Source organism: Oryzias latipes, assembly GCF_053564925.1.
Source record: "Oryzias latipes strain Hd-rR chromosome 1 unlocalized genomic scaffold, Olatipes_Hd-rR_3.1 chr1_Y".
NCBI classification, from domain to species: Eukaryota; Metazoa; Chordata; class Actinopteri; order Beloniformes; family Adrianichthyidae; genus Oryzias; species Oryzias latipes.
Genome location: NW_027616335.1, coordinates 1,800,668 through 2,365,171, shown reverse-complemented (window position 1 = coordinate 2,365,171; position 564,504 = coordinate 1,800,668). Strand labels below are relative to the sequence as shown.

General features: G+C 39.5%; 12 protein-coding genes, 1 long non-coding RNA gene and 1 other non-coding gene across 98 annotated transcripts; 10 read left to right on the top strand and 4 right to left on the bottom strand.

The window, feature by feature from the left end:
* Positions 1-836: 836 nt before the first annotated feature.
* On the top strand, positions 837-49,813 carry LOC101174324 (rho GTPase-activating protein 10). Its single transcript, XM_023957652.2, has 23 exons — positions 837-1,448; positions 12,087-12,182; positions 12,411-12,472; positions 14,022-14,093; positions 14,306-14,407; positions 17,250-17,360; positions 17,752-17,856; positions 18,231-18,360; positions 18,490-18,596; positions 18,684-18,778; positions 19,124-19,205; positions 19,596-19,638; positions 19,761-19,829; positions 20,179-20,253; positions 23,326-23,410; positions 25,139-25,197; positions 26,902-27,007; positions 28,276-28,435; positions 31,203-31,344; positions 38,100-38,259; positions 44,372-44,479; positions 46,634-46,725; positions 48,543-49,813. The coding sequence occupies exons 1-23, from the start codon at positions 1,295-1,297 to the stop codon at positions 48,629-48,631; spliced, it is 2,304 nt and encodes a 767-aa protein (XP_023813420.2). The 5' UTR covers positions 837-1,294; the 3' UTR covers positions 48,632-49,813.
* Positions 49,814-56,286: 6,473 nt separating this feature from the next.
* On the bottom strand, positions 56,287-137,588 carry LOC144990438 (mineralocorticoid receptor-like). Of its 2 annotated transcripts, none has more exons than XM_078943688.1 (9): positions 137,126-137,588; positions 132,774-134,600; positions 89,827-89,954; positions 75,039-75,155; positions 74,329-74,670; positions 72,877-73,021; positions 69,624-69,754; positions 60,224-60,381; positions 56,287-57,965 (listed from the first exon to the last, which is right to left on the bottom strand). In XM_078943688.1, the coding sequence occupies exons 2-9, from the start codon at positions 134,579-134,581 to the stop codon at positions 57,810-57,812; spliced, it is 2,985 nt and encodes a 994-aa protein (XP_078799814.1). In that variant the 5' UTR covers positions 134,582-134,600; positions 137,126-137,588; the 3' UTR covers positions 56,287-57,809. The 2 variants fall into 2 exon arrangements, with proteins under 2 accessions (XP_078799814.1, XP_078799815.1); XM_078943689.1 differs by lacking the exon at positions 137,126-137,588 and adding an exon at positions 136,399-136,457.
* Positions 137,589-177,859: 40,271 nt separating this feature from the next.
* LOC144990269 (uncharacterized) lies at positions 177,860-180,662 on the top strand. 16 transcript variants are annotated; one of them, XM_078943378.1, is made up of 6 exons: positions 177,860-177,992; positions 178,091-178,137; positions 178,207-179,238; positions 179,473-179,516; positions 179,556-180,521; positions 180,599-180,662. In XM_078943378.1, the coding sequence occupies exons 1-6, from the start codon at positions 177,976-177,978 to the stop codon at positions 180,611-180,613; spliced, it is 2,121 nt and encodes a 706-aa protein (XP_078799504.1). In that variant the 5' UTR covers positions 177,860-177,975; the 3' UTR covers positions 180,614-180,662. The 16 variants fall into 16 exon arrangements, with proteins under 16 accessions (XP_078799504.1, XP_078799498.1, XP_078799502.1 ...); XM_078943372.1 differs by having other exon boundaries at positions 178,207-179,399; positions 179,490-179,516; XM_078943376.1 differs by lacking the exon at positions 179,473-179,516 and having other exon boundaries at positions 178,207-179,468; positions 179,517-179,561; positions 179,703-180,521.
* Positions 180,663-185,882: 5,220 nt separating this feature from the next.
* LOC101174565 (uncharacterized) lies at positions 185,883-197,615 on the top strand. Of its 50 annotated transcripts, none has more exons than XM_078943934.1 (7): positions 185,883-186,035; positions 186,110-186,156; positions 186,226-186,608; positions 186,729-186,809; positions 187,188-187,841; positions 196,096-197,490; positions 197,565-197,615. In XM_078943934.1, the coding sequence occupies exons 1-7, from the start codon at positions 186,004-186,006 to the stop codon at positions 197,577-197,579; spliced, it is 2,607 nt and encodes an 868-aa protein (XP_078800060.1). In that variant the 5' UTR covers positions 185,883-186,003; the 3' UTR covers positions 197,580-197,615. The 50 variants fall into 50 exon arrangements, with proteins under 50 accessions (XP_078800060.1, XP_078800058.1, XP_078800055.1 ...); XM_078943932.1 differs by having other exon boundaries at positions 186,226-186,692; positions 186,765-186,809; XM_078943929.1 differs by lacking the exon at positions 186,729-186,809 and adding an exon at positions 186,810-186,899 and having other exon boundaries at positions 186,226-186,728.
* A 9,667-nt stretch (positions 197,616-207,282) lies between these two features.
* On the top strand, positions 207,283-239,196 carry dclk2a (doublecortin-like kinase 2a). 4 transcript variants are annotated; one of them, XM_078943357.1, is made up of 17 exons: positions 207,283-207,991; positions 214,841-215,178; positions 225,409-225,511; positions 227,530-227,625; positions 227,797-227,844; positions 228,520-228,599; positions 229,576-229,663; positions 229,769-229,874; positions 231,566-231,623; positions 231,894-232,013; positions 232,090-232,236; positions 232,318-232,451; positions 232,540-232,617; positions 233,202-233,298; positions 235,330-235,410; positions 235,491-235,604; positions 237,422-239,196. In XM_078943357.1, the coding sequence occupies exons 1-17, from the start codon at positions 207,586-207,588 to the stop codon at positions 237,923-237,925; spliced, it is 2,598 nt and encodes an 865-aa protein (XP_078799483.1). In that variant the 5' UTR covers positions 207,283-207,585; the 3' UTR covers positions 237,926-239,196. The 4 variants fall into 4 exon arrangements, with proteins under 4 accessions (XP_078799483.1, XP_078799486.1, XP_078799484.1 ...); XM_078943360.1 differs by having other exon boundaries at positions 237,408-237,574; XM_078943358.1 differs by having other exon boundaries at positions 207,284-207,991; positions 227,821-227,844.
* An 81-nt stretch (positions 239,197-239,277) lies between these two features.
* LOC101175296 (lipopolysaccharide-responsive and beige-like anchor protein) lies at positions 239,278-413,798 on the bottom strand. Of its 3 annotated transcripts, XM_023957676.2 has the most exons (57): positions 413,508-413,650; positions 412,815-413,066; positions 394,915-395,146; positions 393,898-393,998; positions 392,950-393,045; positions 391,920-392,041; positions 390,899-391,025; positions 390,158-390,277; positions 389,779-389,925; positions 387,139-387,336; positions 384,543-384,676; positions 383,888-383,996; positions 383,367-383,519; positions 381,887-382,055; positions 381,596-381,675; positions 381,325-381,387; positions 380,825-380,922; positions 380,278-380,370; positions 379,391-379,499; positions 379,011-379,092; positions 377,263-377,386; positions 376,950-377,142; positions 369,462-370,670; positions 369,167-369,360; positions 367,910-368,063; positions 367,204-367,384; positions 364,731-364,864; positions 364,155-364,262; positions 363,900-364,041; positions 362,686-363,043; positions 354,800-354,960; positions 352,826-352,910; positions 352,483-352,616; positions 350,395-350,456; positions 340,752-340,816; positions 338,686-338,794; positions 324,885-325,051; positions 312,226-312,350; positions 308,109-308,252; positions 306,852-306,988; positions 290,732-290,849; positions 290,538-290,640; positions 289,399-289,514; positions 289,145-289,257; positions 283,941-284,081; positions 282,038-282,157; positions 278,831-278,983; positions 263,654-263,821; positions 257,984-258,073; positions 254,366-254,558; positions 252,348-252,407; positions 250,373-250,528; positions 247,701-247,868; positions 245,072-245,170; positions 244,069-244,265; positions 241,593-241,744; positions 239,278-240,274 (listed from the first exon to the last, which is right to left on the bottom strand). In XM_023957676.2, the coding sequence occupies exons 2-57, from the start codon at positions 412,971-412,973 to the stop codon at positions 240,184-240,186; spliced, it is 8,616 nt and encodes a 2,871-aa protein (XP_023813444.2). In that variant the 5' UTR covers positions 412,974-413,066; positions 413,508-413,650; the 3' UTR covers positions 239,278-240,183. The 3 variants fall into 3 exon arrangements, with proteins under 3 accessions (XP_023813444.2, XP_078799482.1, XP_023813445.2); XM_078943356.1 differs by having other exon boundaries at positions 412,815-413,798; XM_023957677.2 differs by having other exon boundaries at positions 254,366-254,543; positions 412,815-413,798.
* LOC144990454 (uncharacterized) lies at positions 265,454-266,209 on the top strand. Its single transcript, XR_013654445.1, has 2 exons — positions 265,454-265,757; positions 265,857-266,209. It is a non-coding gene; the product is annotated as an uncharacterized LOC144990454 (long non-coding RNA).
* On the top strand, positions 303,744-306,046 carry LOC144990268 (protein mab-21-like 2). Its single transcript, XM_078943361.1, has one exon. It carries the CDS (start codon positions 304,641-304,643, stop codon positions 305,718-305,720), a length of 1,080 nt encoding a protein of 359 aa, XP_078799487.1. The 5' UTR covers positions 303,744-304,640; the 3' UTR covers positions 305,721-306,046.
* Positions 413,799-419,205: 5,407 nt separating the features above from the next.
* On the top strand, positions 419,206-422,252 carry LOC144990267 (small ribosomal subunit protein eS1). Its single transcript, XM_078943355.1, has 6 exons — positions 419,206-419,365; positions 419,988-420,091; positions 420,283-420,470; positions 421,263-421,471; positions 421,564-421,673; positions 422,084-422,252. The coding sequence occupies exons 1-6, from the start codon at positions 419,304-419,306 to the stop codon at positions 422,209-422,211; spliced, it is 801 nt and encodes a 266-aa protein (XP_078799481.1). The 5' UTR covers positions 419,206-419,303; the 3' UTR covers positions 422,212-422,252.
* On the top strand, positions 421,919-421,990 carry LOC111948372 (small nucleolar RNA SNORD73). Its single transcript, XR_002874353.1, has one exon. It is a non-coding gene; the product is annotated as a small nucleolar RNA SNORD73 (small nucleolar RNA).
* A 251-nt stretch (positions 422,253-422,503) lies between the features above and the next one.
* On the bottom strand, positions 422,504-438,896 carry LOC144990266 (uncharacterized). Of its 11 annotated transcripts, none has more exons than XM_078943350.1 (21): positions 438,504-438,896; positions 432,361-432,400; positions 431,681-431,721; positions 431,517-431,553; positions 431,241-431,361; positions 430,755-430,896; positions 429,684-430,664; positions 428,133-428,246; positions 427,901-428,007; positions 427,481-427,515; positions 427,179-427,392; positions 427,036-427,104; positions 426,810-426,947; positions 426,661-426,733; positions 424,503-424,633; positions 424,366-424,418; positions 424,065-424,285; positions 423,636-423,706; positions 423,202-423,280; positions 422,844-422,947; positions 422,504-422,772 (listed from the first exon to the last, which is right to left on the bottom strand). In XM_078943350.1, exons 1-21 carry the CDS (start codon positions 438,577-438,579, stop codon positions 422,662-422,664), a joined length of 2,958 nt encoding a protein of 985 aa, XP_078799476.1. In that variant the 5' UTR covers positions 438,580-438,896; the 3' UTR covers positions 422,504-422,661. The 11 variants fall into 11 exon arrangements, with proteins under 11 accessions (XP_078799476.1, XP_078799467.1, XP_078799473.1 ...); XM_078943341.1 differs by having other exon boundaries at positions 423,097-423,280; positions 430,755-430,917; positions 438,504-438,893; XM_078943347.1 differs by having other exon boundaries at positions 430,755-430,917; positions 438,504-438,893.
* Positions 438,897-439,286: 390 nt separating this feature from the next.
* Positions 439,287-471,347, top strand: fhip1aa (FHF complex subunit HOOK interacting protein 1Aa). 2 transcript variants are annotated; one of them, XM_004066003.5, is made up of 14 exons: positions 439,287-439,759; positions 453,139-453,184; positions 453,694-453,760; positions 455,405-455,618; positions 459,168-459,848; positions 461,406-461,564; positions 461,801-461,887; positions 462,163-462,330; positions 464,024-464,103; positions 464,909-465,111; positions 466,607-467,581; positions 467,657-467,835; positions 469,053-469,176; positions 469,582-471,347. In XM_004066003.5, the coding sequence occupies exons 4-14, from the start codon at positions 455,514-455,516 to the stop codon at positions 469,776-469,778; spliced, it is 2,958 nt and encodes a 985-aa protein (XP_004066051.3). In that variant the 5' UTR covers positions 439,287-439,759; positions 453,139-453,184; positions 453,694-453,760; positions 455,405-455,513; the 3' UTR covers positions 469,779-471,347. The 2 variants fall into 2 exon arrangements, with proteins under 2 accessions (XP_004066051.3, XP_023813462.2); XM_023957694.2 differs by having other exon boundaries at positions 439,477-439,759; positions 453,078-453,184.
* LOC144981240 (glutamyl-tRNA(Gln) amidotransferase subunit B, mitochondrial-like) lies at positions 469,580-488,313 on the bottom strand. 4 transcript variants are annotated; one of them, XR_013654274.1, is made up of 14 exons: positions 488,099-488,313; positions 486,546-486,699; positions 486,359-486,472; positions 481,723-481,921; positions 481,402-481,524; positions 481,213-481,326; positions 478,150-478,234; positions 477,617-477,661; positions 477,032-477,224; positions 476,738-476,871; positions 472,199-472,277; positions 471,992-472,126; positions 471,721-471,912; positions 469,580-469,764 (listed from the first exon to the last, which is right to left on the bottom strand). XR_013654274.1 is itself a non-coding variant. In XM_078943352.1 (13 exons), the coding sequence occupies exons 1-13, from the start codon at positions 488,242-488,244 to the stop codon at positions 471,787-471,789; spliced, it is 1,647 nt and encodes a 548-aa protein (XP_078799478.1). In that variant the 5' UTR covers positions 488,245-488,312; the 3' UTR covers positions 471,635-471,786. The 4 variants fall into 4 exon arrangements, 3 of the variants coding, with proteins under 3 accessions (XP_078799478.1, XP_078799479.1, XP_078799480.1); XM_078943352.1 differs by lacking the exon at positions 469,580-469,764 and having other exon boundaries at positions 471,635-471,912; positions 488,099-488,312; XM_078943353.1 differs by lacking the exons at positions 469,580-469,764; positions 488,099-488,313 and adding an exon at positions 487,963-488,070 and having other exon boundaries at positions 471,635-471,912.
* A 56-nt stretch (positions 488,314-488,369) lies between these two features.
* Positions 488,370-489,432, top strand: LOC101157671 (dCTP pyrophosphatase 1). Its single transcript, XM_004065937.5, has one exon. It carries the CDS (start codon positions 488,484-488,486, stop codon positions 488,979-488,981), a length of 498 nt encoding a protein of 165 aa, XP_004065985.2. The 5' UTR covers positions 488,370-488,483; the 3' UTR covers positions 488,982-489,432.
* The last annotated feature ends 75,072 nt before the right edge of the window (positions 489,433-564,504 follow it).

Here is a 564,504-nt window from a genome sequence, read left to right as displayed (position 1 = left end):
CAGGAGATCAAGATAGTTCAATCCCTCTAACACTGGTTTATTTTTTTAAGGGATTAGACACACTCTATCAGTAATAATACACATGTAACAATGTATGTTACAATGTATAAAAAGGTCATTCATAAGGTTATTGAACTCTGTGCAAGTTGAGTCAAAATAACAGTAAAAATATGCATTTTTTATAAGGTCAAATAAAATGTAAAATGTTAAAGCGGGTCATAACTGATTTGAAATTTTTATTAATATATTTTAAGCAGTTTTTCTGATTGAATTTATTTCATTTTTTCCCACTATTTAGGAATTTTATCTTTTCCCAAGTTACTTAAAAAAAAGATATATTTACATTTCTCATCTGTTGACAGAATACATGAGTGCCTTGTTGGCCATTCATTTAACTTTTTTTCCCAAATGCTTTTATTGACAATAGTTGAGCACAATTTACAGACAAGCTCAAACAACAGGCGTACAAGAAATGCAAGCGAAGAAAGAAAAAGATAAATAGATAAACTAAATAAAAGCTAGTGATTTTCTAAAAGACCAATATTTTTAGATTCATTATAAATATTCACGGCAATCTTGGTTCTTACTTATTTTAGAAATAAAAAAAGTAATTCCAAAGACAAAAAACATTGGTGCGGATTTCAGAAATGTGCTTTTTTTTATTTATAATAAAAACATTACCAAGTTTTATCGTTGTGTTAATTGTCCTACTGTGCAAGTTGTTTTTGCTAATTATATCAAACAAAATGTTTGTCTGTACTGATATGTAGAGGCGGAAGTGGATTGGAGTGAACCATGTTGCGCACCTTTGGACTCTTTGACAGTAAGTTTTGCCCACAGTCGACGGTTTGGCTACACGCATACAGATGTCAGCAGAGTTTCTCAATCTGTCACATTTCTAGGTGGAGTGTATTCTGAGAAAGGAAAAATCTGGACACTGCTGCTGGGATATTTTTTCCATTCCCCCCTATTTTATATCCATTTTAATGAACTTCCGATGCATCTTTTTATAATATTGAGACGCAAAGTTATACTCATCCCGATATATCTTTAAGTGTTTTTTTAGCTTTACTTCAGCCTAGGCTTGGAACAACACCCATGCACTTGTGTCCAAAGTTACCATGCTAAACCCCGCTAGCCTCTGCTACTTAACGTAGCTATGCTTTGTGTAGGGCGGCTAAAAGAACCGTAGACTTAGAAGGAGCGCAGAGCTTGTTTGGGCGAAGAAGTTTGAGTATTTGTTAGAAATCCCGTTTATCTTAAATCGAAGCCGTCCATCTGTCAGACAGAGGAGATGGGACTACACCCGCTGGAATTTAGTGAGTCCTATCTGGACAGCCCGAGCTTCAGGGAGAAAATAAAGGCGCACGAAGCAGAGCTGGACAAAACCAACAGGTTTATCAAAGAGCTGTACAAAGATGGAAAGAACCTCATCAATGCGACCAAGCGTAAGTGTCCAAAAACACACACACACACGAGGTTTTATGCTTAGTCTAACAAACTGCTTTTGAACGAAGCAGGAAAGTGTCCAGAGTTGTTTCCTTAGATGCAGCCATTCATGCCAAACCGGATCGAGACTTGTCTTGTTTACTCTTTTACATAAATGTTGACACTTTTCAAACACGTTTTCTACCTCCTGAAAATATTGTTCTGAAAATGTTTGTCGCCAATACACACTTAAGCTGAGTCGAAACTATTAGATTCTGATCTCGTGGCTGTCCTTGTCTCAAAGCTCCCCCTTGCTTATAAAACGTGATCTGGAGTGGACTGCTATCAGTGTTTTTTTTTTTTTTTGTTTTTTTTTTGTTGCTATCAGCATCACCTTTTAAACACCTTAAATAATGAGAGAGAAGGAACTTGAACTCCCAACCAAGTCAGTTTTTGGACAAGGATGGATTTGTATGCTTGAGCTTTTCTGGTTTAAGAGCAAAAGTGTGTTTGTCTTTCTGGACACACACTCAGTCACACATGCTGTACTCCCTCTGTCATAAAATAAGGATGAGCAGACTCCGCCTTTGTCATACAAAGCTCTCTGCCATTATAACATAGGCTAAGCTCCGCCTCCATCACCAAAAAATGAGTCCTGCCTTTGACACACAAAGCTGGCTACGCTTCCGTTACATAAAGCAGATGCTGCCTATTTCACCAAATGCTAGCTCTGCATCCATCACAGCAAAGTAGAGTAGCTCCACCTATGTCACAAAAAGCTGGTTCCACCTCCATCACATGATATCGACTCCACCTTTGTCAAAAAAAACAACACAAAAAAATCTGGCTTGGCCTATGTCACACTCAGCAGGCTCCACCTCTGTCGGAAAAAAATCTGCCCTGCCACCATCAACCAATGTCTGCTACACCTCTGTCACAAAATCCGTCTCTGTCTCCACAAAATCCGTCTGTCTCCATCCCACTGGGTCAGGTCTACCGTTGGCACAAAATCTGTCTTTGCCTATGTCACACCGAGTAGGCTTCAACTCTGTTACAAAAAGCTGGCTCCGCCTTCTTGACACAAAGCTCAGTCTTTTACAACGTAAAAAATGTACTCTTCGTCTGTCAAACACAAAGACGGTTTGTCCACTCTCATAAAAAGCTGGCTCCATCTCCATCACACAAAGCCGGTTTAGCATACGTCACACACTCCGTCCAAGTCCAAAAAATGTGGCTATGTCTCTGTCACTCTCGGCCAGCTTATTTGAATGTGGGTAGGCTATATTGTCAAAGGGAGTACATTTAACCTTATTAAAAAGGTGAATTCCAGCACCACCCTGGCAGTCTGAAGACCCCCCGGGTGGTAAAAAGAAATGTTAGTATGTGTTTGCCTGGTGGGGTTGAGTGCAGTCGGTAGTCAGGTTACAGGTATGACTTTCATTTGGTCTCAAGGTAATCTAGCATTCCTTAAAGGAGTGTTAAACACACTGAGATCTTTGTTCACACTGACTTGATGATGTCAGGTGTCCCGGTGAGATACAGGATATCCTGAATTACCTTTAAGCTAAAAAAAGAAAGCCTTGTACAAATTATATAGAGTTATTATCTCATATTTACTTACACAAACGTTTATGGGATTTATTTTTTATTTATTTCCAAAAATGTTTGTGAGACAGCAGCTTCCTCTTAAAAATGATCAGATTTTTGTTCTGTATCAGTCAGTTATGCTCTATCAACCCTCAGCTTCATATCTGCACAGTTGACAACTCATGTTACTAAAATGGGCTGGATGTAATTTATTTAGATATTTGTGTTTAGGACTAAGCCATTTCTGTTGATAAACAGGTTTAGATCCTGTGTACACTTTCTAAGTTAGTTAAAGGTATTTTAGAAACATCTTGCAATATAAACACATTTTTTGATTCTAACATGTGAAATATGGAAACCCAAAAAGGATCACAGCAATGGAAAATAGGAAATGAAAAATGGCTTTCTACTTTTTGTGGGTTTTTTTAATTTAATAAAAGCTAATTGACATTTACAACATTGAAATTGCTCATTTTGATACCTAACTGGTTCTGACGGCATCAGAGTGTTGATTCCGGCCACCTTTCTCTTTCTGCCTATAATAGAAACAAGGTATAACTAAAAAAATGTAAACTTATTTATCCTTTTTTTTATCCAATGCAATGGATTTTGTCCAAATGTTTGTGGAACTTCACAAATATGCTTTCTTTTATGTTGCTAATATTCAAAAGGTGCCAATCTTGTTTCATTTCCACCACAGCTTTTTATTTTAAGTTTTACCAAAACGTCTTTGGGTAACAGCTGCGTAGGAGTTTCCGTACTCCACCTTGGTTATTTATTTTGAGCAGCCCAAACAAATCTGTTCTTCAACAAAATGTTCTTTAGTAAACACTGCTTTATTATCCAGACACAGTTTCATAAACATGTTGTAATTGTTTTGCATGTGTGTGTGTGCATGGGTGGTGAACTATGTGGGACTACAGCACTCATGACGATGAATTGGATTTGATGCACAGCTGTGTGTTGGTGTCAGGTGACCAACTCTGTCATTTTCTGGAGGATATGACATCCACGTCTTATGTTTCAAGACCTTATGTGACTCACTTGAAAGCATCTCCCCCTTTTCTGCTGCTGACGAGCATCATGCACGTTTAACATCACAAAGTCAATATGCAGGGAACGGCAAACTTCCTCTTGCTGGGACGATTTCAAAACCAGCTCAGCAGATTTAGGAAGGAACTAATGCACATTTTCTGCACGCATAAGATTTCTGATCCAAACCTACTAAGTTGAGAAACTTTCTCAAGTCTCAATCAAATCTGTGTGGTAAAAACATACTTTTATTTATTCGCCCTCATCGTTTTTGTTGGATGTTCAGTACAGTTGGAGGTTTATTTGAGTGGGGTAAGCTGCTCCACCTCAGTCTTTGGTGGGAGTGTGCCTGCTTTGAGATTGGTAGTTAAGCTTTGTGCTTACATAGAAACATACCTTTGGACGCAAATTACACTCTGTCACCCCCTGAAGATTGCAATGCCGTAGAAGAGACGCATATCAGAGTCTACTACAGCTCATACTGTCACTGACCAAACCGATGAGAAATACTAAAATAGTCCTCACTGTGAGGTCCTGAAGCGGACACAAATACAGCTGATGAAAATCTGGCTGTTAGCTGAAAAGGTGCCACTTTTCTGTAACATGATTTTTTTTTTTTTTTTTTGGGGGGGGGGGGGGGGTGTCTTGTACTGTATATCTGTGAGTGGAACTCATCAGGTGGCTGAATACTTTAACTCCAAGCAAGCGGTTGTATTATGCTATCAATATTGATGTTAGAAAGAAATGGATCATATTTAAATTCTAAAATTTTAGCTTTTGGATGTTTTGGTCTTTCCCAGGTCTTAAAACCCAACAAGGAGATCTTTAGATGGACATAAGACTGTTTAATTATTGAAAATCAACAATTTGATGATCTGGATCCTTTAGTTGGGTATGTTGAGAACATGACTTTAAAAAAAGGAATTGGGTATAGTTACTCACTACTTGATCCAAAAAGTGAATGAATCAGTAACTAAAGTGCTCTTTAGTTAAATCATCTGGAGTAGTATTTGCATTACTGCACAAAGACATTGCTTGGATTTTATTTTTTAGCGTTTTTTACAAGTCAGTTGAAATGGGCAAATTAGACAAGTACTTGTATACAACCTTCAATATTTATTACTTTGTATTTTGTTTAAAGCAAACTTTTTTTTTTTAAGTAACAGAGTGTGTTTAACTCTGTTGTCCAAATTCAATTCAACTTTATTTACATAGCCCGATATTACAACAGTTGTCTCAAAGGGGTTCATACGGGTAATTGTTTAATAAGCATGAAATAAGTCATAAAATTCAATAAGTAATAGCTAAACTAAACAGACTTAGCTAAACTGGGCATCTCTGACCCCCCTCCTTGGTAAGGAAAATCTCCTTAAAAAATAACGGATTCCAGGGGAAAAGAAAGAAGAAACCTCAGGGTTGTCCACATGAAGGAAGGATCCTCTTCCAGGACAGACAGGCGATGGGAAAAAATAGTCTGCCGGTAATGATCCTTCCACAGGTGCCCCCATCTCACTCAAAAAAAAACTTGATCTTAACAAATGACCCTAACAGTTACAGTTTTAAGTTTTAACAAAAGTTTTTTCTGTTGTTCTAAACACATTTGGGATTAAGGTTACGGTTAGGATAAGTTATATAATTTCCTTTTTCGGTCGATGGTGTCAGGCGTCATATTGTCTGCAGCCAGGTCCACGTTCTTGCCTTTGACATCAATGAAATGGCAGGTGTTGCTTATATTTCCATGTAGAAAAGATAAACTTTTTTAGCTGCTCTGGACTTGTCTTTTCTGTAGCTTCTTCCACTTGTTTGGTGTCCATGAGTAGGGCGTACGTAGCTCTGACTGGCTACCATGAAACATAACACTGACCTTACCCAATCAGAAACACTTGGCCTGTTGTTAACCCACCCAGCTTTCCTTGATGTCCCAGCATGCAAGTGGTGTGTTTGGTTTGCACAGTTTGTTTAATCAGTACAGGTGTTAAAAAAGTGAATAGAGTAATTTGGTGTTGAAAAAAATAGTCAAAAAATGACCACCAATTCCATCAACCCTACCACAAAGATTAGCACACGTCCTGTCACAGAGAGAGAAAAAAAATAGTCCGAAATGGAAAAATATCAAGTCTTTTGAGAATCTCTGCCTCATGGCAAGGTCATGTACTCAGAGGAACTACAGAAAAATCATGCCCGATTTTACAGACCATAGCATTTGACAAACAATGTTGGGCCTTTTGTTGAAGGATCTCCAAGGTTAATGAGTTCATTATGGACTCCTCTGCATGCCAAGTGGGCATTGTGGGGTCTAAGGTGAAGTCATCTCTGTCTCACAGCTAACACTTTGATTGAAGCAGGGTCATGTGACAGGGGACAATATCCACAAGCACACAACAGCAGAGCGGTACAGGGCTTGTTGCATCACCCAGGGGCAAATTGTGACTTGTTTTTCCATGACTCTTTTTGACATCCAAACCTGCTGAAGGCGCTTCACGCTTTGAAATTTCCTTGGGGGCTCCAATGATTGTGACCAAAATTTTGACGTTTGCCCCTCTAGTAAGATATAACGCTGTTTACATATTTTTAAAGGTATGTTTAAACACAGCCAGAGAGTTTAATGGGTTACACATAAGCAAGTAACAGTGTGGTAAATCCACTCTCACAGAGCAAGTCAGCTTTCTTCTGACTCTCGATATGTGGACGTTGCTCTTATTAAACTGCCACATTTCTGCCTCCTCTCATAACAGATCGTATAAAATACCTCTTTTCTCACTCATCAGTTTGAACCTTTGAGCTCAATCTTGCTTTAGTACATGGTCTTCAGTGATTAGAGTTATGCTGGGATCTGGTTTTAGGAAACTAACCAATGCAAGTCGCTCAATCTTACATTAAAACTGGTGGTTTTGCGGCCTTTTAACCACATTTCTATAAGACAAATCTTTCACTTTAGGTTTGACCTCAGAGTGGTCTGGTATGGGGTCAGGTTCCAGCACAGTCATTGTCTTCTCTCAGGCCGTCATCAATTCCCTCTGCTGGGACAGCTGGGAGGATGTCCCACTACACGGAAAGTCCTTGGATCTGAGAGGAAACATTCAAGCGGGGCCCGGGGCCTCCGAGCCATGACATGGAAGTGTCCACTGGTGGAGGAACAGGCAGATGTGCTTCTGTTTAATAGCCCCCACCATACACACAGGAACTGTGTCCTGTCTATGCTCCCTCAAACACATGTCATTGGTGTCTTTACTTCTTTATTTTTTTTATCTGATAAGCTTGCTAACTAGATTGCAGGAGCTCTTGTTTTCATGGATTATTGTTAATGGTTTGATTTCAGTTTCAGCTGCAATAATTTGAAAAATGAATTCAGGTGAAGTTGCAGAAGCTACTTTTGTTCTCCATTGTTACCTTATTTATTAAATCAGCCACAAAATGACTTGAGGAGTTTTTTTCCCCCCCTATTCTCATATTTCTCAGACATCCACGATGAAAGGTCTGTGTCCTGGGCAGACGAGCTTAACGGTGTTCCTGCCATGCTGCACTTGACTCACCGCTGCTCCCTGTAATCACATTACTTGTTCTGCCAAAGAGCCACATCACAATCTTTTATTAAAATTGCATTAGCACAAGACATGAACTCATGTGGGAGGAACGCTTTTTTTTTTTTTGCTTTATCAGTCCCTGCAGACAGAGGTCAGCTGAAAAAGTGTGTTGCCTTGAAATCACTTGGAGCTCCTTTTTTCCTTTTGGATACAAACTCTTCTCCATTGCATTTCATTAGGAATTTTAATGCATAAGATGCTTGACACAATGATGCTGTGAAACTCGTGTGATCCTGGCTTTAAGACCGGATGCTGCCCCGCATAGCCTCACCCCGCACGCTTGTTTTGAAGATCAGGAAGTCATGGGTGAAGTAATGCGTGTATTGTGGGTAGGGAACACAGAGGTTAGAGAGGGGGGGGGAGTGTGGTGGGAAGAACTGGGTGAGCTGGCTTTGTCAGGGGCAAAGGTTGGAGGCAAGTGGAGCAGAAATTCAGCCTGGAAAAGATGGGAGAGTGAAACAGGAAGTTCTGTGGAAGGACATAGAAGACCTGGAATCAGGGAAGCTCTGATCTGATGAGACTGGACAAATCATAACAAACAACCCCCCTCATATATATGAGCCAGCATATACACAGTGGAGCTCTTTTGCAGTGCCCTTTGACACTAACGTACAGTTATTGTTTTGCTTTGGAAAGCCTTTGTTGGAGCATCCAGAACATGGCGTGGTTTGTTGTGCGCCTTTCACTGCAGAGTCAGGAAGAGAAAGTGCATGGAACTTAGGGTCACTATCATAGAGTCATGTGTTTTTGTCCTTCATTTCAATTCCTCTTTTGTTTTGACTGTGTTCAATTTAAATTGTGGGTTTCCATTTGAATAATTTAAGAGTCATAAGTAGATTGAAGGTAATATCTAGGTTTCTATCTTACAATTAGCTTGACTAGTGATGCATTTATTTAAAAACCCACTGCAATCATTTTTTTTATCTATTTTAAAATTGTTTCCAGTTGTCTTTTAATTATAATTGTCATTTTTAGCAAAAATAAAAAAAACCTGTGTCGTTTTCTTTCTGCAGAAAGACAATAGTTCATTCGAAATGTACGTCTAAGTTGTGGGGGGGACTGTTGGCGCTCCCCCATTTCCTGTCCATCTATTTATTAGCTGTTCTGCTATAGCTTACAGCCCCTTACACACCCGCAACCTAACATTACTGGTGTAACAAAATATGGCTAGCATTATTGGAGCTATCTAGGTGGACAGTTTTGAGCTAGATGCCATGAATAAAGAAATACTCCAAAATACAGCTTCAGAAAAAGGCTACCAGAACATGTTAAAAACACCAAAAAACACAATTATCCTCAGAGTGGGTCTGTAAAACACAGCTAAAGCAAAGTTGACCCATTTTCTATGTGTCCTCCTGTAAAGCAACCTTGCCTTTTAACATTAGCCTGATATAGGTTGGGGTCTACATGACTCATGCTAAGAAGCCCGCACACATGGGGCCTCTGCCGTTCTTCAAAGAAACTAGCAAAGATTGACATTTCCCAGGTTTGCTGTGAAATGCCTTGCTTTAAAAGGCAAAAATAAAAGCGAAGCCATTTTTTCCTCTATTGCCTTGGAATCTTGTGTGTTCTAGTGTGTGCGGTATTTTTAATCTTGTGATAGCAGAGGGCAGCTATCGCTGCAATCAGTTATGTAAATCTCTCTTCTGACAAGACACCATCACTACTTTCTTCCTCCTTTTTGTTTAGAGGCTTTATGTTTACGATTATGTTTTTTGGGCTTTATGGGCTTTATGTTGATTTTCACAGCAAAACAAGAAATGCAGTGTTCATGAAGTCTCTTATCAACAGTCAGTAAAAGCTGCACAAAGGGATGTGGATTGATGGCTGCAGAGGAAGGCGTGTTCTTACAGTACATATTCATTTAAGTGTGCCTGTCTGATAAAAAAGACATGTCTGTTTAATATACTCATAAGTTGTTATGTTAAAATGCCAAAAGAACCATGTTTCTTTTCTTTTTTATGAGGTTCCTTGCTTTATCTCGTATCAGGAGATCAGTGCATTCCAATGTCAATGAATACAGTCTCCGAAAGGTCAGACAGGTTTTAATATAATAATTTGTTTCAACATAAAACAATATTTTCAGAAAAATTAACAAAGCGTGCAGGAAGTCTGAATACCACGTGGTTTGCGTTTTTTTCTGCCTAGAGTAGCTCGATTCTAGACTGCCTTGATCTCATACAGGATACAATGAGGTGTTTACACTTTCAGGTTTGCTGAGGACCTACTGTAATGTTGCCAAAACATGCATTTATTTATAGATCAGCAGCTCGGTTTTCCAACCTACTTTCAGATGTTTTAGGCTCACTAACTGCAGCTGGTCTCTCACTAAGTCAAATGAATTATTTAGTTACGCAATTTAAAGACCCACTGCAATGAAAATCGTTTTACATGTTCTTGTAGCACTTTTCTCACAATGGAGGACATGTGCAAGGGAAATTCTGCTTAAAATGGCATTTCTGAGTATTTCTTTATTAAAATCGTGAATCAGAAGCAGATTAAAAAAATCTGGCTCAAAACTGTACAGCTGGATAGCCCCAATATTGATCGCCATTTTTGTTGCACCAGTATTGTTAGGTTGGGGTTGTGATGGGCTGTAAGCTAGTGGGAGAGAGGGTAAACAATGGGATGATAGGTAATGAGGGCAGGCTTACTCTGCGCCAACAGTCCCGCCCAGAACTCGGAAGCAAATTTCTAGTAAAATACTTACGGCTAATAATACGGCTTTGCAGAAATATGTCCTAAAAAATAAATAATTTTTAAATTTTGCCTAGAAATGGCATAGTCATAGTTACAAGACCACTGGAAACGCTTTTAAAATAGATCAAAAGATGATCAGGTCGGACTTTAATAACGCAGGTCTTTAGCAGACCTAATGTATTAGTTTAAATTAGGAAAAACTTTATTACACCATTATCCATTCACCTGTAATATTAAAAAGGCAAGATAATACGTATCTTTTGCTTCTGGTAGGAGAAAAACAGGCTAAGATAGTGAAGTAAGTTTAATTTAAAACGTTCATACTCATTTTGTGTTGTAGGCCCTAAAAACAGACTGTCTTTGTTAGACTTTTAAAATGATGTTGGCAAAAAAGCTTGGTCCTTTTCAAACACACTCTGGGGAAACCAAGACGAAAAGGAAAATGGAGAATGGCAAAAAAGCATTTGGGATCTGAGCTCAATCAAAATATAAGAGAAGAAAAAGTTGGGTGCATCCCGGACGGGTTGCCCCTTCGTTAAAGTGTTTTGCAGAGGCAAACATGGCAAACAACCCTGCAATCTTCCATTCATTCAGCTTTCAGTTTCAAAATCAGTGATGACAGGATTCATATCTTTGGCTGTCAGTATGATAAAAAAAAAGCACCGTAAAACCTTGTGTTTATACTGAAACCAAAAATGATGTTGCACAACTTCTTATTAGTTTCCTGTAACTTTGGGACGATATACATTTGAGTTTCTTAAAGAGTGATCATTAATCAGCTTCACATTGTTTAAAGAGAACAACTGAGGCAGAAGCGATGCCCTTTGCCTCTCCTCTCACATGCTCGGACTTTGAGCTGTAGATTTAATCCTTCAAAAGTATGAACACACGACCTAAACATCCTGCGGTGCTGGGTACTTTTGGATTTATAATGATTGATAATAACATGAAAGAAGCAAAACTGCTCAGATAAACAAATGTATGGAATTAATTTGTCATTGCTGAAAAACTTTATTGCAGACCATACAATAAAATAATAAATATAAAGCTAACTAAAATCAATTTCTGTGCTATTCCTGTAGATTTTGAAACAATTATTTCTGCCAATTCTAATCCTCTTGGTTTGCAGATATTTATTATATAATATGAATATATTCAGAGTTTAAAATACACAAATCTCTATTGGTACTAGTCATTGTCAAATTAAATCCATATACGGTACTCAGATGTACTTTGTACTATTTTTTACCAACTTGTTTGAAAAAGGTCAAATATTTTGCTTTGCAAAAGTAGATATTTTTAGTTTTTAGTTTGTCTAAGTGGAAAATAGTTTGCCTGCTATTCTTTTGCACCTGACTTGCACATTCATAACTGCATATACATGCTCTCTATTTTAACATAAAATAATAACATAAACCTGTGGTCTTTATCATAGTGATAGGCTGGGTGTGACCCTCACCAGGATGTAGCTAAATGTCAGCAAACAGTATTCAGGTTCAGTTAAATTTGTCAGACCCAGTTTTTAAGAGTCTTATTTATAGCTTTTATAAATTATGCCTTTTGCACAAGGATTTTTTTTCCAAATTTTTATTTTTTTCAGAAATTGAACTGTAATTACTCCATGTCTAGTTTAGATGATGTGTACTTTTAGCAGAACCGGGAGCTCCTCTTTTTGTAATTATCATCTTCAGAATTTGCAGTTTAAAAAAAAACAAATTGTTGTAACAATTTTCTCTTTTGAAAATGTCCTTTCAGAGCTCGGCATGGCACAGCGAAAGTTTGCCCAGTGCCTTGGAGAGTTTCAGTTTGAGTATATTGGAGACGCAAAGACAGATGATGAAAGATGCATCGGTAAGTCTGGGTTGTTTTTTTTTTTTTTAACTAAACCACTGGTTTGGTTGAATCCACTCAGAGATGCACTTCAGATGTATGTTTACTGTTTCTGCTTCAGCAGACTATTAAGAACAGTTATTGGCGTGAGTGTGTAACCTATAATTATACGACACCAGTTTGCATCCGGAAAAGTGAGTCATTTAAAAAGTTCTTCTGCTTTTTTTGTGTCTTTTTTTTAATCTTCAGATGAATCTGTGCAAGAGTTCTCTTCATTTCTCAAAAACCTGGAGGACCAAAGGGAGCTGATGGTAGGAGGAAGAACCTGTCAGAATCTGCACACAAAGCAAAGACAACAGTTGTGTGTGTCGAACCGACACAAAAAATGAGCAGGAATAATTCATCCTTATCCCCATGCGTCCACATATTGCGGTCACAAAACAAAAGATTTTGCATTAGAACTTGTGCTTCAATGCAAGCGATTATTTCTCTTTGTAGGAAGCTCGACTCAAAACTAGAGCTTTCTACCTTTCTACACACTTTTAAAATGTAAACAATCCCCCCAGTATGGACAGTGAATCAGACAGGAAATAAAAATGATGTGTATCTATCATATCAATATTCCTGTGCCTAAATGCATCTCTCCCTTTGCGTTTCATTCACCCCCTCGGTTGAAACATTGTGGTGTGGGTGTATTTCCGAAAAGCTCCCACCTGTTGCTGCCTGTATTTGGTGCTGGCATCTGTCTGGCTCTGTCATCCTCCACAAATCCAGACACACACTCATAATATATTTAACTCTAATAGAACCATGCAGACACAGAAGCCAGTAGACAGGACACAGTCATTCTCTGGTTTAGTTTTGCATATTGCCTCATGCTGCGATTAAGTAAGGGTTGGATTACATGCTTAGGGGTGACTTCAAAACAAAAAAAGAGGTATGTGTGCAGACTATTACATCAATATAGTAAACTGCAACCAAAAGTAGTCTAAGCATAGCAATATAACTGTTATCTTAAAGCTACTTTCTGGCTCAGACAGCAGTAAACGCTTGTCATTTGAAACTTTCTACTTCAGTGCAAGACGGTTCAAAGGCACACCTCTAAAGATGGTGGATAAAAAGCCGTCCTCTGTGAGCAGTTTCTGCAAGTTAAAATGAGAACTCACCACTTGAGGCAGAGATTATGCTGCGCCAGGCCCAGTTCACTACAGTAACCACTGCTCAGCACAGTGTGATGACATCATGCACAAAGCACAAAGCAAGCACAGGCGTGTTCGGACCTGAGCAGAGCTGGAGCACCAGAGGAAAATGCACACAGACCTCGCAACCTAGTTTAAAAAGATACAAGTGGAGCCAATAGGAAATGGCTGATCACTGTTTTCGGAATAGCTTTAAAAAGCAGCGTATCAACGCTTTTTAGAATGATTCATTTAAACTGCAAATACATTTTCATGTTTTTTTTTTCTGTTTTGCATGAACACTAATGAAAACAGGACTGTTTTTTTAATGGTTTACATTATCCTGTAATTATAAAAAAAATGGAAGAGAGATTTTTATAAAAAATGATGGTTGACATGTAAAGTTTCCTCAACCAAAATGCATTCAATAATTTTTCAGAAGAATTTAATCTACTTTATTATTGAATAGAGAAATAGATACATTTGAAACTTGTAAAAATGCTTTTTTCCCACCTGTCAACATTTACCAATGTATGCAACAGCCAGAATTTGCTTACACAAAATAATGTAATACTCAGATCAGCCTTTAAATAGCAGTGGATTTTCACATTTGATGACAATAATGATAACCTATTATTTTAGGGACCAATATAAGTAATGCAGGGTTCTGTTCTCTCCTTAGATGAGAAACATCACAGAAACATTAATGAAACCCCTGGAAAAGTTCAGGAAAGATCAGCTTGGAGCAGTCAGGGTAATGTATGACAGTCTGTAGACGTTTCTCAATCTTTTCTTGCTCTTTGTGGATCTTTTGTTATTTATTCTGCTCCGCTTTTCTTCCAAAAATGTCAGTGCGTAAAATTGTACTATTTAAATCACAAGACATGCATTATTTTAGCTTTTTTCCCCCTTTTTACATCCAACTGTTTTGTCTTTTCCATTCTTTAAATTGTGTTTTTTTTTCAGGCGGAGAGAAAGAAATATGAAAAGGAAACGGAGAAGTACTACAGCTCTCTGGAAAAGCTTCTGAACATGTCGGCAAAGAAGAAAGAACCACAACTACAAGAGGTATCTATCGTCCCTGAGATGCAACCTGCTAAATACCTTTCAATTTTTATGAAAGACTGGGTAAAAGCGCATGTTGCCAGCATGCCTTGCAAACACATGTTTGCCCATCTTGCTTGAAAAACAAACAAGGATGTTCTTCACCACAACTGCTTAGGCCCTCTTTGTGGTAGAGCTTTGCTTTGTACCTTGCAGAGCAGATTCTTGCAGTCTCGTCTGCAGTCGCGTCTACGAATTGTGATGATTTCCTAAAAGGAAGTGGTCCTCGTCTTTGATGTGCATGTTGTGAAAGCGTGTTGTGCAGGCCCACCAGTGAGGTGTAAACTTCAGTTCAGGCTCCTGACTATTCTCTGAATCTTGTGACGCTGGAGTCCGCTGTTCTGAGCTTTGTCACACGCGGCCAAACAGACCCGGAGAGATTCATTCACAGCCACGAGTCATGAACTGCTGTTACATCAACTCTCTGAACAGTGACTATATTATGAGCGCCAGTGTGGGAACTTTCATCTTACTTTGTTTACAGGAAAAACATTTGATCAAAATAATAAAGGGCACCTAATCCCGAGAATAACTATCTTTAAACATGATTGATCTTTGTACAAGTCAAAGATCGGTTTCTGGCAAACTGTCAGTTTCTCTTCCTGTTGTTCCCGCTACTCTCTTTTACTGTGTTCAAATTCCACCCTAATCCCTTATTACAAAAAATCTATATAGTGCCGGACTAAATAGTGGCCTGGATTTTAAAAGCAATTCGGCCTGCATGCTCACTACTTTTTTTTTAAACGTCGACGTTATTGATTTCACGAAGTTAAAATCTAATTAAAATTAGTGTTTTATTTATTCATTTATGAATCCACTGTCTTCTGACGATACTAACGTCGGCGGCAAATAATTTTGAATAAATGTTTTGGACAAAAATTGTTCAGACGCAGTGCATTGTGGTCTATATTCACCAATCTAGTGAGCATTGATGCACACTGGTTTCTCGCAGAGATTTCTTGGAAATTTCTGGGGTCACTTTTGGAATTGCAGTGTCGGACAGCACTACAAAATGGCGAACGCGCTATATAGTGCACTGTAGTGAGTAGTGAAGGAATTCGGACACAGCTTTCGCCTTTTTATCTACATGTGATGGAAAAAAAGACGCCCGATTACAAACTAGCTTCCACCAAGTCGGGTTATTTCAAGGGTTTGAAGGTGAACCACAGTGAGAGATTTGTGTTGTGTGCATTAAACTCATTATAACCCATTATTTTCACAGCATTTCAAACAATACCTGAATAAATTAATATGACACACTTTATTGAAACACAAAGACCAATAAGGTTTGAAAGACCCCAAATGGAGGTTTTTATGTTTGAAGGTGTTATGTCAAAGACATTTTGTTTCTGTGACTTCAAGTAAAAAGTGCCAGTAAGCAAAAAATAAAAAAAGTTCATTTGTTAAAAAGCATTTTAATTATACTTTTAATGCCAATTGAATCATTTTAGATAACAGAAATGAACTGTACTGTATCGCCACCAGTTAACTGAATATTTTATGTATCCAGCCAGTGTTCTATGCAGCTTACAGCAAAATTAAAGTCACTTCAGATTTCTGACCCACTAGTTGTTGCATTTTTGCATCTTTGGTGGGGTCCTTGTTATTTATGTGGATGTTTTATGTCCTAGAACTTTGAAGGGAGGTTTTTCGTAGTCCGCTTTGATAAAGTTGGATTGTGTCTATTTGCTGGTGCACATCTCCCTTTTTTAAACCTTACTGTGAGTCTGTCAAATAAACTCATTCAGACAGCATTTACCTTGATGAGTTATCTTAAAACAATCAATCAAAAAACGTTTTAAAACAATTTTATATCTTTCATTCTAACATCTGACATCATGAACGTTTTTAGAAAGGCTGTCTTTATGGGTAATTATTAAGTACGGAGATCTTAGGACCCACAAGAACGGGATACCTCAATCCTGGTTCTCGAGATCAACCAGCTTGCTTGTTTTATAGCAATCCCTTCTGTATTAAGTGCTGAAGACCTCCAGTGTAAAAGCTGTCTGCCAAACCACCTGTGCGAATCAGTGAAAGCTGACCTAACGGGATAAGCCGAAAGGTGAACAACAACCTGAATCAGATGTGTTTAGTCAGTCAGAACTTGAATCACGTCATCCAGATCATCAGCGGCAAATGAAAGCATGAAAGAGCGGCAGAGTTCAAGGACGGCCCTGAACTGGAATATTCGTTCCTAGACTTGGAGTTGCAACTCCCATCATCTGATTGTTTCTACCGGTCAACCTTCACAGGCTGAGCTGTAAAGACAAAGTACCTTGATTTCTCCATTTCTTGAAATAACTCAATTATTATTGATTATAAGCAGAACAGGGGACTCGACTCTGTGTTTCTCCCTGCACACCTCCTGTTTCTGGAAAGAACAGAAAAAAGTTCAAGTCCACACTCTGCAGACAATTATAGGGCGTGCCAGAGGTGGATAACTCTGGCAGAAGTGGTGTGGGAAGAATCCCCTCGTCAGCCATCAGCAGCTGGGAGCAGTCACGACCCTCATCTTGGTGGATGATTGTCAGAAGTAGAGCTAAGCCATGTGCTGATGCCTGGACCTACATCTGTACCATGGAAAGTCAACACAGGACTCCTTCATTGCACTTTTCTTGCATAACTTTTGGTGCTATCATTTTCAGTTTAAATCAAAAGGGATTTAATGTTGAATTAAAAATAATCCCAGATTGAAGTGATGCTATACCAAGAAAAACCTGCAGCTTTCCATGCTGAAGTATACTAGACTGTTTCCACTTATCCATCAGAGGCTATAATTATCTTGGTTTGTTTCTTCCACCTCCAGGCAGACATCCAGGTGGAAACTATGAGGCAGCACTTTCAAGAAGAGTCTCTAGACTACGTGTGCAAGTTACAGGAGATCCAAGAACGAAAGAAGTTTGAATGTGTGGAACCTGTAAGTGACATGAACGTCCTCCAAAAAATATGCTGTCTGTCTTAGGCCATCATCAATGAATCCCTATGATCATCGTACTAAATAACATCTTTCAAAATGTGCCTTAGAAATCTACTAGGGAAATATTTAGGATATTTGCACGAAAAAGATGTTTTCAGAAAAGGTTATGCTGGTGTAGAAAGTTTTCTGAATGTTTTTGAGTTTTAGGACATCGTTTTTGTACTTTTGCTTATTCTTGGAGCATCGTTGTGTTTCAGAAAAGATAAAAGGATAGTTCCTGCTCGAAGAGATTACATCTCCCGTTGTAAATGTCACTAGTCGCTGTTTGCTGGTTGGAGATGGTGAAGCTGTTCTGCTGGACTTAAACATCTCTATCTCTGATCTCTTGTAGATCCTGGCCTTCTTTCAGACAGTCTTCACTTTTTACCATCAAGGCTACGAACTCGCCAAGGACTTTGAATATTACAAAAGATCACTACAGATCAGTATTCAGAATGTAAGAGGTGTTCATGTTCTCTCACTATAAAAAAACACAGATTTATAAAAGGTGTTTTTCTTTAAAAAAATAAAGAAATAATTTTAAAAAGCTGCTGAAAAAAGCCTTTTTATTGCTCTTTGCTGCAGGTTTCCTGGTTAATGGTTTTTGTTCATTCTTAAAATAAAGTGCAGGTTTCCGTTTTACATATTAAAGCAGGTGTTTTTCTTTATTTTGTCCTCATTTCAATAGATTCAAACCTCCAAAAACATTTCATGGCCTAGCTGGGACTTTTTGAGGAAGTCCTTCAGATTTTTAAGGGCAATGTTGGGCAAGTTGTTTTCTTTTGGCTTCAGCAAGTCACTTCCTGAAAGTTCTTTTCTTTTTTTTCCCAGACAAGGAGTCGATTTGAAGGCGCACGGTCAGAGGTATACGAGCTGATGAAAAGGACCAAGCAGGCGCCCCAGGAATACAGACAGACTAGTTCCATTAGTTGTGAAGGCTATCTTTATGTACAGGAAAAGCGTAAGGCTGTTTTTCTCCGAGAGTGACTTTTCAAACACTTTAGTAATAGACATAAAAAAATACAGAATCACCTGTTTGAAGCAGCTATGTGGGTGAAAACAATTTTTCTTTTCCTTAAATTTTTTTCAGGACCGCCTCCATTCGGCTCAAGCTGGGTCAAACGTTACTGCACATTTGTTAAAGAGCAGAAGATCTTACACATGGTGACTTTTGACCACAGATCAGGTGGAAAGATTGTAAGTAATCATAAAATCTGTGCTTTTCATTGTACATTCTAATTTTTTTGTTTTTTTTTAAAGTGCGTGAAATTAATTTTTTTTTAGGGAGAGACGGAGTCTGTCACACTAAAATCCTGTCTGCGTAAAACCACCGACACCTTGGACAGGAGATTCTGCTTAGAACTGGATATAACAGATCGGTACGTCAGTGCTGGTTCTGGTCTGTAAATGCTAGATTTACAGAAGGTAGTTGTAGTGTTAATGTGGGTTGTGTGTGTATATTGTTCTATCTTACTCAAACTCTATGCCCTGTTTGGATTTGTAGTGTTAATTAAAGAGCGGTACATGAGGTCACATATGCATTACTGCTTTCTTGAGTACATACGTCTGGTCCTAAATTGTTGTTTTGTTGTCTGAAAAGACGTTTGTTTAAGTTATAAACATGCAAATACTCTTATGCAGACCATTTTAATGTATGTTTTTTGAGACTAATGCTACGATTTTTGACCGTTTTTGGCCTAATGTGGATTTTTCTCTCCCCCCAGGCCCGGGACGGTGTTTACAGTGCAGGCCCTGTCTGAAGATGACTTCAAGTTTTGGATGCAGGCCATGGGTGGGAAGGAACCTGTGAGTCAGTTTCTACAGTGTCGTCATCTTAACACATATCCACTCACTTTTACTTTTTCTTTGTACCTTGGAGTGTCATGGTTACCTTTACATGTGTAAATGACTGTATTCAAAAACAGAGTTTAGGTTGGCGCTTTAAGAGGAGTAAAGACCTTTCTGTTGGAGATACATGATCTGCTTATTTGTGAGGTGCTTTTTTTTCTGTGCATTTTCTCTAGATGTACATGCCAACTTGTTTAGTAATTCTAACTCGATTCCGTAGTTGCTTGTCTGTTGTCCAGAACATACTTTCCCTCTCACAGCTGTGACCCCAAGAAGGAGGAAAGTGAAATGAAGCGTAAAAAATGAGTGGAGCCAGCTAAACGTTTTTTTTTTCTATCCTTTTATCAGACTGGAGGCTATCTCGGGAGGACTCTTTCAAAAGAAAGAGGAAGTACGTTTCAAGCTGATATCCATTTTTGTCATCGATAATAGTGTGTTAAAACGAATTTTACAAAATTCCAAATTGCATTGACTTCCTGAACGCTTCCTTTTGTCTTCTGTCTCTGTGTGCAGTCGACGCCCAGTTGGATGATGTGGGCTTGAATTTTGTGAAGAATTCTATCAGTGCGATTGAAGTGCGAGGTACAGAGATCTTTTACCATCCCTTCATGATAAGGTGCCTCTTTTGAACACAAGAGGGCAGACATTTTCCAGTCTTGAGACCAAGGGTGCATGAGCTGAAGTCCTGCTCTGTAGGCAAACAAATGCATTTCATTCTGTTGCACTAATGTTGTAATGATGTACCTTCCATGGCCACACAGTTATCTGACTTCATTTTTATGAAGAAGTTGTCTTACTCTCTGGTATTTTTTTCATTGTGACTATTTTTGAGGAATGCAGAATTTGGCTGTAAACACAAATTATTGATTTAAAAAAATAGCTTTTGCCACTTTTCCGTATGTGGTTTAATAATATAATTTGTCTTTATTAGGAATTAATGACCAAGGCCTGTACAGAATTGGGGGGGTGAGCTCCAAAGTTCAAAAGCTTCTATCATTAATGATCGGTAAGTTTTTGTTTTTTGTTTAAGTGTCTTTAAATATAAATGCTTATAGAGAACATTCATGACAAAACCCTCATTAAACTGAGTGGCGTGCTGGTTGAAACTTGTTTGCTCTTAAATACCCATTCTGATGAAAGCGGTGTTTTGGATTTTTTTACATGTTCTTGTGGCATCTTTCTGATGATGGAAGACATATGTGAAGAAAATTCCACTTAAAATTGCCTTTCTGAGTATTTATTTATTTAAATTGTTGTTAATCAGGAGCTCACATCTGGCTAACATCACATCTGGCTCAATACTATAGCTGGATTGCTCCAATATTGCTCACCATTTTTTGTTGCACCACTAATAATAGGTTGGGGGGTATGAGGGGCTGTAAGCTAGCAAGAGAGAGGGTAAACATATGGATGATGGGAAATTGTGGCAGGCTTTCTCCGAACCAACAGTCCCGCTCATAACTCACAAGTTAATTACTAATGAACTTCTGCCGCTTTGCTGAGACTATGTCCGAGAAAGCGACAGAGACTTTTTATTCTGGCTAAAAATGGCATAATCAAAATTAAAAGACTACTGTGAATGCTTTGAAAATTGATAAAAGATGATTGGAGTGAGACTTTAATAAGCTGGAACTGGGGTGTCCTTTAAAATGGAGTGAAAAGACTCACCCTATCTTCATCAGGCCTTTCTAAAGTACAAGTGGCAGTGAAAATATCTGCCTGGATTTCATTCCCATCAATCTTCATCCTCCAGATGACCAGACCGTGCCTGTTTAATTCGCATTCCGATCTTTTTTTGAGTTTTACCTCATCATAAGAGCACTAAGACAGGCTCTCTTGCGCTCATTTCAGGCGCTCTCTGTCAGTTGCCTCTCTCAATTTCCTTTATGCCTCTCTCTTGCCTTGATTCCCTTTCACTAAACTCCTTTTCCTACACAGCTTGCCCTGTGTCCTTTCCGCAGCTCTGTCTGCTGCATGGTTTCCTGCTGTCTCCAGCAGACACCGGCTCACTTTCAGCTCTGTGTTCAGAATGACAACGAACTCAGGCAGCCGCCAGCCTGTCTCAGTCTCTCCCCCCCCCCTCAAACCTTCCCACCTCCCAACCTGCCGACTAACGCTGTGGAGCCCTTCAACGCAGGGTGGCAAGACTTCAATAAGTTTATCTTTTTTTAGAGTTTGAAAATACTTTCAAAAGTTTTCATATAGAATTATAAATAAAGAAGGAAAACTAAAAGTGACGTTTGCCCCAAAAATATTTGCGAGTATCTACAACATGACTTGTTTTCTTATTTCTAGATTTAGTTTTTTAAAATTAAATTCAGAATTATAAATATTTGCAGTAGTTTGCAGCAAGTGGGTTAAATAAAGTTTGAAATCGGAGTGAAATCAGACTTCGAAAGACTCCACTATGCAGTTTTACTTGGCAAACAGCACCCAATAAGCAAGGACACAGAGATAAGAACTCTCCTTTGATATTAAAGTACAAAGAAATAAAGAGGTAAGTATTAAATGACAGCATCACAGCAAGATGTCTGTAATAGAGAGTTGTTTGTTTTCCAGACAATAAAAGCAGCTTAAGTTAAGGTTTTAGATATTACTGTAGCAAAGGATCATTTTGAGGATATTACAAAAAGAGAAAAAAATCTGATTCATCATTTTTTTTATGACTAATTGATCAAATATAACATTAACTGATGGATTATCCTGTATTTATGCAGTAAACGATCTGAGAGTTCAAAATTGAGGTTACTTCCTCCTCTGTAAAGTAGCATCTGTTTGAACAGCACCTTGATGTAAGGCCTATTAACTTTAGAGAGTTCACCCAACTTGAAAAAAAAAGAAAACATTTTTCCACTTTTATATATTTCTCACAGTGTTCCCGAAAGACTGAAGTTTTTAATCTTGAAAGCCATCTGCTAACGTGGCCTCTGGACTGATGCTTTCCAAGCTGAGCCTCAGGGAGTCCTTCTGTTCAGGCTGGGGAAGAAAAAAAAACTTCAGCTAATTGTTAGAATATTGCAAATAAATCCAATATTCCCCATAAATCCAGTGCCAGACTTATCTTTGGCCAGGATTCTTGCTAAGCTTTTGTCAGGTAGCTGGAACGAAGGACAAGGCTTGAATGTGGAGGATGGGATGCTGATTGGGCTGCAGAGTGGTCACAGGTGAAACAAATTGCAACTGTTTATAGTTGAGAAAAAAACTAAAGTCCTAGCTAGATTGTAGTTTTTGCTTAATCTTATCTTATGTCTTTAATATTTATCTAAAATCAAGGAGGCTGGATAATTTACCAAGCCTCTTATTTTGAAATTTGTAAATCGTAATTTGTAAAAGAAAAATTCAGTGCATGCATAGAAATGCCAATAAAACTTCACAAAATCAGCTCATAGTCTATCATGTTCACATGCTTTACATGTCAGGCAGGTTTATGACAACGTTCAACTAATACATTAGAAACAATTATGAGAAATAAATGTACATCAGATTCACAGAATAAAGGGAACTTTTTTATTTTATTTTGAAAGTACTGAATTGAGTGTGTCATACAGATGAACCTAAAAAAGTTGATCTTTATTTTCAAGACTTTCTGACAGTGGCTCTTAGAGAGTTACTTTCTGGTTGGTTAAATAAAAGAAAGATACTCTATTAAGAGACAATTTGTCACTGTTAATGATAACATCAAGCTGATCCCTGGAACACTCCACATTCTCTGTAAGTTGTTAGAGATCACTAAAGATCTCTGAATCTGCAGCATAACACCCCCTCGGAGTCTCAGTGGAGTTAGTTCAGTAGCCGGGGATTAATTAAACTTTTAATGAGTGTAGGACCAGCAGCTCTCCACAGAAGCGTCAGCTTTCCTTCCACATCTGCAGGGACTACACTCAGCTCCAAGGCTTGTAACATGCTTTTATCCCTATATGGGTAATTCACAGTTACATATTTATTTTTATACATTCACACACTATCTTGCAACACACTTTTGGTTGCTGTGCAAAGATGTGTGTGAAAAAGTTGTTGCCGTCTTCTTACAATCGGTCAATATTGTATTTTTTAGTGAATTGTTGATTGCCTCCTTTAGATGAGAAGAGCAAAGAAGTGGATCTTTCCGCCAGTGAAGACTGGGATATTAAGACAATAACAAGTGCGCTGAAGCTTTATTTGAGGTAAGATTAAACTTAAGTCAATATGCTCAGTCTGCTATGATAAACCTTTTGCAAGGTAGTAATCTCTAAAGTCATGGCAGCATTATTCTAAACTTGTCAATTTGCTGAAATAGTCGTTTATAATGTTTTTTTTAATTGCATTTTATTTTTAAGAACTAAGGGAAACTTTCTGGTTCAGCCCAAAGAAGTCAATAATTCTTTGTGACAGTGAACTCTGGAAGAATTCTAACTTTATTTTGACTGGTTTGCAGGAGTCCTGCAGAAGGCAAATCTTACCTTTTATGTGCAAAATAGTTAAAGAAACATTCAAAACATTTGTTGGTGCTTTAAGAAATTTGATTTTGAATTGGATTTATGAAGCAGAACACCAAACTTTCTTATAATTCAAACATATCTAGCTTTCGAAGCAACAACTTTTTTATTTATTTATAACGTCATCTAAGTATTTTTCCAAGCTACAATGGCTACTAATTTATTTATTATTAGCTTATATGAAAATTATTACCTGCTGCAATAAGTTTAGGCTTATTGGAAGTCAGGTTGTTTCAAGCACAATACATTTTGTAAAATGGGAAATATTCTCATTCATCACGTAATAAACATAAATGGAATGAGCTGTTATTATTCTGTATATCTTGTATCATGAAAACCAGTTACACAGGTATGCATGTGGGTCACCAGCTGGAGACAGAAGCGTCTCACATAGACACTGATTTCTCCTTTAAGAACAAGATAAGATCAACGTCTAGACTACTCAGTTTTATCAGACAACAGTTTAAATAGCTGCACGTTCAGTTTTGGTTTTATTTTTACTCTTAAGCTCCTTGTGAACTAAATAAAAAATCAGTTTTTCCAGTCTTATTGACTGTACTGTATTAAGTTGCTTTTCAAATTTAGCTAATGTCTCTCTAGTGAAGTTCAAATTAAGTTTGCACTGTTTTTAGAAGTTGTCCAACTTCATCCAAAGCCCTTTTCGAAATTTGCATATAGTGATTTATATTGCTGTTTAAAATGTTTATTTTTTTTATTTTATCAGTTTGAAATAAATAAATATAAATAATAAAGTAAATGGTTTAAATGAAAAATGTTAGTTGTATACTTATTATCTCCCTTAGGTTGGTTTTAGTATTTTTACTGTCATTTTCTTTGATTGGTTAGATTTCCTCACTGGGTAGAAGTTTGCGCCTTTGAAGTGACAGACTTTTATTTTGAAACAAGAGTACAAGATGTTTGTTGAAACGATTTTAAGGATAATGGATCTCTTTCAGTTTGTCACATTTGGGAAGTTTCTCTTTTACCGTCGTTGATTTTGAGAAATTATTGTATTCCTAATAAATGTTGAAAGCGCCATCCAGTTTTTTAATGAAAGGAAGGAAATGTTTCAAATATTGTCTCAATATAGTGCAACTGTAAGAGTTAAAATAATGTTAAAGCTTAATAACTTGTGTTAGCATTTACGTTTAGTTATCAAAATGTCGGTATTATATCATTTAATTTGCTTGCAAAAATAAAGCAACGTCAAATGTGTTTCTCTGAGTCTTCTGGTCCCCGTCCAGCTGAGAGTACCTACATTTGAACTTGGTTGTCTGGACACATGCACGCTCTGATTCCTAACTCCGTGCTGATCACATTAATCATTGTTTTGAACAGGCCAGCTATTTCTTGCTCCCTCAGCTCACTCCAGACCTCCGTTTACCCCCTATTTATGCTTCTTTTCTCTCTTTGAAGGAGCCTGCCAGAGCCTCTGATGACCTATGGACTTTACAAGGAGTTCATCAGCCTTGCGAGTAAGTTGGTCTTCCTCGTGTGCCCGCTCTTCCTCACTGAGCAGAACTGCAGTTCATTTTTTTCTGTGCAGCTAAAGTTTATGTTAGATACAATTATTTGTACATAACATTAGAAGAAGCTTAAACTTTAACAGTTATTTTTTATTTCATTTTTCCCAATTTTTTGTTCAAAAGAAAATTTTGTTGACATAAAATGATGGTGTAAAAATACGGTTTTCCACAATTTACCACTTCATATAATATTTTCTTTAAATATTTAATCTTGTGACTGTCATTTTCTGTGGTGAAATTCAGCTTTCCATTTTATTTTGTTGGACTTCCCCTTTATATAACAGCGCTGCAGATACTAGACATTCAAATAGAAGCCAGTGTTGCTCGTGTCCATTTTTGAATGTACTCCGTTCTTGTTTAAACTGTCTACTAAATATATGGCTTAATAAGTCATTACCAATTTGGCATGGAAACCATCCAGTAACCTTCAACAACACAAAAGGCATCGTGTGTTTTCTTGCTTTTTTTTTTTCCACCCACAGGGGAAAAAATTGTATGAAATGCTTTTAAAGCCAGCTGAACTTGAATCTTATTACAACAACTGCTATAATTGGATCAGGTTTGACATTTTTATCAGGCATGTGCAATGCCCCTCACAAGGATGAGGTGGGGGGTAGGGGGTGGATTAGCAATGGATATATTTTTTCTGATAGATGACAACATCCATAAGCAGCATTTTGAACGTTTAAATCCATGTCGTTCCCATAGTAATGATATTTTGTGTGTCTGTGTTTGTTGGCGTGTGGGCGGTCAGATGCCCATGTGTGAGGAAACGTTTAAGGGTGGATTTAGGAGGTTTTAACACAACCCTTTTATACCATAGAAACAGTAGCGTAAAACTGCCAGCATAGTAGGCCCTCCTGCCAAGTCTTCAGCGCTTATATCACCTTCGCACCTTTTCTTCGTTTATTCCAGCAGAAATTTCGTTTTTTCCCCAAATCCGTTTTAGCTCAAGGTGATCACATTCCATGACTGTGTCTTTAAAGGAGACTTTTGCTCAGTTTTTCGTTTTTTTTTTACCTACTTGGAAATAATTTTAATGAACTTTTGAAGCATTATTTATGATGTCGTCACTAAACTTCCACTCCAATTAAAATTGTGTTTTGTTTTTTTTTAGTGGCCTTTTTCTCATGATATATGACATAATGCAATTCTAAGTATAATTTTTTCTAATTAAGTGACTACGACAAGCCACAAGCTCCCTCCCCCGCTACATTCTGATGCATCTGCTTGTACACATCCATGGACGTCTTTGTTTTCTGTCTCAAAACTGAACGGCTGGTTGGCTCCAACATTGCTCACCATTTTTGTTGCACCGGTAACGTTAGGTTGGAGTTGTAAGCGGCTGTAAGCTAGCAGGAGAGAATGTAAACAGATGGATGAAGGGGAAGGGAGCGGGCTTACGCTGTGCCAGCAGTCCCGCCCACAATTCAGAGGTGAATTTCTAATGAACTTCTCCTCTGGAGATACTATGTCCTAGAAAATGACACAGGTTTTTGGTTAGAAACGGCATAATCCAAAACCACTGGGAACAATTTTACAGTAGATCAAAAGAGGATCAGAGTTGGACTTTTAATGAATAAAATATGATCTTTGCTGTGAAGAGTGTTGGGAACTCCTTGTAATCTCTTGTACACGACTCTTTCTAAACAGAGGGGGACAGTCCTGAGTCTCGCATCCAAGCCGTCCACTGCTTGATTCACAAGCTCCCAGAGAGAAATCGACAAGTCCTCGGGCTGCTTATGAAGCATCTGGCCAAGTGAGTGGTCATAGTTCGCAGAGTCTCCACCTCCTGTCTCTCTCAGCTCTCTTCCTGCTCCTTGTGTCTGTCTCCTCATTCTCACTCCACATGCTTTTTTCTCTCCATTTCCTTCACTCCTACTCTCTTCACTCCCCCTTCCCTGCTGTCACTCCATCTCCTCTCCGTCTACTCTCCGACTGCTGGGTATGACAATTTATGCTGCTCATGCCTAACATTTTTTTTTCCTTTCTAACTTTCTCTGGAATCTTGCAGACATAAACACAGGTTAATATTGTTATAGTTATTAGGGAGAGCAGCTATGCATGTGAAGCACCAGATCTTTGTGCTGCCAGACCGTTGGGTCACATCAACTGTTCCTACAGCACTGGATACACCCATGTGCCTCACTCCTTTCTACAATTTGAGCTAGAAGAAATAATATTAGCTAACATTACAAGCTTTAACCTCAGCTATCTTTTATAAACTAAATATGAGCAAATTGAAGATAAGTAAATAATCCCCTCTCCCTTGGGCGCTGTAAGTCTGCTGGAGCTTCTATCATAGAAAACCACAGCAGAATCAAGCGCTGGTAAAAAAGACAGCGCTATTGAAATTGAATTTGGATTATCCGGCGTGAAATTCTCCAGACTGGGAAGTGGAATATTTTTCTGAAGTTGGCATGTGTGCATGTCCTGCAGGGGAAGGAAGTGAAGCCAGAATTTCACACTTCTATCTGAAATGGTTATAAATGAGAGTTGTCACCAATATTTTTTTTTGTCTTTTGAGGTATCCTTTGAAGCTATTTAAGTGATGGGTTGTATATCCTCACATTTTAAACTTGGAGTCAGTTGGTGTGTCCAGATGGCAACAGAAAATAATTATTTTCACTGCTTTTTTGACTACCTATGATTAAATAGGATGCACCAAAGATCCCCAAATTGTAAAATGCATAAGAGAGAATTCTGTAGTTTCAGTTAGCAGTAACTCACATGAATATTTTAATGAGCAGCGGAGCAGCAAGCTGCTGCTCAGTAAGGAGCAACTGAAATATATGTTTTAAGGATTTAAACTTGTCCTCTCACATTTATGGAATTCATCTTTCAGGTATCAATATGCATTTATGTGCTGTTAACCTGAGCAGAGGCATGCTGCTGTTTCACTTTCAGATTTAAGGAGACTCATCCACCACAGATTCAATGAAGCAGCTTTAGCCAGTCGTCCTGTGATTCTTCAGTTGTGCTATCTGGCTGAAAAAAATAATCCTAATACGTTGTTTTTTGTGTCAGTGTGGCAGCGCACAGCAAGCAGAATCTGATGACTGTGGCCAACCTGGGTGTGGTGTTTGGTCCGACATTGATGAGGCCGCAGGAGGAGACGGTCGCTGCCATCATGGATCTAAAGTTCCAAAACATTGTGGTTGAAATCCTCATGGAACACCATGAAAAGGTAGCTTTCAGATTCATGTCTAGCTGTGTGGACCAGAAAGTTTTCCATGTTTATGAAAAGAGCATAAAAAAACAAATGAATTTGCTTTGTTACTCAATCTTGTCACTCAAACTTGTACAAAAAAGAAAAGTTTGCACTTTCTTTCATCCACTTGGTTTAGTGAGGTCTTATTGAGCATTTTTAACAAGCATCCTATTAAAATAACCATTATACGTATTCATTTGCTCATCAAAGATTTGTTTAATTTGACAAAATATTAAATCACATGAACAGACAATAAATTGGATAAACAGTTTATTCGGCATCACTTTAATTTTTACCTATACTGGTGACCTACAAATGTTTGATTCTAAAGCATGAAAAACATGCACTCACACCCCAAAAAAATGTTGGCAAATCTTGTTTTTTTTCTTTTCAAATGGTAATTTTTTGTTTAAATTATAAATTTGTTCCTCGTGAATCATATGCATATGAATAAAGGTATGTTTCTGCATCACATTTATTTATGTTTGTTTGTTTACAAAATCATGAAAAGTCAGAATTTTAAAATGAATTTTAAAAGTTCTTCACTTTTTGTTTAAAGTTTAAGCAAGAGATCTGACAACTTTTGCAGGAGTTTTCAATATTGCCTGTAGGGGGAGCCCTAATGACTGTTTTAGACACTAAATGTTCTTTTTGGGAGTGTTTACCAGACAATTATGATCGGTTTCCTTTACTTGGATGGTTTGCTTCCTGGCTGAATTCACACATTTTAGGTATGAGATGTTTAACAACATGGAATCATGTAATCTCCTTAGATTCCATTAATCTGTGTCAGCCTTTAAGCAAGGAGGAAAATGCCCAAGAATAGGTTTTTCTAAGCTGGTTGGAGAAGCATGTGAGGTTAGGAAACCAGTCACTTTTCTTTTTTTTTTACCTCTCAGGTTTGTTAAATCAAAGGTGATGTGAATAAAATCTGCTACCAGGCTCATAACTGCAGAGCAGATTAAATCCATCACCGGTATATTTGTAAAGCGCTAAAACAACAGCAAGCAGCCCCGTGTTTGCCTCAAGACTCCAAGACTACCCAGAGGCATCCAACACCTGCAGGGTGATGAAGGATGTGGAGGCAGAATGCAGCAAAAGCATTTTGGAAAGTACAGCATGTTAGTGCCGAGGAAAGGCTGAGCAGACAGACAAGACTTTAACTTTCCTCACATCTGACTCTCACTCCAGACTGTTGCTACCTCCAGACACCAACAGTGGGCCCTGCTTTACATTCACCTCCATCTGCAGAGCCAGGCAGCAGAAACTCTCAGCCATATCAGATTTCTCACTTTTTCTATCTGCTTCAAACTTTCTCTGGTACAGGCCTCCCTCCTCTGTGCCTCCTTCTCCTGTTCACGCTCTCGCACTTTCTCTGCCACTTTCTCTCCGCTTCCCCCCTCCCTCCATCCTCCACTCTTCTGTGATACTTTTCCGAGGCTCTGCTGAGACTTCCTCTCTTTCTGAATCCCTATTCTCTTTCAACTCCACATCTAAAGTTTGTGTGTAAACACGGCCCAGTGTAAACAGGCTTCACCAGTTAGCCAGCCCTTTTCAAGTCGAAGCCCTGTTTATTTACCCCCCACACACACACACACACACACATCTTCATGTGAGTAGGTCAGCTTCTCAAAAAAGCAAATGTCACAGTCATTTTTAAACTGGATGGAGTTGTGTTGTGTGCGTTTCGGCTTTTCTTTGGTTCCTTTTTCCAGGACCAGCACAAACAAAATCCCTCTTAGAAAATTTTTTTGGAGCGCTTTATTATTTTTAACACATACATTTAACACATATTTCATGCTTATTTTTGCAGTTAAATACTGTACTAGAAGTCTGTATATCATGAGCAGATCACAACATTTTATTGCAGTAAAGCGCAGCAGAAGATGGCACTACTGTAAGCAGACAATGGACAAAAACAGTTAGGTGAAGTTAACAATATGTCCAAGCTCAATAAGTTTTAATTAACATTTAAAACTGAGAATATGTGTCTCTATTTTTTTTTTCCTAACTCAAACAATGACCTTCAAAAACATTTCAGAAGCAAAAAGAACAGTTTTTTTGTTTCTTTTTAATGATATTTGACAGAGAGACGGCAGTGAGGCGGCTGCTAATGGACCGTCTACAAAGTGCAAGCCCTTAGAAAAAAGTTATTTAAAAAAGAATAAATGCATTATCTCTCAAAAACAACAAAAACTAATAAATGGTTACATTGATAAGAGCTAATCATGAATACCGGTACTCCTCATCAATGATTTAAAAAAAAGCCATCATGAATTTATAATAATTTTTAATGGAGACATGAATCACACGTGATCAAAAATGTGCAATTGTTCTGAAGATACTAACATGTCAGTCACTGAAATTTCTCCCATGACTAATTATCAGCTATTTTTACTAGTTAACTATTTTTTCTAGTTGATTGTTGTACCACTTTTGCTTGATTGGTCCAGCTACTTCACAGAAGTGCATAAAGTGTTAAATAATAAAAGAAGGTAATAAAATAAAAAATCTGGAAATATCTGGATCTGTTCATTGAATTTGATCATTTTATAAATGTGCTACAAAAGTATCAGATCAGGACTCGGGATCAGCAAAAACTTAAAAGCAAAGGATTTGGAATCAGATTTGGGCCAAAGAAATCTGATGGTGACACCCTAAATACTGCAAAGACTTTTTGTGCTGCAACTTTAGGACTATCTGGCCTTTTTCTGCTGTGTACTTAACGCAAATGTGTTTTCAGATTTTTACAGATGCTCCCGAGTTAAGTTCCCCTGGCTCTGATGCACCCGTAGCCTCTGCTCCCACAAGACAGTCCAAGAAAGTGAGTCGACAGAGCCGCCCCTTGGCTGTCTACAACCCTCAAGTCCTTGACATTCAGAATGGTAAGACACTTGGCATGTGTAACCTTTTTCGCATGGGATCAGAATTTATACTCAACGTATGTGTTGCAACTCAACAGATTTCAGTGCTGGGAATAAAGTTTTCATACTTGGCTTTCATGCTTGACCTAAAAATAATTGCGCTTTTTCACAATTGCACATCTTCAGGGGCTTCATCAGTGGGTGAGCAGCAACAGGGAGCAGTGACAGTTCTTAGACGTACAAACTAGGTTTAGTGAGTGCATCCCTGCTGTTGCTCTCTGACTGCATTTGCTTTGATCCTGAAGATAATCCACCAATTCGCCTTTAAATATACACTTCCAGGTGAAAAACTTTCAAATATGAATTTCCATCAATACATCTAGGACACACACTGCAATAATTAATGTAATATATTGGATGAATATTTAAATATACTGAAAAATATGGATTTTTTCAATCCTCCTCCCTTACAGCACACGCTTCAAGATGACAATTCTAAGATTCATCAGACTCATTTTGTCCAAGTGTGCTTCAGAATGCATGAGGCATCATTTTCACAGCTAGCTTGCCCAGCACAGACTCCAGACCTTAACCCCACACTCAAAATCTGTGCAAGTGCCGGAGAAGCCTTTTTTATTATCAGTTCATCTGGGTGATAAACGAGTGCAGCTCTGTTCACTTTGGGACACTTTCCCTTGAGCTTTTAAAAAAATTCGTGCAACATGTAAGGCTAAAGGTAGCCCAATAAAATATCACAGAAGTTTAATTGAGTTTTTATGGCCATGCAGTTCATATACACTGCAAAAACAGGCCCCCTAGAAATAAGTCAAAATGACTTACCTCATTAGCCAATTTATTTTAAATATTCAAAAAAGAAATCTGCCAATGGAGTAAGAAAAATGGTCTTTCCAAGAATTGTTAAAAAAGGTCTAATTTTACAGCTATATAGGTATATATGATTAGCCTTCTCACTAATGAATTTAAACAAAATCTAAAAACAATGATCTGCAACTGGTGTCTTTTTGTGGTTTTTGTTGATCTAAATAAAGTTTAAAGACATTTTAAAACTAATTCACATATATTTTATTTTCAGTTATAAATGAGCAAATCCACCATTTCTACTGATTAACTGACATTCATTTTTATTGAAAACAGTCCTAAAAGATGCAGTAAAAAGGGGGAAAAATAGGCAGACCACAAAGCTTACATTCCATCTGAACTTTTTTTTAAATCTACCTACCATTTTTTACTTTTTCTTTGGGCTCTATGATCACTTACTTGTCTACACGTGAAACACTGAGCTCCATCGCTTCCTCTTTTTCAAGAGCTCCTGCGGTCCTTTTTTTCTGAGGGGCACTGATGAAATGGAAGTCCATAAGACGCTCTCACATCAGATCGCCTGATACGTTGACCTGAAATCTAACTAACAACAATTTCTGATCTATGCTGTTAAATCCTTTTCACTCTAGAATGCCAAAAGTCTAAATCTGCTTAGCAGATTGCCTCCCTTTGTCTCCTCTGCACCAGCTTTTACTGCAGTGTGGTTTAATATCAGGGGATGAAAAGCATAATCCTACTTTTTTTTTTTAACCTTTGTCTCTTTTGTAAGGGTCCCACATCATGAGGGCAAGAGCAAATTTTAGGATGTGAAAGCAGCAGAGTGGAGTTGGGATGTGTGGAAAATGACTGGCTTCTCATGCAGATGCTGCGGTTGTGTTTTTCACATATATATATATATATATATATATATATATATATATATATATATATATATATATATATATATATATATATATATATATATATATATATATATATATATATATATATATATATATATATATATATATATATATATATATATATATATATATATATATATATATATATGACAATGACGGGCAATTAACATCACCCAGTGAGGGTCCTTGGGCAAGACCCTTAACGCTACCGCCTACCTCACAACATGAGAGACAATGAACCACATGTCATGCCGGCTCAGACGTCGCCCGGCTAAACAAGGTCTGCGTCAGGTGCTGAGGGACCAGAGCACCCTGATGGAAAGTGGGCTACTGGAACAAGACGGAAATGGACTAGATGTGAGAACAAGGTTCTGTTAGAATGCTACTACTCAAGTAATCCCACCCAGAGGGGTTACATGCAGAGAATGTGGAATGAATGGATGCTTCGAAATCCACAATCAGGGCTAACTGCCAAACAACTGGTAGCCCAGTGCTCTAACATCCACAAACGGCAACTCCTATCACAACTTGAGATTGAAGCAATACAATACAATGCCACGGGAGAGCCAGAACAACAGGTCAGAGAGGAGGTTATACCACACTCCCACCCTGAGATTGGGTACACAGCCCCAACAACCACAATTACACTGAGCGAGGCAGCAACTGACCTGAAAGACAAGATCATGTCTACAATGAACACTAGGCAACCCCGACACCAGCTACAACGGTTAAGTGATGTACCGCCTGAAAGTCTACTGGAAACTGTGAATGAAGCATTGAGGGCAATTCCTACCACAACCATCACAGAAACCAATGAACTGGTTTACACTTCAGCAGCAGTGATCCTTGAGATGCTTGGCTATAAGAGCAACCATGGAAGAAAACAGTACCCACCATGGAAGCAACGGTTAGAGGCCAAAATCAAGGCAACTCGGAATGATGTGAGTAAGCTGACAGAGGCTCAAAGAGGTACAATGAGAAAGCAATTACCTAAGAGATACAGCCAGATGTCCATACCTGAAGCACTGGAAACTGCCAAACAAAGGCTCCTAGCCTTGAGCAGCCGCCTAAAGAGGTACACAAGAGACAATGAAGCCAGACGTATAAACAGGCTCTTCGCAACTCAACCTGCAAAAGTGTACGCTCAGGGTCAAAACAGCCGAGCAGACCCACCAAGGCTGGAAACTGAACAGTACTGGAAAAGTATATGGGAGAAAGAGACAGCACATAACAGCAATGTCCAGTGGCTGGTCTCTCTGAGAGAAGAACATAGCAACCTCCCTGAACAGAATCAAGTAACCATCACAGTGGCTGACATCCAAGAAAGAGTCTCAGGTATGAAGAACTGGACAGCACCGGGCCCTGACATGATACATGCCTACTGGCTAAAGAAGCTTACCGCACTCCACGAGCGCCTGGCAGCACAAATGAACCAGCTGCTTAGAGATGGGACTCACCCCGAATGGCTAACGGAAGGGCGAACGATCCTGATCCAGAAGGATCCCTCAAAGGGTGCAGTCCCATCCAACTACCGGCCAATAACCTGTCTGTCCACAACATGGAAGCTCATGTCAGGCATCATTGCAACCAAGATAAACAGGCACATGGATCAATTCATGAGTAACACACAGAAGGGCATTGGTAGAGACTCCAGAGGAGCCAAACACCAACTCCTGGTCGACAGAACAGTCGCCCAAGACTGCAAGTCACGACACACCAACCTGTACACAGCCTGGATTGATTACAAGAAGGCCTATGACTCAATGCCACACACATGGATCACTGAATGCTTGGAGCTGTACAACATCAACAGGACTCTAAGAGCCTTCATAGGAAATTCGATGAAGCTGTGGAAAACCACCCTTGAAGCCAATGGGAAGCCACTTGCACAAGTGTCCATCAAATGTGGGATATACCAAGGTGATGCTCTGTCCCCACTGCTGTTCTGCATAGGTCTGAACCCCCTCAGCCAAATAATCAACAAGACTGGCTATGGATACCGACTCAGAAATGGGGCCAACATCAGTCACCTCCTATACATGATGACATCAAGCTATATGCTAAGAGGGAGCGTGACATTGACTCCCTGATCCACACCACCAATATCTACAGTACTGACATTGGGATGTCATTCGGGCTCGAGAAATGCAGCCGGATGGTGACAAAGAGAGGCAAAGTAGTCCACACAGGAGGGGTCTCACTCCCAGAAGGAACAATAACAGACATCGAGGACAGTTACAAGTACCTTGGAATTCCCCAGGCAAATGGCAACCTGGAGCAGGCAACAAGGAAAGCTGCAACAGCTAAATACCTCCAACGAGTAAGGCAAGTCCTGAGAAGCCAGCTCAATGGCAAAAATAAGACCCGGGCAATAAACAGCTACGCACTGCCAGTTATCAGATACCCTGCAGGAATAATAAGATGGCCAAAGGAAGAGATACAGACCACGGATGTTAAAACACGAAAGCTCCTCACCATGCATGGAGGGTTCCATCCCAAATCCAGCACACTGAGACTGTATGCTAGTTGCAAGGAAGGAGGCCGAGGACTAGTGAGTGTAGAAGCCACTATTCAGGATGAAACATCCAAGTTGCATGAGTACATCAAGCTCAAGGCCCCAAATGACAGTGTGCTCAGTGAATGTCTCAGGCAATGGAGAGCAGAGGACACAGTGCTGGAGGACAGATCCTCATGGGAGGACAAACCCCTGCATGGGATGTACCACCGGACCATAACTGAAGTGGCTGATATCAAGAAGTCCTACCAATGGCTAGAAAGGGCTGGCCTACAGGACAGTACTGAAGCGCTCATCCTGGCAGCTCAGGAACAAGCCCTGAGCACCAGAGCGATAGAGGCTCAGATCTACCACACCAGACAAGACCCAAGGTGTAGGCTGTGCAAAGAGGCCCCTGAAACAATCCAGCACATAACTGCAGGATGTAAGATGCTGGCAGGTAAAGCATACATGGAGCGCCACAATCAAGTGGCTGGAATAATATACAGGAACATGTGTGCAGAATGTGAACTGGAAACCCCAAGGTCAAAATGGGAAACACCTCCGAAGGTGGTAGAGAATGAGAGGGCAAAGATCCTGTGGGACTTCCAGATCCAGACTGATAGGATGGTAATGGCAAACCAACCAGACATTGTACTGGTGGATAAAGAACAGAGGAAAACCGTTGTGGTGGATGTGGCAGTGCCAAGCGATGGAAACATCAGGAAGAAGGAACATGAGAAACTGGAGAAATACCAGGGACTCAGAGAAGAACTGGAGAAAGCCTGGAAAGTGAAGGTGACAGTGGTGCCTGTGGTAATTGGAGCACTCGGGGCAGTAACCCCCAAGCTGGAGGAGTGGCTACAACAGATACCTGGAAAGACCTCAGACCTCTCAGTCCAGAAAAGCACAGTGCTAGGAACAGCTAAGGCTACGTTCACACTGCAGGGCTTAATGCTCAATTCGGATTTTTTCAAAAAATCCGAATTGTTTGCTAGACCGTTCACATTTCCAAGTAAATCCGAACTTTTGTGATCTCCAGTGTGACCGTGACACGACCCAAACGAGACCCGCATGCGCAGAAGCCAGAAGAATACTCAACGGTGAACGACGTCACTTGTTGTTTGCGGAGCCAACGTTAACAATGGATGTCAATAACAGTGTTGTCAAAAGCGGAGTTCTTTTTGTAAAATTAAATTTATTTTCACGAAGGAGCAGCACAATTACAATCTTCTCATTTTAAGAAGGCATTGGAGTCGGGATCGTCTGTACCCACTGTAGTGGAAGAGGAATGTGTATGTGTTGGGGCCGTGCGCCCGCGTGTGTGCAAGCGCGTGCCGTGATAGATAATTAGGGGGGGGGGGGGGGGGGGGGGCAGGGGGGGGGCAGTGTGGGCGCGCATTCATGTTGTGTGTTACGGAGGAAGGAGGGCGGTAATAAAAGAAGGTTTCCCCCAGAATAAATGCTATGGACTCTTTATTAACCCGTTCTGGAGAATCTACGGGTCAGAAAGGGAGGAGGAGGAGGATCGCCTCCGGTCCCCCGCGCTTGAGCACGGTCGGAAAGGCCGGGGAGAAAGAAAAAAAAAGTTATCGCGGGAAAGGTTCAACACCACGCTCTGCCATTTAGCTGGATTTTTTTTCAAAAACCGCCCAGTTGCGATCAGAGCCCTGGAGTTTGGCCTGAAAAGAGCGATTACCCCAAATATTAATCCAATCAGTGACCTCGCTTCCCTTCCACTGACTGATCTCAGCAGCATCGTCCTCCATGGTTGATGTTTACGTTCTCGTTCCCGCCTACTTCAACGCAAAATGATGACGTTTGTTGCGTGTCGATGACGTACAGTTCGGAATCAAGTCGCCTGGTCGGTCAGACGGCGGTCGCAATTGAAAAGAACGGCTACAATTCGGAATCAGGACGGCAAATCCACGGGGCCTGGGTCGCAATTGAAAAGATCGGATCTGTGTCATTCAGACTGTCATGAAAAGATTGGAATTGGGCCGCTTAGGGGCAAAAAATTCGGAATTGGGTCGTTTCAGCCTGCAGTGTGAACGTAGCCTAAGATACTGCGCAGGACCCTCAAGCTCCCAGGCCTCTGGTAGAGGACCCGAGCTTGGAGGAGAAACCACCCGCGGAGGGTGAGAGGGGCGTTTTTTTTTTTTTTTATATATATATATATAATCTGTAATCAATTTTCAAACAAGATTCTTTAATTGGTGTTGTGAAACTTTCTGAAACCACAAATAAAATAGTTTTAATATCCATATATTTACTGCCTTTTTCATTTTGACAAGTTCTCACTGAAACTTTAGTTAAAAAAAGTTCATGATCCATGAATATTTGATTGCCATTTTTTAACCAGAAGATCTATTTTTAAAAAAGTTCTGAAAAAATGGGTGGATGTGCCAGACTTCCTAAACTACAAAGCACAAATAAAGTAGAAAAGAGAAAATATACAGTAAATAATGTGAAGCAAATGCATGTTTTCTTTTATGTTTGTTGATTTATTGTTGCTGCTTTTTTGTGTTTGTGTGCATCAGCGGTGGGGAATAATTGCAGCCTGGCGACAGATGAGACATCAATGGGCAGCAACGAGTCCGTATCGTCCCAGTCATCGACGGCCTCGGCCTCAGAGGTTTCTACAGAGAAGACCGAGCATGCAACTCTGTGTTCCAGCCTGAGCTCAGGCAGCAGCTCCCGGTGAGTGTTTGTCTTTGCCTTTGTCTCAAATCAATATTCCACTGTGTCACCACTTAAAATGCAGGTATTTCTTTACAACTTCCAAATAGTTAAGTCACAAACGAGACGCATAGATTACACCATTGTATACATAATAGTACATGATGTAGTTTAAAGGTAAGGAACTTCCTGAGAAAAGTAATTCCCTAGAGTACTAATGTGTTGCCAGATATTATCACTGCTCCATCCAGTCCAGCCATCCATCTGTCCATTCACTTGGCGTACTTCTCCCATTTCAAGGAGAAGGAGTTTCCTGTTTGCAGAACTTAAAAAAAAATAGATTTCCAATGTCAACTCAGTACAGCTCTTTGATTTTTTTTTGTTTGTTTATTTAGCAGCAGACTGTAAATCAGACTCTGCAGCATCATGCTCATTAGAATCCTTCAGGCTGAGAGTGGCAGCTTCACCCAGGTTACACTTGTCCTTGGAGCTGTAACATCACACAAATGTTAAGCATGCAAGTGCACCTTCAGGAATGACATTCAACTTATGTGTTTGAGAAATATATGTCATTAAATTCCTTTTCCCTGCCAAATTCAAAGTAATAAGAAACCTATTACTACTCAAATGCTAACGCCTAATATCATTTTTATTTACTTAAACTAGTTATTATGACTGAAAGTAGTTGCTAGTTGCATAAATTGACTATCAGATTTATACATTTTTTATGCTGCATTCTAAATAATTCCACAATTAGAATGGGTGAATACATTTTTGATTAAATGTTCAAACTAATTCATACTCCTAATACAGGTACACAAGCGTGTCTAATCTACAGGGAAATTAGTTTGTGATCATAAATCATAAAAGGCTTATATCATGCAGAATCAACTTTTTTGATCTTTTAAGTGTATTTTAATGTTAATTTCTTACGAAAAACAACTTCACAGCGGTATTTTGTTTCATTCACGCATTTCTGAGCATTCCACAAAAGCGAGCGGGTATATCCGTTCATAGGTATGAAAGTGGGGAACAGCACCTTCCAGGGTGAGTCTGTGCAGCCAGCACCACCCCCAGGCTAACACGCGCACCTTTTCTCCACAGAGCAACTGGTGATCGAAAAAAACGTTTTTATTTTATGTGCACAATATGCACATCCATATTTGCAAGAGTTCAGATGTCATTTGTTTTCATGGGTAAAAACTCTGACACGCTGGCGAGACCGGCTCTAGGTTGACATCATTAAATGAGCGGCACGAAAGTCTGTGCCTCAGAAATCGAACCATTTTAATTCCAGGTAGGGAAAAGGAATTGCAAAAACAACTGATATTTCATTTTTTAAAAATCGTTCTTTGGTGTAGGAAATATTAGTGTAGGTAATATATTTGTAATATCTATCTATGAATACACTTTTGTTTACTCTGAAAGGCTTGGAAGATGCAAACACAACTGTTCTTCATATAGGAAAAACCATTGAATGTATGTGAGTGAGTGTGACGTCATGCACAGAAAATGCCTTACGTCTGGCTCCATCAAGTCAATTCAAGTTGGCATTTTTTGTGATGTGGACGCCCCCATGTTGGAGCTAGACGATGTTGGTACGCAGTGATTGGTCCAAGTCGGTCTGAGTGGCAACCACTCTCGCCAATCAGAAGAGAGCATGTTAGAAGGCCGCACCTCTACCACTTGAAAGCGGGCTCCAGAGTTCAACATGAGACCACCAACTTTTATTGAGGTGTCTGATTGATCAGTTTAAAACTTGAATAACTTGCAATAAAGAAAAATATTGTGGGGGAAAAATGGGATTAGCAAGAACAACTAAGTATAAAAACTAAATATCAGATCTAGGAATTGTTATTCTGACATATAGAATGACTGAGTCATAGCTGTTTATTTCTGTATAGAAGTCTATGGGATTTTGGCTTATTAGAGCTAACAGGTACTTCCTGTTTTGAACGCCATGAGAGAAGGGTTCAGTCAGTCCACTACTCATATACAGTCAATGGTAAAAACCCACTATGGTCTCTAAAATAACTCAACAAAATGCATAATATTTGTATTTATTTGTTTTATTTTTTAGAAATTTATAGTGAAAATCAGAATCTGCTTTTGAAGTATTTAACTAGTTCAGCCTAAAAAGTAAATAATCAAACAAGCCTGGACTTAATGACCTTATTTAGCATTTTGTCCCACAACCGGCAATGAAACTGTAACCGTCAAAGAGACTTTAGCATCTATCAACAGGTATTTTGACCAATAACTGCGGTGAAAAAAGGTTTAAAGGTTTTCTTCCTTGACTTTAATCTGCCACATTGTTGTTTGATCCAGCACTATCCTTCTTTGTGGTCTGTCTTTTTGCCCCCCACTCTCTAAGTCCTTGATTCTTTTTTGTTGTTTCCACCTCGAGACTCCTGTCGAATGCTGATGCGCGAGATGAGCTGTTGGGTTAAGCTGCAGATGTTAGACTGTCTGTTGTATCATGTCTGCAGATTCACCTTCAAAACACTTTCTGTCAGTGCCCCCCTCGTCTCTTTACACTCCAAATGCACTTGGAATGCAAAAGCAAACCCACCTGTCTCCTTGACGAAGGACGATGACAATCCTTCGTTTTGTTTGACCTCTTTTTGTGCTTTTTTTGGTATTTTTTTTTTTTTTAAGTGTAGAATTAGACAACCAAGACTTAGTATTCCTTAGGTAAACAACTCCTTTTTCCTCCCTCGTATGCAGCATCATGTTAGAGGACGGAAGGAGCAACCTGGAGGAGGTCGTAAATCTCAGCCCTTATTTGTTTGGAAGACAGGTGGCCGTGCGTTGGCCGTGTAAATCGTATTGACATAGGAGAGATATTCATCTTGTTTACCCTTATAGTCACAGCCCCTGTCCCTTTATGAAGACTTGCACCATATGTCACAGGGTGTCGCCCTGGCATTGTTCACTCATAAATCTTAGCATGTGAGATGGTGGAGACCTGTTGGCACAGCACCTCCCTGGCATCGAACCCAGGGATTTGGTTCCATTTTCAGCCCAAACCCAGCAGTAATTACAGTAGATTGCTTCCAGCCAGTCCCAGATATGCGTTATCTGTGTTTTGCTGTGCACTCAGGTGCACCTAGAAGACTTTGAGTCTGCCTTACCATACACAAATGTGTAATGACTCATGACATCCTGCAAAAACTTTCCCCGGACTTTGGCACAATTTATGGCGTGTCATTTGCAATGACTTGCCTCATTTCTCCTCTTCTCCTTAAATTCAGTCACAGCTTCCCACAGCAGCCCTTTTTTTTTTTTTTTTGCCTCAAGTCCTCTCGGTTTAGACTTGCCCACCCCCGTATATTTTTTCCCTTTCTCTGGACTGCCCTAACCCCGAGCTCTCCAGGCCTCTCGCAGGCAGACAGCTATGGATCATGAGACCAAGGGGTGGAGGGGGATTTGGGCTTATTTCCCGCCCACCCAGACAGGCGGAGAATTGGTGAGCAGCTTGGCTGCAGAATTGATCCTTGCTTCTCAGAGAAACACCAATAAATCCCACACCTTCTTTAAGTAAGAAAGAAGGCTGATAGCCGCTCTCATCCCAACGTCGCTCCACGCCAGGATAAACCAGACTCCAGACTTTAAGCCAACCTTTGTGTGAAAATGGCAGCAGAAACCAGTAGCAGGAGTTCACTCGGGGTGATGAATTCCTTCTGCCACTGACTCGGCAATGTGAGGAAAAATGCGGAAGAACTTTCATGTAAAAGTGCTGAATCAGAAGACCTGCACCGTGGTTTGTTTTTGTTTTACTGCTTATGCACATAAATTAAACAAGATATCAGGAAAAATCTTGAAAATTACGCTTCAGTTGCTGCAAATCCTTGTAGAAAGTTTTCACCCTTCTGCCTAAAATAAAGGCACTATCAATTTTGCGGGGAAATAACAGAATTATTTTACACATTTGACATGGACATTTATGAGATGGTTACTATTTCTCCATGTTTTTCAGACGTTTTGCACAAATCCTTTAACGTCCCATTCAAATCCTCTTTTAATCTATTGTAAAAGCTTTCCAAGTAGTTTTTAAATTATTCTTATGCTGTTTTAAGGCAAAAAAAAAAACAACCTGTGATGTTTTCTAGGACACAGTTTCTGCCGGGCCTCCGGAGTTATAATCAGTTTAACTCTGAGTTGTGGGCTGTACTTTTGGAACAGAATCAGCCCGCCCCCTTCATTCATCTATTTACACACTTTCCCATTAGCCCCGTTAGTCACGCCCCCAAGCTAATATTAGCAGTGAATCAAAAATGGCGAGCAATATTGGAGCTATCTATCAGTTTAATTTTAAATGTGATACCAGCTCGGACAAAGAAAACAAACACGTACATGGATCTATTTGTCTGCAAGTGAATGCATCAGAATGGAGCGGAGCAGGGAGCTTGTGGCCTGCCGATTATAGCTTCTGCATTTTGTTGTCAGATCCTGATTCACAATGATTTGAATACAGAAATATTCAGGACTGCAATTTTTAACTTAAATTTCTTAATTTATGTCCTCCACCATCTGAAAAAATGTCACAAAAGCATGTTCAGAACACCAAAAAAACAATTATTTATTGGAGTGAGTCTTTGAATGCAGCCCAGACTTGCTGACTTTAGTCAAAAGTCTGTGTGTGTATTTTTTTAAAAGTGGACCCTTACTCAGGGTTTTCAGTGCATGCCTTGTCAGTTCTCCTGCAGGTGGGCCGGTGGCGGTGCTCCTCTCCTCCTTTTGGCTGCGTCCCAGGCAGACAGTGGTTGTGCCTGGACCCAGCTTAATGAGTGGATTTGCTGCACTGCAGCGCTCTGTCCCCCCATGCTGATGTGGAGCAGCTGAGCACCACAGTGGCCTCATACTGCTGCAGAGCTATAAATCACCCGCAGTCAGTCCAGGCACCAACTACCACTTGGGGATGGACAAGCACACTGAGAGGGAGGCAGCGGATGGTGAAGAGGAGGGGGGGGGGGGGGGGGGGGGGGCAATGCAAAGTAGAGAAAGAGAGCGTGAGCTCAGGACTGAGTGTTCACCTACACCTTTGTCCCAAAAGATCCCCGAGTGCGTTCTCCCTCAAGGCCATCCCTCTCTCTTGCCTCCGCCAGAACCCCCTGCTCACAACATCCTCCACAACCTCCAGCCCCTCCCCAGCTGCTCCCTCTAATTGCCTTTATTAACGTCTCTATGGGAGCGGCAGCTAGAAGCAATTTGCTCATTATGTGCTGTATTAGCGCTGGCCCAGGGGCAGGCATGGAACACAGAGGGATGCTTGGCTCAGAGTCCAGCTCTCCTCTGCTGCACTTTGTTTTCACCAGGGTCTCCTACCTCTATTCTGTGGGATAGCCATGAACTTGTTGTCCCTAACAACCAATGTAAAGTTAAGCTGCTAGTGCCTGATAAAGCTTTGCTCAGGGCTTCCACTTGATCTTTAGTATTTAAAGAGAAAAGGGTTTTTACCTGACTCTAGAAAAAGAATTTAGTGTGAAAACTTTACTAACTCTCGCACCTAACTTTTTTTTATCGTAGCTCCTATGCTAGCTAATCTTTAGTCCATGTTAGCTTGACTTCCAGCAATGAAGAACCTTTTAAAATACTAATTCAGCTCATTTGAATGACTTTGCAGTGAAATTGGCATTCATTTGATCCTTTGTTTTTCTAGAAAATAATACTACATGGAAAAACAATTGGTTTAGCACATAGTCTTGAAGTCTTGTGATAAAATCTTGAGTCAAGCATCTACAGTCCACTTCAAAATCCTTCATAATGTTAAATTCCTTGAACCAAACTGGATCTTGTAGTGCTAAAATGTTTCTGGTTACATTAAAATTTTAAAGTGTAGGGATATTCTGATGCAAAGATAAAAGAAATAACATGAAAAGCATATTGATCGTTGAGGTTGTGCTGATCTATGTTGAATTTCGTCAATAAAAACAATTTTGACTATGTTTTTTTAATCCTGCTGTGTCAGTAAAATGAAATTACGGTATGTAAACGAATGCACAGAAGAGTTGCATCAGAAAAAAAGATTTGCCTACTCCTTCTTGACTGAGGGACATCTAATGTGAGCTATTCCCTTGTTATTGTGAGCTGTAGTTATTTGTTTATTTGTTTGTTTGTTTCTCTTTTTTAGATCCACTACAGCTGCAGCCTGTTCTTCTGCTCCTGAAGCTCCAAGTGAGAGTCCGCCTCTTGCCAGCACAGCCGCATCAGAAAAAGACAAGGAGAAGCCAGAGGAGAGGTATTTCTTTATACTTTTTTCTCCTTACTTTTGCTTTCATAGTTTCTATTCGCTTTCCAACTAAAGGGAAATTCAAAGTTAGTTTAAAACACTTAAAAGAAATATTAGGAAGGAAAACTTAAAAGGCTTCTTTTAGTGAAAAAAAACAAATGCTTCTGCAATCAGCATATTTTTTCTGCAGCCATGACTAAATTTATGTTTTCATTTTTATGCTCATCTTGACAAACGATCAGATCAGCTTTCTAGTAAGCAAATAAATATTACATTTTATGCTCACAGAAAATTGTGGACTGAGAAAATGGCAAAAGAAATGTGGGGTATTTATCTTTTCAAAAAGACAAATATCTGTGGACCAGCTGCAAATTCCAGGAAACGGGCCCTTTTTTTAGTCATTTCTACTTTTTAACTTTTTATGTTTGTGTCTGCTTAGAAGACTGAAGAAGGCCAAAACTGTCATCTCCAACCCAGGACTGCAAACTTCCTGACAAGATTTTGCTAACTCATACAGTAACAACTATTCCCAGACTTAGAGTTCGATGTAAAGCAATTCGAGGTCAGATGATAATATATATTAAAAAAAAAAAGAGCTAAAGGCAGAGCGTGTTCCTCCGCTCTGAGTCTTTGCCTCAGGCTGTGATTGAAGAGGTTCTGTAGGATCCTACAAACATGGTCTGCACCATTTCTCCAGGCTGTGAGGTTGACACCATGTGGACCTGCAGGAAGGTTGAGGTTCATGTGTCTTTTCCCCGCCGCGTCTACACAACAGGGACCAAAAGCGTTTCTTTGCAACCTGATTTAAAGGCGTTGCTTCTTCACAATAAGGCAGTCCTGTGAAATGAAGAAAACATTTTGAGTTTATTTTGCAAGGTGTTCTGCAAAAAAAAGTGTTGAATAGGACAAAAATAAAGACTGCAACTCTGCATCAATGTCAGCATTTGCCCTTGAAAAATAAAACTTTCTTTTCTCACTTAAGAAACAGAAACAGAATTTTTACATTCTGAGATGAGATTGTAATTGAATTTCTTCTGTCATGATTTTCCTGTCTGATCTTTACATTCAAGTCAGTTGCATCCCTACTAGCTAGCCTATTTTGACTGTTTCTCCGTCGGTGTTTCACCTCACAGTTTCATGCATTTAACTTACCGGTTACTATTATGCTGTTACCTTTCAGGGATTTAATGGCACTGAAGTGGCTTGAATACTCTTTTGCAAACCCCAAATATTATCTCTGTGAACAGGATGGGACTGTGCAGACAACACCGTAGCCGTTTCCCCTCCATAACAAAACTGAAAGCTAAATTCACTTTGAATTAAGCTAAAGAGCTATCCAGTCCACTAAAGACACGTTCACATTCGAGTCCTCCAGCTCCACGAGTGTCATTCTTTCAGAACTTTGTACTCTTGTATTGACAAATCTGCATGCAGAAAAGTTTCTCCGCCGCCTTCACTTTATCTTTTTCTCTCTCCCCTCCACTCCCACCTTGTTGCTTTTAAGCTGAAAGAAAGGCTTATCGTGCATCGAATGTTGAAGGCGCAGTTTCAAAATAAAAGCAGCTACCATTGTGGATTTTGGAAGGTTGGCCAAAACAACCTTTCACTGCTTGAGGCCACTAGAATATATCACCATTTAGCGGCATAAGTGCACATTTTTACAAAACCATTAAAAAAAAGCGATCAATACAGTCCTTTATTATGTCAACCTGCCTTTAAACACAGTTTCTAAGCTCACAGTTGTAAATGCAAAAGCTGATGCACCGTGAAGGTAAATGTCTATTCTGCCTAGAACACCTTGACAGCTTTTCCATTACTTCATGGTGAAAGTGTTGTCTGTTTTGCTTTCCTGGCTTTTTATCAGGAAAAAATAAAATAAAATGTTAATAATAAAGGCCGAGCATCTTATCATGTGTGTGCACGTGTACACATGTCCATGAAAGGGGGCTTTGACTCCCTGGTTTGTCCACACTAAAGGTTGGGGCGCTCTCCCGTTTAGAGTCCAGCTCCTCTTTGAAGTACTTCTGCCCATTTTCCCAGCTGGCCCTTTTCTGCTGTTTCAGGCCTGTGAGAGAATGAACATGCAGACCTGATGCTCAGATTGAACTGTGCCGTAATCCCTTTCAGAGCTCCGCCAGTTCACTGATTGCCTTCATTTCTCAGTGTCACCGGCAGGAAAGCCAAGGCGGTGTACCCGTGTGAGGCAGAGCACGACTCGGAGCTCTCCTTCCAGGCCGGTGCAATATTCAATGCTGGTAAGTGTTATCGCCCTCACCAGTCGCAGAGAGAGGGAAAAAAAACAGCACTCACATATTGGGTTTGGGAGAAAGCTGAGCAGCTGATCTGATCTGGAGTTGAACAGAAAGACGAGATGAGGAGAGGGAAAACCGGAAAGAACCAGGGCCAGGACCTGCTTTGTCCTCTGGAGTCCATGGAGAGACGCTCAACTGAGCTTTAGTAGTCCTCAGGGCAAAATAGCACTGTAGTGTCTTTGATTTCCTTTTTTATCAGACAGAGGGACTCTCACTGTGATGTAGATTTAATATGAGTAACAATATGAAATTAAACATTAAGGAAGCTTTAAAGCTTGTGAGTATTAGAGAGTATTTTTATGGTTTTTCTTTTCATCCTCACTTACTTTTTGTTACAAAGTTACCAAACCTACACAAATTTCGCCGCATTCCTGCTAAATTAACTTCTTCTCATCTTACTGATAAAATTAATCTTGACTTTAATATATATCAAATGTTTTTTTTTATTACATATGAAAAATATGTATATTATTGTAAGTGCTCTGCAAAGAAAAAGTCAACAATATCATATTATCCCTTATAGCAAAGGTCTTCAGAGCCTGTTGTGACTATTTTAACTCTCCTGTGTTGCTCTCTGGTTAAAGAAAAATAAAATGGTTTGTATTTTAAGAAGTTACATATTTTTCTGACTACATTAAGCAAAACAAAACAGTCGAACTTTATTCAGTTCAAACAGTCGAAGCACAGTATGTATCACTCCGCCAGTACTGGATTACAGTCTCCATGATGCTCCAGCAACCCATCAAGCAATGCAGCTTCAGAGTTTACTAAAATCGTACTAAAATATAAAAAAAGATTTTTGAACACCATGTTCTACAGAAAATCAATTGGAGTTATGTTAGGTCAGGCAGAATTTATACTTGAGGCACACCATATTATATTTTTGAAAAGAATTCAAGGATTGTGAGTGATTTATTTTGAAAGGAAGTCATGTAAACCATTGTCAAAAAGTTACAAACTATTATAAACCATTTGATTTTTTATTTTTTTTGAAAAAAAGGCAAATTTCTCTTACTGTCAGTAAGAAATCTTAGGTTTTGGAGTTTGCAGACCTCTGCCTTAAAATGGTTAAGGTCAAATATTTTAACCTATAAAGACTGTTTAAAATGATTAACAATAGATTTATCTATTTCTCTGTCTGTCTTTAAAAGTGGGCCTTAGAAAAGACCTTAACTAAATTTATCTTTAGATTTTTGTCTTAACATAGAAAATATTCATTACTTTAAATTATGGTTGATAAGTTCAGTTTACTTTTAAGTATCTCTTCCTACCCTTTCAAATTTTAAAATAAAAAGCTCCAAAAAACTATAAAAGACTGTATTGGTAACGTTGTGAGAGGAGGCCAAGATATGTGGTGTAACATCAAAAACAAGCCCCTTAAAAATAAGTCAAATATTTTTACCTCATTAAAAAAAAATGTATCTGCCAATGGGGTAAGAAAAATGGTCTGACCAAGAACCCTTTTTCAAGAAAAAATTCTACTCACTAATACATGTTCCCTCAATTTAAGATTAATTTGTTTTTTAAAAACTTTATTGATACAATTATTTTATTTTGTAAGACAGAAAATTAGACCATTGTTCATATAACAGTGCTGACATAGACAGAAAAGTAACTTTAGAACATAATTCATGCACTTTCTTTTGCAAACGCTGTAACTTTCCTACATTTTATGCTCCTCTGCTTGAACAGTGGTAGCCAGAGTTTGCCTTTTTGATTCTGTTGGTCCACCCCTGGTGATGCCGTCTTCTCTCCTGCAGTGATCCAGTCAAGAGAGCCGGGGTGGCTGGAGGGGGAGCTAGAGGGAAAGAGGGGCCTCATCCCTGAAAACTATGTGGAGATGCTGTAAAACCAAAAATGGAGATATTTATGGACACTTTTTCATCTTCATCAAGGACCGTTTTAAGTGCGTTTGCTCCATCTGGGCTCAGAGTGCTCAGAAGCCGCCAAAGCAGCACCACCGTCCATTATTACTAATGAACTGTTGTGAACACACATACACATGAGTTTTGACTGACAAGTAGGGTTTGTGCCACACGCGCAAACCATACATTGAATTTATTTTTTATCAACCAAAAAAAAAAAGTCCAAAGATGCACGATTGTGATGCAAAACAGGGATTTCACTGAAGAGTGGTGTGCTATATATGTATTGCTGCAACAGCCAAGTAATGTCACAGTGAAACAGAGGATGGTGTCTGAGCTCCTTCTCCTCTGCCCACTTATACATGGTATCCATGAGCTCAAGGAGAGATCCTCAGAAATCCAAAGGAAAAAATGTCACCGCTGTAGCTTTTCATGGTCTCATCCACGAGGTAGTTTTAGTTGGCGTTAAGCATCAAAACCCAAAGCATGCCGTGAAAATGTCCAAGCATTTTTGTTTTTTTGCTTTTTGCTTTGCTATTTAAAAAAAAATGTTTATTGATTATAAAGAGGCACATTGATGATATAATTTCCTGTCACAATATTTGCATGAGATTTTAGACACATTTCTACTGTTTCTGTTCTTTGTGCTCTTAATGTAGAAACACAAGCATCAGTGTCAACAACAGCAGAAACAACATTAAAAAACAAGTCGTTTGTGTACCGTTGCTCCTAATATTAAAAGAAAAATCAAACACTCCAGTGGGGCTGACTTACAAACATCACACCTTTTTTTTTTTTATAAACATATACCTGTTGTATTCATTTCCTAATCTGAGTCACGACCAAGTTTAGTTCCTTCAGGTTATCAATGGGTTTTAAATTTTGTGGTTTCAATTGGTTTTAACATTTTGCTCAGTGTTGCATGTCAGACCTTGTTTGCAATGCAAAAACCTTCATTTCTCAAAGCGTTTTGCTTCACATTGTGTTTTACGTTGTGGTTACAGTAACTTAAGGAGAGGATTCAAGATGTTCCCATGGGGCCTCAAGTTTTCCTCCCTTTTGTCATTTTTTTTAACCTTTGGAGATCCTGATCAATGTCAAATAAAGATTTATTTTCTCTTATTTTATTATGCATTCTTCCCATGAAATAAATGTTCTAAAATGACCATTTCAATGTTTTTTTTTGTGTGTGTGTGTTTTTTACACGGCATTAAGCTGTAAGAAAGTCTTCTGTGTATATCAGTTCAAGCTTAACCCTCACCATGTTTCATAAATATCTGATTGTTGTGTTTCTGAGAATATAAACCTTTATTACGCAAACCATACAGGTTTTAATCTGCTAACTGTAAGTGTAAAATGCTGAAACATTTCCTGATTGGTGAGAGTGGTTGCCGTAGAAACAGTGACTCAGGCCAACTCGGACCAATGCAATGTGGCGGCTTTTTTATTGGGGGGAAAAACTGGCGACTGAATTTGGTTAATTTTGTTGAAGCAGGAAGTAAACTACTTTCTTTAGATGATGTCACACTCTGTCCAGTTCTCTTATGTAGTCAGTGGTAACGACTTAACTTTGTCTTTCTAGCCAATCCAAATGTTTGGCCTCACAGAAATCTGGGGTTTGAAAATTTGGCCCAACTGGGATAGGGCCCGTTTGAATAAAATGTAAGTTACCAAAGCGCGTTGATTACACATTTTAACCCTTGTGCTATCCTAGACACTTTAACACTGGGAGTTGGGTCATCTAGACCCACCAGACAGAACCTTTTTTCTTCAATGATTTGTGATCTTCACTGGTGTCCATGGATTACATGAAATCTTTCCACCTCTGTCATGGAAGGGAGAACACATCGATGTAAGGGTGGGGTCATCTAAGATAGCACAAGGGTTAAATGCCGTCTTTCACCTATGTGAAAGAAGGCGTGCCATAGAGGTAAAACTGCATTTAAATAAAATCCCCCGTCAGATTTTTTGATGACTTGATTCAGTTACCTGTTCGGCCCACACTTCCTCAGTCTAAAAATAGAGGCTGGTGAAAAGCAGATTCACAGATACAGTGAGCGATGTCGTGTCATTCAAGCCTCACTCTTTATGCCTATGGACCTGCAGTTGTCCATCTGACTAACAGCAACTTCTAAAATAACTTTCTATAAGAGGATTAAAAATAGATGATTATCTTTCTCAGCGAAAACATTTTAATCCACCCCCCCCCCCTCCATCTACACATCCACACTCACATCACACCACACCACCATCTAGTAACATCTCAGCTTCACGCATGATAATTTTTAGACCTCATGTGCAATTAAGACACCGAACCAGACACGCTGCTTTGACCTTTTTTAAAGCAACCGTGCGCAGTCAACCCCAGCGTTAATTACAGACGTCTCGCTGCCTTTTATAAACCAGCAGCCTTTTACCCTGCAAACAAACACTAAACGGTGCGGCCGTGGTTTTGGCGCCACTCCACCAGCTCCCAAAAGAAGCTGCGGACAAGATGATAACATAATGTAATGAGGCAGAGCTAATGAGATGGGCAAAATATTCCTTCACACTCTCAACCGCCGCCCATCCCCTGGGCCCTTCGTCGTCTTCTCTCTGCCAGAATTGTGCTGAATCATAGATCCATCCAGCCATTCTGCCTCTCACTCTGCTGTGAAGTGTCTGTCAGAAAACCTGCCATGTTGCTGTGTCTGTTTCTGCGTTTCCTCTGCCTAACTGTCTGTCTCTCTGTGGTATTTAAAGCTTTCCTCTGCTCCACTTTGCAGGGATTCGTTTTCAGCTGCACTTTTTAAACATAAAATCAGTGAATTTGTATCTCTTGATTGAACTGATAAGCCCCAACACATGAAGCCTTGAGCAGAGTTGTGCATGTTTGCATGCATCCGAACTATCAAGCATCAGGTTTGCAGCTTTAGAATGGATGTGATTTTCTTTTTTTCCTGCACAAATCCACACAAATGCATCTCTTTCTCACTTCCCAGCCCTGGCTGGGTTCCAGCTGTCCTCTGCCTCCTGTGACGCAGTGTCCTTCAGCCTGAAAACACACACCATGACTCAGCTCCGATCAAAGCTCCAGAGCAGTTCACCTCAGACTATGAGGAAATGACACATCTGGACACTGGAAGTTTGAACTTTCAGGGGTGTTCTTCAGCCAAGCAGAGAGCACAAATGTAATTTATAGTGAGACTTGATGTATTATTGAGACTGAAAACTCAGTGGGAATTTGGAGGAAAGTGAATTTCATACATAAAGGAGCAAGGAGGGGAGGGGGGGATCCTCGGCTTGGAAAGTGGGCCACAGAAGCTGCCAAGTGCGGGGGGGGGCAGCCGTGAAATCAGCCTGATCCAATAGATTCTGTTTATCTGGCACAACTACAAGTGAAAGCAAATTGGAAATCTGGGGGAGATTTGGAGGGGGCTGTGATTCAGGGAGGGAGGGGGGGGGGTGAGTAAAAAAGTAATACTGTCTGCTCTACAGTCTGGCAAAGCAGCCATTCTGATGAGCCAAGAAACCTTTTTTTTCTGGACATGCACAGCTCCACTATACCAGTACCACATATTTCTATTGGTCTCCCTTTTTTCTCCCCAGTATCTGCCGCTCTGTGCTCATTATCTGACCACCTAATGCAACTTTTGCAGCTTCCATCTCCTCGACACAGAAACATCACGTCAAGACGTCAGTTTAACAGTTTTATTAGAATCTTGCAATAGTTGTGCAAACACAAGTATGGCAATATCTGCATCAAGATATACAAGAGTGACAGGTTTCAAAAATGCTTTATTGGTTTATGGTGAAGGAGGTTAGCTGTCTGTTTGCTTAGATTGTACTGAGTAAAAAGTCTTTTTTGAAACTGGAAAAAAAAACAAAAAAAAAACAAGAGCATTAGTTTATATTAGTCAGTAATGCACTGCCATGGCTGTGGAGATATGGCTTTAGTATCTCTGCACCCGATTCAGGACTCTGAAAGGAAAGCTGCGTTGATGCGAGACTCCACAAACACACAATGAGATGCACTATTGTCAGAAACAGATGAGTTGGAAGTGTGTTTTCAAAGACCACATGACTTTTTCTGACTGTGGGACCTGGCAGTATGTTCTGATTCAGTTCTTCTCTGATTTATGGGAAAAATGTCATATTCACGCTTTCCAGACAGATGGATAAGAGTTTCAATACCATTTCTTTAACTGTGCTGCAGTAACACACACATCAGCATAGCAGCTCAATGCAACATGAGCTTGAATAGTTTGATCCACAAATCAATTATGTCTGGTATGCGTTTCGTATGCGTCCCAAAACGGCCAAAAAATGTATCCGTTTGACCAGATCAAAAATATGCTGTGGCATAATTTATTTGACATGTTTTTTTACATTTGCAGAAAGAGAATTGAAACGTTTTCCTTTATTCTATATCTTGTTGCTTTTTCAGACACCTTGTTACATCTTTTTTTCTTTTACATAGCTTGTTTTTGCGCAAGGGAGTTACTGCTAAATTTGATGTTCTTTTACGATGACGATTAGGCTATTTTAGTCTATATTTCCAATGCTTAAAATGATATACTAAAAACTAATTTTAAAAAAGTTGAAAAGAAATTAGCTAAATTACATTTAAAAACTTAAGTGTTTAGCAGATGTAAAGATAAAAAAAAAGTCAGATAAGACAAATAACTGTCAGTAAGGCTGCTCTTAGAGCTTTTACAACCAAAAATAAAATAATTGAGATATAGGAAAAACCCACATCTCAAAAAACATAGAAGTATTTAAGTTAGAATGAGTTGTATGAAAACAAAATGAAAGAACACATTTGAACTATTGATAAATATTTCAAGATACAGGAGGTTGGTGAAATCTGTGACTCCTAGGAAATATTCCACATCCCCTTTAACCTGTCAGAAGTAAAACGTCCGCACACTGCACAGTTTTTTGGACCTGAACTCATCATAGATGGTCAGAAAAACACTAAAAAAACTATGCTGGCCTTAAAGAGACTGGTCTACCTGGAAACTGGATCAACTTTTCACTAGAACGGGAATCTTAGGGAGTAAGTATGATTCCCAAATTTTCTGAAAAATTCAAACTATTCATAACCCAGTTAATACAGTTTTATCCTAATAAAGGATGCAAACCTGGACCAACAAAGTAAAGTGTACTTTGAGGTGTGCATGATATGTAGTTAGGATGTATTGTGATCACTGGGTGCATGATCATAATACATCCAGATTTTTATCATTTCCATACATGTGGTTCTCAGTTTTTGAGCTGTTCTCAGCTTTTGTTTCCATCTCGATCTTAAGCATCTGCTGCATTCTCTGGTTGTAGATTCATGTGTTCCCTGACTGCAGCCTTTATATTCTGTGGTATTGATCTTTTTATCCAGCTTTCACGAAGGCAGTGAATAAGTGCATTTCCCAAAATGCAACTATATCTTAACAAAACGGGGGGAAAAAATACAAAAAAGGAAAAGAAAAACCAAACAGAACACAGAGCTGTGAGTCTGTTTATATTCATGAAGGAGTGAAGGATGGAAGGGTCATAAACTGTTCTGACAACATCCCATTACTAGCCGTCTTTGGGTCATGTTTCTTTTAAATCTTGTTTTGGCAGTTAGTGCAATATGACTAGTTCATAACTGGAGGGAGATGGTCCCAGGCTGAACTGCGCAGATGTCAGGTGTGCTCTTCCCCTTTGTTTTTAGCTAAAAATTCAAACTTTCTTGAAATATCCCAGCTGTGATGTCTTGGTTTTTATCTTTATTGTGGTTCTTATCAACAATGATAGGTTAGAAAATCATCTGAACAGCAACAAGGATCCATCACTTAATACATCTTGTTAGAAATCAGAAACTTTTTTTTTCCTCCGTTTTTTTGAGTCAAGTTAACAGTAATGCAAAAAGTAAAAAACAAACAAAACATCTAAACTTAAAGAATTTTACGAAATAAGATCATAAATGTACTCTCTCTAACATTCAGGTAGTTCCATAAGTCTTTAACAATATATGATACATTCATTTCTCATTTTGGACCATTCCAGCGCCAACCGCTTCACTAGAAACTCTGCTCCACGAGCCGACACAAACACACAACTGGGAAATGCTTTTTTTTATCCTCCCAATGTTGCAACAAGATGGTTAAAGTACAAATGTTTTTATACTATACTCAACATAAAGACTTGCTTTATTGTACTATTTACAATATATATTTATATATATACTGTAAAATTGTAAATCAGGTGAGATAAAAAGGCACAAATTTCCCTTTTTTTAAATACAATGTAAACATCTCATCAAAAGCATGCAATATATTTAATTTTACAAAAAGGATATCATTTATAGACAAGGTACTTAAATATTGTTTTCCAGCAAAATATAATTCTCTCAAAAATACTTTCCCACTCATCCTATGAACCGACAGTTTTTCTTTAAAATAATAAAAAAAAAGGAGGAGAAAAGGAAAATGTAGATTGAATAGTGAGACTTTTCTGATTGGATGTTGTCGGAAAATTAATGCAATGGTGTGAATTAGTGATTTTAAATGACAATGTGAAGTGTAAAGACAGAGTATTGATGCTGTTTTAGAGATTCCCAACATTTAGGTCTCGACTGCTAAAAGCTTTCCCCAAGAAATGATTATATCTATTTTTTTTTATTTGTGGATTGGTTCATATGTCCTCCTCTGCTCTTTTACCCCCCTTTTTGGTAACAAAGAAGTGATTCTTTTTCTAAAGCCTCTAAATAATTGTGCACCCCTTTAAATGAGCCGTCCCCAAACAGAAACTATAGCAAACTGGTACAGTATTGGGAGAGCTTAGGCCACAGATGTAGTACTGTCTAACTTTCTTCTGGGTGACCATGCATTAGCCACCCCCCATCCGAATAATTAAGAGATCACAGTCGCTTAAAGGAAAAGAGAACTTCTGCTAGCTGCGCTAAAGGCTTGTTTTTCACATTGTTTCTCCTCTGTGCAAATCTAAAAGTGGGAAGAGGATATGGCTAAAAGCTAAAGCGTCTATGCAGAATCCCCACGCTGAAAGAGCAGATGAGCTGTTCACATGCTTGCCAGGAAAGAAAACAAAAATACATACACATTCACAGAGAACGATAAACCAAATATTAATCACACCTCTGCACACTCATTTCCCTCTCAGTAGCATCATGTTAGCTTATCGCAACCATTCAGAAACCAGTTGGGTGTAAGAAAAGGTAATGGTCCAGAATTCTAGGCCTGTTCAACTCAAAAGCATTGCCAAAAAACAAACAAAATAAAAACAAACTGACCAAGCAAGTTAGGAATCGGGAACACAACATGATAATATCTGTTCTTCATCTAGCATTCGGTACCTCAAAACATCATCTGTACAACAGCTGTATAGGGTGAGTGTAAGAAGCGATCCACTGTACACACTTGTCATAAGCACTGCAGAGTAATGTTCCTTTTCAATAATGTCAAATTTACAGAGTATGTGTGTTTAGCTGGGATGTCCTTATAGTGTTCTGTATAGGCTGTCTACAAGTTGCTGTACATGTTAAAGTCTTGCTTGGCTTTGTAGAAATGAAGCACCTTTATGTAGAATGGCGAGCTTTGTCAAAAATGAAAGGTTTGCAATTCGGCTTTATTTAAAAAAAAAAAGGTTTTCCTCCTTCTTCTTTTTCTTTCTGGGAAGAGTAGATAAATGTTGGTTCACAATGGGCTGGTTTTGCTTCATTGTGGGTAAAAACAGACATTTGGACAGCTGCTCCGGTGATAACACAAATGACAGCTATTATTATGGATGCACCTCAGTCAAATCCATTACCAGCACACGATTATTGAAATCATTTTCCATAAATGCATTATTTCTATTATGCAGCACTTCTCACTAATCTGTTTTTTTTCATCGTCTTTTTTTGTTTGTATGTTTGTTTTCAGCACAAAGGTAAAATGTTGCATTATAACTACCTGTATTTCAACTAAGAACCCAAAAAGTTCCTTCATGAAAACACTGGTGAGAAATAGTCATCAGACAGCTGAAGCTTTGGACTTTTGCATATTAGATTTAATTGTTTCCATACACATTTTTGTCTTAAAGTTTGTTTTATTAATGTAAATGTCCAGGGTGTTTTGATACAGACCAAGAATCAGACTTGTTGGGTTTATTGATATTAATCCGCTTATGTCAATAGCCCTTTGGATATTTTCAATTCCAGCCTTTTTGCCGTGCATTTGAAAACTCCTGTGCATCCCCGGGAAGGTCTTTCCCCTGTAGTTGTTTAGCAAACACTGCAAAGTGAATCTTAGGATTGGCTTTTTTTGTAGTGCTATTAAACCAGAGGTTTACACACATCTTTAAAAAAAAAAAATCCTCCAAAGTAACTGCTTGTCATATATTGCCGAATTAAGAGGAGTGGAAGAATATCAAAAGAATTTGGAGCCCTTCCAGCCCACATAATGACACTCACACCTCCATGCTTCACGGGAGCTTTTAGAGGAAAAATGTGACTGAAATAGTTTAACTTCGATACTATCAGGGGATTTTATCATGATGTACAAGCTGTAACTAGCTTAAAAGGACATAAAGGTTAACAATTTAAAACGACTTTAAATAATAAAGTACAACAAACAATCAAATAAATAATATAAATGTGTCATTTTATTGGCAATTATGGAGGGAAGATAATTTTTTTTATAAACTGCATGGAACTTCTGGCTTTAACTGCATTTAAAAGAGACTGCATAACCTGGAGTTAAGATTTGTAAAAAAAATTTGACTTGGTTTAAAGGAGGTTTAGTTTAGTGCTGCGTCTGTGTTTGGGAACTACAGTGTTGAAGGCCCTCTACTCAATGTATGTAACCCCATCTAGGAAATGTATGGCTTTGTCTCCGTAGAAAACACCGTCATTGTCTTTGGGGCAGGGATGCGTATTTCCGAATGCTTCATCACGATAGTGACTCTGCTGACAACAGGGTAGAATCCATCTCCCCTTTATTTTTCAAGTTTCTGTACTGAGTTCTTTTTGTTTTTGCCTTTGCGTCATTAAAATGTTCCATCCCAAACGAGCGTGCTGGCAAATCAGGGCGGTTCGGTTGCGGGCCAATGGATCAGGCCTTCCTCGTGCCTTTTCCCACCTCCAAATCTCTTCCCCTTTTGTTCCAGTTCTCAATGGCGCTCTGTCCCGCCTTGGGTGGCAACTCACTTCTTGTGGAAGTAGATTGTGTGAGTGAGGCCTGATTCCACCTTTGGTATCTGGTCACTGATGATCTCCACTAACATCTCAGGAAACTCCACCTTCAAGGCCTGGGACTCTCGAAAGGTGTAGAAACAGAAGTCCAACAAGTTCCCCACCAGCTGTACAACCCAAAAACATCCAAAAAGGACATAGATTAGCCTATTGAAATGGTTATTTTTAAATTAAATACACGAAAATCACATTTGTGAAATATTTTTCATGGTGGCCACCCATCACCTGCTGGACTGAGCTGGCCACTTGGGGGCACCACTGATATTTCTTTCTTTTTTTCCTCTTTGCTCTGCATTACTGCAGTAATTCCATCAATCAGTTGTTGTGAATTCTAGTTGGTCATCTCCTCAAAGTTCATACAAGCTGTTGTTTCATCAAGCAGATTTAGCATGTTCTTCACCACGTTCTCCTATTCAGTACACGGAAATCTGGTATTGATCCTCTCACTGCCTCTTCCAAAATGAGATCCTCTTTAAAGAATAAATTGGATCCCAATTTAAAACTAAACCTATAGGTAAAGAATTAACCCACTAGATTTCTAAAGTCTGTCCTGAACAGTGTGTTGCCATCAATTACTCAAATAGTTAACATGTCTCTTCAATCTGGAATATTTCCAGAGGCATTAAAAACTGCAGTCATTAAACCTCTCCTGAAGAAAAACGGTCTTGATCCCACTGTACTGAATAATTACAGACCTATCTCTAATCTGCCATTTTTAGGAAAAGTCCTTGAAAAAGTTGTCTACCAACAGCTCACTGACTTTCTCTTATTAAACAATTCATTTGATGTTTTCCAGTCAGGTTTTAGACCCCATCATAGCACAGAAACTGCTCTTATCAAGGTAACCAACGACATCCGCCTGAACACTGATGATGGAAAAGTCTCTGTCTTAATCCTGCTAGACCTGAGCGCTGCCTTTGATACTGTTGATCATGGGATCCTTTTGCACAGACTCCAAGACTGGGTTGGCATCTCTGGATCTGCCCTAAGTTGGCTCAAGTCTTATCTAGAAGACAGGAAATATTTTGTTGAAATTGGGAGTTGTGTCTCAGACTACATGGCCTTGACTTGTGGTGTGCCCCAGGGATCGATCCTGGGACCCCTTCTGTTCAACCTCTACATGCTGCCACTAGGGCAGTTAATACGCAGTAATAACATATCTTATCACAACTATGCAGATGATACTCAGATCTATGTGTCACTGACAACAGGTGAATATGGGCCGGTGGATTCACTCAGCCACTGCCTCCAACAGATCAGTGCGTGGATGCAGAACAACTTTCTCCAGCTAAACTCAAACAAGACCGAAGTTATTATTTTTGGCCCACAGAAACAAAGAGAAAGTCTCAGCAGCTACCTTCATTCTCTGTCTCTTAAACCCTCAAATCAAGTCAGAAATCTAGGGGTAATCATGGACTCTGACCTGAACTTTAACAGCCATATCAAGTCAGTAACATCAGCGGCATTTTACCACCTGAAAAACATTGCCAAAATCAAAAACATAGTGTCAAAGCCAGACCTGGAGATACTTATTCATGCATTTGTCTCCAGTAGGTTAGACTACTGTAACGGCCTGCTCACCGGCCTCTCCAAACGAGCTGTAAAACAGCTTCAGTACATCCAGAATGCTGCTGCTAGAGTCCTGACCAGAACCAGGAAGTATGATCACATTAGTCCTGTGCTCATGTCTCTGCACTGGCTCCCTGTACCTGAAAGAATAGACTTCAAAGCAGCTCTGCTTGTGTACAAGTCTCTTCATGGCCGAGCACCAAAGTACATCTCTGACATGTTAGTGCCATATGAACCATCTCGTACTCTGAGGACCTCAGGGGCCGGCCTCCTGTTGATTCCCAGAGTCAGAACTAAACAAGGGGAATCAGCGTTTCAATATTCTGCAGCTAAAATCTGGAACAGCCTCCCTGAAGTCGTAAGACAGGCCTCTTCTGTGTTCATGTTCAAATCTAGACTTAAAACATTTCTGTTTAGCCGTGTATATGACTGAAAGGTCCTATCTGCACTTTTCTTTCCTTTCCTTCCTTTATTTTTAAATCAGTTTTCAAATTTTTTTTTTTTCTTCTTTTCTTTTAAAGTAAATTTTATGTTGATTATTTCTATGATGTATTGTGATTTTATTGCATTTTTCTGTTTTGTGAAGCACCTTGAATTACTTTATGTATGAATTGTGCTATACAAATAAACTTGCCTTGCCTTGCCTTGCCTTGCCAATACTAATGATTCCACAACTAACATGACAAAGTAGCTAAAATAAAAACCGATGAGCTTCACACGAAGGTGAAAGCTGGATATGCAGGTAAAGCTGCGCTGCACTGTATGCCAATGAGGGAGACAGACCACGGATACTTACATCATGCATGGCGTCCAGCAGCTTGGTGAGCTGAAAGAAGCGCTGCCAGGTTTGGCCGGAGTTGTTGGTTGCTTTTCCCACCGAACGTCTGAGCTCTTTAATGTAATTAACCCTCATCTCCTCAAACGCCGCCTGGTTCTTCAGACCCTCTTTGGGAACTAGGAAGCAGAGAATCGCTTTAGTCATCACCTGGATTCACTGAAAACACTAAGATGCTTAGAGGTATCAACGTATCAAAAAAAATAATATGACAATTAAAAAAAAAAAATTGACTGAAGTAATTTAATTTAGATGATTGGTAAAAATATAGACATAAGTGTCAAAACTTTGTTGTTTTGGATTCAGCCATATAAAAATATTCATTTTGACCATTAGGCAAAAAACTCTAATTTTGCCCCCGCCACATCCTGAAAAACTCACCAAAGTTTGCACGCACCTAGCACCCACGAAAAAATAAATTTTGGGCATGGTGAACCCCCCCACCGAATAAAAAGGTGGACTTCACGGTAGCCAAAACCATCAAAACATGGGGTCAAACTCTATTGCGGGACTCCAAAAAATAGTTCAAAATCCAGGAATGAAACCAAAACACACATAAGGTTCTAAAATTATTATGGAATGGCCATAGGACCTACGGCTAGGTGGTCATTTTGTGGCAAAGTGTAAATGTTGGCGATTTTCCCATTTTCCCACAAAATGGGAAAAGAAAATTTTGTTTGACTGATATTCAAAAAATTTCACACATAAGCCACAAATCTACAACCAAAACCAAAGTTTTTTTACCTTTGACCTTTGGAAGAGGCCGCTGTCTTGATTTTTTTTTTTTTTTACTTTAATTTTTTTTTTCTTCATCAATGTCTATTTAGGGGCTCCGTAGGATATTGAACAGCGTTAGTGTTGCAAAGTCACAAAATTGACATTTCCCTGTGGCTCACACAATTTTTTCTGGAATATTGTGAACATCGATAACCTTCACCTTCTCCATACACAGATATTTAAAACACTGTACCTATCTCATTCAAATAAAAGTATTTATTTGAACTAAGCAAATCCACTATTACCCGTAATTTGTTTTACATTTTATTTAACTGTGGTGAAAAAAATTGTTTGTTTTTTTTTTGCTTCGCTTAACGTTATTGTCTGGCAATAATGGAAAAATAAGTTAAAAATAGCTCAGAAGTATGTAAATAATAAACGATAAATACTACAAACATGGCTGGGTTACAGAACACCATGCTAAAATCGGAGCACTACCTTTTAAATTCTATTACACATAAGACTTTTGAAAAATTCAGGGGTTAATGCTCATAAGCACAGACCAAGACTGGGCTGGATGAGACACTGACGTACAGCGTCGTGATCAATATGGCCACACTGTCTTTAAAACTCATTCTTAATCAATCATGAACACAGTCTGCTTCTGAATGCAGACATGATACTTAAAGTTTGCTGAAAAAACAAGCTATAAATGAAAGTTGCATGGAGAGACAGTGTTCTGGACACTCAGAGGAGCAGAGGTGCAGAGGCACATTTCATGACTTTTGAATGGAGCTTCTCTTACTTAAAAGTAAAGAAAGAGTTTTTGGTGGGAGTTGAAAAACTTTATATAGTCGCTTTGCATAGACAACATCAACTAAAATATGTGGAAAAAAGATTCTGAAAATGTGTTTAAAAATGCACTGCAGAATTTATGCAACAAGAATATTGTTTTATATCAAATTTAAAAAAAAAATTATTTACCTCAAAAAGGAAAAAATAAGTGGACGAAATCTTCTTTCAAATCTTATATTTAATGTACAAACAAGTCCAGCTCTAACACACATGGACAGACTGTACTCTGTGTTTTCTGTCCTGTATTTCATGGCTGACATGATGAGAAGGTGCTAAAACCTTCAGCCGCATTTGGACCCTTTGTTTGTTTTCCTTACCAGCGACCCACATACTCACTGATCGGAGGCTGTTGGGGGTCCTGACATCAGTACCCCAATATGTGGTCTATAATTACCATCTAATCAATTTTGTCTTGTAAAATGTTACATATTTGTTGTCAGGCAGCTGCTATATCTGAGTTAAGGCACTTTTTTATGAAACATGTTAGCTGTTTGTTAGTAAATGCCTCAATGTAAGTCACGTTTCCAAATTACACTTTTTGACCTACCTGTACTTTTTTTTACCTCAACTCTGTATTTACATTTTTTAAGCGGGTTGTGCATTTAAAAAAAGTTACAAAAAATAGAAAGCCTTGCCAGAAAGCATATAGTCTCTTTGCAACTTAGATCACCAGCTTTTACAGGGAAAAGCAAAAATGAACAGAGAACGTGGATTTTCGGAAGGGATGTGGTGCATGTTTGTGTCGAGACAACGAGCGTAACTGGTTTGAATAGGCGACCGCTTTTGTATCCAATCCAAACGGGGTCATGAGACACCGCAGGCTCAGTGAAACCTTAGCCAAGGTCAGAGAGAAATAACAGCTCTTGTCTCTTTTCTTGTTTCTCTGCTTTCTTCCTCTCTGTGTTTTGCTTGTTTATGCAATCTAGCGTACAAATACACTTTTACAAAGCCACCCAGAGGCACGCACTCGGCTGTACTTACTCAATTGACAAGTTCTGACCCCTCCTGTATAAACATTTACTGCTTCTCCTTCTGGAAGGTTCAAACATGAATATATCTGAATGGCTGTAACTCCATTCAGTTCCTCAGATAATTCTGCTTCCTTTGGAACACACACTCACTGGCCACTTTATTAGGCACACCTGTCCAAGTGCTCGTCACCACAAATTTGGCAGCAACTCAGTGCATTTAGGCATGCGGGCATGGTCAAGACGATCTGCTGCAGTTAAACCGAACATCAGAATGGAGAAGAAAGGTGATTGAAGTGACTTTGAATGTGGCAAAGTTATTGTTGCCAGATGGGCTGGTCTGAGTATTTCAGAAACTGCTGATCTACTGGGATTTTCACCCACAACCATCTTTAAGGTTTACAGAGAATGGTCCAAAAAGAGAAAATAATCCAGTGAGCAGCAGTTCTGTGGGCAGAAAGGCCTTGTTGATTCCAGAGGTCAGAGGAGAATGGCCAGATTGTTTGCAGCTGATAGAAAGGCAACATTTAGTCTAATAAAACACTGGTTACAACCAAGGTCCTGCAGAAGAGCATCTCTGAACGCACAACACGTCCATCCTTGAGGCAGATGAGCTATAGCAGCAAAAGACCACATCTGGTGCCACTCCTGTCAGCTAAGAACAGGAAACCGAGGCTACAATTCACACAGACTCACAAAAATTGAGCAATAGAAGATTGAAAAAATGTTGTCTGGTCTGATGAGTCTCTATTTCTGCTGTAACATTTGGATGGTAGGGTCAGAATTTGGCATCAACATCATTAAAGCATGGATCAATCCTGCTTTGTATGGTTCAGGCAGGTGGTGGTGGTTTAATGACGTGGCAAATATTTTCTTGTGCTTCTATGGCACAGAGGACTACAGGCAAAAGGGGATTCAAGCTGGTCCTAGCAAGGTGTAGCTAATAAAGTGGCTGGTGAATGTAAAGTACTCTGCCAGGCCTTTATAAAGCACAGAAAACTCACCATGAGAGCTTGACCAAAAAAAAAAAAAAAAAAATAGAACATTCTAAAAAAGCAATTTTACATTTCTATTTTCCCTGAACAGGATAACCACAGCAGGGATAATAAAAAAAGTGTTTTTAAATCCCGGCTCCTGATTTTGCATTCTTCCCTCTCTTTTTTTTAATACAAAGCATCTCTTCTTGAACTCTAGCCTGGGTTTCAAGGAAGTGCAGTAAAATAGCAGGTCTTGGAGGACTGCCTTGTGCTCGACTAGCCTTTATTAAGTACAGCAGGGCTCTCTGGAAAACCTCCAGATGACCAGGGAGGAAAGGAAAGGGAGGCCACAGCAACAGAAGGAGCAGCTCTGCCATCCCACCACTCACTTTGTATTCTCTTTCTTTCTCCCCATAGCTGTGCACCTGTCTCTTTCTCCCCAGCACCTCCCTGCTCTCAATTCCTCCATCTCACCCTTGATATGTAGCACTGCTCTGCAGCCCTTTTTTTGTTTTGTTTCTCTGCCTTTCGACTTAGCTAACATCATCTTCATTACCTATAAAGTTGCGTTTTTTTTTCTTTTTGTAGGCAGCACATCTTGTAGAAAAGGGACATTTTTTTTTTTGAGAAAAATATCAACCTAGTGGAAGAAATGCTGCCGGAAGCCGCCACTGATACCACCCACATGCAAACGTTGCAAACAAAACCCTTTTTACGGCATAAGAAGCATAAAGTTTTTTTTTTTTAATATTTTAGGATTTCAAGGAGAAATGGAGCAGCGACAGACACTAGCCAATGACACATGCTGAGATGGACATGCTTTTAAGTATGGTGGGTTGATTCAAAGTGAAGATTTTCCTTCCTCTTGCCACTGACAGGCAACAGTTGGATTAATTAAAATAAGCCAAATGTGTGAAGGCCAGGTTCCAGCACCAACAAACTGAAACCTAAAAAATCCAAGCTCACTGGCTGTTTCATAACATGAAATAAAGGGAAACTGTTACAAAATGCTTAAATAATCAAGTAGTAAAAGAGTTTCTACACTAACATGGTTTGTTCAATGTCACATACACAAAAAGCTCAATTCTGCCAGAAAAATCTGCTAACTTTGGCATTTCAATGCTGCAAACGGGTTTTCTATTGGACTTCTCAGCATTTGCAGACAAAAGCTGTTGACACACAGGATCACTTTCATCAGAGACGCAGCTGGTCATGTAAACCAAGCCCATTCCTTTTGTTCAAACACTCATGTTCCAAATGTTGCTGTTCCTCACAAGACCACCAGAGGCATGAAGCAAAAGGGAGCAGTTGACCTAAATAGAGTTCTGAGTTTTTTAAGTGCCCTTTATAGTGCAGTAAATACAGTAACCATATAGTGGTTTAACTCTCCAATCCAACCCTAGGGACCCATTGGGTTCCGTTTTTGGAGTGGTTCGTATGACCTGATCATGGATTTGAACCCACAGCATCTCAGTCACAGGATGGACACTCTACCACAATGACAGAACACTGAACGGAGTAAACATCAGTCACTGTGGTCATTTCAGGCTTTATTTTTCCTGTTCAGGATCTTATGGGTGATGGCATAGACATTGATTGAGAATATTTATGTCTACGCCATAACCGTGTAAAGTTATTTCACACATTTGAAGATTCTAGATAAAAAAATGTAGGTGGTGTGTTACCGTGACTCCAAACTGACAACTGTAAAACAGATAATTGAAGTGAATGAATGGAGTGGGTTAATATGATGGCCATTTTTCCAGCTCATGGTCATCATCACCATGGTGGCCGGCAACAATATCATCAGAAAAGCTTCAAAAAACGGGAGAACAGGAGAGACACACAAGACAGATGTTTGTTGGAATAAAAAACAAGTCTTTTCAATATCATATCAATCAGATTATAAAGCTACTATTTAAGCATAAACTTAATTTTAGAACTTGCATATAAAAAAGGTACAATTCATAAGAATTGTAACTTTTGTTTGCCTGTTATAGATATTATTGTTATTCTAACACATGTTTGTTGAACCATAAAACAATTATTTCTAATATAAAAGTTTTACACACTACATGGGGACTGACTTGGTTGTGTAACAAGCCACCTATTGTTGAACAGACTTGGCTTCAGTTACTTTCCTTTTTAAACCTGCTTCATTTTGGAAGTCACAAGGAAACCACAGCTCTAGAAAACTCTTTGAAGACCCAAAAGGTTAAAATGTTTCTTAGTAAAAGTACTTTAAAAAGATGACTAATCAATACAACAATGAGAAAAGCTTAGTAGGAGGGACTGCAGAGGGAAAAGAAAAGACAAACATTTGGTGTTTTTTTTAAACTATTTTTATCAAACCATGATTGCAGCATATGCAATAACAATGCAGAAACTACAAGAGTTGACATAAAAAAAACAGCAGACAAACACTCAAACTCACTCAAATTCTGACAACAAATTGACGAATGGTGAGCTCACTTACACTCAGGAAGCCCCTTTTGCTTCTGCAGCACAGCATCAGTAGTTATGCAGTTCTGTTCCTCCAGATATCAGCAGAACAAACCTTAACAGACACCTCTTCTGTTATTAAGCTAAATTTGTCTTTTTTTTTTCTTTTAGGAAAAACGTGTGGCTTTTTCCATTCTGGATTCTACAAGGTCAAATTTGTCTTTATTCTAAGAAAAAATGAAGTCTTCAATCATTTTTGACACAGAATAGGAACAAACTAAAAATATTTTTTGGCAACAAGTCAATGCAAATCTTGCTTACCGTGCTTTTTCTTTAGCAGTTACGGTGTGCTACAATGTCACAGCACACACAACATCAAGAGTGTTTTCACAGTTGAAATCTCTGTTAAAGGATTACCAGGAGTAAGATTAAAGAGTAATCTCTGATACTTTATAAATGCATGAGCGTAGGCGCCAGGAGAGCAGGTTTTGCCAGCTCTTTCTCAAAGGTGTGCGCTGGAACAGAACATCAAATCTTCTATGAAAGGCAGTCTTTTTGGTAAGGAAAGGTGGAAGACGCTGAGCGCCTTTGCCACCGAAATACAACCATATCCATCTTTGCAGCAAAGAGAAATTCTCGTCAACAGAAACATGACATGCAGGTACGGTGCCTGCAGATTACAGAGAAGAAAAGGTTTGTGGCAAAAATACTTTATATCCACCTGAAGTAACTTTCTGGTAAAGCACAGACAACTTAAACATACGTCTAAATATATTATGTGGTATATTTACTTTACAGGTGAGTGAATAGTTTTTCAAAAAAGTAATTTTGCTTTGTTTTTTAAGATTTAAAGACATTTAAAAACGTTTAAAGGTCTTTACATCAGGGGTGAAAATAGATTTTTGTTTATGCCTGCACCATAAGTTTCATCTACATGCATTTTTTAAAAGCAGTAAATGCAGATTATGGGTGAAATGGTTAATCGATGAATTGATTTACCCAAATAGCCTCTTTTTTCGTGACCGACACATAACTATTGTTTTGGGGGGGGCACAGAATTAGCGGATAGCGTGAGGGGAGAGAGGGATGTAGAGTATATTTTCTAATGATGATACCAAAAACCACAAAGATGCTAAAATGAGATAAAGTGCGGCCTGGTTCACAGTTTTAGCAGCAGCATCCTGTAGCTGCTTCTGAATAAAGCAGTAAAGAGCAGCTGACCTTCCAGCCGGTATGGTGTACCTCTGCCAGACCGTACTTTCAGCCCTGCTCTATATCCTTCCATTTTTTTGCACAGCCTCCATAGTTTAGTGTGAAGGAGCTACTCCTGCTGCAACCAAGAAACTAGCTCGGGTCAAACAACCATTTACACGACTTACAGTTAGTCTAATCAAAATCAGCATGGCTAGCATGCTACTGGAATACTAAAGAAGGGAAAATTCCAAAGAAGATCCATGACAGAAAATGCTCTTTGTCTCTTCCTAGATGTAAGATGCTAAGTGTGCTTTGAAATGTTTTTTTTACACTTGATCTAAAGAGAGGTCAATTTAGCTGTTTGGCAGACTTCTTTTCATATTTTTGGTTCTTCGGATTTTAAAAGGATTAATAGATTGGAAACCAGAATATGTGCACTCACTGGGCTGGCACATTTAAGCAAAGTTACACACCAAATAAAAAAATAAATGCAAAAAAAGGCAGAACTCTCACCTCTCAATCACAGCTCATTTTGCCTCCTGTTCACATGCATTTCAAATGTTGAGCTATGGACACACCAGGCATGTGACGGAAGAGGCTTAGTGCAAAATGTCAAAGTGGTGCAAATCTCACAAATTATTAATAACTCCTCCATGATCAATTTTAAAATGGTTGGCACTTTCGTTAATTAAAAGGGACACCATCTATATGTCACTACCAAATTCAAGTCCCTGATTGATCAAAGATCAACCTTGTAGCGACTTCAATTGTTCAAAACCAGAGGCTGACGCTGGGTGGGTCCGGGTATTGAATGACGCGTTTAAAAAACCATAGAGCATAACGAAGTTTGTATTTTGAAGTTTTAATAAGGAAAAATTAAGGTAATTAAATCCACTTACTATATTGTGATCAAAAAAGAGAAAAAGCAAGGAATCAAGAAAAAAGCACAAAAACGTATAAAGTGGTCAACAAAAAATACGGCAACCCAGCTCACCCCCCCTTCCATCTTACAGCGGGGAAAAACCACAGGTGAGTTATAGTCAATTAATGTCACCGCCCACAAACATGTGACCCACCAGCTGATTACCTATTGAATGGCCTATAATCAAATCAAATCTCTATTCATTCACCATACTGAAGACCACACTTAATTCATGGCACCTACAAACCTGGTTTAACTCTCAACGTGTATTTTGTACCTAGAGCCCAAAAAAAGCTGCAGGAACTTGTGTAGCCAAGTGTGGACTCAGGAGTTTTCAGCACGGAGGCCTGAAATGTTCATTTATGTGAGTTTACATAGACTCTTCATTGGAAGTGCCCGCTTGAACGAGCGTTGCTGAGGGCAGTGTGACGAGCTTAACACCACAGAAACTTGTATCTATGGAGCAGGAGAGCAGGAGTTAGCCATGTGAAACAGTTGGTCATGCCGGACTCACATTTTTCAAATTTTCTTGAGTTTTTTTACTCATAAAAACTCATTAAAACAGATTCAAGATGAATTAACTGCCCAAATGAGGCCAAGTGGCTCTGCCACTTATACAGCGTGAATTTAAACAAATACCTTAAGACAGGAGTGCTGTCTGCAATTTGCAAGATGCTGCAGCTCAGTGGGACACGCCCATAAAAGCAGGGTGTGGTGCACTGTTGTGTTTTTGGAACAAGCTCGGTCTAAATCCCTGACATGGTAGCACATTTTTTTACAATGATTTATTCCGTGTTAATTGTGCTTTTGAAGAGGTTTGATTGTCATGCGTCACCATCATGTGAAATAATGCATCCCCCATGACTGCTGACGTTTGAGCTGTGAGCTGTTAAAAAGCCAGATGGCCCCTCTCCTCTCCTACTCAGATGGTGTGGTAAAAATGACTGGTCAGACAACACAACAGTTTTCCACCTCTTCTCAGCACATCATAGCCGAACCTGAGCTCTGACAGCTCAGCATTGCTCCTGGACACCGTCAGTATGCCAACATTTCCATGGCAAAGTCAAGTCTCCTCTGATAGAGAACAATGTCGCAGTGTTCCTGACCTGTTCAAATGATTGCATTAAATTTGTTGAGTGTAATTTTCAGCCTTTGGAATTACACAACTTCCCTTTCAAAAGCATTTGCTGGTAAATTTAGACGACGGTGTTCAGTGTTCTTGGACAGTTGTTTGTCAGTGGAATTTTGGACAGTTTTTTAAACAGACAGGTCTGGTTGATACCTACCTGTGCTGAGAAGTAGAAGGACTTTCATTGAGAGGAACTCATCATACGTCAGCTGCAATCGAACAAACTCTTGGCTCACTTGCCTCATGCCGAGACACAGGTCATACATGGCTGACTGTCTCATCCGATCCCTGAAAACAAAATGAAAAAAACTAGTGAATTAAAATCCAGCAAATACCAAAACCTGAACCATTGAATTAAGCATCAGCTGGGATCCATCCTTAGACCTCTTTCAAGCAGCTGGACAGTTCAGTTACTACTTCCTTTTTAATGCATTTCAATTTGAAGGGCTTTTTCCCCACTCTGCTCCAATCAAGTTAGTTAAAGCTCCAAGTGAAAGTGTTTCTTCTTGCAGCAGAAACGGGTTCATCTGGACGAAGAGCAGAAGACCAAAGTCCTCTCAGATCGCAGGCCGCTGTGTACAGTACCACAGCGCAGATGAAGCACTTTTTCAGGACAGTGACAGATGACGGAGGACCTCAGCTTGCACCGTCGTCGCCATAGAAACTCTTACGGAGGGTTGTGTGATTTCAAGCCCGATTGCGGCCGCCGCACACACATACTTTATGCACAAAGGAAATTTAGAAACATGTCTACAACATTTTTACAAAAGGTTTTACAAAATAAAATCAATTTCTATTTTTCTCTCTCTCTTAACTTCAGTACAGTATTTGTTCTATGCAAAAAACAGATTCTGAAGAAAGTAAAAGACCCTTATTTGAAGAAAAATCACCTAATATTCTGTCTTGCAAGAAAAATAATCTTATCAAGAAATTTTCGGAAAGCAAACTAATCTTAGTTTGGGAAAACATGTAACCATGTTTCTAACATGATTGGTTGATATATTATGTATATATTTTTCTTTTTTCGCTCATTTAAAGAAAATCTGCCAACAGGGTAGGGAATTCTTACTTCTAAGGGGGCTGTTTTTGCATTGAATCAGGGAAACTTGTTTTTCTTCTGTGAAGAAAATAAAGATCAAACCAATTTGAAACACTGGTAGCAAGTTTAAAAGTGTCTTATAAAACAACCATCTAGGTTAACAACAGTGCACCCTGTTGTCACTTTAGCCTCTGAACGGATAAACGTTTCTCTGAAAGCATCAGAAACTCAAACATGTCTTGCTGCAACTGTACAACATCCCTCACATGGGAAAGCTTTCTCTGCTGAGCAGCTCTCAATGTGACTGGGAGAACTGTTTTTCAAAGTGTAGAATAAATTTATCATTTCATGAAACTTTGGGCTGGACTTTCCAAACTCTTCACACATCGTACCCCCCTTTTCTCTGTCTCTTGCTCAAATCAATTTTGCTGAATCACAGCTCAAAATGAGCTGCTGGTTTGGGAAAGGAATAAAAAAAAGGAAAGCGATCTCTTTCTTTTCCTCTCTACTAGCTACATTTCAGGTTTTTTTTGTTTGTGTGAACTTGTGTTTTAGTCTTTTTAATTTCTTTCCCAAACTGATTTTTCTCTTTCTAAGGTAAAGTTTCAGTGAACAAGTAATCTTTAAAAATACACTTTTTAAAATAATATGAAACAATCCAGAATTTGATTCAATAAAGGTTAGAGGGGATTCTACAGGTGCTCACAATGGTATATGAACCTTTTTAAAGCCTAGAAAAAGCTAAAAGATGTGGGAGTGAGTTGAGATTGAGCTCATAAATTTTGTAGCTAGTTTCTCTTTCAAACTTTGAAATTCTGCAGAACTGATGCTGAATCATAGTCTCTGATGATTGATTCTAGATGAAGGTGGAAAACTATGATGGATGGATGAAATTTAGATTCATATCTTGTTTTTAACACTTGTCTTTTTGTTTGTTTTTTTCTTTTTGTCTGAGCAGACTGGTTTTTGTTTTCTGCCAGCATTTTAGGGTGTATTCAGACTAGAAAAAAAAAGGTCCATTGGTCCAGACCAAGTTCTTTTAATTTGTCCAGATTGAGTCCTGAACCTTGCGTTTGGTTTGGACTGAGGAAACCCAGAGTGAACTGAAGCTTTGTCCATTTGGGAGACCACCTCAAAAAAAGGGTCATAGAGCGGTTCCTGGTCCCGGACCAGGGTCAGCTTGGGTATATTCAGACAAAGAATTTGTTACAGATTATCGGGGAAACAAACTCTGGTTCACATTTATCAAACCAAATGTGTCCAGTCTAAATATGTGAATAAAGTTTAGACTGTTGAGTTGATGTCAACTAATAGGACGAATCTTTGGATACCAATTTGAAGAATTTTGTTGTTCAACTAAAGGTTTATCCATCGTCTTTTTAACAATGTACTAAAAAAAAAGTACATGTTCTCAACTACTACCATATCATGTTTATTTATGTATTTTTTATGTTCACAAAGGCTTCGGATAATCCCCCAAAAATGTTACATATAAACATGGAGATTGTTAATTAGAACTCCTGTACTATTAGACATAAAAGTGGCAAATTATGACTGCAAAATGAGAACTCGGGGACATATAAATGCATGAAGTTTGCTGCTGTGCTTCACGCTGTTGCTGGGTTCAGTTGTTTATTTATTTGGGACAGACTGACCCATTGACATTGACTTATCCAAGCTATTAGTTGGAGCTTTTAAACCTGGCCCTGATTGATCCTTCGCCTCTACACAGGCTGCATACAGAGGTTTATATTTTTCACTGGCCTTTATTCCATAACGTTCCATTTATCATCGGCCGTGAGCTGCGGCTCCGACCAGATTAAAAGGCCTCCATGCACCTTTCCACTTATCCCCTTGTTCATACAAATTAACACAGATTAAATAAACTGCCAATGTACCAACATAGCTTTGATCTTTTTTTTCGTGCCGCAATTATAGAACCATAAAAAAAAAGGACAAACGTACTGCGTTTTCCTGTGAAGCAGCAGAACTCTGCTCTTAAGATTTTGACCTTGTTTAAAGTGCATTGTGACATTGGGGGAAGGCAACATCAGTACTACAAAAACTCAATGTAGCCTGGCCAGTTCAGTTTTCTGTACTACAATGACACACTTAGAAAATACACTGCATTCTTACATTTCTTATTTAATGGACAAACTCTAAACCCATTAGTAAAGTTATAAAATTGCAAAGATGACAAATTATTCCATTACTATGCTAAAAAACACATAACATCCAAGGTATTTATCTCTAATTAATTCAGAAAAAGCTCAACGATTCTTGACCCTCTGCAGAGGGACAGAGCACTTCAACCAATTAAGTATCAACAACAGGGTAGTGAGTTATTGGAAATCTAGAAGTGTAGACCTACTCATTAAAGACGAGGTCAGGGGCAAAGTAGAGCATCTGTCCATTTGTGTGTTTGTAGGAGCGCCAGCTGAGGCAAAAGGAGGACAAACACATCCACGAGTACTGGATCAGGGTGATTTGGTCCTCTATGGGCAGGACCCGGAAACCTAACGCACAAAAACACAAACATCAGACATAATGGGGGGATCAGGCAACAGCAATGCTTTAACATGTACCGCTGATATACTGATTTATTAGTTTTGGGCTTAATCATTTTTAAAAACTAAACAAGTCAAGCAGTAATAATTTGGAACAAATTCCAACTTCTCAGATTTATTTAATTTCCGGCTTTTGTTTTGTTTGGATATGTGCTGCTAAGGTGTGCCTGCCTGTGCCAGATTTTGTGCCAACGTGATAACCACTGACAAGCATTCACCCAGTCTTGTTTTATGTAAATCTTACTAGGCCTCCGGTTATTGGCACGTTTTCTTAAAAGCTCCCAAAATAGAGTCAAACAGGAAACAAGCCAAACGCTCAATCAAACTCTGGAAAGAACATCCTCTTCATGCAAAGCAAAGGGCACTAGTGTTTTATCAAAGCCTAACGACTATTCTTTATGTGGGTATGTTTATACATCAAAAATAACTCATATGCATTAAAAAGTTTACATTTTTTATTTAAAATCTTCCAGGAGTCTTTAGAAGGTTATTAAATGCAATAGGTTTAGTGTTGACCTTCTACTGGATTTATTACAGGTCATTATGCAGCTGCTCAAACCTTTAAAAAAAAAACATGGTAATGGGACTCCTCTGGTCTCTAATGTGAGTTTTATCATCCCAAACCCAAAACTACCCAAATTGCAGGCAGAGGCATATCTGAAAGTCGAAGGTACTTATTTTGACCCTTCTGTCTGGCTTCTATTTATACGTCCGGATGTGGCAAGCAGACACCATGGAGGTATCAAATATTTGCATTTCAGCAAATTAAACAGGCTCAATGAGATACCTGTGAGCCACCTTTCAATATTTCTACTACTGTCTTTTGAGGGAAACTTGTTTATACATTTTTAGAAAACATTTACAAAAAATGTATAAAGCAGAAAATACAAAGACGTGCACAAAACTGTCAACTGCAGTATCTAACAGCAGGAATGTAAATACTGTCTTTTAATTTTCAATTTGATTAAATATTCATGGAGAAATGGGATTAGCTCTTAATCTGGTTGAAGCCTAGAAAAAAAATTCATTGCCTAAAATGAAAAAAAAAAAAATTAAACTGTACTCTAATAAACCAAGCAGTTAAATCTTTAAAGAGATCAAGAATGAAGATATGGATTAAATGCTTTACCACTCATCATATTGATTCTATTACGCAGAATTCTAGTTTATTTTGACACATTGTACAGCATCAAAAACCTCTGAATTCAAGAGTAGAAGTGAGATACACTACAGTTGAGTAGAGTATGTCCACTAACCTGGAAGTACTTTGGCCCACTTCACCATGCGTACCATCTGCTTTCCAGCCAGGCGGTTGAGACTGGACAGCAAGTGGTCAGTTGTGTCGGGCAGTGTGTTGTCATAGCCAGAGTACACCTCTTCAGGCTCAATGAGCTCCAACACGCTGCAGATGGAGGGCGACAGAAAAGGTGTGACCACCCCAGGCCCGTGGGGCACTAGGGCATTGGCAGCACTGGAATTTAGCTCCTTCTCCGAGGTCAGGTAACTGCCTCCAACGCCACCTGTGGCAGTTTGGCCATCCTTAGAGCTCTGCAGGTCTTCGCTGACTCCCTTCAGCTTCAACTTTTTGGATTTGCGGGCTGTGGGAAACACAACAACAGCCTTTATAAGAATGCAATTGATAGTTTTTAACATAAACCGAGACTAATGCTATTCCTACAAGATATAGATTAGATTGTTTTTTTCATTTCCAACTGTATTTTCTGTCTTCACTGAACACCATATTGGTCTTAATTCTTTCCGAATTGAAGTATATTTACATCTATCATCACTGTATTTTTTAACCATACTATAAACACACAACTAGTGATTTAATTGCTTTGGCCTTTCGTAACTCCAGCTGTACTTCTTTTATTATATCTATCTGTCATTACAGGATTGATGGGACAAATGCAGTTACAGAGACATGTGACGAGGGCAAATTTAGAACAAGGTCGTGACACTTCACCTCCTAGGTTCATCCCAGCCTGGAGACACTTCCGTACACGGCAAGCTGGGCAGTTTTTCCTTCTGATCTTGTCAATGATACAGTCATTTCTCCCGGCACACAGGTAGTTGTGCTGACCTATAGAGAAATACAGTAAAATAATGTGTATATTCAGTCCACTTAACTGGCAGAGAGGATGTATAAAACAGAACACATTTTGCAGAGTGCAAAGAGGAGATAAAAAGCAAGAAATATTAGAATCTCTAAAAGTTAAATATGTATTATGACTATGAAGGTAGAAATACTGTCTATTTAGGTCTCACCTTCTTTAGTGTATAAGTACTAGTGTATCATAAAGTATGTAGCATTAGAGATTTGGTGGAATCAGGAGACTGGCTGCAGCTCAAACAGTTCCTGACAGTGATGCTAACATGGGGAGAATCCCTCATGCCTCCTGCCTAGCCCTCAGCTAAACCCAATGATCTCCCATTTCAGAGAGCTTCCTTCCGCTTCACTAGCTCTCCACTGTACAGCTACCCTCCTCCTCGTCCACTCTTCTCCTTCTATGACTACGTCTCTCATCCTTTTTTTTTTCTCACGTCCACCAGCTTCTGAGCACCGTGGGCCCACTCACACTCAGCCTCATGCTCACACACACACAGTTATTCACCCTCGTATGTGCACACACATGCATGTAGGGAGATACACATAAGCACAGATCGGGAGAAAGCTGCTCAAATGTGAAATTGGAGAGAAGAATTAAAATGTTGTTTCTGGTTCTAAAGATTATTTGACAAACGAAGTGCAATCATAGCACCTCCCAGGTGGTGCATCCCAGTGGGCCACTGTGACCCCAGTTACCTCTATTTAACCCTTTACTATGTGTTTAAAACCTACAATACCAATATAGTATTTAACTTAACAAACATGGGAATGTTTTTTTTTTAAATCAGTTTAGATTACCTTATTAACTGATAATGTTTTTGGCACTTTATTGCATGTTTAAGTTTATTTGCGGGTTGATTTTCCACCATTGCATTGTCATTGTTGCATCCACAGTGCAGACTTTGTGTTCGCCTGTAGGACTGAGCAGAAGTTGTTTTCTGAGCTAGCAGGAGTAGTGTGCACTGTGCAGTGTGTCTGCCTGGCTGCTGCCAAAAGCCAAGAAACTGAGCTGCAGGAGGAGAGGCGGCAGCTGTAGCCCCACCACTATTTCTGGCTAAATCACATGACCGTTACATAAGCCCATTTTTCTTGCTCTAAAAAGCAGTAAACTGCGACACAGGAAACACAATGCAGCCATCCCCGTCCCACCCCCCCCTTGCACACACACACACACACACACACTTGGATAGGCCATGCCAAATGGCAATTCCACAAACTCCTAAGCTTTCCTGTCAGCTGTTCTGCTCATATTCACGATTCCTTATAATAAATGACAGAGTGAAATGAATTGCATGAAATAGCCAAAGTCTTACTTTGCTGTGATGGTGGATATTTATGTGGCAGAGCGTGTATCTAAGAGGGAGAGAATTTGTTTATTTATGCACTGTTTCTATGCTCCCACACAGCATGTTTACCTCTGAATATTTACATTTGCTTATCAACTCAGAGGCAGGCTCCACATTAATGCCACTTTATGTTTCAAGCTTAATTATTTGAATTTAGTTGCATGCTTTTTTCCTAAAACACGTATTTAAACTGTGATTCTCGAAAGATGTTGCACCTAAATTTGGTTCATTGTGAGATCAGGGATAAAGAAACACAAAAAGTTACACTCTTTCAACAATTGCAGTGACCACCACTTTACAAAAAAATCCATCTTGATGCTTTTAACGTGTGTAAACTGCTTAACAAAGTTGGCCGTGATCTGAAAATAGCCTCAAAAATTCAGTAGCTGGCCACAACAATAACTCTGCTGTGACTCTGAATGGCATTTGGCAGTGGGTGCAATGTTCTTACTGTAGCTGCAAGCTGGCACTGCTGACGTAAGATTGTATAAAACGAGAGGATGCTCCCAAGAATTGATGTCACTTTGATGCCACTGCTTTGCACAAGAGCCTCAACTCTTTTCTCCTTGGACATACAAACATTTGTCTTAACCCTTGTGCTATCCCATGACCCCACCCTTACATTGACGTGTTCTCCCTACAATGACAAAGGTATCCAAAGGTGGAAAGATTTCATGTAATCCATGGACACCAGTAAAGATCACAAATCATTGAAGAAAAAAGGTTCAGCACACCGTCCTGTGGGTCTAAATGACCCAACTCCCAATGCTAAAGTGCCTAGGATTGCACAAGGGTTACAGTGTGGTCTGGATCAAGAATTTAAAAAAGCCAAAACATTATATCATTATATGAAGTTATGTTGTTTATTAAAGCATTTATGATCTCTTTACCCATATTGGATTAATGACTTTAAATTTAAAAACCTCGAAAAAGTGTCTTCAAAATATCATCATATGGTTCAGATACAAAAGGTACAGCCACATCAATGTCAGGGAACAAAGAGATCACGATGGACATTATACTGTATGTTGGCTGGATCAGAGGAACTGAAGGTCTGAAGGAAGACGTGTACTGCATTAAACATTTAAAGTTAATAAAAGCACATTGTGTTGTCAGATCGAATGCGTTGCAACATTTTTCATCTAATTATTTTATTTTTTTAAACAAACCCCTTCAGCTTCACATCTATGGGGATTTCTTTGTCTGTTTTTCAAACACAATCTTGTGTAATGTTGCGAAAGATAATACAAACATTTCTTTAGCATATTGGAAAGTGTGAGTGTGTAAATAAAAAATAAATATATATACAGTATATATGTATATTTATATACACTTTCAACTGTTCTTTTTCAACACTGCAAGCTTCAACTCTTCAACTTAACACAAACATATCACTTAGTTTTGTGCTGCCTGAGTGTGAAATAATTTCATACTGTAAGTTCTTTTAAAAATACCCACACCATTTGCCTTGTTTGGTTCCATCCATGACTATTTCTTTTCACAACCTGTTACTTCCTTTTTTCAATCATTAATTTTTTTAAAGTTCTAGCTTTAAGTTATTTTATTTTCCTTTGCAGTGCCATTTCTGTCACAAACACATCCCTCTGTACACCTCTGAGTATTAAACCGGTGCCTGGGAGGTTTGCAGAAAGGAACAATCATAAAAATTGTTGGGTTTTTTTCTCAAGCCAGTTTAAAAATGAAAGTAGTTGGTGCCAGGCCATTTCACCCAGTAAATATCAAGGGGCCTGTTTCATGAGCAAATTTGTTCCAGTTTTCCCCAATGTATCAAAAAGTTTAGGAACAACAAGGTTAATCTCTGAATAAACTAGCTTCAATTGTCTAAACACAAATTAATCGATCTCCCGTTAGACTTCTGTAGATTAGTTAGAAGTACACAGTATCTTAAATATCTATATCTTTGGTACCAACTTTATGTGCCACACAAAGTCATTGAGATCTTTGCAGCACATGGAGCCTTGTCTGGTGTGGTTGCTCAAAGCCTCTGCTTGTACAGCCATGCTCTCAGCTTCCTTCGCATCACTCAAACCCCTTTTTCCAACTGCTCCATGGCTGCTCTGTGTTATATGACAAAGATTTTCTTTTGGTTTAATTCTTCTCCTCAGTGTGTTTCTGCTCCTCAAAACATTCACTCAGCTGTTAGGCGATGGAATCTGCTTCCCTGATCCACTCCAGGATCTTTGGTGTTTGATCCTGGATGGTGGTTTTGAAGTTCCTGATCTTGTTTCATTTTAAATATCAAGAGAGTTTCAAATGCATAGATTTCTTGAATTCCAGAATGCATCTTTGAAAAAAGAAAATTAATCTGTTTCCCAAATACCATAAAGCTTTGATTCTACAATGCATTAATAGTTTTGAAGTTTTTTTTTCCAATTTTAGGCACAGTAGTTTCTTTTTTGTGCGGTTTGTGTGACAGAATTTTTATATTGCTTGTCATTTAACGAAGCTGGGATCTAACTAACTCTGCTAAATGGCTTATTAGCATCAACTATCCCAATAGCCTTTTGGACACACAACCTGTAGCACTCAGACACCGGAAAGATACTCAGAGACTCAGTTGAAAGACATTTGATTGGATGCAGCCCAAGACTCCCAGTAAATCTGGAAACCATACGAGATGTGTCCCCAGACAACCTCTTTCACAACAATGAAAAGGGTGGCAGCTTGGTCATAGAAACCACGGCTCAGTCTCACTGTAGACCAAATCAAGGCCAAAAGAAAGATTATTCATTTTTAATATGAACTTATGAGCTCAAAAAGACAACAGCAAAGAAAAAGCTAATTTCTACAATGGCATTTTAATAAGAGGAGATACGCCAAGCCACTGATGACATGTGAAAAATAAACAGGCACTAAACTTCTTAACTGTGCTCCACATGGAGTCAATTATTTTGTGCAGCTGTCTTGTATCAACAAATGTGTCTTTAGTAGAGTCAATGCAGAAGAGAGACTCATGTAAATAGCTTTATAATTTAAAAAAAAGACACAAAAAGACATTCAACAATTTGAAACACAGATTTACTGAAGCACCTAGCATTTCTAATTCACCTTTTTTTATTTCAAGAAAGAAGCCCCTTTTTAGAATAGCATCATGTTGCCAAAGTACACTTCTGAATGCAGAATCAAGAAGCAAGAAAAAATGAGCTCCAAAAAACTTTGATTAGTGGGCTAATGCATTCATCACATTTGCACTCAACTACAATAATATAGGCTTTCTGTGTGTTGGAGCCATTCTTTCTTATTTGCATATAAGTGAAGAACATTAAAAATTGGAATACAAACTTAACTGTTAAGTTAAACCTGAATATTTTGAAGGTCAAAACAGGCAGAGGGACAAAAAAATGTTATTTAGTTTTTGCAAACAATTTGCAGAGATCCTCACTGAACATCTGGAGAAAGTTTGCTGCACTGAAAGTAAAAGGGCTGAATAATTTTGCACACCCAATATTTCAGTTTTTATTTGTTAAACAAGTTTGAAATATCCAATAAATTCCATTTCATGATTGTGTCCCACTTGTTGTTGATTCTTCACAAAAAATTACAGTTTTATATCTTTATGTTTGCAGCTTGAAATGTGGCAAAAGGTTGAAAAGTTGAAGGGGGCCAAATACTTTAGCAAGGCACTGCAGGTAGTCAGCATCAAGCAGTACAGAGAGCTGGAAAACAGGCAGGGTTGTGGCTCTTGAGGACCAAGATTGACAAGCCCTGTACATGGAACCTTTCATGCAGTCGTTCAGTTCCACCTATCAGGCGTCTTTAGCGACACTGTGGTATTTCATTCCAATAGTGGTCACTGAGCTGAATCAAAGAACAGGTAGCAGAACAGGTGCTGCACAAACAGTTTAGACAGAATCCCTGCAGTAAAATGCTGCACGTTTAAATATTATGACAGTTATTGACCAGGCTCTCTGATTCATTTCTGTCACATGCTGTGTGTGTACAACTTCAGGATAGGTTTTTTTTACAATGGAAAAACACATTTCAAACTGAAAATAACCTTCTATTTAACATTGAGCTTTCAACATAGCTTAAAAGCTCAATAATTAAATGGTAACGGTACTTATATAACACTTTTCTACCTTCCTTGAAGCCCCAAAGTGCTTTACAATCACAGTTCCATTGATAGCTGCTCCACTGCCTAACACTGGCACCAATCTATGGGGTTAAGCGGGAACCAAGTCTGCAATCTTCCCAATAGAGGTTGACCGCTTTACCTCTGCACCACAACAGTCCTAATTAAAGGATTGTTTTAATTCATAAGAAATTGATCTTTTCACTGATGTGACCACTGTGGTTTTTGATCAGAGGCATCAGAGTGGTCACCACAATATCAATATAATTCTGCACACAGTCATCGGTTAGTCTGGACCGGGTATCAGGCTGGGGTTCCTGTGTTCCACACAAAGGTCTGCCCACCTGAACACTTTGCTGCTGCTGACCTGCTTTTACTATTTAGAAGTAATGCAAATTTAGGATTGTTTCAAAATGATCAGTTATCATAAACCAGATTATGCGCTACTTTCCATGCGCATCCATATTGAAGCACAGCTTGGAAGCAGTGATTATTGCTGTGAAACGAGATATCTTTTTTCTGTCTTACAAATGTTTTATACCATAAGGAGTCAAACCGGTTCTTCTTCTTTTGATTCCACAACAGTTTAACGCCGTGAGAAAGGGCACAAAGGAGGAATTCTTACTCCCCTTGGGGGGATCTGCATGATTTAACAACTGGGAAGCTAAGACAAAACAACGATGGACTTCGGATGCACCTTAATTGTGCACCAGCTGAATGAAAATGGCCTTTTGAATGCAGCTCTCTATCTATCAGATTTCACACACAGGTGTGTGACAGCTAATAAGAACTTTACATGAAAAGTACAATTTAGAGCTTAAAAGACAAAAAGAAGATGATTCTTTTAGCTTTTTCCAACTTTGGCAGATTTTGGTATCTAAAGTAAGACAAATTCAGGCATTTATCATAAGCGTGAAAACAGCAATGACTTCTTAGTGGGACAAAAAGAACGCAGATCTATGAAAACATTAGAAGACTTGTAACGTGAAACAGTGAAAAGACGTAACAATACCAGTTAAGCTGAAAAACAATCAGATTGAGCTTCTATTACAACCTACATTTCAATGTGAACTAGGCCTCTTTGCAAACACAAGTGTTTGAATTCTCATGTGGACCCCACCCTGAGAATAACAAGAAAAGGTCATACCTTCTGGTGATCAAAAGTTGTGAAAGTGTGAAAGTCACAACCTTTTTTATTTTCAAACCTCAAAAGTATTCATAGAGATAACAAAAATAGTAAAGATAAGTTAAAGTTCCTTAAGTTTAAAAAAATGTTTCCCGCAAAGATGAGGTCACCACAAGGTAAAGCGTGACACAGATCAAACAGACTTAAAGAATTAAAATAAAGTATTTAGAACAAAACCTTCCTCATCTACCAACTGTTAGCCTTCATAGTTAGAGTTGTTTTTTTTTTATTAATTTGAAAAATTTCAGGAAATAAAGTGCTCAGATGGGAGTGCCTTCTGGTGGTGGAGTAAAGTTAAGGGGAGTGAATATTTGTCCTTTTGAGTAGGACTGTAGAAGAACACATTTGGACACTAAAAGGCCCAGCTGGCAATTAGTTATTCCAAGCAGATGGTCTAAATAAAAAAAGAAAAAAAAGAAAAATTAAAACAAAGTGGATTTCAAATAACTGCGCTCAGGTCCAGTAAAATAAATAAATAAAAACAAAAACAAAATCCCTATTTGGATGTAAATTGTCTGACGTCACAAAAAAATTAAAAATAAATCTGAGCGTTTAATCTGATTTGTTGATGACTATAAAATGCTAAACAGCTCCATAGTAAAAGAGCTATGAGCCGGTTAGTCTTCTAATGAGCTACAGCCAAATGAAAAGTTGTGTCCCCTGGGGCAGGCCTTGCCAAAAGAAATTAAGCATGGGCTGGATAATTCCCCTTGTACAGATGCCCACTCTCTCTGCAGTCTCCTTTTATATCTGCATTGCCAAGTCGAAGTTCTGCAACTTTGAGAGAAAAGAGGAGGAGAAGTAGAGGGATTACAGAGGAGAGGAGGAGTATAACGTCTCCTCGCGTCCCAATTTACACCTCTCTGGTGCCCAGGTCTGACATCGCTTTCCGTCCCTCTACTTGTTACTTGCCCCCCCTCCCCCTTTTGGCTCCTCCCTCTCTGCCTCTCTTTGGGTTTGACTTTTTATTTGTCCTTCCTCCTCTCCTCCCTTACCATATCCGTTTCACCGTCCCCTATCGTCCCTTCCCTTTGCAAAATCCGTCTCGCACTGTTTTCCTGCTTTGCTTTCCTCTCTTTCCACCTAAGCAGCAGCTGGGATGGGGTCATCTAAGGCAACGGCTCACATGCAACACTGATGACATCAAAGCCCTGCAGGGGTTTTCTTTCATGGTTTGCACAGTTGCAGTTGTGAGGCTGTGTGGACTTAAGAGAAAGTACCATTAAAAAAATCTCAACTAGTATGTAGATATACTAACAGGTCAAACCCCAACAGTACCATCAAATGAGCCATTTTCTTGAGAATGACAGCAGGCACTGATGTTAGTTTGGGCTTCTGATCACAAAGACATTAGCACTCACTTTCCCAGCATTTGCTGATTTTCATAGACATATATAGACAAAAAATAAAAGTTAGATTTAATAGCTTCATTCACATATTTTGTGAATTAGTATTTGTGACAAAAAAATTGCATACATCATCAATTTTAAGCCTGATTTGACCAGAGAAGAGTCCAGTCTCCCCAAACTGGATAAGAAAACCTAGAGGACCTGAAGGCTAGCCAGCAGTAACGGTGATTTCTTTCCCCCCTCTTCCTTTTTCCTGCAATGGGGCTTTAAGACTGTGTTTTGCACTCAAACACTGATCTAAATGAGTTAGGCAAAAGCCTCAGGCAACAGGCACAACATGAAAAACACATTATGACTGTGGCTGATTTTCCCCAAGCTAAATATAACATAAAGTGCTGCTCCTGGAGACGTACCTTTGGATTTTTCCTTTCCTTTACTGACATTTGTCTCAGATTTCTCACTCTACCAAAGTGGAACACACAATTTTGCCTATTTTGCGTATTTCGGGGGAAAATAATTATATGGAGAATATTTTGTCAATATTTTGGAGTTTTCTGAAAATGTGCGCAAGGATGATGCAAGTGAAACTCGTCCTTTAATGAAAATGTTTCTTTTGCAAACCTGTGGAGTGCATGTCAACAGGCAAGTCGTTACTGACACTATGGACACAAATCAATTTATTTTTCCATCATAATTTGACCATTTTACTAACAGACACAAATGAAGTTAAAGCTCAATCTTAAAGAATTTATTTTATTTATTTTTATATTACTTTTGCAAAAGCTTAGGAATTCCAATTCCAACTAAATATGTTGCTTTGTTTACCTGAAATAAACCGAAATGTATTTGTTTCTGTTTAAAATTTTCAAACAATGAATATAGCTATAAAAGAAACAAGGAGTGAAAAAAAAATATCAATCCATCACGAAGTGGTATACATTTTTAGATATTGGTCTTAAAGCAAATTCAATTTTTCATTTCAGGGGTACCTTTCAGGGTTCTAAGTTTTTAGCTAACTGATTGTTTAGATGTTCCCTTCTCTACCTCTGCCGGTTCCAAGCCCGGTTTGAGAAGGTTGCGTCAGGAAGGGCATCCGGCGTAAAACATTGCCAAATCTACCATGCGACTCGTTCGCTGTGGCGACCCCTGATGGGAGAAGCCGAAAGTGGAAGCAAGATTGTTTAGATGTTATATATATATACATTAAACATGATTTAAGGTCAAAATGCAACTGGTGACAGATTAAGTGTGCCTGATGTGCTGCTTATAAATAAAAATAAAATAAATTTAAATAAATTTATACTGTATTCATCCCTCAATGGGGAAATTCTTCTCCGCATTTGACCCATCCCCTGGGGAGCGCTCGGGAGGCAGTAGTGTTAAGGGCCTTGCCTAAGGACCCCCATTGGGTGATGTTAACTGTTTGCCATTGATATGGTAATTGCCCCCCAGTACCATTGCTTATTCCCCTCCGGGAATCGAACCCTGGATTCCTGCATGGTAGCTTGTCACCTTACCAACCGAGCCACCCAGCCACGGGTGACGGATTGGTAACGGGTGACGCATATGAGTAGCACATTGACTTTTCTTATCTGGATGCTAGAGGTGAGTTTTGATTGTGGACAATAGAATCATATCCAAAGGACATTTACAGTGGGAAAAAAAGTTTCTGGTCAGCCACCAAATGTGCAAGTTCTCCCACTTAAAAAGATGAGAGAGGCCTGTATTTTATCATAGGTATACCTAAACTATGAGAGACAAAATGCAATATATAATATTAAAGGATAACAAAAATATCCAGAAAATCAATTTACAGAATTAATTTGTAAATTATGGTGGAAAATAAATATTTGGTTAATAACAAAATTTCAACTCAATATGTTGTTATATACCCTTTGTTGGCAATGACAGCAGTCAGTCGTTTTCTGAGACTTCACAAACTGTTGCTGGTATTTTGGCCTATTCCTCCATACAGAGGAATAGAGTATTGATATTTTTGCAGGGCAAACACAGACTTTCAACTCCCTTCAAAGATTTTCTATGGGGCTGAGATCTGGTGACTGGCTAGGCCACTCCAGGACCTTGAAATGCTTCTTACAGAACCACTCCTTCGTTTCCCAGGCAGTGTATTTCATCTTCAATGCCCTTGCTGTTTTCACTCAAAATACATAGCCCCATTCATTCTTTCCTGTAACGGATCAGTCGTCCTGGTCCCTTTGCTGAAAAACAGCCCAAAGCACGATGTTTCCACCCCCATGCTTTATACAGTCCCTGACAAAAGTCTTGTCGCTTATCCATTTCGTAGAAAAAAAAGCGTATAACCTCACTTTTAATGAATCCATTGTTTTTAGAAATGTCTCATATGAAAGCTAAAACCCTCCCAAAGTTTTGTCGCCTACATAGAGTAATGTGAAAATTTAACAAATAATTTACTTCAAAAAAAAAAATATGTTGCATAACATCAGTGAATTAAGTAGTGCTACTGTTAGATCCATATTTAATATCTTGTATGACTTCCATGAGCTTGAAGGACAGTATCCATGCGGTTTGACAATGATTCATACAATTTATCGATGAAGTCATCAGGAATAGCAAAGAAAGCAGTCTTACATGCCTCCCAGAGTTCATCAAGATTCTTTGGTTTCGTCTTCCATGCTTCCTCTTTCATTCTACCCCAGACATGCTCAATGATGTTCATGTCTGGTGACTGGGCAGGCCAGTCCTGGAGCACCTTGATCTTCTTCGCCTAGAGGAACTTTGATGTAGAGATGGAAATATGCGATGGAGCACCATCCTACTGCAGAATTTGACCCCTTTTATGGTTGGGAATGTAAGAGGTAGGTAATACTTCTTGATATTTTAGGCTATTGATATTGCCTTCCACCCTGCAAATGTTTCGCACACCCCCATACTGGATGTAACCCCAGACCATGATTTTTCCGCCACCAAACTTAATTGTTTTCTGGGTGAATCTTGGGTCCATGCGGGCTTCAGTTGGTCTCCTGCAATATTTGCGGCGGCTGTGATGTAATTCAACTGAAGACTCATCTGAGAAATCCACCTACTGCCACTTTTCCAGCGTCCATCCTTTCAGCAGGCTGCGGGCCTTGGCAAATACAGCATGTTTTTTCAATTGTCTTTTGTTTAGTGCTGGTTTCTGGGCACTGATTCGACCATGGAGGCCATTTTGAGACAGAATTCTACAAACTGTTCTGGTTGACACAGGGACTTGAGGTGAACAGGCCTGGTGGAGCTCTGCTGCAGTGGAAAAGGGGCTGGCCTTGGATTTTCGAACCAACAAACGGTCCTCCCGAGCAGTTGTCTTGCGGGGTCTGCCGGACCTGGGCTTGTCAAAAACATCTTCAGTCCCATCTTCTTATTCTTTGTACTTGACGCTGAGACACATTGAAGGTGTCAGCCACCTCAGCAGTGGATCTGGTCTTCAGCCTCTTGATAATCAACGCTTTGGTCTCAGGGTGAATCTTAGGCATGTTGTCAGAGGTCAAGTTGCAGTTGATGTGAAGGCCTGGTGTGCTGGAGTTCTTTTTATACACACCCACTAATTGATTGATCAGTAATTGATCACAGGTGAGGCTGTAATCTAGGATTGGGTGCATCATATGACAAGGCGACAAAACTTTTGTCTTGCCAAAATGTGACCTTTCTGTGTTCATTAAATGATCAATCTTTCTTCAGTGAAGCAATTTTATTTTAGTATATTGAACATAGTCTGGGAGGGTTTTAGCTTTCATATGCAACATTTCTAAAACCAATGGATTCATTTAAAGTGAGGTTATACGCTTTTGTTTCTACAAAATGAATAAGCGACAAGACTTTTGTCAGGGACTGTAGTTGGTATGGTGCTCTTTGGGTGCAACTCAGCATTCTTTTTTCCTCCAAACAAGACGAGTAGAGTTCTTACAAAAACGTTCTATTTCGGTTTCTTCTGATCATAAAACATTCTCTCAATCTTGTTCTGGATCCTCCAAATGCTCTCTAGCAAACTTTAGACGGGCCTGCACATGTACTGGCTTCAGCAGGGGGACACGTCTGGCACTGCAGGACTTGAGTCCCTGGTGGCATAGTGTGTTACTGATGGCAGACTTTGTTCCTTTGCTCCCAGCTCTCTGCAGGTCATTCACTAGGTCTCCTAGTGTGGTTATTGGATTTTTGCTCACCGTTCTTGTGACCATTTTGGCTACATTCACACTGCAGGGCCTAATGCTCAATTCCGATTTTTTGAAAAAATCCGATGTTTTTGCTAGGCTGTTCACATTTCCAATTAAATGCGAATTTTTGTGATCTCCTGTGTGACCGTGAAATGACCCAGAAGTGACCCGCGCAGAAGAGTACTCAAAGGGGAACGACGTCACTCGTTTGCGGAAGTAGCTAACGTTAACAATGGATGTCAACACTATCTGTTTTGTGTACATGTTGACATGTGGACATTTTTTGCAGCTAGCAGGTGTGTTGATAACATTTGAGTGTGTGTGGACAGGCCCCGCCCTTTTTGTACTACATTTGAACCGTACCGTAATGATAAACAACCAGTAAACCTGTCTGCTCTATGCTGCTTCATGGTCTTACCCCCCCCCCCCCCCCCCCCCAACATCCCTCTCTCTTCTTCCCTTCTTTCCTTTTCCGTCCGGTCCAACACCAAAGGTATTCAAACATGGTTGAAATTAATAAAGTTTGGCCTCAATTACAAAAGGGGTTTATTCAGTCATACCTTTGGTTTGTCTGAAGATTAATAACCCCTCTTGTTAAAGTAAAATATGTCCAACACAAGAGGCCCTCAGCTCTCATCTGCCTGCCTAGCTGTTGGACAGGACAAGTAAAAAAAAACAACAAAATAAAACAATGGATGTCAACAACAGTGTTGTCAACAGCGGAGCTCTTTTTGTATTATTACATTTATTTTCACAAAAGAGCCAGCACAATAACAATCTTCTCATTTTAAGAAGGCATTGGAGCCAGGATCGTCTGTACCCACTGTTGTCGAATGGGGATGTGTAAGTGTTGGGGCCGTGCGCATGTGTGTAAGAGAGAGGAGAGAGCGCGTGCAGCGAGGTAGAGAATGAGGGGGGCAGTGTGGGCGCACATTCATGTTGTGTGTTAGGGAGGAAGGAGAACGGTAATAAAAGAAGGCTTCCCCCAGAATAAATGCTATTGACTCTTTATTAATCCGTTCTGGAGAATCTAAGGGTCCGAAGTGAACCCCGGAGGAGGATCCGCCTTGGGTCCCCCGCGCTTCTGACCAAAGTCGGAAAGGGAGAAAAAAAAAAAGTAATCGCGGGGAAGGTTCAACACCACGCTCTGCCATTTCGCTGGAAATGTTTTCAAAAACCGCCCGGTTGCGATAAGAGCCCTCGAGTTTGGCCTGAATAGAGCTGTCACCCCAAATATGAATCAAATCGGGGACCTCGCTTCCCTTCCATTGACTGGTCTCAGAAGCATCGTCCGCCATGGTTGATGTTTATGTTCTAGTTCCCGCCTACTTCAACGCAGAATTATGATGTTTGTAGCGTCTCAATGACGTATCGGTCAAATTCATGTGGCCAGACGGCGGCCTGATGGCGGTCGCATTTGAAAAGATCGGATACGTATCGGATACAGGACCACATACCCAGGTGGCCTGGGTCGCATTTGAAAAGATCGGATCTGTGTCGTCCAGACTGTCATGAAAAGATCAGATACAGGTCCCATTGGGACCAAAAAAAAGGAATTGGGTCGTTTCAGCATGCGGTGTAAACGTAGCCTTTGACTCCACAGGGTGAGATCATGCTGGGAGCCCCAGATGGAGGGAGATTATCAGTGGTCTTGTATGTCTTCCATTTCCTAATAATTGCTCCCACAGTTGATTTCTTCACACCAAGCTGCTTACCTATTGCACATTCAGTCAACAATTTGGTTTCTGGTGTCCTTAGATAGCTCTTTGCTCTCGGCCATAATGGAGATTGGAGTGTGATTGTTTTGAGTTGTGGGCAGATGTCCTTTATATAGAAAAGTTTAAACAGGTGCCTTTAATAAAAGATAACCAGTGAAGGACAGAGGATCCTTTTACAAAAGAAGTTACAAGTATGTGAGAGCCAGAAATCGTGCTTGTTTGTAGTTGACCAAATACTTATTTTCCATCATAAATTACAAATAAATTCTTAAAAAATTGGTTTTTCTGGATTTCCTAACCATACTTTTATGTAAAGCTTTTTCTTAAATAAAGGAGTGTTTTAACTGACCAGAATCTTGCTAAAAAATAGAAAGAATAGAATTTGTTACAGTGTGTGCACTGCTTCATATGTATAAGGAAGGATGTGCGGTATACATGTTCAACATTTGCTTGAAGCTGACAAATACAAATAGCTTCAGTGCTTTGTGCAACATCTTCCCAGCAAACAGATGCCTGCATGTTATCTTTTACCATCTTTGCCAAAGAATTGGCAGTATGAATTAACACAAAAAATTGTTGTTCTTAAAAGTATGCACTCTTTTTTATTTAAAAATTGTATAGTAGTAACATCAGATTTTATTTGATAAAACCTCCCCAGATGCTTACTTGTTTTTTTCTGTAAATAATATAGAAAGTTATTTTTTGTCTATTTCAGCAGTTAATAAAAGTATCGAAATACAACAAATCCCTAAAGCATCATCATCTTGTGGGTTGAGATTTTACCTTCCACGGCTCTTTTGAAGAAGACTTTGCAGCTCCCACATGTCACAACGCCATAGTGGCACCCCGAAGCCTCGTCTCCACAAACCAGGCAAACTTTGGCTGTTGAGGAAGGTTGTCTCAGTGATGAGCTGGAAACAAATACACAAGGGTTTCAACCAAACATTATTTAACAACAAAATAAATAAGAACCTCAAATGGCAGTAACAAATTAAGCCCTCGCTGAAACTTAATTTTTACCATCCACTGACAGCAGCAGTGCCCAACCGCAGGCCATAAATATACCTTCCAATAAACAAAAGAAGACTTTGAAGTCCTCCGATTTACAAGTAGACCATGCTTCCAGAGATGGTAATGACAGATTCATGGGTCGTATCATTTAAATTCAATAAGTTGAGTGCAGGATACCAAATCTGTGCACAATCAAAACTGCCCATCCTCCTCTGTACAGGAACTATGTGAGGGTCTATGAAAGGGGTGGTCACTGGGGGCTGCATTTCTCATTGGTTTCTTACATAACTTCCTCTTTAATGTCATATCAATCAAGACTTTTAAAACTGTATGACCTTGTGGATTTTTACACTGCGCAACTTTTATACAGAGCCAGTGGGAAATCGTTACCATTCATTATCCAAAAACAGTTCTTAGAAAATGAAGGAGGCTACAGACTGAGGGGATGTAGGAACTTCAAGATCAAACTGATAAAAACCACAAGGAAAGGTTTCTGTGTGTTGGTGTGTGGCACTAAACTTTGGAACGGTTTAAGTAATAAGCTCAAAAAATGTTCAAATATTCAAATATTCAAGAAAATGTATAAAGAAACTCTTATTTCAGGATATGAAGATAAGAGGATTTAAGGATCAACAGGTGTTTGAAAAATTCCAAATACATGTGTGAACTTGAGTGTGGTGAAATAATCAAAGCTCTTTTAATTACAACCAATGAGAGTTACATTGTAATGTGCAATAATGATTACTGAAATGTTTGAATTACAATCAATAAGCTATTGATTTTATTTACTTGATCTGCAATGTGTAGCAATAATTACTAGTTTGATGTTATCATGTGTTCTAATGATAATCAATTATTATTACGTATCGGTATCGTTACTGTTTACTGAAATCATGAATGAATGTTTTCTGAAGATCATCAATCATTTCTAGGCACTGGATTTTGTTACTTGAAGAGAATCTTTCTGATCAGAACCGGATTTAAAAACACTGTTAAACTATCAAATGAATGAACTCAGTAGGGGTGGGATTATATAAGCTTGCTTCTTCCCACTCCTTTTCAAGCAATAAATCAAACTCTACTTATACCTCAGTTAATTATCACTGTATTTAATTAAGCATATATGATATAAGTGACATTTTTGTTTTGTTTTCTGTCTTTTTAATCTATGCATTTCATCATTTCTGTAATGAGTTTGATAAATATGTGTAAATTCTTTATTGCTTTGACTACAATGCTTGAAATAAATCAATAAAATCAAAATCAAATCTAAATGTTCTAATTGGCAGGACACACCTGATCCAGGTAATCAGATATGAGTAGGGCACAAATTTCTGGAAATCATGCAGACTCACAGGCCCTTGAGATCTAGAATATCCCCACCCCAGGTCTAAGAGTAAAATTGCAGACTTAAATGCCAAAAACCATTCGTTTCCAATGCCCTGAATCAGTACTGAAAAAAAGGTTTAGTTGGACAGCAATCTGCTGCTCCAGATCTATGTTTACAATGGACTATTTACTTTTCATCACACTGACCGATTTCTATAATTATACAGCCATTAAAGCTCTGGATGAACACAGTATCACAAGCAATGCACAGCTAGGTGGAAGAATTTGTTAAAAAGTTCCTGCAAATGAGACCTGTGGATCGTGGGGATTAGTCTCAAAGGTCTACCTTCGGTTAATGTATTATGAAGCAGGTAGAGTTTTTCCAACAGTTTCACTATAATTAGCCATTTTCTAAATAAAGAAAACACAAATGTGTCAGACCAAATGTCAGAAATTCATTTACCTTAGGCCTTAACGATAAATCACAAATTTATCGTTATCGCGATATCAAGCTGTGCAATATGCATATTGTAAAAGAAGGCGAAAATCACAACAAATGGTTACTTTATATGTACTAAAACAATCTTATGGCAGCTTGACGTATTTAGCTAATCAAATAAATCCATTTATGCATTTGACCAATCGAATGAAGCCCTTTTATGTTGCCCATGTAGACTAGTTTCATTCAATTAATTAAAGGTATGTTGACTCTTATTTAAATTAAATTGTTGCAGTGAAATAGAAATGATGTTTTGCTATTTGTTCATGTATCGCAAGTTATATCGTCATCGCAATATTGATCACTAATATCGCATATCAAAGGTTTTCCTCATATCGAGCAGCCCTAATTTACCCTTTAACATCAAAGCTTTAACTACAGTGTTGACATTCTTAAGACTGTTGTGACTCTTCCTCCTTTTATGCAATTAAAGACCCACACCAAGGAAAAATCATCTTTTTGGTTCTTTTAAATGTTCTTGTAGCATTTTTCTGATCATGGAGAACATAGCTAAAGACAATTAATCTTAAAGTTGCCTTTCTGAGTATTTATTTATTTAAATCATAGTGAAATCAGGAGCAAACAAAATATGCCATTTGAAAAAGCTTGTAGCAGTGGCATAGGTGCTACAATGGCAACCCAGATTCTCCCCGCTCCACTCCATTCTGATGCATCTACTTGTAGACGACTAGATCCATGTAAATCTTTGTCTTCCTCATCCGTGCTAGCATCTGGAACTAAACTGCACAGCTGGTTAGCTGCAATATGTCTCGTGATTTTTGTTGCACCGATATCATTAGATTGCGGCTGTGAGTGGTGGTAGAATGTGTAAACAGATGGATAAGGGAAGTAGGGGCTGGGTTGCTCCACAACAACAGTCCCGCCCACAACTCAGAGAAGAATTTCTAATGAACTACTTTGTAGACACAGTGTCCAAGAAAACAACAAAGGTTTTTAGATTTTGGCTAAAAACAGCATAATTAAGAATTGAAAGACCACTGGGAATGCTTTTACAATAAATGACGAGATGATCAGACTGGGATTTCTAAATGATTCCAGCGGATTCTCTAGCAGAGAAAAGCAGCCTTTTGCTGATATACAACAATTCACAGCAGTGAGGTGTTTAAGTCTGTTTTCAGGCCCTGCATACAAAACGCGTAATGCGCAATGTAAGGTAAACCAGGTTGAACTTTGACCAGTTAGGGACTCGGGTTAAGTAGTGTCATATGTATGACATCCCTTTCAGTTCACGGAGTGGCCAACAGTTAGAAAATTGATCATAAAGGACAAAGTGATAGTTGCAGTTTGTGTCCTGATGGAATTCTATAACACCGAGTCTGTCATATATCGGAATCAAGCAGTGAAAGTAAAAGCCTGGAGCAAAATTCACGAGATTTGCATGCTTCGACATTTTGCATTAAGTCTCCTTTAACTGTAGGTGACGGACATGCACTAGTGTTGGGGAGTGACGATCCAGTTTGAACTCCTTAAGCCAAACACGTGTTCAAGAACTTCTTGAATCCACATCTCATGCCCGGCGAGAACTTAGCATTAGAATCAGCTGATTCATGTTAATAGCGAAATGGTCAAAAAGTTATGGCATGTCAAAGAACATTATTAAAGACAATGGGGCGGACATCACAGGACTGGAAGAAATAGTGCCATTCTACATCACTTTCAAAACTAAGCCAAAAAATTACAATATTAACTCTATCAATTTGCAAGAAAGGTTTGTCAGATTAATATGATTGGACCTTTCCTTAAAATCCTTGAAGGCTGTACAGTTTCCACAAGATTACATACAGTGCAAACTTTCATACATCATACTGTGTTATGCTCACATGCACAACACATGCAAAGATCGCAACATTTGGATGGGTACAAAGAGGGAACAGCTTGTATCAAAACATTAAAAGTGGCCTCAGCTTCCCCTTCTTTTCTGTGCTAATTATCTCTCTTCCATCTCAATCAATAACATGCAAGGTGATTGTCTGCTTAACATTCTCGGTACATCCTTCATCAAACCAGCTGCCAAGCTCTCTGTCCTCCTCCTCTCTCCGTCTCTCCCCTCTGCACACACATTTCCTCTGGGGGAACTAGCTGGAAAGGGGTACAGCAACAGCACACTCAGATACAATCAGGACCACTGATCTAATTCCCTCTTGTCCATATACACACATTCAATTTGTTAGGACGCTTAGAAGAGTCTCTGGTGAGGTGTTTGTCTGACTTGATACTTCTGGCACTGGGCCCCATGGCTCCAGCTGAGTGACTGAGTGTGTGCATGTGTGCAAATGCAGTTCACGTCAAGACACATTTTTCTGTGTGTTAACGCACAGAGATACTCCTCCATAACTTGGCTTTTTCACTCCATCATCAAGCAGTGTTAAAAAGAAGACAACGGCAGCCAAGAGAAACAGGCCCCAGAAGGTTTTCCCGGCCAAGAACAACACGAGCAGCAAACAAGAGGTCTTCCTAAAGTATGCTTCTAATATCGAGCTGCTGGTCAGCCCTCTTTGAACACTGCAGCACATAAAAACCTCATTGCTGCATGCCAACATGCTTGCCTGCTGGTCAACCTAGCAAGGTGACTTCCCCTCCCTCAGAGAAGTATATAGGTCACTCGCTCCGTTTATGAAATCAAAGCGGACAGGCCGGGCTACAGAGACTGTGCAGCAGCAACAGCAAGTAACCGACCAAATCAAACTGTTTTAAAATGTCTGCTCTGGCGGTCAACAGTTAGTTCCTGCAAAAATCGTATCTCAGTCGTGCTAATTATGCAATACAAAGTCTCAAAACAAGTACATTTACCAAAATTACACCGGCTAATTAGTGATGTTCTTAAGGGATCCACTTCTACTGTACTCACACCACGCAATTTCTGCACACAAAAAAGTGTTTTTACGTTTAAGCTACACCTGTGACCTCTTATTTCTTGACCCCTCTTTCCTGTTTCTTTGTACAGCCTCAGCTTCACTCATTGGGACCGACTGAACAGATCAAAGGTCTCATTCTTTGCTTCAGTTGGGTTTTCTTTTTTTCAACAGAAACCCCAGGGCAGCACTTTCATTGTTTTGAAGCCCTTTCATCTTTAAACACAACACACACAAAGCTCGCGACTGATTTAGTTACTGTTTATTTCCCATGAGGGCACAGATAAGGACAAAAGGACTGATTCTAGATTCACGAGGCGAGGTTAGCATCTCCGGCTAATTCATGTCGCTCCCCCACTTCTGTTGCTCATTCGATTAGATTCCATTAATCAGGTTACAAACGGAAAAGAGATGTTGAGAACAAGCGAGGCCCAGAATATAGCGGAGGTCAAAAACACTGGACAGATGTTTAGTTCAAGCTGCTTTTTGAATTTTTTACATGCAGAAGTCACACAGGGAGCATTCTTCAAATTGTTCTAATAGCTGCCTGTCCTTTCAGCTGCAGAAGTTTATTTAAATCGCAGACGTCCAAAAAAAATTCATGTCAGGCAATGATTCACTACGATTAAACTATTTTGATCAAATTCAGTGGTGTAATTAAGACCTACTCCAATGAAAATTGTGCTTTTGGTGTTTTTAACGTGTTCTTGTAGCATTTTCCTAATGATGGAGGAAGTATATAAAGGAAATTAAGATTAAAACTGTGTTTCTGAGTATTTATTTATTTAAATCAGGAACAGCAGAAAAATGCCACCGCTTGTAGCAATGACCTAGGTGCTACAATCGGCGGGGTACAATCCCCCCTTCTCTGCTCTATTCTGATGCATCCACTTGCAGAAAAAAGATCCATGTACTTCTTTATTTTCCTCGTCTGAGCTGGTGTCTGGCTGAAAAATGTACGGCTGCATAGCTCCGATATTGCTCGCCATTTTTGTTGCACCACTTATATTAGGTCGGGGTTGTGAGGGGCTGTAAGCCAGTGAGAGTGTAAAAAGGAGATGATGGGAAATTAGGGCAGGCTTACTCAACACCAACAGTCCCACCCACAACACAGAGGGAAATTTGTGATGAACTCCTGTCGCTCTACAGAAACTACGTGCTACAAAACGACACGTGTTATCCTTATTACTAAAAACGGCATAGTAACATTTAAGAGACCACTAGGAATGCTTTTACAAAAGATGATTGGAGTTGGACTTTAGGAGTTACACAGCAAACAAGAGACATCAAAAGAAGTGCACCTTTTACAGCTTTATCAACACAACATCATTATGGGTGAATGATCGGTCGCAAGATGGACGACAGCGAGCTGTCACGGTTGGGAATGCACCCTCTAACCCGTACAAGTACATTAGCATGGCAGCGTCAGTAAACAAGCAGCTGAACTACAGAGAGCTCTGTTGTGACAATGTCCTTATCATGTGTGTAACGCTGTCTGATGTACACACACTTGCAAAGAAAGAATTGTGCACGGTACTTTGTTTGCACCACTACAGAGCCATCTTCCCAATGTAAAGATAAATCTATGTTTGTGTATGTGTGCCTGAGCAGACACACCAACTGGCTCACTGTAGGGCTGTTATCACAGGGATAGTTCAGATTAGGTGCCACAGCCTCCATGAACCTGCCCTTCATGAAAGAGAGGCAGACTTGACTCTGAAAAAAAAAAACAGGAAAACACACACAGAGTACAGTACCTCGGCATAGTCTAGCCTGCAGTTTTTATGTAACACATGAAAAATCTCATCCCAGATTCAGTTGTTTCAAAGAATATTCACAAAACCTGGCCCGGTTTCTCCATGTTAGTGGTGACTATGAGAGGCAGCCATGGCTTACATAAGCATTAAGAGATAAGGCAGGCATAGGGCTGACACCCATCGGCCAACCTCTTGAAGGGAGACCGGTCTTATGGGTGGTGTTAGAAAGCCACCCAGGATTTATTTTTCCCCCCCGGTGAAGGTGACCCTGGCGTTGGGCAGAGCACCTGAGCATACAGAAATATGAGATTTCCTCTTTGGCTGGCTTGTGTTACACTCGTGTTAAGGTTACAGTTTAATCTGAAGTAGCTGTTACAAAAAAATCAAAAGTTTAAGATGTTTTAAATTTTCCTTCTCATCTATAAGGAGTTAGAGGTACCAAAACGCATCTTTTATTTTGGTGATTTGGTTTTATTTTTGTTTGGTTTTTTTAAGTCAAACACATTGCACAAAGACATTGAAACCTGTTTTTTAGATTTTTGTAAAAGGCTGCTAAAGCTCTTTGGTTCAAATTCAAAGCTGCAAACTCGATACTCCTCTAAAAGCTGCAGCCTATAGGTGACCTTTCTCACAGTCGCATAACACGACTTAGATTCCCCCATACACACCAATTGTTTGGACTGTAAACAAAGAAATGAGACAAGTCCCAGAAACACACAAATACTAAGGCCTCTTCAAGGAGCTCCTGCTGCTCCGCTCCACGGACGGATATAGGGCCGCAGTATCAGTTCCATCACTGCAGTATCCGGTTTGTGCACGAGACGTCTGAAAGCTGTAGCTCCCTTCACTTCTGTGAGGACTCCTCTGAAACTCTTTGCTGCTATTTGACCTTTCAGACAGCTGCAGCTGAACAATCAGAAACCTGACAGAAACTGTGGATCCCTAGCAGTAGCGTAACTAGCTTAGGGCGTTTACCATTTTAACCTAGGTAAAATCCCCTTCCTGTCACACACAGCAAAAGGAAAATGAGCACCTGAAATTCTTGGCTAAGTGTCTGAGCTCACGGACTTGAATCTCTGGGAGTTGGGGTGGGGTGTTATTATCAGGTGCGTCAGAATATTATGACTAGAAGCTCCTGTTGGTTGGGTCTGTCAAGGGCACAGGGACTGACCACGTCCACGCAGAGCAAAATCAGGGCTCAGGACGCGTCCGGATGCTCAGTTTATCATTTCTGTGTGGCACCAATAATCTAAACTTAAACATTAATTGAATACATGATACTTTAAAGTGCTTGTTTAAGAGTTGAGTGGGGAAATATTTATGTTCTTGCACAACATCACAGCATTCCTTTGGGTGACTTAGAGGTCGGTTTTTAGGTTCCAGTTCTTCACCACAGAAGCACGCTGTTATTATAAAAAAAAATTTGTTAACTACATTTAATTCGATCTTTTTAAAAGGTTGCCACAAAAACATCAAATATCTTCAAAAAATAAAATATATAAAAATAAAAAAGACATCAAAAGGAAGAAATTAGAAGCATCAAAATAATAAATACCTATGCACACAGGTCATTTTTGACAGTTCCTTCAAAGTGACCAATGAAAAGCAGTATTATACAGTCCTTTAAAGAAAATAGTCAATTTTTCAACTGTATAGCTTTATAGTTGGTGTGATAAAGCCAAGCAACCGCTTTTGCTTCTTCAAAGACCGAAGTTTCTTGTTTGCTAAGTTTCTTTTTTTGTTCTGAAGTTCATCAAGGCTGGAAACGGGGCCCAACACAAAACAGCTGTAAACACAGTAGACATGCTGGGAAATGCAGACAAGGGGAGAAGAGAATGACTTCAAACAATGGAACAGTATTGAACAGAAAACGGTTAACATGTCAAGGATCACCCAAAAAAGTAAAAAGTTTAAAAAAAGAACACCTGTGTTATTTCAGCAGAAAAGCTGTTTAAGCAGCTAAGTTTACACAGGGAAGTCCTTCTTCTTTATGTGCCTTTTATGGACCAAGCCCCGCTCTCTAAAAGTATTCTGATTACAGACCCAATCCATTGGTTCTAGTTGAATGAATAAACTCTTGACGTGAACTTTGCTGTTGTTCATCCTTTACCTTTGTTTACAGATCAACTCTGCTCTCTCTCCCCATCTTCACACAAAACCTGGCACTTTTCAAATTCACCAATAGGCAGATTTGGGATCCACTTAATGGACAGGAAGTGACCTCCAAAGTCAGCTTAGAGGCCCTAGGACAAATGAGAAAAACAAATCCCTCGACAGAAAGATTATCTTTAAAGGATCAGCCCTGACCTGAACCACCTCCACTCTTCATACTCCTTACTTCTGTTCTCTGCTTTCTAGGAACCATCACCACAGGTCTGACACTACTTTATGACAACCTCCCTCCGCATCGGAAAGGCTCTGTCAAAAAAAATAAATGACCAAACATATTTTAAGGTGAAGGTTCGGCTTAAAATCCTGAACCCTTAAAAATGCTCGAACCCAGAGACCGGAGCTTCGAAACATGTCAAAGAATATTTTATTCAAAAGATGACCTTTCACTCTCCCCGGTGATTCAAAAGGGACTCGCTGTGAATGTAGGTTAATGTACACTGGCGCTAACACATGTTGCCAGGAACCCTACGCATTAGCTGTCATTTGTGATCTTCTACAACACCCACTCGTCATTTACCATTCCGCTAGGACCGTTATGGAAGAAGAGCATGAGCAAAGAGAACATACATGAACATATACTTAAAGGCGTACATTGAGTTACACAGAATAATTAGGTTCATGGTATGCATACAGAGATTTGAAGTGGTTCTTTGTGACCGCAGCATATCAAGCCATAACCTCGAGAAGTTTGCCACGTGCAAACTGCAAAGCAGACTCTCTGAATGGCTGAAATCCAGGTGTTTAGCAGCAGAGTGCCACTTCTGCACCTCAGCTCCTGGGAGCTGCTTCAAGTGTCAAGCGTGTTTGACAGCAGCCTCGTTCTCAGCTCGACTTCCTGACCACACTTGAGATGCTGAATCAAACCGCTGCCGAAGAAGGTTCAGGGCTCACTTAGGGAGGTTTCAAGACCCACTTTGATGATAATGATGTTTTTTTTTACATTTTTGTGGCATTTTTCTGATGATGGAGGACATATATAAAGAAATTAAGCTTGAACTTGCATTTCAGAATATTTCTTTATTTAAATTGTTGTGATTCAGGAGGAGACAATAAAATGACAATAAAACACTTTGAAAAAGAGTTTATTTGTTCCGTTGAAAATACTCTGGGCGGACCACAAGCTTCCTGCTTCACTCTACTCTGCAACGGGATATGGTAGGGGGGTGGGGTTGCTTCGCGCACAATGATCCTGCTAACAATTTACAGATACATTTCTAATGAACTGCCGCTCTGCGGAAACTATGCCCTAGAAAACAACAAAGGTTTTTTGATTTTGGCTAAAAACAGCATACGCATAATTAAAAGACTACGGAGAACGCTCTTACAAAAGATGTAAAGATGATCGGAGTGAGACTTTAAGATCCTGCAGGTTAGGTGGAACATCATGATGGAACAAGTAATTCCATCCAAATGTATCAGTGTTGACGATATTGCAAAAACAATTGAAACAAATCGATTTCATCTCTTTAGGTTAGTTTGGAAGCAAAAACAAAAACCTGTCTGCTGAGTGGCTGACACATAGATGAACTCTCCCTGCAGGTTGCACTGGCTTTGCTGATGAACAGACATGAGCACTTTGACTTAGAACCTTAGAGCGCCGAAGGGTAACACGCATGTGGTGTTGAATGAAAAAGAGAGCCGCAGGGCAAAAAAACAAGAGAGGCACACACATAATGCTGGTTTTCATCTCCAAAGGATTATGAGCACAGGTGGACTGCAGATGAACAATGCAACACCTGCTTAGTAACATGCTGCTATAAAGTTCCTGCATTAACAAATGGCTTAAAAAAAAGAGAAGTTTGTGCAAAATGAAAAACCTGTCAGCTTGCGCTGATTTATATTGTGTCATGGTTTTCACAGTGAGCTTCAAATCTTCAACATTAAGACTAAACTTTGTTCTCTGTGTATAAAGACCAGGCTTTACCTAAACATTTTTGAAGGTCATTTTAGTGGAATTTTGTTATGTTCAGGTTTTAAGTGCTGAAGCTTCCATGTGCTGCCAGCGGCTCCGGCATGTCTATGCCTCCTAAGTGTATCTCGTGGGTCAGCGAGAGGAACATGCATATTTTGGAAACAGTGACAGGCCCGGGGAGCGTTCATTTCATATGATAGCTCAATTTTCTGCTTAAGGAAGGGTAAAAAAAAAGAAAGGGCACGCTTAATGACCTCACCTCATTTTAGGAGCAAACTATTGAGGTCCATTTAAAAACCACTCCAATGAAATCATGTTTTTGGTGTTCTTGTAGCATTTTGATAGGATAATTTAAAATTAAAACTGTATTTAAGAGTATTTCTTTATTCAAATCAGGGTGAATCAGGAGCATCTTAAAAACAGCAAGTATAGTTCTGATGTTTCTTGCCATTTTTGTTGTACCGCTAATGTTGGCTTGTTAGCTGTGAGTGGCTGTAAGCTAGTGGGAGTGTGTAAACAAAGGGATGATGGGAAATCAGCGGTGGATTACTTCCGTAACAACAGTCCCGTCCACAACTCAGAGGCCAATTTGTGATAAACACCTACCGCTCTGAACAAACGTCCCAAAAAAAGGAACAGGTTTTATTTTTATTTTGGCTAAAATGGCAAAATCATTACTAAAAGACGACTGGGAACGATTTTACAAAAGATCAAAATATGATTGTGGCGGAACTTTACAACTGGAAAAACTTGGTCGTACTCACACATCACCTTTTTACTCTCAGTTTGATAGATTATGACAAACATGAGTCACACTGAAGAGCAGTTTGAGAAGTGGATCTTACATAATTGTGTTTGAAAAATCTATTTTATTACATAAATACTGACAAAAGTATAGACTAATCCTGGAAAAAGTTGTCTGTTAAACAGTAAAATGAGGACTTTTATCAGTGCCGAAAATGTTGAGGTTTTTTTTTTTAAATCACACAAAAAAGCGGCATTACTGTGGAATGAAAGTTAAATGATTCTTTTAGATCTAATGCCTTTGGTTTACTTTTCTGATAAAAACAAACACAGGTGCATGCACATGAGCTAATACTTGGAAAACGTCTTCAAACTCTGATCTTAACGTAGGTCATTCATGCAGGTCCACACACTGTATGTGTTTGACATGGAAGATACTCCAAACTCCAGGGGTGTTTGGATAGATTTATTGAAAAGGATCCCAATTTTAAGGTAAGCATCATAAGTTGTGAAACAAAATGTTTTATAGTGGAAAAGATATGTGCATGCATGCTACTCATGACAAACATGCAGCTGCTATATGGGGGGGGCCTTGAAAAAGGAGATTTAGTTTTTTTTCCTCATGTGTTTACAGTAAATCAGCCCATCAGGATTGTTTCTTCATGCCATTTAGGATTAATATTTTACAGCAATTAATCTTATTTTAAGATTAATTTTGTTTATAAATTGTCATTAAATCCATCCTTCGTGATTGGCAAGAATCAACTGATACCTGGGATTTTGGATAAATGTTACAGAACCGGAGAGAAGTGTCAAATAACGAAAGACAGAAGCAATTGAACATTTATTTTTAGGAAAGCTTTGAAGATCTACGTCTTTTTTTGTTTTTTTTATTTGTTTCAAAAAAAACGTCGGATTGGATTTAGTTTTTTTTAAGAGACACTGTCCAGTCACAAAACATTTTGCTGTCCCTTATTTTATTCGTTTTTTGTTAATTAGCCACAAATATTTTGAAAGGATCTTTTTCCGCTTTCTGTTAACGGTGCAGCAAAACAAGTTTTAAACAAAGTTTTTTTTAAATGATCCAGATCCAACAGCAGTCACACTGCCAATGTTTTAACTCAAATTATAAATGAATTCCCTCACCACTTACTACTTAGTATACTATTTAGTGAGTTAATAGTGTACTTAGTATACTATTTAGTTAGTTAATAGTGTACTTAGTATACTATTTAGTGAGTTAATAGTGTACTTAGTATACTATTTAGTTAGTTAATAGTGTACTTAGTATACTATTTAGTGAGTTAATAGTGTACTTAGTATACTATTTAGTTAGTTAATAGTGTACTTAGTATACTATTTAGTGAGTTAATAGTGTACTTAGTATACTATTTAGTTAGTTAATAGTGTACTTAGTATACTATTTAGTTAGTTAATAGTGTACTTAGTATACTATTTAGTGAGTTAACCCTTTTTTAGGGGTGTCCGTATCTAAAATTCCAAAATTAAATGCCCTGTAAATTTCCCAGAAGTCTCTGCAGAAAACCAGTGTGCATCAAGGCTAACTATATTGGTGAATATAGACCACAATGCAATGCGTTTGAACAAATTGTCATTTAAAAAAAATGTATTTCAATTCATTTTTATAAAACCATCTACGTTTTCGTCATCAGAACACGTCGTTTCAAAAACAGTCTTCGCTAAATCTTCATACTTATTAGGATTTTACTTTGGTAAATGGGTGATGCCATATTTCCTGTTTAAAAGAGGAGCAAACATATGTACGGATTGCGTTAAACTTCAGGGCACTAGAAAGCCCACCACTTTATAGTCTTTTAGGGGTTAGAGCAGAGGCGGGGCAACAGGGTGGCAGCTGCCTCCCCAGCAAAAAGCTTTGCCCCATAACTTTCTCCCCAGACAAACCTTATCATCAATTTAAGATGCTTTAAGAATTGCAAAAATAACAAAACCAATATTTTTTAATGAAATTTTGAGCCCCTCGATTTATTTGCTTCTCCCCTGTATTGTGTACGCCAGCCCATCTGGGCTTCCACTCTGCTATTCCCATTTGCCACCCTTCCAAAGTCTTCTGCCCCAGACATTTAAAGATGTGTTTTTCCCTCAAAGTTGCTCGAACACTTTCTCTGAAACCCTAAAAAAAGCCTGTTAAAATTACAAAGAAAGTTGTTACCAGACATTAGGTCTATCTAGAAAATCCCTGAGCTGCAGAAAAAGTCCCATGAAAAGAAGCTGTCAACACTATCGGTTACTTTTTAGAGGCTCCTGAGTGTTTACAGTTACTAAGCCCTGATGCCTTTCCAGCGTCTCCTGCAGACTTTCTAAACAACATTGCATAACAATATTTGTTTCAGGATTTTCCAAGAGCTCCAACCCACCATTCAATTTCAGACATCTTCTTTAACCCTTTTTTAGGAGAAAAAAACTTCATTGACATGGATGTTTTTATAAAATACAATGTTGACTTTTGAAAATGTGTGGAAGGCCTGAAATATTTTCCTAGATTGGTTAAAAAAAGGTTTAGCTCTTTTTAGGCCCAAAAATGAGCTTCAAGCCTACTGTGGGTTTTTTCTGTCTAAGGCAAGCGCGTCTCTGAAAGGTTCTTTACCCTGGCTATTGCTTTTGCTGCTCCTCTATAAACAATCATGCCTCCTCAGCTGTTTTGTCAGAGACTATCAACTCCCTCATGGCTTCTTTCACTTAAAAAAAAATATTCTTGTAATCTTTACCTCCCACTGAGCAACATCCAAAAACTTAAGAGGATTAAAAGTGTGTGTTGAAGACAGACATTTTGCTGAAAAACGTTGATGAAAGATCCCTGAATGTGAACAGTTCATGTATTCTCTTTTAAATAAAGTTAAAAGCAGTTTATTAAAAAAAAAACTTTATTTAGATTAAAAATTCTGCATTTTTATTTCTTTAAATCATGACTTTTAGCAAATATTTTAAATTAATCAGAAATATTGTACTGCAAGGTTTTAAATAACTCAACTGTCCTTTTTGTTTACAGGTCCCATGCTCTTTCTTCTTTTGTTGTATAAATTTGAAACTTGATCCGAGGGGAAGAAGAGAAAGAACCACAAGAGGAGTTGATTCGTCCCACACTTGTGCTTTATGGAGCCCTTCCAGTCACAGCAAATCTGTCCAGAGAGATAACTATAGGCCAACAATCAACAAAAGCTAGTTCAGGTATGTGCTGTGTGTGCAACATAAGTGTAAATTTCCTCTGCCTTTGGCCTAACAAGAGATTCAATTTCCCTGGTTCTGGTCCACTGAAATCAGTTGGCAGAGCTGGAAACAGCAGAGTGTGAGTGACGCAGAGTAATTTGCTAAGAGAGGAAGGTTAATGTGAAGCGCACAAGGTCAGTGGATTTGCAAAGGTAACTTTGGCTTTGTTTGTGACTTTCCCTTCCCCTTTTTTTTCATCCTTTGTCTTTTTTCTTTCTCACACATGAACACACACACAGACCCAGAATCCCTCAGTGGTTTCTTTCCCTTTTGCTCGTTTCCTCTCCCCCTTTTTTCTCCCACATCAGCTTTCTCTTTTCTACTTTCTGTTCTTCTCTTTAATTTATCTATCCACTCAGTTCTTCCTTCTCTTTATCCACAAGGCAGGAAAGTCTCTTTACATTTCACAGGGGTTCAGAGAGAGATAGGGCCGCACTGCAATAATTAGATTAGGGGAGTAATCTGCAAAAAAAAACAAAACGTATGACACACTATGAAGCATCATTTGAGGTGGACAGAAAAAATCAAAGCCCCAGCTGTTAAAAAAAGGGCTTTTCTAGAGAAGTGGGATGAACAAAGATAGAGGTGCTACATACATAATTACTTAGGAAACAATGAAAACTTCAATGTGGTAAGTACTTTTTCCTCTCTCCCAGGTGAAACTAGACAAGTTTATGTAAAAAGGGCAGTGGACAACACAGTTTGTCTGTGAAATAGTTTTTTGTTCATACTGCATATTTATGTCCAGATGGACATTTGTGTAGTAATCTGATGCACTTCTGTTCACAGCCAGGTAATGCTATAAATAGGCTTAATACGGCTCCAGATTTGCCACAGCGCAGAATAAAGCGAATGTTGTTGTGAAGTTTCATCAGAGGACTTCACATGCATTGTGCTCTTGTTTTTTATTCAAACATGAAGTCTATTTTAAAACTACAATGAAAAAGATTACAAGTAAATAGAATTCTTTTAAAAAATTAGATGAATTTTTTCAAATATATAATCATACCAGTAATATGTGTTTCTCCAGAGTCATGAATCTGCAGTTATTAACAATAACGTTTATAAATAAATTGCTAAAACAATGTAGTAAATAAAAAAACAACTGGACAAACAGATTGAAAATGTGTTAGATGCTGTAAAATGTTACATTACAAAGATTTATCCCTAAATTAAAAGCAGGTGTTTTTTTTTTCATATTCATCTCTTGAAACACAAAATAGCAAGAATGCATTGAAAAAAACTTTAAAATGTAAATCTACCACCCACTTAACTACATAAAAAAGAATACTGTACATTATGCACATGTAGAAAAATGGTCCATAAGGCTACATCTATAACTAATTATCTAAACCCATTCATCAACTGAAAATAACAGGAAAACTATTTACACTTTGTTTAAGCATCCGTGGTACCTTTGTTTGGTACCACAGATGGTCTCTGTGCAATCACACATGTTTATGCTATTTTATTTATTCTTTTGTATTCTAACTTGGCTCGATAAAATGTACTCAGATGAAAAATATTCAAGACTTCTTTAGTCTAAATTGAGTCCTGAATTCCTAAAAATGAAAACATCACATAACTCTGATCTTGTGTGGATGAGCAGGTTTACTTACCATTAAGTTCTTACCGGTTATTTAAGTAAAAGACTGAAATAAAAGGTTCTGTCACAAGATTTAAGGACACTAAACTGGACACTCTTTTCCAATGTAGCCCATCTTTAAGACCTACTCCAATAAAAATTGCATTTTTGGTGTTTTTAACAAAATATTGTGGCATTTTTCTCATGATGGAGCATACGTATAAATAAAAGTTCCAAATTGCATTTCTGAGTATTTTTTTTAAATCACTGTGAATATAGAGAGCAGACAAAAGAATTCTGTTTGAAAAAGATTCCATTTGTCACGTCGAAAATACACTGGGAACGTTTCCTGTTCCGAGCTCTCAGCAACGGGGAGAGGAAGGGGGGGAGGGGGTGTTGCTCCGCAGCAATGGTTCCGCCCCGTGCTGAAACTATGTCTAAAAAAAACACAGATTTTTAAAATTTGGCTAACAAAACTGCATAATCATAATTAAAAGACTACTGGGAACGCAAACACAATAGATCCAAAGAGGATCAGAGTGGGTTTTTAAAGTTTGGAGTTTACAGATTATGATTAACAATGATCCCACAGTTTTGTAATTTTCTGTCATTTGTTGTTTTTGAGTATGGAGGCCCGGGGAATGTTCTTATTTGTGTATTATGTGCAATAACTTTCTTAGTTTAAACAGACTGAGAATTGACAGCTCACATAACAACCGTTGCAGATTTTAGCCCCTTGACGGGGGTGAGAGTTACACTTGCACACATCGGAAGGACTTGCAATATGTAAAAATATAATAGTAGTTACAAATGAACAGTAAAGTAACATAAATATGTATGTGCTAGTAAAAAAGATATTTTTTTTCCTCAATTTCTGCTTGTGACATTGCAAATGCTCACATCACCATAAAATTATATTTTTTGCACAGTTGTTGTAAAACCTGGAGCTGGATCTTCTCTTTCCATCAGCATTTTGAGCCATAGTTATATAGAATTGTTTTTGTCCTCTGATTGACAAACACAAAAAAAGTTCATCCACTCATGGAGAAACAGTTGAATCACTGTGAGACAAAGAACTGAAACCAAAAGAGAAAAAGGAGGAAAAAAACTTACAACAAAATGCATAGTTTATGTACACACTGCGCTTTTCTCCAATGTATAGAAACATCCTATGAGTGGCAAAAAATACATACTGTGATAATATACCAAAGTTTGGTAAAGAATGTTTTTTTCCAAAATCGTAAACTTCTGAAATGGAGTGTGGAAAGCTTCATTGGAACCTGCCTGTCAGACTGCAGTGAAGATGGTTTTGATAAAAACGTTACACTGCAACTGACAACCAGTCAGCGCTTGAACAAAAGCCCTGCTCTGTCATCCTGCGTCCCTGTCTCCGTCTAACTGGTCTATTCCTTCTTCATCCTCACCCTCTACAGCTTGCTCTCCGCCTCTTCCCCCTTCGTCTTTTTTCACCTTCTCTCCAAAACCCTTGTGCCGTCCTACGGATTTAGGAGCTTAAATGTCAGTTTTATGATATCAGTGCCACTCAGATTAAGCGCCTTAAATGCGATGTAAATGTAGAAATGTGGGCCAATGAGTGGGCACCGTTCAATCCAATTAGACATAATGAAGGCGGCCTCAAGGAATCGAAAAAGCAATAATATCTAATCATTTACTCAGGCTTACTGACTAATACATCCTGGTTATCTGAAAATATTCTGCCTTCTTGTACGCATTTTCTAAAGAAGAAATAAAAAAAAGCAGGGAGAAAACGATATGGAAACATTAAGTTATAGGGACTAGAGCTATATTTTATTAGTACAAGCACAAATTCGATCAATGAAATGATGAGGACAATAATGGAGGTTTTTATATTTTTGCCAAAGAAACCGTTTTTCCACGTTAAATGTGCATTTCAGAGTTTAAAAAAATACTGTTTACATGCTCTAGAATAGTGCGGCATATGCACTAACTCTAGGCTCCTTACTACAATGAATAGTGGGTAGAAGGAATTGATTGGCCATCATCAGCCATCATAAAAAGCTATGGATTAGAACAAACTGCTTTATTCTTACAAACAAATAGCTAAATCTTCAGTGAAACATTTTAGGCTTTTTAAATAAAGCCTTCTACATAATACAAGTCTGGTGTGTGGAGGAGTTTGTGTGCGTCCGTGTGGTGTCTGTCAATGGGAGCTTCATCGTTTTGGAAAATCAAATATTTGTGGGCCACATTGATTCTGGAATGAATCTTTACACTCTTGTGCGAGCTCCGTCCTCCCCGCCAAGATTGTCTGCTCCGTTGACACGCTCTTTCTCTCCCAGGATGAGGAGTCACTTTTTTGAGCTGCATTCAGTGTGCGGAAGAAAAAAAGAAACACACTCCACGTTTCCATTTCATAGATCTCTGATGATATTGTATACAGATCTGGTATTTTAAAAAATAGATTTAACTAGTGCCATCATTTGTGCACCTCTACGATGTCTCGAGTCCTTGGCGGTTTGGAGTTCTTATTCTGGAGCATCAAGCTCAACTCAGTACCTGCTTCAAAACTTTTACTCCCGAGTCATGTAAAAGGTATACCAGCAAAGGACAAACTAGACAGTGTTTTTCTTGCCTTTTGATCTTTTTTTCCTATAGTATCAACATAAAGAATTTCTCATTCACTTTAATTATGCCATGTGTAATCTTTAAAATAAAAATAAAAAAAAAATCAACAAACCGTGAACTAATCAGACCATAAATTACTGGGTCACAGAAAGTTGTCAAAAGTTTAAAAAAAAAAACACAATATAATTTTTAAAATATCACATTATTTTTTCTAAATACATAAGAAGAAAATCCTTTAAGAGACGCATAGCCAGATTTGTGAAGATTAATAAAGGAGGTGTAGCAATTGGGACTTTCTCATGTCGATATGGTCTATTTAAAGACCCACGTCAAAGAAAATTTTGTTTTTGGTGTTTGTCTTGTAGGATTTTTGTCATGATGAAGGTGTTAAATATAGAGAAATTAAGATTAAAAGTGTCTGAGTATTTCTTTTATTCAAATCATGGTGAATAAGGAGCACGCAAAAAAAATGCTGCTTGAGAAAGCTTGCAGTCGTTACTTACAAACTACAATCAGATGCCCACAAGCTTCCTGCTCCACTCCATTCCAATGCATTCACTTGCAAACAAATGGCCCCATCGGTTTTCTCGTCTGACCTGGCATTTGGCCCAAAACAGTAAAACCATTTCTGTTACACCTGTAATGTTAGCTTAGGGTTGTGCGGGGCTGTAAGCTAGTGGGAGAGTGTAAACCAGGGGTGTCAGAATGCAGGCCTCGAGGGACAGTGTCCAACATATTTTCCAACTAACCTGCCATCAAAGTTTCTTATTGGCTAAACACACCTGATCCAGGTAATCACAAGCAGATAAGGCAGGGTTTCTAGAAAACCAGCAGGAGGCCGGGCCTCGAGGCCAGGAGTTTACCCTAAGCCTTTGGATACATATAAAAAAATATATACGGTACAGAGTAGACCAAAAGTTTGGACACACCTTCTCATTCAAAGAGTTTTGTTTATTTTCATGACTATGGAAATTGTAGATTCACACTGAAGGCATCAAAACTGTGAATTAACACATGTGGAATTATATACGTAACAAAAAAGTGTGAAACAACTGACAATATGTCATATTGTAGGTTCTTCAAAGTAGCCACCTTTTGATTTGATTACTGCTTTGCACACTCTTGGCATTCTCTTGATGACCTTCAAGAGGTAGTCACCTGAAAGGGTCTTCCAACAGTCTTGAAGGAGTTCCCAGAGATGCTTAGTACTTGTTGGCCCTTTTGCCTTCACTCTGCGGTCCAGCTCACCCCAAACCATCTCGATTGGGTTCAGGTCCAGTGACTGTGGAGGCCAGGTCATCTGGCACAGCCCCCCCCATCACTCTCATTCTTGGTTAAAATATCCCTTACACAGCCTGGAGGTGTGTTTGGGGTCATTGTCCTGTTGAAAAATGAATGATGCTCCAACTAAACGCAAACCGGATGGAATAGTACGCCGCTGGAAGATGCTGTGGTAGCCATGCTGGTTCAGTATGCCTTCAATTTTGAATAAATCCCTAATAGTGTCAACAGCAGAGCACCACCACACCATCACACCTCCTTCTCCATGCTTCACGGTGGGAACCAGGCATGTAGAGTCCATACGTTCACCTTTTTTTGTGTCCCACAAAGACACGTTGGTTGGAACCAAAAATCTCCAATTTGGACTCATCAGACCAAAGCACAGTTTTCCACTGGTCTAATGTTCATTCCTTGTGTTCTTTAGCCCAAACAAGTCTCTTCTGCTTGTTGTCTTTCTTTAGTGGTTTCAGTGGTTTCCTAGCAGATATTCTACCATGAAAGCCTGATTCACACAGTCTCCTTTGAACAGTTGTTGTAGAGATGTGTCTGCTGCTAGGACTCAGATGAACTTATCCTCCACAGCAGAAGTGACTCTTGGTCTTCCTTTCCTGGGGCGGTCTGCATGTGAGCCAGTTTCTTTGTAGCGCTTGATGGTTTTTGTGACTGCACTTGGGGACACTTTCAAAGTTCTCCCAATTTTTCCAACCGACTGACATTCATTTCTTAAAGTAATGATGGCCACCCGTTTTTCTATATGTAGCTGCTTTTTTCTTGCCATAATACAAATATTCTATTCAGTAGGACTATCAGCTATGTATCCACCTGACTTCTGCACAACACAACTGATGGTCCCAACCCCATTTATAAGACAAGAAATCACACTTATTAAACCTGACTGGGCACACCTGTGAAGTGAAAAACATTTCAGGTGACTACCTCTTGAAGGTCATCAAGAGAATGCCAAGAGTGTGCAAAGCAGTAATCAAATGAAAAGGTGACGACTTTGAAGGACCTAGAATATGACATATTTTCTGTTGTTTCACACTTTTTTTGTTATAAATATATATATATATATATATATGTACAGTGTGTTAAGGAGCAGCAGAGACTGCTAACGTAAATACTCAGCAGGCTTGTGTTGACACACGTGAGCACGCTCCAAACTCCACCATTGGCACACTCCTTTCAGTACCAAAAGCAGCCTAATCTGATTTGATTACAGCAGATGCTTGAGGCAGAGTGAGCCCAACTCTGAGGACAGGCCGGATCAATTACCCAATTTATCAATATGCAGCCAGTAGAGAGTACACTGTGCTGTTTCTGAATTTACTTTGGGTGTCCTTTTTAAATAAGATTCACTTGGACCTAAAATAATGACATCTTCTTTGGACCATAAAAGGAATCAAATTTGTGGTTTACAGATAGAAATATATATTTTTAAAAATAACATTAAATAGTCATTTTTGCTTATTTATTATACTTTTTCCTGATATAGATGCTACAACATATGCTAAATCATTTTAAGGAGGGTTTTGTTATAATTTACCTCATTATTCCCTATTTTCTGAGCAAAATTTAGTTTAATAAAAGCAAAAATATGGCAAACTATAGTTCAACTAAAATACATTTAACTGCCTTAGAATGCCCCAAAAAATGAAGAAAATATTAACAAGTCCACTGAGCAGCTGTGGTTGTTTACAAGTGTGCATCGATGTATGCAGGCCTATTAGTGTGTGTGTGTGAAACTCAAATGGAGTCACAAGGGAGCCAAAACCAAAGAGAGCCACTTTTGGGAAACAACTAAATCTCTCGGCTCACAGATGTTTGTCAAATACCGCAAACACCATAAAAATGGGTCCTAACGGTGACATTGTTGGTTAGATACGGAAAAAAAAAAAAACAGTCCTTTCCAGGACTCTTTTTGAACAAAACTGAACTAATTCACTGTCAGCTCAGCATGTAAAAAAGTTCATTCCGGCCTCTTTTTACAACCATGAATCTTGTATAAGTGATAAGGATTTACAAGCTAATAGAAGATATATATATATATATATATATATATAGCAGCTGGCAGAGAGTTTCAGCCTTCAGGCCGTCTCCGCTGAGGCCACTGTCTCTCCCAGGGCAGCAACATATGTGACGTGCCCTTATTTTCAACATCATCAATCTCATGGGTGAGAGACATTATTCACTTTGCTAAGTACTTGACTCAGCGTTTTGTCTCAGAAGCCATCTGAGGACTGGTAGAGTTGAACCAGCTGCAAATCTCCTCATTCAACTAACTTTTCTCAGGATTGATTGGGAATGAGCTGAACCACAGAAGATCAGAAATGAGTGTTAGGCCAGTGTTTTTCAACCAGTGAGCGTGCCGTGAGAGATGATCGGTGTGCCGCGGGAAATTACTAATTACTGATCTAAAAAGATTTACCCCCACTAGAATATCAGCTCTGTGTTCATCAAAGACGACTCAGGTTTCACACAGAGTAGTTTGCCGACAGATTTGTGGAGCTCTTCAAAATAAATGCACCAGATTTCTCAGCATCTTGTTTATTTCATAAAGAGGGTGAAAAAAACCTTTCCTGGTAGCTTTGCCCACAGGCGGCAGGTTTCTAAACACACTTTTTGACAAATGTGAAGCAGCGACCTTGACGCAGGTTAAAACAAAAGTGGAGGACGTGAATTTGATGTGGGTGACCCCTCCGCCCCTAAGTTGAAGTACGTATTGTATTTAGAATTCATTTTGTTATTCTTCTACAAGATAGCTATATGAAGAGTATCTTTATATTTGTAAGATTTTTTTTAATGTAGACCTTTTTACTGTAGCTTCTGAAATGTAAAGCTAAAGCAGGCCTGGATTGAATTACCTTCGGATCCAGAGTCCAAACTTTGAGGATGGCTGGTTTCGTGTCAAAGTCCTGAAGTATAGATAAATTAGTGCTGAATTCTTATTGGTTTTATATCAATAAAAAAGTGAAACACAGATTAGTCTATAGACATGATAGATAATATAAGCTTAGTCTCACTTGCCATTCATCAATAAATACATAACTATATTAAAAGAAAAAAGCATTTTCTTTCTTTCATATTTTTTTGCTTCAAGATCATTTAATTTCATTTTTTATATTAAAAAAGTAGAAAACCCAGGGATGAAAAGATGTTTTATTTATATCTCAAAATATAGAAAGAAAAAAAATTCCAGATCTCCTCTTGGTTTAGGACCAACTGAAGTTTTCCCAGCATGCAATTATTTGAAACACTGTTGTGCAAAATGTCAAAGTAAAAGCTGCCCTCTGACCTTTCAGATATGAAATGTCACCAGATTGCTTCATACTTTTGAACATTTGTGTGGAATGTTGCCTTTATCAGCACATGAATTCCTGACTTTGGGCCAAAATCTGTGTTTCTTGAGGTCACGGCGAACTTTAACCAGCAAAACTGTCATGAGTTAGTCTGTGCGTCCAAGTGGAAGCTTGTGCCAGAAGCTGCACAAATTCTTGCAATTCCTCGCTTCCCTGATATATTGCATTATCAACAATGAGAGGGAGTGCAAAAGCAAGCACATAGTATTGAAGTCATAATTTCTTTTTCAGGCATGCATTTGCATTTCTATATAGCTTCTATTAACTGCTCTTTTGCCAAGAAAATCTTTAAAAAGACTTGCTGTCAGTGATGCAATAGTTCCTATCTGTTGTCCCCTCCCACTTTTGTCTACAGATTAAAAAAAACAAGAATCCACAGAAAAACACGATTTTTTTTCTTATGAACAGATTCTAAATACAGGTAAGTAGATTTTGCTCTATGAAATAATGTTGCTTAACAGAGCAGAACCTCTCCAAAACTGCTTATAGATAGAAGCTACTTACTAAAGTCAAAATATGTGTAAAAAATGGCAGCATCTATATTGGTTGTCATTTTGGGACAGTAGCTATGCCACATTAGAAGCTTTATAGTTTCTGTTATCTACACATACAGAAAAAAATACTGAATATGATGTAGAAGTGGCACTGCACCCTAATGTACGGAATTCACACCATTAGTTAGGATAAAAAATTGGGGCAAATTCTGAAGTTCCTCAGTATTTTCACATAAGAGTCTCTTTAAACTTGTGCATAATCTCCTTTGATTTCAAGGAAATGCAACAACACATCATGAAATTGTGTCAGAAAAAAAAAGCCACATGATGTGTCACCTTAAGATCAATCAAAAGTATGGACTCTGTTTCACGCATCTGTAAGCCCCACTGGTGATAACAGTGGCAGTGCTGCAGCCCTAAGTGGTGCATGGACTCAGAGGCTGACAGGTAACCCCTATTGTAGAAGTTTAGACAGTACCGGCTTGGTCAGAGCAGGAGGATCACAAGATTTAATTGAAAATTGAGGAACAGTATTTCCTAAGATTCTGGGAAACAATTTCATCCTTTTAGTTTTTAAATTGAGCCAGAAAAAAGGGAATTCGCTGATGTTAGCACATTTTTACGACCAGCATCTGTCCCAATTGAATTTTGAGAGTGCCTGAGCTTAGTGAATAAGTAATAATGATAATAAACATAACATCTTACTGTTTTTGTTTTGATGAATGTTATTAACGCACTTTGTCTATTGGAATTGGTTTACAGTTTACCATTATTTCAACCATAAATTAAGAGGATGTGTTTTGACACAAAGGAAATAAGCAAACTAGCAGAAAATTAAATATAATTTGCTATTAGAAATCAGATTAGTTCAGCTTTCACATTTCTACTCCCCTGTAGGAAGTTTCTGATGCATTTTGAGAGGAATTTACTAGTGAAGACTTCTGTTTCTAATCCCAATCAGCTGACGCACAATAAGCAAGTCTTTCTTCCTGTCATCTGACAGGACTCCCTCAAAAACCGCATTAAAAAAATTATATCTACTTCAGCTGACGACATTTGCTAAACTGAATTATATTCTTATACTAATTGAGACTTTAAAGGTGTTCTTTGTTGGTTTTGAGGCAGAGACTAGAGCTTTCAAGCAGCAGGTTGAAATGTTCCACACAAATGCACATACAGATGCTTTTGAAGCCTCCATACTGCTTCCATGCCCGGGATAGACAGAGCCTCCGTAAACAAGTGTTATGGACACATAATGAACATTTTCCTACAACACTACTGACCAAGAGTGAACATCACACCAGAGGTTAGATCAAGAAGTAGGTCATCCCAATCCACTGAGTCCTCATCTTTCATCTTCTGCTGGATTTATACTCTATAGTACTGTAGAAAATCAGATATTTTCCAGTTGTGAAAATCATCTCATACACCAAGTGTGACAAATGGGGCATCTCAGACTAAGTTTAAGGCAGAGTGCACCACAGCAAAAAGCAAAAGTTCTGAATGCATCTTGGTGAAGATGTAAGTGCAACAAAAGAAGAGTATTGGTAACAAATGCTCAGATAATCTCAAGTTACAACCAGTTACATAATATATTGGAGAAACCAAAGCAGAGACACAAGAAGAAACCTCTTATACTTAGTGACAGTCTTCTTTCAGAAAAGCAGCCTCTCTCTCTTATCTATTCATGCAACAGGTAAATATTCAAAAGCCCTTAATATATCTTGTGTGTTGTATGTCTGCGTCAAATCCATACAGGACCTGTCAGTCAATTGGATTGAAAAATGCCACAGATCTCTGTCACTGCTGGATCAATAAAGTGACAGCTGCAAAACTTACAAGATGTTTTCATTCGTAATGTCTACCCACGTGTTCTTATTGGCACTGACACATTTATATTTAAGAAAGTAAAACTCAGCTGGTTCCAAATTGCTGCGAAGATCAAGTTCAGCCCAATGGGGAATTTTGAAGACATGATAAAGTCCCAATCAGACAACAACCCAAGAATATCCATTCCTTGTGCCATCAGCTCTTAGGTATGAAAAGATTCAAAGACAGGGTTTGGATTTGGCTGACGGCTCTCTGCCCAGACAAATGAAATCAGTCTGCACACAGCCAATCTCTGGTCTCACCTGGTCCATTATGCTGAAGTCTTCAACCTGAGATTCTGTCTGCAGTCTGATTGCAAGGTCAAACTAAGACACAAGGAACTCTATCCTGATTGCTGCACTGATAGAGTAACTTCTGTTTTTATGGAGGCAGTAAAATTTGGGGCAGCATCTCCCTTGGGAATAAAGAGGCGTGTCCCCAATGAAGGCTTTCTCAGAGAAAAATGAAGAGAAATCGTGACATTACTTTACACCTGTACACTGTGTTATACTTTAATGACACAGAAGTGTGTAAAAAAATACCTCTCCTGTTAGTGAATGAGCAAAAAATAACAAAACAAGATGATAAAAGTGCTACTCATACAGTATAATGCTGAGTGTGCGTCTTTCATTTTTTCTCAAAGTCCAGTAGTGTCACAAGATTGAGAATAAAGGAAACTTCCTGCTTAACTGGTAAAATCCCCCAAAGCCCCCGGATTTCTACAAAGGCTACTCTGATTTGGCTGGAGCTGCTAAGGCTGAAGAGGGAAGGTAGAGAAGCAGACACTGAGCAGGGGAATGTGGATTTTTAAAGGTACAGCACAGAAAATTGACAGGAGGAGCTGCACATATTACGATATTAGCGCCTGTGATATTTAAAATAGTCTTTCAGTCAAAAGTAATTGGTTCTTTAGTTAACTTCTACAAGTGGCAAAAAGCTAAAAAGAATTCTTTAAACCCTTAACCATTTAACACCGGAACTGAATTTACTTTAATCGTGTCAGTGGTTGAAGAGAGTTACGATAATCAAAAGAATGTAAACACTGGAGCTAGAGCTCTAAATTGAAAAAATTCTTGAAAAAACCATTGTGTTAGCTTGTAAAAATGTTTGAAACTGTTGTAGAACTGACAAGAGCTACCTGGGGTTTCATTACAGGACTAGAAGCAGCCAAACGCTGAGTGGAAATGCAGGGTTTTTGTTATGGGGAGTCTCATACTGGGTTGTAAGGTCTGCTCAAGAGTTTGTTCCCTCAGATAGTTTACGTAATTTCTGAAGCACAGAAGCACATCTGAACTCTGGTGTATACCAAACAAGGAACTTCTGGTCTGCCTGTAAATGAGAGTTCAGGTTCACCTGCAAGGAAACCTTGGTGCAAATTTAGCAGTATTCTAAATCGTAGCAATCTATCTAGTTGAGCAAAGAGTGAGCTGATAAAGGGCATTCTAAGTCGGGAAGAAACCGCCTACAGTACTGAGCAGAATATGATATTTGACAGTAGGCCTCCACGATGAGGAAAACTTGCGATTTGCGATGTTAGTGATCAATATTGCGATGACGATATAACTTATATACAAATATAATTTAACTTGTAACAAATAGCAAAACAACTAAATACACCATTTCAAGAATTGAATTAAAATTAGAGTCAACATAACCTAAATTACACTCCAAATGACCCTAGTCTACATAGAGGTGAACATTTAACATAAAAGACTCCATCTGATTGGTCAATGGTGTAAAGGAGTCCATCTGATTGATCAAATGCATAAATGGATTTATTTGATTTGTTAAATACTTCAAGCTGCCATTAGATTGTTTTTGCACATTTAAGGTTACCATTTATCTCACTTTTCGCCGACTTATGCAATATGTGTATTGCAGAGCTTGATAACGATAAATTTGCAATGTATTGTGCAGGCCTATTTTACAGGTAAACGTATTGTGGTCAAGAAGAGAGGACACTTATCAATATACATGACATTTAAATACAATTGACACAAACAATCTTTTTTTTTCTGGTTTCTTTTTTCTTCCTGGTTAAAACTGGTTTGAATCAATACTGCCTCCAGATGAGCAGCTGGTGTAACTCCATGCCATCTTTATATATTTCGGTTTGCCCTTTGTAAAAACCAAATCAAACCATTTGAAAGTGTCAACTTGTTTGACATCTGCAACCCTTTCTAAATGACTCCCTCAGACTTGAAAGAGCCCTAGGGTAGAACTCATCAACATTTAGTCATTTCTGTTTACTTTTCAGGATTATGTAAAGTCACTTTAAAAAATATAACTGTTAGATAATCCCAAACCTAATACTTGGTAGCAACAGCCACTCGAATAGGTGATAAATAAAAACTGATAATCCACGTAAGGAGACAAAAAAAAGATGTTTCCATTCAGTTTGGCCTAATACAGTGTTACAAAGCCTAAAAAGTATATATCAAGCCAGACTTCACAATGCAACAGATAATCCTACACCATCCAATGAACTGTGAACCACAAATCCTCCATTTTAGACAACTGACTTGATCAGCTTTGTGCTAAAGCACATCTAGATAAAATGTGTTGTTCTTGTCCTTCCTTCCTTTTTTTTAGCTGTTTCTTTTCCTAAATATTTCGTAAATATTTCGTAAATATTTTTACAATCAACAAAGCAGGTTGAAGTTACACTAGTCCCCAAAGGAGCTAAACTCTGAAGAACAGTATTTTGGTGTAACATTGAAAGGCTTGACAAATAAATAAATAAAAAAGCTTAAAGGGATGTATGCTACGGACATAAGCTTCACTTCAAAATGTTATGTTCACAGCTGTGTCAGCGTGTCTATTTTACATTAGTATCAAACTGTATCTGCATAGGTCAACCTGTTTCATTTCACAATTTTACTTTGCTGAATCTCAAAGTAGGATCAAACCAAACAATTAGCTTTTTTTTCTAAAATGTCATCTTCTATGTTATCTTTTATGACAAGACCACAGCTAGGCTTAGCCTTTAAGCACTTTAGCCAGAGCATTTGATCAAACTACACAAAACATGAATAATAAAGTCTTGCCTTATTTGCTCAGTCAAGTGTATTATCAAACGAAGAAAAACAACAGTAATGTTGCAGGGAAGGGTTGTAAAAGGCTTCTTTGCACATTCTCCTTTCAAATTAAAATATATAATATTTTTAGAGCTACAGATACTTTTCTAACCAATTATTTAGATTTATCTTAACAGACATATGTTTCTGTCAAAATTCTTATTTGAATACATACAGTTTCGACTTTTAGAATGATAAGCAAAAACAGTGCCTAAACAACAAAAACACTGTCATTCAGCTACAACCATTTACACAGAATCCTGTAACACAAAAAGCATTTATAAACACAAAGAAGTATGCTCTACGCTTTGTTGTAGCTGCGGTATTTAGTTTCTGCCTCTTCCGTGCAGTTTAATAACCTGAACAACAGAAGGGAAAGTCAGCGGTAGGTAACAGAGAGCAGAGCAGCAGCTACAGGCCCAGACCTAGCAGATATTTGGCCCTCTGTCACCAGGCGGTGTTTTCAGGAAGTTCAAATGGGGACAAGACAAGTATTCAAATCGCAAGAGTCTTGGCCAGCAGGAAGTAGACTTTTATTGGAGTGTTGAGGCCGAACTAGAATGTAGTTGGCGGCAGTGTGCATGTGTGTTCATTCATAAACCTGGATGTGGGAAGTTAAAAAGAGTCCCTTAAAGTGGTGCCTTTGTTATGTAATAAAACATCAGATCATCTTGCCACCCAGAATCATCTTGGCTCTTAAAAAAGACAGTATTCATTGCTCCTTCAATCCTGGAGTAAGAAACATCAATTCACATAGCTGAAAAAAAAAAAAACTTGGCTTTCTGGGCTTCACTTGTTCAGACAAGCTGGTATTTTTATCTGAGGTTTCTTCATCACATGTATTTGGGGGGAAAAGCATACAAAACTTGATAAAAATCTGTTAGTATCAGTTCAGAAATGACATAAGCTTGACTTCAATTCATTCATTCATCCATTCATTTATCTTTTTCCGTTTTGTCCCTTTCGGGGTCACGGGGCTGCTGGAGCCTATCCAGGCCACTTGTGGGCGAAGACAGGGGACACCCTGGACAGGTCGCCAATCTGTCGCAGGGCCACAATCACACATCCATTCACTCTCACGCTCACACTTAGGGACAATTTAGAGTTGCCAATTAACCTATGAAGCATGTTTTTGGACGGTGGGAGGAAGCTGGAGATCCCGGAGAGAACCCACGCATGCACTAGGAGAACATACAAACTCCACACAGAAAGGTCCTCCATTGATGTTCTGGTTCAGGTCCCCCAGCCAGGATTTGAACCGGGGGCCTTCTTGCTGTGAGGCAAGAGCGCTAACCACTGTGCAGCCATTTCACATTGTAAATCAAAAACCACACAAATTGTGATTTGAACCTTTGCTGCCAGTTGTGTTTGGTTGTACTGTAATTGTATAAATTTTTTTACAGTAAATTTGTTTGGAAAATTTTAAATTCAAATACCAAACAGAAGCCAACATGGTCATATTTGTTAAAAGGAGCCCCAAAAAAACATTTCTCTCCATCTCCTTAGGTATATATCTGGCTCGTTGGCTGCTGACAGTGCCAACACTTTGTGTTTCACAGCTGCCCACAGCCACTGTAAACATGATTCATGCGAGAATGCTGTCTGCAAAACTGTACAAGTGACAGTAGCTGACAAAGAAACTGGGGCAAATAAAAGTGGTTTTGAATCCAGTGTCACCAAACACCAAAAAATTGAAATATCAGAGATAGATGCCAATGATGGTGTTGAAATTCTCTGAAATTATTCAAACATTTTCAAACCCTTTGTGCCACAAAAAGATAAAAATTACACCATGCTTTTTTTTGTTAAAAAGATTGAACGGTTTGAAGAGCTGATTTAGGAGTTTTATACTTTTGAGGAATGTAAAATCCACAATACCTAAAGTCGATTTGTGTTTGCTTTACTAGCAAAGCTCAGTAAAAAGGGGAACTACATCCCAAAACAAGTCCATAAGACCATTAGGCAGTTATTATTAATCACATAATAGCATTAAGCTACTTCCACTGAAGAAGCATTACGACATTAATAATAAGCTCAAGATTACCCACATCCTGCATGAACAACAAAGGCATCTGAATAACCCATTCATTCACCTCAGATTCACTTAGTGCCTCCTCACAGCCTACCATCATTTTGTACCAGAGTACATTTGAACTTAAAGTACAGGTTGTTTGGTTTTTGTGATCGTTACTAATCTGTGTCTGAGCACAGAACGCTTGACCTGATAGCAAGAATGGAAGGTGACAAAGTTATGACTTAAGCTATACAACAATAGATTTTAACACATAACCCACAATCTATAGGTCTAAGGGAAGACATACACTGAGCCACACAGCCAGGTACTGAGAATAAAATAGACATTAAATATCAATAGTATATGTTGACATAATGAATTTGGGAAATTCTGGTTGACATCTGGATGTCCCAGTGTTGCTGCACATTTAAACATGTTGGTTGGGGTCCATTCTATACCGAAAGTATAGTTTCTAAATACTGGACTGACTGCCTCCTTGCATGACACCCAACATGTGTCTGATTCTTGTATAAAGAAGCCAATTGGTTTCAAATGGTGACTGTAGCTCACAGCTATAATCTAAAACGAGTATAAATTCTATATATTTAGATGAGTAAAAATAGGTAGTACTTCGACCTTGACAAATTGCCATTAAGTGTTGATGAGTATACTGTTGATGTTCACCTTTCAGCATACCCTTCAGCGGTCACCACAGCTAATCAGATTTCACTGATTCCCACAGGTGGTTTGGCAGAGATTTTTACGCCTTCTAGACACAAAGCTATATTTTATCCCGGCTGGGGACAGGCAAAGGAGGACCCAGGCTTGGGCCCCCTTGTGGCTACATAGATAGGCAGTAGCGTGAAGGGTCTTGCCCAAGGCCCACACTATAGATGAAGCTTATCGTGCCCGCTGGGAATCAGTTTCCAATGTGCCAGACCTGCACATACCCAACTGAGCTATCCAGCCACTAAGTATACATTTTAGAAAAATAATAGAAATATAACTACAAGTGTTTAATACTACATTTTGTCAAACATTTTTTAATTTAGCTGCTGTAAAAAGTAAGCACTTTTTATACAAAGTTAGGTTTTCACACTTTTAACAATGCTTCTGAACTGTTTTGAGCAACCTCCAAGCCTCCTACACCAACCCACACTGGGCTGCCCTGAAGACAAAAGAGAACCCAAAGCTGAATGGATTATATAATTTTCAGTCAGGGGAGTTAGTCCTCTTACATCTAGTTCTAATCTAAATCTTTATTTCCTGTACAATTTGGTAGTAAGCAAATATAACAAGAGGTTTTAACCTATGGAAAAAATCTTTACAGTGGTTGTAGCTGTCTCTGTATATTCAACACATATAATTTGTTTATGACTTTATTGATTGATTACGGGGGGGGGGGGGGGGGGTAGATCTTAGATGCAGTTTTTTTTACTAATGTAATTGAAATATGTATATTAACAAAGGAGGGGATCTATTCTGTGCATGCAGCAGAATAATGGCTAATTTTCAAACACCAACCAACTTGTTCATTATGCCACAAAAAAGTATACCAGATGTCCAGCTCTGATAAAAGTGACACAAGAGCAAAGAAAAATAGAATTTAATTTGTTATTGCTGAAAAGCACACATTTTATTCATATTTCCAGGTTTTGTTTGTTTTGTTGTTTTTGTGTAGTTTTGACAGGATATATTTTTATGGAGAGCAAAATCATTTGGTTTATTTAAATTCTATGGTTGTGTCCAAATTCCCACCCTAACTACTAAAAACTATATAGTGTGGCACTATATAGTGCCGTGAATTTTTAAAACAATTCGGACACCATGTTCACTACTTTTTTTTTTAACGGCGGATATGACGTCATCGATTTCACAAAGTTAAAATCGAATTAAAATCAGCGTTTTGCGATGATTGTTTATGAGTCCACTGTCTTCTGAAGACAAAAACATTAATAGTTTATCAAAAAAATACATTTTTTGGTAAAAAATGTTCTGACATTGTGGTCTATATTTGCCGACCTAGTGGGCATCAATGCACAATGGTTTTTCACAGAGACTTCTGGGAAATTTCCAGGGCACTGGATTTGGGAATTGTAGATTCGCACATCACTGCTAAATGGCGAACGCACTATAAAGTGCACTATACAGGGGTTAGGGTGGGAATTCGGACATACCCTATGTTTATTTTTTTATAAGAGTGAAGAGATGTTATTGTTTTTTTCTTTTAAGGTTTACTTTATTTCTATCTTCAATAATTTTTACAGGATATTTTTTATGGGGAGAAAACTATAAGTTATTAAAGGTTTAAGTTGATTTATTCCAGAATAATATTTGCTGTCTATTTTTATTCACGCTTATGTTAAGTTAAGTTTTAACTTAAATTGTAATTTAGCTTAACTTTATTAACCTAACTTTTTTTTTTTTTTTTTTTTTTTTTGGGGGGGGGGGGGGGGGGGGTGTTCCTGTATTAAGGTGAGGATAAATGAGGCCATGTATTGTTACATTTTGGGGGGAAAAAAAACTCTTTACGTCACTGAAATGCATCGAGGATGAAACATGGCTGGATTTTCCAACAAGATTGCCTACATAAAAAGCATTTCAAGGTCCTAGAGTGTTCCGGCCAGTCCCTGCACTTCAATTCAATAGAAAAATTGTGGAGAAAATTGACAGTTTCTGTTCCCAGTGACAGCCCCAAAAGATCACAGCGCTTGAGAAAATCTGGATGGATGAATAGAACCAAATAGAACCAAAATAGCAGCTACACTGTCTTTCATAGTTAATTATGAAATTGTGTTGAACTTAACAAGTTCAACTTCTTAAGTGGGACAACTTGCAGAATCAGTGACTAATGAATACTTTTCCAACCCACTGTAGTTTAAGGACCGTCTTGAATGTTTTCCTATGTCTTCTTAATAGGCAAAACCCAATTTTCAGCACAGCACTCTTGAACTTCGATTGATGGCTTTAAATTGCCCCTTAAGTGTGAATGTGAGTGTGTGTTTGTCTGTCTCTGTAAGGCTCTGCAATGGACTGGTTGAACTGTCCAGGGTGTGTACCGCCTTTGAAAGTGGCTGGGTAGCCTCCGGCAACCCCAACGACTCTGAACAGGAATAGACAGGTGTGGAAAACGTATGGACATTCTCGCATTCTCTAATAAAGAGTGCCACTGTTGGTCAAAACAAGGGAGAAGCCACCTCTTCCTTCTGACCTTTTTCATCAGAGCAACACTATTAGATATGCATTTGGGCTGCTGTACTGTAAACAAAACAATCAACTAATGCAAGAGTAAAACTTAAGATAAAATTTGACACAATGAAACAATAATATTCTCCACTTAATCATCCGTTATATAATTAAATAATCACCAGCACTCATGAGAATGCAGATAATTAAGGCACTTGCATGCAACACAAGTCAACGGCTTTGCCACAATGTTATGTCTGCTAGGCAGCCAGATGAGACCCTAGCCATTCCCCAACACCCTCAGTGGTTACATGTTCATCCCTACCCAAACAGCTGCCTGCTTTATAGCCAGGAACCCATAATGCACTGGGAGCCCATGTGCATGCCTGCCGTTCAAATTTAATTGGATATTAGTATCCAGCAATGTCTGAAGTAATCAAATCATTTCCATCCATTAATTTAGTGTCAGGAACATACAATTAAAGCCTTATCAGTGTTCTCTCAAGAGTATGCCTTTTGATCCCTTTGCAGAACATTGAGATTTGGCCAGAGTCCAGTGCAAAGCATTTTCACTGCTTGAATCTGCTGCTTCTTCGTGATGTGAAGCTGCAGAAACTGGCTGCAAGTCTAAAGGAAAATGCCAGTCGGCTGTAAGGTATTTCTTTTTCCATCACTGTAATAGAGGCCAAAACTTTTAATGAGCTTGGCTTCAACTCATCTTTTACAAAATTATATGACCAAATAACTGACAGTGTCAGGTAAAAGACAAATGGAAATAATAATAATAATAAGCACAACACATTAATGCCCCAGACTTGGTAAAAAGAGATTTGCAGAGTTTGGCACTGGGAAAACATAATCCAGATCCCAGATTCTTATATAGGTCATTTTGTAATTGTTTCAGTATTTGCATGCCAAATAACCTAGAAAGCGATAGTTTTCACAAAACCAATTTAGGAAATTTCAGCAAAACATTGTTAATAAAATGTTGATAATTTAAGCTTGACGTCTGACTACCTAGTCATCAACATGCTGGCTGCTCAGAGGACAGGACATTCTTTTTCAAACAGTTTCTCAACCAAAGTGTGAATATATGGAGGATTTAACAATCAAGTTATGTTTTCAGAACATCATTTGGTTTTCAGTGATTAACTTTTTCTTTTGTTGACTCTTGTAACACGAGAAATTTTTTTACCTCTTTTCGTGAGACTCTTCCAGTTTCATAATTGACTAATTTTAAAACGTATATTTGTTATATGCATTTGTAAGCTTTTGGTTTTATGATCTAGAGTTCAACCAGTGTGCCGTGGCACAGTAGTGTGCCGTGGGAGATGGTCAGGTGTGCCGTGGGAAATTGCCCTCATTATCTGATCTGAAAACATTTACCATCTCCAGGATATCAGCTCTTTGTTCATCCGACCAGGCCCTGATACTGAGTACTTAGAAATATACTGAGTACACTGAGTACTTAGAAATATAAATCTATCTATCAGAAGTGGTTAAAGTCTTCACTTCCTTGTTCCGATTCTACATCTCCCATGATGCATTGGGTTAAAGTGACAGTGTCTCAGCGCACAATGTGTCTTCCTGTTAAACGTCTTGAAACCACAACGAACACACATTAAACAATTTTTAAATCTTCTAACTTAACTTTTATTACATCTTTTAGAAAAAAACAACTGCATTCCAGCTTTTTCTGCCACAATTATCACAAAAAATGCATGTGAAATTGCAGAGGGAGAAGCTTGGACATTATTCTACAGTCTGTTAATGCAAAAATAATTACAAACCTCCCTGAATTTTTCTGGTTCTGTAATGATTAATAAAAAAAAGTAAATAGTAGAACAAGTAACCTTTTTGACTGTAAAAAAACATGAAACTTTTCAGTTAAATTAACTTAGTGTGGTAACTCTAGCGGTCCCTCGCTATATTGCAGTTCACCTTTCACAGCCTTGCTATTTTGTGGAATTTGTGAATTACATCTACAATCCCATTTTGAACATTTTAACTATCGCTGGTTATTTTTAGAACATAACCCCCACGATAAACGAGGGAACACTGTACTCCAAGTTGGATCAATCATTTCAGCCATGAGAAAAGTTGGCTTGCTGCAGTGATGAGATTTAAATTTAAATTAATTTTATTTTTTTCATGCAGGAAGCAAAGCACTGTAAAACAGAAATTAAATGGGTCATTAATAAAATCAGTATGTTATTACAAGAAGAGATTGCAATGAGTCATTGCATAATTTATACAACAGCTAATTGTATCATTGACTGGAATAACCCTCTAAATTGCATCTTGATGCAACAAACCTAAAACTTGTTACTTCTTCAGGACACTGCCTCTAATGTTGCTGCCATTACAGATGACTACATTTAGGAACTACTATTCCAACCGTCAATACTGATTAAATGTAAATCCACTTTCAAAAACCAACAAGTGAACAGTCTTTGATTGATACCAGATTTTTTTATTAGTAGGCGACAGTGGCTCAGGTGGTTGAGTGGGTCGTCCAATGACCGAAGGGTTGGCGGTTCGATCCCCGCTCCCACCAGCCAAAAATGTCGTTGTGTCCTTGGGCAAGACACTTCACCCTCCTTGTGGCTCCACTGGTGTGTGAATGTGTATGAATGTCCCGGTGATGGTCAGAGGGGCCGTAGGCGCGAACTGGCAGCCACGCCTCTGTCAGTCTGCCCCAGGGCAGCTGTGGCTACAACCGTAGCTTACCATCACCAAGTATGAACGAGGAGTGAATGGATAATGGACACACTGTAAGCGCTTTGAGTGTCTTGAAAAGCGCAGATAAATCCAATCTATTATTATTATTATCTATCATGCAACTTCCAGTTCCCTTATTTCACTTAGATGTGTACAGATCTGAAACTACAAAGGAAATCAGATAAACATGGATACATGGTGGTAAATTTTGTCTTTTGGCACAAAGAAATCTTCATGTTTTGATTAGACATCTCATTTCTGGGTAACTGCAATCATCAGACCCTTCTGTTCATATGGTCACTTAATAATTATGTAACTGGAGAAATCGGCTAATGATCAGATCTTTTTCATGCATGTATACAGGATTGGTGTCCCAAACTGTGGTCTGTCACTGGAAAAAGAGCAGCTTGAAGATCAAAGAGAAAGATCGCAAAGTGTTACCTACATTTTCCCCAACAAGAACAAACTTGCAGTTGATGGAATCTTAAGCTTCAACTCAAGGAGACTAAGTATACTTCAGTTGGACGACAAAGCCTATTTCAGTGGGTCTTTGCACCCTAAAGTAAGACAGTGACTGCTTCTGCGGGGCCTTCACTGATTAAGACCTTTGTTTGAACATGGAATAAAAGACGCTCTTCCATGAAATGGAAACAAAAACATCAAAGCAGGTTTAGTGGCTCTCAGTATTAATCAGAGTTTAAAAAATGTATTTGAAGCATGTTATTCATATGCCTGACCACATAAGAAGCCACAAACTTTTTGATTGAGCTTTTCTGTCTTACTTGGTTTCGTTGGTGGTGGATATAAACAAATTCAACATATAGCTTAAGTATTGTTGTCATCTTTCTGTAGGTCATAAAATTTGAACTTGTCAATTCTAAGATATATTAATACTGATTTTGTTTCATGGCCCCTCACGAGGTAAAGATGAATCTTAAATTTACCAAATGTGAAGTTCAGCGTTAAGCACGGTTACTGCTAAACAATGGGTGTGTCTGTAATGCTAAGTTCACACTGGCCTTGGCAACAGGCGTTCAAACCCCCCACTTTCAATGAAAAGTCAATGTAAACTTGCGTAAATACGCATCGCAGGTTTTCGCCTTCAAAGCTCTCACAATCACACACCGCTACACAAGTTTATAGCTCCATTTTCAGGCTCTACGCACAAAATGTGAAGCAGTTGAACGCACGTTGAAAATTAAGCCAGTTGAATATAAAGCAATCAGGGACTGAGATTTGATAGTGATGTATGGATTGCATCCCTTTTCATTAACACAAGTAACAACCATTTGAAAATTGATCATGGAGGAGAAATTAATAATTGCCATTTGTGCCCGGCCAGAATTATATGACATAGATCAGAACTGTGAAAGAAAAAGCCTGGAGCAAGATTCACGACTGCACCACTTCAAGATTTCGCACAGAGCCTCTTTCAACTGAAGACATGATAAAAGCTCAACACAGGTTCTTGAACATGCATCACATATTCTGTTTACGTAGCATAAGGCTGATAAAACAAAGTCATGATCTGCTCTGTAAGGAGGATGGACAGAGATGTTCTTTGGATTGTTTCTATTTGTTTATGTAAAATCCAACAACTTGATTTTACTAGTAGAACAGTTGTTAAAAATTGTGTTTTAGATTAACCAGAAAAAAGGTTAAAATTTCCTAAAACTAGAAGAAATGTCTTTTACTTTCATATTAGGCTTACTTTAAATTTTACTAATTACATTTATAGCACCGACAGCCGCTGATAAGCTCAATGCCTCCAAATTAGGCCTGCACAATTAATCGCAAATTTTTCGCTATACTGAACCTTGCAATATGCATCTCACAAAAGAAAGCAAAAATCGCAATAAATGGTTACCTTTAAATGGGCTTAAACAATCTTATGGCAGCTTGAAGTATTTAGCAAATCAAAAATAAATCCATTTATGCATTTGACTAATCGAATGAAGCCCTTTTATGTTAGATGCTTGCCTCCCATGTAGACTAGTTTCATTTAGAGTATAATTTAAGGTATGTTGACTAATTTAAATTAAACTGCACTGAAATGTTTTTGGTTGTTTTGCCATATTGTTCATATATTTGTTCATCGTCATCGCAATATTGATCACTAATATTGCATCTCGCAAGTTTTTCTCATATCAAGCCACCCTACTCCAAATCAAAATATATATAAACTGAGTCGATTCAGTCATTTTGACAAAAACAAAGCTAACAGTCGAGTGTCTGGAGAGTAGATCTTATTCTAAACAGTCAAACTGACAGGATTACACCATTTGTAACCTGTAAGCAGTGGGATCATTAATGTAGGTTTTTTAAATCTGTATGCCCCCATATTCTACAAACTCTTATCCCACTTTGGTCTGAAAGGCTGGTAGAGACTCTAAGGTAAAAACATGGAAGACTCTATTCCTGATATACTTTTCTGCAAGAGTGTCTATTTTATTTACACCATGAGTTAAGGTAATTGATCATGTCGAAGATAGGTGGCAGTTTGAGATGGATCACTTTGCTTGCGTCATCAACAGTAATGGCGCCACATGATGTAACTCCAGAGGCAAGCTTCTAAGGTGTTCAAATTCCGATGGTTAAAACAAAACTAATAAAACAAGATTCTGCCAACTCTACAAAATCGGATCGTAGGAGCTGGGCATGAGCATGCTCCTTAAAAGCATCCTCCGACTCTCTTATGGTGAATATTGGATATAAGTAGGACTAAACAGTGGTACATAAACTGTTCAGAACAGTGAAGTGCGAGTTAGCAGCCACAGAGTTTGGCAGTTTTTGCCGCATATTTGTCTTCTGTCATACAAAAATGCAAGGAAGATTCCTTGCATTTTCAGTCTAAGGTACCTCGAAAAAAATTAAAAGTAGTTAAAGACAAATGGGAAATGATGTCAGGTAAAAATGAAGGAACCCTCCAGAAAATGTGGTAGTTTTTGTGTCAGAATATGTTAATTAGACAGTTTGTTTAAAATTGCCTATTTTTTTGAGAAGTTAAGATTTTTTTTTTTAGGTGCTATTATATTTTCAGTTTTTTTAATGGCCCACAGTAAGTTGAATATTTCTGAAAACCTAATGGCAGATACTATTGATAGGCAAATTCTCCAATTTATGCAAAGGAAAACTAAATAGCAATGCTAGACTGATCACCTAATTTAGGTAATGATTGTTCACTTCATTGCAAGTTGCGAAATGCAATGTTATACTTGGTAAGGGTTGGTTTTAGTCTTCCCACATGCCACTTTAGAAGGAGAAATGAAATAATTTAGACTTCTTTGTTCTACATTTTGTCCTTGCTTTACACCTTTGCTGTCCCCCTCTTTGATTCTATTCATCATTTGTGTTTTAAAGGCCTTAATTGACAGTTTTTGTCTCTAAAAATCACCAAAAGCAAGACATAAAGTCACAAAGGCAGAAAATAAATCTCTCCAATTGGAGAAAACAGTAGAGAGAGACACGAAGAGAGCTATTGCAACAAGCAACAAGAGTGTGGGGACACACTAGATATAGCAGGATACAGACCACTGACGGACTTAAAAAGCAAAAGAACTTTTAATGAAAATAAACTGTGATATTTGCACCATAAAAGCATGGAAGATTCTGACATCCACATCAAGTTTTGCTTTTCGTCCCTGCAAAAACCCAGACCATAAGACTGCAGAGTTAGAAGGCAAATGTTGTCATCACATCTTGATCAAGAGCATTGATGAAACTCTATAGCATAGCAGACCCTGGAAGTTGAACATGGTAACAGTTGCTCTTTATTTCTCACACTACACACACAGCAGCAAATTCCTCCCAAAAAGGTCAGACTATCAATTCATAGCCAACAAAACAAGTTACCACTGTGTGGTCTCCCACCCTAGTGGCTCTGAGATCAAAATTTGTATTTATTTTAATAACTTGCTGAAGAATCCTCTGACCATCTCTTATGTTGAATAACCTTTGGAGACCACATTATTTACCATTTTTAACAAAATTATGAATGCATGCAGGTGCAGGTGACAACTGTTTCAAAATTAAATCTGTTTTTGATTGTGCTGTAATTTAACCAGAAAGCACTTAAGAACTTTAATTCTTGAAATTCTTTGACTTTGTATGTTTGTTTTTTATTTAAAAATTTTTGGGCTTCTGGGCTGAATTTATGTTTGTACCACATAGGCTTTGTGTGATTGTACTGCATCTTTATTTCTCGTTCTGTCTGATTTTGAGTCTGGTTGGCTAGCTGCCATGAGGCCCACCTCTTTCTGTCATCCTGTCTGATATAAGGGCTAAGCAGGATCTCATTAGGACCAAGGTGGCAGCGATCCCGTCAACATCGCTTTGGCTCCTGCCATATGGGTCGCCTCCAAGGTAACAGGGCTGTATCAGTCTCCACAGAGCTGCAAGCCTTGTTATAGCACATGCACAAACACAAATGGAGTAGCTACTCTCTAGACAAGTGTGCAGTGTACTGCACATATAAAGCTGTATGAAAACGTCAAACTGAAAGAATAGAAAAACCACAATAAGGTGACTTGCAGTATAAATAAACAGATGCAAATACCAGGGAGCAGGAACACAGAACTGCAAGTCTATAACATATTTTTGTGATAGAAAAGGCCATACCTAAGGATGAAAACTCCTTCCCATGTGGTTTTAGGATGCAAAAAGTAAAACTAAGACTTCATATTAATATTCCAAGAACCCATATTGAAAAATTGTTCTCACTTTATTGTATAGAAACACAACAAGTGGCTAGAAATAAAAAGTTACAGAAAACAACCAAAAAGAGGCAAAAGCAGTTAATTGATGCATCTTCTAGCTGCAGCACCATGTTTATCCCCAAACGGTGCATGCAGTGATCAAACACTGGGCAAACTTGACTTTTGCAAGCCCCTTAATTTAAAACTTGTATCCCACATGACAGCAACTGAGCAGAAAAAAATTAAAAATGGTCAACTGAACATGAGAGATCTCCAGAAAAAGGTTTTCCCTTGACAAAGCTCTATTTTATGCTTCTTTGCAAAATCACAGCTGCAAACTCATTTTGGACTCGTCACGGTCGAGCCTCAGCTAAAGCAGTGTACAACATCCCAGCCCACATGTCTATAAAAATCCCTTCTCCGGAAGTAATTTTCGTTTTTATTTACATTGCTCATGGTATTGAACTGTTTTAATAGAATTCACATTATGAAAACCAAATTTTGCACATAAACAGGAAATAAATATGGGCTGCTTTAATTTGGAAAAGGTAATTTTACACACAGTCCTTAAATTAAATATCTATATTTCTGAATATTATAACTACTGTCCCCTTTATGACACTAAATACTGTTTCAAAATATAGTCATTTTCAAAACTTTTATAAAGTTTCCCCTATTTGGAATATAAAAGTTTAATAAAAAATAAAGGAGAAATTGTGGTTCTTGCTCTGCCAGACTGGCATCAATCACAAACTCATTTCCTGTCGTCTGTTTGCCCCACCCTCACAAAATCAACTGTCAAATCAATTACAAAAACAAACAAACATGTGATTAATTATTTATATATCAGTAGCTTTCAAGCAACCATAAGCTTATAATAGTTATGTCCACATGTTGAAAGGTCCAAAGCCAGTTCTCCTATATAAAAAAATGGATAAAACGTCATGTTTCATCTTGCACACAGAGGTAAAAACCTTGCACAACACTACAACAGATGATGGTGCGGCATCAACAGAGATGATGCTGTGATGACATGCTACTGTAAATACGACATGACTCCTGGTGAATTTGCAAACAGCCAGCATCCCTTTGTCCTTCCAAGTCCTTCTGCACCTGTTGTTATTTACTCTTCCAAAGATAAACATGGACATGTCTGCACAGTATGGATCTGACCATGACGTACCAGCCCTCAATAGAGGAGACTCTAAATGCATGCAGATAGGGATGTCTTTGAAAGGCATTCACTGTTCAGACACAGGTCTTAAGTTTCTTCAGAGACATGTTTTTTATGTTCTCTTACCTGGACATGTTGTCACCAATGCAGTTTTGACTTGGATACCCTTCACCTCTGGCTGAAAATGACCCGTGTGGCATGCCTGGTCGGGATTTCCACGACTCCATCAACGCCGTTACAGGTGAAATTAGATTCAACAAAGGGTTGGACTGGTCCCTCACATCATGCCGAGTGAATGACATCGTTCCTTGAGCTCCAATCTGGTAATGGAACGAGTGTCCGGTAGAATTAACTCCAACAATGGCGGATGTGGGCATGGTGTTGTTCTCTTGGAAATAGCTGCCATCAGTTGATTCTTGCTTAACCCCCTTTGACAGGACGTTGCTGGAAAACATATCTGGCTCATAGCTTCCATTCATTGAGGACACAGGGGGTCCTAAAATCCCAGAGAGATTGTATTCATCAATGTTATTCCTCAAGGACAGATATGTGGTATCAGACGTAGGGAAGAGATCAAGGGATGGTGATTGCTCATCGTAGGACTGTTGATTCATACATCCCTCCCCTTTGTTTGGTTCACTCTTAATCTGTGTAATATACGGTGTGCTACTTGTATTACATTTGGAGCTGCCTAAACACATGCTCCTGAAGTCGCTTTCTGGCTCGTTTTTAATATACTTAACCATGCCCATCTGATCTAAGCCGACACTGAACACTTCCCCACCTACCATCTCAACTTTAGGGAACTCAAAGTTCTTGAAGTTAGTGTCTCTGGTCAGCCCCGGGACCTCTGGGCTGCTGCTATCGTTCTGCACCAAACCCAACCCACCAGCAGGACTGGATTCAGAAAACCCACCAGAGGAAGGATTATGTGGGCTACTGACAGCCAAGGTGCCCCCTGTGGTCGGACTAGAGTTTGAGGGTCTTACTGAGCAGCAGTTGTTGGGGACACCGGTACAGCTGCCACCAGTGGGGCTCGACACAGATGACCTAATGTTACATGTAGTGCTGCAGGATGGAGGGGACCTCACACTGCTCATACTGTGAGGGCTGGACATTGGAGACCTCATGATATTTAGTGGGCTTGTAAGTGGGGGTGAGCCAACTGTGCAGGACTCTACAGGGCTACATGTGACGGAATTCCTACGCTTGATGTTGGCTAGAGTTGCAGCACATGAGGTCTGGCTGACGGGACTACTGACGGCCGAGCACTGTGGTCCAAAACATGTAGAAGGACTTGTGGTAGATGACACCATATTGTTACTTCCTCCAGGACTGGACATTGAGCTAGAGGTCTTAGGACTGCAGGACAGAGAGGAGGCCAAAATGGACGCAGAGCTAACTGGAGCCGCAGAGGGGCATTCTCTTGGAGTGGCGATAGGGTGCTGAAAATTGAATGACTTCAACTTAGGGCTCTTTGTTGAGCCACACCGCTTCTCCTCTGGAGGCTGTCCACTAACTGGATGCAGCTTCCCAGGACTTGTGTTGCCTCCTTGCTGGCTAAAAGCAAAGTCAGCCTCCCTGGCAGCGTTCATGTACAGGCCCATAGACTCAGCCACAGTCTTGGAAAGCTCCTTGGAGTCCATTTCCTGCTTATGACCATGCAGGGAGTTGTTGAAATGTGGGAGGAGAAATGGCTGGTCCCTGCCGAGCTGAAGCCTTGGCTGCTCCTGTTTGTTAGAGTTGTTGTCTTTGCTGTCGGCAATGGGGCTTCCAGCAGAGCAGCTGACATTGACCATGTCCATCAAGGTTTCACTGCTCGTCAGACTGGAATCATCTGTATTGCAGCAGTACTCCATATCACTGGGGACCTGAGACCATTTGTTCTCTGTGTCGTCTCCATCAAAGAAGCTTTGGTATCTTTTTGCTTCCATTGCTGACTCATTGATTCACCTGGAAAACAAAATAAAAGCTTATAGCAATCAAGTAAACTGATACACGTAAAGTTGATTTGGTTAGTGATTTCATAAAACAAGAGCTATGTTTTGGGAAAATGTGTCATCTTTCGGTACTTAAATATATGCATCATCTGGGTATTCATTTTACACTCTAGCTTGTATAGACAATTATTTTCACACTGCTGTCCACTATACACTTGAGTTCACATGCAACTTTATCATCTTGATTTGAATAATTTAGCTCTTATTAATGTTTTTCTGACACATCTCATCAGATATGAAATATAATATAATTAACTGTTAACAATATAAAAAGTATATGAAGTTTTGTTGGGTTCATTTTTATTATTGTTAACGGTATAGCCCTATTCACACTATAGGGCACACTGGAATATAAGACGCTCCATCAATGAATGGTCATATATAAGGCACATCGAACAATGAGGCAAAATAAGCAAGACAAAAGAGTCTGCAAAGTCAGTCAGACTTTATTAACTTTGTCCAGAGTAAGTCTGCAACTTTTTTGGAACACGTTAGTATATACACAATACCTGCAACTCCCAACCTATTTTGCAACACATAAAACAAAAAACAACAGATTGATACTCATAAAACAAATGTTACTCTTATAATGCCAGCTCCCAACATTATTATTAACACAAAAAAAAAAAAAAAAAAAGCAGGCCGACACCGTGACACGCTAGCCTTGTTGGCTTATTTGGGCAGCAGTTTAACTCAGGCGGTAGAGCAGGTCATCCAACAAATGAAGGGTTGGCGGATTGATCCCCGCTCTCCCCACCCAGCTGTCGCCCCCCCAGCGCGGCTCGTCTGCAGCTCACCCCCCCCCCCCCCCCCCCCCCCCTCCCAGGGGATGGGTCAAAATGCGGAGAAGAATTTCCCAATTTTGGGATAAATAAAGTATCAATTATTATTATTATTAGCATTATTATTATTATATTTACAATAACACCCACAATTAATTGCAAATTAAAAAAAAATTTGACAGACCCAGTGTGCCTCAGGTGCTCTGGATTATAAAGTGCACTGTAGTTTTAAAAAACAAAAAAGAAAGCTTTTAGTACGTAAAATTCAGTAACTTACTTTGAGACTGCACTCATAAGGTCAGTTTTACTGGACCGTATTTTAATTTATGAAGAAAAAGCAGTACGTTTATCTATAGTGGACTGTATCAGTCAATTTCCTTATGTTTGAACATTTTTAACCCTTTTTCCATACAATGTAGCTGTGCTAAATCTTATTAGTAGAATAGCTGAAAATCAACTGTCCACAGTTGATTTCAACATGTAAAAATATCATACTCCTATTTTATTTTAATAGGTTATTTTCCATTTTATTTTTAAAAAGATAGGTTCAGACTGTAACTCAATACTTGCATTTTTATCAGTAACTTTTGCACTTTTCCTACTTAAGTAGAACATTGGATAACAGGAAAACCTGAATTGTCCTTTTAAAAAAATCATGATGATAAAGGGAACGTGTAATGTTAACGCCAACTGCACTTGAAGGGTTAAATCGTGTGCGTGACGTCGTGCGTGCTTTTTTTTGTTTAAATTCCTACCCCTCCTGCGCCTCCATTGGACAGCTCCGTTACAGATCCAGAGCATTCGTCAGAGCATTCACTGATTGGCCCGAAAGCTGTCGCTCAATAGTTATTGCTGCTGCGACCACAACATTGCTGCGACACAACTTGAAATCTTGTTTAAGACACTGGAGCGACTTTAACATCATATTCCAAAAGATGCGAAACGCGGATGGATATGAAACAGACCAACCTGTTGCTCACACGAAGCGCCGCTTTAGGGTGATACGTCACAGAGTGTCCTCCGCGTGCTGAGGCGCACACCTTCAGGCTCACAGCTGAGCTGGAGCCAAAATAATCGACAAATCTAAAATATCTGATTCGTGTTTGCAATTATCTTAAAGTTATTTATTTAATGCATCAAGTTCTTTCTTTATAAATGTTTCGTCTCCATAATTCCTCTAGTCTCTAGTAGTCTTGTTACTCCCAGTTTGTGCAAATCTGTCAATGTCGACGCTCCGCTGGATAAAGCGTAAAAAAAGTACTATTATAAAAAATTAAAGTAAATTGATTTTTACTGTATATTTACGACATTTTAGGACGATGAAGGAAGTTTGACAAATTGATGGGAAAATACTTATTTTCTAACTCTCGTGTATTTTAACAGCCCACAGCTGTTGCCATTTAAGAAAATTGTCACCATAAAAATAGAATCTGCAACACAAATGTGTGATATAAACCTTTAATGTTACCACGTAAACTTCTCGGTAAGTTTTTATCATCTGAAGAACAGGGATAACGGTCCCGGATGAAAGTTATTGGATGGGTTTCTCCACAACATAAACTGCACCGGGACGTCAATATTCCATGTAGGACTGAAAAGTATTAAGTTTGCCTTTTGATAACAACAGGCAAACAGATAAATAAACCAGCACAAAAAGACAAGAAAATCTCAAACAGCACGCTCCGTCTCTGCTTACCTTAATTACGACATTTAGAGCTGTCAGGTGGCTGTGTTGCTGGGCAGCGATAATCCAGAGGAAGAGGGGGGAAATAAAAAGAACACGCGGAGCAAAGTCAATGTACATCAACAAACGTGCTCTGCCTGCTGTTTCCAACATATACTTTTCAGTTTGACAGCTATTCAGTGGAGAAGTCCGCTGCGTATGAGCGCTAGTAATCCTCCACAGCGAGCCGCTGCTCCTGACAGGACGAACGGCAGCGGCGGGTCGGGCGACCGCGGCACTTCATCTCACATTATTATGCCCGTCATTTTGCAGATTAACGAATCTGGGTCCGTGCGTTTCAAAATAAAATACAGTTGGAAAAAAATAAATAAATAAAATGAGAAATTAAAAAAAAAAACAGTCGGAGGAGTCGGTCGGAGTTGCAGTCAGAGCGACGTCATTCTGTGCACATGGACCCTCCTACTGCAACGAGTGCAACACAAACTCCGAGGAGGGAGGGCGGTATGAGGGGGGGGGGGGGGGGAGGGGCCCCAAGCGCAGGTAAACGGAGCAGCCTGGAAATAGGGCACCGCACTGTCACAAAAAAAAAACCCAGGTGACTCTTCAGGCTGCAATATCACATAACCTGCAGAAGCCTTTTTCACCCTTAGTTGTGTTGTTTCTTCGTTTGTTTCAGTACTCAGGGTCATTTATTGGTAAATTTTCTGCTCTATGTTTTATATTTCACTATCGTTCTACCAGCTCCAAGAATGCATGCACGCGCACATTGCATTCTTAACAACTGGGGTTTAAAAGACTTACATGCAGGCAGGCTCAGGGGGTCATTTCTTATGAGGTGAGTGACAGTACCGACTACCTCCACTAGGTGGCGTGGAATTTCCACTCCATTCTAGGTAAAAGAGAGAGTTCTCACTTTGCTGTCTTATTAATTAAATAAAGTAGTTTATCAACATTATTAAAACATAACTAATGGCATTCGTAACTTATTTATGTAAATTTTATTTACCAAAATCTAACATAAATCCAGGGGAAACATTATTTTAACAATCCTATAAGTCAGATTTACTGGTCTATAAAGTGATTTTAAGATTGAGGGTTTGTCCTAAACCTACATTTAAAATCAAACATTCCAGAATTGTCAATTTTATTTTATTTCAAAAAATATTTGGGGGGGGGGGGGGCACTTTGCAAATACAGTCTGAAAAGTGAAATAAAAAAGAGTAATTTTCTTCTTGTTCAGTAGAATGTACTCAATGAACAGTACATTCAAAACGGAGTAACAGCTTAATGTCTCCTGATTCTTTTTTTATATAAAATAGCATGTCTTAAAAATGTATCTATATAATCTCAACTCGCAGCAAAAGTCAGCGCTATTGTTTTTTAATAAAGATGTGAATACATTTTTGATGAGTGTTGTTGAGAGGGAGATTGGATTCTTATAAGCATAAGCTTCTTCCATTGGTCTTTAAAATTATATATTTAAAGTCATGTTTAGATTTATATTTAATTTCATGTAAATGTTGATTTGATTAGAAATAAATATTGTACTACTAGAACGAAATGACTTTTTTTCTAAAGCCAGCAATGTATGCAAACCTTTGCAACTGATTTTATAACTTATAGACATTTCCTGGTTTCTTGTTTCAATTTTATTTATAATGTTCTATTTCTCCTTTAAAGCATATGTCCAAAATAAAATAATATTAGATCATAAGATATCCCCGCTTGAATACTGCATCACATGTGTGAATTCAACTTATTTGTTATATTTTTATATTTTATTAACATGTGTGCATAAATGTACCCACAAATTGTAAATAAATAATTAAATAAATCAAATAAAAACCCTTATTTTGTGTAACAGATAACAGGTATGTACATTCCAGCCATTTTTTTACTTCTAAATCCACCAGATATGGCCTATGGCATTCATTCTTAGCTCAGATTAGATGAGATCAGCACAGCTCACTGATAGCATCCATTGTTTAATTTAAAGGAAAGTACAGTGTACGTGCAGTTTTTATCTGCAATACCAGAGTAAATAAATCATAGCTGGAACACACTTATTTGAACTGAACTCTAATTTACATGACACTCCCAATATCTCACTGCACTAACTTGTGGACTTTGGTTCACTTCAGTACAAAATAATCAGTTTAATCTCTGAAGTTGTCAGTCACATTCTGTAGTTTCATGTGGCTGCATCACAGCCTAAACGTAGGGTTCCGATTGTACTCTTTAGAGTGGTTTCACTTCACTGCTTGCCTGGATTCTTCATGCCAGCCTGTAGCCATTACCCAAGCCAGGCAGCAGCAGTTAAATTAGTCGGAGCCAACCGAGCAACACTGCCCACCTCCCTGATCTGCCTGTTAAGTGCCCGTGAATGAGGGGCTGCTTTGGTAAAAGCAAAGGAACCAAGCTTCCACTAAATCTTTGCCTCGCACACTGACATGGTTTCCACCAGGTCTGCTGAACATAATGGTGTTCCTGTTGAACACATCGTGTGCAGTGAAATGTGGCTTTTTCAGACGGCAGCAGTGGGATGTGGCTGACACAAAATTGTTGGGAATTGGCTGGCTCGTTGGCAAACAGCTAGAACGACTCCATTCAAGTGTTCCTACCTTTTCAAGCCTTGCCATTTAACTCTTGTACTATGATCAAATGACCCTCAAAATATTGTACGGGTTAAAAATAACTGTCGTTTAGTTGGCACAGGGGTCAATTCAGATTGCCCCGATTAAAAGCAAATGTCCTCTCCTTTTAAGACGCATAGCTGAGAGCTCAAGAAGCTGAAAATGCCAACTGTATAAAAGAGAGGTGCATGCTGTGCCTCATGGGGACAGGTGAATTGGAGCATGCTAACGCTGAACCCAAACACTCGTCAGCCCAGCAGAAGACTCCATCCACATCCTATGTCTAATTACAGAGGGAGTTTTTGATGGTAAGGATGGATTCTATCAGACCAGTCAAGAGTTTCTGCTCAGTGGGATTTGTGTCTTGTATTAATGACATTTACATAGCTGAAGTATCTCCATGCCTGAGGCACAAACGGGACATCTGATTCTTTCTTTCCACTCCAGCCACATTCTTTCTCTATTGGTACCTGCAGACGTTCTTTTTGCTTACACAAAATTTAATTTGTTCCTATTATCTTAAAATCCCTGTTATCTCAAAGCCAATTGACATCACTTTGATTACAGCGACAAAACATTAGTTTCATGAGTGGAAATGACTCATTTCAGAGCAAAATGTGAAAAAAAGGATCTCAGTATTTGGTCCATCCTTAAAAATCCTCACAAATCTTACACTAGCACTAATTCTTAAAAAAAAACATTAAAACATAAATCAAATTTTTTGTTTCCAAAATAATGAAAATTAAAGTCAGTCTATCGTGTCAACATTTAATACACCTTAAAACACCAAACGTAACCACAAAATACAGAGTAATTTCTGTTTTTTGAGTAAAGTTTTTCCATATTGTCAAGCGTTTGGAGCATAGAGATTTCGACCAATGCTATTAATAATGTGCTTATTTCTAAATTCTAGTTTTTAATGAGATAAAGAATTCTCAATTTGCTGATTTTGAGAAAAGCTTGGAAAGATGTAGAGCAAAAACTAAGTTAAAACAAAGTATAAGCTGTGGCCCTACTGTACCCCGCCCTCCCCCAACAATGGCCGGGTGAGGCTCCAGCAGCTACGTGACTCTGTAAGGGATAAAACATGTTCAGAAAATGAATGGATGGATGGATGGAACATATAAGCAAGTAAAATATCTTTCAGTCAGACAACTCATACAGTAAAGAAATTTATTTACTTTCTTTTATTTTGGCATAAAGCTCCGTTCAATTACATAAGACAATATCTCCATAGAAAACTTTTGGGTAATAAACTACCCTTAACGGAGCTCACAGGCGGAGGGTGGGTTGACGAACGCAACGCTTGCGGTAAAGGAAGAGAAGGAATGGACACAAACGCCTGGAATTAAATAGGACACTGAACAGGTGAGTAGATGGACTGAACCGCCCAAAGGGAGGACTAACCAGTTAAAATGCTCTGCTCGAGTTGTCTGCTGGAAATGCTCCCAAGGTCGCTCACTTAGTTTCTAATACATTTTTAAGTCTTTGCAAGTTTCAAATAGTTTGTAGTGCAATGCTAGTTTGCAACTTTTTTCTCCTCTACTGACATCCAAACTGGAGCCACATTATTTTTCTTATTAGCATTCTTTTGACAATGTAAGGCTGAACAAAGCCAATGAGACTTTGAAAGAGTGTTATGGAAAATGAACTTTTATAAATTTGAGCATGTTTTATTTTTTTAACTATCCTGTTTCCTATAGCATATAAAAATGGTAGTAGATAGATAGTACTTAGCTTTTGCTTTATTTAACATTTTATAATGAAATAGTTCTGCATATTAAACGTGCAATAAACTCCCCAACACAGATGACAACTGTGCAGCAAAAGAAACACTTGGAGGTGACACACTTCACACCTGTTACTGACAAAGCAGTCCAAGAAAGCATCTCCAGTCTGAGTTTCTCCACACTTTTCCTCCATGTCATTCCCACCAGATTCCTAAAATCTACGCTGAACAGTTTGTTACCACAACTCACTCGTGTGGTTAACCTCTCACCACAGTCTGGGACGTGTCCAAAAACTGCTGTCGTCTAGCCTCTCCTGAAGAGCAGCAGTCTGGATGCAAACAGTCTTGAACAACTACTGGCCCATAGCCACCACACAGTTTTTTAAGAATAGAAAAAGTTGTTAAAGTTTTTGGAAACAGCTCTTGTCCTGCTAAAAAATGTTTTGGTAAATTTTGAGTCAGGTTTTGTGCACCATCACAGCACTGAGATTAAATGACATTCATTTGAGAAAAGAAAGAGGCAAAATCTCTGTGTCCATTTTGTTAGAGTTAAAATCAAGACTAAAGGCTTGGAAAGGGATCTCCAGTACGTTTAATGGTTTAAGATTTGAGGACAAAACATATTATGTTTAAAGTCACAGATTGCAGAAACTTTGTTTTCCAGATCATCTGTCGGCCTAATGTAAAATCGTTACCTGTGATTGGTCGAAATCTGTCTGAGTCAAAGTTTCATTGGCATCCACTCACACCAATCAGGAGTGAGCTTGTTGGAAGTGCACATCCCTATCATTTGAGGTTCGGAAGAATCCATCGATAAAATGTTTTGAACTCTTGACGTGAGACCACATACTTTTATTGAGGCATCTCTTTGGCCAGTTTACAACAGCTAAAAATCCTTCACTTGAACTCCTACCTTGAACATAAATTGTTCTGTAGGAATAAACTTGCCAAGAACTTGCTTAAAAGCTATTAAGATTGATACAGAAATATATTTGTTGCTAAAAAGTTGGTTTGCAACAAAGAAATACTCCACTAAAAATAAATTTGCTTCTTTTTTTTGCTAAGTTTGTTAAAAAAAAGATTCGTGAATGGATGAAGATTCTCCTACTTTTTTGGAGGTTAAAGCCTTTTTACGTTTTTACTTCAATTTTCACATTTGTGTTGATTCAGGCCTCTTTTATTATTTGACAAATTGCTAACATGCTTTAAAATGTCTAAAGGCTCAGTTTATTTTCCCTGGATAGAAAGAGTATACACAAAAAAGTCCGAAAAGCTGTCATTACCACTCATTGCTTTCAAATTCTTCAGTGGGTTGCAACAAGTTCAAAAAAATTGACATACATGCTTTCCCTCTGTGGAGATAAGTAACTCATGACCATACCCTGACCTTGATTTAATTAAAAACCACCACTCTTGTGTAATCTTGCATATGTCGCATAAACCTTTAAACAGACTCATAGCAGAGTAAGTTTAGGACCATAATAAAAAAAGATTCACTTTCTCAATATATTGAAAAGTCAAGCAAATAGCTCAAACAGAACTAAAATAAATTTCTGCCCAATTAAATATCTAAAAAAATGTCCATTCTTAAAATGTGACTTTTGATGATAGACACATCTGACACAAAAATATCAAATAATTTAAGCCATTAGGCCAAAAAAACTGAAAGCGGTGGTATCACCAGTATTTCCCAAACTCTTTCATTTATGCCAAATTTAGTCTGATTTATTTTTTTTTTTACTTGCCCCTGTGACTCAGAAAAAAACTATTAAGTATCTGACAAACCTAAAAACTCTTCACCAGTAAATATCAGAATACATTTTGTTTTATGAAAATGCACACTTAATCTCCTGGAATTTATTACATCAGCCTCAGAGTTGTGTTTAAAGAGAAATGTCTGGCATTCTCTTAACATAGAGAGCATAAGCAAAGAACACACTGGGAACAGTGTGAAGTACACAGTATACTGTGAAAGTTGAGGTGCAATGATATATATAATGACTTTAGACAAAATGTTCCTTTTCCAAATATTTACGTAAACAATTGCCATGTGCAGTGAAATTAATAATTTGTTGCAGTGCATTTGCTAGTGTTGTATTTATTTTGAAGTTTACAGCTCTAAAAGGACAGAAACTGTATTAAAAAATAAATAAGAGAAACATACAATTATTAGTAATGAACTGCCAAAAAAATGCAATAAAATGTTTTGAATCTATCCATCCATCCATCTTCTTCTGCTCACCCCTGACCTGGTTGCTGGCCTTAGCAAAGATTCCCAGAATCAGTGAAATCTAAATCTGTGAAACGAAAAAGCTCAAATGATTTCTGGAAATCGAATTCCATGTAGAAAATTATTCTCATAGAATCTAAAAAAATGTTTTGAACTATTTTATTTGGTAATCGCTTGAGATATATGTTTTTCCTCTGTTTTTCAGGCTTTAACATTTTGGCATCTCACATGTTCTTAAATAGTTTTTGTGTAATGTCAGCCAATGTAAAACATTTCTAAAAAAAATCCAAATCTGAAAAAAATAATAATAAGTTAACTTAATACAATTTCATTCCAATGTATTCAACAATTTACAGATTCATTTCTAACTTAACGTCAAAATAGTGATACTTTACATTTACAAAAGGTTTTATATATCCTTTATGTTCTTCTGATGGGTCCACTTCCTAGTGTTTGTCCTTAAAGCTCACAAATGCACACAAGTTAAGTAAGAGTGGAAAGCAACATGACTGGACAGGAACTTTGACCCAAGTCATCTATATAAGGTAAGTTTTGTAACTGTATAATCTCATTTAGTTATGGAATAACATTCCTGCAGAATAGTGCATGATATCTGACCTTAACAGCTTTAAATCTCAAACCAAAACGTACCTTTTTAGAATGGGTTTTAATGCTAAGTGGTTGGTGGCATTTTATTTTATTTTACTTGTTATATTGCATTCTTATTTATCATTTATGTATTTTATTGCTGTCTGCTTTTTGTAGTTTTATGCCATTTTTAATGTTGTTCTTACTTATTTGCCTAATTTTAAACTTAGTTTTTTATTGAGAAGCATTTTGGTACCCTGAAGAAGTCGTCAAGTGCTATATAAATAAAGCTTCATTCAATTTGTCTTACACTATTTCTAAACTAAACTAAATTTCTTCAAAAATGTGACATCTGTTCAATGGTTTCTTCATAGTACTGATATTTTGGATACAAAAAAAACCCTTGCTATAGATTATTGCGCAGCTTGCTCATTTAATAATTAACTTAGTCTTGGACATGTTGAATCTTCAGCCTTGTGTATCAAGGCAAACATTTTATATCATTTGACCTGTTGCAAACATTCAATGTGTGACTTTTGAATCCACTTTAATGCACCAAGCATCATAGCACTGGTCCTAAAAATAAAACTGTGCCACAATTAAACTGTGGTACCATCAACTTTAAAGAACAAACTATATCCATTGTTTAAAAAACAAATGCTGACAATTACAGGTTTTGAATAGAAATCTAATAAAGATGCCCACAATGTACACTATGTGGACCATTTAAAGCTCCATGTAAAATCTGGAATTAAAGATTTTAAGGGATTATATTTTCTTTCCGTCCATGCATCAGCATTGTTTAAAGCAAGATCATTCTCATCCCACAATCTCTATTCATCCATTCCTAGTAAATATAAAGAAAGAGTGGAAAACGTCTGTGTGCCTTAATCATCATTAAGACACATTTTCTGTGTTTTGAATATTTGAAGCTGAAGCTGTCAGGAACTGGTGGTATAGGACCCAAAATGCAGGACACTGGGTATGGTAGAAACTCCAAACATTTAATAAATTGAAACAAGACAAAACCCATGGAGAATCAAAAAGGTGACAGGGCAGATGACCTGACAAAGAAAAACTTAAAACCAGACACCTCAGCAGATTGAGGGAAATTAACTGACATTAAGACAGCTGTGAATCATGACAAACCTGACACTCGTGTGACTGAGGGACAATTAAAAAAAAAAATGAACATGACCAAAAACCAAACAAAAGTTCATGATACTTAACCCTTGTGATGTCTTAGACCCCACCCTTACTTTGACGTGTTCTCCCTACTATGACAAAGGTGGATAAAGGTGGAAAGATTTCATGTAATCCAAGGACACCAGTGAGGTTCACAAATCATTGAAGAAAAAAGGTTCAGAGCACTGTCTAGTGGGTCTAGATCAGTGTTTTTCAACCTTTTTTGAGCCACGGCACACTTTAACCTTAAAAAAAATCCCGCGGCACACCAGCATCCAAAACTTCAAAAAAAAAAAGAGAAACTCACAGTCTGTATTGATCCACAGTCCCTCTGCAATCTCACATGCATTTTTGAGATAATTTTTGCAGAAAAAGCTGGAAGCTGCAGCTGTTTTTTTCTAAAAGATGCAATAAAAGTTAAGTTAGAAGATTTAAAAACAGTTTGATGTGTGTTCGTTGGTTTCAAGACGTTTAACAACAGATCTCCTTGTGCGCTGTCACTCTCACAACTCAATGCATCATGGGAGATGTAGTGCATAAAACGGCCGGCGATCGCGTCTCTGAGCTTCATTGTTTTGTTCACTTGTTCCACGGTCTGATACCGGATTCTTTGGAAAGCTACACCGCTAAAGACGAGCTTTAGCTGGTATCTTTGTTAGAACTAAGCGACTTTACGAGCTAAATCGGGACAAGGAAGTGAAGACTTTAACCACTTCTGATTGGTCAGACTGATGACATGTGATTAAGCCCCCCAAGAATGATTGGTGGAGACAGTTAAAGGGGCGGGACTTTTCCAAAATACAGCCGAAGCTGCAGCTGAATCGCGGTACTGTACCGTTATTCTTATCATAATGCCTTTAATAAAATAAAATAAACGCAAAGAAAAAGTATTTTACGATCTTTTATTTTCTTAACTCCTCAGTGTTTTATCAGGGCGTGTTTGGATGAACAGAGAGCTTAAATCCTGGAGATGGGAAATGTTTTTAGATCAGTGAATGAGGGGAATTTCCCACGGCACACTTGACCATCTCCCACGGCACACTGGTTGAAAAACACTGGTCTAGATGACCCAACTCCCAATGTTAAAGTGCCTAGGATAGCACAAGGGTCACAGAAGCAGATCCCACATTGCCAAACACCTGAGAAGGTGACATGGAGAAACAAAACTGAAGTCCAGAAAACAGTTTAAGCTCCTGCAGCCAGATGTGAGGGGTCCCAGAACCCCCCCCCCCAAAGAAACAGGCATGAACAGGACAAGTCCTGACAACCCCCACAGAGACAAGGCACATGAAGGGGAGCAGTCCCGGTGTCCCTCCCCTGGAACAAGAAATACAGCCAAGGGGGATGAATGGCAACATTAATTGTAGCCCTAGTGACCCTTCTCGGGAACAGGACAGGAAACATGAAGGAGCAGTCCCAGTGATCCTCCACGGGCACAGGAAAGTAGAAGGATGGTGGTGTAAAACCCAAAATTCAGAAGATCCGGTGTGATAACAAAATACTTAAAAATATTGAATAAATAAACTAAAACATAACAAAACCATGGAAACAAAAAAGGGTACCAAAGCAGAACAGAGCAGATGACCTGCAAGGAAGAACTGAAAACCAGACACTTAAATAGACTGATGGTAATTAACTGAAATGAAGACAACTGTGGATCATAATTACTGGCATCCTGAAACTGGTCTGACTGAGGGAGAAATTCAAAACAGAACATGACCAAAAACCATGACATAACCGATAAAAACCAAACCAAAGTTCACAATCCTCACAGAAACTTCAAGAAGAACAATCTCAACAATAAAAATACGTGAAAGACTACAAATACAGGAGAAACAGCACATCTGTAATGCAAGCAAAAGCATTATTTAGCTTCAGTGATTCTTAATGCTATAGAAGACATGTATCTCACTTTTTTACGAAACTTGAATTTCATGGTGTAAAAGTGTTGAAATGTGAATCAGCTGCTCAGAGGATGATGGATTAATCGACAACTCAGCATAATAGGACTTTAAATAAATGTTTGCAAAGGCAAACATTTTTTCTGCCACACAAAGCTTATATTTTCATAGCTATTTGATTTGGGAATATTAACATTTTCCAAGAGAATTGTTTCATTTGCTCAGCTGGTTCACATTTGAAGTTGGCCAGTTGACACAGACGTGTGTGACTGGAAAAGCTCACAGCAAGATGATGCAGCTCCTGTCTGGGAAGGTCAGCTGTGGGAATAGAGCTGTTGTATTTTCAAGAGGGTTGCTATGGGAACTAGCATGTTTTGTGAGTATAGAAAAACTGGTTATTGGTAAGAGCCTTGGGCTTGGAGAGTATATAAAAAAAATGTAAAAAATATAAAGTTTAAAGGTAATTGTTTTGAGAAGATGTTGCGAAATGTTAGCATTTACAGAGAATATGTGCAATTAATTGGCCTGTTTACTATTTTCTACGTTTGTTTAACCTTTTAAGGGGGCAGCAACCAAAATAATGTCAAGTTTGTGTGATAAACTGTGATAAAGGGCAGCCGTAGTTCAGAAATTCACCTCTAAGTTGTGGGCAGGACTGTTGGCGTGGAGAAAGCCGACATCCACTTTCCGTCATCCAACTCTCTCCTGTTTAAACAGATAGGACCGTGAAGGGAAGTAAGCCGGCGCTCATTTCCCATCATCCATCTGTGTATACTCTCTCCCACTAGCTCACAGCCCCTCACAACCCCAATCTAAAATTAGCAGTGCATAAAAATGGTGAGTAATATTGGAGCTATCTTGCTGTACAGTTTTGAGCCAGATATCAGCTTGGACGAGGAAAAAAAGGCGGACATGGATCTTGTTGTCTAATAAATGGAGGCATCAGAATGGAGCGAAGAGAGCTTGTGGCCTGCCAACTACAACTACAAGCTTTTTCCAACTGGATTTTTTTTATCTGCTGCTGATTCACAATGCTTCGAATAAAGAAATGCAACTTCCATCTTTATTGATTGTCCTCCATCATCCGAAAAATGCCACTAGAACATGTTAAAAACACCAAAAAGAGGATTTGAATTGGAGTGGGGCTTTAACAGTTTTTGATGGAAGTTGGTAGAAAACCTAAAATTCCTAAATTTGCCATACATTGTAAAGCACATTTGTCAAACTCAAGGCCCGCGGCCAAATGTGGCCCTCCAATGTCATTTTATGTGGCCCGCGAGAGCATAAAAGTCTTTAATTTCTTAAAATAAAATAAAAAAATTGGTGTGTATTTATTCATATCTAGGGGAAATTGGACTTATGGGCAACTATCCATTAGGACTTAAACACTTAAACAAGTAATTGCCGCAGATACCTCTTGACTTTTTAACAACTTAGCAATAAGGCTGCAGTTCTTGTATTGTGCAGTCCACTCTGAACTTGGACACAAACAGACCCCAGCTGTTGTCCACATCTGGGCTTTGTTTGCCTACTGAGTCCAGTATGTCTGCTCCTGAAGTTAAACTTCATGTCATAGTCCATCATCCCACCTAGATTTCTAACTTGACCTTTATGGTGATATATGACAGTTTGGTTCTCTGGGCAATTGAGGAATAATTCAGTCTAAAATAAAGTGTATGATGACAGTAATGACATCATTACTAAAGCATGTGTGTTTCAACAACTCCAAAATTCAATTTGTAAATTAACCCATGTTTGGTTAAAAAGCAGAGTCAAATCATGTCAAGACAGGGGTCACCAGAGTTCTTCTGATCTTTCAACAGCGAGTTCTGATCCCAACAAATAGGTCAAACCTGTCGTGTTACATGTTGGACCTCCATATCAGATATGGATTACTGACAGATATTTGGGTGACACGATAAAACACTGATGCTTGTTTCAATCATTATCACTGTGTCACAATGTGATCACTCCATCAGTTCACTGATTAAAAGAGAGTCAAAATCTGAAAGGATAGCAATTACTAGTGTTTTTGTTTCCCTTGTGTCTGATATAGTTAACGTGTTTCTATTGATCTCATTCTGTTAAGGCATTGATGACGCCAAATAAGGCAGGATGGCTTTTCTAAATCCAGCATGTATTTATCACACTTCCATGAATTTGCTGACTTGCCTAATGACTAAGATGAACTTTATCCAAAGATAACTTGATTTGAAATGAGGATAAACATGTTAGAAGAACTGGGGGGGGGTGAGGTTTTCTGTAAATGTGTTAACTTGTATGTTTATTTACCAAAAGGCACTTTTCTTGACAAGAATATTCACTCTATAAGTTATGTGATTATTGCTTAATGCGATCATTTAGCTTTTGAGGAAGGTTTACACAACAACTCAAAAATCTATAATTTGTAAATCAACTCAGTTTTATCAATAGTTGACAGTTGAAGGGATTTTGTTTAAACATTTCCATAAAATGGAACAAAAAGGGTTAACAATCAAACAAATTTTTGTTTTATAATGAACAGAGGAAAATTAATTACAGTGTAGAAAACAGAAAGATAAAAAGACAATAACTATAATAGTAATAATAATATTTCTACTGCTAACACTAATTAAAAATAGTTTTCCAGCCCGTGTCTTTGACTGAACTGGAAGCTGAAGCCATGAAACAACAAAACATGAACTTACTGGCTTGCTGCTTGTGTCATTTATAAAGGTCACCTTCTGTTCCTTGTTATGTCACATACACACTTTTGCATGCGTGTGAAATGTTTACTCAGATGTAAAAGACAATAGTAAATCTCTGTTTATTTGGGCAATCAATAGCATCAGAAGTGCTTATGTGATCAAATTTGGAAAGTAATTGAGATTCGAAAAAAGGACATGTTTAAATAGTCATATTATCTTCATATTAAGTGTTTTTGTATTTTTCCAAAACACATTACTTGATATGTTATGATGACATACAGTAGACTAATATTGATCTGTTTTAACAATAAGTCTGGAACTAAAGCTCAACCAATCACATGCTTGTCTTGTCTTTTTCTTCTTGTAGTGTCAAAGTGTAACATTATGAAACAAAATGAGCATAAGAAAATAATTAATTTCATAAAAGGAGCCTGCAAGCCATTTGTAATTTGAACCTGGGCTGTATTTGGCCCACAGTCCAGACTTTGGACACGCCTGTTCATTAAAAGTAAACTGTTTTACTCTTGTGTCTAAGAAAAGTTGGAAACCTACATGAGCCTAAAAGAAGAAGAAACAAATCAGTTTTACACAGAAGTGAAAGATGGATAAAGGTTGAAGTGAGTAAAAAAAACTCTTTGCAAAAGATGGGAAAATGCGCAGTATTAAAAGTAACTCAGTAAAAATCTGTAAATATCATTGTTTAAAAGCCTTATTGAAGTTTAACAACTAAACGTGAGTATTCTAATCAGTATGTCTTCATCTTTTCCCTAACTCCTTGGCTCGTGCTCATCTGTCACTGAGGCAGCAAAAACCTCTAGAAGTGAGCAGCCGGCGTCGTTCGAGGTTTCTGCACTGGTGAGCTGCATGTCACATTAGCTAAGCCAGATATCAGTGTTTTTTTTGGATCTTCAGTTTAACTACTTGTAATAATAAAGTGACTCTCGACTTTCCTGCAAACTGGAAAGCAACTGTTTTATTTTTTTTTTTCATGCATGACTGCATTTACTGTAAGTGCTTTCCAGTACAAAGCTGTGATTATAAATAGCTCCTTTGCTCCTCAGAGAGCAATTGTGTACTCAGCTGTTTAGAATTTGTGCACAGACATACATTTATTCATCCTCTTTACGCATGAACTCATTTATCTTTATCTATCTATGAAAAGTCACTGCGCCCTGGAGGCAAAATTCTAAATCACATATTTATTAGCCTGGTTTCTGGGCTTTTTCCCCCTTTTTTCTCAAACTTTGCTTACTCTCATGTTTTTATCTGTTTTATGTGGCACCTGGCATAAGTTATTAAAGCTTCTGGTGGAATGAAGACATCAGTGCCGGCATCTAATCAGAACTAGTGTGCATTTGGTTTATTAATTACATCGGCTGGTAGGAGTTCATAGCACTTGGCAAAAAAAAAATCAAAAGCTGACGCCTATGTCATGATTAATTTCGCGGTGAACAGTCTCCACGATGTCAGTGGTAATTAGGCATCACCCATTGCATAACACACCATGTGTCAGGGTAGGTGGCTGGTGTCTGCCTGTATGTGTGTGAGGAAAAGAGACAGTTTGCAAGTGTGTGTGAAAGTGTGAGTGCGACTAAAAGAGAGAATAAGAAAGGGACGTAAGAAAGAAAAATGCCAAAAATGATGTGACGACTGCTACTTCATTAAGAAGTTGTTATGTCCTGAACTAATGTGGAATGTCTATTTATGAATGTTTGCGGCTAACCTGGTATCTGTAGGGTTGTCTTGTTTTTCAGGGCTTTAAATAAATAAAAAAGATGGTTTTAAAAGTATTATTCCTCACATTTATGATATTTTCATGCTAAAAAGAAAGACATTTGTAGATTTACTGTAGTTTTCATGAATTCCTTGAAGAATTATTGTTTCTTTGCTATTTAAAATCTTAATTTTGCTTGGTAAGGTCATGCAATTTTCAGCTGTAAGCTCCAGGGTTTCTAGCATCCTTCAAATCGGCAAAACCAATGTGGAAAAAAAGAGAAACAGAAAAAGAGAGTTAAAAGGCGATTTTTTTGAAATATATAATTTGATAAACAATGGGCCATAACACTCAAATTAACACAGATTGGGATTTGATGTGCTGTGCAGCCAGATGGCTTGCTCACTCACTCTCTGGCAGACTGGCGGTGCAGCTGAGGACGCAGGCACTTCCAGAGCGGATTTGAAAGAATCTAGGCCAAAGAGAGTGGGGCTGCTCTCCGAGACTCGCCGCCAGTACTGTCATGTTTTAGTGCACATTTTTTATTAGACAAAGAAGCTGCTGCACAGAAAACTGTGCTTTGTATCTCTATGAGTGTGTGCAACTCAATGTGTAGGTTGCCTTGACAGGAATGGAAGGAAAAGGTTTACATATCTGCTATATAGCCACTACATATTTATGTTTTTTTTTTCTTTTTTACCACTTATGACAGATAATTGATTGTAAATATTGTGTTTTGCATCTTTTTAGCATAAGCATGAAAATCGTCAGTTTTTCAAACGCCGTAGCACAAATCACTGTACTGTAGCCTTTACAGCTAGTTATTATTTAACAGCCCAGCCTCCATCTGGAAAGTGGCAAACTTGGCTGTTGTCCTGGTGTGGCTGTCGAGTTAAAAAGTGGGTTTGTGAGAAATTTGTGAGACTTGTGATACTTTAATAAGGTGTAAATTTGCCTGGCTTGGATCATCCTTTTCTTCACAGATTTACTTTTGCCCTTGTGTGGAAGGGTAAGAGTGGTTGTAAAGTTTTGAGAACTTTTTAGTTGTGAACATTAGTCCGCCAAGTTCTGAGTCTGAAAGTTTTACTTTGGAGACAAAGGTATGAGTTGAGTTATATGCCTGCATCATATTGGCTCAAAACTGTATGCCTGGATAGCTCCAATATTGCTCACTGATTTGTCTGATTCATCATATGTTGCATGTAGGGGTGTGCAGGGATAAGTAAAGGCCGTTTTGCACATTTTCTACGTATTAAATGTCAGTCTTTGGTGATATATGGGTGATATACGTAATTCATAGGTAATTCTTGCGTTCATAATTCATCGATATGCGTAGATGTCCGTGGACGACGGGTCTTTGCGTGAATATGGTTTGACTAGATTTATATCAGATTTGCTTTATTGTCATTGTGCATAGTACAATGAGATTTAAGCATCCCCATCAGTGCAAGTACAGCAAGGAAGGGAAAGAAAAATAGTCAAAAACATTAATATGAGTTGGAATACTCATATTAGTGGATTTCCGTTCGACAGATGTGCACGTATGTCTAACAGACTTTTCATGTACCACCAATGTATAACTTTTATATTGCGTATACGACACGCATCTCACGTTAATTTTATGTAATTGACACACGAATCAAATAAACAGCGTAATAATCACACGCGGTTCCTGTTCTTCGTTGATTTACGTGTTTTTTGTGTTGTTCATCCTTACTTCTTTCACGGTTTTAATGTGGTTAATCTGTGATTCATGTATGAAATACCACGGACAGACCATTCCCTTTTTCCACGTATGACCAATTTTCATAAATGCACAATGCACAAAATGTACGTTTTGGCTGTGTGACGCGGCCTTAAGCCCCCCGGACATGCCCACACAAACTACACTCTGATTGTCTAATTTCCTAATTTATAGCAGCCAGGCTGCACCACAAAGAGTGTGCAACAGGTGCTCAAGGCTCTTGCACGCATCAAACAAACAGCAATAACAAGCCCGTTGAGGAGTGTGCAGGGTTTGAAGAGGTTGAAAAAATGAAAAACTAGTAGGACGTGCTTGCGTCTTGCCTACTTCACCCTTACTTATCCTTACTCGTTTAAGTGTTTGCTACAACCTGTCTCTTGCAGGAAAGATGCGTATGAACATTTTTGCTATACAGGCTCTCCAAGCAATCCACAACTTTGACATTTCCTGTGGGTCACCTTCTTGTCCCAATACAGGTATGCCCATTTTGAAATTATACTTATTTAAATCAATGATTTTCCAATATCAGATTTATTTATTAACCAATGGTTTTCCCTGAAGCTTGTAGTCTGTAAATCTGTAATTAAAGTTCAAACATGGAAGAGTATTGGCAAACTCATTTCCAAGCAAAACATTGTTTAGAAAAACAGGAATCATCCTAAAACTTTCTTTTGAGACTGCACCATATAGTATTTTTGTTAAATAAGTGGATTTACCTCAAATGCTTGGACAGTAAGTCAGTCTCATAGACAATCAATATAACTTTCTTTTCCAAAATTCTCCACTGTGTAAGACTAAGATTTATTCTAACTAACAGTTTTGCTGTGTGACCTAAAGTGCTAGACAACACCATCTGTTTCAATATATGGCCCTCAGCGTGCACACCCACTTACACACGCAACTTACTCTGCTGAATATACACAAACCACATAGGTGGAATCTTGCCGAACACACAAACAAACTTCCTTTTTTGTGTTTCTTCTTTTCTTACCTTTTTCTAACCTCATTATGTCTGTGTGTGTGAAGGGCTGCAGATGTGCTTTGTGCATCTCAGAGGAATTTGACTTATTTACGGGATTCAAAATTAAAACTAAAACTATAATCTATATCTACTATTAAGAGTAAGGCCTTATGGTGCATGTTTAGTTTTTTTAAAGACGAACCAAAGAGGAAAACAGCAACGCAGCAGTTTAAATAGCAGCATATGTATGTTCTGACAGCAAAAGTATAAAACAGGATTGAATTGGGTTATCTGCATAGATAATTTTCCTCAAAATAGAAAAAAATAATTTTGTACTTAACAGCATTTTTTAAATAGATAAGACAAGACGTTTTAGGTACAAGTTGGCCACTTTGCTTGTGTCTTTTTCTGAAGTGATAGAGCAATGATGATGGATGGACAACCCAGACACGACTTACATTCTGGCAAGTCATACTTGATTGCAAAGTTGAGGATACAGATCTGGACAGAATCCGACCCAGAGTGGTCTTTTTCTCCCTCTCTTTAGGAGATCGCAGAATCTACAAGACATGAGAGAAGTGAGGGAGTGTAAACGGAGGTAACTGACTTCTTGACAGCATGTTGGTAGGTAGAAGACTATGATGGAATATTCATGGAAGACAAGTATACTAGTAAGTAATCACAGTATTAGTTACAAATAAAATTATTGAATTATTTTGGAGAAAGTTTTAGGAAGTGGTGCACCTCAGGTGGAGCAGAAAGCCTGACTCAGAGAAAATCCACAGACATTGACTGAAAAGATTTTCTTCAGAGGATATAGGGTCAGAGACATAGACTTACTGAAGTGTAAGACACAGAACTTGGCTGGAATAATGCTGGAACCACAATAAATATATACAGAAGGAATCAGGTGAGGGGAATCATTTTGATTTGTGAGGAAGAAACAGAGACACTGAAGGAACAAAAAGGTTTATTAAATGCTGCACAATAAAAAAAGGTGGTGTTTTTGTTTGATTGTCTTTTTTTTAATCTATTTGCAAAACTATAAAGCTGCCCTAAAACATTTTAGAAGCTGGGACTAAAACATTTGTGACTGCTTAATAGACTTTGTTTCTCAAATGATCCTTTTTTTTAATCCTACCACTGCCTTTGTAATCACCTGCAATTTAGGTTTGTGCACTTAGTATCCGGACCATCCCCGCTGGAACTAAGATCTCTGAGATTGTTAAAAAATTGCCATAATTGGAAATATTTCATATTTATTAAAGGTTAATGAGGAATATGGATTGGCCACACCATAATACCCATCACTCGCAGTTTAATTTTGTGCATGCTTTAAAGTTTTCGTGTTTCAAACATAAATTGTGGCCACCATGCACACAACTGTTACTTCTTTGTATTTCCACATAGCAATGTTTTGCAGGTAAAAAACATTTGCTGTCAGGAACCAACAGAGTTTCAGATTTAGGCCACAATCATGGTTATTCTTGTTGCACCTAAAAAAAACAGCTTTTATGTTTTTCTTTGCAATCGTCTGCACTGGGCTGGCAATTTTTATGTAAAAACGCCTGGAGGATTCACAAAGCTAGAATAGTCCTATTCCAGTACTGTGTACTGGGTAAAAGACAGCCAGCACAAAGTGAGAAGATAGGCTTTGGTCACGTTGGTCGAGTAGGCTGATCAAAAGAAACCTGGTATCCGGGTGGATCAGCCCAGATAGGCTGTTAGAAAAGAAAAGCTAGTTACAACCACTATGTGCTTGCAAAACAAGCATATAAAGTACTGCTATTGTTAAGGTATAAAAACCCCAAGCCTGGTAAGGCCTCTGATTCTAGAAGCACTTTTCACAGATCAAATTTGTACACCTTTCTATGTCACTTTGTTGGCAAAGAAAATAATGCTGATTTCAGAATGCACTACTACCCCCATATTTGTCGGGGTTAGAGACCAGAGACACCCGGTAATAGACAGAATCCCAGCAGCCGAAGAATGTCCGTCACCGATCCTTACTCATTAAAAACCCTTCTGAAACATTTCTGATGATTTGTAAAAAATGCATCAAAGAACATTGGAATATTGCTGAACACAGAGCTATTTTTTTTTTTCAGAATAATTGACTGTACTGTAGCGTACTTTATAACTCACATTAGGAGTGTCACTTTGTCTCTCTTCGCCTCAGGGTTAGGGTTAAGACCATTCGGATGATAATTATTCTCCGTGTTTATCTTCTTCAGCGTATCAGAATATTTTCCGGCTGCTTCTAAGTCAGCTGATGCTATTTCTCCATGCAGGGGCTTTGGTCAAAGCAATTCAAGCGATACTAGTGATGCACATACCCACTGTTCATCAGGGCTAATACCAACTGAGGCAACCTCGTCTTAGGGCTATGTCACATGCACCTATACGGGGGTTGACTTGTACTGGTGCTGCATGTTTTTGGGTTGCCCGGACCCGTAGAAGCTAGTAGTGGGGAATGGCTGCATCTAAAAGAGAGTCTTGCAGTTTTCTTAAGTCTTGTATGGCCACCTTGAAGTCCCACTCTGATCATCTTTGATCTATTGTAAAAGTGTGGTCCTTTAAGTATGATTATGCTGTTTTGAGGCAAAATCAAGAAATTTGCGTTTTCCGGAACATTTTTTCTGCATATCAGCAGGAGTTCATCAGAAATTCACCTCTGAGTTGTGGGTGAGACCGTGATGGGGAGTAAGCCAGCACTCATTTCCCATCAGCCCTTTGTTTACACTCTTTTCCACTAGCTCACAGCCCCCTCATAACGCCAACCTAACATTAATGATGAAAAAAATAATGGCGATCAATATTGGAACTATCCAGCTGTACAGTTTTGAGCCAGATTCCGGAATACAAAGATGTACATGGATCTATTTGTTTGCGAGTGAAAGCATCAGAACAAAACTGTAGTTGGAACGTAACAACGACAAGGTTTTTATGTCTCCTCCTGATTCACAAAGATTCGAATAAAGAAATACTCAGAAAAGCTATTTTTATCTTTATGTTCTTTATATGTGTCCTACATTATGAGAAAAATGTGACAAGAACATGTTAAAAACACCAAAAACACAATTTTCATCATGACCATCATGAAAAAAAAATGTGCATACACATTTCCGCTCCATACTGACTGAGTGGTCTATGATCTTAAAATTTGATGGGGGCCACCTACAGGTACAGGTTTTCCCAGATCCACCCGTAAAGGCAGTTGTGACTAAGATACTAATGCTTCTGATTTGCCAGCTTAATAAAGCATTCGATGACAATCAGGTCACTGCGCAATCACCAATTTATTTAAATATTACAACCAGTGGTATCATATCCCTACATTTGTAAATCAGACTTTATGTTGTGTGTTTCATGCTGATTGCCGGTGTCTGTTTTTTTAAACTGAAATGTCCTATTTTTTTTACATTCACTCCTTTACTTTTTCATCCCATGTTCCCTTAAACACACTTTCTTTTTATGGAAGATCAAACGACACACAAACTTTAATGTACAATACTGGCCTATGATGCTAAATACTACTAACTTTCATTAAATAGGACCATATAACAGTCATCAAAAATTTGTTTTTCCCAAAAAAACACAATCATCGGTCCTCGAAAAATCAAGAGATCTGATGTTGAATGAGGCACTATCCAACTTAGACTGCATTAAACAGTTTTTAAGTTCCTAACCTTTTGATAAGCCCAGGAGACAGTGCAAATTAAAAGCATTAAATCATGATTTGGTCTTGTGTGCGTGTGCTCATGGAGACATCCCCTTCACAGTTTAGTGGGCAGAGTGCAGGTGCATGGTGGTCAGTGGAGACAGGTTATTCTGCAGCAGTTGAAAGATGGCTTTCATCAAGGGGCCATAGAATTAAATGGGGAACATACATGGAGACCTCTGTGCAAGGAGAATGCATTTTATCTATCAGCAGGTCCATTCAGAGTGGCACAGGAAGAGATGAGCAAATGAGTGTGTGGTAAGAAGAGACAAAGAGGGGAGCTTGTTTTTATTATAAGTCTTTATTAATCATCCCTAAAATGCAGTGTGCACATTTTTAGAGTCAGACAAAATGGACTGTGGTGAAAGGATCAAATCTTAAGTGGGATCCTAGCGCAGAAACACGTATTCCTCCCTCAGAGCAGCCCCTGCTCTAATTCAGAGGCTAATGGAGAGATCCCGAGACTGAAATGAGGCCAATTAGTAAAGGCACAGCTGATTTTAAGGCACTGATTAAAGGAGATGCATGTGCCACGCCAGTTTTTCTGTGATTTATTCTGTCAGTGCTGACCAATTTCTATCTGAACTGCCATTAATATCCCATGAGGCATTGGGGCAAGCTCCTGGCGAGCAGCCAGCTTCCCAGTTATCTGTTAAAACAATTTTTAAAGGGTATTTCAGGAGGAGGGAACTCACGGCTCATGCTTTTCCATGTTGTTATGGCAACAACTGAGTACATTTTAAACATAATAGGAGGAGGTGACCCAGTATTTAAAGCCCGGCTGAAACTGACAGCTGTAATTTTGCAAGTTAGACATTGTGTACAATATTGATTTGTTGTACTCTACAAGGACCAAGAAACAGTTTTTGTTTCCGAAGATATCAGTTTTAAAAAGGTGATTAAGACATTCTGCTATCTAGCATGCAGCAGTATGACCAAACTATTGTGAAACATTACCTTTATGTATAAAGATCTGGTTTCCCTGACATTCAAACAGAATGTAATTCTCTAGTCATCACAATTGAAGCCAGGATGAGTGATCTACATAGGAATTTCTTCAGTCATGAAAATAATTGCCTTTCTCTGTAATTGTTGCTAAATATAAGATTCCCTAATCCTTAATTAGCATGATATTGTTATAGTTTAGGAAATGCAGGCGTTCTGATTTAAAAATCCAAATGCAGAGGATGGCGTTAATGAACAGCTTCCAGGTTAATAGGAGTTTCTAAGAAACAAAACTGTAATTTATGTAATTGGATCCTCTTAAGTTTGTTTTTTTGTTGTCCTGACATAAAACATAGGGAACAGCCTTTTTTAAATTTTAATTAGGCAAAAATCTCTGTGTGATTACTTTAAGTGGACGCATACACAGACTTGTATATGTTTAGTCCCTTCTTTTCCATGCTTGAAGAACAAGCCTGACCTTTTTTTATCCATGCGTCTAAGGTGGACAGTGTCTTGCTCAGCAAAACTCATACGTTGGAAGAAGTACATTACCACCACTCATACAACTGGCACACTTAATTAAAAATGAACATGGGAAGGAGCGAAAGGAGTTATTGCATTAGCGCTCATAGCTGCAGCTTTTCACAGCTGTCACCAGTAATAAAGGCTGAGGCTATCTGCCCAAGTTGCCACTGTAGCTCCAGTGTGTCAATTCTAAATTTTTAACTTTAGCTTCAAATCCCTAAATGGAAATTTCATTTAAATAAGGGACAACTTGAGAGTAAATTATTAAAGCTAAAGATTAATTTGAACTGCTAAGGTGAAAGTGAAAAGCAGGAGTTTGAGTAAATAATTTGCTTCTCATGAGTTCATGAGAGTTCATGAATAGGAGAAGAGAGAACCTGAGAAGCAAATCTTTTTGAAGTGATCCAAAATTGCAGACAAGATGCATGGCCAGAAAACTACTCAGAAGACTACGAATGCCAGTTAGGAGTTTTTGGGAAACTATTCTGTTTTAGACTTTTTTAACCCTGTGACACAAGAATAAAAGGGATTTCACTCCAAGCAGGTCTCTGAAATCCCTCACAAAGATTTAAAAACTTAGAAACTCACTTGCAAATAGTAGTTTCCTGTTAATGTTGTTTTGTTTTAAATTAGCGTTACAAAAACTATGTCCTGTTTTGTTTCTGACTCCATAGACAGAGATTCAGCAGTTTAGTAGAAATAATACGTTATCACACTTTTCTTAATAATGTCATGGTTTGGGTGTCTTTGTATTGGTTTTTGCTTTCCGTTTTGGTTTCTGTCATGTTTGTGTTCTGTTTCCTGTTTTATTTTGAAAGGTTTACTGTTATGTCATGGTTTTGATTTTTACTTCCCTGGTTCAGATCTCTCCTGATCATTGTCACCTGTGGCTTGTCAGTCCTGTCTGTATATAAGTCTTGTCTCTGCCTTCCTCTTGTGCTGGTCCAATGTCCTCCCATCCGTGACCGTCTTCTACCATGTTTTCATGTTTTACCACAGTGAGTTTTGTTTAGGTTTCCCTGCTCGGCAGCGCTTTTTTTTGTTATTTGAATAAAACCCTTGCCCTGGAACCGTGTCCCTCCTGTCTTTGCATTTTGGGTCCTTCACGCTCACGAGCCCTCCCTACCTGACAAATAAAATCTTTTGGATTTTAAATTGTTCAATCATTCTGATATTCCCTTGGTAAGTTCTTATACTGTAAATTTGGTTAAAATTTTAGGTTTATCCCCTCAAGCTATGAAATAAAAATTAGCTCTATTGAAGAAGGATGCACACTTTTTAAGATGACATTCCACTACAGATTAACACCACCCTTTTAAGCACATAACAAAGGAAGTAAAAGAAAAACAGACCTAAATATTAAGTTCATGCTTCCATATCTTCCATATGACATGTACTGTAAAATAAATGTGTATTTGTTAATAACACAGTTTATTATATGTAATGTCAGTTTCCTCCACTCTTAACTCTGTTGACTGAATCCTCTGACTCTGGAAAAAGACTCCTCAGGACCTGATAGAGGTTGTTTACCTGTCATATTCTCTACACAGTACTAGCAACCAGTGCCACAGTTAATCCAATGCTTCCTGTCTTTAAGGTTGTGAACTGAATTCTGTTAGGGTTCTCTGCACCCAGCCGGTTCATTAACAGAGGCCTGGATCATTATTGGCTATGTCACACCGCCCTGGGCAACACGTGTTCAAGCCACCACTTTCTAAGACAAGACTATGCAAACACACGTAAATGTGTTAAAAAACATTTTTTGGCTCCATGTACAAAATATCGAATACGTTTTGAAAGTTAAACCAGGTCAAACTTTGACCTGTAAGGAAGTCAGATTTGGTAATGAGGTATAAATGGCGTCCCTTTTAATTCAGGGAAGTGAAAACTGTTTGAAAATTGATCACGTGGAGAAATTTGGTTTGTGCTCAGCCGGAATTATACTACACCAAGTCTTTCATCTATAGTAACAGAAAGAAAAAGCCTGAAGCAAGAACAATGGGAGCACTTTATCCTAAAAGAGCATTCTTGAACGTGCGTCACATGTCCGTTGTAAAACGTAACTTTATATGTTGCTGGCAGAGATAGAACACAAACATTATCAGGTGGACTAAAAGGGCTACATATCTCAGCTGATGCGTTTGGATCATTGTCATGCTGGAAGATCCAGACACATTTCATCATTATTCTCTGATTGATGGGATGTGATTTATACCCAAAATCTCACCATACATGTTCCCATTCATCCTCTCCTCAAAATCAGTTGTCTTGTCCCCTTTGCAGGAAAGCAACCACAAAGCACGATCTTTCCACCCTCATGCTTCATAGTGGACTTTTTTGGGATGCAACTCAGCACTTTTCCCTCCAAACACAGTGAGTGGCATTTATACCAAAGAGTTCCATTTTTGGTCTCATATGACCTCATGACCTTCTCCCAATCATCCAGATGGTCTCTGGCAAACTTTAGATGGGCTTGGAAAGGTGCTGGATTAAGCTAAAACAACATCATTTTTTACTGATAGAAACCTTTAATACTGTAGTTTCCAGTTTTCTTCAGGTCATTGGCCAGTCTCTGTAGGATTCTGTGCTGTTTCTTTATCTTTCTCAAGATCATTGCTATCCGTACTGGTGAGATCTTTCGTGGAGCTTCAGGTAGTGGGAGATTGTCGTGAATCTTATATTTTTTCCATTTTTTAGTCATTTTCCAACGGTTGATCTCTTCTCACCAAGCTTCTTGCTTATTGTACATTGATTCATCCCAGTCTTGTTCAGTGTGGTGGACCGAGCAGTAGAAGGCAAGGACAGCAAACAATTTAATCAAAAATGTTTAAATTTATTCTTCAAAATGTGTAAATGGGCAAAAATGGGCCCTTAAAAGAGGTCAAAGCAACAAAGTTAATTCAAGTTTTTAAATTTAACAGAGGACAAGTGAACAGACAAAGCAACATAATTAAACTGACCTTCCTAATTGCAAACACAAGGGAACATATATAGCGGCTGATCAAACCAACTAGACACACAAGGGGGAACTTAAAAAGACTAAGACAAAATACAGAGAACAAACTAAACTAAAGTCCATCCTATAGTAAATTAACATACACAATGAATGAAACAAAGGACCATCAAAATGGAAACGAAAGCAAAGAAACACAAAAAGAGTTCCTTGTCCACTGGGTGATGGTTCAGTCCAATTAGCTGCCTGCTGAATATAAGGCCTCTGCTGACTGGCATGCATTCTTGTGTCGGGCCTGACTTGATTGTTCCAGCAGCAGATGGCAGCAGCAGCAGCAGCAATGGTTCCCTTTAGCACTGGTAACTCAAAGCATAACATCAAATTAATAAAGCAAATTATAATAAAGTAAACTGAAACATGTTAATAAAATTTTATGATCAAATGTGTGTTACTTTTGAAAAAGAAATTAAAAGTATATACAAACAAATAAAGTGAACAGATATATGTAGGGTGTGGTGCAGGAGGTTACTGCCTTGATGGTGTGGCAGCGGAGGCAGCCATCACATTCAGGTATACACTGGTTTTCTGCACCAATGCATGAATTCATTCCTCAATGAGTCATACAATGTGATTTCTTGAATTCTTTTCTTTTTATTCTGTCTCTCACAGTTCAAGTGTATTTATGATGTACATGACAGTTCTCTGCCATGTTTTCAAGGGGCACGATCAGTGCCCAACAAATACTTTTTTGCTCCACTGTATTTGAGCTGGAAAACCTAATCAATACTGTGATTCTCTACATTCACAACACATCGAGTAGCCTGAGTGGTGACTATTTCTAACCAACTTTTTTTTCACTATACCTGTCCAGAAATGTTGTGAATTTGTCATGAGCCTGGCAGTCTTATGGTCTCAGGTCTGATGAATACTTTATTTTTACGTTGCTGTGTAAGTTGCTTTACTATCAGTAAAAGAAGCAATAATAAATTACATCTGTTCAAATACTATATGTCTGCAATAAATTTCTAAGAACCACTGCGGGAATTTATGTGAAATGATCATGCATGACGTGCAAAACAAATCACAGATATAACTTAAACATCCAGCTTTTAAAATTCAAAAAGGTTTCTTTGCTGTAACAATATTTAGCAGCCAATATGTATATATAGTTAGTTTGGTAAAAAAAAAAAAAAAAAAAAAAATTTAAATGAAGAAATGATGTAGGTATGGTATCTAAAAATCTGAGACCAGCAACCCAGATAGTAACAAGGAGCTTGGGGCACAAATTCCATTACTAAAACAGAGGTCCAGCAGCCCACACATGCAGAGAGAAAAATACCGTACCAGAAAAAAAATCACCATAGCACAAGGATGAAGAGACACACACACATGCACGTTAATATATTACATGCAGATGATGGTGTTTATAAAGAGCCCCCAGGATAATAGAAGCATATATATCTGTGTCCACACCAAGATACATTTATATGACTGTCAAATAACATTGTGTTTCTAACTAGGCATTTTGTGTTAAGTCATATTGGGACTTCATTTTTTAACTTTCAAATCCATGTGCCTTTCTGCCAAAAAAAAAAACATATGCAGAGCAACTCACTACCAGGCAAAAAAGACCTGCTTTCATACAACTGTGTGCATGCAGTGATTGCCGCTGCATACTGTACACATCCACAATGGTGGGTGGAAAACTTCTCGTTTCAAAAGCCAGAGAGACAATGTGCCCACCATCACTTTATAAAGCAAGTACATTTCACATTTGGAGCAATGCTTTTAACCCCATCAAACATCCAATAGATGTTTACTCCTAAGGATGACTTAATTGTTTTGCTAATAATTTCTTCTGCGGCAGAAAAGCGTGGCCTCATGTGTATCATCACCCACTTCTGACGGAACGATTTCTTTTGCAGTCTGGGAACTGTTTAAGAGAACAATAGAGATCTAAAACCTTTCTCTTTCTAATATTTTCATTGTTTTAATACATGCAGTTCAATACATTTCTTTTACCAAAAGCAGTTGTATACAATATTTTTGTCTAATTTGTTGAAAAAAGAGGGTGTAATTGTGCTGTTACTTAAAATTGCCAGACCTACAGCAAAGTTTGCAATTTGTCGTCCTTGCTTTCTCCCTTATTGACTGTTGATGCCACTTGTTATTTTCACGAGTGAATTTCTCCAAGGGGCGCCTGCTTGACAACACAAACTCACAAACACCTTGTCACGTTACCATGACAAGATGCTGCGCCACGTAACAAATAGTATGCTTTTTGTGAAAAAAGCGATGCAAATTGGAAAAAAACAAGAATTAAGGACTAAAAATTGGTCAACAAGTATTTCTTTCGTAAGTGACCATGGTATAAACAGATTAATGGCCTTCAAAGTATGCATTATCACTTTTTAATGTCGGATGGTTCAGGCTTACTCGGCGTGCATTAAAAAGTGATAACTGTCATGTTTGTCGCTTCAAGTCAACCCAAAACACACCGGTGGGTGATGTCACATACCGTCCGTCAATTTTTGCACTGTGTCACTTTCCCTCTTCTTGCTATTTATCATATTTTACAGAGTATATGTCACAGTTTCTTGAATAGTTTTGCTGGGGGTGCGACTTATGTGTGATTTAAACAAAAACAACAACAACCTCTAGAGGGCGCTGGAGGTGTGTGTATCAGTATTAGCTACTGACAGCGATGCAGAAAAAGAAATGCCAGTCAGTCTTACGCCGGGCTTGGTGAAATTGTTCCAGAGCGACACAGACTACGAAGAATTTCACTGATATGCTGATTTGAAGTGATATAAAGAGTTGTTAGCATGTTCTTTATGGTACGGTTATCTTAATAAAAGCTGTGCTAATGTACCAGATTGCTTCTATGTTTTATTAAGATAAATAAGTATCAGTGTTTGGGTAGTGAAGCCTGCATATATTCAGTCCATTATTGTTATCTATTTGGTTAATATGATTTGCCTTTCAAAGTGAAATGTTCATATTGTTCCTGTATCTAGCTAAATAAATTTCTCCAAAAAGTGCGACTTACATAAGACTTTTCTTTTTTTAAATGCGCTTTTTGGCAGCTGCAACTTATACTCAGAAAGGGACTTATAGTCCAAAAATCTACGGTACCTAATTTGTTTGTCCTTTCAGCTTCTCCTTTCAGAGGTGGAACGTGTAATTTGGCGTTCAGTTTGGTGGTGGATGTCCTTCCTGTCCCAACCCTTTTCCAAATGAGGAAGCAGACTTTGTGCCAGATTCATTGAGATAAATAAATAATCTAGCTCAATCCCACAATCCAGGTTTCATAAGACAAACAACAAGCTACTGATACAACTTGGTAATCCAATCAAATACTAACAAATCACAGCAGGCAGAGCAGTGTAAACTCAAAATATGTGTATCACACACATCTCTGACCATCCCATTGGTAATTGACTGTCATGGTTGGGGATTCTTTTGTATTGGTTTTTCCTTTATGTCTTGTTCTGTCATGTTTGAGTTCTGTTTCTGTTTTATTTTGAAAGGTTTCCTGTTTGTCATGTTTTTGAGTTTTACTTCGTTGTTCCAATCTGTCCTGATCATGTTCACTTGTGTCTTGTCTGCCCTGTCTGTATATAAGTCTTGTCTTTGCCTTCCTCTTGTTCTGGTCCATTAACGTCTTTACGTCTTAACTTCCTTAACGTCATTAATGTCTCTTCCATGTACGTCTTCTGCCCTGTTTATCATGCTATGCCCACAGCGAGTTTTGGTTTTTGTTTCCCTGCTTAGCAGCGCTTTTTGTTAAGATAATAAATCCCTTGGCCTGGAACTGTGTGCTCCCATCTCTGCATTTTGGGTCCTTCACGCTACCACAGCCCCTCAACCTGACATTGACTTTGTTTGCTGGTATACTGCTTGCCATTTGAATGAAACCTTGAACTGACTCTCCTCTTAACAGGAGGCAATCTCCATCATCACTGTACAGAGACACCTGCTTCGCAACAAACTCACAGCACTCAGTTTGTTAAAGCACACACGTCAGCTGTTGAATTTGACTTGGATCCAAAGCTTGCCCATGATGAAATGAGGGAATGAGGGGTGAGTCAGCCACTGGCCTTTGTTAATTGGATGTCTCGCATCATTATGGCCAGAATAGGTAATTGGGAAAGATCAAGAGGATTTGCAGTGTTAATGAGCTTCCCTTGAACTCAAGTCATACCTTAGACACGGGAGGAGTCTTTACAAGCACTCATCTTTGAAGGAATATGGTCACAGCCTCATCTTCTCTGTTTGACAGAGTTGGCTCAGAGAGGAAAAGCTGTTCTATTCTAAGTGTGGCACCAGTTGTCATTCAGTTGTATTCTGACGTTTGGTTTTGTTTTTGCATGGTATGTTTGTTTTGCATTCCAAAATGTTATACACTTTTTTGTTTATTTTTTTCCCCATAAAATGTATTTTTTATTTTAAAAAGTAAAAAAAAATCATAGAAAGCAAAAAAAGGTAATGGAGTTTAAAGAATAGATGAGTACTCTACATTAGTGCTGCACAAAAGACGGTATCCTACTCTTGAAATTCACCACCTGTTTTTTTTTTTTTTTTTTGCCTAAAATCATGAGAAGTCCCATATAGGTGCTTAGAAGACCTGACAATATAGAAAGTGACCATAAAAAAAGAAAAAGAACGTGTTTTTTTAATCAAAAACAGGCTTTACAGTCCATATGTTACAAGCTGATGACCTTCCAAAGACTAAACTGCTGATAGATGAAGCTTTAGCGGCTAACGTCTGCTTATTCCTTTGCCAGATAATGTGCACGCCCTGCAGCCCACCTCCTTTCCGCTTTCATGCTGAAGCTGTTAAGCAAGGTAATTTTATTTGTATTGCACCTTGTGACACAAATGTCATTAAATGTGCTTTACAGAAATGCAAAAGCTTTGCAGCATGGAGCACATACTATATAAGTACAAATAAAATAAAATAAATGGAACTAATTGAATTAAACTGTGAGATTGCAGGATGTTTAACAAAGGAAGCACAAAAAAGCAATGTTTGAAGTTTGGACCTAAATATAGATAAAGTTGGTGAACACTTGAGTTCATTGGTTTAAATCTTCAACCTGAGTGGTTCCAACTCTGAACTTTAACCATCTGATTACTTCTTGCAGATCTCAGAACTCAGCTAGGTTTGTGATCCACCAATAGATCTGACAGGTGTTTTAAAATTAATTTCAGATTTAACTGGTAGTCATTAAAGGATTTTGAGAAAAGGAATCTGTTTAACCCCAGCAGCAGCACTGTGAAATTGAGTGTGATCACAGTAGGTCTGTGACACTTGTGCTTGTTCTGTCTTTCTTTGTGGCTGTCTCACTAGTAGCACATAGAAAGGTGGAGATGCATGTCAGCCATACTAAACTTTTTTTTTCATTCATGGATGAAGAATGGAAAGATGAGAGCAACATGGTCAAAAAAGGTCGTCCCTGAGTGACTTAAAAAAATATAGGTCTGCACCTATGAAACTAGCCAGCCATAATTTTATGGGAGCAGAAGTTTCTGATTTTTAAAATGTATTAATTAATTCTACTGTGGATAGTTAGTCACTTTTTTTTGATTGGATGACTTAATAACCATGATGGTTTCCTATTTTAAAACAGGATGATACAAGGAAGTGAGCCAGGTTTGTTTTCTTATTAGAACCTGGGTTCACCAGGACCACCCATAGTTGTCCAGCTCTGGTATTAGTGAGCTTAATTTGTCCTTGTTTTGCATTTATTTTTGCCCAAGCACTGCTGACCCCTGAGACCAGGTAGTAAATAAACCAAGTCAATAAAGTCAAACCAATGCTTGCTATTTAATATTTTTTATTGTTTCAACATCCACAAAATTTCTTTCAAACTGCCTGCCTGTCAAATATCAGAGGGAGATTTAACAAACACGCACAGAGAAACCAAAACCATTGGTTCCTTGAAAACTGATCTGGATTTGCCCCGCAGTGATCAGATCACTGGAAAGGCAATGTCAGTAAGATAACCCTATAGGACTAAGTGCAGCTGCATGCGGAATGCTTGTTGCAGAGAACACAGCACTAATGGACTGCAGTGCACCAGCTTGTTCTGCAACACCACACAGCTTCTCTGATTTGAAATATTCAAGCCAGCAATCTTGTCTTTCTATTAATATCTGCTCTACCAAACATTTGCTACAGGATGCAAAGGCTGGATAAACTGGGGGTGTGTTGCCAGTGTGTTAAAACCCAAGGATTGTTGGTTTATCTTCTGTAAAGTTTTGGTTTAATCAACCAGACACTAAAATCACGAGTGAACAATGAACTCTTCATTTGTTCCTGACATCTTCGGTGGTTTGCAACATTTTGTGCATTTGGGAAACGTTTGAAATATTTTTTTTTTTTTTAAAGGCAGGGGGATCTGAGTTTTTAAAGACCAATAAATCACATTTTCCTTCCAAAATTTTCAATGCCATGGCTTGCTGCTGAACAGAAACAGCCACCTGCTCAGGCTGAGCTGAGATAAACCTGCACAGTGGTTTTGCTCTTACAGCTGAGGTGTAAAGTGACATGGGCAGGTTCAAAATCATCCCCTTCCCCTAACCCAGCAGGGTAGTCAAGTGCAAATGTTGTTCTTCTGAAGTAACATTTAAAAAAAAGGTGCTGTTCATTTCACAAAAGACAACACAACTCAGCTGGCAGATGTAGAGTACTTGGCAATCTAAAGCCAACTTAATGCCCACAAAAATGAATAGAACAAAAAAAAAAAACATCACCACTTCTAGTGGCTAAAGTCACAATAAGTGGACACAAAAGCAAGATGTTCACCCTTAGTCTGTGTCCTTTGTGAGCTTTTTTTTCTTTACAATTAGCTGAAATAATTTATAAAAAGAACTGTTTCTTTGGTAATGCTTCTCATCCATTTCTTTTAGAACGACTCCATCGTATTTTTCTATTGATCTATTTTGATCATTTTACACAGTAATTCCACAATGAACCTCAAACCGTCCAAACATCTCAATTCCAAGTTCCTACCGTCTTTATATTTTATAACAACAGATCAAACATCTAAAAACAAAATTTAAATGTATAAATCCACAAACAAAGCAAAGACAGGGGCAAAACAACAAGAAAAATGTCCACATAACTCTTGCCATGGTTATTTTTAACCAAAAATGTCATAGCTAAAACAATTTGAAACCTTCATGTCAAATTTTGAATGAAAACAATACTATTTAGTATTATTCCTGAGTGATTTTAGTCCTCATTTTTATTCTTCAGTACTGAAATTTATGTGTCCAGAAGTAATGTGTTTAAAAACAACAAAAACAATGTTCATATTCAATACAATATTCATTCTTTTTTTTCTTTTTTTTAGAGGGAGCTGGTTTCAAGGAGCAGGTTTAAAAAAACAAACAAACGTTTAAAAGTCAGGTCTCAGTAAACTCACTCTGCTGGAAACTGAGCTTCTAGTTCCAGAAAGGCTGGTCATGGTTAGTTTAGTCAGTCGTAGTTATAAAACACCAAAGAAGGTTTACTTCATTTGTTTTAGTGTAAAACATCTGAACAATCTTACCATAAGACAGTTTAGTCCTTTTCTGGTTATACAGTAACAACATGCAGGTTGTTGTTATTTGGAAGTGCAGGTCGGCCAATGGGGAAATGCAACACCTTGCATCTAGGGTAGAGTTGAGTTTGCATGAGTGAGTTTTCATCATTCATTTTAGAAACTGAAGAGGTCCCAACCATTGACAGTAAATGAAAACTGGACAGAACAACCTCTCCCCCCTCGCATTCCAAATAGGAAGTTCAATAGATTTCAATTGGGAAATATACAGCTATTACACAGTCATCATGTTTGTCAGATTAACACTTCTTGCTCTTTTACCTTTTATTAACACGTTCTTGCTACTCCAACTTTTTTTTTCATGATATTTTTGCCGCAGTGCAAGTTATTTAAGTTCTTAACTGACCAATCAGATGCCTCAATCAAACTAAGTGGCCTTGAGTCAAACTTTTTCTATAGCAACCAATCTCTCCAGATTGGAGAGAGTGGTTGCTTTAGAAATGTAGACAGATCAATCACGGCTTAATAAGGACATCTGGTTCCAACATGGGACAAAAGTGGCGACTGAATTGACTTCATTTGGTTGGAACCGGAAGCAAGACATGTTTTCATGGATGACGTCACATGCAATTCACCCAGTTACAGTCAATGGTCCCCACAAAGTCACATGACCTTTGACAGAGAACTCTCAGCGTCCCATGATTTTAATTTTAGATGCATGACAGTTGATCTGACATAAGAAACGAGATTTTCACAAGACACTGAAAACTGCTATATGATTTTCTCCACTCGAGCTACCTCAAGGTTCAGAGATGCCATTTCATTTATGTGTGTTCAGATTGTTATCCTGAAAAGAACTCACACACAGAAAAAAAAAAACATTTGGAAATGCTTTCATCCAGATGGACACACAGAAAAAAAACAGAAATTAGATTACTGAAGAGAGTGCTATGAATTGTGGCAGCGTCCATAAAGTATAATAAATTCATGGAATGATGTTTGGATGACACATTGTCTCCAGACAAAAACAACAACAGCCTATAATATATTATTATAGGGTTTGTAAATCTAAAAAAAGTAATTTGAAGAAAGAAAGTAGGAGAGACTGATCCCTCGATCCCTCTTGAGCATGTTCCTGGTATGTGGTAAGCACCTTTGGTGATCTGCTGTACTGGATATGATGGGTATTAGTATGCCTACTAATAAGACCAGAGGATTTATGTAAAAAGAAGTGGTCAGTTCTTAGATGAACAAATTATTCAAAAAAGGAGTGCGACACATGTCTTCAGCGATAACACTTCCGCAATTCATTCTTAAATGAAAGCATCACTTTAAGATGCTGTGATTTTTGGCAAAGCACTTCTGAAGGAATATTCTGAACACGTACCCAAGGCTTCAAAACATGCTCGCTAGGTTTCAGGGCCAAATGGAGGGAATGCACAGATATGAAATGAGCAACAGATGGCTGGAACTGATGAAGAGAAGAAAACAACACTACTGAGCAGTGCCGAAGAGGCATTTGGTCAAATTTCAGTGCTGCCGTCTCCATCATCACAACCCATTCATTTGACTCAAAAGACTCCAATTCTAATGAACAGGAGCTTCTATCTGCTAAAAAAGCTCTAAAATTTACAGGAGACTTCACAGATTTTAACACCCGCTTTTGAGACATTCATCTCCTGGTGACCCCTGAAGGGATATGCCAAGAGGTGAACAGCAATTATTAAAACAGTTTTAAAATATGGCCCTCCATTTGCTACTTAATGAAACCAGCCTACATCATTCTGATCGACAGTTGCACATTTTTTATTAGTATAATGTTAGCAAAGTTTAAACTTTGCAAAGATTTCTGTTTGTATTTATTTATGCTTAAAGCGTTACTGAAAGGTCTTTTTTGTTGTCCAAAATGTGTTTCCATGGTGATGCAACCCTGTATGTTGACCGCAAAACAAGAAATCTCCATGGAGGACAGAGCTGGAGTCAAAAAGTCCACACCACCTCAAACAAACAGGCTACTATTGACGCACTCTTGACACCTGAACAATGGGGAGTGATGCTTTGACCAAAAAGTGTTGCTACATGATACAAGCCACCAAATGGTTCCCAAGCGCGGCTGTGTCTGCTGCTCACCGCTCCCCCAGGGGATGGGTCAAATGCGGAGAACAAATTTCACACACCTAGGTGTGTGACAGATAGTGGGACTTTAAAATTTGAATTGCTGATATAATTTGTTTAACAAAATTTAGGGTAAAATATGTGAAGCCATGAATTTGTATTTATACACGTTTTTTTTTCCAATCTAACCATAGAAATCTGTCTCGAGGAAATACCTTTTCCAAACAAAAGCAGTTTGTGTAAAATGGCACGCTTTATTAATATTCTCTGCCTTTTGGCAGCTCCATCTAATTCTATCCTCTACATCTTCCTCATTCACATCAATCCCCTATGTCTTTTTGACTGTGTCTATGGACTTCTTCTTGTGTCTTCTTCTAAAGGCTATTTCCAGGTAGCCCCAACCTCTGCATCCCTTAACAACATAATCCCTGTCCCTCCTACCAATGTGTTCAAACCATCTCAATCTGGCCTTCTGGCATTCATCTCGGAACTCCTCTGATGCATTCAGGCACTGCAGGTTTTATCATACGAACCACAGCTCTTCTCTTTGTACCCTATGGGTTTTCTTGAGGTCTATAAAGACACAAATGCAGCTCCTTCTGACCTTCTCTGTTCTTCTCTAGCAGCAACCTCAGAACAAATATCTCTGGTTCTCTTCTTTGGCTTGAAACCATGCTGTTCACAAATGCTCACATTAGACCTCAGCCCAGCTTCCATCTGGTCTTTCCCCTCATTTCATTGACTCATCAGGTTTATTCCTCAGAAGTCCAAAGCTCTGCACATCACCCGATGTTCTTAAAAACAGGCATTAGTACGATTATTGACATTTTACATTTTGCAGTGAATTATTTAACCTGTTTAACTTCACCCACAAATATATAACTAAAAAAAAATCATGTGCATGCAGGAATTTTGTATGATACAAAGTTCATTCATCATGCTGCAGGAACATGGGTCACTGGAAACATGCAGCACAAATATATGGGGAGGTATATTCCTTAGCAACTGCTGTTATTGTGTTATGCTTCAGGTGCAACTTCCATAAGGATGGTAGCTCCCTGTTATGCTTGTTTTTCAAGACCAACAAAGGGACACCAAAACCATATTATGTTTGTGCACCTGCAGCAAAAAAAGGCCAAGCAGCTATGTTGAGATTTTAGAGGAAATTTTCTGAAAACAGGTGGTTTTCCACTTTCCTCTATTCTCCAAAGATTTCCTTTTTTTACTATTACGATTAACATCTTAAATGACTAAATTACACTACACAGCATCAAATAAACTTTCATCATTTTTCCAAAGTTTGAAAATAATCCATCAGAAATTCACAGAGCACTTGATTCTGTGTACACAGCTAGTCCTAATTTACAATGTATTACAAATATGTATTTGTACCTTTATAAAAGACCAACTTATCAATATAACAGAACTCAACAGCCTGTCTCTGCAACATAAATGGGAACAGAAATAAACTGAATTAAATGCTTCATCTCCTATCAGGTTGTTTAATTATATGCCTATTTTTTTATAAATGCAATTATTAAAAGAAAACTGAATGTTCCACTCTCTCCAGCAAAACTCTTATGTCAGTGTTTTAGAGCTTTAAATCCACAGCTCATTATGAAAGGTGACAGTGCTTTTTTTCCCAGTTAAAAACCTATTTAAGGCAAAATTGGGGCTTTGAGTACCTAACTGTACATCTCTCTGCTGACAAGGGAACAAAGTGAAGTCAAAATTTAAGAAGGTTAAAATTTAAAGGGTAGTATTTGTCTGCACGTGTTTGCTTCCATTTCCTCCCCTGGTTTCTACAATCCAGCATCACTGAAAATTTGACTAAAACTGGTTTTAAACCGTTATATGAGAGTGCATAAACGTGTGGCTCTCTGATGGCACTGAAAAGTGTCAACAGGATTTGCATGTCTTGGTCGATAACAGCTGCTTTGAGCACATCTTTGCCAAGAGTCTGTTGTTTTCAGTCCAGAATTTCCTGGAAAGAACAACTAGAAGCTGCCAAAGGAGATGGGTGAGTGGGAAATACTGTACTAACAGTCCAGAGGCTGGAAAACACTGCCACCTATTGATCACACTGCACACTAACAAATGTGCTGTCCACCTGAAAACATGACAGTGCATCAAAAATTTTGGGGGAAAAAGTAATTATATATTCTAAGTTTTCTCATTTTTTTGTTGTTTATTTTATTCTTTGATATGTTTCTTTTTTAAGCCAATTTCATACAACCATGCATTTAGATGAGACAACATTGACTTTTTGCAAAACAGTATTTTTTTAAACTAAACTTTAATCCAAAAGTAATGTTTGACCCAAAGTAAGGTTTGTTAATTTGTTTTGATTAGATTAAAGTAGATGAAAACAATTAAAAAGCAGCAAACATGGTACTTTAAAAACCAAACACCACTTAGGTTCTTTTAAATTAACTTTTAGATTTAAACACAAGAGGTATTTAAATGGACTGTAATCCCCCCCCCCCCCATAGCAACACTGTCCTCCAACACATAACACCTGAGGGGCATCATGTAAATCACTTCTTGAATGAATAACTTATCAATGTACTGCTGTCTCTTTCACTAAATGACTCCTCCTTGGAACTAAAATGTGATCATTTGTTGGCACAAACTGTTTCTCTGACATCATAGTGAGGTCTGTAGGAGTTTATAACCTTAGCTGAGAAAATACTTTTTCACCAGCTCCGTGGTTGAAATTCACAGTGAAAGATGACCGTCACTGTCCAACTGCTCGCTATGCTACCATCTGAGACATCTCTGTGAATTTCATGCAAGATCTGTTGTGGCACAGTGACTCGTGTAAATGTACATAGTAGTGTATTGTATTTTCTGGATGAAAAGTGTGGATAGCAATGGTTAAAGGTACGAGGAAGTCATCAGTGTTTAAAGATGCAGTTTGCATGCGCTGTAGTCAACAATGTTTCCCTTACATGTATCCATGACAGAGAGTGTCAGCAAATATACAGAAAGCAGTGCAAAGGGAACTGTAACACAAGCAGAGAGGTAGATCCTGAGAACCAGGGTCGGCCTGCAACATGCCGTTTTTTTGCACACCTGTGTAAAATGCTAGCATTTTAACACAAGATTCTGGTCAAGTTGGCAATCACAACACCAAATTAGAAAAATCTAAACATTGTTTTGAACGTATGTTAGTTTGTCCAGCTCTTAAATTGAATCATGTGTCCGTCTGTCCATCTTCAGAACCCATTGAGTCCCTTTAGGGGTCACAGGGCTACTGGAAGGGTCCCCACCCCAGCAAAGATCTGAGCACAGGCCTTCTTTGTGAGGCAAGAGCACTATCCATTACATCACTGTGGAGCCACCAAATTTAACCAGTAACTCTGAATTTTACAAAACAAACTTGTAATGACTTGTAATTATCCTTTTCAAATTTTCCAAGTTCAAGTATTTTAATAATAATGCAGAAAGTATTTATGAACATAACGAATTACAGAAGAATTTAGCATCAATTATCTCTAACAAACCATATTTTAAAATACATTATATGGTTTGTTTTGTCCTCACAGGCAATAGTTTTATTTGCTTATTTATGTTTTGTTTTCTTCACTTCACTTCTTCATTTATTCAATTATTTAAACGTTTTACCCTTCTTTTGGTTTTAGGCATCAAGCAGTTACGGTGCACAGTAACTGGAAACTCATGTGTGGTAAAGTGAGAAAGTCAAATTCACATAAACAATAAAGAAAAAAAGAAAAAGAAAATATGGAGTTATATTAATGCCACCCTGTTGCAAACAATACTTTCTAGTTTGCAACTGAAAACAGTAAATATTTGTTTTCAAATTTTTTTGTTTTCATTTGTAACTCAGAACGTTTTGTGTGCGACGTGGTGACATAAAAATCACCCCATGAGAAGAAAGAGGATTAATTTAAACATTCTTTAATTATGCAACTTTGCACCAAGAATTCCATTAAAATCTTCCTTTTTCCCTTTTAAATAACTTGTTCTTTCAACTAAATGCACTCACCCACATTTCCTCAGTTCTTCCTTTAGTTTCTTCCTGCATCCTGAATGGTTTTGACAATGCCTTTCATCTCCTCCACCACAATACCATAAACCTTATGCCAGTTTTCCTCTCATATACATTGTACTATTCAGCCCTATGTGGCCCATTCTCATCCCTGCTAAAATTGTTTGATCCCTGGTCTTTAACTATACTGTTCTTTTTCACTTTTATTTGAATTTGATGCAAATTTCTTTTTTTTTCCTATTTGTTTTCACATGATATCCCTTTCAAAACTATTTTGATTTCTGTAAAACTGTCTGTTAATTTGCTCTATTTTTAAAGCCTGTTTAAGATGGTTTTTGCTAATTATTCCCTTAAGCTTATTTAGTGGATCTGCTTCCAGTTTCACATCTGTGCTCTGTCTATAATTATCACACATCTCACTGTTGACCACTCTTTGATTTTCTGTTTTGATGTGCCAGCTCTCTCTTGTTGACATTTTTCATCAGAGTTTTGCGTTTTTGTTCGGCTGCTAGGCTATACTTATAGAATTCTTTTAAATAAAGTTTTACATTGTTTCTCATTTGTCTACCTTCCCGCCTCAAAGTTTGTGTCTGGGTCTCAAACAACAACTATATTTGACAGCCACTGAGCACAGCATAACTATACATTCTGGCAGATCAATGCCATAGTTCACCATACTTAAGCCTTTGATGAATTGCTACATGAGGCTTCTCACAACAATGAGGCCACAGGCCCTTTTCTTTCTCTGGGAATAAGCATGATGTCTTGGAAGAACTCAGACTGAAGCAATGCCTCACTATGGCATGTGTCAGCATCAATTAGATTTCAGTGTTCAATGTCAAGTCTGCAGATGCAAACAACCACTTTTTCCTTTTGCACATTAACAATTTCCTAAAATTATAAATTGCTGCCCCCTACAGGTCCTCTACTGAATATAGTAGTGACGAGGAAAGCACGTGGAATAAAATGGCCTGGCTTTTACCCAAATTATTTATTTATTTATTTTTTTTAAAGGACAGCTTTTAAATTTCAACTGTAATAACTATTAACTCTCCATCTGACCTCATCACAAATATTTCCTCAAAAGTATTGTTTATTGTGTGTTGCAGTTGCGTTTTTCATTTGCCATCTTTGTTGTCTCTCACTGCAGATTTAAATATATAATGTAATATGACACATGTGTTCTGTGATACTTTCTCATTCTTAGTAACATTTGTAAAAACTATTGTTAATTTATCCTTAACTGAAGGGAAACAAATCTGCTTCTTATGTTGCAATGAGCAATTTCACTAAACTCAAAAATAAGGAATAATATCTACATCTTGTGTTCATACTTATCAAATGAATAATGAATCATAAAAGAGAATCTACATTTGCAGTGTATCCTTTTTCTTCTAACTGCAGTTCACTTCTTCAAAAGTTCCATTTATAGAGCTTGTTTCGCAGTTTGGCAGAGAACAATGTATTACCACCACTCATCAGTATGGGGCCTCTGATTAAAGTCTATTAGTCCCACCTGATTTTAAGTAATCACACATGTATTCATTTAATTTAATAAGCTGGGGGCTGGAAGACTATAAAGTGTTATTTGACGCCTTTGCAACTGTTTTCTCTATTATGATTTGAGTGGTGGAATTTGATTAGATAGCAGGCGGAGGTAAATAACATTATGGGTAATGTAATCCTGTAAGTTGAAAAAAATGATTTGCTTTTTAACTTGGCAGATTAAACAACTCTTACAGGATCAACTAACTTGTGTGCTGTCTTCCTTGAATGTTGTCTAGATTACTAATTATGACTTTGCTGACCATACGAAGATGTAAAGCAAATGGTAAGTGTGGTTAAATTTCAAAGATTTGTGACTTATTTTGTGGCTGTTAAGATTAAAATTGCTCTACAGTTTACAGTTCTGGAGCAACTGGAAGTCAAGGAGATGAAACGATTAAAAGCAATCCTCTTGAAGTGCCCCAGGAGCTTTACATGTACACACCTGTGATGCCGCAGCGGCCCCAAGTGATGCAATATGTGAACATGCCCCAAATGCCCCAACAGTATCAGCTCCAACTCCCGCAACAACAGGAACAGCAGCAGGAACACACATCAGAAGTGCCCCCACCTGGTGCACCCCAGCAACAGCAGCAGCACACATCCAGTTTGCCCCAGGAGCAACAAGTATATTTTTCTGAGGTAAAACAAGAACAAATGCCCCAAAAGCAAGTGTATACACGCATTGTGGCGCAACAGCAGCAGCCAGTGCGCCCTCCTGGTGTACCCCAACAGCAGCAGATCCCCCCACAAAGTGTTCCTCAACGCCAACAGGTTCCCGAAAAATCGCAGGCTTACACAAATTTACCCCAACAGCAGCCCCAGCTGACCCAACGGCAACAGGAGCAGGTGTATACAGCCACCAAGGTGCTGCAGCAGAACACGCCAGTCATTGTTGAACAGCATAGTTCCTCACTTAAGGTTCTCTCTCGTCAGTACAATATGCCCCACCAACAAGTGTACACACCTGATTTGCAAAAAGGAACAGGTGAGCGGCAGGCGACCATGTCTAGTCAGTCTTGGCAACAGGTGCCCCAACATCAGCCTCAGTTACAGCAGCAACAGGTGTACATGCCCACTGTACCCCAACAACAGCAGATGCTTTTTGGGTCCAAAGGTTTGCAGCAACCTAAAGAGGTACTACATGTGTTCATGACTCCAATGCCCCCAAACCATAATTGGCAGATGTATATGCCCCAGTTGCCTCCACAGAAGCCCAAGGTACCAAAACCAAAGAAGAGTCGCAAGTGCAAGGTGCGTCCAAAGCTGCAGCAGCGGGCTGTGCAAACACAGAATGGATCACCACAGCAGCAGGTGGTGCACATACCTGAGATGCAGCAGAAGCAACTACCACAGTTGGGACACATGCAGCAGCAGCAGCAGCAGCAGCAGCAGCAGCTGATGCACATGCCAGAGGTGCCCCCACAACAGCAGCAGCTGATGCACATGCCAGAATTGCCCTCACAACAACAGCAGCAGCAGAAGCAGGTGATCCACATGCCAGAGGTGCCCCCACAACAACAGCATCAGCTGATGCACATGCCAGAGGTGCCCCCACAACAGCAGCAGGGGATGCACATGCCAGAATTGCCCTCACAACAACAGCAGCAGCAGCAGCAGGTGATGCACATGCCAGAGTTGCCCTCACAACAGCAGCAGCAGCAGGTGATGCACATGCCAGAGGTGCCCTCACAACAGCAGCAGCAGCAGGTGATGCACATGCCAGAGGTGCCCTCACAACAGCAGCAGCAGCAGGTGATGCACATGCCAGAGGTGCCCTCACAACAACAGCAGCAGCAGCAGCAGCAACGGATGCACATGCCAGAGTTGCCGTCACAACAACAGCAGCAGCAGCAACTGATGCACATGCCAGAGTTGCCGTCACAACAACAGCAGCAGCAGCAGGGGATGCACATGCCAGAGTTGCCCTCACAACAACAGCAGCAAGAGCAGGGGATGCACATGCCAGAGATGCCCCCACAAGAGCAGCAGCAGCAGCAGCAGCAGGTAACTCACCTGGCAGAGGTGCCCTCACAACAACAGCAGCAGCAGGTGACGCACCTGCCAGAGGTGCCTCCACCACAGCAGCAACTGGTGCACATGCCTGAGGTGTCTCCACAGCACGAGGCTGTGTATGTCCCCAAAGTGCCCTTGCTGCAGCAACAGCAAGTGTTGTATATGCCCAAGGTATCCCATGGCATCTCCAAGGCTCCCCAACACCAGCTGGAAATGCACATTCCCAAAGCAACCCAGCAGCAAGTGGGTTATGTGTCTGAGGAGGAGAAGCAGGAGCAAAAGCCACACCAACAAAATCGGCAGGTGTACATCCCTAAAATGCCTCACCTGGAGCGAGAGGAGATGAACATGGCAGAAGTGCCCCAAAAACAGCAGCAGAAGCCAGCTCACATGACTAAAGTGCCTCCCAAACAGTTGCTCTTGCCAAGGGTGTCCTCTCAACAGCAGGAAGTTCCCCACATACTCGGGGTGCCAAAACAGCAGCAGCATCAGCACATGTCTAATGTCCCCCTTAATAAGCAGCTGGTGATGCACCAGCTTAGGATGCGCTACAATGCCAAGACGCCAAGCTACAAAGTTCAGTTGCCTTTGAAGCCTAAATTCAGGCGAAAGAGACCATCCTTCAAGACCAAGCTCCTGCAGCGGAACAAAAAGGTCAGTTTCTAGGCACTATGCAAACCTCAAGAATAAAGTCCCTGTTTTACTTAAAAAGCAACATTCTTTTGTTTCAGGCTCTGCTACAATGAGTGAATGGATCATATGTGATGTTTTGAAAATAAAACAGTTTAAATTGTACTCTATCATTTTGTTCTACTACTGATGCAGCAATCATTTAACCTGTTTCTACCTGACCTATTTTTTTTTTTTAAATTTGTGCTAAGACATTTTCTTTTCCAGGATGGTGTCTAGATTACCTTGGTTGGCTTTATTGTTTGGGGGGGGGGGCAAGTAGTAGGCCAAATAAGTTGTGAAATGTACCCATCAACTTCTTCCTTTGAGCTTAACGCGCCTATTATCCTTGGTTGATTTGACCCCAATTCATTGTATGTCACAAAAAAATTTATAGTTAACCTTTTTATTTTTACTTCATAATTCCTGACTTTTCCTAATTTGATGGGGACAACTGATTAAGCATAAAATCATATTTTTTTTCAATGTGCTATACACATATTGCATACATTGGTGTTCCTCTGGTGATCCCAGGCTGTTTTTAGCTGTGTAAAACTTGTGTGTGGGTGTCTGTGGGTGTGTGTGTGAGAGTGTGACCTAACATCCCCACACCTTCAGGTGCAGAGTTGATGCTTTTGAGTTGATACATAATGGGGGTGGGGAAAACAACTATTCCCACGAGAACTTTATTTCTCATGGTGTGGTGTGAAATCCTGGCAAAATGAGGAAGCCGATGTAGGCTTGTGAGTTGATCACATCCAAGTCTTTCCAGTTACACATGCCTCCCTTCTAAAATTATTCATTCATTTTCTATGCCGCTTTATCCCTTTCGGGGTCACGGGGCTGCCGGAGCCTGTCCCGGCCACTTGTGGGCGAAGGCAGGGGGGACTCCCTGAACAAGTCGCCAGTTTGTTGCAGGGTAGAATGTCCTCACTCACACACCCATTCACTCCCGCACTCACACCTATGGTCAATTTTGAGTTGCCAATTAACCTATGAAGCATGTTTTTGGATGGTGGGAGGAAGCCGGAGACCCCGGAGAGAACCCACGCATGCACGGGGAGAACATGCAAAATTCTAAAATTATCTCAACTAAAATATTTTCAATTGATGGTTATATATTTTATGTTATATATTGTAATGTTGAACTGTAACACTTGAAGGTCACTTTGCTGCTGCTGTAGACAAAAGAATTTCCCCATCGTGGGATAAATAAAGTTTTAACAAATGAAGAGCTCAAATAATGACTTTGTCTTCATGAGTGACTGTGTGTCTGGTGGAACACACTTAGCAAGAAATGTCTTCAACGAGCATGCACTAACATTCTGCACATCCTGTGTACAGTAGTGCAGACTCACACTAAACATTAAAAACAAAAACATAAAAAAAGGAGAGAGAAAAACTCTGCCACTGCCGGTCCCAAGCCCGGATAACAAAAGAGGAGCGGTAAGTAAAACTTTACAGTGACTAACCACAAACATGTCACAAAAGGAGATAAAAATAAGTAAATATGATCATAAAAGGAAAGGGGGTCACAAACATCAGCCAATATGCTTTATTCCATGAGAGTCATGACTGTGCACCCCAAATTAGAAAAGATTTGGGTGAAATTTTTTCGATATACACTTACTCTAAAACTGAAAGTTTAACCTGATGGTGGCGCTACAACAAAGGTCATATAATCGCCAAAACCAACAGGGTTCAAACTCTTGTGGTCATTAATGTTGTAAATAAATTTGAGAATATTTGAATGAAAACTTTTCAAGATACATTCAATATAATTTAAAGGATTGGCCTGATGGTGGCGCTAGAGAGCAGGTCAACCCACTGATCTGTTTCATTATCAAGGGGTTATTTATGTATTTGACAAATGTGCCTGACACCAAAAACTTGGTTAACAATTTTATGTCAATCATTTTCTGAAGGCAAGTATCCATGGGGTCAAAATGACACCAAGGGTGAAATGTGTGAGTACTATTTGAGGATAATACAAGGGTTAAACTTCTGGTCTCACTGAGTGTAGTCAAAATATGTGAAAGAATAGAGGATTTTACAATTCTTTTTGAGAAGTTGTCTTTGATATGTGGCAGCTGGTAGAAAATATTCTAGGTCTTACTTGATTGGTGCATACTGGAGGTGTTGACATAATCTTGACTATTGTGGAGGAAAATAAAGACTTTAAATTGTGTTAACAAAAAGTGGACAAACTAAAATTTGCTGCTCAGGGTCTTGAGAAAAATGTAAAATGTCTGCAAATTGGGCCAATCTTGGCCTTGTGATCCCTTGTGGCTTAAATCCAAAACACGCTTTAGGTTGCGGGCCAAACAAGATTAACATTTATTGAACACACTAAAACTTAAACGTTTAAAACTTTTAAACCTTTAACCCTTGTGCTATCCTATGACCCCACCCTTACATTGACGTGTTCTCCCTACCATGACAAAGGTGGATAAAGGTGGAAAGATTTCATGTAATCCATGGACACCAGTGAAGATCACAAATCATTGAAGAAAAAAGGTTCAGAGCACTGTCTAGTGGGTCTAGATGACCCAACTACCAATGTCAAAGTGCCCAGGTCAGAACAAGGGTTACAACTTGCGTTTTTGAACATGAATATGAATTAAGACATACAGGAATATCAATCCAGAATAAATCAAGTTAAACCTTAATGTAAAATATTTTGCTCTCCATAAAAATACATTCTTTCAAAATTATAAAAATATGAACATGCAGCTGAACAAAACAAACACAGCCTGGAAATAAGAAATAAATCAAATCTTTGTTTTCTTTGCTCTTTTTTTTTATTTTGTTAGAGCTGGACTCCTGGCATAATTTTTAGCAAACAGTTCAGTTCTTCTTGGTGTGATGTCCCGTGTGTGTCTTTGTGAAACGTATGAGAGAAAACTTGTTATTGTGAATAACAGTTTTAGATCTTATAAAACATTAAAACTAAATCCCAAAACTCATCAGTCTCATTACTCCAGTGTGATTCTTCAAAATCTGAGTTGACATATTACTGATGAAACCAAATTCAAACGGCAAATGTGATAAAACAGTTGAGATGTTCCCATCAAAAATAAAAGATTTGGAGGGCAGGGGCAACATTCTTGTCAGTAGTACTCAAATGCTCTTAGCTGTCACCCCAACAACTTAAAAAGCAATAATACCAGATGCATACCAAATGCATTTATGCAGATAAATGATGACGATGTTGTAGTGTAAGACATGCCTAAAATCCAAAATGGTCATTTAACAAATGTTTGAATTGTGTTGTTTTTGTACACTCAATGACAAAAGACTAAGTTTCAGGTTTTAAAATGTTACATTTGTGCACTAAATCAGACGTATGATGTACTAAGACACAATTTTGTTTTTTCAAGATACCACCTGATAAAAGTGGAAGCTGACACAAGTAAAGATTACCCTGCAACAGATGGTTCATTCATTTCCTTCATACATCACAGTGTGACACAGCTATCCTGTTTTCAGATGCCAGAAGGGATAGGATTTTCAGGTAAGACAGATTATGGAACAGATGGTCAACTCCCATAGCTTGTAAAAAAAACAAAAAAGGTGAGTTATTTTCTTTCAAGTCACCACTTGGTTAAATATTAGTCATTAGATTTTGCTAAGGGTTAGGGGTTAGGGTTAGGGATAACCTGTTATCCCACCACGTCACACCAGTTCTCCAAAACTTACACTGGTTTTACGTCACACCAGTTCTCCAAAACTTACACTGGCTTCCCATAAAACAAAGGATTAGTTTCAAGATTCTCCTCACAACCTTCAAAGCAGTCCATAACCTGTCTCCACCTCTTCTTCCCATTTCATTCCCTCCAGATCTCTCCGCTCCACTTCCTCTCTCCAACTCAATGTCCCACCTGCCCGTCAGAGCTTTCAGTCACTCCGCCCCCCAGCTATGGAATTCTCTTCCTCCAGATCTACGCAATACCAACTCGCTGCCACTGTTCAAATCCAAACTCAAGACTCATCTGTTCAGTTAACACAACCTCATTTTTCTGTTTTTCTATCCTGTTTTTATGTCTTTATGTCTTTGTTTACTCATGTTTTATTATGATAATAATTATTGATGTTTTATTCTGTTTTTGTTATTTTTAACCTTGACAGCGACCTTGGGTGACCTGAAAGGCGCTTAAAAAAAATAAGATTTATTATTATTATTATTATAATTTAGGTGTGCTCCAATTATCAGACAAGAGACTAAGTGTGGCTGAATCCAAATTGCTGCCTAACATCTCTGGTTCTTCCCATTTGCTCCAATTGTTGGGGCATTTGAAGCTGTAGTGGATTCCAAAAGTGTTTTTTTAAGGAGGAGCTGTAGTGACTCTCCCTCCTCTGGTAGGATAACCTGGATTGCACTATGGCACAGTGGAGAACTGCATTTCTTATCGTGGTTGTGCACTGAAGCACAGAAGTTTCAATTTAAATGTAATTATTGAGGTTTTATTGCTTTGCAAGACTTTTTAAAGTTATAAAACAATGTTATGTATTTTATATGTGCTGGTAGCTATGTGCCAATGTAAATGACACGTGGCTACTGACAATGTTAAAGTGCCATTTGTGAAATTTGTTCTCCGCATATGACACATCCCCTGACACTTATATAAATGTGTATATAGAGCCCGGAAATAGTCGTAGAAGCTTGAGTAGCTACATGTGAGTGTAAGAGTTGTGAATGGGGAAGCCCGAAATGTGCTTTCACGCACATGTTCATTGACTTTTCATTGTAAGTGGCCTCTTAAACGAGTGTTGCTGAGGGCGGTGGGAACGTAGCTTCACAGAATAAGTGATCATGTTTTTTGTCAGCTTAACTTCTCCAAAAAGCAGCACCTGTATCTGTGTATAATTCTCTAATGATGTGCCTTGGAATTAAGATCTCCATGCTTCTCATTTTTTTTAACAAAATGTTCCTGTTCTCTCATCATACTTTTCATTAATGTTTATGTGGTTTGACAGTTGAATCCAATTATAAAATGATGTGACAGAGTGTATTTTACAAAGTTTTTCAAATTTCTCCACGTTGGCATTTAACCCATGTTTTAGTTTACTTGATAATTTACCTAATCTCTCTTCCTTTTTTTAAGGTAAAACATTAACTACTAATGAAAGTTTGCATTTTTAGTTAACTTTATGCAGCTTTATTTGTATGAAATGATAATTTAATAGAAAACGTATTGAAACTATTTTTGCAGAGCAGCTAAATACACATTTAAAATACAAAAAGCCTCAATAAATGTATTGTCCTGCTAAGCAGTACCCTTTGTAACTTTGGATGATTACTTCCACCTTCGTTCTGCTAATCACACAGGTGTCCCTGATCTGATGAGGTAAGGAGGTGAGTACAAAAGCTCAAGACAAGACTAAGTTACTTATGGTTTTCTGAGCAACTACCGGTAAGCTGGTTTCTTTGGAAGCAGCTGACACACATAGTTGTTGAGTCTGCCTCATGGTTTCTGCGGTTATGGGGCCTCTGATTAGGTAAAAATATTTTACGATTATGTTTCTTTCTATGAAACTTCAGGATAGCATGAATAAACTTATTTAATTTCTAGGTTTTTGTTGTTCTCCTTGCTTACCACAAGGCTACAAAATGTGGATGGTATGTATTTAAAATTTGCTGTTGTGTTCTTAAAACTTGCTGTATTTAAGTTTAAAATTGCTTTTCTAGCTTATGATGGTCCTGATCAAAGTCAGAAACCAGATGGAGTGCTGGTTTCTCATCAACCAGCTGTCTACCCAGCCTGGCTGCTTAATGAGCAAGTAAATGCTCCTCAACAGGAGTCTAATGCACAATTGCCTCAGGCCCCCAACCAACAGCAACAGGTGTACCACCCCCATATGCCTCAGGTCCCCATGCAGCAGCAACTGGTGTATCAGCTTCCCATGAAGCAGCCTCAGAAGCAGGTGTCCTATCCTCAGGTGTCTCAGGATGCCATGCTGCAGCAAGTATACCATCCCCAGGTCCCTGTGAAGCAGCCCCAGCAGCAGCAAGTGTACCAGCCTCAGGTCCCTGTGAAGCAGCCCCACCAGCAGCAAGTGTACCAGCCTCAGGTCCCTGTGCAGCAGCAGCCCCACCAGCAGCAAGTGTACCAGCCTCAGGTCCCTGTGCAGCAGCAGCAAGTGTACCAGCCTCAGGTCCCTGTGCAGCAGCAGCAAGTGTACCAGCCTCAGGTCCCTGTGCAGCAGCAGCAAGTGTACCCGCCTCAGGTCCCTGTGCAGCAGCCCCAGCAGCAGCAAGTGTACCCGCCTCAGGTCCCTGTGAAGCAGCCCCAGCAGCAGCAAGTGTACCAGCCTCAGGTCCCTGTGAAGCAGCCCCAGCAGCAGCAAGTGTACCAGCCTCAGGTCCCTGTGAAGCAGCCCCAGCACCAGCAAGTGTACCAGCCTCAGGTCCCTGTGAAGCAGCACCAGCAAGTGTACCAGCCTCAGGTCCCTGTGAAGCAGCACCAGCAAGTGTACCAGCCTCAGGTCCCTGTGAAGCAGCACCAGCAAGTGTACCAGCCTCAGGTCCCTGTGAAGCAGCCGCAGCAAGTGTACCAGCCTCAGGTCCCTGTGAAGCAGCCCCAGCAAGTGTACCAGCCTCAGGTCCCTGTGAAGCAGCCCCAGCAGCAGCAGCAAGTGTACCAGCCTCAGGTGCCTGTGAAGCAGCCCCAGCAGCAGCAGCAAGTGTACCAGCCTCAGGTCCCTGTGAAGCAGCCCCAGCACCAGCAAGTGTACCAGCCTCAGGTCCCTGTGAAGCAGCCGCAGCAAGTGTACCAGCCTCAGGTCCCTGTGAAGCAGCCGCAGCAAGTGTACCAGCCTCAGGTCCCTGTGAAGCAGCCCCAGCAAGTGTACCAGCCTCAGGTCCCTGTGAAGCAGCCGCAGCAGCAGCAGCAAGTGTACCAGCCTCAGGTCCCTGTGAAGCAGCCCCAGCAGCAGCAGCAAGTGTACCAGCCTCAGGTGCCTGTGAAGCAGCCCCAGCAGCAGCAAGTGTACCAGCCTCAGGTCCCTGTGAAGCAGCAGCAGCAAGTGTACCAGCCTCAGGTCCCTGTGAGGCAGCCCCAGCAGCAGCAAGTGTACCAGCCTCAGGTCCCTGTGAGGCAGCCCCAGCAGCAGCAAGTGTACCAGCCTCAGGTCCCTGTGAAGCAGCCCCAGCAGCAAGTGTACCAGCCTCAGGTCCCTGTGAAGCAGCCCCAGCAGCAGCAAGTGTACCAGCCTCAGGTCCCTGTGAAGCAGCCCCAGCAGCAACAAGTGTACCAGCCTCAGGTGCCTGTGAAGCAGCCTGAGCAGCAAGTGTACCAGCCTCAGGTGCCTGTGAAGCAGCCTGAGCAGCAAGTGTACCAGCCTCAGGTGCCTGTGAAGCAGCCTGAGCAGCAAGTGTACCAAACCCAGGGTCCAGTGAAGCAACAACAGATGCCACAGCAGTCCGATTTGAAGAAGCCAAGCTACCAAGCAAAGCGTTTCAGCCATCAAATCCAGGCACCCAGCAAACCTCAGTACTTGCAGCGCTTTAAAGCAAGGAAGCCTCACCAAACCAAGGTTTGTATTGTTTATTTTGTTTTCTGCAATGCAAAGATGTAACGCTTAAACCTTCAACTTCCTCTTACAGGCACCAAAGCAGTGAAGAAATAAACCATCCAAAATAAAAGGTCTCTGAAATGACTTGTTTGTTTACTAAGCTTTTTTTTTTCTTTTGTGGTTTGACAGTGTTAAACTTCTCAGTTTACATTTAACCAATCCTCCAGTTTAATTTCCCTATTTTTCTTTAAGGTCAAAAGCATTTGTTTTCAACTCAATTTTATATAGCCCAAAATCAGTCATCTCAATGGGTTTTGTACTAATTGTAAAACAAAATCAAAAGGGTCATGAATACATGGAATTCTAAATTGGGCATCCCTGCCCTTTGAGCCTGCTTTGTAAGAAAACAGGTTCAGGAAAAGGAAACTCTGGGTGTCCACATGAAGGGGAATCCTCCCCAGGACAGGCAATGTACAAGAACTTGGCGAAGACTTGTCTAACTCTACAACATGTTTAAACAGTCCAGCAGATGGGCTTCATCCATGGAGTTGGGACAGCTGGGGGCATGGGACGAGGCAGGATCCATAGCAAAGTGTAGGAGCAGCAGTAGTCAAGCCAGGTACAGGGGCACAGACGAGCCAGGGTGCAGGACCACAGCACTCAGTACATGAATCACACTGCACCAAAGAGGGGCCTGGGGCCTCATAAAACTTTGCGCAGGATTTGCGTCAGAAGTGGCATACGGATGAAACGGGACGCGCGTACGCACAGAAATATTCGGATTTATAAAACCGTGGGCACGCACATCCTATGCATCTTTCCCTTAATAAATCACAACAGATTCTAAATGTAGCGCAGCTTTTGCGGCTTCATGACACGCCCATAAATAGTCCATGAAACGCCCACAAATATTCATTGAGAAATCATGGCAAACACAGAGGAAATCAAAAAAACGTAACTTCACTAAATGTGAAGTAGAAGTTATCGTTGGCGAGGAGGAGAAAAGTGTTGTTTGGAGGGCACAGTGTGGGCATTACTAATGCCAAAAAGGCACTTGAGTGGCAAATGGTGGCAGGCGCCGTAAATGCTGTAGCCTCACATCCTCGGACCGTGGCCGAAATAAAGAAATGAAAGAAATGGTTGGACATCAAAGTCGAGGCAAAAAGACGTCTAGCGCTCCATCGCCAGAGTGTGTCTGCCACGGGTGGGGGACAGGGGACATCGGAGCTGACCCCTCTTGAGAGACTGGTGGCAATTGTTGGGGAATCCCTTTTAGTGGACTGGTGACTGAGGCGGAGGGGGACGCCGACGCCCCAGATGCACCGGGTGACACAGGTAAGATAAATAATTAAAATACATGCAGTCAAGTCACATGTATGCAGGCTACACAATTACAGTTTATTAATGTAGAAGAATTTTATTTTAGCAGCTGGGTGTTTCAGTGGGGCCAGTGGTTACGATGCTGCAGCTGAGCAGTCTAGACCCAGCGTCTCCACGGCACGTGGCTCTCAACCCTCCAGCAGTGGACGTGTCCTCACCGATGCAGTCCGTGAAATGCAGACGGAAGTCATTAGTTCCGAGAGGTGGTCAAGGAGTTGGGCGAAATCAAGACTGACTGAAATAAACTGCATGATGAGGGAATTCTTGAATAAATAATATTTTCCACACCTTTTGTTGTTCTTTACAAGTGACGCATCACTTCCAAACGCTGGCGCACAGCAGCAGCAATTGGCTCAAATGCGTGGGGATGGGGTTCAGGGTCAGGGCCAACACAGCAATCGGCGCCAGGGGGTAGAGGCACGTTTTTAAGCTGTGCCACATTGTGTAGCCAACACGATTGTGCACACACTGTCACTTTCACGTGTTTCTTCCATCTGCCGACGGTGTCGCCATTTCTCATTTCACCCGTTTTTTTGCGTACGCCTGGGTCAGAGCTTGCGTGAAGGACCGCATATTTTCCCGTCAAGTTTGCTTTTTATAAATATCAACTATTGCGTAGAGAGTGGCGTACGCCTTCTTTTGTGCATACGCAACGTTTATAAATGAGGCCCCTGGACATGGAGAACTAAATGATAAAGATCGAGAAATAGAATTTATCTGCGCATTTTCAGACAGTCAAAGCGCTTACAAATAGTTTACTTGTTCATACTTGGTGATAAACTACTGGCGTCACAGCTGCCCTGGGGCAGGTTGACAGAGGCGTGGATGCCAGTTCGCATCTACGGCCCCCCTGACCATCACCGGGACATTCATGCACATTCACACACATGGAGAGAAGGCGAGTAAAGTGTCTTACCCAAGGACTGGGGGGAACAGGGATTCAAACCACTGACCCTTTGATCATTAGATGACCTGCTCAACTGCCTGAGCTACTGCTGCCCCATAGAACCCCAGTGCACCATACTTTCCCCAGCTTCAAACTTCTAGCAGCCTACCAACAACTATTTAAGTTTTATTTAAACATGTTAACAGTAAGTTAAATATTCTCTGATTACTAGCCAGTCTGTCAATAAAAGCCTGTCCAAAGAGGAATGTTTTAAGCCTAACTTTGAATGTGGAAACTGTGTCTGCCTCTCTTACATGAGCTGGGAGCTTATTCTATAAAACAGGGGCTTGGTGGCTAAAGGCTCTACCTCCAACTGTGTTTTTACATATTCTAGGAACTGCAACCAGTCCTGCATTTTGTGAGCGAAGTGTTCTGTTTGGGTGGCAAGGCACTATGAGGTCTTTGATATAGGACGGAAACTATACTATGTAAGGCCTTTTAGGTTAGCAGGAGGATTTTGAACTTAATTCTAGAATCAACTGGGAGCCAGTGAAGTGAAACTAACAGGAGTAATGTGATCTCTTCTGCTAGTTCCTGCTAACAATCTAGCTGCTGCATTCTGAACAAGCTGGATACTTCTTAAGGAACTTTTAGGGCACACTCCCAACAAAGAGTTACAGTAATCCAGCCTAGACGTAACAAATGCATGGATGAGTTTTTCAGCATGTATCCTATCGATAGGATTGAAACCACTGGAGAGCAGATCCTCTGTACCCTATGTCATGCTCTAATCTTTGGAGTAAAATGCTGTAGTCGATAGTTTCAAAGACTGTGCTAAGGTCCAACAGGACCAGAATAGAGAGTAGTCCCTTTTCTGAGGCCAAAAATAAGTCATTAGAGACTCTAACTAGTGCAGTTTTAGTGCTGTGGTGTGGTCTGAACCCTGACTGAAAATCTTCAAAGTGGCTATTGTTGGGGCTATTGGTGAAGCTGCTTAACTACAACTCATTCTAGGATTTGTGAAATAAAGGGGAGGTTTGATATTGGTCTATAGTTGGCCAGGTTGCTATGATCTACACTGGGCTTTTTCAGAAGAGATTTAACCACTGCTTATTTAAATTACTGTGGCACATAACCTGTTTCTAGAGAAGTGTTTAATTAGAGGGGAGGTTTATTTTTAAAAGCTTAGTGGGAATTGTGTCTAAGTGACAAGTTGAGGTTTTGGAGGACTTAATAACTGATGATATTTCCGCTTGATCCACAGCAGTGAAGCAGTCTAATGTTACAGAGATTTCTATGAATGCCTTCACTTCTACCGCTTCAGCCAGCTCTGGGCTGATAGTAGGAATAACTTGATTCAACTCATGTCTAATATTTGAGATTTTAATATCAAAAACTGTAAGAAAATCATCAGAGCTGAGAGTAAAAGGAATATGTGGTTCTACTGGAGTCTAACTACCAGTTAGTCTGGCTATTGTACTAAAAAGAAATCTTGGATTGTTTCCATTCTCTGCTATTACAGTTGAATAGTATTGGGTTCAAGTTCTACGCAGAGCTTTTTAATCATTTAAGAGGCTATGTTTCCAGGTATTCAGAGACTGCTCTGAACTGGAGTGGTGCCATTCTCTTTCCAACTTAAGGGTTACTTGTTTAAGCCTTGTGCTATCCTAGGCACTTTAACATTGGGAGTTGGGTCATCTAGACCCACTAGACAGTGCTCTGAACCTTTTTTCTTCAATGATTTGTGATCCTCACTGGTGTCCGTGGATTACAAGAAATCTTTCCACCTTTATCCAACTTTGTCATGCTAGGGAGAATACGTCAATGTAAGGGTGGGGTCATCTAAGATAGCACAAGGGTTAAGAGAACGTGTTTCAGCGTTAAACCACTGTGCTACTCAGTTTTGTCCAACGAACTTAGGTTTCTATGGCGCAAAAACATAGAGTGCACTCCTGAGGGCTTTTAAGGCATTATTAACAAACTGGTCATTTATACTAGAGCTGAAGCTATGGGAGCTGGTCTCAGAGTATTTGCTCAGCATGTTACTAAGTGTTGGTTGAACTGTGAGTTTAAGTCAGACACAGAATGGTCAGAAAGGCCGCATTTACACTGCATGGTTCAAGTGACCCAATTCCGATTTTTTCCTCTCATGTGGCACAGATCGGATATAACCAGTGAACGTGTAAGCAGGACAAAAGCGCATGGATTCCGATTTTCTCAGATTGGATACAGGCCTTATTCATATGTGGAAATAAATCGGATACAAAACGGATACGTGCATTTGCCATGTAAGCAGACAAATCGGATATTCTCCAGTAAATGCGAGTCGTACATCAGTGACGTCAACTCAGGACACCACCAACTGAGATCACATGACTTATTAAGGTGCTTTTGTGCACTGATTTTGCTGTTAGTGTGTTACCTTACAGCCTCAGCCGTAGTCGGAAACCGCTCTTATTTAATGAAGCGGGACACCATTGCTCTGGAACAGGCTAGAAGCCATTTATTTCTTTGCTTGTGTTGCGGAGTGGGGGCGTGTATGATGGGGACCACGCATGCTGTGTGTGTGTGTGTGTGTAAGGAGAGGAGAGGGGGTGTGAGCGAAGAGCGGGAGAGTGTGACGGGGAACCGTAATATAAAGAAGGTGTCTCCCCCAAAAGGACTGTTTTGGAGTCTTTCATAACCCACTCTGGAAGCTGAGGGTTCCTAACGGGAAAGTGAACCCCGAAGGAGAATCCACCTTCGGCCCTGGAGAAAATCTCCCGTGTGATTCTGACCACGGTCGGAAAAGAGAAGTCATCGCGGAGGAAAGGTTCAATACTTGGATCAAACTGTTAGTACAGCATGTCTGCAAACACTTCCTCATTCAAAATTCAGAGAGAGCACATGAGTCGGCCGAGCAGCCCCCCTTTTTCCTCTCCAGCGTATCCCCTCTCCTGCCTCATCCTGACCTGGGGCGCCCAAGGCAACGCCTCCTTCCGTCGCTGCCTTGCCTCCATGACAACCGCAGTCACACAAAAGTCCGAAGGAGGTCCGCGGAAGGCGGAAATGCAGCTACGTAGTCCGCAGAACGTCTACGTTTGATAGTTTCAGCATTGTATAGTGTAAATGCAAAAATCGGATACGGGTCACTTTTAAAAGATGATGTAAGCGGGTTGTCAAAAAAATCAGATATAGTCAGAAAATCGTATATGGGCATCAAGACCTGCAGTGTAAATGCAGCCATAATGTCCTTCTAAGCTGTTTTTTTTCACTGGGGCAGTAGCATGTTCTAGTGTAAACTGTGAGGTAGTTAGAAAGTGATCTGACATTATGGGTTATGAGGAAGGACACTCCACTGGGTAATCTCTATACCATGAGTTAAGACAAGGTCCAGGGTGTGCTTCTGATAGTGAGTGGGTTCATGTGTCAAACCAACATTATCTAACAGAGCTGCAAAAGTATTTCCCATACAGTCACTGGGGTCATCAACATGAATATTAAAACCCCCTATTATTATAATCTGATCAGAATCTAAAACAGTGGTCGATGAAAAGTCAGAAAACTAAAAATTCTGAATGTGGGTCGGGGGGGTGGCGATAAATAACTATGAATAAATGACTTTAGTTGTGAGAATGAGGCTAGACTGTGATATGACTGCTAAACCACCTCCTTTCCTTGAATTCCTGGATTTCTGATAGTTAGATAATAACTGGGGGCGGGGTATAGTCATCATGTTGGGGCCAAGTTTCTGTAAAGGCTAGTAGACTTCGTTTGTTATCATTAATTAACTCATTGACTAAGAGGGACTCAGAGGGAATGGATCTAATGTTTAATAAACCACATTTAATTGCATCATAATTCTGCTTGTTGTTGAGAGTACTGGTGTACAGTACTGGTGGAGAGTACTAAAATACAAAAAGCCTCAATAAGTGTATCGTCCTGCTAAGCAGTACCCTTTGTAACTTTGGATGATTACTTCCACCTTTGTTCTGCTAATCACACAGGTGTCCCTGATCTGATGAGGTAAGGAGGAGAGTACAAAAGCTCAAGACAAGACTAAGTTACTTATGGTTTTCTGGGCAACTAAGCTGTTTGCTTCGGAAGCAGCTGTTGTTGAGTTTGCCTCATGGTTTCTGCAGTTATGGGGCCTCTGATTAGGTATAAATATTTTTCTATTGTTATGTTTCCTTTTATGAAACTGCAGGATAGCATAAATAAACTTGTTTAATTTCTAGGTTTTTGCTGTTCTCCTTGCTTACCACAAGGCTACAAAATGTGGATGGTATGTATTTAAAACGTGCTGTTGTGTTCCTAAAACTTGCTGTATTTAAGTTTAAAACTGCTTTTCTAGCTTATGATGGTCCTGATCAAAGTCAGAAACCAGATGGAGTGCTGGTTTCTCATCAACCAGCTGTCTACCCAACCTGGCTGCTTAATGAGCAAGTAAATGCTCCTCAACAGGAGTCTAATGCACAATTGCCTCAGGCCCCCAACCAACAGCAACGGGTGTACCACCCCCATATGCCTCAGGTCCCCATGCAGCAGCAACTGGTGTATCAGCTTCCCATGAAGAAGCCTCAGCAGCAGGTGTATGAGCCCCAAGTGCATCAGGTCCCTGAAAAGCAGCAGCTATACCTGATCCCTGTGGAGCAGCATCAGCCTCAGCAGCAGCAAGTGTACCAGCCTCAGGTGCCTGTGAAGCAGCCGCAGCAGCAAGTGTACAAGCCTCAGGTGCCTGTGAAGCAGCCACAGCAGCAGCAGCAAGTGTACCAGCCTCAGGTGCCTGTGCAGCAGCAAGTGTACCAGCCTCAGGTGCCTGTGCAGCAGCCCCAGCAGCAGCAAGTGCACCAGCCCCAGGTCCCTGTGCAGCAGCAGCAAGTGCACCAGCCCCAGGTCCCTGTGAAGCAGCAGCCCCAGCAGCAGCAAGCGTACCAGCCTCAGGTCCCTGTGAAGCAGCAGCCGCAGCAGCAGCAAGTGTACCAGCCTCAGGTCCCTGTGCAGCAGCCCCAGCAGCAAGCGTACCAGCCTCAGGTGCCTGTGAAGCAGCCGCCGCAGCAAGTGAACCAGCCCCAGGTGCCTGTGAAGCAGCCCCAGCAGCAGCAAGTGTACCAGCCCCAGGTGCCTGTGAAGCAGCCCCAGCAGCAGCAAGTGTACCAGCCCCAGGTGCCTGTGAAGCAGCCCCAGCAGCAGCAAGTGTACCAGCCCCAGATGCCTGTGCAGCAGCCCCAGCAGCAGCAAGTGTACCAGCCTCAGGTGCCTGTGCAGCAGCCCCAGCAGCAGCAAGTGTACCAGCCCCAGGTGCCTGTGAAGCAGCAGCAGCAAGTGTACCAGCCCCAGGTGCCTGTGAAGCAGCCCCAGCAGCAAGTGTACCAGCCCCAGGTGCCTGTGCAGCAGCCCCAGCAGCAGCAAGTGTACCAGCCCCAGGTGCCTGTGCAGCAGCCCCAGCAGCAGCAAGTGTACCAGCCCCAGGTGCCTGTGCAGCAGCCCCAGCAGCAGCAAGTGTACCAGCCTCAGGTGCCTGTGAAGCAGCAGCAAGTGTACCAGCCTCAGGTGCCTGTGAAGCAGCAGCAAGTGTACCAGCCTCAGGTGCCTGTGAAGCAGCAGCAAGTGTACCAGCCTCAGGTGCCTGTGAAGCAGCCCCAGCAGCAGCAAGTGTACCAGCCCCAGGTGCCTGTGAAGCAGCCCCAGCAGCAGCAAGTGTACCAGCCCCAGGTGCCTGTGAAGCAGCCCCAGCAGCAGCAAGTGTACCAGCCCCAGGTGCCTGTGAAGCAGCCCCAGCAGCAGCAAGTGTACCAGCCCCAGGTGCCTGTGAAGCAGCAGCAAGTGTACCAGCCTCAGGTGCCTGTGAAGCAGCAGCAAGTGTACCAGCCTCAGGTGCCTGTGAAGCAGCAGCAAGTGTACCAGCCCCAGGTGCCTGTGAAGCAGCCCCAGCAGCAAGTGTACCAGCCCCAGGTGCCTGTGAAGCAGCCCCAGCAGCAGCAAGTGTACCAGCCCCAGGTGCCTGTGAAGCAGCCCCAGCAGCAGCAAGTGTACCAGCCCCAGGTGCCTGTGAAGCAGCAGCAAGTGTACCAGCCCCAGGTGCCTGTGAAGCAGCAGCAAGTGTACCAGCCCCAGGTGCCTGTGAAGCAGCAGCAAGTGTACCAGCCCCAGGTGCCTGTGAAGCAGCAGCAAGTGTACCAGCCCCAGGTGCCTGTGAAGCAGCAGCAAGTGTACCAGCCCCAGGTGCCTGTGAAGCAGCAGCAAGTGTACCAGCCCCAGGTGCCTGTGAAGCAGCAGCAAGTGTACCAGCCCCAGGTGCCTGTGAAGCAGCAGCAAGTGTACCAGCCCCAGGTGCCTGTGAAGCAGCAGCAAGTGTACCAGCCCCAGGTGCCTGTGAAGCAGCAGCAAGTGTACCAGCCTCAGCCTCAGGTGCCTGTGAAGCAGCAGCAAGTGTACCAGCCTCAGCCTCAGGTGCCTGTGAAGCAGCAGCAAGTGTACCAGCCTCAGCCTCAGGTGCCTGTGAAGCAGCCCCAGCAGCAGCAAGTGTACCAGCCTCAGGTGCCTGTGAAGCAGCCCCAGCAGCAGCAAGTGTACCAGCCCCAGGTGCCTGTGAAGCAGCCCCAGCAGCAGCAAGTGTACCAGCCCCAGGTGCCTGTGAAGCAGCAGCAAGTGTACCAGCCCCAGGTGCCTGTGAAGCAGCAGCAAGTGTACCAGCCTCAGCCCCAGGTGCCTGTGAAGCAGCAGCAAGTGTACCAGCCTCAGCCTCAGGTGCCTGTGCAGCAGCAGCAAGTGTACCAGCCTCAGCCTCAGGTGCCTGTGAAGCAGCCCCAGCAGCAGCAAGTGTACCAGCCTCAGCCTCAGGTGCCTGTGAAGCAGCCCCAGCAGCAGCAAGTGTACCAGCCCCAGCAGCAAGTGTACCAGCCTCAGGTGCCTGTGAAGCAGCCCCAGCAGCAGCAAATGTACCAGCCCCAGCCTCAGCTTCCTGTGAAGCAGCCCCAGCAGCAGCAAGTGTACCAGCCCCAGCCTCAGGTGCCTGTGAAGCAGCCCCAGCAGCACCAAACCCAGGGTCCAGTGAAGCAGCAACAGATGCCACAGCAATCTGATTTGAAGAAGCCAAGCTACCATGCAAAGCGTCTCGGCCATCAAATATATCCACCCAGCAAACCTCAGTACCTGCAGCACTTTAAAGCACGGAAGTCTCATCAAACTAAGGTTTGTATTGTTTTGTCCTTTGTTTTACATAAAAACCAAAGATTTAACCTCAAACTTTCTTCTTCCTCTTACAGGTGCCAAAGCAGTGAATATGTAAACCATCCAAAATAAAGTCTCTGAAATTACTTGTGTTGGTTTGGTTACTAAGGTGCATTGTTGAGAACATCTGGAATGTAATTGAGCTTTTCCAATATATTGTACTGGTATGATCCAGGTGGATAACGGTACTCAAAGTTGAGGTTGGCAGTGAATTTGACGCTTTTGAGTTTCCCTTTAGGAAAACTAAACCAATGCCTTTCATTAAAATGTTGACCCCCAAATGGGAAATGATGACTAGAAATTCAGTGGGCCAAAACTTAAGATGTCAAGGGTTTGACAAATGTTTTGAGAACTTGAAAATGACAAAGCGTTAAACCTAACTAAATGATCAGGGGTGTTAATGTTTTTCAAACTTCTGAAATGGAAACCGGCAAACTTTATGGGGGGAAGGTTGCAGCTCAATTTGTAACAGTATAGATACTGGAACTAGGTTTAGGACGGCTAATGGAAAAACGCCATGCAATGGCTTTTTATACCTGCTCTGGATTTAATTTTCTATGGTCAACTTGCTTGCCTTGCAGTACAGACAAAGTTTGGACACACCCAAAGTTATTTTCATGACTATGAAAATTGTAGATTCACATTGAAGGCATAAAAAATATGACTTAACATGTGGAATTATATACTAAAGTGTGAAACAACTGAAACTGGGTTTTTTAGAGTGGCCACCTTTTACTTTCATTACTGCTTTGCACACTCTTGGCATTCTCTTGATGGGATTTAAGAGGTAGTCACCTGAAATGGTCCCAGACGATGTACCCAGTTCCCAGAGATGCTTGGCACTTGTTCGCCCTTTTGCCTTCACTCTGCGGTCCAGCTCACCCCAAACCATCTCAATTGGGTTCAGATCTGGTGACTGTGGAGGCCAGGTCATCCGGCATGCACCCCATCACTTTCATTCTTGGTTAAAATATCCCTTACACAGCCTGGAGGTGTGTTTGGGGTCATTGTCCTGTTGAAAAATGAATGATGCTCCAACTAAACGCAAACCGGATGGAATGGCATGCCACTGCAAGATGCTGTGGTAGCCATGCTGGTTCAGTATGCCTTCAATTTAGAATAAATCCCCAACAGTGTCAACAGCAAAGCACCATCGCACCACCTCCTCCATGCTTCACGGTGGGAACCAGGCATATAGAGTCTATCCGTTCACCTTTTCTCTGTCCCACAAAGACACAGTGGTTCGAACCAAAAATCTCAATTTGGACTCATCAGACCAAAGCACAGATTTCCACTGGTCTAATGTTCATTCCTTGTGTTCTTTAGCCCAAACAAGTCTCTTCTGCTTGTTGTCTTTCTTAAGCAGTGGTTTCCTAGCAGTTATTCTACCATGAAGGCCTGATTCACACAGTCTCCTTTCAACAGTTGTAGAGACGTGTCTGCTGCTAGAACTCTGTGTGCCATTGACCTGCTCTCTAATCTGAGCTGCTGTTAACCTGCCATTTCTGAGCATGGTGACTCAGATGAATTTATCCTCTGCAGCAGAAGTGACTCCTGGTCTTCCTTTCCTGGGGCGGTCCGCATGTGAGCCAGTTTCTTTGTAGCGCTGGATGGTTTTTGTGACTGCACTTGGGGAAACTTACTAAGTTCTCCCAATTTTTCCGACCGACTGACCTTCATTTCTTAAAGTAATGATGGCCACCCGTTTTTCTATATGTAGCTGCTTTTTTCTTGCCATAATACAAATTCTAACAGTCTATTCAGTAGGACTATCAGCTGTGTATCCACCTGACTTCTGCACAACACAACTGATGGTCCCAACTCCATTTAATGGGCAAGAAATCCCACTTATTAAACCTGACAGAGCACACCTGTGAAGTGAAAACATTTCAGGTGACTACCTCAAGAGAATGCCAAGAGTGTGCAAAGCAGTAATCAAATGAAAAGGTGGCCACTCTGAAGAACCTAGAATATGACATATTTTCAGTTTTACACTTTTTTGTTACGTATATAATTCCACATGTGTTAATTCACAGTTTTGATGCCTTCAGTGTGGATGTACAATTTTCATAGTCATGAAAATAAAGAATGAGAAGGTTTGTCCAAACCTTTGGTCTGTACTATAGCTTGAAGGCCATGGTTCAAATCCCAGCTGGGACCTTTTTGTGTGGAATTTGCTTGTTGCATGCACGGGATTGATTTATCCAGGAACTTCGTTTCAAAAAGCATGCTCCATTGATTAATTGTTGCTGAATTCTCCCTAGCTGTACATGTGAGTGAATGTGGCCCTGCAACAGACTACCTCTTCAGGCTGTACTCGGGCTTTGCTCAATAGTAGCTGGGTTGGCTCCAGCGTCCCAGTTACCCTAAAAGGGATTAAACAGGTTCTGAAGATGGGTGGGTGGGTTTTCTACAGGCCAAGGCCAACTAAAATCAAATTAGTTGTAAGAAGATTCAAAATGTCTTGTTCAGCAATAGCCAGCTCAGTTTACTTCTCTAGTGGATGCTAACTCGTCCGAACCAGATACCTGAATGAAGGTGTTCATCAGGAAGATGACTCCTGTCATTTGTGTACCTAAGAGGCAAGAACTACCGCATGCTGTCCTTTGACGAGATCTCTTCTTACCATCTTCGTCACTCCCAAAGAGAACCTAAACATCCTCAGCTTTTCTACCTCTAGCTCTGCCTCTTGTCTCCCTCTTATCCATTGTCTCTAAACCAACATGACTGCTCTCATGATTGTCTTCTACACCTTTTCTTTCTTTTTTGCTGACACTTTTGTCAAAGATTTTACCTAAAATGTTCCATTCATTACAACCCTGCTTGTATAGACCTATCTTTCTCATACTCAATTGTTCTGGACTGTTGACGCTGATTACTTAGTCGTCCACCTCCACCTCTGCTCCATGTAGCCTCACCATTCCATTCTCATCTACAGCACACACTGAACTTCATTTGTTTTCTTTAGCAAACCTCCGCCTTTCACTGTGTTCCTCTGACTGTTACTTCCTTTTACTTAAGGATCACATTGTTCCTTGCAAACATCATGGTCCTTAAAGATTCCTGTCTAACCTCATCCATTGGTATGTCCATCATCACATCAAAAAAGGGGCTTAAAACTGATCCTTGGTGCAGTCACACCCCCACCTTGAACTCTGTAAAAACTACAGCACATGTCACCACTGTCTAACAATGTTGATTTAAATAAAGTGCCGAATGGAAGAAGGGGTTGGGGCAATCCGGAGCACATGAGTGCCAAACTGGGGCTAATGATCCGAATGGATCACGGATTATCCGTGTACCCCTGGTAGCTGCCCGCGGGATCTGGGATCGAACTGTGTAATAAGTGAATACAAATAATGAAGCCCGGAGACCCAAGTCTGTCTAGCATCAGCACAGCTGCTTTTCACTACATCTCCCATGATTCATTAGGTTAATATGACAGCGTCTCTTACTGCACTGCTGTTAACTGTGATGAAGTGCAACAAATGCAACCATCTGTTGTTAACAAACACAAAACTTTTTTAATTCACTTTTCAAAAAGAATATATTATTGTTTTTAGTTATTTTTTAGGTTACATAAAATTTAAACAGGAGGAAGAACAACTACGTGGGCAAATTCTCAACTAATTTAGTTGAAAATTATAATTGAAAACTATCACAACTTTAACGCAACTTTTAGGAAAAACAACTGCTTTTTTTTTTCTAGGAAAAAGTGTACCTCGGCTAAAAAAAACTGCTCTAAAGCTACTGTATGTTCACACCGCCCTTGGCAGCGCACGTTCAAGTGGCAGGTCCCAATGAAAAGTTTATGTTAACACACCTAAATGCTTAGTTTGGAATTCTGCATTCAAAACTCTAGCGTTCACATGTAGCTATGCTAGTTTCCATAACTGTCTTTTGTCTTTACGTACAAAACTTGTAGCCATTGAACATGCATTGCAAGTTAAACCAGGTTGAACTATGACCAATCGGGGACTCCGATTTTTTAGTAAGGTGCGTCCCATCAATTAATAAAAGCGCCAACTTTTTCAAGATCATGGAGGAGAAGTTACTAGGCCTAATTACGGTTAGTTCCCAGTCGGAATCATATGACACCAAGTCTTTCACATATCAGAATACCGTAGATATAGAAGCCTGAAGCAAATTTCAAATCAAATCAAATCAACCTTTATTTATATAGCACTTTTTCAACAACATATGTCACTCAAAGTGCTGTGCATAAAATACAATAAAATTTAAAAACAACATGACAAGACAAACCGTGCGACAACCCCCCCCCCCCCCCCCCGCAAAAACACACACACACACACACCCACAGACACACACACATCAATAAATAAATAAATAAATGAATAAATAAATTAAAAAAGTGATAGAATGTAGAGACCAGGCTTTGTCCTGAAGTGGGGAAACGATATTTTGGGGACATGTCCACACCAGCGACCCCCCAACCCAAGTTCACGGAGAACACTACCACAGAACCCCCCAGATCCGATCAAAAGAGTCAGACCCAGGAGATCCCACTGCAGCGTCCCCGCTCACTGAGAAGGGTCAGTCACTGATGTGGAGGATCCTTCAGAGGAAAACACTGGAGTGTAATGAAATGTAAAAGGAATAAAATTAAAATATATATAAAACATGGACAAAAAACAAATAATTACATGAACCTTAATAGGCATATGAAATAGTAAGAGCGACTTAAAAATTAATAGGATAAATAAATAAATAAATAAATGTATTTACATACACATATAAAACTAGTTAAAAGAAAAATAAATAAATAATTAAAATATTTAAAAAAATAAAATATTTAAAAAAATAAAATAAAATAAAAATTTAAAATCCTAAAATTCAACTAAAAGCTAAATTAAAAAGGTAGGTCTTAAGCCTTCCTTTAAAAACATGAACAGTCTCTGCGGCCCTTAGGCTCTTTGGGAGGCTGTTCCACAGGCGAGGTCCGTAAAAACTGAATGAGGCCTCGCCGTATGTTTTTGTTCTAACTTTTGGAATAACCAAAAGGCCTGTATCAGAGGACCTCAGGGTCCGCGAGGGCTCATACTTTAAAATCATGTCAGATAAATATGAAGGCCCGAGACCATAAAAACATTTGTAAACCAATAAAAGAATTTTAAAATCAATTCTGAATTGCACAGGGAGCCAATGCAACGATCTTAAAACTGGTGTAATGTGTTCCCGCCCCCTGGTCCTCGTCAACACGCGTGCTGCTGAATTTTGCAGCAGTTGAAGATTTGCTATTCTTGTTCTGGGAAGACCAGAGAGCAGGGCATTACAATAATCTAATCTGCTGGTAATAAAAGCATGCATTAGCACCTCTGTACTGGCAAGAGAGAGAAACGGGCGGAATCTGGCTATATTTTTTAGATGATAAAATCCTGTTTTTGTGATATTTTTAATTTGTGGGATAAAATTCATCTCAGAGTCAAAAATGACACCCAGGTTTCTCACACACTGAGAAGTTTTGTAATTCTTTAGTTTAGATAAAACTATCTCTCTCTTGTCTTCAGAACCGATCACTAAAACCTCTGTTTTGTCCTGGTTTAGCTGTAGGAAGTTCTCTGCCATCCATGACTCAATGTCTAAAATGCATTTTAAGAGTGTGTTGACCGACTCTTCATCATCAGGAGACACAGCGATGTAGAGTTGAGTGTCATCAGCATAGCTGTGGAAACAAACGCCATGCCTCCTGATGACGTCCCCCAGTGGCAACATATATAGATTAAAAGTAGTGGGCCTAAAATTGAACCTTGGGGGACCCCACAGTTGATGTCGAAGACCCTTGAGGAGCAAGTATCCATACTTACGTAAAAACTTCGATCTGTGAGATAGGAATAAAACCACTTTAGTACGGTACCAGAGATGCCCAAACCTCTCAGTCTGTTGAGTAAAATACTGTGATCTACAGTGTCGAAAGCAGCACTGAGATCCAGTAGTACCAGAACTGAGAGTTTCTGACAATCCAGGTTACATCTAATATCATATACTATTTCAACAAGGGCCGTCTCTGTGCTGTGGTTTGTCCTAAAACCAGATTGATATTTTTCAAATATGTTATTTCTATTTAAAAACTCATTAAATTGGATTAAAACAGTTTTTTCAATCATTTTACTTAAAAATGGCAAGTTGGATACTGGACGATAATTGTTATAGTTGTTTGGATCTAAATTACTCTTCTTCAGAAGAGGCCTCACCACTGCCGTTTTAAAGGCAGCAGGGAAGACACCTGTCTGAAGAGAGTAATTTACTATATTTAAAAGCTCAGACTCAAAGAAGTCATAAAATGTTTTCAACAACGATGTGGGGATTGGGTCTAAAAGGCAGGTGGTTGGCTTTAACTGGGATAAAACCTGACCAAGTCCCACAGCATCAACCAGGACAAAACTTTCCAGTGTTTCCTCTGATAAATACAATGCTATAGATTCATTAAAAGCAACACCTTTTTGACTTAAAAGAGTAGATCTAATAGCATTGATTTTACTCCTGAAGTGGTCTGCAAAACTCTCACATACAGCATCTGAGGCTGCTATGGAGGACCTTTGAGAGTCTCTTTTAGTTAAACTGTCTATTGTTTTAAAGAGAACTCTAGGATCGTTTTTGTTTTGTAAAATTAAGTTTGAGAAGTGGAGGGTTCTGGCTTTTTTTATTGCATGACTGTACCTCATTTGCTGTTCTTTAAAAATTTTGCGATGTACAGTTAACTTCGTTTTTCTCCACTTCCTCTCCGCTCTCCTACATTCACGTTTCAAGGCTCTGATTGGTTCGTTCCTCCAGGGTGCTGTAGCTTTAGTTTTCAACGTTTTAGTTTTAAGTGGAGCTACAGCATCAATGGCTGACTGTAGTTTGTTGTTAAAATGTTCAACCATAAAATCACATGATGCAGGTAAAATATGAGCGGGAGTTTGATGTAAAATATTGATAAAATTTGCAGCCACATCAGGAGTTATGTATCGTTTCCTCACAGTTCTCGCTGGAGCTTCCTGTCGAGTAAAACTGGTGATATTAAAAAATATACAATAGTGATCTGACACAGCCATGTCAACAACAGAGGACACACTGCAGGACAGCCCATAGGTTATCACCAATGCTAGAGTGCGCCCTCTGCCGTGAGTAGGCTGTGTGACATGCTGTGTGAAATCCATACAATGCAAGAGGTAGAAACTCCTTTGCATGAGCATCACTATCTTTATCAACATGTAGGTTAAAATCACCAGTTATTAAAACTCTACTATATTTGGAGTGTATTACTGATAAAAATTCAGAAAATTCTTGAATAAAACAGGAGGGAGGCTTTGGTGGTCTGTAAACAGTAACACATAAGATAGATGGGCTGTTAAAAGAAAATGCATGATGCTCAAATGAGGAGTAGCTATGTAGCGTGATTGTTTTGGTTGCAAATGAGCCACGAGCAATCGATGCAGTGCCACCGCCTTTTTTATCTCCCCTGGTAGAAAATAAAAAGTTAAAATTTAGTGGGGAAGCTTCAGTGAGAACAACAAGAGCATCAGTACCCAGCCAGGTCTCTGTTAAAAGAAGGCAATCTAAATTGTTGTCTAAAATGAGCTCATTCATGATAAAAGATTTGTTTAAAAGAGAGCGAATGTTTAAAACAGCAAAGTTCAAAACGGTGTGTGTGTGCAGATGGATTGATTTATCTTTTTTGTCCGGTAATGTGTGAATGTGATGGAGATATCTAATTGTGGATCTGGTGGATCTGATCTGGGGATGTTTGTGAGATCTGCTTGTTATGTGAACTGGAATTTGTTGTGTGATAACCGTGGTTTTAACTGAGGATGGATGCCGGTGGTCCAGTCAGTCAGAGAGCAGTTTAGCAGAGCGGAGTTCACAAGATTTTCCTCGCTTTGACAATTTGCAACAAGCTTCTTCCAACTGTAGGGGGTAGGTGTGCAAGTAAACAGCAGAAAAGACAAAGAAGATGAAAGAAGAAACTCCTTCCTCCTTGTCCAGTGTAAACACCATGGGCTAAACATGCATTCCAGAAAGCGTTTTGCATGTTCTAGAACATGCGTCACATGCCTGGTTTGTCCGTAACTTAATTCCCACTATTCTGCCTTTCCCTTTTTCTCTTTGCCTACAACACTTCCTCCTCTCCTTTCAACATGAATACATTTGCATGAGCACCTTGTTCATTAACAGCCCCAGTAGTGGTTGTTGTTAACCAGAGGCCACCCCGATTCAATATGTTAATTCTGTTGATTGATGATTTGCATCATTGATTTATTTGCCTTCGGTTTTAAGACAGCAGGCTTCCTGGCACAACCCTCTGCATTTACATTGAAACCAGTGCACGAAAATATTGGATAGTGCACCCTTGTGGCTGAATATTTTTTATTTATGTATTTGAATTTATTATCTTATCACCAACTTTCATAAAGTTTAACTTTTAACATACCTTAATTTAACTGCAATTGTGTAAAGGCATTTTCATTACAACAAATGTATGACTCGGCCCACAGTAGTTTTTTTTTTATTACCTACTCTACATCATTATAATGTGAACAACAATCAGTCACAATGAGTCAGAGGTTCCGCTCCTTTTTCATAATAACTGTGTGTCCTTTAGTCTAGTCCAGTGTTTTTCAACCTTTTTTGAGCCACGGCACACTTCAACCTTGACAAAAATCCCGCGGCACACCAGCATCCAAAAAAATAGATAAATAAAAAAAAAAAGAAAAAGCTCAGTCTGTATTGATCTACAGCCGCTCTGCAATCTCACATGCATTTTTGTGATAATTGTTGCAGAAAACGCTGGAAGCCGCAGCTGTTTTTTCTAAAAGATGTATTAAAAATTAAGTCAAAAGGTTCAAAAACTGTTTGATGTGTGTTCGTTGTTTTAAGACGTTAAGAGGAGAGACTCATTCTGCGCTCAGACAGTCACTTTACTGCATCATGGGAGATGTAGTGCCCGTAATCCGCCGACCGCAGAAAGACCAGCGTCTTTGAACTTCATGGTTTTGTTCACTTGTTCCACGGTCTGATACCAGATTCTGTGGAAAGCTACACCGCTAAAGACGAGCTTTAGCTGGTATTTTTGTTAGAACAGAGAGACTTTTTTGCGCTAAATCGAAACAAGGAAGTGAATACTTTAACCACTTCTGATTGGTCAGACTGATGACATGTGATTAAGCCTTCAAGAATGATTGGTGGAGACAGTTAAAGGGGCGGGACTTTTCCTTACACACTTATAGCTGCAGCTAAATCGCGCTATCCCGTTATTCTTATCAAAATATCTTTAATAGAATCATATAAACACAAAGAAAAAAATAATTTTATGATATTTCATATTCTTAACTTCTCAGTGTTTTATCAGGGCCTGTTTGGATGAACAAAGAGCTGATTTCCTGGAGATGGTAATTGCTTTTAGATCAGTTAATGAGGGCAATTTCTCACGGCACACTTGACCATCTCCCACAGCACACTAGTGTGCCGCGGAACACTGGTTGAAAAACACTGGTCTAGTCTACTGATGTTCAACTTTGAAAAATATCTCATATCTGACTTCATGTCCAATAATTATAAATTACCTTGTTTTTGGTTTTTAAATCTGCATTTGTTATTAATCTATTTTTTACTGCAGCAATTATATTTTATTTCCTTTTTTAATAGTCTGCTGTGTTTTCAAAGTTTCAGTACACTTTAATCGCATTGGATAATCAGAACAATTGAGCATTAGGACCAAGAGGAGGGAAAAGCTTCCCCTCCGCTCGCATTTCCATTTAGCTTGTTCGGAATCTGATAGAGATCAGTTACTTGAAAGCTGCTGCAAGTGTTAGGAAGCTTCCTTTGCCCCTCACTACCTATTGGATTCTTTCACTTCTACTAGGATGTATTTCATACACGCGCGTTTCCGAAACGAAATGGCTTCCATTGGTGTTTTGTGTGTTCCTATGAACACTAATTAATGTCATTATTTGCCGGTTCAGGACCCAGAAAACACCGGATCTTTAGTTCTGCCGGGTTGAAGTTGCTTTTGTTGGGATTTCGCACTAAACTTGGAATGATAAAAGAGGGGACGACATGTCTCTCAGCAGAAATATCGAATTCGAGCACTTTGAGGAGCGGGAGAAGCCGAGCCGGACACCGAAGACCAGCACCGGCTCCGGGTCTCAGTCTGCGTGCCGAGGCTCCGCTCTGGTCCCAAGCCCGGCACACAGCGCTCACTGCTGCTTCTACCGCACGCGCACGCTCCAGTCCTTAACGTCCGAGAAGAAGGCACGGAAAGTGCGCTTTTACCGCAACGGGGACAGATACTTCAAAGGGTTAGTGTACGCCGTGTCGAGCGACCGGTTCCGGTCTCTGGATGCGCTGCTCATGGAGCTGACACGGTCCCTGTCGGACAACGTCAACCTGCCGCAGGGAGTCCGGACTTTGTACACGCTGGACGGGAGCAGGAAGGTGACCGGTCTGGACGAGTTAGTGGAGGGTGAGCTGCCTTCTTCTGCAACATTCTATTGTGCCTGTTTTGATGGTAAAAACGACAATTCTGTAGTTCTATAATTATTTAAACACCTTCTTCTCCACCTAACTAAGATAAAGACACTGAGTTCATTGGTTTCGTCAGAGATTCTGGTATTCATCAGCTATTTTACCTTAAAGCAGAGGCGTTTCTAGGCTTTTAAGATGGGAAAGGGGGCAGGATAGGGACATGACAAAAACATAGACCCTGTAGAGAAGAGGGAAGTCATTCATCAATTTCAAAGCAGCAGATATTTTCATCTGTTTTGTTTTTGTGAAAAAAACCCAAAACAAATCATAGATTCTTTAAAACCCATAAAACTAGGGTGAGTTAGTGTGTGCAACATCGGAAATTAGTTTAAATGCACCAAACTATTTACAAAAGCTCAACGACCAAACAACAGACTTTAAGTTGCTGTGGAGTATCAGCTGCAGCAGCAAAACAAAAAAAAAAAAAAAAAAAAAAAAAAAGCAAAAGGAAGAAGAAAACATCACATAAGTTGCTTTTTGGGTGAGAATTGTTTTTAGCAAACTTTACTACTGTAACACACACTAAATCTTCGTTAGCCTCATGAAACATGGGAAGAACAATTATCATATGAACAATTATCTGAATGGTAACCATAAAATAAAGAACACAATAACAAGTCAACTAAACTCTTTATATTACTTCAAATTACTAAATCCACTGAATTCTTCATTGTCTGTGTCACTTTGGAACAATTCTGCCAAGCCTAGGGTTAGGCTAAGTCAGGGGTCGGCAACCCAAAATGTTGAAAGAGCCAAATTGGACGAACAAAACAAAAAACAAACATGTCTGGAGCCGCAAATTATTAAAAGCCCTATTTAAGCCTTATAATGAAGGCAACACATGCAATATGTATCTATATTAGCCTACTATAAAAATGACTAAGTTGCTACAAAAACATAATGAGCATTATTAAAGATTAAATGTTTATGTGCCCTGCAGTGCATTCTCGGAGAACGACGCGTCACGTGACTCCTCTGTTGTGAAAGTTTAACTTCAATACAATAATATTGTAACCACCCAGCCGGGACGTCTCTTTAGCGGGGAACATCACGCCAAACTGCTAGCGTAGTACTTAATTGAAAAGCGATCCGTATTGCTAACAACGCGCGACCCCGGATTGTCTCAAGCAAAATTAAGCAGGAAGGGCACCAAAACTCCTTTTCAGAATTAAACCCGTTTATATAAGCACATGAACAGCTGAAAGAGCATGGAAGTCACTTCAATTCACAACTCTCTCACTCAAGGTTTTACCCCGAAACTCCCCACTTCCCATGAGCCTTAGGGGCTGAAGGCGGGGTTAACCCCCAGGTTGCAATGAATATGAACCAATATCAATGATTTATGTTTCATTGCTTTGATGAAATTAAAGAAATGTAATAAAGAAATCCGATTTTTGATGTCATTTTTATTTTGAGGATTCGAACAAAAGAATGTTCCCCTAGCATATCTGAAGTTTAATTTGTAAATTTGTGTTTTGTACAATAAAGTTAAAAAAAAAGTCGTGCATTTTAGGTCTGTTAGCAGCAGGGGATTGTGGGACATGGTTTCCTGATCTAATTAGGGCTCAGCATGAGCATTTCTGTTTGCCCACGTTTCTTTTCATTTGGCAGTTTTGTTGTTCCATCTTAGTTTATTCTTTCTCTTATGTTGCTTCTTTTTGTTGCACCGTGAGTGTGGAAGGGAGAGAGGTTGATGACTTCTGTGCAATGTTCAATGTGGTGCATGTGTTAAGTATACAGGCTTGTGATGCCAGAAAGGAGTCTATGTTCTCAGCTAAGCTTTCTGCCTGCTCCTCTTTGAAACTGTCCGTCTTTTTACATTTTTGAAAATGCTCCAGGGAGCCACTAGGGCCGCGGGTTGCCGATCCCTGGGCTAAGTGGTACACACTGGCCTTGGCAACTGGCTTTTGAGCGACCGGTTTCAATGAAAATTCTATGTATATGCCCGTAAACCTGTGTTTCAGGCTTCCACATTCAAAACCCGTGCATCCACATGTTGCCATGCAAATTTTAAGTGCGTTTTCGGGCTTTGCGTACAAACTGGACGTTCATTGAATCTGCACTGGAAGTTCAACGAGTTGAACTTTTGACTGCTTGAACAACAAACAATTCACCTTTGATCAATCGGGGAGTTGGATTTGGTAGTGACGTATAAGTAGTGTCCTTTTTAAACACAGAAGTGCCATCCATTTGAAAAGCTATCATGAAGGAGAACTTAATAATAGCGGTTTGTGCCTGGCTGGAATTACATGACACGAATCTTTCACAAATTGGAATAGATCTGTGAAAGAAAAAGCCTGGAGCAAGATTCATGAGATTTGCACCACTTTGATATTTCGCACCAAGCCTCTTCTAACTCTAGGTGTCCGACGTCCGCTAGTAAACTTAAAAAAAAAAACTAAAGTAGAAGAAGCCCCTCCCTCCCGCTCTTTGCTTGTCTGCTGTGAACACCATATACTAAAAGTGTGTTCATAAAACCACATATAGCGCATTCTTGAATGCCCCAAACATTCTTGGTGTGTATAGAGCATACGACTACGCTGCACTACTTCTTCTGCTTTGGTGTCATTAGCAAATGCCAATACACACACACCTTCAGTGCCATCTACTGAGTGTTGCTTTTTATTTAAAAAAATAAATTGCACAAGTCGCACCTAAGTGTAAGTCAAAGTTAACACAAAATAGTGGCAAATGTCAGCAACTGACAAATTATTTCAACTAGACATTAGTCTATTTTATATATATATATATATATATATATATATATATATATATATGGCTGTCCTTCGTGTGTCGAAGTTGACTGTCTTGAGTTTGAGGATTTGCTACGGAGTGACGCCGGTAATGTGCCTGTTGGTATTTGTGACACAGGTAGATTCTAGTGGATCAGATTCTGTGTAAGGAGCTGAACAACCAGATGCAAGTTTTCAAAATGTTTATTGTGTCCAGTCCTATAGTGTCCGGCCTCCAGCAGTCCAAATGCTCCAGGATGATTAGAGGAGCATGCAGTCCAAACCCCATCTAATAAATAAAAAAAAAACACACAGAACCAAATAAAACCCAGTATGAAACAGTAAAAACCCATGCAATAAAATCCACTAGAAGGGGTTCAGAAAACATCTCATCTTGGGCTGACTTGGATTTGAACTGAGAGGGTAAATTACTTATCTGAAAGAGGGGTAGGTCGCAACCACACCCCTCTGCTGTTGTTCGTCGCGTCCCCTCTCCACTTTCCAGTTCCATGGTCCACTGGTTCCACTTTGCTGTCCCTGGTCATGTGGCCGGGCCCAGACTCTACAATGTCCAATTCCTGGGGCTAGCATGCTTCAAGCACCACAACCGCTGCTGCTGCTGCAAAACACCACACGTGCAGCCTCCGTCCTGGTGCTCCAAAACACCACACGTGTGGCTCCCATCGCTGGTATTCCAACACTGCTTGTGCAGCTCTTGTGGTGCGCCTCCTTTTTCCCGCCCCAAGTCCAGCTGTTCATCCTTTTTAAAGGATCAAAACTCCAACCCACCTTGATCACACACACCTGTGACTCATCACCAGATTTGCCATGAGCCATTCTAGGGCCCTTGGAGTTTTAGGTTGCACAACCAGGATCAATAAAACAAAAAAGATTTAAAAAACCAAATTGTAAAGGTAGGAAAAAAGAATCACCCCGTTACATATTCACGTTGGCGTTGGTCTTCAGTGGTTGTCATGGCTTTCTTTAAAGTTTCACACCATTTGGATTTTTGTAGGGCTTCTTCTTCCCAGTTGTAGTGTGGGATGCCTGCTCTCTTCATGTGTCGCTTTAGCACATCTTTATAGCGTAGTTTCTGTCCACCGCGGCTCCTTTTTCCTTGAGAAAGTTCTGAGTAGAATACTGCTTTGGGTAATCTGTTGTTGGGCATCCGACATACGTGCCCTGTCCATCGAAGTTGTGACGATGTTATTAGGGCATCAACGCTAACTGTGTTGGCTCGTCTCAAAACCTCAACATCTGGGATACGATCTTGCCACTTGATGTTGAGAATGAAGCGAAGATGGCGAAGCTGAAGTTGTGTTAGAGCCTTGATATGTCTGCGGTAGAGTGTGGTACACTCGATGGAGTATAGCAAACGGGATGACTGCGGCTGCATATACCTTCACTTTGGTACTAGTACTGATGTCATGGCAACTCTACGGTCTCTTTTGTAGTGCACCATAGGCCTTAGTGGCAGAAAGTATTCTCCGTTCCACTTAAAGATCAGCTGAGTTTGAGTTAGTTAAGGTACTGCCCAGGTAAGAAAAACTCTCTGTTGACATTGGTCTATTATTAAGCTTTAATAGACAGTAAAGTTTTATAACAACAACTGTAGCATCTTTTTAAAATAACATTATGACATTAATTACAGAGATGATGTCAACTCCCCTAAGTTACCAAGAATGAAATTTAAAGCAGTAAAAACAAAACGATTGAGAAACCAGTGTTGTCATAGGGTTATTTTAGGTAAAACCTTTTGAACACAAAAGTCGTTAGAGAATTAGCCCTATCCCTTTTACAATCTGCCTCCAGTGTTTTGGACCCCTGTTCATCCCACCTATTTAGCAATTTTGGAGAGATCTGGCTACATTGACATTAAACATAAAACCCGTCTTACTTTATCTTTTTACTTTGAGTATCACTGCATCAATTTTTTTCCTAAATTCAGTTAATTCTATTTTTATTAATAGGTTTGTTTTACAGTTTTCTTTACTTATCACTTATAGCAAATTAGCTACATAAAATCTAGATTATTTAATTGATACATTACATATACTATTTGCTTTAGTAGTTTGTTTGGTGGGGTTATGAACACTGCAGTGCAGTGGATTTATCATGAAGGTCTCAGCAAACTCTTTAAAGCTGCAGGGTTGCAGAACACCAGCGTCTTGTTCTATCGCCACAGAAAGGGAGCATTACACAGGACAGCTTTTTGTCACAACTCTTTTGAGTTTTTTTTGTGTGTGAAAACTTGACATGTGCTCTCCATGACTCAAAAGATGACTGAGTCATCAGCTGTCTTTGAAGAATGATGACTCAGAAAGTCAGGAAGTTCAGCAGGACGTTAACTTTATTAGACAGTTTACATGCTGGATATGAAAAAAAACCCTCAAGATTAAGGGTCATGTTTTTGGTTTCTAGTTAGAAATCTAGCAAGAAAACGACTTTCCTTAGGGGGGAAAAATGCAGAGCAAATAGGAATAATCTGTCATGTTCCCATTCATTGTCGAATTGGAGAGCTGAATCTCAGATCTGAGAATCAAGGCTTTTGAACAATTGCTGACAGTTGTTGGCGTTTCCTTTTTTTTTTCTTTTTGACCCAACCTCATGCATCTCAGACATAGCTTTGTTCTGGAGGGGAAATATTTGTGTGGTAATGTGTTCAAGTGGAATGCTGGCAGATGAAACACAATGCTTTCTCTTGGAGAAAGGCCAGCGCAGTGGCTCAGCAGCTGAGAGGGAGAGAGGACAGAACTCTGCTGCCTTTCAATGAGCCTGTTTGTTTCCAACCAAAAGAATGTTAACTCTGTGTTGTTCAGCTGATTCCTCTGACATGTTTGTGATGCCGTGTGCGCGGGGCTGACTTGGCTTTCCGAGTAATGACTTCAGAAGTGCACCCTGCTGGTGATCTGTTTAAGCTGAATTTGAGTTCTTTCCCACATTTGTAAATTTTAGGTAGGAGATTGGATGAATTTGTCATTTTCTAAGCATAGTTATTTTTAGGATGAAGTGAATTAAAAGGGGATGACCTAGCAAACATATGTTTGCTTCAACTTGTTATTTTTTTTATTTTCAACTTGTTATTTGTAATTAATTCTATATACCACACCAATGAAAATTTTGTTTTTGGTCTTTTTGACATGTTCTTGTTGCATTTTTCTCATGATGGAGGACATAAATTAAGCTTGAAATTGCATTTCCCTGTATTTTTTATTTTATTCAAATTGCTGTGAATGTGGAGCAGGCAAAAAAAATTCGGTTGGGGAAAAAGAGCTTTTTTTATGACAGAGGATGTGCTGGGCAGGCAAAAAGGACTCTGCTCTGCTCCACTCTGATGGATCCAATTTTATTTGGAACCATAAGATCCATGCATGTCTTTGTTTTCCTTGTCTGAGCTGGCATATGGCTCAAAACTGTCCTGCTGCAGCAGGGGCTGTTAGCTAGTGGGAGAGCATGTAAGCAGAGAGCGTTCAGCGCTGTGGAGGCTTCTGAAATGGGGGCAGGAATCCACCACACCAACAGTCCAGCCCACAACTCTGAGGCAAATTTCTAATAAACTACTGCTCCTCTGCAAAGAACTATGTGCTAGTAAACAACACAGATTTTTTGATTTTGGGCTAAGAACAGCATAGTCATAATTAAAAGACCACTGGGAACAATTTGACAATAGATCAAAAGTAACTCAGAGAAACCAGGAGAATCATCAAACTGAGACCCAAGGGGCCACCTTGTTTTTAAATGTCCCTCACCTCACCAATGCTCATAACCTGGAGAAGGTGGAATAAAAGGCTACAAGGCCAGGAGTAGTGGGAAAGAAGCAGGAAGATGACATTTAAATCCTGGACTTAGTCTCCCTACGATGCTGCTTGCTTCTCTTTACTTAAATGTCATGGTTTTGTAGAGCATTAGCAGTTTTTTTGTCCATCCACTTTACGAACCAGTTATATCCCTTATAGGGTCATGGGGTTGCTGGAGCCTATTCCAGTTACTGTTGAGCAAACCTTGGACGGGTCGCCAGGCTAATGCAGGGATTCCAATCTCATGTATCTCTGCAGGTGAGAGCTATGTCTGCGCCTCCAACGAACCCTTTCGGCGTGTAGATTACTCCAGGAATGTAAACCCCAACTGGTCCTTGGGCAGCAAGTCCACCACATCCCGTTCTCTGTCCTCACTCATCCCGCTGAGGACTGAGCCATTGCGGGAATCAAAGGATTTCATCAAACCCAAGCTGGTCACGGTCATCCGCAGTGGTGTGAAACCCCGCAAAGCAGTCCGGATTCTGCTCAACAAGAAAACGGCTCACTCCCTCGAGCAGGTTCTCGCCGACATCACCGATGCCATCAAGCTGGACTCTGGAGCTGTGAGAAGGCTGTACACGCTAGAAGGCAAGCAGGTGAGTCTACTGGAAACTTGGCTTTTAACTTTTTAAGCATATGAAGCATTACACATATCTGTAGATGGCCCGATAAGCTTTCAAACTTCGAAAATATAAATCTTGATGCTCTGCATGTTTCTGTTCTACCCCGACTCAAGTAATGTTTCTGATTTTCCATGTTTTGGTGCAATAACCAAGTATCCAGTTTCTACAAAACACCCCTCTGAGGCTGAGTTTCCTGTGTCGCACAGCCACAAACATATGCAGACATTCACAGTAAAGAAGAAAAATCCTTCCCTCAGCAGCAGTAAACCATCTGCTCCTTAAAATTAAATCAGAGCCCCCAGCCACCTGGCCTTCAGACGCTTCCGCCCCTCCCTCTGCGCTCACACAGTCGGATACAGACACACATGCAAGGTTAAAACCAGTAAGACGCTGGGCACCATCACATCATCTGAGCTTTGAGCTGGGAGAAGGCTTTACAGTGCAGCTGTCAGCTGTGGCAGACTGGAATGACTGACACGAATGTGTTTGAAAATCCTGATAATATTTTTAATTCAATAAAAACCAGCCAATAAAACAAAATGCAATTGCAATTAAGGTTATGAATGTATAATTCATGGCCTTTTATTTTTACATGTATTATACTTGTTTTGTTGTTTTACTTCATGGAGTTAATCTTGTAATGAACTAAATGGGCTCTATAGTATATTCCTATTTTTGTGTGTGTCTGTTTTCCTTCCTATGACACTGAAGATCAATTGGGTGGTGGTGTTGTTACAGAAGTGTGTTTGTGTGTATAAATGTGCTTGCACAAAATGCCTCTGTCCGCTCCCCCTTCCTCTCTTTGAATAAGGGCTGCTTTTCAGACTGCCCGTCATTTGTACATCTTGTTTATCAGGGCCAGCACATTCAGCTGCTGCTTTTCTGAGGAAACCCTATTTTACATCTCAAAGCTGTCCAGGAAAAGAAAAACAAACTTGTATAACTCGTAAAATCAATCATTTAGAAAAAAGGCTGCCATTTCACTTCTTTTGTTGTTGTTTTTTGCTCATTGGCTAGAAAAATTTTGACACAAATTTCAAGGATGAAACAAAATTTTAAAAATAAGATGACATGTACCAGTGCTGGTATCACAGAATGAAGCACAGAACTTTTACCAGTCGTATGTTCTATTCATCTAATTTACTACCCTATTTCTAGCTTTTCTCGGATAAATGGCTTCATTGGTCGTTTGAGTTGGAAAACCAACTGAAATGGATAAGAAGCCTTCAAAATTTCAGTAAAGATGGAAACTTGTATGTTTTTAAGAGTCAAAAGAAACGTCGATGTGAATTTTGTATAAAAAAAACCTGTTTGGAATAGTCTCTTTATAGGTGCTTAGACAAAAACAGATGATCTTTCACCAACTTTGCCTTCAGGCCAATGTAAACCTCACATGAGGAAAAGCTTTAGCAAGCTCCACTGGTTCAACCAATCAATTGATGCTTTTTTATAAAGTGACTATCTATTTTTTTAACTAGCTGTTGAAATGAACACATAGAGAAAATGATTCCACATTTGGTACTACAAAGTTCAAAGCCAAATTTAAAGCCAATTTTTATGTGGATTAATAAAAGTAGTGAACGTGTCTAAATTTCAACAGTTTATATTATAGTGTAAATTACATTAGTTCTAATTCCCCTTTTAGTGCCAAAAATCACATAAGAAAAGTCTCACTTAGTTGTTTTAATGTATTAGGAATAGGTTTAATTAATAAGTAATAACCTACAGAAATCCATCAGGCATTATCATAGCACACAAACATTTCATCTGGCATCTTAAAAATGAGTACACGTATTATTATATTAGTGTAATTGTTCCAAGAAAGGACTCAAACCAAGAAGGAATTTTATATTCCATTATATCTCTGTTGATGGAAAGCTGCTGGTCCTGCCTATACATGTGTCTTATATCTGAGGGGACAGAACTGTCCTATGCAATTCATATTTACATTCTGGATTTTACAAAAAGTTGTAAGTTTCATACTTGGGTAAATAAGGGCCATACTGGAATTTGCGGATGGAAATTTACAACGTGCTGGAATTGGTCTGCCTTTCACAATCCTTTTCTCTTGGTTGATGTTATCAGAATGACAGTCTGCCCATTAACCAAAGGCTGGAAACAGACTCGGGTCACTAGAACTGCAGGACTAAAAAGCTTGTCTGTCTGGAACCCTGAAAGGCCTTTTGAGGACACAGCAACAGAACAACAGAGACAAAATGAGACACTTTATTAACTGTGGGTTAATGTATTGTTTACTTTTGTCATTCCTGCACATGACATTGATGTGTACTTTAATCATTTATAATAAACTTAAGATGCTTTTATTTTTATACTCCTTGTTAAAGCGGTTATGCTGTTTAAAGAGAGTTCACTGATAGAGTTACTTAGATTTTCGATAGTTTTTCATTCAATTATTTTGTCTTGTTTTTGTTTTGACGCTTGTTGGTTTTATGTGAGTCCTACAAGAAAATGTTAAAGAATGCAACCATGAAAGGCCACAATCCAGTGTTTTCGTGTGCGGGTAAATGCGTGTTGAGTCAGGAAGTCATCCAATGTTAGACCAAACCCAAATCACATATTTTACTACCAGATCAGTTGTGGCTCGGGATAACTACAACAACCACCAGTGCTGTTGACCCACATGGTGCTGATGAAAGAGAAAAAAAGGAAAGGTGAGAGAGAGCTGGAGCTTTGAATGTGGAGAATTGACCAACGTGACGAAAAGAAGAAAGGTGGATGGTCTTAGTTTTCAACAGACCAGATGAAAAGAGAGGAAGGTTTATTAATGAAGGGCTGGTCCAAGCTGTTTTAACATGGTGTTGATTAGGGCTGCACGATATGAAAAAACTTGTGACACTTGAGATTAATATTGCGATAACGGTATAATTTGCGCTATATAAACAAATAACAAAATAACCAAAAATATTTCATTGCAACAGTTTAAAAATTATACTCCAAATGACCCTCGTCAACATAGGAGACAAACATCTAACATAATAGGCCTCCATCCCATTGGTCAACAAGTTGAAAGCGTCCATCCGATTGGTCAAATGCATAAAGGGATTTATTTGATTGGTTAAATGCTTCAAGCTGCCATAAGGTTGTATTAACATTTTTAAGGTTTACGATTTATTGCAATTTTCGCTGTCTTTTGGGATATGCATATTGTGGAGCTGGATATTGCGATAACTATAAATTTGCGGTATATTGTGCAGGCCTAGTGTTGATGAAAAGATGAACAGAATAGGAGCGATCCTGAAGGAAGGGTTTTGATGAGTGTAGACAGACAGCATACAATGGTAGTGTGTAGGATGACTCTGGTATTGAGTAAGATGAAGACGAAAATGGCAAAGCAGACGACCTAGTGGTGAATGCTGAACAAGGAAGAGGACTGTCTGGCTTTTAGGGAGGAGTTGAAATAGGCTTTGGGAGAGCATTTGTCACATCGAATCAATCTTTATTTATATAGCTATTATCAAACTTAACATAACACTAAGTGCTGTACACCAAAAAAAATTATATATAAACCAGCACTATAATTCAAACATAGAGCCCACCCCCCTCTGCTAGACCCACGCTCCCCCACCTAACTAATGGAGATATACATCTGGAAACAGGTTCTTCCAGATGACTGGACAGCAATAGCTGAAGTGATCAGAGTGGTTGTTGTGAGGAAGGTACTTTGTGTGTCATCTGGAATAAGGAAAGCAGATAAGTAGACTTGTTGTTGAAATATTGTATCTCTCTGTACACAAGTAGAGAGATACGATACAAGATGAGGGTGGAGGTGGCAAAAGCCACACAAAGGGCACATGTGGTCTTGAATGGCAGGTAGATCAAAAAGGAGGTAGAGGTAGATTTGTACAGGTTGGCAAAGCAGAGGAATGGAGATGGAAGGATGTGGTTGGGTGATCAAGTGTTGGCAGGTTCTACAAGTTATGATGGAAGGAGAAGTTTGAAGAGCTGATGAATGAAGGAAATGTTGGACAGCAACAGATTAGCAGAGGAAGCTGTTGAAGACATGCAGAGTTGTGGCGGAATTAAGCTACTGAGTCACTCTAAGTTATGGGAAAAAGTAGTAGTAGAGGGTAAACTGAGGTCAGAACTAAGAATCTGTGAGCAACAATATAGTTCCATTGCCACAGGTCAAATGTTTGCTTTGAGAATCCTTCTGGAGAAGGTCAGAAGGAGATGCATTGTGTCTTTGTAGATCTAAAAAAAAGTTTGACACAATTTTGAGGGAAGAGCATTTTAGAGGGGAATGAAGGTAAGACGATTGAGATGGTTTGGACATGTTTAGGGGAGGGACAATGATTATGCTGGTAAAAAGATGAAGTTTGAGCTACCAGGAAAAAGATTTATAAGAGGACCAAAGAGGAAGTTCATGGATATGTAGTGAAAGAGAATATGAGGGTGGTTGGTGTGAGCGAAGAGAATGTAGAGGATATCATTAAATGGAGTCAATCAACTCACCGTGGCAGCTTCTATAGGGAACAGGCAAAAGACAAAAAGAAGATAAGAAGATTTTAAAAGACAGATGCATTTATTGTTCCTTCATTGGCTTTGTGTGTATAACAAAATGTGTTGGTCTCTACCACCGTAAAGTGGTGGTAGAGGTGGTATTTCCTCTTTTAATTCCATGAACATGACCATTGTTTTGTATAAATCAGGGCTGCTGCTTCGGATGATGATCACAGATAAGTGGGTTGAGGATGTTGACAAGAGTGACACTGATGCACTAAGGCGCCAGTGTCACAAACTCTTAATGATGACTGCCTCCTAGCCCCAATACTCCAAACCAGCTCAGTGTAACGCTATGTGCGTGAACGGGTTGTTCAGTTTCATTGTGTTTTGCCCCAAGTTTCATAAAGCCCACTCACCTTGTTGTCAGTGTAAAGTTCAGGATGCCTTCTCATTTGCATGTTTTTTTTAGCAAGCTAATGACGCATACAGAAAAGAACCTTAAATCAAGGCCAGACGCGGGCCTCATCTGCTTGTCAGGCTCGAGCTGTTTCCAGTGTGAAGTCTGGCTGAAATGCCAACATTTAGGTCAACAGCCATGAAATTTGCATGCCCACCTATTGTTCTGTTCTGTCATTAGTATACGGCACCATCTGACACCAGTGCAGTGATACCATCCAAGAGTTGCGTCCCCATTTGGTCTTTAGCTGTACCCTGTTGTCCATTTTGGACTTTTATTTTATGGTCAAATTTTCTTCTGAAAAAATACATAAAACCATAACATTTAAAGAATAATTGCTTGTTTGTGTATTTCTTTGTTTGACTCAATTCTGCTTTGTGCTTAAAATTGTACAAACGACAGATCAATATTTTGTGTTTCAGCTCTCTTTGCCTCACTAAAATGGCACAAAACTGCATTAAAAAAGCTTTTGCTAACAATAATGTAAATATAAAATTACTTCACCAAGAATTACAAAACATAAAATGTGAAGGCGGAATGGAAAAAACAAACAATCTTTCCTTATAAAAGTGTGTTTGTAAAGTTTGGATAGAGAAATGATATTTTGAAGTTGGTACATACTTGTCCTATAAGTGATCTCTAATTATTATATATATTGATGTAATTCAGTGTAACAAAAACCTGGCAGTCCCCCAGAGATCCCCAGACAGACTGCAGCCCCCCCCAGGACTAAAGGGGGGGTAGTGGAAGTGCATCTATTGTGTTGGGTGTTCTCAACCGCCTGTTTTCAGAGTTCACTCTGGGTCATCTTTCAAATGCATTCTGACCTCAGCTGGATGACGTGTATTTCATTTTGTCACTGGTACAATAAATACTCCTTCAAGAAGATTTCTTTTCTATAAAATGTTCAAAGACATCTAAAATAAATTTAATTCTCAAAAACATTAAATTCTTGGTGAGATTTTAAAAATGCATTAAAAAACACCTGAGTAGTGAGCACTAAGCCAGCACAATAAATAAAAAATGTTTCTAAATCTCAACCAGTTTTGTTGCCCGTGCCTGCAGTTTACCGCTCTAATCCAGAGGCTTTTAACTGTCTCAGAGACCTGCTTCTGTCTGAGTGAGAGTTCAGTATTAATTGCCAGGTTGGCTTTAGCTCCCGCTCTGCCCTGGCATACTAAATAAGCATCTTGCTCTCTATTTATTCTTAGTAAGCCATGATCTATCTGAGACCTTAAGCTTTTAGTTCTTGTGCGAATTTGTTTGACTCCAAGTCAAAAGGAGGGTTTTGGAGGTCATTTCTTTAGTGCTATAAACTCTCATTTATAATGTGCAGTACTTGTAGTTATAGCTTCACACTAACCTTCTTTGGAAACAAAGATGGGAGCTCTCAAAATATTAGATTAGATTTGAGTTTTTTCAAAACCGCTGTCTGTTTTTGTTAAACAAACTGTCTGAGTTTGCAGTTCTGTTAGCAAGCTCTGCTTGGCAGAAAGTATGCACAGCTGCAGAGAGGACACAGATGAGAACAAGAGAAGGTCAGACATCCAAGAGTACAGAGAGCATCTCATTATTGGGGTTTTGTGCTGTAAAAAAATACCAAAGCAATGGAGAAGCCTGCAAAATGCTTCCCTGATGGATCAAGTTGAGGCCTGCTGTGATCAGTAAATGTGTTCAGGAGTTTGTTCTAGTAGCACAGGCTTATAAAAATGCCATGTTTGGACTTTTCATTCATGTCACACATGAAGCCTGCCAGTTTAAGAGTTTTATGAAGACTCAGCAGGGTTCAAACATCCACATTTGGATGCTGCTGCTGACTTTGGAGTTTGAATGAAAAACTGATACAGAATTAAGTAGAATTTGATGACATAACAAATGGTGATTTCCCCCCCCCCCCCCCCCCCCCCACCAATCTTGTTTCAGCCCTTTTATGCCTGCAGGTAATTTAAGTAAATGACTCGGTAAACCTACATCACTTCATATTAATTTTATTATTCTTGTCTTTATGCATCATATGAATTTGATCAGAAAATATCTTTAGCAAAACAATGACATTGGTGTTGGAGTTGATCAGGGAAAGGTCTATAAAAAAATACTAAAAGAAACTAAATTAGATTAATTTTAAAACTTTTTTTGTGCAATGGAACCATCCTGGGTGAATTAAATATGTATTTATGATACGATATTGGAAGCGAGCTTGACATTTGACTTTTGTGTCAAAACTGATCTGTGTCCGATAATGGAACAAAGGGGGGTCAGAGGAGGGGAGTCAACCATTCAGAGTGCTACATTATCTTACACAGATCAGTTTTGACACAAATGTCTCGCAAGGATTCTTTCAAAAGTCCGAGCCCAGTTATAGCGCGCTCGTGATTCGCAGCAGCAGATTCCCACAATTGTAATCAGCTATTTGAGTTTGTAACTAAATGAACACATGCAAATGGTAATTTGTCAGTTGTGATTTTATCTGTCAAACTTTACAGCTGAAGATTTTAACACACATGCAGATTTTGGGTGAGCAAGTTTTCACATTCTACTTACATTCTCTCTCACATCAAATCTACAAGCTCGTCCATTTAGACCCATTTTTTACCATCATAGTATCTGCCCACTTCTGTAATAATTGTGATCTGCTTTCCACTAGTGAGAAGTGGAACAACTGCAGCAAATAGTCGTGTGACACATTTTGTTGTGCTGCCTGTGGTAGCAGAAGCTGGGAAGGGTCCAAGTAAAGATTTTGATGCTCCATCAACTCAGGTTTTAGAGAAAGGATTAAAATCTGAGTGAAACATGGATTAGCACTGATGTGGCCTCACTCTTCATCAGTTACAGGCATGTGGGGAGTTTATTAATGACATTTACTTTCATTTATAAGAGATCTTCACACTAGAGTTAAGGTAAAGGCATCTTGGATCACTAATGTAAAAAGACTTTAGACCGGAGATGTTTATACAGCTATAGTGTTTGACAAAAAGCTTGACATTTAAACTCTGCATCAGATAAAATTGGCTTTTAGACTACAATAACAATGTATTATTGTACAGAGTTTATTTATTTTTTAATAAAAGCTATTTTTATTAGATAGAATTTGATTCAATGCGGGAATGAAAGACTTGTCCAATGACATAATGACTATTTAGTCTAAGAGTTGAGCTACACACTATTCAACTAGCTGCTAAACATACAAAGTTACCGCACCAAACCTTCTCAAGGCACTCAAACATTAAGCAGTTCAGTACACAGGAAAAGAAACATGAAGCTTCCATTTAAAGTCAAATGATTATAACTATTGGAGTGTAGAAATGTGTGCAAATTCTGGTCAGTAACACCTTTGTTTTGAGATATGCTCTCTCTGCCACAAACAGTACTTTATGATATCAATGTGATGTGGTGAAACACGACCCAAACCAAAGATGCTTAAGTCATGTTTTTCCAAGTCTCAAATCTCAGTTCAGCTTTCAAGTCTTTTGAAGAGTGAAGTGTCAGGTTATTGCAGGTCAAAATGTTCCTCGTGTCTTTCTGTGACCCAATATTCCACCAAGAGGCTGTAACAGAAAGGTTGGGGATCCACCCAACGCCAGTGTACTCTGACTGCAGCATCATCGTGGCGGGTTTTGTCACAGGAGGACAATGCTCACCTCAGCAGTCTCCTGTACTGCTGTCTCACTGTCATTAATCAAATAGCCAGAAAGCTTGACCTCCCCCAGCCTGCTGAGAGGAAGCAACATTTAAGGACGATATCCTTGTTGGTAGGATCAGAATGCCCTATGTGAGCACAAAAAGTGAAGTGGGAAAATGGACTTATCTCTCCAAAATATTTTTGACATGACTTTTACCAGTAGTTCAAACTTTTCATGGAAAAAGTTGAGGTTCATCAGCCAAAGGAAAGTTTGATTATAAATAACACTCCAAGTAATGTCCACTCTCAGACAACTGTCCTCTGGTGCTTGACTTCACTGGCAAAGTAAAAGATCAGGGCCTCAAATCTTTTCTTAAAAAGACATGAAATGGACTTGCAAAATACATTTAGTATTTCTTATCAGTTATTTGATGTCAGTGTTGATCTGATTTTGGTCTGTTTTAGTTTTAACACGATGCCCTCAGAATGTGGCTAATTATATATGGGGAGCTTATTTTTCTTGTGTTTTTTTTAATATATAAATAACAGTTGCATTTATTTTTGCTTTTACAACCCTTATTATGCTATTGCTTGGTCATATTTAGCTATTGTCATTTTCTCAGACCAGCAACTCATTTGCTGTTTATCAAGCAAATGGCGAGCACACATTGTCTGTCTGTCCTTGTCACACTTCACTCCTGCTTCCTGTATAAATGTGTGTAAATCATTTGTGGTGTGAAGACTGTTAGAGAAAACTATTGTTGTAATATTGGGCTATATCAATAAAATTCAATTGCATTTGTGTATTTGTTTAATAAAGGAACAATGCATACAAAAACAGTGTGAAGTGTTCTTAAAAGGAGAAACACTGTAAATACTCAGGATTATTGCCTTAACTAATTTTCATCCTCTGTCCCCAGCCACAGATTGAATTTTGAATGTACCTATTTGAAAGACAAGCTCCTCTGCGATGTGCACAAGATAAGAAACAGCTGCCCTCCTGCATGTCCTATGACTATAGCACAGAGGGTGTGTGTTTTAGGGTGACAGCTCAGTCTGCAGGGATGGTGAGTGGGTTTAATCATTGTGAAGAGCTGGAGACAAGTATCTGTAACAGAAGCAGAAAGCAGGTTTTTCAAAGTGGGACTTGGAGAATATATCGCGTACAAACAAGCTGGTGAAATGTCTGCATCGATCATATCCTAGTGTGTTAAAACATGTATTGATTATAGCAAAAAAAGTCTTACTAGGTCTTGGTGGACATCTGCTGACAGAAGAAATTTGTGTTTACATGTACAGCAGTAATCTGATTTCCAATGTCTTCTCCACCACCTCGCAGTAAAATCAGGTACCGGTAATTTTTCATAAAGCTGCTCCTCTCTGCCAAAAACAGTCCTCAGCTCGGTCACTCAAATGATATCCTGAAGAAAACCAGGTGAAGGACTGCTACTGCACTCCAGTTTCTTTTGTGCACAATTCCAGTGGGGAATCCGGTTTTCCTAATCTGCCCTATCATCTGTCTTCCTGTTTTACATGTTGTTTAAGGAGCCAAGTTACTTGAGTAATCCGATTACTTAAGCAGATGTAAATGTCTTTTTCCACCAATCGTCCAGCCCCTTCTCTATACATGCCCACGTTAAAACCAGCTTTTCTTTTCATCTAGATTACCAGCTTGCAGGACTTCTTTGGTGAAGATGATGTGTTCATAGCGTGTGGTCCAGAGAAGTATCGCTATGCACAGGACGACTTTGTGCTGGATCACGGTGGTAAGATGGCCACATGTTTAGACTGTTCCTGAAACTTTTCAGCTTTTCTAGAGTACAACTGAGTTTTAGGGCCGCCCAAAAAAATCAAGCAGTAAAATTACGAGATTTAAAACAAAAACTCGTACATTTACGAGATTAAAGTCAAAGTGAGCATTAGTGAACGCCACGCAACAGCAGAGCAGACGGCTAAACTTAGTCGAACAGGTGAGCTGAATGTTTATTGATAACGTTCCAAACTTTTAATAATGTTTAATTCCTGGATGGGTGGCTTGCAGGATCTCTGCAGCTTGTTGATGAAGACATCGGAATGCCTGCTGCTGTCCACTTAAATTCCTGTATTCCTCCTCCAAAGACAAGATCTCTAAGTCTGTGTGATGCTTCTGTCTGAGAAAGCGCAGTTTTTGACATTTTCAACGTTCTAATGTTAATATAACAGACTTTTTTCATTCATCTTTGTTATATGTTAAAACGGGCCGTTTCATCTGGAAGAAGGGGCGTATATAACACTGTTTACCTTCTGCAGTGTTGATCTGTGCATGACAGGTTCATGACCTAATAAGACAAATGGACTTCTGGGTATGTGAATGAAAAGGAAAATAAAGTTGCGGTCCTTTTTACCCAAACGTGTCTCTGAGCTCCTTATATTACATATGAAACTCAGCTTCACTGACACCGAACCACAGAATGCCGGCTAAACTGACAATAATCTGATTTTGAGTCGTCAAAAGGTTCAGAATTTCCTTTTTTTTTAAACCTATCTTTTTTTAAAGCTTTACAAAATGCTACACATCTTTCATCTTAAAGCAAAAATCTGATAAACAGGCAACTCTGCTGTAGTGGGTTAAATCTATTTCGACTTTAATTTTGACATTTTGACTTTTTTTCCTGTGTAAGAAATTTTTTTTTTTAAATTATCCAGATTTTTTTTTCTCACCGTGTCTCTAAAACTCTGTCGTACTTGAGTTTTCATTTATGCAAAAAAAAAAAAAAATCTTACATTTGAATGTCAGTATCTTGATAGAGTGAGATTTTTTGTTGTTCTGCATTTGCATGTTACAAGTTTGGGAGAGCAAAAGCAGGTTGTGACCTCTTTTGAAAGCAGATTCACTTAATGTTCAGAAATAACTGTCATGAGGGAGAGAAGGGTGGTTTATTGCTGTCACAAGTTTAAGTGTTGACCCCCTGCTCAACATTTGTGTTTGAGCGCCTTCGTTTACAAGTACCAGAGAAGAATTTAAGAGGACTTACTGTTAATTTACACACATGATGGCAGGTGGCAAGTCGCTCGTGTTCAGAGCTGGTTTGGAGCTTTTGTCCCACTTACAACCCATGTGCTCCATTTAAGAGAACTAGGTCTTTGACGGAACTAAAAAAAAAACACTCTCTTTCTACTTTAAGAGCAAAAGTAGCACCTTCTTCTCTAAAATAATACCATGGCACTTGAGACAAAACTAATTTAGATACTGAATCAATCCATTGCAAAATTCAAAAGTACAATAACCAGGTTCAAAAATATTTTTCGTGTAGTTTAACATAATAAACTGGTTTGACTTAATAATTTGAATTCCACTAATTCTAAACAACTTATTTACAATTATTTGCAAACTATTTCCCTCTAAAAGTTTTCTTAGATGCAAACTATTCCACTGTGAACATAGCGTGTAAACGTTATTTTTTTTTATTACACAATTGGGGACAGTGTGAAGGTTGGTGTCTTGCCAAAGGACACAATAGCTGTCTAGCCTGGGATTTGATTCCCTGGATGATTAACAGACAGGCTGTTCAACCTAGTGAGTCCCTGCCTCCCACTTTCACCGACATCATGTCACGTCACATTAAAAACTTAATTGCTAATTTGGGCCAGAAACCAGGACCTCCTGCATGATAAAAAACTTATTTGATCACATGATGCCAAAGCATGTACTGGTATATTCCAAAAAGCAGTTGCTATGGTGAATTAAGTTGCCATTTTAGCTTAGGAAGTTAACAGTGATGCTGCTGCTGATTTTTTTCTGCAGAATGCAGGGTGCTAAAGTCATCTTACAGCCGCTCTACTACGCCAAACCGAACTAAGAGTCCCAGACTCTCCCGACGCAGCAAATCTCCAGCTTCTAGTAAGTTATTATTCTGGAAAATATGAAACTCCCTAAGTGGTAAATCTGGTGACATTTTAAAACACAAGATACATGAAAAAGCATGACAAGTTTTAAGTATGCAAATTTTAATGTATGTTTTAGATTCTATTTTTGTTGTTTGTTATTCTTTTTTCTATCCAATAACTATAGCAAGACAACCTCTCTACTCCTCAGCTAATCGGTCTTGGTTAAAGTCTGGTAAGACCAAAAAAACTGTCCCTTTCTGACCTTAGTCATTAATTACTGTTGAAATTGCTGAATTGCTTTTCGGGCATCAAAGTTTGCTCCAAATACAGACTCAACTGTCTTTATTTATTTTAGCTTATTTTTGGCTATTTAGAGTTCTTAAATTTCAGAAGCTGTGTGTGCATGTTTGTGTGTAAATTTGTGTACATGTATCTATGTATATGTATATTTATGTGTATTTACAGTACAGACCGAAAGTTTGGACACACCTTTACATTCAAAGAGTTTTCTTTATTTTCACGACTAAGAAAGGTGTAGATTCACACTGAAGCCATCAAAATTGTGAATTAACACATGTGGAATTATATACATAACCAAAAAGTGTTCTTCTTTGCACACTCTTGGCATACAATATGACATATTTTCAAAGTTCTGAGGCTTTCAGTGTGAATCTACAATTTCCATAGTCATGAAAATAAAGAAAACTCTTTGAATGTGAAGGTGTGTCCAAACTTTTGGTCTGTACTGTGTGTATATATATATATCAATATTTATATGTTTAAAATGACTGCAAAGTTTGTCTTAATAGGAAGTATTACCTTTCTTCTTGATAATTTTATATGAAACTTAAGTATATGCTACATTCTTATTTTGTATTTAATAAATCATTTCCTGTCAATTATGCAGTAAATGGGATCTCAGCTCCAAGATCTACCAAATCATCCACTCCATCTCCCACCAGCCCTCAAAGTAACCTGAGCCTAAAAGTAAGGCGATAAATCAAATGTACCATAGTTGTTCTGGCACAGATATGGTTCTGATATAGTTATGTATCAATGAAAGAACTTTAGTTTAGGATAGTTTTATGACACTTTCAGAAAAAGAGAAGTCATTGTTGCAGAAAGAGGTCCTGGGACTTTCATCGCCCCATAAGACAAATGAATTATTTTGAAGACAGTCAAGAAATCCCGTTAGCAGTCTCGTTGTAAAGGAGGGCGTGAGGCAACAGTGCATGACCCACTTGCTATAAAAAAAAGCAAAATCAATCTCAAGGGACTTTATCAGGCCACTGTCAGACCTACTCCCTGTGCAGCCATGAATATTTGGTGGTGAGAGACATAAATCTGATTAATATTTTCTGTCCTGTCTAACAAATACAAACAAGAATTTCTCAGATATCTTCTCCAGTTAGCGGTTAAACTCTAAAATGAATTGTGTATTTGTTGTTTTGTATCTCATGAAGGACATCTTTGCCTTTTGCCTGTACATGACAAAAAGAGGTTACTAAATTACTAAGGTTTAAGAAAACAAAGGAATGATAAAACATAAGAATGCAGCTTAAGCAAACCGATCAGAAAGTCGTTAGAGGACAAAGTCGGTCTGTGAATCTAGACCAAAAAAATGACCTGGAAAGACTCATATTTGGACAAAAGAAATACAAGATGAATGTACTTTATGGGACTAGGTTTAAAGAATTGATTAATTGACTTGGGTTTTGTGATGGTCCCTTGCAGCTGCTTTTACTTTTAACCAACAGCGTTGTATTTTTTCAATCACAATTAAAAATTCTGGATTTGATGATAGCGCTCCACTAAATAAATGTTCAGACAATTTTCCTTTAGTCAAAATGTTGAATAAACATCAACACATGTGAAAGTTTTCAAAATCATTCAATGACGTTTTCCTGACTTCTGATCTTATCCGTGTCCATCTTTATTTGTTCGTCTTTGTTTCATCCTGTAGATTCCTCCGCTACATCTTATGTCCTTAACCAATGAAAACGGCTCGCTCGGCAATCACCAGGAGAAAACCATTCAGCTCAGTCCAGAGGGTACACTTAATGCTGTGTTACTGCACACAGCATGGGGTCATTTTTGGAGGGATTTGATCTAATCTAATTGTTTTTCCTGCGATAACCTCTGTGTGTTTTTTGTAGTCAATGGAAACCAACATGAGCTATCCTCAGTTCTGTACCAAAAGTATGAGGTTGGAAAAGTAATTGGAGATGGCAACTTTGCTGTGGTCAGAGAGTGTGTGGAGAGGTAACGTAGCAAGACTCTTTTCCTTTCTTACAGCATGAATGAAAAAGACGCCTGTTCAAAAATGTTACATAAGATCTAGATAAACACTAGGCATGTAATGTGTGTTCAAAAACGCGCTAAATTTGCTAAATGGGCATTCATTTCTTTTTTTAAACTTTTTTTATTAAATAAAAGGAGATAAGTAAACCACAAACTCATTTAGAAATAAGAAAATATTAAATACAAAAAAGGTACTAATGAAATAAATGAGAAAACTGTGGTAACAGCCTTAACCATTCGCCACACCAGCGCTCAGTCGACCTCTAGATTATAAGGAAGTGTCAAGGGTCCCAGGTCACATGAAGCGCCTTAGGTGAACCTTGAAGTGAGTATCTTAGCTTCTCAAATTTGAGATTATAAGTTTGAGATTATAAAGCAACCCAGCTTTAAATCTTTTAGATGAAAATGTTAACGTTTTACATCCAATGCCTCCAAAATCATCAAACTCTCGACTAAATTATTAAAATGTTTTAGCATCAGTCCTCTGCACTGTTTTAAACGTTTTTCATGTTGGAGGGAAACTCTGGTTTACTCCATCAGCTAAACCTCTTTCACACCTCGACACCCTAGAAAACAGCTAAAGCTTCTACACACAGACAGACAGCAGTAGAACTTATTTTGTAGCCATACAAACTGCATTCCAACACCACATCTGAACAAATTAAAACATGCAGAACTGTAAGTATTTGGGACATTAGGCTCATGTATTGTGAAGAGAAAGAATCTACTGTAAAGGTGCAGCAGAAAGTTGCTAAGCTGTCAGGCTCGGTGCATTCAGACCTTATCAGCAGATGAGTGTCATTTAGCCACAGACGCCATGCAGATTTTCTTCTGCTTGTTATTTTGCATTCTTGTTGTCCTGTCAGTGTTTCTAGAGATGCTTCTGGTGGAAGTCAGTGCTCTGATTTGTTCGCTCTTTTCAGATTGCATTGCGTTGTCTGTTCACTCAAAGTGTGAGTTGTATTTCATAGTTTATGGTTATGAGGATCATCTAAGCATGGAATGAGGAATAGAAGAGTTGTGTCAACAAACCTTTGTTAGTTTTTCTTTGCCTAAAGGTGGGTGCATTTGATGAGACAAAAAGTCTTTTGCCACGTTCAGACTGGCCTTGGCAACGAGCATTTAAGTGAACACTTCCAATGAAAAGTCCATGTAAACGGGCGTAAATGCACGTTTTGGGCTTCTGCGCTGAAAACTCTCACGTTCACGTGTCGCCACACAAGTTTTTAAGACCATTTTCGGGCTCTTACGTGCAAAATGCACGGCAACTGAACGTGTGTTAAAAGTTAAACCAGTACAACCGTTCGGGGAATTGGATTTGGCAATTGCGTATAGATGGTGTACCTTTTTAATTCATGGAAGTGCCAACCGTTTAAAAATTGATCATGGAGGAGAAATTAATAATAGTGGTTTGTGCCCAGATGGATTTATATGACACCAAGTGTAGTGTTCTTGAACGCGCATCACATGCCCACTGTGTTCATAGCATTTGACTGTAATTCCTCCTCAACCACTTCCCCTTCTCGTATCTTCTCCTGTGTGTCTCTGGGCTCTTTACTCAAAGCTCTCTTGATTTTAAATTACAGACCACAAAGCTTTTATTTTTTAGTATTGCTTTTATTGCTCTCCCTAATTTCAGTATTTCTGTCCAGGTCCACAGGGAAAGAGTTTGCTCTGAAGATCATCGACAAAGCTCGATGCAGGGGAAAGGTTTGGCTCTTTTATCCTCCCCTTCTCCTCCCAGTTCACTGCATTCCTTCAAGCTGCTCTCACACATTTTTACTCAGAGAGGCGCATGTAAGGAATACCCGTCACTATCCCTGCCATGCATTATTAACAGGCAGCTCAGTGTTCTGTCTTTTTCTGACCAAGTCAGGTCTTCAAGTATCTTCACACGCATGACACTTATTCTAATGCGACAAGTGACAGCAGTGCAGACTCTGTTGTGAATGAGCGGGTGTGGTGTGTGTGCTTCCTCAGGAGCATCTCATAGAGAATGAAGTTGCTGTTCTGAGGAAGGTGAAGCACCCCAACATCGTCATGCTGGTGGAGGAGATGGTCACGCCCTCTGAGCTCTGCCTGGTTATGGAGCTGGTAAAGGTGAGATTTTCTGTTTTGTTTTTTTCTGCCTTCTCTTGTACGATGACGTTAAAACTCTGTATGTATATTTGGACAGGATGGGGATCTTTTTGATGCCATCACGTCTTCAGCCAAATACACAGAGAGAGATGCTAGCATGATGGTCTGCAACCTGGCTGGAGCTCTGAAGTATCTGCACAGTATGAACATCGTCCACAGAGACATTAAACCAGAGAACCTGCTGGTAAACTCCAACAAACGCAATCCTATTGATTTATTTCACAAATCCAGCTTCTCCATGTTTTAACTGAGTGTTTCAATTCAGGTGTATGAGCATCACGATGGCACCAAGTCATTGAAGCTGGGAGACTTTGGGCTGGCCACAGTGGTGGAGGGGCCGCTGTATACTGTGTGTGGCACCCCCACGTATGTGGCTCCAGAAATCATTGCTGAAACCGGGTAAACAGGACACCTCATAGTTCTCAGTGTAGATGCAAAGTATAACCAGTGTGTGCTTTCACTGTGTGTGTGTTGTTTTTTTCCACAGGTACGGTCTGAAAGTAGATATCTGGGCAGCGGGGGTGATCACTTACATCCTTCTGTGTGGCTTCCCCCCGTTTAGGAGGTACTTCCTTCCTTTTTCTTTGCTTTGTTTGAGCGTGTCGACAGAATTCCAGCTGCAACTCTGCAACATGGATTATTAAGACGATAAAGAATCAACTCTTTTTAAATAAAAAAAAAGAATTATATTATTGGTAAGTTATTAGATATTATTTTTATTGCATATAATGATTATTAAAAGTAAAAAAAAATCTTTTTAAACTTATAAAAACCTGCCATGTATCTATATGCATAAATAGTGCATTTGATATGTGCACATATATATATGCACAAGTATATAGGTATTTACATATATGCAAACATTGATAGGAAGAGAGAGTTTTTATAAATTTGAAGGGAATTTTTAAATTTATGTTGATGTATTTGAAGCCATAAACTGACTTCCAGTGATTGATCAAACTCTTCACATGTTAGATGTCTCCTGTTATCTTGTTAGGAACTCACAGCATCAGTAACATTACATCCAAGCTGTGACAAACCCAATAAACGTTTTTTGAACAGATGATATGAATGCTTGCTTCCATAGCAGCTGTGAAATCTGTTTTGTGCCCTGAATAACTGTTTTATTTGAATTCTTCCTTGTTCTAGTGAGAACAACCAACAAGAGGAGCTGTTTGATCAGATCCTTCTCGGCCAACTTGAGTTTCCGAGTCCTTACTGGGACAACGTCTCCCACTCTGCAAAGGTCGGAGCTGAGGGTCACCTTTGAAGACGGAAAGAAGTGGTTGTAGAAAGTTTAGAACTGCTGTCCAGCTGCTGTTATTTGAATACCCAAATACTCATCACTCTCTGTGCAGTTGTTCAAACTGCTGACTGATAACCTACGGCTGTGGATCGGTTACCTCACACAGCTGATATGAAGCTGCTAAGATCTTGTGTTTGCAGTGTAGCATGAAGTGACGCTCAGCTTTCTCATGTGGTGGTGACTAGTGATGCTGCAAAGTTAAGCCACTGTAAACAAAGTCACAAAATCCTGATCTTTTACATTTCAAGAACTGAACAACTGGGCAGATGTACGGTGGCCCTGAAGTGCCAACACAAAAGTTTATTATAGATCGAAATGACCAATTAAAAAGCAAAATAAATAAACAAGGGAAATAAGCAACCAAAATATAAAGGAAAACATTTTAAAAAAACAGAAGTAATTTTCAAAAATCCAAATAACATTTCAAAAAGATGAAACAATATAAGAAACTGGAAAAGGGAGCTATTATGGGACATCACAGATTGGATGATGACATTTGTTCACCTTTTCAACAGGAAAGTTGGCAATTTCTTCCAACAAATAATATTTCTTTACGCTTTTGGCCACACCCACTGCAAATGTTTAATTACTCGATCAACTCTTTATCACAGTTCAGGCAAAACATTCTTCTTCTTTCAGACTTCTTCAAAATTAAATCATCATCATCTGATCGGTGGTATCCCATAATAGCTACCTGTTCCAGTTTTATTTTGTTTCATTTTTTAACATTTCATTTTGATTTCTGGACATTTCTTTTGTTTCTTTTTGGTTTCTGCAATTTGGTTTTACTTTCTTAAATGTTTTTTTTAAGCTTTTTTTTTATTGTCAAAGTGATCTTTAATGCATTAATATGGGATTTTGCGATAGCCACTGGCTATAAAAGGTAAATAAAAGTGAAGTAAATAAAATGAACGTGCAGTTTCCAAAGCTGCTGCATCTAAAGTCACTTCTACAGAACCTGCTGCTCTGAGTACATTTTTATATTTAAGGATAAATCTCATGAGAAAACTCCAGAGCCACATGCAGCTCTTTTGTTCTTTTGGCTATAAAGGAAAATGTTGATGATTTAAAAACATAATGGTTTTGTAGTTTTTGGTTAATTTGTTTTAGGTTTGAGGTTTTGTCATTTATGTTTAGATTTTTTACAGATCAGGTAAATGATGGTAAAAAGTATAAAATTTCTGTCAGTAGTTTATTGTTAGATTGAGTTTAAAGTACATATTCGTATCTTTTGCTGCACAACAGTGTTTAGTTGCTGTTCACAGGTAAAATTCTTCAAGTGTAGAATTATATTTAAACACATAGATTTTTTGGGGTTTGTCATGTTAATATTCTATCAAAAAAGAACAAGAAGGATGAAAATGCACCAAAGTCATGATAGAAAATGTCATATATGACTTTGACTATGACTACATTCTTAATTAAAAAAAATATTAAATCTGCTGCAGCAGGGGGGTCTTATTTGACACACTGTGTATTTTATTTTGAAAGGAACTTAAATATGCTGCTTTAAAAATTAGAAGTTTAAACTTATATAAGTAGTAAAATTTGAGTGTTTATTTACGTGACTATTTAATGGCTAAATTTAATAAATAAATAGCTTAATGGTCAGATAACCATAAATAAGTGTATTTTTCTAAATGGGGAGGTGGAATATTCAGCTCTTGTTAGATTTTGATAAAAATGTCTCTTTTTAATGTGAAAGGTTGCAGCTCCCGGCACTCAGAGAAGAAGCGTGATCCTTTCACTGAAAAGGCTGCTTTTCTTACAGAAAAATGAATGGTGTAACTTTTTGTCAGTGATAGATTTAACTTAACACAAATATGATCAAACATATGCAGAAGCTTATTTTGGAAAAGATTAGTACGAAAAGCAGATGCCACTCCTAACTTTGTAAACTTGTGATGAATATTCATTTCTGCTAATGTTTTGAACTGTTTTTAACCAGATCTTGTTTGTGTGCTCCTGTAGAACCTGATCGAGGGGATGCTGCAGACCAACGTGGACGCCCGGCACACGGCTCAGAGCGTCCTTTCACACCCATGGGTCACGGTACTCCGCAGCCGCCTTTGCACGCTTGCGCGGTGAGACTTCTGCAGCGTAACATGTCCTGTCCAAACCCCTCCATGCAGGAGGACGCAGTCACAGAGAACAACATGAAGATGGAGGTGACGGGGAAACTGAAGACTCACTTTAACAGCGCACCAAAGCACAGCTGTGCCCCGGCTGGAGTGTCTGTCATCATGGTGAGCAGACCGGCTCAGATTAGTACATTTGGTCCAACTGCGAGAACGTCCTAACATGGCTTTAATCAGGAGAGCTGCCAGGAGAGGGAAGGTTTGACCCAGATACCCATCGCTTGAGCTCATCTCCCATATTTCATGTCAGTTCTGTATTCTTCTGGATTAACTCTCAGCAGCATCTCTGCCCTCTTTGGCATCAGCGTACAGGTCTATGGGACGTATGGTGCTGCAGACACGTCATGTAGGGTAAAAATCTCCTCATTCCTTCCCTGCATCTCTTTTGGGTCACACTCGGGTGGGACCCAAAAGAGATGCAGGGAAGGAACCCCCCCACCCCCCATTTTGTGGTTTGTAGCTCCTCTTCACAATAAGATGGATCTCATTTGACAGTTTGAGGTGTAAATGTGGGCCGACGCCTCCTCTTCCTCCCTCATCCTCACCCCCCTCTCTCCACTTACCTGACCCAGGACCACAGGGGACGCCTGGAGCGTAAAGCCTGGTACAAACACCCCTCCTCCCCCTTTCCTCCACCCATCACCCTCCCTGTCCACTTCCTCTTCCCAGCTCTGATCTTCCTCTGCAGCCGTCGCCCTTCCTCCCCAACCTCCTCTTCCTTCCTTCCTGTGACATTCTCAGGTCCCCGTTCTTCCTCTGCGCTGTCGTCTCTCTTTCTAACAGTGGAGGGTCGTGACAGCGTTGTGGGTTTTCTTTAGACTTTCAGCTTTTCTGTTAATGTTTAATCACAACACGCGTGTCAGACAAGCCAAGTTTCCTCCCTTTCTGCATCGTTAGTTTCTAATAAATGAATTTGCCAGAGTTTGTATTTTTAGGAGACAAACTGTTTACTTTGATGTTTTGGCACCACCTTGAGGAAGGGATGGAGATGACACAGATTTTCCTAAAATAACTAAATATTCTGTTTTACTTTTCCGCTGGTTACAGATTTGAGAAATAATTGAACATTTCTGGAAGCATTTTAATTTTGCTGGGTTGGTAGAAAGCAGAAAAATGAGAATCTCAGGATTTGAATGACGTTCAAATCCTAAGCAGCAGAGCAGATTTTCCAGGTTTATCAGTGGAATCTATCAGCTAAAAAAGAGGTGGACAACCAGAACTGACATTCCTAATCCCATCAAATTCCAAACATATCTGCAGGTCTTTGGAATGATGAAGCTGTGGTGGTTTCCTAGTTGTTATTGTAATGAAATTGGTTATTTTCCCCCCTTTTATCAAAGTGAAAAAACATCAACTTAAGCTTAATAAACCAACTCAGATGTATTGGTTGTTGTGTTGCATTCTCTAAATTCCTTCTCGGTCCCGTCAGTGAACTCAGACTTTTGATGTGGAAGGAAGTTGTTCCAGCTTCCTTCCTTCTTTTTTATGTGTCTGCATATATCATATTTCCCTTCTTTTTTATTTTAGACTTTTTTATACCGAAAGAAAAAAAAGGTTTTCCTTTTAATTCAAGTAAAAACGTTCCTCTGGTTTTTATTAAAAGAAAACCTACCAATATCACATTGCAACCAGTTTCCATAGAATCTCATGTTTTTAATCCCAAATCTGGCTCAGTTTCGTCTTTATAATATATTTGTGAACATTAAATTGGCTTGGAGTTTCTTTTTTCTAAAGTTCCAGCTCAATTCTTTCTAATGAACAGCTGCTGCTGCACTAAACATATGGTTTAAGTTAACAGTCTTTGAAGCAGGAACAAGTGAATGTCTCTCATTTGTCCTCTACTTGATCTTCTGTGTTTTCATCAGCTTCTGTAAAACTGGCTCTAAAAGAAGGGATAGTAACATAATCCAGTCTGTTTCCTCCAGAACACCGCTCTAGATAAGGAGACTCTTCAGGTCAGCGCCCGCGGTTCCGAAGCTCCAAGTTCTCCTGAAGGAAATCCGCTTGATGCTCCTGTGTTGGTTCCGCCGGTGTTGTGCGCTGAAGTTTTAAAATCTCCAACCGAGACGGCTTCTCCTGACGACCCCACCTCCTTCACCTGCAACCCTCCCCCTGACATCCATCCTAATCAGCCTATCCCGTTTCCCGTTTCGTCTCTGCCTGAAGAGGAGTGGCACTCGTCTGTCCCAGCAGCTTCTGCTTCACCTTCAGAGGCCACGCCCTCCTCTCCAATTAAGCCTCTTTGTGTCACATCCCCTTCCCCCGTCTCACCCCTCCAACCGGCACTTTTCTTCCCACTCTCATCCCCAACCACTGAGGAGCCCCCCTCCATCCACCCGGCTCTATTCCCCTCTCCTCCTTCAACTCCACCCGCTGACCCTCCCTCCCCTGATCCCCTGCTGGACGACAAATATCTGGAAAGACTCTGACGATTTATCCAGAAGTCCCCGTCAGACTGGAAAACTACCACCGAGGGTAAACTGAGCCAGTGTGTCCACAGAGAAGAGGGGGCTGCTTTTATTTATTCTGAGTGAACAAAGGACGACAAATGAGCTTTTTCTGAGTGATTTGTCTTTTGAAGTGATAAGTTAAAGTTACACTGATGTGCTTTCCCCAGAGTCCCAGCTGTTTGCCTTTTTTTGTTAAATTATTCCCCGTAACCCTTGTGCCATCCTAGGCACTTTAACATTGGGAGTTGGGTCATCTAGACCCACTAGACAGTACTCTGAACCTTTTTCCTTCAATGATTTGTGATCTTCACTGGTGTCCATGGATTACATGAAATCTTTCCACCTTTATCCACCTTTGTCATGGTAGGGAGAACACGTCAATGTAAGGGGGGGGGGGGGGGGGTCATCTAAGATAGCACAAGGGTTAAAGAAGCCCTCATGGTGCTTATATCGCTTGTTCTAGTCAGAACTGGAGGCGCATCAAACGTGATGAGCAGCAAGTATTTTAATGCAAAATATCTGCACATTTAACTGATTTTTGTTGTTGCAATACTTGTAAAGGAAATCTTCACCTAATTTAAAAATTCTCATTCATGTCCTGATGCTGAAGCCAGTTTTTTTTTTTTAAGACATGTTTGCTGCTCGAGTGTTAATGACTTGATCTGTGAACATTGTGCTGCAGGACTTTTCTGCTGGACAGGTTTGCAGGTTTTGTCCATTTTATTCATTTAAAAATCAATATTTTTGAATGCACCTCCACCTTGCTACACACTGTATTTGAGCTGACCTCATTTTAAAGCTGAGCCTGTTTTTTTGTGTGGTTGAGCTTTCCTCTCTGCCTTTCTGTACACTGTAGATTCAGATTCTGATCCAAGCTGCAGCTTTGCTCCTTTGAGGACCTTACAACTAAAGCACAGGAATAACAGCATGACGCTTTTGAGGTCAACAGGAGAAACACCCCATATTGATCACTTAAAATGGCATTTACTTAAAGCTTAGCTTTGAAAAAACATTTAGAGGAAAATATTTTACCAGAACTTTATCCAGGTTTAAGCAGCTAAAATGTATCACTTACCCCTTTTTAGTTTTGTCATTGACTTTTCCGTTTTGGAGCTTTGTTCCATTTCAAATTACGAAAAAATATGTCAAGGAATGTTTTAAATGTCAAAAACTTCAGCAGGTTTTGTTTTTATTGCCTATTATTTTGGATCAGTTTGGAGAAAAATGCAATAAATGTGTCAGCAATCTGGGAGGATGCGTCTTTTTGTGTTTGACCACCAGAGGGTGCTGTGTAGGTGCAGGATTGCCACAGGAAAGACAAATTTCTAACATTTCAAGTTATAAAATGTATATTTTTTTAATTTTCAGAAAGTAAAGCACTCCAAAATAATTCCAAAAACAATTATAGTTGATAAAAGCGTTTCCCATACAAGTGGTGATTCAATCCACAGTGAAGCACAAACTTTCAAGACAGGAATGCTTCCCGACCATCAAAATATTTAGTATTTGGTGCTGGAACACATTTCAGTAAAACTCAATTCTGAAATCTGACAGCTGTAAGGAAGAACAAAAAACCCCACAAAGGCCTCCTATATAACTTTGGGTTTCCTAAGATCTTGTGAAAAAAAAAAAAAGACTCACATTTTAACAGACTTGATCCTCCGTGTTTGAAGAGTTAACATACTGAGCCACGCAAGGAAACAGATGCGACATTAAATATGGAGGACCACAGTTACAGATATATAAATGTATTTCCCCTCTTCACGTGTTTATCAAGTTTTTATTTTTCTTCACGAAAATTTCAGGTCTACCTACTGTGCCAAAACAAGGAAAAATGATGTTGAAGTGAATGATTAATATCTTTCCCCAACAAACACACCTACAGAAAAAAGATCACTCACCCAAAGAAGACAAAACAAATTTCAAAGGTTTGGATTATTAAAATTCACTAATTCCACACACATCCCTCATTTCTTATCTGGAGGAGATGAAAATAGACTTGCAGCTAAAAATAGATCTGTTTCGAACCCCCACCTAAAGATTTATATGAAATCTGATCTACAAAATATCGCAGTGTTGTTTAAAAATAGTTTAATTCTTGTACTACAACTGGACAGATCTTTGTTTCTTCTCATGTGGAGATACATTCAGGAGTTCAGAGCGCCGTCGATAAGAGGTCACTCTCAAAAACGACTTCATCATCTTCATCCTCCATCACTCTGTGCCATGCTTGGGCCTCAGTACCGGGTCTGGTACTCGTGATGCCACCTGTTGAAGTCGTTGTAGAAGAGAACGATGCTTCCGGACGCCATGCCTGTTATGATGCACCTGCATGAGGAGGAGGAGGAGCATCTCTGATCAAATGATCCTTTATCTACACATTTTAAAAACTGTTAAGGAAATTTGGCATCACAAAAAAGTAATGTTCTTTTAATTATATTTGAAAGAAAAAAAAACAAATACAGTGAAGACTTTCAACGTTTAAAAGTGAATAACTGTATATGTTCTCTCTATAAACAGGATTTTGTTCCTTCTTTGAAAACATTTCTTGCAATTCTTCACGAGTTTAACGCAGCTCAGAATTTGCTTGCACTTCTTTTCAGATACAATTTTATATTTTGTACAATTGAACTTACTTGAAAATTTTATACATAAACGTTTTAGTTTTTCTAACTTTTCTTTGAACTTGAGGAATTAAGTTTGTGACCCAACATATGTTATTTAAGGAAACAAATCGGTGACTTTTTTACTTAATCCTGTTTTTTTATTTCAAGTCAATTAAATTGAAAAGTTATTTAAAAAAAAGAGATTAATTACAAAAAGTAAGAGAAAAGCACAATTAAGTGACAAGAAGATTAAATAAAGACAGAAAAATAAGACTTTATGTTTGTAGATATCTAAAAGATGACGCTGGAATTGGGGGATGTGTCAAGGAGGGTGAGCTGGGGGAGTACAGGGAGGTGGTGCAGGACTTTGTGGAGTGGAGTTGTCAGAATAATCTACACTTGAACATTTCAAAAACAAAGGAGAGAACAAAGGACTGAACCGCCTGATCAGGAAACTGGTAATGTGGTGGGTTTGAGTCTGCAGAGGCTGCTGGTGGAGCTGAAGAAAACCCTGGAGAACACCAGTAACCCCGTTCACCCGGTGTTGTCTGCCTACGCTCACTGCCGAGCTCCACAGAGAGACACTGGAGGTCCTCCAGCAACAAGACTGACAAGTATAACACTGCTGGGAAAGGGGGGGCACAAGGGGGGACATTGCACCCTGGATGTCTACCTGCTATATTATTCTCTTTTTGTTGTTTTTATTGGGTCAATTGTTGGATTTGAACACTTTTTAGCCATTTTCAATGTCTGTCTTAATCTGTGTTAATAGATTCCCTTGGGATCAATAAAGTATCCATCCATCCATCCATCCATCCATCCGAAGTCTTATTATTTCCCCGCTGATTTCACAATCAAGCCACTTTCTGTTCCCCAACATTGACAAAAGCGTAACATAAACCCAAAATACTGGGGGACCAGATTAACCTGGCAAAAAAAAAAAAAAAGAAGAAGAAATCACAAGACCCACTATCTGTATTTTGTTCTTTTTAACAGGAGATCCTGCTGACCTTTATGGCGTTTCTGGATGTGAGTATTACCTTTGGTCGTGTGACATGGCCATGGAGCGGACGCCAGCATCACAGCCGGGGTAGCTGAAGAGCTGCTTCAGGTTGTAGACCTGCCAGACGCAAATGACGCCTCCATCTCCTCCTGTTAGCAAATACTGGCCATCCCGACTGAGAAGCATGGCCTGCAGGAGACGAGAGCATAGTTAGACGTCCATTTATGAATTCAAATTGCAGAAAAACTTCTAGAAGAAAAATCCGGATTTTTTCACTCCCTTGCACTTCCAGTCCCGATGATGGGGCTTATTTATGTCTTTCATTAAAGCGAAGGCCTCACTTCAAAGTTGCGCGATCAGACAAAATATCCCTCAATCTGTACAGGCCCGGCTCCTCAACAAAGACGGCTCCCCACCGTGAAGCTCTGAGATTTACTCGTCTCATCTGCTTTTCCTTCAAACTGCAGGAGCTGAACGGCCCCCTCAGGAATCAGATATTCACAAATCAAGTCACGACTTGGAGTCTATTAGGGGCACAGCGCAAACTGCAAGCTGAGACCAAAACAGTCGGGAGCATCAATCAACGAGCGGGCCGAGCCGATGAAATGACGAGGCAAAATGGAGGCTCTAAAGGCAGCAAATTACGCTAAAAGCCTTTGTCGTTTGGGCTTTTATGACGGCTCCGTCTTCCCTTCTGCGGCGATGCAGAAGAGGATTCAGAATTCAGAGGCATGTGGGTCGAATCAGGCTGGTGTTAAAGTTCAAGCAGGGACAAGTCCTTTGCAGGGACACAATTTATGACAGAAAACCGTTTTAAAGCTCACAGATGAGGCCTGCAGGCGCTACAGGAGACGTGGAGGATCAGGATCCTCTCATCTGGGAGGATCTTCTGCACATCTTTCAGAAACAAGGTTTAGACAATCTGGAATAGGAATTTTTAAGTTGATTCATCAATGGTTTTTGACATCCCTGTGTGTCGGGATGAGAAGGTTTCTAGCAGCAGTATCAACATGTACTCATTGTGGATTGGGATGTTTGGAGCTTTTCCTTTCTGGGACACAAACTTTCACCTCAAGTTCAAAGGAGAAAAGTGGGATTTTAAATCAAAAAAGGAAAACAGTTTCTTACAGCATCAAAAGAAATCTACATTTCTATCTGAACCAGAGTTCTCATCCAGCTTTCAAAAGTTGAAAGATGAGCAGAGTATTGTAGCAGTGTTTAATGTGCTGCGAGCGCTCCAACAGAGTCCGTGACCTGACTGCATCGCAGCAGGAGGCCGGAGCGCTGGCAGACCTGTCAGCCCGGCCAGGTAGGAGGCTGCAGACAGACACTATAAATCAATGTTCAGCCGCTGGGCGGTCGGACGAGAAGGCCGGGCCGCTCTGTAGGGGCTAAGATGGCGGCCTGGGCTCAGATGACTGCAAAAATGAGTCCAGCAGAAACACATGCGCTCCTAAGGCCCATATTTTCTACTTCTTTCAGGGAACGGAGGGTGGATTTGGGGGCTGGAGAAGGTAAAAGGTTTAATTTATGGTGCTGTTAATACCCCTGTTACACTGCCACAGGCGGGCGGTGGAAAAAAACAGCTGCACTGTGAGACTTGAAAGACTGTAATCCATTCAACATGGCCTCCGTTAGTCCGCCATGCCCGCTGCCAGCCCCTCATCTAACCTCTGACTCTGGACCCCTATAAAGTCACACTGCATATATTTTTACTCCGTTTCTGCAGGCCAGGACAAACACTTATTGATCTTTGAGTCGAACTGTGCCAACAATCTATCAAGATGGATTCAGGAAGAAGACCACGAGGGCGGAGCCAGTTGAGAGTCTGACGCTGAGCCGATGATTCCAGCTTTCCAAGCTCCATAATCGAAGGAAACTCAGAGGAAGCTGCCGAGCGAATCTTAAAACCACAGCTGGTGTAGTTTAAAAACATAACTCCAAACTGAACACCCACTGCTTTTCCAGAGCTGCTACCCCCCCCTGAGAGTTTCTGTGTATTTGTTGGGTCAGACTGGGCGGGTTAGGAGCCGGGAGAAAGAGGTTTTTAATAGTAAACAGGCAAGTGGCGGTCTGTCAGAGCCGGATTACTTTCCCAAGCTCAGGCGGAAACAGAGGGCCTGAAAGCAAAGGCGGTAGCGGCTATCTTATGTCGCTTTGGCCACCAGGGAGGAAATCTGGGCAGCGGAGGAATGGGCCGTCCTGCGCTGGAGGGTAGTTAATGATGCCGGCGTCCAGGGCTGACCACTCCTGTGGAATGTTCTCCACCGTCGCCGCAATCCGACCTGACAACAGCGCCCCGGATCAAAAGACACATTTCCTCTGGTGGATGCGGGTGAAAAAAAAAAGAGATGTAGAGGCCTCGGTTTTTCCCGAGGCGCGCTGACCTTCACCTCGCTCACAAACAAGCCTTTAATCAGCGCAAGGGCTCTCTGCACAGATGTGGTGCAGACATACATGTGCGAGCGCGCTCTCCCGTATACATCTTGGTGCAGGATCGGACGTTTCCTCACCTTGATGCTGTCCTCCACCTCCATGTGGGCCAGCAGTTTGCCGTTGACGCTGAACAAACAGAACTGCCCCTTCTCGTAGTAAACCACGCAGTGACCCTCGCTGGAGGACTGGATGAGTCGGGGCTGCAGGCAGCTGTCCGGCCCTTCCAGGGTCCGCAGCAGGTCCCCATTCATGGAATGGATCAGACAAGGACCCTCTAAAACACAGACGAGTTCATTTCGTTCACATTCATCTGTTGGTTTGGGAGCAGTGTTGTGTCGTTCTGATTTATTAACAGGGTCATTTTAGAATCAACAGATATTTCAAACATAAATTGCCATGTTTTATTTATTAACCTCAGTAATGCTCATTGGTCCAAACAGACATTAAACTACTTCTGCTCCAAAATACCTTTATTTAGCTTCTGCATGAAAGCAAAAACATTAGGAAATTTTATTTTTATCTAGCTGGAAATACATTTAGGTATCAAGGGGTTAAAATAGTAAAAGGAACGGCCAAAGAAGTTCAAAGATGACTACTCTAAAGATTAATTTGGATTTAAAGGTATTGATTTTTTTTTAACAAAACCCTTCTTGTTAAAAAAAGAAGTTAATTAACCACTGACAATTTGAAAACCTGAGAGCAGGAAGCAGAAAAAATTTGCAAACATGTATCAACACTCTAAAGCACATATGAATTTTCTCAAATTTAGATTTAAAGTTAACTTTAAGTCAAGCAAAATCCATTTTGTGGTCCAAAGAGAAATTACAGGAATTATTCTGTTACCCTTAGTTTGTAAATTATTGCACAATAGAATTAAACATTTGTTTCATGCAACTTATCAATATTCGTGAGAGCAGCTTTAGTCAGATGCTGCCACGCCTTAAACTAAAGACTTAGTTATGTGCAAAAAATGATTTTATTTTGACCAATAATATATTCAAGAAATGATGATTTGATTTTTAATAAAAGCCTCTTTCGGGTGTTTGCGTTAGGTTTGACTGCATTGGAAAGGCGTCTTACCTTTGCAGCCACTGATGACCAGACCCAACTCTGCACAGACGCTGGCACAGGTCACCTCACAGTCGTGGCCCGTCAGGATGGCCCTTGGCGTGGTAAATGCTGCGAGAAAACGTACACAAGCTCAGCTCAAACTCCTTTAGCCACTAGAGGGAGCAAGAGCTACAGAGCTTCTCCACAGATGATTGAATGAATGCAATTCTACTGAAAGGACCGCAATGGAAATGTTTTTTACAAAAAGTTGCTGTGATTGAAACTTAGTTCTTAGTAAACTCTTGTCTAAACTTGAAGTGAACTTTTTCAGAAGTTGTCGCCATAAGCTCCTTTCCCTGTCAACGATGACGGCCTCACTGGATCCAGATGTTTGTGCGTTGGAGAGCCAGACGAGCAGAAAGCTGGAGGGAATGGGATTAAACTTTCTGTCCAAGTCCTGAAATGAGTGTGATTTTCTTTGGGTTGGAGCTGTCAGGGTGAGCCGCAAACATAAAAACTGCTGTTATTTCTCCTTCTTGTCTACTCGGCCTGTGCGAGAGCCAACACACACATAAGCATGCTCATGCACAAAGATGCGGCTTGTTTGCAGCATCATTACTGCGAAACATTTAACAGCAGACGTGTTAGTTTGCCTTGGACGACTGCAGAGGGGTAGTTATCATGACTGCAGCAGCCAATTTAAAGTGGGTTTGTTGTCAAATTCCTCGCAGTGAAACCATATTTTTTGAGATTTACTGTACTAGCTTAAAACGTTTTGATCATTACTGTCTCTAATTAAATAATGCAACATGAAATCGGATCCAGGTTGACTAATAAAGACTACAGTAAACTCTAATTAGATTTAGCAACCCAGTTCACCGAACTCTTTTTAAAAATGAAGATCGTAAAGACGGCTACTCGTCAATGGAATGAAATCCACATTTGCAAGAAAAATGTACTTTTTACATCATTAACTTTCCAGAGAACATTTGCCACTACATGATGTCATTTATTGATGATATTTCTGTTTATTAATATATAAATCAAGGCGTTCAAATATGGCTGCCTGTTTTAGCTACTTTCTTGGTTTAATTTCTAACTACACACGCGATGTTAGACTAGAGACAGTTAAGGTAACTCAAGTTCACAAACAGTATAAACTCAGTTTTACCTCTGAATTTGAGCACAGCTAATAACTAGAGGTTTTGAAACAGCCTCATAATCAGGACTTTGCTTTATTGTGCTGAGAAGCGAATTTCCCCTCCCGAATACAGTAAATAAAAACCCATTTTGATTCAAAAGAGTCCCTTAACGTGTGTGAAATGTGAAATGGTGCAGTGTCTCCATAGGTGCTGGTCTGCACAATAGTTTCTTTTGCATTTATGTGTGTGTGTGTCCACAAACCGTCTAGTTCAGGAGGATCGACTCAGAGGCCGAACGATCACGAAATTAAGTCCACAGTCGGCTTAAGAACAGGACCTCAGAGGAGGAGTTTTAACCCCAAATGGTTCCAGGTGTTGATAGAAAATCTACTGACACTAACTTTGACTATTTTGTTTGTTACAAATTCCACCACAGTGGCAGAATTCAAGCCACATAAAAAGCATGCATGATTTGCCAGCAGATGGCAGCAGTGCCTGTAAAATCCATCAGTGTGACATTCACGCAAATATCAGATCCAACTTTGTGTGAAGCCCATGAAGAGGGTGGAAATGCGAGGAGACGAGAAAGTGCAAGAAGATCACGTGAGTGCTCTGACTGAACTGTGTGTGTTTGGTGTTGGAGTTTAAAAGTGGGTTTATGGTTTCAGGTTTGCTGAAGTGCTTTGGGTCTGACGTTGCATCACCTTCATCAGAACAACAGCTGTAATGTCTCACCAACACATGTTTAGAAAAACAACTGGATGATAGGATTTAGATTAGAATATTTCTGTAAAAAGCAATTAGTTTTACTTACTGTCACTTCGGTGAATGATTATTATTTTAAATAAATCCAAATGATCAGAAACAAGTCTATTCAAACAAATGCTGTAAGTTTGAGTTCAGTTTATTCATCTATTCTTTTCGGTTGTAAACCAAGGTGGCTTATTAACCAAATTGCAGTGTGTCATAAATTTGATTCCTTTTGTAATGGATTACTTAATGACACGTACGCCAATCTAAGACGTCCAAATTAGCACCAAGGAGGCCGAGCTCTGACTAATGTGTGTTCAAAGCTTTGATCGTGGCTAATGCCATATATTATGGTAAGGAAAGGGAGAGGCCCACGACATTTTTCACTTTTATCGACCAGAGTGACCTTGTGGCCCCTTGGATGGTGGTGAGCTTTCATGTGGCGGCCGTCGACCCCCAGCATCACATTTAGCGTTTCTAAGTGGCCCTCACTTTCACTCGCCCCGATTCTCATGCGCAGCCTGATGCAGAACCGCGTGATATCTGGCACTAGCACACACACACACGTATAGAGTATTGGGAGCTGCTCATGGTGTAACGGCACTGAGAAATCCAATCGGTATGCAGGAGGCCCGGTCTGGTCAAATGAAACTAGGTTACTTTACAGAGAGAGGCCGTAAATCACACAGTCACGACTGTCAGGACAAGAGAAGTGCGCGTGTGCTGGGAGAATCCTCCTCCGGCCGTGCAGACGCGTGTGCACTCACTGCCTGGCGTTTCTCCGATGCTGCAGAGCTTTCCGTTCCAGTACCACAGCAGCAAGGTGGCATCTCTGGAGCCTGACAGGATGTAGCAGTCTCCACCAATGTATGACTCGGAGCGGGCAAGGCAGGTCACCACGTCCCGATGGCCAAACACAATCTGAGTTAGTTTTCCTGCAAAATAAAATACAAAAGAAGAGATTTTACACAGCAGCTCTACAAATAGTGCCTGATCTGAAAGGGAAGAGGTTATTTTATTTTTATCCTTTTTGTCGATCACCTCCGTTTGGCAAATTGATCTCCACAAGTCCTCCTGTGAGTTCTCAAAAAGGAATAATGACGCTTGAGGCGTGTGTGTTCGTGCACAGGGTGCTCCTTATGTATATGTAAAGAGGCTAATTGCTGTCAGATTTTAGAAGCGCAGCTCCTCTTGTGTAGCTGTCCAATACTCATTACTCTCCTCAAAGTGTGACCTCGGCAGTCAAATGCCGGATAGTCTGCAGCACACGACATTTTCTCTCTGGCTGTCAGAATCCCCGTCCGCTGGATAATGAAGTTAAAACGATGAAGACGCTGGACTCCACTCCTCCGAGAACAAAGACATCAAAGATGTGAAATGTTTGACGTTTTTATAAACAGTGAAAATAAGTAATGGTGGCTGCTAAGATAATGGCTACCATGCAGCTCATATTAAACGCTCACACACGTGCACCAACACAGATCACACCTGCCCTTGTGTGTATGTGCCATAAGACGCGTCTGGATTTTGCAGACGTGTACCAATCAAGTTGTGTAATTGATTAAAAAAAAAAAAAAAAATCACTCCGTTCTTTAACCTGGGGGGAATTAGGGGATCCGGGAGGCAGCTGTTGAGCGTGCGTGATTAAACCATGTTCGTGTTCCAGTTGCACACTCTGGTGGCAGCAGCACAATAGAGCCATCTCTATGCTCCTGTTCTTCCCTTCCTCCCTCCTCCAGAGAAAACAGAGAGGGCCTGGCCTGCAGAAATTGAATTGGAGTCTGTTGAATAGATGCATGTAGTATTTCAAATGGGAATTGGGAGGCTGGGGGGGGCCGTGCCGAGAAAATGAAGCTTCAGACAGTTTCATTTAGGACCCCTGACCTGATGGCATTTTTGTTCGTGAGTGTGTGTTTATGTGTACACTTGAATGGATGTGTGTGCAACAGAAAACCAGAGGTGCTCTACTAAAAAAAAGGACAGGTAGATCTTTTTCTTTTTTGTAGAGTTGGGAGAGAATTCCTGCAGGGATTTGAGAACCAGAAGGACCAAGAAAACCATAAAAATGAATTTTGTCGGGATCAAACACATGAATCCTGCATGTAACAGTTAAAAATTGTCACCGGAGTGTCGAGCTGTTAAAAATAATTTTTGAGCAGCAGCTGATTACTGAAGAGGAGGTTACAAAAGACTTGACTTCTGCTTCCACATTGGAATACAGGTCTTAGCTATAACACTGCATTGGTGCATTAATCACATAAAGCACAAAGTCACACATTGTCTTTAGTTAAAACCATTCTAAATGCATCAATAATAAATAGCCTAAGTTGTTTTAAAAATATTGAAGCTGAAACAAAATCTAAAACAATTTTAACAAATGTAATTCAAATGGTGTAAAATAGTAAAAGGGTTTAATAGTCAACATTTAACTCCTGCTGTAGTAAATTAGGATTCCAATTGCAATATAGGTATGTAAATTAGAAAAAGAAAGAAAAGTCCCATCCGATCATCTACTGAGCTATTTTATAAGTGGTCCCAATAGTCTTTCAATCAAGTCAAAATAAAAAACCTGTATCATTTTCTATGAAAGATTCTGCAGAGTTGCAGTAGTTTATTAGAAATTTGCATCACTGGTACAAAGCAACCCCACCACCCCTTCCCCTCTCTGTTACGGAGCAGATATGTCCTCCGTCTTCACAAAACTGCCACAAGAACATGTTAAAAACACAGAAAACACAATTTTTATTGGAGTTTTTCTTTAAAAAGTTGTTAAAGTCACTTCACTGAGAAAATACATCTTCAAAAACTAAATGGGTTTTTAGAAAGGGTAGATCCATCTTCTAATCTAGAGATGTGTTTTGGTAGAATTACTCCACAGGATATGAGGATGCCGTTTTAGGTAACTTGTTTCATTAAATGTTAATTACAAGGATGGAAAGACATCCGCTATTAAGAGAAAGACTTACATCGAAGTCAATAACTTAAGAAAACTTAACTTTTGTGTGAAAATAAAATGTTGTTCCAGTTAAAAGAAATGTGACTAAAATCCAAAAGGGACACATTAAGAATTTTATTCAGTAAAAAGGGTCCTGGCGCTGCTGGAGCCTATCCCAGTTACTGTTGGTCGAAGGCGGTACATCTTGAACAAGTTGCCAGTTTGTTGCAGGGTGGGGGTTGACCATATAAAAAAAATAGCTCAACCAATTTTTCTATAAATTAACCCAATGTTGTTAATTTAAAAAATGATATTGCCAACGGACAGCATGACTTTTCTATTTTGTCTTTTTCTTGTCAGTTGTCCAAACACTAATTAATGGGATTTGTCACTTCATTGACAGGTCTTTTTATAAAACAGGTAGGTATTCATGCATTTATGCACAAAGGAGGTTTATGAGAAAAAAGGAGCACAGCAGAAATAAATATGGATTCAATACGGCACCTGAGTCGGTGGAGTAGACCCGGAAACTCTTGTCCCAGAAGCCGCACAGGAGGATGAAACGGTTGTCTGCTGTGATAACGAAACACTGGGAGCTGATCTGAATGCTCTGATCCAGCAGGTCTGAGATCTGCCGTCGGTGTGCGCCCACGTTACTGGCTGCAACAGAGAGAGCAAAAAAATTATTTAAGATGCAAACTAAAGTATGAAAGCTGTAAATGGCGAGCTCCTTAAGCACTGTCAAGTCTCTTTTTTTTTTTTTTCCAAAGCTCACACCTCCATTACATCTTCAGCGTGAAGATGATTTGTGAGAGAATACATAAAACATCCAGGAGATTAAGTTTATAGAGGTTTCACATTTTCCGTGAGTGTGGGAGAGCCTGAGTTATGTCAGGGCGTGCAGAAAATATGTACAACACTCCAGTCAGAGGAGATCTAAGAGATTCATCATGCTTATTTGATTAAGTACAGTTGGTCAGTAAGATAATTTACTGACGTACCATTCTCTACCAGAGGGATTTTTTCTCTATTTTTCCTCTTAAGGAGACATGGTCATTGCATTTCTTATTCAGTGGGGGTCAAATAAACAGGGGAGCAGGTGAAACGTGGTTAGTCAAGTGTATCTGCTACAACTAGCACTTTGCACAATTTTTAACATTCTCCAGAGCCACAAATGGTTCGGCACTCATCCTCAATTTACTGTGTTTAGCTCAGACTCCTCTTGGAATGCAAACAGTGGAAATATATTACTGACAAGCAGAAAACTCCCAGTTGCCTCCTTCAAAGTGTGCACGCACTCCCTCACTGCGCAAACAAGCCAATATTTTAGAGAAAGCGTGACGAGGATTTCATGTAAGATGTGAGCCAATTATGAGCGATAATGGCATAAATGTCGAACGATGAGCCTTGGTAGAAAAAATAATGCAAAAACAAAGAAGCAAGAAACAAAGCATAAAAATCTCTGAAGTTAGATTTGTCGGAAAAATATTGTCCGTCTGTAAAACGGCTTCATAGGTGCAGAAAAAGTCATCTGTCCCTAAAAAAGGTTTGTCCATGTGTGAAACATGACATGCACATTGGAGCGTGTGCATTGATCTACAATGACAAAACCCAAGACACAAGTACAACTCTTTTGCTTCTCAATGAATCAGCCAATAAGCAGCCTCATACTGTCACCCAATCGGTGCGCTGCTTGGACCAGCCGATCAGATGCATAATATGACAAAAACATGAAGAAGACATTACAAACTGGACGAAGATATCAACCTTTTCTGAAAGGAATAATCATCAACACTTATTTTTTAGTTGCCATGTCAGAATGAAAGCCTCTTGTTGGCTGCATGTAGGACTGGCACATGAGAAACCAGGGTTCAATTCCCAGGGGGAGCGATGAGCTGAATTCAGTGTGGGTCCTAGAGACTGTGAGAGGTTGCAGGAGGGAAGAGCCGTCGCTTCACCAGCGCATCGCATACATCATGGCGGCGCGGCGTTCTCCTCCCGCTCATCAACAAGTCGTGAAAGATGAGAGGCGCGCCCATATTGTCCTGACAGCCGTCCGCTGCGCATTCTCAATCACACATTATTACCACATTCATATTCATTTCCACTGACACACGGTCAAATTAAAGCAAAGAAGATGCAGGGGAAAGGAGGGAGGGATGGAGGGAAAGGGGGATGGAGGGAGAGGGGGGGGGGGGGGGGGGGGGCTGATGATGAAATGCTGGCCTAGGCCACAGCTCATTGCATTCCAATTTGCATGTAAATGGTTTAGTGTGAGAGCAGGGCCTATATCATGACGAGTGAACTGGGGCAGAGGCTGAGGAACAACTCTAATCTACTGTCCAGGGACACCGAGCTACCCCGCCATGAGTCACTAAGAAGCCGGCGTGACTCGTACACAAATCTGCACAAAATCTCATTTCATGCATACATAAGCTCACACTCAAGTGTTCTTTAACAGTCATAAACAGTGGCATACCTATCAGAGGGTCAATTTCCACAGGAAGTTGGTACTGCTGCTCTGCAGAGCTCTGATGACCTGACATGGAGGAAGACAGATTGGATTAATATTGGAATTGAAAGGCCCTGTAAAGTAGGCTCTGTGTTTGAGGTCATTATAACATAGTAAAAACTGGAAGCAGAAGGTCACGCTATGACCCACCGGACAGAGACTCCTTCCATATGCTCTACTCGATCCGTTTTTTCAGACTAAATGTGTCTTTTACTCCACGGAATTCGGTTAACAACTCCAAATGTTCTTATCGCGACTTGACAGAACAACCAATCCAAAGCTGCAGTGTTTTTTCATGCTTTTTTGTCTTTTAAGGAAAACTGCAATATGATATCCTTTTCACAAATTATTCTTTTAATATCTTTGATCACTTTTTCACGAAACTTCCTTTATGGTGCAAAAATGTAAAACGGAGCAAATAAAAACACCTGCATGTGAGTCATTCAGGAAGCTATGACTGCTGAATTGCAGTTAATCCAGTCTATCATGGATTACAGCGTTCCCTCACTATATAGCGATATTCTTCTTTGTTTTTCTTTGTAATAGTGCACCGTGTTCTGTGCCCTGACTGGCTGTAGATCCTGTCTATTAAGATCCTCCGTGCCTTGTCTCCTGTACAGAATGCAAGTTTGCCACTTTATATTAATCTTTGATTGCATCAGATTTTTGTTATCACAAAGGTTTCTTTGTTTCTATAAAAGTTTGAACTTTATTTGCCCACAAAGGTTTGAGCTTTGAGAGATTAAACATCAGAAAAGTGTGAAAATGTTCGTGTCTCTCTGATGAAAGTGTAGAAAGTGTGTAGTGAGGAATTTTATAGCCTTGAAACATCTGCAATCTTACTTAGCAGATTTAAGCCATCGTGGGCTATTTATTACCCGCGATAAATGAGGAAACACTGTATTCTCTATTGCTACACTTAAATAATACCATTATAATTTCTCACTTAGATAAAAAGCTAATATATATATATTTTAAAGTAAATAAACTTAAGAGCTAGTTTTCTTTGTTTTCAACCAACTCTGATTGATGCCGTCGTTGCCAGAAAAGAAGTCTGACCTTTCTGAAAATCTGAAAAATAGACAAAGTATCTTAACAGTTCATTAATAAACATGGGGTTGCTCTAAAGAAAAGGGACTTGTCCATTGGAAGATCCGATCTGCCTTTACGTGCAATTCAAAATCTAATGTAAAACAAAATCACAAGGCATCAAATCTAGCAAGAGAGGTAAAGTACGTTTTTACTTTTCGGGCTTTACGTGTTTTTTTTTTATGCTGTAGAGTTGGACATTTGGAAATTGGTGTGAATGGAGACCTACTATATGTGTCATTTATGTCAATTAGCAAATATTGGATTCATTAGACTGACTTAAATTTTTTTTTTTTTTTAAAGTGGATCAAAAAGGGAAAAAGATACCCGCATATCTTTCAGTCTGCATTACAAGGATTGAATTTGCACACTGATTTACCAAATTAACCCACAGCAATTAACTGCATGTTTATTGTTCGTCACATCAGCTCACGAGCCTAATTGACTCAAGACGTCTGGTCTATTGAACTCATAGGTTTATGTTTTTACTGAAGGCCAATCAGTCTTCATCATCTTACTCCAGGAGAAAACCTAAATGAAGGCTTCTCCTGGGGTAGGATGGACACATGGTAAATAAGGCTTTTGAAGTGACCGGTTGGAGGATGGAGGTAGACATGAGACCTAATCCTGGATGCTACATATGTCACATTTGATATTGCGGCCTGGTAGATGGAGTCCGCTGTCTCACAAATTACTTTCTATTCATTAGTGAAGACACAGGGCAATCCTAATATAAAATGTTTTATATTCATTTTTATTTGAGGAAAGATTCAATAGAGAAATTATTTAAACATAAAAAAAGGACACAAAGTGGCATCAAGTCTTTGTTTAGCTGATTTTTTCATTCAAATGAGTAAAGGCAGAAAATCCAAAGTGTGAGAGGACACGAGCCTCACCTGTCAAGCCGTGCCATTTGTTGACGGCAAAGAGGCGGTTGGCAGTGACGGTGATGATGGCAGCCGAAGTGAGACCCGGCTGCGTGTTGGCTGCTACGTATGTGACAGGGGAATTGGATGGGAACTTCAGCACCATGATAACATCTTGCTGCATCTGCTCCGTGAACATCAGTGGAGTCTGCAGGAGAAGATACTATTTCAGGGGATGGACAACAAGACAAAGGAGGGGGGAGAATGGCAACCAAAGAGCAAAAAAATTGAAGGTAAAAGCCCCAGGTAGGTGCAACAAACAGATAAAAGTAAGAGAAAAAGGGGGGAAAGAGAATACACAGAAGCACAGAAAGTTAGAAGCATAGACGCAAGTTAGCTGCCAAAGGAGGAAAAAGTTTTCATTTTGACAGAAATGGTTAAAATATGTTAACGAGAACAAAACAAAAAAGGTGAAAAAACATTTTTTTGAAGAGAGTTTTGATGTAAAAGAGTGACTAATTAAAAAGGATTCTGCCCCTTGGTGCAAACAGATGGTATAAATGTACAGCCTTTGACTAGGATGTGGTGTAAATCTTTGAAAGATTGCACTGTTACTCTAGTACAGGTTTGACTGGACAATATAATAGCAACAGTAAATCTTTGCTGTGCTCCAAGACATCACATAGAAAAAAAAAAAGTAAAAAAGTATATATATATATATATATATATATATATATATATATATATATATATATATATATATATATATATATATATATATATACTTTTTTACTTTTTCATAGCATAGAAAAAATTGCGAGTTCACGGCTCAAAAAAGGATGAGACAAAAGTTGACTAAAAGCAAACTAAGGAAATGTTACATTTTCTTGCAAAATGATTAAATGTTCCAAATTATTTTGAGCTAAATAAAACAATACTCTTGGAAGATGAAGCGAAATGTTTTATTAGATACAACTAGAGTCATCTGAACATCTGTGAGTGTATCCAAAGGAATCATGGGAAAAAATACCAGATTGTTGACAAATCTGATGTTATCTGAGGTTTCCATCATGAATTCTTTTTTGAAACGCTACACTTCTTTAAAGGAAATTCCCAAAAACTGAAGGCTAAGGTAAGTGACAGAAGCTCAAAAGCTGCCAGCTCCTTTACCAATTAGAACATGTGATAAACATGCTGTAGAAGTAGGGCTCAAGTTACCAGGCCGTGAATGGTCATAGGTGTCAGTAACTACTGGAAGATAAATGATGCAACTTGCAAAAATGGAAGCAGGAGCTAAATAAATGCATGAAAACCAGCTAGAAATGGTTTTAAGTTTGTCTTTTAGTGGATTAGAGATGACAGTAAATTACTGAGTAAACACCAAGAGACAAGCCAAGAAGAACAGGGGAAGTCAGTGTGGAAGATCAACCTCAAATGTGGGGAGATAAAAAAAGAAAAATTTTTTTTTTTTTTTTTTTTTTTTTTTAACTTGTCCTGTCCAACAGCTAGGCAAACAGATGAGAGCTGAGGGCCTCTTGTGTTGGACATATTTTATTTTAACAAGAGGGGTTATTCATCTTCAGACAAACCAAAGGTATGTCTGAATAAACCCCTTTTGTAATTGAGGCCAAAATTTATTAATTTCAATCATATTTGAAAATCTTTGGTGTTGGACCGGACGGAAAAGGAAAGAGGGGAAGAAGAGAGAGGGACGTTAGAGAGAGGGGGGGGGGGGTAGGAGGGTGATAATAGGAGGGGAAGGGGGGTAAGACCATGAAGCAGCATAGAGCAGACAGGTTTACTGGTTGTTCATCGTTACGGTACGGTTCAAATGTAGTACAAAAAGGGCGGGGCCTGTTCACACACACTCAAATATTATCAACACACCTGCTAGCCGCAAAAATGTCCACATGTCAACATGCACACAAAACAGATAGTGTTTTCAGTCCAGATAGTGAAAAAAAAAAAAAAAAAAAAAAAAAAAAAAAAATTATTTTATTTTTATTTTTGTTATTAGCATGAGTTATACAAATAGGGAAAAGCTAAACAGATAGCTGAGCTCTTGTTTGAAGATCTGTGATTGTTTTAAAGAAAAAAGAATTTACATGGTTGTTAGAGAATGCAAGTTTTAAAAGCCCCTTTCTGTTTTTGTTCCCTTTCCTTCAGCATGCATGTTTTTGTTGCATTTTATTTTCTCGCTGCATTTTGTTTTGTGTGACATTGTGGGTCAGAAGTGCTGAAAAGCAGGCTAAACTATTTACATATTTGCAAACTGTGTGGTTCGCAACCAGCCAGAGAAGCTTTGACACTCAGGAGGTCAATAATTAGACTTACAATGATTTACACTCTTTGTGCTTTAATATTTTTTCCTATTTAAACTACAGCATCAACTCTTAAAAGGTGTTTACATTCAATTTGGATTTTATTCAATGCTTTCTTTTTTGGAAACAGAAACATGACTGGTCCAATAAAGTTTGGAACACTGAACATTTGTAACACCTTAACCAGTCAGAATGTGTTTTCATTAGGATTTTCAGCAGTGTGGCTTTATATCCAGTCAGCTTTTACTCTCACACAGCCCAGGATTTAGTCACAGCCCCATTACTAGAATCACTTGTATTAATTAAAAAACAATGCAATGTGGATGTGAAATACAAAAATGTAATCAATATGATGTTGGTTAGCTTGCTTATTAGGCTCTTTATCAGGTGACAACAGTTTCAAGATTTATGGATATATTTTACTGGAGGAAAGGGGAAAATCTCCTGAAATACAGACATAAAAAGCATTAACAATGACCTTTCATATTGTTTCCTCTGCTTAGACAGGTTTTGAAATCATTTTCCAAGTGTTTGTACTAAGCAGCCTGAACAGCAAGCCCTTTCCCTGCTTGCGTGTAAAGAAGAGGAACATCAGTGTTTAACATCAGGAATAGATCTGAGTAAATCCGGTGTGTCCGACAGCTAACCAGAAACACTGACAGTATCATTACCACCAGCATGGGGAGATGCCGACACACTGACAACGCTCTCGCATGAGGGAAGAAAGAGAGAAAGTGGAAACAAAGATCCCTTAAAAGCAGAAGCGAAGAGAAAAAAAAAGGCGGTTTTTCAAAGCTAGAGAATATGCCGTGGAGTAAAAAGAAAAAGAAAAAAAGGAAAATATTCACAGGAACTCTGTGGTTCTGTTAGGCAGCAGATTCAAAGCAATGGCCTCGAGTTTGTGTGTGCATGCTGGATGGTGTAGCACAGCCAGCTGTCAGCGCCGCAGGGACACCACGCTAATAAGGACTCTCGGGACCCCGGTCCATCACAAGCAGGCACTCTGACTGCACTCTCTGGCCCTTAAAGGCCCATCACTTCAGAAGCGCCGCTCATTGCTCTCTTTTGCCGAACTCCTCTGTTTCTAGCTCAGGTGGAAAATCCGTCTCAGACCCAGATCTCCCCAGGAAAACCTTTTACTGAACACAAATGCAACTCCAATACCCCGGTGTTAGTTCGCCTTTTCATCCACACCTTGCTAATGACGCAAGAGGGGATGCTTTCGAATCAGAGACTGTATTTTCCCACAGTGGAACAAAGATTATGTCAAGAAACGTACATGGGTTATCTTTGGGTTCTTTCAGTGTTAAATTTGTGCACCACTCACCACTTGCATGGCAGAGCTTCGGGGTGGGTGGGGCTCAATCAGTAATTGGCAAGGAGTTTGTCCAAAGCTCCTGATCTGGGATTCCACTGCCTGAAAAGAATAAAACAAAACATCAGAGACAAGTTTGCATTCAAATAAGCTGCAGCACCAAATTCATTCTTCCCAAATCAGTTCAACCACTTGTGTTGTATTTTAGCAACAACTTCATAAGAAATTAAAAAAAATAATGGTCTTTTTCAAAAAAAAAAAAAAAAAAAACTCGAGATATCTCAAAATATTCTGTAAAGGTGACAAATAAATTAAAATAAAAAAGGGACATGCCAGACAGCTTTTCACTGCCCCCTGTTCATACGCATTTACACACAACCAACAATTTATCCCCACAGATTGGGAGAAAGGCCGGCCACGCTGCTTTGCTTGCTTAGGTGGTGTTAATGAAGAGCTATAGGACCATAAATGTCAGAGCAGACGCCAGCTGCACGGCCTCTGGACATCATCACAGAGCTCACTGTCAGGAAAAGCAGCGTGGGGAGGGACGCGACCGCAGTGTGGGTAAACCAGGCCTTGCATCACCCGACTGTCAATATGAAAGCAATGTGACTGCAAACATTTAGAAGGAAGAGGAAAAACTTTAGCTCTGAGCAGAAATGTCAGTGTTGATATTTAGGTTTATCTTGCTTTCCACACAAATTCTAAAACAGGTCATGAATAAAATGTAAATGTGTCACTTTTAGATCTTTTTTTTCTTCCTTTTTTTATTTGATACATTTCTGTTTTTCATATAAAAGCATTATAATACCAGAAATGTGTGAAATGAACAGATACATGTGACAGGAAGTTGGCAATAACGAGGAGATATTTATCTTTAGTTTTTAAAAGGGGTCTGGGAGACACAACGTGACCAGAAGAGCATTGCGGCAGAGTAATCAGGGCACTGGTGTGCTCATCGGCGGGCTTTACGCCGCTGACCACTTGTGTGATTCAGGCGAGAGCTTTCAGAGGCCGACTTGGCGCAGCCGAAGAATGAGGTCATGTTTGAGGCCTGCATATGCTATTTCCATGAGAAAAGAAAAGTTGGGAAATAAGTCAGTTCAAAAGCATTGTCTGGAACTAACCAGAGAGACATGGAGAAGTGTGATTTCAGCTTTTTATCAGAGGACTTCATCAGGTGGTTAAATCAGAAAACCAAACTATATTTTGACATATTTTGCTTGGTTTCAGGAATAAAGGCCTCTGGTTCTTATGGTGTAGTGGTAAAGAAAAAAGCTCAAATGTGGTGCTTGTCAATTATAAACAAATTATACACTCTGGTGAGGAGGTATTTATAATTACGCTTTGTAAAGCTTGCACTCCTTCATTGGGACAAAGTGTGAATTTCCCTTAGAATGAGTGCAGTTTTTTAATGATCAGGTTTGGACCACAGCCATACCTCAGTCCTGTTTTTAACATCTAATTCTACATTTGTTTTTTGTTTTTTAAGGTGGTGTGTTACAACTAAACATTTCCACTTTGGCTTCATTTCTCAATAACTGCAGAAAAATAAATAAAAGACACTTGACATTTTCAATAGTTCCTAATCTCTAAACTTGAGTAGTAACAAATAGGAAAAATACATTCTATTAAATAATGTTGCATTTACCCCAAAAAATACTAATGACTGAATAGAATACGTGTTAGTTAGGGCATAACTGTTATGTTTTTAGTTTTTATACACTCAAAGCACTTAAATTGATACTCTGGACTGAAAGACTATTTAAAACTTTATTTATCAAATAGATTCAACATAGACACCCAACACAGGACTCCGCCCTTAAACATAGCAAGAAGTCTTCACATTTTCCACCTCATCCTCAGTTACATTGAGAGCATCACACAAGGTCAAAGTGCCATGCGTCTCTGAATACAGGGGCAGAGTATTTTGCTTAGGCTAACGTGTAGAGGAGACTCCTCAAAGGCACTCGACCCATCTTCATTAAGTTCAAATCTGACATTTACGAGGCTGCGGAACACCAGAAAGTGGCTGAGTCTAGGTCAGCATGTCCTATCCCTATATGCCAATGCAATGTTCAGATGATTATATGAGGGGCCATCCGCAAGGCCAATCCGTTTCCGAGGCATCGGCCCGTGTCTGATGAGGGTTTTCTGAATTCTATACATTTAAATGGCAGAGATGCCCTCTGCTCAAACAACCCAGCATGCCCTTTGATTTACTCAGACACTTGACAAGATGGATCTCCGTGTAAAACATTCGCCTTTTATGCAGATCAGCCACACAACAAAGACTCAATGAATAGAATTAAAACAAGAAATATGGAAGAGGTGAAACTCTAATGGGACTTTTGATGCTCAATATTTAAATAAAAGAAAACAAAGACTATAAAAGTGATTTTAACACTGTTTTTGTCTCATTTTAATTTGTCTAAATTGAATTCATGAATGGGGACACAGACCATTCAGATGACATATGAAACTACCTTTATTAGCAAAGAAAAATATCTGACTAATTCACTGTGGATTCAAATTAAATAATGTTATCTAAGATTTTCCACAGACTTTCCCTGATTGGGGATGCAGCAGGGGTCAGGTTGTTCCTGCCAAAGAAAACAAGCCAACACAGCTTTTGTTGGCAAAGGGTCTGAGCAGGTTCCCTCAGATGGGCACACTTCTCCCTCTTCTGCCGAATTACGCAAACGTCGCACAATTCAAACGGGGTTCTGGATTTTGTCGGAGGCTCGGGAGGCTGCAAGATTTTCCATAATTGTTTGGAGGGGGGAAGCAGAGTCAGATCGCGTTTCGTTTCGTATGCAAAGACGTGCGGCAGATGTGCACGAAGGCTCGCCATCAAACGCACAAATTAATCTGCACCATACACTGTGCTCGAAGAGGCAGTGGGAGTGTGGTGAGGCGTGTGTTGGGGGGTGGGGGGCGTGCTAGCAGGACAGGAAGCAATCATGGGTTTGAAAACAAGGCAGTGGTATCCACAGCAGTCACTAATCTGTGTTGAGATATTCCACACTTTCCCTCCGAACCAGAATATACACACAGAAACACAAGTGAGGGCATTTATGCTTATGAGCGCACACACATGCTTGCATGCATGCACATGTTTATATATCAGGCATACAAACCACTCAATTCTGTGTATGAGACGGTCAAGGTTGGCGGAATATGCTTCTGCCAGAAAGCAGAGCTTCAACACACATGGAGTAAAACAAAAACACAAAACCGTCTAACCCAGTCTTTGGCCAAAAAAACACGCACACAAATACACATCTGCGAACCATCCGCCTGACACAAGCTGCCCTGGGGCTTGTCTTAATGTGGCCTAACCTGGTCCAGGCTACAGCTGAGGCTGAAACAGTTGTCACTCAATAATGACAGACTCTTGGGACACTCTAAACCAAAACCCCTCAGTCTCAAAGCTCTAAAGACCCCCCCCTCCCCAGTGCCCACATTTGATGATACCCAGGCCTGAAACCCTGCTTCCTCCTTCTGCACAGACGGGGCACTATTCCTTCCGTACAAACACAGTTGAGAGCCTTAGATTAGCTCACGGGGGCAACACTGCTTTTGTTTATTTAACTAATTTAGGAGCTCAAAGTGAGAGTATTTCAAGGGGCTGACAAGCAGCATACCAGAGTCAGAGTACTCAAAACGGAAAGAGAAATCAACAAGCCTCTTTTCATCTTCAGACAGCGGTACAAGCTCTAAAGCTTTGATACTTTACGCATACTCTGCCTCAGCTCCTGTTTTCAAAGAAACTGCCAATGCGTTTCATGCTAGAACTGCAGTGATTAGCTGGAAAACAAACAGAGAAAGGCACTCATGTTTTTGAGAACAGAAACTAAAAAAAAAAGGCTTATTTGATTAATGCTACGTTTACACAGTGCATGTAAACGTGCATTCTATAACACACGTTTAGCCCATGGTGTTCACACTGCAAATCTCCTGAATTTTGCTCCGGGCCTTTTCTTTTACAGCTCTGTTTCGATACATGAAAGACTTGGAGGCATATCATTCTGGTTGGGCACAAACGGGAATTATTAATTTCTCCTTCATGATCAATTTTTAAAGGGTTGGCACCTATGTGCCGTACAGGGGATGTCATCCATCCGTCACTACCAAATCCAAGGCCCTGGTTGGTTCAATTTCGAACTGGATAAAGTTTGCAACACTCATTCAATTGCTGCCCAAAAATGGTTGTAGAAACTTGTGTAGTCACAGGTGAATGAGAGAGTTCTGAGTACACGTGCATCTACGTTTGTTTACAGACTATTCATTGGAAGTGGCTGCTTGTGACAGCGGTGTAAATGTAACTCAACACATCAACATATAAAAAGAAGTTAAAGAGCATACATTGTGTGTATCAAAAGTGTCCATTCCAGCAGTCACACACATGAAGGTAAATGATGCCATTCTCCCAACCCTAAAATCTAGTGCACCTGCCGTCTAAGGCTTCCTTCATGCTGGTCAATTAATCAGACCCACTGACACTGAGGGAGTTTGGCAGAAATAGTGGAGCACCACAGATCCAATCCTCTAGTGTATGTGTGCTTTTGTGTGTGTGTGTCTGTTTGTGCATTAACCAGAGGAATGGGTAATGGGCTGAGCGTGGAAATGACCGGTGAGCCCGTATAATCAATCTGCATGTGTGCGGCTGTGTATGCGAGTGCGTGTGGATAAAGGCCAAAGCACATCTGGATGGGAATTAGGGTGAATGAGGTGATAAATCAACGATCTACCCCCGGTGCCCATGGCGCTCCAGTCACTGAGCATGAAGGGCAGCAATCCAGCAGAGACAAAGAGGGCGTGCAGACACTCCACACATTCTGCACACCCATCTCACCCAGCCTTTCATTCTTCCTACTTCATCTGATCTCAATGAAACATAAAATACTGCTTTATTTTTTTTAAACAATTTTCTTGATCATTTTTTGTATATTTAAACAATCTTGTATAATTTGGTGAAAATTTGACTGCCGTTTTTACTTTTTGCTAATTTTAGCATATAAAAAGAATAGAAGAAAATATATATATATTTTTAAAACCCCCTATGTATTAAATTGGGAAAGTCTGTTACAAAGAATAATAAAAACAGAGCACAGCCCCTGCTGGTACTAAAACGCAGATGTCAGACAGGCAGGCGGGAGCTGGGTCAATTGGCCTTGCTGCTGGCCATGCTGCCTCTTACAGCAGATTGGTGAAGTTGTCAGGCCGCTGTTTGGCTGAGAGCGAAGGGAGCAGTGTTTTTTCTTTTCACTGCTTTGTTTTTCGTGGTTGTTGCTTTCGGGCAGGCCAGAGTAGCTTGTGTGCGGCACATTTCAAAGTGCTAGAGATGAATAATGAATGAAAGTCATGGAGGAGTGTTTAAGGCGTTAAAGTGGAACAGAATGCTTTTGAAAGGCATCACACCAGGGAAAGGCTTTGCTCAGCAATACCTGCCAGCAGACGGTTAGCTTAACTCCCTTGTGCCGTTCTACAAGCAACTGAGCACAGATAATGGCACCAAAATAAAACCCAGATATGGGTAGAAGCTTTTATATTATAGTCGGACTAACCATCCGTTTTAGGGAACTAAAGTGTATTTATCTTAACACGGTATCACCCTCACTAAGCATGAGTCAAATCAAAGGTAGATTGTGTGGATGCGTTGTTGTGTGGCAGCCTCACCTCTCTCAGCATGGGGTCATTGATGGAGCTGAGGTTGACGGCCCCTTCATACGTCACATAATAATAAACATTGAGGGCTCTGGTGGCCTCCGGTCCCTGCTGCTTGTAACCGAAAATCAGATCGATCCACTGGTGAAGCTGGCAGGACACAAATTCGCTCTCCAGGGCCTGTGAAAGGAGGAGAGCTTCATGAGCATTAAAGATGCCAACAGATGTAGCACCATACTCCAACCAAATGCTGCTCCCCAAACATTCCCCCCATCCCATTATTGTGCAGCAGTTAGCACTAATTCCCCCCTTCCAAGAGAAAGTCCTCAGAGGGAGCTCCTAACTGCCCGTGTGACAGAAGAACAATCAAAGTTCAGTCCTTCCACATCTGATCATAGGGGAGCATCAAAACGGGAGTTGATCATTAGAGAGTCATCACAGCTTGTGTCTTTATTTCTTTGTTGGGTGCGAGCCAATAAGAGCGCAGTGCTGATCTTTTGCAGACAGCTCTGTGCCGCCATAACACTGAGACACAAGCCGTTTTCTCTCCTCATTAGCAAGCAAAAAAGAGAAGGGAAAAAAACATTTATGGCTTCCTCATAAAAACAGGCAATTGTGTTAATTTGTGTAAAGCTGTCGGCTCACAAAAGCCCTCTAAACACGACCAAATTAGAATGAGGCAGCCCTTGATTGTCATTGCTGCCTTGTGTCACATTAATTTGTGACAAAACATTAGCCTGTGCTGCACTTAAATGGCAATTTATATCATTTAAATTTTTTACTGCAGATACCAGTTCATAATTCACTTAAATGCGACTTTCTGACAGGTCATTTTGCATCCAATTCCTCCCCATTCGCTTAATTACAACTTTCAGTCAAGTAGGAGGGTCGGGGTGACAGGAAAATGTGCAGCTCAGGTGTGATGAGGGTTTTCCTGCAGCTTCTGTGCTATCATAAAGCGCATGATTAAAACCTATGAGAGTCCCAACAATTAAAGTGTTTACTTGATGATAAGAAAAGAAAACATGTTGGCTTTAAAAGTAAAAAAGGAAAATGTGAGACTTTTTGTCACCCAAGCAAACAAAACATTTTTCTAGACATCAGAAAGCAATCCACATGATCTTGATGAATTCAAAATGAGGAAAATCCTTTTTATTTATATCCTCCTAAAGAACAGAGTAAATAAAATGCATGTGTGTGTAGGTCTAAGAGAGAAAGGATCGGTTCATGATGCAGTGGAATTGGCCCGACAGGCTCTTGCTCTTTTGCTTCTAGAGCTAAAGCTGGGGGTGATGGGCATTTATTATTCACTGCAATCAACTGTCAAACAGCTTGAAGAAACAAAGGGCAGCCATGGTTTTGCACTTCTCCATCCAGAGGCCCACCAGTGAGAAAAAGAAAGATTCAGAATGGAGACTTTATGCGGTGTCACCTTTAAGTGGTGGTCCGTTACCCTCTGCCTCATTTCAGCCTGGGCAGTTCTCTCTGACCTGAGTCTACTAAAGATGTTTAAAGTGAATCAAATCTAACTTTATTTATAATGCACTTTGATTTAGTAACACAAAGTGCTTTAAAGACTTGAAACAATTCAAAGGAAATTATAAAACACAAACTATGCTCTTTATCCTTCCACTCCTTGGCATTCAACATAAAATTGAAACATGACATAGAAGTATGTCAACACCACAGAGGTGAATTTTAAAGGCTTTTGGCTTTACACTAAATTTGGACCTTGAAATTTCTACAAAAAGAGACAATAGAAGGGGTCCGATTTAATCATTGAACAAAGAAATCCCAAAAATATGGTTTCAGACGTACGACGGAGTTTTAGGGCCACGGTGAGGAAAAAAAAATCTGGCCAACGTGGCGAGATTAAAGTCGTCATGTCGACTTTAATCTCGCCATGACGAGAAAAAACTCGACACAAAGTTTCGAGAAAAAACTCGTCTTGTCGAGATAAAAGTCGAAATAAAGTTTCGAGATTAAAGTCGCAATGTTGCGCGCGAGCGAAAAAAACTCATTAATTTACGAGATTATTGTGGAAGTGAGCAGCACGCAGAGCAGCAGGTGAACGCCGTGCAGCCGCAGAGCAGACCGACTAATCTTTGTTTAACAGGTGAGCTGAATGTTAATTGATAACGTCCCAGATGTCTGGAAGCTCATTTGTTTGATTTACAAGTTATTAAAGTTTTATTTATTGATGGTTGGTTTGCAGGATCACTGCAGCCCAATGAAGCCGTCATCGGTGTCCCTGCATCTGTCCACTTGAATCCTTTCTTCCTCCACCAAAGACCAGATCTCTACGTTTGTGTGATGCTTCCATCTGAGGAGGAGAAGCACTTTTTGCCTTTTTCAACGTTGTAATGCTAATATAACAGACTATTTTCATTCATCTTTGTTTTTTAATGATCAAACGGGTCGCTTCATCTGCAGGAGGGGGCGTATGTAACACTGTTTTCTTCCGCATTGGTGTTAGGATGACAGGTTCATGACGTAATGTGACAGATGAACTTCAGGTTATGTGAATGAAAAGGAGAATAAAGGCTGCAGCGATCCTCTACACCCAAACGTGTCTCTGAGCTCCTTATTTTACAGATGAAACTCCGCTTTACCGACACCGAACTCCGGAAAGACTGCTACACTGACAATAATCTGATTTTGAGTCGCCAGAAGGCTCAGAATCTCTTTGTTTTAAACCTATAATCCGGAAATAAAGCTTCACAAAAGGCTCCACATATTTCATCTTCAAGCTAGGCTCCGATAAACAGACAACTTCGGGGTTTTCTCCTTGTTAATCTATGACTTTTTTCCCGTAAATTTACGAGTTTTTATCTCCTAATAAAATTACTTTTTTTTGGTGGCCATAAAAATCTGTTGTAAACTCTTAAATACAAAGCCACTAGCTCACTAACATTAGCCATAACACTGAATATTCCTGAAAGACTCAGCTTCACTGCTGTCGCGCAACATTGCGACTTTAATCTCGAAACTTTATTTCGACTTTTATCTCGACAAGACGAGTTTTTTCTCGAAACTTTGTGTCGAGTTTTTTCTCGTCATGACGAGATTAAAGTCGACATGACGACTTTAATCTCGTCATGTTGGCCAGAATTTTTTTTCCTCACCGTGGCCCTAAAACTCCGTCGTACAGACGAGATTAACAAAAACTGTTAGCATTAAAGCCTAATTAGGCAGAACGTCATTTGTAAAAACTTTTTATCTTTTAAGGATATTAACAAAGTAAAAATCTGTTTGCTTTCATTTTTATTTAATATCAATTTTGGATTATTTTTAGCATTATTTTGACTAAAAGTATTTTAATAAATCAAAAAAAACATCATAACTTTTTGTTTTTTGTCTAAAACATGTAAAGATTTAAACTGAAATAGTAATCTAACAATTAATGAATTATTTCGTAATGGACACAAACTGGAACTCAAATAGTAGATGAGTATACTGTATAGCCATTTTTGCTGTTGTAAAAACTGACAACATGTAGATAAAGGATAAAATTTCAATTAAATTATTCAAAGGTTAGTAATGTAAAAAGACAAAAAAAAAAAGTTGTGGATTGACAGTACATGTTAAGACTTTGACGGCTTGAGGCTTACATGTGGAGCAATCCTGGCTATTTCATTTTTCATTGTGACAAAAGTTTGAATGATTCCTAATATTTTCTTTGGGGGATGTGTGAGGAAACACAAACCTGTATATTTTAATTGGAAAAAAAACAAAACACATAATGGTTTCAAAGTTGTTTTTTCTACATCTGGAAAGAAAGTAATGTAGGATACAGGTATTATTTATGGACCAAATCAAATTGTGTTTCATAGTTAAGTGAGCAGGTGTGGAAACATTTCCTCACGTGGCACCAAACTTTGGAAATGTCAGAGCAGAAGGTTGGGACACATAGAAGATTCCAGAGGTGGGATTTGGTGGCATATCAGGAGACGATGGTGGATTATTGATGTGCCAATTACCAGCCAGTGTGTGTGTCTTCTCCACCCACTGGGGACTCTGATAATTAATGAATAATTTAGCAAGCCTTTATGCAAATCACTGGAAACCCACATTTTTACTGTTACAGGTTTAACAGAATGCACATTTGAAGCATGGTGGTGGTGGTGGGCTGTTGTTGAATGCTTGTGATTAAGTTTCAATGAGGAGAGGGATGCCAAGAAGTGATTCATTCATCCAAGTCACTTTTCCACCTCAAAGTCAACATGCATTCAAATATACAAAACTGTATACACACTCACACAGAACGCAATGTTTATTTTGCCTGCATCCCGATTTACCGGTCTGTAATGTGAATTCCGATGAAAATGTATCATAACGAAGGAGCCTCATCTGTTTGTGGCTATCAGGTTACTTCCATTCTTTCCTTTGTGGGACGTGTGTAACTCCAGAGTGGACTTTAAGCCTATAAAGAAAACCCCAAAATGCTCAGAAAGAAAGGCAGTTTGACTTCTTGTCTGTCAATGTGTTTTGCTTTAGAGCGAGTTAGCGTCTAAAGACATGCTATCCCAATTTTAGATGTCACACAAGTGATTGCAATTAACCAGCTGGCGGACATTAAACAGAGATGTGGAAGTTCTATGGAGCAAACTGAGAGCGTCTAATCTGAAAAAGGCCAAGTTTTGCATGCGTGTTAGAGATTTAGCTAAATCTGTGGCGATTTGCTGAAAATGTACAATATGTTCCCAGGCTTACAGGTTCTGCACTGCGTCCATCAGGAAGATTTCTCTACCTTGTAGTGGTTAGTGGTTAGCTTTATGATCAGGACCTGAGCTGAATTTCACTTCACTCTTAACGAGGTGACAGTGAACACTTTCCTCCTTCCCTCACTGGCCCTAAAAAACCCTTTTAAGGACTTAAGGAGAGCTGTCTGTAAGGACGTTAAAACATCACTCAACAAATCAATCCTCTTATTTGCATGACAGGAAAAATGCAAGTGTATGTGCGAAGCCATTTCTTGTACATCAGTGATGGAAGCTAAATGCTTACATTCTATAGAACTGTTGTTCCAATACACATATATATACAAATATACACATTCTTTTAATGATGACAGATCAGAACAAGTAAACATGTCAAGCTCTACTGTACTCTACTGTGCCTCACTGTGGAAAGCTACAGACACACTGGGCATGTGACATACAATTAAAAAACGAGCTAAACGGGAGTTCTTGAACGCGCATTAAGCCTACATTGTTCACCTTGGACAAGTAGGTAGGGGCTACCTACCTACTACCAAATCAGAGGCCCTGATTGGTCAAAGTTCGACCAGGTTTAACTTGCAACACATGTCCTATGGCAGTGTTTTTTGTACTTTGTGAGCCCGAAAATGATCTTAAAAATATGCGTAGCTATGAGTGAACGTGGAAGTTTTGAGAATTGTAGCCTGAAACGCACATTTACATGCGTTTACATGGAATTTTCATTGAATGTGCATTGCCGAGGGTGGTGTGAATGTAGCTGACGAGGAAAGTAAAGAGCAATGGCTCCTTAGAGCAACTATGGGGCTAAAAAACACTTCACGCACTCTTAAATTGACTCCTTCCTACTCAACTAATAAGATAGATCACAACTTTGATATGATTTTGTTTTAATATGTGATCTTAAAGGCATCAGAAATTACCATTTAATCTAATCTCCATCTAATTTGACTATTTCCCATCATCCTACTGAGCACGATGATCTTCCAGAGTTTTTAAAATGACAGCGTGTGAGCACAATCTGGAGACATTTCTCTCATAACCGACACCACAGGCTGAACAACAACTGCATAAGAAATCACAAAATGTCCTGCCTCCAATTCAAAACAAAGTAAATTAAATTTATCTTGCACATTTTAATTATTGTTCATAAAAACAGTAAAATCTCCAGAAAAAAAACACTACTTATTAAAAAACAACAACTGGAAGTCCAAAAAATAAAAGGCTATTTATTTTTTATGTTTTTCCATTTACATGCAGCTATATATATTAAGACCTTTATGAAAAGAAAACTGTTGAATGGTGATGTTGATATAAAGTTAACATTCAGCTGTCCACCTTCACCAAAAAAAAAAACTAGGAGACCAGTCTACACTCACCTCACTGAGAAGTTTGAGGGACAAGTGGAAAAACATTTGAAATTGATTGAAATGTACAAATGACCTCAACTGTCAAAGGAAAGTTGGTGTGCAAAGGAAATGAATGTGGAGTGTGAACAAAAAAGACATGACAGTCAAACTCCTTTGCCAGTCAGTTAATATCGCCAAAACAAAAACCTGTTTAGATGAGAAGGGATTTTTTTTCAAAACTGTCTTATTAACAATTAGAATCAATTCAACACTTCAACAGTTTATTGGCTCCAAACCTTAGAATATGAAGAAGCATTGACTTTTACATTGTTATAAACTCTAGTGCCTTTATCTAACGAAAGTGTAATACCTTTATTTTGTAGACTACTAATTTGATTAGCCTCTACTCAACATTTTAAAAAGCCCTTTAAAGAAAAATACTCATTACTTACATGCTTACATTACTTACATACAAATTGAAGCCATATGTAAAATATATGCGATGAAATATTTAGGAGATCTCTGTAAAGTTTTCCCATATCACCCACTGTAGGAATAAATATTAAAAATTCAAATTTCTCTTTGTAAACTTTTTCAAAGTGGTTAAGTCTTTATTCCTTACTTGACTGTTTTGAATAACCCCCAACAAAGTCAAACTTTAAAAGTTAAGAATATTTAATGTACAGGAATTTTTTTGTGACCAGAAAGAGGCATACCTCTAACATATAGTCTTTAAGACAATATTAGAATGGAAATGTTACTCTTCAAGTCATTTTTTCTTAAATAAAGTTAATGTCTTTGATTCATAATTATACCAGGTATAACCATAGTTGCTGCTAACTAGACAAATGTAGAGGGGTGGCAACTTTTTTTTACATTTATAAAAGGCAAAACTAGGCAGCAAACCCTGTCCTGGTGTCATAACACAATTATCTAAGCAAAAGATCAGTCAGTGTTAAATAAACAGGCAGTCATGGATGCTTCAACCTGAAAAGATCCATTAATAAAGGACAAAGAGCATTAGAAAAGAATTGTTCTGCTATCTATGCATCTACACTTTAATGAGCTTGGCCTGATATCAAAAATATATACAAACGTTCGACAGTCTGAAGAGCAAAGTGAAAAAAAATCCCAAGGTGAAGCTGGACAAGAGCTTCCCGGCAAACTTTGGCAGAAGTAAAAAAAAAAGTCTTGGAGGAGTACAAGGGAAAGGGGAAGATGTAACATTAGTGAGTATTTCAGCAGCAGTAGATCATTCCATTTCTCAGGCTCTCATTAGCCTTCTCCATTATGTCACTGAAGAAGAGAAGTAGGGGGAGAGAAGAGGCAGAAGAGCAGGCGGAGGGGGATAGCTCGTAAAACATTGAGCACACAGTAAACATGTCTGCCCCTATGCATGACAATGCCCCTACAGTGAGCGCCGGCTGACATTAGCCAGATAACCTCATTCACCCTCCGCCCCACTCCCCATCCCGCATGCTAGTTCCCATCCTACAACAAAGCTCTCAGCAGAGACACCAGGGGAATAGATTAGCGCTAGCCTAACATGGTAACCTATGTTTTGTTACATGAACCCAAGCTGGCTAGACGACGGCAGGATTTTCACTCACTCAGTCATTTTCAAGCACATAAGTGCTCGTAGTGGTTTCCCTCAGCTCACACGTGAGTTCTTATGGGGCTGCTGGGAGATCAGGGTGAGGAAGCTGGCTCCAACGGAGACGGGAAGGCCTCAAAGGCTTTCTGAGCATTGAAATGAGGAGTAAACTGCTGTGACCTTTGTGTGATGGTCAGGAACAGAAATAGGAGTGTGTGGGACATAGTTTTGTATCTTACTGCATTTACTGTCAAATATCTTATATAAAAAAGTTTCCTACATTTCATAAGCACTGGTTACAATGTTTGCTTATTTTAGTGTTTGTATAGCAGCAAAAAAACCTGAAATAAGTTAAAAAACTTGATGTCATAGCAGGAAAGACAGGCTCCTTATGTAAGCGTCAAAGACTGTCAGCATATAAATCTGACAAACTTCAGAGGGTGACTTTCATGTTGGCGTTCATATATTTAGCTCAAGGGTAAAGGTGATTTATCTCCTACTAATATGACATTTGTCTGTTAGCAGCACTGTGGATACACCTCTGCATGCTGCAATACTGTGAGGTCATCCCAGTAACAGCTGTAAGGTCAGACATAAGCCTGCATGACGCAGGCCAACATCTTGCAAGCCGAATGACTGATCTTAATCTTTCAGAGGCCGTACATCCAAATGTGTTCCAACCTCTCCTCATTTAAAAAAAACATACTTTTATTGGGTTTTTTTGTGAGTGTGAAGAAGAAAACTTATAAACTTAATGAAGATAAGAGACAAACGGGCCTAATAGCACATCCAATCAGACTCCTCTAAGGTTAAAGATTCATGAGTTATCTGTCAACAGGTCGCACCATTGCTGATGCACAACTTCAATGGCAAACATGAAATCAAACAATGAGACGAGGTTGTCCAAAATTCACCCCCAAATATGTCTTAAGGACAAGAACATGTAATTTAATAAATGGTAGAGGATGTATTGGTATCATCCTTAAATTCATGAATTTCTTTTTTAAATCTATTTTTTCTCCAATTCCGTCACCTTTATCCGTATTTTTACAACAATTGTCTTTGAAAATATTAATATATATTTGGGAAGATGCAATTCCTGGTGTTGATTGTGAAATACAATGAGTGTGATTGCAGACGTCCCTATGGTCACTTTGATTCACTGTCAACTCCTGAAAATAGAGACTATTGATTTTGTTTTCCACATTGATGTGGACATCTGATGTGCTTTTTATGTCAGCAGGTCAATCTTATGCTCTGAGTGAGACCTTTAGAGGATAGAGGCCTGCAGATGTAGCATCATGATGTGGTATAATTATAAAAAACAAATGTTAACCAGACAATCTAACCACATTTGTACCTCATATTTTTCTCAATGACAGTACCAACAGAATTTAGAAAAGCCATTGGGACCATCTGTTTTGGACATGTGATCCGCCCACTCAGAATCAGCTTCTGACCATCACTCAACTGCCTTTGCCCCTCAAACGCAAAAAAGGTCTCCATCTTTCCGTGAGGAGAGTTTAGCTTATGTCTCCATAAAGAGTTCTGAGTCAACTGTGGTGGGCTTTAAAGCGAGAAGAAGGCCAAAACCAATGTGCTGCCAGTCTCTCCAATGTGTGTGGCTGGTAGATCTGTCAGCAGCTCTCCAGGAGCACAGATGACTGAGAGGAACCAAACGTGAACTAAAGTGCAGCAAGGGACCACTGTCGGGTTACAGTTTAGTGATAGTGTTTGACCAGATGAATTGAAGTTTGATGTAAAAACATGACCAGATTTCTTTTTTTTTTTAATCTGCAGAAATGTAATTTTAACAGCTGGATTTTAAAAGTTTAGAAGGTTAAATAAAAAAACTCCATAATATGACAGCACAGGTAAACACTGATGTGCGTTCACACCACATGATCACGCACTATCATTAGTTCTCACATTAACGACAAAGGGGCCTCAGAAGTGGCATGTGATCATCTAGAAAGGAATGTCAGCGGGGCTGACAGTTCACTGAGAATCGTTGTGATCTGCTGTAGGAGGAATCAAGTTCTTAACCTCTCCTTCGACCTCGTGGTAAAGACAACAGGCAGCCGCTGATCTCTGCAGTGCGCTAAGTGCTGCTCCACAGATGTGTGTGTGATGGACCTGGGATGAAGGGAGTGGGCCTTTTTCAAACCACCGTTAAATTTGTTGCAGATATTTGAGCATGGTGGAGATGCACGCTTGTGTCAAAACGTGAAGGTTCACAGTGAAGCTTGTAGTTGTGAAATACAGCAGCTTAATTTTTGGTGAGAAGTGAGAAATGGGTTGCCAAGCAACCAACTTCTTGCTAAATTTCAGTGATCGAGTTCGGCCTTTCGACCAACAGAGCAAGACGCACAAAGCTACAGCTTGATGTAATGTTTGCCTTCTTTGTGATGTTTTTTCTTTTTCTTCTTTTAAATAACCAACCGTGCAGACCTAACCCAGCAACAACAAAAATAAGCTGACATTTGGCATGACAATGCAATCCTTTACAGAAAGAGCTTTTTAATGGCCTCTCCAGATTGATCCCTAATTAGCTGTTAATCATTTTAGGCTTAGAACCAGAGTGGAGACAGCCGGCATGTGTGTGCTTCTTAGTGCGTGTGCATCACAGTGTGTCTGCATCCTCTCCTGCAGCAAAGCAGAGTGTTGGGAGGCCATTAGCAGCAGAATTGCTAAAGAGAGCCAAACAGTCCATTAACTCCTCCACTCCTGCTCTCGTCTCTCCACCATGCTCATCTCTCTCACAACAGCACCACAGTTGCCAGCTGACACCCTCTAATGTCAACTATCTGTCATGACTGGAGCCCTGTCCACCCACACAACCTTCCCCAAACCTATTTGCAGCGGGTGTTTGATCCTCACCACTCTTCTAGCCAGTCCCTTTATGTGTTAAAATAACTATGATAAACTGGAAATCATACACATGATGTTAACTAATCAGAAATGCTACTACAAAGGTTTTCAAGGACGTCATTTGTCACCACTAATTGCCATACTGAAATAATCTCAGTTTGACTAATAAATGTGGAGGGAGAAATAAATTGCAAAAGGCCAATAAAGCGTTGTGAGTCTCCGTGAGAGAAAAGATACAAATAACAGCTGCCTGATGAGACTGGCTACTCTCTGGATCAATATCCCAATTTGTACAATGCAGAGAAGGAGGGGTGCAGACTGAAATTTTATCAGAATGAGCTGCAAGTGGTGGAAATGTGTGCAAAGCTCCTGATTCTGTTCAAACTGGTTCTGCTGTATGTTAGCTACAAAGGAAGGGAACAGAGAGGAACAAAACAGGCAGGCCTGCACTAAACATGCATCCCTGGAGCTGGTGGAACAAACAGACTGCATTTTAAATGTTTTTTATTATTTTTAGGGTATATAATAAAAATCAGTTCATGTGGATTTTTTTAAGAGGAAAAAACATATTCTTGTACATTTCTAGCTTGTATAAGGAATAACTGAAATCTTCAGAAACATAAACTGGCATTCCAAGTTCTTTGAAACCACTTTCCCCAAATACTAAACTGATGTTTTATTTTGAAATCAAGATGGAAAGACACTTTTCATCAGTAGTATTTTGAAGGTTTTTAAGTCTGTGAAATTGTTTATATATATTATATTTCAGAAACTGAAAATATAAAAAAACTACAAAATAAAAAAATAAATAAAAAAAAATGCTTTTTACAAAATAAGAGTTCAAAAATTAATGCAAAGGTCAATATTAAACAAAACAATTCCCAACGAAAATATTGCAATTATGACAGATGTGGTGACAATGAAAAAAGAATCTACCTAAAATATAATGTAATAAACTAATGTTGGCTCCAAATATTCCTTTGTTTTAAATAAATATGAAAGAAATACGGTTTGCAAGTTAAAAAAAAATCTGCAGGGGTTAGCCTTTTTCAAAGCTTTGTCACATAAAGTCAGTTACAGTCGCATAAAAACATCCCCCAACCCATTTAAATTTCCTTTAAATAAACAGTTCTTCAGCTTGAAAAAAAGCTTGCTTTGAATGCATCACCCAAAAATTTCCAGCTCAAACTGACAGCTAAGGAGAAAGGAGAGTGTTTGATTAATGAGGAAGGCCTGCTCATATCAGCAGTCTGTTTAGCAGACCCCACTATAAGAATAAGCAGGTCACAGAGCACATCCAGTCTCATCAGTGCTCATTACTACTGTGGGCGCACATCACACATTTAACTGCATGTGCCATTACTCAAGAGTTAATAAGAAAGCCGCCCTTTAAAAATTTGAGGGCACTTTTATTTGCATGTTCCTACACCTATGGTTTCTTTAAAAATGTGCACTGTGAAGCCCAATATGCCCTCTAAGAGTCACTAGAATGAATAAAATAATCAACTCCTGTAGATAAAAGACCCTACAGTACAAAGCACAAGCAATTTAACCAGGATATGACAGAAATGATGGCCATCACTGGCTTTTTGACCTTTAAGAGAAGATAATTTAATTAAGGAGTCACCGTAAAAAAACAAAAAAAACAGCCTAAGATGCTCTATATATTTCACTTTGAGCACATGCAGGCAGGGAGGAGAGATCTTAAAGTGGATATTGCATCATATCTGTGCATAGACACCCAGCTGCAGTCCCATCAGCATGCAACAGATGTGTGTGAGCACTGCAGCGCACATAGATCGTTTGTTAGATAGGAACGTTAGGGGAGGCTGGAGGAGAGGGAGACTCGGTTAACAGGAAGAACTGAGACGGTCAGGAAATAACACTGTCCGTTTGAATTAGCTTAGTCAGCTAAGCTTGAAAAGAACAGACATCAGAATCCTTGTGAATCCATCCTGAAACGCTGAGGAAGATAATCACGGGAAATAATTATAATCTAGAGCAGGTTCTTAAAATGAATGAAACCGTCCTCTTCTGGAAGAAGATGCCCCCTCACACTTAACCGATGAAGGAGGAAGTAAGGACTCCTGGTTTTGAGGCACAGCGAGACAAAGAGACACTCCTAAAATGTGTTATAAAGTATGCTACTGCTATTGCTCTGAATCAAAAACCATGTTGAGCAATATTGTAGTGTTCTTTAATAATTGTTTTACAAAGCATTAGAAACATTTCAGAAGGGTTTTTGATGATTACAGATCGGTGACGGACATTTTTTGGCCGTGAGTGTTTTAATAAAACTGTACAAAATAAAAAAAAATATCTACATTTCTTATTAAAAAAGTGATCATCTATAAACATTTTCTCTTTGGCAGTTTCTGCAGCATTCATAATCTTTTAGTAAGAATTCTATGTAAAAAAAAAAAAAAAAAAAAAAAAACGAGAGATTTTTCATAACTGACACTCAGTTGGAGTGTCCATGATTCCACAGTGACAAAAACTGCTCACAAGTGGAAAACCTACAGGAGGGCTACCAGCCTCCCTAGAGGTGGACATGCAAAAACTCTGATTACATAACATTTTATTAAAGGGTACATCCACAACTTCACTTGATCACAGTCCTTTTTACAAGGATGACAAAGCATTTTTTTGTAAGGGTTGCTTCAGCTTTTTATTTTATTTCTTTCTTAAAGAAAAAAAGAAAAAAAAAACAAGGGGAAATGTTTTAGGTTTGTAAGGATGCATCTAACCAAGCCACAAAACTACCGTAAATTCCGGGTTATAAAGCGCACCCGAATACAAGCCGCACCCACCTATTTTAACGTGCTCAAATGTTTTTGTACATACACAAGCCGCATCAGTATACAAGCCGCTGCCTCGACAAAGCGCATCCTGACTACCAGAGTGTGCATGGCTCATTACCACACTGTGGGCAGGTACTGGCCTTGTCTCAAGCTCATGTATCTAATTACACCCACATCTGAAACAGCATGCAGCTCTATTCTGTTCACAAGTTCCTCAGTTATGGGTTTTTTTATTTGATTTTTTTTTTTTTTTAACTTATTGACAAACTAGGTATCATACATAAAATTACTAACAGTAACCATATAATCAACATCACATCCCTCAGTTATGATGAGGAAATTTACATCCGCGATCCCCCATTTCCCATGAGTCTTAGGGGCTAAAGGCGGGGCCAACGCCCGGCTCGCCACACTGTTGTTCGTGTTTAAGAATGAGCAAGGAGCAGCAGTGCATGGAGGGGTGAAAAGGAACAGCTCTCCTTCCACTTGTGTCGCGGCAGCATTATGGGAGTAACAGGGCTGGTTAAAAAACATCAGTAAAATAGCGCGCGCCTCAGCGCGGCGCGTTCGTCAGAAGCTTCCTTTCACAACAAACACTTGTTGCTCCCCGGACGCCTATGCGCTCCGCGCTCGCCAAGCGGGCTCCTTGTCTCCCCTTCCTATCCGAAAAGCTCACATGGTGGCTGTGAGCTTTTCAATGCAAAATTCTGCTCAGTCAGAAACCGTAAAAACGACCAAATGGATTTGTGTTTCCAGTCGTGTCCCGACAAAATAAAGGCTGATGTTATTCACACATATTTACGTGCAGCCAGCCGAGTCACTATGACTCAGAGGTAAATACACTTCTGAGCATGCGCTGTTCTCTCCGTCACGCAGCTGACCGGCATTTCCATTTACTGATGGGGGATTTTTTCACGCTGCTTTTAACGATTGCTTTTAACTTGAAAGCTTTATAATATTGTAGCGGCGATCACGTGCACGTTGGGTCTAATGGCACCAAAGGATTCTGGGATGCGACCGGGCATGCGTGTTTCTTTTTGCTGAACCATGACTGAAGTGTCTAAGACCTGAAGTGACGTCCATGCTGTTTGGCTGCTCAGAGGTGTGTTAAAAAAAATGACTTGTGCTTGGTGGTGGATGGTGCATACAAAACCATTCACCAAGCCCGAATGTTCGTACATGGCGGCCGCCAATCAAATCCATAAATTAGCCGCGTCACAGAATAAGCCGCAGGGCTGTGAGCGCAGGAAAAAAGTAGCGGCTTGTAGTCCGGAAATTACGGTAATTGGCTGGATATCCCATAGGCAGAAGAAAAGCTTCACAAGGATGTTCCTGATCCCATTACCATGTTGGACAAAAATATTTATTTTTTAGCCATTGGAAACCCACAAATCTCTTTGTCCATCACTCTGCCAATATTAGTCACTTTAATAGTATAGGAATTGTTCTGAATTCAGATCCAATTTGTTAAAAACATGTAAATAAATACTGTATGAATTAAAATTGATGCATCATAAGATAAACTATAAAATGCATAAAATTAAAAATACCTTTGAACAAAAGTGTGTGCAATAAGGGAAGTTAGCTGGACTGAAGAGATTATATTTGTAGACTTCCCACCAGACCAGAGACCCATGATGAAGTAACAAGCCAAATAAATACAAAGTATTGTTTCTTGGGTAGCTTTCTATTCTTCTACATTATTTTTGAGTAAGATTTGTAATATAAATAACTACTAGACACACAATTTAACATATTTGCATCTAAACCACCTCATATGTTCCCCAATATATAAAGGATTGTGGAGAAGAAGGGGACTTTAGTTTTAGAATAGAGATTTTAGATTTTAGTCTTACCAGTCTATTAATGCGCACAAACTCCTCTGGACTTTTGGCCCAAGGCGGAAGAACTACGTTGGAGACGACAGTGCCATCCTCCATCACTCCCAGATTGTAATTGTTGCTGTTGACAAACATCTCAGGGAGATAGTAGAACTCTGGAATCAGCTCCTAAATCAGACAGAATAAACAGACACATAAATGTAGTTACACGTCTGCAAAATTCACAATAAGAAAAATGAAGGAATGTACAAATAATGAGTGTTTGGAGCTAGAGCTCTGACATACTAGATTAGTTGGTATAAAAACACTACCTTGCATACTAAAACATTTATTTAAAACAAAAAGAAAATACAATTTTCAATGTTTATCTGATTCTTACCACTCTTTGAGACATGAAAATCCCATGTTGGCATGTCAGTGGAGCCCTTTCAAAATTCTGATATGTTTAAATTCTTCGAATTAGACATATGCAGAACAGTTCATCTTGGATTTCCCCCCTTTACTTCCACAACATTCCCAAAAAGAAAAAGTTAGCCAAAAATGTTTAACTTATGACAATTTTATTGGGCTGTCACAAACAACACAGCTTATTTTAAACTCCAGCACAGGAAGGTTAAAAAAAACCTCCCCTGACAAGACTTGTAACTTTATATGTTTGGCCGTTCGTCATTCTTAACAAAGCAGAACTTGCCACAGTGAGTATAAACATGAAGATTGGGTTTGAGCTTCAAAACATGCAAATAAAAATCAGTGCTGCCTTTTAGACTTCAGCTGTGGTCTCAAAGTACAAAGACAATCAGAAGATGTGATGGTTCATTTCTTGGCTGCATGGATGTTATAAGGGAATTATATTTTGTTGATGTTCATTTTAACACTAACCTTCTGCCTGAGTGTTACACCACTAAAACTGGTAGATTTTCTTACGCCGCACTGGGGCAATAAACATCAAAACATCCAACATTAAAAAGAAGGGGGACCTGTCACAAGGTGGAGTTAAAGTCCCACTTTGATCATCTTTGGCTTGATTGTAAAAGTGTTCCAAGTGCTCTGTTAATTATGATAATGCTGTTTTTAGCCAACAAAAAAGTGTTACTTTCTAGGACATAGTTTCTGCAGAGCAGCAGGAGTTCATCAAGTATTTATCTCTGAGTTGTGGGCGGGACTGTTGGCGCGAAGTAAGTCTACCCCATTCCTATCACATCCTCAACCTAACATTACCGGTGTAACAAAAATGGCTAAATCAGAGCTATCCAGCAGTGCAGTTCTGTCGCAGATGCCAGCTCAGAGGAGGAAAACAAAGCCATTATGGATCCATTTGTCTGCAAGTGGATCCATCAGAATGGAGCGGAGCAGGGAGCTTGAGTGTCGTTAATTTTAGCACTTTGATTTTGCTCTTGATTCACAATGACTTGAATAAAGAAATACTTCAAAACACAACTTTAAGCTTAATTTTATTTATATTTATGCCCTCTATCATGAGAAAAATGGCACAAGAGAACATGTTAAATACACCAAAAGCACATGTTTCATTGGAGTGGGTCTTTAAATCCCAAAGATGTTTAGGTATCTTCTGGGTTTTATTCAAACAGACATTTAGTGACCAAAAGCAAACCAATAATGTTTTCATAGACGACATGAAAATATTCAGTTTGCAACTCTAAAAACTCTAAACTAAAATGTCCGTAAAAAGAAATTAGCTGGATAACAATTCCGCAGAATAATCGCGTCCGACTAAATAACCATAGTAACACACGGTTGAAAAACAACACTGCTCTTCCTTAGTTCTGAAAGCTCTTCACTCAACAAAACTTGACCTAATCTACAGGTCAACTTCTTAACGAGGCCTCCTGCTCACTTGGGTTCACTGGCTTCAGCCTGCTGTAAATCTGAGCTGGAGTTAGCTGGAGTTACCCTGACTCATGCATGCGCACGCACACAAACACACACACATGCATGCGACACTTTGCAGGGCCTCCCTCACCAGCACTCAAGCCCGCCTAGCATGGACTATTATGTGCAGTGGCCCCTTTGCTCCAGCTTGGTCAGAGGCCAGACCCTCTGATCCCCAATCCTGTCCTGTCATGGGTCACTGGAGGGGGGCTTCGGCCCCTGGGCTCTCCTGCTACACTTCCACTGTTGCAACATCTAACCCCTCTTCTCCTCTTCTCCCATTCTGATGCCTTTAGGCCAAGGGGAGAGGTCAGAGGATTGGCAAAGAGAGGTCACACTAGCGTCACCCAGGCTAGAGACACATTGAAACTGGGTGTTGTAACCTATTATCACCCTTGCTTTACCAGTGGCGTATGAAAACACAGCGGCTTTTTGCCTTCTGGCAGGGACAGAGGTTTTCCGACAATGGCCCCAATACTAAAACTAAATGGTGTACTTAGCATACCAAATTGATACATCTCACCCCTAATTCTCCTATTGCCCTAAAGATAAATGTGTGCACCCATGTGGATAAAGTCCACAGACTTTTATTCAAAACTGTGAAAAATTCCACCTGAACAACTACACAAACTGATGTGGTCCAGATTTCCCCCCTTTGTTTTGATCTGCCGTTGAGCCCTCACAGTTTGATCCACATTGACAGGTCTAGACTGAAGGAGCAAACGAGGGCTGTTGTTGGCCTTTCGCAATCAAGCATTGGCCAGCTACACAATAACACAATCCATATGTTTTATCTGAGAGACATGAAGGGGGGAGGGAGGGGGTGGGGCAAATGCAATCAAGCGTCAAAGCCCCAAACGCCACTGCTGCTCACCCATCCAGTGACCCGGTGCCAGGAGAGCAAGCGAAAGCCAGCTCTGACGGCGAATGTCTGACTGTAGTTGTAAATGTTTAAGAAGAACAGTTAAAGAAGGCTGAAGGGCCTCGGTATGGGAATGACCTGTGCTGTTGAGGGGGAAAACCAAAAATGCTCAGCGCAGTTTGGGGGCCCAATGGGCCCGGATTCAAGTGCATGTTATAGCTGGATGAATCTGAGACAGACTGTTGAGACAGATGAGGATTAGAGCAACTCTTTGATCAGAAGACCAGGAAGCTTTCACTGCATGGAGACAGTGATTGGTAGTGACGGAAGATTTCTCCTTGCAAACCTTTTCTTCTTCTTTAAGAATGCTGAATGGAGATTTACCCTTCTGCGGTGTTCAGGGGATTTTCTTTTTTTAAAGTTTTTTTTTTTTTTTTTGAAAGCATAAGCTTGCACGGGAGGGACGGTACCTTCACGTCAGACGTGTCTCTTTGGCAGTTCCTCCATGCCCTGGACACTGATGAGAAGGTGCGATCAGCATGGTCAAACTTTCCTCCTTGGAAGTTGAGGAAAAATGTGGTGAACGGCTCCTGTATAGAAAAAAGAAACCCAAGGTGAGAAATCACTGTGATTGCTGTACAACTGGTTACTTACTCCTTATACCAAAGGGTCTGCAACTTTCAACACTTAAAAAGCCATTTAGGTGTAATTCCCACTGACCAGCCCAGTGGGAGTCCAACGTCACCCTTCAGAAAAATACGGCACTGTTTTATATTTATGTTATTGTTACTACTGGGCGGCTGTGGTAGGGCGGTCAGCACTCTGATCGGAATATTGCAGGTTCGATTGCCTGGCCATGTGTTGAAGTGTCCTTGGGCAAGACACTGAACCCCACCTTTATAACATTTGATGGCCTCTTAGCCATACATTTGTAAACCTAACTAACCAAAATTAAATCAGAGTTCACTGCTGTATTTTTGAAAGGTGAACTAAAAGTCATTTGATTATTTTCAAAAACAGACAGTTCACCTTGTTATCCTGTACACCACATGTATGAATTGCGCTGAAACATGTTTTTTCTGGTAGATAGAGCTCAAAAATTGTTTTAGTGCAACTTTGATCAGGAGGCTGCACCGCTTGATGGATCGGAGAGTTATGGCTACTGTAGTGAGGCATAACTGGTGGAGTGATGCGTGCTGTGCTTCAACTGCTTGTGAAAGAGAAAGTACAAATGTGAAAGATTGACTAATCCGACTGTTTTGTTTTGCTTAATGTCCAAAAAAATACAGTCCTTTTTAAAATTAGACACATAGTATTTTTCTTTGGCTAAAGAGCACCAATAGAGGGGTAAAAGAGCCTCTTGTTGCTCCAGGGCCACAGGTTGCAGACCCCTGACTTATACACGAGTTTTAAACTGTTAATCAGCCAATCCAACACTATAAAAGTAAAATAATTATTCTTTTACAGCTTTGTCAGTCAATACACTTTGTCCTAATACTTGTTCAATCGCAAATAATCTTCTCAGAAATCAATCAATAAAATCTGAGTAGAAAATGAAACTTACTCTGCATGAAACCATAGCCTCATTCATTTCAAGTTAGTACATAAACTGTCAAAACACAGTTAAATAAAAACATTTACAGATTCAGTCAAAGCCATTTATGCAGCACCAGTAGTTTACCATCTACCCTCCATTCCAGGGTCTGATCTTTAAATGGGTGTCACAAGTGAGAGCTACTGCTAAAGTAGGTTTAGAATAAGCCGGCTAATGATGTGCAGGATCAATGAGGTGGCTCTGCTGGGAGTCAGACGGTGAGCTTCGGAGGCAAATACAACAGAAAAGTGCATGTTGGAGAAACTTAGTAACCTCCTTCTCCCCTGAGAGCAGTAGAAAAAGATTGATGGCATCCATTTAACAAAGGTACCAAAAGAGAGAAGCTAAGTGCAAAACATACAATGAAGGAGTCCTTCAAAAAGAAATCAAAGCATTCTATACAATGTGCTTGTTGATTTATTGATCAATTCATTGATTTTTTTTTTTAAGCTTTTGTATATTTTTTGAATGATGAAAAAGAACTTGAAAAAACATTTAGATGCAACATTTTACTATAATAGCATAAACCTGAAATAACTTAATTCAAATTCAGTAAAAAAAAAAAACGAAACATCAAAACACTTGATCAAAATCGATTAATAACTTCTGATATTCATGAAATTAAAAAATATTTTTTTGGCGTAAATAGTTGCTTTTTTAACAGCAGATGTAAGAGAAATTCAAATTTTTAAATATGTCAATGATTTTTTATATATATATTGATATATCAACAAATATATATCAATAAATAAAAACATAATTGCATTTCTTGCACTTACGATGCGGAGCAGCCACATCAAGGTGAAGCTGGAGGTGGAGTAGTGTGTCCCATAGTGGAATTTGGGCACCTGATCATCCTCCCATGACTCGTAGCGGTCTGAGAAGAATGCTGCCCTCTTGGGGTTCAGCGCTCCAATTGGCTATAAGATAATATGAAGGAAGGCACTTATTAAAATATGCAAAGAAATAACAATAAAATAAAAAAGAGCCACAAATTTCCCTTGAGCACAGTTTCATTAGAAAGCATGAAAACATGATGTGAAAGCAAAGGTAAAACAAGCCCGCTGTACGGAATACATTAAGGAGCCACTCCTTGCCGTACAACAGTTGCACGGGAAATGAAGCTGGTAACCGCTGTGCAATTTCAAATGAATATTAGATGATGTTTCTCTTCAGTCAGAGATCAATCCTTTCCCTCAGAGTGCTTTTTACAGGCTGTGATAGCGAGCCCCTGCAGCTGCAGTCTGTCAGAGGAAACTAATGTCCTCCAATGAAAGAGCGCCTACAAGGACTATCAATACCAAAGATTGGGGCGCCTTTAATTTTTGCTTTTATGAACCTGTAACTAATACACTGGAAGCCAACCTATTTGTAGTTTCAAAAAACTGTTTAGCTGCATTAAGGTTCCATCTTTCTCTGAAAAAAAAACCCAATAACCTTATGCCCAGCTATTATTTAAATGCTCATTTATAGAATGTACTTGAGGCTGGTTCAATTTTTATTAGTCCTTTGCTGAATGTGCCTTATTCCCCCACCCGGAGTAACCTTCTCTTTCTAACAAACACTAGCACACACACAAAAAAATCAATACTAATGGAATGATGTGCTTTTGAGTATGAGAGCCTTGCAGGGTGTGGATCCGTTGGATCTCTTTCATGTCATGCGGTACCCATCACAACAAGACAGATCCACTGCAAGGCTTTGATATTGATCTGGGTTCCTGCTACGATTCCTGTGTGTGAAATAGGGCATGCTTCTAGGCAGGAAGGACTCTAAGATTTTTTTTTGCGCTTTTTGGGGGTGTTTATTGATATTTTTGCTTATTTTCCAAACCGTCTGCTGAGTATGTGCGCATTTGTGAAGCGAGGCTACACGGAGCAGCTCGATGTTGACAATGATACACTGTGGACTTCCTCAGGGCCACAGGGGTGGGTGAGTACACACAGTGAATTATACATCACCCCCATTGCTCTGATTTATAGCCCTAATAACAGTCGGCTCATTAAAAAAAGAAAAGGGAGAGGAGGCGTATAAAATAAAAAAAAAAGACTGAAAGTGCCACAGTGACAGAGCGAGGGGGAGAATTGTGTGCGAGTGCATGTGGGGGCCGTTTGGTTTGCTCCATCCCGACATTGTTTACTGCTGTAAATTACCATGAGGCTGACGCTCCTGGCTTACAGTAGCTACAACAGAGCAGCAGTGACAGCGCTGTACATCAGAGAGGTGTGCTGATGGACCGCCTGCTGCCGCTCCACCGCAGATTGGCTTAATATGCGGCGGGCGCACAAAAGCGCTCTGATGAGGGCTGAGACAAATGAACCGATCCCGTAGTTTTAATTAGACTAAAGAGTAAGCCGTAGAACAAAATTGCACCGCTGTTGCAGAGAGGTAAACATCTGAAAGGGAATGCTGGGAGAGAGTTAATCAGTTCTTCATCAGGAGGGAGATGAGGATACTACTCAGTCACAAAATTTGCAGCATTACTATACTGCATGTATCATGCTTGGTCATTTATTTAAAAGCACTCCTTCATTGTAACAAAGTCTAGATTTGGACCTGACACCATCTCACTGAACAGTGTTTTTACACTATTAGTTTAAATCAATATCACTAATTTGATTAATATTTGTTAGTTTACTAAGATTCCAGAAAAAATGTGACAAATTTAAAGAATGTGGCCATTTAAAAAACAAAACAAAGTATCACCTCTCCTATAAACTGGTGTCAAAACGTTTTGGAGTGACTGTATGCCATAAATCGTTTTGAGCAGTGTTTATGTATAATGTCCTCTTTAAACACTGAAAATGCAGCAGAGGGCCTGGGGGATAAACATATGGTGTGCGTATGGCGAGATCAATACACTATTAGCTGATCTGGCTGTGAGTAGTTATCGCACAAGAGGTACAGAGGGCGCTCAATAAGTCCTGACCAGTGCTGCTGCTGTGTAAATATGGACGACAAAGCAGATAAACAATTGGTTTAATGGTGAGTTAAGCTTCATTAAAAGCAGAACAGCAACAGGAAATGGACAGACTCGTACAGTAAGGCTATGGGGGAACATCCCTACTTATTTTATTTTTTATTTTTTTATTAGCCCCATTAGTTTTTACAGTTTTTTTATATATAAAAAATGACACCAGAATCAAAATATATGAATATGTGGAAATAAAAATAGTGAAAAAAGAAGACGTGCTGAAGAGGAACAACTCTTAGCTTATCGTGACTACAACGTTATCTCGGGGGTCGGCGTTTGATGTCAGGCTGAGGTTAGAGTTTATGATAAGAAAGTCCCTGAGGTCACACTGGCTCTGGTAGTACGAGACATAAATCCTGTGTGGCCTTTGCCGTGTCGGCTATGATGACAGTGTGCGACACAGACACGCATTCACATCACTTTGGGCTCCTCAATGTCACTGTAGGCTTCACAGATGACCTGTTTCTACAAAAGACAACCACCGATGTGACACACTCAAGGAAAGGGGGGGTGAAAGAGAGGAGGAAGAAGCTAAAACTACAAGAAAGGGAAGCAACGGCTTGACACACCTGCAATAAAAAAAAATAACCACTGAAGGTCACAAAGCAATACGTTGGTAAAAATAATAAAAGTATGACACACAAATGATTGTGGTGCAAAATGGTGGAGTGTGTGTGTGTGTGATTTGGGAGGCTGCACAGCGCTGTTTGCCCTTTTCCAGACACTGCAGTTTAACACGGTCCAGCAGTCGTAGCCTGATTTCACACGTCTCAACAACACGAAGAAAACTGATGTAATAAAGATTGGCCACCCCCCCCCCCCCCCCCCCCCCTCCATCCCATCTTTTTTCTCTGCAGTCCTTCTGCTTGTGAAGTAACACTGACAGAACAGACAACTAACATTGTTCTTTTATGGATGTCTCTCCAGCTCCTTTTAACCCAATAACATTCAGTCACTGAGTTTTTGGGGGGTGAGGTCTGAACAAGCACAGAGGCTGAGCTGTCACCTCACAATACTGCAAACTTAAGAGGAGGGATGTTGAAAACTGATATAAAGCTACAGGACAGTCGTTTTCGGCGAGTTTCTATGTTAGAGGGATAAGTACAAATGCCACTTTTCAACCAATGAAGTCAAGTAAATGGGCAGACATGGAAAAAGAATGGAAAGTTAAATACTGAGCAAAACTACAGGATGACAGAGGAACAGAGGTGCACAACAGCAAACTGAAAGTCAAAGCAACAAAATTAAAGTTTTTAGATCTTCTCGTCTTCCACAAATGAGGTAAAGATGGAGTATTTAAAGTCCCACTTCTAGTTGTGGGTGGAAATGTTGGTGCAGGGCAACCCCACCCCCACTTCCTGTCACCCATCTGTTAACACCCTCTTCTGCTGGCTTACAGCCCCTCACACCCCGAGACTAACATTACCGGTGAAAGAAGAATGGCGGGCAATGCTGGAGCTATCCAGCTGTGCAGTTCTGAACCAGATACCAGCTCAGACGAGGAAAACAAAGACTTACACGGAGCTATCTGTCTGCAAGTGGATGAATCAGAATTGGGAAGAGTAGGGAGCGTGTGGCCTGTCTAGCATATTTTCTAGGTCACAAATACCATATTTTTTTGTCTGCTCCCGATTTACAAGAATTTCGAAAAAGAAATTGTTAGAAATGCAATTTTAAGCCAAATTTTCTTTATCTTTGTCCTCCATCATGAAAAAAAAAATGCCACAACATGCTAAAAGCAGGATTTTCATCTGAGAGGTTCTTTAACGCTACTTCACCACAGAAAACAGCATAGCTGAAAAAATATGTGAAGGATAAAAAACAAGAGCATTTTCTCCACTACATCTCTGACCCACAGACACATGCTCAATCTTCTTGCTACAGAACTAATTCACCCCCCCCCCCCCCTTCTCAACTGGACTCTTCCATTCAGGGAGAAAAACTAGGGATAGTATTTTCAGCTTCTTTCTTTATGTCATTTGGGAGAGAATCTTTTACGCAATCCCATCAGCATGACTGCATGCACTGACATGCCAGGTTCCTCTCAGGGCAGCTTTCTTTGTTTTAAACCCCATCGTCTGATGCCTGGGGCCAGACAACCAACTCAGTCACACTTCCTGTTGTCCTGTGAAAGGTCAAACTTAAAATAATTCCACTCAGCTTTTGATTTATGAGTATAAATTGTAAATAACCCAGAAACTAGGTAATGTGGGGAACATTTCATAGATCACCAGTTACAAGAGAGAAACAATACATTCATAATCAACTGAGGACTTGAACACTTGCAAATTAAAACTGTAGAATAGAGTAATACATTTTAAAAGTTAACAATAGATCATTTCTACTCCGTTTACAACAAATGCATCATCATTTGGCCTGGCCATGTGTGAGAGACAGAATTAAGCACGTCTTAATCAAATGTATTGACATTGTTATAATTTTAAAAAGTGTTTCTTCTGTGATGTACATCAACACGCTACACGACAATCAAGGGAGAGTCCATTTCTTCAACCTGCATGTCAGACTGGTCATGGTCGGGGAATGGTCTGTTATAGAGCAATGGTGGCATGGAATTCATTACCACAATGTTTAATTACACAAATGTATACAATTTAATTTTCTAAAAGAGTAAGACTGTTTATTTCCCCCCCAAGAAGAACGCGGACGCAGTAGTGGACTGGTATTGTTGGCTTTGATTTCATGTTTTGTTAAGGCTGATGTCGTGCTCTGAACTCAGAGTTGACCTTGACTGAACCAGGGTGATTGTGGAGTATTATTATTATTTTGCTAGTTTTTTTTAATTTGTTATTGTACCATTGCTGTATACATTCTGTTTAAATTGTTGTGAAGAGTGCATGTACATGTATATCTGCTTGTTAATGTATTTGTAGCTTTAAGAAAGTGGGACCCCAGGAAGAATAATAGCTAATAGGGATCCTTAAACAAACCTGGTCCTTTCACTGCAACCATCAAGGTAACAAACAGTCAGAAGATGCACCATGTTCTCACCTTGGACAGATCTCTGAAGTTGCTAGGCAAAGTGAGGTCAAGTTCCTCCGAATCATAGTTAGTGATGACCCAGGGGAAAACTGGGTACTGGTTCAGGTCATTGTAGGTGCGACCTGCCCAGAAAACACAGAAATGAGGAAAAAACATGCATGAAAGCAAGATTAACCATAAAAAACTGGCTTTAACTGTTAAAATGCAGGTGTACATGTGAATTTATGGCACACGGATAGATAGATGGTGTGTGGGGTTTTTACCAGAGATGGTGTTTAGAAACATCAGGTACTCGAAGTTGGATATCTCACGGCGCTGCCAGCGCTGAGTCATGTTTGAGGCCTTAAAGAGCTGCTTCGGTGTAGCTAAAGAGATGCGTCTGCACAAAGGAAAGAGCAACACACATTTGAGGAGGTCACTAAAGACTTCAGTGTTTCCTGTGGCTGTGGGCCTGTGCAAATGTAGAGAAGCTGAACAAAGACTATCGTCATTAACTAAAACCAACCCACTGAACTTACAGTATGGCTAATTAGGAAGATTAATGTACAATAGGCTGGGATGACAATACATATTTTTGTTCATGCGTGCGCCCACATGGCCTAGTAAGTGCTGCGTGTGCTGCTGGACAAAAATAATGACCCACCATCCAATTAAAACACAAGAAAATGATGGAATTAATCAATGTCAAAGCGAGATTACAGTCCCTGAGGCACTAAAAAAAAAAAAATAGTGAAAATACAACATTCCAATACATGTATGTAAGAGAACACATTACCCATCAAGCCATTACGCGATTGAGTGCATTAAAAACTGCTTTTTAAGGATCTATTACTTTTTTAAAATGTCACACATATTTAAAAGTATAAATAAAAGCATGGAAAAGAAAGAAAAGCATCTATACGAAAATTTACATCTGCAGATTTTAGAAAAATAGATTAAATTAAATAGTGTTATTTTCATAGACTTGTAATGCACTTATGCCGCATCGGCTTAAAGAATACAAGTATACAAGGACTAAACAACACAGGATAATTATAAAAAAAAGATGCAGTTCTGTTAAAATCCAATAAAAAATTATAAACGCATTGCCTCTGTTCCTCAGAAAAAGCAACGGAGTTATTGCAAATTGCATTAAAGTAATAAATGATCAGTAATTAACCAGAGAGCAGAAATGGTGCAGACCTGTCACTAAAGCCTTTGCCTGCATATTTTACCCAGTACACAAACCATTTATTCCAATTAGTGCAGTGTACTGAAAAGGATTTTTTTCCCTGTGTTTTTGTAATTTTCATTCCTGTCATAATGGGGAACCATATGGCCTCCATACAATATTGCACAGAATTAAGAATTCCCAAGAAAAAATCTAAACAAAAAACAGAAACAGACTAAGTGCAGGTCTAACCTGGTCTGTGGGAGGCCAAAACTGGTGCCCACTCCAACACGAGGAAGGCAGTGAACCACCTTTTTTACAGTGGCTGCATCTGGAAAGTTGAATAGGATGGCCGCTGCAAAACAGAGCACAAAGACACCAGGTTACAACCAAAGACATCTCATTGAATGTGTGCATGATTAAAAAAAAAAAAAGGTAAAACTTACTTCGGTTTGCCATGAATACTTCCAGTGCAGTGTTTTGGAGAAGGTAACGCCTGGAAAAGACAGCTCGGATCTCTGTGAAAAGCCATTTTCCATGAAGCCCCTCTGTGTAGGCTAAAATCTATGGTGCGGGAGAGAAATAAAGGAAAGGGGTTAAAATAAAAAAATAAACAATAAATAGAAGAGTAATAGCAGTTTAACCTTGAGACACAAATGGAGGACAGATTAGCAGAAAAACTGCTAGAGAGGAGCAGAGGGAGACTGCGAGGTTAGATCATTTTTTACACAACGAAAGCATGACGGTCCATGCAGCACGATTAATGTCTTATATTGATCAGGCTCAATGAAAAAGAGATTCATTTAGCAACTGAATGGGCACAATTACGCTAGGAGTGACAGAAGTTCAGTCCACTAAAAGATCATCCATCCTCGTGTTAGATGGATTTGACAATGTGAAAGCCTTTAGGTTTAGCTAAAACTCTACTTAAAACAGTCCTTCTGTGGAACAACTTGAAAATCATATGGATCCACCTTCAAAGATATTTGCGTCTGGGTTGATCAGGGTGGATTTCCGAGTGACTTGTTCTGATACCTGTCATGGCGCCTGACACACCCACATGCTTTGCCAGGCTCTTGTGATTTGTGTTTCTATTAATCCGGCATTAAGCCTCGCTACTAACCCACTTGGCACTGCTTTGTTAACTAGGCTCTTGTTTCACCCTGTTTTATTTGCAAAGCAGCCTGCTGAAAGGAGGCGAGGAATGATATGGTAAGGAAGGCTAAAAGGGACACTTAAAGCTGTCACTTTTTGATTTAGAGAAGGTGTTAATAACTGAATTTTTCAAATGTGAGTTGGCAACTAAGGACTGGTGTTGAGTTGGGAAGCTCATTAAATGTAGAGGGACAGGGAAGCAGAACAGCTGAGGCCCTTAACGGAGGACAGCATCTCCCTCGCCATCTCTCAGAGGAGCAAAGCCTCCCTGCATCACGGACCGGCTTCAAAGTCTCTGGAGTTCAATTAAACCTGGATTAGTGGATTGGAGAAGCTAACTGGGGCCTCAGCCGTTGGTCTCCTATCTTTGCACCAGCAGCTTCACATGACAAGTCACAAAAGATTCGATCAACCCCAATACGAAGAAGAACATTGTACATCTGAAGTGAAAAAAAGATAACGTTCTATATTTGCTACAAAATGTTGTTGGGTAAAATCCATTTTTAACGATCTTAAGTATAAACATTGAAATTGAGCATTATTTAGATGCATTATGTAATTTATCACTGCTCATCTTTTCTGTTTATTTCAAATTCAAATTCAATTTAATTTTATTTATAAAGCATCTTTCATGTCAAACAGACAGCTCAACGTGCTTTCCATAAAAAACAAACAAGAATACAATAAAACCAATCCCCACACATGTAATAAAATAATTAAATAAGCCCCTCATGATAAAATACAAAAAAACAAGCAAAAGTAAAAGAGAAATGACAGAGCTTAAGAAAAGAGAACCCAGAACCCATTTCCATGTTTGTGGATTTTTTTTTTTGGGTTGTTAAAAATGCAGAATTTGTTGCATTTAATTTATTTTTAAATTCTGTATAAAATATTGAATAGAGGCAAGAAAATAGATGACAAGTCTTGTTTTTCTTTAGGTGTGAAAGAAGTTATGCTTCAAGTCTAATCTTTTCTGTCCAGGCCTGTAGTGGCTGCATTATTCCAGTGAGTGCACACTCACATGTTACACACTGGATGTCAGGAAGATGGCCAGTGCTGACCTGATGAAGCTGCTCTTTTTCATTCCCTAGATAGATATGACAGTGACAGAGGCAGCTGAATGTCATTTCATTCCCAGGACTCATGAATCTCCAGGATTGCTGTAAATAAGTCTACTACGTTTTAAAGATCTTTGTCAAAACCCCCGCCTTTGTAAATGACAAGAGACAAGCTATTGTTATAGTGATGTTTTGGCTTTTTTGACCATGTCTGGATAATTATTTGATTTTTTTTTCTTGTCCAAGTTGCCTCCACTTTTTGGATGATGACGATCAGGCAAATTAAAAGAGAAAAAACTCCTACAGCACTAAAGGAAGTAACTGCAATGATTTACAGTAGATTTACATCACAGTTGTAGAAGTTCAAAATACTGGATGAGTTATAAAAAGTGGTAGTAGGGGGTGTGTGCCATAAAGGCTGCACCAAATTTATTATGAGTTTAGTACGAAGCCAAATTTTATCAAGTGGAACTACATCCATGGATCCAGGTCTCCAAAATCAATTTTGGAGCGTCACGCGAGAGAACACAGCTCAAAGGAAAACAAAGGGAATCGAGCTCGATTGTGGATTTTTTTTTTCCTTCTCTCCTCCTCTGAACCTGTTTGTGCGGGGGCTCCAGCTCATTTCTGAAACATTGTCATTTGTCTTTGTCAGACACCCAAAAGACTACAGAATGAAGAGGGACATATGAAGAGGGGGCCGGGCGACTGTGGCTATGCTGTGCAGCCACACGCGCACACACACAAGAAACATCAGCACTGGATTTCTCCCACCACCACCACCTCCAACAAAAGTAAAAGCCATACTGAGGAACATTGTGACACAGATGACATTTAATTGAAAGTGAAGTGGACTAAAGAAGAGTAAAAAGAGCAATGGGGCAACTATCAGGAGAGTGGTACAAGATAGATGAGGCTCTCAACTGGCTGCGCAGTCGGGCAGGTGGAGAGTGTGTGTGTTTTTGGGCTGATAAGAGCCCCAGAGTGAAAAGCGCAGGAGCCTCTGCCAGTTACCAACAAAGCTTATTTGTCTTTAAATGTGGGAAAAACTATTAAAGTGCAAAATATGACGGAATCGTGGAGCTTTTCATTGAGCAGCATCATAAAGTGCATTTGATGAATGGCATATGCATATCTGCATGCTGTTTAGTGCGCTGTGCATCCTTGAGAGAAAATAGAGGTGATTGAAGTTCAATTTGTTGCCTGTTATTAAGTATTTCCGCATGGCTGCCTCAGTTAAAGGATAATGGATGAGGGATTTATTATTACCTTTTGGTCAAATGAAGTGGTGTGGGAGATAAGGTGATGAAATTAATGAGCGGGAGAAAGAGAGATGATCCATCAACATCAGAAGAGAAACAAGGGACAAGCATTATTAGTAAAACTTGATTGAATTCAGTCCAAAAAAAAAAGAAGAAAAAAGGGATACAGCATCGTGTGGAGCTGCTTACTGCTCTTTATTTCTCAAAAATGTGTTGTAATCCTGCCAGAATACCCATCTCTACGTGTGCAAACAACACTAAATTGCACGTATACGGGGGGGAAATGAATTTGCAACATTCCTATTGTTTTATTTGTTATGGCTTCTTGCCATAGCACAATACCCAGAGCCCAATAATCAAATAGATTTGACACAATTTTACAAATAAAAGCGTAAGATTTCTCTGCCCACTCATAGCCACCTCTTCCCCACCAATTCATGTCCTATTCCCCACTTCTTCCAGCTTCACTGCCAAATGAGGCCTCGTCACCCCCATCACTAAATGAGTTCATCGCACTAACGAGCAGGAAAAGGGCTCCGACACACTAACGAGGGCCTCTGGCTGGATCTGTTGGCTGCCTGTGCCCTTGGACGAATCAGGATCCTCATCACCGCTGACACAAAGCCTCCTTCAGCCCCAAGGGGGCCAACTAAGAGACATTTGCTGTTCAGATTGAGAAATACCTACAAAAAAAACAAACAAAAAACTACAAATTATAAAGGATGTGTAAAAGATAAGCGGCAAGGACCATCATTCAAAGAGAGAAAGCCATTCAGCTATTTTGAGGTTGTGTCAGCAAAAACTGTGTTTTCTGCTCACGGGGAGCCGGAATCAGGAGACTGTAACTTAGTGAAGTCCTGTGACTCGACTTCCTTGAGCCTGTCGAGGATGCAATACGCTCCATTGTGGGATTGTAGAGTCGGTCATGTGCTTGGAAATGCAGTCCAAAAGACAGTGTGACTGGCTGGTACCTGAGCAAAAACTTGCTCCTCTGAAAACAAAGTGATTCAAGTTGGCAATGCATGAAATAACCACTTTCAAAGTGGAGTAATGGTGAAACTAATGAAAGTTGGTGAGGTGAATATATTTTAGTTTGGCGAGTTTTACTCCCCTTTCCTGTATTTAAGCTTTTATGCTGATAAGAAACATGATAAAAGGCTAAAAAAACTATTCATTTTCTTCAACTTTACACCATCTACTTTCAGCAATATGCAAACAGAATATAATTTAATTTTAACTAGAACTCTACTACTTTGTATATTTTAATCATAAAATAGACAACAAATTCTCAATCAACATAAAAAAAAATTTGTTTTACTCCTGCCACCTTCTGTTGAGCCAAATTATTTTAGTGTGCCATTAATCTAAGATGTAATCACTGGTCACAAACCTATTTACCTTGAGGGAAAACACTAAACTACAGGTAAAAATAAAATAAGAAATAAAATCGAAAACTCCAAAAGAAGCTGTGGTGGAGGAGGAGGAGACTTAAAAAACAAAATAAATGCTTCCAGCTTTCAGCACAAGAGGGTTATGAGGCCTAAAGATTCAAAGCTTTCAGCCCCAAACGTCACCCAGCAAGAGTTTGCACTCTGTGAAGCAAGTCCGCTTTGAAAGGATGTTTGGGGCACTTAGTCTGAATTCAGCCTAATACGGATTAAACCCCTTTTTTTTGCCCCTTTTCACTGTTTGTTAACAGGTTAGCCTTTTTTTGCCCCTGCGCATTTCTTTGACCACTTAGACCTTTTGAAGTGGGGACAAAAAAAAAAAAAGTCTTGTGTGGATTTAGGGAAATGCTGCAGTGGTCCTTAGGTTAATTGATAGTGAAGTGCATTAACTCATTAAACATTCAGTTCTGCATGAGATACGAGGACAATAGAGAGGCCCTGAAACATAAGGTACCACATATTTAAGGGTAACCTTGAAACAATTATTTTTGTGTATAGAGGGAATTTATTAAATGTAATTATTTTAATATAAACCATATAAAAACAAATCTTTTTTTTTCTTCGCAAGATCTTGACACCATTGAGTTGCGGAATTGTATAGAAAAAAACTTTTATGTTGAGGACTGGGGTTTTCACGCCATCCCAGATTAAAAAGGGGTCATAAAGGGCACGAGTGCCGGCTCAAAGATGATGGCAACAAAGGATGGATAAGGCTGTGGAAGTAAAAGGAAAAGGGTAATAAAACGAAGAAACTGACAAGAATGGCTCTGCAATCTTTGAAATTTCAAGATTCTAATTTAAGCCCAATACAAATTAAGCATTTAAATGGTTTCAGCTTCAATTTGATGAAAATTGCCAAAAAATGAGGATTATTCATTCAGAAAATGTTTGAACAAGGAAAGATGAACTTTAATGGCTCTGATGAGCACCAAATGAAATGAGAATTAAAAAAATTTAAAATGGTTTTGATTTGTCGAGGAAATCAGTAAACACCAGCTCATGGAGAAAAGGGGGAAGACCATCTATAGGCTCTTCACCGTTGCTCATAAAATCAAGGAGACATTCCAGAGGCAGCAGTGAAGAGGAGGGCGTGTTGAGGGTTTGATGCCATTGATCGTCTGCCCCACTGTAAGCCACCATGGCAAATATCAGACAGGGTAAGAGGCGCTGACCGCCTTCCATGACATTCTCACTGCTTTCCTTCACTCTGCCATTTAGCCACTTAGTAAAGGATAGGCTTTTCTAGGATTGGTTTGAGGCTTCGCTGGACTAAATTCTTCTCTAATCTGGCTTTTGTCACCAGCTTAGGTGGGTGTGGGGGTGAGCAGAACACCCCTCGTGGGGAATTCGGAGCTGGATGTCCAAAGCAAAGGAGAGGGACAGAATAGCACTGAATAAGAGAAGATCTGAAACATCTATTGGTAACTCAATCGAAGCATCATCAAAAAATCTGTCTACACTTTCACTTTATTTAACTTCTTTCCATTCTAGTAGTCTAGTTTGCGGCAACAAACGCTTTGTTTTATCTTAGAGAATTAGCATACTTGTAATAAGTAGAGTAAAATATATAACGTGAGGACCATTAAACAAATGCAAACGATAGTGGAGGTAAAAAAGGTAAGCATTTATTAAGAGATTAATATTTCACATCTTGGATGCCTTCCATTGATAAAAATATTTCAATGTAATTAGAGCAGGTTTGCGTTCTAAATCAGATCTGCAGTGAAGGCGTTTTTTTTCTGTTGGTGCAGCATCAAACAGCCTTGGATGACAAATACCCAAAGCACCCCACAGACTGTGCCTTTTAAAGCAGACTGAATGGGTCATTAACCATAAAGGGCTACGAAAAAATTCCACAAAGTTACTCTCCGCTTCGTTGGCACTGAAGATGTCTCCAAGTGCTACACATCAATATTAAATCAGAACATCTGACAGTAAAAGAAGTGAAAAATTATTTTGGCTTTTCTCCAAAATGAACCACTATAATGACTATTCTGTTAGAGATGAGAGCATTCCCCTTAATTCTCTCCAAGCGTTAGGAGTTATGATCACGTCCTATGATGCAAAAGCAGTAGGGAACTCTTTAACAAACGGGGCACATTTACAATTCCAATTTCCAATGCACTGGGCTGGACATCGATCCGTCAATCAGAGCCATGTGTCTCCTGACCTCTGCTGAAAAGGAGAGGTTTGTGAGAACAGCAGGTACACAGGTGCTGATTGTAATATCAGTGGTCTACCAGGCAGACTGGCATTCATAAACAGGCTTATCCATCAGGCTGGTGCCGTGCCTTTGACACTTGTGTCAGAGGCAGACGAAAGGAAATAAATGATGAAGAGGGGGGATCAATCAAAAGAAGGGAGGGGAGGCACCTGCCCCCTGACTGGCCCAGCCAAGCCCAGAGATTGAGCATGATGGAGGGGGGAGGCTCAGGTGCAAAGCTCTTTGTCGGAAGATGCTAAGCTAAGTGAGAGTCGGGTCTTGGTTGAAATGCTGTGTTTGCTTTAAAGTCCAAAGTCAGGTCACAAACAACCAGGCAGGGAAAGGCAGAGCGTGTGTTTGTTTGTAAAGAAGGTGGGCAGAGGGGGGTACTCAGCGTGCGTCAGTGAAAAGAAAGAGCAATTTAAGGGGAGGCATTAGTCATCATTAAGCAGCGAGGAAGACTGTCTAATGGTTCTTTATTTAATTAGCAATGCGGTAGCTGTCGTTCCCTGACCTGTCCTACCTGGTTACCACTCACTGTTGAGATGATTTGGCCTGTTTTTACAGGATTTATAGCTTTAATCCTGACAAGAGGCAAATAGCGGGGGGGAAACAACTAATTGCAAACTGAGGGCAGCATATTTCACCAACAATAATAAAAAGAGTTGGTGACAAAGGTGAATAAGGATGACAAATGCTTTTTCTACCTGATGAAAGGGTAGAATTTAATTCTTAAAGACCCACTGATCCATTTATGTCTATGTTTTGCTCGTCTAAACTGGTATCTGATTCAAAACTGTATGGCTGGATAGCTCCAATATTACTCATCCTTTTTGTTGCACCAGTAATGTTTGGTTGGGGGGCGTGAGGGGCTGTAAGCTACAGCTGAGAGTGTTAACAGATGGATGATACTGAAAGTAGGGGAGGGCTGTCTCTGCGCCAATGGTTCCACCACCAACTTTTAGGCAAATTTCTAAATCAAATCAAATCAAACTTTATTTTCTAATGGACTACTGCTGTTTTGCAGTAACTACGTCCAAGAAAACAACACTGGGTTGTTTTCATTTTGGTTTTTTTTGGGTAGAAAATGACCATCATAATAAAAAGACCACTGGGAAAGCTTTTAAAATAGATCAAAAGATGATCAGAGTGAGAGTTTTACTCAGCATGTTACCTGCTCTTTTTTTTTTAACTGCATGGTAAACTACCACCAATGAAGCCAACCTGAACGGGGCTCTAGAATAAAAGCTTACAGCAAACCAAATCTAACAGTCTGGACAAAATCATGCAACTAACACAGAAAGGTCCCAAAAATGAACTTCTCTTTTATTACTAATAAATACTTTCCTTTTGGCCAAACAGCCTCATTCCTAAAGAATGAGATAAGCATCACTGACATAACCTCATCCAAACAGTCCATGTGAACTGAGACTAAAAAGGGGACTTGGAGGTCCAGTTTGAGAGTTTTTGAATGTGAAACATCTGGAGTTGTTAGAAAATATCCAGGTGCTGAAAATACCAAACTGTTGTAAGAAAACTTTTCGCATTTTTGAGGTTCTCTCACTATTGCATCCATGAAACCTGTTAAGAAAAATGAGGAGAAGCTGAGAAATCAGATCCTCTTCTTCTCCTTTCTCTCTACCAGCAGTTGCTGTGGCGTGGCCGAGTGATTTATTGACCATTTTGGGAAGCGCTCCGTCAGCGTGTACCAACTAGAGGAGATCTAAAGCAAGAATGGGCCCAATAAGGATGAGTGAGGGGGAGAAGGTCTGCTTCCGTGGACTCATTGATAATGACATACCTGCTTGGGCTGTCAGTTAGTCCTATAGAACACACTACTTATGCTTTAACTGGAAAATCAATAGGCTCCTCTCTAAGAGACCTCTTGCTGCCACGGCGCTTTCTGATTGGCAGCACCAGCCGAAGGTCATCCCCAGCGACCATGAGAGTTTGGCGAAGCGAACAGTGGGGGGTGGGGGGCATGTGAACACAGCAGTTGACACTTTAGGGAGTGCTTAACAATATGAGACTGGTAGTGACATTACATGAGGGTGGTTTTCTTTGACTGACTGAGAATCTATGAATCCACTCAGCCTAACCTGAAAAGCTGTCAAAGCCCCCACCCCCACTGAATTGGAGTTTGTAAAGTTTACTCAGGAGCCTTCTGAGGTGAAAATTAGAAGCTTGCAAATTCACTTTTGTTATCACTTATGTGTAACAGATTTCTGTCTGGTATTTAGTGAAAAAGTTCCTAAATTGTGCTTCCCAAAGTAAGGCCTTTTCACAGCCCACCTTGGTTTCTACTGGATGAGCTTTGGCTTTGAAATAGACAAATATCTGGTCAAATCTGAAATAATATTTCAGTTTAAAATTAAATACAATAAGTGTTTGCTTGTTACATCAACTGTAGAACTGCAGGATATTAAAAACCACCAGAACTGTAAAAAGCATCGTAAAAGCCCAGCCTACATTGGCATGTTCATATCTTCATAACTACAAATATAGTCTGGGTCATTAAAGAAAACTATTACAAGCTAATTTGCTAAAAAAAAAAAAAAAAAAAAGATCAGAACCATGGCTTCATTGTGTGGTAACCTTGAATTCAGGCTCCCCAGGACAGGTTGCCACTGTATCTTTTTTTTAGCTTCGTACTTGGTATTGTTGTCCTAAAATTGCTCAAAAGGGACATTAGAACTTGGCTACCAGAAAAAAACAGAGCATTGAATACACAAGCAGCAATGAAACTACTTCAGCATCTGTGACACAAGTGCAGCTGAGCACCGCAGTGATGAGCACATCAAGTTTGCCACTCCGCACTCCACTCTACTGTTTTATAGTGTCCACAGGAGCAGCAGTGCTCTGATTCAACCCAATCAAGTGCCCCACAAAATCTATCCAGCGCCAGACTTCTCTGGAGAGAAATGCTGTTTCTGTAGTTCATGTTCTCGAAACAGACCCTGGTTAGAACATTCAGTGCTGCATACCGTTTCCGATGCAGACACACCATCACAATTTGATTGGATCTCTGATGGTTTTATGATTTCTCATTTTTTGATTTACATTTAAGGTTGAGCATGTTTTGAGTTGCTGTTGTAAGAGGCTCAATGTGCTCATAAATATCTAACGATTATAATTGTGGCCTCCAAAACGAGCAACCCCCACGACCACCACAAAAAAATAAGAAAAAAAAGAGCATACCCCCGCCCAACACCCCCCAACTAAACTATTCTGGAACCATATCTGGCTGAAACACAACATACATGTAACATAGCAAAAAGTAGGGGGCTCTGTAGTTTAAAAAAATAAATAAATAAATAAAAATTCATTGAGTCGTAAATTGTGCAAAAATTCCAAAAAGAATTCCACGGATAATTCCAGGTAGGAACTCGTTGCTAAAAAGTTAAAAATAAATTGTTTAAGATAAAAGTGACAAATGTACGTCTCTCACAAAAGAAAATATATTCCCCAATTGCAATTTAACACTTTAATTCAACATTAATGGAACAATATATGCCAGATATTGATATTAATGCATTTTTTTAAATCTTTGTCATGCGTAAAAAAGTTTTCTCTCAAGACTGTACAATAATCTGTTATAGGTTATAATGAATTCTAAGACAGGGTCTTTTTGACAATTGTTGTTTTATTTAAATGAAATCTAAACATGGAGATCAAAAATGATTTCTAAATAAGTCTTGTTGCTGATTGGTAGCTGAAATTCTCAAATTGGCGAACAGACAATAGCATGAATGCTGACTGTGCAGCAGAAAATGCATATTGTTGCATTTTAGTGTGTCTCAACATAGCGGATCATGTTTAACACAGACACAAGCCCAAAAGCTACCAAAACATCTGCTCTGTGACTTCATCCATTCTGCTATCTGCAAAGCAGATGCAGAGGCTTGCCAGGCAATTAGCTGCATGCGATGATTTGCTTTAAGCTCTTCGAGGAGCGAACAGCTGCTTACATCTGGCTTTAAGGGACAGCAAAAAAAGGATGACGATCAAACAAATAAAGAACCACTTTGATTCATGTACCACGAATGTCAGGCTCTGCGTACATGTAAGGGTGTATGTGTGGACTAATACAACCAGACGCTCCAAACTCATTTGGGAATTTATCAGTGAGAAATGGATGAATCACAGTTACAGGGTTCATCTTCCTAAATCCGCCAAATTGAGACCTCATTGTATGGAGCAAAAGGTCATCAACTAACTATCTTTTTTAAAGTTTTTTTTTTGGATTATGAATAACAAATATCGGTAATCAAAATCCAGGGGTGTAGCTGTCCAGAGTAGACTGAAAAAGGCTGGGGCGTGGGGGGGGGGGGGGGGCAGTGAGGCTGCCTGAGTGCTGGCACAGATTTGCACAGCCACAACCACTTTAGTGCTCATGAGAGCATCACTGTGGAGTCACGCAGGCTCACATCAAAGCGCTCTTGGAAGAGCTCCTGGTGTTTTCACCAATCACTTTCAAGCAGCAAGAAACTCCTGAGCGTCTACAGATATTTCTCATGTTCAGATGGGGGACATGAAAGAAAAAAAGTGGAAAAAAAAAAGGTGAATGAGCCAATCTGTTAGCATTACATTCCAACATAACCTCACGGGGTTAAAGGACCCAAAAAAAAAGAGAGAGAGAGAGAGCAAGGAAAAGTGACGAGCGAAGATCATTGTTCCAAACACCAACTTGTTAATCCCAATTATAGTTAGATAAATGAACTGCCAAAAAGACTTTTCTGAAATCCAAAACGGTCAACATTTTTCCAATAAAAAGGATAAACAGAGTAACTTTGAATCATGGACAACAACAAAAAAGACAACATGGAAAAAGAACTTCTCTCAAAAGTGCGACTTTATACTTTTGAATCAAGCTTCATTTGGCATGTCCTTTATAATATTTGGACACCAAACCTTCATGTAGTGACGATGAATCTCCCCAGAGCCACAAGCTTAATGATAAACAGTGGTCCTAAGCTCAAACAGACAACATTTTTTCCTCACTTGTTTCATCTTCGACTAAATTCCAAGACCACATTAGGGGAACAACTGCTTTTGTCTGCTGCTCCACGTAGATGTTCATCTCTTGTCACAATTCATCCAGTCTGTAATTTTTCTAAACAAGCGGTTAATAATTGACCAGCTGAGATATTCTGCAGTTTCAATTACAAACATGTCTTCTGAGCATGCACATCAAAGACGACAAAGCTGCAACTCAATGAATAACAAAACATTTCTTTACTTTTACTACATTTAAAGTTATGTTCATCAACAAAACATTTGCTTCTTTCCTGATTGATGCCACCCTTATGAAAAACGCAAAGCGGGGGGGAAATAGAAGAATTCCATTTTGATACCAGATAAGACAGATTTATCATTTTTAACAAGAAAATAAATTTTAACAATCATGAATAACTTCAACCCCTCTTAGCATTAAATTTAACTTGACTCAGGGAAGGGGATGAGGTAACCATTGCTGTTAATATTTAGCCTTCTTGTTTACTTCTTTAATTGCCTCCTTTTCCAATGCAGCCGATTCATATCAGTAAATGTGCTTGCTAACATAATTTTAACCGACGTCATTAGTTGAAAATGATTTTAAAATGTGTTTGAGCTTAATATGCCTTTTAGCTCTTTCAAAAGAAAAGTTCCTAAAAGAAAAAAAAGGCATTTCCCACATGCACATGTAGCTGATAGTGAACAATCTCAATCTTTTCCCACACATTTTAATCTCCATTATTAAACAACAATGTCTCCTATTTTACTTTAAAGAAAATAGCAAGAAAATCAGATGAACATTGAGTTGAAAATGACAACCCTCTTAAATGATTAAAAGCTTTTACAAGAACCAACAAATGTCTGAATTTGCCAGCAGAAGCCTTCAAGCATGGCTTCATTCAAAGAGAAAGATCAAGTGCCTTTCATAAGTAACGAGGCTGACAAATCACGGTCCTGGTGGAGATGATTTGATTTTCTTCCACTGTAAATCTGGGGCAGCAGTGCCTCATGTTCTGTGGGCAGTTGTAATGGCTGCTTCAGTTCTCCAATGAGAGGTCTGACACGAAAGACAACAATTCCAACCTCAAGAAGACCCCAGCTTCAATTATTCAGCAGAGGGAAGGTTAGTAGCAGAAAAGCTGTTGCAAATTAATGAGAGTAGGTGAGGGATGGGGTCAGATGTTCTGCAGTTGAGTTAAGGTGTAAACAAATTGGAAAGGGTTTCAAACATGTAAAAGTTTACTAATTACTTTAAAGATCAAATCAGTTTGGTCAGCTGTCGGTGCATTTAACACATTTTGGACAAAGAATAAACTAAGAAGCAACAGAAAGGTTTCATAAAAGGGATTTTAGTCAAATCTTCAAACATATGCAAATAAAGAACTATTTTCTTTTTATTTTTATTTAAATGAGGCAGAACAGCTGATATTAAAGGTGTAAAAGCTGCAATCCACAAACAACCCCCCCCCCCCTCCAAAAAAGACATTTTGCATGAATCAGCTATAAAATAAGAAAAAAAACCGCTTTTTATCTTGTTTTTAAAAATAAAATTTAAGGTTTAAAAACGTTTTTGCTCCAACAGTTCTTTGAAAACCGATCTAAACAAACACGATTTGAATGGATGGCATTGTTTGTGTTGTCTCAAAGCGCGCAGAGCGGCTCGTTTCTGCGTGACACCAGAGGTTTGCGTTGTCTGGAGCAGCAGCGGCGCGTCCAGCTGCTGCCGCGCGCGCTCTGCGCACAGCAGCCCTCCTGGCGGCTTTGATTGGCCGCCCGTTCTGACAGCTCCGCACATGATTGCAGGAGGAGAAGCCCGACCCCTTTCCACTCTTCCAAAAGGAACCATTCATAAACTACACAAACCCAGCTGCAAGCGGAGTGTGGACGAAAAAGTGAGCAGGGGCGCGCCGAGGAGAGACTTGACGTCGAGAGGTTGCGCGCTCTGGCACGGTGTTTTGACGCGCCGGGACACCGAAGCAAACCTGCATCCTCAATATGAGACTTCTCAGCCGCACTGGAAGTGCTCATGAGTTGGACTGATTTTTAAGCAGGCTTATATATCCGTTTCCTCCTCCTCACACTGACGTCTATCCGCCTGCAGAACCAAGAAAAAAAAAACTTTGATTTTTTTTTTCCTGCACGGGGAAGCATTTGCCTCTGGGCTTTACCGGTAAGCATTGGATCCGTCAACTTACTGCGACTCTCCGGTGTACAGCCCGGACCTCTGCCCCAACATGATTGCGACGCAGGCAAAGCTGGTTTACCAGCTGAACAAGTACTACAACGAGAGATGCCAGGCGCGCAAAGCGGCCATTGCGAAGACCATCAGGGAGGTTTGTAAAGTGGTGTCGGATGTCCTGAAGGAGGTGGAAGTGCAGGAGCCTCGCTTCATCAGCTCCCTCAGTGAGATCGATGCGCGTTACGAGGGGATGGAGGTCATCTCCCCAAATGAGTTTGAGGTGGTGCTCTACCTCAACCAGATGGGGGTGTTCAACTTTGTGGATGACGGCTCTTTGCCCGGATGCGCGGTGCTGAAGCTGAGCGACGGCCGCAAACGGAGCATGTCCCTGTGGGTCGAGTTCATCACCGCCTCGGGCTACCTTTCCGCCAGGAAGATCCGCTCCAGGTTTCAGACTCTCGTGGCGCAGGCGGTGGACAAATGCAGCTACCGAGACGTGGTAAAGATGGTGGCCGACACCAGCGAGGTCAAACTTCGGATCAGGGAGAGGTACGTGGTGCAGATCACACCCGCGTTTAAGTGCACTGGGATTTGGCCTCGCAGCGCGGCGCAGTGGCCCATGCCCCACATCCCCTGGCCCGGGCCGAACCGGGTGGCAGAGGTCAAAGCGGAGGGCTTCAACCTCCTCTCCAAAGAGTGCTACTCCTTAACGGGGAAGCAGAGCTCCGCGGAGAGCGACGCCTGGGTGCTGCAGTTCAGCGAGGCCGAGAACCGGCTGCTGATGGGCGGCTGCAGGAAGAAGTGCCTGTCGGTGCTGAAGACGCTGCGGGACCGCCACCTGGAGCTGCCGGGCCAGCCGCTCAACAACTACCACATGAAGACCCTGCTGCTGTACGAGTGCGAGAAGCACCCCAGGGAGACGGACTGGGACGAGTCGTGCCTCGGCGACCGGCTGAACGGCATCCTGCTGCAGCTCATATCCTGTCTGCAGTGCCGCAGATGCCCGCACTACTTCCTCCCGAACTTGGACTTGTTTCAGGGGAAGCCGCACTCAGCCCTGGAGGCTGCCGCCAAGCAGACTTGGAGACTGGCGAGGGAAATCCTCACCAACGCCAAAAGTTTGGACAAATTATAAATGCTCACCGAGGAAAAAAGGGACTGTTCTCCGAATGAGTAAAAAAAAATGTGAAACTAAAAAGAACTTCATTATTGATAAAAAAAAGAAGAAGAAAATCCTAAAAGCAGGACAATTGGGCCACAACATGCGTAAAAGGTAAATTTCTCTGACAAATGGAATACATTTTAGTTCTTTAAATGTTTTCACAAAGTGAAGAAACTTTTATTTAAATATATGCACAAAACCGTTAAATGAAAAAAGAAAAAAACATGTAGAGTGCCAAGTTCATTTTTTTCCATGATGTGACTTAAAAACAAATGTTAATAAAAATGTTGAAAATTTAATTACAACTTGTGGTTTTGACAGCTGAGACGTCGGGCCAATCACGTGCGTTTTTTTGTTTGTCTAACTAAAAAAAAAATAAGTACAATAAAATTAAAAATACATAATTAGATTCAGCAGAAAAAGGGAAATTATCAACACTAGAAAAAGTGTTCAGGAGCGTCCTTTTAAGACCATTGGTTATATTTACAGTGTGTTACAGGCTCAAAAGGATTTTCAAATGAATGTAAATCAACAGACTCCTGTTCATATCCGGGCCTGCCAGCACCTCCTGCATGGCTTTAACCTGCAGCAAAGGCCCTATAATCTCCTCGCTACTTTAATCTTTCAGCAAAATTAAAATAGTAATCACCTGGATTTTTTAGTTGCTCCCTTTATAAATGACTTTTTTTTTTTTAAACTGCATGTTTATATTTTAGATGCACACAAATGTTCAAAATGGCCAAAGACTGTTATGGCGCTTCCATGACCACCTGTAGCAGCTTATACCAGACTTAAATTATAATCACCATTTAATTTCTTTATTTTTATTTATAACGCTTCTACAGGTAAATGCGAACTTTTTTTTCCCATATATTTCGGGTAGACTTTTACATTTTGTTTAATTATATAAGTAAACATTTAAAGTGAGCTAAAAAAAGTAAGAATTTTCATTTTAACAAAAGAAAATATTTTATTCCTCATCTTTAAAATGTTTAGATGTTATCCAAAATGCAGGCTTTAGCAGTTTTGCAGCATTTAAAGACGTAGGAGCATAACAATAAAACCTTTAAAACTTCCTTCTGGAAGCTGGAGAACCTTCCTTACCTTTGGATCGATGGCCTTGAAGCTGGGTTCGTCCTCATCCACCTCAAAGAAGAGCTCGGAGGCGGTGACGGACAGGGTGCCTTTCACCACCGCGGCCGGAGCCACGAGCTGTGCGCTCGTGCTCAGGTTTACCGGGCCTGGAGGACACAAACACGCGGCTCAGAAAAGCGTCAGAACTCGGCTTTGACAGCCCTCCAAGAGAGAGAGCTCTGCGCTGAGAGATATATACATTTAGGAAATTGCCTAATTTCTTTAAAATATATATTTGTTTAAATGTATTTTAAATGAAATGTAGTATTTTATTTACAGATATTATTTAGGCTTGCTTTTATAATTAATTCAATTTAAAAATGTGTTTCCTAAATATAGTTTCTGAATTGAAATAATTTCTTGCGAAAGCGCCAGAAGCAAGTAGAAAGCGGGGCGGTAATTGTCAGAATTGACAGTCAGAACACACTGATTGGGGGCTTTCGGGAAAGCCGTTTCATCTCTCATCAATCTTAATTTATGCCAGCATGACAATGAGCGCAGCTCGGGGAGCCACTCTGGAGCTCCGCCGGCCTCTGCCGCGTAAACTGGAGAGCTTTGTGTTTGCAGACGCGCAGCGCTGCGCGCCGTGACAGAGCTGCGCGAACGCGAGGCTCAAGCAGAAGGATGTTCGTTCATCTGCCTCTCTTTAGCCTCCAGAGTATAGACTGCTGACATGTTATCCGCGGCTAGAAATAACGGGGTTTTGTTCTCCTCACTCATTGCCATTCAATTCCGCCCGGTGCGGACATGTTTTTAGAAGCAGGCGCGGCGCATTTTACACATTTATGGCTGCAAATACTTGTCCTAATTAGGCGGGATTTAACGTTTAATCCAATTGCTGGGTCAATGCAATCCACTTATCTGACTAGTCCATGTATGACAGTAAACTAAATCCGTTTAAATACAAGAAAAAGGAGAAAAAAAAGCTCAAAAGGGCAGATCAAGAAGGTTTAAATTAAAATAATATTGTAGAAAGCTTAGTTTGCGATGCAACCTGAAGATTTTATACTTTTTAATGCTGTGAGTAGAAAAAAAACCTTCAGCAGTCTGAGCTGTAAACACTGAAATATTCATTCTAAAACTGCAAACAAGATTTTGACTTTCAGGACTCAAGTGATTCAGAGGAAAATTACAATTTTTTGAAAATGTTTGCATTTACCACCAACATGGCGGTGGATGCGTGAGAATGACTGTAAGGCATGGGAGAAAGACGCTTGACATCTCTACCTGTTAGGTTCTCCAGGTCCTTCTCCTCTAAAGATGACAGAGTGTCATCCTCTCCCTCCAGTGACGTCTCGCTTTCAGAGTTCTGATTTCCCAGAACCTGGTTCCTGATGGACTGCTTGCCCTTGAGGATATCCTCATCAGACGCTGGGGGGGAAACAATGTTCTTATTTTACACTTCAAGGAGAAAAATACACAGAACCCACTTGATTTTGTTTCATTTAGCTTTATTTTACAGCCCACTTGGATAGAACGCAGCCATCGAAAGAAAGGTTTAATCGGAAGAAAGCAGCTTTGAAACCATAGCAACATCTTTTTGTAACATAAAATAAAAATATTAATTATTGTTTTCAGTAAGACATTTAATGGAAAGCCCAAAATTATTTAAATGGATCCATACAACTTTAAGAGAATATTTTTTTAAATTAATTTTATAAAGAACAATAAAAATGTTTTTTTTTTAATTACTTAAAGACACGTTTTAAATATATTTGAATAAAACTATTTCTAAAATATTTAAACTGGCATAATCTTAATTCAATAAATAGTAAAACAATTAATTCCCTTGTTTTTCTCAGCTGTCCAGAGTAGACCAGGGTAATCAAGTTACAGACGGTAACATGTGACAGACAAGAGACAAAGCAAACTCTAAACATCTTTACTTCCTCTAACAGACATGACAAAAACCACAGATTATCCACACACGTTGAAGTCAGATGAGAATCTCACACCGTTTGGATTTCAACCAAACATGACTTGAGGTTCCGCATGGATTATTTGAGAAAATGGTAATCTGCAAACATTTACAGAGCCCTGCAGCTCCCACAGCGGCGAGCGGGACAGATTCACAGACACAAACGCCATGCAAAGGCTGGCTGGCACCAACTCCAGTTTGTAAACAGAGGCGGCAACAAGGGGAGGGCTGCTTTGGCTAATGCAGCATCCCAGTAAACGGAGCAGAGCTTCAGAGTCATTGAACACACATCAAGGGGAGGGTTTTTGTCATCACGTCAGTGTGTAGCTACAACTTTGAAACTGTTAAAGGAGTATCTTTAAAAAGAAAAAAAGAAAATTAAATCTCGTCCTGGAAAATATGCAGCTCACTGATATTTAGAACGGCTTTCCTGCAATTAAGCCTCCCTTGAGGATTCTTGAGTTAGCAGCACTGAAATTACTACCAGCTCTACTAATATGTACCACATGCCATTGTGTTTCCACACAGCAAGTGGACAGGGGACTTCGTTAGAGGAGCCAAGAAAAGATGCAATCAATAACACAATTTCTCTTATCAATGTTAGGATAACAAAAGGACATGTCTAAAAATTAGATTTGACTGAAGGTGATATGTGGATGTGAGTGATGGGAAACGTTCAAGCTGCTCTAGTGGACAGATAGTCTTGATATCTGCGGATTTGTTTGTGCATTTGCACACATTTGTGTGCATGAATACAAAAAAATCTGAACTTGTAGTTCATGTTAAAAGTGCAAATATTTACCTGGATTCATATGGAAAATGTGAGACACTACATGAAAACTATTTAAAATATCACTTCAAATTAAAAGAACAAAAAAATGTTTTTAAATTTAATTGCATTTATAGATTGTAACGATTTTTTTGAATTTAGAAAGACATTTGATAAGAATTTAAAATAACGTAGCCTATAACAAAGAGTAACTAAACCTTTACACTTTTGCATAAACTTTCTTCCCAACTAAACTATTTTCCAACTTCCACAGCTCAAAACATGCATGGTCACAGCAATTAAATTGTCAGAATTAACTAATTTGTTTTTAACGGGAGCCCGGTGTGGTCATGAGGCGAGTATTGATTACCAGAACAGAGACATTAGTCTTCAGGTATTTACTCTGCCACCTCAGGTACACGGGCCCCATAGCAGACCAAATCAATCCCCAGAAAAGATGGTTCTTTCCAGCCATAAATACATGGCAGCCTTCTCACATATACTGGCAGCTGCACACTCTCCAGTGGAAATCATCTTGGCACAGTATGAATGATAATAGCTGTCTTAATGTTTAACTCACCAATGCACATTTTTGAAGGTTGAAGGAAAAAAAACATCAAATTAAAAATAGAAGTCACATTATGGAAGTATTCATATTCAAAACCAGCTAATTGTATAATCACTTGAACAGCGCCGCCATTAGCAGGCAGCAAATGAGGGAGGAATCAGGCTTGATCTCATTCTAAATATTTTCTTAGAGAGTGAGACTGCATTTTGGCTCACTGCATCTGATGAATATAATTACAGCCAGATATGACCTTTGTGCTCCGTTTGAAAACGCAGTCTTGAGTTGCACTTCCATAACAAATGCAGGGGTGGACTAAAACAAGACGAAAGGTTAAGTCAGAAAATGGATGCCGTCAGGCTTCAACGTCAAGAAGTTATTTTAATGATATATTCTTGGAGTTTAGCAGTGTGCTTGTGCGAAGTGCCCCTTGCCGCAACTGTCCCAAAAGGCTATTTTTGCACAGATTTGACTTTAAAACCAAGTTTTGTTTGCAGGAATTTGTCTTCTGGCACTGGTGAATAAACACAGCACATCTGCAGAAATTATGCTGGGAAAAAAAGAACTAAACAAGGGTGCAAACACCCACTCCCAGGATCTTTAGATGCAGTTCCGTCTGAGGAAAAATAAATTAGAGATATGTTGAATCCCTGTCTTGACGGAGTTAAAAAGGAGGAAAAAGTTGTGGAATTGACATGGAGAGTAAAACGTAGCGGCTTGCAGCAGAACAGCAGCAGCTGGGTTCTGGCCCGACTGCACAGCTGCTTCCCCACTGAAGCCATTACCGCAGACCTTAGTCTCCCAGGATCGCCAGCACTTATTGCTTTTAGAACATATTCTTATTGGCTCTTGTCACACCTGCCATCCGTCTTCTGGAAAGATGACACTTAAAGGCAGGTCTGCAGGTGACACACTGAGGACATACTTGGTGATCGAAAAGTCTTTGTAGGGGGGGCAAAGCAACTGATTTTCTAGTTAATGTTGGCCCAGCATGAATGTAGAACCTGGTGTTTTGCAGAGCAAAACATCAGATTTAATTTGGGAAAGGAATGGGAACAGCAACTCAAGTTCTAAGCTGGATATCCTCCTGACAACCAGCAATACAAACTTGTTCTCTGTAGAGATAATTTCTAAACCTGAATATCTCCCAACCTCTGCATACTACTAAAGCCATTCAATTTATTATCTACAGAGGACATTGAGGGCTTCTTAATATACCAAATAAGAAAGGGTGGGACTCTGGGAAATGTAGTTTTTGGTAGATTTAAATAAACCTTTTTCTCTGGTAGATACATAAAACCAAGTTGCTTGATCAAATTACGAAATTCTAACTAAGAAATATAATTGTATCCCTTTTCTTATTGACGTTTTTTTAGATATACATTTTCTAGAAGACAAAAGAATGCACCTTGACTGATGATTTTTATTGTTGAGTGTGAGACCTAAAGTACTCAAATGTCTCCATCTGACATTTTTTTTTGTTTTTTAAAAGAACAAGTCCTAAAATAGTCAATTTTGTGTCAGTGAAATTTGTTTGGCTCTACAACAGTCAAGAAATGTACATTTTGATTCACAAAGCATTCTCCTAAAACATCATACTTCTGACATGTCTTGATTTTTCAAACTGAGAGGATACTGATATCTGCAAAACAATATTTTTTATTTATTTATTTGTCTTTACATGCTATGACAAATAAAACGGATCCATTCAACCCCAACTTGAATAAAAGACAGATTACATTCTTTTAAGTCAAACTTAAAAACCTAAAAATACAGAAAAATAAGTGTTTCTACATCCCACCAATAACAACTGCTGTTGTGCATTTTTGGGGAAAAAGAACAATTTCATTTGATGCAACGCAGTTTTTCCGTTTTAGACTGATAATCGAAAAGAAACTGGCGAGCTCTTGAAGTTTTGCCCACAGAGTAAAAATTTCTCAGCAATTCAAATCTGGGTGTGATTTTATTGTGTGTTGTGGTGTAATAAACCTTTTATGGCAACAGGAGGACTAATTTTTATTGGCTTGTGCCTGGTGAAAGTGTTCGGACGAAGTGGCGTACAAAGAAAGACGGGGGGGGGGGGGCGACTTACCGTGTTCGGCTGCCGCTTTGAGCGTGGCTTCTGAGTGACTGGATCCGAAAGGGTTCCTGATAAAGCGACGTCGCCGCCTTAAATCGTCCTCCCAGTAGTCCAGGCGCCAGAACTCCCTCGGCCGGCTGCAACGAGACAGAAGTAGCACATGTGTTAGCAATTACAGAGCAGCATGGTACAGCGGCCCAGCTTTAGCACTTGGTCTGAGCAAGCGTACATAAAGCCTACATTGTTTTTGGAATTTTTTTTTTTTTTTTTCATGTACCCCTCAGGTTCCCTCTACAAATATGTCCACCTTTATATGAGCTTATACCCCATTGTACCCCTGCTCCAGACAATAACTTGATCTCCATCTCCGAGGTGAGGGTGCCCCCCCTTCCCCTCTTGTTTTTGAATAGAGTATATGAGCACCATCACAACCAAGTGAGCACATGATACTGATCATTTCCCATGCAGTATTGTGGCACGTGCTTCCATTCTAGGCTCATTTCAATCCCAGCAGGATCGCTGTTGTCAGGATTCATGGCTAGCAGGATAAGGAGAAGGCCATTACAAAACACAGAGGAGGGTGTGGATAGCATTACCAATATTAATCAATGTCATTTCCCTCTATTTTTCTTTCCAGTTCACATGTCCTTCTGCTAGAGCTGGTCAGAAAATCCATCTGTTCCTACAGGAAAGAAAAGGGTGACCTGTGCACCTGTCTAATGAACACACACCTGGGTTTAACACGCCAATTTATACAATTAATCGGAAAAACTTTTTACTTGTATTTTCAATTGTTTTTTGTAAATCAGCAATTGATTTTTTACCCCCCTAGATAGATTAGAAATGTCCTCTCAAGGGGGAGGTTGCAGACAGCATTAAAATTATTTACAAAAACCAAATGCTGACTTACTCCAAATGTGTTTTACCTAAACAAAAGTGTAGGTTTAGCCATTTATTTTTAAAAGAAATTAAAACTTTAAGACCTGCTGTTTGTAGAATTACTTGGAGTAGATGCATTTCACACTTATTGCACTGTCACAATTTTAGGGACAGAAAAAGCTAAATTAATTCATTTAAATTTGTGTTTCACCGTGAACCTTTTAAAGAACCACTCCAATTATCTTTGGAATTATTTTAAGAGTGTTTCAGGTCGTACTTTAATATTATGCCGTTTTTAGTCAAAACCCCAAAAAAACTTGTATTGTTTTCTGGACATATTTTCTGCAGAGCGGCAGTAGCTCATTAGAAATTCACCTCGGAGTTGCGAGCGGGGCCATATGCCCAGAGCAACCCCCCCCCTCCCCTCCTCAATGGGGAGGGGAAGGGGGGGTGTCCCACCAAGCATAATTTCTATGTCACAAATGAGCTCTTTTTCAAGCTAAATTTTTTCATCTGCTTCTGATTCACAGTCTTGCATAAAGAAATACTCAAGTGCAATTTTCAGCTTAATTTCTTTATACATGTCCTCCATCATCCAGAAGAATGGCAGAAGAACATGATAAAAACAGAAAAAACCCAGTTTTTATCAGAGTGGGTCTTTAATGGTGCAACTGAAATGCTCTTTAAAACTGAAGTTAAAGTATACAATAGTTTCCAAATACTGTAAAACGATCAAGAAAAAGGAGTTCAAATCATTCTCAGCCCAAATTAGAAAGCAGGAGCTTTCTTCTCACTTGGCTACAAATAGAGAACTGCCACATCCTGCTGTAATCTAACGAACGCCACCAGCCGAGGACTCCACACAAATCTTCAGTTTAGCAACAACGATCACTTGGGGGCCTCTTCATATGGATAGAAACTAAGCACACTTTCCAAGGGGGTCTTTTAAAAATCTACCTAAGCCTTTGACCAAAGAGTACAGTCAACCACTACTAATTGTGAAGAATTTAACCTGAGGTGCTTAAGAGGCTGGCTCATGAGTGACACCGGAGTATGAAGAATGCAAGTCAGAAAGCCCAAAAGGACAAAGCTGAAGAGGGCCAGATTTCTCTCTGGTGACAAAAAAACTGAGCCATGTTTCCATGCGATAGTCCGAGTGCACGCTAGCCACTTCATCATCCTGCCTGCAGCTGCATTCATCTATGAAAATGATTATCAAGGTTGGACCAGGCGCACGGCTCAGGATCATCTCGTGGAGAGCAGGGATCTGTCCAACTCGCACAATACGCCTCAATCCATCAGGAGGGGTACCGTCGCCGCCATAATTAGTCACAGCATGGGTGGGCCCAACTCTGCCAGTCATATTCATCCTGCGCACCGTGAACGGACAACAGCGGACCCCTAATGATGGTGTGCTCCTACGGCTGAAAAGATACCTGGTCATCAATCCCAGATGAGAATGCTGCCATAACGAGAAGGGAGATGTGCGGCGCTCTGCAACCCCCAGTACAGCACGCAGATTGTGTTTCCACAAAAGATAATAAATTATTCAGATCTCATCCATCCTCCCAGGACATTTCCGGCTAAATTTACTGAAGCATCATTCTTCAAAACAACAACAATTAAAATAACAAAAGAGCCAGTGTTGGGTTATGGCTCCGACCAGCAACTCTGAGTAATTAGTAATTAGTTTGCTCATAAAAGGTGTTTGGAAGGCTGGTTGATGAGCTCAAGGTGAACATTAATGAAAGGGTTGAGACTTTGATGTTCATTAACCAAAAAGCCATGCCTCAATCTGAATGGGCCCCCATTCTCCACTGACTTTCTTGCGTAAAAATGAAAGGTCAGCAAATTATTCCATCATCAGAACAATGGGGAAAAAAATGTTAGGCTAAGAAAACTTTGAAATGTTTAAAAAAGTTTTATATTAATGGCTAAACCTTTAGTCTGCTGCATAGATGAAAAAAAAAAAAGAGATTTAACCCGTAAAGGCAGCATGTCGCTAATTTCCAACCCATCATTTAATCCAGGACTCCACTTTTTTTTTTTTAAGCATCAAGTTGAAAGGAAAAAAAACCCAGAATATTTCTTTATACGATTGGAAATGAGGTCTGGCATGAAGGGATGAATCAGCAAGGCGCCAATAACAAACTGCATAGTCTCAGTGAAGACACCCTCAATAGGCAAAGTGGAATATTTCTGTTATTTATCCTGATCATTTTAGTCTTTTAACATTCAAACTAGATTCTATTTTTATTTGATTCATTTTAATACCGATTCAAATGTCTAGCTTAGACTTTCAAAACAAATTTTGCTCGGTAAAAAAAATGATAGTTTTCAAAGATGAATGGTTAATTATCAAACAAAATTTGCACTAAGAAAATTAAAGGTTTCGTTAAAATACAAGTAGAAATGCAGATTGTTTTCACTGAGTCTTAAAATACATAAGATTAATGTGAAATATGAGCATTTAAAAGAATGCATTTTGAATTCTATACCATCTTTCTGACAAGACCTTCAAAATATTTTACTTCTTTTAATTTGCATCCATTTTACGTATTTTTATTCTTTTCTACATGGGTTCATTTGCTCAACCAGAGGAGGCAGTTATTTTTCCACGAAAACACAACAGAATCAATGCAAACCTTTTTTATGCCTTCTACCTTTTAATTATTTATATAAAAGTAATCGTGCCTCAAGTCCAAACCTTAATTATGATGGCACGTTTGCCTTAGCGTCAGCATCGTCCCCTGGAAAGGTCAAATACTAGAAATCCTTGGGAAGCCTGACAGAACGCCTTATGCAGAGACATATGCATCAGAATGTAGAAATTATTTACGGAGCTGGAGCTGATACTACAATCTCAAATCAGGAGACATTTCCACCATCCTTCAGATTATGTCATTTAAATTTCAACCCTGTAAAAAAAAACATTAGTTTTGGATGTGTTTACACATCTGCGGTGTCTGATAGCACAGAACTATAACATGACCTTTATTATAGTAAGCAGGACATGCTGAGCAGATATACATTCATATATCACCACAACCACCTTCTCTTTGGCACAAACAGGCATCGGTAACCTTTCGGCTAAATTAATTTGGGTACAATCGTCGAGGCTCAAGCACATGCAGGAGATTTTCCACCTTTGCCTGTTTTGTATATTGATGCCAGTTCATTCTGGCAGTTTTGAAATTGCTTAACATTCCTGCTACCCGCAGGATCGTTGAGCTTGGATTTGCATAAACCATGTGTTTTGAAGAAACCGGAGAGCAGGAGGAGATTGAGGATTTGTCATGTTGAGGAGCGCTTGTTGGAGTGCTAGCTCTTTGTCAAGTGGTGGCAGCGATGGATTTGATGGGATCTCCCGGCTCAAATTAAAATGAAACGGCACCAAATACCACCCTGGTGAGATTGTACAGCCTGATTAAGTCGTGCAGAAGTGATTTTCTTCCTGTGCATTAATGGCTATTTTTACTAAACCAATGAGGTGTTTAGGAGACAATCTACATGTGTTAATTCACCTCCGCCAACATCATTTACAAGATTTAACAGAGGTGATGGTGGGGTCACAGGAATGGAAATGTTTTCATTTTGTTCCCTTATATGACAGCTGACACTTAGTTTACTCATCCTTACTATTAATCACAACATTAAATTGTTTTTAAGCTTATATCTAATAGGTATACAACATATGATGCTAAACATGCATCAAATAAAAGAAAATTTAAAAAAGAAAAAACTTGAGCATATTCTATAGCAATTTAGTACTGATAACATTGCTAAAACGCCAATGTGTTCAAATATAATTATATATGGAAAGTTGACTTCCAACCAATTTATTTATCCAACATCTTTCAAAGAAAGAAAAAAAAGAGATAAGATCTCAAAGATCAGAGTACTCCCATGAGTGGTTGCCAAAAGACAGCAGACTCACAGAATGCAGTGCAGGCAAATAAAATCATGCAAATCAAGGCCTAATTATCACCAGCTTAGCATGAGGCCTCCAATTAGCAACAATTAGACTCCGTGTTAATTTATCAACAAAACCCCTGTAATTACACTCAATTAAATCACATTCACTGCAAGGAAAAACAAAAAGCACAATCATTTCCAGTCAAATTAAACATTTTTTTGTATTTTTTCTTTAAATACATAAAAATACAGCGTTATCTAAACATCAAAGTGTACACAGTCAACCTTGGACTGTGACAACACTAAAATGGCACCATCTGTATTTTTGATGAAGAGTCACATTTTTTCCTTGAATTTGACAATGTGCATTTAAGGCAATTAATCACCACTGTGGGCAAGTTAATGAGGGCATCCAGTGGACTGGAGTTGCATAATTCTGTCATTACTGGCTCATTGTCATAATCACCCGACCTCCAGCTTTCAGAGCTGATCTTGAACACTATGAAAAATCTGAACATGTATAGCAGCACACTACACTACTCAGCCTCCCCAAAGAAAAACACAGCGGAGATCAAGCTTAGATGGGATTAGGAGTCTAAAAAGGCATTTTTATTTCAGTAAAAAAAAAAAAAAAACAGTTGCCTTGCAACTTAAATCCAACAAATTAAACAGAAGAAATGTTAAAAAATAATCTGATTTTGAAAACAGCACATACTTTATTTTTTTATATCTAAACTAGTAAAATCCATTTTACCTTAATATTGGTTGCACTTGATGTGGTTTTAATTTTCTTTGTGGGTTTCCTTTAGTTTTTTCAAATTTATTCTCTAGTTTGTATTTTTTTAATTCCCCTCATATTTATGCTTTTCTATCCTCTGAGTAAAGTCCACACTAAAGGTTATTTCAAACCTGAATGACAGTAAAATAACCTAAAAGCATAAATTTTACCTCATTCTCCCTCATTTTTAATAAAAAAATGTTTTTGGTGTTTTTAACATGTTTTGTAGCATTTTTTGATGGACATATATGATAAAATTAAGCTTAAGATTGTACTTCTGATCCTTTTATTCAATTTGCTGTGAATCAGGAGCAGACGAAAAAAGCTTTAAAAAAAAAGCTTGTATTTGCTACATGGAAAAAACGCTTCTGCTCCATAGTCTGATGCATCCACTGGTAGACGACAACAACCATGTACGTCTTTTTTGTTTTAATGTCTGAGCAGACATCTGGCTCGGTTGAATAGCTTTGATTTTGCTTGCCACTTTTGTTGCATTGGTATCGTCATTTGGGGGGGGTTGTGAAGGGCTGCTCAACAATGCGGAGGGGTGGGTGGGTGGGGTTGCTCCTAGTGGACAGTGTTGTCCACAACTTGGAGGTAAATTTCTAATAAACTACTGCCGCTCTGCAGAAACCATGTCCTAGAAAACGACAGGTTTTTTGATATTATATGCATTGCTGAACTAGACCCCAACACACAAAGGTGAAACATGAAATAGATCTACAGCAAGAATCCAAGTTGAGCAGCTACGAGTAAAGAATGTTCCTCAGCCTTCATGAAGCTTCTCTCTTTTATAGCACTGGTGTTTTATAAGCTCCTCTTCTTGCTTTAGTTGCAGAGGAAAGTGCTTGATGCTAAAGATAAGGGGATTTTTTGGTAAATGTTGAATGTAACAAAATAAATGACCTGCTGGCTCCATGTTGTAATTACAGTGGCTGGAAGCTTACCAATCTATCAAGAGGAAGAAGGGGGGTGGCTGACATGCTGCAAAGGGGTTAGTCAAAGGAGATAGCCTCTGACTAACTACTGGCCCTGGACAATCGATACTCAGCAGATATTGCATCCAGGCAGAAAGGAGAAAAAAAATAGCCCTAAAAACTTCCCAAATGGCTTTTCATTCGGTTATTGATCAGGCCCCTTTTTATCGTGACCTTACTCCACTGAGGCCATATACTTCCTTAAGGGTATATGAAAGGCATAAATCTGATAGTTGCTATAGAATGCCGTCTTGCTGTGAGCACTGAGGTGAAGAGGCACCGCGGTGTAATTGGTCTTTCTGGGATGACGGCTTCCCTCCATACTTCTCGGCTAGCATTCCATTACATTTCTAAGCCGCTGTAAGACAGGAAATAGTGGACACAGAGGGGGGTCGAGGAACTGGACATGTAAATAGATCAGAGTACACTGAGAAATTTCTAGTTTGGTTGATTTAGTGTGTGTGTGTCTATATATCTATATATCTATATATATATATATAGATATATCTATATATATATCTACATATATATATATATATATATATATATATATATATATATATAGATAGATATATAGATATATATATATATCTATATATATATATATATATATATATATATATATATAGATATATAGTACATATACTTTTTGTTGACACTTTAAGCGCGCCAACAGAAGCTATTTGTTGAATCTCCATCTATGCTTCTGCATTTAACCATGCTAACATATGGACATCATCAGCTTTTAATATGTTTCGCTGTGACACTTTGTTACTATTCCTTGCAGGCCCAGCCACTGTACTGTATATACAGTCCAAGTAAATGTTATCATTAGGGCTATATTCTAATTCATATCCATGAGCCAGGCTGCAAGGTAGGGCCTTTGTAGCATGCCATCATGTGAACGTACGTCATTCAAAGTCGGACGTTCTCCCTTGAGGTTTCAGGAACATCCTTTTTGTCGGAGTTGTGAGAGTTCTGTCGTGGACACGGGCCCTGGCAAATGACTAACAAAGAGGACGGTGTTCCTTTAAAGCCGTTTAAGGAGTTGGAGACGTCCTTGTAACAGAAAAGGGAGGCTGGCCTACACGGAAAGGAGCCTAACGGAGGCTTGTATTGTATCACTGTATATTTACATTGCATGTTTAGCAGTGCATCAAGGCAGATGGATGATCACAACTCGGGTCGTGGCTAATTGGATTTGAAGTAGTCAGGGTCTTGGAGTGAAGAAAACAGGCATCTCCTGAGACAGGAGCTGCAGACTACTGCGGCTGTCAGCGCTCAGCACATCGGGTCACGGCCGTGTTTAGACTGCAGCTTAGCAAACCAAAGCAGTTTTTTAAACATTAAGAGTGACAAGCAAAACGCAAATGTAGTATTTTTGGGAAGGAAGCTAATTTGATATTCAGGAAAATAAATAAGTGTGAAAGTATTGCAATGCAAACACTTTTGAATCTAGTCCTAAGGAAAGGCAAATTAGACTTTAAAAGAAAAAAATTGGACACAGCCACAGTTTAGCTTAACTCGACCACTCGGCGTATAACTACCACCAGAGGAAACGATGTCATGCCAAAAGTGCGAAAGCCTTTCCCAATCCCCGTCTCAACTCAAGTTTTTTCAGTTACACATATTGCTCTCACTCCGTGCCTTTCTTCTACTGATCATCATCTCCTCTCAGCCTTCCTGCCTCTTTCGTGTCATGCATTTCCGCGGGTCTGTGTATTCTAAACTGTTATGCTCTTGTTTCCTATGGTTATAATCTTCATTGACGTGCTAGAGTCCCATTTCCTTTTTCAGTCGTGCATCCACAGCAAAGGAGCAGCTGTAATGTACAGGGTGTCCATAAAACACACGCGAGGTGGTGCAGACGCTGTGCAGGCCTCGGCTCTGAAAAATGCATTACGTTCACCATTATGGTACATAATGGTGATTTAGGTTTGGAATGAAAGCATTCAGGTGGTAATAAATCAGCCTGCTTTGCCTTCTCATGCAATAATGTATATTTATTTACATAAATTCAATGTAGCATGACAAGAACATTTATATTCTGAATATGACAACAGAACTTTATTTTTGAAGAAAACATAACTTTGGTTCAGTAAAAGTGTAAAGCTCAAGGTAAAGGTCAGTATTACTCCTTGCTGAATATTTAAACAAAAAGATGATACGAAAATGATGCAAAAACTCTAAATAAAAACAGTTAAACTTAGATAAAAGTCTTGAGAAGACTCAAAGTTTGAAATACCGTTTTTAAAAATCTAAAGCATTTGGTTTTCAAGCCTTTTTGTCCTAAAAAGTTAGTTATTTTGTGATTTCTGAAGAAAAACATCAAATTCTTCCAGCCTATACATAAAGCAGGACACGTCTTCCAGAGAGGATTTCAAAGGGGAAAAAACAACAACAATGCATTTCAAACCACTAGTTCTCTAGATTTGATGGACAAAAGAGCATGGATCTCAAACAGAACCATGAGAGCCAATCCAGTCAACATGCGCTTTGTTACTCGTTTAAGCTAGAAATCCAGGACAAGGTTTTAGCGGGCATTAATGCCACATTATTAGGTCCTTGTCAACAGAGTCAAACTGAAGCGTGACAAGTATTCTAATTATAAGCAGCTGCTGCCAGGCAGACGAGCCAAAAGGGACTTTTAAGCCTTTTGTAAATTAAACTAAAAACACAAAATGTGGCAAAGATGTGAATTTTTTTCTTTAAAGTCCCACTCCAATCTGATGATCTTTAATAAATTAAGATTTTATGATTAAGATTAATTGTAAAAGCGTTCGCAGTGGTCTTTTAAATATGATTATGCTGTTCTTAGCCAAAAAAAAACAAAAAAAAAAAACGGTGTCGTTTCTAGTACATAGGTCCTGCAGAGCGGCAGGAGTTCACCTCTGAGTTGTGGGCAGGACTATTAGCATGGAGCAACCAGTTACCCCTTCCCCATCCCCATCTCAGTCGTGGAGATGAGCAGGGAGCTTGTGGCCCGCCCAGCATATTTTTTGACTGCACAAAAAAGCTCTTTTCAAACTAAATTTGTCTCTCCTCCTGAATCACAACTTAACTAAAGAAATACTTAAAGATATAATTTTCAGCTTCATTTTGTTAATATATATATATATATATATATATATTTATATATTTAATTTAGAAAAAAATAATATAGGTCAAAAGGTTGATTTTTAGTGCAGTCAGAGAGCAAAATAAGATACAATAGTTAAAACATTTATGCAGTGTTAGCATATGTACAATTACCTTTATTTGTGTTTATTTTATTTTTCAACCAAAACCAATTCATGATGCCAATTTACTCTGCATCACGTGATTTTTTAAAATAAATATCAGAGTAATCAATGTTTTCATGCGATAAGAATGTATGAGGAAACAGAATAGAATAAAGAGCTCCTTATAATATTTCGTGCACGAGTAGTTTGACCAAATTTCTAATGGATAAGAAAAAAAAAGAAAATGTTTTTGGGAAAAATTTGAAGCCTTTCTCTGGCTTCCCTTCCCTTAAGAACGCACTAGTGAAATGACGTAGCACAAGATAAAACAGTAATGCTAATATCAATAGTTTGTCCATTACAGGTCAGCTAACTGTCCAGTGGAACAGTTACAAAGCTGTTGGATTTCGATCTCACACGGCCGATCAATACAGAGGCATACTGTTTCAATTTTGCGCCCATTGATTTTCTCTATAACACTCCAACCCCAAAGCATTCGTCTTTCTGAAGGAAGGAAGATTTGATTTACTGGAGAAAAATTGGAGTGCACATCGCAAAGATTTTTTGTCGCACGAGAGTGTGACACGCCAAAAGATGGATGTCCCTTGGCCGGGGAGCCTCTTGCCTAAGGGTGTCCATTAGAGCAGCACTGCTGCAGAAAATGAGCTGCTTATATGAGGAAGGAGAAGCTGAGACGGAGGGGAGGGGGGGAGCAAGCTGGTGCTTAAGGTGTTCCTGTTTCAGAGTTCCTCGAGGAGAGGCTTGTTGGAGCGATCCGGAAAGGAAAAATAAATAAAAGCTTGCTTCTACACTTGAATAATGTTGGCATTTGTGCCGAGACTGATTCGTTGGTCGACTAAAACGGCTATAGTGAAAAAAATAGTCAACATTTTTGCGTCACACTTTCACTTTTTCTTATTCAATTCCCTACTTTCTACATCCAGAGTGAAATTCCATGGTACATTAGTCAGGCTAATACAATGCAATAAAAAGTAGGTATGAGAGGAGAGGAGAAGGAGAGTCTGTCTCTCGAGAGGATGTGCCGCGTCCTCCATCATATGCCCTCATTTTCCCTCTGTCTGTCAACTTTGTCCAGGCGTCATATACATGTGATGATTCCTGACCCAAATAAACACTGCAGCTGGCTCAATGCTCCACGGACCCCCGACTACAATGACGGGGGGAAAAAAGCAAAATAGGGAAGAAAAGAAAAAAAGATAGCTGCCAGTAGTTTCATCTGTGGTCATTTCACCAGATGTTCTTTTACCTTTTTGTTCTCCAAATGCAAGGTCTCAAGGTACTAGGACAAAAAAATATATAGTAACAGGTAGTCACTTTCAGTGGGGCTGTGCATCCGTCTATGTCTTGATAATAGGTGACAAAAAAAGATAGAGACCATTGTATGGTTGAAGGAATCCCTTTCCTTCACTCAGAAGAACAGGAAAAGCACAGTGAAACAAAAAGGTGTGAAGTAAAAGAAGAAAACAAGACAACAAAAAAAGCAAAACCAAAATTGCGTGTTGCTACTTAAACAGGGAGAGAACCGCTGTTAGGATAGATGAAGCTGGGAACAAAGGAGGAAATCACCTAACACCTTTTTTTTTTGGGTCTCTAGTGGCCAGAGCTGCTGTAAGCTGGATATTAAGACACAAATTGCATTCAAGCAGGTCAGGGGGTGTCAAAAGATATTAGATGCCTGCCGTGAGAAAACAACAACTCCCATCAGCTCTGAAGAAAATAATATTTTCATTTTCGGATTCTTTATTGAATGGAAACATTGGGGAATAGGTTGTTATAGAGTGTGAGCCAGCAGGCTCTGCTTTTACGATGCTGCAAAAAAAAAAGAGGTAATCGTGCCACTATCTTTGTGTTCCTGGACTGTGGTTTCACACCTGGAAATTGGATTTCCACTTTTTTTTCATGCATGTAAAATATTCTTAAGGCCTGCAGGTACACAGGTGAAAATGAACAGTTTTTCTTTGGTCTTTTCAGGGATTTGCAGCACCAGATGTTTCTCCTGTTCTTGCATATCATGGGCTGTGGTGCGCGCCTGCGCCACCTGACCTTCACAGTAATTGACCAAAAATATTGATGTAATGGCACAAGACTGATTGTGATTTATTAAAAAGACTGCTGCCCTCCAAGGCTCCGTGCCAATGGCTCCCTGCACCTATCGGCAGCCATTAGGAAAACCATCAATAGCAGAGCAGCATAAAGGGCCGGTAATGGGGTCCTCTTCTAAGCCAGCGCTAGTAAAGCACAATATCCATAGTAAATGGCATTGCCTTGTGTGAGTACACATTGACAAACGGAGAGAAGGAAATGGAAGGCGGAAACTGCATCAAAAAAGAAGAAAATAGTCCAAATATCCCCGCATATGAGAAACAAAAATAGAGGCACAACAAAAGCAGCTGCAGAACCAAAAGCAAAACCAGCCTTCCTTGGGAGTCTCTGGAGAGTTAGCTCAGCTTAACAAGTGTGAGCCAGCAGCAGTCTCTCCAGCTCAGCATTACACACTACCTGCACAAGCAGCAATCATTAGGGAATAGCTACATTGGATTCTGCTGCCCATTTGGCAAAACAAACACGCAGGATAAGGTTCCCTCTGTTCTTAATGGGAGCCTAGCTTATTCGAATGGCTTTCATCTTTCTCCCAGGTCAATACATCATTCAACCCACAGCTGACATTTTCACCTTTGAGCATGTAATTTCATCACAGTTATGAGTACTGAGGGATGGGGAAGATAATGATGAGATTAAAGTCATTACAATGACTTGGATGCATTTTGAGGTGAAAGAATGAATGGGGAAAAAACAATGGGAACTTTGATTTTTTTTGTTTTGTTTGTTTTATAAACAACATTTAAAGCTTTTTTTTTAAAATATAAAATATAGCTTTACCTTATGGAAGAGTTTCCCCAGGCTCCATGTTTGTCAGTCAGTATGTTTACTATCTTCTGGATGAGCTGCGTTCCTGTCATATGGTCTCTGTACTTGGCTGCTCGGATCAAGTGGTCGCACATTTTCTCCTCGTCTCGCTTCTCGGCTGCATACTGAGCACATTGAGACTGGAGGAAGAAAACAACAACAGATCTATTACACGTGCTGGACATGAGGGCATCCTGGCAGAGTTTACTCAACTGTTCCCCAAAGGTGTTTCAGAAATGTACTATACAACCAGTTAAAACAGTAGAAGGGAACACAATGCACAACAGTATGTCACATATTTGAACCTCAGTCCGAGTAGAGGCCAGGAAAAAAGCATGGGTTCGCTCACGTCCTTATGTCATGTTGATTAATCACAGTGGACGTATGTTTTTTAATGCCCCCCGGCACACCAACTCACACGATACCTTCAATACGCAGGGGGGACATTTTTCTCTGTCAGAATTTGTTATCAGAAGGGGTCTTTGAACTGTGCAACCATGCTGAAACTGCAACACCTTATAGAAATAACACTTATAATTTGAAACTGCTTTCATTTCAAATATTTACTTCACAATCAATTTAGGTTCCAGTCATGGCTTCATCTCGGGTATGTTTTGGAGTGACAAACCTACACAACATCAACTTTCTTTTTTTTTTTTAAAAAAAAGAGATAAAAGCATGCTTTTTGAAATCCTATTTTAAAAACTAATTTGGCAATCTGAAAAAATTTTCCCCAAGAAAAGGCAGCACAAAGTCACCTGACTTTATTTTAGTCAATACTAAAGCACCACTAATCATTCTCATCTAATTAATTTATCCTTAGTCTAACAGTGGTACAGTAACTTTAAACCCAAAAGCATACCGAACAGATAACACACTCTCTCAAAGTTACTAGTAAATCGCTTCATTATGGGCCTGCCTCTCCAATTTAAAAAACAACATTTCATATCTGACGGAAAATCAATAGGTATAAATTGCATTACAGAGGGTCTTCTGCTGGCTGTGTGGCCTTAATTATCAATCTATGTCTCTTTAGATGGCCTGAAAGTGAGCTTTGACCTTCTGGTATGACAACCCAGAAAAAAAAAGAAGAATAGTGGAAAAAAAGATCTTTTAGTAAGTCAAATTTTTCTCTTAAAGAGAGCAAACAACAGGTTTGTGTGTTAATGCAGAATACAGATGCATTGGTCATGATTAGCTGAGGTAAAGTTGCAGATAAATAGAATACAGTAAAATAATTATTAGGTCGGAAGCATATTCACCTGGGGCAAAAAGGAAGTAAATGCTGAAAGAAATTCTGGATTGCTACCCCCTCAAAATGCAAAATGATGCAGATTGGTTTACTGCTTTAGAAGACAGCAAGTAGCAGGCCACTACCGACTCCATTTCCATCTGTGTCTGCCCGAGACATGTGAAGTCTGTAGGACTAATCAACAGTGCTGGGTTCAAACTCATAACCATAAACAAACACTTCATCACCTGTGCGTTGGGCCTGCCCAAACACCCAAAGCCTCCATGCTGTAATGGGCTTTTCTTATATCCAAAGCCAAAGTCGACAAGAGGAGAAAAAGCCAAATTCATTGACTCCCCCCAAAAATAACAACCAGAAAAGCTGAACATATAAGTACTAGCATTAAAACACAAAGCTGCGCTTGCTTTTAAGTGGAAAAGACAAGTCAGCATTAATACCAAAGAGGGTTAGCGGGTGTCACTAATGTGAAGTCTGGAAATAGGCTTTTCTAATATGAAGGACCTAAGTTACTATAAAAAGTTAGCAAGTTTTGAGATTCGTGCAGATAAGCACTGCAGAAAAAAACAGTCTTTTTAAATGGTTCTGATACTTCAGAGTGACAACAAATAATGGTGTCTCCATCTTCCAAGTTGAAACAGCAGTCTAAGGCAGTACAATGGTAGACTGTGGATGTTTGCTTCCTAAAGAGCAAACAGAGCAGCGGGACCGCTATAACTTGCGATGGTGTAATCATGGGCAGTGCCTTCCATTACACGGTCTGGCTGACAGGGTCGGGCAGCGTGGATGCCGGCCGTGCTAGATGAGACAGCTCGGTGGAGACAAAAGGATAATGGCTGGCATTAATCGAGTCAATTACACAGAGTCTTGTCTCCCACAGTTCATCAACAGTTGAAATAAATAATGGTGCGCTGGAGGGCGCAGGGCAAAATGTGCTGCTGGTAAGTTGTTTTTGATCAATATCACAGAGGAAGCAACACTAAAATTCAAATGCTTTTTAGATATGAAACAATGTTGATTTTTAATATCTAAAATTAAAAAATAAGTTAAAGCTGCGAGCGCCGTTGATTAGCCGCAGGTATAAGCCCCCCCGCGGCACCCTTTCTACTCTCCCTACACGTCCCTCACTCTTCCCCTTTTCCCCTGCCACCCTGCTTAGAGCAGCCCGTGACAAATTCATGAGTAAAACGCTTTTTTCAAAATGGCGCCTTATTCTGTTGGGTTTACCTCCATAGCAACAATTTTGTTTTGATCAGCTGGGGGTGACAAGTCAGTAATTTGTAGAAGAATTGGCAAAAATAAATTTTTAGATTTCCTTGGCCTCTTCACAAGGTTCAAAGGTCAATGTTTCCGTGTCCAAAAACCATTTTCACAGAGTACTAGGTGCATGGAATTTCTGGTGAGTTTTTGAATATGTGGCAGGGGAGACATTTTTGGTGCAGTAAGAAAGACAAATAGCTAAAAGAATATGGTCCTTGTAGTCCAGAGGACCAGTGGTGTGGTGAATGCTGAATTTGTCATTATACGATGTGTTGGTTACTCCCCCGTCTCTCCCTCTGTGGGTTGAGAGGGTTAACCAGCATAATAGACCATAGAATGAAGACTCATTACAAGAGATCAGCTCTATGTTTAACAATTACAGTGACAGAGAAAGGCCTAATGGTGTTGCCTTGTTGCAGCGAGCCTTCAGCTCAGCTCTTGACAAAACCACAGTCTCGGGCTTCTGTCAGGGCACACAAGGCAGAAACAAAACCAGGAGATATTAAGGCACTTGATTTGCAATCTCTTGACATTGGTGGCACATCAGGGCTACAAGCTCTCCGAGGCTGGGCTCTCGCTCGACGAGAACCTCCAATTTCTACCATCAGTCGACAAGCACTCCCCGAGGGTTTCATTTACAAACGGACAGAGGAGCTCTCCAGACATCGCCTTGTCCTTGTCTGGTTTCAAAGAATGCAAATACACAACAAATAAATTCCTCCTGGAACGCGATGGAGGTCTTGGGAGACGAGAAGGAAATGAGAAGGGAGAGTGGGGGGTGGCAAAACAAAAGTGGATTTTGAATCAGTCCACCAATTGGTTTCACAAGATGCTCTCGCACTTGATCTCTTGCCCCCAAGTTTTCAAATTGCAACATAAAATGTCACCAAGGGAATTCAGACAATAGGTTAGGCATGGAACGAGTGAAAGGAAGAGGAGGGAGAGAAAAATGAGGGCTTAAAAGTACAATGGCGAACAAAAGTCATCAAATGACAATGGCTGACAGCCACTTCAATTCTGGAATGATGCCCCTGTCATGCAGTGCTCCCAAGTATTGATTTTTTTTTCCTCTTCTTGGAGAGCCAAAGGAAAAAAATTATCTAATCTAGTTGAAATAGATCCCTGCTGCTGGCAACAGCTCGACACCAGTGACTATTAAGGTTAACACAGGTGTGCACTTTTCAAAGCATCTCCCTTGTCTTCCTCCTCTGCTCTTCTGTTGCTGATATTTAATGGACTGGTCACCATGCACACCTGGCAGCCTCTCCATCTTTGATAGCAGCAAACCTCTCATTTCTGCAAAACAGCATTCTCCTCCCAACATTTGTCTGCACTGTTGTCAGCTTTTGGACGACTCCTCTTGTTCAGCTTCAAGGTCATGCCACTTGAAAAATCACAAGAGTTAAACCCTTATCTATACATGATAGTTAAATGAAAGAAGGAAATGACAGGATAAAAATATATTTCCCCACAAATCAGCTTCACAGAGCTCAGGAAAAAAAAGAAATTTATTAAAAATAGAAACGTAAAGGTCATAGTTACTGACTATAATAAAAAAGAAAAGGGCGATCCATTGACAAAATTCCATGTTGGTCTTGTATAGAAATGAACAAAACCTACATAAAAAATATATTCATCCAGTGAACTAAACGGACTATGTTGATCCAAAACAAAGGTAGTTATGAAATAAAGTTTTATCTCTAGGTTTATTGGGCAACGATAATGATGGAAACAGGGAAGAAGGTACCTGGGGATCTCATTATGATGACGAGACAGCAAGACTGGGACTACTACTCTCCAAGTACACTCCATCGTCCACATTTATTCCTACCTACTATTGTCTTACGACCAATACAGGAAAAGAAAAGTATTAAAGTAACTTGATAACAATTCCTACTGTTACATATATTTAGTATTACATTTATTGTAGTTCATGTTCCTCCAATAAGGGAAAATTCTCATTTATCCTTATACCTCCAAACCCAAAAGCCGCCACAATGCAATTCTAAAAAAGACATCAAAGTTACGTTTTTTTCCCTTTTTTGTCTCCTGTGCTCTTGACAATAGATTTGCCTATAATGGGATGTTTGGCCATTCAGAAATGCTGACATATTACATTACAGTTGCGACAAGTACATGACAGCAAGCTACAGTTGGTGACAGCTATCAGTCTGAGTGTTGGCATCAGTAGAATATGGTGAAAATAGCTTCTGGGTGTTGTGGTTTTCTAGGTCTCTAGTGTGTTTGAGAAACCTCTGTTCAACAAATCTGTGCTTGGTTGATATCCAACATCTTGGTTTTGACAGCGGGTATAAAACATGTCATTTATGGTGGTTTTGATTTTTAACTGTTCTGAATAAAAAGATAAAGGTTTCATAAGGAGATTGATTTATAGGCAAAAAAACAAGAATGTTTAGGGTATGAAAAGCTTCATAGAGCTTGAAACAATAAATTGTCTAGCACCTTTTTACATAAATACCACAAAAAACAATCCCAAAGCTACAAGACACTAAAATAATCAAAAGCCATTTCCATTGGGGGAAATATATTGGAACAGTGGTGTTGCTGAGTATATACACAAAAAAATTCCCGCAGTTGAAACATTGACATATATATACTCATTTTAGAAGACTTTTAGAAATCTCTTTCAAATCTGTGATGTTAGTAAGGTTTCCATCAGCAATAAATTATTTCAAGTATTCTTCGTTGGATTAATATTGACAAAGTCCTAGAAAATGATAAACTTGGGATAAAAGTACAAACAGTTTGATGAATGTAATACATCAGACAAAAACCTGCCCAAAACATACCACTACATGCCCAAATAAAGCCATACTATAATACTAACAAAGGCCCAAATAAACTGCAAATAGACTTATACCTTGAATGCAAGAAAGAAAAGCAGATACCATGGTAATACTAATAGCTAGGCCTGCACAATATACCGCAAATTTATCGTTATCGCGAAATCAAGCTGTGAAAAATGCATACCGCAAAAGACGGCAAAAAATCACAATAAATGATTACCTTAAATGTGCTAAAACAAACTCATGGCAGCTTGAAATATTGAACAAATGAAATAAATCCCTTTATGCATTTAACCAATCAGAAGGACCTGTTTACGTTTTTGATCAATCAGATGAGCCCTTTTATGTTTGATGTTTGCCTCCTACGTCGACAAGAGTCATTTGGAGTATAATTTTTAAACTGTTGCAGTGAAATGGAAATGATTTTTTTTTTTTTTTTTTTGCTATTTGTTTATATACCGCAATTGATATCGTTATATACCGCAATTGATATCGTTATCGCAATATTAATTACCAATATCGCATATCGCGAGTTTTCCTCATATCGTGCAGCCCTACTAATAGCCCATAACAATTGTAATACCATGAGCTCATACATTGATGCTACAATGTGCTAAAAAAAACCATAGCATTATACTGCTACGAGCCCATACCATGATACTACTCATGCTGGAGAAACCCGTATCAAGATAATTCCTGTAAATTTTAAAGAATTTTATATACATGTTCTTTAGATAAAATGATATTTTTCTTTTAGCTCTTAAGTAAACTATTGTTCGATGTTCTCTCGTTAAACAGCTAAATTTTAGTTTATCGATCAAGATACAATTAGAGGAAATCTCTTTCAAAACCTTTAACACAGTAAACATTCATATCTAGATTTTATTTGTCCCCCTCTGCTCTGATGCCTTGTGATGAGCATAGAGGGCTTTGATTGCATACTGTAATGAGTTTCTGCTCCGTGTTAATATCATTAACACAGTGAGAAGCCCAGCTCATTTTACAAGCCAGCAGCATGCAGTAATTAGGTGCTATCGTTTGGCTTTCAAAGGGTTTCCCAAATGGTTCAATTTAATTACTCCGTAAAACAGGAAAAGATTAATCAAAGGAACGTATAAAAAAGCACAGACTGAGCAGAGAGTAAAGGTAAGATGAAATAAAAATGAACATAGGCCTCGTTTAGTCTTCCGTTTCTGAACTTTCTTATCTGCCCCTGTGCCCCTGAGTCCACCACATTTCATCCCTAATGAACAGGCCCATAAAGCGAAGCAGTTCGATTTCTCCCTCATCCTTTCTATCTCTTGGGCTTGGTGTCTTTTCTGCTTCTACAAAAGCTATCAGTCTATCATTTGCTGTGTAAGGCAACAACATCCGATCTGCAGATCTCCTTCACATTAAGGATCCTATTAGATAGAGAATCCTAAAAGGTAATTGAATTTCCCCCTGGTTATCTTCATCTCTGCTTCACCCTAAGCCCACTGTAATAACTTACTCTCAGGGCCAAAGATAACTCAATTCTGTCCCACAGAGGGCCGGAGAGTGTGCAAGTGAGAAAGAGAGACGCAGAGAGAAGGGAAAAGCATATGTTATGTCTCAGAGGAAACGCGGTATCTAAATCAAAAAGCCCCTCGATCATCACCTTCAAGGAAATATAATCTGACAAGAAAAAGACAAACCTGTTTTTATGTTTTAAATTATTCTCTTTTTGAGAGCTCTAGTTGAAGTTTCTTAGTTGACTAAAAATAAAGTCTTTTCAGAACCGCGATTAGCATATTAGGCTCTAGCAGATAATCTTGTATCACAATGACACGCCAAATGAAATATCAAAAAAGACCGTCTTTGGGTTTATTTCTTGCAAAAACAGTAACAGACCTGGTGTCGTGTGCAACACATTACAGAGAAACAATGCTTTAGAACTGGGACAAAGCTGAAAATGATTTCAAAATCTCCCACCCCCACCCTCCAGGGGGATGTCTCACTGGCGTGTTATTTTTATTGTGGCAGTGCAAAATGAAAGTGTTGGCTCCAGTAGGCTCTCACAGAGCTTGTATGAAGGCAAAAAAAAAGAAAATAAAAAAATCAATACAGCAATATCAGAGCAAGACTTATCAGGGGCTCACTTCTTCTCAGAGGTCACAGAGGAGCAACTGCATTTAAGTGGTAAATTCAATTGTGAAACATAGTTTAGGACAAGCTGGGCTGGGTATCTGATAATGGAGCCTTGGAAATGTAGCTGAAGCTTAAAGTTAACGTCCAAAAACACAAGCATAACAAAAGGATTTTAGCGAGGAACTGCTGTACCTAAAAAAAATGACGTAAAACTATTTTCTTATTTTCACAGGATTATATTCAAAATATTTGTAATATGTAGCTATATTTTAATCCATAGCCTTAATATGTAATAAAAAAAACGGCATAATTGATAATTAAACATGAAATAATGGTAGTCCTTCACTAAACTCTGATTTCTACAGGTACAGGTACATTTGGGGTCTCATTATGATGGTGGTTGTGTTATGGTATGGGGAATATTTTTATTGTAGCACACAATAAAAAGTCATGGTCTATCCCATTGCTGTTGCAGACCACCCCCATCCATTTATACCTCCAGTCACCTATTCTTATTGATTTATTTTTAATAGTGGTATAACTACCATAGTTGCGAAGCTAAATTTATGTTAACTACGAGTTTGGCCGAATCCGAATTCTTCACCTACCCCTCCGGCTTCTCCCCATCCCTCCATTTGGCATTTAGCGGGATAGGGGGGTCCGAAGTCGTTTTTTGAGGGTAATCCTCGCTGTGCCGCGGAGGAGAAACTCATTTCTTCATGTTGGTGTGCTCCGAAGCACAGAAGTTTACAAGTAAATGCATGTATTGACTTTTTTGTTTGAGCACGACTTTTTAAAGTTATAAAACCGATGTAATGCATTTTCCCAGCGCTGCATGGCAGCTACTCGCTAATGTGGACGATTGGCGACTATTGACGATGTCAGCAAATGGGAGTGATGTCCGAATTAGAAGACACCATTTTTGTATAACTCTCCGTTTGGCGGGCTAAATGTAGGGTTAGGGAGAAGCCATAGGGGAAGAATTTGGATTTGGCCTTACTTGTACTACAATGTCACCTATGGTCAACACTTTTTTTTTTTAAGCATAAAATCTCTCGGGGGTAGTTTCCTTGTTGAATCTGGGCAACAAAGACATAAGGCAGTTCTATAAGTAATAGAGGGTCCAATCGCGGTACTTTAGAAGACAGTAAGTAGCAGGCCACATGTAGCAGGGCAAGATTTCCCCTTTGAAGGATTCATTGAGGGCAAAATCTCAGAAAAATCTAAAACACTAAATATTAGTAAATGACTAACAGTATACAAATGGCTACAAAAAGAAAATCTTGACAATACAATAAAACTAGATTATTTATTTATTTTATAAAACGGCTCCAAAGATTTCTGTTTTTAATCAATTGTGTATCCTTAAAAATAATTCTGTCATGACTAAAACGGCTTAAGCCACTGTTGTTTTTTTGCATTATTAATATATATAAATCTGAGCCTAACTATTGCTTACTTTTTTGTAGTGCAGCTTGACAGTGCCACATATCTGCCACTGTAGTGATCGTGTATTCAAAAATTTAAAAAAGTTATCAATAGACTTTTGAAAAACATTTTTCCTTTCTTTCCGTTTTCTAGGTTAGTCTCAGGTTCCGTTCTGTTTTTGCACTCAGCATGAGAGCAGTGGAGAAACTACTCATCTCCACAAAGTCCATAGGATCAAAGAGCTCTACTCTGAAATGTGAGCAAAATCTTCTCTTAGATGAGTTATTTATGAACCGTTGAGTTGGAAACTACGATTTGGAGACGGCACTGCTTTTCTAAGGCAGAGCCCTGCAGCCCAAGGTTCTGACTGATAAATTTACTAATGATCTGTCTTCTTGCTCACTAAAAATACATTCAGAACCTGTTCAAAAGGTTACTTTCACCCGAGGAGGTCCGCTCAGAACAATAAATCAAGGTAGTAACTGGAGAGTCCAATCCTAAAAAGACTCCCAAGTGTTATAGTTGGGACCAAATAGAATATTAAAAAATAACTAATATGAGCAAAGGAAAGAGAGTTTAAACAAAAGGCAAATAATGTAAAACAACTCAATGATTAGACTGCTTTCTGTATTAAATGTAAATTAATAATTAATTAATTTAATAATTTAATAATAATAATTTAATTAATTAAATTCATGCTTTACTTAATAGAATCCTGTGATATCCTCTATAGTTTTCATAAGCATTAAACAAAATAGATATAAAGTTCACATTTAATAAAAATAAAGGTTTTAAAAAGGAAAATTTAAAGGACAGAATTTACAACGATATGCATTTTAAAAGTAAGGCGTGTACTCGTTCAAATGACTGAATGACAGAGAGCTGGAGCTAATAGAGTGAAAAGAACTGAACAGGGGTTATGATTAGGTCAAAACAGAGCAGGGGCACTAGGGGCTGTCATGAACATTCACAAGTCAGTTTGCATTTCCTTCAGTGTAAAGAAACGCACTCAAATGTTTTTACATGTGCCTCGTCATGTCAGATGAACTCAGATAATACTGTTCACCTTTTTCTCCAGTGAGAACAAAACAGAAATTACAATAAGTTTTTGCTAGTAGATTTATCTTGTATTTCAGCATTTACATGTTGATCAACGAAATCACAAAATTACATCAAGAGCTGACAGTTGAACAACAGTACTAAAGAATTACTCTGATGAAAACTGTTTTTTGTGTTTTTAACACATGCCATTTTTCTGACGATAAAAGACATATATTGAAGCTTGAAATTGCATTTATGAATATTTTTTTATTCAAATTGTTGTGACACAGGAGCAGACGAAAAACTACCACTTTCGGCTTCTCCCATCAGGGGTCGCCACAGCGAACAAGTCGCATGGTAAATTTGGCAATGTTTTACGCCGGATGCCCTTCCTGACGCAACCTTCTCAAACCGGGCTTGGGACCGCTGCTATTGGAAAAAAATTTCATTTGAGACGTAGAAAATACACTGGGCGGGCCAAAAGTTCACTGGAACTCTCCATTCGGATGAATCCCCTTGCAAACAAATGGATTCATGTTTGTCTTTGTTTTTCTCGTCTGAGCTGGTATCTGGCTCAAAACTGTACGGCTGGATAGCTCCAATACTGCTCGCAATTTTTGTTGCAATGGTAATAATAAATTGGGGGGGTGAGGGGCTGTAAGGTTATGGGAGAGTGTAAGCAGAGAGCTCTCAGATAAGGGTGACAGAAGGGTGGGACGGGGTTGCTCTGCACCAACAGTCAACAACCGCCCACAACTAATAGGCAAATTTCTAATGAACTAAAAACAGCATAACCAAATTTAAAAGGCCACTGGGAACTCTTTTGGAATAGATCAAAAGACCATTTGAGTAGGGCATTTAGGTAAAATTGACACACAATTGGAAGATAGGTAGGTACAGAAGGGAGCAAACTGTGCCGATCAATGACAAAACCAGGAGTTTAACCACAACTGGATTTGCTGAATTTCAACAGTCATTCCTCTTCAAGAGAGTCTCTTTGGAAAGATGCATATTATTTCACAGTAAAATGTGAGCTATGGCTCGGCGGGGGGTTATATACCAACAGTCAGTCCTTCAGGTCAGCACCTCTCAGGTCTGTCTGCAGCTTTTACTACTGAGATGAGGAAAGGGAGGTGAATAGACAGAGTGCCATATCCCTGTCAAAAGCAAAATACATCCCCAGTGGGAGGATAGTGGACAGGGTCTCAGCAGGACAGGAAATGGTTTTGGTAAGATCTGGAACGCACAGTGTGGAGAATTACTAAGAAGAAGGTAGGAATAGTTGCTCGTGGGTCAAGACAGAGTTGACCAAGCAGGAACGTGTGAATGGCAGCGTTTGTGCAAAGAACTGGTGGGAGGAAGAGGGGGAGAAGTGACGTGACAGGGGAAATCCAAAGACCGCAGTTCGCTGGAGAAGCACAAGCCTAAATGAACAGCATACAGTGTTTGTTCAGTGATGTGGGCCAAGCATGATCTCCACCATTAAAGTATGCCGGTGTGTGTTTGTGTGTGCACATTCATGATTAAAGGCAAACAAATGACCTGTAGCTTTGCAGTGGCAGGTTATGAAACCTGATGGGCAAGTTTGAAAGATTCCCCGAAGCAGCTCCCCATACCCGTTGTTACCTACTTGCTTGTTGTACTGATTGGAGCTAAAAAATAGGAATACCAGGCCAGTCGTGTGTTGTAACTTTTGAGTAACATAAATGTAAAGCTCCTGTTGGTCTCACCACGACAACTTTACAATGATGATAAGGTTTTCCTTGTCCAGAGTTTTAATGTTTAATGTCATTTATCTATTCTGAGGAGGAAATGCCTCTATTGAGTCTTAGGTGACTGATGATACTGTTGTCAACCATATTCACCTTCATTTTAAAAGGGGCAAAAAGGTTTGATTTCACCAAATGTATCGGATGGTTTCTGTGCAAAAATAAGGGTTAAAGTTTCTGCTCCAGAAAATCCAAATAAAAGTATTGTGCTAAAGTAATTCTATTTAATTTCCCACAAAACTGTTTATGCAAGCTTTTACATACCCACTCTGATGTTTTTGGTGATTATAACATGTTCCTTTGGCATTTTTCTCACGATGGAGGACATATACATAAAGAAAATTGAGCTTAAAATTGAAGTTCTTTATTCCAATTGTTGTGTATCAGGAGCATACGAAGAAATGCCATTACTTGTGGCAGTAATGTGGGTGCTACAATCACCGGGCCATAGGCTCCATGCTCCCCTCCAATCTAGTTCATCCACTTCTTGATAAATGGACCCATCCACTTCTCAGTTTTCCTCGTCTGAACTGGCATTTGGCTGAAAACTGTACAAAATGAATAGCTCCAACATTGATCACCATTTATTTTGCATGGGTAATGTTAGGTTGGGGGTATGAGGGGCTGTAAGCTACTGGAAGAGAGTATAAAAAGATATGTGAGGCGAATTTCTAATGAACTCCAGACGCTCTCCTAGAAAATGACACAGGGCTAAAAACAGCATAATTAAAAGACCACTAGGAACGCTTTAAAAATGGTGCAAAAGATGATCAGAGTGGGACTATAAAGCAGTCCTGGGCAATATTTTGAAGAACTTTCTATTCTTTAAATTTTGACAACACTTATACCAATTTTCTGTTTAGATTTTGTACCTCACCACTGTCAGAAAATTTCAAACATATTTTTTGGTGTTAATATGTCTGCATTTGTATTAACACATTTATTCTCCTGTAGTAAATTGCATTTTCTGCAAACTCTTAAAAAAAATTTTTTTAAAAGTGGACTAATAATATGTGATACTGATAATCTTGGAAGACTTTAGAAAGCCATAACCAATGCTCTATGCAACTTAGAAATGTCCAGAAACCTGAGATCCCCTGTAACAATTTTTTTTTGTCTACACGTCATATCCGGTTCACATTTTGCGGTTTTGCAGATCTGTTTGGTGTGATGCTACAAGCTTTTTTCTTTTCCAGCACACTGTGTTATGCATCCTGATGAACTGTAGAACAGGCTCAATCAATATCTGTGCCATGTCTTTTGTACAGAATGGGTTCAGTTTGTTAAATCAACATAAATTTTCAATCGATTCAATAATGTTCTTTATGAATCATAAAGAACTTGGAGTCATAAAATTCAGCAGCTGATTGATAAAAAAAACTAAACAGTCTAAACTAAACTGGGCATCTCTGCCCTTAGACCCTCCTTTGCGGTAAGGAAAAACTCCTAAAAAATAAAAACAAGAAAAAGAAGAAAAAAAGAAGAAACCTCGGGGGTGCCTACATGAAGGAGGGATCCCCCCCCCCCCCCCAAGACGGACAGGCGATTTACCAGAACTCAGAGAAGAATTAGCGTATCAAACTCTACAACTACATATTAGATCAGATCTTTGTTTACATTCTATAATTCTATGATACTGGACTTTTTTTTTAATGAAGGTTTTAGGTTTGTGTGTTTAAACTAAACAGAAAATGTTCATGTCTGTCTGAGAACAGTATGACGTGTTTAAGTGAAGAGTTTCACAGCCTCAAAACATCTATGATCCAATTTAGCAGATTTCACATATCGCTGGTTATTTTTAGAATGTAACTTCCACAATACACCAGGAAACACAGTATTCTGTCTGTAGGGGGTGACAGACAGCTCAGCCTATGCAGGTCTAAGCAATGCAGTGAGCCTTTGAGTTCGGCTATAAGTGTGTGGTAGTTCACCAAATGTCACTCTTCTCTTCCCTCATGTCCGTCATGCTTAAAGGCTGTGCATAGACAAAAATGATACATTTTTACTTATATGTTGTTTTTAAATCCACTACATTTAGGGCAAATGATGTTTACCAAACTTTTATGTGACTTCAGGGGGTGGTATTCTGCCAAAATAATGCATCATCTTACCTCAAATTCTGCATGTTTATGTATGTCTTCAGCCCTCTGTCGACTCAGGATAAACTCAGCCTCATTAGCCACACGAACCAGGTGGTCCTTCATGGTATGACTGAGAAGTCTGGAAAAGAAGGAGAGAGTCATAAGAAAAACAAAAGTCCTTGTAATTAGCTAATCAATAAAGTACACTGCAAGGATGGCAATAAATGTGGTCAATTTTAAAATAAATACAGAATATTAGAAAAATTCAGTTGTTTTTTTAAGAACTCTCAAAGAAGCAGCCATGAAACATCCATAAAATCCTGAAAAAGAAGTGTGGAAAATTAGCAGAAAATCTAATTTAGAAACAAACCCAAACCAGATTTTTCCCTTCAGAAGGGCGCAGGTGCCAATTGATTTGTTAATGATAGGCATCTGCCCATGTTTCTACATGTGTAGTTTACCTCACTCCTCTTATCAGTGTTGATGAAACATGCGCGTCATGCATTTGCATCTGCGAGCAAGTTAAAGGAGCCCCTCCACGGCCCCCACAGGTCAGGACCATTCAAAAGGAAACAATAGCAAACCAGGGAGAAGTGAGCGGAGGTGAAGGGCACTGGTGTTGAAGTGGGAGTTCAGGAGCCTGGGGACAACTGCAACCCAAGCTCAGTGTTTCAGCACAGAGCAGCAGAAGAGCAGGCTGCTGCACCTCCTGGAACCTCCACGACCCTATCCGGGTCCTAAGATCAATAACACAACCACTGCCCTCTTTATGGAGCTCTGACTGCCTCTGTGGGTGCTCTTCAAAACAGGATTCTTACATAAACTTCAAAAATAGAAATAAAATTTAAAAACGTGACGGAAAAAATAATTTATAGAATTTTAGGTAATGGCAAAAATTCTTCAGATGAATGCAATTATTTTATTGAGGGGTTATTACTCAAATTGATATATACTTTTAAAATATTAAAAAAATTGAAGTAATAAATGATATACTCTATAAACAACTGAAGAACCAGCAAAGACAAGAACACCACAAAAGAGAAACTATATCACCACACAAAGGATAATTTTCTTTTTGATATAGATTTTAAGTTTTTTAAATAGAAAAAATTACTAAATCTTTTTTTTTTTAAAGGAACTGAAAAAGAGATGGATGACAGATGACAAAGCTATTAGTGTCTTTCAGTAATGGTGTGGAATTGAAATAAAAAAAACAGCTTTTTAAAAAAAAAAAAAAAAAAAAGGTTAACATAACAGCAAACAAGCTCAACAGTGGATGAAACAAACCCAGGGCAGTAAGTGTGTTTATTTTAATTTGTAAATATATATATGTTAAACTTTATGGTGAGTGGTTACTTTGCCAACCGCATCTGGCCCTAGATAATTATCTTTGAAAAAAGATTCAATCCAGATGTCAAAAGCTCTTAAGTGTTATTTTGAAAAAATGCTTGTAATCATGACTTTTTTACTTGACCAATTTTGTTAGCATTCTCGAGAACAGGATTCGCATCATGGACAGAGTCCCATCTGAGGAAATTTCCCATCCGTGGGATTAATAAACAAATCTAATCTAATCTAATCTAAACTAAAGACTGATTTACGTATAAGGAGGTACATGGAGATCATCAGGGGTTTATTAGGAATGGGGTAAAAACTAGATATAACAAGACTAACAGCAAAAGACAGAGTGTAGCGGTTATCACTAACGGATAAAAGCTCAGCCAGGTAAGCACAAACTGAAAGAGCAAAATCAAGAGTCATCTCCTTCGTGTCACAGAGGACTTGGCAATCAGAGCCCCCATCACCTTTTGCCAAACCTCCCTCCCTCCTACCAAATCCCTGTGGGATGAGAAACTATTGAATGGAGTCTTTAACTCCCACATCGCCCACCCTCACTTTCACTTCAGAGCCCCTCCATCCTCGATTGAGGTCTATCTAGAATACTGAGTAGTCGCTCAATCAAAGGGGTCTGGGGAGCTTTGATGTGATCCAAAAATGGAAAAAAATACCAGAGATGCCAGTGGGGGAGACTAGAAAGGCATTGATGGTCAGATGCCACAAGAAGCAAGAAAACATTAAAATTAAAGGTGACCCACCTTCCCTCGTTGACCAACTCGATGAAGGCGAGCCCAGCATTCTTCTGGATGGAGTTCTGCCACTCCTGCAAGCATACACAAACATATTCATGTTTCGGACCACCAAACATTACCTTTTGGGAATTCATGCACTTTCAGTAAAGAATTCTTGAAAAGTTGTGTCACTTTCTGGGTTAGCAGGAAAAAAAAAGTAGTACGATTTCATATATATTAAAAACATCGAGTTCAAACCAATTATTTCCAGTTGAGCATAATCAGAAAAGAAGTACCGACTGCTTCAGTCAACAACAGCTCAGAAAATCAGTGAGAGTGCGGGTGAACAGTAGTGAAAGACCCCTGTCGGGAGTGCATTTATCACAAGTAAATACACAAATTCCTTCCTCTCTTTGACTAGCGTTATGGTTCGGAGTGTCAGTCTAAACAATCCGACCACAGCTGAACGCAACGTCCAATCCTAAACTTTAAAAGAGCACACACACACACACAAACAAAAAGCTGTGAAGCTCAGCGATCGTCATCTCTCATGTTCGCGTCGGCATTTCAACACCTTTAACACAAGCGTCAAAAGAATAATAAAGCAACAAGGTCATGGGTCCTGTCTGAACCTAACGGTGCTTTCTCCCTTTTTCCTCTCAGGGGAGGAGTAGGAGAAATATGCACCAAAAAAAGTTCAAGCTGGAGTCCAAAACTAAGACGAAAAAAAAATCATTTTTCACAACCTTATTTCCATTCTTGTTACATAAGTCAACTCCTATTATGAACGAAACATCTTTTATGGTAATTTTAGAATATAGCCATGAAGAAGATCGTGTAAAAGGTAAAATATGGTTTAATTGATTTGCAACCACATCTTCAATGAAACACGATGTCAGTGAGACGGGCCATTTTCAACTCTGCTGTCATCTCTTGACCTGATAGAGGAAACTGTGTGTTTATTCAGAGACTAGCTTTTCAGTAAACCTAGAGGTCCCAGAGGGAGCGAGATATCAGTGCAACACGGAGGAAGGAAAGATCCGTTTACATGAATTTCTAATATACATCCAAACATATTTGCACACGTGTGACAAGTTTAGAAACTGTATAGTTTTAGCACAGAAGTCCACACCCATCAGAAGCGATCGCAAGCCGAAGCCAGGAGAGCCATTCTCCTGGAATGCCTGCAGACCATCACTCCGTAAGCAACGGTGTCCATACGAAGCAACATTTAACCTCAATTCATAACCGCTTTCTGTCCTTCAGGACCATATTGGCATTGACTGTGTTTACAATACATTCCAAACAAAGAGAGCTCAGTGGGAATACAAGTCTGGGCTCTGGAGTGGAAACAGCGTGGAGTCCTGGCAGACGGGTCTGTAGGCCTGAAGCAATGCTTTTGGAGGACGTGTGTGTGTGAGAGAAGCAGCCCTGGGGCCTTAACTGAAGCATGGACTGCAGTTGAAGGACATTAACCATGAGTTTTGGAGCAAGGCGCTTCAAGAAGGGTATTTTCAGCCAGACAGACAGTGCTCCGATCATTTTCAAATGAATAGCACTGGAAGTTCATTTAGGAACCAGCAGAAGAAGAAACTTCTGTTTTATTTAATTTTAATTACATTGTAACATGAAATCAGGAAACCTACATTCATATTATTTGGTTTGTAAATTGGTGGACAAAGTAGCAGCCACTGGTATTTTGTGGGGACAAAGGTGACAGCAAGACTAATAGTGTTACTATGGATGAAGGAAGTGATCTTCCAGTTGAATTAAAAAAAAAAAAAAAAAAGCATTAACCCTAATCGATGGAACGTCTCCCAGTGACAAAAAGAAAGCAGGGCTAGGTCAGTGATAGAATATTGGATTTTAGAAGCAGTTCCTGGCAACACTGCAATTTTTATGGCTTGGAAAGGACCTATGACCAAAGAACTCCTGATGAGAGGATACAAGAAGCCATTTGTGACCTCTGACCTTTACCCTGACCACCAAACAGATGACAGAATGAAGCTCTTTTGTCCGAACCCGCACACACATCCTTTTTCTTTTAACACACGAAAGTGTGACTACTCATGAAAATGCTCATTTAAATGTGAAGCCAATAGGACGTCTCTGTTTGGTCTGCGTTCCATGATGATGGCATTGAGTCTAAACACACATGCCATGTGCTTCCGTCATTACAGCTGATTATCCATAATCAACATCTAAATATACCACTACCTCGAGTGAGAAAACGCAGACCTCCCGAGCCAAATCCGCTTCAAACATCAGGCTCACCACAACACAAGGACAACATTTTCCAACGCCGTAGAAAGAAATCTCCCAGCTTTACCAAGATAATAAATACGTTTTGGTGGCATCACTCATAATCACAAGTATTTGTTGATTTGAAAAGCTATGGGAAAACAGATTTAGATGGAAGAACAAAACAATAAATTTGGATTTCAAAAGTGGAAAACGAGTGCAGCTGAGGCAGAAAACAAGATTTTTTTTTTTTCCCTTTCCTCTCAAGTCCCGTTTGCCGTTAAGTTGCATGCCGGCTGTAACAGCCGGCTCAAAGAAATGATCATCAGTGACCGCTTTGACACCGAAAGCCACAGACTTCTGGGTAACCCTTCTGTTAGGAGTGAGCCATCAACAGAAAGTGCCCCCCTAAGCGTTGACTTTAAGGATAAAACGTTTGTGTGTTAACAACCACAGAAGAGGACAGACAAGGAAACAGTTTATTGTTGCTGTGTGACCCAGATGTTTATGAACTGCATCCTGATTTCAACAAAAGCAAAGAACAAAAAACAACACACATGAACAACACAAAGACAAAAAGGGAATTACTTCTGACATTACTTATTGAATGTTTGCCTCATCACTACTCTACTGATTAATACTGATGGCGAGGGTGAAGTTGTCCATGCGGCCGTGTTTGGAGCGCTTGTGCACGCGGATAACCCAACACCCGCGTCTGCGTGTTCACGTGGTAAAACAGACACTCGTGTTGGTGTTTGCATGATCAAATTCACAACTGAAGGAATATTTACTTGTGTCCAAATATTTACACAGCCGGGTCTCAGAGACCCTCATGGGCTCACACTGTCAGGGCTATGCTAACACAGAGGAAGAGGCCGGGAACTAAAGCTCCCACGTCTCAAAAACACACACACACACACACACGCCACATCAAAAAAATACCCTACATCTACAAAAAAAAAAGTCTGAGCTCCTCAATTTGAAGTTCTCGAAAATAACCTTTTATTTAAAAAGTTATCACAGGAAGACGGTGGATCATAAACATACAAAGACAACACATGTTATTTCAGGGAGGGGGTTTAGAGGCCTGTCAATCCAGGGATTTAGGAGGTTATTTTAGGAGGGAAAATTTGTTTCTTTATAAACTTTTCAGATTGCTAAATTTCCACCAAATTACACTTTAATCCAAATGTTCAGTTTTATTGTGGAAATAAAAAAAACAACACATTCATAATTTTTTCCTATATATTTCTATATCTAACGTATGCTTTTTATCCAATAGAAATGTAATAAAGGACATTTTAAGTCCCGGTATGACAGAACGTGAAGCTGTCTAAGAGATATAACACATTTTGGTTGAAACTTTAGAGTTTTACTTTTTTTTTATTTGTTACATTTTTTTAATTTCATAATAAATGCTTCAGAAACAATTTATCAGATCAAGACTGCTTTGTCTGTTTATATTTAGCAAAAAAATAACCCAGATAATGCAAAGTCAACCACTTACAGTACTATGAATGGATTGTGCATACTTGATATGGATAGTCACCTGTCCACTCAGATGTCCAGCTGTCTTTCTATGAGCCAACTATCCCACAGTTTAAGAAAAAAAAACGTATTTGTTCCCTTTCAACTACGTTCCTGTTGTAACTATCAAATATGTTATTCAGCAAATGGTTTTAAATCATGTACGTAATTAGTTTAGCAGTTTTATTTCTTGGTTTTTCTATGTTTAAATTGATTTTTTAGAGTTCCTTAAATAAAAAAAAAAACTTTGGAATAAAGATAAATCATTTCTGTAATATTATGGTTAATAATAAATCTTTTTCAAACTGCAGCATCACAAAGAACCAGACCTCAAGCTCTAGATTACACTAAAAACGTGTGAAGTTTTGGTTTAAAAATATCATTTTGCGCAACGTAAAAATTGAAGAATTCAAAAATGAAAATGTCAGCAACTTTAGTGAGGTTGCTGGGAAATAATTTCATCAGTGGAATGACAGAAAGAATAGCAACAGGAAGAAACATGAGAATAGGCTCCAAAGTCCAATAACAAGTGATATGTCAGGTAAGAAAACATCACTGCAACGCTGCCTGGGCAAGAGGAGAAGTCTGTCTGGAGGAAAATCACCTATTTGAGGCATGATTACAAGCTCCGTGTAAATAATCACTCAGCCAATCACGCTACTTGAAGCCAGCTCGAGGTAAAACCTGCTGGGAGCCAAATTAAAAGCCACTCAATGTTTTCAGGAGTCTCCCGTCTGATTTTCTCCTCTCAGCGAGACTCCACTTCCTGTCAGGAAGCCCCCTTTGACCCCAAAATCCTCTGACACAGCCAGCCCCCAACTGCCGCTCTTCAGCCGCATAGCTGCCAACGATGGGGAGTTTTTCAGGATTAAGTACCAGTTGGTGTTGCTGTGTTTTCTCTGTGTCTCACAGGAGAGTCCATTTTCAAAGAATAAGCAGCATCACAGGGCGATGGTGTGGGAGACGGAGCCGCGTGGCGCGGCTGTAAAGAGGCATGGGAGCAGAGTCCAGGGCGAGGGCATACAGGCAGGGCAGGAAAAACAACACTTTGATTTTCACTGATCTTGAACCTTACATGCCTGTTTAACTGCACCGCGGGGTGCCGGTCTGACTGTGAGGAAAATGATGGAGAAAGTATTTCTGTCCTCTAGTTTCATCGCATTCCTTGCCACTTCTCTCACCTTTCTCAGCTCCCCAAGTGGTTCCTTCAGCATGTTCTGCACTTGATCTATCACTTATGGGACACAAGAATTATGTCCGCCGACAGTTATGACTGCTGGACTTTCAGCAGTAGAACTTTCAAAGATACATATGCAACAAATGCACACTTGAACTTGGGTTTTTTTTTCCTCACATTTTCTTAATCTTAGACATCCAGAGGAGCTCCCTTGTGTAAACACCGATACTGGTTGTGTGATGCGTGATGACTGTACGCTCCGGCCTCTTCCCTAACCACAGGGGTTTAAACTCCCGCACGACCAATGCGGTCTACTTCTAACCCTGGAGGTCAGTGTGTCAAGGGTCAGGAAGAGCCAAGTGTTTGGGGAAGTCAATGTCTTTGTCCCTGCTGATTGGGAGAGAGCTGTCCATCTGGTATAAAGGTTAACTCTGAGTCTGGGAACATGCGATACGAGCACTCATTAGATTTTTGGAGTTAACACCAATGTTATTGAATTACAATTAAAGGATTATCTGCATCAGTGGCTCTGACTAAGTGCTCTTTACAAGGGTAAAAGATGGAAATCCATCAAAGACATTTTAGGATACATTAGTCGAGGCCAAGTGACATGAGAGTCTCTGCAGCCTCTTAGTGCGAATAAACATTTAACAGCAGGAATGAGTGGTGTAAATGACCCATTCTACAGGGGATATTGGCCATGGGGGTGTTTTTCAACATCTTAGTGAGGCTGCTTTTGGACCATGACAGGAAAAGACCAATTGGAATGCTGCAGCACACTGCAGAATTTTTGTCAAAGTCCCACTCCAATTATCTTTGGATCTATTGTAAAAGCGTTACCAATGTTCTTTTAATCAAGATTGTCCTTTTTTAAGCCAAAATTTAAAAACCAGAGTCGTTTTTTAGGACATAGTTTCTGCAGAGCAGCGGTAGTTCATTAGAAATTTACTTCTGAGTTGTGGGCGGTACTTTTGGCACGGAGTAAGCCCGTCCCCAATCCCATCATCAATCAGCTTACATGTTCTCTTGCTAGCTTACGGGCCCCTCATACCCCAAACCTAAAATTAGCGGTGCAACAAATATGTCAAGCAAAGATCTATCTAGTAGTCTACAAGTGGATGCATCAGAATGGAGCAGAGCAGGAAGCTTGTGGCTTTCTGACTGTAGATTCTATGTCAGAACTACAACCTTTTCAAACTGCAATTTTCTTATTTGCTCCTGATACAAAATGATTTGAATGAAGACATAATTAGAAATGCAATTTTAAGATTCTTTTTTTATATATGTCCTCCATTGTGAAAAAATTGCCAGAACATTAGAAAAAAAAATACCAAAAACTCAACTTTGACCTGAGCAGGTCTTTCAAAATGTAGGAGAGGCTTTGGCTTTATGGAACCAATGTATCAACTCCTACCATCAAAAAAAGCGTTATCTTCTCACACTCCAGCAAAGCATATCTCTTTCTCCCACTCCATGTACAGGATGAATCCCTGATAAATGGCAAAAGAATGGATGGGCTGACAGAAGGGCCAGACAATAATGGCTGATGTACAGGACACAAATGCAGCCACTGAGAAGACTTATAGGTCTGCACATTGCAGGCTGTCCAGTATCCAATGAGATGATCCCTCAAAGTGCTAGATGGATGACATTAGGCACCTTTATTTCTTGTCCTGCTGATTAATTTCATGATTTGGGTGGAGGGCAGTGAAGTGTCCCAGGAAACCAACATGTTGATCATAAATATGAGACTGGCAGATAAGCAGTGCCAGAGAAGTGTCTAGTTCTTTTGGAGGCACAAATACAGGCAGCGGCTGCTGTTGAACAAGAATAGCACCTCTTCACCGTCAACCAAATCCATGCTGGGGATCCCGCTGGAAACGTGCTGAAAACTATCATTCATAAATAACATGTATGACAATTTGGCTCCATTATGATGATCTACATCAGGGGTGTCAGACTCCAGGCCTCAAGGGCCGACGTCCTGCTGGTTTTTCAGAAACTCCACCGAATCTGCAGCTGATTACCTGGATCAGGTGTGTTTTGCCATAGACAAGTAGGCTCGTTTGAAAACATGTAGGAAACCGACCCTTGACGCTCTGTGTTTGACACCTGTGTTCTAGTTGTTGTTTCCCTTTCGGCTTTTCCCATCAGGGGTCGCCACAGCGAACGAGTCGCATGGTAAACTTGGCAATGTTTTACGCCGGATGCCCTTCCTGACGCAACCCTCTCAAAGCAACCGGACTTGGGACCAGCACATAAGTAGAGAAGGGAACAGGGAGCAGCCCGGAGTTGAACCCTGGTTTCATGGACGGACGGCGCCGCAAACCAGCACGAGCTAAACCAGCTCCCTTTGACACCTGTGTTCTAGACTGAAGTAAATTACATTTTTTTTATTTTCTATTTTTTCTTTGATTTTATTCTCCTTCCTTGTGCTAAAAAGTTGCGAATATGTGCCATAAAAGCTCATTCTTGAACAAATCAACTTGCTTTACTGCTCCTGTATGCAAGAACATGGACTTTTTGATGTAAAAATCTCAAATTGTCATGTGTATAACAACTTCAATCTTAAAAACTGGAAGGTTTGTATTCACTCTTCCATCTGTTCATAATTTTCAGGAGCCTAACACATTTTTACAAGCAGGTCTAAAAGAAATATCTTTAAAGTATTTTATGGTGTTTGCAAGAAATCAGTGTTGTGTTAGTTGTAGCCCAGAAACTGAATATAACAGGATACTGAGCAGTATTCTGCTAAAAGTACAGTTTCTGATCATTATTCACTTTGTTTATTCAGGAGTCAACAAAGGATCAATACTACGGCCGAGAACAAGGTAGCATGCCACCCCAACAGTTAATGTCTGATCAAAATGGCCCTTTAATGTGGAACACTTTTGTACCCATTTCAAAGAGAGGCGCTATCAAACAGCGGTTTAACCCCCCCCCCAATGCCAAGCCGATGCAGTAGCCAATGCGACTTTCACAGGATCCCTGATTAAAAACTGCTCTGCAGTCCCAAGCCTCCTGACCCCTGACCCCGCCTCCATTCCATCTCAAAGCCTGGGAAATTAATTAAAATTCTGCAGTGATGGTATCGCATCACATCTCTGATGAAGGTGCGGGGGGGTCAGGAGGGGCGGGGGTGGGGAATCTATCAAAATCATCTCCACTCACCGGTTGGCTTGGGCGCACACAAGAAAAGAAGAAAAAAAAAAGATGGCTACAGAGGCACTTCCTGTGTGACAATTAAGTGCTTCCTGTGCCAGAGGGCCCCAACAAACTTCACTAAATAACGTCATCAATCATGGTAGCGACTCACTCTCGCTGCCCCACAAGGAGAACAAACAAATAATTGTAATGTAGCCCTGAGCTACGTCTTACCCCTTTTTTCTCCGTTCCCTGGTGAGCAGCAGTGTGCATTTCCCACCTTCCTCCCCCCTCCTGCCCTACCTCCCCTTTGCACAACAATAAAATTACATTTGCATTAGCGGTGAGAGAATCTGGTTGGATGATTTATTGAAGCAATCAACACTCACTGGCCAATCCCTGGGTCCATCACTTCAAGAGTGCGTGTGCACGTCTGTGTGTGCCAACTGTGTGTGTCTACGGTGGAAATTGTGTGGGATAAAGGCGGAGAAAGCCAGCAAGCGTTTGTGATTTGGACCGAAAGGGGAAGCGAGCATGAGTTGTGCTCCGCAACAATCCCCAAGATTCTGCCTTTGATTAGATTAGCATTAAACAACACCCTGACACATATGACAAATAGGTGCATTAGTACCCGTCAGTCTTTGCTCTTTGGTTTCTCTATCTAGCTCTCCCTGCTTTGTCTCTTGACATTATGGAGCTCAAATTCCGATTCTGAGTCCCACTACCCCAAATCCATGCGCAGCCACAGACATCCAAACAGATGTGTAGTCTGGCTGTGTTACCCGTTCCTGAAAACCAGTGAAAAATGGGAGCCAAACAACACAGGGGGAGTTAAAAAGGTAAGAAAAGAAATAAAAAAGGCACAGTTTCTTCAGGATATGTAGCTGATAAGAAAAAAAAAAAAGGATGGAACTAGGGTGAAGGGAGTCATTAATCAGATGTGCTTTTGTGTTGCTGGAAAATATTTTTAAGATACAAACAGACTTTAAAAAAAAGAACTCATATCTCTTATCCTTGTCGCTGAGAAAGGAAAACAGTTTTTGCCCTGAATAAAGATAAAAATTGATTTACATCAAACATCTGATGGGCTGGCGGTATACTCGGGTCCATGTCCAGCTTTGTGTTTTCTATTGGCATTCAGGAGTCCGGGAGTGATCTATCGACAGCTCTGATCATTGATCTGCCCACGCCTGCTTATGATCCCTGAATTAGTATTCATGAAATCGGCAGCAGCTAAATAAACTTGGCAACAAAATACCCATAAGGCCACAGACAAGAGAAGGGTAATCAATGTAAAGCACCATCAAATCTACGTTATCCGTCCTCATCAGTTTGGTCCAGGCCAGGAGGGCCAGCACTCAGGTCAAAGGTGAAACTGACGGGTCGGTCACCCTTGACCCTCAAACCAATATTTGAAGCCAAAGATATCTTTTTCTCAGACTCTGCTCCTGGTATAGGTGGAAAGGTAAATGTGGAAAGGTGGAGGAGGTGTGCTGGGGGAAGATAAGGCTCAGTGGAGAATCTGCCCTCCAACGTCGATAAAACGGCAAAAGTAGAGGACAGGAAAGGTGAGAGACTTGCCTGTGAACACAGAAGCATGACCAGTTCCACCACAGAGCTGCTGGACTTCATACAGACCAGACCTGAAGAAAAATAGACAAAAATTAAAACAATAGTGAACATTTGATGAATTTCGTTATTGCAATGATTTATCTAAAACTTTGAAGTCAAGAATAATTGTCCTTAGGATTTAAAGGACTAAACCATAAGATGAGCCCAGTATAATTATATTTTGTGCATACATTCATTTGGAGAGATCAATTCTTTGAAATGTACACATTTCAAGTATCTATATTAAGCTGCAACATTAAAAAAAAAAATCATCTGCCCACAATCCAAAGTTTGCCTATCTTCTCAAAAACTTTTGAACAGATAGACGTATTACGTTGGTTTGCTTTTAAAAGTAGTGATGTGTTTAAGTGAAAGGGCACATTTGTACTAGAAGTAGCTGCTTTGAGTTTCTAGTTTGCTCCCAGGGACTTCTTGTTGGCTCCCTTCGCTTGACGCTGAAGTATTGATGCACATAATGAGGAAGAGGGCAGCAGTAATGTTGCATTCACACTGAATGGGATTTGTGCTAAAGATCACGTCTGCCGCCTCTCTTTTGATGCGGGTCAAATCCGCTGCTTAACGCTTGTCCAAAAATGTGTTCACAAACCCGACGCACGTCGGACTAGTGTTAAACGTTTTTAGTCTCATCACTATGTAGGAGTATTGAATGCATATCGAATTTACAATGCAAAGACACAAATGAAGACGAGAGCTCGGATTTATTTATTTTGAAGAGCTCCACAAATCATCAGTAAACACGTCTCCATTTGTGGGTTTTATGAGATCATTTACAGACTTCACCATCTACTGCAGGAGCCCTGTCTGAATGACGGCCGCTGTCAGCTGTACCTCCATTTCTCTGTGACCTAGTTTGAAGACTTGCTGTCCCACATTAGTCCAAAGATGGAAAAAAACAAATAAGAAATAAATTATACTATTATATATTATATATATATTGTTTTCTCAATACAATTGGGAAAAATATAAAACGTCAAGAGGAGAACAATCATATTCTCCTCCGTGTTAGGTTTGGACTCCACCCACCGATCGCCTCATAAGGCGTTGTGGGCCGAACCAGAGTCCCTGACTGGTTCATACGAGACGCAAATCTAACGTTAAAGTTCAGTTATTTGAACAAAGTGCTACCAGACTGCCGTGCCTGACCCTCCAAACGCATTGCAGGACCTCTGATCACATTTGCACATTGACTTATTAAAATCATGTTTGGTGCGAACATTGCTTTCAACTGATTTACTCTCCACCATTATATGGAAAGTAAGAAGGCTTGAGCACGCTTGATACACTTTTGAGTAGAAAATAATCATGGAGCTAAATATAAATATGTGAAAGGTAAACCTGAGCCTGCATAGCACACTAGTACAAAGATCAACACAGACAGAAACGGGATTGTCATGACCAAAACCGTAGACAAGGAACATAAGCTCAATGTTGAAATAATGTTTTACCACTGATTTTCCAATGGTGGGTGTAAAGCATCCATTGTACTCCTGAGTACTTGTTCTGCAATTTTAGCTTAAATGGTATCTGCTAACAGAAGCTGTTAAGACATGCAGACTTTCACAAACAGGCGAGGATTACAAGCTCGTGCCATCTGCAGGAGAGCAGATCGTATCGACAGGCCTAACGAGACGACATGTTGTTACTGTAAACCAATACATATTTGGGCCTTGTATTACAGGCCTGACCAGGCCAACATATGCCTCATTGATTCATAGGAACAGGCTTTTAGATGAGGGGGGGGGGCAGTTTGGTATTTCAGTTACTCTTCTAATGACACAGACTCGTGTGCCATCACATTTCAGAGAAATGCACACCCTCCACTGCCATCTCTTTAGGTCCCCCCCCTTAACTATCAATCAACTTTCCATTTTGTTTGGTGGCAGCAGACATCCCAAACAGTGCTATTAGTGGCCTAGCCTTTGACCCGGCCTCTTGCAAAACTGCAGCACAGCCACACGGCTCTTGGGCCGCGACACATTGCAGGATTTAAAAGTGTGGCTGCCTTTATCCGTTTAGCTCCTGTACTGTTTTACTCACTGGTGCCCTCGATTAACAGCTCCTGCCCATGGCTGCCCAGCAGGGTTCGAGAAAGAAAGGGCGCAAAGTCGACGAAGATCTCCCTCAGCAGGGGGGCCGCCTTTTCCAGGGCATGTTCCAGACGCTCAGAGATACTAAAAATCAGGGACATAATTCAAACAGAATGCACATTACCTGACATTATCTGCACTAAAACTATATGATTCTAAAAAAATGTTTTTATAAAACTGTAAATCACACTAAAAGGCCAAAATCATTAGATATGCATAAATAACTGATTGCGCTCGTGCATAAATAGCTGATAGTGATATGCGTGCAATAGAAAGAAAAGAAGATGAATCACCTCATACTGGGGGCTGTGTTCTGGGTCACAGGGGACAGTGGGGGGACAGATGGCAGGCTCGGGCTGGCTGGAACCTGGCCGCCTGCTGCAGAAAGAAACCAAAGAAGTCTGGTATTAGTCTGGATGTTGAACAAGAACACACACAGATACACACAGACCTATACATTATACAAACAGCACTGCACCATAAACCCATGTGGAAACCTGCCTCTTATGAAATAACACAATGTTCCCAATTCAAATGTATAGAAGGGGGGGGGGGGGATTTATGACTGAAAAGGGCAAGTGGGGGTACCGGCATAATTTTATGGGTTAGATAGTGGATGATGTACTCCAAATACAATATGTCTGCCTTATCAATTTACAATTCATGACTTTGGATGAGAGCCCTGGAGTGTTTCACTGTCAGCTTAAGGCTAATAGCGGCTTTTTTTGACAGAAATGATTTAATGTTAATTATACTACATATACCATCTATTCACTGGAATAAAGGTTTGTTCAAGGATGGATTTGGGACTAACACCTGTGTTTGAAGATGAAATGATTTAATAAAACAGCCTGGGATTTTTCTTGATTATGTCAAAACAAAAACTCCCCCCCTCCAACCTGTTTTTGTGACTGTTTGATTATATCCTAAAAAGTGCTTTATGACTTAATCCTTGGGACAGAGGCACACGAGGTACAAAGTATGTGTGTGATTGATCTGGTAGTAAATTCTCCCTCCTGTAGCTCATAAATAATCGAATGCCCAGCTGAATTTGGAGGAGGGGGATTCCTCTGGTGGCTCGGCCGGCTTGTTTTTCTGTCCGGGACAGGCTCGGAGCGGAGATAACTCTTCAGGAATGACATCCAAAATAGTGTGTGTGCTGGAATGTGTGGATGTAAGGTGTTAAACAGGGCCATGTGGGCCCGGTGAGAGTGTCCCTCTTGAACTGAAGTAGCTCCTTCAAAACACAGGCGAGTAAATGAAGGCCTCCATCCATCCTCCCGGTGCCTCCATAAAACGCTCTCTCAAAAAGCGCGTTAACTCAACACTGATCTTTTGACTCCTACCGCCCAAAAAAATAAATTAAAAAAAACAGACATTGTTGGTTTTAGTAACAAGATTCCCAAACACGCACCTTTATATATTGGAAGAGTTTTGGGTTGAGTAAAGGAGATATGTGTTTTACAATCACAAGTCCTTCTCTGAGTAAGAGACTGAAACCATTTTATGGAGCATCTACTCTTAAATAATTTGACTGCTGGGAAAATTGTTTTAAAGCTAAAAATGCAAAACAATTTGAGGAAAATCTTTTAAGCTACGTTCACATTGCACTAAGCAACGAGCATTCAAGCGACCACATTCAATGAAAAGTCTATAAAGGCACATATAGGCGCACTTGAGTCCACCAAGTCCAAAACTCTCGCACTCACAGGTTGCTATGCAAATTTTTTAGACGCTTTTCAGGCTCTACATACAAAACGAAGTGCTACTGAATACGTGTTAAAAGTTAACCAAGGTTGAACTGTGACTAATCAGGGATTCAGATTTGGTGATGTTTGGATGGCGTCCTTTTTATTCGAAGTTCCAACCATTTGAAAATTGATCATGGAGAAATCAATAATTCCGGTTTGTGCCCGGATGTAATTTTATGACAAAAAAATATATCGGAATAGAGCTGTGAAAGAAAAAGCCTGGAGTGAGATTTGCACTGCTTCGACATTTCACACCAAGCCTCTTTCTTAGGTGCCGGACATGCGCTTGTGAAGAGTAGTAAAAGAACAAGAAGAAGACGATGCACCTCCCTGCTTGATCACCATGGGCTACATGTGTGGTCAAGAACGAGTGTTACACGCTAGATGTGAACGTAGCATAAGATGTTTCGTTTCATAGCAAATTTCTTCAGGTCTCGATTATCCTCAACAAATCCCAGAAATTCCAAAAACAGGAGTTTTTAAACGTTGATCACCACTTTTATCATTTGTGCTTACAAGCTGCAGCGTCTGCAGAGGTGCTCTGGGAGGTATCACCAGACGACACGACAGCAACATTGTCCACCGGGGCTCCAGATCCAGCAGTGGGCGTCGGGGCCGACTTGGAAGTAGCTGTAGATGGCATTGCGCTCATTTTCTTAGGAGCAACGACGACACTTCTGCAAAAAGAAGAAACAAATCCATCATTTAGGGTTGCGCTGGCAAAACTGTTGAGGAAATGCTGACTGTGCCGTTTTATGAGGCTCATAAGACTGATGTGGACGATGCGGTTGGAACAACACCAACTCTATCATTCTGCTGCAGTGCAGGAGATGTTTCAGGGACACTCCATAAAACAAACGGTTGGTCTTTAGAGTAGCATTGTCACTTTACAACAAAAAAATGAAACAAACCAACAACTTCATATCCCAAAAACTCTAAATATTTACATTACTTAAATTTTGAGGTATTCCTCATTCAAATTTAATTTAGAGGAGTTAATGACTCATGGAAAATGAAAGACATTCAACTTTTTTGCTTTTTTTTTTGAGCGTTTTGTTTTTTTGCAAGACAGATTGTTTTGTTTTTAGCTATAAAACAATCATTTCAGGTTAATTTCATTGATTCAACGTTTTAACTGTATAATATCCAGTTAATAAACTCAAACATCATATGATTTAGACACTGAAAACTCAAGAGCTTTGCATTAAACCGGGGTTGCTGAAACATGCTTTTTATTTTTAAACACCATTTCTGCTTTTGTCTTAAAGCAAAAAGAAAAAGTATAAATTAACTGATATGTGCATAAAAATGTTTGTAGCAACACAAAATGAAAACAGTAAAAAATACTAAAGAATGGACTGATTTTATTAGCTTTAGAATAATTAAACTGGTTTAATTTGGAGTCTCCCCTCAAGAATCACAGTCTAGATAAATAAGTTATGAGTTCAGAGCAAACGAGTCGGCAGAGTTACAACAAAACTAAATCAGGATATAAAAAAATAAGTTGACACAGAGCAGGACAGTGTCAGGGATCCTGGAGAGTCGTTTGTTACATCTGATTTATTGAGCAAGGATAAATTCATAGACTGTATTTTGGCTCAGACTGCCTTTATGACCAAGAAGGAAAAACAGGAGCCGCAGATGGAGCATGGTAGGTTTCTCACAGAAACCTAATAAGGCAATAACCATCTTTAGTTTAAGGTGCATACTGATTTATAAATACTTCCTGTTTGTCTGGAGGGTAATTAAAAAAAACCTAAGGTAAGGAGCATGTTAAAATGAAAAATGATACAAAAATGGACAAATTTAGTTCAAAATAAATTATTTTTGGCTTTCATGATCAATCCATGAACTTGTCCAAGCAATTTTTAAACAAAGTTTAAAATTAACATCTAAACCTATCAAAAAGCCAAAAGAATAATCACCAGATCATCACATATAAAGCCAACTGAAACAATGTTTAACAAATTTAAATAATTACAATTTGGAGACCTGGTAGATTGATCCATAATTCAAATCATATTCAAAACAAAAAATAAACAATTGCCAAAAAGCATCCAAAGGCTATTCCATTTACAAAATAGTCTGAGAAGATCAAGTACGTTTTTTAAAATGAGAACAAACTACACCGTCTCCCCAAGAGGGGTTCAGATATGGAATAGCTGCGGGGAAGTCTTTAAAAGTTGAATGAAAGTAAATATAAAAGGCTAATTTAATGAATAGATATAAGGGAGTCAACAAAATTCAATTGTGTTTTCTAACCATAATTCTGTGCATAAATGGTTTTTTTAGTGTGTTTTATATTTAATGTATTTATATTCTCTAAAATATTGTTTGTAAAAATTTAAGTTTGGGCTGAATTGACATAAAAAGTTTGGACTTTGAACTTTGTATGCATAGTTATCCTTCTGTTTATGTTTGGTTTTTATCAGTTCAGATTAAATAAATAAAAATTATATATGTTGTGTGAATGCGTTGTTCTTTTTTTAATCATTTTTTTTATGCTGTAAAACTGTGTTTTTTCCCCTCAATCTAAAGACAAACTATAGTCATTTAGGATTTTGATCAAGTTTAAATCAGTAAGGGCGGTTCATAATAAACTGAGAAGCAACAAAACTCTCCTAGAATAAAATATATTTAGTCAAAAAAAATAGAAAACTTCTGCAAGCAACTGGACCCGTCCTAATACTTCCCACAAATCAGTAAGTTTAAGTTAGAGTAAAATTTAGAAATAAACAGGATGGACTGTAAACAATACCGTTAGCCAGATTAAACACATAGTTTATCTTGTTAACAGTAATTCTCCCTGTAGACAAGCCCCTCCTGTAAGGTACCTAAAGTGTGTCTCCCTGTAACGTGGTCGAAGCGAGTGGGGTCTGATTTCCATCCGCTGAACAGAAGATGGGATGAGAGCTGCATGCAGATAAGCTGTCAGTTTGGAGCAGGGCTCTGACAGACCACTGGCTATATCAAAGATGAGCCTGGCCCAGCTTATCAGTGCTGACACAGAAGAAGCAGGGTCTAATCACTGGCTACTGCTACCTCTCAGAAACACAAATGCACAGCAACACAGGCTTAGTTGGATAAGAAAAACTCCTTCAAATGCATAAATCTTCGTGCTAAAAAAAAAAAAAAGAAAAAGAAAAAGCCGGGCTGAACAGAAACTTGCCAGCATGTAAGGAATATGTATGCATACTTCTGCGCAGAAACCAGGACATTTGGATGAGTGCTTCCTGTGGTGTGGACAGATACCTGGCTGCAGAATCAAAGGCTGCGCAGATTTGATGTCAGGCTGTTGATCAGATCCATTAAAAGGTACTGTGCAACACCAGAACAGCTGAACTTTCACTAATAAATAACAGAGCAGCGGCAGGATTCAAGTGGCTTGTTTAAAATAAAACACAATACTAAGAGGCTCCATGGAAAACAGAGTCATAATGGAACATAATGGAATTGGGTTGCAGTGGTTTTTGTTTTCTTTGTTTAAATAGTAAGGGAACTGGATGGTAACATCAGTGAGCACGGCGGCACGGACAGGAAGCACGCCACACGTCAACAGCAGTGAAGAGAGGTGCAGCAATGGAGGGAACCCCCTGCTGTGTGGAGCCTCGGGCTGTTTGTGCCACTGAGCCCACAAACATGTTAAAAGGCACTCATGGGTGCACAAATAAGTCTGCCTGTGATCGTGTCTCTCAATGCGTTTGGCCTTCCATACCACTCCCCCAGCAAAGGCCCTGTGAATTATTCAGCAGGTCATTAGCCACACTTATCATGAGTGGGCCGCCCCAGTCGATTAATCAGCCGTCAGTGGCCCCCACTCAACCCACGAACGGGAGCCCAGGAGAAAAAGAAGAGTGTGTGCAGTGCACTGAAGCTGAATTATTTACAGCTCTCCACTCGCTGTGGGTAAATGCGTCCAAAACTGCACCTCCAGTCATTTCTGCTTATTCCAGTACAACAAGTGTGAGAATGAGGAGCAAAAACATCTGCATGTGCGTGCATTTAAACATGCTTCCCGGAAATGACCACGTCACTGAGACGTGCAACTTTTTACTTCAGCACCGCTTCCAACTCGTCTTCATTCCTTTCATTTAACTAGGAGTCCACGTTCAAAACGGTGCAAACATACATTATTTTAATCTATTCCATCTTATATTACTAATTTCTAACCAGCAAAAGTCTAAAAACTGCTTCATAGAGTTAACTAAAGCACAGCATCAGGAGGAAATCCAGCACTCTTGATGACAGCTGTGTGTTCATGGCCCACTGCTGTGTATCACCTTATATTTCTCATCCTTGCTTTATTAATCATTTTATAATGTTTATACAACCTATTTTTCAAGAAAGAGGGAGAACAAAATGAATTTTTCCAAAAATGTTGAGGAGTGAGTAAAGCAAACAGATGACTTTTCTGGTGACATTTCAGTAGAAGGTCAGGGAGATACGGGCTCACCAGAGACTAGGACACATTTTCAGCCAAAGGTTACAAAGCAAAAGCAGATGATCAGAACCAAAAAATAAAGGATTTTATAAGTAATTTAATTCTTTAAAAAACAACTGAGTTGTTCTTGTGGGAGGTTATAGGCAGATCTGACAAGGCCCTAAAAACCAAAGCATCTTTAGCCATTTGAGGCTAAAGCTTGCAAAAATATAAAACGCCCTGTCGAGTTCTTAAGATCAGTCTCAGATTTAAAAAAATAAAATGAAATAAAATAAAAAATTAAAGTATTTCACACCTCAACGTCTTTGATGAGGAATAATATTACAACTTATTTTTATCATGTGAAAGACATTTATTATATGAAGTTAGAGATGATAATTTAACCTAATGAAAGGTTTTTAAGAACAGCCAAAGAGAAAAACAATTTAAAATGCCTTAATAGTGTCCGCAGGTTGCTACAGCAAATACTGTGTTGGTTAGAAAAATATTTAGAATATTACGAGTTAATCTTATTTCACATTTTTCAAGCTCTTGGTTTTGTTTTGTTTGAATTTACTTTTGGTTACATTCATGTCTTTAATCGATTTGTTATTTAAGGAAAAAGTGCAACTTAATGAATTATCCAAAAGTTGTTTTTTTTCCCCCAGAATTTAATTTCAAAATGTAGAATCCCAAAATTTAGTAAATAGTTGATGCGTTTTGGGAGTTCCCAAGCTCCAAGTCAAATTTATCAAAATTAAACAGAAAACTTTGAATATGTTAGATTTAATAAAAATGGAGGGAAAAAAATTACTACTTGAAATAAAATGTATTTTTGCCCTTTGATGTTTTAAGATGCACCTGCACAATTTAAATAAAAAACATGCGACCAAAAACTTATTTTTAAAATGAGGAAAAATCTGTCTAAAAGTGAAAGCTGTGCTGATGTTTAACTTGCTTACAATCAGGACATTAACAACATTTCACCAACAACACACAAGCTCATGCATGCATGTAGGAACTTATCAGGAATGCAAACAACTCCACTATGTATATCCCAGTGTCTAACACGCACATATTCTGCTGAACCATACAGTCTAAATCACAGCCTTGTACAATGACACTGTTTAGTTCTGGTTAGCATCAGCAAATATTTGCAGACGGGCTGTCATAACAGGGGCATAGCTGAGAAATGCATGGGAGAAATCCAGCAGGTCTCCACTAGTAAATAAATCAGTTTGGATACTTCACCCTCTGACCCTCCCGTAGTTTTTATCTGGGAGATCCCGGCATTTCGATGCACTGGTCTCATAAATCCAGCCCCCTGGGCGCATAGAAAGTTGCCATGTTTTGACAGGAGATGTCAGTGTAGAATGTCAGATCTGAATTGGATTGGTGTCACTGAAAGACTTTGTGGTTAGCGGGAGAAGCGGAGCGGTAACCCCAAAACTAGACGATAAACACGACTGGACTGTGCGGACGTGTGGAGGAAGATAACTAGCAATGTTAAGAGTTTAAAGGTGATGAGCTAGTTTAATAAAAAAAAAAAGGGGTAAAGTGAGAATGACTACGGACTGAGTAAAATATATGGATTGTTTGGGAGATTTGACCACGAGACATCAAAACTATGAATATTAAAAGACAAAGCTTAAACTATGCACTGAAACGGGCGATTTTTCAAAAAAAATACCACAAAGACAAAAGATTTTCAACAGTTTAAACAGAAAAAGATTATTTTGAAGTTTTGTGTCAAAATAAAAGGCTTCAGTTTTATTTTGAAGCTTTGTGTCAAAATAAAATGCTTCAGTTTGGGCTAAGACTAAACTGGAATTATAGAGGACATATTTATTATGGTGAAAATCCACGTCCCACTTTTGCAGCATTTTCTCTCATCACCATAGTTGATGTTAAATGAAATGACCTAATATCTGTCAGCAGCTGTGAACACACTAAACACTTTTTTTATTCTGATAAATTAGAAGAAATTATACAGGAATGGAAATATAAGCTGCTCGTGATAAAATGAGTTAAAAATAACTAGTAGGCCTGTTGGATGAATAGCCAGCAGCTGTGTTTATGATTCGTGTCAGTTTTCTGGTTTGCTCCAACTTTTCTTTAAGCTGCTAAACACATCAAAATGGCTTTGAAGAATCAGTCTTTTGGAGAGTCATAAAGAAAACCATTTCCCACAATCCTTTGCTCTACATATATTTGCAAAAGTTGACTTTGCTTTGATGAGAACTTGTGGATTAAATAATTACTTTCATCAACTTTATTTTTATTTAAGGATGATTGACGCTTTTAACTCTTTCTTCCCTTTGACAATGAACGATGATGACATGCAGGTGAGAAACACCCTCTGAGCAGGCTTCCTCTTTTTCTTTAAAGCATTTAGGCTGGCGTTTCCAGTCTGCGCCGGGTTGGCATGGAGAAGCTTCCATGGACACGCAGTGAGCTGTTAGCCTACGTTCTCCAGCTCTCCTGACATGCTCTTCCCGCTGAGTGTGCTCAGCGGACAGGAGCCAGTCTAATCCCCTGATATGAGGAGCGCCCTGAGACCTGACAAAGCATTCTTCAGATAAAGGCACGCGATCACAGAGATGCTGTGGAATTCCCACAGCTGGGGGCAGGCAGACTGGCTGTGAGAGGAGTAGGAGGAGGAGGGAAAGAAAATAATGCAGAAATGTTTCTTCAAACATGAGAACTATGAGTTGACACTCATCTCCCCATTCTCCCATCTCTCCGATTCCCTCTCTGCTGTGCGTCTAAGGATCAGCGCTCTAAATGGAAACCAGACTGATAGCCATCCTGTCTCACCTGAGCCTGTCTGCGGCTGCAGCGCCCCGCTTTGCTTTTGAAGCTGTACTTCTGACTGTTCTGCTCACCCCCCTCACCCTCAGAGGCAATGCAAATGATGCTCTCTTTCTTGCAGATCAGGGAACAAGATATGAATGTTACACAGGAGGAGACAAGCGAGGGATAGAAAAGGGGAGCTGTTAAATATCAGTGGAAACCTGAAAACAAACAGCTCCCCGTCAGCTTCGTCTCTTCATCCTAGAGGACTCCTACTTTTCTTTAAGGCAGGTTCTTTGTAAAGCACTTTGCTTTGCTGTAAGGAGCTCGTTTGACAGCTAACCCAGGGAACGAGGGCAGCTAGAGGAGAAGAAAAGTCGAAGTCTAATAATTCATAGGCTTTTCTGTTGAATGTTTTTCAAGATCCACCAAGGCCTCCTTTTGAGGAAGTCAAGCTGAGATGTCTTAAAGGTCTACGTTTCAAAGATTCCCTTCAGTTATGGCATGATAAATCACCCCAAAAAATGTCAACAGAAAATAAGCATGATTTTATACTATTTGTTTAACAAACCCACAAACAAAAGAAAAATGTTTGACAGCTATGCACACAGAGCATTGACTGTATATGAGAAATGGGCTGAAGGAGTGTGACATCACAGATAGAAAATGGTCTACTTCCGTCTCGAAGCAAATGAAGTCAGTTTAGTCGCCATTTTTTCACAATATGGAAGTCACCATGTTGGAGCCAGACAGCGTCGGTGAGCAATGATTGCTCCAAGTAGGTCAGAGTCAACATTTCTATGGCAACTACTCTTGCCAACCAAACGTTGGTTGGAAGTCTACACCCCTACTTGAAAGTACTACTTGAAAAGCAATGTGAAAGTGGGCTTGGGAGAATCTTTCAATCAAATGTTTCAAAAGTTCATACTTCCATTGAGGCATCTGATTGGTCAGATTATAATTTAAATAACTTGCAGAAAAATTATCATTAACAAAAAGTAGGATTATCAAGAAAATTTTGCTTAGGGCAAGAACAATTATTCGGGCAAATATATTGACTGAGTAACAGCTGTTTATTTCTCATCAGAAGAAGTCTGAGATTTTGGCTTCTTGGAAGCAGCGGCTACTTCCCGTCCAGTTCTCATATACAGTCAATGGTGTGGAGTTTTGCTAGAACCTTAGACCTCACCTATCAAAAGAGCGGAACTGGAGGGAGGAGTCTCTGGCCACATCACACACAGATCCCAGGAAGGCCGGTGGCAGCAATGCGGGGTCCACCATGACGTCCTCTGCCGGAGGGCTCACCAGGCTGCGCAGGATGTCTTTCACATTCTTGCCCTTTGAGTCAGCGGACAGAGCAGGTCTGACCTCAGATGAAAGTGTCGATAACGCTTCTGAGACGGCGTCTGGTCCGTGAGCCATGCCAGAGGATGACAGGTCTGCTTCACTGGCTGCTGCAGAGGTGGGGTCTTCGCCAATACCGGAATCATAACGTCGGAGAGAGGAGCTGCCATCCACCTCTGTTCCACCAGGAACAGCTCCACTGTCTAAAAATGCACAAGATCATCATCACAGTTCTTTACAGAAAGTTGCACATATGGTTTATTGTTTAAATAAGATTACCACAAGCACAAACCAACAACAAAAAACTTAGAGCACAATATTGGCACACATTTTTATGTACTTTTTTTGTTATCCACTAACATAATACTAGCAACGATTCACTTTCCCCACAATTTGATTCACACCCTGATTTTTCACAATTTTATTCTGGTTTGATATACGACTTGTGTACTACAAAACAACAACGAAATTCAAAAAAGTAAAAAAAAATTTTTTTTTGCTAGCAAGAAAGTAACAATGAAGAAAACAACTTCTGATTGGCTTATACTAAGCCTGGTGTACGTTGTTAATAAAATAAATAATAAATACTAGCTGAATATAGCATAACTGCTTCTTCCCCTACCCCTCTGGCGTCTACCTACACCTCCAATTGTAGGGGAATTTGAAGTCTTTTGAAAGGGAAACCGTTGCGGTGGAGGGACACAGAGAGAAATGCATTTTTTTCTCGTGGATGTGCTCTGAAGCACACGTGTTTACATGTAAATATAGGCAATGACTTTTTCGTTTCAGCGCGCATTTTTTTAAATTATAAAACTGATGTTGCTATGCATTTTCCCGGCTATTCGCCAACGTGGATGACCGGCGACTATTGATGACATCATCAAATGGGAGTGGCATCCGAATTAGAAATGAATTCAATTCAATGGTGTGACATAAGGTTCAGATTTAAAGCCAAACCAAAGCATGCTAGGTGCTAAGAGTCAAAACCACCTCCACGAACCTGCTGCACCATCTTCAACTGCACCTGCAAAAGATATGATCATATCATTGGTTGCATACCTGAGCTTCTAGCAGACTGAGATCGTTGAGGGTGCCTCTTATCATTGTGTGGCTCCAAGATGTCCCGGTACTTGGAAACCATGAGGACTGAGATGAAGTAGACCACCGCAAGAGCCAAAAACTGAGCCTGCTTACTGTCCACCTAAAACACGCACAAAGTTATATTACCTACTTTAAATTTGGGACTTCTTTTAAAAAAGTAGCCCAAAGGAGAAGCAAAAGATTTTTTTATTTATTTGTTTTTATTATACTCACGATATCTCTGAAGACAATGGCCCTGAGGCGATTAATGTCCATGTCCTGAAGCAGGCGGTCCAGATCTCTGATTGGAGACATGCCGCCCGTCACTGCATCAACTGGACTCTGTGCATTTACGAAAAATCAAACAACATGAACACAAGAATCGAAACATCTAATCTTACTCCCGAGGATCATTTGTGGAACAAGATGAGGTTCAACAACTCCTTTTTAGGAAGCCGTCCCTCCAGAGATCAAGTCTTCAACATAATGGCTTTTCTATGGAGCCCGCTGCATTACAAATGAGTTTTAACACCCTTGTTCGGGGAAAGAGCATCTTGACTTTACTGGAAGTCACCGGATCAAATCAAAGGGGCAATGACAAAGGGCTTAGTCTGGTGTAACAAATAGCAACGCGTGCAGTAATATAATATGATCTGAGCTAATGCAATAACACTCGCTGGTGGAGGGAACAAAGGACAGAATGGCACATGGCATGTTGCTGTGAATATGGGGAGTAAAAAAGGGGAAAATAATAACAAGAGCCAACGTTGGAAAATGACAAAACTTAAGGAAAATTTGTGGAATACTTGCCTGCGCAGTCGCAGATTTAGCTGTTCCGAGTAAAGTGCTGGGCATGGCAGGGTGGCTGCGCACCACGCTTTCTGCGCCATGCTTTAATTGGGTTTGCTGGCACTCCAGACAGTTTCTCACTGCCATAGCACACACTAGGGAGGGACAGAAAATGATATGTTCTGTGACACCATATAAACAAAAATGTATGCCAGGGAAACATTCTTTATAGAACAAAAATCCCAGTTACACTATTTCCTCATGGGAAAAAAATAAAAAAATCCAATGAGATTCTAGAGGAGAGCAGGGGACGAGGAGCTGAGAGAGATAAAAACAAAAGAGAAAGAGTGGGGCCGTGACAAGGTCAGTGTTCCGGCCAACTCTGGCAGCACCGCTCACTCTTTCTTGCTCCACCTCTCCTCCCAAGGTCATAGTGCGGGGGGATTCTCCTGAATCATCCCCAGTGTGCAGCTCCCATAATAAATGAAAGTGCGGGTGTGTGTACATGCTGAGTATGCAGCAAGATGCGCCCTTCAGCACAGAACAACATCTTATTGTCCGGCAACTTGAGGTGAGAAGCGGCCGGCTTAAGGCGTGTAACTCGAGGTAGGGGCTTGGAGTCGCTCCAAGACGCTGCTGCTCCACGCTTGACAACTGACAAATGTTAACTCGGCTGCATTAAGATTACGAAGGAGGAAATTATTCGGTCTGGAAATGGGCTTGCCTTTTCCATTAGAACCACTCTTTCATACGACCATTTATACAAAAAAAATAAAAAAAAGAGAGAGGGCAAGGGAGGGGCGGGGGCGGGAAAACCTTGTTACCGTGCTCCAAAATCAGATTAGGTGCCAGCAATGGGGAGTGTATACCTCATCAAATATTGATTTCATAACAGCTGCTTTCTAAAACCACAGCTATGATGGCATTATTTTCCTGCAGACGCTTTGTAGCAGAAATTAGATCTGTAAAAAATGCTGGACAGCAAGCCATTTTTCAGGGGTTTTTTAAGCAACCATCATTTTCTTAGGAAAAACCGACACAAATTAACTGCTTCTTTTTTTTTTTGCCAAATTGAAATAACCCGGAAAAAATTAGATAATTTTGATCGTCCTTGCTTGTGCACCAAATATTTACCAATAAAGCTCTCTAAAAATATTTCATTTACTTATTTATAGATCCTGCAAAAGGAAAGGCCTCAGGCTATGCAGGAGTGCTGCGCAGTCAAAGCCATAACAGACAACTCTCTACATCACCCTAGCAGCCATTTCAAAGTGTTGCCGTGCAGCGGGGTTATAACAACAGGATAATACAGAGCTGATATGAGCCCAGTGAAAGTGGTGGGAGGATGAGGGCAGCATCTGGAGAACAGTGGGAAAACAGCAGAAAGGAAAGATTACAGGAGGAAGGGTTGAAAGAGGCAAGAGGGAGCTGTGACTCGGGCTGAGACGGAAAGTTGCTGGCGGCCGCTGTGAGCCGAATCGAGATGACAGGACGGGGAGAACAGTGAACAGGAGATAAAACCCTGTCAGGAGTTAGAGATGAGGATAAGGACATGTCAACGTGTGCAAAACAGGAAATAATTTCTGTTTTGTTTTTTTGTAAATGAAAAATCTTTAAAGAAACGCCTAAACATTTAGAATAAATAAATAAAATTATTAATTAGAGTAGAGTAACTCAGGAGGAATACACATTTTAGACAGCAAGAAAAACAATCTAGACAAATGTTTAAAGAAGGTTCACAAAACTTTATCCAAAAAGGACTTCCATTTCTAAAAAAAGATTCAGCTTTGTCTTGACAAAAGGTTTGATAAATTTGATATGAAGTTTGAACCTTCTTTAAAATCAAATTTCAATCAAAACTATCAAGTGCTTAAGTTTCTGTTAAACAAATAATATCATCAAATCCTGTTTTCTAAGCAAATCTAAGATAAACAACACAATTTCATTTAAGATATTTGTCAAAAATAACATTTAGAAGGAAAAACCATAAGGGCAATAGTATTCGTACAATAATATGTACAATATGTACATATTACATTAAAGGAAGTAGTACAGGACAGCTTTCTGAAAAATATCAACTGAAGTCTGAAGTCAAATTTGCAGTATTTTCAAAATTTGATGCAAACTAAACGGCTAGACTGTTAATAAAAAAGTGTAATAAAGAGAGCTGTTAGGACTTTCTGGTGTAATAATCCAAGCTTATTTAAAAAAACATAATTAGATTAAGATATAGAACACCAAATATTGCTCAGCTATCACACACTAAAACTTAAACAGAGTCCAAATTTCACCCTCCTTTAGAGCCTGGAACTTTGTAAACATTCTTCAACATCATCAAAAAACAAGATTAAAAAAAAAAAAAAAGAACAAGACTTGGTTTAGACGATAAGAAATATGTTTCTTTAAAAATAACAAAGAGGTGCCACACTTGTATATCAGTCATGAAATGTGTTTGTGGATTTAGAAAGAATGCAGCAGCAGTGAATGCTCTTACCAAGGCGAAGGCACTGCCGCAGAATCCCCCCAGAGGACATGTTTTTCTCCGCTTCTATCTCTGTGAAGTTCAGACAGCTGGCAAAAATGAGAACATCTGCGAGGTTGATGAGGCGCTGCATGAAGGTAACCGAAGCCTCAAGAGTCAAGCCTTGAGACGGCTCAATGTTCTCCAGTTCATGCTGAAAGTCAACAGAAGAAAATATTGAAAATACAATTTTTAATTCCCAAAAAAAAACGCAAAGTTTTAAGCTAAGTAAGTTCTTGTAAAAACCCATTTCTTGCAGGAAAAAAATATTTTGAAACTCAGGAAAACCTTTTTTTGTTGATGCCATTTGTAGGCTATTTGTGGCAGCAACACAAAAGCAGACTTGCAAAGATGCTATTTTTCTTCATTAAGCTGTAAATTTGTTTGTGAGTCAGACACAGCCGAATGGACCTGAACTTTAATGGAATTGGGCTTCTACCCATTTCTTAGACAGGCAGGATGGGTCACAGGCAGAGGCAAAGAATCATGGGAGAGCTCTGCAGTCACGGAGGTCAGGCAAGAAAAAAAACAACAAACTAACATTGTTAGCAAGCAGTTAACTGTAGTCTAATGCGATTGGCAAAGGTCAATGTGGATTGATAACTTCCTGCACCCAGTCTCATCTTCTAAATATACGGCAATGGACACAAAATGACCGGGCGGGCATTACATGACTCACAGAGGAAGACGTGGCAGCAGACAGCAGAGGTAAAATGCCTCCACAAGCCATGATGAGATTGTCCACGACCTGGGAGATTAGGTGAACGCTGTTGTGGACGAACACGATGTTCTCGCTGTTGTTCACAATGTCCGGAATCGTCTTTGTGGAGTTACTGAGGAGCAACAAACGGAAAATTGTATCCGACGTTAGAGAAAATAATCAAAGCAGAAATTCGCCTTTGGAATAAAATGTATTAAATAAACTCTGTAATAAAAGCCCAATTAAACCACAAAATAAACCGTTTATAGTACTTTCACAATTAATATAAAGGTTTGGCCATTGATTTTGAACCATTTTATAAATAAAATAAAAATTCTAGGAACTTGATCAATTAAAGCATGAAAATATTGTTACATTTTCTCTACACTTTTAACTTAAGGACAAAACTATGGGGAAGATTACATTAATAATAGAATTCTTGAACTTTCTAACATCAAAAAAAAAGATTCTTTATGGTGTTGCAAGATAAACCTTATTATTATTATTATAAGGTAAAAAAAAAAAAATCATACGACAGAAACTGATCAAGTAAATGCATATTTATACTCTTAAGTTGTTTAATATAGTCTCTTTTTAAAGGTACTGGTAAAATAAGATAAAAAAATTTAAATCAGTAATTTTAAGATAATTTGTGCAAAAATAATTAATTTCTACAAAAAGTCATAACATTTTTGTGCATTTTTTTTGTGAAGCATTCACTGACAAAGGTTTTTGGCCCAAAAGCTAACAATTATAAATTGTTTGTACACATTTGCTACAAACACTTGTATTTAAGAGGTGAACTACTATTCCAACATTGTATAAAATTTGCACAGAACTCTGTAAAGAGCTTCAGAGTGATTTAAAATTCAGGAAATTCTGGCACTGCTCTTTAATGGGAAATAAATACAGCTTTCACTTTGATCTTCTTTCTAGTGTCCTTTCGGCTGCTTCCTCAAAGCGCTGCCACAGCCTCTGCCTCCATTTAACCCTACTATCTGCAAACCCCCTTTTCACTGCGCCCATAAATTGCATCTTTAATCTTCCTTTAGCTTCTGGTGGTAATTGCATTAAAGGCTTAAACAGAGTTTGGGGTTTACAGAAAATAAAAACTAATTCCTGTTTGTAATAGAATTCAATTTCCAAGGCTTTAAAAGTCAGCAAACTTTTATTTTCCCTCAACCAATATAGTTAATTGAAGTTTTAGCACACTAATTTAACACAAGGTTCCTCTACCTTCTCCACATCTGGACATCTGTCTCTATAGAGAAGAGCAGGTCGGTGAGAAGGCGCTGGTGCATGTGGGACCAGCGAAATTCTGGGATGCGGAACATGGTGGAGCGAGGCGCTGGCGTGCCGCCTTCTCTCTGCTGGCCTGAAGAACTTCCTGCCTCTGGTGCTGCTGCAGCTGCTTGACCCTGGTTTGTGTCCTACAGAAACCCACCAGTCCAAAAAACATTGAGAGCTTCAGCACAGGGTTCAGTTCACAGAGTGCTTGTGTTGGCTTTGGAAACAGGAAATACACTCGTACCGCTGAGGAGGCATCTTTTAGTTCAAGCCCCCTGGTGTCTGACGCCACATTGGACACATCCAGTCTGGCAATTTTGATCTCCTTGGTCTTGCTGTGAGAATCTGGGCTCCTGGGTGTGTCAGAGCTGGAGGTGTTGCTGTCAGGAGCAGCAGACTGGGTTTCTTCTGCGGTTGTCGTGTCACCAGCCTTTGAAGGCTGATCTGGAGCCTCTTGGGATGAAGAGGTCGGTGTGGTGTCCGACGGTTGCTGGTCCTTTGTATCGGTATCGGAGGAAGACTGTACATTGCCGACATCCTCTTTAGGTGCTCCGGCGTCACTCTGTTGTGGTGCTACAATTGAAGTGTTTTCATTTTCCAAACAAGGATTCTTCTCATCTACCTTTTCTTGTTCCATACTCTCCTGATTCTCTGACTGTTCTTCACTTTTAACCTCCTCTTCTCCCTGTTCACTGGATTTCCTTTTACTATCAGCTTCACCTGCCGCCTTTTCCCCTACCTCACCTTCTTCTCCAGTAGCGGCAGAAACATAAGACTCCTCTAAACTATCATCAGCGTCACTTGGCTGAACCTGGTCACTTACAGATGACATGTCAACCAAGTCTTCATTGAAGATAGAAGCTCCACCAGCTCCGGAGTTCTCCAGAGAGGCTGCAGGTTCAGATGACGTTTGCTCGGCCTCATCTGCCTTTTCTGGGGGGTTTTCGGCTTCAGAGGACGAGGACGCGTCTTTGTTTTCTGGTTTTTTATCATCGCTCTCAGCAGCTGGGTCATCACTTCTGGATGGCGCCGAATCGGGCTCTTTAGAGTTGGTCATTTCAATCACAGCAACTTCATTTTCCTTTCCAACATCCAACCCATCACTGGAGTTCTCCTCCGCCCCCTTCTGTTCTTTGTCTTCATCTCTGCCCAAGATGTTGGACACAGTGATGGATGCGGGCTCCCTATCCTCACTGTCCGAGCGTGGCCTGGAGGTTAGCGTGGAGTTGGATGCTGAGTCGAGGGATTTCTGAGAAACACCGTCCACCGTCAGCTCAATAACAGTGGAGGGCGCCGTCTCCTCTGCTAACGACCCGTTAATACATGTTGTAGCCTCAGAGCTTTCGCTGACACCAGAGATGGTGCGAATGGCGCCTCCAGAGCCAGCAAACTCCTGATCCTGGTACTGACGGAACATCCGAGAGAGATTTTCTTTGTGCTGCTCGAAAGCGACCTGTTAGGGCAGTTGACACAAATGTTAGCAAAGCCACCAATGAGTCACGCATCTAAATGGTGAAGTCAGAAATTTGAAATCCTCAACTTTCTTCTAAAACTCATGTTCAGAACTCGTGTTTTTTGTTTATTTTTTTAATTCTAAACATGATTTTATGAATTTAACACATTAAAAAGCTATCCTTAGTTATTTTAAATAATATTTTCCTAGTAAAAAAATATATTAGGACAATTTTCCTTTAACTCTTTAAAATACTACAAAGTAGATTCTTAGAAAAGAAAAAGGGGGAACAAAATTTAAAAAAAATAAAAATAAACAATTTTTCCAGTAGTAAAGTACTTTGTGAAAAGACAATTGGAAAGAGTCATGTAAGCTTAGACTGTAGTAACCTGTTGCGACTGATATGCATCTGCAGATCAGGGAAAACCTGGCATTCGTTTATAAATAAATTATTTTATAGCATTTGAGCTTAAAAATGCCATGGAGGACCAGTCTATCTGACCAATGCCAAACACATTAACCTGTAAGGTGTGATGTACACTGCAAACAGGTAAACCACAACCCTTAGCACAAAAAGTACTACATTTGAAGTTCATTTTTATTAAGTATACTTGAGTATAAGTATTGCAAGTACACTGTAGACCTTGTAGTGTAGGACGTATACTAACAAAATGCTTCTTCCGACTAAATTGGAACATTTTAAGTTTACAATATTTAGATAATATATAAAAAGTAAACTTTACGTACAGCACCTCGCATTTAGTATAGACCAAGTATACTTGGAGTACACGTAAGCAGATGACTTTTTGCCAAGGAAAAAGGTATACATATAGATTAAAAAAAAAAAAAATCATTCTATGAGATGTCGAGACATTTCCAGAATTACTTTTAAACAACCACTACCAGCCTAGACTTTTTAGACTCGAAGATTGATTGATATGAGCAAACATAATTTTCACATTTGCTCTTACACTTCTGTTTAGACACCACAATCTTTAAACGTATTCATAGCAGAGACATATTTAAAACTTCTTTAAATGCAGCTACCCAAGGCCCTATTATCCTCCATCAGTCTTCCTAACATCTGATACTGGTAGACTAGACTGCTTGTCTATACCAACAATGGTCTACAGTGGCATTTGAGGAAGAGCCCATCCATGTAAGCAGTCATAGATTAGCGGTAGATACTATTAGTGTGTGTCTTCTAGCTGTGCTGACTGCGTGTCCAGCATCGACAAATCCTCCCACGCCTAATTTAAGAGCCTGCATTAATCACTGTGTTTGGAGGACAGAGAGTCAAAGATGGGTTGGGGCGGTGGAGGGCGGTATGGGGGTGGTGGGGTAGTGAAACTAGACCCACTTTGCTCCTTTTTCACCTGAGGCTATTTAGACAGGAGGAAAGGGAGAGGGACGGCGGAAAACGAAAGGAAACGAGGACGACGAAGATGAAAAGGACGGAAGAAAAATTGCAAAGGGGCAAAAAAGAAAGCAAGTGAGTCACGGAGAGAGGAAGAAAGCTGATTATTTGTAATTAATTAGGCGTTATTGTTCTAAATTAGCCCGCTACACGGATGCTCATTAATCGTCTGCAGTGGGAGGCACTGATTGGTAATCCATAACTGCTTTCTGAGTGCCCTGCCTGTTCCAAACGCGCCAGTGGTCCGTCTCTTTCTCTCCCTGCAGTGATCACACAGCGAGACCCTCACACCCATCAGTTTGTGCTTAATTTGACGTTTAGCATTTTCTGCAATTAAAAGGCTGCATTCAGAGAGCACTGCTGCGGACATTACACAGGAAAGCAGTCAAGCGCATATCACCGCAGATCCAGGATGCTTTCTGTGCATTAGGATGATGTATGTTGGCCTTAAATGGGGCTCCGCAACAGATCCAGTTACCATTAGACAGAGGTGGAATAAGCCTGTGGTTTTTCAGAGAGCATTTAGCCTTTGCTGCAATATATAGAAACTGCCCTGGGTGGCTACAGCATCAGCGCTGATCTAATCTAATTTCAGCCTACTCCACGACTGGCCCCAGCCTTAGTGGGTTATAGAAAAATGTTATGGTAATTCAGAGAAGCATGGTGAGCCTCTCTAATGTGACAGGTAACATGGCATTGGTTGAATGCTGCCGATCACACACGCAATTTGAAAGGATTCGTATGGGGGGGGGGGGGGGGGGGGTATTACTGAAGAAAACTGATTGTGATTAAAAAAAAAAAAACATTTGCAAAACAAATATTACATCACATTCCCAAAAGGAACCATGTTTACAAAAATCCTCAATGTGGCTTCTTTTAACTGTCCTAAAATAAAGAATTAAAACATTCGATGGGCAAACAAAAAAGCTGAAGTTCTCCCTAAAAATCTAGGAGACATGAGAGAATAGGTTAGCAAATTCCTTCCAAAAAAAAAAAAAAAAGGCAAAACAATTATTGATAACCTGATCAACAACCCCCAAAATATTGTCATGCTTCAAAAATGAGTAAATATATCTATTCATTTTAACAATGACTCGATTTATGTCAGAATTTCTCATTGTGGCTATGATTCATAGTAGATATTGGTTTTGAACGATCCGATTCACGGACCTAAAATCAATCCAGTTCACCTTTAGCCAAAACTTCAACCAGTGTGACTCAGAGAAAAATACCTGAACAGTACAGGCGAAGTTGTCCAGATTCCTTGCAAGATAATCAAGTGTAAATTAAATAAGTGTACAAACAAGTAAACAAGAATCAATGGAAACCCATTAACATTTTAGTTTCATAAAGTTCAGCCCACTGTTATTTTCCTACTTCAAAATATTCAAAGACGTGTGTTTTTGCTAAATTCAGTGTTTCCACACACTGAACTGGATTGATGGACTGATCAGTTTTTGCTGCCATCCCACATGTGTTTTCCGCTGTGATGGTGGTTTTAAACTTATAGTAAAATAATCCTTCGATGCCACAATCCAAATAGTATTTTCCAATATCAATATAAATCAATTTTTTCATTTTAAACTTATTTTATAATCGCTTAGGTCAATTTGATCTGGTTGGATCATAGGAATATAAATCAATTCACTGATTACTCGTTACACTACTAGTAAACATTATTTCATCACACACGACTCGTTTTTTTTTTCCTGTAGTCTTATTTTACAGGTGAAAAAGTGATGTCATATAATCCAGTGTTTTTCAACCAGTGTGCCGCGGCACACTAGTGTGCCGTGGGAGATGGTCAAGTGTGCCGTGGAGAAATTGCCCTCATTAATCATTCACTGAGCTAAAAACATTTCCCATCTCCAGGATATCAGCTCTTTGTTCATCCAAACAGGCCCTGATAAAACACTGAGTAGTTAGGAATATGAAAGATCTTAAAATTACTTTTTCTTTGTGTTTATTTAATTCTATTAAAGACATTTTGATAAGGATCACGTTACCGCGATTTCCCTGCAGCTATGACAGTTTGCGGAAAAGTCCCGTCCCTTTAACTGTCTCCACCAATCATTCTTGAAGGCTTAATCACATGTCATCAGTCTGACCAATCAGAAGTGCTTAAAGTCTTCACTTCCTTGTTCTTAATTCTGCTGATAAAGTCGCTCAGTTCTAACAAAAATACCGGCTAAAGCTCTTCTTTAGCGATGTAGCTTTCCACAGAGTCCGGTGTCAGACCGTGAAACAAGTGGACAATACAATAAAGCTCAGAGACGCCAGTCTTTCTGCAAGTTTTCGGCACTTTTCACACTACATCTCCCATGATGCATTGGCTTAAAGAGATAGTGTCCCAGCGCACAATGAGTTGTCCTTGCGAAACGCCTTGAAACCCCAACAAACAAACAGTTTCTAAATTTTTCTAATTTAACCTTCATTTCATCTCTTAGAAAAAACAGCCGCAACTTCCTGCTTTTCCGGCCACAATTATCCCAAAAATACACGTGAGATTGCGGGCGGGTGTGTGTGTGTGGGGGGGGGGGGGGCTGTCGATCAATACAGACCATGAATTTCTGTTTTTTTTTTTTTTTTTTTGGATGCTGGTGTGCCGCGGGATTTTTGTCAAGGTTAAAGTGTGCCGTGGCTCAAAAAAGGTTGAAAAACACTGATATAATCTAACTTCCACCTTTTCTTTCACCTGAGCTCCCTTTCCCAACTACGGTACTCGCATGCATCCTCCTCTACTCTGACATGAATTGAAGCCAGCTGAGAGGAGAAGGATAAAGGGCCTTGGGACCCTTCACTTTCCCTTTTATGAAGATCCTTGTTCACAGATTGACTTTTGAGGAGAGAAATGGACAGAGGGGGAGGGGGGCACCTTGGACGGGATGAGTGGGAGGGCTGTTTGTGTCAGTGTGCCCACCTGCAGGAACATCTGTCTGATCGGAGGGGCACATGTGCACGTGCGCCTCACCACTGATGACTGACAGATACACACAACCACACACAAAGGAAGCTGCAGCCTTTCCCTTCTTAGACCCATTTAGACAAAATGAAGGAAGGAAATTAACTAAAACTTTGTGGCCACTCTCAGAACAACTGCTGGTGTGCAGTAACACAGGGTTAAATTTGTGGCATAGTAAAAATGTCCTTATATTCTGAAAATTGATGACAAAAGAGCATGCATGACCAAAATCAAGCATACCGTTGTCCCATTACTAAACTATCACAAAAAAGAACACAAATCAGATGATTTTAACACAAAAATATGCAGAAATGTATGTAGAATAAGGCGTGCACATGAGAATATATAATAACCCTCCAACCGCCAGAGCATTGCAAGCTCTACTTCTGTTAAAGGCACATGTGCAAACATGTATTTGCAAATGCATATATGCACTCATCATGAGGCTCCCAGTGGGATGGTTGTATTTATGAGGGCTTGTTTCTGCGATTGTTCCTGTGTAGCTGCGATGAATATTCAATGTGCTCTGAGAAAGAAGGCTTCCATGGAACCCAGGAGGAAAGAAGGGCAAAGACAAAATGTGGCTGGTAACTCGCATTCACTCAAGCACTTGTGTGCTCGCACACAAACACACAAATGTACACACGGCCCTGCAGCAGTGGGAGGAGAGAGCAACAGTGACAAACAACTCTGGTGCTACAAAGGTGGCAGGAAATCTATCAAACGGGACAATAAAATTGCAATTGAGTTTCTTTAGCTTTTTTTTTATAGCAGATGCATGTATCTGGGTGGCTAGCACCCCTCTACAGCTATCTGATGCAGAGGCAGCTCCCAGCATTCATAGCGTGTGTGCCTGGCTCGGGTTAATTTACACACTCGGCACAAAAATGTATAGCCAAGGTTAGAGAAGAAAAAAAGAAAAACTTTCTCCTGGCGTATCATGAGCAAAAGTGTCCAGAAAAGCAATATCTCCCCTAAAAATTGATAACTAGTTGAATCTGTTTTTAAAAGAATATTTCTCTGTGCATATTACAACTGGATATAAATTTCATATGCTTTCTAAATAAGTGTCACGGTGCAGTGAAAAAATGAAGGCGGTATTCTCTGTTGTAATCTCCGTCCCATCCTGGCACATCTCTTCTGCAGCTGTTTGAGGTGTGGCGAGACGCAGCCGCTTCCAAACAAACCAGACACAACACAGACGCGCGCAGCGCCCCGTTAATTGCTGCCTTCAGACAGCTCCTCTCCCCGGCAGTCTGTCTGTGCCCCCTGTTGGATGGTAGCGCTCAAAGCAACAGCAGCACAGTGAAGAGTCTCATCTCCCTAGCACTTCTTTTAGCAAACATTTAAACCTGCCAGGCCTTAAAAAAAATATTTATATATATAGTTTTTTTTTTTTTTTAAACCTCCCCAGACCACAGTGTGACACCAACCTCTATTACTCCACTGCTCTGGAGCAAAGCTCTGCAACATGATATCAACAGTGGATTTCTAAAGCAGCGATTTGAGCTCAGCTTTTGGAAATAGGAAGTGCCACAAGTTTGTTTTCATTCAGCGACCAGAAACAAAAAGTTCTTCATGACAGGAAGATTTGGTTTATACAAAAAACAGCTTTTAGGTTACAGTCCCTACATAACTTCCATTGGTTAATCTGATAGAGCCAAGCTTTAATTATGTCACTACAATACTAGTTTTTGATGCAAGTAAAATGCTAGATTTTTGATAAATAGATGTTTTATAAACTAAAAATTTAAAAAAGTTGAATAACAGTTTGGACAAAAAATTACTGACTCGATTATTTTGCAACAAGATTTCACAAACAAGTAAAAGTTGATCATAAAATCTGTGTTTATCGTGGCCTTTGTTCTGAGGGGTCCGTGAATATAACGAGCGCCCTGACCTTGGAGTGGGTGATGGACAGTGTGTCCACCCAGACGCGCCAGCCGCCCCACTCATACTTGATGGCGTGGTAGAGCAGAATGCGGAAGATGGCGTACACCATCTCGGTGATTTTCTGCTCCTCGCTGTTTCTTGGATTGATGAAGCACAGAGAGAGCATCCAGTCCTGCCATACGGAGCACTGCAGCAGGCTCCTGCGGCAAAACAAAAGAGCATGCCGACTGAGGAGGAGGAGGAGATGCTGAGGGGCTCCAAAAGTCATCACTGCAGGGACTGAAGCACTTCTCTCTCCTGTGGAGCACCGGGATTCTTACCTGCGGTTTTCTCTGCTGTTGTTGAACAGTTTGATCATATCTGACAGGAAGACCCTGCGCACCTCCATGCTCTCGGGAGATTGGGGAGAACTCTTCAGGAGTGCAGCTATCACTTTGAGAATCTCTGAAACACAAAACGGAACAGCTTTTCCATTTACAAACGGAGATTGAGATGAAAAAAAAAAGGCATATCAAGTGCGTGGGAACAGCAAATCTCTTTAGGATTCTGTGAAATGGCACACGTGGTAGCATAATGTTTGCTAAATTTGTAAATAAAGTTTAAAACATTTGAAGCAGCTGCATCAAAACATGTGCAAATCGTTGCGTCAAAATCCATCGGAGCCACCAAAGAATCAGAGCGCTTGGTATGAAAAACAGAACGGAGAGTAAAATTAAGGCTTTGTGGGATTGATCTTTATCATTCAGTAATAGTTTAGGCATTTTTCAAACAAGCAATGCCGAGCAGCAGACACTTCTGGACGGCTGCGCTGTGGTGAAACCGAGGAGAATGACTGTTTAGATGAATTATCTAGACAGCGTCAGGACACATTTGCGCTGAGTAAAAAGATGATGGGGCTAGGGTTTCATTTGTCTCTTCAGACTTTGGCGCTAACCAATGGCCCCCTTGCCCCGTGTTGTTTCTACGCCTTAGTCGCTCAAATTATGAGTCGCTGAACCTTTACCGCCAGAAAATTACCCCAGTATGTACTGGGAATGAGGATGAAGGGATGCCCCATTCCCTCCTTTTTTTCCCCCCTTCCATTTGCTTTTGGTTCTTTCCCCCCCAGAGTTAATTTGAGGGAAACGCTACTTCCTCGGTTTGTTTGATTGGCTCTGACGTTACTAAAGACTGCAATCAGGGGGCCATTTTGGGGGTTTGTCGCAGATTAAATCAAGAGAATACATGGCAAAGGAGAAACAGACCACCGCTCTGTGATCCATAGCATGAGCCCCAATGTACGACCCCCCACCCCCCACCCTCTACAAGGTTTCTGTGATATTTATACTGCCTGTCGAGGATGGTCGGGTAGAAAAGTTTTTAACACAATAAAGGCCCAAGATAATCAGTGTGCGACTAAGGCAAGACCTTGTCAGATTAAGGCTGGTTGGAAGTAAACCTTGGTTGTGATTATAACAAGCGCTTGAGTTTCAAACTGATTAAAGCCATTTTACACATGTGGGCAGAAGGGGCACGTGTAGAAGTTTGAGGTTTCTTTTTGCCTAGGCAACATGAGCACCAAAGATTCAAAAATATTTTTTCAGATGACTAAAGTTTAACCTAATTATTTGGATAAAGAATAAAACCATCACATCTTTAATTTTTACATATGGAAATATGATCGTTTTGAATTAAACAGCACTAAAAGAGCTTAGAACACCAAAAAAGCTACTCTTAAAAATAAACTATGACAATTTAAAAAAACTATTAATAAATGTTATTTGGCAAATTTAATCCCAAAACATTTATGATCTCTATGCATAATAAATGAATACTGCTGGAAAATAATTCAGAGCATCAATAAAACAAACGTATTTGCTTCTTCCAACATCATCGTGCTAGGTTTACATCTGTGGCTGGGTAATAAGACACACAGAGGCTTGCAAAATTGATGTGGTTCATTTTCTGGACGGCGAGGAAGCGGCTCTGCAGGTCTGCAGGGATTATCCGCCTGCGGCACAGAGCCTCAGGTATGCAGGAGGTACTCTGATGATTTAGGAGAGAAGAGCGGCGGGCAGGCGGCACTTACGTGGGTTGAGAATCTTCACAGTGGAGTCTGGGTCTGGGTGCTGTTTATGGATCACTTGAGTGCAGATCTGCTCTGTGAGAATCTGCCAGAAGACAAAGATAGTCATTCATCTGCACAGCACCCTGACTAGCGACACAAAAAAATAAAAAGAAAGCTCTCGTTTAGCTATGACAACTTTTCATTTTCAAACGATGGTTAGCTCCTTTTTTTATTTCTTGCCCTAAAGGTGCATTAATTTCTAAAAGCCCATGCCAACATGTTCTGGATATTTGCATGTGTTTAAACAAACTGAAGGCTGCATATGATGGTTTATTGTTTTCCATAAGGAGCCCCTTGGAGCCACTTTTCATTGTTGTAGAGAGCTGTAGAAGTAGATGCACCTCAAAGAGCACGTTGTAGGTTGTCATGGTGAATTGGTTGGAGTGGAGCGCCAGGCGCTCGCTCATCAGCGAGAACAGGCCGTTACTCATCATGACCTCAGTTTTCCTCCTGATCATGATGCAAAAAAGAAAAAAAGAAGGTCAACGTAAACAGGAGAGTTTGCATTAAACTGTGCTGTGCATCAGTTTAGGTCCTGTTGACATTTTAAGATGAGAAAATAAAAAAAAACCTATTGACTTAAGAGCACATGTTGGCCAAAAAAGATATTTAGTTTGTCAAATAACTAATATCTGGTTATTCAAGACCAGGCCAAATTAAACCCTAAACACATTTTTTTCAAAAGGTTATATGTTCTTTAAGCGTTGCCAAGGTACGTCTGACAATATAATAGGATTTACATGAGCACTGGCAGGTAGAATTTATGATACAAAATCAACTGTGTAATAATAATTAGTAACACAACCGAAGCAGAAAAGATGCATTTTTTTGGTGTTTTCACTTTTTTCAGTTATTTTAACAGAAAAATGTAAAAATTAAAATTAAAAACAAAGCAATACATTTATGCCTCAATATAAAAAAATTTGCGTCTTTAAAAAAAGTGTTACCACCTATAAGTAAAAACAGGTTCCTTCTTAAACTACAAGTCTTTATAAAAAATATGTGAAATAAGATAAATACATAAGTTCATATTTTTTGTTCAACTAAAAGCTCCTGTAAGGACATTGACAGATACATCTAGCATAGTTCTAATACTATAGAAATGACAGAAGATTCTACTGTTAAAGGCATCATCTCGGTGTCGAACAAACCTGACATGAACATACATACATGCATTTATATTTACAAATGTATGGAAAAAAACAACAAAAAAAACATGTTTACTTACTTTGGTGACAGGCTTTTCAGAAAGTAGCCCATGACCTTAAGCGCCTGGACTCTGATTCCCTCACTTTTTGAGCCCAAAAGCTTATAAACCACTCTGGGGGAAAGGAGGATAGAAAATATGTCAATGTAAAGAAAATCTTTTTACTACCAAATTATGGGCATATTTTCTTGCCCATCAGTTGTATCGTTTGGTTGTTTCTATTTTAGTGATAAACCCACACATGTGGTGATTTATGTTTTGTGTGTGTGTCACAAAGGTATGCAGTTAAAATGAATAACTTTTAAAATATGTTAAAAACAAAAAAAGGACACAAAGAGGAGCACAAAAAGTTTTTGAAATGAAATGAAAAGTCTCTTTCAAAAAAAAAAAAAAACAGCTCGGGGTTTGACTTGGTTAACAAGATTACACAGCTGTGGAAGTCTTAAAGCTAGATGGTGTGCGACTCGTTTTGGACTTGCACTTTGTGAAAGCAAAGTAAACTTTAATGGATAATTTCATAAAAACAATTTAATAGATAATTGCAAATAAAGTAGAACTTGACAATTACCGAATTCCATTTCTCTGATCAAAGGCTTGGATCATTGAGCCAGGATGTTCAGACATTAGAGCCACCAGCAGCTGCAGTACATCCATGAGGTTTTCATCCTGCAGTGGAAACACGCTGATGACCGGCTTTCAAAAAGACACACTCTAGTGATAGTTTGTCTCACACAATTTAGTGTTAGCTGCTATAACACATAGTAAATCACAAGCTTATTATTTTAATAAAATGAGAAGCTTCAACATGATCTGGCTTTTCAGGCAGTCTGTAATGAACCTTCAGATTTCCAGCCAGTCAATAACTGATTGATTTATTAGCTTTTTGTGAGCCCTCAGTAAACAAACACTTGTGTCAGGGCCTCTGCTGGCAGACCAGCAGAAAACAAAAGCTGGTAATGCAAGGTGTTGCTCTCAGTCAGGGATGCTATTACAGTGTTACACTGCCATCTAGTGGTAATAGGAAGAGCAGCACAGAAACCCCCCCCAACCCCCCCTGCAGATGCATACCTCATGCATGGTAAGGAGGAAGTTGAGGATACTCTGCAACTCGTCTTCTTTCACCCCATGATCCTATGATAAAAAAGCAAAGATCAACAAACAGAGATCTCTACGTGATCAATGAAACATGCCAAGTGTGCATATCTTTTATGTTGTTTTTTTTTACTTTTTTAAAAAAATGCAAAGTCAGTTTACTAGATTAACACTAAATTTCAATGGTGTGCAAACACTAGCACACATTTTAGAAATCTTCTCCGTTTAGAATACATAGTGACTTTACCTTCATTATAAGCTGCTTGATGAACAGCAACAGAAATGCTCGTAAAGAGAAGAGCTCCTTCTGGTTCGGCCTCGGACCATCTAAGAATGCAAAAAGTGCTGAAGAACAACTTCAATTGGCCAATAGCACATTCAAGTTTGTCAGAAAATAATAACTTTCATGGCTGTTTCGTTTTCTGGTGGATGCAAAAACAGAATTTTGTAGAAAAAAAGTGACACAGTAGAGTTTCTTCCCAGGACACCGTACTGCTTTAAAGATGAAAAAAGCTGCAGTTTGTGTGTGAAGGCTCACCAACGCCTTTAGGCACCACTCCACTACGGTCTTGAGGGTTGACGATCCAGTAGTAGTATTTTAGTGTGTGCATGACCTGAAGCACAGTGCCAACCCTCCGTATTGCATTGTAGATGGTCACAGTGCTGATGAACTCTGTCGCCAAGTAAGTGTAGAGAGTCAGCTGCACCTGTGGAGAACACCAAGCAAAGGGATGAAGTGCACAACTAACACCTTCAAAGCAGCTGGAGTGTAATTATCACGATTTAATTAGATTTCTTTTTAATGTTTGACAGGAAGAGACTCATTCAGTGTCAGCTGACAAGATCTGGATGTTGAATCTTGCAGGCGTGTTGTGTTTGGCTTTTAAGGTTGAAGTTCTCCATCAAACTGCATCAAAAACGTTTTCCGGTCAAGAAATGAAACAGTCATACCAAATAAAAATTTGGACCAGTTCTTCTCACTCTTTCAATGTGGTTGTCATCTCTAATGCTACGCTTACAATGGGCACGGAAATGCGAGCTAAAGCAACCACTTCCAAAAAACAAAGTCTATGTAAAAGCATGCATTTGCACAATACGGACTTTTAGGGCCATTTTCCTGCTCGACGTAAAACACGCAGTACTGGAAAGCACTTCAAGTTAAACCAGTTCAACTTTAACCAGTCAGGGACTCTGCTTTGGTAGTGACGTATGGATAACATCCTTTTTTAAAACACAATAGTGCAAACCGTTTGCAATCAATTATGAAAAATTAATAAATCCCATTGGTCCCCGGACCGAATTATAATATCTTTCATATATTGGAAAAGAGCTGTGAAAGAAAAAGTCTGAAGCAAGATTCACGAGATTTGCACAGCGTTCAGTGGGTTCTTGAACACACCACTTATGCTCAGTGTGTATGTATCTTAAAAAACGTTCAACAACAGTAACACTTGAAAACAGATTTGGGCGTGGTTATGCATCAGTATTGTAATGCATCAGGATTGTGAAATAATTTAAACGAGACTGAAAAAAAAAATGAAGAATGGATGTATATATAAGACAATTCTGACTTGTTAGCACATGATTATCTAATTTCATCCAGAGTGTTTTTTACCAGAACATCTGTCCATCCTTTCCTCACAAGCTTGTTTTCCTAACAATAGATTTTATTCTGCTTGTCCAGATTCTATTCTCATACTAAAACATTTAAGGATGTACTAGTGTCCCCAGTCTCCTATATAGGGTTTCCTTTATGTAATCTTGTACTGATCAAGCTTAGAAACTTTTCCATTAGTGAAATCATGATTTCATGCATGAGCAAAAACTGCCTTCAAGAAAATGCTCAAAAAGCTGCACGAATGCAGAAAACTTCAACTTTAGTTGGATACCAGGATAGTTTAAAATCACATTTCCTTCCTAAACCTCCCTTTAAACTACACAAATTTGTCTTTTTTTCTGAAAAAAATACAAATAAAACTTTAACAAAACACAAGGACCAACTAAATCCATTTAATGACCTTGGCAGGCGCGTGAATCCAGATGGCAGGGTTGAACAGGATGTTATCACACAACTGCTTGAGTAGCAAGATGCCATTCTGCAAGTTGCTGAGATATCTTGAAAAGGCCAGAACGATGTCCAGGACGGGTCGCGTCACATGCACCTTGGAAGACTGGAGCACAGAGGGGGAAGAGAACAGTTTAAAAAAAATTAAATAACTGGCCACAGCTAGAGATTTATCAATTCCATAAATAAAGACAGCCTAAAGGGGTACGAGATGCAGAGTGAGAAGGTGAAGCACATAAACAACCTTCCGAAAAACATTCTCTGCCTAACAAGCATGCAAGCCAGCTGTGACCTCCAAAAACAGCCAGGGGAAGGAAACTGGCTGGTATAAAGTGCTGCTGTGTGTCTCTGCAGCAAAACCAAATCACCATTAGCCTCCTTTCTGAGTAAGGGTCATTAGTGCACCTGCTGGTCTGACAATAGTGATCTGTTGTGTACATGTCAGCCAGCTGTGTTGGTTTGTGTTCGTCTCACCCTCTCCAGCGTGTAGCCAATGACCAGGAAGCCTTTGCAGGCTAAAACCTGCTCTTGCATAGCCACTGAGTTCTTCAGGAGCTCCATCATGAAGGAGAGCAAAGTCCAGCTATCCAGCACACGTTCAAACGGGGACAGAACAAGAGACAGGAAGCAAGTTAGGCAGAGACAATAATCCATGTAAGCTGCTGACAAAGGCCTGACTGTCAAGGGTATAGCCTTTATGAAGTGTGATAGAATGGGAATGTCGTGTCCTCATTGTGCTGCACAAACACCTTCTAGCCGGCATCCCCTTCAGGGAAGCAAATACAACCACACTGCGACTGATGGGAGTCACTCCAAAGTGACAATTAAATTTCAGTATATTGCTATAGTTTTTAATTTGGACAACCATAACTCTGCTCATCTCTGTAAACACAGTATTCAAAAAATGTGTAAAGCTTTAAAATTATTTCAAACTGATTTTGGTGTCAAAAATATCATCTCCAAGTGATTCCACATTTGTGAGGTCTGGCAGATGTCTAAACAAACCTTTTTTTTTAATTAGATGAAGTCAAACTGTTTTTCGTTTGCAATTGTTTATTGACAAAAGCACAATGCAGAAATCCTCCAGCCTGCTGCTTGCTTTGTGCACTCGCATATCATAAGGCATTACCAAACAGAGGTGTCCAGTTCCTGGCTGGAAGGCTGGCGGTAATCCAGCTGTGCAAACAAAGGGAAGAGGACCTGCACGCCACCGATGGAGTGAATGCCGCTCTGGACTGAGTGAGTCACCACAGCCTTCACGTCCTGGAGAAACACACAGAGGGGCTGAGCTTCAACACAAAACGACCTCAGTATTTGTACAAGTCGCGCAGATGTTTATCCGGCGATGTGCAACAAATCAGCTCTGCAGAAGTTGTGACATTCTTGGGTAGTCTGTTGAGGGAACTGCTGTGTGGGTTGTGTATTGCGACACCCACAAAATGACTGAAAAACATTTCCATCTTTATTAGAATGGCACATCTGAGCATAGCAAAGCTGCAAATATAGGTCAAGTTCATTCATATTTCACATGGAGGGGGCATCTATGTGGTAGAGGGAGTATATTGTATATTTGGGAGGCTGCAAAAAGCCTCAACCACAAAGAAAACAGAGAATTTTTCATCTTGAATGAAAAGGACTGAGAAAAGAGAGGACGGAAACATTTAAATATGTGACGTATTGTTCCTGGATGTTAAAGCTATGTGTGTATGGTATAGTTTTGTATATCAACATCTAGCTCATGGTTCACTTCTTTGTAATAAATCATTTGATTCATTTCTGACCAAAGAAAGAACTGAAAAGATATTGAATAAGTGCACAGTTTAAAAAAATAGACTAATTCCCAGGTACTTTTAAAGACCCAAACCTATTAAAATTGTGTTTTTGGCGTTTCAATGCAGCATTATTCTGATGATGGAGGACATATATAAAGAAAATTGATTTATTCAAATCATTGTGAATTGGGAACAGACAAATTTTATTTGAAAAAGATTAAACAGAAAATACACTGTGAGGGCTACAAGCTCCCGAATGGGGAGGGGCAACAGTCCTGCCCACCACTCAGAGGTGAAATTCTAATGAACTGCTGCCGCTCTGCAGAAACTATGTCCTCAAAAACCAGACAGATTTTTTGATTTTGGCTGTAAATGGTACTATCATAATTTAAAAAAAACACAGGATGCATTGAAAATAGATGAAAAGCTGATCAGAGTTGGACTTTCATTTTGCATGAGAAAAGAAAGAACTTTGTAACCGCAGAAATAATGTGATGGCTTTACCAGTGGAGGTGTTGGCATGGTATGGGAACAATCCCAGTTTTTTTTTTTTTTTTTTTTTTGAATGGACAAAGAAAACTACCAGCTAAACATAAAAGATGTTAAAAAAAAAAAAAGAACACAGGACGCCATTATTGAAGCTACATTCCTTAAACCTCTTAAAGTCCCACTCCAATCATCTTTTGATCCATTTTAAAAGTGTTCCCAGTGGTCTTTTTACTATGATTATGAAACTTGTGTAGTGAGACGTTTGTCGTGGAGAAAGCCTGCTCCTGCTTCCCAACATCCATCTGTTTAAATGGTAAATATAGTATGGTATACTTATATCGCGCTTTTCTACCTACAAGGCCCAAAGCGCTTTACAGTCACAGTCTCATTCACACATTCACACACTGATGGCGGCTCCACTGCCGAACACTGACGCCAACCTGCCACCAGAGGCAAGGTGGGGTTCAGTGTCTTGCCCAACTCATGGGCGTGCAAGGCGGTTATCGAACCTGCGATCTTACGATCATGGGTCGACCGCCCTACCGCTGCACCGGGCCGCCCTCTCCACCATGCCTTTAAATCAGTTAGCTTAAAGCCCCTACCACCCCAACCTAACATTACAACTGCAACTAAAATGGAGAGCAATACTGGAGCTATCCAGCCGCACAGTTTTGAGCCAGGTGTCAGCTCAGACAGGGAAAACAAAGATGTAAATTGGTTTATTTGTCTGCAAGTGGATGCATCCGAATGGAGCAGAGCGGAGAGGTAGTGGCTTGTCGGTGTTATGTCTACATCACAGCTACAAGATTATTAAAACTGCATTTTTTCACCTGCTCCTGATTCATTATTTGAATAAAGAAATATTCTGAAATGCAATTTTAAGCTGAATTTTCTTTATATAGGTCCTTAATCATAGAAAAAAATGCCACAAGAACAAGTTAAAACCCAAAACCATGATTTTCATTGGAGTGAGTCTTTAAAATCTGGCAACATGTGTGGACATTTTGGGTTATATTACCATAGTAGTCAATTCTGCTTAACTAGCCCCCTGGGCTAGGTGTGTAGAGGGTTAGTTCAAATATTAGCTCGGGTCTCAGCAAATTGTTGCAGGATTTTTACAATGTTGTGGTAAAGTGTGCAATTTGTATTTTTGCAGTTATGTTTATGAAGCAACCTCAGATGCTGTGACAAAAATAAAACCAAGAAAAATAATACAGACAGCAAAAATAAATCTCACTGTTACTCTCTGTAACATTTCAGTAAAGTCCATCCAAAAACAAAGACTTTGAATCCAAAAAGTTAAAATTAGTAAGTAGAGAATGAATCCGTGTTGACATCAGTTTAATTTAGGAGCAGCATAGTATTTCAGCTTAAAGTGAAACAATGTCAATCTTCTCGCCTTCAGAAGGGACCGGCTCTCGTGTGACATTGAAGCCGAACACTCGGCTGTGGGTATATAATTACCTGCAGCATCAGTGCGTGGGGTGAGTGCACAAAAATGGAGGCATTGTCCTTGGGGGAGGACTCGAGGCAGAGTTGAGCATCTGTGGCGCGCGGGTTGTATGTGAAAGCAATGCTAGAGGACAGCTTGCCGTCATACAGAAGAGTCTTGTGATGCTCCGCAAACAGCAAGTCGCTCTCGGCCCGGTGCTTGAACGTGCCCTGCGCAATAAGACAGAGAAGAAATGAGCAGATCTGTTCTTAAGAGATACTTCCACATCCTCCCAAGCATACGTCCAACAATGAGTGTTAAATCATTTCTAATGAATGCATTTCAATTGCATTTCAACAGTAATTTTTAAATATGAACAGGAAATAAAATCTGACAATTTTGTTTTCCGGCTTGTAACCATCAGAATGGCTGCTGCATTAGCTTTGCCACAATTCCAAACAGAACTCATTAGTCTAAGTGAGGAAAATCCTCTGGATTTTACACATCAGGATTTCTGATTTGTTTTTGTTGACTTTGCCTTCACATGAAGTCCAAACACTTTTTTTTTCACTTAAATAAGTTCTTACAGGCTAAAACAGTTTTTACTGCATCAGAAAAAAAGTGCCATTTGTCTTGCTTTGTTTTCACTCTGAGTCTGGCTATAAAACACCCCGGAGACAGCAGTTCATCTGCACAACTCATCACTGCAAAGCTTCTTTTACAGCTTGCTTGAGGTTTTTCCTTGCCAAGAAAATGAGACTCTTTACAACGTAACCCTTTGGTTTCTCAACAAATTGTGCAGCAAAGTGTCAATAAAGCCCATGAAATGGGTTTATATGTACCCAAAACATTTGGACAGAATGGCACGATTAGGATAACTCAGTCTACAATCAGTTAGGTCGACTTGAACTATCTGAATAGGGTCATTCAAAAATGAGGTGCAGCAACTCAAACCCAAGATCCATCAGAATATGAAAGCTCTTTTCCTGAGGGAGAGGTCCTCCCACCCTTTGAGTCACCCGTTACAGCTGCTTGTGTTTGTTATCTGCTCTGTCAGTCACTACATGGACATGATGGTCAACAGGAAGGGCTTGAGCACAGATTGACTAGTACGCTGACAGCTCTGCCTTTCAGCTAAGTTCTCTCTTCGCTGACACAGCCCACTGCTTTAGCCTGGAAATCCTTCTTCTGCTGCTCATTCTGCACAAAACCACAAGACACCTGAACCTCCTGTTGAGTCAGAAATGTGCTTTAATCCTAAATCAATGACAAAAGAGGCTAAGTTAATAAAGTGTTAGTTATATTATGAACTGTTGGCAGATCGGCTTCACAAGCATACTAAATTAGTTTGAAGCAAACAGGCAACTCTTATAATGACTCAAATGTATCCATTTCCTCTTGACATGGAAAACCAGTCAGTTTGGGTTTACCGATTATGAAAATATAGCTTATTTTCACAATTTGATGAAAAATGTCTTCTGACTTTATTAACAAAATATATTAATAAAGCTAAATTCAGCGACAAAACTCCAAATTGTTTATTTACACTTTATTTAATTCAATACAAATAGAGAAGTTTAAACCTACCATCTTTCTTGGCCCTATACAGTAAAGATTAGATAGCTTTTATCGATTAACATAATTTTACTCTTCTTTTTTTGTTGATTTTTACTTTTAGAACCCCCCTGGCATTTATCTTGAAAAAGTAATGTACAGTTTATTGTTTTTGATTTCCTTTACTGTGCTTCAAAATGTTCTGGAATCACCATTCAAGGCCTCTTTTTCTGTGCTTTTGTTCTTTATTCATACATTTTTTGTATCTACTTTGCTCGTCATATGGGCATAAAATAGGAAACATAAATAGTTTTAATAGATAAGTTAAATAGATTAGGTGACGCTTCTTTTACCAAAGATGTCATCTTCTTGAACTGTTGAGAAGTCCACTAGAGGTGTACCAAAATGTCTCGACTCAGCACTAAGCAGTCATCTTAGAAATACTCCACATCCTTGCCAAAGACAGCAAAGAGTGCAGAGTCACATTTGTGACATTGTCTTATTTGGTTGCCATGTGTTGCTGATTGAGTCCAGCAAGTTTGACTGCAGATTCATAAGAGTTCAAGTCTTTGTCAAAGGACTTTTTCCGATAAAAGTCTGAATGTAAATACTTCTAAATGATAATCACAGAATTTATTTGAGCTTGATCACAAAAATCAATAAGTTATAGTGTAAAAAGTTTGTAATTAAAGCACATTAGCCTAAATAAGCAACATTTTTCTTGTTAATTATATGGAATTCTGGCTTCGACTCCTTTGGTTTACCAAAGCTAACAAAAATAGGATTTCTATAACAGGCTTCTTTCAAGGACAAGTCGTGAGAGCTGTGCTTTCAGAAAACACAGGTTTTGTTTATAGGTAAAAACAGTTTAGAGGCAGGAACAACCAGAACTGTGGAGTCCCTGTTTAGTGGCTGAGCAACAACAGTGTTTGCTGAAAAAGTTTGCAAATAAATACAAAACTTTTGGACAAAAGAAAAAAATACTACAATTCGCCCTGTTATTTTTACTACCGGTCTTTTATTTTACATCATATTTTAATGCAAGCTAAATGAGATTTTATTTAATTATTTACTACTACAGTATTTTATTTCTAGTTTATGTAATTGTCCTTTCCAACCTGGTAGCCCGGACCCAGCTGATAGATAGCCAAAATCTGAGCGGCGCTGAGAGCTTCTGCAAACAGGTAAACTGCCCCCATCTGTCCACAGAACACACGGTTCACGTCCGCCGTCTCTGATGATCCCAGGAAACACTTGTCAAATGTCTGCAGGATGAAGAGGGGGAAAATGAATGGTGAAGGAATCTAAAATAGAGTATAGATGCATTTATACTTGTAGTAAAAATATATAAACCGAAAACGTAATTTAAACAATCGTATACTGATATTTCTGCCAAAACGATAAAGTCACACATTTAATAACTTCTTTCCTTTTCAAGTGTGTTTTAAATGTCTTCATGCCAACAGAGCAGACTGTTCTTAAATTGTTGCCACTTACATCACTGGTGTTGACAAACCAGGGAATATCCCCAAAGGAAGCCAGTTCTCCGTTCACATAGCAGCTAATTTCACTGTTTTTCCAGCGGTTGTAGACGTGAACTACAGTCACCATGTACCACTAGAGCAAGGACAAAAAAAAAAACAATCATGTACTTATCTCCCACACACATCAAACTATCAAGTAAGATCAGTATGCTGTGTAATCTTTGCATCTATTCAATTAGCCTACATCCGCCATATTTCTGGACCAAGTCCCCTAAGGACAGATCTCACCTACTTAAGCTTTGGTGCTCTTTAGTTTCCAAGTAGAAGAAAAATAAAATGTTACTAGAGTTACTTAAAAAAAAAAAAAAGATAAGTAAATCAAAGAATTTGAGTTGACGTGTTAAATCAAACAAATTTGCTTTGCTGGCACATTGTGGTGCCTTTGTGCTCAAGAAAAGAAAAAGGAAGTCTTTCAATCATTCAAAGGCATCAAATCTCTTTTAAATGCATGGTCCTCTGAGTACACAGACTGGGGAAAGTAAAGAACAATCTCATTCCCTCGTTGTCCTCATTCGTAGCTTTTTTCCCCCAGAGTCAGTGAAGATGTGACAGTTCACTCTTGTTTTCTTTATTTTTTTTCTGTGAGCCACAAGAGTGGATGTTTAAAGGAATGGGTTTGCCGTGGACATTTCTGCATCATTCATCTTTTTATGTGCTCTGGGTAACAGAAGCCTGTTCTGGGTCCTTTTCTTACCTTCTGTGGCTTAAAGTCGTACTTCACACAGTGCTGGAACCCTTTGCCCTTTGATTTTAGCGACGTCACTATCAAACAGCCGCCTACAAAGTGTGCTGAATACCCCAGGCCTTTATTGGTGCGGAAGCTGCAAAGAGGAAAAAATACATACATAATGTCAACGATTTGTTTTGCCAAGTTTTCTTCATTTTGTTATCAAAATGAAGAAAAGATCTAACGGGCACTAAGAAAAATGATTTGTTTTTTTAAGTTTCACTAAAAAACTCTAAATTAAATCTTTTTTTTTTTTGGTTGAAATTTTCCTGCTTTTGGAAATCCCAAAGTGAAACAGAATGTGACGTCAGAAGTTAGATTCACACCATCCTCAGCAACGCACATAAGCATCTACTTCCAATGAAAAATCTATCCTTATGCGTTTCGTGCTTCTGCGTTAAAAACTCAGGTGTCCAAGCGTCGCTATGCAAGTTTCTCTGACTGTTTTCAGGCTCTGCATACAGAACACATGGCCACTGAACGTGCATTGAAAATTAAACCAAGTCGAACATTGACCAGTCAGAGACTCAGATTTGGTAAGAACAATTGGAAGAAGTGCCAACCATTCGAAAATGTATCTTGGAGGAGAAAAGACTAATTGCAGTTAGTTATATGATTTTAAGTTTTTCACATATCGGAATAGAGCTGTGAAAGGAAAATTCTGGAGCAAGATATGCGAGATTTGCACCGCTTCGGCATTTCCCATCAAGCCTCCCTTCCAACTGTAGGTGGCGCACATGTACTAGTAAACAGTAGAAAAAGAAAAATATGGAACCCCCTTGCTGCTTGTCCAGTGTGAACAGCATGGGCTAAATGCTCGTTTAAGAACCTGCATTTACCGTGTTACACACGGCATGTATGTGCGTCGCTCAAGTCTAATGCAAGCACAGTGGCAAATAGTAAATCAAACATTTCAGTCTAAAAGAAATTTGATGCTTAAATTCTTTAAATCCAGTTTTAACATCGAGTTTGGTCCCACAGTACCCACCAGTAAAGGTAAGGCTTGTCTTTGTCCACATTGATGTTGTTCAGAGGATCCATTCGCAGCCACGTGTGAAATGTAAATCCATTCTGATATGGCCATTTTGCTATGGGGGGCAGAGCTATTGCCTGTCAGAACAATAAAAACATGCATCAGCGTCACAGTGAGGGTTTTTTTATGTTTTGTTATTAATCTTTTGCAAAAATCTCATAAGAACATTGATTTCAAAGTTCAACACCAAAACACACGGAAGGCATTCGGTGACCCCCAAATAAACACCTTTGAGGCTGAAGGTTGCACCATCCTAAAATAAGCAACAACACAAACAAAATCTGAAAGATCTGACCTGATGCAACAGCGGGACATAGCTATTCACACAGAGAAGAACCATTTCCTGCAGTGCTCACATGAAAATCTCATTTGAGGTTATAATAAGCTACCATTCAATTTAGCTGTAATGCACATGTGTGACAGCTAAATCTCAAAAACTGCAAAATCTGGAAGTATTGAATCATAGTTTGAAAAAGAAATGACTGTGTGTACCAACTTCTATTGTTGTGTTATCTTGAGACAACCGTATCTTCAAACCACATTTTATCTTGTGGCAGGAAAAGGAAAAAGCTTTGCAACAGTCAGAGCATGCCGTAACCCTGCATGTGTGAGCAAAACAATGCATTGAAGGTGTGATTAAAATCAAAAACAAAAGTACTCCAACTGTTGAAAGTGGAGAAAAGCATCAAACTTTTATGCTGAAGTAAAGGCACTAAATCTCAAGTAAAAACCATCTTGAGAAAAAGAGGTTTTCTGCACATGATTATGGAATTTCACTGGGTTATTTTTGATTCAACTCTTAAATGTCTACATTGGTACTTCTCTAAAAGTGCAAATTCATAAAAGAAAAGCCACTTACCTCCAAAACCGCGATAACCGAACTGATTAACTGAGTAACAAAGACAGACCATCGTGGCCAGGAATCCAATCAACTAACCAACCAGCGTAGGAGAAAGGAAGCTGTAGTATTGTGAAAGGCACTCACAGCAGCATTTTTCCCTGGAAAGCTGAAGAACGAGTCGGGACCGTTCCTGAGAGCCATGTACTTCAGCACTGACAGAAGCTTCACTGCATGACATGGCTGGGGGGGGGGGGGAGGAAAAAAAATGAAATATCTGAACATCTTTCTGTTCTTATGTTGTGTGCTGTCTGCTTTCGCAAATTTTCATTTTTCATAAAGGTTTTTATTTTTTAAGTCTGGCATTTGTAAAAACTAATATTAACTGGCTGAATACTTTCACCTATACAGAGCAGCTTGGTTAGCTTAAAGCCATGACTTTAAGCTAATGACTACTAAAAAAAAACTATTAAACGTTAAATATGACATCACAGATTTCCCAAAATATGAACATTTTACTAAGACTTTGTTTTTAAATCAACTGCATTCTGATAATGAAAACTTGGCTGCAAAAAAACAAAAAAAATCAATTAAAAGACATTTTTATCAAACGGAAACTTATTCAAGGGCAATGCATTGTGGTCTATATTTGCCAATCTAGTGAGCGTGGATGCACACTAGACTTCTGGGTTGTTTTCAGGGCACTATATTTTTGGAATTGTAGATTCAGATACCCCTTAAAAATGGTCAACGCACTATAGTGCACCAAGTAGTGAGTAGTGAAGGAATTCAAACACAACCTTTTATTCTAGTTTTTTTTTTTTATTTTAAAATTCAAACTTCTTTCAAAATTATTGATGACATTAAACTTTGTAGTTAGCATCTAAATGAAGGATTTGAGAAAAGCCACATTGTGATCTTCTGCATACTATACTGGAAATGTATTCCTCTGCCTACAAATGGATTTGTCCCGAGTGTGCGGTTGTGTTAGGAGGGCGCTGCCTGTGGGGTTTGGAACGGTCCGTGCGTGAGATGCTGGAACCTTCCCCGTGCGGGTCGGCCAAGACGTATCACCACATTATGACTCCAACTCACCCACTGGCCTTTCTCCCCTTGCAGCTTGCTGAAGAAAAGCTTCAGCTCTTTCACTGTGATGCTGTAGCTGGCAAGAACACCCAGCATGTCCACCAGCAGGTCTGCAAGACGCACAGCAGAGGGCAAAGGTTAGCGGCAAAAACATGGATTTAACACGGCAGGCTGGACACAGAAGAACATCTTTATTTGTGTATTTTCCCATGATTACAAAACATAATAATGACAAAGGTCTTATTATAATAGTAAAAACAATAAATTAAGTAAATAATTTCAAAATAAAAGTAGGCTCAATCCTAAACGGAAGACTTGAAACAGTTGGAGCACTCTGGGAGAGCTGGCTTCAGTGCCAGATGTTGTCAAATACTGATGAGCAGTAATGGGACAGATGTTTAAGCGTGAATCAAATGTAATATCTGACACATGCATACATTTACCCCACTTTAATTATTCACCATGAGTTCCATTTGACATTAAAAAAAATTATACCTTTTATACATTTATACCAAACAAGAAAAATAAATTATATTTATTCCATCGAGACACAAAAAAGTAGCAGTTTCCTTAAATGAGCCAGTAAGTGTTGGGGCTGTATGCCTTTGCCTCACTGCACAAAGGCTTGGGGCCAGCGCTGTTCTAGCAGGAAAAAGTTCACTGAGCTGAAGCTTAATTTCTACCAATCTGCAGATGTGCAGCACACTACCCTGACACTTGAGGGAGGGCTGCAACGGCGCCCGTTACAGAGCAGCGTGGCACAGGAAGACCGAACAATAAAGTCTCAATACGCACAAAAGAATTGTTGAAATGATTACAATATTTCACATTGACTTGGATGGGCTTTTTCTTTAAAACTTTCTTTGCCTCCACACAGAGGTCAAATGTTTAATAGAGAAGCTGTGATGTCATGAGCATCATATTGGTACATTTGGTATTTTAATGAATACGCAGTGGATGTTGTCTTTTTTGGGACTTTTCCCTCTTGCCTAAATGTAGGTAAATTAGGCCTTCAAGAAGCGGTACCTGCTATCATGCTGTCAGTGGTGGAGATGCGCTGGAGCACCTGCTGAATAAGACCCACTTCAGTGCACGCCTGCAGGTTACGGACACTTTTCTTGAGGATGGCGGTGAAGATGCTCCATATCTCAGCCTGACAGGTGGGCTCGCATTTGTCCAACAGCTCCACCAGGCACACGATGCTCTCTGGTTCTTGAATGATGAAGTTCATCTCAAGGTCGAACTGACCGCCCACCAGCTGGAGAGCATGTGCAAAAAAAAAAAAGGTACATGGTTAGGACTTAGAAAGCATGATAACAAAATGAAACAAAACTGAGCATCCGGTGCATTCAGCGCTTTTTGCAGTCTGTAGGTTTGTCACACAAAGAGCCTTGTGTGCAGATGACCTTTAACACTGTGATACGACCAAAACACTAAATCTAAGCAGTCACATCAACCAAACTAAACGAGACATCCTGACAGACAACAAAAGTAAGAAGGAAAAATTAGAGGTCTTTTGTCGCTGTGAGTGGTCTTGGAATGCTAACCACATGTGACACAGCCTGAGGTACGACTCAGCAAAGCTTCAGCATAAAGCTTATAGCTTTGATATTTAAATGTACCTTATTATTTAAACCATGTTTATACTTTTGTTTTTCTACTTAATAATAATGCAGTGATTTTTAGCACTACATATCAAAACATTATAACATCACTATAGATGTTGACTTTGGGACAAATTCTATAAAAAAAAAATGATATTGTCCAGTTGAAAACTAGAAAATAAAGGTGACTGCAATTAAAATATCAACAAAAAATGATAATAAAAGAAACAAAATTTGTTGGTGCAAAAGAGTGAATACAACTAGCCAGATATGCTAGTGTTAAAATAATAACTAATCACACAGCTAATCTATCTTGCATTTAACCCCACTTCAAAGAACATGTAGTTATTCTTGTGTCATGCATTCTTATGAAAACACAGCTGCTCCACTTCACATCCAGATAATAAAACCCAAACTCTCCTCCAGGCTGCACAGCCTTCAGTGAAAACTGTCAAATATTTTTCTATCAGCAGAATCATGCGAGCACTTTCAAGCCAATAAAATACAATGAAATCAGGCAGTTGAGTAAAATAATGTTAATAAAACCTGAAGTAGATCTGTCTGCAATATATGGTATTATTTCTCAACCACATTCACAAAATGACCTTTTTGTTTCATTTTTTTCCTCATGACATTTCAAACTGTCATTATCTTAGCAAAATAAGCTGACCTTAACCCCTTGACACCTGAATGCATCTCCTGCTATGTGGAAAAAAAAAAAGATTCACTTGTGTTTTTGCCTTAATGTCAAATTAAAGTAAATCTTGGAGCCAAAATAGTTTAATGAAGATTTGTATCAATTAAAGGAATGAAGAATAATAGCAAAGAAAAACAAGGAGTTCATGATCTTATGGAGAAAAAGTCACATTTACTTTCTCTGTTAATGATGCTTCCTGCAACAGTTGGTTATTTAGTCGCATATTTAAAAAAAAAACCAAACTGCCTTGATATGGAATCTAAAAAAATAAAAAATAAAAAGTTTTTATTTCATCCTAAATTTTGTTACAGAAAGAGATCATTAAGTTAATGTAAGTGGGTCCGTTAACACAGAACAATTGATTTGGGGGATGTTCAGCAGCAGACATCCTAACATTGACTAAAATATAAAGTAATGCTTAAACTTTATTGCAACTGTTAATTAATATGTTGTGTTTAGTATTTTATTGAATTTGAGTTGGTTGGTCTAGGAGACGGTCCTTTGAAAGGAGTTAACGCAGAAAAATAAAGCCAAAGATTCTAACCTGGTGTGTAATTATGAAAAACAAATATTTTCTAAAATCCATATTAAAAGAGATATCATTCAAGGGGCGGTATTAAAGTTCCACTCCATCATCTTTTGATCTATTTTAAAAGCATTCCCAGAGGTCTTTTAATTATGCTTATGTATGGGTTTCTTTTGGCCAAAAACCTGTATCGTTTTTTATGACAAAGTCTCTGCAGAGCAGCAGTAGCTCATTAGAAATTTGCCTCTGAGGACTATTGGGCGGAGCAACCCCGCCACCCTTCCCCTCCCTGTTGAGAAATAGAGAAGGGAGCAAGAACTTTAAAATGATGCCCAATCCCTCTTGCAAGAAACAGAAAAACAGACCATTTTACATTCAGGACTTCTACAAGTACCAGAAAAAATGTCAAGACATCTGTACAACCTTTCAGCCCAAACAGACATTAACTCTGATATGCTGGTGTTTCTACCTCCAAAAGACATTTTAAGAAAGAAAACTCTTTAAGAAGGATTTTTGCCACTAAACTTCTTACAAACTCAACTGGTCAGGAGTCTGCTGAAAAAGACCAGAATAAAATTCAAATAAATAATCTCTATCACCTCAAAAGAGTAAACCAACTAACAAAAGCTGCCACAAAATGTTAACCAATGAAAGAAGATCCTAGGCTGCTGTGTGAAAGTCTTCATAACTTAAATAACGTACATATTAATGCTCAGAAAGCTTTAACATAGGATGATTTGACCTTTTTCTTTTAAATAAAGCACCTGTTACCTTAAAGATAATAGGTTCTTCAAAGGAAAGAATGAATCATCCCTGTGAAACCTGAGAGTTCACTGCATCTTTTTGATGAATATGGTGTGAATCACACATTTTGACCTTTACAGTCATCATGTTTGACCCCATTTCAGCGTTCTGTGACAATTTGAGACGGGTGTGTTAAGCAGCTCTCACCACAATCATCCTGTGTTATGTCAATACCTTTTTGAAAGCATTTGGAAAAGGCTTTGACATGGCACATTTCGATTTCTTTTGAGATTTTGAGCTATTCTCAACAAAAGCTGAGCATACCAGCCTAAAAATGAGGAATTTTAGATGTAGATATTGCATCTTCGGACGCACTTTTGAATCTATTTTAATAGATTTGCACTTTAAAAAGCTAGATATCGTTCTTAATAACGATTTTTTTTAATGTAAAGGCTAACAGGTAAAGATAATTGATCAGGTAAAAGCATCTTTTGTTTCAGACAAAAGCTAGACTCTCATCCTGTATGCCGGTTTCTGACCATTCCATAAGTATTTTAGAGAAGAAACTCTTCCAACTGCAGCCATTGCTGTCATCACCAAATGCCAGGTGCCATTTTCCAACATTAGCTGATTTATGAGCCTGACACGGCGCACGATTCATCTATCCGTCAGGTTCAGCTGACCGAGGAATGACACAGATAGGGCTAATAAGAGGATGGCACAAATGTCACACTGCAGTGACACACACCTGGCACACATCCCAGGATAATGGGGCTAATTTTGGACCCAATTTGTCACTTACTGCTAAAAAAAAAAAAAAAGGAATGTGTGCGAGTTTAGGATAAACCGAGTAATTACATGTAACGTGACCACTGTTAAATGCCCTCAAGAATCCCAATTAAATTCTTTCCATATTTTAATCATGTGCAAAACTATCTCGAGAATGGGCAAAAAGTTGCCAAAATCACAGCCTTCACAGGAGCAAACGAGCCACGTGTGCCGATAACTTTGATAAATGTCAGTGACTTTATGGCTGCTAGACACCAGATCCCCGGCTGGGTAACCCTGCCTGGCTGTTCTCTCCAGAGGTCTGCCTGAATTAATCATGGCTGAACAAGCAAGCAGCCATTGGGCTGGAACACAAAGAACAAACAGGCTCCTCTGGTCTCCATGGAGAAAACACCGGAGGATGGCCCGAATGAATTGCATGCCAAAACATTAAGAATCAAAGTTGGTCAGGGAATTTGAACAATAGTGTTCAACTGCAGAATATAAATTGGCACATCAACAGCAGAGAAACGTAAACAAGGCATATAAAATGCCTGATTAAACACCTAAATAGATGCCGCTCTTGTATTTTTTTTTCAAATTAGACCTAAAGTCAAGAGCTAAAAATGAAATTTGTGTTTTCAAACAGGAATTTTCATGTTTGCCACAATTTTAGAGAGTACCGGTAAATTACTATAAAGGGAGATGAAACCAAACAAGGTCAAGAACTAAATATTAGAGTTTTGGTTAATATTTATCAACAAAAACGATAAACCATGAGAAAATTTAGTAGAATTTTATTTTTTTTCCATTTCCCGTAAGCCCTCAATTTATCTTCCATCGTCTTTCTTACCCGTGTGACCCCCATCCACCCTTTAAACATCCACCATTCACTCTCCCTCACCATTTTGTCTGAAATGCGAAGGCAGTACACTATCAAATTTCTAAAAAATGAATAAACAAAGTTCTGCCACGAATATAGAAGGGGCTTCATACAAATATACACCTTGTGCTTATATTACAGTAGTTTTAAGAGTACAAGTTGCAATTTTTTTTTTTTGCATAGTTTGGCTTGGGGTGCGACTTATACCCAGGTGTGACTTAACCCTTGTGCTATTTTAGATGACCCCACACTTACATTGACGTGTTTTCCCTACCATGACAAAGGTGGATAAAGGTGGAAAGATATCATGTAATCTATGGACACCAGTTAAGATCTCAAATCATTGCAGAAAAAAGGTTCAGAGCACTGTCTAGTGGGTCTAGATGACCCAACTCCCAATGTTAAAGTGCCTAGGATAGCACAAGGGTTAAATGTGTTTTTTTTTTAAATAAATAGCAACAACCACTAGAGGGCGCTGTAGGCGTGTGTGTGTGTATTAGTATTTTCTACTGATAACGATGCAGAAGAAGAACCACTCAGTCTTATGCCAAGGTTTTCAGAATTTTCCTAAGCAACACAAAGGATGAAGAATTTAACGGGTTTAGTGACTTGAAGTGTTTAAAGAGTTTTGTTGACTTGTTAACGTGTTCTTTATGCTATATTTATCGTAATAAATGCTCATATGTTGCGCTAATATACTAAATTTTCCCTATGTTTCATGAAGCTAAATGTGGTTATGGTAGAGAAGCATGCACATGAAATGAAATGTGGATTCTTGTTACCGTATTTTGTCAATTACATTTTTTTTGCTGCTGTGACTTGTACCATAATCCTGCTTGTACAAGAAAATCAGTCGAAGAAATGGAGCTTTCATCCGTCTGATCCTCTGCTGTACAAGTCAAATAAAAAGAATACAAAAAATGAAACTAATTTACTGGAGAGAAAAAAACAGTTATTTGATATCTGAAGGACACAAAAGTGTCTTCAGAAATATTACTGACAGTGAAATGATGGTGATGATGGCAGAAAGCAGCAAATGATGGTCATTTTGTATCAAAGGGGAAAGAAATTGCTCAGATAAAAGAGGAGAACAGTTATATGCTGCAGGGCAAAAAAATGTGTTTATGCTGCAAGCCTCCCGTTCTAATGATTCTCTAAATACTCAACATTAGCGCAATCCAGTTTGTTTTGAGAGGTAAAATGGTGCAAACTGATAGAACACTACATTTATCAAATAGTATGTGTTGGGGATGGGAAACAACTCAATGCCAGCTACATAAATAATTATTTCTGGCATATATACACCTTATCAGATAAATTAGCCCTGTGTGTAATAAGATCTGATGATTTAAAGGTTAGGTTCAGCTTGTCCTCTACAAGAGGGATTGGTGAAATGCCACCTTTAATAGCAACTTCATTTGACTGTGGCTTTCAAAGCTTTTTAAATGTAAATTACAGCGGCAAAATCCTCAAACCGTCAAACCGACAGTCGTCAGAGTGGCCATACTTTCACACCAGTGGCCTACTTTTGCTCTCAAGTGGCTCCATTTTTAAAGTGCCATCCAACCCAATGCTGTTTCATTTATTTGCCCATATCCCCCACCACCACCCACACACACACACACACACACACACTTTGATCCAAACTTAAACATCAATCGCAGTGATCTGAACGGGAGTCGTGATATGACAGCATCTTTTTCATCCGACTCTCCTCATAGACACTTGTACGTCCAACACGCCGATGAGCTGAAACTGCCTCAAGTGGTGAAAACGTACTGTTGCAGTTTATCTCTTATTTATGTGACAGAGAACATTGATCTGCAGTGCTTTACGTGGTTCTTAGTAATAATGTTCAAAAAGATACAGGTTTGTGCAAAAGTCTTCATTATGTTATACATAACAATGTAGACAAAGCTTCTTTATTTGACCAACTCTGGCTATTTATTAAAATGCGGACTTTAAATGCTGACTTGAGGTGAACAGGTTAATGTTTCCACCCTTTCATAAACAGGAACAAAGTCCTCCAACTTTCTAAATGAAACAAACATCAGTAGGTAAAAGCAGAGGACTCCCAAGGTTTAGGGCAGAGTCCTTGCAGACGTGCAGAGGGCTTACATATTTTTCCAGTCAGCACACTAACAACAAAGGCAAACAAAGTCAGAAGAAAGCCATGAAGCTATGGACACACCTGACATGTGACACGGCTTCTTAAATTTAGCCTGCAGTGTTCACACTGGACAAGCAGGGAAGGCCTTCTCCCTTTTCTTTTTCTGTTGTTTACCATCTACAGTTGGAAGAGGCTTGGTGTGAAATGTGGAATCTCTCAAATCTTGCTTCAGGCTTTTCCTTTCACACCTCTATTCCCATATATGAAAGACTTGGTGTCACATAATTCTGGCTGGGAACAAACCGCAACTATTCTTTTTGCCCTTCATGATCAATTTTGAAACGATTGGCACTTCCGTGACTTTAATGGGACGTCGTCCTTACGTCACTTCAAAACAGAGTCCCTGATTGGCCAAAGTTTAACCTGGTTTAATGTTCAATGGCCACGCGTTTTGCACCTAGAGAGAGAAAACAAACATGTGCGTAGCTGCGCATGAACACGACAGTTCTGAATGCAGAGGCCTGAAACTTTTACAGACTTTTCATTGGAAGGGGCCACTTGAACGCGCATTGCAGAGGGCGGTGTGAACGTAGCTTTACACAACTTGCAGACTTTAAACACAAGCAGATCTAAAACACAAGAATCAGAGTTTGCCTTTTGTTGGTTAATTATACTATTATTGTAAGTTGGTCATCAAAGTCAAACACAAAAGAGGAGCTTGAAATGGCTTGAATTTGGCTTTTTTTCCCCAAATCAAACTATAGAATGTGTTTGTTTAAAACAAATGAAATAAGCTACAATCTAAACGTCCTATGATTCTTAAAAGGAAAAACCAAATCCTGGAGTGAATGAAGCAAAGTAAGAGACAGATTCTTAACATGGCAGACTGTGACAACTGTGACAATGCTGTGAACCCTGTAGAAAACAGCTTTTGTTGAGAGATGAGAAAGAAGGAGAGATATTTTAACAACTTGAATTCTAAAAATATCTGTAAAACGGTGACATGACTTGCTTTTGTTTTTCCTTTAAAAAAATGACATCAAATACGAGATATTTATATACACAAACCTGTATTGTTTTTGGCTCAAGCAGTTAATATATGAAAGGTATATAGTTTTGTTCAGGTTTTAACTTTTCTTGTAATTAATACTGCTGTTTGACAATCATTGATATGTTTTATAGCTACAATTTAACATTTAAATCATAAAATATAAATGTATGTGAGACACACTTAAAACAAAAGTTTGTTTTTTGACATAAAATTGTGTTTCAGGTAAAAGCCGTTTGGTTTGTTTGGCCTCCATGAAAGTCCCCGTTGACACCACGGATATGAAGTCTGACACAGCATCAACAAAACAAGAAACACTGCAGCCATCAATGAGCAACTGGCAAGAATGTGGCTTGACATTTCATTTTCATTGGTGGAATTCAATTATGGAGAAGTCACTTTGAAAATCAGGGACAGCCTCGTTTTTACAGAGTACCAGTTGGAGAACTCGTCACAAACTGCAAGACCAGCTTTTCCAGCACCCTGCTTGAATAATGCTTCCAATTTTCCTCTTTTTATTGCAATTTGAACGTTCTTCCTTAAGTATATGCATCACCTAAGGGCTTACTGCATTGACTGAAGATCAAGCTTGAGCTAAGGGTTTGGCTGCAACTGTCAACAAAGGAAAAGGCTTGTCCGGAAATGACCCTCATTAGACATCGGAATCTAAGTCTCAGGGCGGTTTTCCTCATTTTTCAGGCCAACTTTCAGCAACTAAAAGGATTTCAAGTAAGACAGGAAATTGGTAAAAGCTAAGATTTCAAATAGAAATTAAAAACCGTATTTTCACCTGGTCTGTAAAGCAGCTGCTGGGAAATGAAATAAATAGGTTTGTTGGCTTTGTAATATATCTATGCTTGTGTGGGTTTTTTTTTTTTCAAGTTCTTGGAGAAAACAGACAATTTGTGTTATACTGCAGCTTCAAGTCAGTGACACATTTAAAACAGAAATAATGCTTTTCAAATGGTTTGACAATTTTAAAAGACAAAAGTTTTGCTTAAAGACCCTAATCTGATTTACACAAAATGTAGACAGTAGCTAAATATGAACTTGAAAATTTGGAAGTTCAAGAAAAGGAAGCTGCAATCTGAAGTGCATCTAGATGCCATAATTCTTTCCACTCTAACTGGCTTCCTGTAGTTTGTGCTTCGCTCTGTGGCTTTCTCCGACAATCTATAAAAACTCGGGTCAACAAAACCCACCCTTAAGAGAGACCACAGCTCCTTTAACTGCTGCACGGCTGCAGCTCCTGTTCCACACACCAACAGCTAATCCTTGGTCTAAAGTCATGATAGGACCCTAAAACAAATTACATGTGAACCTGTAGCCATATCTTAGCTACAGACAAACTTCTACAACAAGCAAGCTTCTTAAACATCTTGGTGAATCCAAACACTTGGGGTGTAAACTGCACAGACAAACAAAAGTTCATCAGGTAAATCTCTTAAAAGTTAGATCAACTCTCTTTAAGGCCTACTACAATCGTCTTTAAAGGCGTCCCCAGAGGCCTCTTATTTATGTTTATGCCGTTTTTAGCAAAAATGACAAAAACTTGCCTGTGCACAGGACTGAACTGCGCTGCAAAACCTACGGCAAAAAGCTGGGGTTTAAGGTGACAACAAATTATGTGTATTTTACCACAAACCAAATGGACCACAGAAACCATCTGATATTTTTCTGATACATTGGTGTCGGCATGGGTTCTTATGGGTTAAAATGGGTGGTGGGTGGGTTTTTTTCAACAGGATGATGACCCAAAACACAGTTAGCGCAGCCAAGGAAGAAGAAGCATATCAAGGTCATTGAGTGGCCCATCCATTCTCCAATCCTATAGAAAATGCATGGAGAGAGCTGAAGCTCAGAGTTGCCAAGCAACAGCCATGAACTCTTCAGGATTTCAATGAATGAAGACACATCAACTACAAGAAACTTCTGACCTTTGTGCTTACTAATAAATGTTTTGCCACAAAGTACTGAGTCTTTCGGACAGGAGGGATCTAATACTTTTAATGAAACAAACAAATGTACACATTCTCTAAAGTCGATTTCTTGGTTTTCCATCTCTCACTGTTCAAATCAACCTACCATTAGAATGACAGGCGGTCCGTTTCTCTCCAAGTGGGCAAACCAACAAAAATTAGCAAAGGATCAAATACTTATTTTCTTCCCTGTACATGGGTCTAGTTGTCTACAATTGATGCAACAGAATGGAGCAGAGCAGGGAGCTTGTAGTCGACCCACATTCTTTACATTCAAAATACAATCTATTTCAAACAGTATTATTTTGTCCGCACCTGATTCAAAACTATCTGAATAAAGACATTTTCAGAAATACTATTTTTAACTCAATTGTCTTGATATATATATATATGTCCTCCATCATCAGAAAAATGCCACAAAAACATGTTTTTCTTTCTGCCATGGCATCGGGAGGGAAAGGACTTTCGCCTCTCCTTTATCTTGTCAGTGGCAGCAGCTATCTAGCGGCGTTCACACTCGCTCGCCGTGCATCACTCAAGCCACTGACAGGCTTCTAGCATTGACCCAAAACCTGCACGTTAACAGCTCGGAAACACCTTCAGGACGGTTTCTTGATAAACATGTTCAAAATCAACTTTATCAATTTCTGCTGAAAATCCAAGAGAAACAAACTATATGCAAAACATCTAGTCCAAAATTACTTTTTTAAAGCATTTAAACGTAATGGTAAAAAGATAAAGGATATTTTATGGACAGTAAAGCCCAATTTTCCTATTTATGGAAATTCTGAAATACACATCACAACAAAAATATAACATTTTTAACAGCCCACGATTGAGGTCTAGTAAAAGACAGTTAAGACACTTAAGAGACACTATATTTCTAAGTTGATGAGGGAAAAGCTTTTCTCACAGCTGTGCAAAGAAAGATGCCAAACATTTCTGCTCTGAGTCAATAATCTGTGCTGTGCTCTTCAAGATCCCACCATTCATAAACAATTTAAATAAAAAATAACACACACATTCCATATCGAAGAACCCAAACGCTGCAAAATGATTCATCCTAAACTCTTTTATTCAGCAATTTCTAAATTTGAAAGCTGCTTTAGGTTTACAGTGTGTCAGCAGAAAGATCATTTAAATATAAAACCTGTTTATCAGCACAACAAAGAGGCAGATGTGATCTGCTAGGGGGGCGGGGCTTTGTGATGTCGTCAAAAAGGTAAGCGGAAACCAGACGTCCCTGCCAGCCTCCAACAACCACGTACATGGCAACGCTCAAAGCTGACAGGTCAAACCTGCACGGTCACCTTGTAGTTGCATACTGAGCTGACTTCAACTCCGTAAATAAGGAATAAATAAAGGCAAACATGATATAACGGCCCTTCATTGATATGGGTTTTTCTCTTGCTCGGGGAAATGCAAAAGTCACCTACAAAACAAATAAATAAAACTACAAGCACTTAGGCCTCAGGCTGAGAGTAGAACAACTCATGCACTTAGGACTATGAACACACGCTTGTTTAGACAACACGCTCCAGGCTGCTTTCAGCGACAGGAAAAGGATGAAAAGGTGGAACTGCAGATGAGGCAGATTACGGTGAACATTTTGCTTTCCTATTTAAGGACGTTTATCACCAAAATGGGACAAAACCATGCCAGAAGGAAAAACACTAGTATCAGATCATGTGAAACTGAGGGGCATTCTTCTCCTTCACCCATCAAAGACCAAAGACATGCAAAAAGAGCAAAATCCTGATTTTCGCCTCTTTTTTTCTTTAAATAGCATATTAAAATAAAGACCTGATTAAAATTACTGTATTTTCCGGACTATAAGTCGCCCTTTTTTTCATAGTTTGCCAAGGGGTGCGACTTATACTCCGCAGCGACTTATATTAGAACTAAATTGAAATAAATACATTGGTAACCCTCCTGTTATGTTCATTTGTGAGGAACATATGTTCTTATGAACTCCTGGGTCAATTTGATGTATGAGGTGTGTTAAGTGTTAAGAGTATGTTAAGTGACTCAGAGAATCAGCAAACCTTTTTTTACAGTAAGATCTTGAAGGCTAACAACATAATATTCTATTTTCCAATGATTTCATAGATTCTGAAATGCAATAAAAATGACTACATTCTACAAATACAGGATGAAAACAGAGTATTAGTTGGTCAATGATGCTTCATGAAAGGAATAAATAAATAAGTATGAGAAAGAATTACTGTGAAATTATGAGATAAACAGTCTGCTATGATTGTGTCATATGAGGTTGTGGAAGTTCTTGGTCTCAGATTTTGTCAAATGAATTTCCCGTCAAAATGCGACTTATAGTCCAGTGCGACTTATCTGTGTTTTTTTTCTACTTTATAATGCATTTTTGGGCTGGTGCGACTTATACTCCGGAGCGACTTATAGTCCGGAAAATACGGTAAGTGAAAAAAATTATAAAATCATTTCATACAATTCCCTTAAAAAGAAAATAAAGCAGGTTCACAACATTAAAAATGCAATGAAGTAAAAATAAATGTATTTAGTCAATATAAAGAGAGGCCTAAAATAAAATAAAAATGGGTAGTCAGATTTGGGTTGGATTAAGTTTTAGATAAATATTAGTTTATTCGATAGGACACTGAAACTTGTAATTTCGGAGAGTCTATTAATCTCTAGTTCCTGTGGTTGGTGAAGAAGTAAAGCAAGCATTAGAAGTAATCAACTATAAATGAACACATTCTGCATGTTTTAAGGCTTTTAGAGCAGCTGAATGTTCATAGATGTGTCCTGATCTAACCCCGTGGGCTCTGCACAAACTCATCATTTTTGCTCCAAGTTGTATTCTGCACCACAAACTCACTTCTCAACAGTGGGGCAGTAAGTCAAGCTTGGGCCCGATTATTAACTGCTGTAATGAATTTCACGTTTGGCTAACCAAAGTGTAATTCGTCAGAGGCCGACAGGATTGTTCCAACGTGTTTATGTGTAACCATGAAGTGACGAGTCCTGATTTAACGCCGGCCCGAATTACAACACCGTCTGCTCTTTATCCGCCGCTTCAAGCTGCCTTCAAGCAAAGCTTCACAGTCAGGCGGAGACATCCAACGCAGCTCAACCAAGAACCGCCGCAGCAAACTGCAGCGCCTTCTCACTCCTGTTCTCTGGGTTAACCAGACGGCGCACATGAAACGAAGCCGCTTCCTGTCAATACTGTACGCGGCCGATGACAGCACAGGGACTCGCACAAATCATCTGCAGACGACCTGCCTTCACCGAAACTTTGGCGGGAACTGGGGATTTCTGAAGGTAGTCAAACATTTACCCACAAGTAATGAAGAAATGCACATTCCCCACCCTCCCCCTGTAAGGTTAGCGTGGGGCTGAACTATCAGTGACCATTGGACTTCACATACAACAGGAAGCCAGAGAAAACTTGGCTTTACTGCTTTTTCTTTCCCCGTTTGTTTAAATATCTTAAGATTTGGAAATATTTGTGAAAACAATGAATGATCATGTGGAAGATTAAAACATAATGTTTGCTGATGACACTCCGTTTTATTATAAAAACCTTTTTTTAAGGTTCAAAAACTATAAAAAAAAAAGGTAAGACAGCTGTTTCACAATCAAGTCTTCACACAGCAGAAAGCTCACTTCACTAATTGACTGAGATCATAGGCATACAAAGGTGATTCAGTTACTCTATTGAAGGTGGTGTTAGGTGTGGCTGAGCTTTGGAAACAGACATGTGGGGTGGGGTGCTTTCTTATGCTAAACATGTATAAAGATTAAGCTAAGAACTGCTAAATAAACCAGTAGGTTTAGATCATTGACTGTATAAAGCTATGTTCACACTGCCCTCGGCAACATGTGTTCAAATAACCAATAAAAATTCTATGTAAACATATGCACAGTTTGGATTTCTGCGTTTAAAACTCTTGCTTTGATGTGTAGCTTGGCAAGTTTCTACGCCCATTTTCAGGATCTCTGTAAAAAACATTCGGCCATTGAACATGTGTATCAAGTCAAACCAGATCAAACTTTGACCAATCAGGGAGTTGGATTTGGTAGTGACATATGGATGGCGTGCGTCTCTTGTAATTCACAAAAGTGTTAACCATTTGAAAATTGATAATGGAGGAGAAATTAGTGATAGCGGTTTGTGCCCGACCGGAATTATATGACACCAAGTCTTTCATACATCAGAATTAAGCTGTAAAAGAAAAAAGCCTGCAAGATTTGCACCACTTTGACATTTCGCACAAAACCTTTTCCAACTATACATGGCTGATACGCGCCAATAAACCATATTAAAAGAAAAAGATGAAGCCCCTCCCTGCTCGTCCAGTGGTGAACGCACATTCAAGAATGCACATTTAACCTGTTCTTGAAAGTGCGTCGAATGTCCGGTGTGTACATAGCATAAGAAAACTGGACTATTTAGAAACGCATTCTAAACAGGAAGTACCCACTGACTCCAAAAAGCCAAAATCCCATAGACTTATACTGAGAAATAAACAGCTATAACTCAGTCATATCTGTCATAATAACCATTCTAATTTTTTTCTGTAGTGGAATTTATAAACTGGCCAATCAGCTGCCTCAATAAGAAGATGTGGTCTTATATCAAACATTCAAAGCGTTTGACAGATTCTCTTCAACCCGCTTTCAAGTTGTAAGGGTGTGGACTTCCAACAAGTTCACTCCTGATTGGCGAGTGTGGTTGCCATAGAAACTGGCTCAGACTAATCACTGCTTATTGACACCATCTGGCTCCAACATGCTTGGTGTGTGTATCACAAAAAAATGGTAACCGAGTGGATTTTATTTCACTGGTGCTGAAAGTAAGTCATTTTCTGCTGGTGATACCACACTCACTCGGTCCAGTTCTCTAATACAGTCAATATTGGTTTTAAGATTCCTTAACTGCAAAGCAGAAAAAGTACTACCTTTAGTCAATTCTCAACTCTTGCTGAGAAAAAAAAAAAAAGGCCAGCAAATATGAATCCAGGTTCTTTTTTCACCATTTTAGCCCGTGTCTCAAAAGTAATTGAGATACCTGGGACCAAAAACAAAACATCTATCAGCAACCGCGCTGTAATTATTGGAGCATAAGGCAGCAAGGAAATCTCAGAAGTGATGCTCCAAAAGAGAATTCTCTAACATCTGGGCTAAATGATGTTATCAACTAATGGAAGGATGAGCTGAGGATGTGGGGAGGAATCAAAGCGTGCAGAGTGGTAATCATTATCAAATGTATAGTCTCATCTTTTTGAAGCCCTGAAATAATTGTGATTACCCTAGAAAAAAAAGGGGGGTAGCCCTCCGAACAACAGCAAAGCTGGGATCAGAAACTTTTCTTAAAATGAAGTGGACCATGTCAATCCTTAATTTATACAGCATCTGTACGATTCCCATAATAAAATAAATAAACCCACTTTTATTGGCCTCTTTCCTGATTTTGCAAAGCTAAAAATCCATCCACTCATCTGCCTCAAGCAAGCAAATCAAAGTGCTTTGTAGACAGAAACACTTTATCTGACAAAATCCACCTAAGAAAGGCTATAAATATCACATCAAACGTGAGCTGCTGACAAAACAGACATCCTTTCTGACCCAACAAGCATCTTTCTGCCAGCAGCCTGGTAAGACAGCCAGAAAGGAGTTTAACGCAAAATCTGTTTACGCCAATATGCTCGATATGACTCAATTTGGTTTTGCTTAAAAGAAATCAAACTCCTTTGATAACAGATTTTTTTTCGTAACCAGAAATGACAGACGTTTCCTGGTGTGGAGTAATGAGCAACTACTGTTTTCTTTCTTATCAAAAAAAGAGCTAATATAAAGTGAATGAATGCTTTAAAAAAAGCACAAAAAAGTACCATATTTCTCAGAGAATAAGTTAATCGTTTTTTTTCTTTTGCATCGTTCGTCTGGGGGTGTGTTCCATATGTGACTTTTGTAAAAAAAAAAAAAATAAAAAAATAAAAAAAATAAATAAACATTAAAAGAAATAGCATCAACCACTAGAGGGCACTGTAGGTGCGCATCAGTATTTGTTCCTGAGAACGCAGAAGAAGAAGCGCCGCTCAGTCTTAAGGCCTGTTCACACCGGGACGAATTTCGCCGGCGATTTTCGCCGACGTTTAACGCCTCGTGACTAAACAAAGGGCACCAACGAGAGTGTGCACACCGACGCGAAAAAACGCCACGCGTTAAAGCGTCAAAAAAAAAAAACGCCTCGGGTTCGTTTTTTTTTTTCGACGCGTCGCGTCGAAATCTACTCGACCAATGAGAATGGCGCTTTTGCTCACGTGTCTGGAGCTTCTGAAGTTACAGTAAAACACAACTTGGGGGCGCTCAAACACAAAACTGCCTTTCTGAGCACACATACCAGCGAAGAAGATAGACGCCAAGTAGCGTCTACACTGCCGCGAAGCAATAATGACGGACATTCTAAAACATCCCCGAACCAAGCACCAGTTGGAGCTACTGGTGCTTGAAATATTCATGTTTTCTTTGTTTGATTCTGACAAGCGGGTAAATACTTGCTCTCTTCTTCTGAGTGAAAAGCGACTTTAAGAAGCGTAAAGTTGCGCAGCGCCACCTTGTGTACAGGAGTATTTCTGTTTTACATTAAGCGCCATCTAATGTCAGGGAATGAAATTGCATGTTCACTCCACTCATCGTCAGCGAAAATCGCCTGGGTGTGAACACAAAAAACGTGGCGAAAAACGCTAGCGAATAACGCCTGGCGAATATTCGTCCCCGTGTGTACGGGCCTTTAAGGCCTGTTCACACCGGGACGAATTTCGCCGGCGATTTTCGCCGACGTTTAACGCCTCGTGACTAAACAAAGGGCCCCAATGAGAGTGTGCACACCGACGCGAAAAAACGCCAGGCGTTAAAGCGTCAAAAAAAAAAAACGCCTCGGGTTCGTTTTTTTTTTTTCGACGCATCGCGTCGAAATCTACTCGACCAATGAGAATGGCGCTTTTGCTCACGTGTCTGGAGCTTCTGAAGTTACAGTAAAACACAACTTGGGGGCGCTCAAACAAAACTGCCTTGCTGAGCACACATACCAGCGAAGAAGATAGACGCCAAGTAGCGTCTACACAGCCGCGAAGCAATAATGACGGACATTCTAAAACATCCCCGAACCAAGCACCAGTTGGAGCTACTGGTGCTTGAAATATTCATGTTTTCTTTGTTTGATTCTGACAAGCGTGTAAATACTTGCTCTCTTCTTCTGAGTGAAAAGCGACTTTAAGAAGCGTAAAGTTGCGCAGCGCCACCTTGTGTACAGGAGTATTTCGGTTTTACATTAAGCGCCATCTAATGTCAGGGAATGAAATTGCATGTTCACTCCACTCATCGTCAGCGAAAATCGCCTGGGTGTGAACACAAAAAACGTGGCGAAAAACGCTGGCGAATAACGCCTGGCGAATATTCGTCCCGGTGTGTACGGGCCTTTACGCCGAGTTTGGAGGATAAAGAATTCAACGCATTTAGTGATTTAACGTGATATTAAGAGTTTAGTTGTTTAGATAGCGTCTTCTTTATGCTGTACTTATCTAAAGAACTGTTCATATGTTCGACTAATTTCCTAGAGTCTTCCTGTTTCATGAAGCTAAATAAATTTCTCCCCAAAGTGGGACCTAAATAGGATTTTTTTTCTTCTTTATTGTGCATTTTTTGGCTGCTGCAACTTACAGTCCAAAAACGTGTTTATTAAAAACAAGCTCCACCTTTTCCTCTTTTTAGAGGATTTTTTTGTCAGTAAGATGGTGTGTTTTAATAAGACCACTGCCCCACATCATGGGAGGGGGCGACTTGACTCCAAACTGGAAGGATGAGCTGGCTTCCCCCCAACGCTCTTTCTACAGGACTCTTGTTGTGCCACACTGACAAAGCAGTTCAGCAGGTTTCCAACCTTCACCTCTCCTCCCACCTAACCAACTGAAGCCTGGCTGAGCAGAGGCCACGTTTCCTCATTACACACACTTTCATTCATTCTCTTAGTGAAAGCTACTTCATGCACCTGAAGAAAATACACATCTGGACTGATGAGGCTGATTTAGACCACCCGCTTATGTCTGGCCTGAAAGTGTCACAAAAAGTAGGGAGGCAGATGTTGTGCTATGAAGATCCTGCTGGACAGGGCTGCAGCCCACTAAGACACACTTGCCATCTAACAAACATCATCACAGAAACACAAGTTTGTTTGAATGATTTAAAAAAAAATAGTCCAACTGAGAAACTGTAAAAATTAAAAGATGTAAACACTTTTTTTTAACAAGTATGCATCACCAAGAACTCAGAGAGGAAGTGAATTGGCCTGATTTTAATAAATAAGAGGGCCAAATTATTTCCTCTATGATCACTAAAAAAATAACACGTCATTTGGATGGAACTGGGTTTTATCTCACAAAAATGATGAAAGAATTAACATGATTTCTGCACTTTCCTTTGCCCCTCCAAGTGTCGCAGCAGCAGCAGAGTGACAGTACTGTCTGTCTGTCTGTCTGTCTGTCTTAGTTTCTCCGGCCTGTGCTGAGCTCCCGTAATCAGCTTACCAGGTTGAAGACCGTCTCCACGATGTCCCGGTTGGAAACTTCCCCAACTTCCACCAGGCCGGCCAGCACGGCGAATTTCATGCGTATTCCGCGGATGGGCACTCCGGGGTTGAGCGCCGCGGCGCCAGCTCCATCCGCCGCCGGCTCCGCGCTAGCCATGGCTACGGAAGGACAGGTGGCGTTCACAGGTAGGGCACCTGTTCACCCCGGGTGGTGGTGGTGATGATGATGATGATGATGATGAGAGTGCAGCTGATGTCGGAGCAGAAAGAAGGGGCTCTGTCAGTCCCTCAGCTGGCTGATGATGGACAGCCTACGTGCTCATGAGCCAAAAAGGCTTTCTTCGCCCATCCAAACTAGGTCGTGAGTGGGTTCAAAAATAAAATAAATAGAGAGGGGGGGGGGGATAAGCAAAAATTTGTAGGCGACTGGAAATGTCACCGCTCCACAATGAAAGAAGTACTCTGCCCCCGGTGCGTAACTTGATGCCACACAGGCGAATTAATCCCTACAAAAAGCTGCGAAGTGCCCCGAGGCAACGCGGAGTAATGCAGGTGAGGTGGAACTCCTTTTCTGGCAGTTTTCCCCCCGCTTAGACAAAATTAAATCCAGTTTTTGTGTGAGGGGGGGTCTCTGCGCTCAGCGGTGAAAGCTACTGCCAGAGTTCACTTCAGCGGGTAACCGAAAACTCACAGACCGACGCGACAGCGGGGCGGGGGGAGTCCCTCGGCAGCTCCGGTAACACAGCCGGTGAAGGGACGAAGGTCTGCGCGGAGAGCTGCGCCAGACTCTGCAGGCTCGGTCTGATGACAACGCTGACCCAGCTGCGCTGCATTTGCTTCCTGATCTACCCCGGTAGCTTCAGCTCGTCAGCGCCATGACAGTGGAGCCCTTGAGCCAGGGACGCATGCGCAGTGGAGAGTCGGGCAGGCTGAATGGAAGGTGTGCCTCTCAGGTAGCTGTCAGGGTCAACTTTCTGCAGATCTGAATGTGTTGGTCCAGAGGTGGAACACAAGACTTAATTACATATTTAATTCTTGGTTTTCGGTTGTTTTTATTTTATTTTGGTGGTTATTGTTGCGTTTTTTTGTATACAAAAAGTGAAGTGCCTTAAATTTGATGCTGACTCACTGATCACATGGTTTCTTTATGTTGTATCATAAAAGCCTATTTTCCTTCAAAATCCACTGCATTGATATAAATGATGTGGCCATGACAGAATAATAAAATCATGTGCATCATCATCTGTTGGTACTTTGTTTTTTGCCCCAGTTCTTTTTTTTTGCCCCTGTTTGATACAAACAGTTATACAATATATTTTTTATAATATGTGCATGAAGTTTCAGTGGTGTTGGAGTACCCTGAAGGGTACAACACTTTCATTGGTGTTTCAATGGGATTTTTAAAAAAAAATTCAAATCATAATCCAATTAGTCCCAAAATCTAAATAACTTAAGAGAAACCATTTTACTACTGTACAAAACGGATATATTGATTCTAGTTTGTTGTTGTTGTTTTTTTTTTTTTTTTTTTTTGGGGGGGGGGGGGGGGGGCTCTCTGACTAAGGATGCAACGATATAATTACTTCACGATTTGGTTTAAACGCTGACCTTTGAGTCACAGTCTTGTTGTTTTGCTTCAGTCTGATATAATTTGTGTTACCAAAGTTCAATGGACTAACATACATTTCCGTTTATAAATCGAGAACTGTGGCAGCCTTAGTTCTGACCACATTTTTATTTATTCGTTTATTTTCAGTGCTGTATTCTTTTCATGTGGTCACTTCTTTTTACAATAACTATTTTATCTTCATGCTTTATGGATTTTTTTTCTATGCTGCCAGAGCCCTGTACTTCTCTGTGAAGATGAAAGATGAAAAGTACTGTACAAATGAAGCTACACTTGTTTTGCCTGAAACAATAAATCCACAAAGATGTACATTGATTATCTCCACTACTGTTTATAGTCTGTTATACAAATAGTTCAAAACAGGTATTTCTTGTGGCATACCTAAATTATTTTTCCCCCCAATAAAACCGGCCCCAGATTTTGTTGTCTTTGATGTGATTTAAGAGGAACAAATAAATGATGATGATGATGATGATGATGAAAACTTTATTTAAAGAAAAAAACACCCAACCACAGTGACCATTTTGTTTTATGCTAAAAGTCAGAGTACAGTCCATGCGCCTCTGTCTTGACAGCTTTTTTTTTTTTTAAATCGGCTCATTCCTTCAGCCTGACAGGGATGTAAAGCCGTAATGGGACTGTCATTTTTGGGGATCTTTAACCAAATAGATTTTGAGCTTTAATCGTGACTCAATTTGATCACAAGAACATGCAAAACATCCAGACTAAAATCCGGATTGAAAACTTTAAATTTGTTCTGAAACAGTGTGAAACAAAATCCAACATCAGACTTGAAAAGGTGCAATACATAAATAATAGAGATTTAGATCTCTATTATACATAAATAATCATACTACTAATATTAAACATTGATTCAATTTTGAATTAATCCAATGTTAACAATAGCTGGAATATCACGTTCACTGGAACAAAATAGAAATAAAGCTGGAGAATGGATTCAAGTGCAGCTTGTTCTCCTTTTGTTTTTGTTTTTTTTTACTGTATAGTCATAAACAGTGACGTGCGGTGAGGTTAATGGCTGGTGAGGCACTGACGTCATCAGTCAGATTTACAAACATATGAACCATACTGAGTAACTTATTCACCATTTAATTGACAACAGTTAACGTGTTTTGTTTAAAATATCATTTCAACGTGTTTTTTTTTTCATATGCAAACTGCAGCATAGAAAAAAGCACAAATGTTATTATCGTCTTACCTTTACTTGTAAATAAAGTCCATACGCCGCTCCTTCTGAAGAAAGTGACTTGCCGCTTGCTATCACTTCTTCTAGTATTTTTTAGCGTCATAATCTCAGGGCTCACTGGCGCCCCCTAACATGAGGCACAAGAATGTCTGGCCTCACCCAGCGGCTTTTTCGCCGGCGTTTAGCGCTCAGCACAAGAAACACGTCTCTCACATACAGTTATTTATAAAAACAAACACTGTACATCATATACATCTCCTAAATTATGTAAACTCAGCTCATATAGTACAAGTGATTGAACCGACATATAGAGAGACAGCAGTACCGTCTGACTGCATAGGTATTGCGCAATCCAAAGTGAGGCTCAGCGGGCTGGTGCCTCCCCGCACGTCACTTAGTATCTGAACGGCAAATGCGGAAATTCAGCGATTTTGAAAAGAAAAAAACCCCCAAAATGGTAAATTTAAATGGAAAATGACTGCAAGGCACAAATTACTTAACAAATTAATTAAATATAATCATTGAATTTATTTTTTCTCTTTTCATCCCATAATGACAGGTGAGGCACAGCCTCACCTGCCTCTCCTGACTGCACGTCACTGGTCATAAATATTGAGATGCAAAGCATTTCTGACATTACAAAGTCCCGCGGTTGCTGTACGTAGTTGGGAGGACAGACTGTGGGGGAGAGATTTGATGTATAAATTAGCACCTAACAAAACAGATGAATTTATTTTGACTTAAACAGTTACTTAAAATGTGTCAAGCTTGTTTTACAACATGAAATAAGAGGAGAAACTGTCTGCATCCTTAGGCAGCATAAACAGACAGTAATGTCAAGTGACAGCTCTGCCTTGCTTGCCTTTTCATATTACCTCCATCACTCTAACCCATGACACTTGAGATTCAGCCGGATAGATTCAATCTTCCACTTTCATCTGTAATTGCGTGAAAATGTCCAATCAAACGCCAGCCCATATATGTGCTATAAAATATGTCTGCTTTTTGGTCTCTCTTTCTCCTGATGACTTAATTTGTGCCCTGAAACGTGAATGAGAAGCTCCATGTTGCCACAGAGGCAGCTGGCGTCACTGAGTGTTTCCCTCAGGGACTCGGGGAGTCATGGAAGTCAGTGGTTGCACCCAACAGGCCCTGGCTCAGCCTCCATTTTAATGAATTGCAATCATCACTCATGCTGGGTATGCCCAAAGGTAGAGTTCTCCTTTTTGTTTGTTTGTACTTTTGTTTAGTTCATAGCTTAACGTTCAATACAACTCCAACTCTTTCACAGTCATTGACACTATTTTCATCTTCTCTTTCTAAGTGACCCCAAGTAGTTGTTCAAAGTTAAACATGGCTGATTAAAACCTGATTGCTGCTAATATTTTCAAATAAAGCATTCAAATAAAGCATTGTCCTCAAGGAAAATCTTGATTTGAGGAACTGAGGCAAGATTTTAGGATTAATTATAAACAAACAAATTACAGATAATGAAATTCATTATTTTCTAAACACATTAAAAAGCCATTTATACCAGAAAATGCTAAAATGCTGCATGAATAAATGAAGCAAATAAAAACAAGTCAAAAAAACGTATTTCATTTTGGGATCTGGATTTGGGGCATACATTTCTTAGTTCATACTATTACATGGATCAAAGGTAACGCAGCTGAGCATTTTAACAGCATCAATTATTAATGTTAGGAATATGGAGCATAAAATGGACAATATGACTTAAAATAATAGATGTAGGTCTCATAATTTTGATTTTGATAGATAATGTTAAGAGTGAGTTAACCCCAAAATATAAATACTTTCCTTTAGTCACAGTAACAGTTTGGGTGGGGACAGACTACGCAGGAGTGACTTGTTACCACAAGTCTTTCCTGTTCAAGTCTCGTCACGGTTCAGTTTTCAGTAGTAGTTTGTTTAATCTGTATTCATTCACACTTCATGTTGCGAAAAAACAAAATGAAAATATTCCTCAAAATGTGTAAGGTTCAAATTCTATATACACAAATAAAACTGTTGATACTCCACTGTTAACTAAAGAATATTATCTAACAAAACAAGTTTAGCTAAATGTCATGATAGACTGATAGAAGTCACATTGCTGTTTGGAGACCTGATGTTTACCACACTTGACTTCAACTATAGAAACAGAAAGGGAGAGCTGTCTCAGGAGATTGGAAAGAAAACCCTCCACAAGCATTTTACAGGTAAAGGCTCTGAGCAAATCTCCAACCAGCTTGATAACAGCTGCACGTATCATTCAGAAGGTTATGGTCAACAAAATAGAGTTTAACCTCCATGGAGCCTTCTACGACAGGAAAACTGATGACATTGAAAGATAGAAGAAAGATAGAAGAAAATAATTAAAAAGCAAAAAAACATCTAAAAGCATTAAAAGTAAACCCCAATGCTCAGTATCTTATTGAATAAAATTAGTGTTTCAATAAGCCACAAAGTAGCTGGAAGAATTTTTTTTTTTAAATATGTTAGCTTTTTGACATATTAATGATGTTAACAGAGACAATAATGAGGAAAAACCAAGACTTTTTCCACAGTGAAACATGGAGGAGGTTTGGTCATGGTCTGAGACGTCTTTGCTACTTCTAACAAAAGATATGTTGATGTGTACAAGATATAATGAAATGTCAAGGTTACAAAGACATTATGAGGTGAAATGTGCTGTTTAATGTCAGAAAAGTGGGTCTCCCAATCGGTCACAAGTAACAAATAGGATAATGACCCAAAACACAAAACAGCTTTAACCCAAGAATTGCAAATAGCACCGGATTATACTTAAATTGACTTCTGTAATACCTAATTTAATCCTTTTCTAACATCTGTGTAATGAGCTGGGACATGCCTTCTTTCAACCTCTGGCAGTTAGAGCTGTGCTTATGATGAGTAGAGGAAAATGCTTGTTGATAGGTGCAGAAGTCACTTTGATGATTGCTGATATCCTTTGGAGAGTCAGTGATTGCCATGTCTGATTTTCAGTAAAACACTTTTCATTTTCACTTTTGTCCCTTATAAGTTGTTCAAAGTATTATTTTGAGGTTAATCCCATAATAATAAAATGGCACTAACATTTCCATCCATGTGTTTATAATACAGGAACATACATTCAACAACTGTCTGTGACATTTTTAAGTACAAAAGAAGAGGAACAGCATTTGTTGTGTCTGTGAGGTATTTTCCCATTTCAGAGCTAAGTTAAAATTACTTTGGAAAAAAATGTATTTTTTACATTACTATCTCAAAATTTTTTGTAAAGCATGTATATATAAATTTACTTTGTTCTATTAGGACATTGATCTGGACCTAATAGTCACTCAACACTAGCTTTAAATCAGAAATCACACTTATGAATAACAAACTATTTGGATTTTTTTAATGGTTTTAAATGTAGCTGTTTTCAAAAACTATCTACTTAAGAAAATAAGCCTAGATCTGATTTAAAAAATTGTTAGTGTTAAAACATAAAAGCACATTTGTTTGGAATGTCATCTTTGCAGTATACCTGTTTTTAACAGCAGAGGGAGCTAATAAATATTCGAAGGGAAGACAAATCTCGCGACCCCTGACCGCCTCCTTAATTCTCGCGAGAGTCCTTCTTTCCTCCTCTTTCACTCCCTTTAGCCAACATGGCAGTCGGCAAGAATAAGAGACTGACCAAAGGCGGTAAAAAGGGTGCCAAAAAGAAGATGTAAGTTTGAAATTCACGCATTAATTAATGTGCAAACTTTAGTGTTTTCGATATCTGTTAATTTGTTGTACGAAAATGGAAGGATGAGTCTGATAAAAAGCAGATGGTATGAAGTCGCTGCTCGTCTTGTCGCCGGCCTGTGTGGCTCTGGATGGAGTTGTAAAGTGCTACGTAGTTTAACATAACGTTTATACTCTATTTTATACATTAAGTATCATAACACCATATGTAGCATTAATGTCGTAGTGGAGTTTTATAGACAAGAGAGGCTTCCGTGTATTATCACAGGTCAGATGGGACTAATTGCTATGAATGCTAACTTACGGTTAGCATGTTTGTTTGATTTAGTGCGGCTGAAATGCAGCCAAACCTGAAAAATGAATGTCGCTATCCTCCTATATTTGTGGCCTATAGAAGAAGTATCGGGTACAATTTAAACAGACTGCGTTCTTCATTGATGTTAAAAACTTTAATACTTAAAAAGGTGACTTCCAAAAGCATGATGCTGTGCAAAGCATGCTAATGCTAAACGGAATTTACCAAACTAAAGTAAATTAAAATTTTTCCCCTCTGTCAATTGGATTGTTGTGAGTTCCTTAGATCATGTTTTCTGTTTTTTCAGCGTGGACCCTTTCTCCAAGAAGGACTGGTACGATGTCAAGGCACCGGCCATGTTCAATATCCGCAATCTTGGCAAGACCTTGGTTACCAGGACCCAAGGAACCAGTAAGATGGTCCATAAATTTACAGATGTCTATTTTTCAGCAAAAATAGATAAACTTGTCTTTAAACATGACCCAAGAGTATCATATAACAGTGTATACCGTAGCTGCGTATGTGGTAAAACATGTCCAGATTTTATTCTTGCTTGTGAGATTTAGTTCAATTTCTGAGCTGTTTAACTTTCTACCACCCAGAAATTGCCTCCGACGGTCTGAAGGGACGTGTGTTCGAGGTGAGCCTTGCTGATCTGCAGAACGACGAGGTCGCCTTCCGCAAGTTTAAGCTCATCACCGAGGATGTTCAGGGCAAAAACTGCCTCACCAACTTCCACGGCATGGACCTGACCCGGGACAAGATGTGCTCCATGGTTAAGAAGTGGCAGGTAATGTTTTTAAGATTCATTATTCAATCTTGTTGTAATAAAGCTTTGGTGCTTTCTGCTGGTTTCTTAAGGCTTTAATTAGATTTACAATTTGAAGTATTTCTCAGTGGAAAATGCTCTAAAAGCCAGTCGGGTCTGTTAATGTGTCCTCACTTTCCAGCTGAACTTCCTAAGGATGACTTTTACGATGAAACGTTATTTTATTTGTGTATATTCACCATTTTGATCCCACCATAAGGTCACAACAGGTGGAGGCTTTTTCTTACTGTTAAACAGGTTCAGTTTATGGCCATCTTTCACGTCTTTCAGTGGTAGCTCTTTAATAAATTCCCCGTCACCCTTGTGCTCTGTTCTATGCAACAGGGTGTCATTTCCCCCCAAACCTTTGACATGCAGACATGTATAGTTACTTTAATAATAAAACTTTAAGTCATGGTTTGTTTATATTATGAAAGACATGGCTTATTTGTAATTTTGTTTCTTCGTGATTCATGAATTCTCAATTAGAAAAAGTTCTTTTGAATATATGTTTGTGTATTTACATGCAGCATGTCCCCAAAAACAAATCGGATTTGTGATTTTGTAAACCGTTTTAAACACAGAAAACATTTTGAACTTGGCTAAACTAAAACTTGGTCTTATCTGCTTACTGTTGGGTTTGGACTGTTTTTAAATGCAACAGGAAATCGCTGTTGGGTTGACCTGATGAAAAACATTTAAGGCTAATGCGGCCGTACTAACATGAACCCCTGATTTTTTTTCAAACCTGTGTTTTATTCACAATTTCTCCAGACCATGATTGAAGCCCACGTGGACGTGAAGACCACTGACGGATACCTGCTGCGCCTGTTCTGTGTTGGTTTCACAAAGAAGCGCAACAACCAGGTCAGAAAGACCTCATACGCCCAGCATCAGCAGGTCCGCCAGATCCGCAAGAAGATGATGGAGATCATGACCCGTGAGGTTCAAACGAACGACCTGAAGGAAGTGGTCAACAAGCTGTAAGTTAACTGCATGAAATACATATTTTCTGTATAACGGCAATATTTTCTTTTCTTTGAATTAATTTGCGGTGTTGGATGTTGTACTTCAGGATCCCTGACAGCGTTGGTAAGGACATTGAAAAGGCCTGCCAGTCCATCTACCCCCTACATGACGTCTACGTCCGCAAGGTCAAAATGCTGAAGAAGCCCAAGTTTGAGTGTAAGTATTTCTGAGGTTCTTTATTGGGTCAAAATGTTGTTTCACCAATCAAAACTGCAAAATATAATGGAAACAATTCCACTTCATTTAAAAATAATTCAGGTGAGCAGTTGGATTATCACAGTAAAATGTAAACTTTGCTTTAAAAAGGCTTTATTGCAATAGGTTTGGTTCTAAATACTGAGCAATGATATGCACATTATTATGATTGTGCGTTTGTTGTGTAGTCCAACTGCTCCTTTGGGAACGTGTGATGACATTTTGTTTCGGTCCCAGATGACTGCCTGATTACTTTTAAATTGAGATCAACTGATGTTCCCTTATGAAGCAGGGCGTCATGCACTAAATGTTAAACCTTGCTTTACAATTTTAGTCTGTTTTTAAAGCTTTGTCTTTGTGTTTGAACACAGTGGGCAAACTGATGGAGCTGCATGGAGAGGGTGGTGCAGGCGGTGCTGCAAAGGCATCTGGTGACGACACTGGAGCCAAGGTGGAGAGGGCCGATGGCTATGAGCCCCCCATCCAGGAGACCGTCTAGGAACATCCCAACAGATTTAATAAACATTGTAAATGACCAAACTACTTGTGTTTTCTAGTTACCATGACATTTTCTTTGCACAGAACATGTACTGCAGTTTTTTTTGACTCCCTAAAATTGTAAATGTTTAATTATACTCATCTTGTAGACTTAAAACTGTCAGGGTTGTTGTAAGCTCTACTCAATATAAAAACTATCAGACTAGGTATATAAAACTAGACTGGCCATTATGGTCTTAAAATGTAAATCTACCTTCTTCCAACATCAGTTTGCAGCCACAAAATCCAAAAAGTCATTTGTAAACATTTTATTTTTAATTCACATAACTTAAACCATTAAAATGCATTACTGTTGGAAAAGGTTTAACTGCTTAGGATTACAAAACATTTAATAGACAGCAGTTTAAAGATGTTCCATCAACTCAGCCCCACATCTTTGCAGTGTTTGGCCTCATTGTAACACTTGGACATAGTTTTTAGGGACCAGAGCTCTTTTTCCTCTCAAGTCTGCCAGAAACCATTCTTCATCAACAGACTCCACGTTGGTCAAGATATCACCAAACTGTAAAAGAAGACTTTGAATTGATGCTTTTATTCAGCAGAATCTTGCAGGAAAAGAAAAAAAAAAGGTACCTGAATTGAGAGTTCTTCATCACAGTCTGATCTAAAGTCATATAAAGCTCTTGCTCTCATTCCACCAGCAGCTTTACTTCTCAGGTCAATAGTGGGCTGTTCTTCTGTAACAAATAGGAAAAAATAGTGAACATTTTAGTTCGAATTTTTTTTTTTTATTACAATTAACTGACTAATAAAAACAGTTAAATGTTGAAAATAGGATCTTTTTTTTCTAAAAACAGGCCTACAAATAAGCTAGATCCCAGTGTACCTATTACGGTCTGAACATAAATCCGGGGGAACATGCCCTCTCTGCCATTCAGTTTGCCACAACTCCACTTTTCATCCAAGTGCTTGGTCATGAGGATGCGGTCACCTTGGCGAAACGACAGGTCGCTGGAAGTCTTTGCTGCATAATCATGCAAGGCCACTGCCCATTCGTTAGGTTTGGAAGTCTACAGGAGAGTCCACAAACAAGAGAAACCATGAAAAGTTGTCCATCTAGAAGACATTAAAAAACAGCCAGTATCAAAAAATTTGGATGCTAAATGTACAGCTTTAAAAACATTGGATCATCCTGTAACAATGTGGCTGTACATGCACAGAGCTATATTTAAATAGTTGTGTGCCCACAGCTGTGATAAGGTTTTAAGGTAGTAAAATACACAAAAATAATGCTTACAGCAGTGGGAATTCAAAATAAAACCCTCAAGCTTTGTTGCACAGGTAAAATATGTTGGTACTTAATGTATTGGGAGTCAGCATAACCAGCATCTTCTTTGTTGGGGTGTCCTCTGACATAAATATTACCTTAGCAGGTTTGGCAGGCTCAGCTTGTATGTTGGGAGGGGCGGCGGCGGCGGCAGCAGCAGCAGAAATACCTGCAGAAATGAACAGTTTATTAAGAAACAAGAAGAGCAAAGGATACGTATTTAGGTAGGAGCGTTTCTCAGGGAATTGTTGCATAATTGCAAAATAAAAAGAAATAAATCAAAACATTCTAGAAAATGAAAGAGTTTAGCAACTGGATTTGTACGTTTTTATTTTTAGCAACTTCATAGGAGTGGGGTCAAAAACCAAGGTCATGCATTCATCAACTCCCCCATGCGGTGGAGACCTTTCTCTAATGAAAGACAAACAGTCAATCAAATGCCTCACAGAGCTTGATTTAAAGTGCTCTTTCCTTATGAACAAAAACATTTGTGTAGAAAAATGTAAAAGCACTCTCATTTCCCTCACCTGGAACAAACATTTGGTTCAACTGCTGGGTTGGAGGCGGCGGCAGATCTTCAACGACCTCCACAAAGTTCAAAGGGAAAATGCCGATCGAGGCGCCGATCTGCCCTTGCGCCCACTCCTCCCCCACATACTTCTGTAGCTGGATCACATCCCCCTCAAAGAAGGTCAGCTCATCGCTGTGCTCCCCCTCAAAGTCGAACCTCGCCACGCACCTCGGACCACTGCAAGGAATAATTTAAAAAGCTCATCGGGACTTTGAAAAATAAGTAAATAACCGGTTTCACCATCACCTGAACTGTACCTGATTGATGCAAGCGAAGGCTTCTCTTTCTTTTCAGGGACAGGTGAATTTGACTGATTGAAGACATAAACATTACTTTTTTAAAAGCCTTACATCGAGACTGTATTTTTACAGGGAATTATAAAAACAAGACTTACCAGAACTTCAGCATAATTAATTGGAAAGAAACCTGTGGATCCTCTGCATGTGCCTCTGTACCACTGATCGTCGGCCTGCTCCACCCCTGTCACAACATCTCCTGCTCTGAGACTCAGCTCTTCTGGATTCTCTAAAAAATAAAAATCCAATCAAGGGTAAATTTAAAAATTCCAAATTCAATTATATTTTAGTCAGGAAATGTATCGAGGAGCAAAATATATTGTGAAAGTTAGCAATGATGTCAAAGAATGCAACCTTTGGGTTTTTGAAAAGAATGTCCTAAACTTTATTTTGTACACTAAATAAAAATGTTACCAGTTTTAAAGTTGCTAGTGTGGGACTTTCATTCTGTGATTTTCAGGATTCAAATAGAATACAAAGACCATTGCTTTGTCTTTTTGAGCAAGAAGTCAAAAATAGTTCAGTAATGCAGTTCTTCATGCATAAGGAGGATTATTTACAAGGTCAGAGCTTTCCTGAAAAGGGTCAATTAGGAAGTTGACACCCAACATAACTGAGTTAGGACATAGAGACACTCTTTCAGAACTGTGGTAGTTCTGCATTTGTGTGCTGTAATAGTCAAATCTTCAGGGACACCTTTGCATCATAAATAATATTTTGTGAATGGGAATGTCTGACTTGGAGATACACAATTCGAAACTGAGAATGAACAAAATGATGTGTTGATGGGGCACCTGCTCCAGCCTTAGATAAGAACTCAGAGACCTGAAGTGTGTAGCTGCAACGACACTAAAACATTAGCACATTATGTTTGACCAGTGTTACAATGAGATATATTTGTACCTGACAAACATAATGTTATGCTAAGCTAAAAATGCAAATCAAAAAAGTCAGTCACAAATTCTGCAAATCGTCCCACTGAAAAAAATGAGAGGTCTGGGATTTTCTTCATAGGTACATTACAGCTGTGAGACACAGAATGTAAAAAAGTAGCCAGGAAATCACATTGTATGAGTTTTGAAGAATTTATTTATTTACATGTAAAACTACAAAAAATAAGTATTCATCTTCTACAAACAAGTGAGACTTCTGTTCCTCTCAGGGCTGTACCTTCTCTAAAGACACGCTCTGAGGAAAATTAGTTTTTTTTGGTGTTTTTAAAGGGTTCTTTTTTGCATTTTTCTTATGATGGAGGACAATTATAAAAAGGAATATAAGCTTAAAGTTGCATTTCATTTTTTTGTCGACCAGGAGCAGATGAAAAAATGCTGTTAGAAAATGCTTGTTTTGTGATGTAAAAATAGATCAATTTATGTCTTTGTTTTTACTCGTCCAAGATGGCATCTGGCTCAAAACTGGAAGGCTGGATAACGCAAATACTGTTCACCATTTTTGTTGCACTGCTAAGATTAGCTTAGGGTTGTGGGGGCTGTAAACTATTGGGAAAGACTATAAACAAATGGATGACAGGAAGTAACGGAGGCCCCACCCACAACCCAGGGGGGAATTTCTGATGAACTCCTGCCAATCTGCAGAAACTATGTCCTAGAGAGCGACACAGGTTTTTGGGATTTGGCTAAAAATGGCTTAGTTATACAGTAGGTAAAAGACCAGTGGGAACACTTTTCCAACAGATCAAAAGATGATCAGAGTGGGAATTTAAGAAGCTCTTCTATCCTCCACTTCTCCACACCTGTATTAATTGCACCTTTGCACCTTTGAACTGGTGTCCATATAGAATACACGTCCATACCCTTAAACTGATTGCAACTTCTCCTCTATGACCAAGACGAAAGAGCCATCAAAGGACACCAGGGACAAGATTTTTCATCTGAAGAAGACTTGAGAACTAGCTTAGTGAGAAGAAATCAACTGTTGGATCAATTATTATGGAATATGGAAGAAATACAAGATCCTTGACAATTTCGCTACATGCAAAACCTCATAGGATACAAATTATCTTGAGAATGGGGAGGAAAAACCCTAGAACTACACGGAGGAACTGGTCAATGACCTGGAGAAAGCTGGGACCCCAGTAATAAAGGTTTCTATCCGAAACACACTATGTCATCATGGATTCAAATGCTGCAGTGTCATTACAGACATGTCTCACCTTTTTAAGTGAAACAACTAGCAGATTTTGAGACTGTCAAATGCTTTTAAGTTGCATAAAGCCTCTCAAAGCTGTTTACTCACGTGGCTGGAAGTCGTAGATAGCTTTTACTGTAAGCCCACATAAATCTCCACCAGAAGCAGCTGGGACGTCATCCTGCAGGGGATAGTACACATAATTCTGCGGCATCTGACACTTAAGGAGAAAAGATTTGTCTTAAAGATTCACTTACATATACTGGAGAAGAGTAGGATTCCAGAGGAGTTATAATTTTCAAATGAGACTTGTGGACTCTGCCTATGACCTCTCCAGCTTGGCACAGATATTCATTGTTGTTGACTTTTTCTAGTAACAGAAGCACTTCATCTTTCTTTAGGAAAAACAAAGAGGGAGTTCATATCACTACCCATGAGGGATATTTAAAAAGCCACCTCTTTGTTTGTTAGTGAGCCTCAAACCTCAAACGAAAGCTCCCCGATGTTACACCCATCGTAGTCCAGAGCTGCGATCGCATGTGGGAGTTCAAGCTGAAGGGAGAGGATACATTAATGCAGCTGACAGGGTTCTAAGAAATAACGTTTTGTTTTAGGACCACTCTTACTATATATTTATTGTACAGACAGTGGCCTGGCCTGGGCCTGGGTGGTAAGACCATCTCTGTTTTGTTGGGGTTTATTTCCTGGTGTTTGGGCGGGGGTTGCAGTGATATCGATGGAGCACGATTGGTTGCACCAAACTTAGGGGGCGGAGGTCTTCCAGGGCCTACTTTGCCTGAAGGAGGACGTGGTGGGAGTGGTTTGTTCATGCTGGGTTTCCTGAGGTGCAAAACCAGCATTACTTGATTTGAAAATGATTATAGCAGCAACCTCTTCATGGAAATGATTTTTTTGATTTCACATTTACCGAGGGGGTAGGGTCGGTCCCGGCCCCATAGAACACTGCAGGAAGAAGACATATTTTGAGAAGTTGATTTCTTTTTTCTTTTTTTAAGCAATAAAATGAACACATGACAGCAATATGTGAAGCTGAAACCATAGCAACCACAAGCCAGCATAGTACCCAAAAGCAACAAGATCACAGCATTACAAGACTTTCTTTGTTTGGAAAGTAGAACAGGTAAAGCCAGTAAGCAGCTCAGTTACAAGAAAGTCTGACCAAGGGAATTGGAACACATTGCACCATAGAAGCAATTGCACAATACAAGCAGAATGCAGAGGAGGAACTTTGAGTTCCTTCAAAAATAGATAAATAAAATTGTTATTTTGGTTTGAAAGAAAAAAAAGTGAAGGGATGCTTTGGCTTGCACTGAACTGTAACTCTTACCTGCGAGGACACAGCCGGTTTGGTGTAGTCCTGTAGAATGTTTGAAGAGCCTATTGGCTTCCGAAAAGGGAGAGCAGGAGGAGGATCGTCCTGAATGTTATCGGATACTGGAAAAAAAAAACAGGTCCAATTAACAATGTGTACAAATTAAGTGAAAGATAGATGTACGTATCTTTAATTAGGAGAGTTCAAATTTGAGCAGTTTTAGTCAATCGAGAATTGCTGGACTCACTTGACGGCATTTTGCTGGGGACTCTAATGGTAGTTGGTCTCCTTGTTGTACTTTGTCTGGGTAGAAAACTTCCATTGATGTCCACATTGTATTGAGATTTCATGTGGACGTTATCTAAAAAAAAAAAAGCAACATATGAACTAAAGAACAAGGAAGTCTCCAACTAAATCTGGTCATGGGATCAGTTTCTACTGCTTTTGTCAGAATGGAGAGAAAGTCATCAAAAACACGAGACAATCCACCTTTTATCAAGTCAACTTTCAATTTTTGAAGAAAAACGACAGGAAATGTATCCAGTATTAAAATGAAGAGATGTTGGTCGTAAAAGGACGATAAGGAAAAAATGATATTAATCCATCAAAAATGCTGCAAAGGTGCAATGAATAATCATTCATAAAGTTCAAAAACTATTTATTAGATCAAATGTTACTGGAAATGCTTTTCATTTTTATAACAGCTGTTTGTTTTAACCTCCATTCCCTTGCTCCTCCACCTCCATGCTCCTTTTAGAGGATGCCACAATAAATCATTCGCTTCCATCTAACCCTCTCCTCTCCTACCCTCTCTGCATCCTCCTTGCTTACACAACCAACCTCATGTCTTCCTTCACTACATCCATGAACCTCACCTCAGGTCGTCCTTTAGGACTCTTTCTTATTAGCTCCAACCTCAGCCTCCTTTTTACCAACATAATCACTGTCCCTTCTCTAAATGTGTCCACACCATCCCAACCTGCTTCCCAGAATTTATTTCCAAAACGTCTAGCGTGGTTTGTCCCTCTGATGGATTCATTCCTGATCCAATCCATCCTTGTCACTCACAAGGAGAACCTCGACATATTAATCTCTGCTACCTCCAGCTTTGCTTCCAGTCTCCTTCTATACCTGTCTTCTCATTCTTATGTCACATGTCACACCTTCCTCCACCTGCATGCACACACCTCTGTGCCTCTTTCCTACAGTCTCCTTTTCTCTGGGCTGTTGACCCTAGGTACTTAAAATCCCCCATCTTTTTCCAGCTCTGGTTCCTGTATCCTCTACATTCCACTGAAGTCCCTCCAATTTACACACAGACACTCTGTTTTGCTTCAGTTGACCTTCATGCTTCTCCTTTCTTGATCAAACTTCTATCTCTTCGAGTAGAGCTGCTCATTCCTGGTCCTCGAGATCTACCACCCTGACTGTTTTCCAGATCTCAAAGCCCTGCTAGCTGCAGATTTGCTCAATCAGATGTCTCCAGATTCTGACTGAATGAACACACCTGGTCCAGGTAATCAGCAGCAAGCCGTGCAGGGAGAGTTGGAAAACAGGCAGGGTGGTAGATCTCGAGGACCAGAAATGAGCAGCTCTAATCTAGTCATTCTAAATTATTGTCCTAAGAAATCAATTACCAACTAAACTGTTTGGCTGTTAGATTTTCTTTGATAAACCTAAAAGTTCTATAAAAATCATATTTTTAACACATTTTTTTTCAATAAATAAAATCAACATAGGTTTGTGATTTAATTTAGTTATTACAGTTATGATATAAATTTATTGCACAAATACTCACTTGATGTACCGTCAACGAGGTCACTCTCTCTGCTCATAGAGACTGAGTTGTGGTTGTTTATATTCAGGTTGGGTTTGAGGGGTTGCTTGAAAGGCTTCACTGGAGGTACAGGTGGAGTTGGTGATGGTTCCTCCTCATGGCTACTAGCTCTCGCCGGCAAAGCGTAGATGGGTTGCTGTTGGATGCTGCCATTGCTGTGCAAAGCCTCCAGCTGTTCCCTCACAGACATTCCCACTGGTTTTCTAAGAGGCATAGCTTTGGGGGCTGGTTTCGGGTTTGGAGCTGCTGGTATGTTTTGACTGTCATCCATACTTCTAAAAGGCAGTGAAGGCTTGGCCGCAACTGGGGGTTTGGTGGTAGCCCTCCTGGCCAATGGGTTTGGTCTGGCCGACTCATTTCCTCCCTCTGTTCCATTCTGGCCCTCAAAGGCCTGGATTTTAGAACGGATGTTGCGCTGACTGAAGGGGTCGCTCATTTCACCAAGAGCATCTCCAACCTGCGTCGTCTGACCTAACTGCTCGTCAAATCGCTCCGCGAACTGGTGGCCTTCGTCAAATATTTCTAGTAATTCATCTGACAATTTTTTCGTAAAGACATCTAGAGAATCCGGCTGTGTAATGTCACTGGATGGACTCGCCTCAGGCAAAACTTTGATTTCTGCTTTTGTTGTCTGCTTCTGGGATTTTGTGCGAGGACGGGGGATAGGTCGCTGACGGTTTTCTGAAGTTGAAGCAGCAGTTTCAGTGGTTGCAGCAGGAAAATGTTTTTTTGGGATTTGCCAGAAAACTGTAATAGATTTTCTGTGTGTGTGCGAGGAATCTGCCTTTTCAAGCTCTTCTAGGTCTCGCTTGGTGCCCCTCTGGTCCTCTGGGTCAGTGACTACTGACACGTTTGCTGTAGCTTCTCCGACTGTTTCTATTACAGGTTTTCTATTCGCTGCTTTTGACAGTGAGAGCCTGGGAGGTTTTTGTGGCTTTTTACCTGGAAACAAAATTTAGGGTAAAAAAAAACGCTTTAAATGCCAATCATGTTTTTTTGTTTGTTTGTTTATCATCATCATCGATGGCTTACTTGCAGATTTTTTCAGAGCTGGCGGTGAAGCTGCTGTGCAGGGTTGGTCGGTCTGGGTAGCACTTGTAGTTGTGCAGGTGGACCTGCGAGGGGCTGCAGTGGGCTTGGTAATGTGCTCCTTCTGGTTCTTCTCTTGGATCACCTGATCGTAGGATGGTGGAGGCTGAGTCATGACAAAGAAAAAGAACGTTCACGCAAGTCCCCCCCTTAATTTTAGACGCATGGTGAACTATACCAACAATCTTGCTTTTGCACATCTTGAAAAAATTGCAACTTGACTGCAAAAGTGTGCCTTTGTAGAAATAATTTGAATAAGTTAGTTCTACTGAAGGATACATTAGAAGGTCTGGCGACATTTTTTGTTGTTGCAAATATTAAATAAATTTTAAAAAGATGAACTTTTAAGCTTGTAAAACCATGTTTATGAAGAAAAAAATGTATTACAAAAAAGTTAAATTGTCTCAAAGCATTACTCATAAATCCTACCTGAGAGACGACTTGGACACTTGCAGACCAGCGTGACTGAGGAGTGAAAACTACTGAAGGACCTGGAAACCAGTGATTGTTGGACAGAGGTTCTGTTGAGACAATGGGAATCTCTGGTTGCCTAAAAAAAAAAGAAGAAAAACCACATCATAGACAAGTTAGACAAAACACACAAACACATTCTCTTTCCATCCTCCTCATTTGAAAGTTTTCACACATTATGTTGAGTAGAGTTAGACACAACACAAAACCCACAAAGGACAACAGACCCTTTACCTGCTCTCCTGTAGGCTGTCACAGTGAGACGTTCTCGCTGGAAGAAGAAAAACTCTAGATGAGCTTTGACACTTTGTGTTGTCATTTATATGAATAAATATAATGACACAGCACAAGTATAACCCAGTTATGAGCTACATAATAGAAAATAAAGGTAAACCTACCTCGTTCTACAACAGCTGGTGCAGAAGACACAGATCCCTGACTGAAAAGAGCAGACAATGAAGCTCATGTGTCACTAATGGGGGTTAAGAACACCAGAACACTGCTGGGCGAGTTTATATCATGATATAGTCAAGTCCAACAACACAACAATCAAATATTTAGAATGATTATAATCAGAACCTACTGTAGATATTTAAGTATAAAACCAATGTGTCAATAAAGGTAAACATTCTTGTATAAATAATTAACTATGCTAAGTCCTGTAAAAACAGATGGTAGGATTTTTGAAAGTTTCCAAACAACACTGCCTAAGTATCCTTTTCTCCGATTTTTTTTTAAATTGTTTATTTAAATAAAAAAGATCTAAATATAAATCATCAAAATGACATAATCCTTCATGTGCAATATGACCTCTGAAGTTGAACATGTCAAAACATTTGCAATATTGTTGAAACAAACTGTGCTCCAGCTCTCTTTGAGAGGCCACTGGCTTCCATTTCTGAGCACCAACTGAAAAAACAAAGTGATGGAGTCTTTTCTTTGTTCTCCTGTCTTTCATAGAGAATGGCACAGTGTTGTCTGGTCCGTCACAACCCCACCATCAGCAGATCCAACAGTTAAAGGGACAGCAACCTGCTTCCCATCTGCAGCTATTCTAACCCAAGAAGAGACCACCTACCTGCGGTGGAAAGGTTCTGGCTTGGTTCTTTCAGAGTGATCTATGGAAAAAAACAAATAACAGATGGGATTTGTTTTCACAATATATCAGAATAAATTTACCAAAAAGAAGATGAGGAATTTTTATAAGCTTTTTCAAAACTATCTCAAAGTTGTCTTCTGTGACACAAGCAAACAGAAATTAAAACTAAAACCAGCTTTCCTGCATTAAACACTTCTGGACCGACGGGTTACTTTGACATGATGGATTTATGCGACCATTATCTTAAAGCCATCTCATAATTTTTCCTGGTGGTGGAGGTTACAGCAGGTTCACAACATTTACGATACGGTGAAGATAAAGTGCCTGCTTCATGGATTTTTGAGTGCTTGATGGAGTTTTCAGGGGGCACTTTCCCTTTTCCCAAAATGCATTTTCACTGTCATACATTTTTGGGGAAAAAAAACACAACTGTCCTCACAGAAAGTCTTTAAAAGTTCATTCAATCAGTAAAGTCTAGCAAAAGGTTCTGTGACAGTTCCTATTTTCAGGCTAAAAATCTGAACCTGGATCAATTTGGGGGTTAGGCAGCAGCATTTCTGACTGACTATGTAATTAGCCCTGATCAATTTCAGCTGCTGTGGCCGGTCGCCCTGGTAACAAGAGGTGTGGCCACCCCTTTCTGTGCTTTTTGAGCCGGGCTTTTCCCGCACATGCTCCCTCTCCTCACTTCCTGGCTAATGATACGCTCCCGTTTAAAACTTTAGGGAACTCGTCCTCAGAAAATGCTCCCATCACGCCTTGTCAGAGTAAACAATCAGCAGGTTACTGGAATCAATCTGCCCTGATTGGAAGGCCCCAATTAAAAAAAAAAGTTCCAGAACAAGAATTCAGTCCAGTCAAACCAGTTTGTCACAAGTTTGGAAAACATTTTTTGACTATATCACCGATAGAACAGCATGCAAACTTTGAGCTGTTTTTTAACATTTATAGGCAACAGGGAAACAAAAAGTAAAACTGTAGGCTAAGTATAAATCTGAAGTCAAAGGTGGCTGTGTAGGAACATTTAGCTGAAACCACAATGCACCATTCACCTGTCACACCTGCTGCTTCTTATCTGTTTGAACAGCAACAGCAGTTACACTTTAACAGAACGTGTAGCAAGAAGATCCAACCTTTTATTTAGATGGATAGTGTTTTTTTAAGCATTGACTTCCCAGTAGAAGACCTGACAGACCTTGTATAAAAAGATATGTTGTCAACAACTGAAATGATTTAGCCCAAAAGACATATTCCTACCTTAATGAGCCACAGCAGCAGATGGGAAAAATGCTCTGTAACAACAGTATATTCCTCTAAGGAACTTTTCCCCTTCTTGTTGACCAAGAAGCTGGATGTTACACGCCCACATACAGCAAAGGAGAGAAGGGTGGCCCTATTACGTGCCACTGCTCTTCTGTTCACCTGGCCAATCTGGTGAACTGGAATGTGGTCTTTCAGGAAGTGGAGAGACAGCTCAGTTACTGAGTGTGGAGTTCTAGTTATAAGAATTTGCATGTCTTCACTAAAACAGTTTGGGTTGTATATTTACTAAGACAAATAACTTTCTTTACACACAAAAAACCTTTGATTCTTAAATTATTAATTAGACTACTATTTAAAACCAAATCCAGGATAAGCAATAACGCAAATCCATACTAGTTTTTTTTTTTAAATGATGTCCTTAAGTGAGTTACACGTAGCACGTAAAATCTAAATATGTTGATTGTAAACACTTTACCCTATGCAACAATTTAAAAACATGTTTTCATTCAAATCTATTTAAAAACACTTTATTCGCATCTTAAGGGCAATCTGAAGATGGTGAAGTACAAAAATATCTTATCTTGACATAAAAAAAGAGGAAAAAACATGCAAATAAGGTAAAAGTAAAAAAAAAAAAAAGAAATCTACACGCACAATAGTGGGCTTGTGAAAGTTTGCATACACAGTGCACATTATGGAAGAAGTGACCAACCATGTTTTTCCAGTGCGATGAGTAAAGGATGTCTGTTGGTATTTTTATTATTTTGTTGATATTTTTATAATGTATCTAAGCTGACCAGGGGCCTGTTGCACAAAAGTAGAATTAAGACATCCGGGATAAATGACTGAGCTGAGCTCAATGAATCCAAAACATGTGCGTCCAGGCTTAATTGGTTGCACAAAGACCAAGCCAGGATGAGCAGACACGGATTCATCAAGCCAGGTGTAACCAATCCTGGATAGGTGCGCACTCACAGCTCACTCAAACAGACCCCGCCACAGATCACAGATAAACTGATTTACCATGGCAACTAAAGCCGCGTACCTTTCCCCGTCGGAAGCACAAATCCTCATGGAGGCATACGAGGAGGTAAAAGATATAATTAAGAAGAAAGGCGGCAACACCACCACAGTGATAAAGCATACTCAAAAAGAATTTAAATTAAATTACCAGCCAAATAATTTTATGAAAATGTAACTTGTCATTTCAACCAGAACATTTTATGTTTGTAAATCTTACGTGAATGAATCATGTCGATCGTACATAAAAATAATACATTTAAAAGTTACTAATTTCAATCATGTTGATCCAACATGATACCGTTGAATTGGATACATTAGTAATTGCAAGGAATTGTGGGATTCCATTTTCTTTGTCTATCTGGGCAGATTGGGGTCTTAGTGTGAGTTTTTGTCCGTGGGTTTTATTGTCTAGCTGTTTTACTCTGTTTTAACTAGTGATTTAATCTGATATGTTTATTTCTTTTCTGCACCATGAGTTAGAGTGTAGGAGAGGATGATGACCAAACCCCTTGTGCGGTAAACTGTTCATGTAACTTAAAACATAATTCGCATTATTTGAACTCCTGTCTTGTGATGTGGGACATTACAGCACATTTCATGTCTTTGATGTGAAAATTAAAAGACCCATTGGTTGAAACTTTGGAAAACCTTATCATTGTCAGATTTATAAATAAAATTAAAGCAAAAAATTAAGTAATATCAACATAAATTGTGTTAGGTAGTCATACAAATTTAAGTTGAATAAACTTAATTTAATGAGGTGTGACCAATTGGAGTGATTCAATTAAGTTAGATCAACTTTTATCTCTTGAGAGTGAGCAACAATATTAATTTAAACTTGGGTCCAACTGCAGTATTTAGATTGAATCAACTTAAACTTATTAGTTTGAACCTAAGTACATTAAGTAGGACCAATATGATTCATTTTTGTTCAAGTAACGCTATCTAATCATGTGGAAATCATTTCCATAATTGTTTTATGTTCATTCAAAGTGAACGTTTTTTGAGTGTAGTTTACCTGCTTTGTTTTGTCCTTATTCAATAAAGGAACATAATGTTACACATTGTGTTTTCATATTTTAATGGAATGTGTATTATTTTGTATGACAGAGTACTAGGGCCCCACTGGGGAAAAAGGATAAAGTCATAAATTTATGAGACTGGTTCTTTCTGCAGAAAAGCAAAATATTCTTTTTACAGTTTTGATAGTTATGACAATGTGATACTTCATATTCTGGCACATCAGCATGTCTTCGTTTATGAAACCATACTGAAGTACAATTTCACGAAATGCCCCACATCTGTCATTTTAACAACTGTCCTCCTTTAAAACAACTGGTTACAATATTGTGACTTGTCTTTTTTTCCCTCTGTGGCCCTAATATTCTATAATTTTACATATAGCCTTATAGTCTATGGGAAACTGTAAATTATCTAATGATAGCAACATCATCTAAAACTCATTATTTATCCAAAATGATTGAAATTAATGATCACAAACGTTTAAATAATGACAGCGGGTCTAGTTATATATGATAACAATGTATAGTGAGCAGTGAAATAACTATTGGTTTCCATTTGTGGCGACTGCTGACTGACATTAGGGATGAGATTAAATAGATCCTGGAATTTAGCCTGGTCTGGAGCAGGCTAGCTCCACAGAATAAATCTCCATGGTAACTTATACCATAACATATCCTCCTGCCCCCTATCCAGCTTTAGTGCAACCGGATTGGGGATCAGTTGAGCCAGGATCACCAAGATATCCTGGCTTAATCCCTTATCCTACTTTTGTGCAACAGGCCCCAGATCATCAATTTAATTTTAGAAAAAATATTTTTTATTGTACATTTTGTTTTCTAAATCACTATTTTTAAACAGCCTATTGTGAATAAAATCTGCTTATAATGTGCAGTTTAAGAAATAATGTTGCATCTAAAATTCAAACTGAAAAACTGTTTTTGAGTCTTCCATCATCATTTAACACGACTTAATTCAAGTATCTGCCTCATCTGTTAACTATATAACTTGTGTAGTGGTAGTATTTGTAAAACAGGTTTGAATCTTCAGGTGAATCAAACTCCAGGCCTTGCTGGGTTTTCAGATGTCCTGCCTCATCTGATTACCTGGATCAGGTGTGTTTTGACAATAAAAATCTACAAAGGCAGAATGCATTGTAAAACAACTAAGACGCTAGCCTACAAGGACTGCACACGTGTTCAAAAAAAAAAATAATCAAATATTGCTGAATGTCTTATTGACAGAATCCTTTGAAGTAAAAGCAAACATTTTCCCAATTTGTAACCGCCTTCATCACAATACCCGTATTAATGTCCAAAATCCTCACTAAACAGCTGACCTTCAAATGCCAGATCAAATGAGTGGATCATCAACTTGTTCAGAGAAAAACTGATATCCAGAGTAAAACTCATGGTGATCCAATTAATAGACCTTAATCAGGTAAGGCTATTTTTGGACCAACTCACCCTAAACAAGCATTTAGATCATGCAGCATCTGCTGTATTGTGTGTTATGGATCTAGGGTGTCTAGTTTGTTATTTTATTGACCAACTAAGAGTTTATTCTGACAGCTGTTGTGAAAAATAAACACTAAATCCCTTGAAAGCCATGACACACTAGATCCGTAGTGTGACATTGGAAAAGACACCACAAACACAGGGGGAAGCGGCTGGAAACAGTGGGGAGGGTTTGTCCACTTTCTCACTACATACAACACATGCTGACATTACTCAGCACAGCAGTCGCAGAGCAACTGCTGAAACTGGCAACAAAAGGCAGGGAAGGAGGAAAAAAAAACCACACCAACAACAAATTCACACAAATTTAAAGAAATGAAGAGATTTGATTGGAATTTACATGCTCTACACATAGTAAAAATATTTTTTGTAAATAAGGGGCAGTTTTTCCAACATGTGGATAACAAAGCAGTCTAAAACTGATTATAGTGTTGTGAGTGAAGAACAGAATATCAGCAACTAGTGTGGAGCCCAGTCAGAGAAGATTAGATGGTGTGAGTGCAGACGGGATCATCTGCAGTGAAAGCAGCTGAAACAGTGTCTGGTGTGAGGCATTCTTTTCAGCCAGAAGGGCTAAACAGTTGTCGGAGCAGAGCAGAGTGCAGCGTGCATGACGACACAGCTGCTTGTCAGTTTTAGGAATCTCCATCCAGACAGTTGGCCAGGTCAGGGCGTGGTGGAGGCCTGAGCTCATGCACCGGCGATAGCCGGGCAGTACAGGCGCAGCAGTCCACAGATAAAAGTTTGTACACCAGCTGCTTTAAAGGAAGCAGCTAAATAGAAAAAAGATGTAGCCGTTGCTATTTCAGTGACAAAAGCTGCATGCTTATTTCAATTTTGGTGGAGTAAAATATGCAGTTGACATAAACCTGACATTTGGAAATAAAAAAGGTGAATATTTTTCTTTTATTCTAACAGCATTTATTCTAACAAATGATGGCATGTGCACACATCTGTGCTAAACTTGTTTTAATCACCTGCTTAAAATTATGTTGCTTGAATATTTTCTGATTTACAAAGAATGTTGTAAATAAATGTAAACATTTCCGTGTAGCTTTGCACTAAATATTTGCTGAGTTTTCAATTTTCTGTCCACATTTTACACCATAAAGAATATAAACCCCAAATGAACCATTCATCTAAACTATTTAGGAATAATTTAATTTTAAACAAACAAAAAAACTTTTTAAAAATGTAAAAATAGATCATTTTAACCTACTTTTGCGCACTACCAACTACAAAGTTAGACATGGATGGGACATTCAGGAGGCTGGATCCTCATCTTCCGGCTTTATCTACCTGTTGGAGGAAGGCTTCTGTCCCCCGGGGCTTCCTTCTGCCCCTCTTCTTCCTCCCGCTGGGATTCTGCCATCATACGGATTCAAAACGGTGTAAAAACCGACAGACAGGAAATTTAAAGTAAACAACGGGTCTCATAAACGCAGTAAACGGCTCGCTCATCCACACGCTCGGAAACAAACAGAGTTCAGAGATCCTGCTGCGGGGAGGAGGCGCCACTCTGAGCGGATGGACCCCCATCCCCTGCCCCCCTTTTAAAACACAGCTGTTTAACCTGCTATAGCAGCAGGAAACATAGACCCATCGTAAAGATAGAATATGTAAACATGTTTGTGATAAACCCGATTTCAAACGACTTTTACTTGCAAGCCCAAAGCTCCAGAAGTGCGCATGCGGCTTTCGGCTGAAATCCATTCCTGCCACATATCATGTTTTGCCACTAGATGTCGCTGCAGAATAGTTTTAAATTCTCCTTTCTCGCGAACACAGTTTCTCAAAAGAATTATTTAGATGTGTATCAACTATAAACAAAATCATCAAATTGCTAAATATGTCGGGACTTTAACTCTGAATATTGATTTTTTTTGCCTTTTTAAACTACAAAATACCTTTTACAGCCTAAAAGAGTGTGCACCATGTCAGGTGCAGATGATATTGGAAGAGGGTGTGGACTGATAAATGTTAGACTGATTAAAAATGGCGCTTCGCTTATAAAGTTTGAATAAAAATAAGGTATACACTTAAAGCTATATATATATATACTGTTTTCGTCGGGCATAATTTAGTCTACCAAAAGAGATTGAAGGTTGAAGTGATTAAAACAAAAAAAAATTGGCTTGTTTGAATGAGACCTGAAAGAGTGTAAGCTAGCGAAAGCCTCGCGATGTGTTTGCTAGTTTTATTGCAAACTTCAGACTGACCCGTTTAAAACCCACCGAGTGAAGAAAGCCGATAGCGTCTGGTGTTTACGTCATTTCAGCACGCCGCGGCTCAGCTGCTCCTTTGGAGTTCACGGGGAGGAGGGCGGAGCCTGCGCAGTCCGGTCTTCACCTCTGCACCTCGAAGCACCTTAAGGAGCTTTTATTGCGCCAGACTTCCTCCGCACACCTTTTTTTTCCTCCACAAAGCGGGGCAGAGAACATGGATATGTTTTTATTAGCCTAGAAAGGCCGGGTGGGGGTGTTTTTGGTTACAACCTGCTGCTCACTCCGCCGAGTTCTCCTGTTTCAGAGATTAAGACCCGTCCGAGTCCAACGGTAAGAGGAAAAGTCCAAACTCTCGTCCTACTTTTTCTTGCAGATTAATACGCGCGTTAGTAAACATTTAATGTGACGGGGACTCATTTCCCCCCTTTAAGAGCAGCTGGCTAATGGTAGAGTTGCTGTGACTCTACAAACTCTTTCATTACTCGTCGAACTAAAACAGTGAAATAACGCCTGGAGTCGCATTATGTTTTAAAGTAAAAGAAGTGAAAAAGCGAAGCATGTTCTGTTCTTTTTATTGATTACTGTGTGTATGAACAGAAACAGGTCTGACCCACCCATCTTCCAATGAGAGTTGGGCAACCACGAGCGTCCAATTAACCAGCCAGGCTTCATAACATGCTTTCACAATCAATGCTCCATCCAAACAGAGACAGCAGGCTCAAATAGTTGTTGGTTTTTAAAAGCTTTACTGCATCACAATAACAACAGTAATTCCTGAGCTAATTAGTCTTTATGTGAGAGGTTAAATTAAGTTAGAAAAACGACAGAGACTATATATTCCTGTCCTGAGGAGCTTTGATCTCCCAGATCCAGAGGACACACAAAGCGCAGGGATCGAGTTACCTTCATACATCAATGTTTCATGACTGCCTCCAGACTGTTTGCATGAATCCTGCACAGGTGTTCTCTTCCAATCATGGTAATTCACAACCAGCTATTGTGCACCCAGTTTCTGACTGTAAATGGAAGATTACAGTGTTGTTCTTAAGGGTGATCAGACTGGTTCTGTTCTCCTCCCAGCTCTCAAAATTGAATTTTTAGTTGGTGTGATTTAGGTTTCCATTGGGTTACACTTATTCACTTTGATGATTCACAAAATATGATGTTTACATTTGGTCAGATCTGTTTGAAGGGTTTAGTAAATGTAAAAGTGCACATTTATGAAACAAAACAAACCAAAGTATTGTCAATTTTTTTAATGATCATTATGTAGTCCTTTTACATTTTCAGAATTAGGTCACTTCTGATCTGAATCAACATGGTTTTCATGGAAACATCTCTAGGGCATTTTCTCAATTCATAAAAAAGGAAGAGTTCAAGCAGGATAAAATATATCAAATGTGTTCTGACTTAAGGGTTCCGTTTTACAGCTCCTTCAGAACCTTCTTTCCATTGACTTTGCTGCAAAACTCTGTTGGGTTTGATCATAAGTGGGCCTATTGCCTGTTTTAAAACGGGCCTGTAGGACCACTGTCTGTGTTGTTCTGCAGACATCTCTGCTGATCCACAGTTGATTTCCTGGATCAGATGTCTACTTAAGGGATGGTGCATAGTTGATTAAAATAAAGAAATGAATTAATATTGAATTGAATTGGGAATTGGATCATAAACTTGTGAATAGAAATCTGATGGATTCTGTATTTTGGCTTCGGTTGTCAGCCTTACAGCGATCATTGCTTGCTGGAATGCAAATGTGAGGTCATTCCTGTCTTTGAAAGGGAAGAAAGTTATCTTCAATCTCAATTCACATAGGCAGTGACATAATCTGCTTACTAGAACTCAGCCATTCTTAACAAAGACCCAAAGAAATAGTTAAGCTACTCCCTGAACTATGTGTGGGTTATAGGGGCAATACAAGCTTCTAAATTGGAAGGAGACTATAATCTTTTATTTTTTATTTTTTTTACCCGTAACTGGAAGTATTGAGGAAACAAACTTTTTACATCTTAATAGATACTTTATGACACTTGTTTAACCCTAATTTGGTGATGACAATTTTTTGCGCTGTTTATTTGTCTAATATAGCTGTTAAAGTCTCACTGCAATCATCTTTTGATCTATTGTCAAAGCGTTCTCAGTGGTTATGTCTGGCCAAGCTTCCCGACATCCTTCTGTTTACACTCTCTCCCGCTAGCATACAGGCCCTCACAACCCCCAACTTAACGCTATCATTGCAAAAGAAAATGGTTAGAAAGATTGGAGCTATCCAGCCGTACAATTTTGGATCCGATGCCAGCTCGGATGAGGAAAACAAAGACGTACACTTTATTACCAGAATTATTGGCTCAGGTTGTTCATGTGTGTTCATTGGATTTTTTTGACCATTCTTCCAAAAGCGCATTGGTGAGTGAGGTCACACACTGATGTTGGTGGAGAAGGTTGGGAGCATGGAATTGTCCAAAAGGTTTTGGTATCCTGAAGCATTCAAAGTTCCTTTCACTGGAACTAAGGGGCTAAGCCCAAGTCCTAAAAAACAACCCCACACCATAATTCCTTCTCCACTAACATTTCACACTCTGCACAATGCAGTCTGAAATGTACATTTCTCCTGGGAACCTCCAAACCCAGACTCGTCCATCAGATTGCCAAATGGAAAAGCGTGATTCATCACTCCAGAGAAGGCGTTCCCACTGCTCTGCATCTGACGCTTTGCATTGCACTTGTTGATGTGTGGCTTGGATGAGGCTGGTTGGCCGTGGAAACCTATTCCATGAAGCTCTCTGCGTTCTGTTCTTGGGCTAATCTGAAGGTCACATGAAGTTTGGAGCTCTGTAGCGATTGACTGTGCAGAAAGTCAGCAATGTCTTTGCACTAGACACTTCAGCATCCACTGACCCCTCTCCGTCATTTTACGTGGCCTACCACTTCATGGCTGAGTTGCTGTTGTTCACAAACGCTTCCATTTTGTTATGATAGAGCTGACAGTTTAGTTAGGAGCGAGGAAGTTTCATGACTGGATTTGTTGCACAGGTTGCATCCTTTGACAGTTCCACGCTGGAAGTCACTGAGCTCCTGAGAGCGGCCCATTCTTTCACAAATGTTGTGCCTGTGTGCTTGAGGTTATACACCTGTGGCCAGGCCAAGTGATTAGGAACACTGATTCTGATCATTTGGATGAGTGAGCGAATACTTTTGGCAATATAGTGTACATGAATCTATTTGTCTGCAAGTGGATGCATCAGAAATGCGGTGGAGCGGGGAGACTTTGCACTGCCCATTTCAGTTGCTGCGTCACAACTAAGAACAAATTCAAACAGCAGCTTTTTATCTGCTTCTGATCCATCCCAATTTGAATAAAGAAATACTCAAAAACGCAGTTTTAATCTAAGATTAAAAGCAGGGAGTTTGTGACCTGCCCCTTCTATCCTCTACTACGTCAATCCTACAAGCTTTTTCAAACTACATTTCTTCATCTTCCTCTGATTTACTTCATTTTGAATATAGAAATACTCAGAAATGAGAATTCATTTTATTTTCTGTATATATGTCCTCTATCATGAGAAAAATTCCACAAGAACATGTTAAAAACACGACTTTCATCTAAGTGGGTTGTTAAGGAGACAAACCTCCTTTAAGTCTTTACAGGTTATCATAAGTCAAAGTCCTGCTGCTGTTCTGAAGGACTTTTCCAGTTTTTCTTTGAAGCTGGGCCGGATTTTTAGCATCTCCCTTTTCATAGTTAGTGTGTGTTTGCACCATAAAAAGGATTTATAAATGATTTTTTTCTTTTTATTTGGCTCATTTGTCAAGGGAAATTTGTTTTTATGCGAACATTCTTTTTTGTGGAAGAGAAGAGAAATAACCACCTAAAGCAAAAGTGAAAAGTTTGAACCTGGAGCTTCCAGCAGAAGGTTACCTGAAAGTCTGGTTTAGTGAAAGCAAAATGCCTTGTGGATAAGGACTCTCCCTGTCTATACCTGAGGGGGTTATGTGGAAGTGACCTGGTTTATTCCCTCAGTTCTGACACATCAACAGAGGGACTGAACAGCCAGAAACTATGAATAGGAAAATGTGGCTGGTTCTGTTGTGTTTGCGTTAGACCTGAATAATCAGCAGCCTACTCGGATTACTCCCTGCATCTTGTGCAATATCAAAAGGGCAAAGCAAATAAGTAAAAGTGGTTTAAATGAAAAGTCAGAAAGCACCCCTTGATACAAAAACAAAACAAAATACATTGGATTCTGGAGGCTGCACTGTGCTCTGGCCTCACAGCAAGAAGGCCCCCTGTTCAAGTCCCAGCTGGGGGACCTGAAATAAAACATCAATGGGGGACCTTTCTGTGTGCTGTTTGCATGTTCTCCCCGTGTATGCGTGGGTCTACTCAGGCTTCCTCCCACCGTCCAAAAACATGCTTCATAGGACAATTGGCAACTCTAAATTGTCCCTAAGTGTGAGTGTGTCCTAACTGTCCAGGGTGTCCCCCCTGCCTTCGCCCACAAGCGGCCGGGATAGGCACCGGCAGCCCCGTGACCCCGAAAGGGACAAAACGGAAGAAGGTGGATGAATGAAACATTGGATTCTGCAAACACCTTGTAGCCATCTCTATGTAGACGATATGTGACAAAGGCAGCAGGACTTTAAATGAAGTCCTGTTGAAAACCATGTAATGTGATTAAAATGCAACAAGTCAAGAAGTTGTTTTCTGAAACCATCTGCATAGCATTGAATTTGCTGTATTTTTCTCCAATGTTGTGTTTTAGATGTTTTTTTCTTCTAAAAGGTCTATTAGACAACAAATAAATCCAAGTTCAGTTTAGATTCTTTAAAATAATAAGGTAGTCCCTAGACCCGGAGTCTGCAACCTGAGGCTCTGGAGCCACATGCCACACCTTTATCTCTCCATTGTGGCTTTTTGGCTAAAGATTTGAATAATAACAACAATATATATCTTCTATTTTGGTTCATTTGTTTTAGTTAAGTTTTGTTATTTCTTTTTAGATTTTAACATGACAGATAACTGATCAAAATTATGGTAAAAAGTTGAATCTGCTGTCAGAGAAGTTTAACACAAACCTACATTTACAAATATTGATAAAAAATATAGGATTCTATAGGAATTTTATGTTTATAATTGATAATAAAAGGAGAAAAACAATGATGGCACACCAAAGTCATAATGACAGAAAATGCTATGTTTGATATTGCTTTCTTGCATTTTAATGTATTTCTTGCTGCTGGAGGATCTTATTTGACACACTGTGCTTTATTTTGAAATGACCTTGTAGATGCTGCTGTTGAAAGTAAAACAAATTAAAAGTGTCATACCCTGCTACAATTTAATTATTGCAAACATTAAAAAGCTTATATTAATTAATGAATGGCTTACATATTTTTCTAAATGGTAAAATGTGACTTTGTTGCTCTCTCAAAGTTTTTTTTGGTCAGTAAGAAACTGACCCAAATGGCTCTTTTAGAGTTGGAGATAGCAGACACTTGTTTTAGATGAATTAGAAATAGAGGAATAATTGTCTGTAAGTCACTGAGCTTCATATGAACATTTAAAAAAGAAAAAAGAAAGGAAACCCACAATCCTATTCAATTATTTTTTACTAAATGTGCTTTATTGTCATTTAGTGAGGCAGCATGTTTTATGTGGGCAAAAAAATAAAAAGTACTAAGATTGATCTATGCTTTTGACTCATGCCTCATCTGTCTAGAAGCTAACAGCTGCAAATATACTGACAAATGCTTGTTAGTGTTATAGGAGTTTTTCAGTACTATTACCTGCATGGTTGCATTTTTTGAAAAGTGGATACTGGGCTACTTTGTCACTTTTTTAAATACAGCTGATCCTAAAATTGTCATCATACCACATTATTTCAACAGTTCGTCCCTGCAATATATATAAATATAAATATAAATATAAATATATATATATATATATATATATATATATATATATATATATATATATATATATATATATATATATATATATATATATATTTGCAACTTTCAGCTGCATCCAACAAAACATTCAGCTACTTTTTAAATTTCCATTCATTTGTTATTCAAAGTTAGTTTCATGCCACTGGGCACTGCCTCTGCCAGATCCCATTCATCTAATGGCTTTCTTAAATAGTAGCCTAAACATGAGCAGTTTTAATGTAGTCTGATATGCAGGAAAACTTGAAGAACAGTTGTGGTTTTATAATCTTTGGAGGAATGCTCAGCAGAGATGCATGATTTCCAGTTTGTTTTTAGTAAACATTATTTCTCACAGCTACACCCAAGCACCTCACTGGACCTTAGAGAATTTCCATAGCAGACCCTGAACAACAACCAGACTAATGTGATTAGACGCATAGCTTCAAGTCACAAGGTAGGGACTGAGATTTGATTTGTTTCCTTGGGCTCTTTGCTGCTTTCTTGTACTTTAGGTGTCCTATGGGTTGTATTTCTCTGTAAGTCATTTCTGCGGTTGACGGGTGGCTGCAAATCAGGGATTGTTGGGAAAGTTGGTCACTGCAGAAGGGTCATGAAAACACGGTCAGCGTTGGCGGGTGTTGGTGTGTGTCACCTTGAACAAGTCAGCTCAGCTTTATCCCGTGTCTGGGATTAACCATGCTTTCTACATCCTTCAACCTAAACCTCCATCAAAACATAGGAAGTCTTAGTTCCTTTTTACTTTAAATAAAATATCAGTTTGTTTTTACAACTAGCTTTGTTGTGAATATTTTCCTTGTCTCATCTTTAGTGTGCAAAAAGTCCTTCTGTACTTTAATGTCAACAATTTAAGACGTTTTATTCAAAGCCTTGGCTTTTTATTTAAATACAGATTAAAAAAAACACGTCTAAAGCTTTGAATTTTTTTCACATTAGGAGCCAAATCTTCTCCATGTTTTCTCCATATTTGTTTTGAAAAAAATCATTTTAGACTTAGAAAATGTATGTCTCTATGGAGCTTTATGCATGAGGACTGACATTAGTACTGTGCACATTCAAAGGACTTTTAATATGATCGTTGCATGTAATGTGTAATCGTGATGTACTGCATAGCTCCCTCAAAGCATCACTGGGTGGATGCAAAACAGCTTTCTGCAGTTAAACAGACAATACTGATAGATGGATAGATATGCCTTTAATGTTACTGTCCACATGAACAATGAAACTGGAACAGTCACCATCCCAGTACAAAGAAAAAATGCATAAAATGCATAACATGCCACTATGTACAAAAGAGATGTCAAACATAAAAATGTCTGTAATAATGTGCAGAGCCATGTGTACAAATATAAACATGTCTGATGTGCAAAAAAGCATGGAGGTAGGAAGTGTTGACAAATGTACTCATTTACTAAATAAACAGATATACATATGCATCCCAGAGGGCAACAGGTCGAACAAGTCTGAGCTGGGGTGTGAACTGTCCTTGATGATGTTTCCGGCCTTGCTGAGGCAGCGTGCCTCAGTGCCTAAATAATTATCTTTGGCTCAGAGAAGCAAAGTACAAGTGTTAACAGCCACTATCAATCTCTTTCTCTGAAACCCTCCTAGGGATCTAGGGATCAGACTTGGACTTAAACCATCACATTAAATATTTCATATCATCAGAACTACCATCTTAAAAATGTTTCCATACTCAATGGTATTTAATCTAACCCAGACCCATTGAGGCTCATTTGCTTATCTCCAGCAGGTTAGACTATTGTAGTAGTCTGCTCATTGGAGCCTCAGTCACATGCACACATATGGGAAGATGACCTGTACAGGTGCTGCAGGTTTTTGGGTTGTGCAGGGTCATAAAGAGGAGTGGCTGTATCTGAAGCTATGGACACATCAGGCATGTGACATGGCTTTAAGAACGTGCTCAACGTTGGTTCTTGAACGCGCTTTTAGACCATGGTGTTGATACCGGACAAGCAGGGAGGGGCTTCTTCTTATTATTTATTTTCTTCAATGGCAGGTTGGTTGGTAAACATGTTGGACACTGGCCCTTGAGGCCTGGATTCTGACACCCCTGCTTTGAGGGAAGCCCAGGTGTGTCTCACAGTTCCCCTGGGGCTTGTAGGGCCACCTCAAGGGACGTCATGAAAATGGAACATTTGATTGTTGTGCGTTTGATAAGTGTTTCGTGATACATGGGAGTTGCACGCACTTATGACATATAGTTGATGCTGTGGTACAGACCCCTTACACCACAAACTGGTCGTTTATAATGAGCTAGTGGCTTCTTGCTGACCATACAAGAATCCCCCATCCATGGGGTATGCATGCTTTGATGCTTTTATTCTGTCATGTGAGCCACTCCTGAAAAATAACAGCTAAATATTTGCCTTTGGGACTAAACTAACTGACTCAAATTGAGAACTTTTCTTTTTTAAGTTCTGTTAATTTTAGGGGCTTATCTTCATGATTCACATTTATTAATTTACTCAACCTTACCAGACGAGTATTGAATGTGTTTACTATGGCAAAGTAAATTTTTGATGCTTAAATAGAAGCTGAAGGTGGAAAAAAAAGTTACTACAACGAAAATTTGTATCCTACATTATGTGGATAACACATATTCTGAGGACTCTTTAAGGAACACAAAAAATGTAAAAAGCAACACTTTCCATTGAGAAATTAGTATTTTTATATAAAAAATAAAAAAGAATTATGAAATTCTTTTGATAATGGAAATATTTAGCTTGTTTGATTGAGGACTTTCTCAGCTTCATTTACCTACACGATATTCCATAAAAATTACCGTAGTTTAAAAAGTATGGACCGGATTTTTGTGTGTGGAATCTCTGGAATCAAACATTTTTATTAATATTAGGTTAGAAATGTAAAACTTTAAACTAGTACAATTTAAAGTCCCACTGCAATCAGCCTTTGATCTATTGTAGGATAATTCCTAGTGGTCTTTCAATGATGTCCTTTTCAGCCTAAATCAAAACACCCGTGTCGTTTTCTAGGATGTAGTTTCTGCAGAGCAGCAGGAGTTTATTAGAAATTTCCCTTTGAGTTGAGTTGAACTGTTGGCGCTGAGTATTGGAGTTCTTCCGATCATCCCTTTTGTTTTTCATAGTGCTTTTGATTCACAACAACTTTAATAAAGACATACCAGTACTCAATTTCAATAATTCTGAGCTTAAGTTTCTTCGTAGTTATCGTCTTTCATGAGAAAAATACAACTAGAACATGCTGAAAACACCAAAGACATTATTTTCATTGGAGTGGGTCTTTAAGCATTTATCTTATTCTGAAAATCAATGAGAAAGTGAGAAATCTAAGGAATTTCTGTGACATTTGCTTTTCTGCGGCTCATTAAGATGTTTTTTCCCCAGGTAACAGAATCTTTACTATACTTTTTTGGTCTTCAATTGACCTTAGACCAGTACTTCTCAATTATTTTTTGCAAGCCCCCCCCCTAGGAAAAAGAAAATGTTTCACGCCCCCCCTAACCCCCCCCCCCACACACACACACACACACTTGCCGCAGTGACAATATATTAGGTTAGTATCTATAAAAATTGTGCAAGTATACCTAAAATTGTATCTTTTAACATTAACTAAACAAAAAAAGCAATATAAATCTACTTTCAACAAATATTTCATTTTCTTTGCCACACAGAAACCGTTATAGTCTAAAACAGAAAAGAAGCTTAAAGTGCCTGAAATGAAAAAATCTGTCAGTCGTTATTTCAACTAGAAACATTTTTGACCAACTGAACCATTTGATGCTGAGAAAAAAATTCAACAATAAATAAATTGTTGTCTTATCACATTTTTCTTGAATATTCTTTTTAATAATATTTATATTGTTGTTAAAGGCAACAATAAAACACATAACCACAGATGGTTTGTGCTGCCTGTACTTACGGGTTCCTTTTGTTGTCCTGACGTTTAGCATTAAAACCAAATTGACTATCAGTGGAAAACATAAAAGAAATAAAAGTTTCAAGTAAAATTATTTTGAATGATAAAGTAGTCGGAGTGATGTTAATTTTCAATTATTATTTGTATTAAAAAAGACGTGTTTTTTTTTTAAATCAGTGATTCACTATTTGCAGAAAAAGTTACAAACAAACCACACAGATTTCCATCATTGAGCGCCAGCTGTTTCTGTTCAGCATCACTTTAAACTACAAGAACTGTCAGGACACCGTTTCCCACAATGCATCGATTTGGATTGATATGTGACGCTGAAGAAAAAAACAAACAAACCAGTATACACTTTGCACCAGGTGATGTCCGGTTGGGACATCTCAAACATGCATATTGTTTAGCTGGTCGGACCAAACGTGGAGGCCGCAGATTGCCCGCCCTGGGGCAAAGATAAACTCAATGCTGTTTATTGACATACACAACACCCAAGAAAATGGATGACCTTGAACACTGGGCTTAAATCATGTACGCAGCTTTAAGGCTTCATAAACAATTCCAGAGGACCGACATGACCTTTCAACCCTTAACTCCTATCCTGACTCAGACGTTTGGCTGTCTGCTGGATGACTAAAAGTTGCAGATCCAATAAGATGATATTCCTCAACTTTTTTTTGATTAGCTCATTCCAAAAATTGTAACGCAAGTTACCGTAAGGTTTAGTTCATTTGAATCAGCTTAAACCATTATATACATTTTGACATTTTAGAGTGCACAAAGTCCTCTGATTAGGCATTTCTTTAGAATTCAATAACAAAATGCATGAGATGAAACCCTAAAAAACAGAGAAATCAAAGGTTGAAAGAACAAAATTAAATGAACCATACAGAGCTTCTTTAAAAACTGTCATTCTTCATAGTAAAGGGCGTGTTCTTGCCTTTAGCTGTTTGCATTTGCCGCACCTTTGTGTCTAAGATCCTCTGGGATGGCTTTCAGCTCACCATGGCAGAGACCAGATGGAAAAAAAACCTCAGAAGAAGATGAGAGCATTTCTATTATTCTTTTCTTTTTTAATTTCCTTTTTTTTTTTTGCTCCTTTTGGAGCAGGGTTATATGTTCCCTTTTGATCCTTTTGAAAACTGAGCTCTGCATTTTTACCTTGGGAACACTGCTTCTCATGCAAAACCACAGGGAAAACTGTTCCTCTGAACAAAGATGTGTCACTGGGTGTGTGTGCACGTGTGTGTAGGTGTGTGTCATGTGGTGATCACAAATGATCTTTTTATGGAGGGTAACTGCTTCCAGTTGGTTGTAGGTGAAACGTCTGACATGGTTTGGTTTTTATGAAATTTTCTTTGTGTGTTGATGTGATAGTGTGCTTTCATAGATCCGCTGAAGATCCAGATCCATCGTAGGAAATGTTTCATACAAAGTGAAAAGAAATTGGAAAAGGCCTTTTAATGATGGTATCTTTTATCTCAAAAACTGTCAGGAACCGCTCACATCTTTGTCTAAATTTCTATTCTCACATGAAGGTGTTATAATCTTGTGGGGGAAACATTCTCTGGTTAATGTTTTATTACTCTAATCACAGTCAGAAACTTCCAAACACCAGCATGCTTAACCTTTTTCAGACTTCAACAACCCTTCGGCATTGAGAGCTTCTGACAAGTTAATTAACATAATTGGAGTGAAGTAACTAGCAGATATTTTTAAGGCACACGTTCAAACTCGAAGCCAAGTTGCAGCCCTAAGAAATCAACCCACTCCCTGAAAACAACAGTGACGCTTTCCACCTGCAGCTCATCTTGATGTACAATTTTCAGGTTCCTAAATGGTTTGAAATCCTCACTGGATTGGAGCGTGGATAGCTTTTCAATCGGAAAGGTGGTTTTAAAGATGTGTTCACGCCACCCTTGACGTTGGAAGCAGCTACTACCAACAAAAAGTCAATGTAAATGTGCATTAACACGCGTGTCGGGCTTCCACGTTCTGAAGTCTTGTGTTCACGTGTAGCTATGCCAATTTTTACGGCTCTATGTAAAAAAACCCTGCAGCCTTTAGACCCACATTGCAAGTTTAACAAGGTTGAACTTTGACTAACCATTTGAAAATTGATTATGGAGGACAAATTATAGATTGCAGTTTATGCCCAGAGAGAATTAAACAACACAAAGTTTTTGATTTATCAGAATAGAGCTAAAAAAGGAAAAGCCTGGAGCAAGATTTTTTGCATCAATCTTTTGCACCAACTACAGGTGGCAGACATGCGATGCTAAACGGTGGAAAAAGAAAAAGAATTCTCTCCTTGCTTATCCATTATGAACACCATGGACTAATCGCCTGTTCAAGAACCTGTGTTGAACACGTGTCTAATACCTGGTGTGTACATACCTTCAGAATTGCAGATGAAAGCTAACATGAATACATTTCTGACCCATCTCTGATTGCAAAACCATTACCAAGACATTTTAACAACAAAACCCCAAACTTACAGACGAAGCAGGATACGTTGCCTTTCACTTTTTCCCCCCTAAATATCATTTTCCTACTTAATATGCATGATCTTGAAGCTTTGAAGTAAGCTATATTTTCTTTATGAAGAATGCAAACTTAAATTTAGCAAATATTGCATTTTGCAGAGTCATTTAACATGAGCATACTTTTCTAAAAAGCACTAAGTAGCTAATATTAAACAAGAAAATGTAAAAAGTTGCTGTTTTTTGCGTTAAAATGTGGAAATGGGTCTAATTACTGATTCTCATATGCAACCCACAGTCAGGAGAGATGATCATAAAATTTGTTGCAATCGTCAGTCGAAACACATTTGGTGGTCTGTCATGTGTGAAGGAGATCATCCTTTCACTCTTTACATGATTTTTTATTTTATTTTAATGCAGCTCATCTCTGATTGAGCTTCTATAATCAAACTGACATAATTGGGTCATTGAAGATCTTTAAAGGGGAAAAGAGCAGTAGAGCTTTTGCGGCAGAGTGACAGTTAATGCAAACAAAACTACTAAATCATGCAATGAATTTTTTTTTTTTGTATTTTATAATTTAACATTCACTTCATAGAGCATTCCTTCCCTTAACTGGAGTTGAATTTCACTACAGCAAGTAGGACATTTCTTCTTAGTAGCAGATTCAACACATGTTGTGCAAATGAGGCCATAATTTAGGTCACAGCCTTCGATAACAAGCCTTTAGTAGATTAATTTAACTGGAACAAACAAATTGCCCTTTTTTGTGTTGTTGTGAATCATTTTCAGACTCTAAGCAGAGGCCTGAAAAGACCTACTGCACCATTTCAGTTGTGATTGAGTGTCTCTTTCCAAGTTCCTGAGCCTAACCGTGAAACAAACGTGTTTTCTTAAAAAGCTTGCATGTTGGCTGAAAGTGTCAAAGGGAGAGGAAAAAGACGGGGCGGTGTGTTTGTTATCCGCTGCATGTGTGGGCTTCAGAGAAGAGTCATCCAACACTTTGTTGGGCAGTTTTTTTTCTGCTTGTAGCCAGAATACTCCTCCACATTTTATAACTTATAATAGAGAAAAAAACAGGTAGCATGTGCAGATATGAATAATTCTTTAGTAGCTTTTGTTGATTTTTTTTTTTAAAGAATTAAATGCTAGCAGCTCCTAATTTCTTTAGGCTTTCTCCCATTTGGGTAACTCCCATACGCTCTCCTCCCTCCCGCTTCCCTCTAACATCCTCCTCTCCATCTCCATCCAAACTGTTAGCTCACATCCAGTCACTTCCCACCTCTTGCATGTAGGCCTTCATCATGCTGCCTCCTCCTCCCCCCCATCCTGACGTGTCGATGTCTCTGACTGCAGGACAAGAACGGAGTGAGCCGTCCCTGTGAAAGATGCCTGAAGGAAGGTAGGGAACTCCACTCCCACACACACACTCGCCACTATTCCCACACTGCATTCCTTCCCGTGAATTCCACAAGACAGACTGCAGCTGTAATATAAAGCAGATGGGGAAAGTTTTGCTGTGCGCCTTGTTACGGGACGGTGGCTCGGCGGCAAAGCAAATTCAATTGAAGCAATGGGCTCTGTCTGGTCAGGAGAGACTCGGATGGTGGAGTTGGGACATAGTGGCGGGCCGCTACTGCGCGTCTCACAGTTGATCCCCTGCAGTGACAGTCCATGTGTAGTTTGGAGGACAACTTTAGCTCTCCATTGTATTTGTATTGAAAAACGGACACACTCCATCACATCAATAAAAGGTTCCCTGTAGTATCTGTTTGCCAGTTGATGGTCTCATAATGCATTTTCATCATCTGTTGAAAGCTGTACTCATAGTGTTTTCATTTTGACATTCTTCACATGTCTTTGAAGCATTATTATTATAAAACTCTTGCTTTATGTCTTTCATGTTGACAGAATGCGCCTCCCTCTTCATTTAAGGCCTGCATAACAGCACAAACAGGCCCTGCTACTATTCTACTCGGTAAGTGTCAATAACTTCTTTCAAAGAAGAGGTAAAAGTACGCTTCAAGGATAACCAGACTGTTAGATGCTGCGTGGCTAACATTCTAGTCATTAATGCAGACACTCTTAAGCTACGTACAAACTGTGAATTTGACATTTAGTTCACAATGTTCAAACTAGATAAGCAGGGAAGGGATTCTTCATCTTTTTTTTTTCTTTTTCTACTGTCTACTAGCACATGTCCACTACCTACAGTTGGAAGAGGCTTGGTATAAAATGTCAAAGCAGTGAAATTCTTTCAAATTTTCTTTTACAGCTTTGTTCCAATCTATGAAAATTTTGGTGTCACATAATTCCTGCTGGGCACAAACCGCAATTATGAATTTCTCCTTCATGATCAGTTTTCTAATGGTTGGCACTTCGTGATTTAAAGGGGACGTCATCCATTTGTCAATAACAAATCTGATTCCCCGATTATAACAGGGTTCAGTGGTCGCGCGTTTCGAATGTAAAGGCAAAAAACGCTCATGCAAAACTACGCATGAACGCAAGAGTTTTAAACGTGGAAACCTGAAGCGTGTATTTAAGCCTATAAAATAGACTTTTCGTTTTTTTCATTCTTGTTTTTCCGCCTAAGAAACAAACAGACTTTTCATCGGAAGCGGCTGCTTGAACGTACGTTGCTGAGGACGGTGCTAATGTAGCTATAGACTTATTCCTCTTCATTTCTGTCTGAAGGCATCCAAAAGCCTATGCAAACCAGGAGGTTGTTGTTACTCAAAGAAAATAATAAATCTGGATTTTTTGAGGAGGTTTATTAAAAAAGGGTTGTACAGATTTCAAAGATTTCTTTGAAGGATTGATGTTTTTTCAGCTTCCTCACTTTTTGACAGGCTTCTGCAATAACAGACAGAAGATTAATCAACTCCAAACAGCATGCTTAACAAGCTAATGCGCTAACAGCAAATGTCTTCATTTTATTCAACTGTAGGAAAATGTTTGGTTACATTTTGAAAAACTATTTTGTTTTAATGTGTTGTCATTCGTGTCTTCCTGTAGCAGGCTCCCTATTCCCACTAATCTTTCACTAGTGTTAAATAAAACTGTCCTCCAAATGCTGTCAGTTGTAGTGGTGGCTTTTCTTTAAACCGGCCTCAGGCTGCTTCCCGAAACATGACTCCAACTTTTCTTTCTTTAAAAGGGTTTTCAGTGCAGAGCAAAAATATGATCACCCTCCAAAACCTCAAAACTCCAAACTAGGCAATGATTCGTTTTCTCTCTCCAAAGTAGTCCACACCCAGCTGCTGTTTGCCTCCAGATGTGAAAAAAAAAGTGTTTCTGTAATGAGTGTGCGGGAATCCACTCTGGGAGTCTGAAGTATTCTGAAACAATCTAACAGCTCAGTTCTAAGTTCAGAGTGCAGCAGGCTCATGGAGTTGATCGTGAAGTTTCGCTCTCTCCTCTGAGTCACCTCACTATGCCTGTTATTGTTCTGGTTCTTGCGTGCCTGTCATAACTGTTGGCCAGCCATGCAGAGGCGTAGGGCAGTCTGCGGCAGGCATATTCATACTCATATCATTCGTCTCTGTTTTTCTTTTATGATACAAACTTCTATGTGTGATGACTTCTGCTGATATTTGTGTAAAAATGTTTCATCCCTCAGATTCTTCATGATTTATTGACTCCCTGCAGTTATGGTTGCACCCAGTGAGCAACCCGGAATGCTTCCCCTCTCCTTTCTATGACACGACTCAAACCACGTGATCAGGACGATGGCCTCTGTGGTCGCCAATGGAAACCAAGAAAGACAGTCTCTGGTTTTGAGAGGGGTGGATCCAGAGACTTGTATGATTGTGTTCAAGAACCACTGGGCTCAGGTAAACATCAGAACAACACTAACAGGTTTAAATACACAGGTTTCCTTCAAAAGATCCACAACTCACGTTTCTATTTATTATGAGGAATGATGATGGAAGCTTGGCTTAATACAACAAACTCCATCTCTAAATATACAGTTCATTTTAGAAAGCAGTTTATAAGTGCCATTGGTCGTTCCATCTTGCTGTTTTGCCAGAAACTTTTTAACTTTTATTTCTTAGTCATAGCTGTAAACTCCTTTAAAGCAGCTTAACTAACAGCCTTCTTTTGTATTTGTTTTAAATTAAAAACGCAGCAAAGTCTTTCTCAGCCTAACTCCACCTACAAACTGCAGAAAGTTGATCACTGCAGCGTGGCGAAGGCCAGTGGAATCTTGGCAGGCTGAAGCAGTTCTTGTCAGGCTCTTGGCTCTCTCTGTGCAGCTGGATGTGTCCCTGTTCACCTCTGTGGGACCTGAAGGCCTGCCACACCTCCCTCACCAAGCTAAACTAAGTGTTCTAATGGGGGGAAAACAGTGGCTAGATAGACATTAGGGAGATGGAAAGTGTCTTGCTAACTGTCATTTTACATCTATTTTAAAGATTATTGAACTGTGGTCTGATCCTTTAGTCTGAAAGAATCCAGAATCCAGAGTTCCATTCAAACTTTATCAAGTTTACAGGGATTAGGTGTTGGTCTTACACCACACCAAGACCCCGCAACTACAACCCACAACCCGGAGGCAAATCTCTAAAGAACTACTGCCACTCTGCAGAAACTATGTCCTAGAAAACAACAGGTTATTTTAATTTGGCTAAAAACTAAATAATCATAATTAGAAGACCACTGGGAATGCTTTTACAATAGATCAACATATGATCGGAGTGGGACTTAAAGGGTGTCAGACTCGAGGCCTGGAGGGCCGGCATCCAGCTGGTTCTTCAGAAACCCTGCCCTATCTGCTGCATATTACCTGGATCAGGTTTGTTTTGGCAATAAAAAGCTAGAAAGGCAGTCTAGTTAGAAAACAAGCAGGACACTAGCCCTTGAGGCCTGAAGTTTGACACCCGTGAGTTGATGTAAAAAGTACCATTTACTTTTTTGCACTGGAGAAAGCCTTCATCTAATCCACTGACACAATTATTTTAACGCAACAAATGACATTTTCCCAAGTTTAGTAAAATTCTAAAGATCTCAAAAACTAGGGACATTTGTGGTGTTATGAGTCAGATATATGCCTGCTGTTGTATGCATCACTTAAGTCCCCCACACGACTTTAGAAGTCAACTCTCTGCACCACCTAACTAACAGCAGAATCTCTGTTTAAAACAAGATCAAAACGGAAAGGTTTAAATAAAGACTGACTTTTAGTGAAGTCGCCCACGTGTCTCTTTTTGAGATAAGTGCAGTGCAGTGTTCGGCAGAAGCTGCATGCTTTTTTGATAATTGTATGAAGTCCTGCCAATTTCTGCAATGTGAACAGGGGGCTGAGCCTCTTCTGTTTGGTCTGTGCAACCAGGGAAAAAGTAGCACTTCAGGAAGCTTGCTTATTTTTAAAAATAAAATACAGGTATGACGAAATGATTAAGGATGGGGATCTGTGCCAAACTACTGACTTAATTCAGCGTTGACCTTCAGTTTTTACAACTTGGTTTGTGTTTTGAGTTTGTCAAATTTTTATTCTAAAATCTATTTTTTTCTAAACTATGAGCAAAGTGGTTTTTCTTTATCTGAAAAAAAACCCAAAGTTCCTTATCAGAAAATATATTTAAAATGCAGAATGCATTTTGAGATCTTCTGTAACCAAAATAAAAAAACAGAGCCGTTCTGGCTCCGGTACAAGATTAAACCTTCTAATAAAAAGTTTTCATCTCTCAGTGAAACCTTCTGCCTGTTTCAGTCTGGATGAGAGGGTTCATGCGTTTGCAGAGTCTGATCTGCCTCTTTTTGTATTTATTTAAAATGCTAAATGATTTTTAACTCGCACATAGAGTCTAGTTGTGGTTGTACGTTTTTTTAAAGAATCTCTTTTTGATCTTATCTACCATCTCGTCCACTAAGATCCATCACTGATTTGGTGAAGACGTTTTTACATGCGTGTCTCCTTAACTCTGACTAGAGCAGCGGCTGATCTTTGTTTTTTTTTTGTACCCTCCGTGAAGTAGGGTCTAAGGGCAGGGATAGTTTACTCTATTTTGTTTTTAATTCCTATTGAATTCTATGTGTTCATGATCTTTTTGATTTTATGTTTACTTTACAATTACCGATACAAAACCCATTGAGACAACTGTTGTTGAGATTTTGGGCTAAATAAGTAAAATTCAATTGAATTGAAGTTCTTTTCTTTGTCAGATTATGTCATACACTTATTTAAGCAACTGCTATAGAATGCAGGATCAGCCAGTTGGTGTTGGTAGCTTTTTATATATTTTTTCACTTAACCTTTATTTTTACCAGGACTTTCAAATGAGAATCAGCTCTTAGTTTGTACGTGAGCGGCAGCACAAAAAGACTTGTATATTTCTGTGTAGCATCTGGTTCAGAACTGCAACCATTAAACACAATTATTAAAGTGCAGTGATCACACTTTCTCTCAGAGAAACAAAAAAAGCTAAATTGTTGCCTGAACATTTTAAAATATGTTCTGAAAAACCACAAATTCTCTTAAAATAGTTACAAAATCAGACAGTTGCTGTTCATTTCAAGTTTTTCAAAAATCACGAGACAACTTTCTAAGAGGCTAAGAACCTGCAAAAACATAATTTGACCTTAATTATTTTTTTTGCACATTTGTGCAACTTTCAGAAAACTTTTAGGCGGCATTCTTTCAAGTGTTTGTGCAAAACTGCTGCATTACTAGGTCAAGGTCTGCAAAGGAAAATGATAGTAACTTGACAGGAGTTATCCACTCCACTCCTCAAATATGTCATTTTATCATCAAACGTTGACCATTTTACATACAAGTAATGAATTTTCTTCATTTTAAAACCAATGTGAACTCTACCCGATTAGGTATGAAGAAATGAAACTGCAATCTTTGAGTAATAATTCAAGAAATAACTGGTGCATCCTTCTAAATGATCTTCGTGACCCAGGTAGACTGTCTGATAGCACTGGCCTGTCGCATACACAGTCAATGTTGTCATGGTGACAGTGTGAGGCTGGGGACGCGGGTTTCTACACAGTAGACACACAAGGGTGGGGACTGGGAGCACAAAGGGCTGTTTCATTCAGAGTTCATTAGGACTGTGCTGCTGTTCCATTTCCACCCACTATTTCCAGGGAGGACTGGAATTATTAGGCATCGTCCATTTCTACCTTCTTAAACTCTTTTACCTTTCAACTTTCAATATTTATTCTCATTTTATGGTATGTTTGTGTAAAAAAACAGTTTTGTCGTAGAAGATGGTAGATGATTAAACTGATCTCGTGTGGCAAGCTGCAGGTTTATGTGGGAGTCTTTATGGCTGTTTGTGGTGGCCACAATTCGGCTTTTGACATCAGTGCCTAAGGTATTTGTTTGTAAAAACACCAAAAAGTCAGAAAGTTTATCTTGCTTCTCCCTGTAGGTGGTGAAGATCCTTGAAAAGCATGACCCCCTCCGTAGCAGCTCCACCCTGCCCTCCCTGAGTGTCATCAACCTCAGCCACGGCTCTGGTGGCAGCTCCCGCTTTGGCGCCATCCCCGGAGACGAGGCGAGCGCTGTGCAGAACTACGTCGAGCACATGCTCTTCCTGCTGATGGAGGAGGAGTGCGGGGAGGCCGGCGCCATGGGCCCCATCCTGGAGTTTGTGGTGATGGAGAACGTGATGGAGCGCCTGTTCGTGTGGAGCCTCCGCAGGGAGTTCACAGACGACATGAAACTGGAGCAGCTCAAGATGTACGAGATGCTGGTGGGCCAAGCACGCCAGCCTCTGCTGCATCACAAACCCATCCTGCGGCCGCTCATGATGCTGCTGTCCTCCTGCTCGACCACGACGGCACCCGCCGTGGAAGCCGAGCTGGTGCTGCTCCTAAACCAGCTGTGCTGCGTTCTGGCGAAAGACCCGTCCATCCTGGAGCTGTTTTTCCACACCAGCGAGGACCAGGGAGCCACGAACTTCCTCATCTTCTCCCTCCTCATCCCCTTCATTCACAGAAAGGGAACAGTGGGCCAGCAAGCCAGAGATGCTCTGCTGCTCATTATGTCGTTATCTGCTGAGAACGAGCGAGTGGCCAAGCACATCGCAGAGAACACCTACTTTTGCCCGGTCAGTTCTTAAGGAAAACCATCATCTATCCTCCTTTTGTCTGATTGTTGTTGCTCTTTAATTATTCACTTAATTCATTAATCTCTTTTCTATTTTCTCTGAAATTTTAAAACCTTAAAAGTCTCAGTTAACTCTCAGTTAGCATCCTGAAATCCAAATATTACAAATTATGCACATCAATGAATATGTGTGCATAAACAGCAGTTTTTTGAAAATAGAACACAAATATTTTACATTTATTAGATTACAGCTCAGGTGCGACAGCCAGACAGTTCAGCGTAAAACTGTCTTGATGTTTGGAACACAAGTGGGAATTCGATTGGCTCTGGAGGCCCCTACTGTGAGGCCGCAGTGGTATAGTCCTTTTGAGATTGTATGCATTACTACACCACTAATGATGCATCTCACAGTTTACTGCTCTGCTGCTTGTTGTTTAAGTCTCCCTTGAAAACACTCAGAAGTCCTTAATAACAAACTCTCATGATATCACTCCATGCTACATGGAAGATTTTGTATAGATGCAGTTTGTTGCCACTCATTTGTTTTTAAGTGTACATGTCACATATAGGAAATAGACTACATACAATAGATTTGTAGATGCACTTTTTGCATCTCTATACTAAAATAGTTGTTTATTTGAAGTATATCTTAAAAAATAATCAAATGAAATTTCCCACGTGTGGGATCAATAAAGTATTTCTGATTCTGATCTATAATTATTGAGTGTTTCATTTATTTGGAGGACTTGTACAAAAGAAATTTCTCTTCTGAATAATAAAAAAAAACAGGTAAACAATATTTACTCATTAGTTTAAAAAATGAAAACAATAAAACCTGAGTGAAAATATAGAACACTAGAAAAATTAATCTGCCGTCGAAAAACACTTTATTCAATTAGCTAAATGAATGGAATTAAATATAAAAGAATGAAGTCACTGAAAGGTGTAATTGTTAAAATATTATCATAAAAACATATAAACAGGAATATCACATTAAAAAATTCTGAATTCAGATCGCATCTAAAACTTAGGTGACGACGGCGGAAAAAACATTTATATATTCAGTCAATCAGTTTACAGTCAGTTTATGGGTAAAATCACTGGATTCACACCTACACGGCTTGAAATTCCTTAGTTTTTCAGTATTGAATGGTGTCTGTGAGACTATATTAGCCCATAACACTCTGTAAGTAGTATTTCCACACTATTTTGTCTCTTGGTCTCATATTTTTATCTATTACGTTGAGCACAATATTTCAGAGGATTTAAAAAAAGACTAAGTACAGTGTTGCATGTTGTTAATGTGCAACATTTTATTTTCATACTCGTTAATGTAACTGAACCAGTTAATGAGCATCCGCACAAACAGCTGAGACTGCTGGCAATGTTTTAGTTTACTACACTGAAAAAAGTGGAACAATCAAGAATGACAGTTCTTTTTCATTATTTTGGAAAAGCATCAGGAAAGCCATTCAATATGTTTTCCGTTGATTTCATTTAGGGCATTGTGTATTCTGTGTTGTCCTACTTATTCAGATGACTGTCCTTGGTCTTGCAGGTGCTGGCCACAGGACTGAGCGGCCTGTACTCCTCTCTGCCCACCAAACTGGAGGTGCCCAGTGAAGAGTGGCACTGCCTCCACAAAGAGGACTGGCTGCAGATGCCCTCATTGGTGCAGTTTCTTAATTCACTGGAATTCTGTAATGCTGTGATTCAGGTAAATGTGCTTCGACTTTGTAACAATGATGCAAAAAGCCATTGAGATCACTGGATGACACATATATGTGCTCTAAGGTGATAAAACTGAAAGGAAGTTATTTTGGTCTCTTAGCACCAGCTCACTTTCAATGTGCAGTTTTTCTGAGTTATTTTAGAATTCCAATGTATTACAAATGTGTTCAAATGTGGCTTAAAACATTCCCTTTCACATGTATTGATACCTGCGTTTTCCAGGTGGCTCATCCTTCCATCAGAGACCAGCTGCTAGATTACATCTATAATGGTTTCCTTGTTCCTGTCCTAGCACCAGCTCTGCACAAGGTTTCCTCTATTCTTCACTTTCACAAACACATCCATACCTGCTTTATAGTAAAATACACCATTCGTGCAAACATTTTTTATTCCCGATTTTATTGGTTCAAAAAGAGCTGTTAAAGTTGTAATGCAAAGCTGCAGAATTAAAATGACAGATAAATACTTTTCTTCTGTTTGTAAGTTACCATCTTGTGGCCTTTTGTTTCTAAATTGAACTTTTTAATTGATCCTGTTATGCTAACAATGACTCTCGTCCCTGTCGGATTCTCATCTCTGTGAAGCTCACGCTAGAGGAAGTGATGACCACCACAGCGTACCTGGACCTTTTTCTGAGAAGTGTGTCTGAGCCGGCCCTGCTGCAGACCTTCCTGTCCTTCATCCTGCTCCATCAACACGAGGCCGTCCACATTTTAGACACGCTGGTCAGCCGCGTCAACACCCCATTTCAGGTACGGGCAAACTGCACAAAACTGACAACCTAGCAACTGTCTGGACACACTCAGCTTGTGCTCAGTTTGGATTCACTGACTTCCTGGTATGGAGGATTCGGCAAGAGTTGGCAGCTCCTGGTTGGTGGTTTTGAAAGTATGTCTGATACATAAACAAGTAAAATAGCTGCAAGATGAAAACAGATCAAATTTAAACATAGAAAACAGACAAAATGTGCAGTTGAGTTTTAGGACATGGCGTAAGTATCAGCTTTCTACACAATGGCTGTGCAGGAACACAAAATATATAAAACACATATATCTTTATATATATCTTTAAAACGACATACTTTTTTCAGAGACTATTATCTTTGTAGTTTGCACACACATTGTTAGTTAAGATGGTTAACTATATAATAACGCTGTAACTTTCCAAACTGAACTACTGAAGTTTCAATTTGGTTAAAAAAATCTGTAGTATGGATGGCAGGATGAAAAGTTACTTCATTTTTGAGGTATTTTAGATCATGATAAATATTCACATATAAATGGGTTTATGCAGTTCAACATTTAACATTTTTATTTTGTAGAACCAACAAGTTAACATTGCTGACCATCTAATCCAGGGGTCGGCAACCTTTAACGCTAACAGAGCCATTTGGTCCAGTTTTTTATCAGACCAAAACCCGACTAGAGCCACAAAGTCCCACAAAGTATTTCTTGTGGCCTTTCATTTATTAAATGTAGCTTTTAAATATTTACAATAATTGAATCACATCTGTGTAAAAAAAATTCTGTATTTTTTTTATTTTTTGCTTTTAAAAGCTGCAATTACAGGTTCCTTTCAAAATAAAATACTTCAAAAAAGATACCTCTACAGCAGATTTATTTTTTTAAAGTGCAAGAAAGTCAAATATGGTGTTTTCTATTGTGACTTTGGTTTCCCTTCCTCATTTTTCTCCATTTACTATGAATATAAACTTGACAGTAGTGGTAAAAATTCTAATTTTAAATGCAATTATAGACTTTAAGAACTTTGGCTCTGAACTGCAACTAGACTTGAACAGCAGATAATCAGAATGTGTGCTTTAAGCGTATTCTGATAATAAACCTCTAAAATGAATAGACTATAGCAAATTCACCGAAACTACAGATCCAGTCATTATTGTTGTTAGTTGTTATCATGTTTCTTCAAAGCCAAAGAGCCACAATGGAGGAATAAAAGAGCTGCATGTGGCTCTAGAGCCTCAGGTTGCAGAGTCCTGATCTACTTAAAGTGATCTGATGTTATTTTGAAAGACTTTACTCTACACCTTTCAGTAAAAACTTTGCAGTCCAACCATCCATGATGATATCTGACACACTGAAAGACTTTTAAATCAGGAGCTGAGTAATTATAAAAACTATGTACTTATAATCTGTTCGTTTGAAAACAGAGGGAACAAACTGAGCTACAGGAAGAGGATCAGAATCACTCGAGCCTGCCCCCTGCTGGTCACAAACAAATCTAGACTCTTATTACTCAGAAACATGGTAATATTTTACATAAAATTTAAGTGGAACAAAGCCATCTGTGTGTGAATGTGTGTGACTGTTAATCATTTGGGCACTAGAAGAAGGCAAAGGATAAGTGAATAAGTATATACGATTGACCAAAATCGGATCATTGTAATTGAATGATTAAATTTGCTCTCCTCTCCATGTCTCTCTTCAGTTGGGCCTCGTATCGCTGTCATTTTTCCGCACTCTCATTGGCTTATACTGTGAAGATGTGATGCTGCAGCTCATACTGAGGTGAGTGGCGCTCATGCTGACACACAGATTTCAGAAGCATGGCAATTCTAAGTGGTGTATGATAGGCCTGCACAATATACCGCAAATTTATCGTTATCGCGACATCAAGCTGTGCAATATGCATACCGCAAAAGACGGCGAAAATCGCAATAAATGGTTACCTTGACCCTTGTGCTATCCTAGGCACTTTACCATTGGGAGTTGGGTCATCTAGACCCACTAGACAGTGCTCTGAACCTTTCTTCTTCAATGATTTGTGATCTTCACTGGTGTCCATGGATTACATGAAATCTTTCCACCTTTATCCACCTTTGTCATGGTAGGAAAAACACGTCAAAGTAAGGGGGGGTCATCTAAGATAGCACAAAGGTTAAATATGCTAAAACAAACTCATGGCAGCTTGAAATATTGAATAAATGAAATAAATCCCTTTATGCATTTAACCAATCGGAAGGACCCGTTTACGTTGTTGATCAATCAGATGAGCCCTTTTATGTTTGATGTTTGCCTCCTATGTCGACAAGGGTCATTTGGAGTATCATTTTTAAACTGTTGCAGTGAAATGGAAATGATGTTTTTGGTTGGTTTGATATTTGTTTATATACCGCAAATTATATCGTTATCGCAATATTAATCACCAATATCGCATATCGCAAGTTTTCCTCATATCGTGCAGCCCTAGTGTATGCCATAATGAGCTGCTTCACTCTACCTCCCGTCGTTACAGCTCACCCCGCTTGTCCCTACCCTCCTCCTGCGACTCCTTGCTAGTCTCCCTAACACGTCTTCTTATCTGCCTCCCCAGGTACCTGATCCCCTGCAATCACATGATGTTGAGTCAAAGGCGCGTGGTGAGGGAAAGGGACTTCTACTCAGCATCAGCAGCAAAGATCCTGGCCCTGACGCCGTCCTGCTGCTCACCTGATCACAGCCCCCCACCCCTACGACAGCTGGACTCCATCCTCTTCTCCAAAGGGTCAGACACTCCCAGCAGCTCCAGCAGCACAGGTAACAAAGGAGCACATGAAAGAAAGGGATTTGTTCTTGTGTCTTATTAAGTAGTTCTGATGGAAATCAATTCAATGGGTTACGATGACAGCTGTTAAAAAACGGGGTGACTGACATTTATTTAAAGTAAAACTAACAAACCACAGACTTTATTTATTTTGCATCTTATATGTATAAAGGTGATTCAAAGCTGAATTCACATAACAAAAGACTTTGAAATAGTTCAAACAGCAGGAATTCACTTCGTTGATTAAAAATATACTGTTGGTTGGAGGGACGGGTGGATGGTTTCTTAGTTGGTTGGTTAGTTAGTATGTTACTTATCATTGTAACAAGTGCAATGAAATTTATATGCTGGTCTTTGGTCAGTCCTTACATTAAACTGATAATTTACCATGATAAAGTTTATGACTAATTAAATACAAATAATACATAAAAAGTGCATCATTCAGTCACTAAAAATAGAAAATCATAACCAATTCATTTCAAGTAATTTAATTAAACTCTAAAATTTGTAAGTTTGGTTTTAGAAACTAAATTAAATTGGGTCCCTGATTAAAGCAGAAGACAACAGAATGACTGGTTCCACAAGGTGACGGTTTTTTAGGTGCCTGCAAGTTAGTTAACTAAAAAATAAATTGTTTGTAAATCAGTAAAACTATAAATTAAGGTAGTCTGACTTTAGATAAGTTAAATATTTACAATATTTTGAACACCTAATGGGTTATATTAAATGCTGTTTAAACTATTTCAAGCCACGAGAGGAAAATATGACACTTGGAATTTACCTTGTTTTAAATATTATTTTTTTCTGGTTAGTTATTTATTGATATTTGTTAATATGTTTCCCCTTGACGTTTTTTAGAAATGACAAACAGATTGTTCATATCAAGGAATTCCAGTTTTCCAAAAAAAGATCAATCAATTGAATTTTCAACAAATCTAACATTTTGTTGATTCTTTTCTGGACTGCCTGGTTCTGCATAAGTCAGAGCTGTGATGATTTACTGTGAGCCTTTTTTATTCAGAAACATCTGTTTTTTCCCACAGTATTTTATATAATTTTCTGCATTTAAAGCGGTTATAGCCATAGCTGTCTAAAAAGTAGTTTAGGTGTAAACAGAACATGAGGTCAAGAATAAAGAATGAAATGAGCTTGATAGAAAATTCCTGTGGATTCTAACATTTCTGTGTTGCTCCTTTATTTGGCAGGTTGTAATTCTATTAATGTTACTCTAGCAGGGTCTGTGCCAGCATATGGTGCGCTACATGATGTTGATCTACATTTAATTGGAGCATGAACAAGAAACCAGGATGATTGTATTTTATCAAATCGTGAGAACTCCTGCTGTTTGGTGCCATTGCATCACTTTACCGCCTGAAGTTTTGTGTCAAACTCATTATTTCTGCTCCGTGTGAGGGCGGTGCAGCTGTTCTACATGCCAGCTTTCATAACTCTTGTTTTTTTTTTCTTTTAAATATCTATTGTTATTAGAGAAGTCTCAGATCTTCGTGGAAGTGGACGATGGCTCTGGAATCTCCTGCACCATTGGCTCCGAAATCTACCTTGATGTCAGTTACCTTCATTACCTCTACGATGCTCGCCTGAGCATCAGCAGCTGTATGCGGGCCTGCCGGGTTTGGTCGGCGCCGTACGACGGGGAGGAACCGCCTCCGGACAAATACCAGCCGGGGGTGCTGGAAGAGCCGGGCCGACAAGCGCAGGCGTCTTTGAAGGGAGTCCCAAAGCTGCGCTTGCCCCATCCACGACCAAGCCCACCAACAAGTCTAGAAGCCTCTTCCACCAACCCAGTGGAGCTGGAGTGGGACGATAGTTACGACGTGTGCTCGGTTCAGACGGCCGAGGCTCCTGCAGAGAGCAAGCCCCCGCCGCCACTTCCTGCTGAGCCCCCAAAGCACATCCAAGAAATGAGGAGAACTGCTATAATGCTGGTGAAGGGCTCCTACATCGAGGAAAACGACTTCCAGGATGATGTCATGGTTTATGATCTTGTTGCTAAGAAAGACTCCACAGATTTGGAGTGCACAAAACACCTGCCCAACGGTTCCTCGTCAGAGGAAACCCAGCAAGGATCAGCAGATGTTCCTCCCAGAAAAGCATCGATGACGTCTGGGGTTAGTGACAAAGGCAAAAAGGGTTTGGAGACAAAGTTCAAAGGTCCGACTGATTGTAACGCCAATCTCCAAAACGCCGCTGCAGTGGAGGCAAGGGAGGATTTTTTGGATCAGTACGAGGAGCTCATTCGCACTCTAGACACAGAATCGCGGGGAAAACCAGCAACAGCCGAGGGAGACAGGCCTGTGGAGGAGGGCACAGACGAGGAGGAGATGGACTTCACTTCCTTCTCCGCTGAAACCCCAGAGCAAGACAAACCGCAGCCACCCTTTGGAATGGTTAATAAGTTCCGCAGTGGAAGTACAAACAAAAATCCTGCTGTGCCTTTCACAGGTGAGTCCAGGGGGAGTTTGGGCTGATTTTGGCGATGCAATGAGAACAGGTGAAAACCGAGCGCCCTTCCTGCAGGTCCTTTCATAAGCGTGCTGCTGTCCCGTCTGGAGAATATGCTCTCAAACCCGCTTCACGTCAACCTGCTGCTGACCGGCATCCTGGCCCAGCTGGCCGCCTACCCTCAGCCTCTCCTTCGCTCATTCCTCCTCAACACCAACTTGGTTTTTCAGCCGACTGTTCGCTCCCTCTACCAGGTAACAAACATGCCATCTTCTGATTAGGGCTGTGGATCGTTACTTAGGGGGTTATCCAATTCATGAGTCAAGATCAACGATAAACAGATCAAACCACGATTCTTACTATCTAATCTAAATATGTCTGAATGGTGGCTGTATGTTTGTCTTTTTACTGGTTGACTAAAAATTATAATAATATGTATTTAATCACTATCCTTTCTACCTTTATTCAGGATAAAAGATCAGAATCAACCAAACATAAAAACACAAAGATTTAGAAAGAAAGAAATGATATTGATCACTTTAATCAACGTCACATTTAAAAGTCTTTTTCCTGGTTGAACTTCAGCAGGAAACAAAACATAAACATCCCTGTTGCTTTGGATCCTTTAACAACAAATCCTGAAAAATGCTCTCAATGATTTTCAATCCTCAGTGTTTGACAACAAGAGTGAACGAGGACACAACTACACGTAACCCTTGTGCTATCTTAGGCACTTTACCATTGGGAGTTGGGTCATCTAGACCCACTAGACAGTGCGCTGAACCTTTTTTCTTCAATGATTGAAGAAAAGTGTCCAGTGTCCACCAGTGTCCATGTTATCCATGGACACTGGTGTCCATGGATAACATGAAATCTTTTCACCTTTATCCACCTTTGTCATGGTAGGGAGAACACGTCAATGTAAGGGTGAGGTCATCTAAGATAGCACAAGGGTTAAATCAGAATGTAACAACTAGAAATCCCTCACAGTCCTTGCAGCAACATTGTTTCTAACAGACTATTTTTCTTCTTTAGAGGAAATTGATCACAGGATTTGGGTAATATTTTCTAAATTGATGTTCTTCATATCATCATAAAAACAGATTTGTTTTAAATATATATATATATATATATATATATATATATATATATATATATATATATATATATATATATATTTAAAACAAATCTGTTTTTTTCAGGACTTATTTTTGTAAGCTGAACTTCAAACTTCAGTCTCTTTTTTAATTTTTTTTAAATCTACATCAATCTGAAAAAAATCTTGTTAAGTTTATCTACTTAAAATCCAACATTCTTCTGAGCGATCATTACATTGTCTGAAGTGTATTTTTACTTCACTATTAGATTAATAAAGAATGCAAATCAGCTATCTTGGATGTTCAAATACTCATAATTGTGATATTCAGATGCAGGAAAGTTCAGCTTAGATTTACAGAACTTGTTTTTTTAGGTGCTAGCCACCGTAAAGAACCAGATTGAAGAGGAGGCTGCCAGAAGGAAGGATTTTACTGAGCTGATCACTGCTGCCCAACACTGGCTGCTGGCAAGGGAGGCTTCATCCATTACAGCAGCAGGTGAGTTTTTTTGTAATTTTTTTTTTTTTAATGGCCGCCATCACTAAACCTGTCATCTGCTAAGGCACGAGTCCCAGCATGACGCCGCAGATACTGTTCTGGTTTTAGCAGAGAAATTCAGTCGTACATGATTTCATTAAGTCTGGCCTTTGTAGCTCAGACGCAGCCTCATTAGTCAAGAACAGTCTCATCTGAGCCCCAGAGCTTCAGCCAAGTTTTTGATTAGTCTGTGTGTAGCTGCAGAGCTGCACAAGCTCCAAAAACACAAGAGAGATGAGATTTTTTTTTAATTTAGCCTTTTATGAATGTGTTCATCATTTTTTTTAACCCAACCAAAATATTCATAAATACTGAAATCCATAGCAAGACTTGCAGCAGTTCTATTTTTTTCTATTCTTCTATTAGATAAAAGCAGTAGCAGTGGCTCCAACCACCACGATGGAGGAAGGATCCTAAAGAATTCACCACCCGCTAAACCCAAAACCATCTCTGAGGAGCAGACGGAGGTCTTTGCAACCGTCCTCTTCACAGAGTTCCTCAAAGAGCTGGCAGCCATCGCACAGGAGCACTCCATCTTGTCTTGCATTCCTATGGAAGAGTAGATGGGACAAATCCTTTTTTAAATGGATACATTTCACGGCTCATCATCACACTTAGGTCAAGAGTTGAGCTGCCTGGGGGGGGAAGTAGCTGACATGTTTTGACCCGTTTGCTGCATTTCCTCCCTAAGGCGAGCTGAAGGTCAACTCACCAAAGACTGAGGATGCTTGTTAGTATAAAAAACAAAACAAAAAAAACAGATTTCAGCACTTTTAACCCTTCCTATGAACTGCTTTCCAACATTTGCCCTTCTTCTGAATGTCTAACTCCGGCATGCTGTTCAGTGGTTCTGTGTTCTTCTCAGGTGGCCTTTCAGAACTGCACATTCATGAAGGTACCTCAGGAGTCCTTAAACCCCATTTTTGATTCAAAATAATAGTTTTCCTACGTCTTTCTGGAGTTTGACATTAGTGGATCCTGAAAGACAAATCACAGCAGCAAAGATGATTAAAATACGCTGTATTTATCGCGCCTTTACCCTTTAAAATGTTTTGTAAAAATAAAATGTTGTGGTTGACATAGAACACTATGCAAATCAGACATACCTATAGGGTGTAAGTAGGGTTTAGCATATTTTGATATGGGGAAGGGGTATTTAAGCTTTTATATTTTTCAATTTATTGCATTTTTTTTTTGTTTGCCTGGTTGTGGATATGCATAGATTCCCATATAAGTCTGGAATTGGAATTGTTGGGATAGTTGTGATTCTGTCTCGGTGTATCGGGCAACATGCTGTCAGTTGTCTTTATTTTTGTGTGATAATCTGCATGTTTAAATGAGATCATACAGGATATATATTTTTACATGGAAAGTTTAAAACTGGTTCACACTTTGTCAGACTTTTGTGGATAATATTTCTATGTAATGCTTTTAATATTTTTGTTTCCATAAGAGTTTTAATTTCCAAAGTAAATTAAGAAGGAAACAGGTTTTAGAGTGATGTTTTAAGAAAATCCCTTCACATTAAAAGCCTACACAAAGTAACAGTTCATAAATTATACAAAAAAAGAAAGAATCTATGCATCCTTCTGATTTTTTGTGTGTAAAAAAGAGATGATGATCCTGAATTTCTTAAAGTAGAACAAAACTTTTATCAGTTGTTTTTGCAGAGAATAATTCCTATGAAAGAAGGCTGGGAAAAAAAATCATTTCCTAATTTTGTAGCCTTGGGAGCTATACTGAAGATATGGGTGCTCTCTTTTTATGCATTAGTCTAATGATGGGATCGCTGCCAGCTTTTAAAATCTCACATCCATACTGGTCTTTCTTAATTTATGCTATGCAGACAATGAATTGAGCATCAGGATCTCTGTGGGCTTGAAACTGTACATTAATAAATGTCAAAAGCCATTTTTAGAAGTATGTTTTCCTCTCTGGTTAAAGAATGTTTCCTAGCACTTTATCAGCCTTTTCAAACCGCAGTGCCACAAGGACTAAGTGTCTTCGGAGAGAGGTTTGCTCAGACTGTGATTATCAGACTCCCAAAGATGAATTCTTTCTGTTTTCTGCTCAACGTGTCTGAGAAACAATCAAATGCCTCTTGAAAATAAAGAAAAATGAGCATAAGTGAATGAGTTATTGATTATTCTGTTTTTTATTTATCCTGTTACGTTTTCTGATTTGATGTAATGACGTTCTGCGTCTCAACCACTAGAGGGAGCTCTCTGTTCATGCTGCTGTGTCAGGGTGTGTGGGTCTGCAAAGTTCCTTTACGTGCATGTCCCACCACAATGACCACTCAAGTTAAAAAAACAGGAAATTGGAGCTTAATCCGGCCAGATTATTCAAACATATTTTTTCTGTGGGTTAGAGTCCAGAAGAGTCTTTAGCTGCCAAGTAAAAATAGCTAAATCCCATCTTCCGGTTATATTCAAATAAGAATTTATTTTCTTTCAAACAGATGAATCCGATAAACATTTAAGATGATAACAATCCTATATTTACAGTATTTGAATCAAAGTTGAAATAGTGGCTTGACTGGTTGGTTCTACAGGAGCTTCATGTCGGGCCTCATTGTGTCATCTGCTGCAGGATTTCCTTCACCAGAACTGGGTCAGCTCTTCCTTTAGTCTCTTTCTGGACCAGACCGATCAACTTGTTGAGGACTTTCTTGTTTCCGTTTCTGACGGCATGAACCTGCATTGAGTAAAAAAAACGAAAACGTATAAACAGCAAAGACTATAAATCCCCAAACTTTTGAGTTTAAGGCACTGACCTCATCCGGATGTGAATCCACCACCTTCTGACAGATGCTGTGGAGCTGCGCAGAGTCGTGGACAAGCCCTAGCTCCTGCTCCTGGACGATCTGGCAGGCCGTTTTTCCTCCAGACCTCCACATCTCCTGAAACACCTGAGAAAGCAGGAACCCACAGGATCCATGAGGGAACTTAGAAATGGCAGAAAACATCTGCAGCAGACTCACCTGCTTAGCAGCCGAAGAGGAGATGCGTCCCGTCTCCTGCAGCTTCAGCAGCTCAGCCAAATGCGCAGGAGAAATTGGGCTGAAATTAAATGAACGAGTTAATTTAAATACACTTTAACAGAAGAGAAAATAATAATAATAATAATGGATTAGATTTATCTGCGCTATTCCAGACGCTCAAAGCGCTTAGAATGTGTCCATTATTCATTCACTCCTCATTCACACTTGGGGATGGTTAGCTACTGTTGTAGCCACGGCTGCCCTGGGGCAGACTGACAGAGGCGTGGCTGCCAGTTCGCGCCTGCGGCCCCTCTGACCATCATTCATACACATGCACACGCCAGTGGAGCCACACTGGAAGCAAGGAGGGTGAAGTGTCTTGCCCAAGGACACAATGACAGTTGGCTGGGGGGAGCGGGGATCGAACCGCCGACCCTTGGATCACTGGACAACCTGCTCAAGTATTGGGAGATTAAAGACGATTTGACTGGAATCTTTGAACCTTTCTGCCGTCTGCTTGTTTGCCCCATTCAGTCACCAGGTAAAAAGAATTGATAAAACTCTCCCTTCTGATCAGGAGGAGCAGAAAGAAGCCACTTAGCTTCAGTTCTCCTGTGGTACGGCTGATGTGCACAAATAGAAACAAATTTACATTCAAGAAGGTTCCTACTTTGGGAGATGGTTGCATGCACAGATCCTATATTTTATTTAAATCTAGAGATTCTTAGGTGAGGTGAGGCAGCATCAAGATGCTTTTGGAAATGTGTTTGAGGCTGAAGGATCCTCCATTGGACTGTAGAAATGCATTGAAGCTGGGATGGAAATAGAGAAAAACATTCATTCAATCTGTATTCAGAACTCTCTTTTTCTTTTTACAATCACTCACTCACTCACTCAGAGGTCTGGTGAGATGGTGTACTGGCCTGTCATCATTCTGTCATCATCAGTCACCAAGTCTTTTTCTTCCAGACAGCCACAGGAAACCTTCTCAAAGAGAGGAAACCTGAGCTTGTCTGAACTGGATAATCTCTTTTTTTGCCGTGTGGGACTCTCACTTCCTCAGCTGTCTTCAAAATATGCCTCCAAACTCTTATTTTCTTAAACCAACGGTGGTAAAATAACTGAGCTGGATTTACCAAACAGTAGAAAAAAGTAAAGCATTTAGGCTACAAATTGAACAAGCAATCCTTCAATTTAAAATTATAAAAGTATTCAAAAGTCTACAAAATAAAAGTCTTTAAAATAACTAGAAATCTAAATAATCTAAAGATTTTAGGGGCCATTTAACAGAAAAATAACAATACAAGTTTTGTAATTTAAGGGAATTTAAGCAGAACAAGTAAAAACATTTAGAATACACAACATTTTCCTTTATTATACAAGACTAAAAAATCTGCCAATAGAAGTAGAACTAGTAGAATTAGTCTGTGTGATTTCTAAAAATAAGATATCCCCCTTTAAGTCAAAGTCTCAAAATTAGCTAGAAACACTTAAATTTAGGTGTAATATGCAGGTAATTGGTCTTAAAATCCACATGCTTTGTTCAAAAATAGTATTACATCTTTAAAGTCGGTATTTTAAACACTCCCCCCCCCACATATATCTTAAGTGCAACAACAGCCCAACTATCCGTATTTCTAGACCATAATCCTCCTAAAGTAAGACTAAAATTATGCGTTAAGACATTTTTCTTACAAATAACATAAAAATGTACTTTCACTTTCAACTTTTGTCCGTTTCTTGAAATTATTCATAAAGCTTTAAATATGTAAATTAAAAAGAAACATTAAATATTGGATTTAATTCAAAATCAAATGAGTAAACAAGATTTATTGTCTAACTAGAAAATAAGTTTTGTCTTTTAAGTGTTATAAACGGATTAAATAGAAACTAGACACAAATATTTGGTGATATTTTATATTATACTACAGCTACTGTGTAACAAATAGTGGCTTCATTCAATTCTTTTCTTTTAGGTTTAACTAAAATCCTGCGTTTCCAACAGTTGTTGCCTCTTCAACCGCGGCACATTGCGTATCTGATGTTTTACTCAAGCGTGAATGCTTTCCATCATTCCGGCTCTGCTAGACATTACATCCTCGGTGCTGATGAGCTTTTTTTTTTCCGAGTGATGATTACGGTGCTCCACAGCTAATCTCAGTAGGATGTCATACACTAACTTTCCTTTCAGATGCATAGACTATTAAACTGCAATTGAAGGAAAATTGCTCTAAATGAGACGGTGCAAAATGAGTCCAGCATTTAGCATCATGGAGCCTAACAATGGGGGACAAGGGCTTTCATCTTTTCTGGATTATAAAGAGTCTTTTTGTGCGCTTTTTAAAATTTTTTTTAAAGGTGGCAAAGGAAACCATAGCAACCTCTTTTTTAAGACATAACCAAAATGAAGAAAAAAACAAAACAACAACCTTAATTTAAGTTGAAGAGGAGCTTCCTTTAAATGGAGCAGGTTTCAGCCAGCGGGCTGAAACCTGCGGGGACAGATAAAAAGACTTTTGCCAAAAAATAATGATTCTCTGACTGTGATTATGCTTAATAGGCTTTTCTCTGTCAGCCTGTCAGACTGTTGCAGGGACTTTATCATTGGCAGAAAGATTAAGAGAATATCTAATGATCCCATGTATTTCTATAGGAAAGTGTCTAGACTGTGTTGCATCAATCCTCAACTCTGACACCTGCAATTAACTACTAATAACAATTTTTTTATATATATAAGGATAAAAATGGGATGCTGTTTCACGAGAAGCAGAAGAGATGAGGATAAGACCTACCCACACATGAGAATTCTGGCAGGCCAAATTTGGCCTGACAGCAGCATCATTTGGCAGATACAATGGTGCCTGCTGGGAAAAAGCTCTGCTATCTGACTTTCCCTGGCTGTGTCAAACTTCTGCTTCCTCCAAGTTTAGTGGGATCTAATGTTACAGTAATGTTTATGCTTATTAGGAGACGGGCTGATCTGTTTTTGTTTTTTTTTGCTGTAAAATTCTTTACGTGGTAATGCTTTGACTTCCAGATTGAAGCCTATTTGAAAGCAAAGCAGCTAGAGCTGGGATACATAGAAGGGCTGGTTAATGCTCTCACCTAACAGTGAGGTGGGTGGTTCGAATCCCAGCTGGGACTTTTCTACGTGGAGTTTGCATGTTCTCCCCATGCACGTGTGGAATTTCTCTGAGAACTCCGGCTTCCTCCCGCAGTCCTAAAACACGCTTCATGGGTCATTTGGTTGCACAAAATGGCCCCTAGGTGTTCAGGTGAGTATGTGTCCCTGCAGAAAACTGGAGACTTGTTCAGGCTGTACCCCACCTTTGCCCAACAGTAACTGGGGTAGGCTCCAGCGACCCCGTGACCCCAAAAGGGATAAAGTGAGTTCTGAAAGTGGATGGATGGATGTAAACAAACAAGCCACTCCCTCTTTACTCCAGTGTTGGAATGTTAAACATGCAGGTTTCAAATACATACTTTTCTGGGAGGGAGGGGTTTTAAATGTCCTTTTGATTGATTGATGGGTGACGTTTCCAGCTCCTGAACAGCATCACTGGGGTTTTTTTAAAAGCTGCCCTACTTTTTTAGCGTGCCTACTTTCCCTTTGGAAAAAAAAAACATTAGAGCCAGTGAACAGCCACCCTACTGTGGAGGAGTTTTAGTCCACCACAAGCTCCACCTGGATGACTGATCTTCCCTCCCCTTCCTGAGGGAAGAAAGCTCATTTTTGCCACCTGCTTCTAGGATTTTCAGCAACTGTTATAACTCACTGCCAGTGGAAACCTCAAAGGGATTTATTCTTTAATTGAAACACATTTTTATGATCCCTTAAGCTCTGTTCACACTGCCCCTGGCAACGTGCGTTCAAGCAACCACTTTCAATGAAAAGTCCATGTAAAACCCAAATGTGTGTGTTTTGGGCTTCTGCATTCAAAACTCTCAGGTTCACGCATCACCAGACAAGTTTCTATGACCGTTTTTGGGCTTTACATACAAAACGCACAGCCATTGAACGCACACTGAGTGTAAATCAGGTTGAACTTTGAAGTCGGTACCAACACATGGATGGTGTCCTTTATTTTTTCTTACAGCAGTGCCAACCAGTTGGAGATCGATCATTAAGGAAAAATGACTAATTGCAGATTGGACCGGGCTGGAATCACATGACATCACGTCTTTCAAATATTGGAATGGAGCTGTGAGGAAAAAAGCCTGGAGCAAGATTCACAAGATTTGCACCGCGTCAACACTTCGCACCAAGCCTCGTCCAGCTGTAGGTGGCGGACATGAGGTAGTATCTGTCAGTGACAGTCCAGTATGAATCCCATAGGCTAAACGTTCAGAAGTGCGCTAAAAGTGCATTTTTGAATGCCCCTGGTGTGAATGTAGCATAACAGACACGCTGGCAGGTAATGATAAAAAGAAAGTGAATGTCAGTCTCTGCACTAAAGAGTCCGTTGCAGTGCTTTCTCAGTGACTTCCTAGAAATTCTTTTGACAATAATCAAGGTAACTTCGTCAGTGTGCTTCTCACCTCTGGCTCACACTCATGTCTCGCTGCTTAAGGTGACCTAACAACTCATTTGTCACCCAGCCAATCACCTTCCTGGGCTCCCTCTGGGTTGTTTTCATCAACGTCTCAAAGTACTCCATCAACCCGTCCTCATTCTGAAACACAGCATGAAAAGGACTGGTGTAACTGGGATCACACACCAGATTTAGAATCCCCCAGCTGCTCAACTGAAATGCAAGAAAACTCCGTTCAAACTCGAAGATTTGATGCAAAAGCAAAGGTTTGGTCGGGTGTTTGAGCTGCAGAGAAACTCACCACCAGAGTGAAGCTGTGCTCTGGCAGGATGCCGTATGTCTGCACCAGCCTGTCTCTTTTGACACCAGGTAACTCTGGCAGCCTGTCTTTTATCTTCTGCACCACCACCGCCTGGCTGGGATCAATGCCGGTGGGCAGCGATGCGTTATCCTCGTACACAATCAGGGCGGGGAGGTTTGGCTCTGGCATGAACCTGCAGACAAGCAGGGGAGGTGCTCCATCAACAATGCAGACAGGCTCAGAGAGCGCCAAGCTGCCTTTGCCAGACATGCTGACGGGGTTTAAAGACATCGGACTTGACACGTTTCACGTCTTTTGTTAATCCTTTAAGTAAGTCAACCTTCACCCATTATGACCCAATGTTTTTAACCACATCTACAAACACATTCAACGCTTTAAAGGAAAATAAAGTTAAAAAACGTAAAGCCTTCTGGCTTGAAATGAGAGTTTTAGCTTTTTGTCGTTAAAAAATGGTAACACATGTAAGGTCATAATGGCTTAAGTCTACCAGGATTCTTTTCAAACATGGAATTTGTGAATCTTTAAGCATCTTGGGACAAAAAAAAGGTTCACACTTGCTTTTACCTGTAATCCTGAAGGCCCTCTTTCTCCCTCATTGGAACCGTTTCCCTTAAACAAAACAAGGAATGATACAGATATTTTTTTATAAGGCTAAACACGTATAACACCACAAAAATTAGTTAATTTAAAAAAAGGATTTATCAAGCACAGAAAACAAAGATTTTAAAAATTAAACTGCCCCCCCCCATCTGGGCTGCAGTCAATTTCACAGAAAATAGGAAGAAAGAGCCAATCAGAGAGAAGGTTCCACATGTGTTCCTCGGGCGCACACTGCCTCATGGGAACCAACCGCAGAGCTGCAAAGACGAGCGAGCCTCAGCTGTGTGGCGGCGGGCTCATTCTACCAGCTCATAAGCCTCGAGTTCACAGATAAAGGAGACTGGCGGCAGCATCCAAATGGCTCTATTCATCATCATTAGAATGATGGTTTGTCCACAGCAGAGCTTCAGACTAATGAAGCAGGCAGAGATCCCAGTCAAAGGGGGCTGCAGCGGCTAAACCCAGGCTTTGTAGCAGAGCCTTTCTCCTCCGCTTACCCTGATTTGGAATCATACGCCCGTGTCTCGTTCTGCACCGCCCGCCCGCTCTGCACGGCATCAATCTGTCTCTGGATCTCATAGTCTGGTGAATGAAAGGCGGAACACAAACACACACAACGTTTGATCTCGGTGTTAAACTCCAAACACCTGCTGTCACACGCGGGCCAGTCCTGTTTCCAACTGCAGCCAGATCGGATAAACGGTTATTTTTTCTTGTGAATTCCAAATCCTACCCTGCAGCTGAGAGAATGAGACAACTTTCCTCATAAATAATTGGAGTTCAGTCAGCTCAATTACAGCTTCCACAGAACTTGTGTTTGCTTTTCTGTGAGCAGCTGGAAACAGTCAGACAATAATAATGACAAGCAGATCTGTCAGCGCCTGAAGTTTCTCCCAGCACTTGGACAGTTCCTTCCATTTTGCTATTCTAAAGTAGTAAAGTTGAAGTAATCCATGAAAATACAAATCAATGTTGGTGGAGAAAACAGAGTATTACAGCACAGTAAAAAGATTCAGGTAAATTTAATAAAACTTTTTGATGAGAGCATCTGCGAACCAGAAAATGCTGTTACCTGGAGGCAAGTGGGTTTTCCAGGAAGATAAAGTGACAATTGACCAAATACATAACATTTAATGCAGTTTCACAGAGACAGGTTTAAACGTTGAATAGTTTTGGCTTTGTTTATCCATGTCTGCTACATTAAATTGTTGCCTAGTCAAAGCTTTACATGCATGTAAATAGAATAACAGACCCCATATGTGTGGTTGTTTTTGGGGGATTGCCCAAAAATATGAGCATTCTAAAAAAAGATAGAAAAAACCCTTAAAGAGGCGCTCCAATGAAAATCACATTCTTGGTGTTTTTACGCGTTTTTCTCCCCGCTCTGCTCTATTCTGATGCATCCACTTACAGACAAATAGATCCACCTACGTCTTCATTTTCCTCGTCTGAACTGGTGTCTGGCTCAAAACTGTACGGCTAGAGAGCTTTGTAAAGACGACGAGAAAAACTGTTCACGCGACGGGAGCGTCAGGTCTCTAAACACACTTTTGGACAAACGTCCAGCAGCGACTTTGACGCGGGTGAAAACAAAAGTGGACGCAAATTTGATCCAGAAATCCTCAATTTCAGACTTTACTTTCACTTTTGAAAAATTGAGGTTGAGTTTAAATATAAGTAACAACAAAATCAAAGAAACAGGAATAAGGTGAAGTGGCCCACAGACACATCTAAAACTGAAACAATTTGAAAATACATGAAACATTTTTGTTAAAGTTACATTTTTGATTTAGACAAAAAAAAAAAGTGAAACTTCAGTGTTTTCATATTTTTGTGTAGTTACAATTAATCTTATAATCAGAAATATAATGTTTACTTAAAATGTATCAAGCATGCTGTGATTAAATATTTGTTCCAAAATTGCTCTTGCACAAACATAAAAAATGTTGAAAAATTAATTACCGTTTAGAAAGAATGTCATTTTATTTGGTTTTTGTGAGGTCACATGAAATTGCATTTTAATAAACTGGAGGGAATAAAACTACCTGGACGAGTTTTTAATTAATTTAGTTGAAAATATTTATTGAAAACTATCACAACTTTTAGGAAATACAGCTGCAACTACAATTGTATTACAATTACATGTACTGCCGTCTTTAGTTATTACAATTGTTACAAAAATTGCTTGTGAGATAGTAGAGGGACTGTAAATCAATACAGACGATAGAGTTTCTCTTTTTTTAATTTTTGGTTGCTGGTGTCCCTCTGGGTTTTTGTCAAGGAAAAAGTGTACATTGGCTCAAAAAAGATTGAAAAACTGTGTTTTTAATTAGCTACTACTGCTCTGCAGAAACTATCCTAGAGGACGACACTGTTTTTTATTCATTTTGGCTAAAATAGGCATAATCATAATGAAAAGACCACTGAGGACGCTTTGAAAAATTGATCAAAAGATGATCGGAGTGGGTCTTTAAGAACAGATCTTCCCACAGATTCTCTAATTTTCCTTATGGATTTATACACTAAAGATTCTCTCACCAAAGATCAAAGTTATGTTTTGCACGTTCAATTGTTGGTCGCTATAGCTGAATTTAACCTTTTTCCAAGAAGATAGTCAAAAGTGTTTCCTCTTTTGGATTGGTCTCTGAATGTATGCTGTTCTATTGCCACCATTCTGTAACTTTGTCCAGGTTTTTTCTCTTTTTTGTGTACTTGCATGGATGAGCCAAATCTCAACACATGTGCCTGACAGTTTAAAAAAAACAACAACAGAAAAGTAACAAATAACTGAATGAATTGAAATGTATTTTTAAAAAAGGTTTTTAGGAAAATATCTGTCTTTAAAAGGTCGGCTGAAGCCATTGCAAACGATGAAAAGCAGCTGGAATATTCATGAACAGTAAAAAATTATTTTGTTTTTCGAGAAAATGCTGCTCCCCACAACAGTAACGTTTCCCCCACTGTATTTATTTCACTTCTAACACTGCAATAAAAAAAGGCTACAAGATATTAAGGAAAAGAAAAATAATAGTTTTAACTCGGGTGATGAGACCAAACAGTCTTTTCTTCCCGTTATAAAACCAACACTGCAGCTCTAACAAAGACAGCAGTACATGTTGATGCTCTCAAAGCAAAAGCAACCATGGCAACGGGATGATGTGGAACTGAAAGATACCAGCAAACTGGATGATTTTTATTTTCCAAACTGGTTTTTAGATTTTAGGGAAAAAAAGTGTGGAGGATACAAGTGGATGTTTTCTACTCATTTTGTGTTGTGCTTGTTAATTTTTTTCTTTTGCTTTTATTCTTCATCCTCTGCAGGAGGGTTTTAATAAATTAAAAGGCTTTCATTCATTTATTTTTTACTCAAAACTGATTATATTAAAAAAAAAATCATCTACACTTTTTGCGATACAACTGAAATTTAATAGACTTGCAATGTAACATAGCAACAAGCTGCATTTGCAGATAAGGTTATCTAAGATGTAGCTGTGCCAGCATTAACACAACCATTAATGAATCTCTGAGTGGAGGTTTTAAAATCTCTATGACCATCTTACCAATCGCTCTGGCCAGATATCGGATGCTGTTGATGTTCTTCACCTCGGTCCTGATGCCCAGAGGCTCTCCTGGTCTGTGGACGGACACGTTGGCGTCCACTCTCAGCTGGCCCTCTGAGAAGGAGGAGAAAATGTTAAATGTAGTTGTAAAATGTAAAAAAAAAAGAAGAAATGGAGGGCTTTCCATACCCGACATGTTGCCTTGACAGGTGCCCAGAGCCTGCAGGATGAGCTGAAGCTCCCTGACGGCTGCAGCGGCCTCCTCTCCGCTCTTCATCTCTGGCTCCATTACCAGTTCCATTAGACCCACACCTGAGGCGTGTGAAAGACAGCTGTGGCTAACATCTGCAAGGTGCCTGCTCCCCTTGCCGCTCACTGACAAATCTACAGCCTGCTTTTGTTGTTACCAGTAATGACCCAAAACGGCTGCGCTAATTAACGCTCGGGTCACGAGATGTGTCCAGAAGCAGAGACGATCAAAGCTGTCAAAAGCAGGTGACCGTCTCTAACCTGCTCTGTTGAGATCTATGAGGGTCTGGCTCCGGTCGTCGTCGTGCAGACTCTTGCCACTGTCCTGCTCCAGCTGGATCTGTTTGATCTGCACACTTTTTCTGATCATCTGGCTTCGCTTCTTTCCTCCGAAGTAGCTGTAAGTCAGCACGCCATCTACCGCGATTGGTTTTCGCTGCTGGGTGATCTGGTATCCGGCCTGAAAGGACAAACGGCAGCAGACCATCAAAGCGTGTTTGATGCAACTGTTAGCCTAGAACTGACCTAGAGTCTGTGATCAGCTGGTCCACACACACACACACACACACACACACACATACACACACACACACACACACACACACACAGGTTTTGTGTTTAAATCCATTAAGTTTTTGTGTGGATTAATTTAAGTTGGTTTTTCAGGTGATGGCATAAAGATTTTGTGCATAAACTGCAGTCTGTCTTCATCTCGGATCAATGCCAAGGGGGAGTCAGGCAGCACCACTTGTTGGCTGACTGGCTGCGCTCAAATTAGGATGCTGAGGAAGAGCTCGCTCAGTGACACTGCTCACAAAAGCTCTAAAAAATTAATATTTCATTTGCTCCACTGTTTCTAAGAGATCCTGCAGCCACTAGTGTAAATTTGTTCATGTTTCTATGGCAACAACATCACAAGAACTAAACATTAATCATACTCCTGCTGAAGTGAGCCAGGATGAGGGGGAAGAGTTGCCGTTAGTCACCAGCTTTTGTGTACAATGCGCCTGACGGATACAATACATCACCTCGCCGCTTTTTTCTTTTCCCCTGAGCTGCTTCTCCGGCTCCTGAATCCTAGCCTTGCATCTCCAGGATTTTTGCAACTCATCAGAAATCCATTTTCTTAGTAGTTTTCATGTTGTGTCTCAACATAAGTATGCAACACAGCTCAGCAGGAAGCATCAGCATGAGCGAGGGATGTGTGCATTTCCTGCATTTTAAATCAGCTGTAACAATAGGCTCTTTTTAAAAATTAAATCAAGTCCACAGGAGCTAGCCTGATCACCCACTGTACATACAACAGACCTTCACTACCCCACTCACCTCCAAGGACCTAAACATCCACAAGACTCAGTGGGTCATCTCTAACAAAACCACCCCAGTGATCATCCAGACATTTCATTCCTCTCCTTAGACTCACCTCAAAGCCTCACAGGACGCCGGATTTGTCTGTTCATTCCCAAATGCCGTTTGTCAAGGAAACTGTGATCATTGAGATTACTGCGGGGCCGCTAAGGCGTGCCATTAAAGGGCAGTTCCAACTCTATATTTCAGTTTAAAGAGGGAACCCCCGCAGAACAAATCATTGTTTGAAGTAAACAGAAGCATCTTAAGGGTTCTTTCCCCCACAATGCATCCCTCCATCCATCCCTCCCACTCTCCCTCCCTCCCTCCCTCCATCTTTTGAATCCCTTTTGGGGCCATAAGGTTGCTGGAGCCTATCTCATCTACTGTTGGGTGAAGGTGGGAGCCTGGACAGGTCGCCAGTCTGTCGCAGCGCCACACAACTACACATACTCACACACACACTTAAGGACAATTGACCCAAGATGCTTGTTTTTGAACTGTGGGGAACTGTGAGGAAGAAAACCCATGCATGCACGAGGAGAGGATGCAAACACAAAAAGGACCCAGCTGGGATTTGAACCAGGGCCTTCTCACTGTAAGGTGAGAATGCTAACCGCTACACCACCCACAGCGCAATCAGGCTACTACATAATGTGGTTTAATAAAGCATATTTTCTCTTTGTCCTGATCCTGGTTCAGAGTAAAAGATACAGACTTGTCACACCCAGAAATGGCAAAATATTTAATAACTTGCATAATAAAGCCACTCTTGAACTTAATCTCTGTTTTTTGGCAGCTGGTGCGGTTATCATCCCATTCATTTCCGGTTCGACCTTGTTCAGGTGCACAGAGATACACAGTGCTCCTGCAGGAGATTCAGAATCACTAACGACTGTGATGTGCATGTTTTCAGACTGTGGGAGGAAAAAAAAAAAAAGCAAATCTCTGGGTGAACAAGTGAACTCCGTGCACAATAACCCGGATTTCAGTGGGAACCTTTCCTGCTGGGAGGCGACAGAGATAACAGCCATATTGCTGCGGTTCCTTGATGAGACTGCTGGGAGCTGAAGAATATTGAAGACGGCGGCAGCAGGGACCGCTCTCGGTTGCAAAAACGCGTCAAAAACAAAACAAACGCATGGCAGGCGGGGGCCACTTTGCCTGGAAATATCAAGCAAGGCAGCAGAGTTTGGAACAGCGTTTGCAGCAGACGCTAATTTTTAAGCACAGATTTAAGCAGGCTCGACTCAATGTGGAGATGCAATGGGAATAAATTGAATGTAGTTGGGCGTTATCGCTCTGCTGCCTGAGCCAAATGTGAGAGTGAAAGCAGAGGAGGAAAACTTCTGCAAACACAAGAAGAAGCAAACAATCATCTCTAGCTTTCTGGAGGGGATTTGGACTAACTTCTAAAAAATTAATTGCTTTTTATTATGGAAAGTAGAAAATAAATGCACTCGCTTCTTTTAATATAAGCTGTTATAACTACAAAGAAGGAAAACTCATTTGCAATGTAAATCTAATCATCAGCCACAACTATTTTGGTCAAATTATGTAAAAAAAAAAAAAAAAAAGCTAAAGTAACATTATTTAGAATTACCCTCTTTAGTCTGTAGCCCAAAGCTACTCATTATAATCATTATTTTAAATCAAATAAGGTGCTTTAAAATGATCCCAAAAAAATGTCTATACTTTTTCAACAAAAGAAATCCCTGCAGAGCCGCCGTGACATTTAGCCTGCTCCTTTAATATCAGCACTAAAATCACCTGAAGGGTATTGAGATCCAGTCGTGCAGAAACTCCATTCAGAAGGGCTAATTAGGCATCACTCTGAAAAAAACAAACAAAACCACTAAAGGTTTTTAGGGGGTTGTCTTCCCTTTTACTACAAATATTCCACTTCCACACCAAGATCTCTGATAAAAATGGTGTTTATATTTTTCTCATGATGGAGAATACATATTAAGAAATTTAAGCTTAAATTGCATTTTTTAGTATTTCTTTACTCAAACTGTTGTGAATCGGAAGCAAACAAAAAAATAAATAAATAAAAGCAGTTGGATACAGCTTGTGTTTGTGACGTAGAAAAAATGCTGGGCGGGCCGCGAGCTCCCTGCTCCGCTCCATTCCGATGCCTTATTTGTAGACAAAAGGGGGAGGGGGAGGGGATGGGGTTGGTTCCGCCCACAACTCAAAGGCAAATTTTTTAATGAACTTCAGAAAATATGTCCAAAAAAACGACACAGGTTGTCGAGTTGGACTAAAAACTTCATAATCATAATTAAAAGACCACTGGGAACGCTTTGAAACAGATCAAAAGATGATCGGAGAGAGACTTTAAACATTATTTTTAATGTCAAATTTCACTTGTGTAGTTTCAAGCTGATGTGGTTGCTTCACTAAAAGAGGATTGCAAACAGTAAAGCAGTCATATCACCGATATTACTATACAAATTACAGATATTACAATAGTATTACTATACATATTACTATAGTAATATCTGTGATATATATGATATTTAAAGGCAATCTGCCAAAACCTCTTTCCAAACAATGTTTTTTCATGTCACTTAGAAACTGAAGGCAAAAGATATTAAAAAAATATTTTTTTAATATTTGGATTTAATGTGATTGTTTTCCAATATTGTGTCTTTCTAATTTATAAAGATATATACTTTTATGTAGAAACTCTTTAAGGCTAAAAACTACTTGTCACCAAAAGAAAGAGGATCAACATTCACCCTCCACTTATGCAAACAAGTCAGAAAAATGTTTCATCATATTTTCTACTTTTGGTTCACAGAAGCCTTTAGTTGGACAAAAAAAACGAGTGGCAGCAAATAAACAATGAGACCTGCCACAACGATGTACGCATGCACATTATTGCTTTGAAGAAAAAGTGAGATTCTGGAAATACATGCTTGTTTATTGAAAATCTTTCTAAATGTATTGATATTTTTTCCATTTCTATAAACTCTTCATCTAAAAGCACAGCTTGCATTTCCAATTTACTTAAGCAAAAGGACAATTTCTTTATAGAAAAATCAAATTTTCTAATGCTTTTTCTCAGCAACTTTTTTAATCTGATTTTGTCTAATCCTGAGTTTTAAACCAAGTTCTTCATAACTGAACCCTTTACCTGATTATGTTACACTTTAGATCGTCATTTTACCTCCCAGGAGACTGTGGAAATGGAAATGCAGCTTGAATGAAGCCTCCTGGTTTTTTTATAAAGAGTTTTGCCAAATTAAAAAAAGAAAATTCCATTCTGTCATTTATAACAGGAACCAACAGTCACACAAACATCTGCAAGTAAATTTTTGTTGAGCCGCTGTGAGATTTGATCCATTACAGATTCAAAACTAAAAAAAAGTGACCTGCACATAAAGCAGATTTAGAATTTTATAGAATTGTCACTGTGAGATAAACCATATAAAAGTAAAAGCATCATAAAGTCAACACAGGTGGTGTCTCCACCCAGCAAACTGCCACCTGCTGAATCAAAAGGATGCTGTCCATCAGAGGACTGAGAGGGGGGGACACTCACCGGAAGGTCAGCATAGAAGTAGTGTTTCCTGTCAAAATACGACTTCTTATTTATGGTGCAGTTGAGAGCCAATCCGGTCATCACTGCAGCTTCAACACATCGCCTGTTCAGCATCTGGAGACGCAGAAATGCATCAATTTAGAAAAAACCCCAGTAAGCCTGAGTTTTGTACTGGAGAATCACTCACAGGTAATGTGCCGGGTAAAGACGCATCAAAAAATGAAACCAGGGAGTTGGGAGGAGCTGAGAAGCGAACTGGAGAACCAGAGAACAGCTTGGTGTTGGAGTTAATCTGGGCGTGAACTTCCAGGCCGACCACTCCAACCAGCTGCTGGGAGGCACTGGAAGCAAAGAAGACAGAACCATGAGACGGGGTTCTGAGGAGAAGGCTGTGCAGCTGGAAAACTTTAGAAAGCAACTTCTGTCAGACTGACAAAGAAAAATGTATTATTTCATTTATAAAGTCTAAAAACCACAGTTGTTTTCCTGAACTCAGTTATAAAAACACAAATGTGTGTTTATGCAAGTAAAACCTGAAGAAGTGAACAGAAGATTATTTGTTTGTGTGGAAACAGTTAATACAGAAATAACACTGCAGAATCGAACAAAAATATCAGCTCATTTTCAAAGTACTGACTTGGAGTCTGATGAATTTTTGTGCTGACATTAACATTAAAGCAAATGTTTCTGAGAGCAAATAAAAAGTTTAAAAACTTGACATTTTTTTTCTCTTTTGGTAAATTCTGTGAAGCAGAAAGATGACGAGTCATGATTATATTTTTACAGCACACAATCATCAGAGTACATCAATAGGGTAGGAAATTAACAATTTCCATTTAGACATTCATTTGGAATTTGGAAAAAAGCATTAAAAATGTTTTTTTAATGAATGAAACTAAAACTGATTAAAAGACCGAAGCGATAAATAATGCTGAACATCTCATGGGCTCTTGAAATAGTGTCAGCAGGAAAAAGGGGTAGAAATGTGTGCAAGAAGGCATTAATGATGGAGAATTTAAAAAAAAAAAAAAAAAAAAATATATATATATATATATATATATATATATATATATATATATATATATATATATATATATATATATATATATATATATATATATATTTCAATTGAGTGTTGTCTTTTCCTTTTTAAATTTTTTTATAATAACTTCCAGAAATAAATTCACAAGTAACTAGTTATGATAGGACTTAATTTTGTTTGAAACTTGCCTAAAATGTTGTACAGTAGAAGTACAATGTTTACCACGTCAACAGAAATAAAACTAGGAAAATAAGACACATTTGTCCGTGCTTGAAAAAAGTCTTTTAGCTTGTGATTCAAACAAACAGCAGTCTAAAAACCTTAAAAACTAACAGGTAACTTGTTTTTCCATTGAATTTTAAACATTTTGAAGACAAGTGAATAATAAGGAACTGAATGGCAGATCCTCATCCTGACACAACATATTTTTACACAAACATTTCTAGTTTAGTTTAATTTTGAAAAAAAGTGGGTTTATAGTTAGCAGTGCCTTTTAAATGGTCCGTAGAAACTACAACAACGGTCAACGACATTTACAGTAAAAGCCAAAATAATAGCATACCGACATTGTTTAGCTCCTATGCGGTGTCTAAATACAAGAGCACCTGAACGCAGCAGGGGTTATGTGCGCTGTGTTCAGGTTCACATCTCCTGAAACAGTTAGAAAATAAATACTTAACGTTAATGTCCGGCTTTACCTCTTTGTTCTCGGTTCAGGTTGTTTATCATAGTGTGGTCTTGAAGTACTGATTTGTCGGAATAAACACAAAGCTTTCGGATACCGTGTTGATATTTCTTTTATGTTAAGAAATATTTCATTTGCTGTTACACGAGAAGCAGCCATGTTTGCAGTGAAGTGTTAAAGGATGATGGAATTTGTAGTTCCATTAACTAGTCCGTGATATCTGCTTCAACGCCGCTGCTCGTCTAAGCAACTACAAGGTCCAGTTTCCGAAGGATTTCGACTTCCTGCTTTACTCGACGTCATTTCCGTTTTCTTAGCTGGCGGGACTTCTCCACATGTTGAAAGAGGGGCTGTGTCGGGTTAGAGATCTATAAGTTGTGTGAGAAAAATACAAGAAGATGATGGCAACAAACGAAAAAGTGGAATCTCCGTTTCTAAATGGCGGTTGTGAAGAATCTGATCATGGCGCCGCCTCATCTCACTCGACAGCGCACAACTCGAAAACAGAGCAGCCGCAGAAGTTCACCTTCAGTCCGGAGCCCACCATGGAGGACATTCGGAGGATGCAGGCAGAGTTCACGGACGAGCGTGACTGGAACCAGTTCCACCAGCCCCGGAACCTACTTCTCGCCATGGTGGGAGAGGTGGGGGAGGTATCGGAGCTCTTTCAGTGGCGCGGGGAGGTGGCCGAGGGCCTGCCGGGCTGGACCGAGTCTGAGCGGGAGCAGCTGGCTCACGAGCTCAGTGACGTCATGATCTACCTGGTGGAGCTCGCCGAGAAGTGTCGCGTGGATCTCCCGCAAGCGGTGCTGCGCAAAATGGCCCTCAACAAACTCAAATATCCCGCAAGTAAAGTCCACGGGTCGGCCAAAAAGTACACGGAGTACAAGGACTGAGCTGGTTGGTGGAGGCCAGAGACTGTTGCTGCTAAACCTTTTTTTGTTCTCCGTCACAGTGATATTTCTTTCAATGTTTACGCCTTTTGTCTACTCAGTTTTACATCTGAGGTCAACCTAAAAAAAAAGACCAACGGGATTTTATTTTGAAAATTATCTGTTTTTATTAGGAATTATTTTTCTTACAGAGTTGGTTATTTTTTATGTATTTGGAGGAGCCCATTTTCCCTTGAACATCTAACGTCTAAGGCTCTTATAATGCAGAAGTGACAGTGGGGAGAAAAAATGGGGTGCCAAATCCGTTGTACTTGTCTTGTGAAAAGCACAGAACAACAATGAAAAGGCTTTTACCTTTTGTTTATTCCCCTAATTATCATTTTGAATTCCATGTCTTTTCTGTTCAAGTGTTACACAAAACTGCCTGAAGTAAAAAAGAATGGTTGAAGTTTGACTTGTGTGTTTCATTCTTTCAGTTATTTGATGGCAGGAGCAAAAAAATTCAAGCTCTCACAGAAATCTGATCTAAACTGAGATTACATTAAAAACTCCTTTTAGTTTAGTTGTACTCTTAATTTTTGGGGAAACTTTAAATGGACTCTGTAACATGTGACACATTCACTTATCAACATACTAGTTAAAATAATTAGCCAAGATCACACAAATTACTTAAATACAGTACTAGTCTTGAATGTATTTGTTTGGTGAGAAGGGCCACAGAGAAATTGGTTTCCCCAAATCTGTTATTCTAAAAAGACAAACCCCTCTAATATGAAACAATCATTTTCCTGTTTAGTTGCATATCTATAATTTGAGAAAAAATTAAATGTTTCTATGCTTCTTAAAACGTGCTAAATGAAATACAGCTATGTGTGAACAGATGTTGAAGTAATGCTATAGTAAGAAAACATTTTTTTGAACATTTCAGAGCACAAAGAGCCATGAGCCTGATGAAAGCAGTCAAAAGAGGAGACATTCTTTTTATTTATTATTTGTAGGTGATGCATGAACAAACTGCCTTCAAATTGAACAGGGTTATTTAGGTCAGAGGTCTGCAACCTTAAACACAAAGAAAAAAAAATCAATTTGGGCCAGATTCTTACTAACCAAAAACCTGGAAGGGCCACAACGTCTAATTTCACTGCTTAGAAAAATACCCTGTGCCTGTCCCCTGCCCGGATAAAGTCCAGGGTTGTATCAAGAAGGGCATCTGGCATAAAAATGTCTGCCATACCACCTTCATAACTCAGTGGAGGCTGACTCGCTGTGGTGACCCCTCTGTGGACTCCATGTGCCTAAAGGTGAACAACAATATTTATGTTTTAGTGATCATTTAGAAATGTATCTCTTGAATATTTATAATCATCAAGTTTGTTATATGCAACTATTTCATTTTTTTTTTACTTTTGAAAGCAGTTTATACAAGTTCCTTTTGAAATAAAATACAACCCGTGTCAAAGAAGATCCTCCTGTAGCAGATTCACTTGAAATAAAAATGTAAGAAACTTATTCTGATAATAACTAGCTGTGACAGTAGATTAAATTGTTTACCATGATTTTGATGTGTGGATTATGGAAGAGTGGTAAAACACACCAATCCATCCTAATGTAGTGTAATTTCAACAGTGATGGAAGAACAAACAAACATGAAATCTGAACATTAAAAACAAAAACTTATTTAAAAGTAAAGCAGCATGCCGCATTGTATGGCTTGCAGGTGCTATCCGCCCTGCACTCACACCCCACTCTCTTTCCATCCCTGCTCTCCCCCACCCCAAAGCACACCCTTTCTGTGAGCCCTTATTGGCTAAGCAGTGGCTTCATGCCACTTGTTACAACATGGACCAAAAAGGAGATGTGTGATGTAGGCCCTGTAAGGCTTAAACTAAAAAACAAAACAAAACAGTGGCCTGTTGTTGGATAAGTTGCAGTTTCTGTGTGTAATATTTGGGTGACATCTGGCCTTGATAGGGTTTGCTTTAGGCCCACATCCGGCTACAGGAGCAGGCCACCTAAGTGCCGTCATGTGGGCCCAGTATGGGCCAGAACTGGAATATTCACTGGTCTTTTTTTGGCCCAGTCACGGTTGTGGGTAAGATGTGGCTGACATCTGGCCTTGCTGTGGTGTGCATTAGTCCCAGATTTAGCAGTCAAATGTTGGGTCAAATATGTGCAAGAACAAAAACAAATGGTGACCCTTTGATGGGCTACTTGTGATCTCTGTGGGTAATATTTGAACAGAATTTTTAGCAACATTTTTTTGTTTCCCACGGCCAATTTCCTAATACAGTTATATCATATGTTATTATCGTTTTGTTCAGCTTGAGCCAGGGAATCATGTTTTGGATTTTCATGACATTCCGATAAAAAAGAGTTTGCTAAGATCACAACAGTTGTGAACTCGCCACACGCCTGCTGTTCGAAATCTACAAATTCTAATTCCAACATTTTTTCCACAGTAGTTTCTGAATGATGCTCAAGAAGTTAGGAGACAATCAATGAAAATCACCAGGACGAGTTTTCATTTATAGCTAAAGATTTTTTTTTAAGTTCCAGATGGCGGCCTCTTCCCCAGGTCAAAGGTCAAGACGTAACCCTTGTGCTATCCTAGGCACTTTAACATTAGGAGTTGGGTCATCTAGACCCACTAGACAGTGCTCTGAACAATTTTTCTTCAATCATTTGTGATCTTCACTGGTGTCCATGGATTACATGAAATCTTTTCACCTTTATCCACCTTTGTCATGGTAGGGAGAACACGTCAAAGTTAGGGTGGGGTCATCTAAGATAGCGCAAGGGTTAAGCTGGCGGCATGTGTAAGAAATTTTGTGAAGATTAAACAAACTAGTTTCCTTTTCCTATATTGGGGGAATATGAGTGTGATAGCTCTACACCAAAATGTCCTAATAGGCAAAAGTTCATGTCAAACATGAAGGTAGACTGTTGGGGATGAACCTCTGTTGCTGTATAGGTACTAAATATTGCTGAACAAGCTGGAGTAAAGAATACGTTTAGTTCAGATCATGCCACACTTTCATTTTTACATAGTTCTGATTACAGAGCTGTAGATTTGCTGTAAGTCCTCCCCTGTACATCCCAAACGTTTCCAAGGTCCTCATTCTTTTTTCAAAAAGTCCATTTTTATTATTTGTTTTCTATCAACTCTCACCACATGTGATGTCCTGAATTGACAGAAGAGCCTTTGCTAAAAAATTAAACCTACTGCTTTTTATGAAAACGAACAAGCTGAGGGATTACTTTTCTCAGCACCTCACCCGTGAACTCTGTGTAGCCTGTGTATTATCAGAAAATAAATAGCTTTATTAATAACAGGGCCAACTGCATAGTGTTAGTTATGATAATTCGAACATTTCCACAATATTTCTTATTTTGAAGACATTTAGATAAAAATATTGTCCCTTACAAACGGGAGCCTGTCAAATTTTCAATCACTGTTCTTTTCTTTGTGCGCCTATCTTTCTGGAAAAAAACTGAAGTCATTTGAGATCAGCCTTAAAAATAAAATAGACTGGAGTAAAAAAATTAGGAATTGCAGTTCCTTCAGGTTTCTTTGGACAACAGGTTAGTAAACTTTGTTTTTTACAGCATTTTTCACTAGTTTAGAAATCACAAAGTTCACAACAGTAGAGTAGAAATAGATAGTTCAAAGCATTGAAATTTGAAACGGAAGATTTAATAAATCAATAAAAGGAAACCCAATATAAAGTAGACAATCTTACAGAAGTTGGACAAAACCAGACTCAAACAGATAAAAATAAATCAACTAAATACTTGCCTTAATAAAAAAGCAATCCTTGACTTTCGAAGGTCTTGACTGAATCAATCAGGCAGAAGGACAAAATAGAAGGAGCTGCTTCCATGTTTGTAGAATTGCTTTTTATTTTAGTTTATTTTAGAATAATGTAATGATGTCTCCTTCATTGTCCTTGGATTTAAAAGAAAAAACATTTGTTCCCATCAGAGGATGATTGGATGATTCATAACCATAGTTGTCTCAAGAGACTCTTTGTGAATGATATTATATGAAATATTGTCTTTAACATGATTACATGTGTTTCATGACATATTATATAACTTCCTGATGTTCACAAATAGGCAGTACTATACTGTTTATTTTCAAATAGAAAAATTTTTACAGGATTTTTGCTTTAAAGAAAAAAGTCTTACATTCATAATTTGAAGCAACAAATGATCAGCTTTTCATCAAACTTTTTTGGCAAGTGTTAAAGCCAATAAATGCCTTTTCATTGCACTCTGTTTTAAAAAAAAGTTATTTTTTCCGTTTTAAAGGACTTTTATCAAGTCCAGCCCCACAAAAGCTGTGTGTAAGTCTTTGAGCGAGTCCATATGTTTCTTCTGAGGGCTTTTAAAGTCACTATAAAAGCTAAAATCTGCACCACTCTAAGCAATTCATTAAGGATACTTTCCCTGCATGTTCAGACATCATTTCCTTATCTTTTGAATCTTTCTGTCTTTTTATTTTAACATCTGTTGATATTTAATTCTATTCGTCCCTTGACTTGTTTTTTCTAAACATCGTATTTACATCGCTGTACTAAATTATTCAAACTTCTTCCATCCTTTAATCTTACCAGGTCTCATATTTGCCTTCATTGATTTTTGCTAGACATTTTTAAATCAAGAAATGTCAAACTTTAATTTTTTTTTAGACTTCCTTTTGATTTCTCCACGCAGCTTTCCTGGAACTCTTGTCGCCTTGAAGGCTGTCCTTTTCTCATTAGGGTCGTCTTCAGATTATTGGTGACTGCGGGTTTGGCCATCCTGGGCTTTAATGCCATCAATTATTTAATATGAAGCTCCACAGGGGAGTCAGGATGTTGATTGTTTTACAAGGTTTGACATTTGAATCATTTGGCCTTTCTGTAACAGTGCCAGTTAATGCATACGAACTACTGGTAATTAAAGTTTGGCAGTGGTTATCTAAATGGTTAATGGGTAAGGGGATTTCCAAACTTACAATTATGAATGAAATTTGAACCTCACCCTGTTTAAATGAAAAAGAAAGTACAACTTTAATAAGATAATTTAATAATGGCTCCTTTTTGTGTGTCAAACTCCTCACAGGAATGTCAATAAGCCTGGAAGTCTTTAGGAACACTTGAGAAATGATTAGTAATTCTTTGTTCGGCTCACTGTTGATACTCTCAGTGTCCTTCATACGCGCTCTATCGCCCATCTAATGGAAGCTGTCTTTTAAAAGGGCAGTTGACAAATGGTTTGTGCTACAAACCCATCAAAGTCCCTTCAGAACCACCTCACAAGGGTCAGGCTAAACTGAAGGCTTGCAGGCAGTGTTTGTACCTGCAACCTTCGTCAAAAATAGAAATTTTTCACAACATAAAATTCATTTATGGTTTGAAAGTGAAAGAGAAATGTGTTTCAAGTGGTTCTAGGAGGAGGTTTATTCATCAAACATTGAGAACTAGACCAGTTGAGGGGGGAGGCAGCAAAAAGGTTATTCAAGGTCCGTCAGTCCATGTTCTCTTTGGGTATCATGTAGATCAATGTTTTTCAACTAGAGTGCCGTCATACACAAATGTACCGTGGTTAAATTGTCATGTGTGTCCTGGGAATTAATTAAATTTCACCTGATTGTCTAAAACATCCAAACAGGCCCATGTTTCACACTGAGTTGGTAGAAATTTATAAGATCATCAAAATATTGTTATCTTAATATTCAATAGACTTTGATAAAAATGACTGTATATGGTCAATCCAGACTACAGAGTTTCTTTTTTTTTGTGGACATTTGCGGCTATGATTTTTATCAAGAAAAAAGTGTCCCTAAGCTTAAAACACTTATCTGGAGACCAGCTCATTTGAAAACGATAAAACCATTTCTCCAATAATGCTGCAGAAAGTGCATAATTGGCTTTCTGGGAGGGTCAAAGTGGATTGGCGAGTGGAAGCTGGTGTAGACCAAGCAAGCAAACTCTAGTCCCACATGGAAACATGGAACTCAGTTTATTTGGAATTGAACCAACTATCCACCAATTTAAAGAATGGAAGTGAAGCACGTGGAGAAAGTGATGAGCGCCGGACATGAATCTGAAGAACCATTAAACAAAAACAGCTGTTTTTTCACTGTTTTCTGGAAAGATTAGGGATTGTGAAGAGTTGTAGGTGTTTATCATTTTATGTTCGATGGCATTTGGTACCATCTAGGTTTTAGTCTTATCTAATAGCTAATTTCTCCTCAACCAACAGGTGTACCTGTGTAATGGCGTCCAATCCAACAGTTGACTGTGAAAATTATAATGTGAATCCAAACTAAGCCAAATATAGGTGTGACATCTCTTAGCTAACAGTCCACTTAGTGTCCGTGTCGGAACAACCCCCAACTAATCAATTAACTAAATATTAAACAGCTTTGACTTTTAGCCATGGCTCCCATTTCCCCCCATTCTGCATGTTTTTTATGCTAGCATGCCTAAACACACTTGATTTATCCTCTGTAAATTCCTGCTTTAGATTTTCCTCTGCTTTGGGATGTTTAGTGAAAGCTATCAGGCCCGTGTTTGCCTTTTACAATGTTTAACAGATGCTTTTGTATCTGTGCTCACAACAATAAGTTATACCAAAGTGATTGCATTTCTGATGTGTGTGGAAAAGCTTTGCCTTTTCATTTTTCCCACTTGTTTCCCCTCGGCCACTTTCTTCTCCTTGTCACTATCTGCATCACACATGCAGACGAGTACTCTTTCATCCCTTTGTGAAGTCAGCAGTGGGAGCTGACAGATCTCACCCTGAGGGGTTATCCATAAGCTCACATTGTATCACTTCCCACAAGTGCCGCTTTGCGCAGAAAACACACCATTGCAAATACAGGGAGAAAAAAAAGCTTTTTCTCTGTTCAGATTTGATACAAACAGAAACTCTTTAAGTGTCTTAAATGAATCAATTGTGAATATTAGTTATTTTTCCATTGCGGGAATACTGCTGTGTCTTAAATGTCTTGTCTGAGTATAAAAGTATGTTGTTTTTATTTGGGGTCTGGCTTTGACAATGGATTTGACCTGTTCGTTCTCTAACCCAGTGTTTTTCAACCAGTGTGCCGCGGCACACTAGTGTGCCGTGGGAGATGGTCAAGTGTGCCGTGGAGAAATTGCCCTCATTAATCATTCACTGATCTAAAAACATTTCCCATCTCCAGGATATCAGCTCTTTGTTCATCCAAACAGGCCCTGATAAAACACTGAGTAGTTAGGAATATGAAAGATCTTAAAATTACTTTTTCTTTGTGTTTATTTAATTCTATTAAAGACATTTTGATAAGGATTACGTTACCGCGATTTACCTGCAGCTATGACAGTTTGCGGAAAAGTCCCGTCCCTTTAACTGTCTCCACCAATCATTCTTGAAGGCTTAATCACATGTCATCAGTCTGACCAATCAGAAGTGCTTAAAGTCTTCACTTCCTTGTTCTTAATTCTGCTGATAAAGTCGCTCAGTTCTAACAAAAATACCGGCTAAAGCTCTTCTTTAGCGGTGTAGCTTTCCACAGAGTCCGGTGTCAGACTGTGAAACAAGTGGACAATACAATAAATCTCAGAGACGCCAGTCTTTCTGCAAGTTTTCGGCACTTTTCACACTACATCTCCCATGATGCATTGGCCTAAAGAGCCAGTGTCCCAGCGCACAATGAGTTGTCCTTGCGAAACGCCTTGAAACCCCAACAAACAAACAGTTTCTAAATTTTTCTAATTTAACCTTCATTTCATCTCTTAGAAAAAACAGCCGCAACTTCCTGCTTTTCCGGCCACAATTATCACAAAAATACACGTGAGATTGCGGGCGGGGGGGGGGGGGGGGGGGGGGGGGGGGGCTGTCGATCAATACAGACCATGAATTTCTGTTTTTTTTTTTTTTTTTGGATGCTGGTGTGCCGTGGGATTTTTGTCAAGGTTAAAGTGTGCCGTGGCTCAAAAAAGGTTGAAAAACAGCTCTAACCTATGGAGTCCGACTCCAAACATATTTTGATCTATTTTTATAGCGACACTAGAGGAGGCAAAATCAACAAACCTGTGTTGTTTTTTTGGACACATTTTCTGCAGAGTGGCAGGAGTTTATCGGAAATTTGCCTTTGAGGTGTGGGTGGGACTGTTTTCGTAGAGTAAACCTGCCCCCACTTTCCATTTTGTCTTTGCTTATGCTGTCTCCTGCTAGTTTACAGACCCTCAGATACCCATCTTAATATTACCAATGCAATAAAAAGGGCGAGAAATATTGGAGGTATTCAGCCACACAATCTTGAGCCAGATACCAACTCGGAAGAGGAAGCAAAGAAGTTCGTGTGGATCTAGTCGTCTACAAGTGGATGCAAGCAGAGCAGGGAGCATGGGACCTGCAGATTGTGGTTTCTACATCACAACTACCGGTACAAACTTTTTAAAACTGGATTTTAATCTTAATTTTCTTCATATATATGCCCATCATGTGAAAAACACCAAAGACACAATTTTCATCTGAGTGGTTCTTTAACCATAAGAATATGCACGTATGTGGGCGTTTCCGTCTTCCGCCTTCATCCCTCTCGCATCCCACTGAAGTGTTGAAAGTCTCTATGACCGATGTTGGGCTCTACGTACAAAACCCGTGGCCATTGAATGCGGATTGATAGTTAAACCAGGTCAAGCTTTGACCAATCAGGGACTCGGATTTGGTAGTGACATATGGATGGGGTCCTTTTTAATTCACGTAAATAAATTACACCAAGTTTTTCATACATATGAATAGAGCTGTGAAAGAAATAACCTGGAGCAAGATACGTACCGCTTCAACATTTTGCACCAAGTCTCTTCCAATTGTAGGTGGCAGACATGTACTAGTAAACAGTGGAAAAATTAAAATAAGAAAAAGCCCCTCCCTGCTTGTCCAGTGTGAACACCACAGGCTGAACACATTCTGAAGGCCAAGTCCCCATCTCTGGTGTCAGCAGATCTGGACTGATAGGATAGTTCTTGATTTTTCACTGTTGTCTCGTATCACCCTTCTCCAGATTCCTCTGGCAGTCCTCACAATCCCAGCGTGTTCAGTTCAGCTCCTCCTGGAAGAGTTGTGTAAAATGATAGACAGTCATTGGTGACATTCTAATTCAGCTGCAGCGACAGATCAAAGTGCTGCAGCACAGTGAGTGAAATTGAACTTCAGCTGGCTGTGACAAGCTCGAAATGAGGGAAGGTTCTGTCCTGTCTGGTCACATTTTAAGCTCAGCTTCTTGAATGATTCAACAAACGGGGTATGAAAACGATGAGGAAAAAGTTCAAATACGGAGTGACAAATTCTTGGTTGAGGAATTTCTATCAGAAGGGGTGGGGGGTGGAGGTGAGAGGTGTTATTCAAATGTGGAGCTTAAGTCTTTGAACGTTCTGTGCAAGCTAGTTCTGTTCTGAGTAGATTTCTCACTTGTTCCTTTTCAGGTTTCATTCCTCTGCCTGGTGTGAATTAGAATTCACTACCATGTTTGCCTAATTTTAGGTTTAGAGGATTTCACATCAAATCTCTTCAGTTTTGCAAATCCAAAGCAAAAGTAGCAAATTTTCTGAGTTTCCTTAAGATTACATTTCCTCAAAATTTCCTCTTTTTTGGGGGGTGTTGAGACACAAAGCTCACCCTGAAACCCCCAGAACTACATACTGTTGCTATGTTGGACTGTTGCTATGGAGAAGTCTTTCACCGTCTCCTTGAGATGGACAGTTGGATGCTCGCCACAGGGAGGAGCCCTTTCCCTCTCACTCCGTCTGACATCTTTATCTGTGATGCTTCCTGAAGAGTCCAGCCTGAGGGAGTCAGTGGGGGTTCCTCCTTCAAAGTGATCAAAATAAAACTGTGACTCACTTCCGCTCACATGGAAGGAAACTGACCAAATCCAGGCAACTACAAAACTGTACAAGTGAGTACTACTGGGGCGGAGATTGTCAGGGGGGCTTCTGTAAGTTTCGTTAATTTTGTTGTATCACTACTGTTGACTTGATAGTTTGAATCTACATCTGATTTCATAATTCACATTGTCTTGAACAAAAAAATTTAAACAGGGGTGTCAAACTTATTTTAACCAAGGGCCACATCAGCATAGTGGCTGTCCTCAAAGGGCCAAATATAACTTATACATGTAACTAAATGTAATCAAAAATAAATGTAACTATTCCTTAATGTTAAAAAACTAATTATTTACAGTTGCATAGAAAACATGTTTGCTTGTCACTCTAGCATAAATCCTTTTACATTTTGTCCGCTTATTAAAACCCACATAACACCATTAATAAAGGATCAAATTGTCCAAGTGAATAAAGAAAAATAACAAAACTGAGCTAGACAGAACATGTATTACACGTGTCATATTTTGTCTGCATGCACTCATAAGACCTGCAAACACTGAATAATTACAGCAGCTACACATAAATAATATTTAATCAACTAAAGAAAATTTTTATTTTAAGAAATAAAAAACTTTAATGCTCTCGCGGGCCACATAAAATGACATGGTGGGCCGCATTTGGCCCCCGGGCCTTGAGTTTGACACGTTTCCTAGACCTAGAAGGTACTGCTCTGCGCCCCTTCAATTACTTCTGCTATGGCAGCTTTTGGGAGACCTGATTCAGCACAATGGTGCTTAAAGTTTCACCTCTGATCCAGTCTTTCCACCACAGCATCACCCCACTTTCTGCCCATAGAGTAGTAACATTTTACATGTACACCAAACGGGGTTGGTCTACAGATTTTGACATATTTCTGCTACTACCAACATTTTCGTTTTTCAGCAGTGCTGGTTATTTCAGATCATTTAATGAAGCGTACCATACAGACTGGCTACACAAAAACACAACAATGCAATGCAACACGTTGGCCTACAAACATGCCAACAGATGATAAAATGAAGGAAAATGAATATGGACAGCATCATCAAGATGGAAGCTTGAAATGACAACAAGTTAGTGCTAAAAAACTGCTAAAAAGATGAAGGGCAGATTCAGAATTCTCAGCATGATGTTGATGTTCTGCATACATTAGAGCAAACGTGGTTCCCAATGTTTACCTAAATAGCATCAGTCAATTTTGTATAATATCTAAACAGACCCAAACCAACAATTTCACCCTTATGTTCTGAGATTAAAAACTACTTCTGTTTAACCAAAACAAGATACCGGTAATTAATACCCGTTTTTGAAAGAGATTTGAATGAAAGGTGGTGTCAATGCCAACTGGTGATTTTCTGAAATCTGTGCACTTTGTGTCCCACAGGTTTACTTCAAAAAATTTCCAATTAAATTAAAACACAAAATGAATTTTAAAACAAGAAAAGGAAAAATCAGTTTATCACTGCATTATTGCATATAAAAATGTATTTTTATTTAGAATAATTAAAAAGGTTGCGGAGGCATAGAGGTCAGCCATTTGAGTATGTCCCCACTGACCAAAGCTACTTTTTCATTAAATATAAAACAAATAAACAAACATTTTTGCAAATGCAGAATTCTGCTTTAACCTAAATACAAGTAATATGAGGAAAGTACCAGTACATGAATTGTCAGGCTCGACGCGTGGATGCAAAAGCAGGAACACAGAGGTAAGTTGAATCAAAGTTTTTCTTTCTTAAATCTCGGAGCAGAGACTCGAAGCAAAAAGAATGCAAACGATCCTGTGACCGGCACTGGGTTGAAGGAACTTAAATACACAGCAAAGATGAACAACAGGTGCGTGAACAGGTGCAATTCATAAACAGAAGTAAAGGTGGAGGCAACACAAACGGGACCGGAAACCCCACAACCAATCTAGAATGCGAAACAAACTAACCCGCCCTGCCCCTGAACCTCACATGAATCAATTAAAAAATGGCACAATTTTATCACATCTTTCATTTTTTAACCCCATAAAAGCTAATCAATCATACCCTTTTTATTAATAATGGTTTAATCCAACGTCTTAAGCACCTAGGAACTGTTCATGCAGGGTGAAGACCAAATGAAGCAATCATTACAGCAGTAGCTGTTAGTTGAGGCCTGATACTGGAGAACAACATGCTTGCAGCCCACCGAGGACTGTTTAGTGGTGCACCTCGACTGTGTTGTGCTCAAAGATCAATAAAGATATTTTTAGAAAAGTTGAGATATTGCTGAAGTCTGCCAGTGGCTTTGGATATTGTTTCTTCCGTAATCTTGTCAAACAAGCTTAAAATGTTTGCACAATAGACTTTTGTGCAAACTTGAATTTAAAAAACAAAATTACAACCCCAACCCTTAATAAAATTCATGGTGTGGATGTATACACACTTTACATTAGTTATATCTTGAAACAAAGCAGCAGAATGTTGAAGAACTGTAATTCATCTGATATAAATAGAATTTTTCAGAAGCTGCTGATCCTCTGAAAGACTTATAAATGTTTGCAGAGACTGGTTAGAAAAGAAGCCTGCCCAGTATTGTTGGCAACTGTTGTCATCCCATTCTGGCCTAAGTTGCAGCCATGTTTTATGGGAACTTCCAGCAAGATGATATTTTATACTACAGAGCCTGAATCCTCTCAAATGAACTTCTTCACCTCTAAGCTATTGTGTCAGTCTGGACCTAAATCTCAGAGGAATAGTTCCATCACATAGGTAAATCTACATCACGAAGAGCTAAACTAGTTTTGGGGTCAAAACAACTAACCTGGTTCCAGTAAGGTGTGTTTCAGTCTTCCACATTCAAAACTCTCGCATTTACACGTAGCTATTTAAGTTTTAACAACTGTTTTCGGGTTTTTACGTACAAAAACATGTAGCCATTAAACCAGGTTTACTTTGATCAATCAGAGACTCTGGTTTGGTAGTCGTGGATTTGCTTCTGCCCTGCGACAGACTGGCGACCAGTCCAGGGTATCCCTTGCCTACGCCCAAGTGGCCGGGATAGGCTCCGGCAACCCCGTGACCCCGAAAGGGAATAAACGGTCAAGAAGATGGATGGATGGATGGATTTTGCTTATTTGGTGAACCCAGCCACCGCGTAGTGCCTGACAATGTCTCCATTAGTTTTTCAAATAAAGATAAACCATTCTTCTGACTTGAATATAATCCATATCCACTGGATGCAAGCAATGATCCATCCTTTCCATTTTGTGTTCAAATTGCGAGATTTGCACCGCTTTGACATTTCACACGAAGCCTCTTCCAACTTTAGGAGGCGGACGCAGGGTTGTAAACGGTGGAAAAAGAAAAAACCCTCCCTGTTTGGACACCTTTTTGAACATGCGTTTTGTCCGATGTGTATCATGCCACAGAAAGGTGACCAAAGCTGCAACTTCATTGATAAAAAACTCACAAACACAAGACACTGAGCGGTGGAGGAGGTCTAAATAGGAGATAGTAAAGTTATTTTTTTCTTTTCCCAGCCAGCTCAGCAGTAACAAGAACTGCCTCCTGCTGACTTACAGTTACTAATGATACAATATATTTTCAGTGCTGTATTTTTAATTTAGCTTATGTGAGCATATATTTCTGATTTTTTTCTCTTATATTCAGTAAACAGTTGTAACACCTGGTGCCATGTTCATAAATCTTGTGTAAATATACACCCTTTACTATACATGCTAGTATTTCATAAAGGGAGAACAGAGTGAGCAGATGTGTTCATATTTAATCAAACTTACAGTTTTTATGGCATTTTAGGTTTGATATTGTAGAGACAAAATGGAAAAATGAGAATTTGTGAGATTCATTTCGCCACTTCAGATTTATTAACTTATATTAAACTATGGACGTATGAGAAACTGAAGCCTTGCATTGCATTCATTTGGCATAATGGCTTCACTGGTTGTATTGAAAATTCTTTCTTTTAGCATGACTGCAAATGTGAACCTTTTTTGTGTGTGCAACCATCAACAGTTACTGGATCAATAAACCTGGGTCTTACTTGTAAAAAGCTTCTCTGCATTTTTTTGTGTTAATAGAACTCTCCATTTCTTCTTCCTTTTTAGTTCCTTTGTTTAGCAGGACAGGAAATTTGTCTTTTACTTTCTAGATAAAAAATACTGTTATTTCCCTGACATTTTGATGAATGCAGCTACATCATATTCAGGAAAATTGTGCTTTTCCTGTGCTGTTGATATTATCATGTGTGTATAGTCGTTGAGCCAACCAGGCTTTAATGTGTCAATGAACAAGGAAATGTCTGCGCCCATTATCCTAAAATGACATTTACTCCCCCTCTTGGGAGTCCAATAGTTTTACTAATCATTTTATAGTTGAAGCTTATTAAATGGCTTTGTTAACCGAGCTAAAAAAATGAACATTTAAACATGCCATGCTTTTATGCATGGACATTTTCGCACATTAAAATCACTCTTTTAATTCGTTTGGATTATTGATCTTATCGTACTTGTATTTGTTGCGAGTTACACTGGGACCTGAATCTTAACACAACACCTTAATGTGAGTTGGTTCTATCATATTTGAAGATTTTCATTATTTATGTATTTGTCAATGAAAAAGTCAGAGTTCTTGATCACTTTTGGAGCCAGAGGTGCTGCTGATGCTCTTTGTAAATGTGTGTTTCAGAAAAATGTGCCAGAATACAAAATAGTCCTGGTAAGAGTTCCAACCACCTCTGCATAAAGTGGACATCTCAGTGTAGTAAAACATAACACCCCTATTGGTCCCTGACTTTATTTATTTGTTAGAAGTAAACATTTTCTCAATTTCTCCTATTGATCTTTTCTCTGACCAAATAGCGAAAATCTCCTGGTTACACATCTTTCAGTTTCCATCCATTTCTTTAGCATTTTTGGTCTCTGTTCAAGGTTTTTTTTTTTTAAATTGTTTTCATGTCTTCAGGAACACACTAACACGGCCCGGGATCGTAACACCCTCTGATTTGGTTTTCCCCTTTAGCACTTTACATTTAATTTTTTCTTTACAATCAATTTACAATCAGTTTTGATGTTCAATAGCTAAACTTGTTCTTATCAATCCTTTCTTGGCCTAACATTTTTTTATAGGCCAGTCCTGGTATCCGGAGTAATTTCCTCCCATAATAACTAGAAACTATAAAGAAATAAACTAAAACTACTTAAATCAACACATGTAAAATGGAGTTTGATAAAATGCTAACTCTGGTTATGAATTAAAGTGAAGTTTGTATGAAATCCACCTTCTACAATGATGTAAAACTGTAGGTGGATGTGGTTAATCCAGGCTCAGGATTGGATTTTGGCAGCGGAGTTGTACACTGCCGCTAAGCAAAATCCTCATTTCTATGCACAACCAACCAAACATGGCAGCCAGAACCATATGTTTGATTTATGAGTTTTGGGACCACATGTTTTTGGGGATCATTGTTAGTTCTCACAATGCATCATGCAAGAACCTGCGATATTCATGAACCACAGTAATTATTAATTTCCCTGGACTTGAAAGCACATGCACCACACAAAACGGAAGGGATGGTACATGTAAGCTAAATAGTTCACAAAACGTCTTGGCAAAACTGACTGTTTTAAACTCTTTTTATTTTTAAAACCATTTAAACAAGGACCAAAGTTCAGGGTGAATGCAGGACAGGTGGATGGAAAACAAAAATCTTTAAACTTTAACCCTTGTGCTATCCTATGACCCCACCCTTACATTGATGGGTTCTCCCTACCATGACAAAGGTGGATAAAGGTGGAAAGATTTCATGTAATCCATGGACACCAGTGAAGATCACAAATCTTATGGGGTCTTGATGACCCAACTCCCAATGTTAAAGTGCCTAGGATAGCACAAGGGTGAAAACACAAAAAAGGTATTTCTGAAATTAAAGCATTTCCAACAGGCAAAACGGTTGATAAAAACAAAAAGTTCAAACCTAAACTTGAATGTGGACTTTAAGACAGGAAAGAAACAAGTGATCTTAAATTTTATGCACATTAAGCAAGTGTATTACTTTTTTTTTAAAAACTTTTATTATTATTTTTAAGAGAAAATAACAGTAATAGAAGCAGTGATCACATCACTTCCAACCACAAGCACATATAAGGAAAAACCTGACACGGCCTTCAAATTCACGTTACCAAACTAAAATACTAAAACAGAACTGTTTTTAATTTAAAAACAAAAACAAACATAGTATTGAAAAGTCTAGAAAAACCCAACAATCACTTTTTTTGAATGTGCACAATATGCACATCCATCTTTGCAAAAGTAAAACGCAGACACACTGCAGATGATGTCATGAAATGGGCGGCCCCCACAAGGAGCGAAAGGCGGGGCCTCAGAGATCGAGACTTGCTTCTGGATAGCAAAATTAACTGGCTAAAAGTAACTCATTTCTTTTAAAAAATCGTTCTTTAGTGTGTCAAACTTAATGTATCATCATATATATGGATATACTTATGCTTATATACTGATGATGAAGGATATATGGATATACTTTACTCTGAAAGGCTTAAGAATAGACCCTTTAAAGGTGTTTGGCCTCTTCCAGATGGGGAATTTCCATCATACTGGCATATGATTCATCTTAAAAAGTCTGTTTGCCTTTGATTAATGCATTCAGAAATGAATGGCAGTGTGGATGTGAGTCTGATTGCACGGTCAAAGGGAAAACAAACAAGGCTATGCATTTTACACAATTATCAGGCAGCATATACCTCTGAAGAATAATACCTGTACATGTTTTTATGCAGTTTGAAATCTCCACAACATATTGTTGAGATACAGACACTGGAGATTTTCCTTTTTTTCCTCTTTGCTCTTCATCTCTTCTGGCATGAGCACAGAATTTTGGTAAGGCAAGCAGACAAAAGCTTAAATGCTTGTCTTTGAAAGTGTGTATGCCTGTTTGTAACAGAATGAAAAAAGTAGAGACCTGTTTGCTGGTAGGTCCACTTAGGGAGATGCAAGGCCAAAGGGCATCCATTCAGAAGGTGTTATGGAGCGGTCTTTTCCCACAGCTAAACGACAAGGAGAAGCAGGGGTACCTCTAAAGCAGAATAAGGGGAGTGTTTCCTTTTAGTGAAAACAAAACACTCTTAAGAGAAGAAGGGCCTGCTGTTTCTTTGACCTTTTTCACTATTTCCTCCTAATTTTCTGCCACAGTTTAAAGTTCAGAGACTATTAACAAGCTTGTTTTATAAAATGATCATTTTTACTAGAAAACCACGATTTTAAAACACTATCATGCTTGACAACACATTATGTCATCATTGCTGCTTGCTCATATCCTTAGTTTTATTATTTAATATGTGTATTCCTATTCATAAAAAGCATAGTTACAAAAAAGCAAAACTCAGAGTAAATGATATGTGGATCTCTTGTGTATTCATAGAATGTGTTGCTTAAAGCCCTGAATTAAGACTCTTATGATATTCATTTGTTTCTGTTGTTTATTTAAAGAAGAAACAAGAAACAAAGCAAGTACTGTTCACACAAAGCACATGTTCACACAAAATTTCTGCCAGTGAAGTCTGTTTAACATACCTGAAGTGGATCTCCACTGTAGCTGCAAATGTGCCAAATTATCTTTCAGCATGATTAAAGTCCTTGACTTGAATGCCTCAGAATAAGAACTAAAACAGCAGGTAAAACATTTTTCAGTGCCTGTCTCAGTTTGTAAGTTTTTCTTTTAAAGTCTCAGCTCAATCATCTTTTGATCTATTGTAAAATTGTTCCCAGTAGTCTTTTAATTATGATTTTGCTACTTTTTGGCCAAAATAAAAAAATGTGTCGTTATCTAGGACATGGTTTCTGCAGAGCGGCAGGAGTTCATTAGAAATTCGCCTCTGAGTTATGGGCGGGACTATTAGCATCGAGCAAACCCGGCTTCCCTTCCCGTCACCCATAACTGAAACCGATACTGCACTCGGTCTTCCATTAGCTTACAGCCCCTCACAACCCCAACCTAAACATTAGCAGACTTTTCTTGTGTCTTGTGGCGGGAATAGCATTGTGTTAAAATTTGGAAGAGAGAGGATGATTGTTAAGAGGGGAGATAAAGTATTATCTTTCAAAACTCAGAGGTTGGGTACCAAGCCAAACATTTCTGGTTGAATGGTTTATTCACAGTCAAGTTGCATCCTTGTTCTTTTCAACCTATTTGACCTTTTTTACTCATTTTACTGTCATTTACTTGTCAAAAACCTCTTAATCCCTTTTGGAGTCAGGGGGTTGTTGGAGCCTATCCCAGCCACTGCTGGGTGAAGGCACGTACACCCTGGACAGGTCACCAGTCCATTGGAGACCCATGTTGCATCAGAAACTCCATCTTCATATTTATTTGTGGCTTTTCTTCCTGTGCTGTCATGACTTCATCATGCATCTGTTTCCAGTGCCACCATTATTTTTATATACCTGCTCACAATTACTAGTTAAGTTTTATCAACACATTAAATTAGGAGGTGTTGACTAAACAAAATAAATACAGCCGTTGCAGGACAATGGAGAAAAAGTGGTTGCTGAGTCAGAATGGCCCACTATTGAAAGTTAACAAAACACCATTTCCTCTGCGTGTTTGAGAGAGGCTCTGTATAATACTTGTTGCTACTGCCGAGGTCACAACATTTTATGTAGCTGAGACAGGAGGCTTGACCTTGGCGTATTCACTGAGGATCTCATTGGATGGCTGCTGATGAGAAACAGATGATTTTGACCCACAGGCGAGTTGCCATGGAGGATTTGTCAACATGTCATGGTGGGTTTCATGTTTTTCAGAGAGAGTAAATGGAACAGAAATAGATGAAAGCAGCAGGGAGAGATGAGAAATTCTCCACAGTAGTTGTTGCTGAACTCTAACAAAGTTTGAATACAGAGGTGCTGCCACTGTGTGATGTAATGAGTTTTGCATGTGATGGTTTCAGGTAAATAAATGCTTTGCAAGAGACATATGCACATAATGGGGGAGGGACTGCTGTCTTTGTAGGAACAGCTTCTCTACCTGTTATTTTTCCTATTAGGTTTTTTCAAGAGTACAAACAGAAAGGAACAAAGGAAACTTTTGACACATCTTTGAAACAAAACGTTGCTTAAAAAGACATTCAAACATTTTTCCTAGCTAGTCTAGTTTCAATTAAATTCCTTCAATTATCTTTTTACATTCCAATTATTTTACCTTGACTTTTTGATTAAGTTGTAAACATGTTCCTCTGTTCAGCTGTTGACCATGCTGCAGAATCTATGTTCTGTTCCAATTGTTTCTCCCCTTGACCTAAGAAATACATATGATTACACCTGAATTCCTTCCACAGTCCAAAAACATGCTTGACTGATTCATTGGTATCTCTAAATTGTCCCTTAAGGCCATGCCACACAGCCACTACCTGGACCTTTGGTGCAGTTTCAACAAGGAAGATCTCTTCTTCAGGGATGCTGGGTTTGCTTGATCACTGGGTTTGATTTATCACTCACACGTCACTGAATTGGTCTTTATTCTGAGCCAACAGCTAAAGTGTTTACTTTCCAGCCAATCAATCAAAGTCCTGCCTTTAAATTAACTGAAGTTTGGTCTTGAGAAAAATTGTGGTCTTTACTTGAAATTTTCATAGATATATTACGAATGAACCATGTTAAAACTCCGAAAGAAGTACGAACAAACCACGGAAAGAACACATAAATCAGCATTGAACTTGAAACCTGGGTGGATCATTGCACTGTTTATATCCAATTAATTAGTTATTCATGTGTCAATTATGTAATTTTAACGTGATAACACAATGTAAAAGTTATGCATTGGTGGTACATTCATGAAAAGTCCATTAGGCGTATGTGGAACGGTTGTGGAAAGCCACAAATTTGCATATGCATCTAGCAAAAATCATGCACAATTAAGCTAGAATTTACGTAATGATTGCGTATAAACTACGTAAAATAAGCATAAACTGTGTAATTCTCAACTGACCAAAGATTTTGAACACCTCAAGACTGAATTCACTTTAAGACCCGCTGGCCGAAACCCTCAACAGACATCTGTACACATGAACGAATGACAAACACAGGAAGCATTACATATATCATGCATGTATCAAGAAAGACTGACAATTCATACGTGTGGAAAATGCACAAAATGCATGTAGTGGCTATGTGACACTGCCTTTAAGTGTGAATGAGAGTGTGCGGGATTGTTTATGTTTGTGTGTCCAGAGTTTATGCCTCATTCGCCCAACAATCGTTGGGTAGGATCCAGCGATTGTTGGGATGAATACATGGGGCTGGACAGTGGTGTAGAGTTAGGCACTCTCGACTCACAGCTGGAAGGCCTTGATTCAAATCCTGGCTGGGTCCTTTCTGTGAGGAGTTTGCATGTTCTACACATACATACACATTTTTTTATGTGCACTCCGGCTTCCTACCACATTCCAAGAATATGCTTCATTAGTAAATGGTATCTCTAAATCCTCACTAGGTGTGCATGTGAGTGTGTAGGTGTGGTTCTGTGACCCTGCAACACACTGCCAACCTGTTCAGGGTGTACCCGACTTCACCCAACAGGGGTTGGCGTGGTTGGCTCTAGCAACCTCATGGCCCTGAAAGGGATTCAGCAGGTTCTAAACATGAATGGATGAACACATGATGTTTGCTTCTCTCACATCAATTTAGGTAGTTTCTGAAACACATGCTGTCTATGGTAAAAAAAAAAAAGTCTTTATTTGGACATTGTGATGTCTAATTTGTGAAGGTTTTAGACTTTTTGCCTCGTATTGGAATTGCAGTGCTGCCTGTTGAAAAGCTTATTGTCCCACTGTTGATAAAGATGCAAACTAAGGGATTTTACAAGAGGAAATTGGCCCATAAATAAATCTCAACGGACCTCATTAAAAAGGTGGTTGCTTGTACATCAAGACAAAGCTGTTAAACTGTGCAAAATTTGACAGGACATAATAAATGCTAAAATGTATCTCCAAGCAGAGCTTGTCAGCTTTTATTATGCATGAGTAGCCAATCCAAGTAAAGTTTAAGAATTATGCAACTTTAGAGAACAAAAGTAAAAATTACTGTAGAAGCGTCTTTCCTCTCCAAAAACTAAAGTTAAGTTTTAGTTTTGGATGATTTGCATTTTTTTACTCTTTTGCCTTGAGCGACGAAAACCTGGCACCTAATTTGACAGACCCATAAATGTTTTTCGATGAAAGCATCTTTCAAACTATAACATTTTGACAGTTGATTACCATCACTGAATATATGTCATGTTCAGGGTAAGATATAATACAGGCTATATTGAGTTTTAATTAGTGTTTTGGCATATGAACACCATCTGAATAATAACACATGCAATTTTGAAATATGCAATTTTAGTTTCATCATTGTTTCCACGTCCTCACAGAATTTGCTGATGAAAAATTGCTATTTCTTTCCCTCCACTTTGCATTTGTGAGCGATACCAACATTTACCCGGGTATGTGATCTGGACATAAATGTCATGATACCAAACCTAATGTCATGGTATGTCTTAACTTGATGGACCCAGATGCTGGAACCCGGAAGAAAACCGAGGAGGCGAGAGATAAGAGAGAGGTATTTAATAATTGGTAAGGAATATAGCTTGAAAGTTCGAAATCTGGAGGAATGAGCTAGAGTCCTTGGCTCGAAGGTGCGGCGTGGCTGGAGGGTTTCGGCAGGACGTTTCCAGAACAGCAAGGCAGTTGCGGACGGCGGGACGTGAAACCAGGGAAAACTTCGGTGACCAGGTGAGCACCCGTGGATGTGTAATCCTGTAAGCGAGGCGTAGCAAGATTAGCGAGAGGCAGATTGACATGGAACATGATACTAGATTTGACCAGACTAAGCACCGTTGAGGAACAACGAACTGGCGTTGAAGAGAGGCAGTGGATCTCCTTAAGTAGAAGTGGCTTGATGAGATGAGTGAAGTCAGCTGGTCACCGTCAGGAATGGAGCAGAGGAGGAAGGGGGGAGGAGTCTGACAGAGGCACCATGTCACCTAATGGCAATGACCAAATGTGGAGCATAATGTTATGTTCATGCCAGGCACGTGCCACTCATTCAAAAACACACTGAACGTGGGTTCTTGAAAAGGCTTTTAGCATAAGGTGTTCACACTGAACTGCTGCTGCCCAGTACTGTTGCATGTACCTACAGTTGCTCCAGGCTTTTTCTTTCACAGTTCTATTTCGATATATGGAAGACATGTATGAGGTCAGAACAGTCTCATAATTCAGATAATTCTGTCCAGGTACAAACCGCAATTATTAATTTCTTCTTCCTGATCAATTTTCAAATGGCTGCCATTTCCGTGAATTGAAAAAGACATTACTCTTAAGTCACTATCTTAACTGAGTCCCTAATTGGTCAAAGTTCAACCGGTTTGACTTTGAAGGTCCTTTCAGGAATTTGTTGTTTTGCACGAAGAGCCAGAATATTGACTTAAAAACTTGCATATTGAGGGGTAAACGTGAGGGTCTTGAACACGGAAGCATGTGTACAGATTACAAATTTTTCATTGGAAGTGGTTGGTTGAACACCCGTTGCTGAGGCCAGCGTGAACATAGCATTAGGCGGGGAACAAAAAGGTGGTCAGGGTTTTTTCTTTTGATTTTTGTTGTTTTCAGTATTTTAATCAGTATACGTTTTAACTTGTAAATAAAAAAAAACAACATTTTTGAAAGACAAAGTTGAGATTTTGGGGGCACATACCTTTTTAGCATCGACCATGTGCCAACCATCACAGACTAATGATGATTGTAGCTTCCACAGTTTACCTCCTCTCCTAATCTGCTTCTGAAACACATTACATTAGAATGTATTATATTCAGTGACTGAAGACTTAACAAATGTTGTGAAATGAGTGCTGTCTTTAGTCAACTTTTGTCATTTTCACTGATGTGTGATTGCTCCGACTCACATACAGGAATATCATTACATAATCAAATACTCATAGAGTTTGTATGTTCCTTTGGCCTCAGAGAAATGATAATGAGAGCAGTGAGTGTGAGAGCAGAGCATTAAGCCATGTGGACCTGCCACAGTAGTGGCACTAATCCTAGTTACCAATTCTACTTTGAAATACACACATAAATTCAGATCTGCAAACCTGACATATAGTATAATAAAGATCACAGTCACATAGTGATTGTATGTCAATCAGTGTGACTTTTGTACAGCCTCTGGTGTTTTATTTTCACTGAAAAGAATGTGTGGTTATTGCCTCCACCTCTAAGGCAATCACATACTTGTGTATGATTGACTGATATGCTTTTTTTCAGGGAAATGCTGATCACAAGGCGACACAGTGTATTTGTGGCAGATAGTCATGTGCAGGAAAAGTAAAAGAATTGACATTTAAATTTCGATTAACACAACCTCCTACTCTCAACTTTGTTCAAATGCTTTGGGCACCAGAATAAAAGCAAATGAAAAACAATAAAAAATTGTTTTTATAGTTTTGAATAAAACGTTCAATAGCCCCCTGTTCTAAAAGGTAAAACTACACAACACAAAATGTCTTCTCTTTGTTTTGAGTTCAAACAGAAGCAAAGGTGCACATAGTTCTCAAGCTCAGTTTAGATCAATTCATCTGCTAAAAGAGTTGTGCTGGATTGTCTCGGGGTGTCTTTGCATAGCCTCCAACTGGAGTCCTACCAAGAGTGGTAGATCCTGACCCCTATAGATCTTGCAGTTAGAGCCTGTGCCTGTGCTGCCATTGTTAGTGCCTCATAGAGTCTTTTCAGCCCAGGCTTTTCTGTCTCTACTTGCCAGTATTACATATTGTGCAGGGGTTTGGCCTTCCATGATGGTTCCTGCTCTTTCCTTTATTCTATCACAAGTTTCAACTGCCTGAGGTAATCACTCAGTACATTGTCATCTGGAGCTCTCTTCCTGATAGATTCCCGGATCTTTGTTGTTTCATCTTGTATAGTGGCTCTGGTACTTTCTAGTCCTCCACCTCCCTCCTTCCTCATTGTGTAAAGCAGGGGTGTCAGAATCCAGGCCTTGAGTGCCAATGTCTAACATGTTTTCCAACCAACCTGCCATTGAAGTTCCTTATTTGCTAAACACATCTGATCCAAACAATCAGCAGAAGATAAGGCAGGATTTCTGAAAAACCAGCTAGAAGCTGGCCTGGAGTTTGATAAACCTTGGTCTCAAGGTGCGGAATCTTGCTGAATCTACCCAATGCCTTGTAAGGAGCTTCTATGTCTTGGTGTCAGTGGTCTCTATCTCCTCTTTTGGTCTGGACTTTGTGCTATTTAACTGATTTCTCATGACTGCTTGCACCATGTGGGGGGCCGTGGTGCAGCGGTAGGGCGGTTGACCCATGATCATAAGATTGCAGGATCCATTCCCACCTTGCACGCCCATGTGTCGAAGTGTCCTTGGGCAAGACATTGAACCCCACATTGCCTCTGGTGGAAGGTTGACGCCAGTGTTCGGCAGCGGAGCCACCATCAGTGTGTGAACGTGTGTGTCAATGGGTAAATGGGACTGTGACTGTAAAGCGCTTTGGGCCTTCGAAAGAGGGTAGAAAGTGCTATATAGGTACACGCCATTTACCATGTAGGTATTTGGCTGTTGCTGCTCATCTTTGTAGCTTCTTTGTGGTTTCCATTTTGCCAGTGAAATTCCAAAGTTCTCAAAACTACCATCTGGGAACACTTTGAATGGCATTCTAACACCAGTCCTGCTGGTGTGGATCAGTAAGTTAATGTCTCGTTCACTCCTACCAAACAGTTAATAATTGCTCCCTTCCACAGTCAATGTTGTAGTCTTGATGATGATCTGGCTGAGGGACCTCAGACCAATACAGAACAGCAGTGAGGACAGGAAAATCTATTGGCAGATACCACTTTAGATACTGAAGCTGTCTTCTAGGGTTGCTTTCCACATGCCCATTGAATTCCCGATGAAGTGTTGTGGATGTTGAAGAACGGGTCTCAGAGACCCGTATTCATATTTTCTGTGGATTCTCAAATGCTTGAAACTCTTCAACATCAGTCAGTAATTCTAAGGTTCACAAATTCAGTTCTTGCTTTTGCAGTGTTAGAGGTTTGTGAAAACTGATCATTTAAACTTAAAAATTAGTAAAAAGAACTTAAACCATTAAAGAACAAATTTAAGGTGACACAACCAAAGAAAAGAAAAGTGGTATAAGCATAAACTCAAACTTTGCACTAAAATATTTAATAAGTCAATGATTACAGGCTTCAACCTGATAGTGGCAGTGGGAAAAACAGAAAGCCAACTCGCTAAAAATGATTATATGAGCACAAAACCCAACAAAACATGACTGAAAATGACCAAGAAAAATAACCAATATTTCCTGAAGCATAAAGCTAAAAAAAAACAGAGGACGTTTGTGGTGCCTTCAAGAACATGCTGAACGTGGGTTTTTGAATGCGCTTTTAGCATGTGGTGTTCATACGATTATACTCGATTTTTTTCAGTTTGAAATTATATTTCTATGGTATAGGTCGATTCGATTAACAATTTGCCTAAGACAGCTTTATCTGGTTGGACAAATCAATTCAACCAACCAGATTTATCCAACTAGATCGATCTTGGATAAATCCTTTCAATAACCAGATCAATGTGGTTGGATCCTGTTAGATAAACATTGATTAATCATTTAATTGTTAAACTCCTAGAATTTACAATAAAATGCCATTATGTTTTTAAGCAAAATGAGAATTTCTTATGAGATTTTACAATTTAGGAACAGTTTTTGGATTTGCAAGTAAACTTTTAAAGAGGACCTAACTGAATTAATTCTAGACATAACACAGCAATGAAGGCTTGTTTAAGAATATTAAGTGCACTTTAACAGCTGCTTTCTTTGGTGTGTTTACGTTTTTGAACTGAATATGATTGAGATCCTTGTTGTAGAAAAAGTGGTTCCTTTGTTCCTTTGCCTCGTAGGTATGATGTACATTCTTTGAGTGTTTTTCAGAAGACGGGAACACAAAACCTTTGGAGTTTGAAGTTTCACTATTTTACCTTCACCTGCAACTCTGCAAGTGGATCAAACAAAGCAGGGTGTGCTTTGCATAATATCTGAAAGCTGAGAAAGAAATTTGCAGCAACATAAATACAATTTCAGGGAAGTTTAGAGCTGCTCAGTGGGGAGTACTGACATTTGAATTAGTTATAAGCTCTAATTAGACATTCATCCTGATGTAACATGTTACGCAGGAATGAGAAGACATAGATCAATCTATATGGTCCTCTGAGATGTCATGTTCAAGCTTTCGGTTTTTCTGCCTAGTTTTGTGAGAATATTTTGTCTCTGAATTGCAAATAACCTCTCCAACCCAAAAATTTTTAATATGTTTTTAATAAGTTTGAGCTTTAATCAAAAGCCTAAAATATGATGGAGGGATACTTTTCCTCCAGAAAGTGTCTGCTTGCATGCAAATTTGTTCTGACTTTCTTCCGCTTGTACTAAAGACCTACTTTCTGGTTCCAGCTCTTCTCTTTGCATTAAGACTTCCTCTGCATGTTCATTAAAACTTTGCTCTTTTAACATTTTTATTTTGCTTTCAGACCTTCATGACACACACTCTGTTTAACCACCCAGCCAAGCGAGAGCTGGATTCCATCTTGGGGTTCTTGTTTTGCTTCACTGCATCTCTTTCTGACAATAGATGTCAACAGCAACAAATGATGCAGTTGACAAAAGTCATATAACTGTAAATAGTAAATTAAACACAATTCATGCTCAGGTTACCAACAACAAAAACGCCAAGATTTAACTGTCTGCCAGTCTGTCAATTTACCTTCTTTACTGTTGCAGAAGTACATTTCACATAAGACGGAGCCTCTAATGGGTTTTGTTGTACATCTAATACAACAAAATTGTAGTGTCTGAAGACCCACTCTAATTAAAATAGGCTTTTTGGTCTTTTTAACGTGTTGTTGTGGCATTTTTCTCATGATGGAGGACACATATAATGAACGTTAAGCTGAAAATCGCATCTCTGAATATTTCTTTATACAAATCGTTGTAAATCAGAAGCAGATGAAAGAAGGCTGTTTAAAAAGATAGTATTAGTTACATAGACAACACCTTGGACAGATTAAAAGATGATTGAAGTGGAACTCGAAGAGAATTCGAGCACACTTTTGGTGTTCAGAAATGAGCTGCAGCAGCAGACAGAAAGCAAAGAAAGGTCACAAAGACAGAACTCTAATAAGCTCATGTGATGTAAGGTTATTGGAAGAAGTCACATCACCTCACATCTCATCTCACTTTAGTTTTCTGCCTCCTTTGAAAAGTTGTCCTCAAATCTTTCAAACTTCTATTGTTTCAGATGCAACCTGCAGGAGCTTCCTCTAAATACGTCCAGGCAGTGTGAAAAAATAAATCTAATTTAGGATGACATACGTTTGGCCTTGATTCTTTTGCCCGCACTCTCAAATGAGTTCTAGATGTTCCAGCACATTATAGATGCCGATGGCAAACGGAGATATCACTCTAGTATGATGTTTAATTATAAATGAGTTACACGCCGTAATTTAAACAGACAGATGTGGAAGTGGAGGAAGCTCAGACACAAATTAAAGACACTTTGGCTTGAGAGCAGATAAGAGTGTTTTTCTCTTTTTCATTACTTTCCTGTCATTTGGGGAAACTTGCTTCTATTCCTTGCCTGTTCTTTGATGTGGCTAGGACACTTATTTAAACACACTATACAAAGTTTTGAAAATGACGATTTAAGGATTTTCAGTGTTGTGAATTTGACAGATAACAAGATATCTCTGTCAAAACCAGACATCTTACCTTTTAGCTGTCATAATCTGACCAAAGCAGTTTACTTGTTAGGGAGTCGACTATGAATATAGGTGCAAACGGGGAAGCAAATGACTCACTGAATGAGGGTTAAGGATGTAAATGAATTCAATATTTCACAAGTGTGACTATTCGTTTGTGACTTTGTAACTCGAGGGATGGAGCCGAATATTGCTCTCAAATGAAAGGAGCAGCTTCTTTCAGACTCATGAAAAAAAGTCTGGGTTATCATTTTAGGTTTTTGTGACTTAAAATCGTGGTATTTTTTTAACTAGTATTACCTGACTGGATCTTATACCTGTTTTGTAAGAGCAAGAAATCTTCCAGCTGCTAGCTTGAAGTCATCCATGAATAATTTGACTTAAGCGACGTTCACACTGCCCTCGGGAACGCACCTTCAAGCGTCCACTTCTAGTCATAACCCAGAAAAAAAGTCAGCCTTTTTTAAACTTCAAAGTTGGGTTAAGATCAAGCCAAATTAGGTTATTTTTAACTATGGAGTTTTTAGTGTGTGCTGCAGCACAGACTTTTCTACAGTGAATGATAAAGATAAGACAAGTTGCTTATTTTACGTTGAAAAGGTTTCCAGATGTGAAATATTGGAAAGCTTGTGTCTTTGTTTTTACAGCACATGATAAAGGTCTAAAGTTAAACTTCCAAATAAAACGAATAGTTTTGCAGCACCATCAAGTGACAGAACTGAGCTTCGTGTTCAAAGTCAGTCAAAGATGTCAGTTAACAATATCCTTTTCATGTGCCTCCCATAAAGAAAAAAAAATAGATGACTGATCAAAATCATTGCTTAAAGGTAGCCTAGAGTTGACAAAGGTTTAGTTGATGTTTGGTATAAAACTTTTTAAATGTGTATTTATGGTTTAATATTTTTTTTACAATTCTGACACTTTTACACATTTACTTATAATTCTTTCTTAGAATTTTATTAATTCTTTTGATCTTGCTTTGAGGGTGCTTTGACACTTTTTACTGCTTTTATATAGGAAAAAAGAGAACTAAAATGAATATAACTCAGTTTAATAACTTGAATTGAAATAGAGAGTCAGACTTACAATGTTGAACAAACTCTGATGGAAAGATTTACATTTATTTGCCAACTTTGTTAAGTTTTTCTTTATTGGCTGTCAACAATTCAGTAAAGTTACTTTTTGTGTTGCCTTTTGTAATTTGATTGAATGCGGTCATTATTTCTCATCAAGTCAAAGCAATCCTTTTTGAATGTATCTCTGTGCCAAAAGAGTTCCTGCTACATCATTGTGCACAACAGGGTTAAGTGGCAGCTGTTTAACATGTGGAAGACGAAGTGGGAGACAGCCCGAGACTGCAGCAGTTTCAGTCAAAACTAGATAAGCTAAAGGAGAGAGCTCAAAGGAGTAGAAAATTGAAATTACAGATAAAGAAAATCATAGAAGAGAGTGGTTTTGAAGTACAGCCAGATTATTTGGGAAACTTGCAGATGCACACAATAAAGGGACAAGAAATAAAGGGGATGAAAGAGAAAAGGAGAGAAAAGAGGATAGAGGCGCTCATGTTGTCTGTGCTCTGTCATGCAGCTAGACTGAGTTGTTAAGTCATGGGCTGAGACTGTGCACCTACAATTCAGTCTGATTTAGGACTGCGATAGAGCACTGAAGGATAATAAGCAGCATAATTTGCAGGAAGGTGTGACCTGGATACTTAATGCTCAATCCAACTCTTGCTCTTTTTCTTCCATTTCTCAGTTTAAAGTAAATTATTTTCCCTTGTTTTAAAAGTGTATTTTTGTTTTGTACAGCTTGTTTAAATGTACAATACTGTCATTTGATTCAGATTGTTTTTGTTATTTAGTCTTTTTTTTCCATAGAATACCATCAGTAGAAAAGACACAAATGAACAAGTAAAAACAGAAAGATTTAAGACAATTCTTAACATCCAGATGGGATTATATAATTTATCTTCTTCCCACTCCTTTCAAGATACAAATCAAACTCTACTTGATTTTTCTTGATAATCATTATATTTAATTAATCTTATGTGACTTGGGTCTGTACTATGAATGATCATGAATAATAATACTGTCAAGAAGATGACATCATCATCTTTTAACATTTCTATTTATTTATCTTTAATTGCTAACTATTGTATGACTTTATATCTGAAATTGGTTTGATAAGTCTGTTTTGTAATTTTTCATTGTATTATTCTATCATTTTATGCTTGAAATGAATTAAATCAAATCAAATCAATGCTCTTTATCTAGAAAAATCAATGACTTGTTTAGAGAGATTTTGTTTTTTGCCTTGACTTTTTTACCACAAGAAACTCACTATTTAAAATTTTAATTTTTTGTAGCCTTCTCTGTTTAGATCTGTTTTTGTACTTTATCCATTTTGATGGCTGCCTATGCTGTCACCCCATCAGGTCAGTAACCTCCTGCACCACACCCTACATAAATCTGTTCACTATTTGTTTGCATATACTTTTAGATTTCTTTTTCAAACATAACACACACATTTGAACATAAAATTTATTAACACGTTTCAGTTTACTTTATGATAATTTGCTTCATTAATTTGATGTTGTGCTCTGAGTTACCAGTGCTGAGGGAACCATTGTTGTTGTTGCTGCCATCTGCTGCTGGAACCATCAAGTCAGGCCTGACACAAGAATACATGCCAGTCAGCAGAGGCCTTATATTCAGCAGGCAGCTAATTGGACTGAACCATCACCCAGTGGACAAGGAACCCTTTTTGTGTTTCTTTACTTTAGTTTCCATTTTGATGGTCCTTAGTTTCATTCATTGTGTATGTTGATTTTTGTCATGTTGGACATTAGTTTAGTTTGTTTGCTGTATTTTGTCTCAGTCTTTTTAAGTCCCCCCTCGTGTTTCTAGTTGGTCTGATCAGCCACCATATATGTTCCCTTGTGTTTTTAATTAGGTAGGTCAGTGTAACCCTTGTGCTATTCGAGGCACTTTAACACTGGGAGTTGGGTCATCTAGACCCACTAGACAGTGCGCTGAACCTTTTTTCTGCAATGATTTGTGATCTTCACTGGTGTCCATGGATTACATGAAATCTTTCCACCTTTATCCACCTTTGTCATGGTGGGGAGAACATGTCAATGTAAGGGTGGGGTCATCTAAGATAGCACAAGGGTTAAGAAAGTTTGTTTGTCTGTTCAGTTGTCCTGTGTTAAATTTAAAGCTTGAGTTAATCTTGTTACTTTGACCTCTTTTAAAGGGCCCTTTTTGCCCATTTACAAGTTTTGTAAAATACATTTAAAAATTTTAGATAAAATTGTTTGCTGTCTTATACTGCTCGGTCCACCACATCCATACAGTTACGAAAATGGTATTTATTTGATAACTCAGTACTTTCTGTCTTCGTTTTTGATGCAGAATTGAAAGTCAGTGTGATCTGAGCCCATTCGGTTTATTGGGTAACCAAACAAGATACCAACGTGTTGTTCACCTTTTGGCATATGCCCTCAGGTGTTGCCACAGCAAATCAGCTTTCATTGCTTCGCACAGGAGGTTTGGTAGAGATTTTTACGCCAGTTGCCCTTCCTTCCTGTTGTTTATCCGGGCTGGGGACCGGCACAGGGCAACCCAGACTTGCGCCCCCTGGCCATTTGAGCCATCCAGCCGCCGCAAACAAGATACCACCTGACTGTTAGAGAAATTAATTCTGCAGCTGCTCCAGATGAGATCAAGAATTGCGCTCTACTTCGTACTTTTATTCTTGCTTTGCAATGCAGACAGATTTTAAAAGAGCAGGTTCTCACTAAGACTGTCACTCTCCCAACTTTTTTCACCCACATTTTATAGCAGAAGTTAATGAATTTATAAAATGACCAACAATTAGAATCAACCTAAATGAAGCTTGTGGATCTTAAGCCCGCCCAAGTTAGTCTGATTAAAATCAGTATGTGGAACTTTAAGAAACAAAGCAATTGCACAATACACAGAAAAGAAGAATTAGAGACCTTAAAGACAAAAAAATACAGTAAATCACATAGAAGTTCAATTCAAAATGTATTTCACAAAAATATTAAGTAAAGTCCTGTTAGAGTGCATTTGAATTTTAATGGTAATATAGAAATAATTGAATTGTGGTTATAAAGCAATTTTTCACTTTTGTGTTAAGATTTAATGACCATGACAATTACTGTGAGGGTAATTTTTTATGAAGCTGTCATTGTATTTTATATTTGAGGCTGATGACCAAATCCTCAATTGTAAAGCAGCGTTCTGTCCACTTTGACAAAGTTCAGTGTTCATCGAGTTCAAACCTGTTTCCAGAACTGCTTCTAGAGCGCTTCTTTGTATTCTGTCCTGCTTTCCCTCTCTTCCCTGTTCATTTGGCTTTCATTGCTTCTCCTGTCTTGTTGTTCATCACTCCTCACACCATATAGTCACCTTGCTTCAGTTTAGCCTTTTTCATGCCATCATCAACGTCGGTGATCAGTCAGGGTTGGGCTTTTGTCTGCCAGTCTGTTAGTTGATGCACTGCAGGCTTAAACAAAACTTTTTTTTCTTTTTCAGTGTAAACAAAAAATTGCTCCAGAGTCTTCCACATGAGATCTTTGTTGAACCTGATGAAACTGTCACATGAAACTCAAATCATGCGATGCTAAGTCATTGCTGAAACAATGTGTATCAGCAAAAATGTTTTAAAGTTGCTTTTACTGCCTCTTCATGTTGCAGAGTATGGACCTTCTCATTTACCATCAAAACCACATCTGTAATTTGGTTCAGCTGTGACAAGGACATTAAATTTGACCAAATTATATGAATAATTACAAAAGTAATAATAAATGAATAATGTCTTGAATGTTGCAAAAAAAATTCTAATGAAAAACAATAAGCACCTATTTTTGATACTTGATCTGGATATGTTATAATGATTTCAGAAATATTGGTATGTCTACTTGTATAATTAACATGTACATATACTTTATCTAGTCATTTGATGTATTGATATTTAAGGATTTTTAAAAAAAACCTGAATCTGTGTTGGTTAAATATAAAAAAAAACTGATTAGAAGTAAAGAACAGATAATTATAGTTAATTATAGTTATAGTTTAAGTTTTGCCCCCCACTGCCCCCGTCCCACATTTGAGTCAATGTTAGTATCATTATAGATATTAAAAAATCATTAATATAAGCTCTTCTAAGCATTAGTAATGTCACCTGTGGTGTTTAACAATATTAAAACTTTTTGAAATATGTATTTTTGATCATTTCATTTGGCCTTTCACTCTGCTGTTCCCATTTGCCACCCTATTAAAGACCCCCCCCCCCCCCCCATAAAATTATATATGGAGTCATAGAAGTTCATTTCCTCCCACACCCATTGAGGCAATTACTTAAACTCCTTTTGACAAATGTAATATTTAATAGTCCTATTGTGTCTTATCCTGGATGCATAAGTTAGTGTGTCTATGTTTAAGAGTAACATTAAAATTATTTACAAGTGCATGTGTGTGTATGTATGTATTTTCCAATCAAAGTCATGATTAATTATACTGAGTTTGATACAGTGGTGCACAAATTTGTTGGTACCCCTCAGTTAAAGAAAGAACATCCACAATGCTCACTGAAATGACTTGAAACGTTCAAAAGTAACAATAAATTAAAATTTATTTAAAATTAAATAATCAAAATCAGCCATTACTGTTGAGTTGTTGATTAACAGAAGTATTTAAAAAAAACCCCCGAATGAAATAGGGCTGGACAAAAATGATGGTACCTCCATAAAAGACTGAGAACTAATTGCCCAGGGGGTCATGATGAACTCTGGTATGTCCTTTAATTGACATCATAGCTGTTTTCAAACCCATAATCAGTCAGTCTGCTGTTTGGTTAAAATGTGTGTACCACACTGAACATGGACAACAGAAGGCGAAGGAGAGAATTGTCCCAGGACATTAGAAACAATGGGACAGTAGCCAATCTCCCTGGACGTGATCGGATGAGGAAAATTGATGACAAATTCAGGAGATGGATAGTTGGAACTGCATCCAAAGAGCCCAGAACAACCTCCAAAGACATTAAAGGTGAACTCCTAGATCAAGGTACATCAGTGTCAGATCCCACCATTCGTCATTGTTTGAGCCAGAGTGGACTTCATGGGAGACGACCAAGGAGGACACCACTGTAGAAAGGAAATCGTAAAAAAGCAAGACTGGAATTTGCAAAAATGCATTCTGGGAAAATGTCCTTTGGACAAATTAGACAAAACTGGAGCTTTTTGGTAAGGCACATCAGCTCTATGTTGGTAGAACCCAAAAAATGAAGCATACAACAAAAAGAACACTGTCCCTACTGTGAAACATGGAGGAGGCTCAGTTCTGTTTTGGGGCTGCTTTGCTGCATCTGGCATAGGGTGTCTTGAAGTTGTGCAAGGTCAAATGAAATCTCAAGATTATCAAGGCATTCTGGATAGAAATGTCCTGCCTTTTGAACATTTCAAGTCATTTCAGTGAGCATTGTGGACTTTCTTTCTTTAACTGAGGGGTACCAACAATTTTGTCCACGACTGTATATCTGTGTATAGATATATATTTCTAATGTTTGTCTTGTTTAGGTTTATTTTTTGTTTTGAATGTTTGAAATAAACCATTTCCAAATCTAATTTCAAATGTTAAGTTGGTACAGTTGCTTCTTCTGCAATTGATCTAATATTTGGCAAAGATAACAAACTCATCAGTTAATTTTCCCAGAACAACCAGGTTATTTTTCCTGGAATATGTATTTATTCATGTATTCATTTTTTTTGTACTTCCCTTTATACCATTCACACACTAAGTAATTTATTGTCGACTCCTTCAAATCCTGTCGCTCATGAGATGAATCGCCTTTGGCATGCTTCCACAGACTGTCAGCACTTGGCACAGACATCCCAGGTCGTTCAAGGATGGGACAGGGCAATAAACTTAACGTCTGACCGATGAGCGGGATAGAGCGTTTTGCCTACCTGCCCTCTCATCTTAATAGCAGCCATGTCCGTCTTGGCGTGTTCCCAGACAGACAACTTACTTTATCTTAGCATTAATTCAGAAAAGGTAGGTTGTCCGTAGCCTAATGTAAAATGAAACCCCTGCCGGATTGCATAATACAGGTTCTTATTATCTATCACAGATCATTTCTGCAGTTATAGATTTTTTTAAGTGAAATAACTAAAAATACCTTTAAAAAAAAAAGTATGTCAAAAAAACAAAAACCAAACACAATTGGCCAGCAGATTTTGTAGGTGCTGCTGCATAAATTCAATTGTATTAGATGGGAGAAAGGTGCACCTCCGTTTTTTTAAAATATGAAACTGATATTTATTAATACATAGGAAAGAAATGCTAAATTAATTTACTCAAATTTATGAATTAAACACAACAAAAATAAGATCTGGCCAAAAATTTTATTTAAATTTTTTTTAATATGATCAAATCATTCTAGGTAATTTTACAAAAGAATTGTGTTTTCAAAAAGATTTATAATTCTTTTTAATGTAAGAGATACGGTATCAGAAATCAAAATGCAATTAAGGCAACTTTTTTATATGGCACTTTACGGAAAAACATCTACACAGGTTTGGTAATGCAGGTCATTACTACATGAAACAGAATGAAAATAATATAAAACATGTTTTAAAAGATTAAATAACCATATCCTAATAAAATCTCACCAAGATAAAACTCACTTCAAGTTAAAAAAGATATTCAGGAATGTTTTAAAAACCTTGTCTGAGTTAATGGACCTGGGAGAGAGTCACTGTTGAAAACCCCAATCCCCTCAGGTTTTAAAAATGTGTTTGAGGAGCAATAAGGAAAAATGACGTGATGATCTAAGAATATAAGAAAGTTTGTGGAATTCTAAAAGGCTAAGATAAAGGAGAAACCTCACCACAAAGGACTCTAAAAGCAACAAATGTAGTTGTAAAATGAATTATAGAACTGGGAGTCACTCTACCAACTTCCAAATTTTGAGTAAGAATTAAGAAAGTTTAAACATTTTAGATCTCAGCTCGGGACCCCAAGAGTGTGGTTACTTACATTTGCCAATTGGTAAGTCCATCCCTGGTGGAGGGTTTTTAAAACTGGTGAGACTTCTGACTATATAAAGGAACTGTTGAAATTGAGGGTATGGTTTAAAAAAAAGAAATAAAAATGGACCAGAATTTGAAAATATGCAAAACCGCATTTTAGCAGAAGGCAGACAGATTTCAAATAACTGATTTCAAAGATGAAAAAAAATATGATCATTGATATATTTAGTAAAATACTTTTAGCAATGCAAAATATTACTATGGAAATAGATGCAATCCTTTTGCTTATTCTAAACGGTCATCCATATGAATTTACTCTTTGAGTACTTCAGGCCTTCGAAATGCATTAATCAAAGCGTACCCTGTCCGATTTTATGAGGCAGCACCTGAATTATAAAATAAATGACATTGATTTAAAGCCATGCATTCAAACGTAAAAACGTATTCCTGCCAAAAAGGAGGATTGATCAGCAATAGCTTTTATTCTGTCATGTTCTGAGCAAATGAGAGGAGATGAGTATCTGTGGATCGAGCTGAAAATGGAGGTACCTGACATGACAAACTACTGCATTTAAACAAGGCATGATGCACAGGCATGCTGTGAGGTTTCAGGTTTAATCAAAGTGTACCAAACAAAGCATTTTAGTATGTATGGGCACACACACACACCAACATACATAAACACACATTTTAGATTGGATTGCAAAACAGTAAAAGTGTTCAGTTAACTATTTTCTGTTTATCATTTTTACATTTTTTTTTATAATTGTTTATCCACTTGTTTCCCTAAATTAAGTGTTTGTAAAACCTGGTTTTACCCACCATTTGTTTAAGGAGACAGCGCTTCATTTCATTTAAGCTTAAAGGGCCGTACACGCCGGGACGAATATCGGCGCACGTTATTCGCCAGCGTTTTTCAACACGTTTTTTGTGTTCACACCCAAGCGTTTTTCGCTGACGATGGGCCGAGTGAACATGCAAATTCATTCCCTGACATTAGATGGCGCTTAATGTAAAACAGAAATACCCCTGTACACAAGGTGGCCCTGCGCAACTTTACGCTTCTTAAACTCGCTTTTCACTCAGAAGAAGAGAGGAAGTAGTTACGCGCTTGTCAGAATCATACAAAGAAAACGTGAAAATTTCAAGCACCAGTAGCTCCAGTTCCAGTTCCAACGATGAAGAAATTATTGTTCTGTTGAATGATGAAAGACGCCGATTTTGGGTACATCCCATAGTTACGAGAAGACAAGAACATGGGGAGTTTTATCGACTGGTACAAGAGCTGAAAATGTATCATGAGCGTTTTTTTCGGGGATATTTTAGAATGTCCGTCGGTCAGTGAGTTCGAAAATTTACTTCAACAACTGGCTCCCTCGCTGACGAAAGAACAGATACACTACCGTAAACCAATCGACCCAGAACAGCGTTTGGCCGTGTGTTTACAGTGATATCATCTTCGCTGTTACATATGTGTGCTCAGCAAGACAGTTTGTGTTTGAGCGCCCCCAAGTTGTGTTTTACTGTAACTTCAGAAACTCCAGACACATGTGCAAAAGCGCCATTCTCATTGGTCATATAGTTTTTGACGCGGTGCGTCAAACCAAAAAAACAAACCCGAGGCGTTTTTAAAAATATGACGCTTTTACGCGTGCCGTTTTTCGCGTCGGTGTGCACACTCACATTGGTGCCCTTTGTTTAGTCATGAGGCGTTAAACGTCGGCGAATATCGCGCGCGAAATTTGTCCCAGTGTGAACAGGCCTTAAATTCAAATCAGGCTAAAGCTTTAAAAATGACTAATCTAACTCCTGGAGAGGAAACTTTAAAGGTTTATGTCAGCCCCAGCTTTAGGTTAATTATAAATTCAAAATAATTGTCCTAATTGTCTGACCAAGTTTTACAATTTTCTGATTCTTGCTCACATTAACAGAAATTGCTGTTTTGCTGTAAAGTATTCTTGTTTTCAAATCTTGTGACACTTAACAGCTGAAATGCAGTTATGACCAACATTCTCCTGATGGAACACTTTCACATTATTGCATTCTGCCTGAGCAGAGCTTCAGAGAAAAGTTATCCATTTTGCTTCAAGCTGTATTTAGCTGACCAAAGCAAGACCACCGCAAGTGAACTGTGAAAGCCAACCATAGCAGCTGCTGTGATGACTAAGATTCACAAAGATCTCAAACAGAGCTCTGAAGGTGTGATGCATTGTCGGGTTTGCTGGAGGTCAGCGAGTGTGGAGGTGAGCTTTTCTCTCTTTATTTTGTAGTTTAGCATTGATTTTCTTTCAGCATTTATGGAATTTCATTGCTGCCAGACATATTGGTGAATCAAGAAAGATCAGTCGGATTTTGAACAAGTTTCTATAAAACATTTTAGGACCCGTGCTTAAAGCATGGAACACAAACTCACCTACTTCTCACGGCCGGTGGTGGTTCTAATTTGAATAGTTCCTTGGGTTGAACCCCCTGATATGGCAATCCCTCTGTAAAACAAGTGTCCTTTGGTAAACAAAGATGGTAAAAATAAAAATAAAAATGGAAACCTAAAAAAAACACAAAATAAACAAATATCAATTCTGCACTTTTATTTGTGTCTTATTGGGGTGTATAGCAGATGGGTAGTGGCTTGCACTGTACCTAAATATGGTGCAACAGATCTTTTTTCAATGATGGCTAATATTTTGTATATGACTTCTAACAAATAAACTAAACTAAGCATCTTGCTCTGGAGTCTGGAGTAATGGAGTAAGAGAGATATTAATTGTCATCTTCTGGTTTAAACACCATTTCTGATTTTATAGAAAACATTGTATGAATGAGAAGGTGGATGACTCCTCAACTTGGCTAAAAACAGAAGTAGAGAGGGAGCTGCATAAGGAGGACCCTGAAAAAAACACAGAGTCAGAAAGCGTAAGGATCCATTCAAACCAGGAAATCACAGAGAATCTTCGTTTCATTTCCTCAATGAAAGTAAACAACATACTTAGCTGGAAAAGTTAATTTGTTTTAGGTTATGTGATCATGTTAAACAGAATATATATACAGTACAGACAAAAAGTTTGGACACACCTTCTCATTCAAAGAGTTTTCTTTATTTTCATGACTATCAAAATTGTAGATTCACACTGAAGGCAACAAAACTGTGAATTAACACATGTGGAATTATATACATAACAACAAAGTGTGAAACAACTGAAAACATGTCATATTGTAGGTTCTTCAAAGTAGCCACCTTTTGATTTGATTACTGCTTTGCAGACTCTTGGCGTTCTCTTGTGAGTGTGCAAAGCGGGTGGCTACTCACATACACTCGGGTCCTCTACCAGAGGCCTGGGAGCTGTTCCTAGCACTGCGCTTTTCTGAACTGAGAGGTCTGAGGTCTTTCCAGGGATCTGTTGCAGCCACTCCTCCAGCTTGGGGGTTACTGCCCCGAGTGCTCCAATTACCACAGGCACCACTGTCACCTTCACTTTCCATGCTTTCTCCAGTTCTTCTCTGAATCCCTGGTATTTCTCCAGTTTCTCATGTTCCTTCTTCCTGATGTTACCATCGCTTGGCACTGCCACATCCACCACAACGGCTTTCTTTTGTTCATGTCCACCACTGCAATGTCTGGTTGGTTCGCCATTACCATTCTATCGGTCTGGATCTGGAAGTCCCTCAGGATCTTTGCCCTTTCATTCTCTACCACCTTTGGAGGTGTTTCCCATTTTGACCTTGGGGTTCCCAGTTTACGGTATATTCTGCACACATGTTCCTGTATATTATTCCAGCCACCTGCAGGTAAAGCAGGTATGCCAACATCTTACACCCTGCAGTTATGTGCTGGATTGTTTCAGGCTTCTCTTTGCACAGCCTACACCTTGGGTCTTGTCTGGTGTGGTAGATCTGAACCTCTATGGCTCTGGTGCTCAGGGCTTGTTCCTGAGCTGCCAGGATGAGCGCTTCAGTACTGTCCTGTAGGCCAGCCCTTTCTGGCTATTGGTAGGACTTCTTGATATCTGCCACTTCAGTTATGGTTCGGTGGTACATCCCATGCAGGGGTTTGTCCTCCCATGAGGATCTGTCCTCCAGCACTGTATCCTCTACTCTCCATTGTCTGAGACATTCACTGAGCACACTGTCAGTTGGGGCCTTGAGCTTGATGTATTCATGCCTCTTGGATGTTTCATCCTGGAAAGTGGCTTCCACGCTCACTAGTCCTCGGCCTCCTTCCTTGCGGCTAGCATACAGTCTCAGGGTGCTGGATTTGGGATGGGACCCTCCATGCATGGTGAGGAGCTTTCGTGTCTTAACATCTGTGGTCTGTATCTCTTCCTTTGGCCATCTTATTGTTCCTGCAGGGTATCAGATAACTTGCAGTGCGTAGCTGTTTATTGCCCGGCTGAGAGGGAAATTTCATGCACAATTTGCTATTTTGTTCGTTGGTTCATTTTTTTTGCACAAGATTTTAATTTTGATTTGACATGTTTGCTTTGCTGTATTTTTTTTTTTTACTGTTGTTAGTTTTGCATTTTTCTTGGCCGTTCTGTCCCTAGTTTTACCTTTAAGCTTTTGTTTTTCTTCCAAGCTTGTCCTGTTGTGGTTTAAGTTTCAATTAATAATCAGCTCTATTTTGGTGATCACATTTGCTTTACTTAAAACCTAAGTTTTGAAGAGAAATATTGGTACCTTTTTTGCTGCTTTCTGTGTCTCTTTCAGGCATTTGTTCTTAAGTTCTGAAATTTTCTAGTTTTGGTGTAAGTTTAAATGGACATCCTCCTGCAGTCCTTTATTTAATTTTTTTTATTAAGTCTGGCAGGTGTTTTGCAACAACCACTATTTTGAAGAAAACCACCCAAAAAAACAATAGACACAAGAAAAAATTAATTTAAATTGGATATACTGTAAGTTAAATCAATTTGTTACATAGAGTAAATAAAATCTTTAATGAAGTGTCATTTAGAGAAGAAAAAGATAATATTAAATATTTAAGCTCCAGCTCTAAAGCTTATCTCTCTCTTCTAAAAATAAATCCAAATTTTACAAAATCCGACCAATAGCATGTAAAAAAATGCAGTATAATGTCACATTTTTGCTTCTGAATTGCTTCTGAATTGGTGCTTGGCATGAAAGCACAAGATCCCACAAACTGTGTCCACTAGATATGGAATGGCTGTCATCTTCCCCACTCCCACTCATCTGCTAGTAGAGGAGGCTATTTTGACTTCTCTGCGATGAGGCATGGAAATGCCATTCTCAATGATAACTTAATTAGTGCTCTCCATCATGATGAGACTGCTGCATGCAGCCAGCTCACATATTCATGACAAATCATTTTACTATTTAAATAAGGGGACGTGCCAGAGCACTTAACAAGTCTCCTGACATCCAAATGTCATATATCAAGCCTTTTTACAACAGTTTGTTCGGAGCAATCACAGTTCGGCAGTTTTCATATTTCTCTCTGCACATTTTATCATTCTTAATATGTTATTAAATCTCCCTTTTGGTCATGTTAGAGGCAGGCAATATTAATTTAAAGGCAGTGGGTCTTGATTGTTTGCTGTTTTAAAATTTAGGATACATTCATCTCCTGTTGGTAAAATAATACTGTGCCTTTGATGTTATGAACCAGTGTATAATAAACACAGACATGCCTACTTGTTCATTTTCATCCTTCCATTTAAGATTTTAACAAGGCAGGAAAGACGGATGCTTGGGAGTGTTCCTTGATAGATTTGTTTCCCCTTCAATAAACACACAGATGGATGTGGTGTCACTTACAGCCATTTGGTTCAAGGCAGCCCACTGTGTTTTTTTATCACGTGTAATCCATCATATGTACTGTAAGTACTCCAAATTATATGATGAAGCAGTCCTCATTAAGCCCTGACCAGAAGTATCTGAACAGACACAGAAAATGCATCTCCTTTGCTGATAATCACACTGCAGTTAGAGCGCCAGACTGAGAAACAAAAACCTCTCAACAATTAATGCGAGCAGGAAACCCATAAATATGTTTTTCATCATTTCTGGGTTCCCTCATTAAATCCCTTGTTTGAATCACAACAATTAAAGCAGACGACTCAGAGCAGCTGTTTCAACCTCTGGGCCAAGAACACTAGTTTTTGGGTCACTTGGTATCAGGCTGCACAGAAATACTTCTTTTTGATTTTCTTCTATGATTTTAAAATATATTTTGTTTTGGGAAACTAAAGCATTTTCTCCTCTACATCACTTGATCCACGTCAAGAAGCTTGCCTCGGTCACAAGTTTCACCTACATCTGTTGCCTTCACAAAACAGCTGCAGCGGCCTGTAACACATTACACATTACTGTTAATTGAAACCCCCAAGCTGACAAAGTCAGCTAAAGACAAAAAACTTTGCAAAGTTTCTTTTTGCAAGGCAAAAGAGTAAGGAGACAAAGGGCAAAAAACTTTAAATTCCCACTTTAATCATCTTTTGATCTGTTGTAAAACTGAAAGATGCTAGACAGATACCTCTACAGATTTTGTTTTCGTTTTAGAAAAAGAAAGCCTATAAAGTTTTCAGATACTGATCATAATTTTTCAGCAAATCTTGGCCCAATTCATCTTGAAGACAGTCGTATTTTCAGTGTTACCGTTGCTTAACAGGGGCCTTTCTAATTGATCTTGAACATTAGTTCAGTGGACTAAGTCTGCATTCTATGTAAAAGAAAATACTTTATTTTTACATTTAACCCTTGTGCTATCCTATGACCCCACCCTTACATTGACGTGTTCTCCCTACCGTGACAAAAGGTGGATAAAGGTGGAAAGATTTCATGTAATATATGGACACCAGTGAAGATCCCAAATCATTGAAGAAAAAAGGTTCAGTGCACTGTCTAGTGGGTCTAGATGACCCAACTCCCAATGTTAAAGTGCCTAGGATAGAACAAGGGTTACAGAGTTATTCACAAATACTATAAGAAACAACTCTTATAAATCAACGACTCTGTTCCGTTTATGGATTTTAATGTGATGAATAGATTTCCAAGGTTTCCCTTAAGTGACAAATTGGAAAGTAAAATATTGGATGGCAACTTTAGCCTCCTGAAGTACGGTCTGTGAAAATATTGTCTGAGAATAAACAGGTCTGTGGCGCAAATAAGGTTGGGGACCACTCAGTTGGAGGATTTTCTTCTTGTGCAACAGAGTCTCAATCTTTCTGCATCAGAAAGGTTTTTCTCTTATTGACAGTGTCTTCCCACAAGTTCTTAAAACACAAAAAAATCTCAAAGACTTCTATTGTGGTTTGTTTTGAGAGGAACTGACACATCAACAGAACTACAAACATGCTTAGAGTATAATTCATGCAAAGGGAGATCGGACGAATCCATTGTTATTGTTTATGGTTTGATTTCTCACCTCTTTTGGAGGTGCAGCATATTCCGTGGCCTTCGGCAGTGGTTCAGGTTTCCCAGTCTGAGTGAAAAACTAATAAAGGCCAGCTTTATGTCCTGTGAAATTAAATTCAACATAAGGCCATATATCTTTTGTCCATTTGTTTCACTGCTTTTCTTTTTTTGTCCCGTGCTGGGAAATACACATATATCAGTTGAATTTCTTTATCTGCTGTGCATAGAATGGTTTATGATCTAGCCAGTGGCCTGGGATAAAGAGCAATAAATGTTATGGTCAGTAAGGGTGTTGATGTTGTACGCTGTGTACAATGGAGCTGCAAGACATTTGTTGTAACCCCGTTGTTATGAAAGTCATATTTAGTTTGGGTAAAAAACTAATTAGATGGTTGTCTCTGCAATTTAATAAACTGCAAAGCTGCTCTTTATACTCTCTGCCCCTGTGCTTTGGCACTAATTGCTCCCTATCTCGCCTTCATTGCAGGGAGTTTTTGTCATAGCTGCACTTTAAAAACCTGAACCTACTGCATCATGGGCCAGATGAAGTTTACAGTTATTTTTTGCCTGAATTTGCTTGACTTGACCACCTCCTCTTTGGTGCATCCTTTCTTTGAATTTTTCAGTGCTTGCTTTAAAAATAAATGCCAGCTATTAAATTGTAAAGGGAGCTATAACCACACCCCCAACAAAAAAATAATGAACTAACACCCTACCATGAGTGTTTCTGGACTGTGGGAGGGAGCCAAAGTCTCTGGTAAAAATTCAAGTACAGTAAGTAAGAGAGAAGAAGTCCAGTCATTTTAGTGAAAGTCAAAGACCAACATCTTAGAAAATATTGCTGCAGCCTCAATTATGCACACCAAGTGAGGATTATCAGATTTCTGTAGAGAAAGAACAAAGAAACTCTTTGCAAACTTGACTAAAATAGTTTTCTACAGACTATGAATTAAATTGGAAAACCTTAAAAAAGTACAGTTGTTAAAAACTCAACCGCTTGCAGAAGAGACCAAACTTACAGGGTATATTTTTTCTGAGTTTCTTCTTGAATTTAAACTGTGAAATTTAGTGTTCTCTTGCACCATTTGCTGAAACTTTTTTTTTCTTCCTGCACTGTTTATGTGCATTAGTTGACTTGCTGAAGTGAAGAGTTGACTCTCCTGGTGGACTTTAACCAACCTTCCAAAATAAAATCAAAAACGGAGAAAGGAAACTTTCAGAATAACATTGAATGGTCAGTAGGATTTTGTAAGAAAAAGAGGATCAATAGTTTTTAGTTCAAATTTCAATGAAACACAAACCACTTTTCTTACAGTAAACACGTATTTAAAAAAACAGGAAGTCATATTTAAAGTCTCACTTCAATCATCATTTTATCTCTATTAAAAGCGTTCCCAATGGTCTTTCAATTAATACTAGAAGGAGCTGCATTTCCAGAAGAAAATGCAGGGTTGAATGCTGTACTGCTGAATGAAAGCTGAATTAGCTGAAGAAATGGCTTAACTGTACTGGAAAAACCTTGAAAAGTTAAAGGTGCAAAAGTCCTAGCAGGAATAAGATGAAAAAGTTGAACATTGTAATAGTAGAATGGCTAAAATAGGTCAAAATTTGTAGAAGGAGTTAAGCATTAAAGCTGAAATTGTTGAAAAAATGGCTGAACTGTTGAAAATTTGAAGATGTTGCTAATATGGCTAAAAGTGCTAGCATTGGAATCTGCATCATCAACTGACTAAAAAAAACACATTGTTTGAGAGTATCATATTGGTAAAAGCTACATGTTCTAAGTTGATAGAAAATCCACTGTTTTCAAAATGGCGGCTTTTCTATTTCTCCATAGCAACCATTTTATGTTTGGGTCGCCTGGGGATGACGAACAAATCGACATCAGTTTCAGACAAATTGGAAAAAGTAAACCTTTGGACATCCTTAGCAACGAAGTTTGTTTGCTAACCACGCCCACATTCCTTATATGTCCAGATCCAGTGAATTTCAATATGTTCAGTTCTAGCCATGGATGAAGTTTTTGCAATATTTGCTTCAGATTTTGTCAAAAAATGGCTTTCAAACTGTAGGTAGTGTTGCCGTCCCATAATAATTGCAAAATCTATGTTGAAGTCCAAAGCCTTGTGAACATTTAAATGTTTGAACGGTGTCTCTAGCTGAAAGCATCTTGAAGTTACAATGGTTAAAAGAAACCAAGGTTTTCAAGGATTATCCTTGTATTTAAATGAAGCATAACTCCTGGAAAATCCTGGAATATCCTAGAATTTCTTGAAAGGTTCAAGGGTTTGAAGGACCAAAAGTTATAGCAGAAAGGATTAAGCTTAAAGAGTTGAACATTTTAATAGTGGAATCGTTAAAATAGGTAAAAACTGAAGTTTAAAATCGCCACACATTTATGCACAAATTGGCCAAAGCGTAGTTGGTTTTGCCATCCCATAATAATTTCAAAACTTATATTGAAGTCCAAAGTCCTGTGAGCAGTTCAATGTTTGAACGGTGTTTCTAGCCAAAGGCATGTTGAAGTTATTATGGTTGAAAGAAACAAAGGTTTCAAGGATTCTCTATGTATTTTAATGGAGCAGAAATCTCGGAAAACCCTGGAAAATCCTGGAATATCTTGAAAAGTTGAAGGGTTTGAAGGGCCAAAATTCATAGCTGAAATAAAGTGAAATAGTTAAAGATTTTAATAATTTTGTGGTTGAAAAATTTGAAGTGTCCGAACGGGGTGTCGAACCGGGCACCTCATGCACCATAACTTCCTTATGTATTTTAATAGGGCAAAAAAATCACGGAAAACCTGGAATATCTTAAAAAGTTGAAGGATTTGAAAAACCAAAAGTCATAGCATTAATAAGCTAAAAGAGCTGAATATTTTAAAAGTTGAATGGTTAAAATAGGTTAAAAATTGTAGAAGGTGTTAAGTGCCGAAAAACGGCGGAAGATAGCATTTTAGGAAAAAGTAAAAAACATGTTTTGTTTTCTAAGACATGGTTTCTGCAAAGCGGCAGTAGTTCATTGGATATTCCCCTCTGAGTTGTGGACAGGACTGTTGGCGCAGAGTAGACCTGTCCCCATTTCCCTTCTGTTTACACTCTCTCCTGTTAGCTTACAGCTCCTCAAAAACCCCAACCTGACAGTAGCGATGCAACAAAGATGGTGAGTAATATTGGAACAATCCAGTCGCACAGTTTTGAGCCAGATCCCAGACTGGGTGAGGAAAACGAAGACGTACATGAATGCTGTCTACAAGTGGAAGCATCAGAATGGAGCGGAGCAGGAAGTTTGTTGCCCTTTGACTGTAGCACCTGCCACTGCAACCTATCTATTTTTTTCCAACAGCATTTTTACTTCTGCTGCTGACTGACCGCAATTTCAATAGAGAAATCCTCAGAAACGCAATTTTAATCTTAACTTTCTTTATATATGTCCTCCATCATGAGACAAATGCTACAAGAACATGTGAAAAACACTAAAAAACAGGTTTTCTATTGGAGTGGGTCTTCAATATGTCTAAAATGACGAAAATTTGTCTCAGTGATCATGCAAAACATTTTTTATATCATAAAATATTTCTAAGAATCGAACAAACACTTTACTCCAAGGGGACAGTGCGATTTATAAGTCTACTCATCTTTGATTTATTCATCTAAAGTTCTGCATAGTTCGGCCATAAAATCTTCTGCAAAGCAAATTTGATATTTGATTTAAAACTCAAATGTCATGACTCAGTATGTAAACAATGAACTTCCCTCCGGAGATTCTAAAGTTTGAAGTTCGGCCAAGCCTATGGCCTTCCTATTGAATGATGGAGCAGCTCAGACTTTGGAGTTTGTGTGAGAACAAAACCTTTATTCTTAGTTATAAAACAGAGAATTAGAAGTTACTTTCCCTTTAGATGCTCTGATGCATTAATTCCTTAGAGGACACCTTTTTAAGCTTCTTTTATGGAACAAAAAAAACGTATGTGGGGTGGAGATAACACTGGAGCAGTAATACCTTAGCATTGCTCTCATCTTCCCTTTGAAGCTGACCACACGCAATGAATAATGCATGACCTCCTCTGCCTCTTCCAAAGACAATATCACCTTTGGCAAACTTTAGCTTCTGACTTCACGGAGTATAAATGGGAGGGGTCTTTTACTCTTTCTCAAAGCTGTGGCAGATACAGTTATTTCTGGAAAATCTTTTGTGCAGCTTTGGTAACCAATGATCAAAGCTTTACTCAGTTTGAACCTGCACTCTCTCTAGGTCTGAACTAACTCTGGGGTGTAAGACTTGAGACTTTTTTTTGATTACACTGCTCCCAAGAGATACCTGACACATTTATGTTCTTCAGAGCAAACAGGAACCTGGTGATCAAAGTATTGTCATACTCAAGTGAACCGGCAGAGAACACATCACTTCATGTTTTTGCTACATTTAGAGTTTTACCACAGACTTTAACTTGCTGCTCCTGCTTGCATCAGCAGAGTTAAATCTGAGTGACGATAGCTTTAGAGAAAACAAACAAAACAAATAATTCATCCCAACACTGTTCGACAACCAACAGTAGCTCTGCTTGGCATCATGGGAAAATGTAACACCATCAATCAGCTGCAAGAAACCCAAAGAGAACAATCCATTTATTTCTTAGCTTTTTCATTTTTTCAACGAAAATTGGAAAAATATTCAACATCATTCACTATTCATCATCACTATAGTTGTCTTCATGCCTCAGACATCATTCTTAGCTGTGAGCCTGTTTGTTTGACTCATCTGAACATCTCAGTTAACAAGCATGCGGCTGTGATGCTGGAATTTGTCCTCCGTGCATCGCTCCTATACCTTTGATAAATATGCAGTTGTTCCTGACATTATTGCACCTCTGAGTGTTTGACAAGGAGTGTGTATTTGTGTGCATGCGAGACTTCCTTGGTTGAGCCATGCCTCGCTTCAATTATTCAACCACCGCTTTTGGTAGAAACCTCGAAGACACAGACGGAATGAAGGAGGGAGACTCATTCTGTCCCAGTTTAGGAACCTGAAAGTTATCTGGATTTACACACAGGCATGCTTGATCTAGCAGCTGAGAGACAGAGCTGATGACAGGACAGGAATTACTTCTACGGTCTGGGCAAGAATGCTGGATGCAGCTAAGGCTGTCACTGCAGTTTTGACTTGATGCAGCTTTGCTGGTTCCGCGTCTTTTGGAGGCTACCAGTTGAGCCAGTCTTTCAGATCGAGATTAGCTCTGAACGGGCTGTAGATCCGTGTTGTCTCTGACTCAGGGTCATCTTCACTGAAAGAACGAGAAGAGATTAAATTCTGTTAACACGGTGACACAAGCACATCAGATTCCAGCAGACAATCTTGTTAATTCTATTTTTTACACTCACGCTGACGACTAAAACGTCAAAATGATTGGGAGTTGTGACATTTTTCATTAACTACTGTCAAAGCTTCCCTGCAGTGAGCCAATTTTGACTCCAAAAACCTTCTGCCACTTTTTGATTTTTAAATGCTATTTTTGCCTGTACCTTGAGGCCATATTGTAAATAACACACCTCAGTGAGTTTTGCTGGGGATTTTTTGCTTGTCTGTGGAGGAAAGTATTCAGTAAAATGACCTGAAACAATTCTCTGTATCACAAATGACATTAATTAGCTTGCTGATTGGCAGATCCCCAAAGGTGCCTTGAGGTGCAGTTGCACACAAACAGATGTTGAGATGAATAAAACGTTTTACCTGCTGCATTGTTGCAGATGAGTACCGGTAGTTATATCAGGCTCCTGCATATGGATTTCTGAGTGGAGTCTGTAAGTAGTCTGTCTTTTGTGTAGTCTGGGTCAGTGTTCTAGAGATAATCCCTGTGTCTTTGTTAAACATAATGAAAGAAGCTTGTTGGAGAACTTGCCAAGTATTGGTGTCTGTGATGTCATTTGCTTTGAAACACGATCATTTAGTCAGGGGGGGGTGCAGATGTGACACTGGTAGAAGACGAAACAGGACATTTAAAGTCAGTTTTAATTTTTGGGAACTCATCCTGAGGCACAAGCACTGAAACGCTGAAAGGCTTTTCTCAATAATCTTTGACTCCTGGATCCAGTGTGTTTATACGATGCCTTTCTTAGTGTCTATGTCTCCTTGATGCTTCGTACACACCGGCAAAAATATTCACACAAAACAATAGCCGCAATCCTGCCTAACATTTGATAGCTCACTGAGCGTGCATCAAACTAATGTTTTGCTTGCACTCCTCCACGTTTAACACATTCTGTCAGAAAAGCCCGCATTTCATATTCACCAAAGGTGAATGTGCAAAATTGATTACACAAACTACGGTATTGTGCTTTTTAAGACATGTATAGTTGATGCATTCTTTGGTGCATTCTTCAGGCATGCAGTTTCTGCTGCATGAATATAAATAAATGCTGTTGCATTTTAGGTTTCGCCGTTTATACTTTCAAGAACTACAAGGTGCTTCTGCAAGAAGCAACTTTAAAAATAACCCAAGCAATGCTTGGTTGGCAACTGCTTTGAGAAATATGTATATTTTTTTGATTCATAACTACAGCACTTCCTAGCAGCAAATTCTGTATTATAAAAAGGGCTTTGATTCAATATGCTGAATTCGTTGAATACCGTTATTCATCCTTTAGCTACAGAGGGTCATTGCCATTCATTTGGTGTCCTGCTCCTGGCTACCTGACAAATGTAAATCCAATGCTCACTCTCATTTAGCTTGGTTTGGGTGTCTGCCAGTTACTAAAGGAATTATCCATCTTTTTGCTGCTAAATCCTTCCATATGTTTGCTAAATACATGTATTTAAATAGTATCACTGTTTTTTTGTAGGTGCCTATTTCTAATGGTCTGTCATGCTTTATGCCATTTTGTATGATTTAATTGTATTCTCAAAACTCAAAATGTGCTTCCAGCCATTACATAAATACAAGCTGAAAAGGTTTTAGTGTTCTGTATTTGCAAAGAAGTAATCAGAGATGCCACATTAGTGTTAATTCCATTGCATTAGGGACTGCATTTTGTTCAATGAGGTGAATTTATTTTTGTGGAGGCAGTTATTGACATCAGTAATAAGTACATAGAATAATTTCACTGTAAAAAAAATGAAGAACCCAAAAAATTTCCTTTTTGTGCAGTCTGGTCTGTTGAATTGTTTTAAATGTCAGCTGTTGCTGTTATGACAACCCAGCCCAGTCATTAATTTGGCTTTAGTAAAGTTAAACTCTTTCATTTTTCCAGGATTTCCATTATAAGAGTTCCTGGAGCAAGCAAAAACCTTTTCCACGAAGAAACACAGGCATATTTTTGGCTTTCAATGCAAACAAACAGTTTTCACTATAATTAAAATGCTATTCAAAGGTATTCTCGCTGCTTGGTATGTTGATCAGTACTGGATAAAAGGGAGCTAATAAAGACAAACAAAACATTTAAAGCATTAAAAAGCTTTTTTTTTCTGGCTGTCTTTGCTCTCAGACTCTGTTGAAATAATTTGTTAATTTGCATTTTATATAAGTTCTGTTTTCGAGCCAAAATGTAGTTATTTGGACATTTTTCAGACATTTAGGATGTTGTTTGTGTATGACTTTTAGTCCTAACATAATTCATTTAGCTTTTTTTAAATTTATTTCCACTTTTACCCATTTTGTTTGCATATCATCATTTGAGACGATAAATGTTATTTCTTGCTGTGAGATATGAAGTAATGATGAGTTAGGGACATTTTCATACACCATGCTCCTGTCAGTATTGTGTTTTTATGTGACAAATTATAAAAAAAAAAAAACGCCCCTCTCACCCTCCGCGGGTGGTTTCTCCTCCAAGCTCGGGTCCTCTACCAGAGGCCTGGGAGCTTGAGGGTCCTGCGCAGTATCTTAGCTGTTCCTAGCACTGCGGCTTTCTGGACTGAGAGGTCTGAGGTCTTTCCAGGTATCTGTTGTAGCCACTCCTCCAGCTTGGGGGTTACTGCCCCGAGTGCTCCAATTACCACAGGCACCACTGTCACCTTCGCTTTCCATGCTTTCTCCAGTTCTTCTCTGAGTCCCTGGTATTTCTCCAGTTTCTCATGTGCCTTCTTCCTGATGTTACCATCGCTTGGTACTGCCACATCCACCACAACGGCTTTCCTCTGTTCTTTATCCACCACTACAATGTCTGGTTGGTTCGCCATTACCATCCTATCAGTCTGGATCTGGAAGTCCCACAGGATCTTTGCCCTCTCATTCTCTACCACCTTTGGTGTTTCCCATTTTGATCTTGGGGTTTCAAGTTCATATTCTGCACACATGTTCCTGTATATTATTCCAGCCACTTGATTGTGGCGCTCCATGTATGCTTTCCTTGCCAGCATCTTACACCCTGCAGTTATGTGCTGGATTGTTTCAGGCGCCTCTTTGCACAGCCTACACCTTGGGTCTTGTCTGGTGTGGTAGATCTGAGCCTCTATTGCTCTGGTGCTCAGGGCTTGTTCCTGGGCTGCCAGGATGAGCGCTTCGGTGCTGTCCTGTAGGCCAGCCCTTTCTAGCCATTGGTAGGACTTCTTGATATCAGCCACTTCAGTTATGGTCCGGTGGTACATCCCATGCAGGGGTTTGTCCTCCCATGAGGATCTGTCCTCCAGCACTGTATCCTCTGTTCTCCATTGCCTGAGACATTCACTGAGCACACTGTCATTTGGGGCCTTGAGCTTGATGTACTCATGCATCTTGGATGTTTTATCCTGGATTGTGGCTTCTACGCTCACTAGTCCTCGGCCTCCTTCCTTGCGGCTAGCATACAGTCTCAGGGTGCTGGATTTGGGATGGAACCCTCCATGCATGGTGAGGAGCTTTCGTGTTTTAACATCCGTGGTCTGTATCTCTTCCTTTGGCCATCTTATTATTCCTGCAGGGTATCTGCAGCTACACACTGCCAGGGTAACTGGCAGTGTGTAGCTGTTTATTGCCCGGGTCTTATTTTTGCCATTGAGCTGGCTTCTCAGGACTTGCCTTACTCGTTGGAGGTATTTAGCGGTTGCAGCTTTCCTTATTGCCTGCTCCAGGTTGCCATTTGCCTGTGGAATTCCAAGGTACTTGTAACTGTCCTCGATGTCTGCTATTGTTCCTTCTGGGAGTGAGACACCTCCTGTGTGGACTACCTTGCCTCTCTTAGTCACCATCCGGCTGCATTTCTCGAGCCCGAATGACATCCCAATGTCAGTACTGTAGATCCTGGTGGTGTGGATCAGGGAGTCAATGTCACGCTCGCTCTTAGCATATAGCTTTATGTCATCTATGTATAGGAGGTGACTGATGTTGGCCCCATTTCTGAGTCGGTATCCATAGCCAGTCTTGTTGATTATTTGCCTGAGGGGGTTCAGACCTATGCAGAACAGCAGTGGGGACAGAGCATCACCTTGGTATATCCCACATTTGATGGACACTTGTGCAAGTGGCTTCACATTGGCTTCAAGGGTGGTTTTCCACAGCTTCATTGAGTTTCCTATGAAGGCTCTTAGAGTCCTGTTGATGTTGTACAGCTCCAAGCATTCAGTGATCCATGTGTGGGGCATTGAATCATAGGCCTTCTTGTAATCAATCCAGGCTGTGCACAGGTTGGTGTGTCGTGACTTACAGTCTTGAGCGACTGTTCTGTCGACCAGGAGTTGGTGTTTGGCTCCTCTGGAGTCTCTACCAATGCCCTTCTGTGTGTTACTCATGAATTGATCCATGTGCCTATTTATCTTGGTTGCAATGATGCCTGACATGAGCTTCCATGTTGTGGAGAGACAGGTTATTGGCCGGAAGTTGGATGGGACTGCACCCTTTGAAGGATCCTTCTGGATCAGGATCGTCGCCCTTCCGTTAGCCATTCGGGGTGAGTCCCATCTCTTAGCAGCTGGTTCATTTGTGCTGCCAGGCTCGTGGAAATTATATATAAATATATATATATATATCTATATATATATATATATATATATAGATATATATATATATCTATATATCTATATATATCTATATATATCTATATATATATATATATATATATAGATATATATATATATATATATATATATATATATATATATATATATATATATATATATATATAGATATATATATATAGATATATATATATATATATATATATAGATATATAGATATATATCCATTTCTTTTTTATGTTTTGAAAATGTACACTTCGTATGTCTGAAGATTCATAACCCCCACTATTGTCACAGTGAAATATCTGTTCAACACAAGAGGCCTCTTCAGCTCTCATCTGTTTTGCTCAGCAGCTGGACAGGGCAAGTTAAAAAAAAGGAGGGTGTTCACATCCTAAAAAAATGGAAGGGCAACAAATTAAACCTGGAGGGGGTTACTTGAACTTCGTTGTATTCCAATCTTTTTCTTGTATCTGCACTCTCTGTTGTCACCAGTAGGATCACTCAAGATTTTAAATGGTCATTATTAGTAGGTGTTGCTTTGCATCTGTTTGCTTCCAAAAGACAACACTTATAGGCAAAAAAACTTTAAATGAAACATTTTATTTAAAAGGTTTCACTCCATTTCTGTGATTTCTGGTGTTTTATCCTACCAAACTAAAATACATAAAAAACGCATGTTACATATGAGCAGAGATTACGTTTATGATCGTTTACTTTGATGCCATAAACTGTCGCAAATGATTACGCAGTTTTTTTATTTTGTGTAATAGTTGGCTATGCATTTGGTGTGAAAACGACTGCTGCTCTCTCCCTGCTCTCTTCATGAGTGAGCAGAAGATGAAATGATTCATCACAGCCCAGACAGCATCCGGAGAAAGAGATGAGATGAGTGGGAGCGGCGTCATTTTATATCTCCTAGAGAAATACACAAAGCGAAGATGAATTGCAGCTCCTGGAAGCCAATTATGCGTGAACACAGGCTGGGAGTGAACCCGCCAGTGCTCCACAGCCATGGACTATGATAACAAATTTGTCCAGAAACCTGGATTTGAAAAAATAAAAAATAAACAATTGCTGCCTGGATGTGGGCCTCCACTCCCTGCTTCACAGGTCCTCTGCTAGGGCAAACTGAAGGTCAGACAGCTGGAAATGGGAGAAGCTCCAGAACTTAGCAGGTCATTCAGTCTTATGAGGACTGGCCTACATTGTAGTAAAAAGCAGCTACACAGTGGTGAGTTCACAAACATTTACAGTTCAGGATGCCAAATGTAAATCTTTTTTTTTCTTTTCTCTTCTAGAAAACTGAACCAAAGCCTTGAAATCTTTCTAAAAATAATTTGATAATTTATCTTTATACAGCAATTTACAACACCTTCACTGTACCAAAGTGCTTGACAATAACAGAAAGACAAAGGAAAGTTTAAAATAAGGCAAACTAAAAAGAAAATTAAAAACAGTGTTAAATTACAAAAAGCAATAAAGTACATAAAAGATAAATAATGTACCAGAATAAAATGAATACAAGAAAATAAAAGGCCACCGACAACTGAGCATTAAAGCTATTCTAAAATGGTACTTTTTGGTTAACAATTAAAACTGTTAGAGTCTGATATCATGCGCAATTCTGCAGGAATGCTATTCCATAACTGAGGGCTGGCAATGGAAGAAGCATAATCACCCACCCCAGTGTTTCTGTCGTGACCTGGGCACGTGATGCAGATATTGACTAGCAGACCCAAGCGTGAACGTGGGAGTTTTTAATGCAGAAGCACACATGTTTACGTAGAGTTTTAGTTGGAAGTTGCCCCTTAAATGCATGTTGCCATGGGTGGAGTGAATGTAGCTTCACACCCACATGCACACCTGCTTTTAGAGACACCAGTTAATCCTTGAAGCATGTTTTTTGGCTTTGGGAGGAAGCTGGAGTACACAGAAAAAAACCAACACATGCACAGGAAGAACATGCTAACTCCTCACAGAAAGGTCCCAGCCTGGATTTAAACCAGGGCCGTCTCACTATGAGGCGAGTGCCCTCTATTTTACAAAAATACTGTCATGATTTGCGATGACGTGAACAGTTGCTGGAACCCGGAAAGATTACCGACACAGGAGCGGATAAAGTCACAAATTTATTGTCCAGGATGATTGGACGTGGTAGTCTTCGATGGAGGAGGTAAGGGCGAAGACACCCCGCGATGATGGAGTAGCATGAGTTCCAACAGTGGAGATGACAGGATGAGATCCAGACAGTGAGTGTGGACTTCCCTTTTTACGTTCGGAGCAGCAAATGATATTAGTTTTGGAGGGAGATGATGTGGCTGCGTGGCGTGGAGTCATGGCGTGGCTGGAGGCTTGGGATTCAGTTGAGACCAGATGAAGAGCTTAGGTATATGAACCCAGGTCGGCACTCGTGGTAGATTGTTCATAGAGGGCAACGAACTGGCGTTGAATGCTGGAGAAGGCTTATCTTAAAAAGCGGGGGGACTGATGACGTGAGTACCATCAGCTGTCTCTAATCTGGGGAGAAAGAGCAGAGAAGGGAGGGGGAAGGAGAGGACTCCCCGGCGCACCATGACAAACACACTTTTTTTGTTTTGTTTTTTGCTTATTCAGCTTTGTAATGAGTTTTGTTCATAAACATTTACTACGAAAAGAAAAAACAAATATAATTTACAAATAAATAAAGCTGAGTTTCTGCCAGGAAAAATAAACTGCATCCACTGCTGCCTAGTATAAATATCCCACTTGATGAATCCAGCTAGTTACGCTGTTTTTCTATCTCAGCAGCAGAGAAGCCAAACACTGAAGCCTGCAGTACTGCCCCAGTGCTATGGAGGTAATAATGTTCCAAAATGGACGAGTTCGTAGTTTTGATGTGAGAACTTGTGAAGTAGAATGTCAAAACTTGTGCACCAAAAATCTGCATCTGTGTGTAAAAAAGATCTTCTGCTGTTAAGTCTGACAAACAAAATCCAAACTGACTAATTCCCATTTGCATGTGTTCATTTAGAGTTACAACCTCAAATCTGTGATTACAACTGCTCAAATGTGCTTCTACGTGAATCTGCTGGCGCAAATCACAAGTGCGCTACAACTGCGCTCGGACACATTCCTTGCGAGATACTTGCGTCAAAACGGATCTGTGTCCGAAAATGGAACGGAGGGTAGAGGATGGGGGAGTCAACCAATCAGAGTTCAGGACTCATAGGACTTGGTAAAGTTAGAAAGATCTTCACAGATTCGGACTTCCTGCTTTAATAACTCTTCTGGTAAATGTTCAAATGTGACAGCAAGCATCTCAATCCTTTTGTATCAACACAGAGAGTGAACTACAAATGCATTTCAAAAGACAAAAAGATAGTTTTTTTCCTGCCTTTTAATGAGAAGTAGAGCTGTACATGCAAACCTGCAGCAGCGAGACGACTGCCAAGTTTAAACACACTGGTCGCTACACTAACATAAAAAAATATAAACCCTGTTTTATTTTGGCTTTGCTGGTATTTCACCCAGAGAGAAACAGCCTAGAATGGCTGAAGACTGCAGAATCCTGCTCAAACAAAACTGATACAAAGTCCAAAGTCTGCCTCAGCCCCCATGCACCGTCGATGTGAGGTCTGTCATTGACTGTTTGGTGGCACATATGTCACACAAAACTGAAACCTATGAGCGCAAAATCAAGATCAGATAGGGAGAAAGTGAGATGTGAGATAGCGCATCTGACTTTTGTGTTGCAAACGCAAAACTGTATTTTGAAAGGAAAGAAAGTGATTTTGAAAGCAAACGTTTTATATTTTTATGTGCAGCTTTGAAAGTTTTGTTTTTAAAAGTGAACATTTTGTTAGCAATTTTGGAAATTTTGATCTCAAAACTGTGACTTTTTTTCTCAATGTGGTGGAACAAAAATCACTTCATAGTATGAAAGTGACTTTCCATTCAAATTGCTTTGAACTATATATTGCAAAGTCATGCTCAAAGACTCGGCAAACTCTAATTTAGATACTTTGACCTCTCAGTAAATATTTTCTAGCTAAAAAAAGAACAACAAAAAAATAATGATGAATCTTCTTTAGAGAAAACACAATAAATCAAGAAAGGTGTTGGACAAGTTGAAAATGATTGTCTGGATGAATGCAATCCCATTGGTCGTCCTCAGCAAAGCCATTAGGTCAGAGGCTTGATTAACCGACTGATGACACTTTGTGGAACACTAAACAGTGATGATCAACACAGAGCTCTGCTGATTAAAGTCTCATTCCCTCAGTGGAAACATTAATTATCTGAGTGTCGTGCACAGCTTTTCTCTGTACTAAGCCTGTCTGTCCTCTTCAGTCATGCACTTGGAGGACACACAGTGTTTGGGCTCATAATCATGCATGGACATAAATATTGTTTTTGTTGTTCACGCTGTTATTTCTTTGAGGTCATGCTGTGTGTTGTGGGTGCGAGAGACGTTGTGAAAATGATAGCCACCACAACTGGCCGCATGATGTGTGTGTGTGTTACTTGCATTTCATCAATACTGTTGGGTGATTATGTATTTTTACCTTGTCAGAGCATTTTGGTGTATGATGTTCGGTGACTATTATCAGACACAAAGCTGGAAACAGAGCTTAAGTGAAACAAACATGGCTGTGCAGTGGCGGAACTAGAACAGTTTATGGGGGGGGCAGAAGACCTTGAAAGGGTGGCAAATGAGAACAGCAAAGTGGACAGCCATTACAATTGAAAGGATCAAAACGACATGTTTCAAACAGTTTTATTTATTTAATGCTTCTTTAAACAATTGCAATTTGGAAAGAAGCTTGTCTTTTTTTTAATCTTTGCCAATAATGACATTAATTTTGAGTCAAAAACTTTGGGGAAAAGCTTTTTGCTGCCCATCCTTGCTCCCCAGTAGCTCCGCCCCTGTGGCTATGCTAGCTGGACGTAGTAAACGAAGAAGGCTACATCAGATTTCTCAGCAGGCAGATGTTCATAAATCATGAAATGGCAGTAAAAGAGATACAGGAAGCCTGCAATCTAAGAAATCCTTTCTTGTGCAATAAGTGATTTAAAAAAGTAAGAAAAAAATACAGTTTAATTAATAAAAATACAATCTTTAAAAAACTGGGCTTCTAAAGGTGTGTGAATAAAAAGTGAATGAAATTAAGCATATCTGGAGAAGAAAGAATGGATCAAATGCAAACAAACAGAATTAAACATGACTGTTTTTTCCACTGGTACATAAACCTGCAGTGTGTGGAGAGAAAGATTGAGTTTTAGCCAGTTTCAGGAGATTCCTGCCAAACCGATGCTATTGCTTTGATGTCATTTGAACTCTAGTAGAATTGTAATCCCAGCCATATCTCAAAACTCATCATCGCCTGTTATTATAGGAAGTCTTTGAAGATTGCATGTTGGCTATTGACTGGAAAAGAAAGAGAAACCTGATTGGGTCTAAAGAAAACAACTAAATGAGAGCAAGAATATTAGTGAAGCACGAGGATCTGGATCATATGCAAATTGTCTAGAGGAGTTGAAATAATACTCTACGAGGTTTTATAAATTGATTCCATTTAAATGTATAAAAATGAACAAATCACCTTTCATGTCAAAATGTTTTTGTCATGGTGCCTGACGGGCTCCTCCCCCTCCGACACTGCCAGCCATGCTTTCTAATCATCTCCAGCTGACACCACTCATCTCATCTACCTGCTGCTTAAAAGGAGACCCAACGCATCAGTTCAACGCCAGTTCGTTATCCTCTATGGTGACTAGTCTGGTCTCATGTCATGCTAAGTCTCGCTATTGTCCTAGTCCTCGTTTTGATACTGACTCTGATCTCCCGCTCCAGGAAACCCTCGTCACGTTAAAAGGAGACCCAACGCATCAGTTCAACGCCAGTTCGTTATCCTCTATGGTGACTAGTCTGGTCTCATGTCATGCTAAGTCTCGCTATTGTCCTAGTCCTCGTTTTGATACTGACTCTGATCTCCCGCTCCAGGAAACCCTCGTCACGACACGAGAGACGTCAGTAGGAGCCTCGGATCCATCCACAGCAGCCCACCGGACCACGTCTTCCACGCGGACCGCGTCCGTACCTCCAGCCTCGCCACTAGCCACAGCTGCCTCGGAACCGACGTCAACACCTCAGTTCTCCCAGGAATCAAAATAAACTTCTGCTTACCTGTCACTACCAGTCTCGCTCTCTCTGGGTTCCAGCATCTGGGTCCTCCCGCTTGGAAAATCATGACAGAACGAACTGGCCCTACCCCGGACCCAGCTGACCCGGAAGGACTACGTTTCGCCGTCAGTCAACAGGGCATCGCCCTGGGCCGCCAAGCCGACGCCTTGTCCCAAATCACTGCCGCCCAGCAGGAACTTTTTCGACGGTTAGACGGACTCACGCAAACCTTGATGGACGTTTCAGGGCAGTTAGCTTCGCCGGCTACCGCGGCATCACTTCCGGCCCCCGGTAACATCGTCACTTCCGCCTCCGGCTCGTCACCAGAGAACTTCCGCATACAGCCGGAGCCGTTTTTCGGCGATGTAGATGCCTGTGGCGGATTCCTCCTCCAGTGCCGCCTTCTCTTCCAACAAGCGCCAAGGTACTATCTATCCGATCACAGCAGGATAACCCTTATTGTTAACTCACTTCGTAGCAAAGCCCTACAGTGGGCTCAGGCTTTCCTAGCGGTCAACCCCATCACTCACCTCCCTTTCGAACGTTTCATTACTGAATTCCAACTGGTTTTTGACCAACCCAAGAAACAGGAGGAAGCTACACGTAAGCTACTAGCCTTAAAACAACGCAACCGTCCTGTTTCTGACCATATCATTGATTTCAGAATTCTGGCGGTGGAAGCCGGGTGGTCAGATCCAGCGCTAAAGGGAGTGTTCTACCAGTCCCTCAACGAGAACATAAAGGATCATCTGTGTACGCAGCCCGAGACCAATACTTTTGAGGAGCTCGTCACAGCCGCCCTCCGCTCCGACGCTCGTCTGCGGGAACGACACCGCGAAAGACCCCCTCCATCTCGCAAGAGTCCGGCCCTGCCCACGCAGTATGCTTCACAGCAATTCGCTTCTGGTTCCCCTCCCGAGGTCCGTCATAGCCAGACGGATGAACCGATGCAGGTGGGACACTCCAGGCTCACTCCTGAAGAACGTCAGAGACGTCGGGAAGAAGGTGCGTGTTTCTATTGCGGCAAGATCGGACACCAGGTTAATCAATGTAGGGCCCGGTTAAACTCCGGAGCCCCCCGCTAGAAGACAGGCCGCGGGTGGCTGCTGTTGACTCTGCTTCCAAAGCCTTCCTCCACTTACCTGTCAAACTCGTTCACGTTACCGCAATCATAGAGTTACGGGCCTTAATCGACTCCGGGGCAGAACAAAGTTTAATAGATCACAGCCTTGTTTCTCGTCTAGGTCTATCCACGGAGAAACTTCAGGCCCCCGTTAAAGCTACTGGGTTGGGTGGTCAACTTCTGTCCATTATTACTCACTGCACCGAACCTGTTCAGCTTATCACTTCTGGGAACCACAGAGAAGTCATTCGTTTTTTTGTTACTCACTCTCCTCAAAATTCGGTCGTGTTGGGGTCCTCTTGGCTTCAACAACACAACCCCCAATTCGACTGGAGCCGCCACACTCTATCTAAGTGGAGTGATTATTGCCTTGCCAATTGCCTTAAATCGGCCGTTCCTGCTATTGGCAAACCCTCCGTTATTGAGCCTGAGAAGGTAGACTTATCTCACGTACCCGAATGCTACCAAGACTTACGTGCTGTTTTTAGCAAAGCTAAAGCTAACTCTCTACCTCCTCACCGGCCGTACGACTGCTCCATCAATTTATTGGAGGGTGCCTCGCTTCCCAAAGGTAATCTGTTTAACCTATCTGGTCCCGAGAAAGCAGCTATGGAGAATTACATCCATGAGGCACTTTCTTCGGGACACATTCGACCTTCCTCCTCTCCCGTTGGCGCCGGTTTTTTCTTTGTTCAAAAGAAAGATAAGACCCTGCGCCCGTGTATAGATTACCGTGGACTCAACCAGATCACCATCAAGGACAAATACTCCCTTCCTCTAATCTCCTCCGTATTTGATTCCATTCGAGAAGCTCGTATTTTCTCCAAATTGGACTTGCGGAACGCTTACCACCTCGTCCGGGTCAAAGAAGGAGACGAGTGGAAAACCGCTTTCAATACTCCCTTAGGGCACTACGAGTACCTTGTGATGCCATTTGGGCTCACCAACGCCCCCGCTGTTTTTCAGCGCCTTGTGAATGACGTACTGCGCGACTTCATCAACCGCTTTGTATTTGTTTATCTCGATGATATCCTCATTTATTCCACTGACCCGGTTCAACATCAGGAACATGTCCGTTTGGTGCTTCAGAGACTTTCTGAAAATCAGTTATTCGTCAAAGCCGAGAAATGTCAATTCCACTCCTCTGTCATCCCCTTCCTTGGTTATATTTTCGGGGCAGGTTGTATTCGTCCCGACCCTGCTAAAATTGAGGCTGTTTCCTCATGGGAGCCACCCTCCTCTCGTAAAAAACTTCAGCAGTTCCTTGGTTTCGCCAATTTCTATCGCAGGTTTATCAGGAACTATAGTGCCATCGCGGCCCCCCTCACTCAACTCACGTCCATTACTAGGGCTTATGTTTGGAATGACGTGGCTCAGAGCGCTTTCGATACCCTCAAAAGACTGTTCGTGTCAGCCCCCATTCTCATCCAACCGGACACTACCAGACAGTTCGTGCTCGAGGTGGATGCTTCAGACTCTGGCGTTGGGGCCGTGCTCTCGCAGCGTGAGGAAAAGACTGACAAACTAAAACCATGCGCCTTCTTCTCCAAAAAACTCACGCCGGCAGAGCGCAACTATGACGTGGGCAACCGGGAACTCCTAGCAATCAAGTTAGCTATTGAAGAGTGGCGTCATTGGCTGGAGGGAGCGGTCCATCCCTTTATCGTCTGGACGGACCACAGGAACCTTGCGTACTTACGATCTGCCAAGAGACTGAATTCTCGCCAGGCTCGGTGGTGTCTGTTTTTCGATCGGTTCAACTTTGTCATAACCTACAGACCTGGAAGCCGCAATGTAAAGCCAGACGCCCTCTCCAGGATGTACTCTTCTACTGACAGTCGGGACACCACCTACACCAGCATCATCCCCGACACCTGCATCATAGGACACTTAACTTGGGACATCGAAACCAAGGTACTGCAGGCTCAAGGTGAGGAACCTAACCATCCTGCCCCTCCCGCTGGGACCCTGTATGTACCTTCATCCCTCAGGTCTGAGGCTATAACTTGGGCTCATACATCTCGAGTAGCGTGCCATGGAGGCATAGCGAGAACTCTCAGCCTACTCCGTCGCCGTTTTTTCTGGCCCTCCATGGGAAAAGACGTCAAGGAATACGTCGCGGCCTGTACCACCTGTGCTCGCTCCAAATCCTCATCTTCTCCGCCATCTGGTCTGCTCCATCCGCTGTCCACTCCTAGTCGCCCGTGGTCTCATATTGCGGTCGATTTCGTCACCGGACTACCCCCCTCTCAGGGTAATTCCGTCGTCCTTACTGTTATCGACCGTTTCTCTAAGTTTGTACATTTCATCCCCCTGTCCCAGCTCCCCTCCGCCGCAGAAACTGCTGAGGTTCTGGTCCAGTTTGTCTTTCGCCACCATGGGATCCCCTCGGATATCGTGTCAGACCGAGGGCCCCAATTCGTGTCCCAAGTGTGGAAGGCCTTCTGTTCCGCCTTGGGTGCCACTGTCAGCCTCACCTCAGGGTACCACCCTCAATCAAATGGACAGGCTGAAAGGGCCAATCAGGAGCTTGAGACATCCCTCCGTTGTCTGGCCGATCGAAACTCCATGGACTGGTCAAAATACCTTGTGTGGGTCGAATATGCGCATAACACCCATCCCTCCTCTGCCACAGGTCTTTCTCCGTTCGAGGCCGCCCTCGGGTACCCACCACCCTTGTTTCCATCCCACGAACTGGATCTGGCTGTACCCTCCGTGCAGGACCATCTCCGGAGGTGCCAGGATGTTTGGCAGCACGCAAAGGCCTCCCTCCTTCGTGCTAAAGAGGTCTATTGCCGATCAGCCAATCGCCGCAGGGTGGTGGGACCCACCTACCAACCAGGTCAGAGGGTATGGTTGTCCTCACGGAATATTCCGATTCAGGCTACTTCTCGTAAACTGGCTCCTCGTTACATTGGGCCCTACGTCATTGATAAAATCATTAACCCCACCTGTGTCCGTCTTCGGCTCCCGGCGGCCCTCAAGGTCCACCCGTCATTCCACATCTCGCAGATCAAGCCAGTTATGGACAGCACTCTTTGCCCGCCTTCCGCTTCCCCTCCGCCCGCCCGGCTCATCGACGGCGCCCCCGCCTACACGGCCTCTCGTGTCCTGGATGTCCGCCGCCGGGGTCGTGGCCATCAGTACTTGGTGGATTGGGAGGGTTACGGTCCAGAGGAGCGCTCTTGGGTCTCCCGCTCCCTCATTCTGGACCGTTCCCTCATTGACGACTTCTTTCACGCTCACCCGGATCGGCGTCCCGGACCGCCTGGGGGCGGTCGTTGTGGGGGGGGTACTGTCATGGTGCCTGACGGGCTCCTCCCCCTCCGACACTGCCAGCCATGCTTTCTAATCATCTCCAGCTGACACCACTCATCTCATCTACCTGCTGCTTAAAAGGAGACCCAACGCATCAGTTCAACGCCAGTTCGTTAACCTCTATGGTGACTAGTCTGGTCTCATGTCATGCTAAGTCTCGCTATTGTCCTAGTCCTCGTTTTGATACTGACTCTGATCTCCCGCTCCAGGAAACCCTCGTCACGACACGAGAGACGTCAGTAGGAGCCTCGGATCCATCCACAGCAGCCCACCGGACCACGTCTTCCACGCGGACCGCGTCCGTACCTCCAGCCTCGCCACTAGCCACAGCTGCCTCGGAACCGACGTCAACACCTCAGTTCTCCCAGGAATCAAAATAAACTTCTGCTTACCTGTCACTACCAGTCTCGCTCTCTCTGGGTTCCAGCATCTGGGTCCTCCCGCTTGGAAAATCATGACAGTTTTAATACTTTCTTTTTTATTCTTTATTTTTGTTACCACAGTGGAGAAGATTATTTTGTCCAAATAAAAATGTTTTGAGAGGTAGTTAAAAATATGTGTAAAAAAAAAAACATCTAACATTTTTAGAAAGACAATTTGGTATACTTAAATATGTATAAGCTTTCAAAAAATAGCAAATTAAATTTAAGAAAAACTACAAAGCAAAATAAAAACATTCAACTGCGTTGTTCTGTTGTGCTTTTTTGTGTAGTTGTGTAGTATGAGAATTCCAAAATGCATATTGGTTAATCTGTTGCTGTAAGATGTGTATCTGTGTGCTGTGTCACACATGCAATTTCAAAGTCTCAATTGCAAAGTCGCATGCATGGTTCGATGGTCTTGCACATGTGATTTTATGGCACAGTCACTGTCACAGATTTTATGCTCAGTCACATATGTGTAACTTGAAAGTCCTTCACGCACACATGTGTCACAATTTCATACTCACAAAGCAGCTGTAGAACTTGCGTTAAAAGTAAATCCCGTGTGAGAAAAACATCCAACAAATGCAGCATACTTTGTTTACACATACAAATCAATTCCATTTCATACAGTGGGTTGGGTCGGTTAAAGCATTTAGGGAAGCTAAAAAGTCTCAATAAAGGAAGAATTTGTTTCCTTTGGAGTTTACACTGACAAGAAATACAATTTGATTTTTTTATTTGTTCGGCTTTGTTTATTTTCTTATTCCATCATCACCACGTCTAATTACAGTGACTTTGCAAATTATGACTTTGAAATAAAATCCCACAACTTTCATATAAAGTGTGACTCAGCACAGTTTGAAACTACATATATTCACCTCCATTAAAAGGGCATAGACTGTAAATTCTGTGTTTTTAATAGTAAAGAGTATTTTATGGTTTAGTCGGAAAGAAAGAGGCACGAAGACTTATGATGCTTTTTCCAGGATGCATCAACACCAGTCATCAAGATTCTGGTCAAACTTTGGTCGTCGGGGATTGAGCGACCAAGTGAGAACAACATCAAATCTTTAAAAAAAAAAAAAAAAACATTTACATTTTTGCTATCAATTTTTTAATGAACTAACTGGGGCCTGTTAAAAGAGTTGGTAAAACAAAAGCGGTAAGCATATTTTTAAGTAAATTAACTGAACTGATCAACTAACAAACAAACTGAATTAAGAAAAGACACTGGGGAAGATATTTGTAGGGGCTGATCAGACCAAAATGAAATTTCAATGGCAAAAGAAAAAGTACACCGAATTATTAACATAAATACAAGAAATCTAGATCAAAACAAGATGACAACTTTCCTAAGTCAAAATTGGAATGTTTTAAGAAAGCAGGAAAAACACATTTTAGCACAGATATAGGTAAAGACTCAGTGTTGGGAGGCGAAATTCACCAAACTGCACCAAAAGGAGAAGCTAAGCAAGGATACCGACATACCTTACCTATACAGGCCATCGGCCGGTTCCCCCACAAAACATCCCCACCAGGTATGAAGTCCACATACAGCTGAGTGGGAGCAGTAATGAGTAAATTCTGGGGGCGTGTCGAGAAGTTGTCTGCAAAACGCCAAAAAAAAGAAGTACATTTTAGTTTTACCCCAAGTGTATGTGTCTTTCTGTCAGCTGTTCCCAGCTCAGTTATTGGATCTCTGTGTTACTTGATTATTTATGTGATTTATTTATTTTGAATAATTGATTTATTTTTTATTTCATGAACCTATGTGTGCCGTGTACAATACACCCCATTTGCTTTGTCCCACCACTGAGCCATTTTTGTTACATTAATGAAGTGGGTGGAGTAAACTCTAGTCAACAGGCCCCTCCCACATCAGACTTCATTTTCACCTTCAAAGTCGTTTGTGTAATATCAGAGGTTGCCCATCAAATGTTTTCACAGTTTGACTGACCACATGACTAACATGCGGTGCCTTATGGGAAGCAGTGGCTGTTTTGCCAAAACGACTTGAACGTTAAGACGGTTTCTAGAAGTCTATACACTCCTGTGCCACAGCCGCCCTTGATGCCTCTTGAGGTGGGCTTTGGGTCTGAGTGGAAACTCCCCATGATCAACACACACTGGGCTGCTCTCAAAAAGTCCAAGCCCGATATGCACTGATCCTACACAGCAGCGACCCACACCTCAAACCCACTGTCAGGCCACCTACTGAAATGCTTCCTCGCCCCAGCATGGGGGATAGGTCCCTGGTCACAGTTCGAACCAGAGTAGGAAAATAGCATGCGAAAATTCTTTTTTTTTTTTTTTTAAATGTTCTTTTTTGTACCAAAGGCAATTTATTATCATATACATGAACATGGTTTACTATAAAAGGCTGAAGAATATCATGTTCTAGAACCATCTGAACTGAACGTAAATAATCGTTATCTAACCTATTTGTGTCCATGCAAGCTCCATCATGCACAGGTAACTAGAGGATCAATGCCGATTTTAATTACCAGAGATGATAAATACCTGACCGTTGCATCGTAGATAACTTTACTTTCAGTGTATACATTTGGTGGGCACCCATCCTAGACTAGAGCTGATGCATGAACATGCACCACACTAACAGCTATTGGGTAATTGGATCGTGTTCACTCACGATGACTGAATTTGCTTCCTTGAAGCATCATCGTAATTGAATAATTGCTGTTTGCAATAATTGTCTGCTGTCGTTACTCGCTACACAACATGCAGTCTAGGCAGTTTAGGCAGCACTTTGTATGTTTTGCAAGTGGAAGCCTCATGTAGAAAAACAGATTTTTTTTTCACACAAAAAGACAAAATAACATAAAGTATGGCTGCATATACACAGGTGTGTAGTTGTTTTCCTCATTTATCCCTGGGTGACACACCTTATGAGCCTTCCAACGCTGACAATGGACAGAAATTTGAAATATTGAATAAATAAACTCATCCTTTGCCATAAATCAGGGAGAAGAAACTCAATATTATAAGGAGGTTGAACACTTTGGAATTTATCCCTGTTGTATCTAACCGTTGATATGGAAGAATGCTAATAAAAAACTACCAAAATATAAGCAAAAAGTAAAAGAAATCAAATTACAAGACTGTGATCCTACTGGGCATATCAATATATTTGACTCACCAGTTTATATTTTACATTTTGATTAATGTTTACAACTGCAGGACTTGGCAAAACTAAAATGTATCAGATTTGTAAAAAAGTGTAAACACATCTGCATAACCAGTAAATTAGTGAGGTTCAAAATAAAACACATACGTTTATTCTAACTTTGATTAGTGGCAGAGGGCTCATTTTAGTTGTTTAAGCTGATTATTCTTCAGTTATGTTTTTCAAAAGTATTCAAGTGGAGTAGGCATGAACTCTTTGGGTTTGGTTTAGTGTTACTGGCAGCTGATCGGGACCAGACCACAGGCATTTGTCAAAACTGCAAACCACCAAGGCTAGATTAAGACCTGCATGAGTCCATGGGCAATCAAACTCAGGAGGAGCTTTGAAAAATTTTAAGTCTTTCAAATTCTAGCACTTTGTAATATTTTGAGCCAAAGTAAACCACACTATTTGAGATACGGTAGCACAAGGGTCTAATTTACTAAAATAAAAAAGGAGCTCAAAATGTGATTAGCAAATAGTGAAAGTACTATTTAATTAGGATTCACCAGTGATTTACTAAGACTGATTGCTCAAACAGGTGCAAGCTACAGTACTTAAATTGGGATTTTAGCCTGATTGTAAGTTAATTTAATGCAATGGAGAATATGGACTTAATGCAAAACATCTGGCATGCAGAGTGTGCATTGTTTTCTGTGACATGATTGCAAGCCATGACTCAGTCTATATCCGCACTGATGATGGACAATAAAGTCATTGCAAGACGAATGAGGTACAAGCGGGGTGAAGCTGCCCCAGAGAGCAACAGCCAGAATTGGAGAAAAAGAACAGTGCAGGGCAGATGGAGGAGAAGAACATATGTGCACCAATGGCACATCCAGTGGAAATGTTTGATTTTGTTCAACTGGTAAAGAAGCCTATAAGCTGCAAACTGATTATTGTTAATAGTTTATATATTGTAAATCACATTAAGCTTCTCAAAACATGAACATTCATTATTATTCCTCATTATATTAACGAGTTTTGCACTTGTGTGATTGATAAACATGCTAGTTGGTCTTTCAAGAAATTGAATGCCTTACAAACCTTAATTTTCAGGCATTTTAAAAAATATTGTGACTTGTGTCTGCGCGTAGCTACGCAAGTTTCTATAGTGGTTTTTGGGGTCTACGTCCAAAACAAAAGCCAGTTAAACCAGGTTGAAGTTTGACCAATCAGGGAGTCAGATTTGGCAGTTATGAATGGATGTTGATCATAATAGAAGAGAAATTAATGCAGTGTACGGTGTTAATATACGTGTAAATGTACCTCAAGTACCTTCAGTTGCATCTTCCCACTCTTTTAAATAAAAGAGTCAGGAAAATGTTTTCAACTAAAATATACCTTACTGCCCCCCTTGTCCCCTCCTTCCTTGGATTGGTTAAAAGTCACTGTGTTCACTTTGGAGCACAGAACACCTCATTTTCGTTAATTTTCATATTTTTTTCATAGTTTTTGGGGACATTTCAAACTGACTAAACATCTGCATTAATGAAGGTTAACACACCTGCTGCTAACTGTTTAGTAAGAGGCTGATGAGCAGCACCTGGACACTATTTACCCTCTGAAATCCTGTGAATGGAGACCTGGGGTAGCTGTAGTTAACCACGATGGGAAAAACAATCAGAGCAACATATTCTGACACACTTTCCTTATAAAAGCTCCAACCTCGTACAGGTAAAAGAAAAAAGGTAAATTTGATAAGTAAAAAGAAATATAGCATAGTTTTAATTTTTTTTCAGAAAAGCACAATATTGTGGCACAAAAAGGTTGCTTTAATGAAAGATGAAGCTAAATGTTAAAATATATATTAAAAAACATGTTTCAAGGCAATTTCAGATTGAGACAACGACTGTCACAGAAACAGATTTTACATCATTAGATGTAAACAGGCTTTCCTTAATCACTGACATTTCACCAGGGATATTTTCCACAAATTATTACCCATCAGGAAAAGCAGTCATGGCTCCACAGGTAATCCTAAACTACTTGTAGTATCCTCATCTTAAATAACACCATAACGCAACCTTCAAGAAATGCACAAGACAGACCATTTTTAAAAAACACATAACCGAGTAAAACATGCTGCTTCAAACCCTGAGGGCCAAAAAAGAAATGTTTTCCATGATTGTGTAATTTATTCAGCCAGCACTGTGCTCTTGGCTTTGTTTGTTCTTTCTATGTCTTTATTTTCCTCATTCATTTGTGTGGGAAGGATCTTTATTCCTTCTGTGATTGAGAAGGGAGACGCTGTCGTATCAGTATAGCCTCAGGTAGAAGTGTGAATCCATCTGCAGCTGGTGTGTTGCTCCCTCCTTTAATGAGTAAACGTGACAAGATGAATCTTTGCAGAGTTTGCCATGCATGGAGCCCGGGGAGACCCCCTTGAGGAAGCACATCCCTTGAAGATATTCATGCTGTGCTGTAATCTTTTGGTGGACACAAACACGGTTTCTTTCCTCACTGTTACAATTTGAAGGTAAAACTTCACAGTGAACACACAAAAAAAATAGCTGTGGTATCTGGGAACAAATAATTTTCCATCTGCTACCACCTTTATCATTGTTATTGCTAACAAGTAATTTAGTTTTAGTGGAAATAAGGGATTAGTCAACGCTTGGTCAATTGAACAAAAACTCTGCACCAAAACCCCCTCTGGTGTGGGCTGTGCTCATTAAATTATTTAAACCACTTCTCCAAGTTGAATACGATCATCTAAAAACCACAATGAAAGGAAGAAACTCAGCTTTAGGGTTCCAATAAGCATTTTCACCCAAACAGAGGAATATTAAAAACCCAAGCAGTAGTTCCAGTGTGTAAACATACAAATAAAACAGCGCACACATCCTTTAGTGCTTTTTTTTTTTACACACATTGGATCTTCAAGCAGGGTCCCACTTGAAGAACAATCCTATGCAGATTCCAAAAAATGTATGTGGAACGATTAATGTCTACATGCAAAATCTAAAAAACATCTGAAGTCACCCATCTGACTCCAAAACGTATGGAAAAGCAGAGAAATATGATTTCATGATATCACTGGCATGTCTGGGATCCCATACTTAAACACAGGTGGGCCTGTTATGTGCCAACAAAACAGCCGACATAAATGGGACAAAAAAAAGCAATCAAACTCTCCAACCTTTAGGTGAAAGTGTTCACTCCAGGTACAAAAAACTATTGTTAATGTTTGATTTGATCTCCATGCGAGTTCTGTGTCAGATTAACCCTTGTGCTATCCTAGGCACTTTAACATTGGGAGTTGGGTCATCTAGACCCACTAGACAGTGCGCTGAACCTTTTTTCTTCAATGATTTGTGATCTTCACTAGTGGCCATGGATTACATGAAATCTTTCCACCTTTATCCACCTTTGTCATGGTAGGGAGAACACGTCAATGTAAGGGTGGGGTCATCTAAGATAGCACAAGGGTTAAAGAAAAGTCAGTGGGCTTGATAAAATGCTGCTGATCTGTTAAAAAAAAAATCAGAATTTGGTTTCGCTGGAAACCTTTTTTCCACATCAAGTTAGCTCATGTGGATCCTTCCATATCTTCTGACCTCTGATTGACAGACTTGGAATTATTTAAAATAGATTCATTGATTTGCTGCTAAAACAGACAATTTTAAAAATTGAAGATACAACTGTCCACCGGCCAACCAGCTAGCCAAGGTCCAGGGTAGCTTGCTCGCTCCAACCCCATAGGCCTTGTGACAGACTGGCAACCTGTCCAGGGTGTACAATGCCTATGCCCAACAGTAGCTGGGACAGGCTTCGGCAACCCTCGTGGCCCTAAAAGACAAACAGCGGGATAAGAAAATGGATGGAAATTCAGGACGAGAACGCTCACATCAATCAACCATTTTGGATTTGTATTCTCCCCGCTGATCCAGTTACTGAAAACGTCACGTGCCCAAACCCTGATTGGTTGATGCAAAGCACTTTTGTACATTGACTGCATTTTTGAATCTTGACGGCCTTGACGCACAAATTGCGACCAGTGTGAACGCAGCTTAAGAAGATTTCTTGAAGGTGTTACATTCAGCAGTTATGAAGAACCTCCCACTTGAAGGAAACATTGGTAACAAATGAGTGAATATGTGTATAAACTGGTAAACTGCCTTTTTTTTGGAAGCACAAGATGGAGACAGAACTGGCTGGTAAACATTTCAAAATGAGAAAAAACAAACTACTTTTACATTACTAATGCATTAGGCAGTCTACCCTGGAATTCTACATTATCTGTGTTTCAAGTTCAAACAACCACTCTGCAGAGGACTCACTGATAACTCAATCACGACTTGTCCATCTGTTACTCCATTACTGTGCCTTTAGGTTCTATTTCACACTGAGATACAACACAGGGTGACCTTTAAAAAGTTCAATGTATTCATTTATTTTGCATCATCAAGGTTCTTAATAATTGCAAGTGCTTCTCATTCATTTCGAGGAAAATCCTCTTATGTTGTTACTGTTTTAAAAGATGCTCCCTGTTTTCTTTGATTTTGCTTTTTCTGTTCTGTTCTTTTGTTTTACGACTTCTGTTGTTGGGTACGTTTTAATCATTAAGCAAACTTAGGTTAGATATTTACACATCAATGATATACGTATTCATTTTTATTTAACTGCTTAATTTTAATTCTGATAATTATGAAGCGCTAGCAATGCAAAAGCGTTAACTTATTTTCTGAAAAGTCCACAATAAAATGTTTAAAGGGACTAAATCATGATTTTCTTAAGCATTTCTGAGTAAATTGTATCCATATACATGATACTTTGTTACCTAAAGAAAGATTTTTTAAAGGAAATATGATTTATTTTAGCGAGTGCTTTTCCTGTCTGGAAGTAAGACAACTCGATCTCTGAGGCTTTCGCTCCGTATGGTATTTCATGACACCAACCTACAGCCAGCCAGCCAGTGTGTCAGCATATTGCCCACGAAATCCAACAACATCCAAACTTTTGCAAAAATGGATGTGCTTATTGAGCATATGACATGAAAGTTTTTTTGCCGAGTACACTAACTCAGTGAAGAAAGTGGGATTTGTTAGCTTGGGGGCAGTGCTGACAGAGCAGACTCTTCCTGGAAGGAGCTCCTCCCACATTTATATCTATAAATGTAAGGACCTACTTGTTTTTGTAGATTGGGAGGGACTGATTCTCAGAGCACAGGTTTTTGAATGGATTAAAATACCGCTTTGGGGTTGTTTTTTGTGAAGAACATAAATATTGTAATACCCTTAAAAGGTCAAAAAATTGATTTTGCATGTTATCGACCCTTTAATATGAACCAGAAAAGATCTAAATATTGTTTTGTTTTTAAAAACATCTGTTCACAAGTAGACCTTCATGGTAACCTAACACTTCCAAGCTCATTTTGTCCCATGATCCTAATGCAATGATGTGTAGAGTTTGGAGTGATTAGATGAAAATGCAGGGGACTGGGCTTAGTGGCAGGAACTTAAAACTTTAATAGATAAACTTTAAAAACTAAGGGTGAAAACAGTTGACCTGCAAGTTGAGATGAAAACAAGAATCTTAAATACAATGAGATGACTAAGTTAATTAACAACAAAAACAGGCATTACAGTGGCCAGAGGTCAGCTATATCTGACCAGACACACATGTTTCTACTGTAAAAGTGTACATGGTTTGGTGTGGTGGTGTGGGAGCTTGAGGGGTCTTGCGCAGTAATTTAGCTGTTCCTAGCACCTCACTTTTCTGTACTGAGATGTATGAGGTCTTTCCAGGGATCTGTTGTAGCCATTCCTCCAGCTTGGGGGTTACTGCCCCGAGTTCTCCAATCACCACTGGCACCACTATCACCTTCACTTTTCATGCTTTCTCCAGTTATCCTGTGAGTGCCTGCTATTTCTCCGGTTTCTCATGTTCCTTCCTCCTAATATTTTCATCACGAGGTACTGCCACATCCACCACAACTGCTTTCCTCTGTTTCTTATCCACCACTACAATGTCTGGTTGGTTCGCCATTATCCTCCTGTCAATCTGTATCTTGAAGTCCCACAGGATCTTTGCTCTTTTATTCTCTACCATTTTCGACCCTCAGGTGGGCACCGAAAGTTGCATTCCTGCATGTTTTCCAACATACTCTGCTCTGGCACGTTCTGATCGGCTGGACACACCTGAAACAGGTAATCAGCCATGAGAAGGGCAAAAATATCTGGAAATCATGCAGACACACCGGCCCTCGAGGCCTGGAATTGCCCACTCCTGTTCTAAGGTGTTTCCCATTTGGACTTTGGGGTTTCCAGTTCGTATTCTGCACGCATGTTCTTTTATATTATTCCAACTACTTAGTTGTGGCGTTCCATGTATGCTTCACCTGCCAGCATCTTGGGTCTTGTTTGGTGTGGTAGATCTGAGCCTCTATTGCTCTGGTGCTCAGGGTTTGCTCCTGAGCTGCCAGGATGAGGGCTTCAGTGCTGTCATGCAGGCCAGCTTTTCTAGCCATTGGTTGGACTTCTTAAGGGTACCATGGGTATTTTGATGTGGTCTGTATCTCTTCTTTTGGCCATCTTATCATTCCTGCAGGGTTACTGATAACTAGCAGTGCATTACTATTTATTGCCCAGGTCTTGTTCTTGCCATTAAGCTGGCTCCTAAGGACTTGCCTTACTCTGAGGTGTTTGGCTGTTTCTGCCTGCTCTGTTGCCTGTTCCAGATTTCCATTTCCCTGTGCAATTCCAAGGTACCTGTCCTCAATGTATGGTTTGTACTTTTGCTCAATTAATTCAGTGCGTAAAATACCATTGTTCTCTAATTGTTCATTGCGCCTATGGTAATTGAACCACTCAGCATGCCAGTCCTGCACTTTTACCAACTGAGTTATCTAGCCAATGTAAATTTGTTTTGGATTAAACTAAAGCTAAAGAATCCTGTGCATTAATAGGGTATATTTTTTTAATTATATAAAAACTTATTAATGTATATGTAACTGACCTTTGTTTAAAGATATGTGATTCGTTCCGATCATCTTTTGATGTACTATAAAACATTTCCAGTGGTCTTTTAATTATGATTATGCCATTTTTAGCCAAATTAAAAAAAGAAAAAAACTGTGTAGTCTTGAGGAACTTAGTTCCCACTGAACATTAGAAATTCGCCTCTGAGTTGTGCGTTACTGGTGGCCTGGAGTGAGCTTTCCCTGGTTTCCCATCATCCATCTGTTACGTGCTCTCCCGCGATCATACAGCCCCTCACAACCCCAACCTAATATTAGGGGTGCAACAACAATGGCGAGCAATATTAGAGCTATCCAGCCGCACAGTTTTGAGCCAGAAACCAGCCCAGAGGAGGAAAACAAAGACGTGGATCTAGTTGTCTGCAAGTGTATGCATCAAAATGGAGCAGAGCAGGGAGGTTGTGGCCTGTTCAGTGTATTTTCTCCAAACAAATTCAATCTTTTTCAAACAGCTTTCTTTCAACTGCTTCTGATTTATAAGATTTGAATAAAGAAATACTCAGTTATGCAATTTTGAGCTTAATTTTCCCATACATGTCGACCATCATAAGAAAAATGCCACATGAACATGATAAAAGCAGCAAAAACTGAAATTTTATAAGAGTGGATTTTTAAGTAAGGATTCATGACACTAGGAAAACCAGTTCAGTTCATCTGGCCTGCATGTGTGGATGAACACACATGCAGGTTTGCACCTGATGCAGTGTTCTGCTCTGTTCATTGTTGTCCGTCTGACAATAGCATAAAAGACAAGTAGCATTTAAAGATATATTTTTTCTTGGTTCAAAAAGAAGGATTGAGCTGTTTTTATTCATTTATTAAGATGGAGAACACCAACTTTTCTGTCATAAACAACATCTAAAGTAAGAATTAGTCACGCTTAATAAGGATTTCTCAAAGGATGATCAAGTTGCTGCTTTGAGCTTAGGTGCAATATGAAGGGTCTAAAAGGAGCCTTTTCAAGCACATCTTTGCTCTTTGGTTAACAATAAACCGTTTTCCATCAAACTGTACTTTCAGTGATCTTTCAAAATGTATAACTGAGGACAGACAGCTTGGGGCCACAGCCTCACTTTTATCTCTGCATTTAAATCTCTTTACTTAAAAGGATTAGATATGTTTGTGCACATGGTTTTGTCACTACCAATAAACCTTGTATTTGTATAGCAAATTAAAGGAAGGATTTTACTGTGCAGTCTAAAGATTTGTGAAGAAATGGGTATCTTAAAAAAATAAATAAAAAATAACTATGCACAGATCTCTGCTGTCAT

What these genes read in the sequence shown, in the direction of transcription:
- fhip1aa (XM_004066003.5), top strand. Translation starts at nt 455,514, where the DNA reads ATGGCCTCTGTGGTCGCCAATGGAAACCAAGAAAGACAGTCTCTGGTT. An exon ending in TCCTGCTGTGCCTTTCACAG is followed by an intron (nt 467,582 to 467,656) that starts GTGAGTCCAGGG and finishes CCCTTCCTGCAG; the next exon opens with GTCCTTTCATAAGCGTGCTG. An exon ending in TTCATCCATTACAGCAGCAG is followed by an intron (nt 469,177 to 469,581) that starts GTGAGTTTTTTT and finishes TTCTTCTATTAG; the next exon opens with ATAAAAGCAGTAGCAGTGGC.
- LOC101175296 (XM_078943356.1), bottom strand. Translation starts at nt 412,973, where the DNA reads ATGGCTAGCGCGGAGCCGGCGGCGGATGGAGCTGGCGCCGCGGCGCTC. An exon ending in TGGAGACGGTCTTCAACCTG is followed by an intron (nt 395,147 to 412,814) that starts GTAAGCTGATTA and finishes CATGCTCTCCAG; the next exon opens with CTGGTGGGCGGTCAGTTCGA. An exon ending in CTAAATCTGCGACTGCGCAG is followed by an intron (nt 364,263 to 364,730) that starts GCAAGTATTCCA and finishes GTAAATGCACAG; the next exon opens with AGTCCAGTTGATGCAGTGAC.
- dclk2a (XM_078943357.1), top strand. Translation starts at nt 207,586, where the DNA reads ATGTCTCTCAGCAGAAATATCGAATTCGAGCACTTTGAGGAGCGGGAG. An exon ending in TCTGGACGAGTTAGTGGAGG is followed by an intron (nt 207,992 to 214,840) that starts GTGAGCTGCCTT and finishes GTATCTCTGCAG; the next exon opens with GTGAGAGCTATGTCTGCGCC. An exon ending in CTTTGTGCTGGATCACGGTG is followed by an intron (nt 225,512 to 227,529) that starts GTAAGATGGCCA and finishes TTTTTTCTGCAG; the next exon opens with AATGCAGGGTGCTAAAGTCA.
- LOC144990266 (XM_078943340.1), bottom strand. Translation starts at nt 438,579, where the DNA reads ATGATGGCAGAATCCCAGCGGGAGGAAGAAGAGGGGCAGAAGGAAGCC. An exon ending in CCTACTCTTCTCCAGTATAT is followed by an intron (nt 426,734 to 426,809) that starts GTAAGTGAATCT and finishes TATCCCCTGCAG; the next exon opens with GATGACGTCCCAGCTGCTTC. An exon ending in GAACCAAATGTTTGTTCCAG is followed by an intron (nt 423,707 to 424,064) that starts GTGAGGGAAATG and finishes TCATTTCTGCAG; the next exon opens with GTATTTCTGCTGCTGCTGCC.
- LOC101174324 (XM_023957652.2), top strand. Translation starts at nt 1,295, where the DNA reads ATGGGACTACACCCGCTGGAATTTAGTGAGTCCTATCTGGACAGCCCG. An exon ending in AGATGATGAAAGATGCATCG is followed by an intron (nt 12,183 to 12,410) that starts GTAAGTCTGGGT and finishes TTTAATCTTCAG; the next exon opens with ATGAATCTGTGCAAGAGTTC. An exon ending in GGAGTTCATCAGCCTTGCGA is followed by an intron (nt 25,198 to 26,901) that starts GTAAGTTGGTCT and finishes CTTTCTAAACAG; the next exon opens with AGGGGGACAGTCCTGAGTCT.
- LOC101174565 (XM_078943893.1), top strand. Translation starts at nt 186,004, where the DNA reads ATGGTTTCTGCGGTTATGGGGCCTCTGATTAG. An exon ending in GTTATGGGGCCTCTGATTAG is followed by an intron (nt 186,036 to 186,109) that starts GTAAAAATATTT and finishes TTTAATTTCTAG; the next exon opens with GTTTTTGTTGTTCTCCTTGC. An exon ending in AAGGCTACAAAATGTGGATG is followed by an intron (nt 186,157 to 186,225) that starts GTATGTATTTAA and finishes TTGCTTTTCTAG; the next exon opens with CTTATGATGGTCCTGATCAA.
- LOC144990268 (XM_078943361.1), top strand. Translation starts at nt 304,641, where the DNA reads ATGATTGCGACGCAGGCAAAGCTGGTTTACCAGCTGAACAAGTACTAC.
- LOC144981240 (XM_078943352.1), bottom strand. Translation starts at nt 488,244, where the DNA reads ATGGCTGCTTCTCGTGTAACAGCAAATGAAATATTTCTTAACATAAAA. An exon ending in ACTTCTATGCTGACCTTCCG is followed by an intron (nt 481,922 to 486,358) that starts GTGAGTGTCCCC and finishes TTGTCCTTTCAG; the next exon opens with GCCGGATACCAGATCACCCA. An exon ending in CCTCTTCGGCTGCTAAGCAG is followed by an intron (nt 472,127 to 472,198) that starts GTGAGTCTGCTG and finishes CTGCTTTCTCAG; the next exon opens with GTGTTTCAGGAGATGTGGAG.
- LOC144990269 (XM_078943363.1), top strand. An exon ending in ACGAAGATGTAAAGCAAATG is followed by an intron (nt 178,138 to 178,206) that starts GTAAGTGTGGTT and finishes ATTGCTCTACAG; the next exon opens with TTTACAGTTCTGGAGCAACT.
- LOC144990438 (XM_078943688.1), bottom strand. Translation starts at nt 134,581, where the DNA reads ATGGAAGCAAAAAGATACCAAAGCTTCTTTGATGGAGACGACACAGAG. An exon ending in GTGGGCCAAAGTACTTCCAG is followed by an intron (nt 73,022 to 74,328) that starts GTTAGTGGACAT and finishes TTTGTGCGTTAG; the next exon opens with GTTTCCGGGTCCTGCCCATA. An exon ending in CCTTCTACTTCTCAGCACAG is followed by an intron (nt 60,382 to 69,623) that starts GTAGGTATCAAC and finishes TCTGCTTCCTAG; the next exon opens with TTCCCAAAGAGGGTCTGAAG.
- LOC101157671 (XM_004065937.5), top strand. Translation starts at nt 488,484, where the DNA reads ATGATGGCAACAAACGAAAAAGTGGAATCTCCGTTTCTAAATGGCGGT.
- LOC144990267 (XM_078943355.1), top strand. Translation starts at nt 419,304, where the DNA reads ATGGCAGTCGGCAAGAATAAGAGACTGACCAAAGGCGGTAAAAAGGGT. An exon ending in TACCAGGACCCAAGGAACCA is followed by an intron (nt 420,092 to 420,282) that starts GTAAGATGGTCC and finishes TCTACCACCCAG; the next exon opens with AAATTGCCTCCGACGGTCTG. An exon ending in AAGGAAGTGGTCAACAAGCT is followed by an intron (nt 421,472 to 421,563) that starts GTAAGTTAACTG and finishes GTTGTACTTCAG; the next exon opens with GATCCCTGACAGCGTTGGTA.